The 576,716-nt window shown below is 35.6% G+C and overlaps 2 protein-coding genes across 9 annotated transcripts; one reads left to right on the forward strand and one right to left on the reverse strand.

Moving 5' to 3' along the window:
- Nucleotides 1-1,558: 1,558 nt before the first annotated feature.
- Nucleotides 1,559-7,287, reverse strand: LOC138918769 (ankyrin repeat domain-containing protein SOWAHB-like). Its single transcript, XM_070241870.1, has 2 exons — nucleotides 4,873-7,287; nucleotides 1,559-1,956 (listed from the first exon to the last, which is right to left on the reverse strand). The coding sequence occupies exon 1, from the start codon at nucleotides 6,826-6,828 to the stop codon at nucleotides 6,316-6,318; it is 513 nt and encodes a 170-aa protein (XP_070097971.1). The 5' UTR covers nucleotides 6,829-7,287; the 3' UTR covers nucleotides 1,559-1,956; nucleotides 4,873-6,315.
- Nucleotides 6,403-479,574, forward strand: GALNT13 (polypeptide N-acetylgalactosaminyltransferase 13). Of its 8 annotated transcripts, XM_023622931.2 has the most exons (14): nucleotides 29,075-29,337; nucleotides 30,469-30,532; nucleotides 35,934-36,004; nucleotides 61,802-62,047; nucleotides 213,702-213,870; nucleotides 294,275-294,441; nucleotides 295,333-295,540; nucleotides 298,168-298,338; nucleotides 311,061-311,178; nucleotides 337,069-337,249; nucleotides 425,217-425,356; nucleotides 438,236-438,334; nucleotides 462,682-462,816; nucleotides 474,329-479,574. In XM_023622931.2, the coding sequence occupies exons 4-14, from the start codon at nucleotides 61,906-61,908 to the stop codon at nucleotides 474,467-474,469; spliced, it is 1,671 nt and encodes a 556-aa protein (XP_023478699.1). In that variant the 5' UTR covers nucleotides 29,075-29,337; nucleotides 30,469-30,532; nucleotides 35,934-36,004; nucleotides 61,802-61,905; the 3' UTR covers nucleotides 474,470-479,574. The 8 variants fall into 8 exon arrangements, with proteins under 8 accessions (XP_023478701.1, XP_023478698.1, XP_070097970.1 ...); XM_023622933.2 differs by lacking the exons at nucleotides 29,075-29,337; nucleotides 30,469-30,532 and adding an exon at nucleotides 6,403-6,693; XM_023622930.2 differs by lacking the exons at nucleotides 29,075-29,337; nucleotides 30,469-30,532 and adding an exon at nucleotides 6,428-6,820.
- Nucleotides 479,575-576,716: the final 97,142 nt, after the last annotated feature.

Genomic DNA, 576,716 nt, shown 5'->3' on the forward strand with positions numbered 1-576,716 from the left:
ATGGATTTAAAGTGAAACAGGTTCTCTCCTTTTTATCCAGATATGTAAGTGGATTTCAGAACCAAAATTTTCAATAATCCACTGCATGCTTTCTACCTTTTGTTCCCTGTTAAACATTGAATAATTTATGAATTTGCCTGTTTAAAATTTTCTTGACCAGTACACCTCATTTTGTTTTGTCCATTGTGTAGCAACACAAATAATTTGCTTTGAGTGAGATAGCTGAAGAAAAATGAGGCTGAAGAAGAAAATTTAATATGACCCTGGGAATAATTTTAAATATTTAAATTTAAAAACAGTGGCTTTGATACTCTTCTTTGTCCCTTATATCTGGCTTACTCTAACTTTATAAGGCAATAAGTTTTACATTTGTGCATTGATAGAGAGCTATGGTAGCTATTTGTTGGCTAAAGGATTTTGTAGTTGTTACATTAATATGCTGGAGTTATGAGCAAAGCTCCAAACAACTAATTAAAACATTCTGGAAAACCCTTCATTACAAGAGGGTGATATTTTAAATATAGCTTTAAAATATGAAAACCAAGAAAGTTTACCAGCTATGTAGCTATTTTTAATAAGCATTCATATTCAAATTTTAAATAGAAATTATTAGATTCTTAGATGTGAAAATAGTTTCGTCAACATAATGGATTATTCATGAGCTTTAATAACAAGTGAAATATTATTGACAGGATGATGCAATTTAGTATATATATTTAATAAATAAATGACTACTCATTTTGTGCCAGACATTGTACTCAGTCCTGGGAAGCAGTGATAAAGTTCCTCCTTTCAGGGATTTACCTTCTAAGAAGGGATATGTCCATATGGTATATGTAAGTGAAAAACTCTTGAGGTTGTGGATATGTAATTGCTTCATTCTTTGAACTCTGATAGCACTTAACATTTTACTTCATATTTGTCTTTTGATTTAACGCAGATACACAGTGGTTAAGTGACAGCAAAACCATATTCCCTTAAGTGAATGCCAATGCTTTTCCACATTGCGCTACTTTGTACCCATTTACCTATCCCTGTTAGTGCATGCTAAATCATAGCATAGTCAGGCTGGTTTGACCACAAAGTTGGTTGGGAGACACTCAAGTGTCGCTCTCCGTGGTGCTGAAAGATCACTGTGGGCTGAAAATTAGTTGTTTCCCTTAATTCTTTGACACTAATGATTACTTCCCTACCAAGAATTCAAAGCAAGAAGGAGAAAATTCCAGTGGGGAAAGGAAATATAAAAAAATTAAATTTTACAGGAAAGGCTTAGCTATTGATTAACAGATGGTTGGATTAGTTTATTCATTCAACAACAGTTTACTGTACAAAAGGAACTGTGCTTGGAGTGAAGTTACAACAACTCCACCCATCCCCACTGCCACCATATAAACCTATACTTTACCCTAGTGTAGCTTACTGTAAATTGTAGAAAACAAACATCAATCACACAGATATGGAAAAATGTAAATATGCAACTGTGTTAGGTGCTAGGAAGGATACAGGGCTTTAGGGATCATGAGATAAACCAGAGCAAATATGAGCATATCAATATGGAGCTTGGTTAAGGATTTATTACATTTATTCACATTATTAAGTTATTGTTAGAAAATAATAAAGAAGATCTACTTAGTTGTATAAGAATTCCAAATAAAATCTTTAAAAAATATTTTAATAAAATCTTGCATCCATGAACTCAACTTTTTAATGATAGATTTTGCACTTGAAATAGCTATAATATTTCTTGATCATGACAATTTAAATGATGATATAACAGGGGCTGGCCTCACGGCTGAGTGGTTAAGTTTGTGTGCTCCACTTCGGTAGCCTGGGGTTTCACCAGTCTGGATCCTGGGTGCAGACATGGCACTGATCATCAAACCATGCTAAGGCGGCGTCCCACAAAGTACAACCAGAGGTATTCACAACTAGAATATAAAACTACGTACTGGGGGGCTTTGGGGAAAAGAAGAAGAAAAAAAAGAAAAAAAATAAGATTAGCAACAGATGTTAGCTCAGGTTCCAATCCTGAAAAAAAAAACAAAAATGATGATATAACAGTTGATCATCATCAAGGTGAGAAAAAAAATGTTTGTGCAGGTAGGTAAAAAAGATTTTAAACATTTACTTTTTTGATCAAATATTTATATCAATTAAAATGGTACTTAAAATATATCAGCTCTACATTAATGGTTGTGATTTTTGAATTTTTGTGGCTATAAATGGATTTCAAATCTATTCAAAATTTTAATCAGAACATTCAAAATCATTGTATTGAATTTGAAGAATGCCCAGGCATCAGTAGAACAGCCAATCTGCAGCTGGCATGACTACCACAAAAATAGTAAGTCAGCAGCATATAGAACAGGATCATCTGATAATTATGTTGCTAGAGCTTTAGATCATTAACTAGAGCTATCCTCGCTAGAAGTTTCTGCCCAACCTCTTGCTCTCTTATCTGTAATGAGCTATGCTTTGAACCACATACAATGTTCCTTGGCCTCTGAAAAAAAAAATCCTCAAAACATTCCATGAGTCCTTGTCAGTGGTCTGCAGCTGAATGCTGAGTAGATGTCCAGAAATAGACACCACCTTGTAGCATTCATGAAAACAGAGTCTTTATCTTTTTGCTTACTGCTGTATTCCCAGCGCATGGTGTAGGTATTCAATACATATTCACTGGACGGAGGACTAGATTCTAAGTTCCACGAGGGCTGTCTTTATCTTCGTATCTTCAGTATTTACCCTAGTGCTTAGCTCACTGTAGATACTAAGGAGGTAAGTAGAGTCCAGATTGTAAAGGTCTTGTAGGATATGTTAGAGATTTTAGACTAGTTCCTAAAAGCAACAAGAAGCTACTAAAGTATTATAATTAGAAATAAATCTTACAAGATTTTCATTTTAGGACAAAATTTTTTGCTTTCTGTTTCTCTTAACAGAGAAATTATGATGCATTTCCATTCTCCTGCTCACTTAGTCTTAAACTCTCAAAATTATAAGTGCTTTTTTCCTTCTCTTTCGCTAATAATTTGCCCAAACCTGACAATTTAATTTCATCAAGATCTATTTACATATATAGATATAAATATATATCATCCTTTTAAGTTGGGGCCTTGATTGTCCACAGGATGGACAGTCGATTGTATCTGTTAAACTCATATCCCTGTCTTTAGTCTAGTCCCCATCTAAGTCACTCTATGCTTTATAGTCAACTCATTATACAATGTTGGTCATCTCATTTACTTAAAAAAATACTCGCAATAACTCCTCACTGATTAAAGCTAAATTCCTACTTTCTCCTTCCATAAAAAAGTACAATATAAATTTTTATTACTTTCAACACTCATTCACATAAATTATGCATTTAATTTTCTTTTGAGATAAACAAAGATTGTTTCTCTTCTCAGTTTTCAAAAAATAAATTCAAACTTAAAAAATGTTGCAAAATTACTGTAAAGAATTCCCATATACCTGTCACCCAAATTTATCAACTGTTAAAAGTTTGTCACATTTCCCACATGATTCTGTCTCGAGGTATTTATGAAGCATTGTAAATAAATTGTAGCCACCTTACCCTTTTTACCCCAAAATATTTTATTATGGTAATCACAGAAAATTATCAAAACTAGACATTTAATATTGACACAAAACCAATTGTAATTCAACATAAATAAGAGGGCTATAGATCAAATATTATAGACTATTCATATTTTGCCAATTGTCCCAATGTCCTTTATGGATAATTTTTTTCCAGTCCAGTATCCAAATCACATTGCATTACACATCGCATTTAGTAGTCTTGTCTCTTTAATCTCCTCCAGTCTGAAATAGTTCTTCAGCCTTTCTTTGACTTTCATCACAGTGATATTTTTGAACAGTACAGACAAGATATTTCGTGGAATTTCCCTCAGTTTGGATTTGTCTTTTGCTTCCTCATGATTACAGCAAATTATATATATTTTTTGAGTCTGGAATAGTAAATGAAGTATATTGTGTACTTCTTAGTGCATCAAATCATGAGGCTCATGATGTCACCTTGTCCCATTATTGATGACTTTAACCTTGATTACTTGTTTAAGATGATGTCTACCAGATTTATTCACTACAAGGAATTTTTTATTCCCTTGTAATTAAGAAGAATCTATGGTAGATTACAAAAACGACTTTAAGTGCTTTCCATTTCTGTGTGCATTCTTCTCTGCAATATGATTTTGCAGTTTCTCCCATCAAGAAATTGAGTCTATTAATTTACCCTTCTGGATTTGGCTATATAACTTCTTTGGGCTAATGGGACACTGGCAAATGTGTGTGTCAGCAGAACCTTGAAAAGTGCTCTATACTGGAGCTTGCACTCCGGTGTTGCTTTCTGGAATCCCGCAACTACCACTACCCAAGAAGAAAGATCTAGCCTACTGAAGGATGACAGACCAGATTGAGCAAAGATAAGCCATCCCAGCTGAGCCCTGTCCCCAGTTCAGCTTGCGAACCAGTAAACATGTGAGTAAGGCCATCCTAGTCCAAATTAAGCCAGCCACAGCAGAAAACCACCCAGATGACCCACAGAACTTGAGAAATTATAAGTGTTTATTATTTTAAGTCACAAAGTTTTGGCATGCCGTGTTATATGTTATACACCAAAGATAATAATTCCCAGAGAGATACTTTGGGACTACGCAAATATTTTGCTACACACATAACTTTTATTGACTAGTTTTACGACTCTTGCTTTAATTAAATATTACTATAAAGTTTGCAAAACTGGTATTGCTATGTTTTTTAGAGACCAAGAATTTAAGGATGTGGGCTTATATGTCTTTCAAGGATGTATGACAAGTAAGTGGCTGTGCCAGCATTAGAACTCCAATTTTTTACCTGCTGCTCCAAAGCTTTTCTCTCTATGCCATGCAGAGGTGAGTGACCTGATGACAGAACCGAAACTCACAAGAGCAAGTAATAGACATTCCAGAGGGTCCTTGTTGTTGTGAATGACACCTGTGTCCTCACACATGCATAGAAGCACCTCCGGTTGATGCCCTATAATTGATAGTTAGGTGAGAGGAGCAGAATCGACATTGTAGGAGGAAACATTAAATATAATTATTATCAAATCAATTTAGATAATTGATTCATGCAAAGATACAAAGATAACATCTCTAGAAATTGCTTTCCATGAGTATAATAAGGAATGTCAACGACATACTAGATTATAATTAACAATATATGTCTGTAAAACATGGCTGTTAATATTTTTGAAGTAGCTATCATATCCTCCCCCAGTTTTGCCACATAAACTAAGAAGAGGGAGCTAAGACAACGGTGAAGTGACAGTGACACCAGGAAAGGACCCCTATTCGCCCCCCCCCCCCATCTTACAAACAAGAAAACTGAGACTGAAGAAAGCCAAGGACCAAAACTAACCAAGAGCCAAGAGAGAATAAACGGCAAAGCAGGGACTGGAAGTCAGCAATCCCAATTTCCTAGAAGAGTTCCCCCCAAAGGCAGTGGGGGATAGGTCTCAAGTCTTCAGAGGCTAGTTAATTTCTAAGTCATAAGTCTGTGCCTTGTGCCCGGCACTATTCTAAAATCCTTATATATATTTCAACTCATTTAGTATTCCTGCTACACTGCACACTAACTTAGAAATGACTGCACATTAACTTTACTTTGAAATTCAAGCCTTCAGGTCCTTCAGTGTTAAAGACCATATTTTTTCCTCACTGAGAAAGGAATTCAAAGCCCCACGTTTTTCTTTACCTCTTCCTAAAAATTTTAAGAGCACAAGGAAGCGCTTTGAGTTCCCAGTTTTCTTACAGTGCTTTCAGTGGCAGGAAGCTGTCGCTAACCAGAATACTAGGATCCTGTCAGGGTGTATGAACTGTAAGGGACAAGAGGCCAAACTCTCGTCTGCCCTTTCTGCTTCAGGGCGCCGAAACCTCAAGTTTTCCGCAGCATCTCTCCATCGGAGAGCAGCCGGCGAGGGTGGGGTTGCCAGAGCTTCCCCCAGGGCAGTCCCCGACCCCCCAGCACCCGTCTAAGAAGCTCTCTGGTGCACTGGGCGAACACGGTCTGCGCACGCCCGCTTTCGCATCGTAGGACCCTGAGCGGCCAGGGGTCGCGAGGCGCTCTTGGGGTAGAGGAGCCGACCCCACGGTTGCTCTCGGGGGCAGTGCCTGCCAAGTATCGCGGGACTTGTGCACATCGCTAGAGCGGTAGCTCCAGGAGCAGCTGGAGCGCGCTCGGTGCGCACCGCCCCAGCCCGGGGAGGAGCGGGCGCGGGAGGGAGGAGGGCTGGGGGTGCTGGTTACGTAAAGGATACTAGCCCAGTGAGAGGCCTCCAGGCTGGGGCTCCGGGAGGGGGAGGGGCCGCGCGAGGAGGAGGGGCTGGGAGGGAGCGGGCTGGGGGGGGAGGGGGGCGGGGGCCGGGGGCGAAGTGACCAGGCGGCGGCGGTGGCGGCGGCTCTGCTGAGGTGACAATGTGCTAGGAGCCCTCGCCTGGTCTCCCGCGCCTCCTCGGCCTGGGCTCCCTCTCTCGCCGCGCTCGCGGAGCCCACGAGCCCGCCGCTGCGCTATGAGGGCGCCTCTCGGGGGCTGGCCGAGGCCGGAGCCGGCTCCCTCTGCTCGCCGGCAAGTGTGAAGAGAGGCGTGGGCGGGGGCCAGGGCTGCGCGGCGCCCGCGGGCCGGCGCGGGGTCCAGGTGAGCGCGGGCTTGGAGCGCCCGGCACTCAGCGCGGCCGCCCGGCGCCTGCCCGGCTGGGTCGGAGGCTGAATTCCGCGCGCGGACCGCCGTTCCCTCTCCGCGGGATCCTTGGCCACGATCGCAGGTCTCCATCTCTCTCTTGCTGTCCCTCTGTTACTTGTGATTGTCTGGGGCGAGTCCCCTCTGGGCGGCCAGGGTGCTTGGTGGGCGCTGCAAAGTCTGCAGCGAGTGGCAGGGCGCGGAGCCGAGTGCTCCGGGCCGGTCCCGGGGCAGGGGCGCCGGCAGACCCGACGAGGCGGCCTCCCGGGCTCTCGGAGCGCCCTGGTCCGCTGCTGCAGGTGCGGAGAGAGAGGTGCGGGCGCGGAACTTTCTGCTGTCTCCCGCCCTCTACTCCGCTTTCTCCGCTACCCGGAGCGGAGCTGGGGGGCAGTGGGCGCGCCGGCCACCCTCTGCGCCCTGGTGGCCCTCGGCGGCGGGGGCGGCTCGGCGTTCCCGCCCCGGCAACTTTCTCCCACCAGCTGCGGGCGGCCGGGGGCTGCGGGGCGCGGGCGCTTCTCCACGCTGACACCGGGGACGCTGTGTGTCTTGGTGGCTTCCTCGACGGTTGCCTTCCCCTCTCTCTGCCTTCCTTTGCCTCTCTCTTTTAGTGTCCTTCTGCCTCTCACTCTCTGTGTGTCTCCGATTCAGTTTCCTTCTCTGGCTCCCTCCACCCACTCCAGGTCTCTCTGTTTCTCTCTCATTCTCTTTCTCTCTTTCTTGGGATGTCTCTGTGTCCCTGTTATTCTGTCTCTTCCGCTTGTCTCTCCGTCTTGCCGTATTTTCTGTCTCTGCCTCTCGCCGCCTATCTCTGTCTCCCTCTCTCATCTTTCCAACCTCATCCTTCCAACCACCAGCTCTCAGATCCCGAGGCGCCCTGGCCAGGGGAACACGCCTCGGCCCACCATCTGGGCACCTCCAGGTACGGAGATCTCCCTGCTAGGAGCCAGAGGGGGCGCGGGGATGGAGGCAGCTTGCAGCCTGCCCTTGTCTGAATGAGGGGCGCAAGGGCCAGCCTCCTCTTCCCGGGTCCGAGGGCGCTGCGCTGCCGCGAACCCGAGCTCACGGAGGCTGCTGGTCTGGACAGCGAAAGCTGCGGGCGCCCCTCCTCTTAGTCGGTTCTTTGCGATCAGTTCAATTTCCAGGCGGAGAGTCTACATCTCCAGCCTTTACAGGCAGCCACAGGAGAAGAGACAGTGGGCAGACAAACACAGAAGCTTCGGGATCCAGGAAAAACTAACCTCAAAGGGTGGGAGCTTCCGTGAGGCAAAGGTGTTGCTAGCGGAGGAGAGGAGCATTGGGGACTGTGCTTTAAATTGCCCTAGCACTCAATCCTTGAGCGGTTTTCTTGAAAGAGATCGCGGTCCCTCTTCCCAGAAACACAGCGTAGAGATTTTATTTGCAGTGCTAAAGACACTTGGCCGCCCCAGTCCCCTGAAATTTCAGGTGTCCTTGGGGCTTTATATGAAGGCTGCCGTTGCTCAGGGTTGCCCCCCCCCCCTCCACCTCGGTCGTGTGTGTGTGTGTGTGTGTATGTGCTCGGGCGTGCGTGTGTTTGCGTTCATGGCCGTAAGTGTTAAAAAAAAAAAAACCTGCTGGTTTGAGAATATTGAAAAGTAAGGTTAACCTACTGCTGACTTTCTTTGGACCTCTCACCTTCCCAGATCATTCTCCTTGCCTTGGCCCATGGCCTTTTCCTCATCTTGCCTTTTGCATTTCATTGCTAATCTTGCCTTTTCCCTGATCTCTACAAACTCCTCCTCTCCTGCAGAATTAGAACCTTAATATTGAAACCCTGTTCGAGTGACTTCAGAGGTGGATAGATTTGGAGAATTTTCATAGCCTAAGGCACGATTTGAACGTAAGAAACGTACAGTTCTCTGCAGTTTGCCACAAACCAGCATTTCACATTTCTTTCTTATGCCCCTGCCCACCTTCAACTCCATTGAGAATTTTCACTGGCTGCTCCTGGTTGTTTAAATAAATGCTTTTAATTCACCCTTTCTGTGATGCTCATCCCATTCCAGGGCTTAAGCTGCTTGCTTAAGTGCAGCCACTGTGTCTCAGATCAGCTTTGGTGAGGAAGAAAAGAAAGCTTTTCCAAAGGAAGTACAACGCTGCTGCTGTAGATTAGTTCTGGATCCCCGAGTCCAGAGTGGGACCAGATTCTGTCTCAGATATGCAGACCCTATCGCAGTGTGAGAAAACTAGTGAATGCTTAATAAAAACTTGTTGGTTGATTGATTAGCATGCAGTTCCTTATAGGCTTTGAAATCACTCAGCTATGCTAATGAGCCTATATACGAGAAGCTGAATTCTGCCTCCTTTTTTTCTGTTTCATTTAGTCTTTTATGAATGGAAATTGAGGACTAGTAGCAGGGATGTTGAAACATGAGTCCTCTGTGTCTTTGTAGCTCATTCACTGCTTGAATTTGCCCCTCACTCTAAGTCTTTGACTTGGCTGATGTTTTCTGACAGTCACTGCAGAATTGGAGAATTGAGTTTAGAGACTCTGGTGGGTGGCACCTCTCAACCTTCCTACCTGAAAGTAAGCTGAGACATGACACCATTTGTGGGTGAATACTTTTGTGAGGTTTTTAACAAGTGAAAAAGCCTGTCTTTTAATGTAAAGAACAGATGTATCAGCTTAAAATATTTGGGGGCTATAAATTGATCTGCAGATTGAATCACTTACCTTAAATAATTTATAGGTTTCCTTACTGCTTCAGGTATATATGAGAGGTGTGATACTACATGCATATGAGAATTTGCTGAAATACCTGGAAATATAATGCCTCCTGATACAAGTAGTAGGAATCCGTGGGCTGCAATATTGCTTTTTTGGTGATATGGTCATCACCTCTTAAAACAGTTGGAGATTTACCATGAGTTTGTTGAGGAGCACGTTCAAGGCAATTTTGCTTTAAAAATATGACTTATAAATCACCTGATACTCTACCCAATTTTTTGTATTTAAAAATGGCAAAGACAGTGAAGGTGCAAATTCTGATACTTGTTGGGATATGCTCTGATTTCTTACTGATACAAATATCGAGACATATTTAACTTTTTAACTTAATGTGCATTAATTTCAGGTTACACAGTTATGTCAGAGTGAAATACATTTCCATTTTGCCTACTTGATTTTTAGAAGTGGTAATTGTAACAGGAATATTTCCGGGTAATAGAGACTGTGCAGGTTTTTAAAACCTTGGCATTTTAGGAAGAGAGTGAGAGAACAAGCAAAAAATGAATATTTTTTTCTTTCTGGTTGGGCAAATGAAGAGAATATTGGTATTTCTGAATAACAAGAAAAGTAAAGAAAATGATTGAGAGTAAAGTATGAACGAAGTCCCACCAAGTGAAATAAATAACAACACTTCCTGTCCCTGATAATAAATGTTCATTCTGCTTTGTGAAAATGAACAGTTCCTATAGTTTTGTCTTTTAATTGATTTGCCTTATTAGATATCATAGTCTCAAGTGGCACCTTTTGCGATAAACAACACATTCTTCACCGACTTTTAATACATCACCTTCTTGGGTTTGTATCTCGAGGCCAGTAGTAGCAACATGTAGACATCTTAAATCTAATGAGATCTAACAGGGATCTGCTTTGAAGTCTGAGTGACCATATGCCTAATTATCGAGGAATTTTAACTAGGCTTTTGTTCTAAATTCTTCCTCCTGCTCTTGTCATCAGAATAAACACGTTGTTCTGAAACATCAAATCAAGACTTAAGTATGTATACTCATATTGACTTTGACAATCTATTTGATGATATTTTTTAATATCACTCCCCCCCACCTAACACACATACTCTAAACATATGTTTGACCACAAAAATCACATTTAAAGATCTCAGCACTGTCTCCTTTGGTAAATCATTTATCATTTTAACAGATTAAACTTTTATTTACAATTTCTATCTTAAAGCACATTGTTTAATTAAGGACTTCTGTCATTCAATTACAGGCATATATGTTTTTGAAGAATCAAACTTTTTTGACTGACATTTGATACTTAGAGAATTCAAAGAAATTTGTGAAAATGAATACACACATTAATTCAGTAGTAGTTGGACATTCACTTGGGGCATTATATGTAATTGTCTTTGGGAGCAAAGTATAAATCAAACAGACTTTATTCATTTGATGCTTATTTCTCCTTGATTCAGATTTAGACCTATGTGTATATTTTTGATGTAGTATATTTATCATAATATATTTAATTGATCTTAGCTTGATTACCAGGAAATAATTTCAGGTGACTAAAGACATCTGTGTGATTAATGACCCTTGTTAATGCATTAGCTAAAGTTCAGTTTTACCTGTGAGTTTTCCAGTTTTATTTTCTTAGTATGTTTCAGAATCTATTTATGTAAGCTGAAATTTCTAATTTTTAAAAGTTATTACAAGAGATTATTAAGTGATTGCTGGGGCTTAATATTTAAAATGTAAGTTAAAGTAGAGAGACATTCGTTTAAGGGCCCAACTTCACGCAAATGTCCACATAGTTATTGTCCTCATAAACTCTCAGGTTCTCTCCTAATGTTTACCGTATTGTAATTGTCCATCCTTCACAATAGACCTAAAGCAAGATGCAAAATATCCATTGTTAATAGTTATTTCATATTAGTGATTAATCCTCCCAATTTCACTTGAGAGGGATGTAGGCAAAGTAGTGACTGTTAGCATCACTGATATGAATATTTTGAAATCGTATTTTCTGTTAGGTGAGAAAATTAAACACACTCTCTGTAGTAAATATTCAGACTTCTTTTGTATCTTTTTTTTTTTTTTTAGCAGAACTTACTGTTAAGATAGATGGGAACTGTCCAAGATATGTCATATCAGGCTTTTAACACCGTGCGGAATTAATTGAGACTCTGTTTGATACGTTAAACTACATTGAATTGTCACTTAAATCTTATTGAAGCTCTTGTAGAACATTATAGGAGGAGTGTGATTAAGCTGTTGGTTGGCACTTTGGTGAACATAATGCATGTGCTGAGTAGCCACTGTTAACAGAAAGAAGAATTTAAAGCATAGCCTGCACATTCAGAATCATCGAAATTATGCCTCAGAGATAGTCGTAAATGTCAACTTAGTATCTTACCTAATAGTAATTACCTTGATATTATAAACACAGCATCTCTTTTTTTGTTAAAGAGTGGGTTTTGACATATGGAGAGGATTATCTTCTTGTAGATCAGAAGCGTAATAACCGACTTTATTTCCTTTTGAGGTTTTTATTATATAATTAGTTTCAGATACAGAGGATGAGATTTATATGACTATCAAGACCCCTATGCAATCCTACCATTAGTCTAATGAAAAAAAATAGAAAAAAATACTTGGAAACAAATATATATGAAGGTATAGCCATTTCATTTTATTTATGAGGGAGTTAAAAATGGTGAATTGAATTATAAATTGATAAAATAACTAAAATTTATTGGATACTTACTTCGTACTTTGGTTAAATAAACATATGACAGGTCTTACCATATTTCATCTTCATAACCAAACGAGTAGTAAGTAGTATTACTACCCCCATTGTATAAATGAGGACTCACTTGCCCCAAATCACACAGCTAATGTGTATTAGGGCCAGGGATCACATCAGTTCTTTCTGTCTCTGAAGCCAATGCTCTAATAGTTCTCGGTCTGAAATTTTCACTAATAAAATTTTTTTAAAAATGAGTGCCAACTTCCATGTGAACATTTTCTTTTGTGGAGTAAGAATAATTTAAAAAGTCTACTTATATTACCATCATATTATAAGAGTGGACATTTTAACACCAACCAGGACGGCAGAGCTGAATCTCAAAATATAATTCTTAAATTTAGATTTCTGTGCGTTTTTCTTCATTGCATTTATTTTTCTAATTTAACAAAGACTGACGAAAATTTCACTTAGATCTGGTAATTTATTTCACTGCATTCTGTAGACTGTGCTCGGGAACCCTTCTTAGTCTGAACCAGTATAATATACTGTCTACACCGTGGACCCCGTGCATCCACACAGCACAGGCCAGCATGATTGTCATATCCATGACTTGATGAGACACAGCACTTACAGTTATTCCATTCTCTTTCTAGTTGCAAGTCTGGGCAATAAAATTTGGACCTAGGAAAGATGCTAGCAATTGCTCTAGCCTCAGTTCACTGTCAGTGTCTGTTGAAAGGAGTAGAGGATTGGAGATGACCTGTTCCTTTGTGGTAGTTAACCACAAATAACTATCACTAAGATGGTGCCAATCTTTGTCCTTGGACAAGGAAACAGTGCTGGGCAAAAACAAAAGGAGCATGTCTTTCTTAAGAACTTATTCCTCTGTCTTTCCCCCCAACGAGTGGTCTCAACCTTTGGGGATCGGTTTGCTGCTGTTTGACTTTTTTCTTTGCCTTGGTGAGGAGGAAGAAACGTTGCTTGAGGTACGAAAGAAAATATCAAAGCTAAACTTCTAACTGCTTTTGTAAAACTGACTGATGCTGTTAAATCCCAAGTTACTTTGGATAGTGACTATTGTGGTCACCGAGAAGGAAAAGAATGCTGATGGGGTGTGTGAAATGTAGCAGAATTGACCTAAGGCATTGTTTAGTGTCATTGCTAACAAACCAGTTTGTAAGTTGGAATTACCTAAAGAGGTTTTAATTTTTGTTCGTTTGTGTGTTTGTTTTAATATCGGTTGTCAGATCCCATTGATGCACATTCTCATTTGCCTGGGGGCGGGGGTCCACAGAATCTAACTTTATCACCATTTTTCTAGGTGATTCTGATGTACAGTGAGGTTTGAAGCAACTTGATCTAGTACATCATTTTTCAGATTTACTTATTTTTATTTATTTAACAAAATATAGAAGTTGCTATGTTCTGTACACTGTTCTAAATGCTTTACAGATATTAATTCATTTAATCATAACAACCCCCAAAAGTAGGTTTTATGAGTATCTTCGTTTTAAAGATGAAGGGATTGAGACACAAAAGGTTGAGTAATTTGTCCACAGTAAGCTGATAAGTGGCAGGTCAAGGACTGTGCTATTTTGATGAAATGATTAAAATGACCTGCTTTAAGTCACAAATCTTGAAGTAGCGGAATTGAAAATGGAACCCAGATTTCTATGTCTTGTTTTCTATTTAAGTTTTACCTTTAAAAGTGAAGGAAGAAAATCTGACCAACAAACCCAGGTTCTAGAGTTGGAAACAAGATGTTTACCTTTTAGAAGTCATGGACCAGATTCAGAAAGTAAGTTACTATGAAGGGGATGGTAAACATGGAAAAGTCAGAGTGGTTTTCTTCAAGTAGCTTCATTATTGTCTCTAGTTAGTCGCAGACCCCTGACCCCCCAAAAAGAAAACAAAATACGTAACAAGAAATTGACACATAATGATGAAGACAGGAAGAAGACAATTTTAAATCTGTAACTAAATAAGATTTCTATATATAGACTTCCATCTGTAATGAAGCTCTGCATCTCTAATCTAATAAGCAGTAGCCTATTTTCCTTCAATACTGCTGATAGTTGTTTAAATTAGTTACATTAGGAAATATTCATATCTATGAAAGGATTGGGGAAATCCTACTGAAACTACTGTACTTTTTCCTCAAGTATGTTTTTTTGGTAAGCTTTTTATATGATGGAATAATTATAGTTATTTGTAATCATGGGTAATCTGTCAGAACTGATGTATTAATTTTTGGTGAGGTGCATTTTCTCCTTATTTCTGGTCTTCTCAGTTGATTTTCAGCAATTTTCTGTTAACTTAATACTTTTGTTTCATGCACTAAGACAGTGTTTTAATATGACTTTTCTAAAGTCTTTTTAAAAAATAAATGTTATTTTAGGCTGATTCATACTTGATTACAGTATATAAATTATTTGAATTATATACCCCCAGTAATGAGTCACTCCACCTGTCTGGTTTTTTAAAGAAATAAAAATCTGCACTTAAAAACACTGATGTTGGGGCTGGCTCTGTGGCCGAGTGGTTAAGTTCGCGAGCTCCGCTGTGGCTGCCCAGGGTTCGGATCCTGGGCGCGGACATGGCACTGCTCGTCAGGCCACGTTGAGGCAGCGTCCCACATCCCACAACTAGAAGGACGTGCAACTAAGATATACAACTGTGTACAGGGGGGTTTGGGGAGATAAAAGCAGAAAAAATAAAAAAAGATTGGCAACAGTTGTTAGCCCAGGTGCCAATCTTTGGGGAAAAAAAAGAAAAAAAGCAAAGATTTGCAACAGTTGTTAGACCAGGTGCCAATCTTTAAAAAAAAACAAAACAAAACACTGATGTTTTCAGATTCGGTAAATGAAGCAAGGGTGTATGGGATTTCTGACTAGCCTAGTTTTGAAACTCAGTACAGTCTTTTCTCTTTTTCTCAGCAAATTCCACCTCTTTTTATGGATCCTCAAGGTTCATATTTCTTTGATTCTCTTGATAGCTCAATCTCAAATGAGACTGTACATCACTTGTCCCGAAAAATATTATAGATACCAGCCTGTCCCTTATAATGGTTCAGATTTTACCCATATCCTATAGATTTTCAGTGTACCTTTGTATTTTCTTTTTAAGTAAATGCTGTGTTTATCATTTCTAAATACTCTTTTTCTTTTGTATATTTTCCTCGCCCCTCCCTTCCTGTCTTCCTTCTTCATGGTGCTCTCTACTTTAAATTGTGTCTCTTCTATGGCTTAATAAATCCTCATGTGGCAGTATTGGACTATCTATTTGTGCTTTTGATTCTGTAAGAAAAAAAGGTAAATAAAAAACAGCTTCTGTTCATTTCAGCACTTAGTCTGTAAGAAGGTAAGAGACAGACGCTCTAGCTCTTGCATCTGGGTCATTTAGCAGGAGGCTGGGGATGCTAAACTCACATCTCATTACCTTTGTCTACTTTTAGAATTGTGTGCTTGGGCCCTGTGGTCAGTTGGCAGTTGGCAGGCCTATGGCTCCAAGGGAATGCTGTGTTTTTTGAGGGGATGCCAATTTCAGTTGCCACACAGGTCTCACATTGCTTGGTCAGATAGTCCTTATAAAACATCCAATATATGTTTCATTATTAACTCTACGTTATTGACTTCATGTCAAAAATTCATCGTGATGTTAGTTGATAGATTGTGATGAACAATTTTAATAATTATATTCTGTGGCTCCCACTCCCTGACTTTGGGATAGTATTTCTTCTACTTGGTAAACCTAGCGCAGACATCTTGTCACAGATTTTAAGAGTTTTATTGTTGTGCACTAAGTTGAGATGAATCGTAGGTAATTGGATGGTGCAGCTGAATTAACACATTGAATTGCTAGTTATAAGACACTTCATTTGCTGTTGCAGGCAACAATAGGCCCATTTTGCTTCTACAATGCACAAATTCTTATTATCTATATAATTCTAATTCAAGTGGGATAACATGTATGCATCATTTCCATTTCTTTTGTAAGGACAAATAACCTCCACTAATGTAAGATATTTGCGACTATCTCATTAAATAATTTTGAACTTCAATAAATCTTGGTTTTTGAGAATGTTAATCAGTTGTCTCATTCCCTACAAAAAGGATAGATTATAAGGCAATTCAGAAACATGAAATCAGTAGTGTTACTTTTACCCTTTGTACCTTAAGATCTGCGCAGATGTGCAATTTGTATTTATTTCAGCAGAGAGCCTTGTTTGAATCATTCTGAACAGCATTTTTGCCATGATGACTGGTGATATGCAACAGCATAATAATTTTGTTTGTTCTTGGGTTTTCTTCATTTTGGGTGTTTTAAGGGTAACTTCTCCAGGTTAGCAGAATTGCGTTTAAACAAGCAAGTATCGACTGTAAGAAGAAGGATTGAGACTTACCTTTATCTAAACCTCCTCCTTGAAACCTCATTAATTTAAGCGTCAAATTAAGGGGTTAAAAAGATAACAAATTGTTAAAAACTGGACGAAGTGAAGCAAGGCGGAGGGAACTGACTAAGATATGGGGGAGTGGCCTGAACTTGAGGAGAGAGCCACTCCGCCCTGAACAAGCCCCCAGCAGCTTGAGGCTCCATAATGCCGGAAACATAGAGGACAGAAGTGAGACTCTGGACTGAAACCAAATAATTAGTCCACATGTGTAGATGGAATAGTCAGCCTTATATTCGCCAATTCTACCTCCTAGAACATCCCCACAGCAAATTTTTCTCACTAGCCCTTTCCCCATCCCCTCTTAACACATACTAATGGAATTACGTGCACTGCTGAGGGGCCATGAGGGCAACTAGGGCTACATCTTAGAACCAGAGAATATAGTCCCTTTTATTTTAGCACTTAAAGTCTTTAAGCCTAATGATCAGCAACTTGCTTATCCTAAAGCAAAGTCTTCTAATTAACAAGACCCTCTCAAATACAGAGGGCTCAGCATTTCTATTCCTTCACTCTTAAATATAAAACAGCAACTAGGGATCGCCAGATATTTAAGAAATAATGTAAGAAAACAATATTAAGAAAAGTCTGTAACATGCCAAAGAGAGACCAAGATAAATGAAAACCAATAACAATAAAGTCATCTTGCAGGGAACATATAATTAAAAGATCATAAAAGAGACAAAAACATTAGAATCCTTGAAGATATCCAAGAAAATATTGCATTTGTAAAACAAGGGGATGATATGGAAAAGACAATAAGTGAACAAGAAAAACTTGGAAATTAAAGTTATTCAAATCAATAGTTTAAGGGGAAATTTGTAATTTCAAATAGAGAAAATCATCTCCACAATGCAAACAAAGAGGAAAAAAAGGAAAATATAGGAGTCACAGTGAATCTCCTTGAAGTGTGATTCTTACTAACTGGAGTGATGTAAGGAAACAAAAAATATAGTTAGAACAAATATTAAAGAATTAATAGAATACTCAAATTTCTGAAGAAAGGTGATTTGCAACTCAAAATTTCATATCCATTCAAAATATCAATCAAGTGCAAGGGTAGAATAAAGACATTTTCAGACACATAAGGACTATAAAGATAATTTCCTCAGATGTAACCTTTCTAACAAAATTACTTGAGGTCGAATCCATCAAAGTGTAATTAAAAGAAAGGGAAGGACATGGCCTGATAGCTATGAGGTAGTCCTAGAAATCTGATGTAGGATTAGTGTAAAAAAATGGAGGACTTTGGCTGGTAGGAGGCTCTGGGACAAAAAGAGGACATTATACAGCATTTAATGTTCCAGAAATATTTGAAAAGACAAAAATAGTGCAAGAGGAAAAAAGGTAGAAATTTCAGGAAAAACAAAAGACTATGCAAGAAAAGAAAGTAATTGTAGAACTTTAGTCAGCCCCAAAGTGAACAATATTTTTATATTAATTAAATATAAATGGTATTTACTGGTTTTCGACTTTTAGTGTCAATCTTTAGATAAACCATGGAAGTCGGACAACTGCAAATATTATCAACGATGGCAATGTTACAGTAAACATTCAGGTGGCCAGAGGGTGGGAGTTAGGTATGGGGGTATGGGGGTTGGAGAAAGCAGAAGGAAAGGGTCAGGATTGGACCGTTAGCATGTTGAAAACGGGGTCAAGAGATAGTGTCTGTAGTTGATATAGGGAATATCAGTGATGATATATTCCTTAAAGTTACAAAGCTAACCCAAAAGATGAATAATGACTATATTAAGAGGAACAGGATGGAGAAGTGGGGAGTGTGGCAAATAAGATAATTTAGATAATGTCTAGAATACTTTGGGTCCATTTGTTTGGTCAAAGTATGCTTTAGTTTGATTTTTAAAAAATGTAGTTGCTTTTAGGTGGGTATGTAGTCTCCAGATTTCTACAAATTCCAGTCACTTTCTATTGAATAACTTTGGTCCATAAAGACATTTGAATTTAAGGCTTCTATTGTAGAGCTAATAAACAAAATGATTTCCTCTGGGGAGAGGAACTGGTTGGGGCTGGGGAGGGGGCTGCACTATATAAAGAAATAGAAATACTCAGGACTTTTGTTATTAAACACAGCAGCAGTGATGCCCCACAGTATTGTAAAGATCAGGGGGCTAAGATGAGAGAATTGGATTGTAGTTCTGATAAAGCCGTTGGTAAACTCTGAAACATGTCCTTTAAGTTCTCTGGATCTCAGTTTCCTCATCTTTAAAATGAGGCAGCTGGTATAAGAAGTATCCAGTATCTGTCTATATTCTAGTGTTTCCTTTATGAAGAAGATAGTCCTATCATTTTCTTTGAGAATGAAATGAACTATAGTTTTTCTAGGTATGCTAGGTCTCCAGACTGGCTCAGGGTTCTGACTTGCACTAGCTCCTTATTAGAGTAAAGGTATTAATTGCCTTTTTAACAATGCTCCTCCTTCTTCTTTAAGTGTATTTCTTTACCTTGTGTCTAACAGAATTGACCACTCAAATCAGAATCATGTATGTTTAGTTCTATTGATCTGTAATAGTCACTTCCCAAATAGGATTATTTTGATAGAATTTTTTCCTTATTCAAGACCTTATTTTCTTATAATTTAAAAATATATAACCTTTTTGGTTAAGGAAAAAATGCATAGCATTACTAAATAATTCTTTAAATGATCCTATCTCCATTCTACCTCTGTTTTCCTGAACATTTTAGTAGCGCTAAACAATAGTTTTGAACAACATTTTGTAGTGGTTTCCAGACAGAGACAGTAAATTTTATAGTCCTTTGTGTTATTAAATTACACCAGTTACTGTGATTACCTGATGTGTCTGCAGATTCACAGAAGAATTGATAGATGAAGGATGGCCATTTCAACGTTACACAGATGTGAAGATATTGCCATCTTAGATCAGCAGCTGCTCTTGAAGTTCTCACTGCTTCTTATTGTTTGGGCTAACACTTTAATTTTGTAGCTAATCGGAAATAGTTGCTTTTAAGATGCTAGCTAATGCTAATGAATGTGAGAACACAGATGGGTCCCACAAAAAACTTCTAACCTGCTGGTTCTTGGAAGAATTCTGTGTGTGTGTGTGTGTGTGTGTGTGTGTATGCTTTAGCACCTTTTAACTATGAACATCAATTCAGCAAATTAAAAGAAAATTGCAGTAGCTTCCTTATAGAGAGATGGAAATAAAGAGACTGAGAAAGAGAGAGACGGAGGAATGAGGAAGTTTCCCAGTTTTCTCCCATAGCTTGGGACGTTGGTAACACAAAAACGTACGTATTGTGGAAAACTGATAACAAAAATGACTTTTAATTGATATGTTAAAATCTAGTATTTTTGTGATATGGAAAGATAGGGGATTCTGAAATGAGAAAAAACAAATTAACAATGAGGCATTCTTTAAAGCTGTGAATATCTGATTTCTCTTGACAGATTACAATCTTTTGGGTCACCTCCTTTTACTATTTTCCGAGTGATCTGGTTTTTCGACAAGGACTTACGGGCAGTGAGAGCTGCTTTGTCTGTTATCTCACCTAGTTTGATGAATCAAGGGTCCATTAAATTTCCTTTTAAATATGAAGTTCTTGAACCTTGAACCTTGAAGTTCTTAGAACCTTTAGCATATGGACTAACTTGATTCTAAGATAAGAAAATGCAGACACTCAACTTCGGAGAAGGCAATGGAGCATGGTTGTGTTAAAGACACAAGTTTAAGACTAAGGTACTTGCATAAATACAGTTTAAAAATTCTGACTCATCCCGTTACCAGCAGAATGACAAAGCAGAATTACATAGCCTCTATGGACTATATTCCTTGCAATTTAGTCTATGGAATCTCATCTTTAAAATGGGGGCAATAGTAATAATAGCTAACAGTAATTAATCCAGGTCTCTAATTGGGCACGAGGGTCTCTTTTAAGTGCTTTACATAATTTAGCTCATTTTATTCTCACAATACTAAGAGCTAGATATTTGTTTTCATGCACCTAATGTAACTACTTTAAAGGGTTGTTGTGAGGATTGAGGTGACAATGCGTGTGATGTACTGATTATTGTGCTTGGCATTTAGCAAGGGCCCAACAAATGATAGCTATTATTAGTGTATCTTCTCTTCCAGGGTCCTCTTCTGGCATCAAGCGTGACAGGTGCCTAGTAAATCTGGCCTGCTTAACCGATTTCCGAAATAAAATTCTCAGACCTGAAAGAGTTATTGTAAAGAGTAACTACAAAATCGGGTCCCAGGAGACAATAAATAAATAGGAGTGAAAGATAGGATTGGAGCCAAGCAAAATAGAAACACAGTAAAAGTGTATTAGTGAAATATTTAGAAATCTTATTTAAGAGAGAAGAGAAGGTAAATGTGTGAAGGCAAAGGTATATCATATCATGATAAATATGATATCATAACACTGTACAAATTGTAAACATTTCTTAACACTGAAATGCCACTTTGCAGAAAGTGCATCTAGTGTAGAAAAAGGATGGTAATCTTCTTCTATTCCCTTTTACTCTATTTGGAAAATTCCAACGTCACTGCTGATTTTTGTTAGTTGTTCTTGGTTAAGTTGAGCAGTCATACTCCATTTTCCCCTTAGTTTTTTTGATCATCTTTGACTGTTATTTTTTCTTGTGGATGATCCTTAGAGAAATTGAAAGATGAGTGCCTTTTTGGTGTGTGAATATGAAAAATAGTGAAAATTTTAAAACATATTGCCACCCAGCCTTAGTCTCTGAATGAAAAAGATGAAACATGATTATTTTTTGTTCTTTAGAGACACAGACTTCATTTTCAGTATGTGATATCTACTTGTTTTCAAGGATTTTTATAAATGCTTAATTGGAAATTTTCTGTTTTTTATTTAGAAAAACACATAATTTGAAATAACAAATTGAAATTGATTTCTCACTTAGACATATTTGAATTTCAATTCTCTCTTCTTATCATATGAAGAAAATCTGTTGTTTTGAGCACTGATAGTTTGTCAGTTCCTTCACAATAATTTGTACAAATGATAATTGTTCATAAATTAATAAACTGCTGGTGGGATCTAATGATGCATCATGCTGCTTTTGATTTATTTTGAATCATTTGCAGACTGTTGAAATGTACCAGGACTAATTGTTTAATGTAACCTACAAATTCCTCAAGTCCAGAAACATATTCAGTAAAATAGAATATTAAAAAAAAAAAAGACTAATTCGTGTTATGTTTTATGAGAGTTTATTATATAAGAAGTGGTTTTATAGGTTATTAAATAGTGTATGGGTTTTATCTGTTTAAAAATCCTTTTCATATTACAAATAAGGAAATGCTTTAAATAACCTTTTCCTATTTTTCCTATTATGATTCAGTTTTCTCATGCTGCCTAAAAATAATGTTGAGTCCTCAGCTTGCATTTGCTTAGTACTCCTGTTGCCTCCCATCCTGAAGTTTTGTGTGCCACCTGAATATATTTTAAAAGTGATTAAAAAGAAGACCTTAGTATAAGCTTCAACAACATTGTAAGGAATTTCTACATGAGGAATATTTAAAATCAAGTAATAACTCTTGTCATGTCTGGGAACCATGCATGAGGTTAACCATTTTCAACCAAGGTTACGTGAAGTCACAAACAATTGATTGGTTCTTGTATTATTGCATCCATCTGCCGAAATATTATACCGCATGTAATTATTTTATAGTATAAAATAGTCCACTGATAATTAACCGTGTAAGTTTACTTTGTGAACAATTTTCATTTTATTTAGCAAGTGCTTTGAAAGTCAGTAACCCACAAAAAATATTCTCCATTGTTATAAATATAAAACCAAGATATAGAAAGCTTAACACTATGATTGATTTTGCAATGCAGTTTTGACTAACACTAAATCAAAGATATGTACTGTTTCCTGTCATAGGGTGTGGCTAATGCCCACTACGTGTGTGTGTGTGTGTGTGTGTGTGTGTGTGTGTGTGTGTCTTAAACGGCTTCTACTTAAAGTTGAGTTTTCATTTTTATGGGCTCCCTGGGTGTTTTTTAATGTGGACCTCCACAGTCTTGTACTTGGGTGCCACTCAAGCTAGATAGAAGTTCCTGATCTTATTTTGTGATAATTCAGGTTTATACTTGACTTTTATTTGCTTTATTCACTATAGAGTTTGTTTTGACCTTTTCTTTGACCAAATTAAGTTTTGGTCCAGCTTTTTTAAACTTCTCTATCTAAAACCTTATTTGCAGTATAACTTTCTTGTCAGATTTAACTCAGTAGTTTTGGGTTTTTAGTCAACCTTAAAACCTTTCATACACACTTTCACCCTGTCATTCCTCTCCACACTAACATACCGTAAAACTCCCACATTTAGTCATTTTTAACTGGTGTTATTTTCTGTCTATTTTTAAAATCGTATATATATTTAGTACTTGCCATGGAAAAATTTTATTATGTGATTTTAATCAAGTTGTAATATATGCATCTGTATTTTATTATAATTCTCTAAATATTCATGCACTTTTAATTAGCCAAGGGACTATATCTCACATGAAAGTGATATATAAAATTGTGGGCCAGTAAAATGTTGCCACATTTTAATACAGAAGTGCACTTCATGGATGCATGAAATGATTCCTGCTTAAACAGTCAGTATACATAATCAATCAATAAATCTGGCCAGTGGTTTTGGGATCCACTTAGTTTAAGGCACTATGTAAACGCAAGATCAGGTGCTTCCAGAATTTCATTAAGAGACACATACTTACAAATGGGTTTTAAGCAGTGGGTTCATGTTCACTGCATGCAATTACTGAGTGGTTTTGCAATTCAAAAACCCTGGGGGTCCACTAGGCAAAATCCTTTTTTCTGTGTGTCTGCACTTCTGCTTGCTTTCTGTCGAGTCTCTGCCTTACTGAAGTCTCACACTATTAAAAAGACGATTTTCTCTTTCCTGCTTCTGAGGATTATTTCCTCATTCAGAGATGAACAACCTCTGCAAAACAGAGGTACATATTTTCATAAGGCCAAGCCATTCTATCAAGCAAGGGCCTCTTATACCATAAACAAGTAGAAACATCATCTTTCTGTATTAACGACATTGCAAATTTATGAATCATAAGCATGTTACTACATATTGTTATCGTGGAGAATTTTTACTTTTTCTTCTCTGTGCTTTTCAGCAAATGTGTTCATATTTGTTATTCAAGGCTGTATCATTTTATAGGAAAATATGTGCCTCATTTGTTCATTTACCACTGTGTGGGGGCTTCAAGGACAGTCAGGGTCTTTAGTATGTAGAATTCTGTGTGATGGTGTGCTTGGCTGATTGCCATCAAGCAAGTCATTCAGAGGACTTAAGAATTCTGATGTCATAGACCATGTATTAGTCTCAGGGATAAAATTCACACTACACCTCAATTTCAAACTTTTTCACATGTCACTTTCTCAATCCAGGGTCACACATTCTATTTATTAGAAATTTTATGAATTCCTACTTTTTTGCTGACACCCATATATAGAGCTCCCTCTGCAAGGCCAAAGGCACTTACTGGAATCACTAACACCAATACCAGTGACAGCAAAAAGGAAGGGAGGAAAGAAAAGGAGCTTGCATTCCCAGACTGATGCTGTGTCGTGGTTGGCCTGTTTCTCCTCCCTTCAAGCAGCTGCAATCCTGGGAAATGTTGTGCCTTGGACTGCCTTACTGACATTGGCTTTTAGTGCTGTTAGAGCTGAATAGGGTAGAGCTTTCCTTTTTTCTTCCATTGAGTCTCGGTAGTGAGATCTGGTCATTGGCATTTATTCTTTGACCCTTAGTGTTTCCCCTTGAAATGGAACTAATCAAGGAGTTGTCTCGCTCTTATTAATGCTCATGGAGCATTCAGTATAAGTACATGTATTTTTGCCTGTTCCTGTAGTTTAATGAGTCCTTTCTTCTATCTTCCTAAATGGTAGATGTATATCTATATCTGTCTGTCTTGTGCAGATCATGAAATCCAAGAAGGCAGTCCAATGCAATTCTTTTTGTGCTGTACCTAGCAAAATGCCTTACACAATTAAATCCTTAATACATGCATTTAATTAGATTGCACGTGTCTAGCTAGGTCCCCTGAGCCTTCCAAAGCAGTAGACACTACTTTGGAAAATGATGCAGGCCAAAAAGGATTTAGGTCAGTCAAATTTTTATCTGGCTTTCCCAGTAGGATAGCTGAAAATGTCTTTCCACTGTGCTGTATTAATGTCTTCCTTGTGATTCTTTTTCCTCTCAAATTCCTTTGTCAGCTAGTTGAAGATTGTGTACTTTATATACTTCTTGTAAAACTCATTGGGTACTTGAAATAGCCTGTCTTTATGATTTTCACCAGACTGGCCCGAGAGTTCTACCACCTCTGTCATTTATTAGAATTTATCTGGAACTCCTTTCCTTTGCCAGGGACGTAAGTCACAGAGTTTAAGATTGAAAGGGATCTTGAGGGGTGATCCTGTCACCCCACCTGCTCTCAGTCAAGGTTGTACCTAATCTAAACCCAAGCCTGACGTGTTTCTCTAAATTAAATCTACCCCACATCGTGTAATCCTTTACATATTCCACTCCACATTGCCAATAGAAGGATCTCTCTAAATATAATTCTAAGCATGTAACTCCTGGGTGTCCAAATCTTTGAAAGCTCTACAGGTTAAGTTTCGAATTCTGTAGCATATCATTCAAACCTTTCATAGAAATTTATCCCAAATGATCTTTGCAGCCTCATATTTCATCTTTTACGCTCTCCCAATCTAGTTTCAGGATTCATTGAGTTACTTCTCTGTTACCTGGGTATGCCATAGATGTCCATGACTGTTTCTTTGCTCACACTGCTTTTCAGCCTTGAATTACCTATCTCCTCATTTCAAGATTTAGCTCAAATGATAAGCCTTTTTAAAAGAATTTTCTGGAGTCTCCAAGGCAGAATTATTCTATTCCTTTTCTTCTGTTCCTGTAGCACTTTGTTCGTGTTGCTGTTGCTAACTTACACCATGTTATCATAGTTAGTTGTGTCCTCGTCTGTCTACCATTTTAAATTATAAGCTTTTTCATAATGGAGGCATCACATTCTTCATTGTTCCCCTGAGGCCTACCAAAGTCCATAATATAGCTAGTTATTCAGTAAATGTCTTACAAAATTGTTAAATATTGATTCAGTAGCATAAAGGGCTATGAATGTAAAGATGCTCTTTTGAATAAATCTTTGTGACACTCCTAGTATCTTTTTCTGGAATATGATAAGGATGTAAAAATATTAATATAATCTATTCCAAAGATAATCATCACAGATTTTTCAGATTAGTAGGTTCAAGAGAGTCCTTAAAAACTATTTAATTCCAGCATCTAGCCAGTGTTTGAGGTACTTTTCAACTTTCCTGGAGAAGGGATATTCAATTTCCTCTTGAACTCTTCCTTTGGCCTTTTCTTAGGGCAGCCCATTCTGTTTTGGCATTCCTCACAGTAAGAGAGCTTTTCCTTGTGTTGAGCTTAAATTTGATTCTGTGTAACTTCTCTCATTGGTCTTATTGGTCTGAGTTCTACTTATAGGGAACACAGAAAACAATTTTAAACTGCTTTCCACATTGTCGATTCTTCACATAGGAACAGCATTCAGGTTTCTGCTGTATAATCTATTTTAAAGGCTGAATGGCCCCAAAACACACTTGAGTATATATATATATATATATACTCACTGTATATATATGTATATGTGTGTGTGTGTGTATATGTATATATAAACACAGTGTGTGTGTGTATATATATATATATATATACAGACACACACATACACATACATTATATATATATTTATACTTGTAGACATCTGTGTTAGTACACATATCAGCAACTAGCCAGAAAACAATTGGAAATATTTTTAATTGGAAATAAGGTAACTCGTTTGATGGAAGTAGAGACAAAGACAGAAAAACAGAGAGATTGTCATACAAACAATTCACATTCTAGTCAATATATGTTCATATATATAATGTCAGATATATAAATAAAGGATTCCAGATTATTGCATTATAATTCCCAATTTTAGTCTCCAGGAAGATCACATTTTTCTGGTTATCTTATTGCTATACAGGAGATTATCCTGAAATTTAGTGGCTTAAAACAGCAATATATTATAATCTCTCGTAGTTCTGTGTGTTGACTGGGCTCAGCTGGGAGACCCTTCCTCATTTGTGGTCTCTCATGCAGTTACCATCAGGTGGTGGCTAGGGCTAGAGTCATTTAAAGGCTGGATGAACTGGATGTCCAATATGGTTTCTTTACTCACATGTCTGATGCCTAAGTGCTCCTCAGCATGGCCTCTCTCTCCAACACAGTAGCTGGCACTTTTTACATGGCAGCTGAGTTCTCCAAGAGGCAGAAAACAGAAGATGCTAGGCCAGTTAAGGGCTACTCCTGGAACTGGTACCTTATTGTTTCTACCATATCCTCTTGATCAAAGGAGTCCTAGGATTTACTCAGATTTTAGTAAGTAAAGAAATAGCTTCATTTCATGATGGGTGAATGTCAAGGTCACATTGCAGAAGAGCATGCTGGATGGGAGATGTTGTGCCCATCTTTGGAAAATACAACCTGCCACACTATATGTTTGGATGGTGCGATGGAGTAAAGGATGCACTTTCGATTTTAACTTATTCTCAGAAGAAGTAAACAAAAATGTGATACCTTTAAACAATGGCGTAAAACATGAAGAAAGCACGGATATTGACCATAAAACAATGTAAAACTAACTGACATCCTCTATCTAAAGTTTACCACATGTTCACACCACATTTCTAATTGGATCTCAGGATTTGAAAGGCTCTAGTTCTAAATTTAGGTTTAAACATGTTCAAAGAGTATTAACATTATTTTTTAATAACTGGTATCTAAACAATCTTTAGTTTCTGGAAATTCATTTTTAGTGCATAATATAATCTCTCCTGCTCCTGTTAAAGCTATTTCATTACTTGGAATCTAATTTTAAAAATAACCCTTCATGCAATTAAATATAATTAAACTACTAAATATTTCCTTTTATGACATATAAATTTCTCTATTTGAGTCATTTTTAAGTATCCTAATTTCCTAGATGTTAATTCTTTCCATTTCTCTCCTCTGAACTCCTTCAAAATTATTCTTCATTTTAAGTATGATTTGGAATATGAATCCTAATATTTGGTAATATATATATGCTGATCAAATAATGATTAAATCCATGACAGAGAAACTTTTTTTATTTTTACCTGTGAATTCTTAGATAATATGCATTACTTAGAAACTGTGTTCAGTGTATACCGAGAGTGGCCTAAAGTTAGTGCCGTATGTTTCCCTCACAATATATGAAGTCTAGATGTTGATTTCCAAGCCTGATAGGATGGCTGTATATTATCACCAGGGATCCTTGTAGCCATTCTAAGCTTCCTGCACTCAAAATAGCTGCCAGAGTTCCAATATCTACAATTCAGGCAGGTAAAGGTCAAAGAGCCTAAAAGTGCACATTGCAACGAAGGGAGGAGAATGAATAGATACTGAGGAGGCAACTAGCAGGTCCAACCACATCAAAAAAATCGTGTTTTGTCAACTTTTTGACAATTTCATCTTATTGTATAATTATGCTTCAATTTTGTCTATGCTATGCTCCAGCTCTTTTAATGCTGAAATTTTGCCTGATTTATAGCTGTATGTTTGGTTCTTATGTATACACTTTGTTGCTTTTGTTCCCTCTGAGTTTGTAAACTAGTATTCTTTCTTTCTTTTCATATTATAACATGATATATGTTTTTCATAAGATTTGCAAAATTAAGGAAAGTATAAAAAAGAAAATTGATATTATATTTTTAAATCATTCAGAAATAACTATGAACATTTTGCTGTATAGTCCTCTAATGTTTCTGAATTTTATACATATATTTATAATGTAAATATATGTGTGTATTTATAGTTATTTACACAATTCCTACCTTATTTATCATTATGTTAGAAGTATTTATTTTGTTTTAAAAATATATATTGAAGATTTATGCCTGTAAATAAACCCTATTTGAGACATGAATTTTGTGACTGCATAGCATTCTATCATCTGCACAAACTACAGCTTATTTAGTTGATCTTTAATTGTTAGACACTCGTAGCTTTTACAGATCTACAATTATAAATATTATAAATGACACTGATGAAGTTCTCTGAACATGAATTTTTGCCTGTGTCTAATTAGTTGTTGGAATAGCTTCATGCAAGTGGAATGGGTCAGAAGATAGGGATATGGAAAGGAAATGGTAAAATTTCTACCTCTATTTTCTAGAGACTGGAAAATAATGAAGTGAAGGATATAAAATACGCTGTGCTTTGCAGGTGTTTGCTGAGAGTAGGGTGGAGTGAGTTAAGCAAAACTGTTTCAGCTTTCACTTCAGAGGATGAAGGAACCAACATTTTCTCTTATCTCCTCAGATAGATAGGAGCAGGTGATGAAAGAGAAGGCGTTCAGTGCTCTTTACATGGAGAAGCTGGTGAATATTTGGAAAGATCACTTTGCCAGTTCTTTCAACATTTGATGAAAAAAAGATGAAATAAAATAAAGGCAGCAAAGAACAGACCAAGGACCCACTTGAGTTGGAAACAGGTCTTGACTTCTCCCCAAGTGGATGAATAGAGAAGAGGGATGGATGAAACAGTCTTCGGTTACAGAACGCCACAATGTAGACCCTGTCAACAAGGTGGACTTGCAGTCAAAAATCAAGGGGCAAGGGTGTCCAGGAACTTGGTCAAGGCATTACCTATGCATTTGCATGAAGTATAGACCAGATATGGAATTATGCACTGATATAAGTTGGCTGATAGACTCCAGGAAAATCACATTTAAATAATGTGCAATATTCAGGACATCTTGATTTGTCATGCTTTTCATGATTGAAATTATCATAGGATTATTATTATCAAGTCATATTTACAATAGGAAATGTGCGAGGGAGTTAGTTTAGAGTTCTTGAAGGCCAAACGAAAATGGGGAGAGAGAGAGAGAGACAGAGAGAGAGAAAATACTAGTGATGACTTTAGAAGTTATAGATTAATCAGCTTGCTTTGATATCTAGGAAAACAGAAGAATAAATCAAAAAGACAATTGATTTTCATTCACCTCAAAGAGCAGAACAAATAAGGGTAAAAACCAACATGACTGAGAGAAGTAAATCATTCTGGGTTAATCTAATTTTATTCTTCTGACACAATGACAGGACTTAAATATGAGGGGAAGCAAAAGACTTCATATGTCTTCACTTCAGAAGGGTTAGTTTTTGTCTCACACTATGTTCTTATCAACCAGTAAAGAAAACACTGTCTTGTGTAAAGGGAGGCATAGCTTGCTATTTGTCATTGAATCAATGACTTGCCAGGGCAGATCAACTAACACTCCAGAAGTGTCGATTGGGCGCTTATACTAAAATTTGTGTTAATCTCCAGAATTTAAGAATACAAAATATGAATACACAGACTAGGAAAGTTGCTAAAACTGTGGGAATTTGCAAGCATACAAAGTGAATTTAGGAAGAAAGAAGAGTGGCTGAAGTAGGTTGAAGAACAAGGAGAACCGTTAATTATAATGGCACTTAAAAAATGATAATCTCTAATGTAATAAAATGTAAATGGTAATGTCTAGTGTTAAAAACTGGTAATGTCTAGGCATTGTGATACTCTGTTGTTATAAATTAGAATTGAGACCTGGTATTGCTGCCTGGATGATCTGGAGGGATCTGTAGTGTTTCCTGCCTGCACTTGCTTCACTTATCATGTAATAATCCTCTTGAATGTTGTCAGTTACAAGACTGTAACACATTTTCATCCATTTGTAGGTATTTTCCTTCCTGGGTCCTGTAAAATACTTGACTGTTGCTTTGTAAGAAAATAAGGAATTGTGTAAGTTCCTCCAAAAAGAAATAATTATTTTATTAAGCTGCTCTATTTCCATGCTTTTCCATATAAACAATTTTTTATTTTGGTGTCAAATTTTTGGGTAACCTCTTGGAAGACATTTTAAAAGGTAGTTAAACTCAATGCATATAATACCAAGAATGCATAGAACTCGCTTCAAGATGTGACAATATGAAGAGCTAGGGCCAGATCAGGGCATAAACAGGTAACAAATACTATGCCACAACTGCCACTGGCTGTAGTGATTGTAAAATATAACCCGATTGTGGGGTTCAAAGGTGAAAACTCTGTGCATCTGTATTAATAAAATATAGTTTAACAAGTCTTAACAGCCTCATGCAATTTGATCAAGCAATTCCACTTCTGGGTATTCTATCCTCAGGAAACAATGATGCTGTGGCAGAAGATATGTACCAAAAGACCTTTGCAGTGTTTTTTATTTTTTATGTTTCTGGTAACAGATATTGATAACAACTTATATATGCAAAAAATACAGAATAAATGGTGGCATATATGGAATATCAGTCAGTGAAATGATTTCCCATTGTACTGATAAAAAAAGTGATATTGCCACAGAAAGAAATTCACAATTAAATAAAAAGAGGATCTAATTATAAAATGGTTTATATGGCATAATTCTTTAAATAATATTCTAGAAATAAGGACAGAATAGATATTCATGAAGTACATTGTTATAGGAATTGAGTGACTTCAGCTTTTATGTTTTTTTCTGAATTTTTATAAAAAGACCTTGGTAATTTTTATTTAGAAAAGCAATGATATAAAGAAAAACCACTGAGACTGATAACTTTTTGACAATATTTTTCTTTATTTTTTTAAATCGCTGATGACTTCATTTCTTTTGTGAATATCATTTCATTATTTAACTTTACATTGCTGAATTTGCTGAATATAATATTGTCTATATTATTTATTTAAAAATCCAAAGGTAGATTCCACATTTATTTTCATTCTTCTGTATTTTATATATTTGATATGCATGTATAAATATATAAATTTTAAATAAATATATAATATCTTTAAAGATATGCATATTTAATAAATAAGGTATATATAAATATATAATATACAAAATACAGGAGAATATATGTATATATATATCTGGATTTTTGTTATTTTAGTTGTCTAAAACATTGGGCAATGATTCTGATTTCTTTTCTAGCTTCTTAATTTTTTTCTTGATTTAAAAACACTTCATTGACTATTTTTCTGTGATGCCAAATATTTCAATGACAATAAAACATTTATTTATTTCTACCCTTTTTCTCTATTAATTTTGATATAGTTTCATACAGAAAATTTGCAGTTGTTGTACTTAAGAACCCTGTATATTCTCTGTCCAGATTCATTAGTTTTTTACATTTTGCCCCTTGTGCTTTATTTCTGCTTACTGTCTCTCTCTCCATATATGTATGCATATATATACACACATACTGTATAATTACATAATTATATATATGTATACACCTGTATATATGTACATATACATGTAATTTTTTCCTTGAATAATTTGGGAATATGTTGCAGACATGCTTCTTTACTTGAAGTATTTTGGTATTTCCTACTAATAAGGACATTGTCCTATATAACCGCAGTGCAATTATGAAAATCAAGAAATTCATTATTAACAAAATGCTGTTATTGTAACTCACAGTGCATCTAGGATCACACGTGCATTTGGTTGTCGTGTCTTTTTCTTTCTTGTTTTTGGCTGGGGAAGATTAGCCCTGAGCTAACATCTGTGCCAGTGTTCCTCTATTTTGTACATGGGTTGCTGCTGCAGCATGGCTGCTGATGAGTGGTGCAGGTCTGCGCCTGAGAACTGAACCTGGGCTGCCCCAGCAGAACACGCTGAACTTAACCATTAGGCCCTGGGGCTGGCCCCTGGTTGTCATGTCTTTTAAATTCCTTCTTTAATGACTTCGAATTTGAAGTGTTCAGGCCAGGTATTTTCAGACTTTCCTCAGTTTGGGTTCAGGCCAGATAATATTCAGACTTTCCTCATTTGAGTTTGCCTGATATTTCCTAATGATTGATTCAGGTTATGCATTTTTGGCAGATATACTACAGAAGTGATGTGGTGTCCTTGTCAAGTGCATACTTGGCATCACGTCATGTGTATTTGTCCTGTTATTGATGATGTTGTCTTTGATTATTTAGTTAAGGTGGTCTCTGCCAAGTTTCTCCATTGAAAGTTACTATTTCCCCATTGTAATTAATAAGTGATGTGTGAGAAGATTCTTTAGGACTGTGGAAATACTTGGTTCATCGTCACACTTTCAGCCGCAAGTGCTGATCCACAGGTATTTTCTTGACTGAATCAGTTAACTGTAAATTTTGCTTAATGGTGATTTTCTAACTCCATCGGTCCATCTGTATTTGTTAGGGTGGCATCCTATGCAAAGGAGGAGTTTTCGCTTCTTCCTTATGTACTTTATTCATATTTTATTTTCTGTAATGAATTTTAATTCTTTATGATAATTATTGTTTTGATTTTCCAGTTGTTCCAGATTTGACTAGTCGGAGCTTCCTGAAGCTGGGGCCTATGTCCTTTTGACATATCCCAATCATTTTGAAATGCCTTACTCTTTCCCCCGAAAAAATGTCACCTGGAATTCCATATAGTTTTGAGTCTCCTCCCTGTGTCCGTGTTCTAATATGCCAGGGCAATTTTTCAATATTTTCATAGTTTCAGTGGACTTTCTGAGAGTGTGTTTTGTGGCTCGCTTAGGACCTTTGTTTTTCTCTTTTCCTCACAGTTTTTCTGGACCGCTTAGATCTCTGTAATACCTATGGTGGGAGCTTGAAAGATAGGCTCTGTTAGAAATTGGTGTTTAATTTTCTGTTTACAAGTAATTTGACATTTTTATTGTTCTCCAAATTCCATTTATGCTCAAGGCCTAGGATTTGTGTGTTTTTATTTGTTTTTGTTGGCTGGCTGTATATTTTTTGCAGGATGTGTGAAGAGTTTCAGATTTAGATGGCTGCTATTACCACAACTACCCAGAATTCCAGGTCCACATTTTTTAAGTATTCTACAAAACATATTGATATTTCAAGTTATTTGCAATATGCCGTGATGTAACCAGAATTTGTGGATTGCATAGCTTTACCTTTTGTTGTCAGTGTTTTCTTAGTCTAGTTTATCTGGTTAAGTTGAATATTTTTTATCTCTATCATTATTTTACCAAATGGTCCACCTGTCAATCCGGGAAGTCTCTCTCTGAAGGATGTGTCCTTGATAAATGTAAAATCATTATTTAGGATCGTTAATTCCCTTGATTTGTACCAATCGATTGTATTTGTAATTTCTGCCTTAGCTTTAAAAATTATCAAATATATATTTAAACAAATGGAAACATAAGCCCATGAAATTTAAAAACATGTATATAGATTAAAACATCACTAATCAATAGCACCTGATTGTAAGAAGCCGGTGAAATGCATTTATAAGCAGTTGCTTCAACTGATGAAATAAGCTCTTTGAGCTTAATTAAGGAAAATCCTTCCTCCACTTTCACAGCAAAGAGGTCTGATTGTAGTTGGTAGGTAAGGATCAGGAGGAAAACACTTCAGTGCATGACAATGGCGGAGGAGAAGACAGCTTGTAAAAGTGGGAAATAGGTGAGTGCAGAAAGTAGGTCCCATGCAAGAGGGGCAACCATTCTCTGTTCTCTGGAGGTTTGGAGCCCAGCCTTATGAAATCTTCCCTCTTTCAAAAAAGCTAGAAATGAAGATTCTTATGAGAAATCTTCTTTCGAATATTTTAAAAATATTTTTAAAATTATGCTGTTGGATAAACAAAACATGTCAGTAAGCCAGATTTGGTTATTACGCCCCAGTTTGCAACCTCTACTCTGGGTGCAGTTAGGGACTATTAGGTGTTGTAGTGAGAAAAAATCTGGGTCAGAAAAGCTTGTTCTGAGTCCAGGATCACCTCTCATTAGCTGGGTTAAATTGGGCAGGACACATGATTACTGTTAATTTCAATTCTCTTGTCTATGAGGATGAATATGCTAAAGCATGAAGAAATATACAGGTCTGAAACTTGTTATAACTTTATAATTCTATTGAAAATATATGTAAACATAAATTTTTATCTTCTATTAAGCTCTACGTTTTAAACTTAGAAAAATGAAATTTATAAAACTACATAGTTTCTTAAGAATTTCTTGATTTACTTTTGACATTTGATTATAAGTTTGGAACTCTATCTAGTTTCCTCTTGTTTGAGAGACTTTGTGTTGAGCATTAGGAAAATCATTCATTCCTGTTCTGGGGAGAGGCCAGTGCCATCCTGTTGTCTCCCACGTGCTAGAGGAAGATAAATTAGACTCTCAGAATGCCTGTTGGTCTTGTTGAACTGTTGATTTGCTTATAGTTGGTTTTAGTGAACACAAAAGCACACCTCCAGTGTTAGTAAGCTGGTACTTCTTCTCAGTACTATAAAGAACCAGATCTCTCTGGGCAGAAATTCTATTGGTCACCCGAGAACTAATGTTTCCCTAAAGTGGCTTGCTACTTAGGGGACTTTTTATTCGTATTGTCTAAAGTGTGGCTGCTCTGTCTGAAACAACACATTGTACTTTAAAGGGTTACTTTAATGATCATTAGATTGTGTTTTGTTTTGTTTCTTTTGAACAGTTCTTTTGAACAGTATACCCAGTAGCATAAAATCCATTTGTTGAAATATTTTGTTTCGAAATTAATGTGTTTTCCCCAACACCTCTTCTATAAAACAAATTAATAAAATCTGATTAAATAACTTTCTCCTTATAATTGACTTTCTGAAAAGGAAATGAATGTTTGTGTATTTTTGTGAGGTGTGCAAGTGGCATGCCTGCATTTTTCTCACTGCAACCTTTTCAATTAGAATTGAAGTTCAAGTACAAAGTGAATTAGTGCAATTCTCTGGGTAAATCAAGTAAAATTCTCTTCTAACTCAGTGACCTTCATATGTCAGACAAACATACATTTTAAAAACTTGAATTATTTTAATAACCACTTCAAATCTCCAGCCAAATTTACTTATAAATATCTCATATTTTTAAATATGCTTTTATGTTGGTCTGCCATGTTCTGGGGGCACTGTGTTTCTTGCATATACTTCTGAAGCCAATGTGCAGACCCTTCTTACCTCTTCCTTAAGAGCGTCCTCCTCGACTGATGTGTAGAATATTTGCATATAATTGAGAATAGTTCTGTTCATCAGCCCATTTTACTTTACCAGATGTACAATTTATAACTTGCAAAACTTTATTTCACTATGTTAAAGTATGTAGTATCTAAGTATTTGTTGATCTGGATAAGGTTTTCTGTAACCTTGGCAAACTGCTTACTCTTTTGGATTTTTTTCTTTTCACAGATGCAATTTGTAGGAGTATTTTGAGGATGAATGTTTGCAAATCACTTTGAAATTGCCAAGCGCCACATACAGTAAGTAATATGTATTTTTATTTTTCCACTCAGTTGCAGTCATGCTGAATGAATTTGGCAGACAGTCATAAAAGAACACATTTGTATTACGGTTCTTGATATTTGTGACTATTGAGGCAACATGTATATAAAAAATAAAAATTCGGTGAGCTATTTGCTAGTCTGAATTAAGTTGTATAATTTCAAGATTTCTAATGACATATTACTATTGTTCTGTGTACATAACTTGCATATAATATTTCTCACTTAATATTTAAGTGAGATTTTTTTCCCCTCTAAATCGTAAGTTGAGAAGAGTGAAGACATTAGTGCTATTAGCCAGTGTTGGTATGGAAATTTTAAAAAGGAATTTTGAAATAAGTATTAAGATTTGCTGTGTATCAGCTAATTTATATGTATTGTCTTTAACTCTGCCCCGAATATTTTAAGATCAATATTTATATTCCCATTTTATAAATAAGAAAACTGAGACCCAAGAAATTTTAATACTTTGCTTAATATCTGTTCAAAGTGATGAATCTAGGTTTTGAACACAAGACTTTTCAGAAAATATTGCCTCCACCAATAACTTAGAAAAGTTAAATAACTTTTACTTAAGAGCCTGAATATTTAAGAGTTTAAACATGTTCTGATTATTTCTTTGGATTTTTGTTTTGCTTAAGCGTTATCCTGAAAAGTAGTGAATATATATTTTTTCTACTGTCTATCATGTCGTTGCTTTCATTTCAAATGATACTTTGCAATTCCTTACTTGGACTGCTTTGAACTAGTAGGAAATAAGTGAAAATGCAGATTCTGAAAGAAAGTTTATAAATCACCTAAATTATTCTTAATAAAAAGTGCTCAGAATTAGAGTTGCTAAGTTCTCCAAGAGTCTTCTTTCATTCATTAAAAAAAAAGACACAATTAAATACTGTCATGTTATTATTTTAGAGTTGGAAGGGACTGTAGAATCATAGAGTCCTAGCCTCCAGATGCTCAGATTCCTTGTTTGATGAAGTGGGATGATCAGGAGGACAATTTTAAAATAGAATTTTTGAAAAGTATGAAAGAGATGGTGGTAGCATTGGTGTGCATACATTGTCTTCCAAGATAACTACTTCAGAAAAAGGTGGCATAGTGCAGTGGTTTAAGAATTCAGACTCTGGGTTCAGACCCCCTGGCTTTAAATTCTGGATTTATTACTTATTAGCTGTGTGGCTGAAAAAAATTACTTAACATCTCTTTAAAATGGATATAAAATTAGGAACTACCTCATCTGTGGTAAGTGTGTTAGCACATGTAACGTATAGGACAGTTCTAGATACATAGTAAATTGATATTTCAATTCAAGTATGCTTGTTAATAAGCATTATAACTTCCTAATCATGTCATATGGTGTACACAACAAAGGTACTCAGTGAATACTGTTCGTTGATATGCTCAAAAAGAAATTAAACTTCAGCCTTCTTTATAAACAGAGCAAAATGCTTTTAGTGGATATCTTTACTTCTTTGAGCTTTTATTGAAGAAGCAAACCATTGAGGTAATCGGCATGTATATATATGGTATATAAAATGAGTGTGTGTATATATATCCCATTGTGCATTGATTGCATACCTAGGCTGAAAGTGTGCTTCTGTGCTTTTTGGAGAAAAGAGGGAGGCAGTTGTAAAGTGCTTGTGGAGTCCGAAATGTTTATTTTGAAGGAGACAGTGCAAACTTATGGATACAAAATAAAGAGAAGAGTTGAAATGATGGTCAAATAATTTGAAGGAACAATCTCTTTCAATGTTTCTTTAAACAATTCATGGAAATTGAAGTGATGTGGACAAGAAAACAATATTTATTAAGTATTTACTCTATCCCACACACTTTACATTCAACATCTCAGTTAATCTAAGCAATAATATCATGAGGTACATATGTTCTTATCCCCATTTTTCATATTAGGAAAATGCACCACAGATGGTCTAAATCTATCATTCACAGGAATAAGCTTGAGGCCAATCTAATTCTAAAGCTTCTTTTCTTTATTCTCTTAACCTGGGTGTTAAACACTGAAATTCTGTGGCTGATCTAGCTTTATTTTATTTGCATAAAAACCCTTCTCCCAAACCTTAAATCATACATATCAATTCTTTAGTAAATAAGTAGTTGATGATTGAATTTTAACTGAAACAAATGGCAATTGCCTTATATTAATTGTTGGCAGGACCACTCAGAAATCCAAAACTAATTGCCTGGAAAAAATGCTGTTTGAGTAAAGAAAACTTAAAAAAATAAAAGAGTTTCTTCCCCAAGGGCAGAGACCATATTTTATACTTCTATTAGTCTTAATTCTCAGAATTTGAAGTGACTGACACCACACCTTTTCCTTGCAGTCCCTCAGCCACTTCATACAGCGCAGAGAAGTTTGGAATGAAGAGTTCAGCTTACCTTAATCATTCTCCTCCCTGTTTATAGTCCTCAAGTGTGTCAGCATTCAGGGACATCCTTTACAACACATCGGCCACACTGATACCTTCTGTTGTCACCTGTGTGTGATCTTCATCTTCTTCCCTTTCAGTCATCCACTGATCCCATTTCCTTTATGTATCATTTCCTGAAGCAAACCATCAGCAACATTTTGCCTGAGGGACATTTTCAATCTTACTAATATTTAAAATGTTACTGCCCTAAAAGTAGATGGATCAAGTCTTTTGTATTCTCACACTTCTCTTGGTTTGAGAGTGAAATAAGTTTTTAATAAATAGTGAAATAAGCTTCTACTTTCAATCTCCATATTTGGTTTCTGAAAGACAAAGCTAGTGATTACATTTAATTCAATAAATATTTATTGCATGCTCCTATTTTGAGAGGCACTGTGGTAGTTAAGTACTAGAGCGAGTGGGAGGGTAAGACAAAAATGACTCTCGAGAAAATTCTGTCTTCAATTTGAGGAAATAAGATATGCTCAGGCATAAATAAGCCAAAGGATATGATATTAGGATAGGGCATCAGGAGGATAGTCCAAAGCAATGAAATTAATAAAACCGTTTCAAGTAATTTGAGAAATAATAAAAAGGTCATATATATGTGAACAAAATAAACCATTAGAGGAGATTTAAGAAAGGAGATATAGTTCTGAACTGCATTGGCTCCAGATTTCATGATGGAGATGATGTTTTTCTAGATCTTAATGCAAGTGGAAAATGTTAACAGGGAAGTCAAGGAAATGGTATACCAAGCTTAGAGGTGAAGAGGCATACTTCATATTCAATGAATGGTAAATTAATTAGTTTGACAACAGAATAGGTTTCTTGTGTTTGACTAAAAACAGATAACACTGAAAAATAAGGTTGGAGCTAGGTTCTAGGAAATATTGATAATCAGAGTAAGAAATTTGAATTCAATTGGTAGGCAATTAAAATAAAAACAAAGAGAATATTTTGTGAGGGCTAATCGTCTCAACAACAAAAAAATTCATATTTGAATATCAGTCTGGTGTTGTCTTTATAATGGATTCCAGCTGGAAAAATTCTAGACAAGAAGAACAAGTTTTAGGAAAATATTACAGTATAAGAATGAAGGAATGAGGTCAAGAGCTGAGATTGTAGCACTGGGAATGGAGAGGAAGGAATAGATATTGATGAGGTTTTGAAGGGAGTAAGATCAGAGAGTAATAATAATCCTTATCATTTGTGTGGCATTTACTATGTACTAGGCTGTATTTGAAATTATTTACACTTATTATTTAATGTAACCTTCAAACAATCCTGACAGGTAGTCATTAATGTCATCCCCATTTTGTACAAGAGAAAACTGAGGCAGAATTAGCGAAGTAAATTGTCCCAGGTCAAATAACTAGAAAATAGCAGGGCTGATACTTGAGCCTAGTTGGTCAAGCTCCAGAGTCTCTGCAGTTAACCGCTATACATCATTCCTCTAAAAAATAACTGAGATTTCCAGGTTGACTGAACTGGAAAATGATGTTACTAATAGTTAGAGAAAGAGACTTTTTTTTTTTGAGTTTTCCCCTTCTTTAGTTAAGTCTTTGTGTAGAGAGAAAATTCTCCTGACCTCTAGGGAGAAATACCCGTTATGGTTAGTGATGAATCTCTTGTATACATTCACTTCTGTGCTGGGCAACAGGAACAGTGTAATTTATGATATAGCTCAATTATAAATTAGAATAGTAAATATGTCATCTTAATGTGATTTGTCTTCCTTCCTTAGCAGGGCTTAAAATGAAACAAGGATAGAGTGCTAAATTAAAGATTTAATATCTTGGGTCCATGAAAGACCAATATTTTAGACTTAGTTTACCTATCATACTAAGCAATAATTTTGACAAGGGAAAAAACTAACACACAGCTTAGAGAGTCTCTCTCTTTTTCTATATGGGAGAAGTAGCGTAATGTACTGCTTGGGAGCGTGGGCTCCAGAACCATACTGAGGCGTGGGTTCAGATCCCAGAATGAGGTGTCTTTAGCTGTGTGACTGTGTCAACGATGTAGGCTCTCTGTGCCTCAGTCTCTTCACCTTTGAAATGTGATAGTACTAAGTCTTCTAAATATCGCGAAGGTTAAATGAGATAAGCACTTACAGTGGTTCCTAACACACAGTAAATTCTCAACAGGTATTAGTTATACTCATTGAACTTTGTATCATAATTTTTAATTTATAAAATTAAATTACAGAATTATTGCCATTTTAATCTTCTTTATTACGAGCTTTTACGCATTAAGGGTACAAAACAATGATTTTTACAAGCAGAGACCCATGTAACCATCATACGGATCACGAAATAGAACATTTCTTTTATCCCAGAAACCCCGCTTTATCTGCCTCCCAAGCATTACTCCCCTTCTATCAATTCCCTGACAGATAACCTTTCTGTGACTTTTATAGTAATCACTTCATTGCTTTTCATTATAGTTTTAACATTTTATCATGCATCCCTAAATACAAAATTGTAGTTTAGCTTGATTTTTGAATTTATGTACATAATAGTTGTATAAGATGCATTCTTTTGTGTCTAGTTTTCTTTCCTGGACATATATTTCTAAATTTCATTAATGTTTTTGCGTGTTTCCTTAGTTTTCATTGCTATGTAGTGTTCCATTTTATAAAAATATTACAGAGTATTTATCCACTATATTGTTGATAGACATTTGGGCTGTTTCTGGGTTTGGGCAATTATGAATAATGCTGCTATGGACATTCTTTTAAAAATTTCTTGCATATCTACATGCATTTCTGTTGGATATAAACTTAGCGATGAAATTGCTCACTTATATTATATACAAGCTTTCAGTTTCAGTAGATACTGCCAAACAGTTTTCCAAGTAGTTACACTAATTATACTCCTGTCAGTTCTGTATGGGAGTTCCTATTGTTTCATCCTTGCCAATACTTGGTATTATCAGTCTCTTTAACTTTAGCCATTCTTATGAGAGTATAGTTTACATTTTCCTGTTGAATAATGTGGTTATGTTATGTACTTTAATTGCCATATGGATGTTATTGTCTGTAAATTGCCTGTTCAAGTGTCTTGTTGCCTATTTTTCTATTGTGTTAATTGTTAATATGTGGAAGTTAGTTATATTTGGATTAAGAGCCCCCTGTCAATTAAACATTGCAAATACATTTTCCCTCTCTGTGACTTGCTTTTTCAATTTCTTACTGGAGTTTTTGATGAGGAAAAGTTTCTAATTTTAATTTTAATCATATTTTTGCATTTAGATTATTCCACTTAGAATTGATTTTTGTGAATGGTTTGAAGTAGATGTTAAGTCCTATTTTCCTTCCAAATGAATATACAGTTGTTACAGAATCATACTGAAAATTCTCTCCTTTGCCCACTGCTCTTTGATGCCATCTTTATCATAAATCAAATGTCCATATGTGTCTGTGTGTTTGGGGCCAACTATTCTTCTCAGTTGGTCTATCAGTCTCTCCTTACTACTTATAACAGTATTTTAACTATGGTTGCTTTTTAATTATTCTTAATATCTATTAAAACAAGTTCTCCCACCATGTTTTTATTTAAATCATCTTGACTTTACCTTATTTCACATGAATTTTAGAATTACTTTGTCAAGTTTGACAAAAACATTGTTAGGATTTTAGTTAGGATTGCATTCAATCTATTTTTAAGAATATTTTTAAAGAATTGGCATAATTACAATATAAACTTTTAATCTGGAACATATATATATGTGCTTGATATATTTAGGTCTTTTTAATTTCTCTCAATCATATTTTATGTTTTTTTGCATAAAGATCTTGTACATTTTTGGTTAATTTGTTCCTAGAAGTTTTATGTAGTTTAATATTATTATATATTATATATTTTTTAAAACTTTACTTTCTTTTTGTTCCTTGAATAAGGAAAAGTATTTTTTATATTGACCTTGTATATAGTAGATTGTACATACACTTATTTATTTTAATATTTTTTCAGTAGATTCTTTTGGATTTTCTGTAAGGAACTATGTTGTCTGTGATCAAAGATAATATTATTTATAATTTTAATTGTTTTTCATATCTTATGGAATTTGTTAGAATGTTCAGAACAACGATGAATGAAAGTGGGAAGAGTGGAAATTGTGCTCTTATTCTCAAATCAAAGGGAAAACTTTCACCATTTTTTTAAGAATGATATTTACTGTAATGTTTTTGTAAATATCATATTGTTTTAGATTGAGAAACTTACTTTTTTCTGATTTTACTGGGATTGTTAATCGTAACTGGGTTTTGAATGTTTTCTCTATCTATTGAGAGTATCAAATGATTTTCCCTTTTTATTTTGTTAATCTGATGATTTATATTGATTGCTTTTTTTCACAGACTTCAAATTCCAGCAGCAGAACTGCTGCTTCCTTGTGCTTGGTGTGGGACGTAGAGTGCCAGGACTTTCTGTGTTTGTTCTCCACCTTCCCCTTGTAGCGTGTCTTGCATGCTTGCCTAACAGAAGCAGCATCTTGTTACGCTCTTGTACCTCTCCTGCTGGCTGAGTGCTGTTGCCTGTTACTTGCTGCAGTGCCTGGTGTGGGCACAACTGTTCTGGATTCCTTTGCTCCAGTCTTAACGTTAGGAGTGTCGTGTGCACCTGGGCCTTTCAGCGTCCCTGCCCATTCCTCCCATGGCGCCCAAACTCCTCCTTGACTCTGTGGGGTTGTTTGGTGGGAGAGCGTCCTGCCCTTCCCCAGCTGGTAGCAGATCTCTGCTTTGTGTTAGTGTAAGATTCCGGGCTCAAGACAGTTACCTTCCCGTCCAGCGGGCTCAGATGATTTTTGCCTCTTTCTAGTAACTATGGATCTTTTCCAGGGCTCTGGGGTGTGAAGGTTTTCAGTCCTAGAAGGCTAAATTTTGCTTCATATTAGAGAAGAGTCTGGGGAATCAGAAAGGATTTTGTGCATTTGTGACACCAAAGTGCTCTTTTGGGTCTCCTGCCCTGACCTCAGTCTTTCCGCTGAGCAGCTGGTAGGTGCCTGAAAAAAAGAGCTTATGAATGAGTGCATATCCTTTTGTGTCTGTGGGATCCCAGGGCGTCTATACTGTTCTGTTGACCCATTCTGGCCTTTAAGTATTTGGTACAATTTTAGCTGTTTTCTTCTTACCCACTTTCATAATGAGCACCTGTTCCTCTCTTGTCCTGTCAAAGGTGAAACGGCTCGTATGTCCTGTCTCTCCTCAGAGGGTCTGTTACCCTTTGAAATTTAGTTAATCGCTTTGCCTTGTGACCCTAGCTTTCTGATGAGCTCAAGAAAAGTTATTATTTTGTAGATTATCTGGCCTTTTCTCATTGTTAAGGTAAGAGCAATATTCGGTTGTGGCTTTTGACCTTCTAAGTGGAAGCAAAACTGCAAATTTTTTTCATATATATTTTAGCCCAGCTTTTCAAGTTTTCCAAAGCAAGATGAGTTTTTTCCCTCAAATTACCTAGTCTGCTTTTACCAGAGGCAGAAGTCCTGAATTAGTTGGAATTTTTAGTAGTCTTTCCACACAAAAATGAGTTCTTGCTCTTACAGTTTTGTGAGCAATTGAAGCTGAATGGATTATGTGTAACAAAGTTTCTTTGGTTTAAACAAGGTGGAGTTCAGGTTTTCCCCGGCACAGAGGAAGTCTGGTCATTGGCATTGTGGGGCTGGAATAATGGTGCCTTGGTCATTAGGGTCATCCTTATGTAGTTCTGTTCCACCATCTTGGCCATATGACTTCATCCTCAAGGGTTTACCAGTAGTTGAGATGACTGCTGGAGCCCAGCCATCATGTTTGTGTTCTATGCAGGGAGAATAAAAACAATGAAAAATGGCAAAGAGGCATGCTACTAGCTGGTTTAGCCCCCGTCAAAGAGATTCCCTAGAAACTCCACCCAATATTTTCTAGCTAACCATCATTACTCTTTGTTGTAAAAGAAGCTGCTACATATAGGTTTTAGCTGTACACACAACTGATCTGAATGCGTCCCTAGGAGGGAAGGGGAAGATAGGTATTGGGGAGGCTCTTTGCAGCCTCAGTCACATTTAAAAGATGGGGATTACATTTAGGTAATGTGATTTCTGAGGCAGGATGGTGTGGGTTAAAATACACAGATTCTATCATCAAACAGAGCCGGGTTCTGATCTTGGCTCTGCAAATTACTAGCTATGTGGCCTTGAGCAAGGTTCTTATCCTAACTTGTTCCACTTTCTCAGCTGTAAAAGAGCGTGATCATAACTATCTAGCAACATTTTGGTGAGAATTGAATATGATAATATATGTAAAGGGTCTATCACATAGGAAAGGATCAATAAATAGTAGGTTTTATTTCACGCACCTTATATTAACATAAATTGAGTTATTTAAGGGAGGACAGAATTTATTTATCCCTAATGCTGATTGATAGAATAGAAAGACCATTTATCTTGTTTCTCCTGGGTAAAGCTCTCTCTTTTAGATGGGATTGAGCATCTCAATTTCCACCCTTTAAATATATCATTTTTACACTTTAAACTGTACTGAAATATTGCTAAAAATTTAGGTTTATGATAGTAGTACTCTATGTAATGTCAAACCAAGAAACAGATAAGATGAATTCCAATTTGAATTCTACCATTAGAAGTTATGAAACTTGTGAAAGTCGTGATAACCCTCTGGACCTCAGTTTCATCAGCTGACAAATCAGTTAGGTGGATGAGCTGACTTCTACCACCTATGTGACAGCTTTAAACACCACAATTCTATGGGTTTTTATTTGCCCTAGACAGATTCTCTTGTCAAAAGAAATAGCCTAAAGACCAGCAAATAAAATGATGAAGACTTATTTACTCAAACCAAAGTTGAATTTTTACAGAAACTGGCTTTTTTTAAGAGGTTGTAATACCTCTCAATGTTGTAACACCATGTTAGAAAACTGGCTTCAAATTCTGGTTGTGAGGATTTCTGGCTTACACAAAGTGTGTTACTCTGGACAAGTCACTTAAATTCTCTTCACCTTAGGTTACTCACTTATAAAATGGGCAATATATATTAAGACCATGATGAGGGTCAAATGAAATAAGAACAACATGAAAGTACTTTTGAAAACCACACAAGTTCAATGCTAAGCTCTTTAGAAGGTCCAATGGGTAAAGCACAAAAAATGCCCTCACTCTCTGGTATGGAGATTGTATGATAAGACGTTATAAATAAAATAAAGCTACTAAGGGCCTCTGTTTTAAAGTTGGCATTAGACTTGGGCAATCTATTTTTCTGTCCACATTATGTTGTAGGAACTTGTGGGTCTAGTGCACCCCGCAGAGGCCAGACCCGCAAGCCATGTCTACGACTTGGTGAATGGAGGGGCTTCTTGAGGCACGTTTCTAGGTGTGATCTTTCTCTGCATCGGAGACATTCTGCTTGTGATCCAGTGAGTCTAAAACAAAGAGCATATCATTTGCAGTGTGTCGCTGTTAGTGCTGTCTCTTATCCTCAGTTTGCCCATTTGAATTGACAGTTAAGGCTCCTTTATAAATAGCAAGTAATTAACTGAAAGCATGGTTGCCGTATGGCAAAATAGTCTCAAATGTTGAACTGATGAAATTCAATAGCAATGCCCAGTCTTTAAGAAGATATTATGTTCTATGATAAAAACCTTGAGATTATTTTTGTTCTCAAACTAACATATATCAAACTTATATAGTCTCTGTTTCTATATGTGTATGTATATTTATTTGTCTTGTCACCACCTTTTAAGACTCATAAAGTAGGCCATATGTATATTAAAGTATGTAAAGTGCACTAATATTAAGTGTACAGATTGATGGATTTTTACATAGTTATATACCTGTGTTACTACTACACAGATCAAGATACAGAACATATCCAATCCCCAAGAAGTTCCTCTTACATCTCTTCCCCATCAATAACCTTTTGGTTTTTAATATTTTTTTATTTTGGCTTTCTGATAATGAGCTTCTGAAAAGATATGGAAGTATTTTGAAGGGCAATTACAATCTTTTAAAATGTTCTGGAAGTATTAATAATTATGGCAAAAAATAAAAACCTCTAAACAATGCTGAACAATGCAATGAACTGTAATAATAATATTGCAAGTAATAAACTTCATTACACACTGACTGAAATGAAATAGAATTGCAATGTGGAAACCTCATGAAATTTTATACAAATCTCCCACTACAAACCAAAAAATAGAGCGGTCACATAGGCTGGTGAGTATTCTGTCGGTCATGTTGCCAGGCAACCTCAGTCAGTATCAGAGACACCCGATTGAGCAGCGGAGAGTCAAACTAGAAGGTATCTTGGAAACAGAAGGATCCAATTGAAAGAGAGGGAGAGAGGAGAGAGAAAGGGAATTAAAAAAAAGAGAGAAAGGGTATCACTTGAGCGTTTATCCACGTTAGTCATGACAGTAAACAATTTTTTTTCGAGTAACATTCAGCTAGCTTAGAGCAAAATTCTTTGGGTTTCTACTTCCTTCAATGTGTTTTCCTCCTTTGCTATGTCTAGACATATGAGTGCAAAGGTTCAGCAAGATGCATCATCAGTGATTTTTAGGAGAGAAGAATGTTACAAGTCATTTTGAGCACATTCAAACCATGTTCGCTAAGAGTTCACTGAGATTTTAATCATACAGTTTTATGTCTGGTTCAGTCATGCTTAAAATAATTAATCTGATTTTTAAGTTGATATACTTTGTTAAAAGAGATGGAGAGTACAAAATATAATACCTACCATCTGGAGTTAACCCTTTTCTTGGAAGGTAAAAAGGAATAGAGAGGGAGGCATGCCTAAGTCCCTCTGGGCCGGCATCAGAAGAGATGATATATACACCAAGCAGACAGAGTGGAATCTGGATGACGACCTCAGCTGAGCCCTCTACTCTGAGATGCAACTTTTATGTTATGTTTTGAGAGAGATTTCTTCTGTTCTCCATAGCTTTGTATAAAACCTTTTCTACTGTCCTGTGTCTAACCCCACACTACTCTTCTTTCTTCCTTCTTAACAGATGACGTACCGAGAAAATAGCATCTGTGAGATAGGAGCCTGTGAGGTTCCTGCTAATTTACCACTATCCATAAATCTTTTTATTCTTTCCTTCCCATGCTTCTTCCTCTATAAGCCAATGCTTCATGCATGCTTGGGATCTTATACCTGTACATGTTCTAAGAGCCCTAACTCACATGAACATTTTCTTTCTCTTCTATATCTTCAACTTCCTCCCTCTCTCTTGATTCCTTCCTAGTAGCATTAAACATATCAAAGTATCTTTCCCCATAAAAAAGAAAATGCATCTGCACACAATAAAGGGACAAATCCTCTCTTTATTCCAGGTCCACTTTCTGCTACACAGTAACTCTTCTCTCTACTCACAGGTAAACGTTTCCAAGAATTGTCTGTGTTCTCTGTGTCAAATCTGCACCTTCATTCATACCTCAACATGCCAAGTCTTGCTTTTTCTGCTCGTCTGAAACTGTTCTTTCTAAGATCACTAAAGTTAGTCCTGGGACTCTTTATACAATGTACTTCTTTGATCTCTTAGCATGATTGTGTTCCACTGATTGCACCCTCTATTTTTAAATATTCTTTCTATTGGAATCTATAACACTGTACTCTCTTGTTTTTCTCTTCCCTTCACAGCCCTTGCCAGTCTCATTTGTGGGCTTATCTTTCTTTCAAATTGCTACTCTAAAAGAGTCTTCATGGCATTCTTTTTTTCTCACACTTACACTCTCATTGAACAAATTTTACCAATTTTCATGGCTTTAATTAACATTGGTTTACTGACTCCTTCATCTTTACCTCTCTTGAAATTCAATTCCTATATTTACCTGCCTTCTGGGCAGCTCCACTGGTTATGTCCCACAGGAGCCTCAAAATCGTCAAAGTCTACTAGCAAATTTATGAATTTCCCTATTTTTTCTACAATAAACTTAATTAAAAATATATATAAAGTGATGAGATGCCTAAAGAACAAAATAAAAATAATAAAATCAGTACTCTTAACAATGATGCTGTTCCAGAAACTTTAATCTTGAGCAGGTCTTAAGTAACATGTCCCAAGCATTTAGCATAGGGCCAGGAGCATTTAGGTACTTAAATTTCCAATAAATGAAGTAAATAGCTTATATTCTTATAAATCTTAAATGCTTTTCTCTTTCTGAGTTGTATTAACAAATTCTTTTGCTCATCATCACATTGATCGTCATCACAGCAATGGCTAACATGTGCTGATTAGTTACTATGGCCAGTTTCTCTGGTTTTCATTTTATGTGCATAATCTTTACAAAGATTCTATAAGTAGGTATAGCTCTTATTGCCATTTTATAAACATGGGAACAACTGGAGTTAGCTGGACAAATTAACCTCTCTAATATCTCCAAAAGCAAGAGTGGCAGAGGTGGCACTTGAATCAAAGTCAGTCTAATACTCCTAACAATGCTGTAAATGTGAATTTTTATGAAAAAAACCACTTTCTATATTTTTGGCTCTTTGGTACAAACATTCATTGTTCTGATATTTTTGCTATTATTTAATGTCTTCAGTGTCTCAGTACTGGCAACCTGACTACAAGCACAATCTTAGGTGGTATCAATTATCATTTTGGTTTGGGTTGGAATGAAGAAAGAACTTAGAATATGCATCCAGGCTTTGGGTAAGAGAAAAGGAGGTTCTGTAAAATGGCAAGTGAAGATTATGGAGAAATATTGGGATGGCCAAACAATATGGTGTTTTATCCACAGAAGAGGACGAAAATAAAGAAAAGTTGGAAAGAGAGTGGGAAAAACAAATGACATGTGGAAAAACTACTGACAAATATATTCTGCAGAGCCAATTGCAAATTGAAATGAACAGCCCTGGTTAGGTGATTTTTATAATTGAAAAAAGAGGAGACTATGGAGAGGAAATGAGATGAATAAAAAATGAATATAAGAAATATAATGAAGAGAAACATAATTTAAATATGATCAAAGAGAAATATAATTTAATAAAATGAGAGGAGTGGAATAACCAGGAATCAAAAAATGCCATAAAGAAAAAAAATCCTATGCATCAGTTAATAGGTTTCATTGATTCAGATTTCTCTTTGTACCTATCTGCTGGAAATGTGAAGCAAAAAGAAAAATAAAATGTTGATTGCTGTTCTATTGGGGTAGAGCTGAATAGATGTGGGAAATCTGAGAATTTTTATACTGATTATGGTTTTTTGCAGGAGAGGAGTCATACAGCATTTTCCTTCTCAGTTTGAACACTGTTTCATTCCACAGAAATAAATAGATAAGAGATTTTGCAATGGAGCAAACCTACTGATTTGTTCAGATGTCAATCAGTGGTTAGAATGTATTTACTATGCTTATCAAAATCAAAAGAAAGTATTATAACCATTCAGCCCCATAAATAGTGGAGCTTTTCCTTGGACTAAACAGATGTTATTGATCTTGAAGCTTTATACTTTTGCTGTTTGAGCTATGAAGCTATAAAACCTTTGCACAAAATTTGTGAGTTGTTTGCTTTTAGAATTTGAACGTTGACTCGAAAATAAGCTGTAAAAAGAAAAACCATCTATTAATAACTCATTGTGTCTCACTGCTATAGTATAAACCATAAAAATCTCCTTTCTAAATAGGAAATCTAACAATTGAGGTAACGTTGAGTAGGGTGATAATTGCTTCTCTCCCACCCCCCACAGCTCCCCAGTCTCCCAGCATATTCCCCCTAGCTAATTTCTGGTCAACAATACTGAAAGAAAAGTTGCTTCCAGAAGTTGATTTAATTGGCAAAGACTGGCACAAAGTGGTAAATGGACATATATTTTTTGGTGACCCAGAGACATAATATTATTTAATTACTGCTTTAAAATGGTAATTAAGGTCATTTAAAATAGTATGTTTAGATTGGACATTTACAAACAGACTATAGGATAGCTTTATATTATTTGTATGCCACATCTTTTTTTTATTGTTTCTGAATAAAAACAAATACTAGAGTGTTTGCTTTTAATAAGAGGGTTTTTTCGCTCAAGGTAATTTGATTTTTGAATCTAATCATTTTTGTCATTATCTCAGTAATGATTTTTTCAAATTATAGTATACCATTGAGAGGAGGCCATGTCTTTCTCTAGCAACAGTCACTGTAATTCTCAGATATCTCAGTTAGCATGCCGTTGTAATCTAAATCATAGAGAAGGGACGAGCCTTTTGGGGTCTGAGTAGGTATGTCTTCAATATGTTAAAATTTCCTTACATCAGTGGAATGTAAAACTCTTTTGTGTTGCTTATTTTGTAAAAGCTTAGTTGGATTTGATGATATATAGGCTGCAACAATTCGAATGATTAGAAGTGACTGGTCTTTCCCATTTTCGATGATTGTTTTTAAATGCTGGTCTCGATGCTTTTAAGAGGGGATTTCTTTGGAAGAAAGGCCACAGATGCACCAGAAAAAGATGGCTCCTGAATCTTGGTGAGACTCTCAAGTTTGGAAAGTTAGCCACTTTCTTGAAAGGAATGTGGAGTTTTAATAGAATTTGACATGCGGAGCAAACTTTTATCTTTCTCAAGTCACACAGATTCTGTAATACTGGAGACTAGTAAAAGAGAGAAATTTGGAAGTAGAAGACTTAAATCAGGCTTTATTTTAATGAGAGGTTCTGCCCTCCTTTTCTTTCTCAATTACTCTATTTTGTATAACTTTTGAGTAACTTTTGACAGTCTTTTGGGTCTGTTACTCTCTATTTGTTATATTTCATCATAACTGTGTTTGTGTATGTACTCACATGCATAAATATCACATAACTCATAACTTTATTATTTATCTCTATTATTGGTGGTTTTCTTATTTACTTTATAATAAAACATATATTTCCCCATCATTCAGATAATATATATGTTTTCTGGATAATTTGGAAATTAACAGAAATAGTAAGAGGAATGAAAAAAAATCAACATATTCCCACCCAGTCTTTCCTGTACTTTTATATGAATAAGGTAAAAAACTAGTTGTTGATGGTAGTGCATAAATATTTTGATTTGTTTAATTTTATATGATCATATAAGCTATTGTCATGTTATTACAAAATTTCATAAGTTTTAAATAACTGCGTAATATACTGTCAATTAGCTATATGTCTATTTTGAAATCTTTTTAGTAAATAATCCTGTCATAACATCTTGGTGCATAAAGCCTTTTCTATAACACAGGGTTTTTAAAAGAGAGTTTTCTAGTAGAGAAATTATTAGTTCAAAGTATATGATTATTTTTAAGAAAGCAGGTAAAAATCATATTTATTCTTAATAAACCACGTCTTTCCAAAAATTTTTTTACCAATTTACCTTTCCGTTTGCAGAATAAAGACCTATGTCATCCACCTTTGCTAAAAGATAATTTTGTCAAAAACAGTATTTAATTTTAATTTAGTTCTTTAATTAGAAAAATCCCTAATTAAACTAATTAGCAGTTTTCCCAGATGAGGAAAAATGTTGCCTTGTTTTTGGATTGCCTGTCCCTGTGCTTGCACGTATAGTGGTAATCTCTGATCAACTTTTAAATCTTGTAAAGAGGCATTATATCTTTTCCTTTCTCATGTATTTTGGCCAATTTCTTTACTTTATAGTGTTTCTGTATTTTCTATTATTGGATTATATACTCCATTATATTAGATTGCTTTATATTGATTAACAAGTTACAGTCTGGCAATTTCGTATGATAAGTTTGCTTTGCTAATAGAATATGAATTTTAATTCTTTTTGGATATAATAATTTTACTTTACTGTTAATTAATTGGGGACTAATTATTCAATTTTCTGGTTTTTAATTCTTTATTTGCTTTTCCCCTCTAATCGCCTGTCCTTGAAGGCGTTTAATTTATGATTAATAACTTCACCAACAAGGTTGCCGGAAAAAAAATAAAACCCAAAGCTGTAAATCAAACTAATAAGTAAATATACAGTAGATTTAATAAGGTGGGGTTTCTTTTGAGTAGAGGAAGTTGAATATTTCACCTGTTAATACTTTTTAAAACTATTTTTAAGAAAGGTATGCATTTCTCTCATGTATCAATTATGGTAAAAAAAAATTTACTAATTTAAAATATTCAAACAGGCCAATAAAATTTTATTTACATTTCTGCAATTTTAAAATAACATTTCAGAAAGCAGCTCTAACCGATTTTACTTCTAGAGTTTTCTGTGGCCAAGTCCCTTCTACATCCTCTCCTTTGTGCTTCTGGGGTCCTTTTGTGCCTTAGAGTTCTGAGATTTTCTTTGACTCTGCTTCACTCTCTTTTTGTCTCCCAGTAATGGCCAGCCGGAGCAGTGATTCTCATATAATTTTACAAGACAATTTGATATTATTCTTCATTATCTTCTACAAATAAATGCCTCTGTTTTGGAAAGAAAGCCTAGATAAGAAGTAGCCACATTACCTTACACATTTCAAAGAAGGAACACTTGTAATTCGTTCCTTGTGTCTTTTGTCATGAAGAATTAGAAGCCTTAAGGCCAGCTAGGAAGCTGAGGTTAAGATTTTCTAATGGTTGGATGTCTCAGTGGAAATATTTATTTTCTTTTTAATCATATAATTTATGGCAGAAGATGGCCGGCTCACTGGTAGATGTCCACTGGGAACTGTTTAAATGCTCTACTGTTGTCTTAAATCTCTAGGTTTTATATCCAGTTGAACATTTTGGATTTCTACTTCCCCTCTTGGTAAATTGATGAAGAAGCTTAAACCACTAGTATGCCATGTTATAAGATGAATACTGCACAGTTATTAAATACCTAAACCAAATAAATGGTGAGCAATTTTCAGGTTAATTACAGTTTTTAAAACAACTTAATTTCATTGTCTTTTTGAGGGTCATATGTTGTTTTTTGTAAGCTTTCTTTTTGAAGACTTAATTTCATTATGTTTTAATGATAATCTACTGCTTATAAAATCTCATTAACATGTACTTTAGGCTTTGACATTCATAGCATCTTCATAGAATGAATATCTCTATATCCAAGCATGACTAAAAAGACCAATGTGTAACCAACTGCCTTGACAAATGGCATCAGCCTTATAAACACCCTCTATAAAGCTTCTTTCAATCTCTCTATGGCCAATAATTGTTTGTCGCTGCATTGTCTCAACATTAATAATTCCATATAATAACTGTCTGTTAATAAGTGTTCACATCTTGGAATCTCTCCAGGTGTTTCACTTATCTCGTTTCTTATCGCTACTCCAATGATCTTGTCCATCTCCCTTACTGGATCCTAAGCAAAAATGCAGGGATCGTGTGTGTTTCTATCAGTTTTAATCTTTAGTGCCTAGGATAGTGTTGGCATCTGTATAGACAGCTCAATTGCATCTGTAGGATAAATGAAAGGAATACTTTACTTCTTATAACTAAGTAATAGTTTTATTCTGAAAGTAATACATGCTTATATTAAAATTCAAACCTATAGAAGACTGTAAATCAACGCTACTCCTCTGAGACTAAGTTTAGGTGACAGATGAAACAGCAGTCAGATGGCCAGCCACAAAAGCTGTTTCACTCAGGTATGCCATGTGATTATTTTGCTAGGCTTCATGCTGGATCGAGAACATGAATTGACCCGCCCCTTCCCTCTACCTCTTAGGATACCATCTGTTTCTTCCTCAAGTGTCAGATTGTTACTCTCCCTCCATAGCCATGAAATTTGGTGTGTCCCAGCTCAATAAATATAACTTCACTTCTTTTTTTCAATCACTTGTTCCTCTGATCCAGACCTTTCATATAGAAGAGATAAATGTGAATGGGACAAAGACATTTTTACAAAAATTGCAGATATCTCCTATATTGGCTCACATGGGCCATTCTAGGGGGATTCAGTTTACAGTGAACACAAACAAGAGCTTATTATCCTCGTGGTCTAGGACCATGTGAAGCCAACAAGAGAATCCAGGGAGCTGAGTCAGAATTAAGTTTGAATGCTCCTGGCCCACTTTCGGCTGAGCTACTAGCTGGAGGTATACCAATCAAGCTGGCTTGGGGTTGCTATTAGGGGAAAGAAAAATGCACCATGTCCAGAAATGGACAGGGTGGAATCCCATATTTTCAAAATAGTTTTATATAATTCCCCACCTATTTCATCCTGATCATTACTCAATAGGTGGTCAAGAGAAGATTAACTTTTTTGGGGGAAGGCCAAATTTAGTGAGCCAACTGCCTTGCTCAGGTGGGTGGATGAGGAGGTGATTAGAAGGTTGGTCAGATATCTTTTTCAGTCAGTTTTTGAGGAAGTCATTCCAACATTCAGCAAAAAACTTTGAATGGTAGGGAGTATGGAAAAAATCTATCTAATACCTTGATATCATTCCATTGTTAAGTGGCCTTTGTGGCAAAAGTCACACCGTCATCAGACTGTGGATGGCCTGGAAGTCAGAAAACATGACCTAATTTAGTTTCATGGGCCACAGTGGTGTGGCCGGAAGTGGCTAATTGGACTAGAACAGCAACACTCTAACCTGAGACTGAGTAGGATGGTGACTTGGTGCCTGTACCAAATAGAGCCATACTCAAACAGAGCTGTACATGGGAGCCATACTCCCACTATCCCCTTCTGAGCCGTACTTGTACAGGTACACATGGCCTTCTGTCCACTCTGGTGACAGGACACTCAACCTCACCTTTATCATCTTTTTTTCTTAAACCTGCCAAGGTTGAGGTAGAGGGGACCAGAGGTGTCAGAGGGCATGGAGGGAGAGAACAGCTTTATGCCTGTGAACAAGTTTGCCTTTATTTTTAGTTTAGTGTGACTGTTCACCCATGGCTCAACCAAATGAATGTTTAATGTTTTCAGTTTTCATTCCGTTGGGGAAGACAATGAATAAATTAACATGTACTGATGATGTGTACTCTGAATAAACTACATAAGTATATGGCATAGGTAGGGGAAGGGCATTATTTTAGATAAGTTGATCCAGAAAAGAACCCTCTGGGGATATGTGAACAGAAACCTGAATAAAGGGTGAAGGGGTATGCCACTGGATTATTTAAGGAACAGTGTTCCAGTGGGAGCTTTAAGCATGAAGATTCTGGATCACATTAAACAAGCAAGTTGGTACGTTCAACAAAGTAATATACACAATTCTCTTCTGATTGTTTATATCTTCCCTGCTAAATGTGGAAGTGTGGTGATGAGCTGAGGGGCAAAAGTATGGAGATGGCCATCTGAGGAAGGCAAACAAAGAGTGAAAATTGTCAGAGGGATGGAGATTGCTTTGACTAGGAGCTGCAGCTGGATTGCTGCAAAGCGTTGAGAGTCCACTTGTAGTGTGAGTTCATAGATTTAAAATGAGAACAGGCAGCAGCATATTTTTGCAGTTTCTTACTAGCTATGTTCATCTGTTTGCATGTAGGAATGGAGTAGGGGAAAGTTGGAGTTAAGCAGTGTATTAGTTTGCTTGGACTGAAATAACAAAGTATCACAGACTGGGTGGCTTAAACAAGGGAAATTTATTTTCTCACAGATTTTAGAAGTCCAAAATCAATGTCAGCAGAGTTGATTTCATTCTGAGGCCTCTCTCTGTGGTGTATAGGTGGCCACCTTCTCTGTTTTCACGTGGTCTTTCCTCTGTGTGTAACTGTATTCTCATGGCCTCTTATAAGGATGCCAGTCATATGGGATTACCTTATTTTAACTTTACCTCTTTAAAGGCCCTATCTACAAATATAGTCACATTCTAAAAGACTGGGGGTTAAGACTTCACATATGAATCTTTTTGGGAGGAAAGGGGTGCAATTCAGCCCATAACAACCAGCACTGGAGTTTTAAAACTTAAATATGTTGCAGTGAGAGAGGGCATATGTAAGAGATGTGAAACCCTGTTCTGATAGCTTACTATTTAAGACAAAGGGACAAATAATAAACAAATAAAAACCCCAATTAATTTTTTAATATGTTGGGGGGAGTCATAGGTACAAAGAGAAAAATAAAATGAGGTAAGGCAATAAAGAGGACTGGGTTGTGTGCTGTTTTGTGTAGATGGTAGGAAAGCTCTCCGTGATTTGACATTTGAGCAGGAAGGAAGACCTGAAGGAAACAAGAGCAGGGAGCCGTGACCATCTCAGCAGCATCTGCACGTGCCCTGATACAAGGTCATGATTGGGAAATGTAGGAATCGCCAGGAGACCCGAGTCACTGGCGTGGAGAACAATGGTAAGAAATGCGATCAGAAAGGTATTAAGTAGAAATGCTCTCATCTGCTGCAATTGTGGCTATAATTTCTTTAGTTAATCAAAAATTGATTAATTCAGAGAATCATATGATAGGTACATAAACATTTTGTTTTCGCCTTAAAAAAATGAGCTATAATTTATATAGAATGAAATGCACAGATCTTAAGTGTTCTGTGAGTTTTCACAATTATAAATTCCTGTGTAACTCATACCCCATCAGAAACTACATCTATTAAATATATTTGTGATTGTTAAATATAAAATATATTTGTAATGCTCATGAATATTACATATATTTAATATCAAATGTATTTGTGATTTAATATTAAATATATTTGTGATGCTCATCTTGCCTCTCCACCCCTTGAGTCCATACATACTGAACATATACTGCTTCCAGAAGGATTGGCAAAGAGAATCCTCATTCTTTTTTCTTGTTCTTTCAATGCTGTTCTTGATGATAATATTACTATTACTGCTAATAGTAGCTAATGTATAATGAGCTCCTCCTAGGTGTCAGGCACTGTTACAAGAGCTTTATATGTATTAATTCATTCAATACTCATCATAGCCTTATGAGGTAGCTACTACTGTTCATATTTTGTGAATAGGAAAACAGAGGCATAGAACATTTAAATAACCTGAATTAAGCCATACAGTTAGTGAGTATTGTAACTCAGATTCAAATCACGGCATTGTAACTCTGCAATATATATTTTTAGATCTTATGCTAAGTTGCATCCTAATAGTCAAATTTTGTGTTTATGAATAGGCAAACTTTCCTTAGATTAAATGCAAGTGAGGGCATACTTTTTTGCTTCTTTTCCACCATCTTTCCATGTAAGGCATTGATTTAACATTATCTTTGTCTGCTTCTTTGTCTCTTAGTGTATCTTTTGGTGTGACATGGTCTTTACAGTGGACCCTTTGGTTTAGGCTGTGGGTAGATTGCTCTAGTCCACCTTAATTTTAAATCTTCATTTATACAAAGGTCAGTCTTCCTGTCAATAAGACCTGTAGCTAATTCAAGATATTTTTTCAATGCTTACTCTCTAGATTTATCTGTCCTTAAACCAAACTCTGCAAAATTGTCCAGTCATCAGCTCACAGAAGTTCCTGCATGGCCCTTTGAAATGTTTAAAGTACGTTGGGTGCTTGAAAGTTCTGGGAGCATGACCAGCAGTCTTCCACTAGCTTTCAGGATCCTTTGGCAGCCTCAAGTCTTTGTTGTTCTTAGTGCTGTGGAGTCGATTCCAACACCTAGCCACTCTGTGTACAGAAGAGCAGACCCCTGCCTGGTCTTTTTGTGCTCTCCTCTCACCTTCTGGCTCTGTAGCAGACCATGCTTCACTGCTATTCACAGGAGTTTTAGGGCCTCAAGTGGGTGAGCCTCAAGTATAGCTTCGTACAATAGATTGAGTAAATGTGCACCTATTATGCAATTTTCTACCAAAGTAAATATATGACTACAGATAAAAATATGTCCAATAGCAACTACACTAGACTCCCCAGGTAAGTGATAACTTCCTAATTAAAAAGGAAAAAACAGAAGCTTCTTTCTTCTTATTTTAAAAACATAGAAAAAGGGACAAATAATAAACTCCTAAGCTTTATCTAGATTTTATTTTTGTATTTGAAATACAGTTTTGATAAAGATGATAAAAATGGTGCATATTTTCAAACAAAAATCTTGTAATATCTAATAGCGTATCTGGCTGATACCAATACTTAGTTCAGTGGGCAAGAAGCAAAGGAGAGGCATTCTGACTAGCAAGATGGTATTTGATAGTTCTCTAACTCTTCAAGTTTTCCTGTCTAGAGAAATATTCTTAAAGAGGGAAATAACTGTGCTCAAAAGATTCAGAAACAATTAGAAAAGAGGTCATATTTTCGGATAGAAGAACCTGTCGTTTATGCAAACTTGGTCCTGCTCCACAGTGGCTTGCTTGGCAAGCCAGGGATATTGCAGAACTTGGATCTGGCTTGAGAAACAGAGCAGTGTTTGCAAATAAATAGGAGCTTCCTGGAATAAAAACGTAATACAGATGCTGACTCCCTTAAATAAACCTGGGCCACCAACTGTGCTTATGTTGGTTAATGTTACTGTGTATATTGTACCATCCTTCCGCACAATCAGTTTTGTTCTCATGAAAAGAAGAATATTGGAACACAGTATATGAAATTACTATTTTACTAGTGCCTACAGATAATACTCTTATCAATGATACAATTTACTATGTTTCCAAGGTAGAGATGTTTTCAAGGTAGAGATAGAATTAAAAACTTGAAATAATACTGTTTCATAAATAAGCAAACATTTAAACAGTAACTTAGTTTTATTACATAAAATACTGTAGTAAAGTTAGACTTTTCAGTGTTAATGTCTTGATATATAGATCTAGCAGGCTATGAAATTAGAATAATTTGAATAATGCTTGAAGTGGCAATAAGATGTAATTTTGACTTTCTATTATAGCTGAAGTTTAAATTAAATTCTCAATGACCTCAACTGTTAGGCTCTTATTAGGAAATGACTTATCTTAGACATTTTAATATTTAATCTTAAGTGATTTCAGATTTTCTGTTATAATAATAATATTCATATTTCCTTTTAAAAATGTTCTCGGTCTTATCTTACTTAAACCCCACAATATTTTGAGAGGTGGATAGGGCGGGAAATATGTTATAAGTACAGAAAATAAAGCACAGAGAGGCAAAATGCCTACCTAAAGTCATCTTCTCATTTTATGGCAGAGCCAGGGCTGGTGCTGTTTCTGTCTTTTGTTATAGACCTTTATAATAAAAGATCTTATATAATATATAGATCTGATATAATATATAGATCCTTTATTACAGGATCTTTTATTTTGAAGTATTCCTTCTAAATCTGGGGATGGCCATTTGGTAACCATTAGTGTTATATGTATATTTTCCTTGGGATTTGTTTTTCTACAATAAACCTAAGGGACCTACTCTATCTTAGGACCAAAGAAAGAAAATTTGATCGTTTGAATTGTTTCATATCCCAAATTCAGTAAAGCATACCCAAAGTAACAGGAAATATATGTGGAGGAATCCTTCCCTCGTTATCAGGTTCAAAGACTGAGTTCCAATGTTTAGTTACAATTTTTACAGAAGAGTGTGGTTGAAATGAAGGAAACTAGATAATTAACATGCCATTTTATTTTAAAAAAAATAACAGGCAAACAAATAAACTCTAAATATCATGTATTCCTTAGATTTGCACATTTTGCATCTTTCTTTTTTTAAAAGAAGTGTAAATTTTATGTAGATATTGAACATAAACCCTTTGTTATAATAATTAATTTTTTAACTGTCACTTTATGTATAGTTTAAATTTGTCACTGGTCTGGGTGGGTTGCAACAGTAGACAGCATTTGTGTTCTTTATGATGCAAAGTCAGCTGCCGTGAATTTAAAGAGCTTCTGCCTCAGCAAATTGTACTTTGATATTTTTATTTTGAGACAAATGTTTATGGAATTTCCAAGTATCTTTGTAGTTAATAACTGTTCTCCCCAAATATATGTCAGAACTATGTTAGTTATCTTAGTCATATAAATAAATTTATACTTAAGATGGTATTATTTTAAGTGCAGCAAATGACATGAGAATATTTTTGGTTTGATATATTGACTGTGTAGGGGATCAGAATTAGCCATTCCGAAATGTGTCTCTTTGGCTTGATTATTTTTAAGGACAAAAGACTCTGAAAGAAACTTTGACCTCCTCCCAACCGCCTAAAAGAATCTAAAATAGAAAGGCCTGCTCCAGGAAGGAGCTAATACCATAAGATAAGGATTGTATAATGTAAAATAGATGTGATAGACAGAAAGGCACCAGCAAGCCCATTTTTATCAAAGTTCTGTCTCTGGGGTCATATTTTCTATAGATGGCCCAGAGAACACTTGTTTATCAAACATTTGTATTTCCATCTCTGAGTAACTTGCCTTCCTCCCTTTTGAAAATCCAAACCTCTACCCCCAACATCCTCCTTTGTCTTTAGCTAAAGATGGTATTTAAGATGGTGGCTTTGGCCATTCTGGTGAGTTACTCAGTTTTCCTGGGTTTCTCTCATGTATACATGTTATTAAACTTTGTTTGATTTTCTCCTGTTATTCTGTTTCATGTCAGTTTAATTCTTAGACGAGCCAGAAGGACCTAGAGGGTAGAGGAATTGTCTTCCTCCCCTACAACTGTATAGATGAAAATGAATTAACCAGGTAGTTATTGCTCGATGTAGTATAAGTAAAACAAATATGGATATGGTATTAATTCTACAGTTACTTTGAATATCTCTCAATAATTGTGCAAGTCTTTGTTATGCCTTTTAGAATTCTTGCTGTGGTTATTTTAAGTCACTTCACTCTGGTATGTTGTTTCTCCTCTGATAAATTGTTTGAATGTATACTGTCTATTCTAAAATACACATCTGTTGTGAGTACTTTCTATGCAGACCAGATGGGGTTTTTAAAGCTGAATAATTGTTGATTTATTTCATGTAATTGCCCTATTTGAGAATCTTGAGAATTTTTTTTCTGTTTTATATCTTAATGGTAATAACTGTCTGTTCTGCAAGATGCTTTACAAGCATTCCTGTACTTAATCCTTATAGCAAATATTTAGGTTTGGCATTGTTAGTCTCATTTTATAGATGAGAAAGCTGAAGCTTAGAAAGGCTCCCACAGTTAGAAAGTGAATAGACCCAGGCGTAAAGGCCAGCTCTTAGCCACTGCAATATATTGTATCACAGGCTGATTTTTATTTCAGCAGTATCGGCCCCTTGGAAGTGCTGAATCAGGATAAATTCAGAACTGCACTATTTGACAGCTTGATGCTCTGTAACATCATGATGGTACTTTAAGGAAAAGACAATATAATTTGAAGAAATCAGATAGTTGTCAAGGGCCTAGCAGAGTAGTGACAAGTCTAGGGATGGCTTTAGAATTTTATCCACCTGGCTTGTTTACAACTTTCTTTTGTTTGGGCTTTTAATTGCGAATTTGAAGGCTGAGTGCTGGTATATACAGGAACATTAAATAAGTCATATATTTCATGTTATATCTCCTTTATGTAAAACAAACTCACAACAACTAATTTTTTTTCTTTTTCTTTTTTTTTAAATACAGTGGGATGCATCTTGCTTTTATCCTGGAGATTACCTCTGTGGCTTGGTTTTATCACAGTAGCGTCTGTCTTCAATCTATGTATTAACTAGAAATCAAGGAAAGACATGAGGAGGTTTGTTTACTGCAAGGTGGTTCTAGCCACTTCACTGATGTGGGTTCTCGTTGATGTCTTCTTACTCCTGTACTTCAGTGAATGCAACAAATGTGATGACAAGAAGGAGAGATCTCTGCTACCTGCACTCAGGGGTAAGTGCTTAGGAAGCAAATATTATTTTTATAGAGATGAGAAGGATGCTGACTCATGGCAAAACGTGAAACTTTAAAATAGGAGTCGTTTCAGCTTATTGAGTTAGAAGAACATTTTGGTTTTAATGTGTATTTAACCATAGGAAAGCTACTTTACTTTTCTTGGCCTCAGTTGTCTTGTTGGAAGAAATGAGGAGAATTAGCTAACCTCTAAGGTAACTTCCAGTTCTAATAGTTCCAACAATCTGTGACTGTATGGAAGGAACGCTTTAGTGAGCATTCAAATGGCACAGAATTTTAAAGTTAGGCTTCCAGAAGCACGAGCCTTAGAGACCAAGTATGTAACATAAAAGGGAAAAACTACTAAAGTGAGATGGTGGGAATTGTAGCAAAATAGGACTACACATGACATCCTTGAAGACTTCTAAAAGCAATAAACAAACAAACAAATAGCCAGTTCTTCAAACAAAACTCGTATTGGTGGCCACATTAAACTGTGGGCCCCCAGATCATTGCCCTGTGTTAAGCACAAAAGATAATTTCAAGTTATTTCAAGTTACTTTAACTCAATATTTTTTTCTTTAGGGACTGGTTTCAATGACTAGATAAGAGTGAATTCTAAAGAAACATGATGATTTGTATAAATGGTGACTTATTAAGTAAAGGCATAAAGATTTGTTTCCTGCAGAGTGATTTTAAATAATTTTTTCTATGCTTTTTGTTGACTTCTGGATCTATAAATATATTTCTGAAATATTGCTAGAAAATTAGTGCTTCTAAAATATTTATGTGTGTTTACAATTAATTTTATTCTCATGAAATTAATCACTTTTTTTCTTGAAATCTGGTTTTTATTAACGCTCTGCTTAGCAAAAGTTTTCTTCGTAAATATGACAAAAGGTAAACTTTGAGTCCCAGTTGAAATGTTTGTACTTTTGGAAAGCGAATCTAGATTACTGAGTTGAGATTTCCATTTATTCAATGAATATAATCTACTTTTAATGTTACAGCCACTTTTGAGATTATTTATTAATCAAAACATGCTAATAAACAGAACTTCATTGATACTATCTGGTTGTATGAGCTTTAGGGAAACACTGAAGAGCATTTCTAAAAATTAATTTTTGTTGAAAGAGTACTTTGGACATCTTGAGTTTGCCTTAGATTGCAATAACGCTCTTGTTCAGTTGGAGAAATTCTGATTATCTTCCTCTTTTAAAAATGAGTCTAACTCTGTCACTGTAGTTTTTAACTAGTGCAAAGAATTGGGAAAAAGCACTTTAGAAGTGACTGTACTCATTTAGGTAGTTTATATGCATTTTTTTATACCATTATACTAGAATTATTCAAAGAGGAGAACTTGATGAGTCCAGCAGTTTTTGATAAATGAACATGGGGCTTGATTTGCTGATCTTTGGTTAAAATCCAAGAATAAATCAGCCTTTCTGCTCCTTTATTGGACTCAGTTGAGCTGCTGGTTGGCTGAAAGTAGAAATGTGTGTTGATGGATCACATCAGCTTGGAACGATCACCTTGCCATTTGTTGAACAGAGCCGTCTAGATTGGTCACAAAAAATGTTACAGTCTGATTCAGCAAAACTATGACAGGCTTTTCTGCTGTGACAGTACCAAAAACGTATAGTTCTGCTGATTTAAGTCCTTAATGATGTCTTAAATCTCAAAATGTGAAATTTAATGATGCAAGGCAAAAATAGTAATTTTTTCTTATACTTAAATGGTAAAATTAAATTCTATTCTCTTTCTATTGGAGACTTTAACGTTGTACATTATTTTTGTCTTAAACAAATGGAAGTATACTTTAGGGTGTTAATTTCATTTTCTATTGTTAGTTATTATTTCAGAATATTATTTAGGAATTTGTGGTATGTATGTAAAGTAATATTTATTTACAGGCAGATGATGCTATGCAAAGTGCACTTGGCTGAAATTTTCATGTTCCAAATATGCTAAAAACAGGCCTTTTGAAAAAAACTTCAAAAAAATTGTTCTTTCTGGATGTATGTGTCTCCATTATTAAAACAAAGAGTTTGGACTAGGTTGTTTCTAAGATCCCTTCTAGTTCTAAATTTTAAGCCATTTTTAAGTACCCAATATTAACATACACTCTCAATTAATTTTTGGGAGATGTTCATTCATCTGTTCATCAAATCATTGATGACTTAAGTGCCTATCAAATCAACATGTTTTACACCTTAAGCTCACACAATGTTATGTGTCAATTATAGCTCAATTAAAAGCAGAAATGCACATAGCCTCCTGATGGACAAAGAGAAAAGAAATCCCAAGCATCAGGACCCCTGGGCTCACAGGTGGTATACTAAAATTACCACATAGTTAAAAGCCCAGGCTTTGTTGACCAACCTGGGTCTCACCTCCTCCCCATTGAACTAGTTGTGTGACTTTTGACAAATTCTTTAACAAAATCTTAATGGTCTTGTTTAAAATGAGAACCTTAGAGGGCCAGCCCTGGTGGCCTAGTGGTTAAGTTTGTTGTGCTCTGCTTTGGTGACCTGGGTTTGGTTCCTGGGTGCTGACACACACCACTTGTCTGTCAGTGGCCATACTGTGGCAGTGGCTCACATGAAAAAAAAAGAGGAAGATTGGTAGTAGACGTTAGCTCAGGGTGAATCTTCCTCAGCAAAAAAAAAAAAAAAAAAAAGAAAAAAGAGAACCTTAGAGGCTATAAATTCTGCTTCACAGGGTTGCCTTGAGAAATAAATGAGTTGATGTACATAAACCCCTCAGTGGAGAATTCACAGTAACCCTTTATCAAGGAAGTGACTCTTTAAAAAATAAAAAAGTATTTGTTAAGTACCTACTATGTGCTAAGATCTCGAGATATAAGGGAACTGAGGTCCCTGCTGTCATGGAGCTTATAGTTAATAATAAAGCAAATATTTTTCTCTCTCTGTTTCTGTAAAAATGCAGTCTAGAAATGATTACAAGGCGTAATGGGTGTTAGAATGAGGAAGAGGGATGCTCTGAGTAGAGGAAATGGATCTAGGGTATTAGATGAAACTTCATGGAGACTGTCGCATTTAAACTGAGGTCTAAAACACAAAAGTAGTAAATAGTTGAAGAATATACTAAAATTATAATGGAATTATAAAGGTTACAGGATACTTCTGAAGGAGAAAAATGCAGACGACTTATAAAATTAGAATAATTAAGCCTGTAGTATTGGCACAAAGGGATGCAAAGGGTAGAGAAATTGCCCAGTGCAACAGAATAGAGACCCTAGAAGTAGACTCATACATGTCTGGAACATTCTGTATATGACAGAGGAAACACTGCAGATCAATGGCAGAAAGAAGGGCTGTTTAGTAAATGGAGCTGAAAATAAAATGGTAATCCATGTAGAAAACGAGTGAAATTGGATGCCTAATTCATGTCATAAACTTTGGATGTATTAATGTAAACAACAAACCTAAAACTTTTAGCAGAAAAAAATTTAAGCTCCTATAAGACTTTGAATTTAGGAAACATTCTAAAACACTACACAAAAAAGCATTGACAATAAAAGAAAATATTGATAAATTTGACTGTATTAAGACAGAGAGTTGGTTCTTTCAAATATACTTTAAAGAAAGTTAAAAGAGAATTTATAAACTGTAGAAGATGTTGAAAGAATTTGCAACTGAGAGATTATCTAGTATATACTATAAATGTATACTATTATAAATAAGAAAAGCCCAAATAACCCAATAGGAAAAAATGGGCAATAGACATGAATAGACACTTCTTAGAAAAGGAAACACATATAACAAAATAACTTATGAAGAAATTTAGCATTAATTGTGATCAGGGAAATGCAGACCAAGGCTACAGTGGCATATTTATATCCATTCAATTGGCAAAAATTAAAAAGACTGATAATACCAACTGTTAGAGGTGATGCATCTCCACATTTTTATGATAATTTTAGATAACAGTTTGACATTATCTCTGAAATCTGAACATTCATGTATGACCCAGCACTGGTAGTCATATACTCAAGAAAATTTCTTCCACATATGCAAATATTTCATAGCACTACTGTTCATAAAAATAAAAGCTGAAAATTACCCATAGGCCCATAAATGGAGAAGCTGATGCATGAATAGCGGTGTATCAATAAGAGAATAATATATAGTAGTCAAAATGAGTGAACTACAGTGACTTGCACTACTATGAATGAACTTTGATGGTACAATAGTAAGGTAAGTATAAAAGTTATGTCCTTCAAAGATGATATACAGCGTGATACAGTTTGAAAAGCTAAAACTAACTAACATTTAAAAACAGACGTTTTAGGAATATATAGAGATGCAACAAGACTTTATATAAAGCAAGTGAGACTAATTATGGGATTTAGGATGTTGATTGTCGTGTGCGTGGGGAGATAGGAGCATGAGATGGGGATGAGCATTTTGATTGAATGTAGGGCATTACTAGGGTCCTAGACTTGTTTTGGATGTGAATTTGGTGTGTCTGTTACATTACGTAGATAGCTAAATGAATGAGTAAGAGCCGTTGAATGGGATTTAAAAATTGGGAAGCCCCTGAATGGATTTAAAGACAGAGCAGAGAAGATCACCATTGTGTGATGGAAAGATCACCAGGGATTCTGTGTAAAGAGTGGTTTGGAGAAAAGTCAGTCTCCTCAGAGAGGTGGGTAGGAAGCTTGGCAGTATTCCATGAATTCCGTGTAGGAAGTGATACCTACTTAGAGCAGAGTAGCGGCAGTGAGATGTGAGAGAAGCGGGTAAAGTGAAGAGGTATTTGAGATATGGCAGTAAGAGAGCTGGATGCTTGACTGGCTTGGGTGGATGTAGGAGAGGGAAGTGTCAAGGACAAGTCTCGGGTTTCTTGCAGAGCATTATTTGATCCAGCTTCTTGAGAGAGGGGAGGATGAGGGAGGAGATGATTTGAGGGTGGACATTGAGCTTGTTTTGGACATGTTGAGTTTGAGACATGTGTTAGACAACTGAATGGAATTATTTAGGAAAAGTTGGCTACATTATTAAACTCTAAATATCAAACTTAAAAACTATCACTTTTATGGACATTTTTTCTAAAATGGATTATATTCTTCTCTTCTTTATTAAATGGAGTGTATGGAATATAACTGAATGTTTGTTACTGGTTCAGCATTGTCATTTTACACATCCATTCATGAATGATGGTGTAAGAAAAAAGATTGTTTCAGGGACTTTATGGGAGCACATAGACCAGTGTGAGATACATACCCATGAATACTTTTTCTTTTCCTATTTTCTGAAGGATTGCTTTCTGGTAACATTAGTATTTGCTAGGGGAGCATGTTAACTCTTTTATGCCACTCTGGGGCCACCTAGAACTAAAATGCACTGAAGGATATTTCTCACTCCTAACTGGGGTGGAATTTTAAGTGGTGCTATTCCCAAGATGGAAGAGTTAAAATAGATATTGGAGGGAATAGGTATTTAAAAAGACCAATGCTGCTGCAGTGCACATACAAACACTTTGAGGAAATTTGAGGTTGTGTGGCAGGTTTGCATGAGCCCTGTGCAACAGTGGATCCTACTGCTGGCTCCCCCAGTAAGGGCCTACGTCCTCAGACAAGTTAATTAATCTCTCTGGGCCTCAACTGCCATCTGTGAAATGAAATGAATATGAGTTATGGTTTTAAAAATAATACTAGTCTCTCAATGAATGATCATATGTTTCTAGCTACTTTTTTCAATAAATCTATGGAAAGTTGTATTAGTGTCTAGCTTTTCGTTAGTCCATAGATAATGTGTAGTCTGATATAAGAAGTGGTGATATGGAAGTGACGTGATGGAAAGGGATCTGCTTAGAAACTCCAGAAGGCGCTGCTCAGCATCACAGAGGACAGAAGGGGTATAAAGTTATGCTATTCAAGAAGGGAAGAAACCTACTTTTCTTTACTTGATCTTGAATCTTGAATGTATTACACATACTTAGGAAATGAAGTGAAATTTACTTTTAAAAAAAGAAAATATGTAAGAAGAAATTGCTGTTTATGTAAACAAAGATAAGTACATCAGCCAATAGTAACAACAACACTTATGAGCAATTAACTTCTAAATTATTTACAACTGTTAACTCAGTTAATTTTTACAAAAGACTGTAAAGTAGGTATTCTTCATTGTCTTTTACATGTGAGGAAACTGAGGCAGAGTAAGCATATGGGAAAAACACTTTTGTGTTTCTCCTTTACTCACAGACACAGTACCTCTAACACCACTGGTGTGGGGTGTTTTTTCCCACACCAAGCAATTCTTTGTGACATCAGCTGGGTATCCTACAATTCTGATATTATCTACCTGGAGTTGGCATTAGATCTCACAAGTTAAGGACTCAGTCCTGCAAGACTGCCCCCCCCCCACCCCCGCCGCCTTCAGGCCCCAATTGCAAATCCCAGGTTGTCACCTGTACTTTTGACCAACCAGCTATAAATTGGGGTTCCCATGATCCCCTTCTTGGGTTCAATAATTTTCTAGAATGTCTCCAGAACTTGGAGAAACACTTATTTACATTTTCTAGTTTATTATAAAGGATATAACATAGGATATGAATGAACAGCCATATTAAGAGATAGCTAAGGGGAGGTCCAGAAGAGTGTCTAGGGCAGGAGCTTCTGTCCCCAAGGAGTTAGGGTGCACCAGTTTCTTGTCATGTAGATGTGTTCACCAACCCAAAGCTCTCTGAACCCCACACTTTTAGGATTTTTATGGAGGCTTCATCACATAGGCATGATTGATCATTAACTCAATCTCCAGCTCCTCTCCACTTCCTGGAGGGTGGGGTGGTGGGGCTGAAAGTCCAAGCTTCTAATCATGGATGAGTCTTTCTAGTACTATCCCCAATCCTGAAGCTATCCAGGAGCCCACCCTGAGTCACCTTGTTAGAACAAAGGACACTCCTATCACCTAGGAAATTCCAAGGAATTTAGGAACCAGAGTGAAAGACCAAATATTAGAACAAAAGATGCTTCTAGTGCTCTTGTCACTTAGGAAATGACAAACATTAGTGGATTTTTGTTCCAGGAACCAGAGGCAGAGACCAATACATATCTTCTATTATTTCACAGCAAGGTTAAGGGGACGTGCCAGAGTTTTACCATCAATAGAATAGGATTTGATTATTATACTGTAAGTTCAGTAAAGGACTCTGTCATCATAAATGCCAGTTTGCATTGGAATTCGAGTACCATGCTTTCACTTAGACACCAATATAGAGGACATATTCTGAAAACTTGAATTGAGCATTTTGTCTTCACTCTCAGAGACACCCTAGACCCTGCCAGATCTCCCTGGATAGTAGGATAGATAAACTCTAGCCAGGAAAACATTTCCTGGGGACCCTTCGGTTTTTAGATCATTTATAAAAACAGTATCGCCTTTTGGCATTTTAAGGTTTTGCAAAGCTGCTCTTACTAACTTGTGTCCCTTAAGACCTCCTCACTGCTGCTATGAATTGGGGAAAATCAAGAAAATGAGTGGAATGGCTGGCTGGTGGTCTCAATTTGATACCTCCATATTTCCCTTGGTCCTGCCTGGAGACTAACTGGCTCCTTCTCATAAATCTGGTGACACAGGTAGCCTTGCTCTCCTGGGTTTTTGCTAGTGGGCTTTTATGTCAGCCCTTTCTTTTGTTTCTTTCTAAATGATCTTCTCATGACATTAACACCTAGCTATGTACCCATTTATTAAACAGTAAATGTTTGTTGAATTTGTTTGGTTAATCTTTGGTGCTTCAGGGAAGAGTTCCTATGTGCAGGTGTAAGGGGAAATGAAAACTGGTAAATTAAAGTGTTAAAACCAACACCAAATTTTCCTTGTTTTTAAAAAATATGACTTTACCTTTTGTGGAGAGGTAGGAGAGTGTGACTGATTAGAGTGTATTGTCAGTATTGGAATTGTCCTGTATAAGTTATGATGACCACTGGAACTTTTAGATGGTAATCTTTAGAGTGATATAAGAAGTGGGGCGTGTGTGTATATATATATATACACACACAAACACACACACACAATCAACTTGGATTAAGGGCATATATTTTCCAGATAATTTTCAATCAAGTTTATAAATAGCATTCAAAAATTAATATACCTTACAAAATTTTGACCTTTGATATTTGCTTTGGCCTTTCGTACTTTTATTCACAATTCACTCTGATTCCTTTTACAGTCTACACAGACGTTTCAATGTCAGAAATAAAAATATATTGCAAAAATGAATGATTATTAGGTTTACTGTGCCAGGTGGTTTGTATACATTATTTCGATTAATCCCCAAAGTAGCATTGAGGGTAGGTACTATTACTATCCTCATTTACGTATAAGAACCTGAGATCTAAATGGGTTACTTAATTTCCCCAAGGTCACAAAATTGGTAAGAGGGAAGAAAGGGCTCAGAGCCTGGTTTATCAGACTTTTGAGCCCAGACTTTGAACCATAATGTTGTGCTGCGTCCCTGACTCAGGTGAGCCTGGACTCCTTTTAGGCACAGTAATCATAACATTTATATATTATTTATAAAATACTTAAACATATAGGGATATTTCTGGAGGACAAAGAAGAAGGTGGCCGCTGACATTGGGTAAAAATTGTCTTATTTAATAGAGCTTAGGAGAAAAGTACTCTGGCAGGCTCATCATCCATTATTTCAGACTTTAGCAATTTTGCATTATTGACTCTCTGTAGCATACTAATAATTTAGATTGCAATTTTCCTCAGCAGTTTCCTTTGGGGCCAATCCTCCGAAGTCTTCAGAAAGAATAGTAAAAGTTATGAACAGTAGTGAAGCACCATTCCTTTTTCAAAGCTTAATAAGAATAATTGATGCAATTTTTCATCCATTTATTTAATAAAAACACTGGGCTAGGTATTCTGAAATATACAGAGTTTAATTGACTAGAACATTTGTCTTCAAGAATCACACAATCTAGTGGAGACATGATGTGTACATACGCAACTTGTATGTACATTACTGCATTACAAAATAGGAAGTGGTGGCTGCTATGAGAGATACCAAATAAACTACTGTGAGGGGCCTTGAAGTATATAAATTATGTGTAAATGTGAAAATTGAGAGGAAGTGGATATCAGGAGGAAATAAAGTAGAAGGAGACAGCTATTGCCTTTCCGAACATGAGGATATAAGAAATCACTGAATTGGTTAATTGGAGCAGAATCAGACATAAAGGTGATCTCTAGATTTTAGGTTGAAAGTTAGGATAAAGACTTTTAAAAATCTTTGAGTGCTGTGGAAATGAATTTTTAACTTTGTTCTCTAGGAAATGGGGAACCATTGAAGGTTTCTGGAAAAGGAAAGGTGTGTTGATCGTCAAATGAAGTTTAGAAGGAAAATGCAATGCTTATTATTACACAGGCAAGACAAAGGGACTGAGACATTTTTTATCTTTATTTAAATAAATTCATTAATTAAAACCAGTTGAATTAGATGGTAAAAAAAATGGAATATTAAGTCTTTTAATTCTTCGCTTTGCAAATTATATTGGTAGGAACAAGAAAGTTTTCCATTTTATAAAATCGAGGTTAGATATTGTTTTAAAAAAGTACTCAAAATCTTTACTTATTTAGTATTAAACAAGCTGGGTCAATTCATTCAACAAACAATCGAGTGTTTGATTTGTGGCAGAGCTGAGGATAGAAAGATAAAGAAGATGTTCTTGTTTTCATGTTTAGAAAGGGAGAAAGAATTCAGAATTAGATGAACGAAATGTAAGCCTGTCAAATGCTATACTATCAGGAGGAGAGAGAATATATAAAATAAAGAGAATAAAATTCAGTAAGACAACATCTGTCTTTTGAGGACAAGATCTCGTTTTCAATTCCATAAAGATTGGAGTTGATTCAGTAGAGAGTGGAGAACAAAACTATTTGCCGAATAGTTCAACAATAAGATGGGAATGGACAAATTTTGTCTCTACCCACTGGAAATCATTGTCACTAAAGGGCTATGCTGCAGCAGAGACAACTGGCTGTGACAGTTTTGTCCACTTCTATCCTCAGCACCTTAAACAGTACCTGGTTCATAGTGGATGCTCAGTTAATAATTGTTGAATGAATGAAGAATGAATACCTGATCAGCTTGGCACTTTTTGAGTGTTCTCATGATTATTGAGCATCCAGGATAGGTTGATAATTAAGAAATGTAAAATAACTCAAGTATCATGGCAAATTTTTGTTGTTGTTGTTGTTCACACACATAGTCCAAACTTCCTCATTTATCTTTTATTGGCTCATTTAATTTGATTTACAGTCCAAATTGGCAAATTTCTAGCCAAGGGACAGTCGTTTTTCCCTTCAGAATGTGTCTTGTGTTGCATTGTATATACAGTCTCTGTGATGCAGAAGCATATGAGATCACTACATGTCGACATGTGGTAGTGCTATCTAAGGAGAGCTCTAGAGGGAGCAGGCATATCATGTGGGATATGTGGAATGAATCAATACACAGAGGACACAGGGGGACATTCGTGAAAGTTAGATTGAGGAATCTTGAAAAAATTGTAGGTAGGTGATATATTTAATTTATGTATAAAAAGAAGATAGGGAGAATGAAGGTGATGGAAAATGAATATAAGAAAGTATTATTGGAAACTTTTAAAAGTGAAAAATCTGATCAAAAAGGAAAATTGCCAAGAACAAAGTGATGCAATTGTAGAACAGGACCATGGTTAGTCAATAAGTAAGGCTCTGTGTAAGCTTGGGAATGATTGAGGATATTGGCTTGCTAAGGAACATTATTTTTAAATAAATTTTATTGAGATATAATGTAATGCTGCATTTTAAGTGTACAGTTTGATGAGTTTTGACAAATGAATTCCAGGGTTCAACCTCACGATGACGATCCTCCCTAAAATTTTCCCTCACACCCCTATGCAGGCAATTCCTCCACTCTAGCCCAAGACAAGCACTAGTCTGTTTTGTGTGACTATTGGTTAATTTTTCCTATTCGAGAAAATCTGACAAGTGGAAATGTACATTCTGAACTCTTGTGTGTCTGGCCATTTTTGCTCAGCATGAGGATTTTGAGATTAATCCATGGTTTTGAGATTAATCCATGGTATTGAGTGTGTCAGTGGTTCTATTGCTAAGAAGTATTCTGTTGTATGTATATTATACAGTTTGTTTATCCTTTTACCTGTTGATGAACATTTGGGTTTTTTCCGTGGCTGTTTTGCATAAAGCTGCTACATTTGTACACGAGTCTTTGTGTGGACATATGTTTTCAGAACTCTTGGGTAAATATCAAGGAGTGGTAGTGCTGAGTCATATGCTAAGTGTATTTTAGTTTTGTAAGATACTGCCAGTCTGTTTTCTCAAGTTACTATTCCCATCAGCAACACAGGAGAGATCCGGTGACTCCATATCCTGGCCAACATTTCATAGCCACTGTTTTTAATTTTAGCCATTTTAGTGAGCTTGTAATAATATCTCATTGTGATTTTAATTTGCATGTCTTAATAACTAGTTGTGTTGAACATCTTTTCATGTTTAACAGTCTTTTTTTATGAAGTCTTGGTCAAAATCTTGTCTGTTTTGTAATTGAATTGTTTAGACTTGCTTTTCAGATTTTTAAAAATGATAGCTTTCAAAGACCAGAGATTTTTAATTTTGATGACATTAATATATCATTTCTTTCTTTTATTGTTCTTTTGTGTCCTAAGAAATCTTTGTCTTTGCCAAGGCCAGGAAGATTTTTTCTCTGTATTATTTCTAGGAGATTATGGTTTTACCTTTTAAGATTTGAGCTAATTTTTGTATATGGTGTGAGTAGAGTCAAGGTTACTTTTTTCCAAAATAAAAACCCAGCAGTTCCAGAAACATTTGTTTCTTGAAGATAAGAAAGGAATGGATTTTAGAAATGAGAATGACGTTTTCATGTATTATTTCTCAGTATGCAACCCTTATTTTTTCTGTTGCTTATATGAATTATTTGGTTATAAATTTGAGTTTATGTTCTAGAATGCATTTCATGTTATATGTAATTGATGTAAAGTGTGTTATATAACTTGAAAAGTATCCAAAAGTTACTAAACAAATCTTTAGACGTTTTGGCTTGAAGGTAAATGAAAAATCTAATATAATTTATGTTTTTTAAAAAGCAGTACTATTTACTTTTTCTGATAATAAAATTAGTAAATATTTATTGTAGAAAGATTTAAAATACATATAAAAATAAAGAAGAAAAATAACCTAGAATTCCTCTCAGGAATTGGCATCGTACTAACATAAAATTTAATATTTTAATTTTTTCAATCAGTACAGCGTGAGCATTTTGTCCTGCATGAGATATTCTTTCCAAACATAGTTTTAATGGTTATAAAATATTGTATCATATCTATATAGCATAATTTCCATTTTTAACTACTTTTCACTGATTTTCATGGGGATTGCTTCCAATTTGTTACTACCAAATAATGTTATAAACATTTTTAGGAAGTTATCTTTGAAAATGTTGCAGATTATATTATTAGGCTAGATTGTTGGTTATGAGATTTATTTTTTTAAAGGATACATATTTTTAAAAGACTCTTGATAGATATTTCTAATGACTTCTTGGAAAGTCTATTAATCTTCACATCTCATCATCAACATATGAGAATACTTATCTCAGCAGAATATTTATAGTTTAATTGAAAACACATTTGCTAGTTAGAGTACTTTCTGATCACAACTTCTTTTTCTTTTTTTTTTTTTTACAGTATTGATGTTTTATTTTACTTACCTTTAAATTTTACCATTAAATATGGAGCATAAGTATGTTCTGGCCTTATGTCCAGATTTTTTTAAATGTAAAGATAAGTGGACACTTGGCTTAAAGCATATGATATATTAGACATTGTAGAATATATTAAGCTATTATAGAATCAGGTAGTAGTAAAATTCTGTTTCTTTTCTATGACACATTTAGTGGTACAAGTAAACTCCATAGGGACAGGAAGATAAATGTAAAACTTTTGCAATTGGGCTGAAATTGGAGGAGAAACCTGTTCAGGACTAAACTGAGAGGTTCATATAATCACATTTAAATTTGTAATCACGTGAATTTTTTTCACATTTAATTATTTGACGCATGTGTATTTTATTTTAGTGTAACAGCGAGGATGTATTTTTTTTTTATAATTGCTCACTTGTGACATATGTATCTTTCCTCTCATTATTGATTTGTAATGTTAAAATTAGCATATAGAAAATCTTTGTATCTGCCGTGGTCTTTATATCAGCTATTTATTTGATTCCACTGATTTGTCTTTTAAATCATATTCCAGAGCCAAACTATTTTGACTACTTAATTTCATATTATCTGATGAAACACTTGACAGCCTTCAGACTGCTGTGGTCTGGAGACTGAGCTCATTATGGTTCTCATCTTGGCTTTCCTACTTTCAGCATGTCCCTCTGTATACTCGTCTTGATCTATCAAATGAAAGGCTTGGTGGAGACCTACTTTCTTCCGTGTCTAAACATGATGATTTTTTTTTTATGATACATGAATGGAAAGTATTGTGTTATCACCATATTGTGACTCTCACTATATTTCTTAATAGAATCAGGCTGTGAAATTGTGCCAGAATATTTATTTAAAAATTGTATCTGGCATTACTATAACCAGTATTCTTTTATCTTTTTTGTTTCGTTCTTTTTGGAAGTATATTCACTTGAGTTTTCCTAGAGGCGTGTCATACTGATTCTGTTGGGTTGGTACAATGAGTGGGGATATGGGAGATGAAATAATCTAGTGGCAAGAACACTGGTGCTGTGGTTGGCAGATCTCGATTTTATCATGGCTTTGGCCTTAACTAGAAGTCTGATCCAAACGTAACCTTGCTTCTTCCATCTTTTGAGGAATCAATAGATATATTAAAAAATGCTTTAGGAATCATAAACGACTCTACAGAAAGACGTTAGTGTATTAAACCCTTAATTTCCCTAAAGTTAATAGTTCTGAAAACAAAACCTTACTGTTTTATGTAAAAACACTTAAAATATTGTTATTATTAAAAATCACCTAAATATAACACGATTCCCTTGTTGGAAATTTAATTCTTCTTTCACGGTACAGTAACAGATAATCTTTATTTTAAAAAATGTTTTTTCAATGTAGAGAAATAAAGGATATAAAAAACACCTACAATAAGCCAACCATGTATATATTATTATATTTAAAATTTTGGTTATTTCTTTATATTTCTAATAGGGATCCTACTTTATTTTATTCTTGTATCCTGCTTTAGTCCTCTGAATTTATATTTTGGACATTTTCCTGCAACATCGAATATTCCTGAAACAGTTTTAGTGGCTGTACATTATTCTATCTAATATATCATAATTTGTTTAAACATTTTTCTATAGCTTTTAAAAGGGAAGATAATAAAATTAACAATCTTTCTTTATTAGTTCCTCACTCATGACCGTCCTCATTATTTTCTGACATGTAGTATGATTCTATTTCTTAGTTATCTCTCCTTCTTTAACATAATCTATGAGTTGTAATTTCGTTATTAATATACCTATTTTGGGCATCCTAATTCTATTTATTATTTATCATGTGAGATATGAACTGGATCTCAAAAAATAGATTCCAGGAGGTGAGAAATTGAGTAGATTGACACTCTTGCAGAATTAGGTTTGTGTGCATTATTATCAACATCTTCACCATCATTAGAGCTACTGTTTATTGTCTACTATGTGCCAAGCCCTAAGTCAAAGCACCATGTGTTATGTCGTTTAGTCTTCAGACATCTGTATGGAGAAGTTAAGAGAGAATTATCTTGACAGAGTTTTCTGTAGTCACCTTTTGAATAAACTCTTTTAAGTACAAACTACTTCAGTCAGTTTCTTTCTGCTATGACTTGATCAAAAAGGCTTTTATGAAGACCACTTGTAGCCTCCATCTTGCTAAATCCAATAGTTAATTCTCAATCTTTGTCTTACTTGCCTGTGAATAACATCTGAAACAGTTAATCATTCCTACCTCCTTGTAACACTTTTATTACTTAGAGGCTGTCACACTCTTCTGATCTTCTACCTCATCGACTCCTCCTTCTCAATCTCCTTTGCAGGTTCCCTCTCTTCATCTCACCTCTTAAGGTTGAGGTAGCCCAGCAAACGGGATTGGATTTATCTAAATGGGGTTGTTCTTTATCTACACTCACTCCACAGTGATCTCATCCAGTCTGATCTCGTTGCTTTATATGCAATCTTATAATTTTACAACTTCTAAATTTATATATCCATCTCACACCTTTCTCCTAAGCTCTAGACATTTACGACCCAGGCTTACTTGATATGTTCTTTTGGATTTTAAAGGACGTCTCAAACTTACTGTGTTCAAAACTGAATTGCTAATCTTCCACCAAAACTTTCCCTATCTGCAGTCTTTTCTATCTGTTTTTAGCAGCTCTGGCACTCCAGTTGCTTAAGCCAGAAATCTTAGTCATTCTTAACTTTCTCTTTCTCTCACATTCCATATTAGCAGATCTTATTTATTCTTCCTTCAAATATATTCAGAATTCAAACGCTTCTTACCAAATCACTGGTCTTCCTGTTTCTACCCTTGCTCATCTGTAATCTATTCTCAACAGATCAGCCAGAGTGATTTTTTTAAAACTTAAGTCATATCATGCCATTCCTCTTCTCAATAGTCTTCATTGGCTCTTCATCCCTCAGACTAAAAGCTAAAGTCTTTAAATGGCCTAACCAAGTTCTATACCATGTGTGCTGAAGTCACTGCCAATTTCGAATCCTGTTAATCTTCACGTGTTTATTCTACTCCATTCACAATGGCTTTTTTGCTGCTCTTGGACGATGCCGGGTGTCCTTCCACCTCAGGACCTTTGCACTTGCTGACTCTTCAGCCTGTAATATTCTTTCTGCAGTTTTCTTCATGTCTGATTTTTTTTCTTTCTCTTCTTTCAGGCATTTCCTCACATGTAACTGACAAGAGTGTGGCGTCCAGGGCCATACTATTTGAAAATATAAATTGCTCCTTATCCCTGCACTCCTTATCTTCTTCTCTGCTTTGTTTTTTCCCATCCACTTTTTACCACCTGACATATTATATATTTTACTTATTTACACTATTTCTCCCTTTCTTCCTGACAGCAATAATATCCATTTAGTTTACTGCCATATCTCCTATGCCTAGAAGAGCCTGGCGCATCATATGTGTGAATGAGGGAAGAAATGCTGAGTGACTGCTTGCTTAATGCTATCATGATGGAAGGTTCTATAGAGCAAGAATTCAACTTTTGTTCCAAAAACAATTTACCACTAGAGAGAATCATTTCAAGACTAACTAGAAATCTACATGGAACATAAACAGTATATAAACATGATCAATATTTAAAGAAAGCATGAAGTTTTCAAATATGGGTTTTCTAACAGCTGAAAGCAGTGATTTTTTTCTTTTATCACATAACTTCATAATATTAATAATAATGTGTGCATTATTATATATGCTAATATTTTTCATATTTCACACAAATTGGTAGAATATTTCATAACCATTGTAATGGCTGGAATAGTGTCTGAAAAAAATTCATGTCCATCTGGAACCCCGGAATGTGACCTTATTTGCAGATAGGATCTTTGCAGATATAATAGTGAATATGAGATCATACTGAATTAGGGTGAACCCTAAATGCAATGACTGGTGTCCTTATAAGGGGAGGAGTGGCAAAGAGAGACAAACAGGAACAAGACCATGTGAAAATGGTGGCAGAGATTGGAGTTAATGCTGCCACAAGCCAAGGAACACCTTCTAGAAGGTGGATGAGGGAAGGAAAGATTCATCCATAGAATCTGAAGGGAGCATGGCCCTGCTGACAATCGATTTTGGACTTCTATCCTCTAGAACTACGAGAAAATAAATTTCTGTTGTTTCTAAGTCACTAAGTGTGTGGTAATTTGTGATGGTAGCCCTAGGAAATGAATACAACCACTAATGGCTATTTTTAAAATGTTCCACAGTCATAAAAGTAAGGGGAGAGTGAACATATGACTTGTCCTAAATCACAAAGTAATTCAGTCACCATACTGAAGGTGCTATTAAGAAGTCTTCATCCCTGGTTCAAGATACTGTCACAAATATACTTCTCCATCTTTCTAACTTAAATATCAGGATAAAAATAAAATATTTTAGAGTTCTATGAAGATATGGACACATATTTCAGAAAATCACCTATGCTAGAAAAAAACTTAAATATTGAGAATATATAAACTTTTACCAGCTTATATAGGCAAGTGGCTGGAATGATTATTATATTTCATAATTTGAAATTCTGCTTCTCATGACAAAAGAGGCTACAAATGAATTGGAAGCTCTATTGTAATATGTACATGTAACTATAGTAGGTATGCAGATTAAAACTTACTAGTATGGATCACTCAGGGTCATCTATGAAGTGGCCTCATTGATAGAATTTGTATTATGTAACATTTTAGAATTGGTACCTATATGACAAAGAGAAAATTAAAAGAATGATGTAAAGATAGTCGTTGAGTTTTAGAACTAGTAACAACCTTAGGAATATCTAGCCTAACTATATTTTCAAATTTTCTCAATGATATAGAATACATTTTTCAAATAAAATCTTATGTCAGTACAATTTTTCGATGAATCAAATATAGAACTTTTATGTGTAAAGGAGGGGTTAGTGGGGCATAGCCTTTCTTTTTTTTCCTAACAAGGAAATGGAGATCCAAGGAGAGCAATCAGTTATCAAAGTTAGACAAGTACTAAAGGCCAAGCCAACCTAGTGCCCTATTTAGAAATTACAGTGACCATGAAAGGGCCTGTACAATTTGCACCCTTGCTTTTGGCCTCATGAGTTTCATAATGTCTCTTCCTGAAATGCATCATTATCGTTACATGTGCTGTACCAAGTATCATTAAAAGTTACTGGTATTTACCAATATTTACCCCAAATCCATTAATACAGTATTTTTGATGTACTTTGGTGGGATATATTTTATAGCTCAATTACTAACAATTCATTGATGATTTCTGCAATCCCAAGCTTAAGATAACGCATTTCTCCTCTCAATTCACGTAATAACTTATCTAAACTTCTTCCATTATAGTCTCTTTATTTGTAGGCTATTTGTGTGTGAGTTTTTTTTGTTGTTGTTCTTATGGGGGCACTTTGTATTTCAGGACTTAAGATCCATCTGTGACTCGGGAAATCATCTACTGAGTGTCTTTCATACAGCAGGTACAGGACCAACATTTGGTAAATGAGTAAACTTTGATCTGGTTTGGATATCCTTTCCTACTTTTACTTTATAGTGGTTCTTTGAAGATTTTTAGGTTGTCTTTGCTATTCACATGCCTACCGGGTGGGACGAAATGAGCAGGACCATATAAAGATGACTTTGTCTTATCACTTGACTTAAAATGTCTGGTAGAGTCTGCTGATGACTCTCGTGAACATTGTGTGCCCTCAACAAATATTTGTTGAATGAACATTTGTAATAGGTCTGCATTTCAAAGTGGAAGAATAATTTGAGGTTACCAATGATTTATAGACTTGACTTTGGCTAGTTCCTGAAATTATCTTGACATTGTGCTTTTTTCTTTGAACTGTCTTGCCACCTTGATCTTCTTCTCCTTCCAATCTATTCTCCACACGGATGGGACATAAATCTTCCTGAAACACTACTTTGATGCTGTTACTTGCCTGCTCAGTGTCCTTCAATAATTTCCAACTAATGGCAGCTCAAAGTCATAACTCCTTAGTCTGGCACTAGAGGCTGCCTAAAGTCTGACCATAACACAAAATTCTAGTCCTAGCTTTAAATGCTTTACTAAATATTTAGTGTATAGTGCTTAATACATGGACTTTAGTGTGAGAAAGATATGCATTTTGATCTTAAGTTCTTCATTTCCTAAAGATGTGACCTTGTACAATTCATTTGCCATTGTGAGCCTCAATTTCTTTTTCTTGAAAATAGAAATAATGACCACATCTACTTTCATTCCTTCCTTCAGTAAATATCTACTGAGTGCCTACTATGTGCTAGGCGCTTCTCTAGGCACTGGATAAATTGATAAACAAAACACACAAAATTATTTTGGAGCTTGCATGCTAGAGAGGAGGATAGACAATAACTAGAATAAATGAATAAACTATAGAGTAGGTTAGAAGGTACAAGTGCTATGAAAAAAATATGGATAAGGACTATTAAGTATTGGGAAGAGGTGGCAGTGAAGAGGAAGGATGGGAATCATTCTTGGAACAACTGAAGTATTCTTCCTGCCTTGCTTTCCAGAAATCATAGAGCTACCAGGAGAATTCAGATTTTAGAGATAAAACTGATTCAAGCTTCCTATTACTTGTTTTGTCAGAAGGTCCTAGGGAATTGGAGTATGTGTAGGAAAAGAAGTTGGTTTTGACAGTTTAGTCTTCCTAGGTATTTATAATGTAAAATAGTCTAGATGAAGGAAAAGTGAATGTTTTTTTTCTTACGTGATGAGTGAGAAACTTTTGGAATTTTTGATTAGGGTGCTATATGGGTATCATTATTATAAAGAATAGAAAATATTTCATACCGTTTGCTGCTTTGCATATGACTGTCTTTGCTATTTTCTTTATATTTGTGTATATATACACAAATTAGAGAAAAAACGAAGAATTTGGGCAAAGTGTTTATTCTGAATCTTAATTCAAAGCAATATACAGCTTCATGACATTATTAGTTTTCCTCTGATTATAATCCTGCCATGGCATTCCTTGGCAATAGATTAAAACCCAAATTCTTAATATGCTTTCAATGCTGTGGATCATTGGTTCTTAATACTAGATGCACACATTGGGTTCACCTGGAGCGCTTGAAAACAAATGCTTGTGTTTGACTACCACTTCCCGTTCCTCTACTGATACAATTGGCCTCTGGTGGGGCCTAGGCGTTGGTGCTCTGTGAAATTCCTCAGATGATTTAATGTGCAGCCTGGCTGGAGAACCATTGATTTGAATGATCTAGCCCTTGCCTCTCTCTCCAACCTCATCTCCTTCGGTTCTCTCCATAACTTACCTTTCTCTGCACACATTCCCCAAGATGGCAAGTTACACTCCTATTAAGGCTTGTGCATTTTCTACTTTACTCAAAATGCTTTCCCCTAGATGCATTCATTTAGCATTTCAACAAATATTTATTGATCAACTCCTCTCTCTGCTGGGGATAAAACTGGAAAAAAAATTATTAATGTCTCCTACCCTGGCTCCCTCTTCCTTATCATTAAAAGGTTCAATTTACATATCAGATCCTATGCACCTTCTCTGACATTTCAGTCTAAACTATTCTGCATCTCCTTTCTTTGTTTTAATTTCATCGGTCTTATTTTGTTATGTACTCTGGATTTGTCTTATCTATTTATGTGTTATTGTATCTCCCACCTTTAGAGCATATCTTCTATGAAGATGAAAATTTTATATTTCATCTAGCATTTCATCCTCAGTGCCTAGAAGAGTATTGGCTATTCTATAGTATTGGAACATGGTATCAGAACATAGTTGGTACTCAATAATTAATCAATCAATTGTATAATGTTATTAAATCTGGACTCTATAGTTCTTAAACTGAATCTTATTTACCATGAAGCTATTAAAGCATAAACTTTAAGGTCCTGTACAATCAGGAACTATTTTCAATTTTGTATTCTTTGTAAAGAGATCCTCCAAAATTGATAAGTTTCAAGTCTTATAAAACCTGGATAATCTTCTATACCTAAACTACATTTTCTTCCAAGCTAATCAGGTATTAATTTGTCAGAATAATATTTGTATTACTCTAATTAATCAAGTAAAATAATTCTGCTTTAAAGAACAGACTGTGTTATAATTATGTGAATTGAGTGAATAAAACATTTGGAACCCATAATAAATGTTTGAGATAATAGCTCATTTTGGAAAATAAGAGGAGCTCATTTTAGCTTTTATTGCAAAAACAGGTTTTTCTGTCAGTCTTCTGTGTTAGGCTATTTATAGCAAGTTACCTAGTAAATATATTTAATTCCATACTATTAAGTAATGAATTGCTGCAGAGCATTTGATGTTTGCATACTTTTAGAACATTTTTGGTAAAAAATGAATAACATGGAAATATATGAATTGGCAATCTTCAATGTTTGATTGAAAGTGATGTGAAATTAGACTTAAGAACATTTATTGATGTGAATGTACATTTAAAATAAATTAGAGATTTAGTTAGAATAAAATATTGAAATAATTCCATCTAATGAATTTTTTTTAAGGGCGTGAACCCTGCGTTCTGTAAGACTAGAGGGCATGGTAGCCTTAACGAAATTGATACGTCGTTTAAGTTCTTTTAAATATTGCTCTTTTCAATTTGAGGGAAGATTTTTCTTTGAGAAAGCCTTGAAAATAAGTATTTACTTGAAATAAAATCTCAAAGTGGTAAGCTGTTATTCAAGGCCCTCCGTAATTTGACTTAAATATTCCTTCCAGTGATTGCTTCTCCAGGCAGAGCGCTGCTGACTGTTCTTCAAAACCTGCATGATTCTTGCTGCCTTGTAGATTTGCTCGTACTATTTTATATGTCTCGACTCACCTTACAACTCAAAGTGTGGCCCTTAAACCAGTAGCATTGGGATCACCTGGGAACATGTTAGAAAAATGCAGAATTTTAGGTCCCACCCAAACCAACTGAATTAAAATCTTTATATTAATGAGATTCCTGGAATATTCATATGTACATGAAAATTGTAGAAGTAAGGTCCAATTTTTGAAATTCTAACTTTTCTCCAAGATCACACTTATACCCCTACCTATTGAAGTCTTCTCTGAATCCTCTAGAGAAATATGATGTCTCAAACCTGGGAATTGTTGTAATTTTTGAAATATTGCCTTTGATTAACTGTTATTTGTGTGTCAGCTTCTTCCTTGAGGATACTATTCATGCCGAAATCATCCCCCAGCGAAATGGGGATTTCACAGATTTTCCAAAAATGTTCTGTCAGTAATTATATCCATGCTTCCCAGAACATTACAAATGGAGCACTGAATTTAATGCAAACTCAATTTCTCTGAGGTAAGAAGACAGATTATTGTCTATCAGCTTCCTAAGTTATTGTTGAATTGCTGGCATTCCTGATTCTCAGAGTCAGAAGCTTTCTGTCTTCTCCCTCCATGACTAAGAAAGTAATGGAGGAAAGGAACGCGGAAGAGACTCCCTCCATTTTCATTTTGGCTGAGACCCTGTAGAGTTATGCTTGGATCATCATCTGTACTTGCAGTGAGCTAGCCTAGGCATGAATTCCTTTTTTACCATCTTGCTTTGCCTGGCAAGTATGTTAACTTTCCAAGTCTTACTTTCTTTATCTGTTAAATAGGAATAATAACAATATAGTGATATACTACCTACTTCATAGAGTTGTTATTAGGATTAAATTTTGTTATATCCACAGAAAATCTTGCATAGTCCTTAGAATACACTGGACATTCTGAAATGACTATTATTATTGATATTATTTTGTTATTTTAAATCTAGGTTACTTCAGTGTAGCTATCCAAGGAAAGCTCATACAAAATTTCTTAAATAATTTAATTTATATTTACCTTCAGTAAATTACCCAAAGTCAATGGTTTTGAACTTTAAATATGGATATTTTCATGAATCTTGTCAGTAATTCAGCTAGCTACACTTATTTAAATAATTTTCCAGGTTGCTGAGGGGCAAAGGATCAAAAATTAATGTAGCAATAAAGGCATCCTTGCTTTTGAACAGATCAATATCTGTAAGTGAATCAGAGGCACTTACAACTAAATATCCAGGAATGGATTAAAAATAGATTCGCTGTTGTTAGATGGAGTTAGGGATCTAAGATTATGATGTCTGTCAAAACTTAGTGACCTGAATACATATTCCTCTTCTACCATCCTCCCTTTCTGTAATGCTTGTCAATTTCAATAGGTATTAATTTGCCTGGATGCTTAAAAAGGTATTGAAGAGTTGAACTCTTTAATCAGTAATAGCTTTGAAAATACATGTGCAACTTGTAACCATTTTCTTGTAGAATCTTTATACATAACATCATATGTACAAATAAAATGTTTGTATGTATGATTCTAGACAGTCTTCAACCTTATTAAAGATATACTGAAGCTGAAAAAAAATAGAGAAGAGCAATTTCAGAATCTAATATGAGGCTAATCTGCTTCCTGAAAAGAGACTAAAAAGATTCAAAGTTTTAAATTTGGTCAAAAGTCTATGAAAATCAAATGAAAGGTAGGTCATATTCTTCCCCAGATTCCAGATTATTACTTACTAATTCAACTGACAGAGACTCATGGAACTCTATTCTTTGCAAAACATTATGCCATGTGTGGGGATATGAGGGTGAACCAGAGAGTTCAGCCAATATGGAACATAAACTTGGAAAACATTATTGCATGTTGATTTGCAATTGTGATAAATACTTCTAATCCAATATGATATGACAGCTGTAAATGGATGACTTGTTCTTATCTCTGTCAAGGCCCTGGGGCAAGGAGGAACTGACAGATTTGAAGGTCTGAGAGAATGCTAATATTGCTGTAGGATGTAGACCAAGGAAGCTAATGGTGTGGTCAAATAATTCTAGGCTATATTAAGAGTTTTGCTTTTAATTTTAAAAGCAGTGGGACACCACTGAAGGATTTTAAACAGGGAAGCCCTGAAGTCATAACTAATTGCTATGTAAAAAAATAGATTAGAAAACCTGAAAAATGAATGGGAGAGAAGACCTGTTGGAAAGTTACTGCAGTAGCTGGGAAGAAGACATAGTGGTAGCTTGAACCAGTTTAGTGGTAGTTGAGATGGAGAACAGGAAGAGTAGATAGATTTGAGAAAGAAAGCTTTAAGAAGAGTAATGGGTATAACTTAGAGACAGTTGGAAATTGTTTGGGAATGAATGAGAGGAATGTGGTCAAGATGAGTCCAGGTTTCCTTCTTGAGCTATTGTATGAGTGAGAGTGATCTTTGCTAAGAAAGTAAGTTTAGTCTTGGCTGTGTTGCACTTGAGGCACCCTTGAGAGATTCACGTAAGAGTGTTGAGTAGGCAGTTAGATACATGTTTCTGAAGCTCAGAGAACTAAGAGGCAAGTTTAAAATTTGAAAACTATCATTTTAAGGCAAATGAAAGGAAATACTTCTGTACTCGTCATATAAACCTAGGAAACTTGTCATCTTACGTCTCTTGAAATGTGAGTGGGAAATAGAAGTAGGCTTCCAAAGGATTTAGATGCATGTAGTGGTTTGTAAGATTTGTTTCTCAGAGCTATAGGGCATCATGGAGGAGCCTCAAAGCACCTTGTGTACTGAGGAGGAGCTTGGGCATAGGAGGCCAAGCCCTCCACCTCTTTTTCAAAGAAAGGAGCTCTGCTTTTATCTCCTACATAAGTTGCAATTTCAAATGATATTTTACTTTTAAAAGGATTTACTTTTTAAATTAAAAAATATTTACATGCATGGATGGAAATTATCTGATACATATTAAAGAATAGTGAGGAATCACATGCCTAACATGAGGATGAAGTCATGAAGGGCAGCTACTCATACTTATCTCCCCAATTATCTCTTTAGAGACTAAATATTGGATTGGAAGGACTGTTCATTTGGTCTCACGCAAAATTATTTTCACTGTTGTGAGAGTTTTGGAACATAATTTTCAAAAACAATGAGGCAAAAGTTGCTCGGTTCATAGTTTCATATTGCGAGTTTTCCTTGTGACCTGAGGTCAGCAATTCACTGAACCAGATAATCTCCTTTCAGCTGCAGATTTTTTCTGGTTGTATGGAATACAGACTAGTGGTCCATATCCAGTATTCCTCTCCTTGAAATGAGATAGCCTGAGATATATTTTGTTTTGCTAGTTATTTTTTCTACAGTCTTATTATTAATTTACTGTATATAGATAGATTTTCTTTTTGGTGAGGAAGGTTGGCCCTGAGCTAACATCTGTTGCCAGTATTCCTCTTTTCGCTTGAGAAATATTGTCTCTGAGCTAACATCTGTGCCAATCTTCCTCTGTTTTGTATGTGGGACACTGCCACAACGTGGCTCGATGAGGGTGTGTAGGTCTGTGCCCAGGATCAGAACCCTTGAACTGCCAAAGCGCAGAGTGCTAACTTAACCACTACGCCACTGACTCGGCCCTAATTTACTCTATGTTTTATCATGCCTATTACTGTAATGTCATTTGCAGGATTAGTGAGTAGCCTTGCCCTTTTTCTTGCAATGAAGGACAAATAATAACCACACACAAAATGCCCCTCTACTGCAGGAACTGAAAAGTTATAATTTCAGTTTTCTGATGCTCCTTCAAACTGACACTCAACTCTAACAAATGTGTGCTGGGAGAAGTTAAAATTTTTTCTTTTATATTTTACTGCAATCCACAAGAACAAGCACAGTTTCAACATTGATCATTTTAGGCCAGTGAAACGTTAGGAATCAAAGTGATGAGCTCAGAGGCAAGTTATACTGTGGAATCAAACTTTATGATCCATTTGCAAGGATGAAAACGTACTCGGCTCATCTTAGTAAGTAAATACTGCTAAATTTATTTAAATATTGATCTGTTTTCAGTGGAAAGATTAAATGAATTTCAAAATGTGGAAGTTATAAGTGTATGCAAAGCATTTTCTACTGTGATACAAATGCAGTGCGGTTTCACTTTACAAGTCTGTAAATAGGTTGCTGATAACTGCAAATTCTGTCACAAGTTGTAACGATCATCTATCACTAAGTTGGTATGTTAAAGTCAGTGTTCCTAAGAAAAAATAGCGACAGGGATAGATTAGTTTCTGCCTAGCATCTGCCAGTGCAGATAGTTACCTCATTTTATAGGTGAGAAGCTTAACTATCTTTAGCATGTAATATAGGGCCTATTCTGAGATCCACTCTCTATTTTCTTTAACAAGTGACATGATGAAGCTATAACTTCTAATCTCACTGTCAGAGATAAGTTGAATGATGTTAACCAAGCTTCATGTTTTATTTCATTTTTCAAACTGGTTTGTAGATGATTATATAAATGTAACTTTATTTAAAAAAGAAAAAAAAGATTCCAGATGACTGTAGTTTTTAATCTGCCTGGAGAAAAAAAAGTATAACTTCAAAAAAAGTTTTGGTATTTTCTGTACCAGGGTGGTACTGGGTATATTGAAGATGCTGAGAATTTTTGTCAGCATTTGAAGAGAAAAACAAGAAGAGTAAAATTACTTAATTTATTGAAAGGAGAACAATTTCTATCTGGAAATAATTTGTGTGAAAATAGGATATATTTTATGAAGTTAAATTGTCAGAAACATAAAAAGCAATCTTGATGTGTGTCTTTTCTATTTATAAACTAGTTTTTTCGCTTATGTAGAGAGTGTAATTTGGTATCAACAGAGTGTAGTGAAATTTGCTGTACTTTATTTTTTGTGGGGGGAGTACAAATGTTACTTTAATCTTTACCCATTCTGAGCTGAGATAGAACATCCAAAGAAATCTGATGCAGGTTATTATATTGGCTTAGAATTTATGGCATTGAAATATTAGCTCCAAATTATATAATTTTAAATAAGATAATGGTTTTCTGTTTTTCTCTTAAAAAAGTATCTCAGTAATTTCTATCTAAAAGTTAAGATAACTCTTAATCAGGCTAATATTGATATTTGTTTATCAAGTCTGTAAGTATGAGAAACTACAACTTAGACTATTCACTTAAAATAATGTAATTTAATTCCCTTCCTCCTCTTTCCCTCATTTAATTTTTGGGATGGTTAAGGCTATCTGATAAAGCTGTCCTGTGACCATGCACTGAAGTGTTCAATGGATGGTTTATGTTTACAGTAATGAAAGATTTAGGCTTTAAACATTCTCTCAAAATGATTTCCAAATATGACAAACTAAAATGAGAGTTCATTTGCATAATAAAATAGTAAGAAAGAATTTGAGTGTAATTTATTTCATTGCAACCCTTTATGTCCTTGGCATTCTATTTTAATTTTTAACACCCATTTAACATGTGGCAGTGTGTATGGTCTAAACGAAATGAATGTATTTCATTCTGTGCCCTTTGTGATGTGACATACTAACAGTTTCAAGAAAGGTGATGTCACTTACCTTGTTCCTTTTAGAAAAAATGTTGTGCTTCTTCCTAAAGGAAAGGAAATATAACATGAGAATAAAACAGGTAAATGTTTAATGGTATCACAGATCTGCAATAAATTTTACTGGTTAGCTTAAGGAAAGATCTATCATATTTGATTATAGCTGTCATCTTTAATTTTAAAGTTTTATTTTTTACAATAAAATGCTCTTAAAGGAAATCCATTGAATGCTAATTTTTTATTTATAGGAGGTCCAGCTTTAAAAGTTTAATGAAATACCTAATTCTTAAACTCTATTGTGGTCAGGGATGATTTCCAATAATATAACGCTTTCTTTGAGGTCTTTTGTGTCAGGATTTATGTGGAATTTGAAATAAAAACATGGAGGCCAGGCTTATGGAAACCTTAAATTATTTTTGTAATTGACTGCTTAGGTCATCAGCAGTAGTTAACATGTGGAACACAATCACGATGGGTGCAGTCTTGTCTTCGATACTTGCAAGTGATTTGGAGGCTAATATGATAAAGGGTGCTATACTAGCTCCAGAAGACTTTGATAGGTTAAAGGCACCCAGAGAAGTCAACATTCCTGTATATCTGAAAAGTGAAATTTAGAGAAACACGATTTCTATTAGCTTTAATATTACTTAAATCTTATTATTTGAATTACATAAATTTCAACATTTTGTTTTCCATGAGATATGTTGCAATCTTTTGAAAGCCACATGGTGAATTACCCACGAGTCAGTTTTTTTCCTTTAATAAGCTTTATTGAAGTGTAATTTGTAAACAATAATATTAACCAATTTTAAGTGTGCATTATGATGAGTTTTGACAGATGTATACGGTTGTATAGTCACCAATGTGATCTTCTCCCTTCCTCCCAGCCCCTGGAAATCACTGATCTGGTTTTGGAACTATAGTTTATTGTCCAGCATATCACTGATACTCCTGTTTACATTATTGGTTTTTTCCTCTCTTTGTTTCATTTTGGATAGTTTTCATCACTATCAAGTTTATTAATCTTATCTTCTGTAGTATTAAATCTGCTGTTAATTCTTTCCAGTTCATTGTTCATTTCTATTATTGTGTTTTCCAACTCTGGAAAGACTTCTGTAATAAATGCACACTTTTTCAAATGACTATTCAGGATCAAATCCTATCTATGATGTTTGAACTTAAAGTCTTTCATCTGTAAAAAGGAAAAATAGTTATATATACCTTATAGGATTAAATTCAATTATCTATGGATAGCCCTTAACCTTAAATAGTAAACTCTCAATGAGTACTAGCTATTACTTTTACTATTATTTAGTATTCCAGTCTTATTAAATGCTGATTCTTAGATAACTAAATAAGATCATTATTTCTAGTTCTCAGTTAATAGCAGTTCTTTCCTCAGAAAAGGCCCTTGCTTCCTGTTAACTCTTCCTCCCTCCAAAGTAAGTTCAAACGTCAGTTTCTCTTGAGTTCTTTTGACAGCGTCCCACCCAGACTCCCCTTCCCACCCACCTTATACACAACATACCTTCTTTCCTGGTAGTTGAGATGTGTGAGGAATTCGTCTCCTGTTCACTTGGTGTTCCTCTTTTACATCAATTTCTAAATTAACTTTGATTTATTTATGAATTCCTTTCCTTTGGACCGGGAGCTCCTGGAGGAAGTGAGTTTTCATGTTATTTGTTGTATTTTCAGCACCAAACACAGTATCTGGCATAATGTTACTTAATACTGAAGGGCAATATACAAAAAGTAAACAAACTGTAGAAAAAGCAATTAACTTTTACATGTCATTTTTATTTTAGCAGTATGGACTACGTCTGCTTTGCACATTAATGGCCTTCTTTCTTACCTTTCTTGGCTCACTATAGAATATGGTTTATCCCAACAACTACTTGACATCACATGGAAATATGTCCTGACCTAATGTCTCCAGAAGACTTCCAGGCCTGTGTGCCTGATGCATTTCCCTGTTTCATTATTTATTAAAATGCTGTTCAGGAAGCTGGATTTAGTGATGGTTTGCAGTGCTGAGTTTTTATTGGAAATCTTTGGCTGTATTTAGTTTCCTTGGTGTAAGTTGTTATGTGATCTCAGCACAGTTGTCCAGGTCAGAGCACTTTTGTACTTTTGTGGTAGTTCTAAAATCGGCCCTTGGCCAGATCATCAAGCATTATCCACAAGTAATGTGAAATAGCTAGGTAGCATTTCCAATGATGAGGTACTGAAACACAGAGCAGGAGCCCCTGGGAGCTAGCTTTCTCCTACTCTTTGATTCTGGCAATAAAAAGACAACTATATCTCTGTGACTTTGCCTCTTTTCCAAATCATTACCTTATATTTGATTTTTATAGTAAATAGCTTCCAAATATCAAATGCTACATGCATTAATATGGAGGTTGGTTTATTCCGGAAGAATGTCACTTAGAGATTACAGTATTTTCATTTTGGCTTTGGACTTCCAAATCAGAGGAAAAGCATGCAATACTCAAAAGTATGTGTTGTTTATTAAAACAAAAGAGAAAGATTGTTACTGTTCCAAATGGGATGGTCTAATTTTAATTATTTGTATAGTAATCACTAACAACTAGGATTACAATATTTTTGATCATATAACAAACATCAATCATATAAATACGAGGATTTGGTAATCACACATTTGAAAATCACTAACATGGACATACTCTTGGCATCTCAATTTGAATTTACAGGCATTTACAATTTTAAAGTTGCTTTGGCATTTAGTGTTAACGCCTTCACCTCTAAAACCGTTTACCTCAAGTTTATTCCAATCACTTGTGACTAGATTTTCATGTCTGAGTGGAAAACTTAGTGTTCTGTTCTAATGTTTTAAAAAGTAAAACACTCTTTAGGGGCCGGCCCCATGGCCGATTGGTTAAGTTTGCATGCTGCACTTCGGCGGCCCAGGATTTCTCCGGTTCGGATCCTGGGTGTGGGCGTGACACCACTCATCAGGCCATGTTGAGGCGGCATCCCACATGCCACAACTAGAAGGACCCACAACTAAAAAAATATACAACTATGTACCGGGGGCTTTGGGGAGAAAAAGGAAAAATAAAATCTTAAAAAAACCCAAAACACCTTTTAATTGTGGAAGCCTCTAAAAAGAGTTCAGCATGGCCAAGGAATTAAGGCTATTTTGGATTTAGCCAGGTGGATGAAGGGGAGAATTATAAGAGATAATTATGGAAGTTAGGCAAGCGGCAGCTAATGCAGGGTCTTTCAGGTCCTGGCAGAACTTTGGATTTTATCTGAAGTACTGTGGAAGCCATTGAAGAATATTAACAGTAGAGGAGGGGCATGAGAGGGAAATTACATAATTAGATTTATGTTGAAAAAAATCTCATTGTGCAAACTGTTTGGCAATTAGGTTGGAGGGAAATAGGAGGAGAAACAGGAGGACCAATAACTCTTCTACCACAGGAGTCCAAGAGGAGAGAGGAAGGTAGTTTAAACTTAAGAAGAGGAAATGGAGATGGAGATAAATGCATGGAGCTGAGACACATTTATACATAGAATGAACACGTCTTGATAATACTTGGGATCTGAAAGATGAAGGAGTGGGAAGAATCAGGATGCCATCTAGATCTCTGGTCTAAGCAATGTATAAATGCAGAGGTCATTCAACGAAATTGGACAAACCCATAGGGAGAGGAATTGTTTAGGTGTAAAATAAAAGAGAGTTCTTGTGAAACCAGAGTTTGGTGTTGGCTATTAGATTTGAGTGGCTCATAATCCATCTGAGTGGAGGTTTTAGGTAAGTGGCTGAAAAATGAATCTGGGCTTAGGGAAGAGGACCTTTGCTGCTTCTACCTTGGAAACAAAACAAATACTTAGCAAGACGCAGGTACCTATGTAGGCACTAAAGGGGATAAGTATTATTATTAACCTTTGGATTGTAGATCTCACACTTTAACTGGAGAAATTAAATGTGTATACACATGTTTAAATGTTTCCAGGATAGAGCCTATTCTTGTGCTTATTGTAGGGAATTGGGGCATGTTAGCTCATGCCAGAGTAAGACATAGCGATTATATTAGTGTAAGGTATCTTTGGAGGAATTATACTACAGAAGTAGGTGCTGACAGATGACCTCAAAGACTTGGCCTTGTGGACTATCATAGGAATGGAATTTGTCACTTAATTTCCTTGACATGATACTAGATGGAATGGAACTCACTCTGAGTTTGGGGATAATTGACTTCAAGCCAATGGAAATGTATTCTTTGTAGAGAAGGATGTTATGGAATCATTCATTTGTTTTTGTGACCAACTCTCTTGCGTCTTTTGCAACAGAATTAAATGGAAAGGATTGGCCAGATAAAAAGAGTTGTAATAGTAAGGGCTCTCTGGCAATCCGTAAAGTCAGCATTAAGCTACTTAAGAACATTGTGGGGAGGAGCACTGTGAAATAGAAATTTAAAAATACAGGCAATGTTGGAATGAGCACTGGCAGTGATGTTTAAATTGGCTGGCATTATGTGATTATGGGAAACAAGGACATTAGTGGCTCTCTTGAGTAATATGTATCCACCCCCATCCTTGAGGAAATCTTAAAAATTTGATAGGATGATGAGGACCTAAAGTCCTAATATGTAGTAAAGGCTACATATTTTAAAAAAATCTTTGAGTTGTTTATTTATTAACTTTTTACTAAACTCAGGTGACTAATCGAAATGAGAAGTGTGATTTATGCATAAATCAGGAAATAGATTGAATCAAAAAAAGTAAATGCCAGAGATGGTAGTAATAAAGGATTATGTCCTCTTCCTGTGAGAACCATCATGTTAGATTTAAACTGAACCTGAAAAGATGGAGTAATTGGGGCAGGCTCAGTGATGTGGTGGTTAAGTTCATGCACTCTGCTTCAGTGGCCCAGGGTATGCGGGTTCAGATCCTAGGCATGGACTGATGCGCTGCTCATCAAGCCATGCTGTGGCAGTGTCCTACATACGAAAAGTAGAGGAAGATGGGCACAGATGTTAGCTCAGGGCTAATCTTTCTCAGCAAATGAGGAGGATTGGAAAAAAAGAAAAAGAAAAGAAAAGAGAAAAAGGATAGGGTAATTCATGTCAAATTTGATTAATCCTGGACATGCTGCATGCTTGCAATAATAGATAGAGGTGCAATTATGGAGTAACAGTTAGATATTATTGTTAAAATATTTTGACCAGTGCATTGAGAATAATCCTCTGAATCCTCTCCTAATCAAAGTTTCCAAGAAATTTTCTAAGGAATTAATGCATAGTGATTCAAAGTAATGTCAAAGTAATACTTTACAAAGCTAGATTTGATCCTGTTAAAAAATTCCATTATCTGATATTTTTGGCCTTAATCTAGAATCAAAGTACAGAGATGGGTCTACATTGCATATTTCAAGCTCTGAGTATAAACTTCTCAAATCATATCCCTCTATTGCTTGAAAAGGCCACATCCTTTGGGGCCAGAAGGAAAGAATTAGAAAGTAGGAACTACTTAGTCTTTGCCTGATTGTTTATATGCCTTCCTCTAAGGCATCAGTTATTAAATATATGTGGCCCTATTAATGATGAAAACCAAGCCATTTATTTTTCCCTTTTAGAATAGTTTGCAAGAAAGTGTGGAGACGAAGTGAAGAGGACTTCCTTCTCTTTGAAGCTAACTGATGGGTAGAAATTGGATTTCTATAAAGGTGTAGAAGAGTATTCTTGGCAAGGTGGATTGTGTGAGGAAAGGATATGAGTGTGGCAAAGCCCAGGTTAATTTCAGGGAGAGAGTGAATATCACAGAGAACTGCTTGTTGACTATTTTCCATATCTATTCACACTACAAAATACTGCAGCAGTAAAAAGATGCACAACCCTTTTCCTGCCCTCATATGTCTTGGGAATTTAGTTAGAAGTGTTAGGCAGTGAAAGATATTGATTGAAGTGATATTTTAAGGCATATGATCTGCAAATGCATGAAATTTTGGACAAAGAAAAGACTAGAGGTAAATAAACTTGTCAGAAGACAATGGTATGAGTTCCAATATGAGACGGATATATTTACTTGCAGGGATAAAACAAAAAAGGATGAACAGTATATTGAAATATGCTCACTGAAATGGGGCAATACATCAGAGTTTAATTTTTCTTGATCTAGAGGAGACATACAATTGATAACATAATAACTAGCATTTATTGAAGGCTTCCGGTGAACAGTTCAGTATAGCACAAGTGTTATTTAATCTATCTGTAGGTTGATGCTTCCACCCACCTCTCTTTTTCAGATATAAAAAAATTAAGGCACATAGAGGTTAAATATCTTGCTCAAGATCAAACAATTAGTAAATGGTGGAGCTGGCATTCTAAATGAGGCAGCTATCATTTAAAAAAGGTGCAGAAGAGAAAAAGATGTAAGATAGATGGCAGGTTGTCACATAAGAATGAGAGAGAAGATACATGTACCAAGAGTGTGTTCTCTGTATTACAATTTGTATTTATAATATTTTTCCATGCTTAATTATGTGGATTGCCAATGTTAGATTCCGAAATCTCTTGGTATAAGGCATACTTATAATAAATAACTAACTAATATGCACTTATAGTTTCTTAGAATAAAGTCTTTTCACATTTAATGTAGAAATGAAAATGAGTCATTGGAGGATGATAAATTTTGGAGATTCTTGTTACAAGAGAATTAAGCTCCCTTAATCATATTATAAAATATGTTTCAGAGCCTGGTCTGACATTCATTACATATAGTAGTGTTACTTTGGAAACAAAAGAGTAGGTTTGAGAATATGGAATGATAAATATCCCAAAGCAGTGCTAGAAACAAGTCTAAATGAATAATCTAATGTGCACTTTTCTAGCCATACAGCTTACAAAGCAGAACTAAAAACTTTCTTCTGCAACTTTGAGCTAGTTCAGACAAATATTTTAGAAAATTGGTGTACAAATGGTGATAGCTATTTTCTCAACATCTGATGAGCGGACTGAAACACAAAATTGGCTCTTAGCCTAAAACTTAAGTACTTTGTAAGAAGGGAAAACAACTGAAGCCAGCAAATCAACTTCCATTTGGGATGGGTGTGCAAGGTTCTGACTAAACTCACTTGTAGTAACTTTCAAATCTCTGGGGATGTGTGTTCACTTGACCTTTGGGAAATAGAACAAAGAGAAGCAGGGCAGCTTTCTACAAAACCATCCTCTGAGTTTCACTGAGCAAAAACTTCTCCAAAATACTCAAGCAGAACAATTACCACGTAAATTTCAGAGAAATTGAGGTGCAATTGGAAGGAGGACAGAAAAATTATTTCATAATATTGGGAATAATGTACAACTCATTCCAATAAAACATTGGCTGGGCCTGGACTGTGGTGGGACAAAGACCCTAAGAAGGAGCTGACTCTTGGCTGAATATAAAGGCGGAGGATGGAGAGGCCTGAGAATAAGCCTGAATGGGAAGGCAGAGTGAGACCAAGAGTCCAGCAGGTCAACCCAAGTCAGATAGATTATGAGATGTGAAGCTGGACTGAAGGATGTGGGCAAGAGGCAGAGGAGAAAGAATGAACTTTCTCCTGAGGTCTCAGTCAGGGCGGAGACTGGGCAGAGGAGTGTACAGAGCATTTCTCCCTGAGACTGGGCCTTTACTCTTCAAAGAATGAACTAGCATTAAAGCCCTGTTGGACTACCTTAGAAGAAGAGAATAAATTTGGTGTAGTTCATGCTATTGAGGGGCTTAAAACTAGGGGAGGACATAGGCCTATGAGCAAATAATTATCATATAATGCATTAAACAGAGACAGTGTTGCGTGGTGGTTAAGGGGATGGGCTTGGCCTGTATTTGATATCTGCCACTTCTGGCTTTGTTAATCTTGAGAAATTATTTGTTTCAAACTTCCATTTTCACTTCCTTAAATGTGGGTAATAATACTACTAATATTACTGTGCTGTCGTTTTGGATCAGTGGGTTGAAGATCATCAAACACTTCTACTTTACTAGGGACAGCATTGGATTTAATGGCAAAGATAAAAATAATGTGGAAGGCTGTGGCTTCAATAATGTGTTTGAAATAATGGGAGAGTGAAATCACATAAATGACACATGAATTTGACAATTGTTATCCTATTTGGGGGAACTAAACTTTTTAGAGAAATACTAATATCTGATTATTTTGTCCTGGAATTTGATAAATGAGTGAATTATCATGGCTATATTCTTATGCTTTCAATCTCTAAGTTCTTCTAAATAACTAAAGAAATATCAACTGCTGTGTTGATTTAAATATTTGAATATCACGAAGTAAAAGAACTTGAAATGAAGTGGTAATTAGCAGTTCAGTGTATTTCAATATCCCATATGCATGTTTATAATTAGTGTGCTAAAATAACATACACTTGTTCATTTGACTAGTTTATAAGGAAAAAGTTCAAGCACAAACTGTGCTTTGATGAAAATAAAATAACAGTGAACGTCAGGAATGTTTAATGCTATTTAGAATGCATGTTGGAACCTACTTTAGTCTGTGGAAACATATCTGGAACTAAATGGAAGACGACTGAATACTACTAAATTATTAATTTTATATATAACTCATTGAGAAATACGTATATGGACAAGTTGGACTCACCCTGAACACTCAGTGGTCTGACTGTGTAACTTGGGCTTCTAACGTCGTGGAACTGTTTGCCTCGTAATAGCAGTAGATGGTTCTGGAATAAGTGTATCTCTTCCTAGTAACTCTTCTGAAAACAAAGTACATTTGTAATATATTGTTCTTGGTTATCATTTGAGTCTGGGAAAACATAACAGTACTCACACTTTTTTTTCTATTTTAGAAAAGGTGGAATAAAAAAGCAGAAAACTCATGGTAGCACTAAGAGTGAAAAAGTACGTGTGCTCTAAGTGCTGCCTCGTCACCCATGCCTGTTAGCAAATTAATTATTTTCCTCAAGGCCAATAGCAGTAAATTAATTATAATGACTGTTTTTCTTGCACATCTTGTATCTTTTCCTAATATTCAATCTTCTTCCTTCATTATGACTTTAAAAGCTTACACATGTCTACTTTATAAGAAAATATACTGTGAAATCAGACATGATAGAGTCTGGGGAAGTATTTACTTAATTAGGAAAGGTTAGCCCAAGCTTTTCCCTTTACAAAGTAATTCTGAGAAATTCAGAAGGTGCTATATGTATGACTAATATATTTTGTATTCTTACCAGGTGTGAAAAGTCAATTTATAAATACACACAAAAAATTTAGAAAATTCCAACACCAAAGTGTTATAACTGTTAGATATTTTAATTTACTATATTTAGCAACTATAGATATTTGCTATAAATTAAATATCCAGTTCACTCTGAATAGAAGTATAAAAGTTTTAAAATGGCTATCAATTCACTAAATAGAACAGATTAAAATATTAGTATTAACTTGATATACTGAATTGATCATAACAGCTCTATTAGTAAAATTAGCAAATGATTTCTTCCAACATTCACTGTAGAAGCCAGTATTAATATGATCAAATTCTATTAACATATTAGAAGATATGCTACAAACATGCAGAGATTTTGTAGTAATGGTCTTTATTCTCTTACTTTTCAAAAAATGTGTGTAAGGGCCGGCCTTGTGGCCGAGTAGTTAAGTTTGCCTGCTCTGCTTTGGCGGCCCAGGATTTCGACAGTTCAAATCCTGGGCTTGGACATGGCACTGCTCATCAGGCCATGCTGAGGTGGCGTCCCACATACCACAACTAGAAGGACCGACAACTAAAGTATACAACTATGTACTGGTGGGATTTGGGGAGAAAAAGCAGGAAAAAAAAGATGTGTAAGCCCATTGTGTGTAAAAAATGTGTGTAAGCCCAAAAAATGTGTATAAGCATACACGATTATACTTTAATTACTTAGAATAAAAGAAACGTTTTCTTATTAATGACTCATGTATTTTCAACAAAACATGTTTTTTTCTTTAGTAGTGTTATGAAATATCACATCATCTAAGAAAGTTGAAATCTCTAGTGGAATGAACCCGTATGTTTCTAGATAAGATAAAGAATGTTGTCATGGATACCCCTTAGTTTAGTATAGACAGTTTTGGATTATTTTCTTATACAGAAATTGTTTATCAGTTTTTGAATACATTAGTTATAAACATTTGCATCTCTATATTGGATTTTTCTGTTCTTTTAAGTTGATTTATATATTTAATAATTTTAAAACTCAAATAATGAGAACTTGGTTAAAATGTGTAAATCAACTCTTTTTTTGTTTTTTTTTTAAAGATTTTATTTTTTCCTTTTTCTCCCCAAAGCCCCCCTGTACGTAGTTGTATATTCTTCATTGTGGGTCCTTCTAGTTGTGGCATGTGGGACGCTGCCTCATTGTGGTTCGAACCAACAAAACACTGGGCCGCCTGCAGCAGAGCACGAGAACTTAACGACTCGGCCACGGGGACAGCCCCTTTTGGTTTTTGTTTTAAAAAAATTTTAAACAACTCAAGTCCCTTTAATTAAAACGTTTTATTTTATGTTTACTTTTCTAAGCTCAGTTCTGTGTCAAATATACAAGTAAACACCAACTGCAGCTTCATTTTGAAACCAATGAGGGTTATGTGTAAATTAATAAGAATAAGACACTGCAGTTTCTCTCAAGGAGCTTAGAGGCAACTTAGAAATATTTTCAGTTATTTCATAACTGACATTTTAATTTTATTTTAATTGTGTTCAATACAAAAGTCTTATCTACCTTTGATTTTTTTCATAGGACTATTCCTAATCATTAGTAGTTTACTATAGAGTATCCAAATAAAGTATTAAATTCCCCCAATATACGAAAGTATTCATTATGGACCTGACTTTACAAGATGGAGGTGAACACAATACATTGAGAAATTAGTTTCTGACAGAACATGTAAGTTAACATAAATATGGGTGAAACTTTCTTACTACAAATTATAAATTGATCTCTCAGTGTCTTTATTGGTCTGTACTATCTCAATGGGTCCTTAGATCAGTATTTACCTCTGATGGTACCAGTGCCACAAAAATTGATCTGCTAGCTCTCAGTTTTTCTTTTTTTACAGATTGGCACTTGAGCTACTGTCTGTTGCCAGTCTTTTTTCCTTATTCTTCTACTCAAAGCCCCCCAGCACACAGTTGTATATTCTAATTGTATGTTTTTCTGGTTGTGCTATGTGGGATGCCACCTCAGCATGGCCTGATGAGCGGTGCCATGTCCGTGCCCAGGATCTGAACCGGTGAAACCCTGGGCCACCGAAGTGGAGCAGGTGGACTTAACCACTTGGCCATGGGGCTGGCCCCTGCTGTCTCTCAATTAACTCTGATCATTGATGGGATGGGGGAGCAGGTATTAAAACTTTTTCATTGGTGAGGAGAATACTTTTAGCATAGTTATCTTTCAAATATGCATCTTTAATTGCAAAGAGAATAAATCTTTACAAATGCTAATAAGCAAACAAACACACTAGGTTGGATGGTGGCTTAGTAATATCAGCATTTAACATTATTTTATTGCTTACAAGGCTACAGCCTCAGAAAAATATTTAATCACTAAAGACGGTATTTAAAGTTAGAAAGAATGGAATGACAAACTTAGTAATTTTTAATACAGGATTTACATAATATGCGTCTTTAGAATTCTATCACAGAGAAAAGCTGATCATATTCTGTGCATGTTTCATTTTTGATCTTATGTTTGCTGCTTTTAACTTCTGTGAATAATACTTATTTTTGGATTTTGTCTTTTTCAGTCATATTAAATAATTACACTTTAAATTTATATCATGATTTTATTGAAAATGATTTAAGATTGTTGGTTGGTGAAATGGCTAAGTCATATTGATATTTATATACAAGCAGTAATTATCTTAGCTTTTAGGAGAGTAACAAGCAAGATACTCCTATATTATAGTTTTAGAAGTTCAATTATTTACTTACATCATGGTTTTTATTTTGGTGTGAATTTTATTTTCAGGGTTATGCTTTTTATACTATGTGATTCTTGGTATGTTGACAATTTGCGTCAACTATTGTATTTTTTAAAATTCCCTTTTAAATTCCTCACTACATATTCTGCAAGACTGAAGTGCTATCTTTGATTTATTGTTCGGTTGTTTGCATTTTGACGGAATTTATGGCCCCAAACCATCATGTGGAAATGAGAACTAATTCTCCGCATTCAGGCCTGGGCCCTTTGCCCTGTGTCGCAGAGGCATATCCAAACATGATGTGATTTTGTTATCTCCTTCCTTCTCGATGGGACAGTTTATCAACTAATTCAAAGATGGGCACAAATATAAGGGGAAAATTTCACATACTTACTTTGATTTGTGTTGTTGTTGTTAAGATAAAAATTCCTGCTATCAAGATGAGTTAAATGCTTCTCAAGCTTGAGTGTGCATGAGAATCACCTGGAGAGACTGTTAAGACACAGATGCCTGGCTATAACCCCCCGAGATGCTGATTCAGTGGGTCTAGGAGTAGGCTGCCTTACAATTTCATTTTGGATAACCTGGTGTTGCAAGGACCACGTTAGGAGTAACACTGAGATGAATAATGTTAACCAATCAGAGATATGAGCTGAATGTTTAAAACTTTGAGGAGAATGAGTACATTTTTAATTAGCACACAAAGCATTTTCCACGTGTTTGAGTGTTAATAATTAACAGAATTTTAAGGGTGCACATTTGGTGGTAATTATGCTGAAAGTCTATTTTGTTTCATAAAAACTTGATATTAGAATAATCCTGTGGGATTCTTAATTCCCAAAGTTTGCTGGACTAGGTTAAGCCTCAAAATGGAAGCTGCTTCTATTAATGATCACTTATCCAAAAAAAAAAAAAATACTAACATTCAAATTATTGATTATTTTAAAGAGAATATTTTACAAAATATTATGTCTGATGCATACACTAAAATTTTTGATTAATATTCTTGGTGGTGTGGACTATTATCAATAAAATTTACATTTAAGTAGAGTGATTAACATTAAAAGCTGATTTTAAGAATCTGTTTTATAATTAATTCACCATAGATTTTATTGATTAAAAAAAAGAAATGAACTTTCTTTCAAACTGTACCAGTTGCTAGGTTATTACTGTCATGCTACATCATGTAAATTCACCGTTTGTGAATAAAATCTTATGAAATACTGGAAAGTTGATTTTGGGTTCCAATAATGGTAAACCATCTTATTGCAGATTAGCATTCCTAATAAGAACAACCAGAAAACCTGGATGTTATTTTTAAAAATAAAATAAAAAGAAATTTAGAAACACACCATAGTCCACATGTATGTGAAAGTCAAATAGTTACCAAGGTGGGGAACACATGAGGGGCCAAGGATCCTGGAAAGAAGGGAAGCAGAGACCAGAGCTCAATATTCAGCATAGATTTATTTTTCTGGTAATTGCCAATTTGCAAGTGATAGTTTCTAGGCTAAGAAGCCAAGCAGAGCATCTGGTAGTCTTCCTGGGCTATGGTGCACAGCAAGGAGCATACCAAGGAGAAGCTGTGGTAAATACCCAAGCTTTCCGTTGATAGCACTGAAGGGCTACATCTTGGATATGGGGGTTGTGATAGGCAGAATTCTCAGATGACTCCTCAATACTGAGGTCAGCAGAATTCCGAGATGACCCTCAGTGACTCACATCCTTGTATCAGCTATTCCTTTTGAGTGTTAGAGGACCTCTGAATATGATGGGATATCATACTGTGATTAGATTCAACTATATGATAAAGCTGAAGGGATTTTGCAAATGATTGTTAGTTAATCACAAAAGAGATTATCCTAGGTGAGCCTGACCTAATCAGGTAATTTCTTAAAAGAGTGATGGGCCCTTTCTAGAGAGAGAGATGCTCCTACTGGCCTTGAAATACTAAGCAGCCATGGTATGAGAAGGCCCTGTGGCCTCTAGAAGTTGAGAGCAGCCTCTGGCTGACAGCCAGCAAGAAAACAAGGATCTTATTCCTATAACTGTAAGGAACTGAATTTTGTCAACAATTATGTGAGCATGGAAGAGGATCCTAAACCCCAGAAAGCAACACAGCCTTGGCAACGCCTTGATTTCAGTCTTGTGAGAGACCTTGAACAGAGGGCAGAGCTAAGCTGTGCCTGGACTCCTGACCCACAGAAACTCGTGAGAATCCTCAGTGGTAAGATGAAAGGTTTTGATTAGGTAATTTTTATACTTCCTTTCATTTCTAAACATTATATTTCCAACTTACGTTAATATTATATTCTGAATGGAGGTTTTTAAAATTGACTCTGTGTCAAGCGATGTATTTCTTGCATTGAAAAGGATTTTATCTATCTAGGAAAAGCCCTGTAAGAATATTCACCAAACTCTTAACATTTGATGTTGTAGTGGCTACATTAGGTGTAGGATGAGGAGGTGGTAGATGAGAGAAAGAGAAGGGAACTCTAAAATTTTCTTTAGGCACTTCTATACTTTGATTTTTATGCACAAAGAGTGTTTGCTCTTCACTCTCTTGCATGCTGATATCAACTTTGATTCAGCAGTACAACACACTAGTGCCAAAAACTGTTCTACGTACAGTGTTGAGGAAGTCTATTACCTACTGTAGCCTCATATAGACTTAATGCCAGTGGGGAATCCATTCTATATTCCATGAAAAGATAGAGCCCTCATGTTCCTACTCCTTCCCCATCTCCTCTCCTTCCTTGCTGCTTTTCAACTACACCCATGTTCATCAAATTTTGGTCTCTGGATGTCCAACCTCAGTTTATAATTTCCTCATTATGCCTCATTAGAATTTCATTATAGTTGGTAGTGTCATCCAAAATCTTTCTCTCTCAGGGGATGGGATCAAGTCTGCTCACTAAGTTCTCCTTTAGGGATGTTTGGGTTATCTTTTATCTTGAAACATAATGCCATATTCTTTTCCTGTCTGGTCTTAGTATATTACCACTTGTGCTAATGATTTCTCCCTGTTTGGAAAATATTTTCTAATTGTTTTTTTCTGCAACTTTTTATCTTTCTGATAGTTCCCTGTATCTCTGTGACTCTAAATATACCAATGGAAAAAATATATAATTTCCCTTTATTGTCATATGTATGAAATAGAAAAACAAAACAAAATAAAACATGTACATGCTATCTACAGAAAAATGTGTATCCAGGCTTCATAGATAAGTATATATTTAATAGAGGAGACAAGGCCTTATATATGTTGGCACAAGAAATAAAAACAGGAAACTAATAGTTACTACTTTTCCAAAATCAGAATTTAAAGTGCTTCAATTCTTCTGCTACTTTAAGAATTGCCATGGTTACTTAAAATATAAATTATTACCATCAGAAGAAATCTAAGTTAGCAGATTTAAGCAGTTTTATGTTTAAGTTATAAGTGGAGAGTATGAGAAAATAATTAACAAAATTAATTACTTCCTGATACTAGATAAGACGCAAGGCATGGAAGCATTGATGAATTTTCAAGAAAATCCTTTTGCTGAAGTAGGGATTTCCAATCAATAAGTGGGATTCTGCCATTTATATCAATAAGAGGTGTCTGATATACTGGCTAGTGACATCACTGTGTCCTATTCTTTTTAGCTATCTCTCTGTGGTTTCTCAGCATTCCTCTAGGAGAAAACAGCTCTCAGTGAACAACTTTTAAATTTTATTCTGGATTTTAAAACTATTTTTGCTTATTTACACTTGGAAATATATGTTGCTCATCACATTGCCTTCTCTTACATTAGTTACCCTAAGGCTTGGAGGAAATGAACAAGAGCTTAAATTCAAAAAAGATAATATCTGCAGGGAAAATTTTACTTTCAAACATTTTGAATGTTCCTAATTGCAATCAGTTTCCCCCCCCCCCCAATATTTAGCGTGTCAGTGCCATGATTTTGTATTCTCCTACCTGAAAAAGAAATCCTTTGTTCTTTCTTTAAAATTTTAAATCTTTGTACTCTCGCTAACATTTTACATAACAAAGAACAAGTACCCGTAACCATTTGAATGTTGATGTGAGGATGTGAAAGTTTTAGGTATAGCCTCACAGGTGCCAGCCAAAATGAAACTAATCAGTGTCTACTTGTTCTAGGCAGTTATGAGCACAGATGGTAACAAATTAGGTTATTCTTTGGGTTAATATATACATTAATGATGCAAAATTATATGTCTCACTCTTGGCAAATAACTGACAGACTGACATGGATCATTTTAGAAACACATGCCCTTGATTGATGGTGGAGTGGGACTATCTAATGTCCTAACTATAATGTTTAATACATTCTAAATAATTTTAGATGGCTTCGTCTCTATTTTCCATCAATAGTTGATCTCAGTTTTCAAAATGAGAAGCTGGGACAAAGTGAACAAAATGAAAGTTCAATGTGTTTGTTGAGCATAGGATTAGAGTTTTGGGTTATTCGTTAGTAAGCATGGAGGCAACTTTTACAGATTCAATTTTTGACACTTCAGTTTTGATGGTTAGCCTCCTCAGAAGACATTGGGCAGATTTTCATTGTGCTAGACCCTTAAATCAACAAGTCAAGCCAACCAGACATGAAAGAACCAGAAAACTGAAGAATAATAATAATTTTTACTTTTAAATGAGGTAAGAAATCAATATTTAAATGCTAAAATGTATGATGTAGATGCTCATTATTGAAAGGCAAGTGTGATAGTCAAGGGGAAGGTTTTCTTTCTGAAGGTGTTGGAGTTTAATAATGAAGAATATGGAATTAATAAGAATTTCCTGAGAATATAGGTAGGAAAGTACAAGCAGAGACATGGAGAAGGAGTATAATATGGGCAGAAAGGAGTCTGTTCTCTTTGGCAGGATTATCTCTTATATAACAGAAGATCAATGGGGAACCTGTGATCTTGGGAAGAGCACAGAACAATATAACCATGGGTAGCACAGTTCCCAGAGAAAGCACTGTGCTAGGAATCCAGAGACTTCCATTTTTCATCTGCAAAATGGGAATTGTTGATTCGGCTTATTCTGACTAATATGAGTTTTGTGAGTATATTTTAAAATTGTAAGTTATTAAATGTTATAATTGTTATTATTAAATATATGTTAACTATAAAGTGAAACTATATCCACATATACTCTCAATTGACCTACGTAAGTAGGAATGGGAATTATGGAAGTACTAGCTTTAGAGCCATAATATACTCATTGTTTTAAAAAACTATCAAAAGCCATCCTCTTCTTAAATAAATAATTGGTTGCTGTGACAGTACAGTGCAGACTGAAGGACAGTGTCTTTGGAAATTACTCAACGAGCACACTACTTTAGACTTTATTTAAAGTTTTGTTATTTATAAATTACTAAGATTTTTTTTTGTAATAGTAACATTTCAGAAATCTACATAGTTTCCAAAAATTTAGGAAAAATGGAATGACTAATTTTTTATGTCTTGAACACCCAAAAATTAATTTGCTATAGCTGTGGACAAAAGTATTTAGATTTCTCTGCCAAACGTGAGCAAAACTAGCTCTTCTCTGAAATGTAGCATTAGCTTTTCTTCTCTAAATAGACAACCATTTTTAAATTAAGTAATAATTAATTAATTATTTTTTGCTGAGGATGTTTAGCCCTGAACTAACATCTGTGCCAGTCTTCCTCCACTTTATACGTGGGTCGCTGCCACAGCATGGCTGACAAGTGGTGTAGATCCATGCCCCGGATCCAAACCTGCAAACCCAGGATGCTGGAGTGGAGTGCACCTAACCTAACCCCTATACCATGGGGCTGGCCCCTGATAGCCATTTTTATTATTTTCAAAACATATTCTATATATATGTTGCCACTGCAACTTGACATGCACATTGTGAATTTTATTGTGGTTCTTCATGTGGAGGATATTTGACGTTACATTTTAACTGCTTTCAGAAGTGCTGAAATGAGCTTTAACTATGACATATATTGTCTTCAAATTCCTACTTACATTTTTAGTACAGGTGGAAATAAAGTTATTTGTTGACACTTGTCACTGTATATTGCTTACTTTTTGCCCCCCAAAGTTTATTTTTATCAGTGTCCCTTTAATCCACTTTAATCTTCATAGTAGTGCAAGGAAGTAAGCGTATCAGATTTCATTCTCTCCATTTTGCAACTGAGGAAACTGACAAAAAGAGAAATTAAGTAATTTTAAGATTGTCAAATATATACTAAATGGGAAAACTGAAATAAGACTCAGGTCTTTGGATGATGCCATGTCTAGTGGCCTTTACTTTATGTCTCTCTAATTTGTTTTAATGACATCTGAATGATTTTTTGAGAATCAGATACCTGTATAGTCAATCAGAAGAGCAAACAATGTAGACATATAATTATTTTTGTTAGTGATAGTTGTTCTATCATTCCTGTCTATTTTTATATTTAGATATTCAAGGGTAATAGCAACCTGAGAACTGTTCTTTTGGAAATATCAGATGATATATCCTCAACGATAAAGTCATAAACCTAGAAAATATGTAAGTGAAAAAAATGTTTTACATTTTCATGTATTTTGCCATTAATATATTGCTATTTATTGTTTGGGGTTTAATCTCTCCTATGTACTGCCACTCACAGCCATAGCAGAAGAAACCATGTTTGTAGAGTATAATTCTGTTAGCCCCTCCCCAGGAACCTGGACACAGCTGATTGGCCACACCTTATCCAAGCTGGGCCAATCAGATTCTCTCAGAAGTTTGGAATTGGGATTTGTAGATGTTAGTCTCTGTGGTCACTCAAACAAGATCATATAAACTCAAGATGGAAGGCTTCAGCCTTGCTTGACCTATGTATATACAAAAGCAGAGAAAGCCAAAACAGAGGAAGAGAGGAGGAGAGGGCCAGATTGTAGGAAACAGATGTATGGAGAAGGGCAAGATCAAAAGATTAGGTATCCTTAGAGAAATAGAGATCCAGGTCACAAACCTCTTTTTATTTCCTGATTATAGTTCCCAGAATCTTGACTGCACTCTTTGTTCTTGGCTTCTTTGAGTTCTACCTGTATTGTTTGTTCATTTATTTTGCTTCATTCTTACAACCCTAAGAATCTTGACTAAGACATAAATTAAATCAAAGCTTTACCGATCTCATATTTTAAAATCAAATGGACTGTTTAGATTTTTCAACATTTTTATTCCATTTAATACTTTGTTTTGCTATAGGAATAATAATTTTATTGTCGTGTTTCAAAAATGCACACATGTTTAACAAAAAATAAAATAAAATTTGCCTCTAATCCCACCATCTGGGAGTAGCTTCTGTTCATGTTTTGATATATTTTCTTGTAATCTTCCGTGTATGCCAGCATGCACGAATACAAACACACATGTGCGCACACACGCACACACACATGCTCTAATTCTTAACTGAATCATGACCAACAGTATATACAGTTTTATGTTGTACTATTTTTATTTAACAAAATGATTTTTGGAGATAATTTTTATTTACTATAACACCATTTAATTAACCATTTTCCTATTTATGATCATTCTGTTTTTTAACTTACAGAATATTAATTGTAGCCTCATCAGAGCTTTGATTTTTTTGGTTCCTTCTTCTATTCAACAGATCTTTATTAGGGTCTACTATGTATCAGACACTTTGATACAATTAACCAATAGGATATGTTCGCTTACCTTGAGGGATTGGAGCCATAATGTGGAAGAGACTAGTAAAGCAATATGTTCATCAAATTCAGGTCAGTCGATTCTTTAAAGGAAAGTAGATGAAGAAGTGCTTCTTAGGGGAAAAAATGGGTCTTGAACTGAGTCTTCACATATGAATAAATGACTGGAGAGGAGGATACATGTGAGGCAGCAAGAGGTAAATTAGAAGGGTAAGCAGGGCCTAGATCATAGTGGAGGGAGGCCATTATATAAGGAATGGGTAAAACTAAAAATTTCAAGGTTGGGGGGGCTTGCTAGATTTGCATTTTCAATTGATTATATGACAGCAGAAGATGCATTGCTCAGGTATAAAACTTGAAGTGAGGAAGCTACTTGAAGTGAGAAATCTACTGAAATAGTTCACGTAGGAAATGAGATTCAATATTGCCACACTACTAGTGGAGAGATGTTAAGTTATGACTTTATTGAAAAGATAATTTATGGTATGTGATGACTGGTTGGCTGTCAGAAGGTAAAGAGTGAGGAGAATCAGAGAGTTCTCAATATTTTGGCTTGCTACTATTACATGAGATATATAATTCAAGAGGATTGTCAGGTTTAGTGGAAATATAATGAGTATTAGTAGATGTGTTTGGCTTGAGTTACCTGTTGGACATCCAGGTAGAGATGAGCCATAGTTAGCTGGTGTATTAGTCAGCTCATATTGCCATAAAAAACATCATAGACTAGGTGGCTTAAACAACAGAAATTTACTTTTTCACAGTTCTGGGGGCTAGAAGTTTGAGGTTGGGGTGTCAGCATGGTCAAGTTCTGGTGAGAGCTCTCCTCCTTGCTTGCAGACAGCCGCTTTCTCTGTGTCCTCACATGGTAGAGAGACAGAGTGAGAGATCTTTCTCTCTTGCTCTTCTTATAAGACCACAGTCCTATCGGATTAGGGCCCAACCCTTATGACCTCACTTAACCTTAATTACCTCCTAAAGACCCTGTCTCCAGATACAGTCTCTTTAGGGGTTATAACTTCAGCATATGAATTTTGGGGGAACACAGTTTAGTCCATAGAAGCTAGATAGAAATCTGGAACTTAAATGACATCTTGGAGCTGGAGATATAGTTGAGTATGCCTCATCATGAGAATAGATGAGTATGCCCAGGTTGGACATCCATAGTAAGAAAGGAAAAGGGTCAAGAACTCAAATATTTAAGTTGCTCTCAGAAAAAGTGGAGATCACAAAACAGATTGAAAAGGAACGTTCAGCTGGAGGACAAGCAGAAGGTAGGATGTCTCTGAATGTAAGGAAATAGAGAGTTTAATATAGAGTGGAAGATTTAGCAGTATCAAATGATATATAGAAGTCAAAGAAAATGAGCCAGAAACCATTTTACCTATTTAAACAAATCTTTAGCTCTTGGCGGCGTATGACATTGATGGCATTCACTCACTCCTCACTTCTTCCTTGTTCCTCCTTTCCCTTCAGCTGTTTCATTTGTCCTATTTTACCACTGTTCTGTTACATTGCTTGTAATGAACAATGTTAATGACACAGCATTAGCCTTGCTGACTATATGGAAATCTTGCTTGATGTCTATTTTTCTGTAGTCAGCAGATTACAATTTTTAATATTTGATCTTTAAAAAAAATGATCCTTGACTGGAGGTTGCATGGGATTAACAGGGACAGATTGCTGAATAGACAAACTATCTAACTGGAGAAAATCTGTCACACACCAGATGAGTCCTCTTTCAGATGTCAAACCATAATGATTCTCTATTTGGAGTTATGTGAATGACACTTGAGATATATAACACAGAAGCCATGAGCTTAGAACTGTTCAAGCATGACCTTTCCTGGGAAAAATTAAAGATTTTTTAAAAGAGTTTTATTTTTCAAAAGAAAGATATTGTAACCTAATATTAAGAAAACTTAACATTCCTAGTGTTAAGAAAAGAATATTAGGAAAAGATGTACAAAATAAACTCTGTATAATATCTAGAAATATCATGGGAGAATAGATAAATAGGAACTGCGAATATATCTCCAGATATTTCCACAGCACCATTTAATGACAAAGGCATTTGCATAAGCTCAACATTTTGTTGAATTAAAAAAAGAACAAACAACAAAATTAAACAGAATATTTGTTGTAAAAATATATCTCATATATTATGTATCAAAAATATTTGTGAGTGAGATGATCATTACCTATCTTCTTATTTGGTAAACTTTTCTTAAGAAAAATATAAAATTTTTCATCAAAAACGAACCTTGGTCTTCACATGGTAATAGCTACACATCTAAAGCATTGAAGCCAAAGAAGGATGGCAAACTTTTAGGTAATGCTGAACTTCCTAGCATGTGAGGGTATTTGAGATACTGACAGTGATGTGAATTGAAGGAAATGTTGACAGTGCCCTAAACAATATTTTCTGGATTTTTAAAATTATTTCATTGAGGGAAAATCAGAAGCTAAGTAAGGTCATAGTATATTATGGCTTACTATTTTGCCTGTGCTATTTTGCTATGGAAATAAATTTGATTAGTCTGATAAGTTTATTCTTCACAAGAGCATGATGATATTTTAAAATTCAATAGCCAGTAATTTTATTATAGCTTGCAAATTGGTATTTTCTTTTATGATTTGTACCAGTATAATCCCAAGCATGAAATTTTAGGTAAGTATCCCTATCATTTGGGGGATTATTCCTTCATTTACTTCTTTCTACATAAGTATACACTTTTAGAAAAGGTAACATAATTGCCTATTTCCAGTCTTCTAACATCTTAAAAATATTCCACGAGTTCTAATAAATAATAGATAACTTCCCTGTGATTATTTTAGATAATTCCTTAGAGTGATTGAGGCCTTGCTGGAGTACATAAAATTTATTTATTATTTAACCTGACTTATCTTTATTAGAATTTGCTTATACTTTAGTTACAGCTTTTAATTCTGCTGCGTTTTAAGGGACATAATCATACTTGCATAAAGAAATATGATGCAATATATGGATTAATAACTAAACAAGAGAATTCGCTTTCCGCTTGGGATATAGAAATCTAGAGGGAGCATCATTCTCATCGTTAAAACAAGAACAAAAAACTGCACAATTTGTGAATTTTTCTTTAACACCTCAGAGAGCTGAGGTCGTAGGGCAACCAACTAACCTGAAACCTAAGATAAGACATGAGCACTTGTTTGCCTGGGGTAGATGCCAGCAGCCAGTGGTAAGGTATGATATCACTTATATGCAGAATATAAAAAAGTTAAACTTATAAAAACAGAGAGTAGAATGATAGCTACCAGGGGATGCAGGGTGGAGGGTTGGAGAGATTTTATTTAAGGGTATAAACTAGCAACAAGTAGTAAATTGGTCCTAGAGATCTAATGCACAGTGTAGTGAATATAGACAACAATATTGTATTATAATCATCAAACTTGTTAGGATACTAGATTTTAATTATTCCAACCTCTAAAAAGAAATTGTAATTATGTGACATGATAGATGTGCTAATTATTGCTACAAAGGCAATCATATTACAGTGTATAAATATCAATATGTCATATCAATAAGTTGTACACCTTAAATTTACACAATGTTGTATGTCAAATATATTTCCATAAACAAATTTAAAAAAAGAATTTAGCTAAACTCTTTATCTAATTAATAAAGGCAATGTGGGCCAGAAAGAGAATATTGTATCCCTACAGGCTGCAGACATAAGCAGAATTTGCACTCACTTGCAGGCTTTTCTCCATGGACCTCAAAGGATGCTCATTTAAAAAAAAAAAAAAAAATTGGCTGGAGCCCTCAGAAAGCATCTCTTCCAGTACAGGCTTAAGCAGAATAGAGTTAATCAGAAAAACAGAGAACACCCACCAGACTCCTCCCACACCAACCAGGATAACAAATTTCAAATAACAGATAACAGTAAATTGCTGCTGGGTGAGTAACAGCACATGCAGAGAGACCTTCTCTGAGATGCAGAGCAAAGGGAAGAGCTAAAGTTGGGAGTGGAGCTGCCGTTGAGGGAAATCCTCTATCCAACTAGTCCCTACTGTAAACACAAGATAATACTAGAGGAACTTGAAGCCCGTGGTGCCAGAATAACCATGGTAACTACAAATCCCAAGCCTAGCTCAACTCCTGAGTAGACTGATTCAAACTCCAGCACTAGCAGAAGGACAATCACTCTCACTTAAAAACATAAATCTATTTACTCAGTTTTTAATGTCCTACACAAGATGTTCAGCTTTAAACAAATTTATGAGGCACACAAAATGGTGCAATAAAATGGATACAATGCCAAGATTAAAAAGAATTTAACAGGACCAGACAAAGATATGACTGAGATAATAGAACTATCAGACAGAAAATTTAAAATAACTACTATTAATATTTTAGAGGATCAAATGTAAAAGGTGAGTAATATGCACATCATGTAGGTAATTTTAGCAGAGCTGGAAATCATAAGAAAGAATGAAACAGAAATGTTAGTAATGAAAAACAGTAATGGAAAAGAGGAATGCCTTTGATCAGCTCAGCAGTATGCTTGGTACAGCTGACGAAAGAATTATTGTACTTGAATGTAGGTCCACAGAAATTACTCTGACTGAAAAACAAAGACGGGAAGAAAGTCTAAAAACAGAAAAATCCAAACAAATCAAGCATTATGGTACAATATCAAGTAGTGTTTGTAATCCTAGAAGAAGTAGTTTTGTGTGTGTGTAATTGTAATCCCAGATGGAGAAGAAAGAGAAAACAAGACCAAAGAAATGTTTGAAAAAATTATGGTACAAAATTTTCAAAAATTAATAAGAAAAACATTGAGAATTTAATGAATAAAAATCAATGAGAGACACCAAAGCACAGACTGAAGAATCTCAAAGAATAAATTAATGTGCACTCAAACACAGATGCAAGACAAATTGTATTCAAATTGCTAAAAACCAAAGAAAAAAAGAAAATCTTGAAGGCATCCAGAGGAAAAGGCATATTATGTACAGCAGGCTGCTCATCAGAAACTAAGCAAGCCAAAAGACAAAGGAGTGACGTCTTTAAAAATGCTGAAAGAAAACAATTGTCAATCGAGAATTCAATACCTATTGAAATTTAGCACAGTGAAGAAAAAATAGAACTGTTCTCTGACAAACAAAATTAGAGAGAATTCATTGTCAGCACAACTGTTCTATGAAAAATGTTAAAGGAGCTCTTTAGGGATATGGAATATGATACCAGATAAAACTTGGATATACAGAAACAAATGAAGGGCGCTGAAAATGAAATAAATGGATGTAAAAGTAAAATTCACTTTTCTTATATTTTTAATGGCTTTTAAATATAACTAATTGTCTAAAGCAAAAAATAGTAGCAATGAAATGTATATTTCACATGTAAAAATAAAATATAAGAAAAAATAGCACAAATGAAAGGAGGGGAAGAATTGTGAATATAGTGTCATAACATTCTTACATTACAGATGAAGCAATATAATATTATTTGAGAGTTGACTGATTAAGTAAAGATGTGTAATTTAAACCCTAGGGTAGACATTAGACATTTTTTTGAAAGGAGTTATAAATTATGTCAACAGAAGAGCTAATATGGAATCATAAAAAATAAAAGCAGAAAAAGGAGGGGAAACAAAGATGAAACAGAAAAAAGACAGCAAGTTGGTAGTTTTTTTAATCTAATAATGTTAATAATCACATTAAATGAAAAGAGTCTAAATACACTAATTTAAAGACAATAACAGATTTGGTAACAAAAGCAGTATCTAAGTATGTAAGAAATTAACTTTAAATAGATGGATAGATGGACTTAAAGTAGAAGAATTGAGAAAGATAGATCATGGACATACTAACCAAAAGGAAGCTGAAATAGCTATATTAATATCAGTAGACTTTAAATAAGGTACATTAACAGAGTTAAAGAAGGATATTAAATAGAGATAAAGAGGTCAATTTTCCAAGAAGACATATGATCCTGAATATGCATGTACTTAACAACATTGATTCAAAATATATGAGGCAAAAATGGATAGAATTGAAAGGTTAAATAGACAAACCCACAATTATAATTGAAGACTGCAACACTTCTCTCTCATAATTAATAAGACAACTGGAAAGAAAATAAATAAGGATAAAATAGAGTCAAACAACACAATCAGCTAATTTGACCAAATTGACATTTATGTAACAGTCCAGAGAACAATAGCAGAATACTCATTCTTTTCAAGTGCACTTGGTACATTCACCATGATAGACCATATTCCAAGTCATAAAATAAACCTTAATGGTTTCCAAAGAATAGAAAACATGTTCGCTGAACATAAATAAACTAAAGATAAAACACAGAAATACACCTGGAAAACCCTCAAATATTTTGAAATTAAATTCGCTTATAATTAAACTCTAGAGGAAGTCTCAAGAGGAATTGAAAATATTTTTAATATTGAAAATATCAAATGATAACATTTGTAGGATACAGCTAAAGTAGCTCTTAGGGCGAAATTCATAGCACTACATGCTTATATTAGAAAAGAAGAAAGGACACAGATCAGTAATCTAATCTTCTACCTTAAGACACTATTCAAAAAAGAGCAAATTAAACCTAGGACAAGCAGAAGGAAGAAAATAATAAAGATAAGAGCAACAATCAATGAAATTTACAAAAACCCCACAACAGTAGAGAAATTAATGAAGCTACAAGCTGATGTTTGATAAAAAGCATTGAAATTGGGGGGCTGGCCCCATGGCCGAGTGGTTGGGTTTGTGCGCTCCGCTGCAGGCGGCCCAGTGTTTCGTTGGTTCGGGTCCTGGGCGCAGACATGGCACTGCTCATCAAGCCACGCTGGGGCGGTGTCCCACATGCCACAGCTAGAAGGACCCACAACGAAGAATATGCAGCTCTGTACTGGGGGGCTTTGGGGAGAAAAATAAAATCTTTAAAAAAAAAAAAAAGCATTGAAATTGGCAAACCTCTAGCTAGACTGACTGTGGAAGAAAAACAGAGACAGCAGAAATCTTCAAAGTTGAAAATGAAATAGGGTGTTTCATACAGACCCTACAGATGATTAAAAGATATTAAGGGATTATTATACACTATTCTATACCATACATTCAAAAATTTAGATAAAATAAACCAATTCCTTGAAAGACATAAAATACCAAATTTCTCTCATGAAAAAATAGATTCCATGTGTTTTCCTATTTTTGGTGAAAAATCATTTAACAAGGAAAAGTCTAGGCTCAGATAGATTAACTGGTGAATTCTACTAAACTTCTAAGGAAGAGATAGTACAAATTCTACCCATTCCTCCAGAAAATAGAAGGAGCACTTTCAACTCATTGAGGCCAGGATTCATCTAATACCAAAACCACACATAAAACACCAAGAAAATAAAAATAACTACCAACCGACAGACCAATATCTCTATTAATACAGACGCGAAAATCTTCACATTTTAGGAAAGCAAATATAACCATATATTAAAAGGATATCGTACCATGAACAAGTGAATTTATGCAGGAATCCCAAACTTGTTTAACATTTGAAAATCAATGTAATTCACCATATTAATTGAATAAAGAAGAAGATCTATAGGAGCATCTCAGTAGATGCAGAATAAGCATTTGGCAAAATTTAATATCCATTCAGGATCAACCTCTCAAAATATTAGAAATGGAAGGAAAATCCTTTAACCTGAAAAAGATACCTATTAAGAAAATAACTGACATCATATTTATTGGTGAAGGATTAAGTGCTTTTCCCCTAAGAATAGGAACAAGGTATGTGAAAATACAATTGATTTTTTTTTACATTGACCTTATAGCCTGCAAACTTTAGTAAATTCACTTATTTGTTCTAGGAGTTGTTTTATAGAGTTTTTGGAATTTTCTACATAGAAACCAGTGTTGTCTGTGACTAGATCTTGGGGGAAAGAGAGAGAGACTCCAGAACTACACCCACACTAATATTGTCAATTTTGTAAACAGTGTGAAGGAAATTCAGTAGAGAAGATAGTCTTTTCAATAAATGAAACAATTGGACAACTATATGTAAAAAAATAAACATTGACCATATCTTACACTTGATAGAAAAATTTAGTCAAAATGATCACAGGCCTAAATGTAAAACATAAAATTATACAATTTCTAGAAGAGAACATAAGAGAAAAATCTTTGTGACGTGGATAAGACAAAGAATTCTTAGGAATGATACCAAAGCCATGATCCATAAAATAAAACATTAATATATTTAACTTTATTAAAATAAATGTTAGCTCTGTGGAAGACACTGCTAAGACAATGAAAATAAAAGCCACAGGCTGGGAGAACATGTTTCCAAATTACCAAGTTGACAAAGGATTTGGCTCCAGAATATATGAAGAATTCTTACAACTCAATAGTAAGAAAAACTATCCAATTAAAACAAATGGGTAAAACATGAATAGGTACTTCACCAAAGAAGATATATGGATGGCAGTTAAGCACATGAAAAGATGCTCAGCCTCATTAGTCATAAAGGAAATGCAAATTAAAAACACAATCAGATACCACTACAACCTGTTATTATAGATTAAAAACCAAAAAAAAAAAAAGAAAGAAAAACTGACCATAGTGAATGCTGAGGAGGATGTGGAACAATTTGACTTCTCATACATTGCTGGTGAGAATGCAAAATGGTCCAGCTACTTTGGAAAACAGTTTGGCAGTTTCTTATAAAGTTCAACATACACTTCCTATATAACTTAGCAGTTGTAATACTAGGCATATACCCAAGAGAAATGAAAGTTTATGTTCTCACAAAATCTTATACATAAATATTTGTAGCAGCTTTTCACATAATCATCAAAAATTGCAAACGTTCAAGATGCCCTTCAACCAGTGAATGGATAAACAAACTGTGGTACAACCACAGAGTGGACAGGCAGCCCTAAAATAGAATGAACCACTGATATACACAGAAACATGGATGAATCTCAACTGGATTTTCCTAAGTGAAAGAAGGCAAACACAAAAGACTACATACAATATGATTGTGTATTTTGGAAGAGGACAAATAAGTTTTCAGGATAAAATTAGAGTCAATAAGTGAAGTTTTTGGTTTCTCTTGGTTTACTTGTTGCTCATCACATCTCTATTTCCGATATTCAATGGTATGTGTGTGTGTATGATATTTTTTAGCAGAAAATATTTTGCATTAAAAGATTACTTGATATAGAAGTGAATTCGAATAACCTGTAGCTTAATTATTTTCATGTGATTTAATGGTCTGTTGGAACTCAAATGGGCACTGACATTTAGTGTTACCTAGAACTTTAAATTGGCCCCAGAACTAGGTTATATTTTGCCCACACTGATTAACCTCATTTTTTTTTAAGTAGGAAACTCTTTCAAAGTGGAGTTGTTTAAACTATGATTTGATTTTTAAGTTTAAACGGTAGATTAGATCCATGAAGGCAGAGATGTTTTGATCAGTTATTTATTAATGCCTAGACCAATGATTAGAACGTAGGAGATATCTGATACATAGTTGTTGAATACTTTGTCGAATAAATGAATTTGTAATGAGAACACCTCATAACTAAGTATAGCAAAACTATTTTTCTAAGGTATGCTTTAGCAAAATCTATAATACATATACACCTTTAACATGTTTCAGAATTTTTGCATTATTATACTGCAAATATGGATTGAACCCTTAGTCACAGTTGGAGGGAGAAGGAAGAATAAATAATTCTCTCTGAGACGAAGATCTACTTCCATGCCTAATATTGTAGATACACAGTCTTTGTTGTGGATAGACTTATAAAACTGGGTTTCTACTCTGTACTGACTTTCAGATGATTTCTTTGTTCTAGTATTTTTAATTTGTCCCTAATAAGGACTGATTGGTTATTTCTCCTCAAAGTATATATAAATGTATATATTCTGAAGAATTGTTTATTAAGACAAATTGAATTTTTGTCTTATTTTTTGATGCAGTATGCCAGCTGTTAGTGTCCAACTTAAAGAGTACTGCTATGGCAACAGTAACTTCTCTGGAGGCCTTCTTTGATCATAAAATGAGAACATTTCATATTATAACTCCTTTATTTAAGTTTATCTATACTAAAAATAGCATAATTGATCCCCTGATATACCTGATATGTTCTAATTGTCTAGAATGTGAACCACAAATTCTGCATTGCAGATACCATCATGGTAAATGCTGTTTAACTTATGCAAAATTTATAGAATGATGAGAAAACAAAAGCTTCTGAGAGAATAATTGTTTCACCACAAGGCAGTTTATACATCTCAGAATCCATTCCTAAGGTGTAAATCAGCCTTGACTTATCATTCATTCATTTGATGAACAAGTAATGGCAAGAAAATATACAGTTTTAAGATATATTCTTAGTGGCCCATGTCTGTGGGTGTGAGTGTGTGTGTAGACCCGCACGCACAGTTTTTTCACACACTTTCCTCTTCTAACTAAAATATTTTTCTTTTTTGTTTACACCATCATGTGTTACTTTGACCTCTACAACCTAACAAAAGTCTGTCCTCTAATCCAACAAGGGGGTAAACAAAGCACTTTAAGAGTCTAGGAAAACTCGGGGTGGTCCACAAATTTGCCTGCCCATTGGAAACACCTGTGAAGTTTTAAAGACCTACTGATGCCTTGGATCTAGTCCCAGGGATTCTTATTTTAAATTTATTGTTTGTAGACTGAGTATCAGGATTTTTTTTTTTAACTCCTCAAATGATCCTAATGTGCGGTAAAGTTTGAGAACCACTGCTCTAGAAGTCATGGTCTATATAAGTGCCTAATAAACACAGATTCTTGTATATTTCGAAACAAGAAGCAACAATTTTATTAACTTTTATGATTCAAAAATGTAGGGAAGTTATTATAAGGAATTAAAGGTGATTTGATATACCATATCAATCTTCAAGAAGGGGTATGAAGTAAGATGTAACTTGTTCTTTTTGTGGTGTGTACGCAGTGGAAAATGACCCAGTTACGAGTCAGAAGAAAATAATTGGGTGGTGATTATACCACTGCCTAACTATATCATCTTGACTGAGTTTCTTAGGAAACTTACTCCCTTAAATATAAAGTGCAGATAGCAGTGTAGTCCTTCTGGTATTTTGAAAAATGGTGTATATGAAGGAAATTCTTAAACTTTTAGGTGCTGACAGATGTCAGGTGTAGTTGCTCACTGTAATCCATAGACTGTTTCCGGTCTTTCATGTCTATAGAGGATGTTTTCTGAGGTCCTTTTACTGAATAACGTATTTATGGTTAGTTCATTCATGTATTTGTTCATTAAATAATCATTCATTCAAATGCCTACTATGTGTTTTTCAGACACTTGTAGGTATTGTAGATAAAGAGCCACAACTGGTTCCTGTCTCAGTCAAATTGCTTTCTGACACAGAAGAAAGATACACACACACACACACACACACGCACAATTTGTATTTCAGATGGGGGGAAGCTAAAAGTCCAGGACATGCAAAACTAAAATATGAAAATGCCAAATCAAGAAGGTCATTTTGCAGTTCTTTAAAGCCTAAACCAAATATATTCGAATTTAAGGCATCTTTCTGATGCTTCTTAGGCATTGCCATTTTGGTATGTTGAGTGAGATATAGTTTGATTATGATTTTCTCTTATGAGGAAGTAATATAAACTAAGGGATAAAAGTGTAGACTCTGAAATCATGTTCTCTTGGTTCAAATCTTTGCTCTACCACAAGTCAGCTGTACAATCCTGGGCAGATTTTTAACCTCTGTGTTTCACTGTCCTCATCTGTAAAGTAAGATAATAATAGTAACATCTACCTCTTGGAGTTGTTGTGATAATTAATGAGGTAATACCTTTAAAGTTCTGTGAATGATGCCTGACATGTAGGGAATGGCCATTATTCACAATTTATTATAAAATTACTTTGATTATATTGCTTATTTAGGGAGAATATCCTTTCTGCTTTTCTATGCATCAAAACAATTAAATGGAAATATTTTACTCTTAAGCTAGGTGCTAGTAATTATACAACTGGAGAGAAAAATGATTTCATCAGCAAGATCTAGGAAAAAGTTGGCAAAGGTAAAATACTTTTATTTTAAATCAGCATGCTCTAACCTCTTCATTATTATTCATAAGGCTCTTGCGTTCTCTATATAATACCATGTGGTAATCTTAAAGAGAACATCTGTTTTTGTAGAAAGTGCTGCTATGAAACTTCTTCAGTAGGAAAAATATCAAACTCATATAAAAAGTTTAGGACTGCAGCTAAAGCATGTGATTATATAGGTTTGGTTTGACTGTTCGTTATGAGCAGGACACAATTGTAAGCTAAACCACACATCTCAGATGGATTGGTATTGTAAATTCAGTGGTTGTCTTGTTCTTTAATAAAAATCTTTCTTTTATAGATTTCAGGGCCTGTGAAGGGTCTTATGAAATGTGGCTTCTTCATGGCTGAATGTGTTTTGTTGTAGAAATTACTCAAGCTAGCTTAAATGGGAAATTCTCTGGACATTTTTTAGACTGTTATTCTTGCTTGTTTTTCACAGTAAGTACATCATTACTTTTAGGCATTCAGGCCTTGCTTCTGAGAAATATGTTTTGTTTGTTTGTTTTAAAGAGGGAGTTTTTGTGATAGATTTAGAAAATGCAAATTTTTCATTGCCTTTTAATTGTACTTTTTATCTTAGATAATGTGCTATAGTTTCGTTCTGAGCAAATGTTATGACAGAATTGATCAAAACCAATGAAAATACAGTATTAAATTTACACACAAAAAAGAAGTGCACCATGGATTAATTTATGTAAATCATCAAGATGACCGTAAAACCTATTGACAAATCAGAAGTTCAGAATTCCTTCAGCCTGGCTTATCCTATTGAGAGGATATATTTTTAAACAGACAGAAGAATTTGTACTGATACTATAGAAACTTTCTCTTATGATATAAAACATAATTTCTATATAGTTACTGCTGATATAGGAAACTTCCAGTGCCTTCCAAAATCATCATGATGTCAGAGATGAGGTTTATAATGCATATCTAATTTAAATATAGATTTTATTGCTTTTTCTTCTTTGTTTATGTACAATCTGTTACACTAACCAAAAAATAAAATTGAACTAAGGTATGATTTTTTTTCCTCATTACAAAGTTGTGTCTAAGACTTTATGTTAAATCACCATAATTTGTGTCCAGCCACAAATCAGCTGCCAATTTATTTTTTTCCTGATTTTTAAGAAAGTAGAGACAGAGAGAAAGAGAAAAATTCAGAGGAAGTGGGGCAACTGTCAATTTAACAAGGAACACGTAGTTTATTCAGTTAAATAGCATATTGATGCATTTTTCCCTTGGATTGTAAGCTTATATAAGACCCTAGGGAAAAGGCCTGTGTATTTTCTTTTGTTCTGTGCCTTGAACAGTCCTTTCAAGATTTGAAGGCTGCCTCCTCTCAGCCTCCTCTGTGTTTCCATCAAACTTCATGCCTTGTAGTGTGGTTTATAGTTAGTTTTTTTCATGTTTGTCTTCCTGACTAGTTTGTAAACCTTGTGACAATAAACACTATCATTTAATAATGTTTGTTTCTTTCCATGGCATTATATAAACTAAGAGTTTGGTAAATTTAAATTTATTGAGTGGAATCAAGGTTCAAATTTAAAACTGGAATGATTTATAATTGATTTATAAAAATCACATGCAAGTGACATTCTTTCTGTACAAGAACTGTGTCTTTACCTCAGAATGTATGAACTCTGTGACTTGATGCAGCAGATGTATTGCAAATGATGACATTTGCCCCGTTAATCACACAGTTTTGTTTTTTTCGGTCATCTTAGAAACATGTACTGAGTATCTATTATGTGCTTCTCGTGATTCTAAGTACTGAGGTTAGTCACTACTTTCAAAGAAAGGAACTTATAGCCAAGGGGGCAGACTAGCTAGCGGACTCTTTTACTCCAGGTTACTATGTGATGGCATTATCATTTGAGTCTTATTTCTTGGTCATAGCTGAAATGTCACTTCCTCAGAGAGGAATTTCCTGACTGCTGTGTTTAAGCAGTCTCCCAGGCAATAGCAGAATCATTTTGAAAGTGCACAGTGCTCTCTAAAGCTTCTTTCCTATCTATCTATCCATCATCTATCTATCTATTTACTTATTTATTTATGTACTTTCTGTTTCCTCCAAATATAATGTCATTCCTATGACAGCAGATACCATTTCATTCACTTCTTTACCATAGCTCTTAGAATTATGCCTGCTGTGTATAAGATTCTCATTTATTATTTGCTGAATAAACGAATGAAAGTATATTTAAGAATGCTTGTGCTATGGCAGCACAGATGAGAAGACTTCATTCATTTTGTTGTGTGTTTACTGTGTTCCTGAGGCATAGTACTTGCTCCTGGGAATACTATGTTAATCTTAGTTTGGTGGGGAGACAGATATTGACCAACTACAAAATTACAAACAGTTGTAATACTATGAAGGAATAGTCCAGGGTGGCCATATGAGCATATAACAAAATACCCAACCTAAAATGAGAGATCATAAGCCTTTTGAGGAAGTTTCATTTGAGCTAAAATCTGAATGATCTGAGTTAACCATGCAAAGGCAGTGAGACTAATATGTGCAAAGGCACTGTGGTGGTGGCAGCCAGGGTCTTCCAAGAAAGTGAAAGAAGGCCAGTATTGATGAACTCTAGGGAGCACTTGGTAAAGTGGGAAAGATGTGACTGAGACGCTGAACCTAGAACTTGTAAAGCATTGTGCTCAGTATTAGTAATTTGATATAAAAAAAAAACATGTACAAAGAGGAAATAGTGTAAGCAAAGGAAAAGAGAAAAAGAATAAGTGGTACATAGAATCCTTGTCCTGAGATGTAACTGGGTTACCTTGAAAGATCAACATTTCCAAAATCTCTACTCTTAGTTTTACTTTAAGGATATTAAATGCTGTACACACATACACACACACACACACACACACACACACACACATGCATGTATACATTCATTACATATAGATATAAGATATCTGTGAAATGGTTAAGTGAACAACTATTTGCTAGTCACTTGTTTGTAGACATATGGGTCTTTAAGAAAGTAAAACACTATCTGTCCAAATGAAGCAAACTGAATTGAAAACCATGTCTATAGTATAAACAATAGAGAATAGAGAATTATAAATACATTTATAGCTAAGTCAAACTATTTATTGAATATCTTCTTTGCATAGAAGGAGATAAAAATTTTAGGTTCAGTGTCAAAAAATCAGCTGAGAATTAAAATTTACGTACTTGAAAATAACATAGTAAACATGTTGATGATACTTAAATTAAAAGGGAAGAGATGGGGGCCAGCCCTCATGGCCTAGTGGTTAAAGTTCAATGTGCTCCACTTTGGTGGCCTGAGTTTGGTTCCCCGGGCATGGAACCACACCACTCATCTGTCAGCGGCCATGCTGGGGTGGTGGCTCACATAAAAAAAGAGGAAGATTGACAATGGATATTAGCTCAGGGCAAATTTTCCTCAGAAAAAAAATAAATAAATAAAAGGGAAGAGATGAGTAAGATCTGGGCTAGGTTAAATATATCAGGCTCTGGAGGGGATCAGATTTGAATTAGATTTTGAAAAAAGAAGAACATGTATATTTATAAATAAGTGGGGAGAATGGGAAAGGTGTTAATAAGACAAGCATGAGAGGTCCAAGTCATAGAAGTAAGAATTAGCAAGATGTGTGAAGTTAACGTATAGATTGAATTTATGAGAAGACTCAATTCAAGAGTATAAAAACTAAGACCTTAATTGAAAGCTACCCGGCCAAAATTCTTTAATGAAATAGATCTTGGACTATGGATTACAAAAAGGAATATAATTCAACATCTAGTTAATTTTCTAGAGAAACTGGCGAAAAACTTTCTAAAGCATAATATTATCATTTATGTACAGGTTGAAATGAATGGTTTTCATATGTAATATAAATTGATATCTCTTAAAAATATCTCCTTAACAGTATTTTTCCTGTTTTCAAAGTAAACATCTTTCTTGTTTTATTGAATTGCTTCCTAACATCCCCAAATTTCATTTTCAAATAATATTGAGTGTAAGTAATGACATACAAACGATATTGAGTGTAAGTAACATATACAAAGACCTCATCACAAGCCTTTGAAAATAGCAAAATATTCCTTTCCTTTTAGTTGAATTGGTTACAACTAGTTATTCACTGATATAATAGATATTCTTTTATTGAGTATCAATTTTCATCTCATGTAATAGTAATGTTTTTTTCTTGTGTTCTAGGATCTGTGTGGGATATTTCACAAGACATCATGCCACATGTAGTAGCTCATTGTTTTTATTTCAATATTGTTATAGTAATATTAACATACCAGTACTCATTTTTAGTATAAATCATAAGATTCCAAGGCTTACCATCTTGTGAAGGCTCAAAAGCTAAGTACTGTTTTAGGTTTTTAAATAAAACATCAGCATTACTCTTACATCTATAAAAAAGTTTATGCTTTATCTAGTTTTTTACTGTTTTCAACTAGTATGGTGCTACACATGTATTATATAATTAATCCTTTTTTGTTGAATCACTTCTCATGCAGGAATTTAAAATCTTCTGTGGAATAATTACCCTGATATTTTCTAGAACTATAAAAATTAAAAAATGCATGACTCAAACCTTCAAATTGCTCACAAGTTACTCACAGAAATAATGTGTAAGGTCTATATTATAACATTACCAATGTCAAAACAGAGTTTGTACAAAATACTCTAGAATTGTGGGGAAGGCATGACCAAGTCTGCATGGTGAAGTCAGGGAGGACTTCATCAAATACGTGCGTTTGAACTGCTTTAAAGGATGTATAGGAATTTATCTGAAGGATAATGAAAGAAAGGGAATTTCGGATAGAGGTCTTCCCTGTGTAAAAGCTTGGAGACATTCACTGTCAGTCATGTGAGAGGATGATATTGCTGGCTTGAGGATGTGACAGTGATACAGGTTGACCAGTACTCCAGGTGCTAGATCAAGATGGGCATTGGTTGCCCTACTGTAGAGCTAAAGTTTGGTGCACTGAAAAAGGCTGGAGTAACAAGGAAGAGAGTTAGGGCATGCTCTTGGACTAGGTGGGAGGTGATGGATAACAAGGTAGAAGAAAGAGTAAAGCAGAACTAGATGTTAGACGCTTTTAAAAAGTCAGTTCAGTAGGGTTTAGCGAATGGTCAAATGTGGGGAAAGGTGAAGAGGAAGGAGAATGAAGGATGATTTTCAAGTCTGTCTTGGCTAACTGAGTATATAAAGGGTCCCCTGGGCAGGAGCAGCTGTTTTGGAGGAGATAAGGAATTCAGTGTTAGTCATGTTTAAACTGAGGTAACTGTGGGAGATGCAGGGTAAGATAGCCAGAGGGTAGATGGATAGTCAGGTCCAACTCTGGTATTATCCATTTGGAAGCCATCACTTGGGAATGAATTGGATATTAGTTGTGCTTCAGAAGGTGAAGTGTCTATGATCAGTACAGGGAAAAGGAGCGGACATTCTGGGTTGACTGGTGACATGCGTTTAGCATAATGAGGAGGCAGGTATTACTAAACTCAATGTGTGCTGGACTAGTGTGTAATAAGCATGGATCATGGACCTGTAGGGTGAGGCCAAATTATGGAAGGAAGTAATAGAATAATTAAGAGCTGATGTGAATTTTTAATTCAAGAAACTTTTAGAAAAGGAACATGAGGTCATGTGAAAAAGCTGTTTAAGGACAACTAATCAGGTATCGTGTGAAGGGGAAGACTTTATTACAGTCAAACTCGTGTGAGTTTTGGTTGCTGTGGTTAGAAGAGATAGGAGACAACCATAACCACCATGATATAGGAGACTAAGATAAAGAATGAAATGGAAATTTGTTCAAATGACACACGATTGATAATTGTTAGTGATTTGCCTACACTTAAGAAATGTTCTTTATTGTTACCATGCTCCTTCTTATCTTGCTTCCAATTAGCCATGTTTTCTAAGAAAATGTTCCTCTGTGACACTTGCTTGAGTCATCTTTCCATTTGGTCTTTTCCTTCTTGTTCTGCCTCCCTCTCATCTTTTTCTGTTTGTTTTTGCTGACCTGCTGAGTAGGCAGACAGCTCTGGACGCAAGTGGTGTAGCTTCAAGAGCAGAGAAGAGAAAAGCACATCCTGCAGTTAGGATCTGGCTTTCTTGGCAGGCACAGAGGAGCAGGCTTTAAATTCTAGTGAAAACAACTGCCTTAGATCCAAGGCAGCAGTTCTGACGTTCCTCTGAGTTTAGGAAAAAAAACAAGAAAAGCAATAGCAAAAAAGCAACTGAAAGTGAAGGAGCTCCAGATTTCACTTAGCTCTTCCGCTCACTGATAAAGACAGAGATCTAATACACTTTGACTGTCATTGCATTTTTGCCATTAAAGTCATTTTTTTCCCGTCTGGTAAATGTGGGGACAACATTGCAGAGCTATTGCTAGAACCATGATTGCCATTTGTAGACAAAAGCAAGTTTTGTGCTGGGTCTGGCAGGCCATGTCCCTTTAGGTTTAGCACCTGCATGTGATGATGTGTCATTTATTCTCGTAACTGTTTTTTAGATTTTTTCTAATATCTGAGAAATTGCTCTGTTAGTCCACTATGAAAAAGTTCTGGGCAAGTTAAGCCCCGGGTCTTCTTAGGAATTGTCCTTGCCTAAGGACATTGTGCCAAAACATATTTGGCAGAATGTGTACCCCCTTGTTCTAATGTTTAAGTCCCAATCCCAGTGCTTCAGGAGGTACCATTTATTGTAAACAAGGTGTTTAAAGAGGTGATTAAGTTAAAATGAGGCTGTAAGTTTGGGCCCTAATCCAGCATGACTGGGGTCCTTATAAGAACAGGAAGGGAGACCAGGGATGCCCACATTGAGGATGCAGCAAGAAGTCTGCCATCTGCAAGCCAAGGAAATAGGCCTCAGGAGAAACCAAATCTGCCAGCCCCTTGATCTTGGACTTCTAGCCTCTAGAATTGTGAGAAGTACATTTCTGTTACTTAAGCCACCCACTCTATGGTATTTTGTTATGGCAGTTCTAACAAACTAATACACCATCCTTTCCAGTTTGTAAGTCTGTATTTTCCCTGAGTGAATTTTTGACAGCCTATAACTTATCTCTGCTGTGCTGAAAATATGAGGCCTCCTGATGATTTGATGAGCCTTTCTCCTACTCTAACTTGCTTTTACCCTTGTAATATTATACTAAAGCTAAGTGCTTTCTGTTCTCATTTTCTTGTTAGTGTGATGTGTTTCACTTAGTTGCATTTTTCATTTTTTCTAGACATTTTTAGTACATTTGCTAAAACTGATATGAGAATCTCAATAAATGAATAAATAATGATTTAGTGACGTCTGCTGTGTGCTTGAACTTTTATACATCTTCAAGAATGAAATTTTACAATAGAGAATAATACATCAGGGGTTTGCACAGATCTTATTGAATATGATGCTTTTTTTTTTTTTAACCTATATCGGAAAGCAGGTTCTCTGATAAACATGAAGACTAGGTAGTTATGTAGTCGAGTATATGTTCTGGAGTTAGCAGACTGGTTGAAATCCTGGCTCAGCCCCTTGGAAGCTGGGTAACATTGAGCAAGATAATTAATTAAATTGAAGTATATAGGGATGTATTAAAGTATACTTTAGGATAAATTAAAGTAATAGGGATAATAATAGTGGTGCCCAACGCATAGCACTGTGATTAACACTGAGTAAGCTAATTAATAACACAGGACCTGGTTCATGGTAAATACTCCCTATATCTGAGCTATTATTATTATTTTCCTGAATTTTATTGCTTGCTGGTCTGAAAAATCATTTTGATTAGTATTGTTCCTATTGAACCTTATTGTGATGTTAATTTAAGGCAAGGTTTCTACCCTTGGCCCTATTGACACTTTGGGATAGATAATTCTTTGTCGTGAGGGCTATCCTGTGCGTTCAGAATGTTTAGCAGCATCTATGGACTCTGTCTACTAAATGCCATTAGCTAATGCCATGCCCCCCCCCAATTATGACAACTAAAAAATGTCCTCAGACATTGCCAGATGTCGTCTGAGGGACAAACTTGTCTCCAGTTCAGAATCACTGGAAAATATTTGATTGACAAATAAAAATTGTTTGGGAAAATATTATACCTATCACCTGCTTCTTAAGTGAGCTAAACTGGTGCTTGATTTATTTTGAGTGTTAGTGTTGGGATTTTGTGAGATAATTTCTCTTTCAAAATCTAATTAAAATAGGTCAGCTAAAATGTAACACGTAATTTCTTTTATTATGGCGTAAGGCCAAAATATCTTGGTATGTGTTTTTTTTTCCTAAAATAATAATGCATAAAGTGGAAAATATAGTTGACTTAAGAAATTGATCAGATACATTTTCATGAAGACCTCTGTTTAGATAAAACAAGTTACATCTGCATTTTAGAGCTAACTCAAATGCTATCAGCAATGGAAGTAATTACTGTCTGATATTTCTCATATACTGTAGAGCACTTTGACTAAAGTAGCATTGGGGTTAGGATAGAGAAATTTAAATATTCATCGAAGTGTGCTGCCATATTTCATGGTTAAATGTGTAGAAAGATGAAGTAGGTGGTAAATTTTAAAGTGTACCATAGAGATACTGTTTTCCTAGAGAAATAAAATACACTGCGGTCAAATGCATGTGGATGTATAACATCCTTCTAAATTAGAGTATTGAGTGAAGATTATAGGGGTTCAAGAACCCAATAGAAAGTTTAAAAAAATTTCACTATATTTGTGTATATCCCAAAGTATAATGATACATCAGATCTTCTCTCTGACATCTCTTTGGGATCAATCAAAATGATTAGCACCTATCGGTTGCCATCCATTACTCCTTTGCTGCTTGGAAGTTGGGGTGCTTCATTACTGATATACTGGTCCGTGGAATAGGATAAAATTACATATTTAAAGGTTATATATACATATAATCATACTATAGTGTAGAAGTCAAGAGACATATGTATAAAATGGATCCAGAAATCAGATTCACTAGATATAATAAGAGATAACTATGTTTATTCATTTAAAAATTACAATTATATTAACTTTAAGAGCCTAATGGAGTTTTTCACATATTTAATAATTACTATAACAAGTTTTCAGGCTAAGAGTAGGTTTTATATAACCCTTTACTGGCAAGGTGACAATCTGGAAAAGAATGGGTTGCCTCTTTATTGCTTATTCAGTGTGTAAAAAAGGGGTTTTTTTTTGGTTACCACTTTAAAAATGCTATCCTACGGTTTTTGTCATTCTGAGAATTTTTAAAATTATTTCTCTTGTTTTCGTTTTATTGGATACCTTTTCTCTTTGACCAGTACCAGCAAGTTTTTCCAAAATGTGAATATAGCTCTATCTAAACATATCTTCTTTCCTCAGTTATATTAAATGTTTATTATTGATTTAGGTAATTTCTTTCTTCGTTTTTTTTTAAGGAGATTAGCCCTGAGCTAACATCCAACATCAATCCTCCTCTTTTTTGCTGAGGAATATTAGCCCTAGTTAACATTTATGGCCATCTTCCTTTACTTTATGTATGGAACGCCTGCCACAGCATGGCTTGTTATGTGGTGCATAAGTCCGTGCCCAGGATCTGAACTGGTGAACCCTGGCTGCTGAAGTGGAGCGGTGACCTTAACCCCTATACCACTGGGCCGGCCCCTGATTTGGCTAATTTTTTGGTCAATATGTTATTTTAAATATACCATCTAAAAATTAGGTGCAAAATTTTTGTCAATCCCACTTCCTTTCTCCTTTATTCTTTGTGTCTTACAGAGTCATTATTGAAATCAAGAATAGAGAGAAAGATAAGCAAGGGATTTAAAGTGTAATAGTAATTGACATTTGTATAATTTTCCGATACATGACTTTTAAAAAAATTCATGAGAGTAGGATGATGCAGGTATAATTACTACTGGTGGGAAAAAGTGAGCCTGTGGGTGGAAAAGGACTCGGTAGGTGGAGCAGTAGGTGACAGGAGAGGTACTTGATCGTAGTTCCTCTGGCTCCAGAGCCAGTACTCTTGTGCTCCATCACAGTGTCTGCTGTAGACTTTTCTCACATTTGTTGCTGAGAAATGAACTTGGATTCCTTATTATAGTGTGTAGTTCCTCTTGGCAGAGTCTTCAAAAGTCTGATAAGGACACCCAAAAGTTTTTGGGGAATAATAAAGCACCGCTCCCCACGTTTTTATTTTGTAATTTTATGAAACCTTGAGGATCTCTCCTTCTGATGCTGAAAGACACAGCAGCCAATTTAGGAGGGAAATAATATTGAAATATAAATCCACATTTTAACAGATAAGTATCATATATGGTGGAGTGCTCTAAGAGGGAATATGTGAATAGATTGCTGCTTTCTTTTTGAAGCTTAATAATATTAGGGGCTATATATGAACATATAAATATATATACTATATATGACATACATGATATTATAATAAATGGGATGTGTATTATATATGATATAGAGAGATGTATAGTTTATATACTATAAATATAGGAGAGAGAAAAGCAAGTTGTTTTTCTTCATGAGAACAAGCATAGTGAAATATTTTAATACTTAATATTTTTGTTACTGCCTTTTCCTTCACACTTATCATCTTCAAAATCAATTTTCACTTTGAAATATTCTGTTCTTATACCGTACTATGCTAGAAAGTACCTGAATGCATCGTTGAAAAGTTTAAAAGGAATCACATGTTGCTTGTTTCAGTTACCAAGGCTGAGTATTTTATGTCTGCTTTGTAGCACACACACAATATTTGACCATCCTGCCAAGGACATAGGCCATTATAAACCCCGGAATAGAATGTCTTCTCGGAAACTTTGGGAGCATTGTGTCACACTGAGGGGTGGCGCTCTGATGAGAGCCAGCAGTAGTCCTGACTCTCAGTAACAATATCTGTCCTATCATGGCATGAATCAGACATTGTCTGAGTGGAAATCAGGACATAATGCCAAGGAGACATCAAATGTGCAGAATGTTCTGTTCTGTAGATCTGTTAAAATTGTTAAATTTCACTCCTGTTTAAATCTCAATTACTAGAAGAAGCGAGTGGTGAAAAATTATCTCAATCGCTTGTGAAGTTGAAACCTTTACCAATTAATTATTAAATAGGGTTTGAATCAAGTTAAATAATCTATTTCATTTAGATTTTTCCTTCTAAAGAGAGTGTACATATTCATTGGTCCAATTATATTAGATGGATGGATGTTATTAAGGTGTATAGATATAAGATACTTTCCTTTCTAGATAACCATATTAGACATCCCACTCTAGTATGTGGCCTTTATCCTATTTATGTGTAAACCATGTGATTCTCCTATTTAGTAAAACATTTCATTCTCTGTACTGTGCTATCCTAATTCTAAACTTTCAAAAGTCTATTTAAAAATAATTTTCATTTGTGAAACACCATGTATTTCTCAGTGGTCACAGTTTTTGGCAAAATCAAAGTTAGGATGCAAGGGAAAATAGTTTGAATATTTATTCTTTTGACTTGTTCTCATGGTTATACTAGTACTTCTCTACCATTCCGCCTCCCCAAACCCAGCCTCACTGCTTGAAAATCTTCATTAACAGTCATTGCCTCTTGAACAAAGTCCGAATTCCTGAGCCTCTGGAATTTAACCTCCAGGAGGGCAGACACTTTTTCTATCTTGTTTGTGGCTAATATTGTCAGTGCTTGCTGTTGTCCGTGTCTTATTGTAGAACTCAGGAAATATTTGGGAAAGAAGAAATGTCATAGCAGGGCACTGCCTTATCTGACCTCAGTCTGCTTTCCCTAGGTTATCTCCTATAGCTTGTCTCCACATATTCTACGTTTTAACCGAGTAAGCTTATTTTTCTATTCCCTGCATATACCTCTTCCTTCTCCATGCATTTTATGTGCTTTCTCTCCTCCTTAAAATGGCTTGCCCTCATATCTGCATGCTCCATTTTGCCTATCATTGTAAGAACCACCAGTTCAAGTGTATATTGTTCCTGTGGTTTCTGTAATCTTCTCATTTAGATTTTCTTTTTTGGTCATCTAAAAACTCCCTCAGCATTTTATTTGCATTTCTTTTATTAAACTTCATTTTCCTTTTGAATCGCAGTTGCCGAATATAACTTTTCTCGCCTCCTTGAGGTTAGTGAGTGGAAGAGATAGGTGAGTGTCTTAACTCTTCTTTCTTCCACAGTACCCAGCACAGGACCGTCAGTGTGCTGGTGCTCAATAAATGATTGTTGAATGAGGGGACACATGGTTCCTTTGTTCGCACTTAACTACAGAATGGGTTACGTTTTCGGTTGTCACTTTTCCCTCTAGAATCTTAAAAACTTCCCACAACTCCTGTGAGTCATCCTCCTAGATATCTTGAAAACTTCCCACAACTCATGTGATTCGTTAGGAATTCAACAGAACTGGCTTTTAAAGACAGCTGAAGAATAACTTTTGATTTGAGATACATAACAAAATTGAACGTTGAGTTAGGAGGAGAATCCTGACTTCCATGCCTGGCTTCCTACAGACTGGTTGAATAAATTGGCCTTAGAGTCAGTGATCCAAAATAACTAACATCATTTGCCCAAAACACCTAATATGGTGTAGGGCTACAATAAGTGCTTAATAAATGATCCTTTTTTTCCATTTCCTATTTTTATTTCCCTTCATTTTGCTCTTTTCCTTTCCTTTCCCATCCTGTCCTCTCCTTTAAAAATAGTAATTTTCTTGGGGCTGGCCCCGTGGCTGAGTGGTTAGGTTCGCGCTTTCCGCTGCAGGTGGCCCAGTGTTTCATCGGTTCGAATCCTGGGTGTGGACATGGCACTGCTCATCAGGCCACACTGAGGCAGCGTCCCACATGCCATAACTAGAAAGGACCCACAACTAAGAATATACAACTGTGTACCGGGGGGCTTTGGGGAGAAAAAGGAAAAAAATAAAATCTTTAAAAAAAAAATAGTAATTTTTTAAAATAAACTCAAGTCCTTTTAAACTTTTAAGTCCTTTTAAAACTTTTATGACCCAGATTTTATATTATCTCAATTCAGCCTTTTTCTTCTAGTGCCTTTGGTTTCCCATATGCAAAAACTGGAAAAAATTCTATTTGATTTATATTGAAAAGCAGGCTAATGAAACAATAGTACCTTAAGCTTCTAGGATGGTGAAGTATATAAAAAGAAGTATTTTAAAAAACATTATTGGGGGGCTGGCCTGGCAATGTAGCAGTAAACTTCATGTGCTGCACTTCAGCAATCCAGGGTTCACTGGTTTGGATCCCAGGCATAGACCTACACACGACTTATCAAGTCATACTGTGACAGGCACCCCAGATATAAAGTAGAGGAAGATGGGCACAGATGTTAGTTCAGAGCCAATTTTCTTCAGCAAAAAGAGGAGGATTGGTGGTGGATGTTAGCTCAGTGCAAAAAACTTTATTGGTTAGTAATATCTAGATATGCTGCTAGCATCTACCTCCTAAATACCCTTTAGAGTGAATTGCTTAAATAGAGAGGCCAGATATAGACTCACACATTCAATTGATTTTCAAAAACGGTGCAAAGGCAATTCAGTGGAGAAAGGATAACCTTTTAAAAAAATAATGTTAAAACAATTGGACAACCATATGTGGAATAAGTACACATTGATCCATATTTTGCACCATATACAAAAATTAACTGAAAAATGGGTCACAGACTATGTGTAAAACCTAAAATTATAAAACTTTTTTTTTGTGTGTGAGAAAGATTGGCCCTGAGCTAACATCTGTTGTCAATTTTCCTCTTTTTTCTTTTTCTTGAGGAAGATTGTTGCTGAGCTAACATCTGTGCCAATCTTCCTCTATTTTATGTGGGATGCCACCACAGCATGGCTTCATGAGCAATGCTGGATCTGTGCCTGGGATCCAAACCTGTGAACCCTGGGCCGCCAAAGCAGGCACAAACTTAACTGCTGCACCACTGGGCTGGCCCCTAAAACTATAAAACTTTTTTTTTTTTTTTAATTAATGTTATGATAGATTACAACCTTGTGAGATTTCAGTTGTACATTTTTGTTAGTCATGTTGTGGGTACACCACTTCCCCCTCTGTGCCCTCCCCCCACCCCCCCCTTTTCCCTGGCAACCACCGATCAGATCTCCTTATCAATATACTAAATTCCACCTATGAGTGGAGTCATATAGAGTTCGTCTTTCTCTGACTGGCTTATTTCGCTTAACATAATACCCTCGAGGTCCATCCACGTTGTTGTGAATGGGCCAATTTTGTCTTTTTTAATGGCTGAGTAGTATTCCATTGTGTATATATACCACATCTTCTTTATCCAATCATCAGTTTCTGGGCATGTAGGCTGGTTCCACGTCTTGGCTATTGTAAATAATGCTGCGAGGAACATAGGGGTGCAACGGACTCTTGAGATTTCTGATATCAGGTTCTTAGGATAGATACCCAGTAATGGGATGGCTGGGTCATAGGGTATTTCTATTTTTAACTTTTTGAGAAATCTCCATACTGTTTTCCATAGTGGCTGTACCAGTTTGCATTCCCACCAACAGTGTATGAGGGTTCCTTTTTCTCCACAACCTCTCCAACATTTGTCACTCTTGGTTTTGGATGTTTTTGCCAATCTAACGGGTGTAAGGTGATATCTTAGTGTAGTTTTGATTTGCATTTCCCTGATGATTAGCGATGATGAACATCTTTTCATGTGTCTATTGGCCATATTCATATCTTCTTTTGAGAAATGTCTGTTCATGTCCTCTGCCCATTTTTTGATCGGGTTGTTTGTTTTTTTGTTGTTAAGCCGTGTGAGTTCTTTGTATATTATGGAGATTAACCCTTTGTCGGATAAGTGGCTTGTGAATATTTTTTCCCAATTAGTGAGCTGTTTTTTTGTTTCAATCCTGTTTTCCCTTGCCTTGAAGAAGCTCTTTAGTCTGATGAAGTCCCATTTGTTTATTCTTTCTATTGTTTCCCTCAACTGAGGAGTTACAGTGTCTGAAAAGATTCTTTTGAAACTGATGTCAAAGAGTGTACTGCCTATATTCTCTTCCAAAAGACTTATTGTCTCAGGCCTAATCTTTAGGTCTTTGATCCATTTTGAGTTTATTTTGGTGTGTGGTGAAAAAGACTGGTCAATTTTCAATCTTTTGCATGTGGCTGTCCAGTTTTCCCAGCACCATTTGTTGAAGAGACTTTCTTTTCTCCATTGTAGGCCCTCTGCTCCTTTATCGAAGATTAGCTGTCCATAGATGTGTGGTTTTATCTCTGGGCTTTCAATTCTGTTCCATTGATCTGTGGACCTGGTTTTGTACCAGTACCATGCTGTTTTGATCACTGTAGCTTTGTAGTATGTTTTGAAATCGGGGATTGTGATTCCGCCGGCTTTGTTTTTCTTGCTCAGGATTGCTTTAGCAATTCGCGGTCTTTTGTTGCCCCATATGAATTTTAGGATTGTTTGTTCAATATCTGTGAAGAATGTTCTTGGGATTCTGATTGGGATAGCATTGAATCTGTATATTGCTTTAGGTAGTATGGACATTTTAACTATGTTTATTCTTCCAATCCATGTGCAAGGAATGTCTTTCCATCTCTTTATGTCATCGTCAATTTCTTTCAAGAAAGTCTTGTAGTTTTCATTGTATAGATCCTTCACTTCCTTGGTTAAGTTTATCCCAAGGTATTTTATTCTTTTCATTGTGATTGTGAATGGGATTGAGTTCTTGAGTTCTTTTTCTGTTAGTTCATTGTTAGTGTATAGAAATGCTACTGATTTATGCACGTTAATTTTATACCCTGCTACTTTGCTGTAGTTGTTGATTATTTCTAATAGTTTTTCTGTGGATTCTTTGGGGTTTTCTATATATAAGATCATGTCGTCTGCAAACAACGAGAGTTTTACTTCTTCGTTACCTATTTGGATTCCTTTTATTTCTTTTTCCTGCCGAATTGCTCTGGCCAGCACCTCCAGTACTATGTTGAATAGGAGTGGTGAAAGTGGGCACCCTTGTCTTGTTCCTGTCCTCAGAGGGATGGCTTTCAGTTTTTGTCCATTGAGTATGATGTTGGCTGTGGGTCTATCATATATGGCCTTTATTATGTTGAGGTACTTTCCTTCTATCCCCATTTTACTGAGGGTTTTTATCATAAATGGGTGTTGGATCTTGTCGAATGCTTTCTCTGCATCTATTGAGATGATCATGTGGTTTTTGTTTTTCATTTTGTTGATGTAGTGTATCACGTTGATTGACTTGAGGATGTTGAACCATCCCTGTGTCCCTGGTATAAATCCCACTTGATCATGGTGTATAATCTTTTTGATGTATTGCTGTAATCGGTTTGCCAAAATTTTGTTGAGGATTTTTGCATCTATGTTCATCAGTGATATCGGCCTGTAGTTCTCCTTCTTTGTGTTGTCCTTGTCAGGTTTGGGGATCAGGGTGATGTTGGCTTCATAGAATGTGTTAGGGAGTTCTCCATCTTTCTCAATTTTCTGGAACAGTTTGTGGAGAATAGGTATTAAGTCTTCTTTGAATGTTTGGTAGAATTCTCCAGAGAAGCCGTCTGGTCCTGGACTCTTATTTTTGGGGAGGTTTTTGATTACCGTTTCTATTTCCTTACTTGTGATTGGCCTATTCAGATTCTCCGTTTCTTCCTGATTCAGTTTGGGGAGATTGTAGGAGTCTAGGAATTTGCCCATTTCTTCCAGGTTGTTCAATTTGTTGGCATATAGTTTTTCATAGTATTCTCTTATGATCCCTTGTATTTCATTGGTATCTGTGGTGATTTCTCCTCTCTCATTCCTAATTTTATTAATTTGCGATTTCTCTCTTCTTTTCTTGGTGAGTCTGGCTAGGGGTTTGTCAATTTTGCTAATTCTTTTGAAGAACCAACTCTTTGTTTCATTGATCCTTTCTATTGTCTTTTTTGTTTCAATATCGTTTATTTCTGCTCTTATTTTTATTATTTCCCTCCTTCTACTGACTCTGGGCTTTGTTTGTTCTTCTTTTTCTAGTTCTGTTAGGTGTCGTTTGAGGTTGCTTATGTGAGCTTTTTCTTGTTTAGTGAGGTGAGCCTGTATTGCGATGAATTTCCCTCTTAGGACTGCTTTTGCTGCATCCCAAATGTTTTGGTATGTCGTGTTCGCATTTTCATTAGTCTCCAGATAAAATTTGATTTCTTCTTTAATTTCTTCAATGATCCATTGTTTGTTGAGAAGCGTGTTGTTTAGTCTCCACATTTTTGCACCTTTCTCTGCTTTTTTCTTGTAGTTGATTTCTAGTTTAATAGCATTATGATCAGAAAAGATGCTTGATATTATTTCAACTCTCTTGTATTTATTGATGTTTGCTTTGGTTCCCAAAATATGGTCAATCCTTGAGAATGTTCCATGTGCACTTGAGAAGAATGTGTAACCTGCTGTTTTTGGATGAAGTGTTCTATATATATCTATTAAGTCCATCTGGTCTAATTTTTCATTTAATTCTATTATTTGCTTGTTGATTTTCTGTCTGGATGTTCTGTCCATTGGTGTTAATGGTGTGTTGAGGTCCCCTACTATTATTGTATTGTTGTTGATGTCTTCTTTTAGTTCTATTAAGAGTTGCTTTACAAATTTTGGTGCTCCTGTGTTGGGTGCATATATATTTATAAGTGTTATGTCTTCTTGGTGGAGAGTCCCTTTTATCATTATATACTGTCCCTCTTTATCTTTCTTTATCTGTTTTGCTTTGAAATCTACCTTGTCTGATATTAGTATAGCGACACCTGCTTTCTTTTGTTCATTATTAGCTTGGAGTATTGTTCTCCATCCCTTCACTCTGAGTCTATGTTTGTCTTTGGGGCTGAGGTGTGTTTCCTGGAGGCAGCATATTGTTGGATCTTGTTCTTTGATCCATCCTGCCACTCTGTGTCTTTTGATTGGGGAGTTCAATCCATTTACATTTAGAGTGATTATTGAGATGTGGGGGCCTACCACTACCATTTTGTGTCTTGTTTTCCAGTTTTCTTCAGTTTCCTTTGTTTCTCGTCCCATGGTTTAATCTGTTCTGATGTAGAGCTGCTACTCTCTGTTGTTGTCCTTCTACTTATCTCCTCTGCTCTTGGTTTTGTAGCCCCTTTCCTTTTTTGGATTTTTCAGGAATGAGGGTTTTCCTGAGGATTTCCTGAAGAGGAGGTTTTGTGGCAATGAACTCCCTTAATTTTTGTCTATCTGTGAAAGTTTTTATTTCTCCATCGTATTTGAAGGATATTTTCGCTGGGTAGAGAATTCTCGGCTGTAGATTTTTGTCCTTCAGATTTTTGAATATATCATTCCACTCTCTTCTAGCCTGTAAAGTTTCTGCTGAGAAATCTGCTGATAGCCTGATGGGGGTTCCTTTGTAGGTTAGTTTCTTTTGCCTGGCTGTCCTTAGTATTTTCTCCTTGTCGTTGACTTTTGCTAGCTTCACTACTATATGGCGTGGCGTTGGTCTTCTTGCATTGATAAAGTTTGGAGATCTATTGGCTTCTGTCACCTGAAGATCCATCTCCCTCACCAGATTTGGGAAGTTCTCAGCCATTATTTCTTTGAATAGGCTTTCTGCCCCTTTCTCCTTCTCTTCTCCCTCTGGTATACCTATAATCCTTACGTTGCATCTCCTAATTGTGTCTGATAATTCTCGGAGAGTTTCTTCATTTCTTTTTAGTCTTGCTTCTCTCTCCTCCTCTGCCTGCAGCAATTCTATATTGCCATCTTCCAAATTGCTAATTCTTTCCTCCATATTATCGGCCCTACTGTTCAGAGCATCTAGATTTTTCTTAATCTCCTCTATTGTGTTCTTCATTTCCAATATTTCTGTTTGGTTCTTCTTTATCGTATCAAACTCTTTTGTGACATAGCTCCTGAACTCGTTGAGTTGACGGTCAGAACTCTCTCTTCACTCATTGAGAATTTTAATGATGGCTGTTTTGAAGTCATCATCATTTAGGTTATATATCTCATTTTCTTTGGGATTGTTTTCTGTGTATTTGTTACTTTCTTTCTGTTCTGGAGATTTAATGTATTTTTTCATATTGCTTGATGTTGTTGATTTGTGCCTCCGCATGGAGATAGAGTTTAGTTGCTCCTTTCACTTGTTTCAGCTGCTGCGGTGGGGGAGCAGCTGTTTATACTGCACCAACCAGGAACCCTGTCCGCAGTTGCTAACTGGGCCTGGGCCCCTCCTCGTAGCCACAGTGGCCCTTTGGATTCCCTCCTCTGCTGTGGGGGCCGTCACAGGGGGGTTTCAGGCTGCTGGTGCCTACTGTTGCAGCCCACCTAGATGTGCTCTATCCTTGGGGTCTGCAACGGTGTTATGGGCTTTTCCAGCGACCAGGGGTGGGATCACTTATATTTGTCGCTCCTTTGCTGTCAGCACCCACAAAATCTCACTTGTCCTCTGTGGGTCGCAGGAGAGCTATTGGCATCTTCTTCAGTCTGTGGTTAGTTCACCTAGCTATGCTGCTTTTGCCCTGCGGTCTTCCAGCCTTGTGGCTGGTGGCTGGGTGCCTTCTACTGGTGCTGTGCAGAGGCTTTCCCTAAGGCTGCTGTGAGCCTGTAGGGTTTCCCTCTAGGCTACGAAGCTGGGTCTCTGGAACTCCCCCCAGCCCCAGTCCTCTCTGAGATCTCCAGCTATCCCTAGACCCACGACCCACGGGGCAGGCAACGGTAGCTGGGGGTCGCCCCGCCCTCTGGGATTCTCTCTGGGCCTCTCCCGGAGCCGTGAATGCTCGGAGTGGCCCCTCTGCTAATGGCAGACAGAGAGTTTTGTCTGCTGCCCGGGCGGAACTCCCGCGCTTCCCGTCCGGGTCGCAGAGCTGGCCTTTGAAACTTCCCCCAGCCCCAGTCCTCTCCGAGATCTCCGGCAATCCCTAGTCCCATGGGGCGGGCAATGGCAGCTGGGAGACCTCCGTACCTTCAGCGACTCTCTCTGTGACCCTCCGGGTGCCGTGAACACCCGGCGGAGACTCCCCGCCAATGGCGAGACTCTCCCTGTGGGCTCAGGTGTGCAACTGCAAAGTTTCCCTCTGCATTTAGGAGTAATTGCGGGGGGTTTAGGTAGGGTTCTGGTCACCTGTTTCCACCGTCACTCCTCTGTTGTGTGCTCGCTCCTGCCCTAGATGTGTGTAGATCCTCTGGGGGCGTCCGTTGGAAGAAAGCCGCTTGCAGGTACTAGGCTGCTCGTCGGGGCCAGAGAGTTTTCACCTATTTCCACATCCTCCCGGAGGAAAGTCCGTCCGCCTTCCGATGTATAGTCACGTGGGTCTCTCAGACGTCCTGAGATGCTGTCTGGATATCCTTTGTCAAGCGATAAGTGTCCAAATAATTGTAGACTCGAAGGGGGAGAGACAAAGAGGACTACTCACGGCGCCATCTTGGATCTTCCCCTCTCAGAGTGGAGCAGTTTTAAAGTTAAACACAAAATGTATTTTTGTTCCGAAAAGGAGAATGACGATGTAGGAAGAAGGTGGACAAAACAAGTTGAAGACCGGATTCCTGAGCGGAAGGGATGCACAGCGTCCACCTGAGAAATGTCCGCTTAAACAACACAGAGGACCTGCTCCCTGCTGGAGGACGTAAAAGGTGACTTATTCCTAAGGTTCGCTCCACCTGTCCTTCCGCAAGCCGCACGGGGTGGCTAACACTTCCTGCCGCGCAGGGGACAGTCGCGCCTAAAACTATAAAACTTTTAAAAGAAAAACATAGTAGAAAATTTCTGTGACCTTGCATTAGGCAAAGATTTCCTAAATACCACTCCAAGCACAGCCTGTAAAATAAAACTACCAATAAATTGACCTTCATCAAAATAAAAACATCTGCTCTTCAAAAGACACTCTTAAGAGAATGAAAATACAGTCAACCTACTTATAGAGAGAAATTGGGAGAAGATAATTCCAAAGCATATACCTGATAAGATTCTTTTATCTGGAAAATATAAAGAATTCTCAAAACAATAATAAAAAAACCCAAAAAACCCAATTATTAAAAGGGAAACATATTTGAATAGATATTCAGCAATGAAGGTATACAACAAGTAATCACATGAAAATTTACTCAACATCTTTAGTCATTAGGGAAATGCAGATTAAAACTACATTATGATGCCACCATATACCTATTAAAATGGTTAACAACAACAACAACAACAACAAAATCTATAATATCATGTGCTGGTGGTGATATAGAGCAACATGGACTCTTTTGAATGTGTACACTGCTAGTGGGAATGCAAAATGATATAGTCACTTAGGAAAACTGTTTGACTGTTTCTTGTAAGGTCAACTTACAATTAATTACTTCACAACCCAGCAATTCCATTGCTAAGTATTTACCCAAGGGAAGTGAAAACTTATGGTTATCCAAACACCTGTATGCAAATACTCATAACAACTCTGTTCATAATCACTGCAAACAACCCAAGTGCCTTCAACTGGTGACTGGATAAACAAACTGGTACATCCATACAATGCAATACTTCTCAGCAATTGAAATGAACTAGCTACTGATAAATGCAATGACATGGATAAATCTCAAATCCATTATCCTAAGTGAGAAAAACTAGACTCAAAGGGCTATAAGCTGTATGATTCTTTCTATATGACATTCTGGAAAAAGCATAATTATAGAGACAGAAAGATCAATGGTTGCTAAGGAAAGGGCATAAACGATGAAATATTTCTACAGAAGGGCACAAGGGAATCTTGTGGGGTGAAGGAGCTGTTTTATGTCTTGATTGTGGTGTTAGTTACACAGCTGTATGTGTTTTCCAGAACTGATAGAACTATATATCAAAAAGGGTGAATTTGGGGGGCTGGCCCCGTGGCCGAGGGGTTAAGTTCGTCCGCTCCGCTGCAGGCGGCCCAGTGTTTCGTTGGTTCGAATCCTGGGCGCGGACATGACACTGCTCATCAAACCATGCTGAGGCAGCATCCCACATGCCACAACTAGAAGGACCCACAACGAAGAATATACAACTATGTACCAGGGGGCTTTGGGGAAAAAAAGGAAAAAATAAAATCTTAAAAAAAAAAAAAAAAAGGTGAATTTGGGGTGATGGAACTATTTTATGTCTTGATTTTGGTGGTGGTTACGTGGCTGTAATTTGTGAAACTATACGTCAAAAAGAGTGAATTTTACTGAATATAATTATACTTTAAAAAAAGAATTAATTGTTTCATTTTCATTGGGAGAAGACTATCACTTCTGGTTACCTTGGGATCAAAATTACGTGAATCAAGGTTAAGTAAACTCTGGTTTAAATAGAAGATTGGAGGGTAAGGACTGGTGTTGGGATAACTGATGCCATATCTGGATCCTATTGTGGATAACTCTACCTCTACTAAAATACCTGAGAGGTAAGGGGTTATTAGGGGGTGAGTGTTTCTGGCTTCATGCAAAGGGTGAGTGGGCAAAGGAACTCTGGCTGGAGGAGCTTGCAGGAGGTACATTGGCTTTGGCTCATCAAAATGACAATTTCTCGTAGATTTTGTGGCTTCCTTGGTGAAGAAAGGAGTCAAGTCTTGCGTAGATTCTTTGTTTTACACTCAGATTCAGGCAAAGAAATATCGTTCTTTCTTATTCTCACAGGCAAGTGCATGTGAATACGTATGAAGAAGAAAGGAAGAGAAAAGATCTCTTCTATCATCATATTGCCTCATAGGCTGAATCACTCAGTGATGCTGCTTAATTCAAATTGTTTTTATTTGAAACATAGAGAATTTAACTATTGTGACAAACAATTGAAGCAAGTTTTGCAATTAAGGGAAATTGAGGTATGTCCAGAAAGGTTACACAATTTGCTGGTGGTTACATAGCTAGTTAGTTGCCAGGTCAGCCTTTTAACTCAGGAAGCTTAATGATTAAGAGTTTAGACTTAGGAGTTTGCCCATATCAAGTTCACATTCTTCTTCCCTTCCCTACAGGACTATATCCTTGAGCAAATTACTTGCTTTCTTTGTACTGTAGTTTCTCAAAATAGTTCTAACAGTAGTTCTCCCATAGAATCGTTATGAAATAACGCATGTAAATAACAGTGCTTAGCACATAAGTACTCAATAATTTCAGCTTGTTCTGTTTAAAACAAGTTCTCTTTCTGCAGGACTGTCTGCCTCCCTGGCTGAGACAGGTACCATTTATAAAATTGAGTTCTTTTTGCATTAGGGCATTTAGATCCTGTGGCAGACAGTGGAGTGGATGTTTATAGATATTAGAATATTTGTAAAAACGTTTAGGTAATTTGTGGCTTTGTGGCTTAGGTTTTAAAGGAATAGGGTGTGAAGGAACCTATAGTTTGAATCTGGGCTGACAATGGATGAAAAGCCAATGTCGAGAGTCATTTTTGAGGTAAATGCTCTTTTTTGGTTCATTTTTCTGACTTTCCTTTTCTTATAAAAAATGAGAATACATCTATCCTACTATGTTTTGGATGATGATAAACATATTTAACAGAACGAGTAGATTTTCCTGTTATTGTACCTACAGGTAAACATCTAGTTCTCGACACTTCTCTTTTTGTCTTTTTCCTTTTATCACTTTCTGCCTGAGGACCTCTGATTTTTTATTTTTCCTTTATTTTATATTCACCATATTTTATCCTTTGCTTTTATTCTTTGCATATGAATACAATGCATTGTTTTTGCATGGAACTTTTTTTGACAAATACATTCACTTTTAATATTTTATTTTTTGAATCTATATTATACTGGTGGGAAGTTTTCCATGTATGATTCTTTCTTTTTTTTTTTTAAAGATTGGCACCTGGGCTAACAACTGTTGCCAATCTTTTTTTTTTTCTTCTGCTTTTATCTCCCCAGCCCCCCGTACACAGTTGTATATCTTAGTTGCACGTGCTTCTAGTTGCCTCAACGTGGCCTGACGAGCAGTGCCATGTCTGTGCCCAGGATCCAAACCCTGGGCCGCTGCAGCGGAGCACGCGAACTTAACCACTCAGCCACGGAGCCGGCCCCTGATTCTTTCTTTTTCACGCTACAGGTTCGATTCTTTTTCTTGGTCCCCTTTTTTGTGCTTTTTCTCCCTCCAAATGTTTTCTATGCTACTTTTTCCTTATTTTTTTCCAGAATGCTTTCTGAACAAGTGTGTTGTGAATTTCAAATAATCCATTTTTATTTTCGTGCTTTAAAGTGACATTCTCTGCCTCTGCTCCCATCCATGTGAAGAATAAAGGTGGAAGAGTGACAAAAGGAACACAGACTCCACTATCAAAGTCACTGCCAATTGATTGCTTATTCCAGTACTTAAGAGATTTATTTATGAAATAGTTTGCATTTCATTTAAAAAGCCAAAGTTAAATAGAAAAATATTCTTATTTTTGTTTTTTAAAATTAAGATATAAAGCATGTGTGCAAGCATATGCATAATCCCTCAGAAATTATCTTTTTGTGTGCAAGTGTTCATAAAGGTGATTTCCCCCTTTCTTTACTGACTCCCTTCTTGGCAGACAGGGGTGTAGGTGCCTTATTCTTTCCTTTATAACTCCTCTTGAGGAATGCATGCTAGTAGCCAACAGAGCAACTTCTATGTAGGAGGGAAAAAAAAAACCCGATCAAGTTGACAAGAAAGTTATTGGTAGAAGTTTCTTCACAGAGAGCCTCATGAAGTGAAAACTATATCCATAATAAAATATCGCAGAAATCAGAAATTATAAGCACGTCTTAAAATGGTCTTTAAATGTTCTGTATGATTTCAGTGGGCTGCATGACATGTTCAGTGTCTAATTATATTGGTAAAATATGTGTGGAACATAATTTTATTCAAGTAAAAGAATTCCTGTTGTCACCCTTTGCATCCCTATGACAAATTGCTCTCCTTAGGCAAAGTTATGTGGAGGTTTGATCAAGGACCTAGACTCTGTGGTTCACTGAATCTCACATAATTATTTCTCTACGCATATGATTTCCCTTACAAGGAGAAATATTTTATAAGTAAATGAAAATAATGTTATATTTTGCTACATTGCTTATGTAGATACAGATATCACTTCGAAGCAGCAGGTCTCCCTATGAGAAGGCAGGATAATACCTTTGATGGGTTTATCCACAGCAGGGGTCCTTCCTCTTAAGCCATGTTTTCAAATATGTAGCTCTTCTTTTTCCTTAAAGATTGGCCCTGAGCTAACATCTGTTGCCAATCTTCTTTTTTTTTCCTTCTTCCTCCGAAGTGCCCCAGTATGTAGTTGTATATTCTAGTTGTAGGTCCTTCTGGTTCTGCTATGTGGGATGCTGCCTCAGCATGGCTTGATGAGTGGTGCTAGGACCGCCCCCAGGATCCGAACCTGCGAAAGCTTGGGCCACCAGAGTGGAGTGCAGGAACTTAACCACTCAGCCACGGGGCTGCCCTTTCTTCTTTTTTTTTTTTTTAAGATTTTATTTTGTCCTTTTTTCTCCCCAAAGCTCCCCAGTACATAGTTGTATATTCTTAGTTGTGGGTCCTTCTAGTTGTGGCATGTGGGAAGCTGCCTCAGCATGCCCTGATGACAGGTGCCATGTCCACACCCAGGATTCGAACCCACAAAACCCTGGGCCACTGCAGCAGAGCAGGCAAACTTAACCATTTGGCCACGGGGCTGGCCCCCGCCCCTTTCTTTTTGATTGAACCAGTACTATTCATGGAATTACAATTGTATATGGATTGAAGTGAACATGATGCCTTTTTTGTGAGAGTATGATCAGTCCATTAGTCATCTAGCATTTATTATCTGACCACAGCATTCACAAAAATTTAAACATATCCCTTCCTCTGCAACATGTATATGTATTCAGAGGCAAAACAAATAATCATTAAAACAGAGATAAGCACATAATTATAAGATTGCGCTGAGTTTCAGCTATAAGAATGGGAGTGACTAAGTGGAGGAAGGATCCTGGAGGTGCACTTTTAGAGAAGCAGGCTCAACGGATAGGAAGAGGGAAGCTGTTGCATGCAATTAGAGTAGTCTGAGTAGACTAGAAGAGGTTCACTTTTAAAAATCAGGAGCTAACTACAGAGACAGCACAAAGACAAGCTAGCATTCGTAGTCACAAACGTACTCTTGCTAAATTTCCACAGTTGCAGATCCATTCTCATTAGGAATATTACATTTCAAGTAGGGTTTTTAGAAGCTTGTGTAACCTAACCAGGACAAAGGCAATAGGGTATGATGTAATGGTCATTCCCCAGCTTTAATGCCTAATATAGCTGTCTACTGCGGCAAGGATTGGCTATACCCTAAGGCAAAGGAGATTAACTGAAATCTAAATTTTATTGTTAAATAAACCAATAGCAAGTTTTATCTTTGTAATTATAGTTTTGTGATAGGCTGTTCTTTATGTCAGAATTACTGATCCCCCATAAAGATAAAAGCTTAGGCAAGAAAAATGTGTTAAGCCAATTTTGTCCTGTTTCTTAGAGCTGTGCATCTTTTTATTTTGCCAAGTTGACGAGAAAAAACAGTGAGTTCCTTTTCTGGATAAAAGATAACTGGAAAACATGTTGGCCAAAAATCAATATAATTTTGTTGCGTTCGACATTCTCCAAATATGCCCTCCAGTTTGTAAAAAAAAAAGATTCCCAAGCTGATAATGCATTTTATTTGCTGAATAAATTTAAGGATTACTGGACAGCTAGGTTTATACTATTCATCTTAGAAATATCTTAGTAGCATGCTTACATTTTTAATCTAAGGCAAAATATTGATCAGCCTATCCTAGGATATAGTTAATACATTAGTTGATCAATTTAACTGTCCTGATAGCTTTAGATTCATAGATCAAGTGCTTTTTATAGAACTTTAAAAACCCTTGAGTTTTTGTTTTTTGTACTTGAATTAATTTTCAATCTTTCTTCTTTGTTTCTGTTTTTTTTGGTGAGACAGATTGGCCCTGAGCTAACATTTGTTGCTAATCTTCCTCTTTTTACTTGAGAAAGACTATCACTGAACTAATGTCTGTGCCAGTCTTCCTCTATTTTGTTATGTGGGACACCGCCATAGCATGGCTTGATGAGCAGTGCATAGGTCCATGCCTGGGATCCAAAGCTGCTATCCAGGCTGCCGAAGCAGAGCATGGGAACTTAACCACTAAGCCACCGGTCTGGCCCCATAGTCTTTCTTCTGATTGTACTTAAAGTTATTGATTGTAGAGCCATCAATAAATAAACGGGAATTTGAAATCAAACTTATAGCTGATATTGATAATAAGAACTGCTCAAATTTTAGTTAAGCTCTTAAATGTCTTTGCTTAAAACACTATGACTTAGGTTCCCTGAATTTGTTGCAAACTCTAATAAAGTGCTCTATCGATGATAAAGAATATCAAAACAATAAAAGTCTTAGCACATTTATATGGCATTTGAAAATAATGACCTGCATTTAGTAGAACTTTTGCATTAGAAAAATTGAGGAATAATATTAACTCCTTTTAGTCTTAGGTTGAGTTTTGATGACTGAAGAAGTTTTACTATTGGGTTTTTTAAATCTGACTACATACAACTGAAGAAAACAAAGAAAAAGACAGGAAGGAAACTTAATTCTTTTTTAAAAATTTTGAAACAACTATACATTGACAGGTTGCAAAAAAATGTGTAGAGAGGTTCTGTACACTTTCTTATTCCCTTTTTTCTCCTTTTTATTCATTAAGTATTTATTCAGTACTGACTTTTAAGTGCTGAAGAAACTAAGTTGAGTACAATAGACATTGCCCTCAAAAATTGCATGATGAATTGTGGAATAAAGACACATTAACAGATAACCCCAATTGAATACATTGAGTGCTATGATGGAGCAAAGAGAAATAGGACCACATAATCCAGCTTCGGAGCTGAGATGGCAATGGAGAGCGGAGATAAGAGGAAGCAATGATAAGAGAAATCTTTACCTTGGGGTATGTTTGAAATATATGAACAGAAATATTTGAGTAGGATTTAGTCAGCAATTAGAAATTCATTTCTTTGTGATAAAATTACATCATATTATGATTTCAGTATCATTTACACTGTGTGGTTCATCTACAGAATAAATGTTTCTTAGGGAAGAAAAGTACTTTTAGAGTACCCCAAAATTCTGGAGTCATTCAATACATATTTGTTGAATGGTTTAATTCATCCATTCAACAAATAATTATCGAGCACTTAGTGCCAGACATTGCACTTGAGTCACAGGAGGCCATAAGTAATAAATGTAACACATAAATGATATAGAAAGTTATAAGGCAATGACTTGTGGAACAAAGAAAAAAAAATAGAAAATAAAAGGGATAGCAGGTGATGGGATGAGAGATATCTTACAAATATTAAGTAAGAGGTCTAGGTAGGCCTCATGGAAAAGGTGACATTGAGTAAATATAAATTTTGTCCTGTGGATATTTGGGAGTTGAACATTCTAGGCAGTGAGAACAGCCCATGTACAGATTCAAGGTGGCATCATGCCCACTGTATTTGAGGACCAGCAAGAAAGCCATTTGGCTGAAGATGAGGGAAAGTGTTGGCAATTAGTAGGCAATGAGTTTAGAGAGGTAATGAGAGCAAGATCACATGGGGTCTTTTAAGCAGTTGTAGACTTTGGATTTTACTTTGAGTGAAAAGAAGAGCCATTATAGAGTTTTGAGGAGAAGTGTGACGTAGTCTGTCTTACTTTTAAAGGGATTATTTTAGTCACTGTGTTAAGAAGAGACTTTCATATAGGCCATATAGAAGCAATAATACCGATTGGAAGGCTGTTATAGTAAAATAGGTCAGAGGAGAAGGTGGTTCAGACTAGTATGGAGCAGTGGAGAAGATGATAAGTGGTCAGATTTTACATTTTGAAGTCAGAACCAATAGTTTTTGCTGATGGATAGGATTTGAGGTATGAGACAAAGATAAGAATCAAGGATGACTACAAGGTTTTTTGAGACTGAGCAACTGGAATGATGGAGTTACCATAAACTGAATGAAAGAAAATGTTTGTCCCCTTTTACCTAACCTGCTGATATTGACATTCAGTGGTAGAATTCAGGTGGATTTGGTTATAGAATATAAACAGAATATTTTGAGAAAAGTGGAGGGAAGGTAAGGAAAAAATAGGAAAACAGCAGGCTTTTGTATTTAAGCTGCTTTTAGCTACTTTAACCCTTTCTTTCCCTTGAATGGTCTTTAGGATCTTGACTACGGCTGCAAGGAGAGTGATAAAAATTAAGTGATAGTAATCTACAATATAAAGACTTGATCAGAAATGGCACATACTTATATTATTTTGAAGGCATTGCTCCTGTTCTCTGTACAAAAATATTTAATTCCTACTAAATTGTATATGCACCATTATGTTAAGCTACTCTGTCGAAATCTTTTGAGAAAAAGTGATGCTTTCTTAACACAATTAAATTAGTTTCATCCATTTTTCATCTGTGAAACAGTCCATGTAGATATTTCAAAATGATTAATTTTTCATACTAATTCACTGCTTCTACTAATAGTTACAATTTTTGTAATATGCAGTTCAAAATATCTTCAGTAGTTAAATACCTTACATTTCTCATAGTTTTTTTTTCCCCATTAGCTTTATGCACCAGACGAGATCCCTTCAAGAAAGAGATTGTGTACTCTAAGAGTTACTGAGGAAGACTCATAGGGAATATTTACAAAAGCGTGGGCAGGATTAAAGGAAACCAATAAGGGCTGGTGAAGCTTGGGGTGTGGGCTCACAAGACTCAGGTTGCTGTTACACGCCCTAAGCAAGGGGAAGGGGCAGTTTTGCTGGTACTTGGAGATAGGGTTGTACCTTTAGGTATGGTTGTATCTGTACAAGAGGGCCACACAAAAGAAACAGTGGACTTTGGTAGAGGAACAAAGCCAGCTTGCTGTCACTTGTTCCACCCATGCGGATCCTGTTTGCATTTCTTATTGGCTAATATAAGGTACTCATATGAGAGTACCTTAGGAAAAGGGAGCCAATTAAGGCAGTCCCTAAATGTCAGCCTCCAGGGGGACTTAGCAAACTGCAGAGAGCCAGAGAACAGATTTGGAGGAACAAGTAGAGAAATCCAGCCAACATGAAATTATATTTTGTAAGGGAAGAATTGATTTATATTGAGATCCACAAAGATTTGAAATGTTGTGAGCCAATACCCTTCATTATGCTCCCAAATTGATAAATTTTGCAAATAATTTCTTCTTAGTTTATATGTATTTTTTTGAATCTTTATAGAAACTATTTTCAAACTTACAGAAAAATGGTAAAAATAAGAATATTACAAGGAACACCCAAATATCCTTTTACCATATTTACCTATTGTTAACATTTTACTCCATTTGTTTTACCATATGCCCTGCATCCTTTTATCTCTTTAATATATTTTATATTGTTCTATTCTAAGAGCATGGCTGGCCAGGAGGGCCTGGGCCATTGGCTACAGCTCCCTTCAGAGACTGCAATTCACTGGCTGCACCAAGTCTGGTGTGGGGATGGTAGACTTCCCCCAGGAGGCCTGCCAGGTAAAACCTTTGTAATGGGGCTCAAAGATCACACACAGGACTTTAGCCTGGAGCCAGACTCTTCAAAACTTCATCATGAATTATGATCCCATGCATATTATTTTTCTACCTGTGTTCCAACTTTGTTTTAGTCTTATTATAAAAGTAAACACATGGAATGCTCCCCATCAGTCCTTTTGCAAAGTTTTTCCAGTTCTCTCCTGGTTGGGTAAAGCTCATTCTCTAGTAGACTTCTCAGGAAGAGTAGATGTGTACAGTATTCCCTTGCACATCAAATCTGTTTTTCTGTAGCCTTGATACTTGAAAAAGGGTTTGACTGAATGTAATGTGTTTGGCTCACATTTTTATTTTTAACTTTCTTGAAAATGCCACTCTGCCTTGCTTTGTATTTGTTTTTGAGAAGTCTGATGACATTCCAATTCTCTTACGTTTGCATCTCTTTGCCTGAAGGTCCTGAGGACTTTATCTTTAAACTTTAATAGCTTGCTAGGGATGTACCAGAGTTTATTGTTCTGGAGCAATTGAAAGCTGTGCTATGTCATTATGTGGAATCAGGTTTTCTTATCTTTTTGGACTATTTTCCTTTTTATAGTTGTAAATATTGAAATATTAATTTTCTTTCATTCTTTTGGTTTTCTTTTTTATGGACTACAATTATACATGTCTTGGACTATCTTTGCGTCTCTTCCAATTCAAGCACTTTCTGTCTGGCCCTTTTAAAAAGTTAAAAAAGGGGGTCTGCCCCATGGCACTGTGGTTAAGTTCACACTTTGCTCTTCAGTGGGCTGAGGTTCACTGGTTCTGATCCCAGGTGCAGAAATGGCACCACTTGGCAAGCCATGCTGTGGTAGGCATCCCACATATAAAGCAGAGGAAGATGGGTATGGATCTTAGCTCAGGGCCAGTCTTCCTCAGTGAAAAGAGGAGGATTGGCAGCAGATGTTAGCTCAGGGCTAATCTTCTTCTTATTAAAAAAAAAAAAGTTAAAAGAGCCATTCATTTCGCATTCATGTGATCTGACTTTTTCTGATGTTATTCATTTTATGAACAGGATTCCTAGTTGAAGAGTAGTCTTTTCTGTCATTTTTTCTCTTTTCTGTTCAATTTTTTAAAGAATGCTGTCATTGATGGTGGTGTGGAGAAGAAGAGTTGGTGTGATTTTTTATGTTTTCTGTAGGAAACATAATTTTTCCTTCTTATTTCCTTATTTTTCTTCACTACTTCATTTCAACCCCTTATCTATATATTTCATTCTTTCCAGGAAGCAATGCTTCTTCAAGGCTGCCACTTCTGCTCCTGCACCCTTATGAAATCCTTCTCTGTAACTAATATCGTAACCACCAAGTTTTGACCTACATTTATTATTTTGGAATTTAATGCTGCAGTTTGTTTATTTGAGAGTGGTTTGGTCTGTGTTTTCATCCTCTCCTTCCCTCACTTTTTTTTTTTCTTTTTGGTGAGGAAGATTGGCCCTGAGCTAACATCTGTTGCCAATCTTCCTCATTTACTTGAGGAAGATTGTGGCTGAGCTAACATCTGTGCCAATCTTCCTCTATTTTTTAAGTGGAATGCCACCACAGCATGGCTTGACGAGCCAAGCTAAGTCCATGCCTGGGATCTAAACCTGCAAACCCTGGGCCATGGAAGTAGAGTGGGCAAACTTAACCATTACACCACCAGGCTGACCTCCCCTCACTTTTTTAATAGAATGTCTTATGCTTTTTCTCTTTCACTTTCCATACTCACTGGCTTGTAATATCAGATGACTGGTAGACAGTCTGCTGGAATTTCTTTTTCTCTTTTTTAAAGGTTGTAGTGTTCTCTGTCTCCTAGTGATGTTGAAGTCATGGGTTATTTGGGGATTGATTTGCCATTATTGTTGATTTTATGTTTTATTTGGAATTGTGTGGGGGAGATTCAGAGTCAGTTGGCCACCATTATTCTCCAAACCCAGTGATCTTCATTTATTTTTATTTTAAACAAGACTGACAACAGTAGCAATGTTCAAAAAATTTAAAGTTAGTTTAAACAATCACATAAAGTTTTATTCTTATAAGTACTGATTATGAAATGAGGGATTTCGTTTCAAAAGAAAGAGTGTTTTTTGCAATATATAGTCTATAAAAGAGCAATATATGAAGTTTTTCATTAGCATAAGACAATTAAGTGACAACAAGCATCCCTTTCTAGACTTTTGATATTTTGATGTCATTAAGATGTGACATAAGCTAATCTGCTGTTTAGTAGTGATGTAGTTAACCACAAAAAGATTAAGAAAAATGCTTAGTAACCAGTATGTATTTGCACATTTCTGAGAAAAAGGTAAATATTCTAATTTATCTCTATTTTTTCTGAAAGAGATGACATATTTACTACCAGTTTGATAGACATTTTAGTATAATTAACCACTTCTTTGAATAACATCATTATACTTTATTTAGGAGTCAGTAAGGTCTAACTTCAATGACTGTCAAAAACTGAATACAAGTTTAGGCAGGATGTTCCCACCTTGAAAAAAATGAGATAAACTTCCAGATAAATTTCCACTATTGGGTAGAATGAAGTTGATGGCAGCATGCCATTGCTCCCACTAAAAGAAGTTGGGAAAAAAAAATACAAACAGATAAATTATAAAAATCCTATGTAAGTAAGACAGTAGAGAGCTGTGAAAGCAAAGAGAAGTAGTTGAATTAACGTTTCAAATAAGGAGGAGCCCTTCCTAGATGTATTGATACCACTGACTTTGGCTTCTTTCTCTGTCTCTCTCTTCCCCTGACTCCCCTACAGGGGAATTTGTGAGGTCTGGACACAGGGTGAGTTTGGGTTACACAGAAGGAGGCTAGTTAAGGAATGAGGTATCCGAGGAGATTTTGATGCTTTTGTGGTATGACAGATTTGAAATTAGAGGAGCTCCAAATAGACAGCTGTTCTTGTCCCCTTCCTCATAGGACATGTGCTGAGTTCTGGGATCATACAGGAGATTCGTTATTAGTAGAAAAGTCGGAATGGAATGGAACTTTCTTTTGCTTAAATCTCTAAGATTTAAATTATTTATTATTCAATCCTAGAGTCTGAGAATCGTTGTCCAGAGTCCTGTTTTAACCTAACAATTTCTTTTTTGAAAGAGAATGTAGGAGACTGAGCTCACTTTTCAGTAACAAATAACTAACAGTGTAATGTGGTGGTAAAGGACTTGCCAGGATTCAAGAGTGATCTAGGCTGACCCCCCAGCACAGCTCCACCCTTGTCAGTGAAGTGGCTCTGGACAAGTTCCACAGCTGATTCTGTTCTCAGCTTCCTCATCCAGGAGTGGGGATGAAAACTACCATATAGGCTGTTGTGAAAAGAAAGGAGATAGTTGTAAAGGAGATGTTAAAGGAGGTAATACATGGTAATGATTATGCTGTGTGGCTCAATTCCTGGTACATAACAGCAGTAAAAGCAGCAGTGTATGTATGTATGTGTGTATGTGTATATGTATGCATGTATATATGACTACAAATACATCTACTCCTGCAAGATATCTCTAGTACAGAATCAACCTTAAGAAATTTAATCTGAAGCTCCAGGCATCCTTTGGGTAGAGTGTTCTGTGTCTGAGGTCAAGTGCTTAATTGGTTAATTATTTTTTCTTGAGGTAGGCCAGAGTAGCCACCACCTGCACTCAATTCAGGTCACCTTCATGATTTCTGCTATTTCCAAATAGTGTGTGAAACTTATTTTCTTTATATCAATGTTTTCTTCAAATCAACTCACTTTTTTTCCTTGAATACATTAATTTTTAAAGTGTTCCTGTGGAGAGGCAGCATAGCATGGAGGCTAAGAGCACAGAGTCTGGAGCCCAGCTGCCAGGGTTTCAGCACTGCCTCTGCACTTCCTAAGCTGATTTAACTCCCTCATGCCTATTTTCCCTATCTATAAAATGAGGATGGTTATTGTTCTTTTTTAATTAAATTTATTTAAACTAATCTAAACAGTTCACCCATTTCTTCCTACCTCCCACTCCTTGCCTCTGACAAACCTCAATTTGTTCTCTGTATCTATGAGCTGTGTTTTTTTTTCATATTTTGCATATAAGAGAAGTCACATGCATTTGTCTTTCTGTGTCTGACACGTTTCACTTAGCATAATGCCCTTGAGGTTCATCCATGTTGTTGGAAATGGCAAGATTTCCTTCTTTTTTATGGCTGATTAATATTCCATTGTATATATACCCCACGCTTTCTTTATTAACTCATCCATTGATTGACACATGTTGTTACCATATCTTGTCTATTGTAAATAATACTGCAATGAACGTGGGGATGCATGTATCTTTTCGAGTTAGTGTTTTTGTTTTCTTTGGGTAAATACCTAGAAGTAGAATTGCTGGATCATATGGTAGTTCTACTTTTAATTTTTAGAGGAACCTCCATATGGTTTTCCATTGTGGCTGAACCAATTTACATTCCTAGCAGCAGTACACAAGGGTTGCCTTTTCTCCACATCCTTGCCAACACTTGTTATTTCTAGTCTTTTTGTTAAAAGCCAATCTAACAGATGTGAAGTGATACCTTATTGTGGTTTTGATTTTGCATTCTCTGATAATTAATCATGTAGAGTATCTTTAAATGTACCTGTTGGCCATCAGTATGTCTTCTTTGGAAAGATGTCTTCTGCCCATTTTTTAATTGGATTTTTTTTCCTATTGAGTTGTATGATCTCTGTATATATTTTGTATACTAGCCCCATGTCAGATAGATGATTTTCAAATATTTTCTCCCATTTATTAGTAGACTTTTCATTTTGTTGATGGTTTCCTTCATTGTGGAGAAACTTCTAAGTTTGATGAAGTCCCACTTTTTTGTTTTTGCTTTTGTTGCTTTTGCTTTTGGTGTCAGATTCGAGAAATCATTTCTAAGACCTCTGTCAGGGAGCTTACCACTTACGTTTTCTTCTAGGAGTTTTATGGTTTGATGCCTTATGTTCAAATCTTTAAGTTATTTTGAGTTAATTTTGTGTAAGGTGTAAGATAGTGGGCCAGTTTCATTCGTTTGCATGTGGCTGTCCAATTTTCCTAACATCATTTATTGAAGACACTGTTTTTTTCCCATGGTATATTCTTGGCTCCTTTTTTGAAAATTAATTGACCATATATGCATGGGTTTATTTCCGGGCTCTGTATTCTGGTCCATTGATCTATGTGTCTGTTTTTTATACCAATACCATACTGTTTTAATCACTATAGTTTTGTTATTTAGGCTGAAATCAGGGAGAATGATGCCTCTAGCTTTGTTCTTTTTTCTCAAGGTTGCTTTGACTATTTGGGGACTTTTATGGTTCCAAACAAGTTTTAGGATTGTTTGATTTCTGTGAAAAATGGCATTAGAATTTTGATAGGAATCTATATATTACTTTGGGTAGTATATAAATATTATATAAATATTAGTATATAAGTATATTACTTTTGGTAGTATATATATACTTTGGGTATGTAAAATGGACATTTTAACAACATTAATTCTTCCAATCTGTAAGCATGGAATATCTTTCCATTTATTTATGATATCTTCAGTTTTCTTTCATCTGTGTCTTAGAGTTTTCAGTATACTGGTCTTTCACCTCCTTGGTTAAGTTTATTCCTAGTTATTTTATTCTTTTTGATGCAATTATAAATGATTGTTTTCTTAATTTCTCTTTCTGATAGTTCATTATTATTGTGCACAAACACAAGTGATTTTTGCGTATTGATTTTGTAACCCACAACATTACTGAATTTGTTTATTAGTTCTAACAGTTTTTTGATGGAATCTTTAGGGATCTATGTAATTTCATGTCCTGTGTAAATAGTGATGGTTTTACTTCTTCTTTTCTAATTTGGATACCTTTTGTTCCTTTTCTTGCCTAATTGCTCTGACTAGGTCTTCCAATGCTACGTGTAAGAAAAGTGGTGAGAGTGGGCAGCCTTGCCTTGTTCCTGATCAAGGCAAAACCTTTCAGCTTTTCATCATTGAGTATGATGTAAGCTGTGGGCTTGTTATATGTGGCCTTTCTTGTTTTAAGATATGTTCCTTCTATACCTGCTTTTTTGAGAATTTTCATCATAAGTGGATGTCAAATTTTGTCAAATGCTTCTTTCTGCATCTGTTGAGATGGTTGTATGATTTATATCCTCATTTTGTTAATAAAATGCATCACCTTGACTGATTTGCAGATATTGAACCATCCCTGCATCCCTGGAATAAATCCCATTTGGTCCTGGTGTATGATTTAATGTATTGTTGAATTTGGTTTGCTAATATTTTGTTGAGAATTTTTGCATCTATGTTCATCAGGGATACTGACCTTTTTCTTTTCTTGTGGCATCCTTCTCTGGTTTTGGCATCAGAGTAATGCTGGCCTTGTAAAATGAGTTTGGAAGAGTTGCCTCCTCTACTGTTCTTTGAAAGAATTTGAGAAGGATTGGTATTAATTCTTTGAAAGTTTGATGGGATTCACCAGTGAAGCCATCTGGTCCTGAACTTTTGTTTGTTGGGTGGTTTTTGATTACTGATTCAATCTTCTTACTGGAAATTGGTCTGTCCAGATTTTCTGTTTCATCATGATTCAGTCTTGGTAGGTTGAATGCTTCTAGGAATTTATGCATTTCTTCTAGGGTATCCAAGTTGTTGGCATATAATTGTTCATAGTAGTCTCTTATGATCCTTTGTATATCTGTGATATCAGTTGTAATAGCTCCTCTTTCATTTTTTATTTTATTTATTTGAGTCCCCTCTCTTTTTTTCTTGGTGAGTCAAACTAAACATTTGTCAGTTTTGTTTATCTTTTCAAAGAACCATTTTTTAGTTCCATTAGTCTTTTATATATCTTTTTAATCTCTGTTTCATTTATTTCTGCTCTAATATTTGTTATTTCTTTCCTTCCACTAACTTTGAGCTTCATTTCTTCTTTTTCTAGTTCCCTGAGGTATAAAGTTAGGTTTTTTTATTTGAGACTTTCCTTGTTTCTTGAGATAGGCATTAATTACTCTGAACTTTCGTCTTAAAACTGCTTTTGCCAAACCCTATAAATTCTGATAATTTCATTTTCATTTGTCTCAGGGTATTTTTTGATTTCTCTTTTAATTTTTTCTTTGACCAATCGGTTGTTCAGTAGCATGTTGTTTAATTGCCACATATTTATGAATTTTCTAGTTTTCTTCATGTAATTAATTTTCAGTTTCATACCATTGTCAGAAAAGATACTTGATATAATTTCAATCCTCTTAAATTCATTAGGACTAGTTTTGTGGCCTAATGTATGATCTATCTTGGAAAATGTTTCATGTGCTCTTGAGAAGGATATGTATTCTATTACTTTTGGATGGAATGTTCTGTAAATATCTAAGTTCATCTGGTCTAATGTGTCATGTAAGGCTGATGTTTCCTTACTGATTTTCTGTCTGGGTGATCTATCTGTTGATATAAGTGGAGTATTAAGGTACCTTGCAATTATTGTATTGGTGTCTGTTTCTCTCTTGAGGTTTGTTAATATTTGCTTTATATATGAAGGTACTCCTATGTTGGGTGCATAAATATTTACAAATGCTGTGCCTTGATGAGAATTCCAGTTCAAGATGACAATGTAGAAAGATCCTGAACTCACCTCCTCCAAGAGCAACACTGAGTCTACAGCTACGTATGGAACAATTTTCTCTTAAAAAAGCCCTAAAGCCTGGCTTATTGATGACCACACATTGAACAAATGAGAAGAAAACCACATTTAAGTGGGTAGGAGAGACTGGGACACAATCTTGCTGTAAACCTTACTCCTGGTGTGGCAACTCGCAACTAGAGAGAACTCAAAACTTGGAGCTTCTCCCTGAGGAGTGAAGAGTTTGAACCCAAAATCGAGCATCCCAACTTATAAGACAAACTTGGGAGTTAAGACTCCCAAACATCTAACTTTTAAAACCAACAGGGCTTGTGTCCTGAGTCCCACAAGACTGTAGCAATCTGAGGAAGTGTGCCTTAAAGGGCTCACGTGCCTGGACCCTCCCCAGTGCACAGCTCAGAGGCAGTCTATCGTGCCCAGACTTAAAGTGAAGGAGGCTCACCTGCTTATGTTAAAGCCTCATCCTGAGGGACAGGTGTCCAATGACATACATCTATGAGACTGCTGGAACACTCTCTGGGGACAGAGACTGGCAGGAAGCGTCTTTGTACTTTCCCTTTGCCAGAGCACCAATGTCTTCCAGAATGGAGCTTTTCTGGTGCCCTCATTTTTTCAGCTGCCACCTAGAGGATGCCTCTTGATTACTTGGTTCTGGAGGCTAGGGTAGTTTGTGTGCTGGTCCCATGGGACTGTCACAATTGGTGTCATGCAGAAAGGAGCTTATACTCCTGTCTGGCACCCCAGTTTTTACAACTGCTGTCAGAGGGATACCTCTCCATTGCCTCGTGACCAGTGGGGCTTATGCTCCTAGGTCCCCTAGAACTCTAACCAGTGGAGAAAGAGTTCTTAACCACCTGTGGTCCCTAGGGCACAGCAAAAGGCAGTAGACCCAGGACCTTGGTCTTTTTGTGAAGGAGGTCTATTAGCTAATCATCATGACTGTGGCCTAAGTGGCGGGCTTCTACTTAAACAATCATCTAGGGGCTGACTGTAAATCTTCCCAGAGATCTCAGAGGGTTGGCGCTATGTTTGCACCACCCCCCCCCCCCCCCGGCCTTGCTCCAAATTCCTTGTGTCTCTTGGAGGGGTGTTTTATATGCGTTTGGTGCCCTAGTTTTTAAGTCTGGTGCCCCAGTTTTTGTGGCTGTCACCCAGGGGATACCCCTTGATCACCTGTCCTGAATGCTGGGGAGGCTTGTCTTCTGGGATCCTAGGGGACTGTGGCAATTGGAGAGACAGTTCTTGGCAGGCTACCACCTCCAGAGCACTGCACAGATGGTGGGCTTAGGCACACTCTCCAGTCTTTTTGTGAAGAAGGCCTCTTGTTTGTCCCAGAGCTTTGGCCTGAGGGACAGGCTGCACATTTGGCATACATTTAGTGGCCTGTGGAGCTGCTCTCAAGAAATGTAGGCTGTGCATGCCATCTCAGCACTGTCCCTCTGTCTTGCTCCAGCTCACTGGTATCACCTGTAAAAGAGCTAATACACTCATCTGCAGCCATGATTTTTGCAGCTGCTTCCCAGGGGACACCTCTGCATCACCTGGCTCTGGTGGACAGTGAGGCTTATGCTTAGAGTCCCACAGGTCTGTATATATTTGCATGCTTTTGAAAGCTGATGCTTGAGGGTCTGGCTTTCAGCCCACCTGAATCTAGGTGCTAAGATCCTTCCCCTTGGGACACTGAAAGGTCTTGCTCATCGTCAGCTACTAGGAGCTATTAAAAATATAATAGGCTGCGTGTACAAGCACAAAGGTTTGAGAAACAACCAAGAGTTGAGGCCGAATTCAATGATAAAGTTCATCTCCTACACAAGACCACTCATTCAAGGAGCCATGATTTTTGCAGCTGCTTCCCAGGGGACACCTCTGCATCACCTGGCTCTGGTGGACAGTGAGGCTTATGCTTAGAGTCCCACAGGTCTGTATATATTTGCATGCTTTTGAAAGCTGATGCTTGAGGGTCTGGCTTTCAGCCCACCTGAATCTAGGTGCTAAGATCCTTCCCCTTGGGACACTGAAAGGTCTTGCTCATCGTCAGCTACTGGGAGCTATTAAAAATATAATAGGCTGCGTGTACAAGCACAAAGGTTTGAGAAACAACCAAGAGTTGAGGCCGAATTCAATGATAAAGTTCATCTCCTACACAAGACCACTCCTTCAAGGCTAGGAGAGGAAGTTTTTTCATCTACTATATAGAAATCAACACAGAGAGTCAAGCAAAATGAAGAAAAAGAGGGATATGTTCCAAATGAAAGAGCAAGATAAAAGCTCAGAAATAAAGCTTAATGAAATGGAGATAGGTAATTTGCTTAATAAAGGGTTCAAAATAATGGCCATAAAGATGCTCACCAAACTGGGGAGACGAATGGATGAACACACTCAGAACTTCAACTAAGAGGTGGAAAATATAAGAAAGTGCCAAATAGAAGTCAAAGAGATGAAGAATACAATAACTAAACTGAAAAATGCACTAGAGAAGTTCAACAGTGGACTACATGAAGCAGACGAAAGGATCCATGAACTTGAAGATGAGGCAGTGGAACTCACTCAATCAGAGCAGCAAAAAGAAAAAAGAATGAAAAAAGTGTAGATATCACACAAACTAACATTTGCATCATAGGGCTCCCAGAAGGAGAACAAAGAGAGAAAGGAGCAGAAATATCATTGAAGAAATAATGGCTGAAAACTTCCCTAACCTGGAGAAGAAAACAGACATCCAGATCCAGGAAGCCCGGAGAGTTGCAAATAAGATGAACTTGATGATACCCACACCAAGACATAAAATAATTAAAATGTCAAATGTTAAAGATGAGGAGAGAATATTAAAAGCAGCAAGAGAAAAGCAACTTGTTATGTACAAGGGAACCACCATAAAACTAACGGCAGATTTTTCTGCAGAAACTTTGAAGGCCAGAAGGGAGTGGAACAATATATTCAAAGTGCTGAAAAAAAAATATTCCAACCAAGAATACTCTACCTGCCAAAGTTGTCATTCAGAAGGAGAGAGAAAGAGTTCTCCAGACAAGCAAAAGCTAAAGGAGTTCATCACTGCTAAACTGATCTTATAAGAAATGTTAAAGAGATTTTTTTTAAGCTGAAAAGAAAGAGCAGTAATTAGTAGCAAGAACACGTAAGAAAGAATAAATCTCACTGTGAAAGCAAATATATAGTAAAGGTAGTAGGTTAATCACTTAGAAAGCTGGCATGAAGGTTAAAAGACAAAAGTAGTAAAAATAACTATGATTACAATAATTAATTAAGGAATACATGTATAAAAAATGTAGAATGTGACATCACAAACAGAAAACTTGGTGGGGGGAGTAATGATGTTGAGCTTTACAATGAAATCAAGCTCAAGTTGTTATCAACTTAAAATAGACTGTTATAATATAAATTTTTATATCTAAGCTTCATGGAAACCACAAAGTGAAAACCTATAATACATACTCAAAAGATAAAGAGAAAGGTACAAGCATACTACTAAAGAAAGTCACCAAAAGAGCAAGAGGAGAAGAAAGGAACAGAGAAAAACTACAAAAACAGCCAGAAAACAATTAACAAAATGGCACTAAGCACATATCTATTAATGATTACTTTAAATGTAAACGTGCTACATTCTCCAATCAAAAGACATAGAGTGTCTGAATGGATAAAAAAATAAGACTTATCTATGTGCTGCCTACAAGAGACTCACTCTAGATGTAAGGACACACATGGACTGAAAGTGAAGGGATGGAAAAAGATATTCCATGCAACTGGAAGCCAAAAGAAAGCTTTAGTAGCTATCCTCATATTGGACAAAAATAGAATGTAAAACAAAGACTGTAGTAAGAGACCAGGAAGGGCATTACATAATGATAAAAGGGGTCAATCCAAGATGGAACTTCCCTTCTTGTTATGGTGCTTTGGAAACAAAGTTCCACTACAGGAAAGAGCTTGAAATAACCACAGAATGGATCTCCTCATTTAGATAATTGAAAATAGAGAATGGGCTAAGTGTAAGTACAGTTCCAACCCCGCTCTGACTCAGCTCCTCAACCTACATGCTTAACAGAGGAGATGCAACTCACTTGGAGAATTATTGCAAGAACTTTATCTCTGAAGTTATTTGTGGTGTCTACAGAAACTACTAGTAAAAGAAAAACACTGGACGTGCTATGAAACTAGAAAATATGACCAGTAAGAGAAAAAGCAGACAGTAGAAGCAGAACTACAGGTGATCCAAGTAAGAACTCAGAAATGGCTATTGTGTATGTTAAAAGAAATAAAGGAATTGAAAAAATTAATTAAAAGTTGGAGAATTTCAACACAAAATTTAAATATATATTAAAAATCAAGTGGACATTTTGGGACTGAAAAATATAGTATGTGAAATTAAAAACTCATTGAATGAAGACTAACTGAAATTTACGCACAACAGAAAACAGAAATAGTGAACTCAATGGAAAGCACAAACTGAAGCATAAGATTTAAAAAATGAGGAAAAGAAAACATATTGTAGGAGAGCTGTATTAGGCAGTCAATAGAGAAAAAAGTCCAAATTATTAAAATCTGAGAAAGAGAAGAAAGAGACAGATTAGGGCAGAAGCAATATTAGAAAAATAATGCTTGAAACATTTCCAAATCTTATGAAATACGTCAATCTGCAGATTTAAGAAATTTATCAATCCCAAGTCATGTAAATATAAAAGAAACATCACCAAGGCACAGCAGAGCCAAATATTTGAAACCAAAGATAAAAAGAAAAGTTTGAAAATAGCCAGATTAAAAAACATACCTTACTTTTACAAGAGTAACAATAAGACTGACAGCTGACTTTTTGCTATTGAAGAAGAAAATATGAAATAGTATCTCAAAGGGCTAAAAGGAAAAAGGTCAACAGAAAATGATATACTCAACAAACATACTCTTCAAAAATTTGTACAAAATAAATACGTTTTAGGCAAAACTGAATGTGTCCATAGTAACTTTTACTATAGAAAAATTCTAATGAAAGTTCTTTCGTTTGAAAGAAAGTAGTTCCAAATGCAAGCACATAACTGCAGAAAGAATAAACAATTCCAGATGGTCAACTATAAATACAGGTCAATATACAAAATAAACAATTGCAAAATGTAATATTAAAAATATCATCTACAACACCATAAAAACACAAAATACCCAGGAGTGAATTTAATAGATGTGTAAGATATCTATACTGAAAGCCTTAAAACATGGCTTAGAGAATTTAATGAAAAGCTAAATAAATGGAGACTATAATTGATCTATAGATTTATTAATATTCTAATCTGTATCCAAGCATGGTTTTTTATTTTGGTAGACACTAATTAGACAATTGTAATATTTATATGGAAATTCAAAGGACATAACATAATTAAAATATTCTTTAAGAAGAACACATGCTACCAGATTTCAGGACTTATTTTAAAGTTAGAGAATTTAACAGAGTATGGGATTAATGCAAGGATCAACAAGTCAACCAGTAAGATAGACTATAGAGTATAGAAATAGAACAACAGATACACATTGGGGAAAGGATGGTCTTTTAGTGAAAATGGTGATTCCTTATTTCCATACATAAAAGTTAACAATGAGAATTAACATAAATATATAGTATCATTCATTTTATATTCTTGGTGAACAGTTCAAGGCACATTTTGGATATGGAATAAATAGTTGATGAATCAGTGACACTTAACATAGACTTCATTACTGAGAAAATTCTAGTGGAACATATTAGGACCAGCAACATGACTGACCCAGAGTTTAGGATACTAGAACTTTCCTGACTGAGGGTTGGAGGAATATAAATAAGGCTGTTCCTACAGGTGTTTGATATGTCACCCTAGATTTCAACTCAAGAGGATTCACAACTGAATGGCCACCATGGATTTATAGTTCCACATTTATTGAGCCTATCACAAAGCAGAGTTCTTTATTTTTTGTTGAAGTAGATAGAGTAAAGAAGAATGGAAGCACGGTTTTTCATGTTTCTTCTGTGTCACTAAATAAGGGAAACCTCATTATATAAGATGATTTCTAAAATTTCTGGTACTTAACATGATACTGTCATATGGTTCCACATACTGATAACCCCATAAAAAGTTGGCTCAAGAAGGTTTACTCTAAATTAGCATCAAACCCAGACATAGGATAGAGTAATACGGGTGAAGTAGTTTAGGGCTAGTGTCTTGTAATAAAGAATATGAGGGTACTAAAGAAAAACTGCTGAAAGTCACTAAAAAAAGAAAAAAATAATCTCCTACCTTCTCCTTTTTCTTGTTGTGATAAAGCAAGTTTCAAGTTTAAGATAGTTATAGCATTTAGCTATTAATAAGGAGTTCTTAAAATACTTAGGGATGATTTAAAATGGATAATAATGAGGTTTTTCTGTAAATTGTATTTCTATATTTGTTTTTCTTTTCTAAAACTTCTGGAATCAATCATGGTCAAGAAAATGCTAATTTTCTGAAAGCGAACTTTCAAAATAAAATTGAATGCTTCAGAAATGTCTTCTGATTTATGACTTTTTTATTGCAAGTTAGCACTTTTTCTTTATTAATTCAAGCATCATGGCTATTCTACGAATATTTCTTTCAATGCTAAATACTGAAATAATAACTGAAATTTATTTTCTATCATTGGACCTAAATCGGGAGTTGATGCCATTTGGATGAAGAGCTCATAATTAAAATTGTCCAGAATTTCTAGATTTTTAATGTTACACCATGTGTAACAAACCACTTTAGTATCCTTAATCCTAATACTTGGTCACATGTCCCTAAAGATTAGGAATTCATAGATGAACACTTTAATTCCTGACAGAAGAGGAATGCACTTGCAGTTTTGTCTTTTCTGTTCTTGATTGTATCTTTTTATGATTCTAAATACCTTTGAACTTTAAATTCTGTGTAAGTACAGTCAATCTTCATTATTGACGGCTTCTCTATTTGTGAATTCACCTACTCACCGAAATATATGTGTTACCCCTAAATCAATACTTCTTGTGCTTTTAGTCATTCTTGCACATATGCAGAGCACAAAGCACTTGAGTCGCCCAGTGCGCACATTCCCACCTGAGACAGAACAAGGTAACGCTCTGTCTTCTTGTTTCGGTTCTCGTGCTGTAAACAAGTGTCTTTTTAGCAGTCTACTTGGTCCCATGTTTTTTGCCTTTTTGTGTTTTTTGTTGATGCTTTCACTGTTGAAAATGGCTCCAAAGCATGGTGCTGAAGTGCTGTCTGGTGTTCCTGAGTGCAAGAAGGCTGTTATGTGCTTTATGGAGAAAATACATGTGTTAGATAAGCTTTGTTCCAGCATGAGTTACAGTGCTGTTGGCCTTGAGTTCAATGTTAATGAATCAACAATATGGAACATCCAGAAAAAGAAGAGGAAATTTGTTGATTTGTACATGAGACCTCATGTGCTTAATTAACGTCTATGTTGCATGATAAAGCTGTGGACAAGATGCAAAAGTGGCTAATCTTGCGGATTTGTGAGATGATGACCAATAAAAAGCATAGTGGACAGCATTGTTGTGAGGCTGATCGCCAGAGAAATTTATGGTCACCCCAGGGTCAGGAAAATGCTAAACCCTTCTCTGCTAGTGCTGGCTGGCTTGCATGTTTCAAAGGGTGATACAGCAAGAAAATGTTAAACTTGCATGTGAGGCAGCTTCTGTAGATAGAAGGCTGTAGAAGAACTTTAAAAATACCTGCTGAATGTTATATGGGAAAAGGGTTTGTGGAAGAGTATATTTTCAAGGCTGGTGTGATTGGCTTAATTTATAAGGCCTTTGGCAAACCAACCTATATAATGCAAATAGTATTTTGGATGACAAAAATGTTGTGACCAGAGTCTTGCAGTAGCCTAATCCTGTATTTCCTCTAAGAGCAATAGTGCAGTGTTCATTAATTCAGTGTTCGCAGCAACTTTACAGAACAGAACTACCGTAAGTAACAAGAGTCAACTGTACTTCGTCTACGTATGTGTGTAGTCATTGTATTTGAACATGAGACTTCTTATGAGACTGCTGTTCTTGTCTGTGACGGGAAACATTGACACATAGCTTAGAGTCTGTTGTTTACTATCAAAGAGACTGGACCCAATTGTAACTTTTCTCTTTTCATTACCATGTTTTTAAGACTGGATTCAAAAATCACACCCTACCCCTACAGCTCACAAGAGTCAGAAGTGTTCCAGAGCCCATAGCCATGCTTCCGCGTTCAATACTCCCCCGTTTACAGTGTTTCACTGTAGAATGTGAAATGCTTTGCAGAACAATAGAACATTGTTGCCTGGTCATAAGTAATAGAGGACTGAAGCTGTACCCATCTGTCTACCTCTGGGAACCCTTACAGCGGGTGGAGGTGGGGCTGCACCTTCAGCATCTAGATAAAGCTGAAGGGGGAGACTGCAATCTGCTGCCAAATTGTTTATTGGAAAATTGTTCACTGATAAGTGGGAAAACAAAGAATTAAATGAAGACAGGAGAACTCTTCTAAGAGAATAAAAGGAAGTGTAGCAATTTTCCACCTACCTCGTAGAAGTAAGGATATGCAAACATTTGCATGACATTAGGACTTGAATATGCTCAATGTCAGTGATTCTCAAATTATGCTCTGTGGATCTCTAGAGATCCCTGAGACCTCTTCAGGGGGTCCATGAGGTCAAAATTTCTTTTCATAATTCTATTAAGGTATTCTCTGCCTTTTCATTTTATTGGCATTTATACTGATGGAGACAACAAATCGTGGCTACAACTGCTGATGCCTTCATGAGAATGAAGGCAGTGAGTACGTAATATTTATGATGAAGTGGAAAGGAGCATAAACTACTTCTGCTTCATACTATGTTTGCGATGGCTGTCTAGAGGAAAAGCTGGTGTGCAGTTGTTTGAGGGGTAAGCTGAACTAGCAACTTTTTTCATAGAACATCATTTTTAACTGAAAGAATGGCTGACAGAGAAACTATGGGTATTCAAAGTTGGTGTTTGGCAGACATTCTCCTTGCATTATTAAGAGAACCATTCACGTCAAGGAAAACAACAGTATTTATTGCCAGTGATAAACTTGAGCTTTCAAGTGAAAATTAGAATTTTAGAAAACTTATGTTCTTCATTGTGATCACGACAGTTTCCTAAAGCTTAAACACTTTTCTGAGATCAGTGATGAAATAAGCAAATGTGATCTTTTTAGAATGCATAGGAAGTGTGTCAACAATTGGAAGATCTGCATAACTCAATGAACCAATATTTTCCATGCATGATATTATAATGCATAATGTTACAAAATTATGCATAGATTTAAAATACCCATTCAAAGTCCAAAGTAGACCAATAGATTTAACCTAGTCTAATAGGAAATATTCATTGCTGTGGCTTCAAGTTCCGCACTGAAAGTAACCGTTATGAAACTATTACTTGTTGAGTTTTGATATAATATCAAAGCAGAGTATCCACAAATATTGGAAAAATGCTATAAAAATACTATTTCATTTTCCAACTAAATATATGTGTGAAGAAAACAATGTAACCAAAATAACATATTGTAACAAATTGAATTCAAAGGCAGATGTGAGGACACAGCTGGCTTTTTTTAAGACATATTACAGAGATTTTTATTTATGTACAAAACTGTCACTCTTCTCACTAGTTTTTGGAAAATATAATTATTTTGCATTAAAATATTTTATATGTTAATATATGTTAAGTTTATTATTACTTTGTCATTTAAAAATATATAAATAATTTTTAAAATTTGTAGTATTAATTTTTAATACAGTAATTGTTGATAGGTATGGCCCAAACAAACACGTGCTTTTTTGGGTCCTTAATCATTTTTAAGAGAGTAAAAGAGTTCTAAGACCAAAAGGCTTGAGCTGTTATATTACATATTGCAGATATCTCAATAGTATATAATTTCAGTATTATCTCAGATAAGTTCTTCTTAAAAGTAAACATGGCAGTTATACAGGGTAATCAAAAGCAAGGTCTCAGGACTCAGCTATTTTATCACCAATTGAGCTAGTACTGTTTGACACAGTCCCTGGTGTAAGTATGTGGGAAAAGGACAGCACGTTCCCATTCAGTGGCTATATGGTGAAAGGGTGTGAATAAACCACAAGAACAGAAGAAATATTTTGCTTGCCTGAGGTCTGGATAATCAGTCAACTGGTATAGCATAATACCTCTTCTTATCTAAGAGTGAGCATTGAAATGCTAACATTATTGAGAACAGTTAGGTTTTTACATTCTTGATTTTCTTTCTTTTCCATACAACTCATTGAGGTGGATGCTACTATCATCAATTTGTAGATGTGGGAAACGTGGCTCATTGACTAAGCTGAAATCACACAGAAAGTGATGGAGTTAAGACTCAGGCTAGATATTCTCAGCACCACACGCCCTGGTATTTCTGTTGCACCATGTTGCTATGAGAAGGATTTCTTTTCTTTTTCCTCCTTAGGTTTTGAGCCATATCCATACAATAGATAAAACCTAGTATGTTTGAATTTTAAATTATTTTTATTATTATAAAATTAATGCATGTAAAAATTGAAAATAAATATAAAAGGCAAGACAATTGTGTATTTGTTTTTACTAATAAAATGAAGTTACTATATAATGCATTTACTATATCTATTTCTAAAGTATCTTCCTATATATATATAAAATTGATTTTTAGGTATCATTAATATTCTTCTATAACATTTTAGTTTCCAAGTAGAATTTAACTGTATCACTTCCATAATTTATTTAATAACTTCCTATTATTGGGGATCAGATATATTTACATATTTTGCATTATGAATAATGTAGCAATAGGCACTCTTCAATTATAATTCAGAATTATATCCATGATTCCTTTCCCAGAAAAATATTAACACTAGAATTATTGATATGTATCTTTGAATTGTACTGCAGAGATGTTGTAACCAACAATATAAATCTATTCTAATATTTATTGTCAGTTTACTACTGAAATAAATATTTTTGTTTTAATGTTAATTTTCATTTGTTTTTATCACTAATATTGCTGTTGAGTTTTACATTGTTTCATATGATCATAGGTCATTTGCAGTTTTAAAAAATCTTTGTTAACTAATGAAATATTACTAGATGTAATCATCTTCATCACTTATATATTAATTGCTGTGTACGAGGGACTGTTCTAAAAGTTATATATATATTTGACCTTGAAAACTACCCTTTGAGATAATGTAGCAGTTAGGTTAGGCCAAGACATGCTGGTGTAACAAACACCCCCCCAAGTCTCAGAAGTATATAACAACAGTGTTTTATTTCTTGCTTGCATTGCATAGCTGTTGAACAACAGCAGCTCTGCTCTACCTCGTCTTAATTATATGACCTAGGTTGAGGGATTAATCCCTGTTGAGGCTTTGTCAATCTTGTGACCAAATCGAAGGAGAGAGGGCTTACCCAAGCAATGACTCTTAAAACTTCTGAGCATAAGTGGTACCCATCACTTTCGTTCACATTGCTTTGACTAACAGAATTCAAATGGCTTAACCTGTCTTAATGAGATGACGATATGTAATCCTTCCATATGCGGCATGGCACATCACAAGATCAGTCATGCTTTCAATGGGAAAGGGAAAGTGTTACCTTCTCATAAGGAAGGGTGGTGAATATTTAGGGACAAAAATATAATCTATCACACTAGATCTATCATTGTCCACATTTGATAAATGAGAAAACTGAGATACAATGAGTTTAAGTAACTTACCCATGCCGAGAGATTTAATAAATGGCAGAGTGGGGATACAAGCCCAAGCACTCTGGTTTTTCGAGACTATGCTCTGATCTAATGATAGGCAATAAATTACATCGAGTAAAAATCACCTAGCACCTCATGGTATTTTATAAATATGACAACTCTATAATGTATTGTCCAAACCCAGACACTTTTGCTTTGATAAATGCTAAACTGAATGGGATGTGTGGACTAGTTTTAATTTGAGTCCCTCCCAAGGAAACCAAGATGAGTGGTTAACCTAGAGGTAGATTTTATAAAACACAGTACTATTGGGCAGTAATTAAGAGCTTGGCAAGTTTGGATAAGGAATATTAATCGTGTAAACACTTAAGGAGGCTTCACTGCAAAATACATGAAGTAATACCCTCTAGGGCATAGTAAATTTCTAAGTTGGTTTTGCTTCTTTGCTGTACACTATAAGTGAAATTTATTAATGTTTGTAGTGTTTTGCAAGATAGTCTGTAAAATATGTTTTATTTTGGTTCATTTTAACTACTATTTGAAGTAATAAATATTCCTAAAGGATGCCGAATAACAGTTCTAAAGTTTTAATAGCTCAAGTGGAATGAATAATAAAACTTACACTAAGAATTGATTAGTGTAACAATGAAAGGACCAAGATTTTCTGACCTGAGATTTTCTATGCTTATTGTTTTGTGTGCTTCGTGAAGGAATTTTTAAATGCAGCTGAGTATACAAACTACAAAACCTCATTAATTTTAACATGGCTTATTCAGGTACTAGAATCCTTTAGGGGAGTTTTGGTTTGCAAACTTTTATAAGTGTACCATACTCATTAATTGTCCTGGTATGTTTGTTTACAAGGTTCCCATCAGTTTGTATCCAACATTTGAAATTGGAAAATCTTTTTTTTTTTTTTTTGAGGACGATTAGCCCTGAGCTAACTACTGCCAATCCTCCTCTTTTTGCTGGGGAAGACTGGCCCTGAGCTAACATCAGTGCCCATCTTCCTCTACTTTATATGTGGGGTGCCTACCACAGCCTGACTTTTGCCAAGTGGTGCCATGTCTGCACCTGGGATGCGAACCGGCAAACCCCAGGCCACTGAAGCGGAATGTGCGAACTTAACCGCTGCGCCACCAGGCTGGCCCCAAAATTGGAAGATTTAAAAGTGAAACTTAAATTCCACGTAGACAATTTGTTGCAGAATCTGAAATAAGCAGGCAACTCCCAAAAGAAATACAAAATAATAGTAAACAAGCACAAATAGATTCCATATTATTTGTGACATTATTTGTGAGTAAATACCCCTTAAAATTAAACTAAGACACGATTTGCATCTACCAAATGGGCAAAGATTAAAAAAATATAACATATCGTGTCAGTGAGGGTGTGGTCAAAGCACATTCTCGTATCCTGCTGGTGAGAGTTTAAATGGACACATGCTTGTGGAAAATAATCTAAAATAATAGGACAAGATGTCATATATAGTCCTAGACATTGACATCAAGGAACATATCCTTTTGGATATGCTCGGAAGTCTTAATGAAAGTTTATCTACAAACATTATTTCTAATATTGGAAATCTGGAGATAATAATTAAAAGCTAAGCAGATGATGGTCTGTCCATTTGGAGAAATATTACATAGTAATTTAAAAAACATGTTTTCAAATAACACACCATAGGAAATATTAATTCTTCAGTGTTGAGTGAAAATAGCTGTCTGTAAAATTGTCAAATGAGCATGATTTTAAAAAGTAGACAGAAATATAAATATGTACCAAATCATTAACAGCAGTTGTAAACTGTGTTGTGGGAAAAATGGATAGCTTTTGTTTCCTTCTCAAAACTGTGGATATTTTCCAAATATTCTGCAAAAATGTTTTATTATAATCAGTAAACAACTATTAAATGAAATTAAACCATTAAAAATGTAAGTTTACCAGTAGAATGCTGCTTCTTGGAGGAGTATATTTTAACTTGTTGACTAACATCTGATGTACTAAATATCTTTAAATCCATAACAGTATTTGTTTATATAGCTCATTTAGTCCAGGTATGATCTTCTCCTTTGTATTCACTATAGTAGGTTATATTTAATGAGTTGAACTTATACTGTAGGTAGAGAAAGTAAGAATGATTTTCTGATTTCAGATTCACACATTTTCTTCTTGAGATGAAAGTGTGTCTCAGACTGTAATTACCAATGGATAGACAGATAGATAGATACATGGATAGATGCATAGATAGATAAACCAATTAAGTAAGTAAGCTGCAAGATATCTAAGTCAACAGCTGGCCCTGTGAAGTAGTGGTTAAATTTGGTGTGCCTCTCTTTGGCGACCTAGGTTCGCAGGTTTGGATTCCGAGCATGGACCTACACCACTCATTAGCCATGCTGTGGTGAATACCCACATATAAAGTGGAGGAAGATTGCAAATGTTAGCTCAGGGCTAATCTTCCTCAGCAAAAAAAAAAAAATCTAAGTAGAGTGAACGTAGGTTGGAAGAAGATTCTTCTTTTAACCTTCTTTACACCTGAATAAAGTCAAAATTAATGGAAGCATCTTTGGTCACTGCTGCATACATCTTCAATGAGAAAACAACCATTCTGCCTCACAGCCGTTTAAACGTACTTGTATTTTTCCTGCTTGTTTTACGTATTATATATGATGAACTTTTTGAGGGTAGAGGGTCCTAATTTCCTTCTCTTTTCTGTCTTTGCAAACTGCCAAAACATTGTATATGTGAGACAAATGATAGAGAATAAATTACTAAATGCGTGTTTGCATTCACACAGAAAGGCAATAATACAGTGGTTGAGAGAGCAGACTATAGCCAAATTGCTTGTGTTTGAATCCCAGTATTTCTCTGACCAAAGGAAAGTTACTGAACTTCTCTGTGCCTCAGTTATCTCAAATATAATAAGATGGGGAGAACAATCCTCCTCATCTTCAAAGTTGTGCAGATTACGTGAGTTAACGGTTACAAAACACTTAGAATAATGCCTGGCTCATGGCATGTTTAGTTTTTATTGTTTCAAGATAATTTCCTTGCTAAGTGACTATAATGGTTAGAGTGCATAGCTAGAGCTTCGAGGAAACATAAACGTTTTCAAACCTGGGGATAATTTGTTGGGCGCTCTACTGCTATGTGGAAGGATGGAGAAGATAATCAACATATGTAGAGCTAATGCATCAAGAGATTTCTGGATGTAGGGAAATGCATGATAACCAGAATGTTTATTGATGAATTTATAATTAGAGAGATAAAAGTTATGAATGTTATGGGATATCATTAAAGAGCTTTTAGAAGAGTAAATTCTTATGGGGTTCCCAAAACAGTATGGTGATAAATATTTGTGAATCAGAGTAAAAGCAGGTCTTCCAGTCTTGATAGAAGACATTATGCAAGTAGTTTTCCTTGATTAAAATTTTATTTTTTAAAATTTAGATAATTGATATAAAGAATACTCTTGAAATACATAAAATGACCTTTTAAGTAATTTACAAATGTAAGGTGTTATGATTACCACTATTTTTCTTCTTAATATTCATCATCAAACATAAAAAGTCAAACCAAATAAAATTAAATTACTTTGAGCCCTCTTTAATAACATTGAAAATATTGACAAGGAATATTGAGCAAAATTCACGTTATATTTTACTCTTCTGTTTACTCTTGTATAGTTTTTGCTTCAAGTAAGCAATATTTTAGACTTGAGAATATTTGGATATAATATGTCCAGATATTTTGGACTCATCTCATCTCTGTTTTCTTAATTGCCCTTAGTTTAATAGAGTTGATGATCTGTGCACTATCCTTTGAACAAAGGGTGCTGAGAAGCAGATGTCCTGTGAAAACCTTTATCTAGGCAACTTGGCTGCTTTGCTTGGCATCATTTATTCATTCTGCAAAAATTCACTGGTCATGGACTAGAATATAGCTACTCTCATCCTGTCCTCCCCACTGATGACTGAATGAAACTCTGGGGGAAAAAAAGAGAAAGATTACGTATAAACGCCACAGAGAAGTTACGTAGCCTACAGACTCATCATCTTTCTAAGTATCTCCTTCATTTCCACTCTAGCACCCTTCCCTTGACTTTTTCAGTTTTATTTTCCTTCTACATCCTTTCCTTATCTGAAACTACCATAATATTAGCATATAAACCTGTCTTCTTGAGACCGAAGCAGGCGTTCTTCCAGCCCTCTACCTTCTGCTCTCTGTTCCATGGCTGTCTCTGTTCAGGACTTACCTTCTTATAATGACTTGCATCACTTTTAATTAAGCACTGCCCTTGTACCCTGTTACCAGAAAATACACATCACTGCCCATCATTTCTCTCTATGTGGCAGTACCAGTAGTTCTGTTTTAGTCCTTGGTACGAGTGAGTGATAGTAGAAAAAAGGGCTATTATGGATCAAGCATTATTATTCCAAATATACTCCAACCCAAAACTCAGGTTGTAGATTCTGAAGACTCCCTTGTTCAGAGATCTGTCTACTGGTAATCCACACCAAAATTATACTCCTCTGCTCCATACCAAAGTGATTTTTCCCATACCACTGAGTAACTTCCCACACATATGAATGCTATCAGAGATCCAAATGTAGTTTGCTTTGAAGGCAGATTATTGTCAAATGACCATTGGTTTATCTTATTCATGCTTTGATAATATGTCTGGTGTTTAAGAGTATGAAGAAGCCTCAACCTTTAATGGACACTTGTGGTTGAACCACAATAAAGCAGCATGCTTGAGCCTTGAGTTTTCTTAGTCTCTAGGCTCTAATTCAAGCAATTTCCTGTCCACACAACCAAAAGATTTTTTAAACATTTTATGAATATGACAGATTTCTTTTAAAAGAGTGTAGGTTATTAGTACCCAGCTTCTGGTTAAAATCTAGAAACCAGTTTACTATTGCCTATTCAAATAGATGCCTCTGGGTACAAGCTTGTTATTTTTTTCTTCTTCTTCCTCTTCCCCTTCCCCTTCTCTCCCACACTCCTCCTACTCTTCTGCCATCACCTTCTCCTCCCCTTCCCCTCCCCGACCCCTCCTCCTCCTCCTCCCACCCCACCTCCCACCCAGTACATAGTTGTATATTGCAGTTGTGAGTGCCTCTGCCTGTGCTATGTGGGATGCCCCCTCACATGGCCTGATGAGTGGTGCCATGTCTGCGCCCAGGATCCGAACTGGCAAAACCCTGGGCCGATGAAGGGGAGAAGGTGGACTTAACCACTCAGCCACAAGGCTGGCCCTCAAGCTTGTTCTTAATGTTTAGGAGTTCCGTGTATCCATGAGCCAGAGAGCAAAAAGAAAAAAGAGAGAGAACTTGATCATGGTTTTATGATGTGTGTTTATTTAATGACTTATCTCCTTTGTTTCTTAAAACAATATAACCAACATGAGTTTTATTTTCATCTTGTATGAAATGAACCTGAAGTAAAATAACTTACCTAAGGTCATAAAACAAGGACAACTGAGCTGACATTTGCCTGATGCTTCAAAGCAAGAACTTTCTTCTACCTTACATACCAGAGCAGTTGAGATTTCTTTTTTTTTTTTTTTTTTTTTTTTTTTTTTTTAAAGATTTTATTTTTTCCTTTTTCTCCCCAAAGCCCCCCGGTACATAGTTGTGTATTCTTCGTTGTGGGTTCCTCTAGTTGTGGCATGTGGGACGCTGCCTCAGCGTGGTCTGACGAGCAGTGCCATGTCCGCGCCCAGGATTCGAACCGACGAAACACTGGGCCGTCTGCAGCGGAGCGCGCGAACTTAACCACTCGGCCACGGGGCCAGCCCCAGTTGAGATTTCTTTATGATAGTAAAATCTCTTCATTTTCATTTTATAAAACTTGAAAATTAATTTGATTGTTGGTTCTACTAATTTCCTTTTACCTCTGTTTTCTCACTTCTTAATTAAGGTTGTTGAATGTAACGGTGTCTAAAATTCTTTAAAGCTCTCACTTTCTGAATTAGCAGGGACGCTTGTGTTTCGAGCATACCCTGTACGCAGCATTATGATGATGAATATTATGAAACGTAACAAACAGTTCCTTCCCTCAAGAAAATGGTAAATATCAAGTGTTTGGTTCAAGGAATAAGTCCCATTGCTGTTCAGCTCTCTGAGTTGGAGAAAGAACAGGCTTGCTTGAGGAAGTGGCTTTGAAAGAGAATTTCAAGGATGAGAAAGACATCTTCCTTGATCCTCTGCTCTCTGACCCACGGATACTTTGGTTGAGGACTCACCTTTTTATGACTTGCACCACTGATGTTTGAGCACTGCCTTTGTATCCTCTCATCTGATGACCACACACCTGCCTGCCATTTCCCTTTATGTGACAATAGCAGCAGTGCTGGTTTGGTCCTTGCTAAAGTAAAGAAGGCAGCAGAACCAATGGTTTGGGGGTAGGGGAGACAGTGACAGGCTTTAGTATCAAGGGAAGATTGTCAGTGCTTGGGAATCCTGGAAAATAAGTGTTAAATATCATGAAGAATAGCTCAACCTTGATGTTTCCATGGATAGCAGGAGGGGAGAAAGGTCTTTTCCTGAACTCAAGGACTGAAGGGGCAAAGACTGTCCACCTGGTGGGAGAGGAGGGCAGACTGAAGGGGTTTAAGAGAGTTACAGTGTGCAAATAGGCTGCCTCTGGAATACTAAAAAAATGGTGCACTTTAAAATATTTCTTGTACGAGAGATTTAACTTAAACACTATCTGCTGTTTTTAGAGTCCTAAACAGTGATGGTCCAAAAGTAATATTTTAACTGTAAATGCCACTTTTTAGTGTAATAGGTTAAAGGATGTTAGAAAATCATTTTTTATTAAATTTCTTACATGTGCTTTCCTGGACATTCTCTCTATAATAAGCTAATTATGAATTTATCATGGGAAATTTATTGTTGAACTGGCTAACAAGATTCTTGGTTCATATCATCTCTACTATACGAATCCTATATGGCTTTTATAAAAATTAGGGTGATATATCTTGTGTATGAAAAGGAATGTTTAAAAGTAAATTGTGATCTATGAAAGAATATTACAACTCTAAGGTAAGCCCACTAAATTTCAGGAAATTTAAGTTAAGTATAATATAATCCCTAAGTTATTTAAATATACTTTAAAAGATTATATTATATTCTAAAACTGCTTACTGTAATACTAATGCTTTCACTCACCTCTATCACAAATGGTGAAAAGCCCGTATGTTAAAACAGATCCGTCTTTCATATCAACTATAACACAGGTATTTGTTCTGGCTAAAATACTAGGGAAGTTTATTGTTAATGTTCAGATCAAATTTAATGCTCTCAGTACTGCCTAAGAAAAACTTCATGTATTATAAAGATTTCCTTCTTCATTCTGGATGTTATTCTTTTTTTTAATTCCTCAACATAGACCAATTGTTAGTAACACTGTATTTGAAATTGTTTAGAAATCTTTTATATTTTGAATTATTTACCACAAGCATCAGTTTTGAACATTGACATCAAATGTCTTGCTTAAGAATGAAATTCCTATGTTCTCTGTTATTGTTTCCTTTATTCTTGCTCACTAAGGCAATTTAATTGCTTTCAAGTAGTTTCAAGGTCATGCTTAGTTATTGGTCCTGTGCCTGTTCCTACGGAAGATTTTCTATAATGAAAATGCCAGAGAAACCAATTCCACACAATTGATCTATATTTATACTCCTGCTGAGCTGTCTTAGTCCCTCTTCATCCCTCCCCCGCTCAGGAAATAGAAATGTTTGGCAGGATTAATTCTCAAAAGATAAAAGCACTCTAAAATGAAGAAAAGTACCAATTTAGATCATTTCTTTAGAGAAGAGAATATTTATTTTCTTGCTTAAGTTTGAAATAGTGGCAACTGAAAATGTGGATTGATACTAATTGCTGTTTAAAACAAAGTACAATTATGATTTTGCTGTAAACTGTGAGAATAGTGTGTGAATGACTTTTCTTTGTTCACGTAAACCTTTGTTGTTTTCAGGTGCAGCTTAGCCTCACAAAAGCTAGTTGTAGAAATAATTACATCCAAAAGTACAAATTGAGGAAAACACAGATTGAGGATTCATTCAAAATTTACTGACTTTATGAGACAGGAGGGGGTGAGAGGCTGAGTGCTCCCATCGGTGAGGTGCCTTGTACAGGGGTCTAAAGGCTTGAGAGTCTCAGAGTCTTGGGTTTGATTTCTACTTCCATCATTTAATTGAAGTGGACTTCAGGCAAGTCACCTAGGCTCTGAGCCTCAGCTTCCTCATGGTTCACGTAACGGAGCTTCTATGGGGATTACATGTGATAATGTATTCTAAGCTTTAGGCATAAATAGGGTTCATCTCCCACCTTCTTCTGAGTCTCTTTTAACGAAGAATTCATTCTTGAAAATTATATTTTCTTAAATACTTTGAAATTTGGCTTGTTTGATTTTATACTGCTACTAGGTAGTAGTATACATTAGAAAGTTATTGGAGCACTGTGGTTGTTGCCCACTGTCAGCACACAACATTTAAATGCAAACTGTAATATGGAAGTGACCATACTCTTTTTCCATTTTTCATTAGTGAGATATATGTGTATTGTTTTTTCTTTGCATAGAGAAATCTTTCTTCTTTTTAAAGATTGGCACCTGAGCTAGCAACTGTTGCCAATCTTCTTTTTTTTTTCTTTCTGCTTTTTCTCCCCAAATCTCCCCAGTATATAGTTGTATATTTTAGTTGTGGGCCCTTCTATTTGTGGTATGTGGGACACGGCCTCAACATGGCCTGATGAGTGGTGCCATGTCCACGCCCAGGATCCGAACCAGAGAAACCCTGGGCCACTGCAGCGGAAAGTGCGAACTTAACCACTCGGCCACGGGGCCGGCCCTGAGAAATCTCTTTATATATACTATTATGGGTCTGTCTCAGCTATAGGTATGAGTACTTATGAATTTATAAATGTAATCAGTGTTGTACATATTCATCTGCATAAACTTTTGATTGTGTGTGCATCTTTATTCAGAACACTAATTATTTTGCACAATAAATATAATTTTCTGTCCTCAGAGGATTTACCTTTGAATTTGTTTTGGTGATACTTTAAAGCATGAGTTAACTTTTAGGAAACCAATAATTAAATTACAACTTGGGAACTAAATAGCTACTAAAGCTATATATATAACTATTTATACTTTTAGATATAACTATTTATATTTTTAAATTTTATAAACATAACATACAGGGACCCTACAGATTGATGCCCTCAAGAAAGTAACATATATTAGCAAAAGAATTTATAGCTATACCATTATACAAAACTGAAACGTCTTTCTGGATGAAAAAACAAATCTAGCTTGTGATGAAATAGATGGAATTAGTTCACCACATGCACTCTCTCATCACCATTTGTTTTTCACGGGAGGATTTAGTTATTCATATCAAATGTTTGCAGGTGTGAATTCAGATCTCTGATAGGGAAAAGAAAAAGATAAATTGGTATCTTCTGAAAGGAGGAAGGTATTGTTGACATTGTGCGATTATACACTACTGAGAAACCTTGACTGTCAAAGAAAAATGCTTTTCTAATAGTGTTACATATACCATTGGGCATAGGCTAATTTTTCAGATTGTTGTACAGATTAGTGGAGCCTTAGATAAACGTTATGGTGAATGATTTTTAAAAAATGCCTCTGAGTGATTGTCTCCCAATATATTGCACATTACTGAAGGGACATGTGTGTAGAATTCATAGCACTTATTATATTCTGATTATACAGAGACCTTTTTTTCTTTTTATCTTTGACATTCACAGATCTATTTTGGAGTTTCTTCCAATTCATTTTATTTTAATGAGGCTGTGATTTGATATCATAATCTATTATAAGTTTAAATTGTCTAGGTCTTGCTATCGATTTGTATACTACCCCCACTTCCTGACTCTGAACAATTGAAAGACTTTATTCTTCTAAAGTGTGATTATGTTAGCTTGACCAATAATCTTCAAATGTATTTATTTACTCCTTAAAATAATTTTTTAAAAAAGGTGTAAATTCATTAATTTTCAAATTTAATAAATTTGATCTAGGGTGCTGTTATACGTGTGGTCCATTTTCCTGTCATTACTCAATCTTCCCAAAATGAGGACATGTAGAGTTGTTTCTATCAGACCTCAGTCCTAGAAGAGGCTGACCTTCAAAGCGACAGTATAATTTTTTTTGGAATAAAAATGTGAAACTATAACTATTCATGTTTTTCTCTTTTTGTTGTAAAAAGAAAAAGAAACAGAACTAAACCTGTATCCTAATTTCATAATTGTATTGAATCTGACAGCATTTTTGCAGGAATTATTCATGGCTTTATGCTACTCATTGTGTTTCATTTTCCATTAATGCATTTGTATCAGAGAATTTTAAATGTGTGTCTGTGAATTGCCTTATATCCTTTGTGAATGAAGTAGATTATAAATAAGTAATTGTAAACAGATAACTATAATATAGTGTGAAGAGTTTTACCATATGGTGAAAATGGATTAAACAGAGGTGGCCACAGACTGTTTTCCATACACTGTAATTCTGTACAATAGCCTTAAATCTCCATTTGATTTTGCAAAAGTAACCATGGCTTTGTTCTCTTCTGTTATATTCTAATATTCTTTTCTCTTGTTTTATCTTTAGTAGGCATGAAGAAGAAATTATTCTGTACTTTAATTTTAACTAGATTCAGACACTATTTCCTTTTGCTCATTAATCCTACTTTAACTCTCTACATTCTATATATTTTAAAAATATTTGTACGGGTTTCTATAAAAGTGCTCTACGCACAGTTAATCATTTCTATATACAGTTAAAAAGTGGAGGTAACAGTGCTTGTTTTAAAATAAAATATCCGAATGTCAACTATACTTCAATAAAAACAAATAAGTAAAGTGTCAGCACAATTTTGGAAAGCATTCTTGCACGAAAGTGTCGGAGCTGTTTTTGTTCCTCACCACCAATTGCCGACTGATTGCTCTATAGTTTCTAAAAATGCCCAGGGAAGTAGATTGCTCCAAAGTCTGATCTGATTAAATTCAGACTCCTTTGCAGAGTAGTGTTAGAGACTAGTCTTTGATACTTGTCCTGAACCCAGGAGGACTCTTCTTGACTATCTTTTCACCTGGTTACTATCATGGAGCTACCAGCCTCATCTTAATGTTCACTTCCAAAATCCCTATTGGTATGGGGATCATCTTGAGGCTTGATCTTCCCTACACTTTGTTCCAAACAAAGTCAGTTCCTCCTCTGGGGAGAACTTTGGAGCTCTCTGTTCTTATGACCTGGGCAAAATCTCTGTGCCTCGCTGCTCTGGGTGAGCTGAGGGTGGGACAGTGAGTGGTGTACTTAAGAGTGATGACATTCCTGCTTTGCAAGCAGGACACTGGGAGTGGGTGGGAGCTTCTGGTCTTCTTGGTTTGCCTCTCCTAGCATAGAACTTTTGCCCTCTGAGAGTGAGCCAGGGCCAATGTGATCAGGGCCCCACTATTCTTGGCCTGCGGGTAGTTTTCTCAGCCTGCCATACCTGGGGTGTGCATATGAGTGGAGGCTAGACAAAGGAGTGAAGCCAAGGCCCCTCAGCCGTTCTTGTCTGAAACAGAGCTTCTGCAACATAGACCTGGGGGTGGGGAATGACAAATGCTGGTTCCCCTCAATTTCAAATTTATTTTATCAATGCAAGCCCAGAATATAAGCCCATAAAGAATACCAAACTTAATTTACTCATTCTATCCTTTTGAAAACCTAGATTTCCTGTCCTACAAAATGTCCCTTCAGCACTTTTCCCAGTCTATTTTAAAATAACCTCTGCGATTGAGCTGCTTCCACAGTCTCAGGAAGCTGTTCCATAATTCATTTATTGTTCATAGTCAGGAAATCACTCTGGATATTCAACTCAGATTTCCTTTACCTTTATGAAGATAACTTCTCTCAATTAGGATATTTTATATTTATCCTCCTCCAGTTATATACCCCTAATTTTTTCCCATCTTGTACAAACACGTAAGTCACAATTATCCAACAGAAATATCTATACATCAGCACCATTTTAAATTTTAAAAATCTAAAATGCAACATTAAAAAATGTAATCCACCGTATTGGGTAAGATTTCTTTGATATAAGAAGAAAACACCAAATCTTCTCATTAGACTCTTTTGCGTAATAGTTTGGGGTTCTTAATTTGATGAGCCAGACTATTAAATATAGAATCACCATTATTAACAGGATTCAATAGAGATAAATTCAGTAAGAGTCAACTGTTTGTTGTAGCCATAAAAATTACTTAAAATGTCTTATGCTGCATAAATAGAGTATAATATTATAATGATATGCAACAACTAACTCTTTTGCTTTTTTACTGCTAAGGCTGTATTTGAAGTCTAGTGCTCCAGATATTTGATGAAGTCTCTCCTAATATTTTTGTTGGGGAGTTCAGCACTTTGGGGTGGAGATAATGAATAATGTTACGTGAATCATATTACATTCATTTAGGTTTACTTTTAATATTTATATAATTTTATATAATTTTATAAATATATAAATAAATTTGATTTATATTCAGTTTTTAATCTTCTACTCTAAGCACTGCTTAGAATGAACACAAAAGACTTGTTTATTACATCTGTAAAGAAGACGATCAACTTGGAGAGAATTTTGATTATAACAGCTTGAAAACTCAAGACTCTCAAAATAACCTTCATAAGCTGAAGAAAATGATCACGTCAATATATATAGTCTGTATTAAGCATTGCAAAATATACTAAATAAAAGTTATGAGTTATTACCTTTTATCATTTTTATAGCATGCATCATACTTTCTGATTATATTTTATCATTAACCTTATGCTTTCAACAGTTTTAAATAGAAGAATTGAAGACCATTAATCAAAAGTTTATGTCATTTTGGTTATCTTTTGTAATGGGGGGTTATTGTATTAAATCATTTAAAATGATCTAATTTATCTATAAAAAGTTATCTATAAAAGTGTTAATAGCCCCTTTCCTCAGAATTACATGTCCTTTCTGTCAGAAAAGGATGCATAGTGGTCAAACTGAAAGTTTTTATTTTTTCACTCTACAGAGGTAATTTTAAATATTCGTTCAGATATTAATTAGTGACTTGATGACACTTACGAAGTGACCACTGTAGGACTCTATAATCAATAACTGAATGGATCATTTAGATTTCAGAACTGCTTTGAACTAATCAGACATTTAATGGTACCCTGAGAGTTCATTATCAAAATTTAGATAAGCAGAAGCCCTGTCTGGCGACCCTGTTATCACAAACTAAGTATAAAGAATCTTGCCGCCAGTGGAGGCATTTCGTGCTTCATGTCTGCAGAAAATGGTGTAATTTAGTTGTGTATGGTTGTTCAGATGCTTTCCAGTCGATGCTTTGACAGCCTCAGTTCCAGCTGCTCAGGCCTGTGAATCCTTCTGTGAAAAGTTGTAAACTCCCAGCCAAGTTAACCGCAGTCAATTTTGATAGATCTCATCTAGAGTGGTAGGAATTGCCATACACTGCTGTCTTTACAACTAATTTGGTTCTAAAATAAGAACTAATTAAAATTATTAAGAAAATCTGAGGCAAATGTTTGACATTTTGTATGTATTAGAAGGCCGTGTGGTTTTTGTGAAGGTGTTTTGCTAGACTAAATGAGATATGCAAAGTGTCTGTTATAATGTGGATCTTTTGGAGTTTAAGAGCAGCTACCCAATTTGAAATGCATGCTCCATGTAGGCTATATCTCCTGGAATGCTGAAAATATCTTCTCCAATTAACTTAATTAACTGAAAACTGTCACTGTTGGAATTGCACTGGCGTAGCCAAATACTTAAAATGTACAATTATTCTTGCTAGAATCAGAAGTTGCTTTAAGAGTACCTAAGAACGTACTTAGGAGCTAGTTAACAGTATCAAGACTAAGAGAAATTTATGCTTGTGCAGAAACATAATTTGCTCCATAATCAACACTAACAATGGTAACCTGATGTGAGGTCAGGTGAACAAGCACCTAATTTGCAACAAGAAAAATATATCGTGTGTGCTTAGTGCTTGGTAAGTTAGAGGCGTGAAATATAAGTACAGGGAACATTGTGGGGTGTAGGCAGCTGAAGGTACTTCTTTGCCAGAAGGGACGCCAGTAGAGAAAAATGATTCTGGTTTTTGTGCTATGCCCAAGCAAATATCTGGCTTGTGTCCCAGTGCTTGTTCAAAAAATAAATATAGAATGCTCAACACATCCACTTTTAAAGCACTAAGTAGAGAAATTTAAAATATAAATTCAAGTACTTAAGCTTATAGGCTCAAAAGATTTCATGTCCCATTAAATGAAAATAATACAGTCCTACTTATGTCTTAATAGAATCTCAATTGTAGAAGAAATAAAATAATATGAATAAAGAAAATGAGATGTGAAATAGGTAGTAAAGGGTGGATATTTTTAAACTGTCTTTTTTGTAAAGTATTTGAGGGCAAAGGATTCTCTTTTATATTTTTATGCTTTGTTTTTTAGTGATATCTATAACCAGATATCAGTGATTGCTGAGATTATTAAGAGAAAACCAAAAATGTGATTAATGCTTCTTTGTTGTAAAGACTAATGCCCTTAAGCGTTTTGTTAATTTTTAATTTCAGCTTAGTACAGTTCAGCAATATTTGTTTAGCAGCTCTAATATACTCTACTCTACCATGACAAAAATGAGTAGTATATAGTCGCGGTTGTGTGTTTGGTGAGAAAGATGAATTAACTATGTAAGTATTCACGCAAACATTCGCACAGAGTACTGCTGTAAAACCACAAAGAAGGAAATAGTCCAAACTGAGAGTTTAGGGGAGACTTCTTGGGGGAGTTGTTGCATTAAAGATAAGTAAAAATAAATACATAAAACCATTTATGAAATATCCTGTAGTATTTAAGGCATTTTGCCGGACATTGTTTCATTTGAATCTAATGAGGATTTCACAAGATGGTTATTTTCTTTATTTTGCAAATGAGAAAATTTATGATGATATGATGACTGTCCTTGCCCGGGACACATATACTTCAGTATACGATTAGTACCTCACAGAGCATAACTCAAACCCAGGTGATCTTGTACTAAATACTACCCACCCCCGTCAATGGCATCAAGGTGCTTGTTAAATTGAATAAAAGTAGTATATAAATATAACAGTATAAGGCTGTAAATGGAACTGCCTGTTGACTTTTTGTAAAAGTAAGATCGTTTGATGTCATGGTTTTGTGGCTATTTCCTACATGTAGATCCCGTCGCCATTTAGAGTTTGGCATTTAATTTTCAAAAGATGTTGCACAAAGAGTTATCTCAGAGTTCATAAATGTAAAGTACCTTTAAAACGGGCGCCATTTTCTGGGTAGGTAAGTTATTAGTATTGTTTTTCTCAAGCTTGTTTCTTCTACGTGAAACTCCGTGCTGTTAAGCAGCCCGTTATAGCCAGCTGGACAAGTTCCTGTAAAACTAGGCCACCAGGAAGCTTCCAGGGGAGCAAAGGGTAGTGTCTTCCCAAAGAGCAGAGCGAAAAGTGTGGTCACAAAAGGAGGTATTTGGGCAGTGTCCTCTTCCCTCTGAGGTTGTTTGCTGTGCTCAAAGCCTTCATGTAATGCTGCATAGCTTCAACATATATTTTTACCATCCTTTCTTACCCTAGGCTTTCATGATTAATAAGGCATTGGTTTTAAGACACAATAGAGTAGCAAATATGTCAAAATTATTTGCCAGCAGTAGTCCTTACCTTAAAATTCCCACTTCAGATAAACTCTAAAGACATATTTGGTTGAGGAAAAAAAGTATCTGTTCAAATAAAAATTAAGATTTTTTCATTTTAATTGATGTATGTTATAATCTTGTAAACAATCAATTTTTCTCTTTGTCTATCTCCGTCCCTCTCTCACCCTCTACTATCACTCCCTCTCTCTCTCTCCACCTCCTTCCCTTCCTTTCTCTCTCTCCTTCTCTCTCTTTCTCTCTTGTCTTTCTTCAAATAAATTTCAATATTTAACTTGGCACTGTGTAGTTATGGACAATATTTAACTGGCAGTCTGACTTCACTTTTGAAGGAAAATATTATTCACTTAACATGTTCTCTTGGTTTATATATTAACTATTCCTCTCCCAGTTAGTTATCTTGCTTGTCATCATTTTCAATATTTCCATTTTCAGAGCTATCAGTCTTACATAACCTATGTCTATAAAGCACTAATTTATTTTTTGGATTAAGGAGAAAAGATGAATAAAGTAATATAATGCATATTACTATTTTTGCCACTATACAATACTTTCTATCAGTTAATTTCCCAATGCCTATGTCTATTTCCTTGAATCCAAAGTTTAAAAAGCTAAACTTTTTATTTCAATAGAAAAAATACTTATATATGGAGTATGAATATCTTTATCAGCTTTACCTGATGCACAATTAACTGATGTGAGAAATGTTTTCCAAGTGAGAATTCCTATTGCAAATGTCCAGGACTTGATAAATCCGTCCTGTGTTGTTCACATATAGCCAATTTAATGTTGCACTGACACTTTGAGTGGCTATGTCTTTTCTGTGATTCCTTCAGCTGTGAGTTTATTGTCCAGATGCTCTAATATCTTTAAGTATCATTTAATCTCATCATTATTTCAAAATTATTGGAGATACTAGATCGCTGCTACATCATGTTATATGATGTGTTAGCAAAGAAGAATTTCTATTACTGTATCACAAATTTGTTTTTCAAAAATATTTTGATAACTGTATTTTAATATAATTGGTTTCTTTTGTGTTCTGTGTTTTTTTGGAGGAAGATTAGCCCTGAGCTAACTACTGCCAGTCCTCCTCTTTTTGCTGAGGAAGCCTGGCCCTGAGCTAATATCGTGCCCCTCTTCCTCTCCTGTATATGTGGGATGCCTACCACAGCATGGCGTGCCAAGCGGTGCCATGTCCGCACCCAGGATCCGAACGGGTGAACCCCGCGCCGCCGAGAAGGGGCACGTGTGAACTTAACCGCTGCGCCACCGGGCCGGCCTCTCTAATTGGTTTCTTTTATAACCCTATACATTTTATTTATATGTTTAAAACATTCATCTGAAGAGAGCTACAAGAGCCTCACTAGAATGCCAAAGGGATCCATGGAGCAAAGAAGGGCCAAGAACCACTATTTTAAAAGGTTTAATTTACTACACAGAATTCGAAATATATTACAATGTACACCTGAAAGTTATATACTGTTATAAACCAATGTTACTGCAATAAAAAAATAAATTAAAAAAATTTAGCTTAATATTTTCTGTCAAATCATTGCCAAGAACAAGCTAATTTTTGCACTCCACCCCAATTCATTCTTGTCTTCAAATCTGTTTCATTATGCATAACGCATATAGTCTCAGCAAGAAGAGACAAGGACAAGAATAGCTTTTCCTTAATATCTGAATAGAACACAGTTCTATTTATTCACTTCTATTTATTCATGGGCTTTACCCAAAAATATTCTATTTATTAAACTTAGGAAAAAAGCAAATAACATGGATTACTTACGGGTTAATATAGAATTTGCATAATTTCATCTGAATAAATGTTAGGAAATTAAATCATTCCTATATTTTTAAATACACTGGCTTTAATGTTTATAATATTGAATATAATGGTTTTGATTTTGTACCTTATGGAAGATTTCAGGATTAAGCATGATCCTCTGTAAATGGAATACTGTCATTGTCAATGTGTGCTTATCAGCTCCTACGAACCACAAAATATGTAGATTAAAATAATTGCTTTTATTCTTTCCAGATACCGTATCTATAAAACACGGGTTGATAATGTCTTATCTTCTTATTAGCAAGGTGCTAGACAAGATGGTGATTTGAGGTTTCTTTCAGCTCTGAGAATAGGTGTTCTATAAAATATACTATTAGTGTGTATATAGTAAGGAAGAATTATATTTATTCCTAAGACAGCACTTTTATTAAAGTACATATTTTCTTTAGACAAGCATACTGAAATAGAATTTTAAGTCTTCCAGTCGTATTTATATAGCATATTCAAATAAAAGAAACTCACAGGTTCTGCATAGTGTTTTTCATCCCCATCCCTGCCCCTATTCCTGGTGTTAGGTACATAGCCACTCCCCTTCTGGCTTCTGGGTTTGGAACATACCCAGCTAGCATAATTACTGGAGTGGAGAAAGGAGACAAATACTCTCGTTATGAACCAGAAGAGGTTCATAAGAGGCATGTTATCTTTCGAACTGACTGTGGGCAGTGACATTGAGATGGCTTGTAGTAATCTCAAACTCAGTTAAAAAAACCAAAAATCTCTCTCAACACTGAAATGGTTTTCAAAACCTTCTCATCTCTTGTATTTACAGAGACTCAAGAGACTGAGGTACACAGAGATGTATATCATCTCAGACAATATTTTCTCAAATGCTATTCTTCTCATTTTCATCATAAACAACCATTCCCTTTGCTACCGCTGATTAGTTATATAATACTTACACCATGTAGTTTGAATACTATTAAAAGCTTCTTATTGCCTCTAGGATAAATCCAAAATTAGTAGCATAGTTATCGAGTCCCTGGTGACAATGACTGTGAGGGATACCAATAAATAGCGACTCTCTTCCCTGCATGGGTTCTAAAAAATTGAAAAATATGAAAAGTGTTAGCAGTTGAAGGCTAAAATAGCACTTTTCTTAATGATAAAGATTAAATTACAAGACAGAGCTTAGTATGAGAACCAAATGGCCCTGTTACCCAAATCCGACCAAATAGAGAATCAAGCAGACCGACCACCCAGGGTGGCACAGGGTGCTTGGGGAGGGCATACCCTATATCCTCAAAATAAGTAAGTAAATAAGAAAAGAAGTAAATTAATAAATAATTCTTTTTTGAATCCTTAAAACACACAGCAGATCACATCCTGAATTTCTTGAAACTGTAAGAAGTCTTTATTTTCGTAGGGGATTTGCCATACATTTACATAATTTGTTCCTTCAAATTAATGAGAGATTATTGCTTCAGTGAATTTTTATTGAGTGCTGACTCTATCCAAAGCATAATGCTGGGTTTTATGGGGAAACAGAGATTAGGAAAGTCTCTGTTCTCCCATAGTTCATGAACTAGTGGACAAGAGGGACACATAAATAAAAACAAACAATAACACAAAACCTCTGGGACAACACTAAACATGAGAAATGCTATTATGAGTGAATGATGTACTATGACAGTAGGAGGGAAGAAAAGTTAATTTTCTGTTCAGCAGCAGATATTGCTTAAAGGAAAATGCTACAATAAATCAGAATTAAGGAAGAGCCTGTGTCAGTATCAGGTACATACATTATTAGGAGCTATATCCTTAGTTTCATGATGGTATTCAAAACGTTCGGGAGCTCTTCCTAGTAAAATGGCCTTCAGAGAAGATTTAATAGCACCACATGCTATCTGTCCCATTATTTTGTGTTATAATATTACCTAATTAAATATTAAGTATAAACATTTATATATAATGAATATATTTAATTAGAGTGTGTATGTATATATATAAATTATATTATGAACCTATATATAAAAACCTCTCAACACCTTTCCTTTTTTCCACATCTGACACCAAATCATTTCATATATTTATAAAAAATACAGAGATGGAAAATTTTTTCCCTCCTCCCTTTTAAGTTCTCTGGCTGGTCTAATAATTAAATTGACATAAGACAGATTAACAGGAGAAAAACAAATTTAGTTGTGCATATATGGAAGTCCTATTAAAAATATGAAACTCAATAAGGTGGCCAAGGTAGCCAGCTTTTATAACTTTTAGACAAAGAAACAATAAATTCGTGAAGAATTGACAAAATGATGAAGTTTGGGCTTGAGGTAGTAAATTAGTGAGGAAGTAACTAGATTTGTTTATATAGCCTTCTTGGCCCTAAATTTCCTATCTCTGGTAATAAGGATGTCTCTCTTCCTCCTGGTGCCAGGAGAGTGCCTTTTACACAGGAGATTGATTTCCTGCTTTCACAGGGACAAGAGAGGGTCAGTGTCCTTGCACCGGATGTGTCTCAAATAACTTTAATTTAAAATAATCAATATACCAAAGCGGCATATTTTCAGGTGGCATATTTTGCTCCCCTTCAACAAAAAGGATGGCAACTTGCCATTGACATAATATTCAGAAGAATGTATTCAAACTATCTTTAATAATGTATCTTAAGCTTTTGTAAATGATTTTGTTTTGTTAGCAATGATTTTGTTTTGGCTCAGTGGAATTAATGGATATATTGAGCTAGACTTGGAAGAGGATGTTTGAGAATATGTTATATATATATTTATTATTTCAGTTAGGTTCAATGAAATATTTATTGACTCAAATTGAATTGAAGCTTGTTAGTTTATTCATCCTGTTGCTTTGGTCAGGGGTTAAATTTATTTATTGGAATTTCGCTGTTAACAAGGAGTAGACTCTGGGACAAGGCAATGTTCAGACTTGAGTTATTTTAGCACTTTTACTTCAGATAATAATTTGAAGCTGTTTATATCACAGTACAGGAAGCACCATGAGAGATGAAAAATATGTGAGTAGAAGCAAATACTGAAAATTATGTAGAAACTAAAAAGCTGTTTTCTCTAGCTAAATTTGTCTGGCAAAATACTTGCAATCAGCAGAATGATGAAATAATATGAATTATTACTATAAAATAAATATAGCATCATGTAATTATAAAAAACGTTGCTTACAGGTTTTAGTGATTATGAATAAATCTGCTATAAACATTCACATACAGGTTTTTATGTGGATAAAAGTTCTCAGATCAGTGGATAAATACCCATGAGTGTGATTGCTGCTCTTAAAGATGGTAAGACTATGTTTAGTTTTGTAAGACCTTGCCAAACTGTCTTCCGAGTTGTCTGTACCATTTTGCTTTCCCACCAGCAATGGATGAGAGTTCCTGTTGCCCTGCATCCTCACCAGCAATTGATATTGTTAGTTTTTTGGATTTTAGCCATTTTAATAGATGTGTAATGGTATTTCATTGTTGTTGTTTTAATTTGAATTTTCCTAATGACAAATGAAGTTAGTCATCTTTTCTTATGCTTATTTGTCATCTTTATACCTTCAGTGGTGAGATATCTGTACAGATATTTTGCATATTTTTTAACTGGGTTGTTTGTTTTCTTATTGTTGAGTTTCAATAATTTTTTGTATATTTTAGATAGATGTTTTGTATCAGATATATATCTTGCAAGTATGTTTTTTCCTGTCAGTGACTTTTCATTCTCTTAACATGGTTTTGTAGAGCAGAATTTTAAAATTTTAATAGAGTACAACTTATTTTTTCTTTCATGAATCATGCTTTTGGTGGTATATGTACAAACTCATCATCAAACTAAAGATCATGCAGATTTTCTCCTATTTTTCTAGAAGTTTTAGAGTTTTGCATTTTTCATTTAAGTCTGTAATATATTTTGAGTTAATTTTTGTGAATTATGTCAGGTCTGTGTCTAAGTTTATTTACATTTTTCAAAGATCTGTTGACTACGTTTGTATAGGTCTATTTCTGGTTCTCTATTCTTTCCATTGAACTATGTGTCTATTCTTTTGCCCAATACCACAATGTTGTGATTGCTTAATTTTGTAGTAACTCTTGAAGTCAGGTAGGATCAGTCTTCTAATTTTGTTCTTCTTCAGTGTTTTGTTATTTATCATAGACTTTTACAACTAATTTTTGAAATAGTTTGTCAATGTGTACATAACAGCCTCCTGAGACTTTGATTGAGTTTTTTTTGAATTTACAGATCAGGTTGGGAATAATTGACATCTTACCCATATTGAATCCTCCAATCTATGAAAATGGAATGTCTCTCATTCATTTATTTCTTTGATTTGTTTCATCAGAATTTTATAGTGTTCCACATATACGTTCTGTACATCTTGTTTTCTAGTTTAATTCCATCATGGTCTGATAACATACTTTGTATGATTTTTATTCTTTTAAAATTTTTATGGTGCATTTCATGTCTCAGACTGTGATCTATCCTGGTGAATCTGCTATGTGAGTTAAGAAGGTTTATTCTGCTGTTCTTAGATGGAGTGTTCTACAGATATCAATTATATCAAGTATAGGGCTGTTCAGGTAATCTAGATGCTTACTGATTTTCTCCCTGCTTGATCTATCAATTCTTGGAAGAGTGCTGTTGCAATCTCTAATAATATAGTAGATTTGTCTGTTTCTCCATGCAGTTCTATCAGATTTTGACTCATTTATTTTAATATTCCTTTATGAGGCATATACATGTTGGAGATTGTTGTCTTTTTTGGAGGTTTGACCACTGTATCATTATGTAACACTCCTCTTTATCTCTGATAATTTTCCTTGTTCTGAAATCCACTTTGTCTGAAATTAATATACCTAATTCAGCTTACTCTTGAACTGTATTAGCATGGGTTGTCTTTCTCCATTCCTTTACTTTTAACCTATCTGAGTCTTTATATTTAAGGTTGGTTTTTTTGTAGACAACATAGATTTCGGCCTTTTTATTTTATCCACCCTGACAGTCTGCCTTTTGTTGGCGTATTTAGACCATTCATGTTTAAAATGGTTGTTGGTATAGTTGGATTAATATCTACCATGTTTGTAACTGTTTTCTCTTCATTGCAATTGCTCTTTGCATCTTTTTACCTCTACTTTTCCTGCCTTATCTTAATATAATTGAGATTTTTATGTGATTCTATTTTATCTTCTCTCTTACTATATGTTATACTTCTTTTTTAAAAATTTAGTGGTTGCCCTAGAATTCACAATATACATTTTAAATTAATCTAAATATACCTTCAAATGATGCTTTACCACTTCACATGTAGTTCAGATAACTTTTAACAGAGTATTAACAATTTCTCCATCCTATGCCTTATGACATTTCTTTCATACATTTCACTTGTCTATATGCTATAATCACCCAGTACCTTATTACTATAATTACTTTAGACAAATAGTTATTGGTCAGTTGATTTTAAATAACCTTGGCAAGGTAATTCAATGAAGATAGGGCAGTCTTTCTAACAAGTGGTGCTAAAACAATTGGCTATCCATATGCAGATATAAAAAGAAACTGAGCCTTGATAAGCATTTATTCAAAATTAACTTGAAATGGATTGTAAAGCTATGTGTAATAGGTATAATTATAAATATTTTAGGAGAAAATTTAGGAGAACATTCAATGACTTAAGGTAGGTAAAGATTTCTCAGGTAGGACACAAATGAGCAAACCATAAAGGAAACAGATATTGGTAAATTGGACTTCATAAAAATTTAAAATTCCATTTTTCAAAAGATACTGTTAAGGAAAAAAATACTACAAAGTGTCAGAAAACATTGCAAAACAAACATTTTATAATGGACTTTATCCAGCATATAGAGAGAAGTCTTATAGCTCCATAATGTGATGAAAACTACCCAAATAAAACAAATGGGTAAAAAATTTGACCAGACAGTTCACTGGAGAGGATAACATGATAGCAAATATGCACATAAACAGATGCTCAAGATCATAGCATTAGGGAAATACAAATTAAATCCAAAATAAGAACAGACATCTACTAGAATGGCTGAAGCCAAAAGACTAAAAATAACAAGTTCTGGCTAGAATGCAGAGAAACTAGAAATCTTATTCATTGCTGGTGGAGATGGAAAAAGATACAAACACTTTGGAAAACAGTTGGGTAGCTTATTATAAATTTAACCATATACTTATCATATATTCCACCAGTCCAATTCCTTAATATTTACCCAAGAGAATATGTTCACACAAATACCCATGCACAAATGTTCACAGACACTTTATTTAAAACATCCAAAAATTGGAAACAATCAAATGTCCACTAACTGGGGAATGGATTAAACAAATTTTGATATGTATTTACTGAGAAATACTACTTAGTAATAAAAAGAAAGAACAAATTGATGCACAGAGGAACATGACTGAATCTCAAACATTGTGCTAAGTGAAAGAAGCCAGACACACAGAGAAAAACAGAAAACTGAATACTGTGTGATTCTATTGATATAAAATTCTAGAAAAGTAAAAATTATGGGAATACAAAACAGTTACAGTGATTATCAGGGGCTGGATGCATGAGGAGCAGATTATCTGCAAATGAGTATGATGAAAATTATTGCATTCGGGAAGTAGTCTATATTTTGATTTTGGTGGTGATTATATACTGTATACACTTGTCAAAACTGATCTTAATAAGGATGGTATTAGTATATCTGACTTTAAAAACTTTATGATATAGATAGTATAAACATCTATCAACCACAATCTTGGCCAAATTACCCTAAATTCTCACATTAAAGGCCTATTTATGCCATTATCTATTGCGCTATACAAATTTGCCTTTCAACAGAAAAATTACAGGGCATCCAAAGGCAAGATACAACACAATCTGAAGCAATAAAGTCATAATCAGAACTAGACTCAGATGTGGTTCAGAGGTTGGAAGTTTCAGCTATGGAATTTAAAATAGTTATGATAATATGTTACAGAGTCTAGTGGAAAAGGTAGACAACATGCCACATCAGGTAGATAATGTTAGCAGAGATATGAAAACCATAAGAAAAAATTAAAAGGAAATATTGGAAACTAAAAAAGAAAACATAGTAGCAGGAATGAAGAATACATTGTGTGCTTGTAGCAGACTTGACACAACCAAGGAAAGAAACAGCTAACTTGAAGATAGGGCAGTAGAAATTATCCAAATTGAAATGCAAAGAGAATAAAGGATTGGAACAGAAAAAAACCCACAACATCCAAGAATATGGGACAAATTGAAAAGTGTAGCATTTGTGCAATTAGGAAAACAGAAGGAGAGGAAAGGGAAAATGTGCAGATGAAATATTTGAACAGATAATGATTTCCTCAAACCACAGATCCCAGAACCTCAGAGAACATAATAGGATAAATAACAAAACCACACCTAGGTGTTTCATGTTAATATTGCAGAAAACTGAAGACAAATAGAAAACCTCGAAGGCAGCCAGAGGTGGGGGGAAACCTTACAGAGGAATCAGAATAAGCATTATGGCAGACTGCTCATCAGAAACCACGCAAACAAGAAGACAGTGGAGTGAAACCATTAGAGTGTTGAAAAAAACATACCAATGTCGAATTCTATATCTAATGAAATTGTTTTTCTGCCATGAAAGGGAAATAAAAATTTTCTCAAACAAAAACTGAGGGTATTTATTGCTTGCAGACCTGTAAGAAATTTTGAAAGAAGTTCTTTTAAAGAAGCAAGATAACATGTCAGAAACTTAGATCTACAAAAAGAAAGTAAGTGTGTCTGAAAAGAAATAAATGAATATCAGTATATTGATACTTTTCTACAGGCAAAGGATCTGGTTTTACAAATAAGGACCCTGAGAGATGGAGGGGGCATCTATAGAAAATTTTGAGATCAAAAAAATTGGAAATGAGACCATGATTAACTGACGAACAGATGCATGGGTGAGCTTCTATGATGTCAGCCAAGGAAATCAATTTTTGACATGTAGACATAAAGTCTATTTATATGAAGTCCTCTCTAGACCTTTGTAGGGGATTGAAGGTAGTTGTTTCCCTCTTGTTGGCCCTACAATGCCTCGGTCTAGGCTCACTGCCAAACATTTGCCAGATGGAGATCAAGATGACAAATGTAGAAAAAAACTACAATGAGCTATCATCACATACCCATTTTTAGGCCCAAATCAGAATGGATAACAATATCTAGTAGTGGCAAGGATGTGGAGCAACTGAAACACTCACACATTGCTGGTAGGAATGTGATTTGGAGAAACGTTTGCAATTTTTTATAAAGCTAAAAATATACTTACCATAGAGTCCACCAGTTTTATTGTTAGCTATTCGCTCAAGAGAAATGGCTATTGATACACTCAACAATACAGACGAATCTTTACAATATGCTGAGGGAAAGAAGTCAGACACAAAAGGCTACATACTATATCATTCTGTGTATACAGATGCTTTAAAAACAAATCTAAACCATAGTGACGGAAGACACACAAGCAAGTCTGAGCATTTATGCATGCTTGACTAGAAGGAGCACATGGGGGCTTTGGGGCTGATGGATATTTTCTGTTTTGGTTGGAATGGTGGTTGAATAGGTGTATACATTTCTCAAAATTCACTGCACACATAAAATGAGAGTATTTTATCATATTTAAATAACACCTCAGTAAAATTAATTTTGAAAAATATGTCTTAACTATGAAGGCCAAGAGTTAACCTTAAAATTAGTGACGTATCTGAGTTTTCTTTCTTTTTTTCTGTCTCTCTTTTACCTGAAGATGGGCATAACTAGAATGTACTTCATTATCTTAAGAGATATTTATTCATCCAGAGGAGGGCAAGCTGATTTATATGGAAGATAGGCAAGCTATACATCTAATAATTATATGGATACGATAAAAAAGAAAAAAATGAGAGATCCACCATTTGCAGATTTCTAGCCATGAGGAATATGCTCACAGGCTTGGAACAATGGATTCGGAATAAGAACCAGGTACATTTGTCATTATGTTTTAAATTGATTTAGTTACTCTGATGTAGTCAGGTTGGCTCTTTATATTCGTTGTAGGTCTTTGTCCAACTAACAATATACAAATAAAGCCACTATCTAAAGGGATGTTATGTTTCCTGGAGAAATAATTATGCAGTTATTAGAATCATTTTTTTTAAGGATGAAATATTTGGATATGTAGGCTGTGTTTGCTTTGTTACAACCCAAAATAGTTATGGCATTGGAGCAGTAAAATATATACACTGCTCTCTTATTACAGTCTCTCTCTCACTTGTAGGAAAAATTTAATTATTTTTAACAAATGTAAATTCTCTGAATTAACATGAAGAATGATCAGTTCAGTATTAAAGAGGGACATTTTAAATCGGTGACCATGAGATTAAGGTAAATTGATTAAGCAAGGGAGAGATACTGTGCTCTGAGAATTATTCAGTGGAATTTGATGGCTTTAAATTAATTTTAAATATACAGCACAGTTTGAACTGGATCATAGATCCTGCATTGAGTTTTGGATTGCTAGTAAAGAGATAATTAAAGTAACCACATTAAAAGGAATGCTACATAAACCTTTCTGGAGAGATTTTGGACAGATACAGTATGTGTATATGGGTAAATAGCAGAAACTCTGAGGTTAAGCTGCCTGGGTTTGATCAGGCTTCACTTGTTAACTGGGCAAGCTTGGAAGTTATTTAAGCTTTCTATATGTGTGTGTTACCTTTTACATAAAATTGAGATGGTGATAAACAGTGCCTATCCCATAGACTTGTTATGCAGACTAAATGAGTTAATATATGTAACATGCTTAGAACGGTGTCTAGGACATTAACACAGCTGAAGTATTACCTGTTTTGTTATTGTTTATATTGGACAGTAACACGATTTTACATTGAAACATTTCTGGTGGTAGTAGTAAGAATGGATATCATAGAAGAAAATGAAAACCATTGGTGGGTGAAGCAAAACTATGGAATGTATAAGATGTGAGAAACACTGGGGTAGAATTTTTTCTGTCCTATTCACTGATATATGCCAAGTATCCCAAATATAGCCTGGCATATAGACGTCAATAAATGTTTGTTCAGTTGAATTATGTTGAAGGTTAAGAGATGGCTTCAAAAGACTTAAATGTTCAGTTGTATCCGAACAATTGTAACTAAACGTGCAATATACATAAAAATAGAACTTGAAACTGTTTCATGAAATACTACCTCAAACTTGAAAAAGGAAAGCTACATGAATTAGATAATTTGCAGGTAGGGAAAAAGGCTGCAAAATATCTTGATAAGACATTGGAAATGACAGGACAAAAGAAAGTGATAATAATTCATATTAGGTGAGAAAGAAATGAAAAGAAGTGGAAGAACTCTAAGGAGAAAAAATTTTTATTAATCCATGAATTCCTGAGTTTTTCTTCTTGGAAAAATATATCATACTGAACCTTGCACGATTAAACTTGACAAAGTTTGGTGCCATCTTCCCTGCTTCCTTTTTTCTAGTCTGCGTAGTTAAAAGATGACCAATAGGGATGGAGTTTACCTGAATAATCACATTGAAACTGAACTTTATAACTGCCTTGGACCTCTACTTATAGCTTGCTTTAAAGTCATAGGAACATCTTTTCAAGAGCAGAAAGCCTTCACATAATGATCCCAGATTTTTCCTTACAGGGAGATAATGTACCTTCTTCAACATCTCAAGCAGGTGGTCCCTGACTATGTTTTGATGAGTGGACACATTATGTCAGTTAATAGGCAAGGCAAAATAGCAAGCTGCTACTATTGTGTGATTCTGTTTAGTTGGGTGTGATACTCAATATGTAAAGGAATTTTACTCTCTTTTCTATGCTCCCATTAATCTATTTTTTCTGAGACACATACTTTTGCTTTTTAAATTATCATAAATTATTGTTAAGATCATGGAGATAAACTTACAAGACTGATTTGCAAGCTAAACTCAACTTTATTTTGTAACTCAGATAGCTGGAGTAGAGAGAGATACTCTGACTCTAAACAATTCTCTATTCAAAACACTTTTTGTGCATTCAGACAAAACAACTAAATTTCTAATGTTGAGATATTGTGAGTCCATAATTTTATAAGATGTGCAGGTATCTGGGTTTTGATGAATGCAAGTCAGTGTGGCCTAAATATACAGTGCATGTACCTATTCAGATGAAGTCTTTTTCACCCAGTTGGTCTCCCATTTGAAAGTACATGAAAAAAGCACAGTATATAGGAGAAAAAGATCCCAGTGTGAAAGAATAGATCTGGAAAGAAACAATATGTAAGGGATAGTGCATGGTTTTTCTGTGCTGCAATGGAAGATGAACTAAATTTGATCAATAAGCAATCTTAAAGCCCACTTCTAAAAGAACACTCATCTTATAGGTCTACTTTAAAAAACCTCATTTTGAAATCACTGGAGTATTTTTACCTCTATGTACTATAAAATAAGAAAGGAAATAATTCAATTCAGTTCAGTGATGCAGAGGAGTAAATATAAAATAACTGAAAATATGACAATATAATGATACATATTAAATTAGTTGCTCCTCCCCAGTAGCATGAATAAAAGTGCTGTTAACCATAAATTGCAATAAAATTACCTGTTGGATGACATTAACCCCTAATATAAAGAAATTTTAAAGTTGTTTCGTAAAATGAGTGGTACTACTTATTCCTATAAAAAACTGGATCTATTACTAAACATTGAAAGGCAACTATGCCAGAGTAAACTCCTTTTTTCTTCAAGCTAATATAAATTCATGGGAAAAATTCCTTGAAAGCTTCATAATTATCTTGAAAGTCAAGTCCAAGTGCAGAATCTCCAAAAATAAATTTTAACAATACGTTTTGTTTTAGGTAGGATAGGATTTAAATTATCAAGGTGTAGGTAATGAAAATTAAATACTTTCATATGTAGTTATGAAAAAGTGAAGATGAAACCATCAAATATTATAAAACAAAGAAGGTAATGTCAGTAAAGATATTTTAAACATTACTACCTAATATCTCTGCATGTGTGTATATACGTAATTTTTTGCACATATGTAAACATATATTTATTATATATAGTCAAGTAGAATGTTAAAGATTTTAAGAGGAAACTATCAGGAAAGAAGAAGGAAGAGGTTATTGCTTATCTCCAGGCTTGGAGAACTGTCTGTTATTTTATACTGGTTCACTAACTTAATCTTTAGCTTGTCTAGGTGAGTAAGCACCCACAATATGCCTTTGAACTATGATGTCACCAAAATTCCCTTAAAAAAATAAAAAGATTTAGAGAATAAAAGCCAGGGTACGTTTGACAATATTTCTTATAGAGCTGATGAGTTTTAAGAAAGAGTGTGTTCATTTAAACATGTACCTTATTGGTGGTTGAGCATTGTGTTGATTTTTATGACAGCATTTAAATTTTAGAGTTATCCTCTTTCTTTGGCACAGACAGTAAATGTTTATTAAATGAGTATTGACGTAGGCCTTGTGTGTTTTGAGTGGTTGAGTTCCTGGAATATTTGTATACTTTAAAAAGGACAAAGATAGTATATGATGGATTTCTGAAATTTTAATGATATGTTTGCATTATTCAGCCAGAGCATTCAATTTAGTTCTTTTGACTGTTAAATAAAGTCATCCTTTATTATAGCATATGATATGTATCCTTGTTGTTTTTATTCTTATTAACAGAAAATGCCTAGAGGCAGTGGAAAACTCAAAACTCAGTATAAATTACTGCTAAGCAATAAGACTTAGAATAACTGTGAGTAAACATAGAGATCAGCAGCTGGTATACAGATGGCCAATAAAATGTTGGAATGCCCAAAACATAAACATAAGGGGTGGCGGTAGGAGGCAGGTAGTGATTAGGTGTGTGATCGCTGAGGTTAGCTTTTAGTTTGGGTAGAACATTGGACTTTTTTTCCCACCAGAAATTTTCTCCATGAAAAAATAATTATCAAAATGTTACATTTCGCATTATGGTGCCTCTTGCAGCCAATTTACATCAGTTTATTTTGATGGCCTGAAATTATTGCTGGAGCTTCTGTGAAAGATCTGATTTTAAAAATCAAGTAACCATTTAGGTAATTGGAAATCTGAGTCCATTACGTGACAGCTAAATTGAAGAATTGATATAATTTCATTTTTCTGAATTTACTGATGAAATATGCGAGCTTCCCCTCAGGGTTACATCTGATTATTCTGAAATGTAAACCTTACAAACTCTCATTAGCCTCATAATGTTTTTAGCATCGTAGAGACTGGCAATATTTTAACCCTACTTAAGAGATACATTGTGATTAATATTTAAAATAAAACAAGCAAATTGTACTTTTATGATTCCACTATGTGCCCCACCATTCTAAACTTCCTTTTCCAGTTTTTGTATTCCCCCCAACCCCACTCACCACGCCACATCAGAATTCACACATATATACAATACCTTAACATACCTTATTCCATGAAATGTGACAATGGGATTATCAGGAAAGGCAGTAAAACTTGTGTACCATTTGAATCTAATGCATATTTTTGCCCTAAGAAATCCTATCCAGTAATTTTCTCTTTTTCTTGATATTGTGCCATTAAGAAAAATCAGTAAGAAGGTCAACCCATGTCCGGCATCAAGAGGTGTGTTCCAAAATGAAATGGTACCTATATAACAATCAACTAACAACAACAACAACAAACGACCCTTTTTGACAGCAAAATGTCCTGAGACAAGAAAAAATGCATGTTATTATCACGTTATCTACAGTGATTTCCAAAATGTGCTGTATGCACTCCAGGGATGCATAAGATACTTTATTGAAGTGGAAAAAGGAAATACTAGAATTTTTCTTTATTTTTTACCTTATTTTAAATTGTCTATTTTTGGTTGGCCATAATACCTACATTAATCATTAATAAATAAAAAATTTGCTACAGATACATGCTTATACATTTTTTAATTGATTGAAGAACATGACCAAAACGAAACGTTGAAGACCTTTAGTAAAGTATATTAGACACTTAAAGTAGAATTTAATTCAGAGTAAATGATGGGTTAAGAGCTAGTTAAAGTGGTTTAAGTGTAGACTTTGTCATGTAACTGGGGAATCCACTACAGCTCCCACAAACCTTTCTAAACTCTTTTGTCAGCAGGAAACAGGTGGCACACTTGAAGCAAGTAGCCAAGCAGAATATAATACAAGGGCTATTTACTAAGGAGTCAACAGAGTTTAGAACAAACAAGAGCTGGTTGTATACTGGGGCTAGCAATTATGGGACATGTCATTACTACTCCCAGATCTTAAGTGGAAGAGGAGGAAGCCATTATATGAACTCATAAAAAATACCTCTATGGAGAGGACCACTTGACAGAGACAGAGCCTTTGGTTTGAGGACAGAGTCAGTTTGTGACTACTACACGAGGAAGAATCAAGGGAGTAAATGTCTTGACTTTATTTTTGTCCTACCTCCGAACTCCTACTCGTTCCTCCCGTTGGCCAAGTCCAATCCAAAACCAGAGAAGAAAGTGCACAGATATAGTCCATATAGCTCAGCCTCCTGGGGCATAGCTTGAGAAAGAGAAGAGTGGAGTGTGGATCTAGAGGGACAAATTGAAAATTTCCTGCATTCCATTCCTCTTTCTTCTCAGCATCTGCTCTTTTCTAGACGAAAAATGTGTGTCCCCAAGGATATACAAATCCCATCAACTACCATATCCTCAAGAACTGATTCCAGCTTAGTCATATTCCCCCCAAAAATCTAAAATGTTAGTAAGCCTCAATGCTCTTCATATAATGTAATCTAGAAAAAAGTAAGGAAAGGAATTCTTAATCAACATAAAATATAGCTGCGATAGTCTCATGACGTATGTAGCTGCTCGTGAGGTCTTAGATGATAATTAAATATTCCTTTAGCTACACCCATTCAATGTATATCATAATCTCTGCCCATAACTAGTCTGTACAGTATTCTTTACCTGGCGGTATGATCCTGGGGTATAAGCCTTTGATTGGTTTTGCTTTTACTGAATTGCTTTGTCATTTTATTATCCAGCCTATTGCAGAAGTGAGGTGCTCCAGAGAAACCTCTAAGTTCCAGAAATAGTTCTCCATGCCTCCCCTGTGTGACAGCAATCTAATTTCCTATTGGTAAATAACATCAATCACATCAACCATTATTGTGGTCCCTTTCTCTGCCAGTAAGTTCAACAACTTGAGGAGCTCTAACGGCCATAGGGCAGATTCAGTTTCCAATTTAACAGAGCCATGATTGTGTTCTCTAGTGGAAGCATTTCTTCCGTGGGTACTAGTACCCTTCTACGCATAAAGCCCGAGGTTATAGAGATAGAAAGCAAATATTCCTTCAATGCATTATCTGTTGAAGAGGCCGTTCTTACTTCCATTCTTGGGTCCTGAACCTACGCATTCTGTCTATATGAGAGATGGCATCACACATTGGATATTGGTTTAAGATGTATAACATCCTGTCGGATGGCATCCCAAATCCACAAGGTTTTGGCTCCCAAATCATCCACAGTAGTCTTTAGCAGATCATTCTGTTCTAACAAGTCAGCTGCTTCTAGATGTTAAGACCAGGCGATTTTCTGAGTGAGCGTATGGTCACATTTCTTTTGCCATAAATTATTTCCCCTGTTCTGAGGTGAGATTATGTCAAAAGCAAAGGAAAATAAGGACTTTTTAAGTCTGCAGATGGTGGTGCTGACAGCATTATGGCCAGAGAAGACAGATTCTAGATACTGTCTCTCTGTAAGAAGACAGTTTTCCCCACAATGATGAAAGGAGTCTAATAGAATCAACCTCACATTAATTGGTCAAGAATGGTGCCATATGAATGGCTTTGTGTTGTCTTCTGCTATTGGCAAGTTGCATGGCCATAAGCATGTCAACTGTGGTGAAAAGTTCATGTTGTAAAATCTATGCATAGTGTTCATCTGAGCTATCCTGGCCTTTTAGTACTTCTCCCATTGAGAAAGCACTGAATTAACTGAAGAAAGAGACTAATTGACAGCTATAAGAAGTATAATCTTGTCTATCTAATTATAGAGAGGCTCCTCTGTAATGGAAGCACTCTCTTGAAGATTACATGGGACACGGATATTCATCTTTTGTTCCCATGTCAAGCGTACCACTCATATTCTTCTCTATCAGACCTCCTTATCAATTTCCAAATCTAGTTCTTTTCAAGACTCTTACCAGCTGCCCAACCGGTTAGCTACTGCTCATGGATTAGTGTAGATCCCTACCTCAAGCCATCATTCCCTTCATACAGTACTCAGTCAAATTTCCTCTCTGATTTTCTGCCTGGTGGGAGGATTTCCTTTCACACACTGACTTTCAGGATAACCCCTGAGGAGGGTTGCAAAGAAGCAGCTTCTAGCAGGTGCTAGCATAAAGGTTATATTCTTATTTAATCTAGGCTTGCACTTTTCCTTCCTTCATTAACTGGTCATGGGGCACTCCCCGTGAAATTATAGTTGTGAGTGAGAGAGCCAACACTGAGCAACACATACAGAGGGAACCAGGGAAATAAATACTTTAGCCTCATTCATCTCCTGTCCCCTAATATCTGTCAATATTTTCCCAGTCAGAAGTCAAAGGGCAAAGGAGCCTGGTTGATGTGGACGTAGAGGTCAGCAACCTAGGACACAGAGTAGATTAAAGATGGTGCAGAGTGAGGTTGGTGGGCTAAAATGAAGACATTTAGCACAACTGCCATCAACAAAGTCCCACAAGCCAGCAGTAGATTTCATTTTGTGACTTAAAATGCTTTAAGGTATTTGAGATGATCCATTTTTCTGCTCATCCTTAATCCAGTATTTATAATTTATAATTTTTAATTGCAGACTTTTGTGAGGATTCATGACAGCCTGCTGAGGACTCATAACAAGCTGCTGAGTAATATTTCCCTCACATTTTCTGTGACTAATATTAGTTAATAAATTTTGAGCATTATTAAATATTTCACACAGCTTCATAATAAATAAATAAAATCTTACATTCAGAAATTATTTTAAAAATATGTGTGTACTTCCTCAATTGGATGTACAGTCAATGAACGCAGTGTTATCTTTTTGCCAAACTGAGTATATTTTTGCAAACTTGATATCATGTGTGAGAATGTATGCAATGCCAAGAGTTTGTTGTTGTATCTCTTAGGAACCATTTAAAATGAATGTTAGGTTATGTAAGGGGCTTTTTTAAAATGACTATTGTTCCACTTGAGATGTCGCCTTACAAAAGGCTTCCCCGAGCATCTGGCAGCCAAAATTGGTGCTTTTGTTTCCAAAGAATTCTTTTCTAAATTTTTTTTGGCAGTTTAGGTGGAGGTCAGGGGTTGGGGAGATCTCCTATTTGAAGCTGGAACTAAGGCTATTATCAGAGCCATTGCAAGATGAGGGCCTTTTAAATACTTTTATATGGAAACTCACTCTTAATGCAGAAGGAAATAATTTCATATTTCAGCATTATTTTATTACTTTAGTGAACACTTTAAGAGTTGGGCCAATTGTTTCCAGGAAACATTTATGACTGTAACATGTGCCAAACAACCTCTTACTGTGTATAAGAATAGCCTTAAGAGATGTGTAGAATGTTTTGTGAGGATGATTGTGAAAGGAAAGTGAAACATTTTTATATTAATATAGGAATTTTCTTTTTCCTAAAAAGGAACCAGAAGTTTGCTACTTGTCCCTGCTCAGCTACGACGTGTCTTCCTGTCTATGAATTGTAGTGAAGTTCTTGTGAGGAGCTTTCCTACTAGAACAAACCATATAATTCTTTATGGATCCTATTCTACCTGCTGTTCATCTTATGTACATTAAGAAGCTTTCCTTCCTTCGGGAACTCCACCTAACTCTGATCCTTACTTTTTCATGCCCCCAGTATCTACTGACTTCACTTTGTGCCTATCACTGCAAAAGCAAGGTTATATCTTTATATGTGGGTCACCATCTTCACTGAACCAGATTTTTGATTAATATGTAGCTGAAATCACCTTATTGGGTAATGTTGAAGTAATTTGGAAAGCAGAGAAAATGCTAAAGAAAGAATGTAAAAGCTGCTTTAATCTAATGAACCACTGGGCAGGCCCAGTAGCATAGGGTTGAGTTCATGCACTCTGCTTTGGCAGCCCAGGGTTCCCAGGTTCAGATCCTAGGTGCAGACCTAGCACTGCTCCTCAAGCCATGCTGTGGCAGCATCTCACATAAAATAGAGGAAGATTGGCACAGATGTTAGCTCAGCAACAATCTTATTCAACCAAAAAGAGGGAGATTGGCAATGGATGTTAGCCCAGGCCCAATCTTCCTCACACATACAAAAATAAGTAAATAAAATAAAATAAAAAATAATCTAGTGAACCACTGCTAATCTTCTTTGGTGACATATGCATACACATCATATAACTTTATTTTTTTATAGAAATGGGTTTTTTTTCTTTTTCCTAAAGAAGATTAGCCCTGAGCCAACATCTGTGCCAATCTTCCTCCACTTTATATCTGGGTTGCTGCTACATCATAGCTGATGAGTGGTGTAGGTCCACACCCAGGATCTGAATCTGCAAACCCAAGCCACCAAAGTGGAGCACACTGAACTTAACCACTATGCCACAAGGCTAGCCCCAAATGGGCTTATTTTTAACGTTGTTTCGTGACCCTTTTTTCTTAAGTATAATACGAATATCTTCTATATCTTTAAATATTTTTCTATAGCATAGTTTTAATTACTGTATAGTTTTCTTTGTATAGATATAACAGTTTATATAATATTTAGCATATATATATACATATATAGATATATAGATATAGGGGGAGAAATAGAGAGAAAATACATTAATCACATACTTGCTTTATTTAAATCGTGGTTTCTTCACCTGCTTAGGATCCGATTTGTCGTCTGATTAAAACTCCTTAAGGCCATAGTCCACATATTTTAATTGTGTGCCACTATCAATAAAAATTTTTGAGCTTGTACTAATGTTATAAATTTATTTATAATGCATACAGGTATTATTCTTAACACAAATGTTAGATACCAGTGAGGACTAATTTTTTAATATGAAAAATAAATATGAATTAGAAGTTTTACATTTTTTAAAATACCACAGTGGGTAGTTTTATGCATCTCTGAGATGGAGAAAAACTTTATTTTAATTACTCTGTTCATCAGTCCTTCAGTAGAAGAACTAGAGTGTCTCAAAATTTCCTTCTGCTTTTTTTGATTTATTCATTGATTGAACAGTGGCAGGCACTGGGCTGAGTCAGTGAAGAGGCAGAATGTATTAGTGGGTCTTCAAAGACTACAGAGGAAAGAACAGAGTGTATTAATAAAAATAACACTAGCAGGTATAACAGATAGGTCTGAAATCCCAATGGTTTAGCAAAATAGAGTTGTTTTTCTCTTTGTCAATTACGCAGTGGGTATGCCTGATCTGCCAGTGGCTCTCCTCCCAGTGGGGATTCAGACAACCTATGTTACTACTTTCTTGTGATGCCTCTTCAACACATGGCTTCCAAAGTTGCCATAGCAAAGGAAAGAGCATGGAGAATCACACGTGGGAAGTTGTTATGGGCCAGGACTGGACTTGGCACAGATCATTTCTATCCTCAGTTACACAACCATAGTTTACTGCAGGGGAGGCTGGGGAATGTTGTCTAGCTGTCTGTCCAGGAGGAAGAGAAAATGGATAGTTCAATGCTTAGACTCTCTGCCAGAGCATGTAAACAGGTAGTGGTAATGAAGTGTCATAAAAGAGATAATGGAATAAAGTAAAAAAAGCTATGAAATCATAGAGGAGAGAATGATTACCTTATCTGAAAGTTGAAACTGGTGAACAGGAATTATTTCAGTCATCCGAGATAGAAAGAACCTCCTGTCGAAAGGAACATCATATGGAAAGTCAAACGTTGAGAAAAAGAGTAACTCCAATATTGCATGGTTAATCTGCAATTTCCTCATTAAATTTCTACTTTTTCAAACAGATTTTTAAACAAATTTGCAAACATTTATGCATAAGGAATAATATTAATTGAATCATGGTTTATAATGGAGATTATTGAAAATAACATAAATAGTCAATGAAAAAGTATTGGTTAAATAAATCATGGCATAACCAAGCTATGGCATATTTTGCAGCCACTAGAAAGTAGGTATGGATTTGCATATTTATTTGGAAAGATTTCCACAACTGCTTTTTAAATGATAAAAACAAGCATGTATGATAATGATAATGATAAATGAAATGATAGGATTCAGTGTGTATAAATGATTTTACTTTAAATACGTAAGTATGTTTCTAAATAGGTTAAAGTTGACTATTCAAGCAGTAGTTTTGCTAATTGCTCACGTCTTTTTCGAAGTGGCTACCTACCTACCTACCTCGCTCCTGCTCGCTTTCCCTACCATCTTCCTTTCTTGCTTTCTTTTTTTTCTTTTTTTTTCAATCAGGAAGATTGGCCCTGACCTAACATCTGTTGCCAATCTTCCTCTTTTTGCTTGAGGAAGATTGTCCCTAAGCTAACATCTGCACCAGTCTTCCTGTATTTTGTATGTGGCATCCCACCACAGCATGACTTGATCAGTGGGTGTGTAGGCCCACCCCCAGGACCTGAACCTGTGAACCCTGGGCAGCACTTAACCACTGTGCCACTGGGTTGGCCCCATTCTTTCTCTCTTTTAAAGGAGCGTGTATTTTTATTTATCATAAAAACGATATATTTTTGACTTAAAAAATAAGTGAAAGACAGTTTTCAAAGTCAGTATTCCCTTGGTTCTGCAGATGATCTCTCACTTAGCTAGCTGGTGGAAAATGCCACCTTATTGATTATCTAACAGAAGGCACTCTTCCAGGCAAGGGTAGCTAATGTCCGCTGGACTTGATCGCTTCAGGGCTTGCTATTTGCAGCTTTCTTGCTGCCTAAAAGTCTACTTACTAAAATATAATGGACAAAAATCAGAACACAACATGTGGCTATGACAAAAAATAAAAAGTTGTTGTCAGATGTGTCAGATTTATAAAAATTGTTTATAGTCCTTTTTCAAAAAGATAGTAAATGAATCACCATTTTTCACACACTAAATAGAATGAATTTGGTTGTTTAATATGTAATATATTGAAGTATATTATTATAATATTGATACTATAATATTGATATGGAAGCCTAGTATTATTTCTAACAGAAATGAGCCAAAACAAGTATATACTGAATTCCTTTATTTTAATGAGAATTACCTTTTATTCAATGAGAATAAACTCAGGGTCTGTAGATTGGCCAAAGAGCGTGGCCCAGGGAACGCGGAGGAGGGCAAAGTGGTTTGGATGATAGAAGTTGGTCCCATTGGTGTGATTTCCTCATCTTCTGACTCTACTACAAACACATTTATGATTGACAAGACAAAAGGCATTGTCTTAGGGAAATTATTAGCAGCAGAGTATGAATATTCAAACATGAGAGAGAGACTAAAAGTCAAGCTTTTTAATTTATTACAGCTGACAAATTGGAAGTGATAAAAGTAAGAGAAGAGCTGTAGTGTCAATGCAAAGAAAGATTTTAAAGGTAAATATACAGAAATTAACAAACGAGCAGATCTGAGAATGGAAATACAATTTAAAGTAGTTTTTGGAAAGTGTGGCACATGGAATAATATTTAGATTTTGGTTCAGTGTTATGCTTTTACCAACATGTATCACATATTACTCTGTTCTTTAGCAGAATAAAATCACTACTTTAAAATCAATTTAAAAGATTTTTTTACTTGCAGGTTTTTTCTAGATATAGGTCGTCTCATCTCTCTTTTTTCAAATAGACAATGCTCCTTGTTAATGGGGCATTTCTGCAAATGAAAAAAATGTTCATGATGCAGTGTACATAAGCAAATAAAGCAATTAATATATCGTGTTCCTTTTGGTAGACTGATCCATGGATTTATTTATATTTTAGTTGTCATCCTCTTCATCAACTGGAATTCTAAGTTTTAAATAAATCTCCTGTAAATCTTTACAGTATGTACTATGTTAAACAAAAAGAAAGATATATATAAAATGACTCCGCTCTATGTTTTTACAGGCATTATAATGTAATTTTAAGTTATTATCTGTCTATTTATTTATTCATTTATTTATTTATTTATTGTGAGGAAGCTTAGCCCTGAGCTAACATCTGTGCCCATATTCCTCCGTTTTGTATATGGATGCTGCCACAGCATCGCTTGATGAGTGGTGCTTAGGTCTATGGCAGGGGCCAGAACCTGCCAACCCTGGGCCACCGAAGCAGAGCATGCAAACTTAACCACTATGCCAATGGGCTGGCACCAGTCATTTGCTTTTTAATGATTTCACCATATTATTAGGAAGAAGATAACTTACCATATAGTATATTAATATATTTTTTCAGTCCAAACTAGCTTTGGAGTTGAGATTTTCCATCCATTATTCAAATCAATAATCAAGAAATTATAATGTAAAATTACTTCCCTTATGTATTACATTTGCCTATTAGAAAAGTACACAAACATTTCAATGAGAAATTTTTTTAGTTCACCTGTGAGGGAGCATGTTATTTTGTGTGTGTGAGTGGTCTTTGTTCTTTTTAAGCTACGTAGTGGAGAGAGATCAATAGGTGGGAAAAAAAAATAGGAGTTGCTGTTTAAAGATTCTACAGATCAGAGACAAGCCACGTAGCCTAATTACTTAATCTTTTCTGTTTCCTATTTATATTATTTGAAGGGAAAAAAAAAAACAAGATGAATTCCTCCAGGTAAGAGCCAGAAAAGAAAAACTCTGCTCCAACCTTATAATTACTTAGCATTCTTTTTGCTCAAGCAAGGTGAAAAACACTGATAAGTCTCCTGATGCACAAGAAAAAACATTTTATAAAATCTCGAATATGCATTCATTAGAAGTTATTATAGAAAAATATATTTAACTGTGGGGAGGAGACACAACCTGACACACATTGTGATCTATTCTCCACTAAAAAACAGAATAATTAAGGAGAATGATTGTGTGTGCTTGCAAACTAGTTCTACGTGTAACGATACTGTTTATGACGATTTTATTTTTGTTGATGATACTGTAACATGATACACTTACTCCTACTACCACCTACAAAACTATAATCTTCATAATGCTAAGCCAAGGAAGTGGTCACACCTTTGAATATGTTGCAAAAACCGAGTGTACCTTACCTTGATCTTCATGCCTTAAGATGTAGTTAAGCTCCATGTCTTTTCCGCATAGAATAAAAGTTGATCCCATCTGCTTGCTAGCCTTTGTAGCATTTTGTTGAGCCTTGCTTCTTTCTCTGCAACATAATGTGTTTTTGTCAGAGTTTATGGAGGACCTTTTAAAGAACTGTGAATGGTGAATTGCTTTTTTAATTTCTAAAAATTCTAAAAAAATTTTTAACCTCAAATTCTTTAATTATTCAAAAATTCTTTACCCCCCAAAAAATTAATCCTATTTTTTCTGGCATTAGGTTATAACTAGGATATGTAACACATATATATGCATATATATATATATGCATGTATATACATATAAATAATATATAATACATAAAATATCCATGGTTAGTAGTATCATGTAGCCTGATTATGTTCTTTACTTCGGAGTTAGAAAGACTTCTGAGGGAGGGATAGAAATTAATTTTGAACACTTCTTGTGGAATCAAACAAAATAATGCTAGAAATAGAAGGTACTTTAATGCCTATCTAAGTCCAGTGTCTCACCAAGAGCACAAATTCAGCCAAAGCCAGCTCCAGAAACCCCATCTGATGTCAGGAACAAGAAACTGACTAACTCCTAAAAGAAAATATTGCGCTTAGAATTTTATTTCATAAATTGAGCAAAATACACTTTCTCATAAAATTCCTGACATCATTTCCGTTTTTGCTTCTTAAAGTGAATGAGATTCTTCATGAGCTTTCTTTAGATGACAGGTTTTTTAATAATTTGAATTTGGATACATGTATCTTTTTGATTTTAAACTTTCCTAGTTCTTATCATTTTTCTATATACAGGGAGATTTCCATGCTAAATGTCTTCCTGATATCCATATCTGAAGGTCCTTGGAGAAGCCTATTCTCTTTTATAGTTTCTCTCATGCCATACCAAAGCCAGGAAAACCTTTCTAAGAGAATGATCAACTGGATGAGCAATTGTATATTAGACTGGTAATACCAGGCTTGATGTTTTGTAACTGCAAAGGTCAAATCAGAGGAAAATTTACTTATTGTGTTTTAGTTTTGAGCATCTTCTTATATTATTTTAGAGTTTGTATTTTTATGAAATGCTACAATTTACAAAGTATTTTCACATGCAAGTTATCTTTTAAATTTTTTACAATATTTTAATGTAATTTGTTTCCAAATAGTTGCTATTTAAAGTGTGTGGAAATTAAATTCAGTAAGATTAATGTGTTAGGAACTATAATCTAGCAAAACATTGGGAAAGTCAAGACCAGAACCACATTTCTTTCACTTTAACCTAGTTTAATGTCATTATGAAGAGTAAGTTCAGGGTACATTAGGACTGACTGGAACCTTTTATTATTATATGTTAACATACATACAGATAGACAGGTGTGCACACATACTCCCACATACACATGCACATCGAAATATGTATTTTAGACCTAGAAGGGACGTGAGTGTAGTGACATCTTGGAGGAAATGGCAAGAACATTAGCTGGTATATCAAATCCTGAGTTCTCTTAATCAACAGTCAAGCCCAGAATATTGCTGTGGGCAATACTGGAACTGATCCAATTAAGGAGCACACAGTATCCCAATCCAACTTGAAGTTTGACATTATATGCCACCACTATGAAAGTTCTTTTTACTTATTTGAAAATACTTTGAGAAAAGAATCAAATGGCGATGAGGATACAGGATTATCAACCTTGTTTGCTTTAAATAGGTGTAATGGCAGTAAACATGTGAATACCCATCCTTTTAATTGGATGTGAAAATAAATTAATCTTGGTATATTTTCAAAAGTTTTTTATTTTGCACAAGTTGATCTGCCCAGTGCTCAACTTGTTCCCTCTCTGATAGGTAGATGAGAGAATGTAACAAAGAAGTTTTAAACTTTGGTATTTTGTGTTGCTTAATTATTAAGTCTTAATGATCAGTCAGATCATATAATATATCTAGACTTGAAAGGCAACATGTAGCATTGAGTTAATTGATTAAAATAGGTTGTTTTCTCAGTGTAGTGTACGGTGCGTAAAAGTCAATAGAAACTTGATGATTACATTAGTAAGCCAGTATACAAATAATCCACTTCAGAATCGAATCCAACACATGAGTTGATTTATTCAGTTCATTATCTGTGTGTTTGTATGTATGTGTGTCCCTGTGTGTGTCTTACAGCTGTTATTTCAAGAAACCAAGAAGGGCCAGGAGAAATGGGAAAGGCTGTGCTGATTCCGAAAGATGACCATGAGAAAATGAAAGAACTGTTTAAAATCAATCAATTTAATCTTATGGCCAGTGATTTGATTGCCCTTAACAGAAGTCTGCCGGATGTAAGATTAGAAGGGTGAGTTTATATGTGTTATATAATCCTATATATTAGTAATCTCCATATTTCAGAATATCTCAGAACTTTAGTTAACTCAGATTATTTCAGTTCTAGAACTGTATGGTTCTGAATATCTATGTCACAGCAGGAATTTACTGTGCATGTTTATGATGACACATATGAATGATTTTCTTCTCTGGTAGAGCAAAATGTGTTAGTTGCAAAGACATTACAGAATACACAAGCCTAACAGGTTCTTCTTCATTAGATGTGTTTTGTTTTATTTTGCTTTATCTTGCCAAATACAGAGCAAACATGCTCTTTGATAGATTATTTGCTTGTCTACATAGAAAGCTCTTACACTTCGCTTTGAAAAACTATATATATTTCTGTTCCACAGTAAAAATAGGAAGTTGCCTGTATGATTTTTGACCCTTTAAAAATTATCTATTATGAGTTGCATGAATTTATGCTGCTATTTATAATTAGAGTGCTCAGTTATCAGTCACGCAGGAAATATTCACTCGGAAATAATAGTACAGCATGAGAAATGATGTTGAAAAATTCAACTTGTGTGTGATTAACTGTAAGCCATGCTCTAGACTGTTGAACATATTTTAAATGGAAACAATAAAAATCAAAATATTTAGTGTCAATATTGTCATTCTAGTTTATAGTCCTTATAAAGCAAACTTTTGACACTCAGGAAAGACATGTCTGAGATTTTAGAAGATCTCCAAGTTTGCAGTTATGCTCCAGTACACATTTCTATGTAAATAGAAGTTGTTCTTTGAGCTATGTAATGACTTTCTTTATATGAAATAAAATCATAGTTAATGCAAATAAAGTTTGCCACCTATAATGGATTATATCAGTATCATAGTGATGTTAATATCATGTTTACTAAATCTGACTTTTTCTTTCTGAATTATTTCAAATAAGACCAAAATAGATGGGGCCGTCCTCATGGCTGAGTGGTTAAGTTTGTGCACTCCACTTGGGTGGCCCAGGGTTTCGCTGGTTCGAATCCTGGGTGCGGACATGGCACCGCTTGTCAGGCCACGTTGAGGCAGTGTCCCACATGACACAACTAGAAGGACCCACAACTAAGAATATACAAAAAAGCAGGAAATAAACAAAAAAAGAAGATTGGCAACAGTTGTTAGCTCAGGTGCCAATCGTTAAAAAAGAAAAAGACCAAAATAGAGTAACCAAAACCTTATTGAGATGCTGGGGCTGGATTGTCCAATGGTTTATTTGGTAGCTAAGTAACTGGTTTTATACACCCTTGTGTGTTTTTAAAATGTCTCTCTCAACAAGATCACAAGTGACTACATGTTATGGATATTTTTGGTCCCCAGCAAATAGCTAAAACATTGAATATTACATTTGTGCATTCCAAAGGCCTAAATAATTTTACAGGTATTTCTGTCCGTATTTGTATATGTTTGTTTGTAGGTATGTGGACACATTTGCATTTTTAAAGATATACAGTAAGCATATTTTGAGCATTTTAGATGCTAAGTTTATAATGTTATAATGTTGCTTTTATGACTTTCTTTTATATACTATGTTGTGATCAAATGGGTAAATGTGATACTTCTGTATTCAGGAAAACCACGTAAACGCTATTTCAAATTTTTAAAAGATCTTTATTTTCAACTATCAGAACATAAATACATTAAATTTTAGATCAAATCTGGGATGATTAAGGGAAGAATTGCTTTAGTAAGAGCCATCGCTTAAAAAAACAGAGGCAGGGTCTGGCCCAGTAGCATAGTGGTTAAGTTCGTGCACTCTGCTTCAGCAACCTGGAGTTTGTGGGTTCAGGTCTCAGGCGTGGACCTACACACCGCTCATCAAGCCATGCTGTGGTGGCATCTCACATACGAAATGGAGGAAAATTGGCACAGATGTTAGCTCAGCAACAATCTTCCTCAAGCAAAAAGAGGAAGATTGGCAACAGTTGTTAGCTCAGGGCCAATCTTCCTCACACACACAAAAAAGAGGCAAAATCTTCATTGAGCAGTCATTTAAAATATTTGTGGCCAATTTCTTCTTTTAGGAATCATTTAGCATGTTAAGTACTTTACTTGAGTAATTAGGCCTTAGCTATGGAAAAATTCGACATTTTAAAAATGGAGAATTCATATTGCTTAGTATAAAAAGTACACAAAATGGCACACTTACTGTGGATATTATTGCTTGAATTTTGAGATTTTACAAATAGTCGTTGAAATAATGTTAGTGAAATAAGTAATTTTCTGTTTTGTTTTTATGTGACACCATAGTGTATGCTATCAGTAAAAAAACATAAATACCATCCAAAATTCCTAGACAAATCATAGAGTGTGTATGAGGTTTACTGAGGACGTTATCTTGAACGACTCAATTGTGTGACTGCCTGGGAACAATGAATGTTGAAAAACACACCATGAATCAGATGCCCAAATTGTTATTTAACATATGTAGAAATCTGTTAATACTCATTTGCTGTAGAAAACGCTTTCTTTCAATTTTGGTATTAGTTCCAGTTTAATTTTTGGATAGTTATGTCTTAAAGAGATATGGACACATTAAGCTAGCCTCAATGATGACGTATAAATGATAAAAAGATGTAAAAAAATGGGATTTACACATAATTAGTTAAAAAAGAGCTTATTTCAGTGGAAAACTTAAGTTGACATTGATTTAGAAAAGTGTCAGAACCGCCCAAAAAAGTGAATTCATTCAAATATTTCAGTATTTTTTACCAGAAGATGCCCTTAAACTGGCTCAACTGAATTTGTCAAATTGTCCAAATAGTTTAAGGTTGTGTTTAGCCTTAATATCAATCTACAGATATTTGAGGATGTGTTCAAGGAATAAATCTAATAAATATCCCATGTTTTCACAGAGAAGACACTAGATAAAAACATCTTATTTTGGAGGCAATTGTGATGAAACATTAAGACAAATTTAAGTTAAGTTCTGGAATGCCCATCCCTAGGGATGTTTAAACATTTAGGTTAATTTACTTATTTACTTAATATATTTATTAATGGGTGTGATACATTTTTATATACTCTTTAATCATTTGAGAGATGTAGAATAATAGTGTCGCAAATCACATGGCACTGGAAATTTTAAGTGCAATCAAGGTTGAAGGCTGTACTAAATTTCTTTCTTTGAGGGCCTCAGTCTCTGAGATTCTTATTGTAGTCTCGATATAGTTATAAATAAAATTCCAGACAGCTGTAACTGAACCTCGCTCTCCTTTGCCCATCCTCCATGAATTAAAAAAAAGAAGTGAAAAATGAAATGTCATAAAATTCTGATTAGGAACTTTCAGAAAAATGATGTTGATTTGATATATTGATGGATTAGCATTAAAGATTTGTTAGCATATTTCTCATCAATTGTGGGTCTAAAATCTTGTAAAGGTATATAGTACGGATTTAAGAATAGGGCTTAAATATTTCTGTTTTCAGAAAGCAAGTAAGTACATATCATCTTGTTTGTTTTTTAACATAAGATTTTTGTGATAATGTTTGGAGAAAGAGAAAAAAGAATTACCAGATTAAAGAAACCCATTAAGAAATATTAAATACACTATTTTTTTTTTAAAGATTTTATTTTTTTCCTTTTTCTCCCCAAAGCCCCCCAGTACATAGTTGTGTATTCTTCGTTGTGGGTTCTTCTAGTTGTGGTATGTGGGATGCTGCCTCAACGTGGTCTGATGAGCAGTGTCATGTCCGCGCCCAGGATTCGAACTAACGAAACACTGGGCCGCCTGCTGTGGAGTGCGCGAACTTAACCACTCGGCCACGGGGCCAGCCCCTTAAATACACTATTTTTGAACACCTAATATGCTAAGACGTGCCAAGTACTGTTCTCTGTGTGGGAATATAGCAGTGAACAAAACTAGGACTTTGCTTCATGGAACTTAGAACAAATAGAGAAGTACGATGGTGAGGGGTAGAGAGTAGAGTCGTGAGGGAAAGCGTCTTTGAGAAACAAGTCCAGTGGACCTTGAGCACCTAAATATTATAATTTCTTTTTGCTAATATACTGAGCTGTTAAATATTTCCTAGCTTCTTGGAACAGACGATGCTAGAAATATAACAGCTCTATGGATATATAAGACACCATAAAGATACAAAAGCAATGAAACAAACGTTAAGCAAATTCATAGGTACGTGTGTGTGTATTTGTATTATTTTTTGAAAACAGTGTTTGAATTATATTTCCATGAAAGCCAGGAAAAATCACATTTTGGTTTGCTAAGATGTCTGTAGCGGATGTTATCCCATGCCTCTGGGCTTTCCTGGAAGTCGAGGAAACAATATGACTCTGATCATAATCAGTGAGGTGGGTACATGACTGTCTTCCATCATATGCAAAACAAATAGGGGGAAAAGACAACTGTGGAGAGAGATTTTGAAGGTAATTAAGGGGAAAATCTCTAGATATGACACCAAAACACACAGGTTTGAGATTTAGCTCTCTGGCTTACTCTTGGATCTTGGGCAAGTCATTAATTTTCTAGGCCCCAGTTCCCTTTTACTGATTAAGCCAACTAATCAATCAGCCAACAAACCAACCAGTCCCAGTCATTTGCATAATATAGGCTTAGCCTTGTGAACAGAAAAATGGATATAACAGACCTAGACTGGAGGAGTCAAAGGAATATATTTACATAAACAACAAATTACAATATTGTATGAACACACCTGTAATTGCAAATTGACAAAGTAGGAATAGGGTTACCCTGAGTTCTTGGTGAAATTTTTATAATGATAATTATTATTATTCTGTGGAATTCTTGTATGCCCTCTAGCTCCTTTTTTTGGATGAAGCGAGGAAACTTTTTAAGCAATCGGCTTCTCTCTATACTCTGCAATTCTTTTTGAATAAGAAATTAGCTGTAATTATTGGGTGAATATTTATAAAAAAGCTATGGGCAAGTAAAACAAAATGCTAAGGTTCTTTAGCATTTACTTGTATTCAGACATTTAATAGCACTTCAAGTTCTGGTATTGAGTTATTTGAAGGTTATAATGCAGCTGGCATTTAAATATATTTCATCAGGGAAAAAATGAGGAAACAGGAAATTTATTTCAGCTATTTATATCCTAGACCAAATAACTGCTCCTTACGTATGCACACTTGCAAGCTGATAAAGAGAGAAAGAATCTAACAGTCTTGCATTATTACTAGAAGCAGAGCTATAGCATACAAATTCTGAATAAGCTGCTCTCAAAGGACAAAGAGTTTATTTACTACATAAAACAGAAATAAACTGTAGTATATATTTTCCTGTGCTCAATCTTGTAAGTGTACCTATCCATTTATATGGATTGCCTTTCCCATGAATTAAAATATGGCGAATGTAGCCTTGATTGCACAAAGGGGAAATAGAAAATGAGAATATTAATTGGATTTCTGATCTCTGTTCCACATCTTTTCTTTTTAATTTGAGAATTACTACAATTTTCATATACTGGAAAAATTTTTGCCTGTGATGATAATAATAATTTCTGTAATACTTTGATTTATGTAACGTGCTCATGTGGAATTGATTTCAGTACCCAAATTAAAAGTGGTTTGTAAGAATGTCTATGTGTGTTTATGTATGCATATAAATATATATATTTGAAAAAAATGGAGATGATAGGTATTATTTTCTTTGGGATAATAATACTGATATACGATAACTTTCCTTTCAAATATGTTGAGTAAAACATTTCTAGGCGTGTTCACAGGGACACATTTGTGTACCTCTGTAGGCAGAAAGCATGCTGTATAACTCCATTTATATTTGAAATACCCCACAACAGTCTCCTTATTTAAGTTAATCTTCTGACATTATTTTGAAATTTTTAGAAATTGTAGTAAATATACGTAACGTAAAGTTTACCATTTTAGCTATTTTTAAGTGCACAGTTAAATAGTGTTAAGTATAAAGGGGATCAGATAATGTCGCCCCAAATATACCACTTTGGCATAAAGATTATCTTGATCGGAAGGCAATTGAGAAAAAGCAGACACAGGAAAGGCTGTCTGCCCTCCCCTGTCTGCCTAAAGTAAGGCATAAATTTCCCTTGTGAAGGTGTCCCCCTGTCTTGGACCAGGAAGGGAACAACAATTTTTTATCACTGGAGATGCTGATGGTGCTGAGATGACTCTGCATACTAACCCTTACTAAATGACCCTTGTTGTCCACTAGATTCCCCCATATATTTGCCTTCCCACAATTTACCACCCCTAGAAATCCAAACCCCTTTTCGTTTGTCTTGTCACTTCTCCACGGTTTATCACCCTTTGTTAAAATGATGTATAAGCCCCGGAGTTTAACCACTTCTTTGAGTTTTCACTTGTTTTCTATGAAGACCTCCATACATGTAAAAACCAAAATATTAATATCAAATAAAATTTATGTACCTTTTCTCTTGTTAGTTTCTTCTGTCAGTTTAATATGCAGGCTCCAGGTACTGAACTCAAGAGGATAGAGAAGTTTTTTCCCTCCTCTACAAATATGTTCACATTATTGTGAAATTGATCTCCAGAACTCTTTTCATCTTGCAGAACCGAAACTCTAGACCCATTAAACAACTTCACTTTCCCCCACTCTCCCCAGCCCCTGGCAACCACCATTCTAATTTCTGTCGCTATGAATTTGGCAACTCTTGGTACTTCATATAAATGGAATCATACAGTATTTGTCTTTTTGTGATTGGCTTATTTTGCTTAACATAATGTCCTCAAAGTTCATCCATGTTGTAGCATGTATCAGAATTTCCTAACTTTTTAAGGCTGAGTAATATTCCATTATATGTGTATATCACCTTTGTTTATCCATTCATTTGTTGATGGGCGATGTGCTTGCCTCCATCTTTTGGCTACTGTGAATAATCCTGCTATGAACATGAGTGTACAGATATCTCTTCAAGACCCTGTTTTCTGTTCTTTTGAGTGTATACCCAGAAGTGGAATTGCTGGATCATATGCTAATTCAGTTTTTTTTTTGAGGAAGATTAGCCCTGAACTAACATCTGCTGCCAATCCTCCTCCTTTTGCTGAGGAAGGCTGGTCCTGAGCTAACATCCATGCCCATCTTCCTCCACTTTATATGTGGGATGCCTGCCACAGCATGGCTTGACAAGAAGTGCGTAGGTCCGCACCCAGGATCCGAACCGGCAAACCCCAGGCCACCAAAGCAGAATGTGCGAATTTAGCTGCTGTGCCACTGGGCTGGCCCCTAATTCACTTGTTAATTTGTTGAGGAAACACTTTACTATTTGCAATAGCAGCTATACCATTTTACATTCCGGTGTACGAGGGTTTCAGTTTCTTCACATCCTTGCCAACACTTTCTTTTTCTTTCTTCTTTTGTTTTTTTTGGTAATGTCTATCCTAATGGGTGTGAGGTGGTATCTAATGATTTTGATTTGCATTTCCCTAGTGATTAGTGATGTTGGTCATCTTTTCATCTGCTTTTTAGCCATTTGTATATCTTCTTGGGAGAAATGTCTATTCGAGTCCTTTGCCTGTGTTTTAATTGGATTGTTTGTTTTTTGTTGTTCTTGAGTTGTAAGAGTTCTTTATACAGTCATGCGCCGCATAATGACATTTTGGTCAACAATGGGCCACATATACAACAGTGGTCTCGTAAGATTAGTACCATATAGCCTAGATGTGTAGTAGGCAGTACCATCTAGGCTTGTGTGAGTGTACTCTATGATGTTTGCACGATGAAAAACATCACCAACAACACATTTCTCAGAACAGATCCCCATCCTTAAGCGAAGCATGACCTATATTCTGGATATTAACCTCTTGTCAGATTTATGATTTGCAAATATTTTCTCCCAATCTCTAGGTTACCTTTTCACACTGTTGATTTTGTCCTTTGATTACAAACAGAGATTCTAAATAGTTTTAGTCCAGTTATCTATTTTTATCTTTTTTGCCTGTGCTTTTTGTGTTATATCCAAGAAATTATTGCCAAATCTAATGTCATGAATCATTTCCCCTGTGTTTTCTTCTAAAAGTTTTATAATTTTAGCTCCTACCTTTAGGTCTTTGATCTACTTTGAGTTGATTTTTGTACGTGATGTAAGGGTCCAACTGCATCTTTTGCCTATGGATATATCGTTTTACCTACAACATTTCTTGAAAAGACTGTCCTGCCTCCATTGTGTCCTTTGTGTCTCGTTGGCACCCTTGTTGAAAATAATTTGACAGTATATGTAAAAAGTTATTTCTGGGCCCTCTATTTTGTTCCCTTTTTCTATGTGTCTGGTTTTATGCTGATACCACCCTGTTTTGATTACTGTAGCTTTGTAGTAAGTTTTGAAAATGAAGGGAAAAAGTAGATACCAAACTCAAGATAACTTCCGGGGGAAGAGAATGCAATTGAATTTTCAGTTGTATCTGTGTGTGTGTGTGTGTGTGTGTGTTTTAAACCTGAAGCAAATAAGGAGAAGGGAACAAAGTGTAAGTAGAGATGACCCCAAGTATATTTTGAAATGATATGTTATCATTGGTGACCGATTGCATGTAAAGGAAGAGAAAACAGAGGAGTGAAAAGATGACTCTAACATTTCAAATTTGAGAGATTAGGAGATTGGTGGGATTGCTGATTACACACCCCCCCCCCCAACACACACAGAGAGGCATACTTAAATAGTGCCTTTAATTTGGGTAGTGAAATTAATTCCCTACATGAGCACATAGATAAAAGTATTGTAGAAACTATTGTTATCTTTACAGGAAAGTTTTACCAGCATATGAAAGTTGAAGTAATTCTCAAATTAAAAAGAAAAGATGTGTAACAGAGATCAGAAATCCAATTAATATTCTCATTTTCTATTTTTCCTTTGTGCAATTGATACTACATTTATCTGTACAGTATTATCATAATTGAATGAAATATAATTTTTTAAAAATTTTGAGATTCTAATATTTCTAAAATTGGCCCTTGAGAGTAGACATTATGGTTAAAATGTGTAGTTTTTTACTTACCACCTAAAAAATCTAATTTAAAAAGTAAAGATGGTTTCTTAACAAACATTTGCAGATTAATTCAACTTAAGAAAGCGTATAGCTGCTATTGCTACAAAAATCCTATTTGGAAGGAATATTTGACTTCTGTAAGAAATTCTTCCTCACTATTTTTTCCCATGGATAGATGTTTTCTGTACATGAATCCGTGCCTTAAGAGAAGGCTAAATTGTTCTAATGTCAATTTACAATGTTATTTTGCTGAAGAAGAATTTGATTCCATAATTAATATAGCTTAACCCATGACAGTAAGACGACATCGTTTTATTGACATAGGAGATGTTGGCATATTTCTAAAAGTTCTCATTGTATATCATAATTAATATTATCATGACCTTGCAAACTCTCCCTGTAGAAACCAAGATATTTCTGAGTGATAATTTCTGAATAAATCAGAAAATTTGTGTTTGGTCTTTGAACTTTAATTTTAATATCCTAATATTGCTATGCAATTTTGTTGGATTAAAACATGCTAAAAACAATGTTCAAAAATAAATAATTTTATTGTGTACACTCCACATCCAACTTGAAAGAGATGGAACGTAGGTATTGGTTATAATTTTATGATAACAATATATGTGTACTAATATATTTTTCAGCAAACATTTATGTATTGCTCTTATTGTGTTTTACTTTATTTTCCCCCTGACAAAAGGCATTCTTTCTCTTCTTTTTATGTCCCTTTAACATTTCTTGTAAAGTCAGTTTAGTGGTGATGAACTACTTTAGCTCCCTTAGCATTGCTGGTCTGGAAAACTGTTTATCTCTCCTTCACTTCTGAATGATAACTTTGCTAAGTAGCGTATTGTTTGTTGCAGTGTTTTTCTTTCAGCACCTTGAATACAGTCATCTCTTGCTGTCTCTAGGGGATTGTTCCAGGAACCCCCATGACTACTAAAATCTTGGATGCTCAAGTCTCTTATGTAAAAAGGTGTAATACTTGCATATAACCTATGCACATCCTCCTGTATACTTTAAATCATCTCTAAATTACTTATACTATATCATTTAAATGATATGTAAATAATTGTTTTTACTGTATTCTTTTAGGAATAATGACAAGACAAAAAACTGTGTACATGTTCAGTACAGATGCAACCGTCGTAAGCCTTTTCATCTGTGGTTGGTTGAATATGTGGATGCGGAACTCACAGATATAGAGGGCCAACTGTATATGGTGCCACAGTCCTCTGGCCTGCAAAGTTTCTGCTGAAAAATCTGACATTAGACTTATGGGAGCTCCCTTGTACTTAACAAGTTATCTCTTGGTGCTTTTAATTCTCTTCTTGTCTTTAACTTTGACATTTTAATTATAATGTGTCTTAGTGTGAGTCTCTTTGGGTTCCTCTTATTTGGAACTCTCTGGGCTTCCTGGATCAGGATGTCTGTTTCCTTCCCTAGGTTAGGGAAGTTTCCAGCCATTATTGCTTCAAATAAGATTTCTGCTCCTTTTCTCTCTCTCTTATCCTTTTGGGAGCCCTATGATGTTAATGTCAGTCTGTTTGATGTTATCCTATAAGTCTCTTAAGCTATCTTCACTTTTTTTTTAAATTTTTCTTATTGTTGCTCTGATTAAGTTCCACTGCCTTTTCTTCCGATTGAGGATCTTTTCTTCTGCTTCATCTCGTCTGCTGTTCAACCCCTCCAGTGTGTTTTTCAGTTCAGTTAGTGTATTCGTCAGCTCTGTGACTTCTATTTGGTAGTTTCTTATATTTTCTGACCAGTATTTTGTTAGAAATTAAAAACAAAACAAAATAAATATAGCACCAATCTCCATCCTTAGGGAGCTTAAATAACATAGTGATTAGGGAGATCTTTTTCCTCCATGAATTAGTAAATATAAATGACAATAAATTCTGTAGCAATAGTAAATGTAGCTACTAATCAATATTTGTTGAACTTTTACTACATAGCAGGTATTGCACTAAGTAGCTTACCTGCATTATCTCATGGGATTCTCAATAAAAGCTCATGAAGTGTATCCTATGTTTTGTTGTGTTTGTTTTATGGATTAGGAAACATACTCAGAGAGGTTAAGGAACTTCTCCAAGGTCACACAGCTGACCTTTGCATTCAGGCAGTATAACTCTAAGTATATGCTTTCAACCACTGGAGAATGCCAGTGAACATAATAGAGGGATGGACAAGATGAATTTTGTAGAAATATGAGCCATGAGTTAGCCCTTGAATAATGAGTTGGACATATAAGGGAGACCACAGAAATTCAAAGTGGGAGGAAGAAATGAGGAGATGCACAAAATAGGATGATTATATGGTATGTTGGAGAGAGTGATCTAATTTATCAGTTTATTTTGAGGACTACTCATACAGTCATGCTGACAGTCACGCTGACTCGTATGGTCGTGATTATATCCTCGAGAAGGCCTCTCATGCTCTCCATCAATCGCATGACGTTTCCCTTGTCTATTCGCTTTTCCACTTTGTAAATTATTATTTCATAATTTCAGCTCTCCCCATACCGCCTGATACCTCCACTCCAATCCTTCCTGTCAGGTTATGATCTTATTTTCTATTTTATTGAGAAAAATGGAAGCAAATGGAAGAAAATTCCTACTAGTCCCACCTTGGATCTACCCCTTTACTTGAATTGCAGCCTTATACTCTCCCTTCTCTCCTGTTACTCTGAATGCAGTGCCCCTGCTTCTACTGACAACCAGCCCAGCTATTGCACACTAGATGCCACTCCCTCTTAATTACTCAAGAGTATCATGCAGTAATTCTTCCTGCCTCTTCAATCGTCAGTTTTTTCTTTCTCTTGGGTATATTCTTAACTGCATGCAAACGTGCCATTTTTTCTCCCTTAAAAACAAACATATAAACAAAATAACTCTTTAGAGAACACTTCTCCTCACAGATGTCCATTTCTCTTCTTGTTCAAAATCTCCACGAAAAAATTGCTTGACTTGCTGTCTTGAACCATCCCCCACCTCCATTTTGTCCTCAACCTACTTCAGTTAACTTTAATTCCCACAATACCATCAAAACTGCTCTTGTCAAGGTCACTGATGATCCGTGTGTTGCTCCATTTAATCATAAGTTCTCAGTCCTCATATTTCTTAAGCTATCAGCATAATTTGACACAGATGATTTCTACCTCCTTCTTGAAACAGATTTTTCACTTGGCTTCCAAGTCGTTATCCTGTCCTAGTTTTCTCGTACCTCTCTGGCCATTCCTACTATTTGTTATTTGCTGGTGCCTTTTCTTCTCCCTAACCTCTAAACGTAGGTATGTTCCAAGGATAAATCCTTGGAGCTGGCCTATTTTCTGTCAGCATTCACTCCCTTGGTAATTTCATGTAGTCTCTTCATTTTATAAATCATCTCAATCTCCAGCCTAGAACTCCCCCTTGACATCCAGAATTAAACAGCTAACAGTGTTCTTGATAGCCTCACTTGAAAGTCTAACACTAATCTGAAAGTTAATGGGTCTCAAACTCTGCACCAGATAGCCCCCATAAAACCTCCTCTTTTCCTAGAGTTCATCATCTTAGGAAATGGAAGCCCCATTTTTCCAGTTGCTCATGACAAACTTGGAGTCTCATTTGAGCACTGTTTCTCTTGCAACCCACGTCTGATGCATCAACAAATTCAAAATCTTACCTCTTATCATCTCCACTACTGCCATCTTAGTCCAAGCTACCAATATTTTTCACCTGATTTATTATGGTAGCCCATTAAGTGTCTTTTGTTTTGTTTTGTTTTTTGTTTTTCCTTTGGTACCCTACAGTCTCTGATCAACGTAACCGTCAGAGTAATCCTGTTAAAATATGTCAGTTTGTGCTAGGACTTTGCTCAAATCTCTCCAGGGCTTTGCATCTCCCTCAATGTAAAAACCCAACGTCCTTTCACTGTCCTACAAAGCTCCTCATGATCTAACTTCCCACGACTGCGCCCACGTTCTGTGTTAGTACTCACCCACTTTCTCTCTCAGTTCCAGGTACAGTGAACACTGGAACACACCAAGAACACTCCCACTCAGGGCTTTTGCACTTTCTATTCCCTCTGCTTAGAATGTTTGTTCCCTGAATATCCACATAGTTTATTCCCTTCCCTTTAAAGTCCTTCCTCTAATGTCACCTCCTCTCTGAGGTCTTCCCTGACCACATGGTTTAAAATTACATCCACCCATGACACTTTCTATCTCCTTTTTCTGCTTTATGTTTCTCCTTTATACTACTGGCTACCTAAGATAGAGCATGTTTTACTTATTATCTACTTTATTATCTGCTTCCCCCATTAGAACATAAGTTCATTGAAGGCAGAGATCTGTGTTTTATTCATTCTGTATCCCCAGCTCCTAGAAGAGTTTCTGCTATATGGTGGGCACTCAGTAAATATTTCTTGAGTGAATTTATAAATTAATGAATGACGATATATATTCTGATAGTATTTAGATGATGTGACAGGCAGAAAAGCTTAACTTTGATTTTGTAATCAAAAGAGAGCTGTTCCAGGTTTGCAGCGTGATAGTGACGTGATGAAAGAAATGTAGATCTGTATGGGCTAAGTTGGCATTTTTGTCATCTTTTTTTCCAGCAGAACACTTTAGCCTGGAGCAGAATAAGAAAAAAGTGGAAATTAGAAATAATCCAATATTGGAGATTACTACAATGTGCTCTTTAAAATATTAGACCAAAGTTGAAGTATTTGGAATTTAACCATAGCTAAGGGAGGACTGAAAAATTGTTAAATTTAATGTTGGAGATCCTATTTTTTTTAGCTTCTATTTGTTGAGTAACTACTGGATGCAAATCACTATGCTGGATGCTTAGAAATTCTCAACCTTTAGTTCACCTTTCCAATACTCAAATTAGGCTTAAAAAGTAAGTGGCATTATTCTCATTTTCCAATTAAGGAACTAATGGAAAGGGCTTTCTCCCATAATTCCTTCTAAACTTGCTGCCAGATCTGACTTCCCAGGCTTTGGATGATTTTTATCTGTTGTTGTCTGGCCATTTTCAGCTACTATAAAAGTCTAATTTTAAATAGTAAGATGTAGCCTAGTTTTTGGCTAATATTGGATGGCTATCATACTCTCCAAAGAAGCAGGCATTTATGTTTGGTTTTTTTTTTTTCCCTAGGAAGATTAGCCCTGAGCTAACATCTGCCACCAATCCTCCTCTTTTTGCTGAGGGAGATTGGCCTTGAGGTAACATCTGTGCCCATTTTCCTCTATTTTTTTTTTTTTATTTATGGGACGCCTGCCACAGCATGGCTTGATAAGTGGTGCATAGGTCCATGCCTGGGATCCAAGCCTGTGAACCCTGGGCCACCGAAGTGCATGAACTTAACAGCTATGCCACCAGGTGGGCCCTATATTTTCATTTTTAATGAGGGATACTTTGGAGATTTCTTCACTGTACAATTGCCAAGGTGGACCAAAGACTTCCAGCTGGTTTCTCTCAGTGTCTGCCCTCAGTTCCTGCTTCAGGCAATATACCACCTGAAGACTTGCTTCTGGGCCTCTCTTGCCTCAGCAGACAGCCTTTTAGAGCAGAGAGCTCCATTGAGAGGCCTTGAGTTGAGCTACCTCCTACCATGTCCACTTGCCCTGAGAAACTCATGGTTCCTTGCCCCACAAAACTTGGAAATGCTCTTTTCCAACTACTGACTTATTTTCCCCACCCAGACTCTTCTAGGATGCCTCCTGCCTTGCATGTCTCCAAACACCAAATAAATCGTCATGATTCCCTAAGTATTTTCTCATTGCGTTCTGTTATGGCCCCAAAGCATCATTTCAGGTTACAACTTCACAAACAATAAACATCTTTGCAAGAATGAGATACTGATCTCTTCACAGCTGTCCTAACCTCTGAGAATGAAGTCTCTGTCATTTGGTTTGATAAGTGGGAAGTAATTTTCTCCCCTTCCCCAGAAGTAGGAAATATCACTACATACCCAATTCCTTTGAATTCCCTTACTACGTTGAACTCTTCTTCAAATTCCTGATGTTCTCTCGTAGAGGCTGGAGGTGAGGATAGAGATTTATAGCCACAGTATCAGTTTTGTTATCTTTCCAGAAGTTTCTTTTAGAACCTGGGTTACCTATCACTAGCTGACCTCAGTTTTGAGACTTGCTGAAATGCCAAGGAAAAGTATTTTTCTTATCCTGTTATACCTCTCCACATTTATGTGTTATCAGACAGCATGCAAGTTTCAAAGCCAGAATTTGTACATGGCTCTTTGACTCCAAAGTTATACTCTTATTGATGTTCCTTACTTGAGTTCTTTGAGATGGCAGAGGACACTGAAATATGCATACAGCAATGAGGGGTCAATGGTAAAAAGACTGAGATCATAAATATCTATGAAATGCTATTAATGAGTATTCAAATACAATGGATATGTCTGCATTTAAGGCATTTAGAAGTTCATGCTAAATGCATATCAAGACCAGATGATTGAAGTAAACTCTGAAGTAGAAAGAAAAATAAATGTGAGTGGTGTCATTTTAGGGAGTCCAGAATTGATATGCATTGTGGTGGGAGTGGGGACAAGAGGGAACAACACAAATGATTGAGGGGGTGGCTGAGACAGATGGTGTGGACTTCAAATAAAGAAACCTAGAGGGTGGTAGATAAGTAATGATGAGAGCAGCATTGGGGATTAAGGAAAAGTTGGACAATCTCATCCCAAGAATTCAGGAAATATAGGGAGAGATAAGGCCTTTAAATGTGTACTACCTTTGACAGTGAAAATTATGCAACAGCAAATAACACTTGGAAGAACGTTTTTTTCAACATTTCTGTTATAACCTGTTGTTACAGCCAAGATGATCAGGTTGTAATAAAAGAAGAGGCTAAGCAACGTAACAGGATCAAGTGTATTTTTTCTTTTGAAAAATTTTGTTGTGGGTTTTCATCCTAACGTAAATACTCTACATCATACACAAACAAACAAAAAACCAAAAAAAAAAAAAACTGGAGTCAAATGAGAAAAATTGTCATGTACTCATGTAATTAAAAAAAATTATTGGTAAAAGAACCACCAATGTATATATGTGGGGAAATATTTAACTTTTATTAAATATTGAACAATTTGTTCAATTTTTGTCATGTACAATTCCAAAATAACATAACTTTTAAAAAGACATTTAGTGCCTTTCAAACAGTTTTGGTTATCTGAGAGTCACTTCAACTGTGAGTGATTTTAACAGAAGTAAATTGCTTCAACTGTGTGCTTAATAGACTGTATCACAAAACTTCAGTCCAGAAAACAGGAGACCGAAAGATGTGAGCTGTACATGAGATGCACGTTTCAGTCATAGCCTGGCTGTGGCAAATGCTTTCTGGGGGAACTTGGCTGGGGCTACACAACAACCATATTTTTATATTTAGTTTTTATGATACAGGGGGTAGACAGAAATAGAATCTTCCTAATAAAGAATATTCATTTATTTTTTAACTGATTGAATATTTGTGTCTTACAAAAACATTGTTAGATAAATTAACACAGATTCTCATCCTCGCTGTGCTTATGGCAACCAAAAAAATATTTGTTGGCAGATTATTAGTTTCACCTTCATGAAATTCTAGTGATGAAAGTGTTAGTTTTGTGGCACCTTTAAATATGTGAATGGTTTTCACACTGTCCTTGTTGTGTTTATAGTGACCCTTATATACAGTTACTATGACCATTATTGTGACTTTTATTTCCCGCTCAAATATTTTGTTACATTCAATACACAAAATGTCAGATGAGTTAGTGACATCATTATCCCTTGTAGTAATTAGCTGAGTTCTCCAAGATCATTTATGAAAAAGGACAAGACTATATTTCAGCCCACATTCTTCAAATACTTGAGTGTTCTACTATTCGTCTCACTGCCGATGTCCATTTGACACCCAGCCTGTGGTGGCTGTGTGGTCTTTGGGACAGTTTTGCATTTGATACCCAATATCCAAGGTGATCGTGTGTTCTTTGGTGCAGTTGTCTATGCTTAATATCTGGGGTGATTGTTTATTCCTTAAAATTCATTTTTTTCCTCTTGTTGTAACTTTTTCTTTTTAAAAAGATTTTATTCAGGTCACAATAGTTTATAACATTGTGAAATTTCAGCTGTACATTATTTTTTGTCAAGCACTGTATATATGTGCCCCTTCACCCCTTGTGCTCACCCCTTAACCTCCTTCCCCTTTAGTAACCACTAAACTGTTTTCTTTGTCCGTATGTTAGTTTATCTTCCACATATGAGTGAAATCGTATGGTATTTGTCTCTTTGTCTTTCTCTGTCTGGCTTATTTTACTTAACATAATACCCTCAAGGTCCATTCTTGTTGTTGTGAATGGGATGATATTGTATTTTTTTTATGGCTGAGTAGTATTCCATTGTGTGTGTATCTTCTTTCTCCAGGCATCACTCGATGGGCACTTGGCTTCCTTCCATATGTTGGCCATTGTGCATAATGCTGCAATCAACACAGGGGTGCATAAGTCTCTTTGAATTGTTGATTTCAAGTTCTTTGGATAAATAACCAGTAGTGGGACAGCTGGGTTGTATGGTATTTCTATTTTTAATTTTTTGAGAAATCTCCATACTGTTTTCCATAGTGGCTGCAACAGTTTGCATTCCCACCAGTGGTATATGAGGGTTCCCTTTTCTCCACAACCTCTCCAACATTTGTTATTTTTTGTCTTGGTGATTATAGCCTTTCTAACGAGTGTAAGGTGATGTCTTAGTATAGTTTTGATTTGCATTTCCCTGATCATTAGTGATGTTGAAAATATTTTCATGTGCCTATTGGCCATCTATATATCTTCTTTGGAAAAAAGTCTGTTCATATCTTCTCCTGTGTTTTGATCGGGTTTTTTGTTGTTGTTGAGTTATGCGAGTTCTTTATGTATTTTGGAGATTAACCCCTTGTCAGATATACGATTTGCAAATATTTTCTCCCAGGTGGTAGGTTGTCTTTTCATTTTGTTCCTGGTTTCCTTTGCCTTGGTGAAGCTCTTTAGTCTGATGAAATCTCATTTGTTTCTTTTTTCTTTTGTTTCCATTGTCCAAGTAGACATGGTATTTGAAAAGATCCTTCTAAGACCGATATCAAAGAATGCACTGCCTATATTTTCTTCTAGAGTTTTATGACTTAAGGTCTTACCTTCAAGTATTTAATACATTTTGAGTTAATTTTTGTATATGGCAAAAGATAATGGTCTACTTTCATTCTTTTGCATGTGGCTGTCCAGTTTTCCCAATACCATTTATTAAAGAACTTCCCTTTCTCCATTGTTTGTTCTTAGCTCCTTTGTCAAAGGTTAGCTGTCTGTAGATGTGTGGGTTTTTTTTTTTAATTTTTTTATTTTTCCCTATTTCTCCCCAAAGCCCCCCGGTACATGGTTGCATATTCTTCGTTGTGGGTCCTTCTAGTTGTGGCATGTGGGATGCTGCCTCAGTGTGGCTTGATGAGGAGTGCCATGTCTGCGCCCAGGATTCGAACCAACGAAACACTGGGCCACCTGCAGCGGAGTGCGCGAACTTAACCACTTAGCCACAGGGTCAGCCCCTAGATATGTGGTTTTATTTCTGGGCTTTCAATTATGTTCCATTGATGTGTGTGCCTGTTTTTGTACCAGTACTATCCTGTTTTGATTACTGTGGTCTTGTACCATATTTTGAAGTCAGGGATTGTGATGCCTCCAGCTTTGTTCTTTTTCTCAGAATTACTTTAGCTCTTTGGGGTCTTTTGTTGCCCCATACGAATTTTAGGATTCTTTGTTCTATTTCCATGAAGAATGTCATTGGGATTCTGATTGGGATTGCATTGAATTTGTAGATTGCTTTAGGTAGTATGGGCATTTTAACTATATTTATTCTTCCAATCCATGTGCATGGAATATCTTTCCATTTCTTTATATTATCATCAATTTCTTTCAATAAAGTCTTATAGTTTTCAGTGTATGGGTCTTTCACTTCCCTGGTTAAATTTATTCCTAGATATTTTCTTCTTTTTGTTGCAGTTGTAAATGAGATTGTTTTCTTGAGTTCCTTTTCTATTAGTTTGTTATTAGAGTATATAAATGCAAATGATTTTTGTAAGTTGATTTTGTACCCTGCACCTTTGCTGTAGTTGATTATTTCTAGTAGTTTTTTGGTGGATTCTTTATAGTTTCTGTATATAAAATCATGTCATCTGCAAACAGTGAGTGTTTCACTTCTTCCTTGCCAATTTGGATTCTTTTTACTTATTTTTCTTGCCTAATTGCTCTGGCCAAAACCTCCAGTACTATGTTGAATAGGAGCTGTGAGAGTGGGCACCCTTATCTTGTTCCTGTTCTCAGAGGGATTGCTTTTAGTTTTTCCCCGTTGAGTATGATGTTGGCTGTGGGTTTGTCATATATGGCCTTTATTATGTTGAGGTACTTTCCTTCTATACCCATTTTTTGAGATTTTTTATCATAAATGGCTGTTGGATCTTGTCAAATGCTTTCTCTGTAACTATTGCGATGATCATGTGGTTTTTATTTCTCGTTTTGTTAATGTGGTGTTTCACATTGATGAATATGTATTTTGAGGAACAAGATCATAACAATGAGATGTTAGTAAAAGTGGTGGAGGCTAAGTAGGGACACATAGAAATATCTATTTTAAACTGGGATTTTAAAAAATAGTATTGTACAAAAATTCAGAAAACAGTAAAAAAAATTTCTCCTCTATCATTAGCGATCTGGTTCCCTTAGGTCACATTATTTGCATTCCATAGGTCTTGTTTTCTAATTTATAAAATAAAAGCATTTACCTTGATGTTATCCCAGCTTTCTTTCAGCTCTAAGATTCCTTCTTAAAATGAGTATTTTATTATGATATGACCTCTGCCTAATGAAGATTGCTAGATCACTTGGCATACCAGGTAGTGCAAAGCCTTTATATCGTGCTGAATTACAGATGCTGGGGTGTGTATAAAACCTTCTGGTAGGCAGCAATGCAGGCCCAGTGTAGGCATTATATAGAATTATTCTAATGTTCCAACACACAAGGCAGAATAAAAGTTTAGAATTGATAATGGAAAAGAAGCTATGAATTCAGAAATTCACAATATTTTTAAGACAAATCTGGTAATAGTGGTAAATTACCATAAAAATGGTCCAAAAGGTGGTCTTTGGATGATAAATGGCTTAAATATAACTGAAATATACATAGAGCATTTATAACATTTCCTTTCTAGTTTATAGTGATAACGTTTGAGATTTGGAGTTATAGCTTAAATACTTAAAGTATTTATGTGATTTCCATAACTAAAAGTATTTTTTAACAAAAAGTAATAGAGGCATCAGGTACCTGCCATTCAAAGGAAGGATATGTTAAATTCATTAAAATATACAAAAAAGTCTAAATTCTGCATTCTGGAAAACAAATGACAGGGTTCAGTGTTCAGGAGTAGGAACTTTATTGACTCAATAAATAGCTGTTATATTTAGCTAAAAGATTCATTCAATTTATCTACTCAGAAGATTTATATAATTTTCCTATTGAAAAGCTATTCATAAGGAACATAAGAAAGCACACAAGGTGTCAACCTCAATATTAGTAATTTACGTTTAGAATTTGGATACAGAATAGATATTTGAATTTGAATACACACACACAGAGAACATATCCAATTTAGAATTGAGAAAATCAAAAAGTTTGGGGAAAAAATCAACTATGTTATTTATTAAAATTAAAAAGTTTCATTTATTTATAATAGGTTTTAAGCTTAAGGTGGACAGGATTTGAGGCTAATTTGTTTCATTATTATAATTCTCATGTCTAGCAAAGTATTTGATACAAAGTCTATACTCAATAATTATATATTGAGTAAATTGGTAAGTACATTGTTTGTAAAACTAAAATCTAAATGAAAATCCCACACTGAGTGAAAATTGTGCCTACTATCTCAGAAGAGTTCCGAAAGAGAACTCAAGGAAGGAAAACTAATGGAAAGAGTAGGATGCTACTTATTTTCTCTCTTAAATCAATGTTCGTGTGAAGGAAAGATCAATAAAAATATTACTCTTAAGGAGTAGAAGAAAATAATCTAACATGTCAATTAAAAGTTTGATATTTTTGTCCAGAGATCTTTGCCTCTTCTTTGTCTACAAAAACAAAAAGCATCAATAAATTTGTAAGGAATCCTCCTATTTGTTTTCTTTTGAGGAAAGTTCCTTTCAGCTTTGGGTTTCTTTTCCTTCCTTTTCTTCTTTCTTTTTTTTCACACATTTGGTGATTGTCACAATTTTCAGATATTGGTAATTAACTGGGCCGTATGTACATACTTACAGTTAGCTTCACTATATCATCAAAATAAAAACAAAATCAGCTTTAGAAAGGATAAAGCATTGACTTGGGTCTTTAATCATTTTAAGATATGATCGAGAATGCTGTAAATGAAGACTTATTTGCCTGTTATTATTTGAGATTTCTTTTGATTCTTTGGTTTTCATCAGTATTTAGAATTGTTCGAATGTAACTTTTTGGTATAAGATGAAAAATAGGATTCTAATTCCTTATAGTGAGAGAACTAAGGATTATTCTGGATCTTTCTCTTAGATGAAGAGGGAGTCTAAAAGAATCATTATCAAGGGGCACTGATTGTAGTTTTTGGCTGGAGAAAGTGAAATTAAACCAGGATCTGGGCTCCAAGCTGAGAAGAAAATTACACAAAGAGAAAGGCTATTAGAAGAATTCACTAGAAAGGATATCATTGGGTCAAACACCACAGGTGGTAGAAGATTTTCAGTTGATTATGAGCTCAACAGAGTGTTGAGCAGAGGCACGTTTTGCTTGAATCTTTGAACACAGGGTTATTATTTCAGAGTCTGCGTGAGAAATTTGGATGTCATGACCTAGGTCTGGTATGCCGGTCAGAAATTTCTCCTGGAGTTTCACACGCCTAAACAGAATAGCTTTCTATTTGTTCCGAAAGACTGGCCGAAAGGAACTCAACTAACTTGTTCACTAAATAAATATTGTTAGGGCCTACCAGGTGCCAGGAACCGTGCCAGATCCTATGATTGAAAATATGAATTAGACATGCTCCCTGCCCTTATGGGATTTACATTCTACTTGAGGAAAAGTGAAAAAAGTACACAAGAAACACCTGTGTATTAGAAAACTTAGCATGATCAATTGATCTGTTTCTCCAACAGACACATAAAGCACTTTAAAAAATTGTATTCTTCCAGAGCTGATAGCGGAAGTTTAGTACTAATTAGGCTTTTGATGATTAAGCAACTTTCAGGAATTAGTTTAAATATCTGATAGGTTAAAAGAAAAAGGCAAACTCTTCTTTGAATGAGCTTTTTGTGAGTGATCACAACAGCAAACTTCTCCCCTCACATTCAAAATAAGGCAAAAGGCTTTCTCCTTTACTTCCCGTTCTCCTTCTCTTTCTAAACATTTCAGTCCCAAAGCTGTTAGGTGGGGCTGATCATGGGGGAAGGACCATGGTTACCAATCGGAGAGTCAGAACCCATGCAGGGTGAGGAAGTCATCCCTGTGTGGTCCAAGGTGTCAGAGTCTGTAGAGTTTAAGGAGAGCAACCACGTGAGCGTCAGAGCCCAAGCGGGGTGAGGAGAGAGTCCTCATAGAAAGATGGATTTGAATGGAGTATCTGAACCGGTGCAATTGTATGATGGCAGTCCCATGGGAGGTGGTCTGGCATGGCATGAGAAAGGCATCCTCATAGGAGGACTTCCCAAAACAGGACCTTCGAACCTGAGTGAGATGAAGAGTGCTTCCACATGGGGGCCAGCCGTTTGTGGTTTCAAAGCCAAGTCAGCTGTGCACTCCATGACTGCATGGGGAGATGCATTTGGCATGAGGACCTGCAGGCCAAGTGTAGTGAGTGGGTTGTCCTTGTAGAAGCTGGCCCATGGAAGGATGCTGGAGCCTGGGTACGGTGAGAAGGGCTGCTGGGTGGCAGGTTAGTCCAGAGCTGAATGTAAGAGGATGAGTAGCGTGAGGAAGCTGACCAAATTGAGCTGAGGTGGTACCCTATGCTGAGTTTCAGAGCTCATTTGGGTGGGGAAGGTGACTGAGGTAATGGGAAATTGGTTGCATACAGTGGGATTGACCAAATAAGTCGGGCTTCTTATTGTCAAAAAAGGAAGATAAAAACGTGGAAGGGGAAACACTAGAATGAACCCTGTGATATTGGAATGGAATTGGGAATATCAATGTTAACTTCTGGATTTCAATATAGAGAGAAAGAAATAGAAATAAATTTTAAAAGGTACATGTGCATGTGCGTGCATGGGCAAACACACACACACAAACACACAAATTCCTACTGCTGTCCACTGAGAGAACTTGGGAACAATGGCATCCCAATAACAGTGAGCATACCTAGCACCATTATACTGCATTTCTTAATACCACTCTCCACTAAAAGAAACCAGAACTCCTTAGAGAAATGGCTGGTTGCTGGCCTGAGGCAGGGAAAGTTTAAGATGAGCTTGGAACATCTTGTATCAGAGAGCAGGGGAGTACATAAAGAATGATGGAGTACACAGAAGCCAGGGTGAAAGGGCTCCCACTACCCAAACTGGGGACAAATTTAGTACCAAAATAAATTTAAAATGATATTAATGGATTGTAACTTATTGAATGAAGTAAGAGTCCATGAGTCTATACTGTTGTGAGTAAATGAATGAATAAATAGACATTTTGGTGAGCAATGGGACGTTTAAATAAAGGTCTGCCATACAAACATACTTATTAATTATCAAAGGGAAAATGAAGGACACTGCCTTAATGAAATGACGAAAGTGAACACAGTCGGCAGTTGGATGAGTCAAAATCTTGCCCCACCTGATAGCATGCAGCAGCTCTCCCGTGACCTTCCTGCCAGAGATGCTTAATTTGACTCTATTCATGAGGAACGTTAAATAAATCCAAAGTGAAAGGCATTCAACAACAACAAAAAACTGGCATGTAAACTTCAACATTTCAAGGTCAGAGAAGTCAAGGATAGCCTGAGTTTGAAGGAGACTAATGAGATATGACAATCATATGTAACTCATGATGTTGAACTCAAGCCTTTTCCTTTAAAAATGTTGTTAGATCAATTGGTGAAATTTGAATAGTGTCTGAGTATTACATGGTAATAATGGGTCAATTTGAATTTCTTTAATTATTGTATCATAGTTATGTAAAATAATATCCCTATTTGTGGAAAGTTCTAAAATATTGGGGTTAGTGCCTCATCATGTTAGCAATTTAGTCTCACAACGTTCAAAAGAATTCTTTATATTATTGTGGGGTTCTGAAAATATTTTTTTTGATGTCTTGAGTTAATTGGAAATGTGCCATTCGTTCAAAATTATTTCAGAAACTGGTTAAATATGTAGCGTCTTAAGTGTTACAGATTAGTTTCCTTGGGACTCAGGCTCTGAGACAGAGATTACCTTGCAGCAGATTTGTTAGGAGATGCTCTTGGGATCAATATCTTTGGGAAGGAAGAGAAGGAAGCAGGAGTGGGCAGAAGGAGAATTCCACTGGTATGCTGATAAATGTTTAATATCTGATTCTTTGGAATAATAGTGATTTTTTGTTAAAGCTCTAATTTATAGTGTTAGTCCTTTTCCATGGTGTAAGTGTTCTCACTATGGCTGATTATAAGTTACCCACTTGATATCACTAGATTTGAAGTAAAGAAGAGTTAGATGTGCAAATCAGCTCTTGTGAGCTGATACTTGCCAATTTTAGCACCCCACTGAGTTGAGCTGTGATGAAGCCTAAAAGGAAGCTTCAGCCAATCGTATGGAGAGTTTTGAGGATGGGATGTACCTTCAAAATTGTCCCAGATTTGCACAAGTGGGCCAGATCACTACACCCCTGGATTGATCCATCATTGGATACAGGCGCTTTAGGAAGGAGACGTGGCTTTGAGAAAGGCAGCCCTCTTCAGAGGTCTTCGAACTCGAGCTGACACCTGGGGCTATTTGCCAGCAGCACTCCAGCAGCTTGGATAAGTTCTGTTTTCCCAGTTGAAGATCTGGGCAGCACATCATAGCACCTGTCATGTTCAGTGATGAATCCCAATGTTTAAGTCTCACCAAATTCATACAAAGAAATTAGGGACGATATATATAGAGACAAACATTGAGAAACTCTTCTTACCCCCAATTCTGTATCTGTTAACACCATGTCAGGAGTTCCAATCAGTCTTCTTTAAAAGTTTTAATTTTGATGCATTAAATATTTAAAACAAAACATTATGAAAATTATGCATGTTTTTAAATTCTAAAGGATCTTTATAAATAGAATGATAATTTAGTATATTAAAAATTTTTTTTTCCCTCTTTGGAGGTGGCTTTTTCCTGTGATAGTCCATCTTTATTCCCATAGCCTTTCATTAAGTATGAAGTTGCCAGCTTTGGTAGGCTGAATGATCCCTCCTTCCCTCATATGTCTACACCCTAATCCACAGAATTTGTGAGTATTATCTTGTCTGGCAATAGAGACTTTGTAGGTGTGGTTAAGCATACTGAGATAGGGAGATTATCCTGGATTATTTAGGTGGGCCCACTCTCATCACAAGGGTCCTTGAAGAGAGTGCAGGAGGAGTCAGAGTCAGAGAGAAGGCAGTGTGACAATGAAAGCAGAGACTGGAGTGACTCACTTTGAAGATGGAGGAAGGGGCCACAAGTTAAGGACTGCAGTGGCCTCTCCAAACTAGAAAAGGCAAGGAATGGGTTCTCCCCTCAGAGCCTGCAGAAGGAACCAGCCCTACTGACACCTTGACTTCCGCCTGGTGAAACTGATTTCAGACTTCTGACCTCCAGAACTGTAAAAGAATAAGTCTGTGCTGTTATAAGCTACCACATTTGTGGTAATTCGTTACGACAGCCATAAGAAAGCAAGACACCAATGCCAAGGAAAGCCCTGGAGTTCAAGAGTTCAAGGTGTTCTTCCAGGTCTGGTAGACAGCGTTTAGTTCACATTTACAAGGACTTTGAGATGTTAATTGTGGGTGATAAGCAACTTTTAGGCTATGTAGGGAGTCCTCTAGATTGATGTTTGTAGCAATTATGTTTCTTTGCTTTCAAGGAAGAGAAGCTATCTCTAACTGACTTAACCAAAAAGTAAATATATTTATAGTATTTGAGGTAACACAAAATACAAGGGAAGAGGAAGATGTGAATGCCTGAATGCACAAGAAGCCAATGTCATTTAATGCACAAGAACCCAAGCACGTCCAAAGATCTGGGGAGCAGGAGCATAGCTTCTGGAAAGAAAGATGCTCACCTGATTTATAAACAGACCAGGACTCAATTCCCAAATAGCCTTTTCATTGGCTTACTTGGGTCATGGAACTAGTCCTTAACCACAGAAGGGGAGAGTACTTTTAACTGATAGGCCCATCGAGACGATAGCCAATGGGGGAGAGGTAGGAGATATGATCCTAGACTGCTATCCACTTTGTTTATGGGGATCGTATATCTGATTTACATAGATCTACACCTGTTACCTGGAAAAATTAATTTTTCTTTTTTTTGAGGAAGATTAGCCCTGAGCTAACTTCTGCTACCAATCCTCCTCCTTTTGCTGAGGAAGGCTGGCCCCGAGCTAACATCCATGCCCATCTTCCTCTACTTTCTACGTGGGATGCCTGCCACAGCATGGTTTGACAAGCAGTGTGTAGGTCCACGCCCAGGATCCCGAACTGGCAAACCCCAGGCCACCAAAGTGGAACGTGTGAACTTAACTGCTGTGCCACCAGACTGGCCCTAAAATTGTTAATTATTAAGAGCCCAGTATGGACAATAAATCACAGTTATCCTAACTGTTGCTTCTACCAGAGAGGCAGCATAGTGTAGTGGTTAATGTCAGACTTCCTCTCTCATCTGTCACCTGGAAATAATAATGCCTACATTTTAAGATTGTGGTGAGAATGAAATGAGCTAAAATATGCATGCTAAATTATTGGAACAGCCCCTGAGTATCATTACATTTTCTTTGTGACGTCATTTTATATTCCCCTCAATGAATAAATAATAAAATGGCTCTACAATAAATTTCCAACATGAAAATTATCCGGCACTAATGAGAAAAAGAAAGAACGATTTGATTTAAAAAATGAATCCTCTGTGTAGTTTTCTGGAAAAGGATTGTTGGATTCAGAAGGCTTGAGTCAACTCCAAGATCTAACAAGCAGTAGTTGGGCTTTGGGTAATTTGCTTAAACTTTCTCAGCCTGACTTTTCTCAATTGCTGCGTTGTTGATGATCAAAAAGGATATCGTTAAAGCACATAGGAAGGGACTGGCCTTAGCAGATGCTCATCAATGTCAATCTCCTTTGCCTGGCTGAAAAAAGTGAGTGAGATTAGAAATATTTTTGAAGACTGAACAACTCTATAGACGGTTTGGAAAGAGTCTTCTGAACAAACTTCCCCAAGCAGACAGTCTCCCATCTCCAACCACTCCTTATCAAGTTATAAAATTCTCATTCATGGGTGGGTGGAAAGGGGTTAACACTATCTTGTCCTCGGTTCCACTTGCCTCCACCTACTCCCATTTCCCTATAACTTGGAACATAATATCTAAAGTAACTATATTGTAAGTGCGTATGTTTTCAATCTATAAAAGGGTTCCATACACTACATCTCAAATGAACTTCAAAACAGCACATGAGTTGGCAAGTCCAGTAAAAATCCCATTTCACAGATGGGAAATACGAAATCCCAATAGGTTAATTGATTTGCCCTAGACAATACAGTTAACAGTTGAAAGAGAGGTAGGATACAAACCCAGTTTCCTTGACTCCAAAGTGTCTGTCTACTTTGGACACTTTGTGGTCCTGTTTGAAGGCTCCTGGATGTCTTAATAAGGCAAACACCAGTGAAGTAGAAACACATAAGTGCTAAACTCTATCTCAGCTTCACAGCTTGTTTTGTCAGCTATTACAAGATTATTCCACTTGAGAGTTTTGTCCTTCTGGCCTGCTGTGAGTCACTAATGATATAATCCATTTGTGGAAGTAGTGGTAAATTTTAGGTTAAGATAACTCTTTTATGAGTTTCTTATTAATTATTTGCCTTCACTTTCCATCCAATACTTTCTTGTTTAGTAGACATGGTATTTGTGCTCTACACAAGAATTAAATACACACACACACAATATAAGCCAAGCAAGTGAGCTTTAATTTTACTTGCCTTGAGTTTGACATCAAATAAGAATCTGGATTCTGGAAAAACTGAGTTTTTTACTAACTTTATCAAATAAAGAAGGTTTTCAAGGATCAACTTCAATGACCATTTCCAATAAAAATATTCTTTGAACTTAAACTAGATAGGCATAATTTAATTATAATAAGTATACAATGTCTGATTTTCTTAGTTTGTTATCTTTGGAAAGAAAATTTAAGATGCATTGAAATTGTGTAGTCTCAGTCTCTTCACTGATAAATTGGTGGGTTTAAGAGTAGCTTCAGCTAGACAATGCCTCAGAGTATTTGCAAATCCTACATCAAATCCCAGTATCCATGTTACGAGGATGTCAAATAGCATGATTGCAGCCTCATTCTGAGCTGGGATAAGCAGTCCTAACCCAGGGGACAGAATCTGTGGAGCCACAAAGAAGGCAGACACCAATCTGTAGGGTCAAAAAAGGCGGAGAAATGAGGCAAATATGGTTATAGGGGGTATTTTTAAATAAGAAATTCAGGGAGATAAATCTGAAGATTCCCTAAGCTTGTATACAGTTCCATAAGCCTGTTGGAAAGCATTTAATGGAGTAGACACACGCAAGTTTGAAAAACAAACATTAACTTGTCTGATGACGTCATCCTTTATAGTAAATGGAAGTGGTTTTTTTCAGGAAGATTAGCCCTGAGCTAACATCTGCTGCCAATCCTCCTCTTTTTGCTGAGGAAGACTGGCCCTGAGCTAACATCCATGCCCATCTTCCTCTAGTTTATACATGGGACGCCTACCACAGCATGGCTTGCCAGGCAGTGCCATGTCCGCACCCAGGATCTGAACCGGCAAACCCCAGGCCACCAAGAAGCCGAATGTGCGCACTAAACCACTGTGCCACCGGGGTGGCCCTAGTAAAAGGGAGTTTTTAAGCAAGACTAGTAGGAGGGCTACTAGATTTATTTGAAAGTATAACCTATATATATTTTCTTCTATGTAAGGATATATAGGAAACTTGACTTTTGGTTTACTAACTTTTTAGATTTGGCATTGAGAAATAACCCTGAAGCCTTTTGAAAATCCTAAGCAATTGTGAAAGTGGTGCTTTTTGTTTATGGTCTCCCTCATTTTTTTTTGTTGACTGTAATAGATCATCACCACATTTTTTCTGGCTGCATATCTATTATCATAAGGAAATGTTTTCAGTCTTCGGGAAATAGGGAAATTCTTCTTGTCAACATAACTATATTGCTTCCCATATGCTTGATTAAAAAGTCTCTGCATATTAAAAAGTGATTTATCATAAATGTTTATGAAGACTTGAGCCGATATTATTTTATTTTAGTGTGGTTATAATAACTATTATCTTTTTCCTTAACAAATCATGTGTAATATTCTCTATCAGTTTGATTAAAGAAGTTGTAAGTTCAGGTCTTCCAGGCTTTGAAAAGAACCAGTGAGCCACACATCTGCATATTCTTACCAAATAAATACTATTAGGAACTTAATAACTTGAAGAATTTTACTTGTAGCTTTCTCTTCTCACTTTCTGGAGCAGCTTAGCCTACATAGCAAATACATCAGTGTACAGCATAGCTAATCTGCTCATTTCAGCTATTCTCCTGATCAATATGATGGTTAACTCAATTTACGGAGCTCTGCACTGATGACCTACATGACGCTTTCAACACTCTGACGTTCCTTCAGAAAGACCTGAGTCTTTCTGTTGTTTGACTACCACATTTCAGGTGTAGACACTGAATATGAGGGCTGCTAATCAAATGGCAGAATTGAGGACTATTTGGGATGGAATAATTCAAGCCACTGAGATCCTTAGGGCTAATATGGAACAAGAAGAATGTTTTTGCCCTGTTCTGCAGTGATTCTTAAGCTTGAAGAATGGATTCCTTTAAATCTGGTTAAAGCTGTGGACCCTTTCTTAGAATGTACAAAATATGAAGAAAATATAAAAGAAGCCAATTATATTGAAATATGTTCACCAAAACATTTTAAAATAAATTAGTAGTAGAATAACATGTTCTACACAATTACCTCTATCTTGAGGGACTTCCAATAGCTACCAATAATTTCTGATTTCAAAATATTGATAAACATAGATGATAATCCCAGATACGCACAACTGTGATGTGCTGATGAAAATATCCGTGATTACTACCAGTATCAAAGTAATAGGTACTGCAGTATGTCCATGGTTTGCTGCCTACATTTATAATTAAAGGAAATGCTGTCTCTCACTTAGAAATATGTATTTTTTTCCATCCAACTTCATGATCTCCTGATTTCTCTCCATGGATCCCCTCTGGGGTAGTAGAAACAAGGATAACAAAACCTGTGTCAGTGATTCCTTTGAGAGACAGAAAAGATGACAACTCTGCACTATGCTGGTTAGATTTTATACACATACACACATACCTGCACACACAGGAAAAAAAGGAACGTTTCCCATTTTGTATTAGAACTTCCATCCATTTGTTCTGGGAATGTGTGCCTCTTGGAAGTCAGCATGATCCAGAATATTTTTGTTCAAGTTCTAGTAGAGGGACATATAATTTAATTAATAATGCTCTTTTTGAGAAATCTCGGTATCAAAAGAATGAAAAGCAGTTACTTTCCTTTAAAATACAAGTATACTGTGAATAAGCGTATGAATGTTGTTACATAAAACAGAAAAGGGGAAACAATCATAATGGAGATGTTTCTTTATTCTGTGGTTTTTCTGCCATCGTTATTGTTCTAGTCATATTCCTCTCAAAATGCAGATGTTGACAAATAGTGTCCCTTATGTCTCATTTAATGTATCAACTGAAGCAAAGCAAAAATTCCTCTTGAGAATACTGTCAGTGACTTGCTTTTATGCCAACACTCTTCTTAGGCCTTATTTATAGTTTGGATGATCTAGACTGGTGTTACTCAAATTGTGGGCCCAGCATCAGCAGCATCTGTGCTGCCTGGGAACCTGTTAAATATGCAAATTCATGAGCCCTCTTCTAATCTCTTGAGTCATAGTTTGGGGGAGTATGGCTAAGGGATCAGTCTTTTAACAGACACAGACAATTGCAAACAATAACAACAACCTGAATCAATTGCCAATATTCAAACATCAAAAGACTTTACATTAAAAGAATCTAGAATTCTACTCTCATGACAAAACAGAAAGAAAAAAGGCGATCTTCGGTGATACATCCAGGCAATAGAGTATTATTCAGCAATAAAAAGAATGAGCTCTCAAGCCACAAAAAGAGATGGAGGGACCTTAAATGCATATTGTTAAGTGAAAGAAGGCAGTCCAAAAATTCTACCTACTGTATGATTCCAACTACATAACATTCCAGAAAAAACAAAACCATGGAAATAGTAAAAAGTCAGTAGGTGCCAGGTGTTAGGGGCTAGGGAAGGAGGGATGAATAGGTTGGAGCACAGGGGATTTTTAGGACAATGAAACTGTTCTGAGTGATACTGTAATGGTGAACACATGTTATTATACATTTGTTAAAACCGGTAGAGGGACCAGCCCCGTGATGCAGTCGTTAAGTGCACACGTTCAACTTCGATGGCCCTGGGTTCGCTGGTTCGGATCCCAGGTGCAGACATAGCACTGCTTGGCAAGCTATGCTGTGGTAGGCGTCCCGCATATAAACTAGAGGAAGATGGGCATGGATGTTAGCTCAGGGCTAGTCTTCCTCAACAAAAAGAGGAGGATTAGTGGCAGATGTTAGCTCAGGGCTAATCTTCCTTAAAAAATAGCCAAAAAATAAAAAACTGGTAGAATGTACAACACAAGAGTGAACTCTAAACTATGGACTCTAAATAATACTTGTGTATGTATGTTGGCTCAGCAATTGTAACAAATGTACCACCCTAATGCAAGGTGTTAATGATAGGGGAAACTGTGTGGTAAGAGGAGGGGTGTGGAGGGAAAGTGGGTATAAGCAAACTCTATATTTTCTGCTCATTTTTTTTGTAAACCTAAAATTTCTCTAAAAAATAAAGTCTATTAAATATATATGTAGACACCAAACCAAAAAAGGATCTGGCAACACTGGGCTAGATTTTTAGTGTAATAATGCTCTGCAGCTGAGAAGTAGCCACTCTTTGGAAGGGCCAAGACACATTTGTTTGCCTCAATGCCCAACTTGCCATTTCAGGAATTTGATTTCTATAGCCAAGCCCCCACACCTGAGTCACTCACATAATCCAAAAGTGAGTTTTAAGAGCAGAATTGTCATTAAATTCACTCAATAATTGAAATCCTTTGCTCTTGAGAACTCACAGTGAAGGGCCCTCTGCTGTCATGTCTTCTGCTACTCCACCCGGCTGTGGTCATTCCTCCAATAGGCCAAGCACAGTGCCAAGTGCCTTACATATGCCAGCTTGTTGATGCCTTGATTCACCTCTGTGAGGCAGATGCTAAGAGATGGAAGCAACTTACTCAGGTCACACGAGCACTAAAGGGAAGAGGTAACACTTGTCTACTGGCATACCGACCTGCAAAGCTGGTACTCAGAATCACCAGCCTATACCAAAATGTCTCTGACTACTGTTGCATTTGACAGATTTGACAGGGATTTTTCAAGTAGGAAGTAGAGTATAGAGTGAAGAAACAATGTCTAAAACGTGGGGCCTGCTTAGGGAGAACATAACTCAGAAGTTTGCCCTTCTTCCCTCTCCCTCACTCTGCACATCTAGATAGGCATGACTTCCTTGATTCTATCAAGTCTCTCTACACTCTTCCAGTTGTATTCTCCTCATCATTTGCTGCCCGAGGGTTTGCGATATCTTCTTAATTTATCTCCCTGTCACCAGCTTTGCGGTCAACTTCCTTCCCATTCAGCCAACTCCAATTTCTTTCACAAGTCAGCTAGAATTATCTTCTAAATGCAAATATGATCATATGGCTCCCTTCCTAACATCTTTCACTGCCATCCTAGTCTAAATGTCTTGGCATCATTTAAAAATTCTTCGTACAGCCTTTCTAAGTTCATCTGCAGCCACTGCCCCAAAGGTGCCTTATGATCCAGACAGACAGAACCAACTTGTAGTTTTTAGAGCGCTCAGTTTTCTCTTAGTAACATAACCCTTTTACCATGCTAGAATTCCCTTCCTCATCAAGCTCACCTGATAACCTCCCACTCATCCTTTATGACCCAACAAATTCATCTCCTTCTTCTGAAAGTTTTCCTAATTCTTCTACTACCTAATTCTTTCCCAGTTATGATAATAAGTATGCCTCAGCAGAGCACTGTGTTGACACTTTTTTGATAACACTTATTATGCAGTTTATTATGATTATTTTTCTACATGTCTATTTCCCTCCTCTAGGGTTCGAATCAGAGACTGTGTTCTTCATCTCTAATTTCCTAGCATATAGTAAATATTCAGTAAATGTTCAGGGAACAAATGGATGCATGAATAAATGAGTGAGTGAATCTGCATGTGATAAATAATGTCATTTTTCAGTCTGACTTCATCACAAATTACAAAAAGGGAAATTTGGTGGTAAATTGCACATATGGTTTAGCTTCTTGTAGATTTTCTCATCATTTTAAAATTATGAGTGTGCATAAAGTTTCCCAAAGTGAGACAGGGTGAGGAAAAATTACGTAAAATGCAAAGGTTAGTCCCTTAAAAGAGAGTGATTTTTCTAGGGTTGTAGGATTGGGTGTCAAGGACTTTACTAATATTCACTGTAAAATAAAATGTCTTGGATTTGTTATTTTTGTTCTGAAATAGGCCATGAAGACATACTAAATGATAGTTCTTAAGGGCTGTTCCTTTCATCTGACATTTATAACTTAAAGAGGCTTCAGCTACAATTTCATCTCCAGACAGAGCAGCTTTTCAAGAAAGGACACTTGAGTGTCAGTATTTTTGGTTTTGGGACCCTCTTTCATGATGAACATCTTGAAGGGTGTTTTCAGCTAACTCTGACATAATTCTATTTATTACTTGACTACATATTCAATTAGATGCTTCGGGAGGCAGATGTTTTTGGACACTCATTTCTCTATAGCTGACTTAGAGTGTGTTTTATTATGTGCTTGATTTGAAAACAAATTTCGCAGCAAAATTTACAGAAATATGCTGCTTAGTTTGTAGTGCAATTCACATACTCAGCATGAATACCAATTTATGAAGGTGTCATCAAGTTGTTTAAACCAACCCAAACACATATAATACAGATGGCATTGAAGGCATCAGTGCCTGAAAAATAATTTGTGACATCTGTAGCCTTCTCACAATCATTTCGGGTTTTTGTGCTTTTTGTTCAGTGACTATTTTAAGCTGTTTCAAAGTCTGAGCCTCACAGGGCTGCTTTTTGTTTATAATGATGTTGGTTCTATTCTTGGGTTATTAGGGATCCTTCTTTCCCATTATCAGTGTGGAGAATAAACCAATGGTTGTGAAACTTCAATCTTAAAAATTATTGAAGAACCTCCAATGTAGATTATAACAATAGATATGTAGATTATAACAAATGATATTTATTTTATTAGACATTAAAACAGAAATTTGACACGTATATTTGTTGATTTATTTAGAAAACAATAAGGCCATTAAATGTTACATAAAATATTTTTACAAATAGTAACTTTATTTTACAAATTTAGAAACTGACATGAGTAGTATTAATTTCTTTAGTGTCTGTCTTAGAAAAATGCTGGAGTTTCATATCTGCTTATGCATTTAATCTGTTGGAAATGTTGCTTTGGTTTAGATATATGAAGAATATTGGACCTCACAGAGATGTATAGTTGGAAAATGAAGATGTGTTATAATAGTTCTTTAAGATAACTATGGACATTTTTATCTGATACTATACCAAAACTCAGCAATGGTAGTTTCTTTTTTTTTTTTTTTTAAGATTTTATTTTTTTCCTTTTTCTCCCCAAAGCCCACCGGTACGTAGTTGTGTATTCTTTGTTGTGGGTTCCTCTAGTTGTGGCATGTGGGACGCTGCCTCAGCGTGGTCTGACGAGCAGTGCCATGTCCGCGCCCAGGATTCGAACTGACGAAACACTGGGCCGCCTGCAGCGGAGCGTGCGAACTTAACCACTCGGCCACGGGGCCAGCCCCAGCAATGGTAGTTTCTTAAAGAGCATCTGCAATGTAGAATCTGAAACCCTGTCAATGAACTTTCTATACTTTGCTGTATTAAAATCTTTTACTCATGCAAAATTTGGTAACATCATTCATTGTTCATTTGAAAAGTATTTGTTCACTGAATTATGCTAGTATTCCAAATTTAACAAATTTCTTATCACACAGTTTGACAGATTTACAATATCAAAATATCACATTGGGTAATATCACAGCCAGTCTCATCAGAAAACTTTTACGTATAATTGGCAAAGATCTCCTACTGTCAGTTGTCTTCCTTGAAAAGACAGGATTACTTTTGTTAATTTTCAAGAAAATGTCAGGCAAATTCCCAATTGTTAAATGATAGTTTGTCTGTCAGTTGTCCCTTCGGGCAACAATGGCATTCCATGAAACAGGGAGCTAGTTTAGCTTACAACTCAATCTTACCAGATATTTTCTTCAAATAACCGTCATATTTAGGTATGCAGAAGAAGTTCTTTAGACGTTTTATTAGTCATTGTTCTCCAGAGAAACAGAATCAGTAGGGTGTGTGTGTGTGTGTGTGTGTGTGTGTGTGTGTGTGTTGGTCAATTATAAAAATTCAAGACTTAAAGCAAAATTTACAATTTTGGAAAACTTGTATCCTTCACTTTGAGTTTGAGAGCTTCATAAAAAGCTTGACAGCTCTGTAAAAGTTCTCTGATGAGATTGGTTGTGATATTAACCAATGTAATTTTTTGATATTGTAAATCTATCAAATTGTGTGATAGGAAATTTGTTATATATATATATATATATATATATATATATATATATATATATATATAAGAGATTTATTATAGGAATTGTCTCACTCAGTTATGGAGGTTGAGAAGTCCCAAAGTCTGCTGTGTGCCAGCTGGAGAACCAGGAATGCTGGTGGCAGTGGCAAAATTCAGTGCAGGTCTAAAAGCATGAGAATGAGAGGAGGGGAGAGGACAGAGGCTGATAGTGTAAGTCTCTACCTGGGTCCAAAAGCCCAAGAACCAAGAGTGCTGATGTTCAAGGACAAGAAAAGATGGATGTCTCAGCTCAAGAAAAGACAGAGTGAATTCTCCCTTCCTCTGCCTTTTTGTTGTATTTAGGCCCTCAACAGATTCAATGATGTTCACTCACATTGGGGAGGGCCATCTGCTGTATTCAGTTCACCAATTCAAACTGGTGAACTCTCCTGGAATCATCCTCCTAGACACACCCACAAATAATGTTTCACCAGCTAGCTGGGCATCCCTTAGCCTGGTTGAATTGACACATAAAATTAACCATCATGGACATACTTCCCATTTCATCACACAGAATATTTAAATGGTATTTGTTATTGCTTGTGTTGCTTCTTTTGCTGGGAGATGTGTTTCTGTTGCTTTTTACTCAGAGCCGTGTTGGTGAAGAATTTGATGTTCTCTAGTACAATTCAGTGCTGACGGAACCAGTAGTTTACCCACCACTGATTTCACACCATCAGTGCAAATGTTATTTCTGAAATAAAGGAGGACAACGTCTTAGTTTTGTTTTGAAACTATTTGAGAAACACTGCAACAATCCATCCACATTTCTTTACTTGATTCTTCTTGAAATTAACTACCTATATCGGTGAGATAAAGTTATAAAATTGTTTTTCACAGTTTAAGGAGATTACAGATTATACCCATGACCCTGAATGCACAGAAGGACTAATTTAGAATAATGGGTGGTGGCACTACCCATGGTCACTCTCGTCTTCAAACTTAAACTAAATCATATAGGAAGCCAGATGTCAAGAAAGTGTTCCAATAGCTCATCAACATTTATATATGATGACATACTGTATATTGGGAAAACCCCTTTCTCACGTGCCACCAGTATTAGCCTGAGTAGATATAAGAAGCATGATGAAAGAACAGTACCAAAAGAGACTTAGTCTATCATGAAAATACAATTGCACCTAAGTAGTCTTACGATATTTCTGGATTTGTATATTTTAAAACAACAGTCTGAATTGGTAAATGTGTTGTGCTATGGAAAACTGTCAGGGTTGTATGAGGAATAGCAAATTCTGCACTACCCATCCATGTTGCTTGGTCACGACATGATAATAAAACCCTTGAACCTGATGCTTCCTGTCAAATATATCTGATTTCAAATTATTTTAAACTTTTCACATAAATATGGTTTTGATTATTTAAAATATAATATCAGTAAATTGTTTTTTGTTTAATCATTTTCAGAGACAATAGATGAGTGAATGAGTAAGAATAAGATAGAATAAATTTTTTTGAAATGTGTTTAGAAATCTCTGCTGGAATCAACTTTCAGAGGCCTGAGCTAGAGCAAGCATGCTAATATGTCAGTGTTCACCTCTGTTGATTTTGGATATCTCCCTGTTTTGAGTATGCAGGTTTAGGCTAGTAAGTCCAATGGTACATTTATAAACGTGTTGGCTTAGGTAATCTATCCTTTATAATTACTGAAGTACATGACTTATTAATCATACTAAAGGTTCTAGGCTCTCTAGTAGGACAGAGAGACAAGTGAGTTCAAAACTGAGATCACACTTAGAAATTAAAAACTGATGATGGGGGAAAGAGGTGCAACTAAGTTACATTATATGTTGAAGATATTAAAGATGGCATTTTGTTTATATATCAATTAAATATAAGATAAAAATCTTTGCTGTTCTTATGGCATTTTATTAGGGTTCTTTTGACTATAAGTAACAGAAACATAACTCATATTAATTCACCAAAAAGTGATAAAAGTATTGTACATTGTTCTTTTCTGTTAGTGTTGATGAAAAGAAGTTCCATGGCTTTTTTACAGAATAATTAAGCCAAAGGAAGAGTAGTGATGCAGCTTGGAATCAGGCATATTTCTGTCTGTCCTTCATTTTTGCTCTTCTCTCTGTATTAGTTTCCTTTTTTCACGCTGCTGTATAGCTTTCTCCAAATAGTGGAAAGAATGGTTTCCCCAATTTTTGTCTTATAGTAATTTGACTGTCCTGGACAGATGTCAAAAAATCACAGGGAAGGGACCGGCCCATTTTTGGTCAGATGAACACTGGACCACACAGAATAATGACTAAGAGCTAAAAATCATGAAAGTCCCCACTTGGGCTGTATGGATGGAGTATGGGTTGATGACAATCCCCAAATAACAGGTCTTATAGTCCCTGAAGAAGGAAGTGGCTCTTAGGCAAACAAAATAAAAGTGAGCACTGCAGAGATTCATTGCTACAAGATTTTTAAAGTTAGGTCTATTAAAAGTTATTATAAATTATAGTTACAAAATGTATCCATATTGAATAAAAAGCAAAATCCATTAGTAGGCTGACTGCCAGCTGGGGAAAACAAAACACGAAACAATGTTATGATTATGAGCCCAGCTGAAGCTTTTCATGTAAGTTAATTATATTTATTAATGTTAAAGCAGAAAAAGATAAGCATATTAATCTCCTAATAGCAAAGAACATTTGAGAAACAGCAGACTATTTCTAAATTAGATTGGTGAATATTTCATTTGTACTTGTGTATAGCAAATGGAGTAAGATGTGACTTTTCTTATTTTTGTTTACTTTAATATTGTGCTAGAAACAAAAATCATCAGAGGGAAAGCAAGTGTATTTCATTTAATTCTTAAAATACAAGCATTATCTCATACTCAAAATATGGCTTTTCATTTTTCTGCACCTTGCCCAAGATTGAAAATATTTTATAAGTCTCTGGTTTTCCACTTACTAACTGTAATAGTCTTGAAGCAATTATTTAAATTTAGTGTGGCTTGGTTTCCTAATCTGAAAAAACAAATTTGATAATTCTATCTCATAGGATTAAAAATTTTGAATGAGATGATATAAGGGAAAGATTTTTATCTGGGATAAAGTGTTTCTTTTATTGATGTAATTGTACTTTCTGACCTTTCCAAAAATAAGCTATATAGTGAGAATGGAGATGTTGTCGATCATAAATAGGACATATAAAGCTAAAAAGAGGGATAAAAATTAGAAGTTAATTTAGAAAAACATAGATTGAGTTGAGGGGCCGGCCTAGTGGCACAGCGGTTAAGTTTGCATGTTCTGCTTCTTGGCAGCCCGGGGTCCACCGCTTCGGATCCCCGATGCGGACATGGCACTGCTTGGCACGCCATGCTGTGGTAGGTGTCCCACGTATAAAGTAGAGGAAGATGGGCACGATGTTAGCTCAGGGCCAGGCTTCCTCAGGAAAAAAGAGGAGGACTGGCAGTAGTTAGCTCAGGGCTAATCTTCCTCAAAAAAAAAAAAAAAAAGATTGAGTTGAAATGCTAAAGATAAGAGTGATATCAGCTTTCGTCTCAATAAATATTATATCACTAACTATATTTTACTCTGCCACCCGCTCCAGTAAGACGGGGTGCAGGGAGAATTCTTAAGTAATTCTTAAATAAAGATAAGTAAAGCTGTTCTACAAAGATTAGTAAAAATCACCTCACTTCATAGTGAAAAAGCAAAATAGAGAAAGATTCACATTTTTATACCTATAACAGTGCTGCTTGAATTTTTTTTACCATTAGCTTTAGTATGCAAAATGCAAGTGGTTATCAAAACCATAAAAAGGCATGAAAATGAAAGAATTTTAAGCAAAAGTGTCCATTCATAAAAGACACCCTATTTAGTTTCCTTCTCGAGTGGGTTTCTTTTCAGTGTCTTGTTCGTGATGAAATTCCCTCAAACGCTCTTTGAGGCAGGCGTGCTGGCAGCAGGTTCCATGATGTGAGAGGGCTGTAACTCAATTTTCTGATTTAATAGTGCAGGGTTATTCAAGCATGAAATTACCTCCTTCATGTAGAGCAATCCCCTTTGCCTGGCAAGTCAAGGCTCAAAAACTTGATGTCTGCTGTGATTACAGCTGTTGACCCAACCAATTGTTGCTGGAATCAGAGTTAAGCTTTTCTGTATACCTCACTGTAGAAAATAGGTCCCTTCAGACAGTTAAAAGGGGGAAATAGGTGTGTGGCTCTTCCTAGAATCTCAGCACTGCATGATTAACATGCTGGGTTAAAAAGAACCAGATGTGATTATAGCACAGGTGGAAATGTTAGACTTTTTAAATTGACTAGAAAGGCTTTCATTAGATATAAGCAAGATACTTTTAATAAAAATTCTACCAGGTTTAAAAATTACAGAGGAGGCAAAGTCCAGCTCAGCTTTATCTTTGACCATCTGCTATGCAGGGAACAATGCCTTTGTTTTTTCCTCATTAACTTAATCAAACTTCCACAGTGCTGTTGTTTTGCATCGCAGGCTCTGAAGCAAGAAAATGCTAATTGTCTGCAGAGCTGTCCTGTAATGGTCTGATTTGAACCACAAATGTGAGCCACATAGGTAATTTTATTTTTTCTAGGAGTCACTTTTAAAAAGTAAAAAGAAACAGGTGAAACTAATTTTAATAGTATATATTTTAGTTTACCCAATAAATCAAATATATGATCATTGCAACACTTAATCAATAAAAAGCATTTTTGTTGGGATTTTTGTATATTTTTTTTCATACTAAGTCTTTGAAATCTTGGATATATTTTACACTTAGATCACACCTCAATTTGGAGTAGCCCTATTTCAAATGCTCATTAGCCACATGCTCCTATCATTGGGCAGTGCAGGTCTACCATTCTCAACACCCTGAAACAACCTGGACTTATGTGGAACCCCTTAATAAGTGGCCAACACTGGAGATATGAAATGGTTGAGAGGAACGGATGAGGATACTTGCTTTAGTGAGGCTTTTTCAATATATTATGGCTATAAAGGATAAGCTTCCTTGCATATACAATGGAAACAATAGCAAATATTGAGACCACACACACGCGTGCATGCACACACACACAGAGCACTTATTTTCCTGGCTCACTGACTTTTCTTGTCTTGAGCAAAGTATGGATTAAGAAGTTTAGATTTATTTAGATTTTGAAAGGCTAGAAAACTGCTGTTTCAGACGAAAAGTTAAATCTGGGAAGGCTGCAGTTGGAAGCAAGAAAAATGTCCTTGTTGGGTTAGATTTTGAGGAGAGCGATAGGAGAGACTGAAGATCTCCAACTATAGAAAGAGGAAGCCAGAAAGGTAACATTTTGTTGTGTGACAGGAATGTAATCATCCTGGGTTATCCATTCCAGTGCCTTTGGTAAAGATTTAAATCACTTTTCAATTGGGGGAGGTGTTGAATTGATGGTTTTTAGAATGTGACATGATACCTAGATGGGCCATGAAGTTGGCTAGGTTTATTTGAGTTACATTTTTATTTACAAGGGTTAAATGGCCAATGATATAGATTTATATTTTTAAATGGTTTATCTGCTTGTGACCAGTTATATAGTGTACACAGTTGTTTATACTTGATAGCAATATGAAGTAAAATCATTTGTCTTACTTTTTTTGTGTGTGTGAGCAAACATGGCATAACACTTTGCATTTATCTTTATAAAATTTGCTTTTTCATCATCCTTCTTAGTCAGAAATTAGGTCCATTTTCATACAGGTTTCTAATAAATAATTTCCATTTGTTTATGTCAAATACATAATGTTTTCAGAAGTACTTTTTAAAGTTTTTTAAAGGCAGAAGTTGGAAGACTGGAAGTTTTCTAAGCAAATCCTAAAAGTTTTAAGGCTGTTATTTTGTGATTTACTTAAGACGTAGGTATAGCTTGAATAAAATGTTCAGATATCTTTGTTGCTAAGAGACGGTTTTGGTATTTTAGAAACACTTAAAAAATTTCCATTAATAATTTTCATTAATAACTCACATTTGAGGGCCAGCTGATGGTGTAGTCGTTGAATTCAGTGCTCTGCTTCAGTGGCCCCAGGGTTCACAGGTTTGGATTTAGTGCCTGGATCCAGCACTGCTCATCAAGCCATGCTGTGGTGGCATCCCACGTAAAATAGAGGAAGACTGGCATAGATGTTACCTCAGGGCCAATCTTCCTCACCAGATAAAGAAATAAATAAATAATTTGCATTTGCAACAAAGAAAGTTGAAATTTGTTGAGTTCTTTAAGTTAGCTATAAGTTCCATTTCTTGAGTAAAAGGGCTATAAGCAAAAATTAATTAAAATAGTAAAAAAGCTATAATTAATTAATATAGTTAAAAAGTAAATATCACAAATGCATTAAAACATTGTGATAAAATATTATATTATTATGTGTGTATGCATGTATTTCTGAACAAAAACATGTGAGTGTGCATGTGTTTTGCTTTGCATCAGGATAAAGGATAAGAATAAAAATATCTCTGTCTATTTCTGAAAAATGACAGAATAGTTTTAATTGAAAATACGTGTAAATAATTTACAATTGTTGTACACAGAACCAGATGAGCTGGAATATTATATGTGTATATCCATATGATTCACCCCATCTTCGCTCTTGTAAAGTTACATGGTACTAATCTCTAGCTGCTTTGTTTATTATTGTTATGAAATAGAACCCGTGGACTCAGGCTGGGAGGCATCTTAGTCTGTGTCCTTCAGTTGCATCTCCAGAGTTAGGGCAGCTATCTTTGGGGGAGGGTAGGTGGCCTTCTCAGAGTTGACCAGTCTACCATAGGCAGTTAGTTCCTGAAGAACCATAGCCGTGACTAAACATCACTTGAAAGTTAGAAGTTTTTCTCCTTCGACAACTGTCCTCTGGGATCCTGATTTCCTCCGAGGCCTGGTCTGTGGTCAGTCACAGTCCTGATCTTGACAGGCTCTGACAGAAGCACACTGCCCTGTCCCCAGAGGTTCCTGCTGCAGTGCTGCGCTGAGTTCCCCTTTGTGATAGAAGTAACAACCAATAATAATTTTCCTCATCTAATTTACATCCACTTATTCCTTGAGAGTGAATGTCAGATGTTTGCTTTGCTTTCTAATATTTACAAGCTGTAAATGACCTCTGGAGCCAGAGCCTTCCTCGGTTGAAATCCCAGCTGCACCTCTTACTAGCTATGCTGCTTTGGGCAAGTTACTTAAATTCCCTGTGCCTCAGTTTCCTCATCTGTGAAATGGAAATAATAATAGCAGCCCACCTTGTAGGGTAAGTGTGAGGGTTAGATGAGTTGAGGGTCAGAAGTGTTAATTCACGTAAACCACATTGAATAGTCCCTGGCACTTGGTAAGCAACCAATAGTATCAGTTATTATTATCATTGTGGGATAGTATCTTTGTACAGTAGTGGCTCTAGATTGCACATCAGAATTACCCAGAGAAATTTTTAAAAATTAAGTTACTTGAGCCCCAACCTAGACTTACTGAATTAGAATCTTGAGAGGTAATCCCCATGATGTGCCCTTTTAAAAAAAGGTCCACAGATGTTTCTAATATGCAGCCGAGTTTGAGACTGTCTGCTATAAAAGGACATTATCAATCTAATTGGTGTCCAGTGTTGATGAGTTACAAATTAATTATTTACTAACAGTGGCTATGCTGTGTTTTGTTGACTCTTGACCACTAGTCATTGTCAGTATTTACCTGAAGATCTCAAATGACAGGTGGAGACTAATTTTGTCTAGGTCATAACATGCAGTGAAAAAAGTGGAAATTGGAAAGAGGAGCACAAGGGGTCATAGTTTAGCTTTGCAAATAAAATGTAGACGAGAGAAATCGAGATTTCTGCAAGCCCCTTAGAGTGAACCATCATTTCCTGGGGGATTGATGGTGAACTGGTTGGGTCTCTTTGTATTAATGGCGCATTTGAATGTCTTTGTGCCTTCGTTTTACCCAAGATTTCCACTGCTTCTTCCAGAGCACAGCTGCATTCTACTCAGGATCAACTTTTCAGATTATCCACAGTATTATTATTGGCTAAAATTTATTAAAGGCCCTTGGGAGCCTTAATAGAACACTGTTCTATGGGCTTTGCATGATTTTATCACAACAATACAATGAACTGGGAACTATTAATATCACCATTTTACCTATAAGAGACCTGTGGTCATAGAAATTAAGCAACTTGCCCCAAACCACACAATTTGTAAGTGACACAGCTAGGATTTTAGGCATTTTGACTTTAAAGAGTTAACTGCAGAGCTGCATTCCTAACTGCGGCTCTGTGCTGCTGCCTCCCTCAGCTGCAGTTCTTCAGCCAGATCCTTTTGCGAATAGATACCTCCCCTCTGATAGACTGTGGTTTCTGGGAAATGGAAGTATTCTTACCTAGAAATTTCTTTCTCTCTCCTGACTTTTGTCTTCGGCCCGGAGACTTGGCCCCCACCATACCTTCTTAGTTGAAATTGCTGTTCTTAGCATTTCAAGTTTGAATGCAGTTGAGAATTATGTTTCATTTTCTTCTAAAAACTCACCATGGGAGAAATGCAACCATTTCTCCTTCAGGGTCCTTTCCTTTAGACATGATTAAATAATCCGTATCAATAAATGTACTCACCCAGGTAAAACAGAGAATTCCTAAGAAACCATTATTCTCCTAGGTTTTAAAGGTTGCTTCTCACTTGAAGTTGTTCAGATAAAGTACTTCACCTTAAATTCAACTTTAGTCATATCATCCTGATCTTCTCTGCCCCTGGCACTTCTCAGATTTTCAACACTTCTGTCTGACAATGATTTTTTAATCTATCCTTTCTTTGCTTAGTGTTCAAGCCTTCCACACATATGGGAGATATAGCTCCGAGCTGCTTCTTAGGGGTAATTAAACATGAACATCTTCAAATTTTGAAATAATTACAGCTTTGGGGATTAAATGAATTACTCTCTCTCAACTTTTAAACTAGTGGTTAGGTATATTGCAAACCAGCCCTGCACAACTAAGCTGTTACAATGAAAGGCTTTTGCCACGGAGCAGTATCCTTCCTGCTGCCCCCACCCCCTTCATGGGAACAGAACCGCAACTTCTCTCTGAAGAACTGTACCTCTTCCCGTCATAGATCTGCAGTTTAGGTAATGTTGACCCAACAGGCTGGCAGCTAAATCTGTGAAGTCCATTCTTCTGCCCATATTAATTTCATCAGGCTTGAGCCTGTGAGCCACTTTGAACCAAAGGGACATTGCAAATATTTGCTGGGGCCTTTTGAGTAAGAAGCTTCCTTTTTCCTCTGAGAGCTTTGGGGAAATAGTAGTCTCTTCTCCTTCGAATGTTGGAATATAAAATTGTAGAGTTTGAGACTATTGCAGCTATTTCTGATAGAAAGAGAAAAGCCAGTCTTAGAAAGGATATAATAGTTAGAAAAAAATCTCTAAGGACATTGTTAGAATTCAGATCAAATCATAGGTGAAATAAGAAAACTGAACTTTTCAAATCCTTTTCATGCTTAAGGCTGTGTTCTCAGGGATTTAGATTACATATAACATAAAAAGTCCTAATGATACTTCAAGAGAGAAAAAGGAGAGTTCATTCTTGAATTACAAACCTTTACAGTAGTTCTTTAATTTGTTTTTTATTTATTTTTAATCCGCTAGCGTTAGTTGTACCAAAGACACAGGGAAATGAATTCCTTAGCTAATCAGAGAGTCAGAGGGGACATAAATACAGAAATAAAAAAGCAAACTATAATAAAACTCAATTCCTGTTTTAGTTTAAGGCTTTGAATCAATCAATGTGATGATTAAAGTGTGTTTGAAAACAATAGTAATACTAGTAGGCAGCCATCGTCATTGTTGCTAAGTTTATTTTTAATTATATAAACTCCCTGATAATTACAAATCAAATGATGTTTAAATAGTCGCATTGTAATTATAGATAGGATTTTGTCAGAATAAAAGTTACCGTTCTTTTGATGCTCTTTGTATACTGATTTCAAAGAATTAGGTTTGTAAAATCATTATTTCATGAATTTTCTGTAGAATGCCTTTTGGCCATATGTTTGCTAAGCAGTCATTCAGCATATATTTAAGTCTCACGAGTTCTGAGTCCCATGAGTTCTGTTATTTCCTGCTTCCTGCATCAAAACATGAACCATTCCCTTGGTGCTGTATAGAAATTCTATATTATACATGAAAGCCTTTTAGAAATTTAAAGACATCCTTCATAATTGTTCTTTCCAATTTCCAACATCTTTTTCAGGATAAATCTTCTCAAAATCCTCAACATATGTTGATTATTTTTTCAATATGTTATAAATATAACAAGATGTTTTCCCCTTAAGGATGTGAGTACCATCTTGAAACAGAAAATTAGGAAGGCAAAGATACTGAAAGAGATTGTAACTTCCTTCACTCTTTTGGAGTGAGACTTGGAATTCTAAAGGATACTTTTGAGCATATGGCCTTTGCAGCTGAGAGTCCAGAGCAGAATATAAATGATATTAACCTTGACTAAATAAAATGTAAATTGACATAGCAACAGATTAGAAAGTGGAAAGGGGAAGAGTTGAAGGGTTGAAGAGTTAATATGCTCATCTTAACAACTAGAAAATCGAGACATACTACCCTCTGTTGTTGATGTAACAAGAATAAAGATTTAGATAATGGTATTTACAAATATACAAATGCAAATAATAGAGTAATTGACAGTAGTATTATACTTATATGGGGAAGAATAGCATGATATAAATGAACTAAATATTAATCTAGTCTAGCAAAGTTCAATGGTTAATATTAAACAACCCAATAAAAATATGCATATATTTTCAAATATAGAAAATAAGAGTTTATTATTTTTAGCGATGAGAAGTGAAAACAGAAAGGGTTCCAAGTGCATGAATCTGAGGAGTTGGAATCAGCTGGGAAGGTTAATAAGAAAATTGTGGCTTTTAATTATAAGTTCCTTTGTATTTTTTTAACCATTGGCATGTACTGCTTTTATTAAAAAATAATCATCCTGTTAGGTTCAGAAAGCTGATTCTGTTCTGCCATTAATGTTTCTCTTAAAGTTATGTTATATCTAAATTTAATTTTTTACTGTTAATGGAATAGGATACCTATTATAGGATTACTGTGAAAATGGAATACAAGAAGGGGAAATGGTTTTACTCTAAGAAGTAAAATAAAATTTGTTGCAAATAATTGTTTTAGGCTTAGCATTACTTGAAATAGCATTCAACTTTGATTTTAGGGAATATTTTAAACTACATTGTGCTTTCTTTATAATCAAACACAAGCACAGGGTGGTTACGATAAACTTCAGGACACTTGAGGTTTAGTCACTTTTCCAGTCTCCTTAACACGTTTTCCAGTATCGCAGTGGTTTCATTAATTTGATTTTATTTTTATGCAATTTTCTTCTAAGACAAGGTAGTTAGTGAGAGGGTTTTACAGTTGTTTAATAGTGGAAGCTAAACAAGATATGTCTGAGTGGAGTAATTTTTGCTTATGTACATATTAGAATTTTTTATTACTGCAAAACTAATCAGTCTTATAATTTTGCCATAAAATTTGATTAGAGACATAAAACTGGAGATTGTAATACTATTAGAGAGCAGAGACTGCAAATTTTTTTTAATCTAATTTGGAATGTGTCTCTTTTGGATTCTAAAATCAGGACTTTTTGACCCTAGGATAAGAAATCTTTTATCTGAACTCTGTCTTGAATATTCTAAGACTTGTAATAATCAAGGCTTAGATTGAATGCATAGCACATTATTCAGATATGCATTATGTCTTTGATCTTATAATTGCAGAGCAAGAATCCCAGAGATATGAACAGTTACCCTATTCCACACTCATCAGAAACCGTATCTTCAACAAATGTAAAATTATTTCCATTAGTAAGATTTTTTTTTTTTTGGTGGGGGAGGGTGATTAACTCAAAGGAACTTAAATATTAAGGTGTTAAACTTTCTATAAATTGTCATCCCCGTAAGCTTTTAGTTTAGGAATCATAATGATATGTTGGACAGTGAACATAGAATTAGATGTTGTCTTTGCATATTGAAGTCAATTTTCTAGGTATTACTATTAAACTTATGCATGAAGCATACTCTGTCTTATCTCCTTTACTTCCAATTAGAAGCTTTTGCTACTTTCACCATGGGAATTGGGTAGTGAATAAGAAGAGGATCCCATCAAAGATATGAATGTGTGTTCCAGTGGGGGCATGGCAGGAGAGATGGAGGGAATACTACTACACTACTAAATGCATTTTCCCATGGAGACTATGCTATAAAATTTGGCTAACGTTTATTGTAATGGTATTCATCTTTTTAGCTATATTGTGAGTTAAAGAGGCTTTAGGAGCTAGGCTAGAAAATTTAGCATCTTACATAATTTTGTTTGTCTAAGAAAATGCAATCCAATTTTATAACAACTAAATGAACTTGAAAGATGTTTTGGAATATTATCAGTTCTTAAATATGAGGTCACTTTATGTGTGTGTGTGTGTATGTGGTTATATCGGGTGGTATATGTGTAAACAATATGCTTTGTATTAGTTCATTAGAGCTATTATCAAATTCAGCTGGCTAACCGAAGGAATCGTGGCCAGCCTACAAAGAGTTGTCATGGGTATTAATAATGTAATCTGAATGAGCAGTGATGAAATTATAATGTCAGTAGTTAATAAAGACAATAGAAAGTCTTGCATGAATATATATTGATGACAATGTGGGAGAATAATTCTCTCTTGGTGTACTTTGAAATCCTGGCATGCCATAGAAGCTTTGTCTGATTTGTTGCTGTTGCTTTCTTGACAGAAATTCAATTTAGGAAGGAAGCCCTGAGACCAACACATCTGTTACCTGCTATGTGAAGCATGGCATTGAAAACTGTCTCACACCTATTAGCAGTCATGATGAGAAGGCATTAGTGATGATGGCACACATGTATATCATCACCTTCTAACTTTATTTAGAGTGACATGAGATTGGGCCCTTCAAATAACTATTCCAAATGGGCCTACATAATTTGGCCACTTACACATGCAGAGACAATCAAAATCGTAGAAGATAAAATGCCAGTTTTTAGGCCACATTTTTTTAAAGCATCTATCTGCACCTTTCGCACGGTTCCTTTATTTTCATTTGTGTCTTGATAATGGTAAGAGTCAATTCCAAATTTTTTTTTGCTATAAGCGTGTATATTTGAGAATTGTTTGCTTTTCACTTACAAAATTGGCATCTAGTTGAGCAGATATGTCCAAAAAGATTGATTTGTCTGGCAATGCTTTCCATTTACCTAAGTTCTTGTTCTGTTGGAGTGACTCATATTGATGGATACTGGTGCCGTCTGTGATTCGTCCTTGACATCTCAAAGACTAGGAGAGATTCGCCTAATTTTGTTATTGCTGCTTACAATTTGTCTCTTGACAATCCCATTTGTACAACTAAGCTGCATGGATGAAAGTAACCTTCTAGCATTTACACCGCTTACCCTAAGATTTAATTCAATCCAAAATACTTGTATGAAATAGCTACTGTATGTCTGGATGCAGGAGAAGTTGCTGTATGTCAAGCAGGAAAGACAGATAGATTGCTATCTGACAGAAGAATAATGCAGACATTTATAAAGTGTTAATGGAGCCTCTATAGTGGAGAAATGAAAGCCTTGCCTTTTGTAGGAAGGGGCTGGATCAGGGTAGTGAGGGAAATCCCGTAAAATAATATTGGAGCTAAACTTCGAAGGATATGTATATATTTTTTAATTGCATATAGTAGGTACTGTATGTTCCCTGATTAAAGATCTCTTTTTCAGGGAACACTACTTCTCTGAATGTCTTTGAGAACACACTTCTGCTTTTGGGTCAGTATAAAAATGAGTGGAGGTAGCATTGTTTTTCAATACAGATCTTTCAGGTGGACTCTACATAGATTAAGATTATGATTAACAGCATCTTCTTTCTTCAGCCATGGTCCACAGAACCCAAAGTAACTTAAAGCCATATAGTAAAGTAACAGATTATTAGCCTGAGGAAATTTAAGAGTTTTTTTGGTTACCTGATGGCTAATACCAAGGTCCAAGCTTCCATCACTATGAAGATTTTATACACTGAGTCTAATCTCCTCATAATTCTACCCATCATTTTTCACCATGACATTCGATTTAAACGTATGTTTAGAAGCGTTGTTTCTGTTTACAATCTGGACTCTTTTGATATTCCAAATAAACTAACACCATATTCCTTAATACTTCAAGACATATGTCAGTAATCCCCACGCACCACCATCAGTGGATTCAACCTAATTTGGCATCAGGTTCACTCAGGGAAATGAACAAAAATGCAGAATCCTGAGCCTAGAATTGGATGTTTTGCTGTAATAGGTGTGGGGAAGAAAATTAAATAAGGGCTTTCAGTATGTAATTCAGATGATTCTGACTCAGTCAGTATATGAAATGGGGCCTGGAAACCATTAATCTAGATTTTATATACCAGCTAGTGAAGTATACATTTCATACATTTTCCAGTCTTTTTGATCTCAGGGCTGTCACTGGCCCCCCAAAAAAGTATCCCAGAACTTAAAACTTTTTCCAACCCAGTTAGGGGTGGGAGGATACATCATAATGAAATTCAGTAAGCAGTTTTGCCTTGAGCAGCTTTGGCAGAAGATGATGGGGGAATAAATGTGAGTGTTTTATATTCCTCCTTGTTCCCTTTCAATTCTGTTTTCATGTTAAACATCTAGATTATTAATAAGTTTTTAATATTCTGCAATAGGAAGCTCTCAATTTATCAAGGTTGAAAGCCTTACTGTCAAGCTATCAGGATTGGTATCCCCAGTTGTAGCTGAATTGTCTTTTCTGTGATATGTCTCATGTCACACTTTCTCTATTTTTTTTTAATGGAAATTTTCCTTTCTCTATAAAACCTCCTCCTGGGCTTGTAATTCCTTTCAAAGTCATTCACACTAGAAGCCTGGAGGCCAGCCCTAACTCGTGGTTCACAGAGGACACCCTTCATCTGTTCCTCCTCCAGTCTTCCCTCCATGAGTGAGTGACACCACCTTCTACTCAGTGCTTTGAAAAAAACTCCAGGAGTCTTTCTGGATACTTCTCTTTCATTTATACCCTACCCTCAGTTTCAACTATCTGAAACATTTATTCATCCATCTCCATAAAGTATCCTGAATCAATTCACTTCTCTCTGACTCGTAGGCTGGCACTCTACGTCACTGCCATTGCTTGTGTTTTCACTGTTGCTGCCAATCCATTATCCATGGAGTAGAAGAGGGGACTTCCTAAAAACTAAGTATGATACCATCACGGCCTCAGGGGCAACTTCCCAAGAGGTTCTGATTGTATTAAACAAAACGCAAAATCCTTACCTTACCTACCAGGCCATCAGTAATATGGCTTCCGCCCACCTCTCTGACCACACTTATAATATTACATTCCCATAATCCCATTTTGATCCAGACACACAGGCCATCATTCTGTTCTTTGGATATTCAACTCATACCCTCTGGACCACTGCCCTTTGCAGTCCTCTGAGGCGTTTTACTCTTAACTGACTCTTCATTAATCAAGTTGAAGTTTAAACATCAAGCGCCTCAGATAGCCTTCTGTAATTAGCCTAACTACAGTGCCACCGTTCCATTGTCTCTCTCAATAGTTTACCGCATTTAATTGTTTCGTGGAACTTAATTTTTTTTATTGTATATTGATTTAATAAAAATTGGCTTTCTGTAAAATAGAAGGTTTTGTCTTTTTACCGTATTCATGACCCTGGAAAAGTGCTTTATACATTGTAGGTACACAGTAAATATTCATTGAATAAATAAATTAATACATTTCAATACATGATAACTTGAATTATTGACTTGACTTTCTTTTTTCCATTCTAAAAGCTCCTGAATTGTGAAAGGACCTTGCAATGTTTTCTTTTTTAAACTCCCAATTATAATATTCTAACATTTCTCCTTTCCCTAGTTTTGATCTCACTGCCTGCCGTCTTCCACAGGGTTGCCAAATTAAATTTCTAAACCAATAGAATGATGGAATTTTACAGTTCCCCAGATCCGTAATATAAAGTTAAAAGTCGTGAGCAAGGCCTAAAGGTATTTTATAGTTTAGTCTCCATCTTTATTTCTAACTTCATTTGCTGGTACTTCCCTCTTGGGAACCTTACTATTCAATCACGTAGTAGCTATGAATAGTCTCAGACATACTATAGTATTTTGTGATCCATGTCTTTGCCCATGCTAGTACATTATTCCTACGGAGGTTCACCTTGTCTCAGTTCTCCCCTCTTCATGGGCAGTTAGTGGCTTGTACAAGTCTCTATCTTAGCATTTATTACGCCCTATGGTGATTTTTCCTTATATGCTATTCTAGCCCTGGAAACTAACATAGTGATCAGCATATGTTCCCTATATGCAAATTGAATGAGTGATGGGTGGGTGGATCAATGGATCCATGGATAGATGGATGGATGGAAGACATCTTCCTACTAATCCATAATCATCATGTGCGCAGGATCTTTCTAAATCGTCTGACTGTTCCCTTGGCACAAGGGTTTAAACATGTTAAAGGCTTAACACTATTTATTAAATGAATGGATAAAATAACTAAGTACTTGTTAAATGAGTGGCTGAAATAGCAGTATTCTCTTACGTTTGTCTGAGGGAGAATTATCTTCCTCTCAAAAAAGTAGTTTTCCTATGTTCTCCCCGTGTGTTCTCTAATGTAATAGCCACTAGTCTCTTGATTCTACTGAACGATTGGAACATAGCTAGTCCAAACTAAGATGTGCTTTAAGTGTAATATATATACATAGACTTAGTAGAAAAAAGAGTACATTATCTAGGTAGTAATTTTAAATGGATTGCCTATTGAAATGTTAATAATTTAGATATACTGGGTTACATAAACTATATAATTAAAATTAATTTGTCGGTTTCTTTTTACTTCTTTGATGTGGCAATTCAAAAATTTAGAATTACATATATGAGTTGTATTTTATTTCTATTTTATTACAATTGTAGTTGTATTTTTCCAACTTGTCTATTATTTGTTAACAGTAGTCATTTCTAACTCACACAGTGTTTATGCCAATGAAGCTATTCTGTTCCTATGAGCTCCTCTTTTCATCACATTTTTTTTTGCAGGATGAAATAAAGTCAGATGGGTGTCATGTAAATTTTTATTTGTGTCTATAATTTATCAGTAACCCTCCCAAGTCAGAATAATCAAATGACTCATTTTCCTTTTTACCTCCACCCCCTGAAAAATCTAGAGATTATTTCCAAAATTTTGAAATATGTCCAATTTTAGTATCAGAAAAAATCCATTGCTTTAGTTTTCTTTATTTCAGTTTCATTCAGTTTTATCTTTGAGTATCTTACTTTGCATTGTATTTTATTTGCAAGCTCTGCCTTACACGGTTTGAGGCATTTATGATTTTGATGTTTACTGTTTAATTACAGTAAGGCATATTCAGTTTTTGAAAACTTTATGTATAGTTTTCCTTGGTTAAGTGAAAGTTGTGGTTCTAAATAAGTCTGCTTATTCAGGCACAGATATTTACTCACTAAAGATGCTATGTTTAGGATGCTATGTTAGGATATTTGTCTAGATGTGTAAGAGGAAGAGAATTTTGGAGTTAAGGAATAACTCTAAGGTCAAGAATAAAGAGGCTACTTCACCATACAGAATCAGCCATTATTAGGATGTGTTTATCTAATTTGTTCATCCTCCTCATCTCTGATTCCATGTCCTTTTCTAGGGCTTTATTATCTCTTACTTGGATGCTGTCAACCATCTCCTAACTGCTGTTCTTTCCTCTAGCATTGTCTCCGTCAAATCCATTCTCCACACAGCTACCAGAGAGATGATTAAATATTTATAATCTAAAAATACCACTTTCTTATGTAAGAGCCTGTGTTAATCATTAACTACGGGCTCATTAAGTACAAAGATGAAGGCTAAACCCTTGATAGGGCATACATGGCCCCCGTGTAACTGAACCTTTGGCTGTTTCTCCAACAGTGTGTCTTGCTTGCTACTCTCTCCCTCCAGCTATCTTTTCTAGCAACACCAATCATGTCTTCCTTGTTCTCATCTCTATGCTCTACTCCTCTGTTTGCCTTTACTGAATCTTTTCATTGCCCTCCCCTTAATAACCTGTTGATTTATCTATCATTTCCTTACCCAATTTCGTTAAGAATCTGTTAAGTATAAATCTCCCCACTAGACTGTTGGGTCTGTAAGGCTGAGAGCCTACCCTATTTTCTGTGGCTTATTTTCCTCATCAGAAAGATAAGAATGACACATTACTTACTTTGGAGGAGGGTTGAGTGTACTAATACATGTGCCTGTCAAATAGTCAGTGCTCATCAAGTGTTAGTTATATTGTGATTATTGTTGTTATTATTATAATTATCAATAGTAGTAGTTTATTATCACGTTGTTGACAGATATTAGGCTCTCAGTAAATGTATGTAGAGTGAATAAAGATTGGACAGTCAACTACTTTGAGGAACCCAGGAATAAGGGACATGGAGAAAACTGAATTGAATTAAGAAAGACAAAACTGAAAAAGAAAGCTTGAGGCCAGAAATCTCCAACTGAAACTAGCATGCCTCCACCCTGGCCTGACCCTTGGTCATTCAATTTGACTGCCTTGTGAGGAGTCATTTTTCACATGGTCATTGTAAGTTCCCTCAGAGACCATAGTTTTAGGTCTCTGATAGATGCTCAATAAGACAAAGGGAGCATATATAGTGCTGAAATGGGACTTTTCAATGTACCCTCTACAGCAATATCCTGATTTACTTCCTACAGTTCTATACTACTAATTTGGCTCTTTTCTACTGAAACAATAAATGAGGTATTTTTTTTAGCAAGCAATAAAGGTGTTAGTAATTTTTACTAAGTTTCCAATTAGATGAAAGAGGAGATACATCATGTAGCTTCTAAAAACAGAATTATTAACTAAAAGATCATTGCAGAAAAAGCTGTAAAAAGAATAGGAATAATTCCATATTAATTAGTAGTTGGTTCTTTCTTTGTGTCTGGCACTTATGATATTATTCAGTAAACACAGTATGTTGACTAATAGGATGGAATTAGTTTCTGGGCTTTTGAGTATTTATTATGAGAGTGAGAAGATTAATCTATATATTGCATTTATATAAAAATAAATGTAAAATTATTTAATATATATGGTTATAAATGTCATGTTAACATAATGTGTGAAATCTCATAATATTAGCTAATATTTATTGAGTATTTATTGTTTTTTCATATTTAATCCTCACAATAATATGGAGCTAAAGTTAAGCATGTTTTTTGGAGTCATGAAGTCACAGAACCACAAGATTCAACCCAGATCTATTTGACCCTGCAGTCTGATCTCTGAAGCACTGCACTGTCCTGTTTTAGTCACTTAGGTGTGTAGCTTATTCAGTATTCATGCCTAGAACAGTGCTAGTCAGATTTTAGATGGGCATCATATATTTTTATTACCTCAAATGCCCTTCAGTGTCATAGTCTTTCATAATCACTTACCGTAGTATGACTTCCTGATCTCTTTGAATCTGTATATGTTTTAATCCTATATGAATACTTTTTATAATGAGATCCATGAATGTGATACCTGCATTGAAGTAAAAGAAGTAGAAATTCTTTTTATTTTAACTAACTTTATTGTGCAGCAAGGCATACCTATAATAATAGTACTTAAGAATTTGATGAGTAGGCCCATATGTCCCCTTTATATTTTCTGTCTGACTTTATAAACACTGATCAAGTGCCTTCCAGCCTGTCTTAATTCCATATTATAGAGTCAGGATCTTCAGTGTGTTTGGGTATAACAATAAAAACAGGAAGAATTATGGTTTTGTAAAAGAAAAAAAAAGGAAAGAAAAAGGGTTTGTGAAAGTTCAGCAAAAAGAAAGAATATCAATATATAGTAGTAAATAGTGTTTTCAACTGGATAAAATGAGAATACCCAAATCCTTCATGAAAGCCAATTTAATTATATGTCAGGATACATGGGTTTTGTTGTTGACCTCTTTTTAGGTCACGAGGCTCAGTGGAGAATTTAATGAAAGCCAAGTTTCTTTTCTCTCAGACAAAATGCAAGTGTGCAAATAAATGCAAACTTTTCCATATAATTTCAGGGAAATAAGATCCAAAAGATTGGAGCTAATAACTTCTGACCGAATCTATAAGTTAGGTCTCACTTTCCTGTGTTGCACTCAGTTTCCATATTTCCTGCTAAAAAGTTATTTGGGCATTGTCTTAGAGTCATCACTGTGTGTTTCTTCAGTTCCAATTGTGTATATATATGTGTCTAGTGACAACATCAGTAAATTTAAACTCCTTGAAGGATGATATTGTATCAACTTTGTATCCTAGTTTTTACACTAGAATGATATACAACCTTTCTGTATTTTAAGTTTCTAACATGTTCATGTAAAAAATTTAAATCACTGAAATTCCTTGAACATTTAGATCCTATGTCTTAACAATAGTGTTCATAGATTTTTTTCCTCTTTTTTGTATTTTCCCCATATTTTGTGAATTTTTAGTTACTGGAACACCACCAACTTTTGGTGATAAAGTATAAAGTGGATTTTAAATTATACTATTATATTCATTTATTTATTTAATGAACATATATGCCCAGGAATTTGCTAGATGTTTGGAATACAATGTAATTGATCCAAAAGGAACTCTGCCCCAGTGAGGTCTACAGTTTAGGAGAAGATAGCTGGTAAACTGTTAAGCCACAAAATGGACCTGTAATTACAATTTATGATAAATAGAAAGGAGGAAAAGGCAAGATACTATGAGATATAATAATTTGTGAAGCAGTTCACTTCTTTGAGATATATATATTTGGGGTACTATATATTTATGACATTTGGGGGAATATATATATTTAAGCTGAAGACAGTAGAATGACTAGCATCTGGCTAGATGAAAATGAAGAATAAAATTCCCATCAAAGAGAGAACCCTAACTTGAAGCTGGAAAGACCTTGGCACATTTAAGGAACTGAATGAAGGCCAATGTGCCTACGCATATAAGTTATTGTGAGAATGTCAGGCAATGTGGTTTAAGAGATAGTCACGGTCCATATTATGCAGGGTCTTGCAGGCCATGTTAAGGAGTTTGTATTATTTCATGTAAATGTAATGAGGACCATTTAATGGTTTCACACTGGGAAATGATATGATCATAATTACATTTTTAAAATATCATTTGAATGGTTTATGAAAACTGAATTGGAATTGGGCAAATGTGGTTGCAGGGAGACCATTTAGGAGGCTGTTTTTCTAGTACTGGTAAGAGAATTATGATGATTTGAACTAAGAGGATATGGTGATGATAGATAGGAGAAGATGGATTCAAGATATATTTAGGGAATGTAGTTGACAGACTGAAGGTAGGGGCAGTGTTAGAATGACTCATAGGTCTCTAGTTTAAATAACTTAATGGAGGGTGGGTATCTCAAAGATGTGGGTAACTAGAAAAGTGGCAGCTTTGATAGTTCAATATGTGTTAATTTTGAGATGTCTGTGAGACATTCAAATGAATATATCAAAGTTGATAGCCCAGAGGAGAGATTAGGGCTTGATACAGAAATGTATGAGTCATCAATATATAAATGGTATTTAAAGCCATGGTCCTAGATGAGATTTCCTAAAGTGAAAGTATGAAAGGAGAAGAGAAGTGAATTCAGAGGTAGCACTGGGGACATTTAGAGTATAGATCAGGAAGACAATCCAGAAAAGTAAACTGAGGAGAAATGATTGGAAAGATAACAAGATGACCCAGAGAGAGTGTAGGTCAAGAAAGCCAGGGGAAAGGAGTAATCTGTGAGAAGATCTACCAAGGTGACAACTGCAAAATGTCCACTGAGTTTGGAAAAATGCCTGCTCTTGGTGATGCTCTCCAAAGTAATTTTGCTAACATGCTAGATTCAGAAGCAAACTGAATGGGGTTTAAAAGAGAATGAGAGGTGGAGTGGAGATAGAAAGTGTAGGCAACTTTTCAAGAACTTTTGCCTCTGAAAAGGTACAAAGTGTTTGGGGAGGGGATATCATTTTCGATATAGGCAGTTAAGCAAACATTTTAAACGTATGTTCCTTCCCTGCACCCCTCTCCCTTCTTCTTTTTTTAAATCACTAGATAGTTCTAGAGCAGTGTAAATGCCCAGAGAAATAAGGCAGTAGAGTAGATAGAAGGAGGTTGCAGATGAAAGTAATATAATCCTTTCAATATAATACAGTGATTATTGAGAATTGTGCATATTTCTTTCCAGATTTTTTCCACTTAGATACATACTTTTTATTAATCAAAGTAGTAGAGGGCCGGCCCGGTGGCACAGTGGTTAAGTGTGCACGTTCAGCTTCGGTGGCCCAGGGTTCACTGGTTTGGATCCCAGGTGCGGACATGGCACTGCTTGGCAAGCCATGCTGTGGTAGGCGTCCCATATATAAAGTAGAGGAAGATGGGCATGGATGTTAGCTCAGGGCCAGTCTTCCTCAGAAAAAAGAGGAGGATTGGCAGATGTTAGCTCAGGGCTAATCTTCCTCAAAAAAACCCAAAAGCAACAACAACAACAGCAACAAAAGTAGTAGAAATAGAGTAGGATAGGTCTCAAAATATTCTGTGGTCTGATAATATAAGGAAAGTGAAATATTCATTTTGGATGTTGAAATCAAAGGGCTGGGCCAGTAATTGAAAGTTACTTTTAGAATTTGGTTTAAAGAAGAAGAATGGTCATATTTGCTATAATGGTGAAGAAGTGTGGGTTTAGGTACAAAGACAATCACTTTTCTTTATATTGAGGTTGAGGTAGTCAAATGGCTTGGAGTTTCAAAGTAAATGTTGCAGACAGACTAGCAGAAAGCAGGTTGTAAATATTAATTTATAGACTCCATTCGTGAAGTCAGATTCAAATTAATCAGACACATACCTAGCAGATACCGGACTAGAAAATAAAAAGAATACTTAGATGGGTAAGGGGAATGAGGAGGAGAGGAAGAGGAGAATTTTGCATGCTAGGGGGAAAAAAGAGTAGACACAGGCAAACAGTGAGAATTTGGATGTGGATGTACCAAGAGCGGGTGGTGGCTGGAACTAAACCTCAGAAGCCCTTTTTCTGAAAGCAGGAAGTAGAAAATCATGTTCTTACAACAAGACAGATCATCCTTAAATAACAAGACAGGTCAGACCAAAAGATATTCATTAATGTTTATTTTATGTTTACCTGAAATTATTCGTATGTTCCAATTTGTTCATAATTATTCAAGAAGAGTTAGAGTAATAGTCATTCTCATGTACTTCACTTCTTCCTGACTAGTCTGTTCCTCAATCTTTTTACTATGCAAATTTTTCTTTACCTTCTGACTCACTTAAACAGTTTTAACTTTGATTTGTCCAGATCTCTCTCTTGAGGTCCATCTGCATACTAGAATATTCCACTGACGTCATTACATAATTTATCAATTCCACTTATGAATCCACAATAGGATTCTTTCTCAGTGACTGGCTGTACTATTCAGGCTATGTACTAAGACCAGGCACTAAGAAATCTTCCTTTCTCTTCCCTCTCTCCTGCAACCAATAGCCAATCCTTCATCAAATGCTGTCCAGTGTTTGCCCTTGTCTAAGCTTGTCTTGAATCCAGCCCTAATTTTCCATTTCCTTAGCTTAAACCCTCATCATTTATTGCATGGTTTAGTAAAACATTCTACCTAGTGATCCAACATGTCGACCCTGCTTTTTGTTGTTTTGCTATTATTTTTTATTCTTTTGTTTTTGCCTCTCATATTCACTCCCATCTTATTTAAATAACATTATTCCAGTTCATAATTAGAGGAGTCATCATTTCCCCAGTGTCAGTCTATATGATTAGAGTGGAATTGCTGCCAACGTCCTACCTTGCGGGATGGGCTTGTGCTTGGTGTGCCATTAAGAGCAGCCTGTTACCTAGCCACAGCGTTGGATTCAGGAATGGCACGTGACTAAAGATGATGTATGAGAGCGCTCACTCAACTTTAATTTGGGCTGTTTGGAGAAATGCCATATTTTTCAGAAATATTGCTGAGCTGAGTACTATGCATAAGCCAAATGTTTCTGCTGGCTAATTCTGCAACCATGTGTGGAAAGAGAAGTCAACATAGAGGAAAATCAAACCTAGATAGAGAAGAGACTTGCAGCTTTCAGCCCTATCCCCTGACCTCCATGAGGGGAGAGAGGCCAGAGATTGAGTTCAATTACCCATGGCCAATGATTTAATCAGTGATGGCTATGTAGGTAATGAAGACTTGATAAAAACCCAAAAGATGGGGTTCAGAGAGCTTCCATGTTGGTGAACACTTGGAGATGCAGAGATTGGCACACCTGGAGAGAGCATAGAACTCCACGCCCCTTCCCCCACACCTTGCCCTGTGCATCTGTTCTATCTGATTGATCCTAAATTATATTCTTTTCTGATAAACTAGTAATCCAGTGAGTAAATTGTTTTCCTGAGTTCTGTGAGCTGCTCTAACAACTTAACCAAACCTGGAGAGGGGGTTGTGGGAACCTCTGATTTATAGCAAATCAGTCAGAAGCGCGAGTAATAGCGTGGACTTGCAATTGGCATCTGAAGTGGAGGGTAGGCAGTTTTGTGGAACTGAGCCCTTAACCCATGGAATCTGACCCCAACTCTAGGTAAATAGTGTCAGAATTAAATTAAATTGTAAGACACCCAGCTGTGTCCCAGAATTGCATGACATGTGAAAAACTAGCCCACATTTGGTGATCAGAAGGGACAAGAGTGAAGTAGAGTATTGAGAGCAGAAGAGACATGACACACTGGGGGAATGTGTTTCCTTTACAATTTGATATTGCAAACTAGATTCAGAATATGTCATCATTAGGAACTGTGGCAGCTGAAGGTGTGACTGAAGGGTGTTTTTGTTCTTGCAGACTAAAAACTTATTTATATTGCATAATGGAACATTAGAGAGCCATTTTTGTTACATATTTCCATATCCATCATTTTCTAAGTATAAAAATTGATTGGCTTTTGAATATTTTCATTCATTAAAATTCAAGAAGTTAGTGAAATAGAGTAAGTACTTGAAATCTGGCTAGTCCTAATTGTGATGTGCTATAAGTGTAAAATAAACACTGATTTTGAACAGTACAAAAAAGGAATGTAAAATACTTCAATAATTTTCATATTGATTATGCATTGAAATGATATTTTGAATAGGCTAAGTTAAATTAAAATATATTAAAACAAAAAAAATAAGAAGCTAGCGAAGATGTAATTGTTTTATAGATCCCATTTCCTCCATACGAGGCAAATTTTTTGTTAATTGTTTTTCTGATTAGATTGTCATAATAAATTATGAATTTGAAATGTAATTGGCTTCCATTTAAAAAATGCACCAATATTCCCCTTATATTTATTAAAATGAAATTAAACCAGAATGGTTCGAAATATTACAATAGGATTTCATTTTGCTTTGTTTTCAATTCATTGCAATTTGGTATAGGTACAATTTTCAGGATGACTACTTTCCATAGATTTTTATCAATGTTTTTGCATAAACTTATTAAGAAGAAAATACAAAAATAATTTGTTTCCCCTCCTTTAAAATTTTTTATAAATGCCAGTTATATTGAACACCTTCCATTTACTTTTATTTCTTTTTTAAAAATGAAATTATTCTAGTTGCTTTTATCTTCTTAGAAGAGTTGTGTTTTATATTATTGGAAGTAAAAAAAAAGTCCTTGTCATTTGCCTTACCCCTTGTGAACATCGTCCTGAAGAACTTGACAAATAACAAAATTTAAACTTCAGTTTCCAGTGATGCATTCTCACTATTTAGTACACACTCACATTTAATTTCTTATTTTGAAACATAACATTGAGCAAAGTACTATTTCTGCAGGGGATTACATCTGGCCATACATTTGGAAACCAGTCTAGAGTGTTTGAAGGGAAAATATAATTGCGTAAATTAGTGGGAAGAAAGGTTATCAACATTTTTAAGTTTATATTTTAATTTTATGAATCATATGTTCTATGCTGATTTATATACCTCTTGATTTCAGTGACATTAAATTATATTATACACATGTGGCGGCAGTTGTTAGCCTCATGAATTTTATAGACTATGGTGACTTTGATGATTCCCTCATGTAGAGAAAGCTTTAGAAATATCTACCAAAACAAAATCCCTTGCTGAGGAATTAACATTCCAGTAATATGAGAATTATGCAATGTTCAGATGGAAAAAATTTTATTTTGCATGATTCTAAGAGAAATGAATACTCATGATTAAAAAAAGAGAGAAAAAACACTAATAACAGTAAATTAAAACTGCATAGAGAATTTAAAGTAGAAAGTAAAAAATAATAATAATAATAATAATACCCTCCTCAGAAAAATATTGTGAGACTTATTTTCAAAAGTGTCTGTGAACAAAATTTGTGTGTATTAATTACCTCAGGACTTAGTTGACAATATGCAAAATCATGCAGAATAAGACCTTAGCTAAGCAGTAGGAGTCTAGGAGATATATATTGCAAGGAAGGACCAGGAATGTCTACTAAAATGGAGAGTATTCGACAAGGACATAGTGGCGGGCCATGAGGACATTTCAGTTTCCAGGACACCAGGATATCACATCAGATATTAGATTCCAGGAAATAAAAACAATAGAAATTTGGCAAAGGAGCTAGTCAATAAAAGGTCAAATAGATAGATCAGTGAACCCAAACAGAGAATGGTCTGGCTTTCAATAGTAGAGTCTCAGTTGTCAGCCTGGGACATTGGCGTTCAACCTGGATGGTATTTACTCCAAGGTAGTAAACAGGTGACTCTCAGTATATTCTGGTATCAGCCATAGACAGAGATGTGTCAGTAACTGCATTTCTTTCCTCAGTCTTTGAACTTTCCTTCCCTACTGACTCTTTCCTCAGCCTATAAACACTCTCACATCTATCTTCTGTCATATAAAGCACCAGGTAAACAAACAAGAAATATGCTGTCCCTTCAGCCCAAAGCTTCCAGATGTTGCACTGTTTCCCACTTTTTCTTAGCCAAAATTCTGGAGAAAGTAGCCTTACTGACCATCTCTACTTACTTACTTCCAATTTCTCATCCCATCCAGTGCAATCTGTTTGTCCCCCAAGACTGTCTATTGAAATTCCTCTCACTCGGGTTACAGAGGGCCTCAACATTTGGAAATCCAGCAGAGGCTTTTCAGTCTTTCTCTTACTTTGCGCTACTGTCAATGCCCTTCACGAAATCACTTTATCTTAAATCTTATCCAAATAGTCTCAAAGTTTCTTCCAAGGCTCCTCCATGAGTTCCTCTTTTGCCTCTCACATCTTCAACATTAGTATCCATTCTTGACACATATTTTTTCATCTGTTATTACTAATTTTGTCAACAGTTGTCTGTTGATGATTCCCTATTATCTGTTTCAACATTTGACTAACCCCAGAGCTTCAAAGTCAAGCATTTTATCTTTTGCTTTCCATTTCTTCTTGCATCTGTCAAAGCCAGCATATAACCTAAAATGATGCATAATCTCTCTCTGCCTCTCTCATACCAGTTCCTCTTAAGGTATTGCTTATCTCTATTAGTGATATTTGAAAATCTGGAGTCATGTCAAACTCATCCATATCTATCCCCACACATCGAAATCAATCACCAAGACACAAAATATTGCTTAAGTGTGTCTTTAATTTTTATCTGCTTTCTAGCCTATTTTAAAATGATAAGTAATAATGATGGTAATAATAATAGCTAACATTTACTGAGTGTTCACTATGATGTAGGCATTGTGCCAACTGCTTTATATGTATCAATTTATTTGATCCAACATCCTTTTGAGATAGGTGTTGTAACTAGTTCCATTTTAAAGATGGGGAAATTAAGGTGAAAGGTGATTAAATCGCTTTACTAAGGTCCCATGCCAAGTAAATCATGGAGTTGAGGTTTAAATCTAGGCAGTCTGGTGCCAAAGCCTGCCTCCTAATCTTCTTACCTGTCTCTGCCCTTTTCTTTTTTCAATCTAACCACTTCCCAAGCCTAAATCCAAATCTAAATCTTTCTATCCATATTTTCTTAGGCAATACCAGTTGGGGATCCACATTAATAGTATGTTGTACAAACTAGCATGCCTCAAGTTCAGTTTCATCATTTCAAAAGTCTCTCACAAGTAAGCCACTCAGCTTCTGCTTATGATGAAGCTACACCTCACCAACCCAATCCTGCTCCCAGCTGAGCTGTTTTCAGATGGCCTTGGCCTTGGGTGCTCTTTGGAAACTGGAGCTATCAAAGTGACAACACAGCTTTGTGGTCTCTGGCCATGAATGTGTCACAGTCAGGCCCTATTCCCTGCTGAGGGAGAAGAATGCTATTCTCTGCCTGGGAAGTGATGGTTCTTAGCAGAGCTTGTGGTTTCCTGAAACCTTCATTCTCTGGGCACGTATGACCTCCAGATGCCTGATACACTAACAGAAGGTGATCCTCAGCATCAGCAAGCTGATTTCTGATAAGTGAGGAATCAGGAAAGATCTCATATACATTATACTCAATTTCCAGGTCAGATCTATGTTTGTGAGGCTTGAAAGTTACACTAATTTGGAGTCTTCTTTAAGAAAAATAATAAAAATAGTGATTATAAAATTAGAGTATGCTGAATGGGCTGTGCATTGGGCTCTGAAGCTTGATCTTCTTTGGCTTTATTGCACGTCTGCCTCTATCCACTTTGTTAAGTATCAGAATCATATTGACTCAATAGTTCCCCCATGAGTGAATGTTCCCATATGTTCCAAGCATAAATTTTATCCATGAGCCATAAATGAAAAGTTTGAATGTATAGTAAAAAGGAAAACTTGAAGTGATTTGCAGAGATTACAAAGTATAATAAGAAACTGAAAATCAATATTAGGATTAGTAAAAGTCTTGAAGCAAAAAACTGAAGAAAAACTCAATGACATACCAAAGAGAGGAACCACTTACTTTCTGGTACTTAGATTCTCTGGACCCTTCTAAAATCATCTTCTAGATCACAAGCTCTTCAATTATTTTCCTTTTTCTTCATGTCTTCACCTCAAGTCTTAAAAATACATGTGCACATATGCATACATGTACATCTGCATATTTACACACATAAATATTTCTGAAGAATCGAATGTTATTTTAACTTGAATATTTATGTTATGACCTTGTGGTAGAAGTTCTTAAAATGTTGACTGCATACAAAATTCTGTGCTTGAATTTCTTATGAAGAGTTCAACCGTTTTAATGTTAATAACACTAATAAAGCAAGTTGTAACATCAGTAGTCAACAGGGCATCATCCTCATCACTGTTTCAAAGCCACTATCTATTGTAATTAGGATTCTTATGAGAATAACTCCATTATTTAGTATTTCACCTAAATGAACTGTTTTGTTTTGCAGGGAGGTATTTCTTTTGACTGTTGGTTTAGGGTTGACTTTGTTCCCTAAAATTGGACTCCATGATGTACCATTTGAAATCTGAGAGAGGAGTGACCTTGAGTATGTAAAAATCTGACCATCACAATTGCAGTAATTTCTCCTTGGAAAATGAAAGGCAATACTATTTGAGGCTTCTAGTAATAGATTCAAATGATAACTCATTCCTTCCTACAGCATGTGAAAAAAGGAATCCAATTTCAGATGCTAACTCCACTCAATGCTCTGGAAACCTTTCTTATGATATGGAAACATTCTCTCTTAGAACACAAAGGTTGATATTAAAATGAAGTTTGCTCTTCTCCTGGCTGAAAACATCTCTTGTTTCTCTTATTATAGTCATTTGTTTTACTTTTTATTAGCATTTGAAGTGGGGTGCAAAGTGGCCTTTCCTCTTTCCCCGGAAGCCACTATTGTAGTCCTCCAAGAGATGGAATCACCCCAGCATTTCTCTGTCATGATTTGCAGTTCCTCCACAGTTGTTTCAATTCAAGCTTTGTTTGTTATGTTGGGAGAAATTTAAAATACTATGTATGACTGCCTCTTCCTAGCATTTCAGGAACACCTACCATTTTTATCTTTGCTTGTCACCATTTATTCTCTACATACCCTTATTCTATTCCTGCCTGCTCCCTTTGTACAATTTAGAGGTTGATCCCACTCTCCTTAGAGAAGAAAGCTGTAAGTATTTTGTCTATAAATCTTATGTAGGAAATCAAATATTTGATCTAGATAAAATTTAAACTCTAAAGGAATGCTATAATAAATTCTACAATGAATTATATAAATTATTGGTCAATGGCCAGGCAAGGGAAACAATAGAAAAAATAAACAAATGGGACTATATCAAACTAAAAAGCTTCTGCACAGCAAAGGAAATCATCAAAAAATGAAAAGACAGCCTAACAATTAGGAGAAGATGTTCGCAAACCATATATCTGATAAGGGGTTAATATCCAAAATGTATAAAGAATTCATACATCTCAACAACAACAAGAAACTGACAACCCAATTAAAAAGTGGGCAAAAGATCAGAACAGACATTTCTCCAAAAAAGAAATACAGATGGTAAATAGGCACATGAAAAGATGTTCAACATCACTTATTATCAGGAAAATGCATATCAAAACTACCATGAGATATCACCTCACTCCCCTCAGAATGGCTATAATTGACAAGACAGGAAATAATAAGTGTTGGAGAGGATGTGGAGAAAAAGAATTCTCATACGCTGCTCCTGGGAGTGCAAACTGGTGCAGCCACTATGGAAAACAATATGGAGATTCCTCAAAGAATTAAGAATAGATCTAGCATATGATCCAGCTATTCCACTGCTGGGTATTTATCCAAAGAACATGAAAACACAAATACATAAAGATATATGCACCACTATGCTCATTGCAGCATTATTCACAATAGTCAAGACTTGGAAGCAACCTAGGTGCCCATCAAGGAAGGACTGGATGAAGAAGATGTGGTATATATACACAATGGAATACTATTCAGCCATAAAAAATGATGAAATCTGACCATTTTTGGCAACATAGATGGACCTTGAGGGTATTATGCTAAGTGAAATAAGTCAGAGGAAGAAAGTCAAATACCACATGATCTCACTCATAAATAGAAGATAAAAACAACAACAAACAAACAAATAGAGATAGCGATTGGATTGGTGATTACCAGAGGGAAAGGAGGGAGGGAGGAGAGAGAAAGGAGTGATTAGGCACATGTGTGTGGTGATGGATTATAGTTAATCTTTGGGTGGTGAACATGATGTAATCCACACAGGAATTGAAATGTAATTATGTACACCTGAAACTTATATAATGTTATAAGCCAATGTTACTGCAATAAAAAAAAAAAATTATTGGTCAATGAGAAGGGTTTTTGAAACATTTCACTGCATTTCCTCATCAGTACTATTTTGTCTCAATGAAAATGTATATATTAAACAACCATCATCCTGAAAGATAAAGAAGCATTAATAATAAGAAAACCAGATAAGGGGGCCAGCCCGGTGGCATAGTGGTTAAGTTTTCGTGCTCCATTTCAGTGGCCCAGGGTTCGCAGTTTCCAATCCTGGGTGCAGACATAGCACTGCTCCTCTAGCCATGCTGTGGTGGTATCCTACATAAAACAGAGGAAGATTGGCAGAGATGTTAGCTTAGGGCCAAGCTTCCTCACACACACAAAAAAGAAAACCAGTAAGTATAGACTATACAAAACTGGAAAAAAAATAATGCACCTTCTATTTTATTACTCACTAAAATGATTTTCAATAAACCACTGAATGAAATTTTACCTGGCCTGTTCTGTTTTTAATCTGTTGCTATATGCTTCATAAGAGGTCAAATATGTAAAGTATTTGTATTTTGTGGGGACATTTCCCCCAGTAGCTCCTGGACACACTGAAGAGGTAAGGTCACTGTCCAGGGAGTTCAAAGACCTAGTTTCTGGTTACAGCACAGCCAACAGGTATTTGTGATACTCTTGTCAGGTTGTTTTCTTTGTGATGTGGTTCCCCTATCCATGAAATTAAACGTATTAGATGGTCTGTAAGGCTCCTTCCTTCTCTGTGATTCTGTGGATACAATTATAAATATAATGTAAAACAAGGAGTAGGAAATATACACTTATACATGACTTTGCTTGTGGTGGCAAGAAGCACAGTTTCTTCAGGGTCTTGGTTCTTTAGTATGTCCTAGACCCATTATCAGTCATTTCTGCCTCCTCTTTTGCCAGCTTCCGTCTCTCCTCCTTATGTCATGGTGCTGGATGTCTCTATGGATTTAATTCTCTACAACGGAAATTGGGTTAACTGTCCCATGGAGTAAATTCCAATGCTGGTACCAGGAGTCTAAGCCATCTGGAAACTAATGAAATAGGAGTTACAATGAGGAAATAGAACCTAAATTTACCCCACGTGGTAATCTCTCAGGAAGAGAAATTAAGGAAAATATTTGGTGCACATATGTTACCTCTTCAAGCTGGGACTGGGTCAGCAAGTGTGAGTGCATGGGGTAGGCTGGATTGAAGTGGTTGGGGCTATGGGGGTGAACTGAAGAGAGAGGCAAATAGGTTTTTTTTTTTTTTAAGTTCTATTTTATTCCAAAGGATTTAAGGACAAAGGAAAAAAGAAAAGTGCATGGTAATTAAATAAATCATAAATAAGACAAAATTAGGAGATTTTCCCAGGTATAGTCCAGAGCTAATGTGAAGCAGAGGAGAAATATTGGGTTTAAAGATCTGATTTGTTTTTAAATTGAAAATTATAACTCTTGGTTAGTTTATTTGAAGATAATGTCTAGAATTTCTTTAGCTTATAAAACTATAAAAGTATCTACCTTTAGATATTTAATGTGTTCTTAAGTCTTAAATGTGATTTAAAGGAAAAACAAATTATACTGATATTCAATTTATTTTTGTCTTTTTTTAATAGAATACAGATCTGAATTTTTTTAATAATGAAAGTAAGTAAACACACACCATGTTTTAGACAGCTCAATATGACAGATATCAGCAACATGCAAAGGATGCTGGACAGGTACCAAAACTGTTTTCCAGTCATTATATTCACTCTTTCTCTTCACTCTGTAATTGTAGATGAATAGCTGATCTACTTTGCCAGAACTCGTTACTTCATTTCTGGTAAATCATTTGGAAATTATATTATTACATAAATGTATTTATCACCCAGGATTCTCATTCTTCAATAGTAATGGCTGCTCTTAACTAACATTCCATTGAAATTAAGGATAGATATATTTGACATTTTGATATTGCTTGCAGTCACTGAAGCATGATATTTTATGTTACATTTAGCAATAACAATTGAGGCTCGGGCATTTATGAGGTGTTAATGATGGGAAGGGAAGAGTTGATATACGGAGATTGCTTTGACTTGAGTTATTCGATACAATTCAGAAAATGCTCTGTAATAAGATTGTTCTTCAGGTTATTTTTAGAGAAAAAGAGTTTACATTGCTTTTTAATTGTGTGTGTGTTTGTGTGTATGTAAAGAGAGAGACAGAGAATGAAATGTCTTATACAAAAGAGCACATAGTATATATCATGGCAAAAAAAGTGTATGGTTAAAAAAAGCAAATGGTTGACTTGGGGGCAAAAATTCCATGCAAAGAAATTTTCTACAGTTATGACAATTTTTATATCTTGACAGTTTAGGTTATATATGTGCATGCATTTATCAAAGCTTAGGAAATGTACACTCAAGATTTGTGCATTTCATTGTATTTAAATTTTACATTAAAAGACAAAATAGACCTTGAGCACGTTATGCTAGCAAAATAGGTCAGAGAAAGCCAGATACCATATGATTTCACTCATACGTGGGAGATAAGCAAAAACAACAACAACAACAACGACAAACACATAGAAAAAGAGGGTACAAAAACCTAATTTGCTTTTAAGTTGTGGTGGCATGACTCCACTGTCCAGAAGGGGCACATTTTTCTAATCACACAAAGGTCAGTATAGGCTGTGTGGCCCTCATTCTAGTTCAACAAGCCCGTTTTACATCTTGCTTGATTCTGTGTATCTCTTTCAGTTCCCACTTTGATTATAAGGTCTGGTTCCCATGTTGTACCATGATCCATGAACTGAGTGTGTTTCCTATACTTGTGTGTCAATATCTTTGATCCAATAAAAGCAGAACCCTAGTTTCTTCATGAGCGAATTCTTTTCTTTCTCTGACTTTTCAGGGACTGTGGTGTTCTGTTTCTGAATTCATCCCCTGGATTGGGTCCCTGTTACCTGATACTAGGCACCACAAATATCACTAATTTCTCTGTTAGTATACGTTCATTTTGCTTGTTGCCAGGCTCTCGGTGACAATGCTTTCGCCTCTTGCCAACACCAGGCTGTTCTTGACACAGACTTTTATTCTGAAGCGCCATCTCTCACAATTTACTCTGGATGCAGAGCTTTGCTTGACTGATTGAACTTTCTTTCATTATCTATAACTCCATCTTCCCTCAAGAATGTACAATTCATAACCAACATATTTTTTTAGTATATATATAAATCTCAAGTATTTAATGACCAAATAAATATTTTATATTCAAAGAATTCTGTAGCTGGACTGTCGCATTAGAAGACTACTAAGAGGAAAGCGATCCTTCCAGGGAACTTTTCAGATCTTTTCTTGAAAACAGTAGCTACAGTATGACAGGGAATTTTCCACACACTTCAGAATGACTCAATTCTCTCAATGTGTTGAATTACCTAACAACAGATTTATATGAGAAGGAAAGGGGACTAAATATATAAAACATACTAGGAATTTAGGAGAGTGACCAGTTGAATATCCCTGGGGAAAACATGATTTTGTAAAGGAGTTGTGACTTAAGTCCTGCCTTGAACAATATGTCTGAGTTCTTCCAGAAAGAAAGCATTCCAGTGCAAGGAATTAGAGAGAGAGAAAGACATGAGAGAGCTTTGTTTCCTGAATGAACTTTGAGATGTTCGATATTGCTGAAGAGTTAAATGCCATAATGAGAGGAGATGGTAACGTGAGTGGGGCTGAGCCAGATCTGGAGAAGCCTTTAGAGTTTAGCCTTAAGCCAGGAAGAGCCATCAAGAACATGTGAGTAAAGAAGTGGCTGTTTGGATCTGCATTTTAGTCTGCAGTGAGGAGGTTATGCTTCTGAGATTAAAAAAGTTCCACAAATGCACCATGTCGACTTCGTATGTATGCAGTGACTTAAAGGAGAGGTTATGATCTATGGAGAGGACACAGTAGCAGAGAAAGGTAAGAAAGATACTGAGGGAGGAATCATCAGGATTTGGTGACTCATGATGTCAACATCATCATCATCATGTGTCAACATCAAAATTTCTGGCTTTGAATCTGAGTGGATAGTGGTTTCATTATCTCAGAAAGGTGAAAAATGTCAGGCTCAGGGTGATCAGTTGACTTGGATAAGGCCATAAATGGGAGCGGAAGCAAAGCCTGGTCCAGATTGCAGGCCTTTTGATATAAACATCAGAGTTATATTCAGTAACAAATGTAAGAATTTTAACTTATTAATGGCAATAGTGAGTAATTTTGTTGCAAAGTCACTTTAATTATAGTTAATCACATTCAATAAACATTTAGTTTAGACAACTCATTGTTAAGTACTTTCAATAGCATGAAAGAGTTATATACAGAGGTCACACAAAAAGAACAACCTCATAAATTCATGTTCCAAAACAGCAAAGGCCACAGCACTTACTTGAATGGTATTCTTTATTTTTAGCTGTAGAGTTGAATTATAGTTCATTTCCAAAATTCAAGAGAGTTCTTCACAATAGAAAGAATATAAAACTTGCTTGTACATTACTCATTTTTATGTCTTGAAAAAAGTACTGTTTATTAACTATTGACATCATGGAAGTAACTCCAATGGAAGTATATGATTGCCATTTATTTGGTAGAAATTAGGTCTATGATAAGTTTTATTTTTTAATATAAACCAGATGTCAACTGAGTCTACCCAGTCTGTTAAAGTCAAGATAAGGTCAGCTTAAACCCCAAAAGAATTATCTGTGGAAGTCCAGAGCCCTTCTCAAGATTTATTCAGTTCCCTGGTGGACTTACTATTTCGTGACTGCTTTCCTGACTGATTTCTCTGTTCCTCATTGTGCAGTCCAGATACTAAACCTGGCTTCTTTCTCAAATTAGAGACATACTCATGTAACCACTAATGCAGTGCATTGGTGAGTAGGGTAAATTTAGTGGACAATAGGAGGGGAGAGGGGTTGCATTATACCACTGTGTTCAAATAAGAACTTTGGTCATAACTCATCTTTAAAGTATCCGCCAGCTATCACATCACTGAGGAAAGTCTTCTGGCCACTTTAGCCTCTCATCATTTTACTGGCTCATCGTCTCTCCCCAGTCCATTTTTATTCATATTTTTAGCCTTTCCCACCTCAAGCCCCCACCCTCCTGGAACAAAGCAATGGCTCCCCTCATCTCATTCAAAGCAGTTATGATTTCCTTTGTTTCCTGGAGATGTATGCCTTCAGGCTCATGCCTGCTTCCCTGAGTGCCTCTTCTAGAAATTCTCCCTAACAAAGACACTTTCTTCCCTAAATGAGAAAGGACCTTATCCTATCAGGAAAGAGGTAGAATAGCTGCTTCTGAAGTCAGATTTCCAGGATTTGAAACCCAGCTGCTTCACTTAGAAGCAAGTTACCTAACTGATCTGAACATTAGGTTCTTTCTTTATTGCTATCAAGTGGGAGTAACAATATAACTAGTTCATAAGGAATATGATGATATAATAATAAGGATTGTCAACTGCTCACTCCACAGAAGACCAACAGAATAACTACCACCGTGACAGACAGTCCTAACAGTCTTGGAAAGAGGAAGACAAGGTGGATATTTATAGAGATTGGGGGTCTGGGCTTAAGTGGTTTAAGATTGGTCTTCAGTGCAGGAATCTTATTGAGATGGGTCAAGAATGTGATGTAATAGTTTAGGGTCCATGGACATAATAAGGAGAGAGTCTGGAGATCAATCAATAAACAACCAGTTTGTCTAGTTTAGACATATATCATCCCGAGAAGACAGCTGAGCAACCTATTCTCCTTAGAAGGGATTGTTTGAGCAATTAATTTTTTGAATAAATTTATTTTCTGGAAGTTCTTGAAGCATGCATTGAAGCTATTTATGAGTTTATAGCCTTATCATAGTTCTGATAGTTAACCTATGTGGTTGGAGGAGGTTTCAGTTCTCGGGGTCAAATGAGAGGATCCATATAAAACATATAGTACAATGTCTGCTACATAATTAAGAGTTAAATAAATGTTCACCACTTAGTACTGGCTTTCTTATTATGATGTTTATTAAATCAGGGCTTAACTACTGGAGGAGATGGCCTAGCCTGGCTGAGGAATGCAAGATTTGATAATCAGACCGACTCATAGGGTGAAGCAAGTAGTGGGAGGCAATTCCAGCTTGGTTAATAGGAATGAGCACACGTTGGTAGATATTTAGCTCATGTGTGTGCAAGAACAGGCAAGAAGCAGAGATCTCGGCAGACAGGCAGAAGACCATCTTCTGAGTTCTTCCAGCAGGAAATAATAAACATAGATTAAGGTAAGTAAACAGGAAGATTTAATAGCAGGCAGCCACAGCCAGGCAGAGAAATGTCAGATTAGGGCAATAAATGATTTAGAAGGACTAAAAGGGAAAGAGATAGAAACTTTATTCTACACTGCTATACAAGACAAACAAGTAAAGCAGTTCTCAAGCAAGGATGGTCTAGATACCAGATCTATTATTGAAACTGCATTGGAAGTAAGGAATAAAATGGAAGGTCAGCCACAAGAACTAAGGATAAAACAAGTTCTTAGAACATGGCAATGGTCAGAATCCTATCAGCAGCAAGACTGACCCAAATAATTATGGAAACCTTGTCTATAATATTTGATACAGTGCTTCATAATATAAGAACAGTGTAATATTAAATTGTGTTCATATAATTCCTTTATAATATAATTTGTTTTCCTCCAAAGTCCTGTAACATAGATATAGCAGCAGTTTTACTCTGATTTAAGAGATGACAAAACTGAAACTTAGAGAGTTTGTTCACAGATCCAAAGTGGCAGAATTGGGAGATAAACCTAAGTTTTCCAGACACAGAGCTTGCTCTTATGTGTCCAAATAGGAATGACGTTACCTATGTTTGAGGAGAGTCTGTTATAACAGAATGACTTGCAGACCAATTTTCTTATATTCTTTCCCTTTCTTATCCCTAGCTTATTTATTTATTTGCCCTGGCTCTAAAAACTTGAAAAACAATAAGAACTGAAGATATGAAAAAAATGTAGAAAAACTGGTATTTCTCCACCTCTAGTTCAAATTATAACAATGCAGAGCTATGATTAGGAAGTTGATCTGATAACTCATACAATAGTCTGCCTCATTGAAGTCTTCACACGTCAACCCCTTATTATTTTGTGACATGCAGAATGCTACATTCTGGAGTGGCAGAGATAAATAAGATTATCCTTCCTTATTCTTTTTAAGAATTCAATGTAAATGTAAATCAACATATAGAAACCCATACAAAATCAAGTGCTTCATTTTACTTGAGGCCCCAAGCTGTTCAATTATTATGAAAGAATCTCTTTCCTGTTGCCCAAGTTTTCTTTGCATGGGCGCATTGGAAAGTGATGAAATTTCTCTCTGTGGATATGAAAGTTAACGGTTGGGAAACCTAGAAACCACACATAATTCTGCAGGGTTCAGTGCAATTCCCATAGATCTTAAAAATAAGAATAATATGGAGGACTGGTAAGTCTTTATTTTTAATTACCTTTATTAATCTTCTTTGATTGAGGCGGTAAAAGGTAACCATTGACGCACTGAGCGGCGATCCAAGAGGTCATGCAAACTACAACGTTGGCAGTCACTGTTTGGAGTCCTAAATGGATTGTGTCTAACTAAACCACTGTGTAATTATGCATCCTTTGTGATTTCACATTCTCATCTTATAGTCAATTTTTCTTTCTTTGATGTGGCATGTTGTGTTCAGTAGCTTATCTGAAAATATCAATATGGTTTTGAAAAGAATAAAATCAAATTGTAACAGTCTGTGTTCCCATAACGTGTGCATAGCCAAGAGGAAAGATGGTCAATAGATATACTATCTCACTGTATTTGCACGTTTCAGACATTGGAAACGTGATTCTACCACCATATTCTGTCCAAAGAAGAGCAGCTGGATTTAGTTCTCATATATTTATAAATCAACAGGTGATACACAGAAGACTGGACCAACATTAGTGTACATCCAGATGACAGAAGAGATTATAAATGAAATGAAGAAGACTTTCTGACTCCAGTGCTTACAATTATAGTAAATAGTGTCCTATAAATTTCATCCAATATAAACACGAAAAGGGATATTAACATTATGCATCTTATTTTAAAATGATGTGAGCAAAAATAGGGTTTTACATATATAAATATATTTTTTAAATCAATGTTTCTGTTAATAACTTTAAGTAACAGTTCTCAACTTTGACTGCACTTACAAGTCCCCAAGGGAGATTTTCTCCTTTTTTTTTAAATCCCATTACCCAAGGCCACACCTGAGACACCTAAATCAGAATCTCTGTGGATGAAACCCACACATCAATCTCATGGGCTGATTCTAATGTGCAGCCAAGATTAAGAGCCACAGGTATATTATTACAGAATTAAAGGGAAATAAACTTTCACTTTCAAGTATTATAGATTTAGTATGTCATAATATAGTGTAAATATGAAATGCTGCTATGAGAAAGCTTATAATTTTACTGCAATACCAAATTTCAGGAACTTAATTTGAGTAGTGAGCATCAAATATTCCTTCAAAATTGATGAAAATTGCTATTGCAGTCTGCCACTTTTACTCTCAAAGTTAATTACATACACATTGTGCTCCCACAATAATGTCAACTTTTGCCAATCCCATTTAGATGTTTACATAAAAGAAAAGTAATATCTTCATAAGACAGATTGCCAAAAGAGTATTTGGTCCATATGTACATAATTTCAATGAAAACAGATTTTCTGTGCTTAATTTTAATGAAGTGGTCCTAAAGGAAAGGCTATTTTTCTAGTTGGTTTAAAGATAGATGTTTGAGTGTATGATTAAGGCATACTTTTAAATAATTTAATGTTTTTTCCTAATTTTTCAGACATGAATAATATCATCTAAAATGTTTGATGTATCATATAATGTGTGGAAGACATCATTACTGTTACTAATATTATTAAATATGAAATTATTATTTATTACATAGAGTATTGCACTAGCTTTGTGACTTGACACTTGTATTTGAGAAGTGAACATTTGAATTAGTCAACATTGAAAGTCCTTTCCAACTCGAACATTTGGAGATTCTGAGCTTTACTCTGCAGTATAGACCAAGCAATATCTACTACACATTGGAGGTTACCTACTTTAATCTTATTATGTAAAAGATATAAAAGCTGAGGTGGACAGTGGTGAAATTACTCTTGTAATAGCACAAGGAAGAAGTTGTTTGCCCCGTGTCAGGGAGAAGAGATTATTAGAAAAGTCCAATCCATTTATTTTAGTATTTACCCCCACCTCCCTCATATAGGTTTCTTGTTTTGTTTTGTTTTTAATTATTTCTGGAAAAATCATTGAGCTGAAAACTCTGCCAGCTTAGATACTAAAGGCATTAAAAAGAAGAAAACTAAACAACACTTTAAGTACATTTTCTTGGCTGAACAAAAAATTATTATATTCACCTGTTTTAAGATGTACACATTTTACATTTTATGTGTCTGAAATCAGGATGGATTTTACAGTCAGTGGTTAGTTACAATCATTGTCTACGGCTGATAGTTGTTATGTAGGCAATATTTCTTAAGCTTGTATGGACTTGGTCGTAGTTATTCACATAGTTACGCTCAACTAAGTTTTGTGCACTGTTTACACCACAAATGTAGAGTTTAACTGTCATTCAACATTTCTTCAGAAAGATTACAGTATGATTCAGTATTGGAACAAAACGTTATTGTCTGAAAAGAAAGGCAAGGAAAAAGCAGCAAGAATTATAGTTCATATGATGAAGCCAATATTTATTGTTCGAGCGATGACTACAATTCTGTATTTTCCTGTTAATCAACAGCTGACTGATTTATATAGGCTTGCTTCTTATCATGTCAACCAGGGACCAGCAGTGTCAGCATCATCATGGATCTTATTACAGTTGCAGAACCTTGGGCCCATCCCAGATCTACTGAATCAGAATCTGCATTTTATCAACATCCCTGACGTAATTCCTGTGCATCTTCAAGTTTGAAGATCACACCTTCATAGTACCAAGGAAGATACCCACAGATGATGGGGCTCTTTTATATTTTGTTACTGAGACGTGCTAAATGTATGCCTCTCATATGTTAAGCAACACAACCTAAAGCCGGAGAAAGCTCCTTAGAGTAGATGAAGGGAACTTCAAAGCAACAAGAAACTGGTTTGACTGATTCATAAGCAAGCATGAAAATATTGATAGAAATCTATGTCCAAATAAGTCCAAATAAGCTTTATAAGCTCTAGTTAGATATTAAATAGATTCTAGTGATAAGAAGCATTATGCTATAGTTTATTTGACAACATTTTTTTCTTTCTCAATGGTACATAAAATCATGGTGTGTATTACTAGAGATGAAACAATAACTTTGATAAAATATAGCCAATGATACCAATTCAGTGTATCACAGACCCACTAGAAACCATGAAAATAATAACTCTTGTTCATATATATTTATGCACTTAAGATAACTGGGGGTAAGCTGACATAGAAAGTGATTAATTTGTAAAGCTTAAGAATTACTCTGTAAATTATTTTATTATTATACAAAGTTTTCTTTGCTAAATAACTGTTTACATAGGAAGAATTCATAAAAATATTAGCCACATTTTATCTTTATGCTACATTAAATAATGACAGAGTGGAAATTTTCTCTAAGTAAACATAATAGCTACATTAATACTAATTTAGTTCATTATAACTTTGTCACATAAAATGAATTTAAAATTAACATGTGTGAGTGAATTTTTTTAACCACAAAAATAAAGCATGATAGAAATAGTTTAAGAAGCTGGATCTAAATATCTGCTTTTTGAGTGGTATTTGAAGTGATTTATCTAAATTAATATCTTGAACATTTTTTATTTGTTGACATTTAGTGTAATATACAAAACACTTTAATTTAAAAGAAATCCCTTTTTTTCCAAATGATACTGAATTGGCTTCATAGACTGTTATCCATGGGTTAAACCAGTAGTTGTTGACTGTTGGACTGTTTTCAGACTGTTTTTCCAACTTTACTTCTTTATTGATGATGATGATGATCTTCACCATACTTTTTGCTTAGCATGCAAAGGTGATGGGGTGTTTTGATGAGGCAGAAGAATGGAGATTTGAGGAAAACTGTGGCAAGAACCTTTCCGAATTATCAAAATGGCTTTCTAAGTTCATTCAGTGATGAGCTGACTGGAGATGCAAGTCGAAGAATAATGAGGCATATGGAAACCATTTGATTGTTGCCACAAGAAGGAGAAGAAATGACTATGAATCAAGCTACTTTTCTACTTTTTCCTCCTATGTGTTAATTTTCTTTTTTTTTCCTCTGGGAAAGATTTTCCATGAGCTAGCATCTGTTGCCAGTGTTCCCCTCTTTTTTTTTTTCCTCCCTAAATCCCCAGTACATAGTAGTATATTCTAATTGTAGGTCCTTCTAGTTCTTCTATGTGAGCTGCCAACACAGCATGGCTACTTAAGACAAGTGGTATAGTTCCATGCCAGAGAACTGAACCTGGGCCACCAAAGTGGAGCGTGTCGAACTTTAACCACTAGGCCATCAGGGCTGGCTCTACACAATATCTTAAAAGTATGGATGCTTATTGAATGTTTTTCAAATAAATAAATGCTGAAAAAAATGTCATAGTTCAGGTATTTGTACATTCTTACCTGAATAGATTAGATACTTTAGACGGTTTTCAAAGATGATTAAAATCTCAACAGGCACACAATCAGTATTTGTTTTATTGTATGCCTTCATCTCCCACATTTTATTGGGTTTTTTTCACTTACCTGTGAAGGAGACTAATTTTAATGATGCTAATTTTGTGTCATGTGTAAGGTTGTTCATGAGTGGCAAGAAGTATCTGGTTCATTTTATTTTATGGAACGACTTTAATTCTCTAGCTCTTCAGAATATTTTACATGAGAAAATAACCTAAAGTGAACCAACTTCCTGTCCTGCTCTGGGTACACAGTGACATTTTTTTAATGTTCTATAATCGTGATGATTTAAAATTACATGATGGAAATGTGTGAATGTTGACAAGCTGATGGGGTAAGGACCATTTGCAGGTTGAACTGGGATGACCACCTAGAGCACGACGCCTATTGTTTATCCAAATGTACCTTTTCAGATTGATTGCTTCAAAAGTAAAGTCTGGGCTTCTTTGGATTTTTAAGCAAAAATAAAAGCTTTTCTCACAACATCAAGTTCTAAATGTAGAAGATTCTAGTGTGGGCCATTACTAGTCAGTGTGCTCCAAAGACCAGCAGCATCTGAATCACCTGGAACTTTTTTAGAAATGCAGGATCTCAGGCTGCATTTTGACAAATCCCTAGGTGACTCCTATGCACGTTAAAGTTTGGGAAGTACTGGTAGCCTATTCCCTTTCCTGATCTCTGAGTTTGATTATGTAGCACTAATTAAGAATCTGCAGAATGCATCCTAACCCCTGAACCTTTCCTTCAAAGTTAACGTGGTTTATAGCATTTTCAAACAGAATGGAAATCATGCATGACTAGATTTTAGAAAAGAAAAATAATCTCAGTTTTACATGCTTCAAAACTCTGTGGACATATGTCTTTTTATGTTCTTATGACTTTTTGAGTTATACAATGATTGTTTTTTTCTAAACAAAGAATAAAATTATATCCACTAAACAAATTCATCTGTCCCTGTTGTACCTGGTCTTCTGTTGATAGTCTCAGAGTGTAATTTTAGCTTTCTTAGACTTGTGGAAATCATGCTGCTTTATTTAACTCCTGCAGGAGTTAAAATAAAATATTAGTAATTATGCACATTTAATTTTCAAAATGCCTAGTGATTACTCACAGCATTTACAAAAAGGAAAATGATTTTGGATAATCATAAAATGTTTTTTTAGGAAAGGGCTTTCAAGTCTAAAGTTATGTTATTATGGTTATTTTTTATTGCAATGATCAGAATGAAAAGTGAATTTCTTAACATATCCCTCTGCTTTCCTCTTTTCCAGATGCAAGACAAAGGTCTACCCTGATGAACTTCCAAACACAAGTGTAGTCATTGTGTTTCATAATGAAGCATGGAGCACTCTCCTTAGAACTGTTTACAGTGTTATAAATCGTTCCCCACACTATCTACTCTCTGAGGTCATCTTGGTAGATGATGCCAGTGAAAGAGGTATAAATATTTTTCTTGTATATATTTTTAAAATTAAAATAATTTTATTATAGTCAAAAAGATAGCTGGGCGATGATGTACAGTTTCCTTATAATTATACTAACCCTGAAACCACCTATCAAATTTTCATCAATAGACCTAGTCAATGCCAATTCTAGCAACAAGTAACTAGTTTTCAGTTTCTCATATGATTCCACGTGGCTCTTACTAACTGAAGAAATCAGCCAAAATGATTCTCAAAAGTGTTTCTTTGGAGGCCAGCCGGGTGGTGTAATGCTTAAGTTTGCATGCTCCACTTCGGCAGCCTGGGGTTTGCAGGTTTGGATCCCAGGCATGGACCTAGCACCGCTTGTCAAGCCATACTGTGGTGGGATCCCACATAAGATAGAGGAAGATTGGCTCAGTTGTGAGCCCAGCAACAATCTTACCCTAGCAAAAAGAGGAAGATTGGCAACAGATACTAGCTCAGGGTCAATCTTCTTCACACGCACACACACAAAGTTTGTCTTTTTTTTCCAACTCGATCATATTATTGAGCATGTATGTGACTTTGTGGCTACTTGTCATTTTTTTTCTTTTAGTTCAGATAAACACAAAATAACTTATAATTGAGGAGTCTGCATTTGCTAATGTGGCCATTTCCAAATTAGAGTCTGGTATATTAACTTCCTATTTTATCCTTATCCTTGTCAGCCAAGTGACAGGGTCATAATGAACTGTACATTAATTTACTGATGAAATCTCTGTATCTTTATTTCACCTAACGCAGAAAATGTTGACAGGAGTTGGCCACCGTTCCTGTGTGTTGAATTTCCAACTGGGCAGTAGTATCTCTGCTATGTCTTAAAACAGTTTCAAAACTTTCTTATAAATTCTTATTGCGTGTTACAGATTTTCTCAAGTTGACATTAGAGAATTATGTGAAAAATTTAGAAGTGCCAGTAAAAATTATTAGAATGGAAGAGCGCTCTGGGTTAATACGCGCCCGCCTTCGAGGAGCAGCTGCTTCAAAAGGGCAGGTCATAACTTTTCTCGATGCACACTGTGAGTGCACTTTAGGATGGCTGGAGCCGTTGCTGGCAAGAATAAAGGAAGACAGGTAAGAGCTCATGTGTTATGTCTGCCTGGATTGTGACTGAACCTGTTAGGACTGGTTCAGCTTTTCATCAAAACGTCTCTTCCAAGTTGCTATTTTCAGAAGGTTTATTTCCTAGCTTTCAAAAAAGCAGTTCCCTCCCTTGTTTAATAAAGACCTTGGCTTATTTATGCTGAAAACATGAATATTTGATCAAGAAATAGTCACACAATTCAAATGGTAACAATGTGTTGAATATTCATTTTTTGGGTGAAAGAAATCAGTCCAATGTGAAATAGTACAGTATTTTATAAAATATTTTCAAAGCACCTTACTGTATCCTCACTAGGTAATGTAGGGAATGTAGATGTTCTTACCTGTAGCTAAGCATAGGGAGGATTAAAAAGGTTGAATAGTTTGCCTTAGTTATTGGAAGGGTTGGGAACAATTCAGTTCTCGCTCACAGACTAGTCTTCTCTCTACTAGGTCACTTTGCCCTTATGCAAAGTGTAGTTCAAAAGTACCTGGAGGATCTTAAAAATAAATACGCACACTCATACATGCACTGAAATGAAGTCACAATTAAAAAAATGATAGAGAACACAGCTATAAGTTTAATAATTTAAACAATATTGCCACTTTGTACATACAAATTGTGAAATCTGAAAAATTGAATACTACTTTATAGAAATTAAGAATCTTCATAGATATTTGCAATTCTTTCTGATGATGATGCTATGAAGCACAAGCTTTTTTTGTGAATAAGCATTGATGGTAAATGAGTATAATCCCTAAGCACCTAATGAGGACAATGGACATTAAATGCTGTCTGATAGAACAACAAAGTGTTGCAAAACACCTTGCATAGTCATTTCACCTATAGTAGAAAGATCTTTCTAGAATTGAAGTTTTTAATTAAGCATCCAAGACAGGGGCTGCTTAGTATGAGCTACTCCAGGTACGTCACATAAACGGCAGGATTTGGTACTTGCCAGGAAGATGGATGGAGGCTGTCAGTAAAATGAACCACAGCAGTTGAAGAAAGCAGCAGGAACCTTGTAGTCAACCAAGTGTAGTACATGGCCAATAACCTTTTCCCACTCTGTGTGTTGTACAGTACCCACAGGAGGGTAAGACTGACAAAGTAAAACTAGCTTGGAATATCTTAAATGCATTTTCTGACAACTTTTTGAACATTACGCTGCTTTTTTAAACGTGTGTTTCATATTCAATTTAGTGAGATTTTAATATAATGTTTCAATATGGTCATGCATAGGTCATTTATTTTTTAATCTAACAATGTATTGTGATTGTACTTGCATATAATGAACTCTAATGTCTTGTCCTGCTTGTAAGTTCTAAAGTTGCCATAACTAGATAATAAAGTTCTGTTGAAGGTTGTTAGATCTAATTTCATCTCCCTGCAAATAAATCATTAAGTTTAATGAAGAAAGAGAGAAAGATACTGATTTTCTAGGGACTGGAGTCACCAAGAAGCTTTTCCAAGGATAGACGAATCATATTGATTTCAGAGAACTCTTGGCTTTGGCCGATTGTGTGGAATATTAGACCCAATTGAAAATGGGAATTGGTAATACCACTATTACAAAACCAGAATGAATAATGGACAACATTTCTTTGCTTTTTCACATCTGTGAGTGATTCAAAAGCATATTCATATATTTATCTTCTACCAAATATGAAAAAACAAGCTCTGCTCTTTGGAATTAGCTACAACCAATACAATCTTGGGTAGACCTGAACATTTAGTGTGGAGATGGTAGAAGGTTGATACAGTAATAAAACATCTAAGCTGGGAGTAAGGGAAGAGTGGAGAAGGCACAGCATGGACTATAAGAGTACTTAATGATTTCCCATAGTAAAAATCTTCTACCCTAAAAAGTTACCTTCAAGAACACCAAATCTCCTGGTTCTTCCTCTTACTTTAAGAAAAATAGGTCATGGGGTAAAACATCAGAAACTGAAGTTGCTTATCTTTCCCCATCTTAAAATGTGCAGATTGTTACTGTAAACTCTTAAGTCTAGGATAGTTCACTCAGAAATTGTTGTGACCCTGATATCTTTCATAGGAAACATTTACTTATACGATACATCTTGATTTTATTATTGCTGTTTATTGATTTTTATTTGTTTTTCCTAGTAGGTATTTTCTCCATGAACATTTTCTCAGAACTCTCTCTTTAAACTGACCTATCCTCTGTGAGACAAACTACCAGATCTAATTTGCCATCATCCATTCTCCACTCCCTACGTGCTAGTGCTTTGCAGTGGGCTACAGCTAAAATAATGCATAATCTCAAAGCAGCTTACTAATCATGCTGTGGATGGAGATTTTGTGAAAAATAGACCATATTCATCCTGCTGAGTTAGTGCTTAGAATGCATTTGGAAATCAGCTTTAAGATTAATTAGTATATTTGATTAGATTATGCATGATAGTATAAAGTAGACTGTAAGAAAGATGTAGTAAAAGGAAATAATTCCGTAGAGAAAAAGGATAAAATGAAAATAAAGACATATTAAAGTCACAAAATAATTAAATTTCAACATATCGGCTATATTGAGTTTGAAGAAGCTAATGTAGTATTCGAATTATTATTTATACATAAACTGGTTTTAATTTTCCTGCAGGAAAACTGTTGTATGCCCCATCATTGATGTGATTAGTGATGATACTTTTGAATATATGGCTGGGTCAGACATGACTTATGGGGGTTTTAACTGGAAACTGAATTTCCGTTGGTATCCTGTTCCCCAGAGAGAAATGGATAGGAGGAAAGGAGACAGAACACTACCTGTCAGGTATGTAGATCATATCTTCCAAAGGATAACATGTATATTCCTAAAATAATTAAGGAGTGTTACAAATTTGTATTCTTATCTTTAAGCCTTTTGAAGTGATATACTTTTTATTCATATGCACATATGCATTATCATCTTTTACATGATTATCTAAGAATGGTAACATTAAATCTAGTTTAAATTAGCACAGATAAATTTAAGTATTGACAGAAGCGCCAAATTTCTTTTGAAAATTTGTGTATTCTTAGATTCATAGTATATTTATTATGAATTTTCTATGTGACAGATGTGTGCTAGCCTTGACATTTCAGATAGATGCATATCTTAGCTAAATGTATATGCTTTATAATAGAGGTATTCTCAAAATTGGAATAACCAAAAATGTTTTGGTAAATATTCTAAATTTACCAACCTTAAAGAACTATCTTCCTTATAGATACAAAAGAAAGATTTATCTGGAAAATTTTAATATATTAACAATTATGAAGGAATTATTATTTGTTCTAAATTTTTAAAATAGGTACTTAATTTGAAATATTTATTCATAAGGTATATGTGTGCCCTTAACACAAAATAAAAAACATCATATGCATATTTAGTTGTCTAGATAAGCATTACCCACTTTATTAACATAAAGTTATCACCTTCTTACTTTACCGTATTATTGTGTACCTCTTACCTGCAACCAAAAATTGATTTTCTGAACAAAAAGAGTACTTTGGGGAGGGAGTTGAATTTGGCAAATCATCATTTATTAGGAACAATAGAGAAATACCCTAACACTGTAAAACACCTAACCCATTGTCTAAACAAGAAAGTCTCCTAACCTACTGAGGGAACGACTTAGCCATTGTCAAGAATAATTATATAATGAATTAATTAAAACTAAAAATTGGCTAATGGAAGAGAACAGCTCTAATTGTTTGTTATTGAACAATTAAATGTTGAAGCTGCTAACCCTCTTAGGGAGATAACACTACATCAAAGAGAAAAATAAAATGTGGCTGCAAACAGTTGCATAAAAAGTGAAATTATGATGTCAATATTTCAAGTTTAATTTAGTAGTCCTTAAATCTCGCTGTAATCTTCGCATTCATCAAGTCTTGTTGATCTTTGCCTTTAACAACTTGAGGAAGTACAGTGCTTCATATTACCATTATTTATGAGAATTCCTGTTTTCCCAGATCATGGTTTCATTTAGTGTTAGCTGATTTTTAAGCTTCAGATCGCAAGTGAAAACTGTCAAAGTACTTGACTAATACACTCAAATACAGATAATGTGTTTGTTCATTTGAAAATGAAATTTGAAAGAATGTGTGTTTGTACTCCTTGTTTTTTTTAAACGTTGGCAAAAGATATGCTTGATTTAACTTTATTTTCTCAGAGACTCACAAAGTAGATAATTAAGAGATAGCCAACATTCATAGTAAGAAATTATTGATCTTATTCATAAAAGTAAAGATCTATATAGAAATTGGCCATTATTTCTCATCTTTTCTTAACTAAAACAAAAGATGAAATATCCAACTTGCTATATTTTAACCACAATTATGTGGTTTTATTGTAGTAATGTGGAGAGCTGATAAAATCTAAGTATATTTTATTTGTTTGCCTCAGTAACTCCACAGTATTTCACTTTCTAAAATGCTGAGGGAGCTGGAACAAGAGAAACAGAGGAACCTCAGTCTTTGCTGAAGTTTCTTGATTTTTATGGCAAAAGGTTAATTAATTCACTGGCTGTTATAACAGCCTGAAGGTAATTTTCATTAGCTTAGCCGTAATATGAACTTTCTTTGTACTTGTAATCTGTTACTTGAAGATCATTTTTCTCATATTCATACAAACAGATAAATCATTCTAGGTGCAAAAGACACATTTTTTTCCCTACTTGATTAACAGAATTTTGAATAGCTAAAGTGATTAAAATGAGGTTGAAATTTTAGTTTTCTTAGCAAAATGCTTCATTTAAAATGTCAGTTTTGACAGAACTTTCTAGTGACTATAATTGGCTAGTCATCCTTTAGAAATACAATCATGCATCTGCATATATAGAGAATCAACTTGAACTTGTGACCTAACCTTACTTATACCACACTTAAAGTAAAGTTTATAATAATTATGTTCATTATTCTATTGTCGATCTCTGGGCTTTGATATTTTCGTTTTGATAATAAATCGAACTTGTGAAATACTTGGTATTTGTGAAATTATGAATATGGAATAATAGCATCTAAAATCTTGAACATTTAGTTTTTCTTAATCAGTAAACTCTGCTTGACATTCTCGTAGTCAAATTATATGACTTTTCAGGAATATCTCAATTATATGTACAACAATAGAGTAATCAAATTGTTAAACCAGAGGTCATAAAACCAGGAGCTTGTGTGTTAAATATGCTCTGTAGGTGTGTATTATTCAGCCTACATAGCATTTTGCATTTTAAATTACTGACATTTTAAAAATGAGATGTTTTAAATAAAAATCTGGATTTCCAACTATTCTTGAGAAGTCAGATCTTGCTACAATGGTCCAGTATTCCTACTTGGCACCATCAGGTGGAGTTAAGTAGAAGCTGCCCACATAGAAATGACATGAAAGTTTAGCCCAACCCCCCAACTCCTTTTTTTGTGTGTCTCTGACCCTGAGGCTGAGAATCAGTTGGCCTTTGTCATTGTTCTTGCACTTGGGGAAGTATTTCTCTGTATCTCTGTCCCAATCAAAGGTGAGAGAAATATGCTTGTTGTAAGTAACCAACTTTACATATTAACTTTATTTGCCTGGCTGTAATCTTTTAAAGCTACTGCCTGGGAAATGGCTGAGTTTGAAACTCATCAAATACATTAGCCATGTATAAATGTGCATATACGTTACCTAATGGAATAGGCAACTAGTAGCATAAGCTATCTGTTAGTGCTGATAATCTCCCAAATCATTTAATTCGTTTGTGGGTATATTATGGATTTACTCTAATGTATATAACTTTTAAGTTGATTTAGTTGAGGCTATTGAATTGAGTTTGATTCCATATGCAAATACACACGCGTATACACTGTTGAGCATTGTGCTAGATTCTGCACATACAAAGATGAATAAGTCAATCTCTGCTCTAAAGTTTCTGACTGAGAGTAGCCATACATGTGCAGGATGAGAGAAAGAGGCCAGCGTAAACAGCCAGAGTGTGGATACACAGGAGTTAAATGATGTCAGCTGCTCAAGTGGTATGTGCTTCTGGAAAAGCACCTAGCTTTAATCTCATTGATTGCTTTAGTCTCTTAATTATGTCCTGTAAGTAACCCTCAATAAACAGTTATAAAAAAATGACTTTCTACTTTAATCTTTCACTGATTAAAATAGATTTGTTTATTAAAAATCTACTGGTTATTTATCAAGTCTATCTAACTTTCTCTACCCTTTATATCTTAGCTTATGGACTCTTTTACATTTAGTCATTATTAATATTCTTAATATGACTTCCTTTATTCTTACTTGGAGAACCCTGTTCAGCATCTTCCTAAAGTAAAACAGAAGAGTTTTAAACTTTCTTCTAATCCTTGCTATCATAATAAATCAAACATAAATGTAATTATGAGTTTTTCTTCATGACACATTTTACTTACTTTGCTATCTCCTTTTATTAACATTTGTCTGATCTCACACATTTATTTTTCTCTCAATTCAAATTAGCAATTTATAAAGAAGATCAAATAAATAACATTAGTAATAACATCTCAGATTATAATTATTATGGCTCACTGTGAAAAACTCATAGAATGCATATATTATATTATTTCCTGCATCCTTCTAGTATCGTATCATAGAAGAAGCATTGAAGCTCTCTTTGGAGGATCTGGGTGTTATTTCAAGCTCCTCCAACTGGGAAATTACCTGGTCTTCTCAACTATAAAATGAAAAATTATTCTCCCCGCCTTGCTTAACTTGCAAAGTGCTATAAAATATTAAATGGGAAATGTATTTGAAAGGAGTTATTTTAATTTTATTTCTGATGATGTAAGTAACATATATGCATTGCAAAATAGGTGTGACATGTACCTAAAAGTATAAAGAAGCAGAACACAACTGAGGCACGTCTTTTAGTATTTTGTTATATTTTCTTTCAGAGCATTTCTTTCCAGATGCATTTCTCCACAATTTAAAAGTTGATATATCATGAATATTTTCCTATGCTATTAGATTTTTTTCACAAGTTAAAATTTTCTTTCTTTTTGAGGAAGACAGGCCCTGAGCTAACATTCATGCCCATCTTCCTCTACTTTATATGTGGGACGCCTGCCACAGCATGGCTTGACAAGCAGTGTGTAGGTCCGCACCTGAGACCAGCAAAACCAGGTCCACCAAAGCGGAATGTGCGAACTTAATTGCTACGCAACCAGTGTGGCCCACAAGTTAAAATTTTAATGTCTGCTAATATCTCAATTATTTACTTAATTCTTCTGTTTTTTATAATCTAAAGTCAACTAAGAGTTTGTTTACAGTTTATTTTTTGCCAATTATGTCTTCTGATCACAGTTTTTGCATATAATGTTGTCTTTTAGAATTGTGCAATCAAACAATATGAAATTTTTTATAATGTTCTTGGTACCTTCTGCCAGTTTGATTTCCCCCCAAAAAAACTCATCACTGACTCCAATTTATAATTCCCCCAGTAAGTTTAATGAATTAAAAACACATATTATTCTGTAAAATGTTCTACAAATATAAGACATTTCTTATTATTTAATAGCAACTAATAATATATTTCTTAATTTTCATCTATCAGATCTTCTCTATTAGGTTTTTTTCAGTCCAATGAAAATCTGCTTCTAAAGTGGAGCAAAGAAGCAGAGAGAGATACTCTCAAAGACTTTGAGGCACTTCTTTACAATAGGAGATACTAAAGCAACAGTACAGGGAAAGGTCGAGGTTGTGAATAGAACAAAGACTTGGAAAGAAAGAGTTGAACTCTGGAATGTTCAGCTATTCAATATTCCTGCCTACTCATGTTAAAATCTAATATATTTTGATTTTGAGAGAAAAGGAAAACTCCCAGCTCAGATGGAATCTGTGAATCTATATTCTTTGGAGGAAATAGTATGTTTATATTACTTCCTAATGGTTTAGGGAACAATTTACAAGACTTTCCTGGCAGTCTGTTGAGATGAGAAGAGGGCAGAAGTAATACAAAAAGTTTTCAGAGTGATGAATTAAATATCACACTTATATACTGAGTAATTTGATCACATTAACCCAAACATTTTAAAACATCTCATTCCAGCTGGTCCCATTGTTGATTTTGACCTCTCTTAAGTATGAAATAGACGTCAAAGGAAAGGTTAAAATTTGCACTGGGGCCAGCCTGGTGGTGCAGTGGTTAAGTTTGCACATTCTGCTTCAGTGGCCTGGGGTTCACCAGTTCCGATCCTCGGTGCGAACCTACCCACCACTTGTCAAGCCATGCGGTGGCAGGCATCCCATGTATCAAGTAGAGGAAGATGGGCACAGATGTTAGCTCAGGGCCAGTCTTCCTCAGCAAAAAGAGGAGGATTAGTGGCAGATGCTAGCTCAGGGCTGGTCTTCCTCAAAAAAAAAAAAAAATTTGCACCAACTGCCCTACATCCTCTTGAAGCTTAGAGTTTTATCAGATTCTGAGGATTGTGAAAAAAGGATTAAAGAAAAAGGACAAAATAACCTTTCCTTTTTTGGCAATATAGGTCTTTAAGCACAGGTTAAAGCATTTGATTCCAATATTTGTTGGTAAATTGGTTCTTTGACAGAAAAACATGCCATTTGCCCATACTAAGCAGAAGTTTAATTTTCTTCTTACCCTTTAAAAATAGCTTTGAAACTGTTTGTGTTCCATAGACTCTACTACAGGCTTTGAGTAAGCTTCCTTGCTCAGACCCTAAGCCAGCATGAACTCTTAAAGTAACAGTTTCTTGTCTACAAAAAACTGCATCTTCTCACTCAAACATATGTTCGAATGAGTGCCATGGTGCACAGTATTCCACTAAACTTCCCAGTTTTTCTCTGTAAAAACCTTTAATTACATTCAACATTTGATTATTCATCCTTCTAATAAAAGGATTGCTGTGCTTCTGCTTCCTTTCTCTTTCTTCCGCTTTCTATATTGAGTACAGAGGACAGAATAAGGAAGGAAGGAGAGAAACTCTTGGCATCTATTTTCCTTTGGTTTCTAAAACTGCAAAATGGTTAACCAAATGAAGCCAATTTATTTTAAGGTCTTAAAAAATCAAAATTATGTGAATATTTCAGGTATTCATGCCTCACATTTGTATAAATAATGAAATGTTTATGTGTATTTCTCTTTATTATGGTTTATAATATGTGAGAAATTTTATTACTACAGAGCTAAACTCTAACAGACAAGATATTGTCTTATTTGACCATTGCAAATAACAGTTTTTGAGCTATAGTCCCTCAAATCTCTCGATTTTTTTCCCCAGAGATCCTGGTTGTTTGCCAAATAAGATTAAATAGAATCCTCATATATCAAAGAAAAAATTAGTAAGCAGGGATGATGTTTCAATAACTTTGAAAGAAACTGCTTTGAAGAGCAATGCTAAAATTCACAGGAAAATGTGGTGCATAAATTTGGAACTTCAAATCAGGAAAAGTGTATTTCTAATTAGCTACCTCAACTCCTCTGCTGTATAAGTTAGATGGATAAATTGAGAGATGATTAATTAATAGATGATTAGCTAGATAGAAAAATAGATAGATAAAAATTTTCTTAACTAGGCCACTAACTACTGGGAGGTCCTTGAACAAGTCATTTAAACATGTTGTAAATAAATTTGGTTGACCAAATCTGTAGGGATTTTAAAGCATAAAATATTACAATTCTATTAAAATTAATTAGACTCTGAACATGATAAAAATAAAGCTGATTATAATCTTGGTAAACACAGATGTTTTCCTCTTCCTTATTAAAATTAATATTTAAAATGTATAGGGGCCAGCCTGGTGGTGCAGCAATTATGTTTGCACATTCCGCTTCAGCAGCCTGGGGTTTGCTGGTTTGGATCCCAGGTGCGGACCTACACACCAATTGTCAAGCCATGCTGTGGCAGGCGTCCCACATATAAAGTAGAGGAAGATGGGCACAGATGTTAGCTCAGGGCCAGTCTTCCTCAGCCAGAAAGAGGGGCATTGGTGGCAGATGTTAGCTCAGGGTTAATCTTCCTCAAAAAAAAACAAAAACAAAAAATTAAAATTAAATAAAATGTATAGTATTTGCTTTATGCTGGTACTATTCTGAGTGCTGCATACATTAACATATATATCCCCATTTTATAGATGATTGAATTGAGCACAGAGTTTACGTGGCTTACTGAAGCTCACACTGTAGGATTGAGTTTTGAAGCCAGTCAATCTAGATATAAAGTTTATATTCCTAAAAACTAAACTTGGCAGCTTCTCAGAGTCTCCTTATTGTCTACCTAGCTTTTCTACACATGGCGCTTATCCCGGTGTGAAATACAGGCCATGCTGTCTTATTGGTGAAAATGCAGGCATTGCATTTTAGCATTACTGCATAATCAAACGTATTCCATTATGATTTCTTTTGATTTACCAACTTCTGGTGAAAATTTTCAATATTTTTCTATGTCAAATGCTTGCTTGTTTGAAATCCTTTCCTATTCTACATTGTTCCAAAGCTTTCTATCTTTAATTCTAAAATATCAAACTAAATCCCCAAAACCCCTTCTAGATGATAAGGTCTTTAGAAAACCTGGAATCAGTGAAGGCATCTTTTTGCTCATCAGTTTAGCAGAAGTGAGCAAGGAATTTTTTTTGTAATTTCACAAATAAAATTGCGGGTAATTTTAACTCTCAAAAGATTGTTTTGTGGCCATCGGAATACATTACTCATTTGTTTATTAAATCATTTATTCAATAAATATCTATTAATAGTTTAATACTAATAAATCAATATACTGGCTATACGTATAGAGGTGGTAAAATGCATATATAAATAAATGTAATACTCAATAAGAAGTGACAAGTGCTTTGGGGGAGACAGAGAGAGAAAGCCATGGAAGGAAGTAGAAGAGGAAGATTATGTCCAGAGTGGAGGGATTGTATGGAGGGCAGACTGCATGGAATATATACCCTTTGTATTAGCCTAAGAATAGAGCAGGTTTGAACATATAAGAGGAGTTTATAAAGGAAAATCCAAGTGACAAATGAGTGTCACTTGGAACAAATGTACTGAGGTGGGAAAGTGTGAAGCATTTGCTAGTAACAGCTAAACGCTTAGAATACAGGGACGTAATTAAAAGGAGGGGAGGAGCTCATTGGATGGTGCCAGATCACTGATGCCAGGATAAGAAGCTGTAATTTATTCCTTAAAATAGGTTTTTAAACATCCAGTTAACAGTTTTAGAGGAGTTTTGATTTACAGAATTTAATCTGTCTATGGTTTGTGGAGTAAATTTGGGAAGCAGCAGAATCTAGAAGCAAGAGGATTCCATTAGCAAACAGTTAGAAATAAGAGGACGAAAACTGCATAGTGACCATGATAACAGAGAATGGATAAGAGCCAAAATACTTCTGAAAAAAATAGGAAGTATTTGGGAAATGATTGGATGAGGCACAGAAAAGAAAGGTGCTGAAAGGTTGTTTTCCTCATCTTATGTTACACCGCTGGAAGACAATAGCGGACATTCAAAGAGAAGCTGTAGGGAAGGGACGGCAAATTCGCAGTTCTGTGTTAGAGACACTGAGCAAAGTCAGAAGGATTTCATTTTAAAGAAAACGTCTGATGAGTAATTGGAGAAGCACAACCAATGCAGAGAGAAGAAGTGAGAAAAGAAAACACAGATTAGGATTCAGCCTCACAGAGGCAACAGTTAAAGGCATATGATGAATGAGCTTTTACAGGTAAAGAGCAGAAAGAGAGAAAAGTGCCACTCAGAGACCCTTCGGAGGACTACATTTTGGGACAAGAGAAGATAATTATTAAATGCAAATCATACAAAACAATATTATAATGGTATATTGTACTCATGTCACAGATGCGAAACTAAGAACTTGACTAAGATCTGACAGCCAACAAGGGGAAGGAAGAAGAAAGGGCATCAATAAGAATGATAAAATGAATAGTTAAATTGGTAGAAGGAAAATCCTCTCTAGAACAATGCAAGTAGTCAGAGGTGAAAAGACTTTCAAGCCGGGAGGCTGAGGAATTGTAAGTGCTTTCAAAGGAAGAAGTTAAGGAAAAGCTATTGAAGTTCAGAATCAATGGGGCCCTTTCAGAAAGAAGTTATTGTAGAGGTGGGAGCAGGATCCCAGTTCTGTTTAGAAGGTCAAGAGGAGTTGAGGGAGTATTAGAAAGTATCCTTTCAATAAAGTTTCCAGTGAAGGGTATAGAAAATATATGCCCCTAGTTTAAATGAGCAGTAGGATGGAGTGAAGATGTATTTTAGTTTAGGACAGAACTTAATTGAGCAGTTTTGTAAGCTCAGGGGGACAATCTGGAAATCAAAAGAATAAAACATAAATGTAATAGTCAGTGAGCAAGTGGCTGAAAAAGTAGTCGGGAAAAAGCTGGCTGAGGGCGAAGGAGTGAATGCTAGCCAACAATGGTAGGAAAGGAGATATTCTTTCCTCTGAGACAAGAGGAAGAGGCCACGAGGAGATACATACACATACTGAGAAAGCGACTGAGAGAATTTAGATTTTATAATCGAGGGAGTTTGGATTTTATGCCTTGCATTAATCTTGAAAAGAGTCCAAAACTTTTAGAAAAGATTCCATTAAAAATGAGGTAGATGATCAAATAAATATAGATGACAGGATTGTTGGCTATTTGTGGACAAAGCTGAGAGTCGATTACATGGACTTGCAGTATGACCAGTTGACCCCATGTTATTACTTTTTCAATGATTCTCTGGGTTGGAAGAGCAGAAGTGGATGAGAGGAAGGTTTGAGTTTGCCCGGGCACAGATATTTACAAAAAGAGAATTGGATCAGATAAGGCAAAGACAGAGAATGTAGGGTGTTAAGCTAGTTTTGCACGGACATGCCAGAATCTCAGAGAGGAGAGTGGGAGGATGACAGCGAACAATTCCCAAAGAGAGTTATTATGTGAGAATATGGAGTAGCTAAGGAACCAGGATCACCAGGGAAGGATGAAAAGTAACTTCGATAGGATTGAAATGAGAGGGGCTATAAAATAGAAAGTTGTGTTCAGAGAGGCAGATTTCAGTGTTCAACATCTTGGAGATGAAGTAGTTCCAAATGATTTTGAAATCCAAAATGAAGGTGTGTGTATGGGGAGCTAAAATTAAGTGAGGGATACTTAAGACTTTTGTTTGAAGGATTAACATCAACAACAACAACATATATATCACCTGACTGTATTAACCATTTATTATGTGCCAGGCACTGTGCTGCGTGCTTTCCTTTTTTTAACTCCATTCATCTTCACCTACTTACTGTGTGGTGGGTAGTGTTCACAGCCATGGGGCTGATTATTTTTCCCCCAACAAAATTGATTGAATTGGTTGATTGGTTTGACATTGTATAGACACAACTTTAAAAAGCAAATAATCTCAGCTAATTCAACTATAATCAAGGTTTTTAATTTTCTTGGCACCCTGAACACAAAGTCCGCACAGGCATATGTAAATAGTTCATTAGGGACGTTACAAAGCAGTTAACTTAGAATGCAACATGTTGCATAACACTGGCTATGTCAGTAGATATTATTTAAGGCACAGTCTCTAGAGAGAGAGGTAACTTGACATTGCAAATACAAAAAATCTCTCTAGGAGCATCTGTCTTCAGAAAATAGAGGATTTTTTTGAAGAACTGTAATTTTATAAAAATTTTTCTTGCTTTTCAAGTGTAAGAGAAACTTTCCTGAATCATTTTGTAGTTCCCTATATAATTTATTTTAGCAATTTATTATACATTTGTCACATATTAATAGGAATTATGATCAACTGTAGGATGAAATTCAATACATGTATTTAAGTGCATTAGTACTTTTATTAGTAAATAGATAAGTGGATAGGCACTCTGAACTGATTGTTAAAAATGTATCACTTATTCTTAAGCACTTGGTTGCGTTATGATAGGATAATTGTAGCAATTTTTGTTCCTCGTTTCTTTAAATTGACTATCCAGTGCTGTAACACCTTCTATAGTTAGTATTGCCATAGAGTTCCAAAACCTCTATCAGGCGAGGGTTGTGGCTACTCCATAATTACCATCTGTTTAGCTTTGTTAGTATTTCTCATTATAACTCAGAAGGTCAATGATACTGTTCATGATAGGAACCCAGCAAGATTAGAAGTAACAAAACAGCTCTGAGACTAAGCGAGGCCCTGCTACCCCAACTGATGGACAGTTAATTACCTGAGTATAAAATGATGAGAGCACTGGGAGAAATAGGGAACTTTGCAATATGGTGAATATCCCAGTACAATATTACTTGGTGGTTTTTCAGTGAGGTACACTGTTCAATTAGAAGACATGAGCATATCCTGTGGCAGAAGACGATATAATTTCGAGAAAAGCAAAACATTTTGTTCTGTAACAGTTTCAGACTACTTGGATGAGAATTCCAAATCTAAATTACTAGACCAGTGTTCTCGTCTTTAGCAGCACATTAGTCTCACCTGGGAACTTCACACGATACTGAAGGTCTGGCCCCACCCCAGGCCAATTAAATCTGTATCTGCAGAGAGTGGTATCCAAGTGTTAAAATTATTTTTAAAGGTGCCTCAGGTGCTGCTAATGCGCTACGAAGGTTAAAAACCACTATGCTACAATTAACATTCAAAAATAATCATTGCCAGTATAGATAGGTCCATTTGTGAACAACTAGAATTTTCTTTTTTAGTTTTAATTCTTACTGCTTATATAAAAAGGTTTGTGTAGTTCACACATTAACCATTGACTTAATTAATATTTTTAAATTAATTAATAATTCAGTTAACACATTTGACCTCTTAGTTCCTATAGAGAAATTTTGAATGTGAAAAACAAAAGGCCTTTATTCCTAGGAAAAAGTTTTAGAATCTGTGCCAAATGTCCTTCTAAACCTCTGAATAGCATATGAGATTTATGTTTATCCATAGGGTTATGTGATTAATTCTATCATTTTAATTAAGGCAAGAGGAGAATAAACAATTGGATGTAAAGCTCTTATGTTAAAAAATACTTAGATAACTTTTCTTAGGTATTTATTGCCTGTAAACATTTTGTAACATTTAATATTTTTCGTATGTAAATAAGCTGTAGATCTTTTCATAGAGAAGCCATTACCACAGATTTTTCAAGAGTTCACATTAAAATGCTTTATAGTTAGGTGACAAAAGATCACAACTGGGAGTTTCATGACGAGTTAATCTCTTTAATTATAGTGCTAAGAGGACTAAATTCTCTTCACGATATCTTTCAGAAGATTGTAGGTGCCCCAGTCTTAAGTGGCCAGTGTTCCTTCCGTGTATCTATTTGATCGCCTATAAGAAAAACACATACTAATCTAAATTTAGTTTTACAGAAAATGTGAAATAAAATGCTATTTATTAATTTTAAGACCTCTTACATCTTGGCTTTATGTTTCCAGTTTGAGGTTTTTGAGTACTTTTTTTTTTTATTTAAAATGTCTCAGATATATTTGCTACAGTGTCATTAAACTCCACACATTGTTTTCAAAAGATATTCTTTTCTTTTTTGTTTTTTTCAACTAGGACCCCTACTATGGCTGGTGGCCTATTTTCTATTGACAGAAACTACTTTGAAGAGATAGGAACTTACGATGCAGGAATGGATATCTGGGGTGGAGAGAATCTTGAAATGTCTTTTAGGGTAATTGCATTTTACTTTATTTTTTGATGCTGAACATACTATGCTGTAGCATGCACATATTAGACACAATAATTTACTGTAAAATCTTTTTCTGAAGTGATGCAAATTACTGATCGACTGGTCATTTTAATACTTATTTAGAAGCTTTGCTAAAGTCCTTTTGCATGCAATATTTACTGTTAATTGGGAAATTGCAGGTATTTTAAAGTTTTCAAAGATAATTCTTTTATTCATACTGCAAAGACATTAAGGCTTTCAATTTTTTAAATAAAGAAGGGTTTTATTTTTTAAATAAAGCATTACCCTATAAAATCGCTTTGTGTTTTTGAGCTGAAGTTTGGGAGTGTTTATGTTATCTGAATTTGCAAGTTCTGCCTGAAGTTATTATCAAATAACTTTGAGAATGACCTGTGGTCATAGGAATTCTGAATAATTCTGCAAGAAGCATGACTGTTATCACAGTCACAGACATTATTGTTTGATGAATTAGTTTGAATAATACAAATTCACTTGTTAACGACCTTCCAAATAAGTGAAAATTGAGTTAATCCTTCATATATATGATATTAGGAAGCATATTAATAATTTTAATATTTTATTGTATTCAGAAATTTAAAATACGGACACATAAATTGCCTTGATGCTAAGAAATGATGTGTTGTCATGCTGTTTTTTCCTTCAAACAACACACAGTATCATTTTTTAAAGGATTTAAGTTAATAATACTGTTCTTTTTTCCTTCCTAGAATTTATCACTCTATTGTTTTGAGGAAATTATTTGTACAATGAAATTATTAGATTTTAGATATATTTATCTGTGAAATTCAAGAGTTGTACCATTTAATTTCTCATTTAGAAAGCAAAGTTGTTTTTCACTAACATAGTAAAATATTTCTGATGTATACAAAAATGTCAAAATTTGAGAATAAGAATTATTTTTAATTTTTATAATGTGGAATTTAGAGGATCAATTTGAGGATAAGAATTACTTTGAATTTATATACTCTGAAGCAATAGAATGACCTTGTTATACAATTTTTTTTTTTTTTTGCCTATAAACCTTCCTTGTAGTCAGGTGTCTAAGAATATCACTAGTTAATGGGATTTTGTTATTCCCATATTTGCTTATATACTTATAGTCTCATGGAACTTGCCCCACAGGACTCAGTATCATACTCAGGAATGTGTTCTTACTATGAGGCCCATAAATACATCTTTTCACCACTTTTGGGGACCCAATCTTGTTACTCGGTATAGTTCTCAACATGAAAAGAATAAGAAATGACAGTTTAAAAAAAAAGAAGGAAAAAGAGAAAGAAGGAAGAGAAAAAAGAAAGGAAAGAAAGATAATTTATTCAAAAGCTCAAAAGCAATTTGCTGTTACCCTTAGATACAATGATGAGAGTATTTATGCATCTGTTAACCGATATCCCTTGGCTATTGCACTGGGATTACATAAGAAAAAAAAATCAACATAGCAATATTGCCATTATTTGTGATCATATTGCCCATCTTTTTTTCTTCTTTGCTAAAATTCTTATTCACCTCTGTTTTCTCCACCTGTTCGACTTAATTCTCTGCCAATGGATCCCCCTTACTTTCGTTACATAGCTCCCAGATTGGATGGATGCTCTTTATCTAACTGATTAAAAGATGTGTTAGAGAGGAATTCAGTGGAATAATGTAATAAACCAGGAGAGTGTGATCAGGAAATGCAACATGGGCATAAATGTAGCAAAAAGGAAGATTTGAGAATGTGGTAGGTGATGCAGATACCAGGGCACAGAGTGAATGCAACTAGTGGCTGTAAGAATGATCAGATCCCTAGAAGATGACACAGGAGTTTTTCTGTGATTGGTTGTTTGAGATTATTAAGAACTAAAGTTCTCATAGTGACTGTTTTTCAAATGTTTTAAGACATATCATTGTCTTTAGTTTCCATATATTTCAATAGAAGCAAAATATATGTTTTGCTTTTTACTTGACTCTCTATTCATGTTTTACTTTCCTTTCCGTGACACAAATATAAGCGTTTGCTTAGTAGTCAGTATCCTAGCTGAGGAAGATATTAAGTAAGAGAAAATGCTGGAATAGTACATTAGCAACAGAATGAGACTTCCCCTTTAGATTAATCCTATGAAAAGATGTGTGACTTAATGAAATGAGAATATGTTGAGGATTTATAATCAGAAGACATGAGTCTAATATCCAACTCAGTCATTATACAGCAAACACATATGGAGCATATAGTATGTGCTTTACATTTTCCAGATGCTGAGGCTACAAAAATGAATACGGCATGATGCTTTTACTCTCAAAGAACCCATTCCTATGAGAGAGATACACAGATATTATTGAAAATAAAATTTAATCATTTCTTTTATAAATTTATGTATGAGGTCTTCTTGTCTTTATCATGTTAGTACAGGCAGATCAGTTAACCTCAACTGTGAAAAGGTGATTATAATAATAGTGAAGTTGTTTTTTTGTAGCTCTGGCCTGTGTAGGTTTGAGAATAAGTAAAACAGAGAAATCTTAAGGGCTTTAAAATATGGGGATTCTGGCTGACCCTAATGAAGTTTAAGCCAATCCAAAGGAATACATTTTTGTGGATTTATTTATAGCTATCACTTGATCTTTCTAGAGTATTATAAGTACTGACAGACATTTGAAAATTTGATGAAAACTGTAGACCTCCCAAGAAAGATACATCCAGTCCCTTTACACACAATAGATTTGAATATAGTTTCAAAGGGTTGAAGAACCCCTTGAAGTCTCAGGATAAAAATCTTTGGCATATAATAATAATGAATTCTAATATTTATAGAGCGGGTAAGTGCAATAGTGGAGAATTGAATCCCAGAATTCTGAGACCAGTGGCTACGCTGCTTACTACACCACTACCTCCCCATTAAGGTTTATCCCTCCTTAACATGCCAGTCCTAATAACTGATGGTGTTATGAGGAGAGAGGGGAGAAACTAACATGCAAATGTGATCTTCCTCCACAATTCTGAGATGGTTATCTCATCTAGTGATCTTATCTTCCTCTTATATGCTTTAGCCTCTTATGGCAAATAATATACGTCCAATAGCAGTGAGAATATCTACAGGTAGATCCTAATGCTCCCGAAAACTTACTCTCAGATATTGCTCTCCATTCCACTACACAACAATCATCAAAATAACGTAAATCCTACGAACTCTGCCTAAACACAAATATATTTTACCGATATTTATTGAGTCCTTACTCAATAGATAGGGAGGATGGAGTAGTGAACAAAACAGACAAATCTGTGTGTTCTTATGGAACTTATGTTTTAGTGAAGGAGACAGACAATAAACCAAGAGAAGTAAAATATATTAATATATTAGCGGTAAGTGTTAAAGAGAAAAAATAAGGAAGAAAGAGGAATATGAAATGGTAGATGTTGGAGGTTGGTAGGGGTTGAAATTTTAGATAAGAAGAACTCAGAAGTGAATATCCATATAAAATAATTGATGGCAGAATGAACTTAGTATAGTATGAATTTCCCATCAAAACTATCTGCTATCTTGGGGCCAGACTGGTGGCATTGTGGTTAAGTTCGCATGTTCTGGCTTGGCTTCAGCAACAGAAGGGGGCACCTAGGCAGATCCCAGTGGACTCCATGAGTTTAGGAAATGGAGCTGATGTCTGGGGAGACCAAGGCAGCTAGAGTTCGATGGATGGAGTACTGGAGAGGAGAGAGCAGCACAGACAGAGAACACAGGAAATATTGAGTACTGATCAGTGCATATGTGTGAGAAAATGACTCAAGTTTGAGGGAAAAACCTCAGAATGATTAGAGGTCTCATATCCTAGTGCTCACTAAGGACCAACAAGTGCCAGTACTCACCAGCCAACTGGTTCATGGGGTGTGGGATAAGGTCAATATTGGGAAACTACATAATACCCTTCTAAACAGCCCATTAGTTGAAGAAAAACTTAAAAGTGAAAATAATATTTTTAACTAAATGAAAATGAAAACAGCATATGAAAGTTTGTGGTGCCACTAAAGCAATACTTATGGGGAGTTTATAACACTAAACATCTGCATTAGAAAAAAGAAAATAAGAAAGACCTAAAATCAATGACTTTAGCTTCCACCTTCAAAAACTAGAAAAAAGGAGGAGAGTAAACCCAAAATATGTAAGAGAAAGAAAATAATAAAGATCAAAGCATAAACTATGAAATATAAAACAAGAAAATTTTAGATAAAGAAATGAAACCAAAAGCTGTTTCTTTGAGAAGATTAATAAAATTGATAAATTTCTAGCCAAATTTAACAAAAAAAATAGAGAGAAGACACAAATTACCAATAGTGGGAATAAGAAAGGTGACATTATTGTGGATTCTATAGATTTTTAGAGGATTATAAAGTAATATTATTAACAGCATTATGCCAATAAACTTTGATAAAACTTTCTTAAAAAACACAAACTATCAAAGCTTACAAGAAGAAACAGATCACTCAAATAGCCCTATATCTAGTAAAGAAATCAAATTTTTAGTTTAAAAAATACTTTTCACAGACTAAATTCCATTGGCAAGTGACTTCATTGGTGGATTCTGCCAAAAATTTTGGATAGAAATAAGAACAGTTCTGTATAAATTTCCAGAAAATTGAAGAGGAAATTTCTCTCAACGCATTCTATGAGGTTGGTACTACTCAAATAGCAAAGATTGACAGGGATGTTATAAAAATAGAAAGCTACAAACCAATATCCCTCATGATGAACCTATATAGATGTAAAAATTCTAAATAAAACTTAGGCAAATCAGTCTCCTCAATGTGTAGAATGAATATACATCATGACTGAGTGAGGTTCATCCCAGGAATGCAAGGCTGGTTTAACATTCAGAAATTGATCAATGTAATTCACCATATTAAGAAACCAAAAAATGAAAAATCAAATGATCATCTGAATAGATGCAAGAAAAGTATTTGACTAAATCCAAATTCTACTCCTGACCAAAAACTGAAAAGAAAGGAAAAGCCCAGAGCAATCATTACAGCAGGGGACTTCCTCAACCTAATAGAGCACTTGTATGAAAAAGCCTGTATCATATTTAACGTTAAAAGACTGAATGCTTTCCCCCTAATATCTGGAAAAGATAAAGATGTCAACTCTTACTGCTCCTGCTTAACATGATGGTGGAAGGTTTTAGGCAGTGCAGTAAGGTAAAAACAATAAACAAAATCCATCCATGATGGAAAAGAGAAAGTAAGACTTTTATTCCAGATGATATGATTGTCTAGAAAATTCAACAGAATCTATAAAAAAAAGCTACTAAGACAAACAAGTGATCTCATCAAGTTTTCAGGATACAAGAATACTATACAAAAAATCAATTGTATTTTTTACTTACCAACAGCAAACAATGAAAAATTGAAATAAAAGGGCATTTAACATAGAATCAAAAATAGTGATAAATCTGACAAAATGTATACGAAGAGCTCTTCTCTGAAAACTGCAATATATTGCTGAGGGAAAACTAAAAAAGCCCTAAATGGAGAGATGTACATGTTTATGATTTGGAAAACTCGGCATGATATGGTTAAGATGTCAATTCTCTCCATATCAGTATAGATTCAATACAATACTAATCAAAACCCCAGTGGGCCTTTTTTTTGTAGAAATTGACAGGCTGATTCTAAAATCCATCTGGCAATGCAAAACACATAGAATACACAAAAGTCTGATAAAAAAAGTTAAAGAATTAACAGGATATGATTTCAAAATATAAAGATGTAGTCATCAAGACTGTGTAGTATTGGCATAAAGACAGACAATAGACAAAGTTGGAAATACACCCACACGTATATGGACAACTGATTTTAAAGAAATATTCAAAGGCTATTCAGTGGAGAAAGGATAATACTTTCAGTAAATAGTGCTGGAACAACTGGATATCCATGCGGACAGAAATATCTTAAATCCATACCTCATGCTATATAAAAAGTTAATTCAACGTGGAAAACCTAAAGTTATAAAATTCTAAAAGAAAACAGGCAAAAATCTCTTGTGACCTTTGATTAGGCAACCCATAAAAGTACAAATCAATAAATTGGATTTCATCAAGATGAAAAACTTTTGCTCTTCAAAGCCACTGTTAAGAAATTGAAAAGACAAGTTACTGACAGGAAGAATCTGTTAGCAAATAATACATCAGAAAATGGACTTGTATCCAGAAAAAAACCCAGAAAACAAAGACTCTCAGAACTTGGTAATAAGAAAACAATCAGCTCCATAAAAAAAATAGCTCAAAGATTTGAATAGACATTTCACTAAGGAAGGCATACAGATGGCAAATAAGCACAAGAGAAAATCCTTAGCATTGTCGTTAAAGAAATGAAATTAAAACCATAATGAGATAACACTACACATCTATTAGAATGACTAAAGTTAAAAAGGCCCATGTTGGTGAGTATGTAGAAAATCTGCGCATAAAATGGAAATAGGAATGTAAAATGGTACAATAACTCTGGAAAACAGTTTTACTATTTCTTAAACAACTCATAGGTATTTACCTAAGGGAAAGGAAAGCATATGTCCATACAAAGAGATGTGCACTAATGTTCATAGCAGCTGTATTTGCAATAGCCGAAAGCCAGAAACAATGCACACAACCATCAAAAGGTGTATAGATACACTATGGTTTGTCCATACATGAAATACTACTCAGAAAAATGAACAAACTATTGACACACCCAACAACATTGTGAATCTGAAATAATCACACTGAATGAAACAAGTCAGACAAAAAGATTACATACAGTATGAATCCATTTATAAAATTATAGCAAATGCAAACTAATCTATAAGTGACAGAAAGCAAATAAGTTGTCTAGGGATACAGGGGATTGGGGTGGAAAAAGAGAGTTGGAGGACGGGATTACCAAGGGTCATATGAAAACTTTTTGAGATAATGAATATATTCATTATCTTGATTATGGTGATGGTCTCACAGGTTTCACATATGCCAAAACTCATCAAATGGTACACTATAAATGTAAGCAGTTCAATGTATGTTAATTATACTTCAGTAAAGCTGTTAAAATATCAAAAGTCACAAACACACCTGCAGGCATCTTGCAAGGAGAGACAAATGAAGGAAAATGTAATTGATGGTATCTAGTCAACTGTTCACCTCTGTACCTTAGGCCAGATTTTCAATACATGTTAACGCAGTTACTTTTAAATACCCCTGTTGATCTGAGTCTAAAAATCTACCTCTCAGGACAACTGTGTGGATTAAATGAGATAATACTTATTGAAGTTTTTTATAAACTGTACCATACTATGGAAATATTAATTTTATTTGTATCATTACTCTTAAAAAACAAACTGTTTTGTCAATAACCAATACTTTAATTAAAAGGATGAAATTTACGTTAAATGTTCCAATTTTCTTTTCTTTCCTAATCACAATGAAAATAGCAATGTATTTATCTGAAGAACATAACCAAGTGAAATGTCTTATGATGTGAAATCTATTTATTTCCAAATTGTGCAAGCAATGAAGTGGAAAAGAAATGAGCTGACATCATAAATAATGGAAAAATCAAAGGCAAAGGTTTTCATTGAACAGAATAGTATGGTAAATGAGGCAAAGAAGTTTGTAGACTTTTGGAGACTTGGAGTATCCAGGTTTTTGAAAGTATTAAAAGAAAATAAAGAATTTTCTAGAAATGTCCACACACAAATTTTGACAAGAGAAAATGTTAGTTACAGTAATGTTTTTGGACAGACAGAAATCAACTTAGGCAAAAATCTAGTTGAATTATTTCTGTTAAGCCCTTTGCCTTTTTTTAAACTTAGGCAAATCGAAGCATAGTAGATTGTCTGTCAGTGTATAAAACTTGACTGTTTTTGTTTTATTTGGCTGGTCATGGAAACCAGACTATAATAGAAATATGTCCCATAAGTGAACTTAATCTAATGAAGTTCGTGTGTTATCCACAATTTTGGTGGAGATGGTTTTGTGGAACACTTTTCTTTAAATATGATAAAACACTTTTTTAATGTTAATAAAGAGATTTCTTAGCCTTTTTTCCCAGCTTTATTGAGGTATAATTGACAAATAAAAATTGTATATATTGGACATTTGTGACAAGATGATTTGATATAAATATACATTGTGAAAAGATTACCGCTATCAAGCTAATTAACACATTCATCACTTCATATAGTCACCTTGTGTGTGTGTGTGTGTGGTGATAACACTTAACATCTACTCTCAGCAAGTTTCAAGTATATAATACTTACTAACTATAATCACATACTATACACATCTCAGAATTTATTCATCTTATAAGTGAAGGTTTGTACAATTCATTAGCCTCTTTTTTAAAAAAAGCTAAGAGGTCGTAAACTGAGATCGTGTTCATGTATAGGCTCCGTAGAGAATGTAAGCCAATATTAATGATTCAGTCCAGCAAACTTCTCTCTGGTTACTTATTTGGTGCAAGGTGAACGTTAAACACTGAGAATAGCTGGAATTTTTAGCTTCTGTGCTTACAATAAGATTTTCTGGCATCTGGGCTACTACTTGGCCTTAAATTATTGTTTAAACATATCTCTTTATTCAAAGAAGGGCTTGTTTAATTGAAATCACAGAATAAAATGTCTCCAGGTAGGAGGTAACCGAGACATTGCTTCTAAAGACTGCGTCCTATCTACTATATGTATGTTTAAAGCATTAGGTGAGTAGGAACCATTTAGTGATATTTAATTAAGATATCTGTAGAGGACTCTATTTTCCAAAATTCATGTGTTAAAATTTTATTTTAAATGTTGACTGCAATAAATACCTAATTTCTTGTGTTCCCTTAGAAAAACAAATGAACAACTGGTAAATTAGACATTAACCAAACTTTAGGAGAATGTTAGCAAATGATAGCAGAACTTGTTTTGCTTTTAAAATTATAATAGCCTAAGGTTTGGTAATTTTGATAATTATCCCTCTTCATTAAAACTTTCTGGTTCAGAAAACCAGAAAATGAGAATACCTTTCTATTGGATAGTCATCAGTGTGATGCTTCTTCACCGTGGAAACATACTACATGCAGACATACTTATGGTTTTAGAAATATGAGCCATTATAGGAGACTTAGGTACACTAGAACTCGGATTAATCTCTGATTCTTTCTTACCTTCACTTACTGATCTATTAAAATGAATATTTTTTTGAAAAATAATTTTTTGGGTTGTCAGTACCACTCACAATTTTGTGCCTTCTGAGCTAATAACATTCACTGCTTCTTTTTCATGACCTCATAAAGTCTTATCATATGAGTGTTTCTCAGGAGAATGTAAATATATACCATATTTATCAGTCTGCGAATATACTCATGTAGTATCTAACCTATTCTGTCTCCTCTCTGCTTATTTTATCCATTTATCTATCTGTCTATCTAAATTTATGCATATGTGAGTCTATGTGAGTGTGAATAATTAAATATTCATGAAGACCCAGAATGTCTCTAGTAGCAGTTGTTGTAAAGAATATAATGTGACAATAAATATATGGATTTTAAAAGTTTACAGCAAATATGGCCTCTATTGCAAATGAGTGCTGAAGGGTACTCACCAGACATTCTGAAGGAATGAGACTCAGGTTATTAAGAGAATTAAGAAATTATGGAACCCTGAAAGATAGGTAGGAATCAAATGCATGAAAAAGAGGAAGAAATGGAATGAAAATGATATAAAAATACTAATGTGTAAAATATACGCTTTCATTTCCATTAATATATAAAGCAGAGATGAATGATATTTTTACAGGATTTATTCAGAAATACACACTGGAAATAAATTTTACTGGGTGATGACTCTCAGTTTTTGTTCCATCTTCTTGGATTAAACTACTGAATGGAAGTAAAGGTACATGAAAGAGACTCTATTGATTATGAACTATAATAAAAACATGTTTGACAATGCCGTTTTTTAAACAAATACAGGCTTGTTTCAAACATCCTAAGCAGAATTTCCCTGTATATAGCAATAAACCAGGTATACTTGACTTTTCAGTGAGTTTCAGTACATTAAGAGACCAACCATCTTTCTTACAGAAAAATATCTGAAATATCACCTATGGGAAACACTCTCCAATTCTGTCACTGTTTTCTGATCCTTCTCTGTTAATGCACAGATACCTCATATGCATCCACGTTAACTATAAAAATATTTATGATCCTTCCGATCCTAAATATAAAGGACTTCAATTTAACTGTCTGAATTTATGGTAATAAAGAGAGCTCTATGAAGAATGTTAATGTGTTCAGAATTATTGCACAGAGAAGTTTGACACCTTCTGTCATGGCCAAATTTTACTAAAGCCTCCCATTAAGTGTACTTAATCATACAAAATGGCTCTGAGAATTAGGGCAATTATCCTGCTGATTTACATTTGAAGTGCGCCTAAAATATCCTGATAATGAAATGTTTAACTTTCTTTTTATATCTAAATATGTGCTGCTGTGAATTGACTTTGAACTATTTATTTTATAAATTAAGATTCCATTTTTTCTTTGGAAAGGGAAAGAGAAAGTTAAAGTAAATAACTTCCAAAAATATTTCCAATTTTGAAATTTTAATCATCATTAATATATATATTGGATGTGAGATAAGCCTACCATTAAATTCAATAACGTTTGCAAATAAATTTAGTTCAGAGAATTTACAAATTAATCAAAAAATATTTCCTAGTAGTTGGGCATACAGAGGTGTAGAAGATGGACGCAGTCCCTGGTCTCATGGAGCTTCTGCTAGACGGAGATGATAGACAATAAGAGAGTGACCGGAAAAATAGTCTGTTAATTTCAGATAAAGATAAGTGCTTTGAAGAAAATCAAATGAGAGCTGGAGCACTGCATATGCTCAGAGTGGTCAGGGAAGACCTCTTAGAAAGCATTTTAGCTGAGACCAGATGGATGGTAAGAAGCCACCTGTGCAAGGATTTGCATGGGGGAACATTCAAGATAGATCATAATGCAAGATAGAGTAAATGCAAAAGACCCTAGGCAGCTATGAAATGATGGCTGAATTCTCTCATTCCAAGTTCATAGGATCACATATATCCTAAACTTTTGGAGAGGGAAAGCTTTCTTACTCAAAGGTTAAGAAATAATTTATTCTCTCAGAACAATGGTTGATCGATTTATTCAGCAAATAGTTAATATGTGCCTACTATGTACCACAAGCTCTGTACTAGGTACTAGAGATGTAGAAATGAACAAAACAGGCCAGGCTATGCTCTTTAGGAGTTTATTATTTGATGAGGCTTTACAGTTGAATAGCACTTCATAGAAATCTTTTACATGTATTATCATCATGGAGAAGCTTTTTCCCCCATAAATTTTGTTTTTCTCTTTAATGCATTTTGTAGTATTTGCATTATACTTCCGATTACCACTGTGTATCAGCCAGGTATCAATCTACCCTCATTTTACCCATCAATCAATATAAATATTTATATAGCTAGACTTGCACTAGACACTATGGATGGTAAATATACAAGATGAGGCTCTTGATCACAGTCAGTTTGGAGAGTACAATATGATCCAGGTATCATTTGAAGGTGCAGATAGATAGCACATTAAGTTCAAAGGAGGAAGAGATTTATGTGGTCTGGGGTAGTCAGGGAAGAATTTAGAAATTAAAAATTCAAGGATCTTTTAGAAGGCAGCAGAGGAGCAGGGGCTGGATACTGGCAAGCTCTAAATTTACAATCTGTCCTCTCGTGGTCCTCCTTTGTGTTTTGAGCCATACCCAAGTTTAGGCTGGAATATCTGATCCTCCCACCTTTTATTTTCCTCTTGAAAGTTACATGAATGAGGTATCACTAAACCATCAAATGTATATTTTGCAGAAGTAGGATTCAAGTGACAGAGTTGATGAAGTATCCATTAAAAACTCAAGAAATTGAACCTATTATTTTTGTACACCTATATTTGATCCCTTAAAAATTTCTAGGACAAAATTCCAAAACTGTTATTTCTATATATGTGCCTTCAGTCAAAATTAATGCATTCAAAATCAAATGCATGTACTCTTTATTAAAGAGCTAAATTTAAATCTCTATGGTAACTACTGCAATAAATGTGCAACAACTTAAGCTATGATTATACTGTCACAGTTAGTGAGGTCTATCTTAAGTACATGACTACCAATCATTTCACTGTTTTTCTAGTCAACCAGAAATGTAGTTTAAAAAGGAAGCCAATTATGAGATTTATTTAAATAAGGCTGAATGATTTCAGCAATAATGGATTCTGGATACAAGGAATGATTCTTTTGAGGATGTGAGACAATGTTGAGGGAAGAGTTTGATCCAACTGATCAGAATTTGAGTATTAAGTACCAATAAAACTGAATTTTAAGTACCATTGAAAAGGTAGTTGTAGATTTTTAAGATTACCTTTAAAAAATAAATCGAACTTAATAGTTTTTACTACATCTGCAAAAATTCAAATTTAATGAAGTAAAAATTCTTAAAATATTTTATTCAAACTAGCCACTAGTTTAGACTGCAAATATTCTAAAATTGAAATCAAAATATTGGTGCAGAATTATTAGCACTTCTTTATTGGCACCACAATGTGACTGAATACTAAAATATGTTTCTGCATTCGCTACTACACTGTCAAAGATTTGACTACATTTTTCTACTCATTTCATTAGTTCATAGTCCAGCAACATGCAGTCCCAATCTTGTGTTTTTTCCCTATTTTGATTGGTCAACCAAATTCTTTATTTATATTTTTAAATTCTGTATTTTACTTGGTCAACGAACTTTATAGTCTATATTTTTAACTGGTCAAACAAAGCCATTGGGTTTAAGCAATCACAACTTCTGGAATTCCTGAATTAAGATAAGAATCTATACATAAACTGTTTAAAAGCAAAGTGTGCCACACTAATCCTGTCATGATGTATTTGTATAGTAATTCGACCTGATAAAAGACGAGTGCTTCTTGATCATTTCTCTAGCCCTGCAAGAGAAGGCCCCAGGAACTACAAGCTTTCTTTTCTTATTTGAGGAACAAAATGGAAACTCTTGAATCTTTAAGGTCATGGAAAGTTAAAGGTGTACCTGAGGAAGTTGGAAATGTGTTGCAGAGTTGAGGCAAAGTATAAGGAAGTTGACAGATTTGAGAGTTAGCGTCACAGAATTTATAATTAAATGAGCATGTGAGAATGGATGAGTTTGCCAAGGAAGAAAATAGAGAGAGCAGAATAGCAAGGTATGTCCTTAGGTAGCACCTACCTTTAGGAGTGGGAGAAAAAAGAGAAAGTGATGCTAAGTCAAAGCTGTCAGAGAAGAACAAATATATGTAACAAAATCTTTGAAAGTTATGGTGATTGTCGACAGTGTCAAATGCCACAGAGAACTAAGGAAATAAGAATAATGAAAGCTCACAAAAACCTTGTGCACAGTTTCAGATGATGGAATCAAGATACTAGAATATAAGGTGTTAAGAAAATTGGACTGTGAAGATATGCAGAGAAAAGAAAAAAATTTTTAAGACGTTTCCCAGCAAATAGGAAAAAAATGCATAGTAACTTAAAGAGTAAATATGGTCAAAGTAATTACTTTATGTTTGCTATTTTTTTTTATTTTATCATAGGGGTAAAATAAAATGTAAGCTGATAGAAAGGATTAAAAAACCTAGGTGATATTGAAAATGAAAGAAGGGGCAACTGATGAGATAAACACTTACAGGTGCTAGAAGAATATTATAAAGATAATAATGTACATCTGTGCAACACTTTTTAGTGTAAAACAGTTTTAGACTTATTCCACTATGTCCTTACCAGAACACTGTGGATGAGTTGTTATTATTGTCTTATTCTATAACTAAAGATTTTGAGTCTTAAAAAAACTGTCATGTGGCTAGAAATTGGCAGGGATGAACACCAAACCCACATCCTCTGCTCCCAGTTGAGTACTCTTGTGTTCTGAGTTCAAGATCCCAAAGGTTTAACTCTGGAGGGGAGAGTTGACTCTCTTTCCTAAAATGGAAAGAAGAAACTAAGGCTACAGGAGATGTTTAAAGATGGAAATGAATAGAAAGTCAGGTCACCTGTTCTTGAGCTCAAGACAAGTGGAAAGCAAAGGATTATCTACGGAGAAGATAAGATTGATATTGAGGCTTGATAAGAGGAGAAAGTTTTGGATTAAACACAGCTTCTTCAGCAAGCATTTGAAGGAGCATTGATGTTCTTTATGAAACAAGCTTTAAATGTCACAAGAATGACATCTTGCAATTCTAATGCAACAGAGACGAGGAAATTATCTTCACTGTGCTTTAAGCATCATATCTGGAGAAATACATTTTATACTGCATTCTCCTTGTTTGTGACTGATAAGTCAGCCAAGTAACATGCCAAAGGTTGCTCTTTTGTGGTTATTTCTTTACTCTTCTTCTAAAGTGTAATGTAACCTACACTGACTACTACCAACTTATTTTTAAAAAAATCAAAAACTGTCAGAATATTACTTTCCTTCACAGTGGGTTTTGTGGCTATTTGTGGTGAGCACTGGGGGTGATATCAATATGGATATTTTTATATGTTTCACATTTATCTCACTAAACATTTTACAGCAAAAAAAAGATGCCTATGAGATGATTTGGAGAAGGGAATCATAGTTTTCCATTGATGGCATTAGAGTTTTATAGGTGCTTCCTAAGGAAAGTATTTATCTGAAGTAAAACTTAGAACTTCCTATAAAAATGTCTCAGGTCATTGACAAGAAACAAAATTTCTCTAGCTGATTAACAACCAGGAAATGAAAAATCTGTCCATGAAGGGGTTACATTTTGGGTGAGTACCTCTTAAAAACAATCCTTTCCTGGTAGGCATGAGAGACTACTCTTCAACTGTCAAATGCAAACCGATGCCTGGACTTTAATATGCCCAGTTCTAACTCTCACAGCTAGACTGGCCTGTGAGCTACTTGAAGACAGAGAGCCATGTTTTATTATTTTTTCTCTATGCTCCAGAGCCCAGCATGGTGCTTGACACAAAGTCAATGGCTAGTATATATTTGCTGAACACATGCCAGCCAAGTCCTGAGGGAAAATTCTTGAGAGGAGAGAGGTCATTTGCTCTCCTCAAATTTATTACAGGGACTTACATTTGAAAAACACTTGACCACTCTACAAGTTATATAGGAAATTTCATTTAAACTAAAATGCTGTAGCTGCAATGCGGTGAGGTGGACAGTTTACAGATAGAGAAATTGACTAACTGAAGGATAACTCTTTCTGAGGTACCAGATTTTCATCCCCTACCCCATCCAAGTTCTTTTTAAGTATCTCTGGCAGCCGTAAAAAAGCAGGAGATGTTGTCACACACTGCAGCTGGGTACCCAGGTGGTCTGCTGATATTCAAAGGGGACTGTTCTGGCATGAATTCTAGGGCAGCATCACGCAGCTGTCATGAGCTGCTTTGTGGCTAGAAGCAGCAGATGTTACTGATATCTGACAGGCCGTCAGATCATCAGACATGGGAAGACATCAATGTAAAATGCAAAATATTTGACCCAAATATCATTTAATAAATCATGGACCCTTTCCATCCAGTTCTCAAAAATTTCATCTACATACAATTTTTGCACAGTTGAGATTTATTCATAGGACTAATTGTATAATAATGAAAGCACAAATTCCAGTAATTCTACTTTGGTCTTAGCTAATATTCCTCTAAATGCACTGAAAATACTTTTAAAACCTCTAGCATTTATCACACTTTAAGATTATTGATTGATTACTGAAAGATGAAAAAGTGTGATTCTATCACATTATTTCTTGTGTTCTTTTTTTTCATGAATTGTCTGCTTGTGACAATGTATGCTAATAAAAAAACTAATACTGTTTTTGTAAACATGAAAAGCTAGGCACTGACTTTCTTAAGCAGAATCACCTTATATTATGCAGGATTTTCAACACCTGGTTGGCTGCTTTATGTTCTTCATTTCTTGCTTGCTCTACTCATGTATGTCATTTAAGCAGAAAATGGAAGACTTCCCATAACACAATCAGGACTATGTGTTGCTCTGTTGATCTAAAGGAGAATTGGGAATTTCCACAATATCAGCAGTCCTAATAAGATGTGGAATAATGACAAGTAACAATTCTCCTGATGCCAGGAAATACAGTGGCCATAATGTGTAGGAATTCTGAAGGTCAGAAAGCTCCAAGGCAAAGAAAGTTGTTGAGAGGCAAAAAGTGATAGTAGAATGTACATTACAAAATGTTGGCATGTGTATATTGGAGATATCTCCACTATTCATTTTAACTGCTGGGAATGAGTGTTCATCTTGGAAAGAAGTGGGAAATAAGGTTAAAAATAATCCATCTGTGACTACAACCACCTCACCATACCTCCGATACACACTGGTTCCTACACATATTGTCTCAGTTCCATTTCAGAACTGTTCCTCCACTTCACAAATCACAAGTGTAAGCATACCTTTCTGTGTTTCTGCTCTCCTTTTTTTCCTCTTTCCCTTTCTAGTACCCCTCTCACCCCTCAACCCCCAAGAGTCACTTGATAAGTTTTTGGCAAAGGAGAAAGATAAACTGGGTTGGGAGACTTCCCTTAAAGAAACTTATTTCAGGATTAACATGGGAAGTCCTTCAGTAAATAAGTAGGTATAAAAGGCTCCATTTTGAATTTGGGGCTTTCAAGAGGTTCATTTCTAAGTTAAGATGAAAGTACTTTGTAGGAAACTGCTTGATAACAGATATTTTAGAAGCAAATTTATGGCATATATGAAATGATATAGAGTCAACTTAGAATTTTCTACATTTAATGCCAATGTGAAAATAAAATTTTCAGAGTACTCTAATGTATAGCTATATCTTGAAAAATTCTCTTGGAAAACAAAAGTACTTTTGTGTCTTCCCTTATTTTTATACCATTTGAAGCTTTTCTAAAATACAGGAACTCCCAAATCTAAGGGAAGAAACACATCAATTGCCTCATAATAAGTTTTACAGTGTCATCTCTCATACTTTCTCTTGTTCAGAGAATGGTATTTGTACCGTGTACTTCTAACACAACTAAAGTAAAGTAAGCTTGCCTAAGGAAGAAATGTTAATTAAAGTTTTGGAGACTTTTTTTTTTTTTAAGATTTAATTTTTTTCCTTTTTCTCCCCAAAGCCCCCTGGTACATAGTTGTATATTCTTTGTTGTGGGTCCTTCTAGTTGTGGCATGTGGGACTCTGCCTCAGCGTGGTTTGAGGAGCAGTGCCATGTCCGCGCCCAGGATTCGAACCAACGAAACACTGGGCCGCCTGCAGCAGAGCGCGCGAACTTAACCACTCGGCCACGGGGCCAGCCCCAAGTTTTGGAGATTTTTATCATTTCTATCTGAAAATCTGATCTCTAAAAGTGATCATTTACTCTATACAAAGAGATTAATGTGAATCCTGGAAATCTGGAAGGAGAAAATTTAGCCATTATCAACCTCACTTTCTTTTCTTTTACCTATGAACTTTCTGAAGACTCTTAAGATTAAGTGACTTTCCAAATTCTACAGTTTGTGTTTAAGTCAAGAATTCAGCTTTCCTATTTCAAATCTAATGCTTTCTTCTCTTTTCATACAAATGAGAATTCTGTCTTAAAAAAACCATTAAATTATCAAGGAATGAATAGATTCCTCAGGCATGTTGAATCTGTGATCTCTGGCAACCCAGATGAGCACTTAAAGCCCTCAGCAGTTTGGTGTACAAGAGTCCTCATCTTGAGATGTTATGACATATCAGGATATGACTCCAGCTCTAGAGACCTCTTCTAGATCACATAAATCTCACCATTATACTGTGAAGTGAAAACGAGGCCAAGAATCAAACCAACCAATTAACGAAGACGTTCCCCCAATAAGAATAACCAATAACTAACAAGTTTCATGTCAAGAATGAATAGAAAATGTTTACTGAACCCCTGATAATTACCCCTTTTGAATACTGACATCCATGACTCTTCTGTTTGTGCCAACTTATCAAGGATCATACTGCCTCCAGGAACTCAAGGAAGGCTCTTTTAGACTTTATTTCAATTGCAAGAATTAAAAGATTTGTCATCAGTCTACTTGAGCATATATAAACAAAGTGGAGAGTTGAAGTGCAGACAGGGATTATTTGAAACAAATGATAAATATAGAATGAAATATTTTGAAACCTGAGTCATCAGTACCTTGTTTCAGTTCTCCCTTTGCCAGAACTAAGAAAATAATAGCTTTTGTTCCTACTTCCATTTAACGATAGATACATTTTGTGTACACTGTGTAATTTTCCAGATTTTCTTGTATCAATATTAATAGATCAATCAGTCAATCACTGTGTGTTGAATACCAATATGAGCTAAACATTTTTTTAAACTTTGCAAACACTGATTTAATGGCATTGTAAAATTCTGATTTTTTTTCCCATTATATGTGAATTTTACCAATTTCATGAAGTGAAACATGGATGCTTCTTCTCAAAGCGATAATAATGTGGGTGGAGAGATAAGACTAATATGTATATTTATATACAAACACATAAATATACATACACACACACACACCAACATTTAACAAGATCACAAACTATATAGAATTGAGAGCTAAATGGGGTGGGTTGGAAGAGAGATAAGTAGTAAATGTTATGAGTCATTGAAAACTGAGATCAATGAAAGCTAGTATGGTTAAGGACTGTTTACCAGAAGAAAATGTAAGTTGGACCTAGTGGGGAGACGTTATGGATAAGGGAGAGTATATACATTAATTCTTAATTTTAATTCCCCAAATTATGCCAAGTTATTACATGTCTCTTTATTTCAGTTGCCATCACTCTGGACAAAGTCATTATCATATCTTTCCTAGATTATTGCAAGAACCCCTTAATAAATGTCTCCTATTTGCTCCATTCCAATCCATTTTTCACATAAAGGCCAAGTATCTTTATGCTCACTGGTTTGCCTTAATCCTCACAACAAGCCTCCGAGGTAGATTCTTCTAGTCTCATGTTATTACCTGAAACCTGAAGCAAAGAAAGATGAAGTAACTGAGTTCACCCTGCTACCCTGCTAGTACATGGAAGAGCTAGGATATGCTCTCAGGAACCAGAGCCTACACACTCACGACCCTTGCACTGTGTGGCCTCCATGCTGTACTATTGTTTTTGTTGTTACTACGACCATATTAAACAATGACTTTGTGCCAGAGATAGTATATGTGTGGGATGGGGATGAGGGGATAAAGATTAGTACAAAAACAAGCAGCTGCACAAATCTGGCACAACAGCTGTAAAATTAGAAACAATAGTAGCACCAGAACTGAGATTGCAAATTGGAGCTTATGAAGTTTATGAACCTTAATTAAAATGCCACTGATGGAGGTGCCAAAAAACATGAAAAGAATAATGTATGTTAGTTAATTGTCTTCTAGCTGGGGGAAGAAAATCAAGTAGCTAATCAAATAAGCAATGGGCATTTTACATTTTACATTTTGATTAATAACCTTCTCTACCATCAAAAGACTCATAAAAATATCTGAGAACGAAGACAGGTAACTAGCTAGCTTCAGTCCTCTGTGGGTAAAAGGACAGTCTATATCTTATAAATGGTCAAATTTACCATTTGAGACATAGAAAGAGACATAGTAAACAAATATTAATCTGTTAGAAGTCTAGAATAACAATCAGCTATGCTCAATGATACAAAGTACTTCGGACATCAGGTGTTTGTGTGGATGAGACATCATGTTTTCTTCACTTTATACTTTTTGTTCAGACAGTGTAAAGTAATTTCAGAGAACAGAATGTAATATTCTAACTTGAAACTAATTGGCCATTCTTGTAAACTCCTCACTGTACCCTTAGACATTGATATTGCAATGCCAGAAAAAGGCAAAATTCACAAAGATTTAAATAAAATATTTTTTAAGAAGCAAGAATAAGCTGATAATGTACAGATGTTGATTTCCCTGAACAACAACAACAATAAAAGTAATATACAGATAACATTTCACTTCTTCACATATTGTCCAGCACGGTGCTTGATGCACACAGTCTCATTAGGGTCTTAGGAGGTAGTTATTATTATCCCTGTTTTCCAGTGGAGAGGTTAAGGCCTTGAAGACTTAAATAATTTTCACAAGTTTAACTAGATAGTAAGTGATGGAGCCACTAGGAAAATTCTATTTGCTTATTTCGAAAACTTAAGGACTATGTCATACTCTTCTTTCTTCTTTATTTTCATTTTTCCTTTCTTTTTTCCATCTTTCCGAAATATTTATTGGAAGTACACTAAGGGAAGTTATCATGGTAGTCATTGAGGACTCGAGTTAATTTATGTTCTTTCCACTTTAACTGTATAGTTTTCTGGAAACAGTTTATTTTTAATTCTTTCACAGTACCCAAGTGTCTACTAAGTACACAGTAACTATGATTAATTAAATGTTTTGCTTTTACATTAACTAAGTATTATCATGTCCAGAAATTAGCCTAATTAATACATAATGTTATGCATTCCTACCTTGATCTTTTCATTTTCATGCAAATTTGGGGGACAGGCTTTACCTAGGAAATGCAATATGAATGTTTATCCACACAATCTAGGAGCACAGATGGCAATGGGAGAAGCAGTCACTTTATCCCAGGAATCAGTAGACTGTAGCTTACGAGCAAAACACAGACCAATATGAGTTTTGGAACAGTTACCTCTAGTTCTATTATCTCTCCTAAATATACTTGAGAACTGCCTAGATCTGTGAGAATCAAAATCAGGGACAGGTTTTCCTTCTGTCTTGTAAATCAACAACCGTTATTGTGTTATGCCTGTACATGTACACACAAAATCTCATTGCAAGTTGGGAGGACAACCAAAAATCAGCACTTTCATATATCCATTTTCATATATTCTCACCTTTGCATATTAGCAGGGAAAGGAGTGAAAGAAAAGACCATTGCAACCCTGCTTTTAAATGATTTCACAGTAGATATTGTTCTCTTTTCTGTGTCCATGTTCAGAGCATAGAACCCATAAGCTTACAAACCAGGGTATGGCCAAGAAGCGGCAGAGGAGAAGTAAAGTGCCCTCACTTACACAACCACAGTGCTAATCCACATTTTCAAGGAGGCAAATTTGGGAACCCTGAGGACAACTGTCAATTACTGGTTTATATGCAATAGGGCTTATCATATAGTGAATTTAGTGGGGTACAAACTTAAAATGGTTTGATTTTTTTTCTCCAATCATTGCTTCATGTTCTGAAGAATATTCCTTTCCAGTTCTGATGTGATTTAGGATAGATTCTATAACTTTCTGGTCACTTTCAGTTGTTAAAAATGCTAGAAATGTTCAGTTTAAAGCTTTGATTTCATAAGCAATACATAGCTCACATTCGGTTCTCTCTTTAGGCCCATGCTGATAGAAGCTCTTAGAATGGGAAAGGGCAGGGTTTTCTGGGCTGCTACTCCCCCAGTGTATAGAGTCAAATAGGAGGGCTAAAGAAATGGCAGGTCTTATCTGATATCACGTTTTATGATGGCTACCTGTTGTTGGCTCAATATGGTTCCACATGCTACTAGTGGCCTCCATCCATATGATGGTCTTCTATACACAGTTTCATTGTTTTCTTAAAAGTGTTCTCAGCTCCACCTCCTATCCCTGCTGTCACCCGAGGGCCTTTTGTAGGCAGAAATCTTAGTTTCTCTCTCTTACCCTGTAAGGTCTCCAACTGTCTTTCTTAATGGTATATCTCATTGCTGAGCTGCCATATTGCTAGTGCCACAGCTCATTTTTTCTCCTCTCTATTCCATGCTTTATAGAGTTTGGAAGACCACTGAAGTCTTGTTCAGTTGTCCCCAAAGACCACTTCCTCCCAGGGTCACTGCATCACTAGACCTGTAAATTCTGCTGGAACAAGCTATTCAATAAACCTCAACCCACCTTCAAGATTCTTTAGCCCAGAAGTGGTCCCCATTTTACTAGGGTCATGTTCTTCCCCACACGTGAAGCTTTCCTCAAACTCACTCACCACATTCTGTTATGTTCTGATGGCAGCACCACGACACTCTGCTGATTTTACTGCTCAGCAAGTATTTAGCAGAGAATGAAATGCTAGTCTCTCCTTCATTTATTACTTCCCCTATATGGCTTGGATGAGGGAAGAAAGAAGCTCTTCATTCATGCCTCATCCATAGAAGAGGAGGGAAAGCTCTATCACTAACACTGCATTCTGTATAATAAAGAGAAGATCTTCAATTCCCTCTCAAGTATAACATGTCAAATGATATTTCTTCTGAATTTTGGGTACCCTGCCAATGGCCTGGTCACAGTACAAATACCTGAATACTTTACTGAATCATGTTTGTAAGAGAGATAGTGTGAGTTTGGCTAAATGGTTACCTTGAGAACACGTTAAAAATTAAGATCGTATCATTTGGCAACCTTGTTTGTCATAAACCATCGACCATTCCTAATGTTTATTTGTTGTGTTGTGACCTTCAAAGAACTCCCACAATTCCCAAGGCATGTGGAACAGCAGTCGCATATCATTTTACTAGACTACTCTGCCTAGGTTAATACTGAAAATATTTTCTTATAAAATGCAATTTAAAATCCCCCCAAATATGTCCAATTTAAATCTCATCATTCTGCTAAGGATGCCTTGTTTTATGATAATCTTGGTAGTTGATTTTGAGTTGTCCATTCTTTCATTCAACCAACATACATGACACTATGTCACAAGCACTGGGCTTGGCTCTTGGAGTTTAGCAATGACTAGACACCTCCCATGCCCTTTTAGAATCTACATTCTAGTTGAGGAAAAAAGTGCATAGCTAAACAAATAAGTAAATTGCAAATTGTGATAAGCAAGGAAGTAAATAAACAGGGTGCTATTAAAGAAAATAACTAGGATGGGGCACTTTAAATATGGCATTTGGAAAGCTCTCTCTCATGGGTGGTGTTTTAGCTGAGATGAGAAGTATGGGAAAGAGGCAGTCAGGTGAAGGGCAAACAGAATTGTATTCTAGGTATAGGGAAAGCATGTGTTGAGACTTTGGTGTGTGAAAGAGAGTATGAGAACTGTTATTTTAGGAAATGGCAGAGGGCCAATATCACCAGTGTTTATTGACAAAGAGAATCATGTAGGGTCTTAGAGGCCCTGCTGAAGGATTTTGTTTATATTCACAGTGCGATGGGAAACCACTGAAGGATTTAAGCAGTGAAGTAAAATGAAATGATTAATTTTTAAAAAGACCACTCTGATTTCTCAGTACAAAACAAATTATAGGAGAGCAACAGTGAAAGCAGCAAGACAATTAAGAGTATTGCAATTGACAGACAAGAGATATCAGTGATTAGGACAAGGATGGTAGCAGTGGAGACGGAGAGAGATGGATATCCTGAGAATTATATTATAGATAAGACCACCAGGATTTGTACTAGAGTGAACATAAGTGATGAAAGAAGAGGGGAAATCATTGATGACTTCTATGGTTTTGGGGGGGATTTTTGTTTTTGCTTTTGTTTTTTAGGATTGACCACCTGGGTGAATGGTGGCACCATTTATTGTTAATTTTTAAAAAAGACTGAAATAAAAGAAAATAAGACCTGGCTGACAAGATTGGAATGAATCAACAAGTCTACTTCAGACATGTTTATTTGGATGTCTCTGAGACATGCAAGAGGTGGTATCAAGTAGATGTTTGGATACACAAGTCTGGATCCCAGAGGAGAAGTCTGGGCTGAGACATCACCGTTGAGGCTGTGAGATTCAGACCATATGTAAAGTAATAAGAACAAATAAGACCACCTAGAGAATGAAGAAAGAAAGATGAAGGCCAATATTTATACAGAAATTTAGGATGAAAATGTATAAACAGTAAAGTAGTAGGAAGGAAAGCAAGAGAATCCAAGAAAGGAGTCTCCTAGATATTCATCAATGGAAAAATTTGTGATTTTCACCATGGCAATTTGGGGGGAGTTGCAGAAATAAACAGCATTTCATAATGAGTAGATGTATGAAAATTGAGGAAGGGAAACAACATATATCAATAAAAATTTTATGTTAGTTTGCAGTAAAGGGAAACAGAAAAATGAGATATGTTGGATGGGAATATGGACTAACGGATGGTCCAAAGGGACCAAGTTTTTGTTGTGTTTTGTAACTTTTTTTGTTTATCTGGTTTTTTAATTGATTTGAAATATAGGAGATATTATGTGAGGATAGACATAATCTAGTAATGAGGGAAATGATTGATGGTTCAGGAGAAAAGAGGAGGACCAAACCAGTGAAGTCCTTAAGACGGACTTAAGGGGTATGACCTAGACTGACATACAAGTATTGATTTGTCTTTGATAGGGGAAGGATCAACTTCCTGCACTTTAATAGGAAGGAAGAATGTAAAGATGTGTGTAATTACAAGAAGGTTTATAGATTTCAAGCTAGAAAGATGAGAAAGTTACCAATCAATTAAATACTTTGATTATTAAAGAATGAATTATCCTATCTTTTGGGGGAATGGTGATTTCCATTCTTTTTTATTGCTCCATCATTTCAGTGTTGGATTTGAACCCCTTTTCTGTTAGCATTGCACTGTTGAAACAATTAGAAAATGAGAAAGAATAGATTGCACATGTAATACACAAACCATTGTTGATGAATATAACTTGCTATTTAGCATCTTTCGTCTTCTGGTTACAATGAACGTCTCTTACTGCTACCGAAGCCCAGTAGCAGCCCTCTTCTAAGATGGATGTTACTTGAGGGATCAATTGGAGAAAACTTTATCTTTCAAAATAAGCAACTCTCCTTAAAATAAGAACAATGTTAGTTGTAGTATAAAACCAAGCCCTTCTAATTACATGTAGTGATAACTATGACTTTTATTTATTGGGATAAAAAACCTGTAGCATATATGTAGTATATTACATGTATGTAATAAATATATATATAAGTGTGTACAGTACATGTGTATATAGTACCTGTGTATAACATATATATGACATGTTATATATATATGTAACATATATAACACACATGCTATTAGTATAACCTATTGCTATACAATATAATTGTATAGAAATAAATGTTTTATGAATACTTAATACCTAGCCTCAGCTGCACAGTGAATCTGGGACACCAAGAAATATATGGTATATGTTTTCCAAGAGTTCATAGTTTTAATGGAGAGAGAGTGAAGTAAACAATGGCTTGTAAAACAGTGTAGTTTGTTCTTTATGAAAGCGTGTTTAAAGTACAAAATTCACACGACACTAAGTCACCCTACAGAGTTCCCTAGAAGAAATGATCTTGGAGACGGACTTTGAAGGATGTGTACATGTTGAGCAGATGTAAAGGAGTTCCGGCACATTTTAATATGAATGATAACATATCCCAAGGCATAAGATACAGGGGATATTGGACAACTGAGAATTAATGGTCATTTAAAATTTCAGATGGATGGAGTATAGTAGGTTGATTTTTCTCCATATCAAATTTAGTTATTGACCATGGCATTTAACAGGTACAAATTCCTTCATTCATAGCAGATTTTGGTACCAAACGTCCATTAAATAACAGATTAGAAACTGAAAATTAGGTAGTCTAATAAGAGCATATGAAAATAATTACATCTTACTTGCATAATTCCAATGCTACAATATTTGAATATATCAAGCTGTTCCAAATTAGAATCCTTTGCCAAACCTAGAGTATGCTAGTTCTAAATTTTGCATCCATTTGATGTTTTCTTGAACCATGTAAGATCTGAAGATTTGGCCTTCGTTAACCTCAGTTGCTTCTCGGGCAATATGACTGCATTACCTACAAGGATTGCTATACAACAGTTGCTCTTTTTCCCAGATTTGGCAGTGTGGAGGCTCACTGGAGATTGTGACTTGCTCCCATGTTGGTCACGTTTTTCGGAAGGCGACTCCATACACGTTCCCTGGTGGCACTGGCCATGTCATCAACAAGAACAACAGGAGACTGGCAGAAGTCTGGATGGATGAATTTAAAGATTTCTTCTATATCATATCCCCAGGTAAAGAATTCTGACATTTTCCTTCCTAGGCAGGGAAAAATAAAATTTTAAACATGCTGAATATGTGTTTTGTTATGGCTCTTATTCGACTGCTTAAAATAAAATGTTGTTTATCACCATAATATTGCAGAAAATTGTGTTTGAGAAAGTTATACTAGGAAGTCAATTTTCACCTAAAATGAAAAAGACTATGCTTACCTCAAATCCCTAAATATTCTTTTTTATTTGCTTATTTTTCGGCACAAGCATGGTTCTAGAAAAACAGAGCAAGCAATACACAGAGAGATCCAAATTTAATTAACATGTATGAGCCCAATTCAAGAAAAAAATTTTTTTGAGAGCAATAAGCCTTTATTTCCTTGTTTCACAAATAAAGCTGGCTAAGTTGGTAAGAAATTTTGTTAATATTTAAACAGAGATGTTTTCTACTGCCTTATTTTCTTAAATATCTGAGTAGGGAAAGATTAAATGATTTCCTACAGAAACAAGATGGAAAATTATGCACATATTAAAACTTATATCTTTAAAGAGTGTAATGACTAGTAAATTAGTCATCAAAAGATATGTGAAAAAGCATAATACGGTACAATAAAATGTTATCCTACTTTAGTTACATCGAAGGATAGACATGGAAATAGAAGTAAATGTAGGCTATCACTGGGTGGCGGGATTATGAGTAATTGCTTTCTTTTCCTTATCCTGTTCTGTATTTTCTAAATTTTCTTGATAAAACATTTATTTTTAAAAATTTATAAGGAATTTAAAAAACAGATAAACTTTAATAAAAAATTTAAAAAAATATTTTAAAAGTCAATAAAAGAGAAAAAAGTAAAGCATCGTGAGAAAAATCCTATTACTGGGTGTGTGATTATGAGAGATCTCATTCTTTAGAATTTTCTAGAATTTCTCCAACAATTATATTACTTATTTAAAAAAAGAGAACGTTTGATACATTACATTGTCTTTTAAGAAAAAAAAGATGTTGTGAGAAGATATAAACAAGAGGAGGACACAGGGTTGCCTTCATGATCTCAAAGTCTAGACAAAGAGACCAAAACATAAATTAATAAAACAAGAATTCAACTGTAGGGCTGGCCCGATGGTGCAGAAGTTAAGTTCGCATGTTCCACTTTGGTGGCCCAGGGTTCGCTGGTTTGGATACTGGGTGTGGACCTATGCCCTGCTTGTTAAGCCATGCTGTGGCAGGCGTCCCACATATAAAGTAGAGGAAGATGGGCACGGATGTTAGCTCAGGGCCAGTTCTTTTCAGCAGAAAGAGGAGGATTGCCAGCAGATGTTAACTCAGGGCTAATCTTCCTCAAAAGAAAATAAATAAATAAATAAGAATTTAACTGTATTGATAAAATAACTTTTAATGTTCTACTTTTGATAGTTTATGTGTAGGCCTTTTGGTCATCAATGTTATTATTATGTAACCCATAAGGACAACAACAAAAATCCATGCCCACATCCTCTTTTCTATGTTATAATCTATTACATGGCCTAGAAAAACGAGTTTGGGTTCTAATTGACATGCTTTGATTTCTGAAAGTACGTATAAGGCAATGAAAACTGTTCTTTTCATTGGGGAGTGAGCTGTATCAATTTTCTTATTAAGATCCAGCACTACTCTATAGAAAAGAAAAATTGAGAGCAATGCATGTGTAAATGTGTGATTAGGAGAAGGACTTTTCCACATGTTTTCAAGCCTCTTGTATGTCAAGAAGCTTTTGTCAGGAAAACTGTTTCACGCATAGACCTATTTCTCTTTACAGTAGAAAACCACTCCAGATGTTCACAGAGTTCAGTTCAGCAAGAGCATATAAAATTCTCAGTGAGGCAGTGACATTTATATAACCCTTTCATTTTCTTCTGATGATTCTTTCTGAATTCAAATCATTACCTGTAGAAATATATATGCTCAAATATGAAGAAAAGAGTGATGGAAAAAAGAAATGTGTTATGTGTGATTATATGCAATGCACATTCAGGAATATAAGTAATTGAGAATAACTGTAACTATATGTATTATAGTCACTCTTGATGAATATTATTTGTAAAAAGTGATGTGTTAGTCTTTTGTATAACTTCCTATTGAGTAAAAGAGGCAGATAAATAGTAGAATCATTTCTCAAATTGTAATGAAATGACAAGCTTTCGAGTTTAAAGGATGGAAAGAATGCCTGCTATCTGCAACTAATGACTCTATGTTGCTCAAAGGGGACTGTCTGTGTATTCTGGAAAGGGTAGTTTTACATCGCAATAAATATCGTTTGGAAGGTTATTGTTCTTATAAAATTGGTTCATTTAAATCCAGAAAGGTACTTTGTAAAGCAGAAAAAAGGGCATTTGGGGAATATGCTGAAAATATCTAGGAAGTTCCTAAGGGGCATTTTTGCTTCCATGTGTCTCAGGGACAGTCAGCATTGCTGAGCATGGAACCTGCCTGCTGTAGGGTGGGCAATAAGAGAAAAACAAAAACAATAAATTGCTTCTCAGTGGCACAGGAAGGAGGAAGTAATCGGAAACTAGAGTTGGATGCCTAAAAACAGTTCTAGCCCTGGGCAGGTTTCAGATCATCCAAAAACAGATAAAGTGGGTTGCATTGGGGAAGTCAGGAATCTGTCATTTGTGTGGTGTTGAGCCTTTTTTGAGTGAATAACTATTTTAATCATTACTGGTAGTTTCTGATATTCTTAAAATCAAAATCATGGATTTCTTTGCTATCATCTAAAATTGTTGGGTTTTTATTTTTCATTTCCTTGGGTAAAGGATAAGTTTATAAAGAGAGAAGTCAGTGTAGGGGGATAGATGCACAGTTACACTTAGAATTGTATCCTTTACTATAATATACATAAACACACAAACATAATTGTGAAAAACTCTAAAAACTTTATATTGAGTTCTGTTTAATTCTCTAGAACCTCCTTAATAATCTGGCGAAGGAAATTGTTATGGTTCTTTCTAGAAGCACCTCTGTGTATCCGTAATTTGTCCATGACGTTGTGTGAGGTGACTCTCATTTTTTACACCAGGGCTTCTATTACTGAATCTTATTCTCTACTTATGCAGTTGTTCAAAATGCGATCTTTAAGTACTGAGACTGTGTGAGTTGAATTCCGACAACTTTGCTTCCTCTCAATATGCTCTATCGCCTATTTACTTTATGGGTTGGTTTCAGGGGTGCTTCAGCTCTGTCTGTCTTGAACTAACTGGGTATTCTTTCTATCTGGGAAGTGTATTCCCTGTAGTTTTGGTACCATGGCCAATCCATTATTACTGTGTACCATATTGTTTTATTTTTGTTACTTGCCTCTGTATCCTAAGTAGTTCAGAGACTTGTAATTACAGTGCTTGGCAACTTTCCTGTCACTTTGCAGTCCTTGAAAAAGAATTGTGGTGAATAATTATTATTATTTTTTTTAATTTTTATTTTTTTCGGATGTACATCATATTTTGAATTCTGTATACATTACATCATGTTCACCACCCGAACACTAATTATAGTCCATCCCCTCACATGTGACCCTAATCACCCCTTTTGCCCTCCCCCCTCCCCCCTTCCCCAATGGTAACCACCAGTCCAATCTCCAATGCTATGTGTTTGTTTTTTTTTTTTTTGTCATTTTTATCTTCTACTTATGAGTGAGATCATATGGTATTTGACTTTCTCCCTCTGACTTATTTCACTCAGCATAATACCCTCAAGGTCCATCCACATTGTCACAAATGGCCGGATTTCGCCATTTCTTATGGCTGAGTAGTAGTCCATTGTGCATAGATACCACATCTTCTTTATCCATTCGTCCCTTGATGGGCACCTAGGTTGCTTCCATGTCTTGGCTATTGTTTATAAAGCCACAATGAACATAGGGGTGCAAGTATCTTTATGCCTTCGTGTTTTCAAGTTCTTTGGATAAATACCCAGCAGTGGAATAGCTGGATCATATGGTAGATCTATCCTTAATTTTCTGAGGATACTCCAAACTGCTTTCCATAGTGGCTGCACCAGTTTGCGCTGCCACCAGCAGTGAACAAGGGTTCCCTTCTCTCCACACCCTCTCCAACATTTGTTGTTTCCTGTCTTGTTAATTATGGCCATTCTGACCAGAGTGAGGTGATACCTCATTGTAGTTTTGATTTGCATTTCCCTGATAGCTAATGATGTTGAGCATCTTTTCATATGCCTGTTGGCCATCTGTATATCTTCTTTGGAGAAATCTCTGTTGAGATCTTTTGCCCATTTTCTAATTGGATTGTTGTTTTTTTTGTTGTTGAACTGTATGAGTTTTTTGTATATTTTGGATATTAACCCCTTATCTGATATATGGTTTGCAAATATCTTCTCCCAATTGTTAAGTTGTCTTTTCGTTTTGTTGATGGTTTCCTTTGCTGTGCAGAAACTTTTTAGTTTGATGTAGTCCCATTTGTTCATTTTGTCTTTTGTTTCCCTTGCCTGGTCAGACATGGGATTTGAAAATATGCTGCTCAAACCAGTGTCATAGAGTGTACTGCCTATGTTTTCTTCTAGAAGTCTCATGGTTTTGGGTCTTATATTCAAGTCTTTAATCCATTTTGAGTTGATTTTTGTGCATGGTGTAAGGGAATGGTCTACTTTCATTCTTTTGCATGTGGCTGTCCAGTTTTCCCAACACCATTTATTGAAGAGACTCTCCTTTCTCCATCATATGCTCTTGCTCCCTTGTCGAATATTAGCTGTCCATAAACGTGTGGTTTTACTTCTGGGCTCTCAATTTTGTTCCATTGATCTCTGTGTCTGTTTTTGTGCCAGTACCATGCTGTTTCGGTTACTATGGCTTTGTAGTATAATTTGACATCCGGGAGTGTGATACCTCCAGCTTTGTTCTTTTTTCTCAGGAATCCTTTGCCTATTCGGGTCTTTTGTTGTTCCATATAAATTTTAAGATTCTTTGTTCTATTTCTGTAAAAAATGTTGTTGGAACTTTGATAGGGATTGCGTTGAATCTATAGATTGCTTTAGGAAGTATGGACATTTTAACAATGTTAATTCTTCCAATCCAAGAGCACGGAATATCTTTCCATTTCTTTGTGTCTTCTTCGGTTTCTTTCAACAATGTTTTATAGTTTTTGGTCTACAGATCTTTCACCTCTTTGGTTAAGTTTATTCCTAGGTATTTTATTCTTTTGGTTGCAATTGTAAATGGGATTGTATTCTTAATTTCTCTTTCTACTACTTCGTTGTTAGTGTATAGAAACACAACCAATTTTTCTACATTGATTTTGTATCCCGCAACTTGACTGTATTCCTTTATTATTTCTAAAAGTTTTTTAGTGGACTCTTTAGGGTTTTCTAGATGTAAAATTATGTCATCTGCAAAGAGTGACAGTTTCACTTCTTCTTTTCCAATGTGGATCCCTTTTATTCCTTTTTCTTGCCTGATTGCTCTGGCTAGGACTTCCACTACTATGTTAAATAAGAGTGGGACAGTGGGCATCCTTGTCTGGTTCCTGTTCTTAGAGGGATAGCTTTCAGTTTTTCTCCATTGAGAATGATATTTGCTGTGGGTTTGTCATATATGGCCTTTATTATATGAAGGTATTTTCCTTCTATACCCATTTTATTTAGAGTTTTTATCATAAATGGATGCTATATCTTGTCAAATGCTTTCTCTGCATCTATGGAGATGATCATGTGATTTTTATTCTTATTTTGTTAATGTGGTGTATCATGTTGATAGATTTGCGGATGTTGAAGCATCCCTGCATCCCCGGAATGAAATCCACTTGATCATGATGTATGATCTTTTTAATGTATTGTTGTATTTGATTTGCTAGAATTTTGTTGAGGATTTTCGCATCGATGTTCATCAGTGACATTGGCCTGTAATTTTCTTTTTTTGTGTTGTCCTTGTCTGGCTTTGGTATCAGGATAATGTTTGCTTCATAGAAGGAGTTAGGAAGCCTCCCCTCCTCTTCAATTTTTTGGAAGAGTTTGAGAAGGATAGGTATTAAGTCTTCTTTGAATGTTTGGTAGAATTCACCAGGGAAGCCATCTGGTCCTGGCCTTTTATTTTTTGGGAGGTTTTTAATTGCTGTTTCAATCTCCTTACTGGTGATCGGTCTATTCAAATTTTCTATATCTTCTTGTTCCAGTTTTGGAAGGTTGTATGTTTCTAAGAATTTATCCATTTCTTCTAGATTATCCAATTTTTTGGCATATAGCTTTTCATAGTATTCTGTTCTTATCTTTTGTATTTCTGAGGTGTCTGTTGTAATCTCTCCTCTTTCATTTCTGATTTTATTTATTTGAGCCTTCTCTCTTTTTTTCTTGGTGAGTCTAGCTAAGGGTTTGTCAATTTTGTTTATCTTTTCGAAGAACCAGCTCTTGGTTTCATTAATTTTTTCTATTTTTTTTAGTCTCTATTTTGTTTATTTCTGCTCTGATTTTTATTATTTCCTTCCTGCTGCTGATTTTGGGCTTTGTTTGTTGTTCCTTTTCCAGTACCTTTAGGTGTACTTTTAGATTGTCTATTTGGGATTTTTCTTCTTTGTTGAGCTAGGCCTGAATTGCTATAAACTTCCCTCATAGAACCACTTTTGCTGTATCCCACAGATTTTGGCATGTCGTGTTTTCATTTTCATTTGTCTCCAGGAATTTTTTATTTCTTCTTTGATTTCTTCATTGACCCAATCATTGTTCAGTAACATTTTGTTCAATCTCCACATTTTTGTGGCTTTTCTGGTTTTCATTCTTTAGTTGATTTCCAGTTTCATATCTTTGTGGTCAGAAAAGATGCATGGTATTATTTCGATCTTCTTAAATTTATTGAGACTTGTTTTGTGGCCTAATATGTGATCAATCTTGGAGAATGTTCCATGGGCGTTTGAAAAGAATGTGTATTCTGTGGTTTTTGGATGGAATGTTCTGTATATATCTACTAAGTCCATCTGGTCTAACGTGTCCTTTAAGGCGAGTGTTTCCTTATTGATCTTCTGTTTGGATGATCTATCCATTGGTGTAAGTGGAGTGTTAAAGTCCCCTACTATAATTGTTTTACTGTCTATTTCTCCTCTTATGTCTGTTAATAATTGCTTTATAAATTTAGGTGCTCCTAATTTGGGTGCTTAGATATTTACAAGTGTTATATTTTCTTGTTGGATTGTTCCCTTTATCATTATGTAGTGCCCGTGTTTGTCTCTTATTACAGTTTTTGATTTAAAGTCTATTTTGTCTGATATAAGTATTGCTACCCCTGCTTTCTTTTCTTTGCCATTTGCATGGAATATCTTTTTCCATCCTTTTACTTTCAGTTTGTGAGTGTCTGTAGGTCTGAAGTGTGTCTCTTGTATGCAGCATATACATGTATCTTTTTTTTTATCCAGTTGGCCACCCTATGGCATTTGATTGGAGCATTCAGTCCATTGACATTTAAAGTAGCTATTGATAAATATGTATTTATTGCCATTTTGTCACTTTTTCTTTTTTTTGGGGTGTTTTAGTAGTTCTTCTCAGTTCCTTTCTTTTTCTCTTGCTCTCTTCACTTGTGGTTTGATGACTATCTTTAGTAATATGTTTGATTTCTTTTGTCTTACTTTCTTTCCTGCTTGTTATAGGTTTCTGGATTGCGGTTACCATGAGGATCCTATTTAATATACTATGCGTATAACAGTCTATATTGAGTAGATAGACTCTTTAGCTTGACCTCTTTCTAAAAGCTCTACTTTTTCACTCCCCTCCTCCCACATTATATGTTTTTCACATCATATATAGTCTTTTGTGTAGTGTGTGTCTATCCATTACCCTCTTATCATTGAAATAGGTAATTTTAGTACATTTGTCTTTTAACCTTCATATTATCTTCACAGGTAGTTGATCTGCTGCCTTTACTATACTTTTACCTTACAAGTAATTTTATTACCTGTCTTTTCTCATTGTTGTTTTGGGTTTTTTTGATAATTTTTTTTCTTTTATCTCTATTTGTGGTCATTGCTTTCCCACTTAAATAAGTCCCTTCAGCATTTCTTGTAGAACTGGTTTCTTGGTGATAAACTCCTTTAATTTTTGCTTGTCTGGGAAGCTCTTTATCCCTCCTTCCATTCTGAATGACAGCGTATTCTTGGTTGTTGGTTTTTTCCTTTTAGCACTTCAAATATGTCATGCCATTCTCTTCTCACCTGTAGGGTCTCATCTGAGAAGTCAGCTGACAGCCTGATGGGCTTCCCTTTATATGTCACTTGTGGCCTTTCTCTTGCTGCTTTTAGGATTCTCTCTTTGTCTTTAATTTTAGAATTTTGTTTATAATATGTCTTGTTGTGGGCCTCTTTGGGCTTCTCTTGTTTGGAGCTCTCTGTGCTTCCTGAACTTGGATGTCTGTTTCCTTCCTCAGGTGAGGAAAATTTTCCTCTATTATTTCGACAAATAAATTTTCTGCCCGTTTGTCTCTTTCTTCTCCTTCTGGGACCCCTATAATCCGAATGTTAGCACGCTTGATATTGTCCCAGAGTTCCCTTACACTGTTCTCATTCTGTCTAATTCTTTTTTCTCTTTTCTGTTCTGCTTGGGTGATTTCCTCTAATCTTTCGTCTAGCTCGCTGATCCATTCTTCTGCTTCCTCTACTCTGCTGTTGAGTCCCTCTAGTGAATTTCTCATTTCAAGTATTGCATTCTGCATTTCTGATTGGTTCTTTTTTATATCTTCCAGTTCTTTGCTGATGTGCTCACTGTGTTCATCCATTCTTCTCCACATATCTGTGAGCATCCTCATTATATTTTGTTTGAATTCTTTGTCAAGCAGGTCACTAGTTTCTGTTTCACTTAGTTCTTTTTCTGGTGTTTTGTAGTGTTCCCTTGCTTGGAAAGTATTCCTTTGCCTCCTCATTATGGCTCTTTCTCTGTGCTATTTTCTTTGTACTAGTGAGTTGCCTATGTCTCCTGATCTTGGAGAAGTGGCCTTATGTATGAGATGCCTTATGAGGCCCAGCAGGGTGCTTTCCTCTCGTCACCAGACCATAAGTACCAGGAGTGACCCCTTTGTGGGCTACTTGTGTTCTTCTGCTGTGGCAGGGTTGGTCCCACTGCAGGTACCCAGGGAGTCTGATCTTTCCTTCCCTGGCCAGCTATTTGTAAATCCGGTTTGGAGGGGCCTCAGCACTGTTGGCTACAAAGTCTATCAGCACACTCTTATTGCAATTGTCCTCCTAATTGGGTTGGTACCCAATGTAGCTGGTTGCTAGGCTCAGGGGTGTACAGTTGTGATAGGCCTGAGGCCAACAAGGCTGCTGTCAGTTCTCTTAGGAGTGCAGCTGAGTGGGGCTAGCCCTTGGCATGGAGGCACTCAGTTGTTTCTGGCTTTGGAAGGTGGGGCTGATCCTTTTTATGGCTATTTGTGAAGCACAAGTCTTCTGCCACTGATAAGCCTCACCCCCCACTGGACCACATAAACTGTCAACACTGTCCTGGTCCATGCACACTTCTCAACCCCATGGAGCGTACCCCAACGCCACACTGCAGAGGCCCTCACCTCTGCCCCAATGCCCCCCACAGTTCACCTGGTCCTCACACAAGCCCTGCCCCACAGAGGCAGACACCCTTGCCTGCCTGTAGAGGATCAAGGCACTCAGTCAAGGCAGGCTGAAAAGTAGCCTGAGGGCTTGCTGTTAGGTGGGGCCAGTCCCTAGGGCACATTGCCTGCCCTGGCTGAACTGGATTAAACCTGTACTCTAGTGGGTGTGGCAGACCCCTGGGCTAACAGTCCAAGGGATGCACCTCAATGGCCCCCACCAGTGTCCATATCAGTACGCCTGGACCAGCTCAGAACAATGGCCCCCACCAATGACTCAGTCTCCAGAGAGGATCCTCCTCTCACCAGGATGCCCCCAGAGCCCACCAGGTGAGTCTTGTTTCACCAAAGGTCAGTGTGCCTTCTCTCCGGTGATTTTAGATTGCTGCAAGGAGTGAGTTTGTGTGTGCGCCCTTTAAGACCCGGATCTTTTCGGCCATAGCTTTTCTGGGGTGTCCTCACTGCAGTTAATAGCCAGCAAAGCCCAACAGTAAGACACCCCTCTCAGTTGGGCTGAGTCCGAAGGATGGTTATAGCAGTATTGCCCCCGCTCCAGACCTCACTCCTCCAGGGAGGGCTGTGTACCTTAGGGTGGTTCCCACCTGGCCAGCTGAGAAGCTCTGCTGCTCCCAAAGGTGGCTTTCTTCCTCTCCTGCCGGAGTTACTGCCTCTTCTGCTTTTGTCAGGACTGTCCCTTGTCATGGGGGTTCTTTTTATCCAGTTTTCAGTTTTCAATCCAGGGTGATTCTTCCCAAAATTGTTGTAACCTGGTTGTGTTCATGGGAGGAGGCGAGTTCAACGTCTGCTCACAGCGCCATCTTGATGAGATCTCTGTGTTGAATAATTAGAAGAATCAATAAATGACTAAATGAATGAATGAATTTTAAAAGGCAGCCACTTTTTTTTGCTGAATTCTCCGTGGATGTCTGGTTTACACCAGAGGATCTCTTCACAAGAATTACAGCAAATCAGAAACCTTGGTCCCACCTAAGTGATCCAACCCCTGACTGAGGACCCACTGATAGAAGAGAGGTGAAGGAAACTCTTCGTATATCTGTGATATCATTCCTCTGAGTTTGCCATCAGAAAAGAAGGTTCCATTGGCATTGGTTTGCGCTTGCACTTAGGGTTTTATGATTCCACCATAATCATAGGCACACACAACAATATAATCTTACCTTCCAGGACTCATATAAAATCTAACAGGCACAATTTAGGCAGACAGTAACATTCTCTAATAGAGCAGCATAGTACAAGAGCCCATAAAGTTAAAATAAGATTACTTTTACACATGTTGATTTTTATTTTCCTCGTGACCCCCATTAATTTAATGTTAAAATGGGATGTATAAATAACTACAGGTGTGAATTACTTTTATCTGATTTTTTTTCCAAAATATTTACTATATGTCCTAATTCCCCTGGCCTATGCCCATTAGCCATGGGCAATATTGACAGAGTTGGGAGTGTCTAATTATATTTCCTAAATGGGTATATGAATGAAGAGTAGAAACACTTTGAAATAGTGTTGAAAAATACATTTTCAACATTTGTTTGGTTTGCTTTTTGGCTGTCTTTTGAAAGATGCAAATACTATGGTATCATTGATTTTTAAAGCCCGTAGACTCTTAAAGCCTGAGGCAGTTTTTACTAGTAATTGGGCTGTTTCAGCTTGAGCCAATCTGATTGTCCCAGCAAATCCTTTGAAATGATGTGATGTAATCAGAAACCGGTCTTCACAGAACACCCCTTTACCAATGGCAACATTTTTTTCCCTATTGATCACAGGTAAAAAGCTTAAGAACTTTAAAATAGAGTGTAGTGATAAAACTAACCGTATATTTGAAATGCTGGCTGTGCATAAATGTTGATTGTCTGTCTTTGGGGAGGTAGATTTCTAACTGTGTTTATCAATTGACACGGTGGTTAGGAGCAGGTGTCCTTACAGACCCTCTGGTTGTGCTTCTTCGTTTTCTTAATGGACAGCTTGTGCTCTTGTTTTGAGCAGAGACAAATTGAAAATAAAATTTAAAGTCTCCCAAAACATATCTTTAAAGGTATTTATGTATACCTAGGAAAACAGCTGATTTTCCTTCGGCAATATTGTAGTATTTTGATCTGTATTCCAGGTAAACATTTGGAGAAGGATCCCTGAACTTATTTTGAAGGTTAACTCTCTATTTGTTAACCTTTTAAATATGCTTTAGAAAAATCAACTCATCAAACGTAGCCTTTGTTAGCAGCATCTTTGAGTCAATATTAAAGTTTCAAGACTATATTCATTTTTAGCTCTTGTAATTTGTATCTATAAAATACAAATGTTTTGCAGCATATTGATTTTTTTAAAGATACATTGTTTAATAACTAGCCCTTTGAGTGAATGGCCTAAACTCTTTAGTAAGTCATAAAAATGTGGCTCCAGGCTGATTTCATAAGCACAGGTTTTGATGCTTCCAGCAAAATGTGCAGCATGCAGATTTTTTTTTAATAATCCAGGGATATCAGTTTTTGGTTGGGTTCACATGAATTCATCTGAACAGAGTACAGCACTTCTGAAAGTAAAGTACCTTTGTACCTATGAATTTTAAATTTTTATTATTTAATAAATGCTTTTTAGCAGCATCAATCAAGGTATCACTGAGTGAATATGATATTATGAAGAGGAAATTCTAAATCACTTTAATACCCCATATTGTAATAATTCATTTATCAGTGTGATACCTTGAAATGCTAAATGATGAAGTAAGGGATGACAGCTATAGTCAATATTGTTGGTAGATCGAACAGACAACTGCTTTTCCTTGCTACAATGAAACACTTGAAATTTTTAGTTCTCTAATACATTAGGTCAATTTTTATTGTTAGTATTTTTATTGCTTTTTAATAGATATTTATTTGAATTTTTATAATAATGATACTACCTTGCCTCTGTCTTCATTTGATATTTATTAAGTTCTTGATCTGCACTATGCCAGGTAGGGGATTAAAACACAGAAAAGATGTTGCCTTTGCCTTTAAAGAGTGAACTGTCTACATCATCGTTTCTCATTAGTTTAATGAAAAATAAAATTAAATGCTTAGGACACAGGGAACACAATGTCAAGAATTAAAAATGATACTTATGTGAACTTCCTTTATTTTCCTTCATTCCTACTTCTCACTCACAAATTTCAAAATCAAATGATTCTCCAAGTCCTTTCTATTGTACCTGCTAAGTTCTCTCAAATCCACTCAATTATCCTTTTTCTCACGCTCATCCTGCATCCAGATAACCTCCTGGTTGTCCTGATGGGCCTCCCTGCCTCAAAGCTTGCTGACTTTTCACCCACCTTTACAGTCCTGCTGGAGGACCTTCGTAAAACTGAATCTCATTTCATCTCTCATTTACCTAACAACCTTTTAATAGCTTAACACAAAGTTAAAAGTCGGGAATGTGGCCAACACGGCCCTGTGTGATCCAGTCCTTGCCCAGCTTTCCAGCCTTTTGTCCCATGCTTTCAACCCTAGCATTCCACATACTAACTATGTGGAACAGTATTCAGGTCCACAGCTCAACATGCTCCCTCCTGCTTTTAGGTTTTTGCGTAAGTCTACAACAGTATTTGATGAGTTAATGAATGCTGCCACCTCTGTGTAAAATAACATCATCGTCTACTTGCATTCATCATTCATGTATCAGGTTTGGTATATTTTCCCCTAGGAACTCCAATGCTCCCTGTACTTCCCTCATTGTAGCACTTAGCATTTTAAAGTATTTCTTCCCCTCACTAAGCTTTGTGAATAAAGGGACTATATCTGTTTTTTAAATTTGTTTGCTTGGTTTTGTTTTAAGAGTTCATGAGCTCAAATTTGGGGGTTTTTTTCTTATTTTATTACATTCATCAGAGGCAAGTAAAATATATAAGCTTCAAACACTATCACTGTGTCCTCCTTCCCCAAAATATCCCTCTGTTAAGCATTTGATGTGTATCTTGCAAATCCTTTTCCTATGCGTTTGCATACATATACGGATACATACACATATATAAGTAAATAAGATCACGTAATTGGTACTGTTTTAATTTCCCTTCTTTTCACTTAATAATATGTCCTGCAGTGTTTACATACAATTCACATAGGATTATATCATTCCACTTTGCAGCTAAATAGTATTATATTGCATAAATGTATCAAAATTGTTTAATCATATCAATATTGAGAAGCATTAGTCAGGTCTGCTATTATAAAAAAAATTACATGGGGGCGCACCCAGTGGCGTAGTGGTTGAGCTCATGTGCTCCATTTCAGCAGCCCCAGGGTTCACAGGTTCCGATCCTGGGCACAGACCTACACACCACTCATCCAGCCATGCTGTGGTAGCATCCCACATACAAAACAGAGGAAGACTGGCAACAGATGTTAGCTCAGGGACAATCTTCCTCACCAAAACAAACAAACAAACAAATTACAGAAACGTTGTTGAAACATCTTTGTGAACCTGAGAGGATATTTTTGTAGTGGGATTAAGAGAGCTCTGGTGGCAGACTGCCTGGATGAGTTCAAATCTTGGCTCCATGTAACACCTCTGTATTGACTTAACCTTTCTGTACTTAGTTTCCTTACTATAAAATGGGAATTAAAATAATAGGGCCTTCCACATAGAATTTTTTGAGACTTAAATGAAAAAAGATATATAAAGCACTTAGAAAAATGCCTGGTGAACACTAAACAGTTAGTGTTAGATATTTCTGCTATTATTAGCCAGATATATTCATAGAAGTAGATGTATTGGCTCAATGGATATGTACATTTATATTTTGGCAGATATTTTCAAAATTTCCACTCAAAAAGACTGTAACCATTAACACTCCCACCAACAAGTGCTTGAGCATTTAGAGTATGCTATTAACACTCTAGATTCTCAGTTCTTTTTATTTTTGCATATATATATGCATATATTTATTATATTTGCATATTTATTTACATATATATCCAGTTTCTTTTCTCATATTGCTACTAGGAATGAAAGTTTTTTGCTGTTTTTTTTTTTAATTTGAATTTTTTCTTTTCATTCATATCATTTGTTCATTTTACAGTTGTATATCTTTTGCCCTTTCATATATTCATAGATCTTTATGTATTCTGGCAACTAATCTTTTGTCTGTTATATACATTGCAAGGGTTTTCTCCCAGACTGTTACACATGTTGTAACTCAATTGATATACAAAAAGATCTTTAAAAATGTAATTTAATTGTTTAAGTAAAATCTGTCTATCTTAGCCTTTATGTCTTTTAGGATTATTTTTTGTTAAAACAGTATCCCCCAAGCATAGCACATTTTAGGTGCCCCAGAAATATTCATTGAATGATTTAGATTTGAGCTAAGTAAAACAAAAGGGATTTTTAAGTAGTCAGTGATCTCTCTGGGCAATATCATGAGCAGAATGCTAGAATCAGATAACTCTCCATATGCAATGTACTGTTATCTTTATCTGTGGAACATAAATAAAAGTATCAGCTATGACAGTTGCAATTTTAAATAAATCTATTAAAATGATTATGTCAGTTCCTGTTACAATATTGTTTCCAAATATCTTGAATTGTATTCATGGTCCATAAAGTTAATAAACAGATGATATAAATAATATTTATGGAATATTACAAAAACATTGAATTTGAACAGTAAGGGTGGATCATTGTATATCCTTAGAGTCTTTGATTAGCAATTCAATAACTATTTCAGATAATTAACTCCTCAAACAATTTTATCATTATCAAATCTGATTAGTTTCAAAGTATTTCTAGAGTGAATGAATATAACTTAAATTCTAATATAGATTTATTCACAGAATAGTCACTACCTTCTGGGGTTTAGATACCAGAACTATTCATACGTTTAGTTCTTGCTTCTCCCTCAAACAAAATATGTATAGCTCTGGTCTAATCATTGTGTGTGTGTGTGTGTGTGTGTGTGTGTAATGAATGCAATATTCTAAACTCTCCAATTACTAAATTCTGCCCCAATTTGATCAGACAGGTCATGATTACTTTTCATTTCCTTAAGGCCTGTTCAACTAGTCAAAATAGGAAATTTCAGCATTTTTCAAATTGGAGCAGATAGATGATCAAGAACATCTGTAAGATGCATGAATTTTTACTGTCAGGAGTTGGCTGAGCTTTTCTGTTTTCTGTGAGAGCGTGAAATATGAATCCAACATGACTCAGGTGCATGCAGAGGCTTTATCATACCTACTTTCATGCTGTCATCTTCCGAGTGTCTTAATTTCATTATGTAATTTTAGCATAACTAAAATTGAATGGGTTAAAAATTATATAATCAATTACATTAAATTTTATTTCTAATTCTTAACTGAATTGAACAGCTGTGACACTCAGTGGCAGTCATTTACATCAAGCATTGGTGGTCAGGTGGTTACACATTGCACAGTTCTTGTTTCTAATACTCAGGCTAAGTCCCCGGCATTAGGTGTTCCTAGTGGATTGTCTTTTCCTGGATTCCTATGTTATCATCATCTTTCAGCTATTTTAAATGAAATATGAGTTCAATTCTGGAATTAGTTATGTATACTCTCAGAAAAGTGAGCAGAGTCGAGGATAACTTCTAGAGAATTAGGAAACCCAGTCTTTTCTAGATCCGATAATGAAAAACGATGGATTAATTCCCAGATATGCTCAGTTGAAGCTCTTTAAAATAGTCATTTGCAAAAACAAAATGAAACAAAACAAGAAAACTCATCACAAACTTGCCTACCAGACATCAAACTTTAACGACAGATTACCCCAGTATCCTAATAATTAATAGTCCTTTGATAATTGCTGTCCTTAACATATTAACACAAATTATCTAGAAAATAAAAATTCTGTTTTTTGTAGTTATCTTAATCCAATGAGGTTGCGAGTTGAAGAGAGATTTGCAGTACATCCTTGGTAGGTAGGAATGCTGGACAATGCATATAGACCAGGATGGAAAGCTGCTTTATGGAGACAAAATGAAGGCTTTGTAAAGGGGAGGAGAAATAATTTCTGAAAAGTTAGGATGCCTGCTTAACAAATAGGCTTTCTGCATAATTGTATCAGAAGCAGCATTAATATGGCATAGTTACTGTTAACGTGGAATTAATTGTCAATGCCTAAGAGCAGGTGGCCTCCATATTGATAACTGTCTGGCTATGAACCACATGATGTGAAAGCTCTACTTTAGACCATAGGAACACATACACATGGATTCATTAACACGTGGTCAGTCAGGTACTAGTTCTATATTAATTGTCCAGAAATATTCATGTTTTAATTGCAGGAGACGTGAGCTAAAATGAACAGATTTTTATATTTTACAAATGGATTAAAAGGAACAAAATAATGAAGGACTCAGATTAGGCTTTGTCTTTGGTTAGTTTGGTTCAAGAGGTAAATTTAAAATTATATATGATATTAGAAATTTGAATTAAGGTGTATTCTAAACATTTGGAAACACTGATAAAATGTATCAAACAGTTAAATCTTTCCAATTTATATGATTGAAAATAAGATAAATGAAGTTATAGTGATGGTACTGAAAGTTAATCTGTCAGAATTTACATTACTAAATGAGCTCCATTATGATATCATTTTAATTTTTTTAACTATTTTGTATTATAAGCTTTGTACATTCTTGATGCAACATCTCTGTTGTTAACAAAATTTGAAAACTGTGATCAATTAGAGATTTTGCACAACTTAATTTAGGAAATTCTATTATTTCAGCATAATTTAATTAAGTACATTTTCAATAAAAGTTCTCATTGGAATTAAAGAAGATAAATCCCAAGTGTCTAAATAAATTATTTAATTGATCAACATGAACACCAAATTAAATATATCTCTATATAACTAGCCCTTGATCTATGTTATATAATCAACAGAGAAAGGAAGGGAGACTTTGGGAAATTAGATATGAAAGCATGCAGCTTTTTTACTAAAAGAGGCTATTATGTGGAAGAGCTTAGGCATTTGTAGATTCAGATGATAAGAAATTATAGGGAGATAATTTTAAGTTCTAGATCAAGAAGCTTTCCAGAAATATAATGGATTGATTTGCAATGCAATGAGCTTCTTGTCTCTGGAAATATTCAAACAGAGCCTAGATGTCTGTCATTTAAGGATGTTTTAAGGAGGATTGAATGAGGTTGGATTTTATTTCTTATCAGATCTTTCTAACTGTAAAATTCTACCATCATAGAAACTTATATGTCAATGAAGAAAAACACATTATATTTTTTAGCCCCTGGATTAAAATTGAAAGGAAACAGATTTCAACTAAACATAAAAGACTTCTAATAAAGGAATTCTCTAACTGTGAGACAGGAAGCCTTGAAGAAGGGTAACCATATATCCTTGTTTGCTTGGGACAGTCGTGGTGCATGCCTGGTATATGTGGATAACTATTAATAGGATCCCCTTTCACTCACATGGGTGTCCTGATTTGAACAATAAATTACTTGGTCATTCTACTTATAAGGCACCCAGTATACTGTATGCGGAAGTGACTGTGTCGGGAAGGGGCTAAGTGAACTGACAGGGAGAGCAATTATTATGGGATTGTGTGCAAGGTAGACTTCTATTCAGGCCCTTGTCTTACCAAAATCTAGAGAAAAGCCCTTAAGTCTTTCAGGTTTTTGGACTATCAGTTTTCAAGTAAATTCTCTAGTCCAGTAACCTCTCTGACACCCAAAATAAATGTCCTTCTTTAATTTAAAGAGATAATTAATTAATTTTTAAAAAGCTATCTCTTTGGAGATAAAGTTATATCACTAGTTCTGATTTCTCTTGATAATTTATTTGCCATCATTTTCTTATTACTTTGTATGAAGGTAATAGGGTTACTTTTTCATTATTTTTATATATACTAAATTTAAACTTTCATTTACAAAACAGAGTGTAAACTTATTCAGTTCCTTGGTTATACCAAACATGAAAGAAACAAGATTAATGTGCTGATGCATGTAGATTAGATCTATATATATATAATATATATAATGATATAAGGATATGTATATTTTCCCACATAAGAAAAATGTATTTATATATGCACATACATATATTTATATGAATATAAATTTATATATATATACATATTCAGAGTTATTCAGAATTGTTTGAGAATTATAGACTTATTTCAATCTGATTTTTGGATTGTTTAATATACTGTACCTTCTCTAGCAATAATAAAAGTGCCTTACCTTAAATATATTGGAAGGAAAAGCCCTTTAAAATTATCACTTTGATTGAAATATCGTTATAGATTAAAATAGAATGACAGCAGATTTCCCCACAAGTTTACGGAACTAAATAGACATGTCATGATGATAATAGTATTTGCCAGTATCCTTCTCTCTGAAAATCAAAAGTACTCATATAAAATTATTTTGTAATCTCAGACATGTCAAGTACATTATCCTCCATTGTGAAATACTGCTTCTGGAGATAACATGATAACGTGTAGCAGACGTCCTTGCACTTCCTCACTCCTGCCATTAAATTCCTATGGCATCTAATGTAGTTTATATTCAGTATACCCCCAGATTTTAAAATCACATTTTCCTCTTATCTATGTTTTTGTATGCCAAATAGTTGCACGGCTAGTGGATATCTTAATACTCATGTGTTCACAATAAGACACATAAATCAGATGAAATTTTATCAAATAAAAATATATCCTATACATATGGGTCTTATTTTTGGGAAGTTCTATGTAATATCAGACTAAACTATTATTTCTGTGAATACTGTGGATCAGTTTTTGAAAAATGGACATTTTCAAGAGGAGTTATTTATCAAGGTTAGGTTTTTCCCTGCCAAATATGTAAAGTACACAATTAGAACATATTTATCATCTCCAATTGATGGTTTACCAGTCTAGAGTCTCCACCTTTGACAATGAAAATATAATTTCTTCCTGGTCAAATCAAATAAAGAAACTTGGAAGCCAGTGCTGATGGGCTTAAGAGCAACCTAGGGAGACAGTGTGTCGACTGTGCTCTATTTTCTTCCTTTGGACTTTCCCATGTTTAGAGTGACTGTATTTTATTAACAAAGAAGTAAAGACGAAAAAGGAGAGCAATGGGGTATGAGCTTCTTGACAGACTTCTGAATGTCGGTTCCATAGAGATGTTGCCCAGCAATGTTCGTTTGTGTCAGATGCCACAGTGTGCTCACGGAAGTCTTTTTCCCCAGGGCTGTCAGTAAAGAGTCGTAGAGAAGGGTGGTGGCTATGTGGGAAAAATTACAAAGGATGGCTTGACAGGAGCTATAGCATAAAAGCTGTGTTTTCTTTGTGAAAATACTAGCATCCCCCATGACCAAGCTTCTCCGTTCTCAGCCCAAATTAAGACACCACTGTAATGGAATCTACATTTTATCAAGATTTCTGGTGCTTCTTGCGCGTATTAAAGTTGGAGAAACACTAAAGTCTAGTAAAAATTGTTCATTCTCATTTTATCTCCTCTTGTTGGCTGTCTTGTTGCTCTCTGGCCCTTTTCATAGATGCATGGGTTTTTCCAACATTGAGCCCCTTAATTCTAAAATCAAATCACTAAGCTTTGCAATGTGATTATTCCATATAGGAAGGGATTTCAGGGCCCCAAGCCAAAATAAATGCAAGACTCCCTATTAAATTTGAATGTCGAGTAAACAAATATTTTAATATAAGTATGTCTTATGTAATGTTTGACACAGGGCATATTTATATTAAGAATGTATTAATTGTTGATCATCTGAAATTCAAATTTAACGGGACATCCTGTATTTTTATTTGCTACATCTGGCACCTCTATATAATAGGTCAAAATTTCCCACTTGTAGAACTAGTATTTTCTACCGGCATCAATATCAATATTTGCTAAAGCAGCTGTATTTTTTTACATAACAATTTTTCATCTCCTTTTAGAAGAGACAGAAGCTGAAATTCTGGTCTCTACCCTCTACTAAGCCACCATCTGTATGCCTTTGCATACCTACAAAAGATAACATTGAGCACAGCCTTGTTATCTTAAATAGGAACTGACCTTGAAATCCAAAATACCCTGCTATCTAACACTTGTCTTAAGGAGGACTTAAAATTAACTATGAAAAGACAAAAAAAAATTCTTTTTGGAAAGTATTCTCTAACAAAAAATTAGAGAATTAGTATCAACTAATTTCTCTGTATTTCTAGTATTCTCTGCAATAGGTTAAATCTTTCAGGTGCCAAGGGCACATTTTGCAGCAAAGTCATTCTGGCTTGTCCATTGGGAGCCCCTGTTGCTTTAAATCCGATGCTTTATCTGCTAGATCATTGCTAAAGGTTCTTCTGGTCTTGGAGGTCAACTAGTAACACCTGCTTTGAGTGTTTTTTTTTTTTAGGTTAAAATTGTCTCTGCTATAATCTGTGTTGGGAATTTGCTTGGGAATTTGCATGGGAATACAGATTCAGTGCGGTGGTAACTAAGACATTTTCCTGAGGAAATCTCTTAGTGGTCGTCCTTGGGCACAACTCCATGTGGAGATGAAGTGTGCTTTTACTCAGATGAGAGTACTGGATGAAAGCACTCTTTAATTTCAATAATATGTTATAAAGTCTGTCCCTGCTCGCCAGGTTTCCAGAACTTACATAAATGACCTTAATCAGCAATATCATTACTGCAATTTAAACTCTTACTACAGAAGTACTATTGATGTATAATTTGTAGTTTCTACCAAAAGTCTCATAGAAGATAATTTAAGGGATATGCTGCTACCAGTGCACTCCTCTGTATATTTAAAGTCTATTTTTGGATCAAATTAGACCACCAGAAAGCTGTAAATTTGATCATCTCCCTTTGGCAGAGTTGCCTTTTCTGAATTCTCTTTTTAGGTTTTGCCTTCAGATTTTTCAGTTGTCATATAGTCCCATGCATTTTGATTCTGACTTTTTTATTTTGTTAACCTTATTTTCCTCTTTGATATTACATTTACATATTTACATTAACTTGTATTTATATTAGGGACATAGTGTAGAAGGTTTTTTGTTTGTTTTTATTATGAAAACCAACATTCATGTGATAAAGTACAGTTTAAAAAATAATATCAAAATAAACATCCTTGTACCCAACATGCTGTTTAATAACTGGGTACTGATTGTAGCTTAAAAGCACCATGTGCCTCTTCTTAATTGCATTACCTTGACCATCCTGCTTCTATAGTTGAGTGCTGTCCTAAATTTTGTGATAAATATTCTTTTGTTTCCTTCCCTTACTGGTTTTTACCACAAATATGTTTATTTGCTTGCTTTTGATCTTTTACATAACTGGAATTACTGTGTATGTATTCCTCTGGAACTTATTTTTTGCTCAATATGATGTTTTTAATATTCATCCATACTGACTTATTTTCACTGCTGCATGATGTTCTGTGATATGACTGTATCATAACACATTTATTCCTGCTACCAAATATGGATATTTGGGTTGTCTCCAACTATCCGTTATTAGAAAGGGTGCTGCTATGATCATTCTTTTACACGGCTCTTGGTCCACACACAGGAGATTCTCTGGGGCTTGATACTAAAAGCATGGTCCACAGACCAGCAGCAACAGCATTACCTGGAGCTTATTAAAAATGTCCCCACCCAGATCTACCAAATCAGAATCTTCATCTCACTGTATCCTTCTATAGCTATTAACATTTGAAAGCACTAGTCGATGGTATATACCTAGGGGTGAAAATGCTGATCAAGTTCAATTGTTTTGCAACACAAAGCCCAGTGTTTTTCCAAAGTTGTGCCAATTTTTATTGCTACCCTCAAAGTTCCTCTTGCTCCAACACTATCACCAACAATGGAATTTTCAGGCTTTAAAACAGTGTAACAAGGAAACTGTGAAAATGGTATTATTTTTATATTTTTCCGATTACAAGTATATAAATGCAATTGATGTTTACATATTAATCTTCTATGCAGTCATCTTGTTACTGAGGTTAAACATCAATTGTTTGTCGGCTATCAATATTTCCTCCTCTCTTAAAAGTTTTTTCATAATTTTGTTCATTTTTTCATTGTTTCCTTATTGATTTTATGATATTCTTTATATATTCTGTATACTACTACTTTGTTGGTTATAGGTGTTGAAAATTTTTCACCCAGTTTATGGCTTTTAATTTTAATCTCCTCGAGGTTGTTGATTAACTGAAGCTCTTATTCTCAATATAGACAAATTTACTAAGTTTTTTTTTTTTTTTGAGGAAGATTAGCCTTGAGCTAACTACTGCCAGTCCTCCTCTTTTTTGCTGAGGAAGCCTGGCCCTGAGCTAACATCCATGACCATCTTCCTCTACTTTATATGTGGGACACCTACCACAGCATGGCGTGCAAAGCAATGCCATGTCCGCACCCGGGATCTGAACCGGTGAACCCCAGGCTGCGGAGAAGCAGAACGTGCGAACTTAACCGCTGCACCACCAGGCTGACCCCTTACCAACTGTTTTTTAATGGCCATCAGATGTTTTGTGTGTATGTGTGTGTGCTTTGCCAGTTTGGTTTCTTTGGACATCTAATCCTCCACATTTTTGAAACACAAGTCATAGTGAAGTGCTCATACCTAGACCTACCAACCCCTTCATATCCCAGCCAATAAGTTCCCAGCAAAAGAGTATACAAGACAAGTATAAAACAGCCAAATGGGAAGCAAACATCACTTATTAGAGCCAGGCAAATGATATATACTTATCCTCAAAGCAAGATTCCAGAGCAGACACAATGTTACCTACAAACCCAGTCAGAGGAAATTAAAATACATACACACACTTTAAATGCACAGAGAATGACCAGCATGTGTTCACTAAGCACAAGGAAACAGGAAGTTTCCTGGAGAAAATGAGCTTGGAGATGACTAGAGCCTCTGTCTCTGCTGGTGGGGCCCAAGAAACCCATCCATTCGTATAACATGCTTAGTGAATATTTGGGGCTGAGCCCAATCAAATTTGCAATGCCTACCTCCAAAACCAGTGGAGGAAAGAGCCACAAAGGCAGTGAAATGAATATAAAATCATCATGTTCCCTCATTTGTTAACCAAAGCTAAATAAAGTAAAATGAGACATTCACCTCTTGCTTCCAGAAATCTCTGAATTGGATCTCAAAAGGATATTAATTTTTCACTCAGACCACATCATATCGTGTATCAAAAATTCACACCTTACTCTAACCCCCATTTTACATTAAATTAACCTGTGTTGTCCAGTATAACTCACATGAAATTATACAGGTTCAAATAACAAAATGAAGTATGATGTAAATTTGAACAATATGACCTTATCCCTTCCATTACTGAGTTTCTAAGTTATTTTAAATCCTTCTCCCTTGGTAATAATATAAATTCAAAGGAATTACAGTACAAATATTTTTCTCCCATAATTTCTCTTGTCTCAGCTGGAAGAGTGAGAAGGACAAAAGATAATATGAAGAGTAGGATGGGGGTAATTAATATTCCAGAGCACTTTTTTCCACTTCATAATAAGCGTTATGAGAACTTAAAGAAACACAGCTCATCATAAATATTCCCTTTATAACACTATTTCTTTTCCTTATTAAAATGCAATGTAGAATAAAACTTTAATCAAGGCATTGGCTATACATGAAACAAAAATAATGCAAGCTCTTGAAAATGGGGAGAAAAGTATGTGGCAAGAATTTGATAAGATTATCTCTTGAAATAATCTGTGGTAGGAAAAAAATCTACTAAGCAACCTCTATTTTTTTACTTAGAAATGTCCCTATATTTCTATTCAAAACTATTCTTTTCATTACCAATAACTCCTCTAGAATTTTAATGAAAATAAATTTCTGGAAAGTTTAGAGAAAAGTGAAGATATAATCTAATTTTTATAATGTTTATGTGCTAATTTTATGTGCTCTGAATGATGCCTGTTTTTATCAACAACCAGGAGATCTTCATATGTAGGCATATGTCCCAGAGGAGTGAGAACTATTTTGAAATACCTTTAGTTTTTTCTCCAAAACCGCAAACATCTAGCTCTTGGAATTACTTCATAGCTGCTTCTTGCTGCAGAAAGAGAGAGGGTAAATGTGTTATTTTTGAAGGAGACAGCTCTGGAGGCAAATGCCTAAAGCAATCTTCATTAAGGAGGAAATTCATTTGACTGGTTTGAACGATTTGAACAGCAGCTATGTGCTGTCTCTGTGGGATCTATTTTGGACTTGAATGCAGTTGTCGTGGGTTGCATCATTTATTTTATCTTATGGAAGATATTTGAAGTTATTACCTCTTGGACTCAGCATTCACAATACCATGCTTCTCGTACTTGGCTAGCAGTCCAGACACATTTAGCTGCTGTATCTTTATACACACTCTTATTTCAGCACAGAATGCCCTTACCCTTTATTCATCTGAAAAATGTCACAGAGATACTCTTCCACTATTGTATTTTGGTGAATCTTCTCCCATGGCACTTTATCTAGATTCCTAAAATTCCATTTATTACTATGTGTTTTTGTTTACATCTTTAATTCCATTGGGAGCTCCTCAAGGGCAAGGACTTTGATTGAATTCATGTCTTTGGCCAGTGCCTGGCACAAATGCTCTCCTATACATGCATGAGAGAATGGGCAAGTGATGAATGAATGAACAAACAAAAGGGGTGTTTATTTATTCAAGCACATTTGAACACTATGAATTTATAATTTACGTCTAATCGCCCGGTGTTGTCCAGCATGTAAATTGCTTCAGATAGTCTGACCTATGAGAAAAAGCTAAAGGGTTTGGTGGTACTAAAGAGAAAAGAACTGGAGTTGTCCTTAAGTGTATGTGAATGTGAATGTCGTGTAAGAGATAAAGGGATACTGTTTCTTACTTCTGCCGAGTCTAGAATTAAGGAACATAAACCCTGACCAGATGGTTCAAGGCCTGTTACAAGACTTCTCTAGTTTTGATAAATCCTTGAATCTTAGTGAGTCACAGCAACTCATCTGTAAAATGGGAATAATGAATTTGGCCCTAGCTACCGCACAGAAAATCTCTGAGTATCTAACCAAGTGAGATATTAAAGAAAATATCATGTGGTCTACAAAGCCCTGTTTCATGGTTTGCAAATGAGATCCTTTTTTTGTTAAGTAATATTCTTTGCTGGACCCAATTTTCTAGATGCTGAGAGTTCAAACAAGTTGAGGGGCCTCTTTACAATAACACACCTACCTCTTCTAGTGGCTCACCCAGCAACAGAGATAGCACCAGAACATGAATGGGTCTTCCTGCGGCAGTAGGGTCTGGTGTCCCTGTGCTCTGTCTTGTCAATAGCTGTGGCCTGCGCCTCCCCGCTCCTAGAGCCAGGTTGTGGTAAGGTGTCTGTTGAAATTGGGTAAATCTGTGAAATTATACTCAAGCCTAGAGGCAAATGGTGAAAATTTATTAGTGTACTTATCTGGCAACAAAAGAAAATGAATGAAAAATAAGAAATTGATTTGTTCATGCATGTGTTTTCTGTTATGCAAATGTTTTGTTGTAGGAAAATAAAAAGCTTGTAGTATGCTACCTCCTCATGAAGCTTTCCTGCATCTCACATCTCCTTTTCTTAATTCTTTCTGAGTAGAATTAATCACTCCATTCTCAATACTTGGGTAGAATTGCTCACACCTTGGATTTCAAATGTCACATTGCTTTGGAATGATCTGTTTGTCAGTCTGTCTTCCCTTCCAACATGGAAGTCTTTCAGGGAGCCTATCTCTTCGTTTTTGCATTGCCAGGACCTGCCTAGCTACGCACCTGGGACTCAGTAGGACCTCAAGAAACACTGACTCTTGAAATATGATGGAGTTTTAAACTTTTCCTTGAGACCATTTAATATTAAGTACTCTCTGAAAGAGGCGAGGGAAGAAGAGGACTTGAATATGTGGCAGAAAATAGAGAGGTTTGGAAAAAGAAAATCACATGACCTTATTTTTCAGAAAACTTGGTAATTATGGAAGGCTGTTTAGCTGCTTCAATTTCATACCGAGCAAATGAAGGTTTTTCACTTGTTGAAGTGGGGCTCTCTATTCCCCTGGATACATTTATGTAAGGGACACAGGACAGAGAGCTACTTCAACAAAGGCCATTACGGAGAAGGGTCCTGGGAGCCTGTTATTAAGCTTATTATCCTTGGTATTTCGGCCCTGTAAGGTCTTGGTTATAAAACACATAGGAAACTCGCTTGTGAGAAAAAAATGGGTTTTATTTAAACAGAAAGTAGAAAAATCCCCAGCCTCTGAAAGGAGAAAATATTTGGAACAACATAAAAAAAGTGCAATGCCTTTGGAATGATGACGTTATTTTAGATATTCAGGATAGGACTAAGGAGTTTAAAGGCTTACATGGAGGAAAATTAGGTAGTTCTATTCATTTGAGAATAAATTTGAGTTGTTGTGAAATGTATGTGAATAATATTTTTTGCTGTTAAATCTTGAATGCATTTATTTTTTTTCTTCAGATGTTGAACTAAAAATCATACTCTCCATCCTCATTAATGTTAGCACATAGAGGTGATTAAGGCAAGAAAATAAGCAGTAAGGATGCAATTGAAAAGTAGGATGAGGATAGAAAAACGTTCAATAGAACATATAGGAAGGCTTTTGAAAACAATGTTAGGAGGCCGCAGCAGTCCTTCTGAATGAAGCGATTTCTAAGCTGAGATATAAATGATGAGCAGAAGTTAGCCAGGGAAAAAGGAGAATAGTGGAAAAATAAAGTTTTTCTGACAAAAGGATCAAAGTTTGTCACTGCAGAGAATTAAGAGACAGCATGATGCTTTCCAGAAACTGAAAGTGAGAAATTTAATATGATTGGAAGAGTTAAGTAGCAGCATGGAGTTAATCTCAAAGGGCAGCGAGGTGCCAGTGAAGGACGAAAGTGGAAAGTGAATTGATTTTATTTATTTCGAGAGATTACTCTGGCTGTTATACGGTAGAAGAAATGGAGTACGGGCAAGATTGGAGGCTGCAAGATGTGGTGCTCTAAACCAAGTGTAAAATGTTGATGGCCTAAAATCATGTAGTAGTGAGAATGGAGAGATGTAAACAAAGTTCAGGAATATTTTGGAGGTATAAATAACAAAATGTAGTCATTGCTTGAAAGTTTTCAATTAAGAGAGGGAAGAAGTCAGGGCTGGCTCAGTGGCATAATGGTTAAGTTCATACGCTCCGCTTCGGCTGCCCAGGGTTCACGGGTTTGGATCTTAGGCACGGACCTATCAAGCCATGCTGTGGCAGGCGAATGTTAGCTCAGGGCTAATCTTCTTCTTCAAAAAAAATTAAAATTAAATTAAAAAATAAAAAGAGATGGAAGAAGTCAAAGATGCTGGCAAGTTTTCTGATGCATGCAACTGGGTGGATGGTTACTGTCTTTGTCTGAAGTGGGGATCCCACGAAAATGTTCTGGTGCAGTGGTCATAGAAATTAGATGGTAAGGACTAAAAACCCACATCAATTACTGAATTACTCAACATAATATGCTGTGTCATATTTACAGCTTAAATTTTTCCAGTGCTGAGAATACTGCTACTTCCAATTCAGTTTAAAGGTTGTTTATTGATTTCTTGGACATAATGAGTTATCTTGGTGGATGTTAAGTGAATCTATAATGAGCTTATGGTGTGTAGAATGCGATGGTGTCCTATGGTTTTTCATAAATATAATCAAAAAAATTCTCAAGGTAATAGTGAAAATGATTTCAAAAAATTTGAGATTAGTTTGAAGAATCATATCTTGAACATTAGTGGAATGAAAAAACATCTTATTTCTCTGTGATGGCAAAGAAAAATCTTATGGGGATCTTCTAGAATGTCATTTGTAAGAGACAGAATGGAATGTTTAAACATTCTATGAAAGAGAAGACAAAAGAAATGTCCATGAGGAGATATAACAATGAGAGTTCAAAAGCAATATCAATGACTGGCAATGTGGTTGGCAACTTCAGCATAATGAACTCAGCTGTCCGTGAAGCTTTGCAAGTTACTGCAATTGTAGTAGATAAAGGCCTCTCTGATATTATCTTCCATGATTGGGATCCACTAGATTAGTTTCATTTGTTAAAACAAAGGCTAGTTTCAAATGAAGCATCAGCTGCCACTTGCAGACTTGGTAGGAAACAACTCACTTTTTCCTTTAACAGAGAGAACTATTCATAATTTTAATTTGTCTAGGAAAAGGGATAAGCTGCTAATCACCTTTACAATAGCTGGGGCTCTTCATTTGTAACTATTATTAGTCATTGCTCAACACTGATATTTTGAAACATTTTTCTGATGTTTCTTTTGTAGTTAGAGATATAAAGAATTCATTGCTTTTTCAAATGAATTCAAAATTAATATTATAATATGAAATAACAGTGGAAAGTAAGACAATGTTATAGAAAATATATGTCCGCACAATTGAAGATTTATAAATTTCTTTGCTTCCTTCAATGACTGTTCAACAAATGGCAAATGCTAAACATCATTATTTTGAACCTAGTAATATAATTTTATTTCTTACTTTCAAAGAATACAGCTTTTTAGATAAAGCATTTATGTATTTTCTTTAATGTAGCACTAGAGCAATGGGCTAAAGAATCACTTTAATTGTTAAACCACTTTATTTAATCATTTTTCATCATATTTCCTTTATCATAAGATGAATGTGTCTATACAGAAAAAATAAAAAATATTTTTAAAGGCAAGAAGAAAAAACTGTAACTCTGAAACCACTGATAATCAGTGTGAACATTTTTGTATATATTCTTCTAATCTCTAGATGAGAGAAAGGAAAGAGAGAAAAATAATTAACTTATATACCTTGAACATTTTCCCATTCAGGAATTATATTTTCACTTTGTTAATTATGACTGCGTTATGTTATGTTATATGGGTTAATCAAAATTATTTATCAAAATCCAAATTACTGGGACTCCAGGTCATTTAAAATATGTTATAAATAACATAGCCATGAATGTTTTGGAGTTAAATCTTATCCCATCCTTAATACAAATTGTTAGAAGTTAAAATGCTGGAATAAGTGGTAAAATAAAAGAAGCAAGTTTTCTCATGATCTGACCACTTCTTTTGTCTCTTATATGTCCTTTAAGGCTACATTTATGCCTTTTTAGTCTCTATTCATTATGTATCTACTTGGTACTTTAATTTGTTAGAAAGCCTGAGGAATTCTAAGATGAATAATGTATAGATAATGTCTATAAAAGGGCATATATCCATCAGGATGAATGACAAACACATATTAATACCAAAGGGCTGAATAGCATGAATAGTGGGTTGGAGAAGGAATTGAGTGCCACCTGCACATAGAACTAGCATGTGTACCTAGAAGTCTAGTTAAATTAAACACAGCTCCTGCTATGTTTTCGATTGGAAGAACAGACCGTGAGGGGCAACTGGAATGGTTAGTGGTAGAAACATTTTAAGAAATAGTTTGTTGGGGAGGAAAAATTTTCTTTCTACCCTTTTAGGTTCTTTGGCTGGTCTAAGAATCAAATTAACATAAAACAGATTAACAGGAGAAATACAAATTTAATTACATACCTAAGGGGGCCCATAAGAATATGAAACCCAGAGAAGTAACCAAAGCAGGCAGCTTTTATACCTTTTAGATAAGCAATAAATTTATAAAGAATAGACAAGACAAAGAAGTTTGGATTTGGGGTAGTAAATTAATGAAGTAGTAACAAGTTTTGTTTATATATCCTTCTTGGCCCTGAATTCCCTATTTCTAGTAATGAGGATGTCTCCCTACCTCCTGGTACAGGGAGGATACTCTTCATATGGGAGATTTATTTCCTGCTTTCAGGGAGACAAAGGAGGGTCAGAGTTTCCTTCTCTCACTGACTGTTTCTTAAATAATTCTAATTCAAAATAATCAATATGCCAAAGTGCTATATTTTGGGGCAGGCTGCCCCGAACCCCATCAAGGTGCAGTTTGGGAAGTCAAGAGTCAAACTTTTTGATCTTATTTTAAAAGTGACCCTCATCTGGCCAATCCAAGGACCATCAGGAAAACCAGAAATCTATGCCAATCCGGTCAATTAGAGACCATGTACATCAGTGATAACTGCTGCATTCTAATCAAGGATATTCTTGGCTCCCAGCTCATTTGCGAGACCTCAGGGGTCAGTTTAAATTTCAAATCATCAATTGGGTTTATTTCACTTGTAGAAGCTCTCCCATCAAGCACGAAGGGAATACAAAGTTATTCTATATGTGGAACACTTTATTTAAAGCGTGTTTATATTAAAGGATGCTTTTAGAATTGAATTTAGAATTCAGAGATCATGGACAATTTCCTTGGTCTAAGCAAACTTAATAAAACCACAAGTCTTTTTCAATATAATTATAACATTAGTTTCAGAATGATCAAATTTATTTTCTGATTAAAAGCCCCTGGTAGTAATTATAAATTGACATTCAGTTGTTTAAAATTTTAATGTGCCAATATTTATTATTAAGGGATGCTACAGTGAAATTACTTCCAGTCAACTGAGCACTCCTCTGTGGTGGGACTTCTTGCTGCAAGAACCTTTTGATATTCCTAACTGGGTAAATCTCTGGGGCAAGACTCTTAATTGTTTCAGGGTATTAAAGTTCTTCTCTGGTTCGATGTTCTATAAGACATCTAAGCAAAAAAAATCATAGTCAGAGCAATGTTGCAAATATACCATCTCTAATTAGTAATAAATTAACAAAAATTTTAAATGGTTAAAATATTTCTCTGTGGCAAAATATGTGTATCCATATCAAAGGATTTGTGGAATGCCTGGCCCTGGTGGAGTGCCAGGCCCCACACAATGTCAGTTCAAGTTATGGCCAAGGCTTAAGAGGAGCTGCTACCATTTTAAAATATAAAATAGTGATGTGGGTTATCATGAGTTCAGCATGAAGAGACATTGCAATACCACACCAGATAAATTTAGTATGGTTTTCCTAATTACAAGATAATATATATTCTCTGTAGAAACCTTTCAGAAAAGTATTTATGGAAGATAATTGCTTCCATATATGGGAAGGAAAGGAAGGAAGAGGGGTAAGTAGAACTTTAACTGTGCTTGTAAAGTTTTGTTTTTTAAAAAGAAAGAGATCTGAATATGGTAAACATTTGAATTTGTTATACCTACATTGTGGGTACATAGTTTAATTTCTCTATTTTTAAAATATTTAAAAATTGAAAATAAGACATTTTAAGATATCCGTAAACTCACCACATAGTGATACTCATTCAGCATTTTCGTGTTTAACCTTGCAACCATTGTTATATGAATAACCAAACACATGTTTTGTTATAAATGTGAAATTATACTTTTTAATATTTTTCTTTGAACAATGTATTATACATTTCCATATATTGTATATTATATATATAAATACATTATTATTAACATCACTCTATTCCATTAGGCATTTTCGCTAGTTGTGTGGATCTTTTTCCTATCACAAGTTTAGTTCATTATTGCTGTATTGGTTTAAGGACTATCCAAAGTAACTTGTAGAAAGATTGGACCAAATTATACTCAGAGTGACCAATTTAAAAATCTTTGCCAACTTCATAGGTGAAAGGTCTCTCATTGGAGATAGGAGGCTCTAGTATATAGGGTCTGTCCCTAGGTGTCTGGTACGTGGCCCTACGGTGATTAGTACAAGTGGATAATGGCCTGGAGTGTGAGAACCCCATAGAAAAGGTGGTTGGAGGTGTGGGCTCTGTCTTGTTTGGTTTGCATTTGACAGGCACATTCCCTGGTAAATTGTTTTCTATCTCTAGGAAGTAGCTAACCCTGAGAGGATCAGTCCATCCAGGGTTTAGTAAGGGCCCAGCTGCCAAAGCATCAGAATACGGAAAGTAAGGAGACATGGTTAACACAAACTGGTATTAAATATGATGCTTTTAAAGACTAAGCCGGAGTGTGTAATGCACTTCAGGAGTAAAGGAATTGGATCAAAGATAAGATGGTTGTGAAAATAATTTATTGGTTCATTTATGAGACACATATTTACTGAGCAGTTACTACATGTAAGGCATTCAGTCATGGGCAAAACCAGGCACAGAACCTGCTGTCATTTAACTTATACTCTGAACCTCATTTTCAAACACATTATACTAGTGTAGCTTTCTCATAGTTTGTATTAATACAAGAGGTTTCAAAACCAAGAGTAACTAACCTGTAGTTCATACAGCTATAGTTATCTTCCGTATCTTCTATATATGATGGCTTTTCCAGGCTTTCAGGCTTGCCTTACTCTTTAACAGAGGTGATACTGTTGCATAATTTGTTTGTCTTAATTTGGAGGAAGTTTGGATAATTGACAAGATTTATTTGCAATGACTCAATGAAATAATAAATTTATTTTAGGCTGGCATTAAAATGTTCTCATGTAGTACAGTACTTCCCCCCTCCATTAATAAGTCAAGAAGTATGTTGGCCAAATAGGATGTTTGAAATATAATCATTATTTGGAATGAAATTGCAGAGTTTTCCCCCCTAATGTAGATGTTCTTATACAGACATGTTTGATTACAAATAATTAAATGAAAATAAGGATTAACATTTGCTCTGAGGTTTTGGGGAAAGTTTTAGCTTTGAATTGTGTTTAGTTCACATACAGAAATGGATATCCGCTTTAGTGACAATGGATATCAAACGATTAGGTTTTGCCAATTACTGATTTAAATTCTGATTTTCAAGGAATGATTTGAACCCTTTTCGTAGTAAAAGCTCTACTTGGATAATCATTTTTGGTATCTGAGCCTTCTTTCTATGTACACCAGAGTTTCGTGGATTGATGGTTTGTTTTCCAATGGCTGGGGGGAATTTTTATGTTCAATCTGCTAGGGGTTTATTGGTAGATAAAATATACTTTGAGTTGCAATACACGCCTTGTGAACATATTTCATATTTGTTTATCACAGGAATATTTTGCAGGTACACTAGGTGATATTCTACAAACTGATTTTAAAAGCAGCTATCTTATTTCTGTCTTCAAATGACAGACATTGAAAGAATTGGAATGTCGTTTATGGCTTTGAAGTAATAGAACCTGTTGACACTTCCTAAGCCAGACAGCGTGGCATTGTTCTTCCTATTGCCTGTCTCTTAGCAGATCTCCATTGTCCCAACTTTCTAACTTGGTTAGGAGACTGAGGTTCCCCCATCGTCTGCTTGCAACTCCACTAATCCTCCTTGAACCCCTTCATCTCTTCTCATCCCTCCTCATCCATGTAATACACATGTATTCTTCAAATGCAGTACATGAAATTATATGGCTCTTAATGCCACTTGACACTGCGTCCTTAATGATTTCAATTTAATAATAGCTTTTCGATTCATTTCTTTCATTGTTCCTGTGTCACCTGATGTACTGTATTGATGTTGATGGTAAAATTGAATTTTTTTCAAGTCTTCTCTTCCTTTTCCTCTTCCATAGCTGGAGAAAAAAATCACTATTCATCAACTTGAATCTAGATTCAAAACTAGTCCTATATTAAATTCAGATTATAGAGTCTATGGAACAAAAACAAATATGCGAATGTAATTGAGTCTATCACTTATCCTAAAATGATTAGAGAAAAATATATAGTAATCCTTCTTTGTAATGATCTCATGTTGAACAGCATTTAATAGTGTACACAATATCTTCAAAAACATTTATCATATTTTATCCTCACAATAATACATAAGTTAGGCAGTCTAGAGTATCTTTTTACTTTATCATATAATTTGTATATATATATACGCATATATATGTATATGCGTATATATATATACGTATAAATCATAGATGTCTTTTTATCTTATTTTAGTTATACAGATAAAAATTCAGGTCATAGACTTTTGAACTTACCCAAGTTCACATATATATGACATTACCAAAGCCAGCGCCCAACATTTATGTCTCTTGTAAAGTCTGTTTTACTTTTTTTTCTTTTTAACAGGAAATATAGACATGCACAAAGAAAAGAGAAGTAAAGATCACTCACAATCCCAGTACCAAAATATGTTCCATTATTCAACAAATCCATTTTGAATTTCTGCTTTGCCAGAAACCATTCTTCACTGTCAGGGAGAACCATGGTGAATGAAGCAGATAAAAATCTGTGCTTTCATGGAGATTACTTTCTCATAGGATGATTTAAATAGTTAAAATGTGCAGTATTTGTCAAATGGTGACAATGTGATGGAGAAAAATAAAGCAGGAAAGAGCTGGTATTGGAGGTGTGGGACATAGTATGAAATAGATCAATAATCAGCCTCATTGAGAAAGTAACATTTGAACAAAAACCTTTGTTACAAGCATTAGGTAGACTATTCTGGCCAGAGGTGTGACTGTCTTGCTTAAAGTACAGAAGCAAACAACATCAAGAATTGAGGAAGATGAGGTCAGGTAGATTGAGTGAGGAGTGGAGGAAATGGGGAATATGGGTGAGTTATGTAGGACACAGTAAAGACTCTGGCATTTTCTCTGAGTGCAGTAGAGCCATCGGAAGGTTGTGACCACAGGAGTGACATGATCTAACTTAGATTATAACAGACCACTCTGAATCATGTATTGAGAGTAGACTGTAGATGATCAGGGGTAGGGAGGTGGGGAACAATGGGACCAGCTGGGAGCCTAACGCAATAATTCAAGGGAGAGGTCATAATAATGGTAACGCTAGAGATGACATGAAATGATTATATTCCAGATATATTTTGAAGATAGAGCCAAGAGTATTTATAGATGGAATGGATATGTGTTGTAAAGGAAAGAAAAGAATCAAGGATGACTCAGTTTTGCCTGAACAAATAGAAAGAGGAGTTGCCATAAATTGGGATAAAAAGACTATAAGAAAAACAAGCTTAGGAAGAAGATCGTGAGTTTAGTTCTGGACATGTTAAGTTTGAGATGAACTTTATCCATCAGGTGGAGATGTTGGATAGGGTTTTTGAAATATGAGTCTAGAGTTCAGGAAAAAAGTTCAGGCTGGAGACATAAATTGGGGAGCCATCACCTTGTAGATGATTTTCAGGTCAGAACACCGGATGAGCTCACTGAGAGAGAGTAGATGTAGAGAAAATGAGATCTAATAAGGGTTGAATGCTAAGGCAATTCAAAGATGCTAATAACAAAAGAGTTAATTCACCTCTCAAAGGTGGTTGAGTTATTAAGTCAGTACATAAGGAAGAAAAATTGTATAGTAAACATTAATCTTGAAAATTTCCTAAATCACCGATAAATTTCAGTACACATGGCTTGGTTTGTACCAGAGGTTGGTAAACTGCAGCTGTGGGACAAATCCAGGCTGCTGTCTGGTTTTTTTAATGGCCTGTGAGCTAAGAATGTTTTTTACATTCCTAAATGACTGGCAGAAAAAATAAAAAGAGTAATACTTTATGACACATGAAAGTTCTATGGAATCTATATTTTAATGTCCATAAATAAAGTTTTATTACAACATAGCCATGCTCATTTGTTTATGCATTATTTAGGGCTGCTTTAATGCTACAATAGCAGAGCTGAATAACTGCAACAGAGATCATATGTCCCACAAAACCTAAAATATTTACTATCTGGCCCTTTATGGAAACGTTTACCAACTCCTGGTTTATACAATTCTATATAGTTGTATGTATGTACAGTAAAGTATATTATATAATTAAGAGTCTATGCATATATATATACATGTTATATATATATGTATGCAAGTTATAATTCTAAGGGGTTTTTTAAAGATATTTAAAACATTTTCTTTCTTTTTATGGAGCACATTTTTAATTGGCCTGAGTTGAGCAGACTGCATTTATTACTATGTCTCGAGCATCTACTATGTGCCAAGTGCTTTGCAGGTTGCCACATTTAGTATGAATTTGCCATCCCCATTTTGCAGAACAAGGAAGTTGAGGATCAGAGACAGTGAATAAGTTATCAGAATACAAACTCAAGCTGATCTGGGTTTTAAGTCTGGGATCATTTTAACTCTACCACAAGCCTGCCATGTGGAGCTAACTATATGGGGCATCAGGACCTGGCATACTATATCCAGCTTCAGCCAGTCCTCTCAAAAGATACCAGAGGTTTGGAGAATATTCAGAGATTTAGAGAAAGATGAGTGAAATGATCTTTAAGAAGTACTATATTAAAGAGACGTTATCTGCCTCAGATGATTAGAACTATTTTTTTGGGGGGCGGAATTGACTGATATCAGGAAATACATACATTTACTCATTCATAAATTCATTCATCTTCAGAAAGTGGTTTTAATATTGTATTAGGCACTTTCTTGGGACCTGGAAATAAAATGGTAAGTAACACTTTGCTTGACTCCAAGAAATTTTCAAATCAGTAGGCAGATAAACAGGCAACTTTATTACGAAGCAGGTACAAATAGAATGTGATCTCATAGGTCTTATACATTAGAATATGAGAGGTTTCATTTTTTAAAAAAATGTCTTTTAAGTATTCATTCCTAACCTTTGAAATTTACCAATCAACAAACTACAGCCATGCCCTTCCCTAGCCCGCTTTTTGTCGCATCTTTCAAACAGCATTCTGACTTGAATGCACTTTACATATGATGAGGTCTTAGAAGTTCTAGGCAATCTTGAATATGTTATCCCAAACCATGGCTACAACATTGTGTACAATAAAACAAGTTCACTCATAATTACTGGTATAATTAGAAAGGGACAAGAGTCCTCCTAGGGGTTTTGGCTGCTTGAAATGAAATAATAGATTATGAAAATACTTTGAAAAAAATTTTATGAGCTATTCAAGCTTGGGAAGGGAGTTGCTCACACTGTTGTTCCCATGCCTAATTGAGCCCCTGAGAAGAACATTTTGCATTTTCAGAAGATACATCATTCTGTCACTTGTCTATTTATAGACAGAGCATTTCCGTGTTTTTGAGTGGCACCTTAGTGGCTTGGAAATATGAATACAGCTCCAAATAGACATGATTTTCTCTCTCCTTTGAGAGTGTTATGACCCAATACATGATAGAATATGTTTCTAAAGGAAAGTTTTATGCACCCTGCCACTATGATCTTTACAAATTCTTTGTCAGGTAGTGACATTAACCTCAGATCTAAAATTTTCTGCTTTTAAAACACAAAAGACATTGTTTGCAAACTGCATAATCACATGGTGTAAAATTGCACAATTTAAACCAAATTAACTCATACTCCACAGCTCACAGATATGAGTTCTTGCTTGTTGACTGGGCTGACAAAGACTTTAACAGACCATTATGTTGCTGTTATTGTCATTCTTTTATCTTTGAGCTAACAAATAGCATCTGACAGTGTTAAAGGACATCTGAATTTTTCTGCAGAAAACAGCCCTGAACTGACATCAATGCTTTCACAAAGAAATAAAATAAAACTGGCACAGATATTAGTGTGACATCATGGTGAAAAATTGTTAGAATGGATTTAGAGCCAAATCGATTATCCCATTTAAGCTTCACAAAAACCATGTGTTGTAGGTATTATTTTCTCCATTTTTTATGTGAAGAATCCAACTCAAGATGGTTGAGTACTATGCCTTTAGCTGCATAATTAATAAATGGTGGAGGCAGAAGCAAACCCAGGTCTCCTTATTCCACTTTTCGTTCTTTCAAGGATGCAGTCTTGCACTTCTGCACCCACACTAGAAAACCCAAGTACTCTTGTTTCTAGGGCATTCTTATTATGCCATCACCATGAATCATTAACTACCCAGACAAGAACTAGTTAATGCCATTAGCTGGAGAGAATAGAATTCTAGAAAGGTATATTTTGTTGGCAGATGAGAGATAAAGGAGGCAGGACAAATTTTGAGCTTGGGAAGAGTTATCTAGGATCCAATGAAGGGCTCCAGGACCAGGGGAGGATATTTTAAGGACCCCAATCAAATACACTGTGGTTAGAAATGTGGGAAAATAGAGAGACTCAGAACAATATTGGGTTGTTGCTAAAAACAAACTCCATGTACTGTACAACTTTGCTCCAAATTGGAAATGTGTTAGGATCCACTATTTGTGAAATTAAGTCAACAGGAGTAGGATTTCCCATGAGCAACCTTTGTATATCTCCTGAGATAGGGCTCTTTAAAGAGACCTTAGATAAGTATGCACTTCACTCCTAACAGTACTGTTGGAAAGTGTATAAATCCCACAGAAAGAATCCAAGCTCTCAAATGATTAAATAAATTCCCATGTTCCCTGAGTTGAGGGTTTTCACCCTACAAAGAAGTACCAGGCTGGAGGAAACTTGTTGCTCAACAGAATATTTTGCAATAACGAAAATGTTCTATAATTCTGCGTTGTTCAATATGGTAGTAGCTACTAGCTATTTGTGCCTCTTGAACACTTGGCATGTACCTAGAATGATTAAGGAACTGCTTTTCTAATTTCGTTTACTTTAGATTAATTTAAATTTAACTATTTGGATGGCAAGCTCTAGAATAAAGAGAAGGCAATGCTTGACCCAAAGCATAGGCTTAAGAAAACTTCAATTGTACGTGTTCACTCTCTATCTACCCCATCCTCTCTCCAAAATCTCTATTATAGTCTACAATAACACTTTACACTTTATCACTGAGGCTCATATATTAATACTGTTTACATCCAGGCCAACATAATGGAAAGTAGAGAACCTTTAGGCAGGGGACTCAGGTTCAAGCCCTAGCTGAAGTCTTCACTGGCCTCTGAACTTGAAGAAGGAAGCCATTTAACCTCTTTCAGTCTCAATATCATCAGCTGTAAAAATGAAATATATTGTGCAGAATCATTGAAGGGATTAGATGAGAGAAGTATATGTGACAGTGCTTTCCAAAAGATAGATAGAATGTTAGGAAAATATCACATTATAATTACTTTGTCAATCACCTATCTTTTCTGACGAACTCGCCCCTTCTTCCTATTTCTAAAGTTGCATCCCTGATATCTTATCTTTTCAACTTACTTTTAAATATAACACTGCATGCCTTTACTGCCTAATGCATAGATTCTCTCTTAGATTCTGATCAAATATCCATGCAACTTTCAGTTTCCAGAAAAAAAATTCTCAAAAAAAAATTTAATTGTTGTACACAGCATCTGTGAGTTCCATATATCTCTTTCTGGTATGAGAATTTTTGTCAACTATTTCAAACCTGTTTATGTAATATCCAATTATTTTCTGTAAAAATAACAGTTAAGAATATTACCTTATCCAGAAAATTTGAAAGTTAGGGGAAATTCAATGTTAGAAATTTAGAGGTTTATGAGACATCATCACCAGCAGTAACTGTTGTTGACTTTTAAAATAATTAACAGGTGATTAAGCCTATCTCAATATTTTAGTCTCTATGCTTGGATTAATAAAAATTCTGAATATTTTGCTTTATGTTTATTTAATAGTTGTAGTTCCTCTTTTGCAAAGTCTTTCCTTCTTCTTCCCATTTATTTATCAGGGCCTTAGTATACTAATTACCAATTTATCTGAGCACAAACTATATGAAAGATAAAAACCCTGGATCTTTCATATTTGTTATAAATATAGTATTTTATTCCAAATGCCTTTTTTTTCTTATTTTGGTAACAGATATTTTGAGGATCTGATATTATAATTTTTATGTACTCAAACCTACAATTATTTTTCCTGTCTCTTCTCAACTTTGTAAATCATCCATTCTCCAGTGGTTTGACCACAGGTGTTGTCAAATTTGTCTCTCCATACCAATCAGTCATTGTGTATTTTGTTTGTTCTTAACTGTATCTTTGCTCATAATATTGAAGCTAATAGATAATACAATTAAGATATCATATTGTCAGACAAGAGCCATGGAAGAGAAATGTCTGATCTTTTCAGTTCTGCCCAACTGAAATGATAGACAAAGATTATAGCCATAGGTTTCCAATGAAGGCAAAAGGGACTAGCCAAGTACTACAATAGGTACTTGGCATGTGTGACTTTATTTCACGTTCACCGCAACTCTCAGAAGTAGGTGTTACTCTTATTTACAGAGGAAGCAACTGAGGCCATGAGAGGCTTAGTACAGTGCTATGATCATACAGCTAGAAATGACTGCAGCTGGCTTCCTGATCCAGATCCGACTGGCTCAAAGTAGTACTCTCTTCACCAGACTGAAATTTCTAAGGCCACTTACCTTACCAGGACTTTTCTGTTTATCAAGTACATTCGTGTTAATAATAGTGATTTAGACGTAGCTAATAATTGTTGTCCCTTCCTAGGAAGTAAGCACTTTGCTCAATATTTGTCATACTTTATCTTATTTGATATTGACTACAATATCATAGAATGATATTATATCCCTGTTTTAAGGATGAGAAAATAGAGAATCAAGGACACAGTTATCAAGTATTAAGAGAGAGGCTTATAACATTGGTCTTGTTTCTAACACTTGGCCCTTCACCACTCTATAATCCTGCCTCAAACTACTCTGTACTGTCTCTTACTTTAAATGACTTCCCAGTCATTTGAGAGTGGAAAGAACCTATTCTTATGAATTACTGCCCAAATAGTATTTTTTTTAGCACATTTGTTTGACTAGACGCTCTTAATATATTCATTGCCAATTTAATAGTGTTAGTAGTGCTTAATAGTTTCACAGTGTTAAAATGTGCTTTCTTTGTTTGTTTTTAAGTGTTTTTCTGTTAAGCAGAATTTAAAGTTAAGAGGGAAAAACACCCACATGAGTGTTAGGTTTCCCAGCATGTCCTAGAGCTCCTTTGAAAAACAGTGTGCGTTCCCTCCTGACGGGAGCATTGACCCTGAAGTCTGGCATATTCATAACAAAGCCACAGCGTCTATTTCATGTTTGGGCCTGGCCTGTCTCTGATGTGCTATGAGTTGCTTCCCAACTGTGTGTCCCAGCAGGGGACTCTATTTGAGGAAGTCCCAATACTATTTTATACTAGACAGTAGGAAAGCCTTCACAAAGCAGGCCCTGACACTTTTTTTCTGCAGGATCCTGGCAATGCACTTGAATATCTGGCTCTGTGGAGTCTGCATGTTATTCAGAGGTGAGCATTAAGGATGAAAGAGCATAGTCAGTATCAAACAGAGCCTTTCTAGAACTTCTTAAAGGGTCATGGAAATGAAAAGACTAGTGAATTCCTTCTAATAATTCTGCCTTTCTCCATTTTTCACTAGATTTTTAGAAATGAATACTGTGATTTCAAGATCACCTCTGTTGCTGGTTCATTAGAATACATTAAATACCAAATTATTTGAAACTTCCACAGTATTTGAAAATACCATACAACTTATACTTGTTCTATTAATCAAATGCAATTCTAGAAAATACCAAGAGTGCTCCAAAGAAGGTTCACATGGGCAATCATCAGTACACAGGTTTGTATAATCCAAGGAGAGAGCCATAAAGTGAGAATCAAAGGATCTCCATTTAATTATCATCACTAATCAGACACATAAATAAGAGAATGTGCCAGTGAATTTACCGTTACAATTTCCTATCCATGAAACGTGGATAAAATGCAACTCTCTGGGGCCAGCCCGGTGGCGCAGCAGTTAAGTTCTCACGTTCCACTTCTCGGCGGTCCAGGGTTCACCAGTTCGGATCCTGGGTGCGGACATGGCACCACTTGGCAAAAGCCATGCTGTGGTAGGCGTCCCACATATAAAGTAGAGGAAGATGGGCATGGATGTTAGCTCAGGGCTAGTCTTCCTCAACAAAAAAAAAGAAAAGAAAAGAAAAAAAATACAATTCTCTTACCTCACTTACAGAGATATTGCAAGAATCATCTAAGTACCATGTAAAATACCTTAAGACACTTTTAACAAAAGAGACTGACATCAAGTTTTTCTCTTCCTTGGCCAAAATGTAGATGAATGTGACAAAAGTTTTTAATTGTAAATATTTCCCTTAGAAGATGGAAGAAAGCAAAATGTTCTTTGAATAAGATCAAATTATTGACAAACAATACTGCTTTAATATCCAACGTTAAAGCTATCACAAGTCACTTCATAGGACATGGCTTAATTTACTATGAAATCATTCAAGTTGGGAAAGGCCTGGGAACTGATGTAAATCCAAACCATAGGGTGACACAGGTACAGAGAAAGAAGCCAGGAGGGAAGGAGATGGGCATATCCAAAAGCTGATGCAAGGAGGATGTCCTGTCTAGCAAAGAGACTTAATATCCTAAATCTGTGGACACTGATGATAGGTGGCCATCCAGGCCCACAGGCAGTGTAAAACAGATCCAGTGTTAAGTACCTTTGAGTCTTCAACATGATTGCAGATCATGGCAATGCTGGATGAAAAGCAGAAGGAGGACCATGCCAGTCGAGTCTGCTAGAAGTATAAGGGCTCTGCTCATTAGACTGAGTGCAGATCAAAACTAGATTTCGGTTCTCTTAGGTGTTGCTAAGAGCAAGAGAGAGTCTCAGTAACCTAAAGCCTATGGGATTCAAGGACAAAAGAATAAAGCAGGAGCAAGTGTATTAAAAATAGAGGTTTAAGGGGCCCACCCAGTGGCATATTGGTTAAGTTCATGTGCTCCACTTCTGTGGCCTGGGCTTCACCAATTCAGATCCTGGGTAGGACTTATGCACTGCTTATTAAGCCATGCTGTGGTAGGCATCTCACATATAAAGTAGAGGAAGATGGGCACAGATGTTAGCTCAGGGCTAATCTTCCTCAGGGGGAAAAAAAAAGCTTTAATTCAGAGTCAGAATAACAATAAGGGTAATTTTTATTTATTCACTTTTTCATTCAAAAAATATTCATGGATTTTCTACTATATGCAAATGAACATACTGTTTTCAAGAATGTAGGATTAAAAGACACAATAGCCCTCATATGTTCATATTCAAGTTAGGAGACGTGGGCAAACAGATGGGAAGTAGCGTCATGTGGCAGTGAGGAACAGCCAAGGCTGACCAAAGAGCATCACACTTGAACCATGTCTTAAATGACAAGTAGAAACTAGTAGTTCCACTTCAAGAAGAATATTTAAGACAGAGGAAATGTGTGTATGTGTGTGTATTTAAATCCTGGTTTATTGGAGAACCGTAAACAGTTTGGTATTGCTGAAGACTAAGATGTGCGTATGGGAAATGGGGTTGGAGCTAGAGACGGGGAAGGTGTGGGGATGCAGGATTTGAAGCGGAAGAGAAGGAAGTTGACAGTTTCCTGAAGGTTCACGTAGAGAGCTCTAGTCTTTATCATGAAGAACTTGGGGAGCATTGAAGGACTTTTAGCCGCAAGATAACTTAATGCAGTTTAGTTCTGATTCAGTCTAAGCATTAATAGCAAGACCAGGGAATATCTTCTGGAAATGGTGTCATAAACATGATTTTATGATTTTGAAAGATCTCAGATTCAGTAAAGCTGAAAAAATTTTGTTGGGAAACATGAGTTAGCATTATAATATTCTTGCATCTTGTTGAAGTTGGCAATTGTGAGCTTTGAGAGCTGAATTGAAAAATAATTCAATAAAGACCAGAGCTCTTTTATGAGATCACTCAGTCACCAGCACACAGATAAATCTCTGATAAGATCATATTGATCCACGCACCCCATCACAAGGAAAGACATAGGTTCTAAACACTGTGATCAATAAAACAAGTAGTTTCATATAAGCATATAAAGAGGAAAAAATAAAATGCACATATTAATCAACCATAGATTATAAACACTTCATCATAGGATTCATTTTTCTTTGAAACAAACTATTTACTAAATGCGCCATCTCTCAGGAAGTCTAATTATTTCTTGTGAAGTTTTTCTACATTTTACATCCCAGAGGAACATTTTTCTTTCGTACTTTTTCAGTGCTCTTTGATGATAATAACAGTACAAAGCTACTTTACATATTGTTTTAATTTAGGGAGTGTACTTAAACAAGTTGGTTTCAGTCCTTGTAACAGGCTATGAAACATCATTACCCCTTTTAACAAATGAATAAATTGAAGTCCGAGGAGGAACAGAGTCTCAACTAGTGTCACTGTATCTGCCTCAAACCCATTTCTTTAAGACAGCCTGCGTCGCCTAGACTCTGATAACAAATAAAGTGAATCGTGGACAAGGCACTGCAAATGCCCTCCCACAGCTCTACACAGCCTGCTCCTGTTCTGGGCCAGTTTCTCTTTAACTTTGTACCAAATTTGGTTTCCCTAATACTTGTCTTTGATTCTCAGGTAGATGAAACAGGTGTTTGCTTTTACACATCTTCTGAAAAGTATAATGTGTAGCCTTCTAATCAACAAATGCTACTATTTATTGAGTGCTTGCTAATATTGTTAGACACAGTCCTGCATGCTGTCCATGGATTCTCTTTTAAGCCTCACGACCCGTGAGGTAGGTACTTTTATTTTTCCCAGTTTGCAATGAGAAATTTGAAACCCAGATTGGTGAAAGAACTTCCTAAAGTCTGCCACATAGGAAGTGGTGGTGCATAGCTTGAACTGAATCTGAGTCAGTCTGACTCCATGGTTTATATCTTTGCCAACACTGCATTCACTCCTCTCTTCCTTGGCCACCGTTATAAGAAATGATTCCCAGTACAACCGACTTCAGTTCCTTCAGTGTACCTACTAGTGTAGGAACCTTTAGCGTACCTCCTACTCAATGTCTCAGCTTGCTCGCCTGCAGCTCTGCCTACCGAAACTGATTTATCCTCCCCCAGCACTCTGGGAACTTAGCTAGTCCAGCACAGAATCTACCTGGGAGCATCTCATCTGGGCAGCATCAAGTTAGTCTTACTGGTAGTGTCTTACTAACCTTGTCACTCTGGTTCCCTGGCAGCTGGAGTCTAGCTTTGAATGACACTTAGGAAGGGAGCACTGGCCTTTTTCTCTGTGACTGGGTAGTTTTCTTGCAGGAAATCATAGAAAGATAATGACTTTTGCACTACAATGATCCAGTTTCAAACATCAACTCAACCAGTAAGTTGTGCAACTTTGGTCAAATGACTTAAACTCTATAAGCTTCATTTTACCATCTGTATAATGGATATTATAATACATAACTCATTAGGTTTATTGTCAATTCCAATGAAATAATGGATATAGTGGACATTAGCATAGTGCCTTCTCTATATTTGGCTTTTAATAAACCTGTCTTTTATTATAGTTCTTAACCCTAGCTCTCCACACCAATTCTCTCTTCTGTACTCTAGCTCCATCATTTCTGGGTTCTGCTACTTGAATGCTAGTGTTTCTAAGCCTGGGACTTCCCATTTATATCTGTGATACTAATTTTTCACCTGTCTGAATCTCTGCCATAATCCTTCCTAGTCAGAAACTAGACTCAGTTGGAATTTAATAATAATCATGTAATTCCTATCTTCCTTTGGCTAATTTTTAAATTTACAAACAACTTTTAAGCGTTAGTCCCCACTCACTTGCCAGTAAAATAATGTACCCTAGGCTTCACCCATACTCAGCCTCATGTCTTGCCTCTTCCCAAGTTCAGATTGCATTGCCTCAGATTGTATTTATAGTGTACTAAGTACTTTCATATTTGCCATTTCATTTGATTTTTGCAATAAGTCAGTTGAGGAATTGTAACAGGTCAGATGGAGACTTGCTTTTTTAAAATAATATTTAGTGGCACCATATAAAATTGATGATATTTGAACATTTTTGACCTACACAAACAACAACATCTTATGATTCAATCTAATACTTCCTTAAATATACAAGATAAGAGTTCTTTTTCTTGGATTAAATAGTCTTGTTCTTGAAATGCATCAGCACAGGTATGTGTAAATGTTACACTTCATTCTGACGTTATGGCATTTACCACATTGAAATGAGAAATGCCATCTTTAAGTTGTGGAACAAAGCATAGGATTCCAAGAGACAGATGCTGTCTTAACTTCATCAACTGGCCCAACATGAAACTCTCCTTAGCTTATTGCTTCTCTTCTAGAACTCAGCTAAATTCCTGGTCATGCTTTGAAGGTTGCCCAGATGTTCTTACCTAGTGTTAGATCCATTAATGCTTCTTCAGTTATGTGTTCTATATGACAAGGACTGCTAATCTTCTTTGCAAACCTATAAAATGTAGTATTAACCAATATATCCTTCTGAGCGCAATAACTGACATATTGTAGCTGCTTAATAAATCTTCGTTAACTGAATTGATAAACTAAAATAACTTATTAATCAGGCACTACTTAATGGGTAGTGTATGTCTATTACATTTTTATTAAGTAAAATAGTTTCATATCTATTCTATTGTTAAAAATAGGAACCTGAAAGTAAATGATTTCTGAACTCTATCCATTCTGACATAGCCTCTTGTATGAAATTAGCTAAATCACATTACCGAGAACATTATTTTTCTCAAAAAAGATAAAAAATAACATACATCAGGGGCTGGCCCCGTGGCCGAGTGGTTAAGTTCACGCACTCCGCAGCAGGCGGCCCAGTGTTTCGTTAGTTCGAATCCTGGGCGCGGACATGGCACTACTCATCAGACCACGCTGAGGCAGCGTCCCACATGCCACAACTAGAAGAACCCACAACGAAGAATACACAACTATGTACCAGGGGGCTTTGGGGAGAAAAAGGAAAAAATAAAATCTTTAAAAAAAAAAAATAACATACATCAATGAGACATTGTGCCTTGGGCACCTCCTTAAAAGTGTTTGTTTTTATTGATTTATTTTATAAGCACTTCTTAACACTACTCAAAATGTTCTTGAGAGTCTCAAATTTTTTTTCTCTAAATGCAAGAATAGTTTATGATTATATTTTAATTAAGCTCAGATCTTACTTTTAACATAATAGAGGAAGGTAATTTTTGTATGAACACCCTTTCACTGAAGTTGTGATCAAAGATGCTTAGAAAAGAATGACAGAATCACTGTACATGCTTTAGTTTACAGAAACCACTGAGTGCCTCTAAACTTCATTTAAGGATGTCATTATAGAATTCAAATGATTTCTAAAATCTTGTTGGTAAATGTAGTGTTTGATGAGCAAAACAGAACTTTTCATCTGTGTTGTTATCAAACCAACTTTAATGAGTAAGAAATAGCACCGTCCATATGTTCCCCACATGGAGCTAAAACACCCTCAGTAATTTTGTTTTGTGGGATATGGTGTCATATCTATTTTTTTTAATGTTCTAGCAGTGATATTACCTTTCTACTATTCCATCTATGGATAAAATAGTATATTTTTTCCTCAAAAGTTTTGAAGATTTTCAAACATGCAATGAAGTTGACAGAACTTTACAGAGAAAAACTGTTTACCCAACTACCTATATTCTGCTACTAACATTCTATTGTATACTTCCTGTATCACAAACCTATCTATCTACCTAGCCTTTTATCTATTAATCCCTCTTATTTTTAATGCATCTCAAAGTGAATTGCAGACATCCATACACTTCCCATAAATACTTAGACTGAATACTTTATGTAAATACTAAATACTTAAATAGCACTAAATACTTAAATAGCATCAACTAAAGTTAATATTTGTTTAGAGGTTTTGCTTTCCTTTTTTTTTTTTAAGATTGGCACCAGAGCTAACATCTGGTACCAATCTTCTTTTCTTCTTCTTCTCCCCGAAGCCCCCCAGTACATAGTTGTATATTCTAGTTGTGAGTGCCTCTGGTTGTGTTATGTGGGACGCTGCCTCAGCATGGCCTGATGAGCTGTGCCACGTCCACACCCAGGATCCAAACCAGTGAAATCCTGGGCTGCCGAAGCAGAGCGTGTGAACTTAACCACTTGGCCATGGGGCTGGGCTCTGTTTAGAGGTTTTTTGAGGTGCAATATTCACACAATAAAATATAAATGTTTTAAGCACATATTTCTGAGTTATGAGAAATGTATGCAGCTGTGTAAACCAAGACTCTATTCAAAATACAGTACACTACCATCACTCCAGAAAATTCCCCTATGCCCTTTACCTGTCAGTCCCATCCTCCCAAAGGCAGCCACAACTCTGATGCTTTTGCACCATAGATTAATTTTGCATGGTCTAGAACTTCATATAAATGAAATCATATAGCATGTTCTCTACTGTGTAAGGCCTCTTTTATTCTGCAATTTTTTTAGACTTATCTGTAATATTTCATGTGTCAGTGATCTCTTTCCATTGCTAAGTAGAATGTCATTGTATGAATATACTACACTCTATTTATCCATCATCTTTTTAATGAACATTGGGTAGTTTCCAGTTCTGTTTGGCTTTGTTTTGCTATTATGAATCAAAACGCTGTGAACATTTGTGAAGAAGTATTTTTGTGAACATCTGCTTTTATATAATTTGCATAAATATTTAGAAGTAGAACTTCTGAGTCACAGGATAGGTGCATATTTAGTTTTATGAGAAATAAGCAGACCAAAATTTCTCTTACGAGAAATTTTGCAATCTCACTGACAATATATGAAAGTTATGGTTGCCCACACTTCAGACAGATTAGATGTTGTCAGCCTTCTTAATGTTTACCATTCTGGGGTTTGTATGGTGATATCTCACTAAGGTTTTAATTATTATTTCCCTGGTAACTAATGACACTGAGTACTTTTTGTGTGCTTATTAACTGTTTGAATAACTTTATTTGCAATATCTCTTCAAATATTTTCCAGTTTTTGAAATTGAGTTGTCTTTTTATATTATTTATTTGTAAGAGGACTTTATATATCTATATATCAGTCCTTTGTCAGATATATTTTGCAAGTATTTTCTCTCTGTCTGTAGTTTACCTTTTGTTCTCTTTTGAAGAAGAAGAAGATTAGCCCTGAGCTAATATCCACTGCCACCACCACAATCCTCCTCTTTTTGCTGAGGAAGATTGGCCCTGAGCTAACATCTGTGCCCATCTTCCTCTACTTTATATGTGGGATGCCTGCCACAGCATGACTTGATAAGTGGCGGGTAGGTCCACACCCAGGATCCCAGCTGGCGAAGGCCAGGCTGCCAAAGTGGAGCTCACAGACTTAACCACTGTGCCACCAGGCCGGCCCTTCCTATTACTCATTTTTTAATAGTGTCTTGATGGACAGGATTTTAAAAATTTTGATGAAGCCTAGTATATCAATTGTTATTTTATAATGTTCTAAGACTTCTTTTCCTACTCCTGTGTCACAAAGTCATTTTCCTATGTTTACTGCTAAAAGCTTAATGGACTTAGCTTTTATATTTAAATCTGTGATCAACCTTAAATTGTTTTTTATGCCTAGTTTGAGGTAGGGCTTGAGGGTTTTGTTTTGCCTAGACAGTTACTCAATTATTTTAGCACCATTTTTGAAAATACTTTTGTTTCCCCATTGTGTTGCTTTGACACCTTTGTTGAAAATCAAATATCTGTTTAAATGTCTATTTCTGGACTCCTCGTTTTGTTCCACTGATCTGTGTGTTCTTTTGCCTATACCACAGTGCCTTCATGACTGTAGCTTTAGAAGTCTTGAAGTCAGATAGTATAAGTCTTCTAAATTGATTCTATTTCAAGATTACATTGGGTAACGTAGGTCCTATGATTTTAATGGACCGTTTACAAATTATAATTGGCTATTTTACACAGTTGGGAGGTATAGCAGGAGCCGGCAAAGATATTCACATTATATGAATACTTTTCTAAAGTAACTGAGTTTTTGTTTCTCTTAAGTGACTACATATAAGTGTCTATATATCTAAAAATTTAACTGGAGTTTTGTCATTAATGGATTGGTCATCTTAGGAAAATGTGATGTTTCAAATATTTCCTTATAAGGCAGAGATTCTTTGAAAATTACTAATAAGATAAATTTCAATTATTTAAACATGATTCAAAGTTAAACGGTTAAAATTGATGAAAAATATAAAATTTCTCAAAGGTTGAAGTAACATGATTTCTGTATAGGAATGGATACGAGACTTCTGATTCCATAAATGTAATGTCAATTCTTGAAATGTTCGTGTGTGTCTAGGCTGTTTCTTATTCATCCCTGTACTTTGGTAACCCCTAATATACCTAGTGGTTGTCCAAGGACTTAATTTATTGGCTTTCTTGATTATTTTCACTGTTGAGCCTAAAAGATGCCATGTAGTCTTAACGAAACTGATGGGAGAACCCAGGGTTTTGAATAAGACCTGTGTAATTCTAGGCATCTGGTAGGTATCTGGGATATATTCATAGGTACCATTGATGAGGGCCCCAAATCTCTTGAATCTTCATCACTGCTAGAGATATTGGCAGGGTGAACCTCCACTATTATTTTAGATAATGAGATTATTGTCTCTCTTTAGGCAAATGTAGTTTATCTTAAGTCATGTGAGAATTGCAACTCTGATTGGCGTTGTTTAAAATTTGCCCTTAGGAAATAGATTTCAGATTTTGGTGGATGATACTCCAATGTATATGACATATTACAGTGCAATCTGCCTTTTAAAGTCATATACATGTGAAATCATATATATGAAACATAAACATAAAACATGTATATATATATGATATAATAAAAGTTAATAATAGAACTATGAAAAGTAAGTTGTTCATTTTCCTTATTGCTGATATGCTTAGCTGATAACCCCAGATTTTTTAAATAAATATAATAAAAAAATCTCACAGCATTCCCAGGACAGGTTTTAGTTTGAGAGACTGCATAAAATGAGTACTTTCCTCAAGCAAAATTATCTACTTAATAATGTTCTAGAACTTTAGACACTATGTTCTGAGGTCAAGTTGTTTTGAAGTACATTTTCCTCTTTCTGTCAATCTACCAAGGAGAGAATTTAAAATTTTCCTAATTAGTGGTGAAAGTCTCAATCTCAGCCTTCTGCCTTTCTTCCTGCCACTATCTTTAATTGGCATTCGTCCTTATTGAGAACAGAATTTCTTGTTTGTCAGCAAGTTCTCTTGAAATTAAACTGGTTTCAAACATCTCAATTTGACTTCATTTAGGTCTGATATTGTTCACTAAATCTCTACTAAACACAACTTCTAATGATTTCTCTTTGATCACCATTCTATTATTATTTGTGAGCAGAGCCTCTCAGAATTGGTTTAAAACCTGTTTGCTTTATTTTCAACAAAGTTATCTACAGATTGTCCCATTAACTTTCTGCTAATAATCAAGTAAATTTAAATCTAACTGCTATTAAGTAGATTTTTCTTAGCACTCTTTGGAAAAGAACTTGAAGAAATGTGTCTCTGGTGTATTAGTCTGGTTTTCTAAACTCGGACTCTAAAATCCTATGTTTTCACTTAAGAGTCTGAGAATTGCCAGTTTTCAATTTGCTCAGATTGAATTTTAGTTAAGAGAAATCTAGGCCCATGCAAAAAGTGCATTTTAATCAGTTCTTGAAATCAATATAGCAATAAAGCAACACATGAGAAATAAATTATTTTGAAGAAAACTTTATAGGGTTGATATCACGCAGTATTCTTGCTCGTTTCATATTTAAGTGAGGTATTTCATCACTTACACTAAATTCTTCTATTTAGGAAACCCCATCACTGGTGCAACTTTTGGTAAATAAACCACCGTTCTCAATTTTATGGGTCCAATCTTATTCTACTTCAGATTAGTATTTCCCGAACCTCTGTTATTAACTTATGTACCTCTTTCATTAGTTTTGCCATATCCTAATCTATGTTTACTTTTTTCTTTAAATTTATTTTAAATCTTCTCACAATTTAACTGAGGCTTAAACTATGAAGTTATAGGTTAAAGCACATTAAATAAATACTTAGCTACTAAGATGCAAATCGGTATCCACATACCGTCTATTAATCATCATGTTTCCACTAGTGGTACATGTTTCTCTGCTTAAGAAAAGCTTTTGGGGGGCTGGCCCCGTGGCCGAGTGGTTAAGTTCGCGCGCTCCGCTGCAGGCGGCCCAGTGTTTCGTTAGTTCGAATCCTGGGCGCCGACATGGCACTGCTCATCAGACCACGCTGAGGCAGCGTCCCACATGCCACAACTAGAAGAACCCACAACGAAGAATACACAACTATGTACCGGGGGGCTTTGGGGAGAAAAAGGAAAAAATAAAATCTTAAAAAAAAAAAAAAAAAAAAGAAAAGCTTTTGGTTGTCTTATATGATCTATATAAATACGGATATTAGACAATACTGGTTTTTATTAACCTGGAGATTGATTGAAAAGAAATCGAGATGTGGAGATTCAGGCAGTATGTTGAAAAGAACATTGTATTGGAAATTAAGTTAATCTATCTTCTAATTGCCTGTTAACACTCTTGGGTGATCCTTTATTTTTGGCAAGGCATCCTCTAAATTGTATTACTATTTTTTGTTTTTCTTGTATTACTGGTAATAGTGCTATCCTTTCTTTTAATACTGCATATGAGTTCTCATAACCTTATTAGAGATCACTGTCTGGCTTGGGATCCCATGTCTATTCCTGGTTTCTCACTTGACTGCATGTTTAATGTAGGAAGCAGGGTGATTCTGATATTTAAGGGATGTAAATTCTTTCGTTAGCTGGATTTAGTCACGAGCAGGAGGTAATCATGAGGCATTGCGCTTGGTGGAGAACTGTTGGGGAAAGACTTGACTTTGATATTTTCTGTAGCATTGGGTAAGCTACTCAAACGCTTTGGTCTTGTGTGTTCTCACCTGTAACAAAGCTACATTTATTAGAGCTGCCAGGAGAGTATTGGTCAAGGGATAGGTGATCACTCAGTGGGATGATCCGGACACTCTCTAACACCCCAGTATCAGTCACGTTAAAAAAGTAAATCTTACCATTTTTCAAGATATATCTTTATGTGCTGATTTGATTCACAAATTTGTGCGATCTTTGAACAGAGTGCTTTCCCATTTAGTTTTCAGCATTCCAATTTTTATACATCTAACTTTACTACTTAGATACTTGCCAAGTGCAGTCTCCAGCTCTTTTAGTCTGCAAGGAGCTACGATGAAAGAAATGTGTGACCTGCATTCATGGTACTAGGAATTTTTTTTAACTCACTAAAAACAGAACCTATGTTCAGCCATTTCTTATTTCAATCTGCATTCCTTGCCTGAATAACTGTAATAACAGGACAAAACAAATTTTGATGGGCAATTTCATCGCAGCCCATCTGTTCGGTTATGCTGTGCTGCAGAAACCAAGGCTTATCTGTCCTGCTGCTTGCAGGGCTGCCTTGCTAAAAAGGAAAAAACCAGAACAACAAGGTATTTCATTTACTTCTATTTCTATTCTTGTTGTTTGCCTCCGCTTCCCGCCCTTCACAGTGGAGCTAAAGCAAAATCAGGTAACTAGTGGTACCAGAGATGAGAATTCAAATGGAGTTGGAACGAGACCAGGTATCCTGTTCAAGGTGGTCCTGATGACAGCGTTAGTGGGACAAGTCCAGGCTATAATCCACTAGGGAGAACTGAGAGTCAAACACCAGAGAGACCAACTATATACTCCAGTTCAAATGACAAGAGGGATAATTAAAGCTAGGGGTCAGAGCCAAGAGTGAGCAGGTGGGCAGAGACCAGATCAGCACCGGAGCTGATCACAATCGAGCAAAGAGGATTATTGCCTGGAGTCATGGTGCTCAGAACTACTGTTTACCAATTGGACGGTGCCTAGGATTAAAACATCATGAAAATGTTGACAACTGCTTTGGCACTTGAGGACTAAAACTAGGTAGAGGTGAGTCTTAGGACCTTCTCCTTACTTTCCTGGTAAAATTCCTCAGATCTTCTACTTCATTTGGAAGACTGTGAAGGAAGACAGTCTGCTTGTCATTCACTGGTCCCTTGTTCTTCCTCCAAAATGGCTTTGCACATGTTATTATATTTTATTTGAATGTAAACACGATTACTGAGCAATAAATAATGATTTTCCTTACCCATTGATCACTTAGTGCATGTTGATGCTCAAGAATGCATTGATTTGTACAAGTCCAGCTTAAAATGGTGCAGATGAGTATGTAAAGGTTTACTCAAAATCAATGTGAATTAGATTGCTGCTCCCCAGTAAAACAGATTATAAGTTAGAATGGCTATTTTCTTAAACCTAATGTGATAGAGTGCTGTCTAAGTCAATCTGTTAAGGTGGGCTGTCTGAAAATGTAGCCCTTAATCTTAGAAATAAGCGTTAGAAAAGAAACATGATTTAATGAGCATAGATAATAAATATCCTGTGAAGGGACCATATTGTGTCTGAAAATGTAGTTAATGAATTTTAGCAAATCTCTGGGAAAAAGAAAGATGGTTGGCAATAAATCTTGTAAAGAAGAAAGATGATCATGTTCTTTTGAGTTATACGGTATTACATCGACTGCTTTTCTTCCTAGGTTGGGTGTTTGCAAATATTCACATATACATATGTTACAGTAGTTTAATCATTGCACTACTCTGAATGCAAGAGTGCTGAGTGGGTGGCTTCAGTGAAAGGAAAATTACTAACATTTCTGTCCTTGTTTACTGCTGTTGCTTACCATGTAAAGAAAATGATAACCCCTATATAGTTCATTAGCTCTCCATTCAGGCTTATTCTATCCTTTCGCACAAAAACAGTCTAACCTTTCATGTTCCTGAATATTAAGGGAATAGACAATTCTTCATCCAACTCATTTTCTAGCTAGATCTTGGAGGCTTGGAAAGGACAGGCAGGAGGGGAAGGTGCCAGAGAGGGTAGAGCAGACTGCTTTTTATCCCAGTACAGGGTGCTGCTTTGGCAGAAAAGTGAAACACATTCTGAAATGAAGGAGGACTTTTGGCTTCCTACTGGAAATGCTCATCAAATGGGTTGTACTTACAATCCCATGTCCATTTTTAGAGTAATAGATTTGTAACAGTATACCTGTGAGTGGATAGATGTCTCCAAAAAAGTCTAATCTCATAAATGAGACTACTCAATAAGCCTTTATTAAGGAGATATTTTGTATACCGTGCACTAGGGGATTTAAAGAAAAGTAAAGCAGAGCTCCTGCTTTCCCAGAACTCACAGTTTAGTGTGGGACCGTGATAACTATCAGACGATGAAAATCCGATTCAAGCTGTGTAAATGCAATGCTCCAAGAACTCAGAGGAGAGAAGATGAGATCAATCCAGCCAAGGAGGGCTGTGGCATTGGAGTTGGGCCATCAAGATGAATCATACTTTGGAGGATTGGGGTATCAGGGTGAAGATGGGATTGGTGAAAAAGCTGGGAATTCAAAAAGTAAGAGAAATGAAAATACAGAGTGTAATTGAAAGGGTGGGTTATGTTTAGTAATTAGCATGGAGTGATTGGTGGGGAAGGAAGCTAGAAGGATCTTGAACAGATTGCTTATTTTCTCTGTATATTTTTCAGATTAAAACACCAAAAGGAACATCTTATTTATTTTTTCTGATTATTTAAGGAAGATTTTATTGAGCAGAATGTGATCAACACTGCCAAGTGTAACAAACAATGGGCATATTTGTAGATCAATAAATGTAACAGTGTATCTATATACAGTTTGTATGCGTGTATAGTATAAACATTCCTTTCAAGGTTAGTGTGTGTGTAACTTAAATTTTATTACAGTTCTAATTCTGATACTGGCCAAATATGTGATGTTGGCTTAAGTTATTAACTCTTTTGAAATATAACTAGACGGTCTCTAATATTTCTTTCAGCCATAACCTTCTCTGGAGTGACCATATAATTTTGTAGTTCAAAGCAGAATATCTGGAGTCAGACTTTCTTGGGTTCCAATCTTAGCTCTAATGCTTACCCAGCTGTGTAAGCTTTTCTCGTTTTGCTGTAATAGAGAGTACTCTCTAATCCTCAAATTCCTCTTGTATAAGATAGAACTAAAAATAGCGCCTACCTCACAGTACTGCCTTTACATTAAATGTGAGTGCTTAGCCTGCTTTCTGTCACACAGTGAGTGCTTAACAAATGCTATCTATCATTGCTATGATACTATATTGATTAGTGAAATAATAATGTCCACTCAATTTCTTAGCCTTTGAATGTAGAAAATCAGCCTTTTTATCAACATCACTCACCTTAGCTTTGGACAGTGACTCCTCATGTTTGAATTTTAGTTCTGGCTTTCCTAGCACTTCATAGTTTAGCTTCTGGTACTCCCTTAAGGCCTGATTTATTTTTAGAAAACTAATTAGAGCCGTTTCTTAAGGTAAGACTCCCTTGACTGCCAAACTCAATTTAGTTTGTTCACAATTCTGGGTAAGAGTTGCCACCATTATTAAGCTCAGTGACATGGAATTGACACTGACTGGGCTATGACCTCAGAAGTAGGAAGCAAGGAATAAAGTAGACAGTGAGGCTATGCCAAGAATTGGGTGACCAGAGAGAAAGATGGCACCCTATTATTTTCACAGAAGCGTAGGCAATAAGAATTGGAATGGTCCTTAGACATTTCTACTCTAACATAGATTGTGGGAGAGTACAAAAAATGACCGCAAATTCTTTCCCTCTCATCAAGAAGTAAGTCTAGTTTTCCACCTCTTGAATCTGGACTGGTCTTACAACTTGCTTTTGTGGGATAGGTGACATAGAGTAATTTCTGAGCATAGGACTGAAGAGGCCTGTATACGTCATCTCTTCCTCTTGGAAGAGAGAAGGCTTGCCATGTGATCAAGTCAGTTCTAGCCTATTGAAGCATGAGAGACCTATTGAAGTGGAGAGAGGTTTCACTTCATCCCAGCTTTCCCAGCCAAAGTCATCATAAACCAGCCAGCCTCCACCAATTTAGCAGCTCTTCGTAAATATGAGAGGGAAGTTGAACCAGAAAAGGAAGAGCCCCAGCTAAATCCAGCCAAGTTGCTGACCTGAAGACCTGTGAGCTAGATAGCTGGTTATTGTTTTAGACGCTAAGTTTGGGGTGGTTTGTTCTGTAGCAGAAGCTGACTGCTAACTTACCAGCACATGGATCACCTCTAAAATATCCTCCACAAGTGGCCACTTAGGTTTTGCATTAAAGAAGAGATTCCATCCTTCTTTCTCCCCATGTTCATTTTCACAACTGACAACACTATATGGGCTCAATAATTAGTTTAGGTCAAACTTTAAAGTCCTTTAAAATATTAAATACATTAATTGAGTTTTCATTATAAGAGACTTAAATCACAAAATTTGCAGTCTGTTTTTGAGGTACCAAATTCTATTATGCAGCTTTTAAAGTGTCATTGTCCGGTATTTATTTTGATTTCTGATTTACTTTAATCCAGTCATCTTTTCTAGGCGTGAAGCATTCAATGCTTGATTTTCTTCTCCCCCAGTATTACTGATCTCTGGGATATGCTAAAGTTTTCTGGATCCAGTTTTTATTTTTCTAATTTTCTTTTGAGCACAGTAATACCTTAGTTATGTCAAAAACCAAATAGGCTGGGTAAGCCAGATGTGTGCCTGTCCAACCAGCTCTCTCAAGTTTGAATCACTACTCTTTCATCATCCCTGTCTTCCAGTTATGGCTTAGATGTTCTCAAACATTGGCTTGTCTCCAGCTTTTTCAGAGCGGTGCTCTGAATTATGTCTATGGCATTTGTTTTATCTTTTTTTGGGTAAATGTCCTGATCATTTATTCTATGGATTTCTGTGATGGACCTAGTGAGGATTCTGCCAGCCATAGTTATCTCTATCAATCCATCAGCTAATTGCATGACCTTTTCTTAAAAATGCAATTTTGCTGCAATCGCTGTTCTGCACACTCTGACCCATTACCGTAATGAAAGAAAATTAAACCACACTCCAAAACAGGAAAAAAAGTGAAGAACAGCATGATGAAATGAAATAGTTAGATCTATAGCCTGAAATTTAAATGTGGGCAAATTCATTGCCCATAGGGAGTTTTTATGTGAAGCTCCTTTAGAATAAATATAAAAGATAAAGGCTGGAGTTAAATAGAAGTGTTAAATTGACTCTCCAGACCTGTGCTTTCCACATCATGTTTATGCAATTGTGTTTTTAAGTCAATGTGTTTATTCATCTGACAATATCACCCAAGTGCTTTATCTCATCTACAAAGGAATCACATCCGTGCCCTGCTCAGTGGGTTGGCATAAAAGCTTTAATCCCTTTATAGCCATCATATGAGACTAACTGGGGGTGTCTGAAAGGTGAAACAGTCTCAATCATTTACCTTTCAATAATTATTTTTTGATGTCAAGAGCATTTAAAACCCACCATCCTTGCACTGCAAATTGCATAGGCTTCAAATCACACAGGCTTTGTGTTGAATGGAACACAATGAGAAGGATCTTATATTGAGCAAACAGAGATGAGGTACCGTTGTCTATCCTTATAGAATTGAAATTATCTCAGAATACCTATTTGTAGGCAAATGATATTGCATTGAGAGACAAAAAATATAATTTACACCTGTTATAATTACAGAAAGATAATTTCTAATTTTATCTCAGAGTTAAAACAGAAACTTAATTTTCAATTAACCTCAGTTCTGGGAGCATAATAATGCAACCTCCTTCTTGGCAAGAAGACTCTTAACCTCACTTTATAAAGCATTAACATATTGTTCAATATCACTTCTCCTGTGGGAGATCAGCAAAATTTTTTGATTCTGGAGGAGTGGCCTTGGAGATGCCAGGGAGATCATATTGTTTCCAGGGAATTCCATCAAGACCCTGAGAACAGTGTAATAGAAATTAGAAAGTACAGCAAATTAATATCCTTAGAAAGACTACTTTGGACCCGATGAAATCAGATCTCACCTAAAATTCTGTGTTTTCTAATGATGTGTTTAGAAATGAACTTTTAATCCATTTTATTCTATGACTAAGTAATATTCTACCCTTTTTACACACATTTGCATTCTTATATTTTCTGCAAAAATATGACTGCCAAGTAGTACCTTCTAGATAATCTAGTTCAACACCTCTTACTTTGCATATGAGAAATAGAATCCCATTTATTTGGAGTGATTTTCACATTCTGCTCTACTGCTTTCTTCTTTTGGAATGGAGAAAATCATTAACTTCATCAAGGCTCTATTTATCCATTTATTTCATTTACTAAACACCTTCACCAAGCCTGTTACTACAATAGGCTCTAGGAATGCAAAAACAGACATGTTTTACCCCTTTTTCCATCAATCTTTGGATATAAATAAATAGTTTTTATACAGATTGTTCCCAACTGTGATCTTAAATTTAAACAAACCAGAAAAACACAATTATACCACCATCAAGAATAGAAAGAAAAATATAGTTGTTTTGTTTATAAACTCCCAATGTTAAAAAATGAGAGAATAAAAGATTTTAAACTTATGTCAGAATATTCCATTAATATTACGTAAAGTTCCTTCAGTCTCATTTGTGCACTACCTTAAAGATTCATACCAAAATTGCTTGAAAGGGTAAGTTTTCCCAATGAAGTTAAGATTCAGTTTGCAGAAAGCATATCTATTTCATAAGGTAATGCGGGCTGCTGTGACAAGATCATCCTATAAATGGACTGAGACTTGTCATTTTGACTGAAGCAAGGAAATACTTTTCCACTGGTTTTATTCAGAGCAAGTAGAAACAGCCATAGGCTTAGGATTCCATTGCTTACATTATTTCCTGTTAGATATTCAATGAATGTAGTTTGATTGATTGACTGACTAAACAGTCTTATTTACTGCATAAAAGGAACTATCTCTATAAAAGGAAATCCCCCTTTGTAGCCAAATCTTCTGAAGGATGTCTTCAATGCAAAGAGTAATGAGTATTTTCCCCCCGAGAAAACTGACCTAGTATCAGCTTGGTGAAGAGACCTAGACCATGTCCATTAGTTTAAAGTCAATGTTATTGACAATCATCAAATGCTTTTATCCTTTCCACTAGAGTGCTTAAGAAATAAACATCATTGATGAGAATTAAAGCCTGTTGATGTGTTCCTGTAATTAATCTTAATTAATAATACATTAACTATTTTCCTGATTGTGTGCATGTACATCGTTCAACATTGATTTATGCCAAAACCATTAGGAAGGATTTAGTGGCATATCACAGCCAAGGTTATTCTTTTCTTTATTTTTCTTCTTCCTTATCTCTCAAAAAATGTCACACTTACCAAGAATGAACTAATCCGATACTGTATTTGAAACCAAAGTAAAATTCCTGCCTCCTTTAAAATTTTTTTCAAAATTATATCTTTATCGAAAATATATAGTTTAGAAAGTACCACATGTATGTACATACATACAAACACAATAACGCGTACATATGAGTTTGTGTATGTCATTATATATAAACATATATCAATTTATTTGTATATATATAAAAAATATATGGGAGAGAGAGTTTAATCATGAGCACCTTGCCTGTCATATATGCATAGCTTCAGACATAAGTCATGCAAGGTTTGCTGTCTAAAGAGAGGAACATGATGGTGACAACCAGATCCTGGCAGGAAGACTGGATAAACCAACTGACGTCTCTTCTCTTTTGGATTAATGAGATAGCAAATGCAGTAAGTTAAACTGTTAAGGTAAATTCAGATCTTCTTCAAACCAGCATTAATTTCCAAAATGTGTTATATAACGTCAACACTTCTGAGCAGTGTTACTCAGGTGAAAATTATCAGGCAAAAATCAAGGTGATCTGTCAAAGGACTGGGCAGGAATCAACACACAATAGGAAAAACCCTCTCTGTGAGATACATAGAGACTGGGGTGGAGTTGAACAATGAATAATGTGTGAAAGGACATCACCAGGGTGGAGAGAAGGAGAGAATAGTTACACAGAAAAAGCAGGTTCAAGTTTGAGGCCAGACGGTCATAAATAAGTCAATTCCAAGATGTCACTAAAGGTCACCAACAAACTGGGTCAAACATTGAAGGTAAGCATATGGGGACTGATTAGACTGGATTATGAGTGATGTAAATCAAAGACCATGGAGTACTCTTTCCCTTATGCCTGGGTGGACACTGTGAGAAGAAGGAATTTCAGTGCTACTACCTTTTATCTTCATTTATTTAGATATTATAGGCACTGTGATATCTTTCTTAAATTTAGGCTGCTCATAACAAATTATTTATTATAGTAGAGCCCAAAGTTGATTTGGTCTATGACAAAGTAGAATTCATCGACTCTATCCTTGGAGGAATCAAAATAGAGTGTTTAAGGGCACAGGTCAGAAACACTTGCCTTTAGATCCAGACTCCATCAATTATTAGTTATGTGACCTTAAGAATGTCATACTGCCTCCTTCATCTTCAGTTTCTTTCTATGTATAATGGAGAAAAAAATTTTATCTCAAATATTTTAAAGAAGATTAAATGAATTAGTGTATATAAGGAGGTTTTACCACAGAGCTTGGAACAGAGTAAAATCTCAATAAATGGTGGTGGTGGTTGTTTATTCTATGTGTAACCCTCTGACTTATGCCAAAGTTTTAGAGATTACCATTAAAAATACAAGTTAAGACGATTGAAGAAAGAAGATTGAATCCTAAAAGGAGAAAATATGTGTTGCAAATCAAAGAGAAATATATGCATATAAAGATGGAATTTGAAGGCAATCAAATGAAGAAATAAACTTTATTTAATTGAAATGGTTGTCATGATGTAGAAATCGAATTTGCATTATACAGTGTGGAAAGTGCCTAGTTGTAAGACAACTGAGGTGTAAACCATGAATGAAGAGAAAAAACATGAGTGATGCAAACCTAAGCAAGATCATTCTAACTGGCAGGCTACAAAGGAGTTCAAGATGCTAAGAACCTTCACATATGCAAGGAAAGGGAAGATAATCATATCAATCTCCCCTCTGGATTTAGTCCCTGGAAATAGAGAAATAATCCCAAGAAATGAAATAAACATTAAGAGAAGGAAAGGATAATGTAGATAAATAGTCCAGAAATAGGTCAGACAATAGAAAGCATAATTTTGTTAGCCACTAGTTACATAGAGTTGAGTACTTATGTCCCCAACTGAGCCATCAGAAAGCATTTCTGATCACCCCAGCTGGCATTACCAGCAAATTGTGAAAGAATACAGTTTACTCTCCAAAGCCAAAGGTCAGCAATGTTTTTTTAACCTGATAGAGCATTTCCTTGTTTACAATTTTAAAGTACAAAAGAACAATGGAATCGACTGTTTCCTCAATCTGATATTTTGGAAAATCACACATTTTCCTGGTTCCTATCACAAACTTGAATAGAAACTTTGAGCAGGTCCTGACTATAAAACAGTGTGGAAGCTATAATTTCTATCTTAATGAAAAAATAAGGCTGAATTTTCATGACTGTCAATTTATCTATCAATAAAGCAAGAGTGCAAAGGATAGAGGTGATCTAGAAACATTTTTAAATGAAAGGCATGGATAAAAAGTTGTACAAAATAGAATAATTATGGAACATAAGTAGCTAAGGATGAAAACGTTTGTCATGGGAAATGGAAATACTAGGGGGAAAAAGTTCAAGAGTAAGGTATGACGATTTACAATAGTAAAGATTCTCACATTTTCTGAAATGTGGTTAAATAAAAAGGAGTAGTGGTAAGTTGTAAAGAGTCATTAGGCCAATAATACAGATAAGAAAGATTGAGTTTTGGCAAAGAATACATTTTGAAACATGTGGGTGTTTCTTTTTCCTTGTAATTTACTATTTGTATATGTCTCCAATGAATTCACTTTGATTAAAGGAAAATCCAATGGATAATAAATTGGGTAAAGCACATGAAAAAAATATCTCTGGCTCTGATGAAAAAAGGCAATCTCACAGATTTGATACCACAATTTATTACTTCTTCTTAATGAGAAGCATACATGAATTTTCTTTTTTTTATTTTCCTGATATTTTTACTAGGTGCTTGTTCTCATAGGAGATTAGACAACACCAATGCCACTATTACTCAGACAAAGTTGGCCACAGCATAGAAATCCTTGCCAACACTGAGATAATAGCAAAGCCCTCTCTGGGAGAGTGGGTGACCAGATGCAGACCAAGCTTTCTCTTAAAGAACTATGAGCGCCGCTCGTGTGGAGTGAAGGCAATTCTTCTGTGGAGGATATTTAGTCAGATGTCTCCCTAATATTACTGTGGGATTGAGTTGGCCTAGTGTGGAGCTTAAGAGCCAGAGCTCTGGAGTCAGACCTGTCATTTTTCAATCCTGTTTCTGCCATTTCTTTGTCGGCTACCTCACAGTTAGTTGATTTCTCTGAGACTTAAGTTTCTCATTACTAAAATAGGGATAACACTTGCATCATACAGTTGTGGGAACAAGCCTGGGACAGAGGAAATGCTCAATAAATGTTGACTATTGTAATTATTACCTCAGTATAACATTCCAGAAAATTCTCCACAACTTTCTGGTGGCTAGTAGGAGATGGGTGGCAACAAGATACTACTGAGGTACCATTCTCTTTAACTTCCTTCAGAAGTCAGATCTTGCTGGTTTTATAGCACAATTCATCAAGTGAATGTTCCATTGTGTTCTAGAATTGTGGAGTATCTGGTGGAGACTTTAAGGGGCCACCAAATTTATTTTCTTGAGGATTGTACTTCATTTATCCAAGACAAAGATTTCCTTGGAGAGGCCTAAAAGCCTGAGACAGAATTTCTTTCAGATGACATTGTGTCTAGCCATATCTAAAAGGGACTTTGAGACAGGCAGCATGGCACTGTAGAGAGAGCACAGACTTTAAACGGACTGGGCTAAACCCTGCTCACTTCCACGTAACTTTGGCTAAGTTTCCCTTATATGAGCTTCAGTTTTCTTAAATGAAAGCATAATCTATACGTGCCTCAGTTTTGTAAAAATTATTTAAGAAACACATGCACAATACCTAAGCAAAATTTCTATCCAATCAGTGCCAGCTCCCAGGAAAGGAAGAGAATCAAAGACCTCTGTTTCGTGATTGCATGTTTGCCAATACTGTATCAATACATCACGTAGCTCTTTCAAACCACTTGAGTATTTCTCTGAGTGTGGAATTTGTCTCCTTTTGCAGAAGTTCTTTTGGCTTTATTAAATTTTATTATGGGTTCCAGATATTTATTCATTCAACAAGTGTCTATTAAGCTACTATTCATGCTAGACACTGTTCTAAATGCTAGAGTACCACAGTGAACAGGACAGATGCAGTTCCAGCTCTCATAGAGTTTAAACTTAGTGGAGGAGATGAATAATTTACAACTAAGAAAATAAATAGAACAATTTCAAAGACAAAGTGTTATGAAGAAAATAAAATAGGTAAGAGCAACTGGAGGAGACAGCTGCTTTAGATTGAATGGTTTAGGAAGGTCTCTCTGTGAACCAACGAATAGGTGCAACCATGTAGCAATCTAGGAGAGAGTATTCAAGGCAGAAGACACAGTTAGTGCAAAACCATAGGGTAAGGATGAACTTGATAATTCTGAGGAAAAGAAAGAAAATCTGTATTAGTCTTTTCTCTCTGCCATAACAGAAAACTATATACCAGGTGACTTAAACAGCAGAAATTTATTTTCTCACACTTTTGGAGGCTGAGTAGTGCACGATAAATGTGTCATCAAGATAGGTTTCATTCTGAGGACTCTTCTCTTGGCTTGTAGACGGCCAGCATCTTGCTGTGTGCTCACAAGATCTCTTCTTTGTGGGTGTGCAGAGCTCTATATTTCTCTCTCTGTCTCTCTCTCTTCCTCTTCTTATAAAGCCACCAATCCTATTGGATTAGGGCCCCACCCTTATGATCTCATTTACCCTTAAGAACATACTAAAGGCCCTATCTTCAGATATAGTCACGTTGGGGGTTAGAGTTTAAAAATATCAGGTCGGGGGGGGGGGGGGCACATTGGTCCATAGCAGCTAGTAAGGCATAATTAGTGAGGGAGGGATTGAAACAAAATACAGCTGGAGAGGTAGAGAAGGACTAGAACAAACGGAGTCCTCTAAACTATTCTAAGGAGTTTGATTTTATACTAAGTGGTGGGAACTCTTTGGAAGGTTTGTAAAGCCTGTTAAAATCTGACTTATATTTTCAAAAGATTACTATGGTGCCTCTGTAGAATACTGAGTGTAAAGAGGAAAGAGCATAAGCAAGAAAACTAGTTTGAAGGCTACTTTCCTAAACAAAAGGAGAAACAATGAGAGCTTTGACTGGGACGGTAGTAAGAGGGATGGTATAAGTGATCTGAACTAGTATATGTCATAGAAGTAGGGTCAGCAGGTTTGTTAATAGATTGCTTGGAGGGGGATGGTAAGAGAAAGAAAAGTAAAAATCCTTAGAGTTTAGTTTTGAGCTACTGGGGAGTTGGAGATGCCATTTCCTGAGATGGAGAAGATTGGAGTAAAAGCAGTTTCGGGTTGGGTAGAGCTGAATCCAGAGTTTGGTTTTGGACTTGTTGAGGTGCCTTCCTAGATATTGAAGTGTAAGTGTCAAATAGGCAGTTGGATTATAAATCTTAAATTGTCAGGATTACTGTTAACAATTTCAGAGTCCACTGCTTATAGATACTATTTAAAGCCATTGGACTAAATGAGATTACCTAGGGAGAAGTTTAGAATAAAACAAACAGTCTCAGAATCAGGACAGAACAACATTTGGAAGATCAGCATCAGAGGAGACACCAAAGGGGATCTAGGGTGCCTACTGAAATAGAAAGAAAACCAGAAGAGTGTGGTATTGAGGAAGCTAAGAAAACGTAAGCTGGGAGCAAGGGAGTAGTCACCTATGTGGAATGCCATTGAGAAGGTAAGATGAGGACAAAAAGTGACTATCGTACCTCGTAACATGGAAGTGATTGGTGACCTGGCTTAGTTGACTTTCAGTGGAGTGGTGTTGATGGAAGCCATCTTAGAGTAGATTGAAGACAGAATGGGAGGTGTGGAACTGGAAAAAGAGAATATCCACCAGTGTTATTCAACCCTGGATTCATCCTAGAATTGTCCTGTGTAACTTTGGAAATTGCCAATGCCCAATGCCAGGCCAGTCTAATCTCAAATCAGTCAAATCAGAGCCTCTGGGAGGGAGAGAGTAAGGAGAGGAGCTTGAAAGTATTCTTGGAGCTTGGAGTATTTTTAAAAGAGTTCTCTAGATAATTCTAATATGCTGTCAACATTGACAATCACTTTTATCAACAAATGTTTCCAGAAGTTGTTTTGTGTGTGTGAAAGAGAGCAGAGAGGCGACCATGTGGCAAGAAAAGTGTTTGTTAGTGTAGTTTTGACTGTATTTTTTTATCAGAAATACTAGAAGATATGTACATATTCATGAGGAGGATCTGGTAGGGAGGGAGAAATTGATGATTCAGGAAAAAGATAAACAATAGCAAGAGGAAAGTCCTTGAGGAAGCCAGAAGGGACAGATACTATATAATTTCAGGTATCTTATCTTCTGTTAGCAGGAGTAGACATTTTTATTTTCCACCACTGGAGGAAGTCGTTTTGCTCCATTTGTAGCTGTAGTCTAATCCTGAGTGGGGAGAGGGGATAAAACAGGTCCTTACGTTTAAAAAAACTCATTTTCAAGAACAATTTTAGAAACTGTCCATAATTTTTTATATCTTTTATATTTTTTGACAGTTAAAGAAGACAATCCTCATACATGTTAGTGCTTTAGTCAAATCTTAATTTCCCATAGAAACATTAGTCTTTGGGGGCCATTATGATCAAGAGCCTGGGCAAGACATCTGTAGAAAAACTTACCTGTCTCATAATTAGTTAAAAAGGAATGAACAATTTATTCACTACAGAGCTTTCCAAAGTTTAAGAGAGCAAGCTTAAGCGCTTATACCTGACATAGACAAATACATAAGTGAAATGGAAATCGATTGCCTAAAATTATATTCAACAGGTTACTGTAAGATTAGAAAGGAAGGGATGGATGCTTTCTTCAAAATTGGGAAATATTGAAGGCTACTTTTTGGTGAATAGTCCAAACATCTTTGTGAAGATTTTAAAGCTTAATGGCTTTATAAAAACAAATAAGCCTTTTTTTAGACTATGAGAAAGTTACTGGGATTTACACAGAATAGATAGTTTAATTCAAAACTTCCAAGAATTATCAAATTGAGATTATATTGTCATACTAACTTGAAGTATGTCTATTTAGAGAGGAGAATAGAATATGCTCAGACTAATAATCCTAAAAGTCTCAAGATCTTAGGGTGTGGAAAAATTCACTATTTCCTCATCTTTGCTGATTTATTTGTGTGGTTGTAAATTTTCTATTGCCCTAGCAACTAGAGGCAATAGAAAACAGGTTTTTGGTCCCTGAAGCCTTATTAAGAAAGATATTTGCAGGTTATTAAAAAAATTCATGCAAATAATTATGCAAAAGTGCATTTACCACAATGTCATTTGTAATATTGTACAGTGATAAGATCTGACAATCAATAATAAGGGACTGAGTAATTAAGTAATGGAACATCTAATAGATTATCATGCAGCCCTAAAATATTTATAAGGTGTTTTTCATTAGGAAATTGCTTAGGAAATGAGTTAAAATATAAAAAACAAAAATGCAAAATACAGTATGTTTTCAGCTAGACGAAAAATAACAGAAAGTGAATAATGAAGAGAAATATGATAACATGTTACTTTTGCTTATTTCTGGGTAGTGGGATTGTATGTGATTATTAATTTATTCTTCCTTTCCTGTATATTTGAAACTTTCCACAGTCAGTATACATCTCTCTACTGTGTAAAAAAAAAAGCCATGCATTTTTTAGATGAACTCAAATCATGAAAATGTTATAAACTCCATTTAATTTTTTTCTTTTCAATATGATATGTTAAAATATGGACTCGATCTTTCATTTAATCATTAATATATGTCTAAAAATAGTTTTTTTAGCACATTATTTTTTAAAAGGACACTTTCTAGAAACTAACATAAGCTAAAATTGAAATTTGATTTTAAAAAGTCAAAACATTTTGCTAAGTATTTGAATACCAAAGTCAATTAAAGTCATGAAAATATTATGAAGAATGAATAATGTACAAAAAAAATTCCTCAGTTTATAACTAAAGCTTCAGCACTTGTAATTTATTACCAGATGCTGATGCTGAGAGTAAGACATCTGGCATAATGTATGAGGAAACACACTAATTAAAAAGGGAAAAAAACCATGGAATTTAGCTCTTTTAGTAATCAAACTAAATATAGAAATGACATGACAAAATTGAAGTTGTATTATATGTATGTCCTCACAATTTAAATTGAGACTTGAATCTGAATGACACTGGGATTTTCCTGTCCCTTTCTTTTCTGATTGTTCATGTCTCTGTAATTCAAAATCTTGAAGGTAATTTAAAATCATCTGCTCTAGCCTCCCAGTTTACTAAGAAGAAAAGCAGAGTCCAAAAAGGCACGTTACTTGTTGAAGATCACAAAGACAATAAGGGATAGAACAGAGAACACCATCACCAGACTTTCTTTTTCTCCAAAATTTTGTATAAAAAACATACCTGCTTTTAAAATCAATGAGCATCCCATGTTTAAATTTTTAAAATTTAATTGTTTAAAAATTACTTTCTCTTACAAAATAACTAAGTCAAAGGCAGAAAGTGGATTTTGATCACAGAATGGTAACAACAAATGCTTTTCCATTTTGGGTACAAATCTGACCTTGGCCTTATAGTAGTTTAAAGTGGGCAGGAGTATGGCTTTAAAGACCCCTAAGGATTTTTAAATGGAGTGTAATAACAAAGATACTCAGAGCTCCGTGAGTTTTATGTGTATTTTGCTTTGTTTTGTTTGTTTAAGGCAGATTTCTTACATCTGAGTTCCATTTTTGGTCTCGTCAGTTGTGAGGCTAAAGTTGTGTTCTCAAAGCCTTTTGTGAGTTTCTCCTTCAGATTTATCAACTGAGACAGTTCACCAGTTACAACAGGCTATTATCTTTACTTCCAGCCTCCTCCCTTTTCCTGCTTCCTTCTTCCTTGATTCTTGTGCAGTATAGAAATTGGGGCTGTGATTGCAAGATGAAACCTTCCATTTTGTGAATTGGAATATTATTTAATAGTACTGTCGTAAGCCATTTAGGTACATGGTGAATTTCCAGTATTCAGTAAACATCTTCCAAATTTTTTATCCAGATCTCTACCTGTTGAAGAAAGAATACTTACATACTGTTCACCTAGAGAAGTTGTTGTAGCTGTTGTTTTTAAAATCTTAATTACGGATATTGCCTTTTTGCCCTTAAAAGCATATGGGACATGGTTAAATGAGCTTTCAATGAAACATGAGGTGATGACTTTTCCTTAGTACAAGCAAAACTGATGAGCAGTTAGAGCAGTTAGGAGCCATTGCTGAGAGAAGGCTCTGAATTAAAGCTTAACTATAAACTTCAAAACCCAGTAACAAAAAAGGGGTGGGGAACCATCCCCTAATTGTGATGGAATTTGCTGGAAAGCAGGTAGTGTTGATTTCAAGTACCTTAGCTACACTAGAGGAGGTTTGCCATTGTACATATAATTGTTTCATTAGTTCGACTTGTAAACACATGGAAAAACACCATTCAATTGCCCCTTTTAGGATTAAAGAACAGTGTGTTTTTCCTGCCAAAGTGTTAATTCCACATTGAGATTTGAACTGACGAAAATATTCAGCTTACACTGTACATTGAAAGGCTCCAAACCCAGACTTTTTTTTTAACTACCTTAGTTTTGAATATCTTTCAAAGAGACAGAGAGCTAAATAACCAATCTAATAGAATAATAGTGATTTAATTCATCTTAATGATTAAATCAAATCAGTTATTTAAGATGCAATCATTCATTCCCTGGACAGTTAAGTGAGAGGACAATCTATGGATGTTCTCAGAGATAATAATTAGGACTCTGGTAAGAAGGCAGAGGTGACCAGCCTAAGAGAGGGAGATAGAGGCCATATACAGGGACAGAGAAAAACACAGCCAAGCCGTACACTTGAGCCTCACATCTCAGGAGAAACCCTAGGCCACTTTTCTTTGCTCATCCCAGGAAAGCCTAATTCAGCATGTCCTTCCCTGCTCATCCGAAAGAACTGTAGTGTGAGAAGACAGATGTAAGCACTCGCATAAGGAGTTTATCACTGAGAAAAGGTAACAAGAACCTGGACACTAATGCCGGAATACAAACAAAACTGCACCAAGAGCCTGGCTTCAGGAATCAATCAATGTATTTATTCTTCCCTTTCTCATTCACTTCATAGGGGTCAAAACAACTTGTCTTTGATAATGCAATTTTCAAACCACTTACAAAGCAGGTAAACTGTGGTCTTTCTGATACGCTCTTAGGAGAGCAAGTGCTTTTTTCCAGGTATTTCCAGCTACTCTGTCATCAGGAATGAGCAAATCCAACCACATGCTTTTGAAGCAGTTTGAGTTTTAAAAGGGAAAGGCTTCCATCTACTGGATTCTTTGAGTAATAAAGAAGATGAGAGTCCATATTAGCCTCTCTTTTGGCAATGCATAACCTGGCACGTCCACTTAGAGGTTTCATAATTCTTTTAAATTGCATTTTATTTCAAGAATCTAGTCATTAATGAACACATTCATATTTTACAAAATATAAAGCCCACTTTAATGTCACACAAGGGAGTCAAAAGAACTATATGATTTGCCTTTCTTTGCGCTTGGAGCAAGTGATGCGGAACAGTAATATACCCAACAAAAACGTTCTATTTATTAAGAAAATCCATAATAAAAATAACTTTACCTGGAATAACAAGGTGATTGAAAGAAATGGATGTTTTCTTTTGTTTATACAGATAGTCACCTCACTTCTTTTCTAAAAATTCTTTTCATGAGCAAATTCCATCTTCATTAAAGTGCCCCTATTTTGAGTTCAGTCCATGCTACTTAATGACGCATCTTCTTGCTTATGTGTTGCATTGGACAGCTAGATAATAGCAGAGGTCTTTTCAGGGACATACTTTGAACTACTCTAGAGGATATATATACAGTTTGAGATAAATCATGTAATATTTCTTTTCTGTTATCTTTCACTGAGTCAGTTCAAAGAGGTAAAGATACATTTTTTCCCCCAGCAGAGTTGGATTTTTAAAAAGACCATAAGAATTTGAGGCTTTGATTTTTAAAAATTCTGCTAATAGTAATAATAAATACTAATAAATAATGCAGATGTGCATGCAGCATGGATTTTAGGTTCTGCGTCTTACTGTACTATCTTGAATTTGTAATCCACATTTATGTTACAATCATACTGAATGTCTTTTACACCAAATGAATATGGACAAGAAATGGCAGGTTAATGTTGTCCGTTTATAACTATGGATATTATCTGGCAAATAAGACAAAATTTTAAAATCATGACAGAATCAGTTTTTGTACTTTTAGCTCATAGATATCTAGGACAATATTATCTATGAGTTTTCCATGGTCCCATAAGGTTTGGTTGAAGAAATAAAACAGAAAACCTTAAGATTTGTCTCCTAAGCTACAATATCTAAAGATTCCCCTATGAGTTTTCTATGGCTTGAACGAATTCCTTCCTTTATAAATTAGTGAATATATAATTCTACACCTAGAAAAGAATCTCTTGCTAAAGCAGAATCCATTAGGGTTGCAATAGACCTCATTTTGAATACTCACAGCACCAGGACCTGGAATATACTAGAATGTTAGAATCTGCCCAGTTGAGAATGATCTTATAATTCTACCTGAAGGATTTCCTAAAATAGAACTTTTGAAGACAATGAAATGATTAAGAATAATAGTAATATAAATAGTTTATGTTTAAATATATATTAGCTTGGTAAATATATGCAACAAGCATTAAATAATAAGCAATGATCCGATAGTAGTCCTCTTTAGTAAGGACCTATTTTAGTCCTGTGGTTTCTTGCTTTTGAGTTGTCTGGGCTCTGTTCACTGTCTTTTTTTGTACCAACTTTTTTCACATATTTATGACCCATGCTAATTGACACTGGGAATTTTTGTTTTATTTTTGTATCAGAAAATTTGTTGGCATTTGACAGAGAGAGAGAAATTAGCTTTATTTTTGTACTTGCTCCACTAAGAAAATCAAACCCAGACCTCTAAATTTAGCAATAAAAGAAGAATCACTCCATGGCTTTAGTCTACACATTAACTTTAAATTATTTAAAGGAGACTTTACAAAGGAAATAAAAATGAAAAGTTATATAGAAGTAGTTAATCTGACTTGAGAGGACTAGTTCATTCATTCACATAACAAACGTTTATTGATATTTAATATGTGCCAGGCATTCTTTTAGGTCCTCAGGATCTAGAAGTACATGAAACAGACAAAAATCCTTATCTTCATGGAGCTTACCTTGTAGTTGGAAGACAGATATTAAGTAAGATAATTAGATATTATGTTATGATAGTAGCTAAAGAAATTAGTAGGTAATGAAAGGGGACTGGGCAGAGTAGCCGTGCCCTTTTAGATACAGTAGTCAGGAAAGCCTTCACAGAGAAGCTTTAGTGATTTGACCATACTTGGCTCTGTGGCCTACTGGTGGAACAAAGCTCGGGGGTCTTGGGGGCCACATCACCTTTTTAACTGGGTTATCCTGACTTACTTCCTTGAGACTGTGTTCATATGACCCCCATCATCTTAAACCCAACTAGACTACCCAAATTTCAGACCCACTGACCATTTCACCTCCAGTTTCCTGTCTGGGGAACTGAAACAGAGAATATCAATTCTCTGTAGGAGAATCCCATTCCTATACCCCACAGTTAAAGTAAACCCCCGTTCAACAAGTTCACAGGGATGGTAGCAGGAGGTTGCTCTGATACACTTATTCAACATTCCGATTAAGAATTTATCATTCATTACAAATGTTACTAAAACCTCCTGGTTGACTATCTTATGAATGATCTGAGATGTGCGGCTTTGTGCCTCTTCTCCTGAGACGGTGAGGAAGTGTGTAAGTAATATTTTATGTTAGGGAGAATGACTTCTTTCTGAATCTCCTTCTAATAGGAAAAGTCCAGACTCTAGAAAACTTACATCAAAATCATTATTCAACCTCTTTGTTGTAAGTGCCTTATCTAATATAGTTTACACACGCATAAAAATTGCATTTCAGGGGGGCCGGCCGGGTGATGCAGTGGTTATGTGCGCACGTTCCATTTGGGCAGCCCAGGTTCGCCAGTTCGGATCCTGGGTGCGGACATGGCACAGCTTGGCAAGCCATGCATCCCACATTTAAAGTGGAGGAAAATGGCCATGGATGTTAGCTCAGGGCCAGTCTTCCTCAGCAAAAGGAGGAGGATTGGTGCAGATGTTAGCTCAGGTCTAATCTTCCTTAAAAAAAAAAAAATTGCATTTTATTTTATCTAAGTTAAAAAATGCAGAGGGCAGGTTGGTTACAACAATTTCCTGTATTACAAAAGTATGTATTAAAAACCACGTATTACAAAGTCAAAGATGGTTTTCCTTGGATTAACCATTGATCTTCACCATTTTATCATGATGCCTCTACATTGGCTTGCATAGTTAAGAATCTTCTCTCTGCACTTAAAATTCGATAAACTATGACTTTAAAAGAAAATGTCTAAGGCCCAGTCTCAGGAAAGTTGCTTGTTATATATGTAAAATGAAACAATAATAATAGCAGTAAGTTCAGAGAACATATAACTGTGGCTGGAAATACACAGTGTACGCTTAATAAATGATACCTAGCTCTTTTAAAGCAGAAAACAAAACTATATCAGCAAACATTTTTCAAAAGCCACTTAAACTTTGTCATTAGCCCATCTTGGTAGGACAGTTGAAAATTTTATATTTCCCTATGATAATAAAACATGTCATGTTGCCTAAGAACTAATTATATGTTCTCATGAAATAAACCCACCATGCAAAATGCCATGTAGCTTTCTCTCCTTTTTTAAGAAAGCCTTAAATTAGGTTTTTATTAACAAGGTTTGATCAAGTGTTCTTAACTTTTGTTAGTGTTACTATTGACCATCTTTAAGAGTAGAGACCATGGTTATGAAACTGTGAGTAAAAATTAAAATATTGCTTTAGTGTAAATAATTTTAAAATAATTTATCTTTGGTCTATTAACATTGTCTAATATTTCCCAACATATTCAGTTCCTCAGAAGGCTTTTTGATTTTCATGTTGTCTGTCTAAAATAAAGAAACTTTTAAAAGTTAATTATCTAAAAACTACTTAAAATGTGAAAGCACACTGATGTGTTAATAATCACTGAATATGAATTAGGCCCCTAGTGTCTGTGTTCTGTAAATATTGAAACAGCATTAGTTTATTATCAAGCAGAAATCTGTAATTACACTATATGGTAACCATACAATTTTAATGTTCTTAAAGATGTGTGATGAATTCTGTAACACTGCCTTGCAGAGTGCCTCTTAACTTAGTAAACACTGAACATTGGGCAGGAAGAAAAAATGCAAGATTAAAGACTACATGAAAAAGATTAAAGGGATTAAGATTGTTAAACCCCATGAAAATATTATAAAACACTGTCTTAATGCTTATTATCTGAAGTAGCAAATATCTTAACCTATGACTAAAATCACTGAAAGTTGATTTAAAATTTTTCCAAGAAGGAATGTAATTAAACTTAAAAATTTCCCCATTTGTATCTAAAAATTCAAAAGTAAAATATTAAGACTATAATCTGTTATTAGATTATGAAATACTTTACTGCAAATTTTATAAAATTGAACAAAAGACGTTTATAACTTTTTTTACATAACAATAGTTAAAATTTTTATGCTCTCACTCTGTGCCAGGGTACTTTGTATGCGTTATCTCATTTATTTCCTCATAACAATTATATGAAGTAGTTACAATTATTATTTCTATTGTACCTTCCACAAGTATAGTTTACCCAAGATCATATGGCTAGTATATGATGGCTCTGAAATTCATACTCAGGTGGATCGATCACACATGAAATACTGACATGAATCATCGTAGTCTCCATTTCTCCACAGTATTTTTTAGCCTAATGCATTTTAAACTCTAGTATGACATTTAGGGGAAAAGGTGGTAGGATATCTTTCTTTATGTATTCTTAAATGGTTGTGTATTAATATTCAGGTGTTCAATTTTAAAAGACCTTTTAAAGGTATAAAATTAAATAAATGATCTAAATAATTTCATGATATTCCCCCAGAATTTTTTTCTTAGTTTTCCAGGAGATTTTTCTAAGATGATAGGGGACTTACTGCTATCAGTATCAAAAAGAAGACATTTCAAATACAATCTGAAATGGCACAAAAGGGCAATGTATTAATTATCTGTGGATGTGTAATAAGTTGCCACAAACCAAGTGGCTTAAAACCACACACATTTATTATCTAGCAATTCCTATGGGTTAGGAATCCAGGCATGGCCTAATTGGGTTCTCTGCTTCAGAGTCTCTCACATGGCTGTAACCCACATGTCAGCTAAGGCTGCGTTCTCATCTTAAGACGCCACTGGGGAAAGATCTACTTACAAGTTCACGTGACTTTCGTCAACTTTAGTTCCCTGCATATTGTCAAAAGGAGGGCTTCAATTCCTTGCTGGCTGTTGGCCAGAAGTTTCTTTCCATGTGGGCCTTTCCATAGGACAGTTTACAACATGGCAGTTTAACTCAAAAGCCAATAATGGAGAGAGTCAATAAATAATCTGCTAGCAAGATATAAGTTGCAGTCTCATGTAACATTATTACAGTAGTGACATCCCCTCACCTTTGTCATATTCTTTTGGTAAGAAGCCTAGATTCTGCCCACACTCAAGGAAAAAGGACTACACAAGGGTGTGATTACCAGGAAATGGGTCTAGTCAGGGTCATCTTAGAGTCTATTTGCTGCAGAAAGTAATACAGAAATAAAGAAGTGAGTAATGCTTGGCTAATAGCCAAGAAAGCCAACCTTTTAATCAACCATGTTCCTAAAGAATAAAACCAAATAGCATTTTCTGTAATGCCCACCCAGTTCACTCTCCGTCTCATCTAACCCACCTTTGATAACCATTTCAGTTCAATGATCGCTTCCTCAGAGAAGCCTACCCTGATCTCCCCTCCCTAACCACCAGGGAATCAGTTGCCTATTGTATGCTTTTAAATACCATGAACATCTCTCAAATACATTTGTAATTTTACGTGTGGTAATTGTGTTAGTTATTTGATTAACTATTGATTAACCTGTGAGGGAAGAAACTGTATAGGTTTTGTTCAACATTTTATCCCTATCACCCAGCGCAGTATTTAATACAGAGAGAGAAACAATGAAAACATCTTGAGTGAAGGAACAGCTGTTAAGGGCACTGACCTCGAAGTCAAGAGCCCTAGGCTCCAAAACGAGCTCTTTCACTTCTCAGCTGTGCTACTTCACACAGGTCCAATCGACACTGTGAACCTGTCAATTCTAACTCAAACTGTTACAATGTTGATGTAATTCTGTGATTTTACACAATTGTCAATCAGTAAATTTTCACTGCATTGCCATTTTTTTCCCGCAGTTTTCAGTAATTACTCCTTCGTCTTTCGACCAGTGATTTTGAGGTTTTAACCTATTTGCAACTGGCAGTCAGAGGACGGAAGAAATAATGTGAGAAGCTCAAATCGATATTTACACTCCTGATATTCTTTAGAGTTTGTACATTTGAACACCACAGCTATGGTATGATTCAAAATGCTTTCCTTTCTCACTAGAAAATGAAAAAACTACATTACACACATGCTATTCCTTTCAAGTTGTTGGCATTCTGCCTTCCCCTTCAGCTGCTCAATTGCCTCTACGGACCCGGAGAGTTGGCTGAATTAAATGGTAGGATAGTCTTAGACAGTGACAACCTGAGAAAAATACAAATCTCTAAAAAAAGAGGAGAAGCATGTTAGAATTGTATATGTAATAAGAGTACTAGACTATTACGTAGAAGAAGATTTTAGCATCACGATAGTACAGCTGACATACTTGGCCTGTTTTCCTTGTGACTGAATGTTGCTCTTATTTAGCACCTACTGAGAAGTTCTCATACCAAGCAGTATTAAATTTGGTTTGTGAACTGTATCTTATGTATGCAATAAATAAACTTTGCTTTGTTTTCAGCATCAAGTTTTTGACATGACTAGTACTAGAAGAGGATAAATACTGCATGGGAAACCCAGGAGGAATATGTTACTCTACCATTCCCCAAAATCATAAGTCAAACTCATGCTCATTGAAATTTTTGTCATTGGTTGTTCCACAGTAACAGTACACAGTGTCCCAGGGGTGACTAATGGCTCTCCTATAGCCTTTCCAGCCCCCTCATTTATAATAGTTCAAGACAGAAGGGGGAAATTGGTTGACAACAGAGGTTGAAAATATTTTTACAATTTTTCTTGCAAAGCAGAGTTCATCATGTTCTCTTAGAACAGTGTTTTTTTTTTTTTTTAATCTGAATTCTGACTGTTCTTAGTAGTGTGTCTTCTTAACTGACAGACGATGATTATGGAAATTGTATTTTTCTTGTGTGGTATATGTGTCAGAATCACTGCAGTGCACAAATGTGGACAGGGGGAATAGTAAGTGCAGAAATGTGTGGAGCTACCGCTTCGTTTTGTTAGTACTTTGGGTGTAGAAAAATGCTTGGCTTGAGACCTTAAATGATACCTGTAGGAGTGCACTTCTGAGAAGTCTTGGAAGTGATGTATGATACACTTCTCACTGAAAGGGCATCCAGGCCAAAGTTTAGTTCTTGACTTCCCACTGCATTCATGTAATCTACAACAGAAGTGTACAAGCTCAGAAAATAACTATCCTACTCTTCTATTTGGGTATGGTATGCCCCTGGAAGTCCGTTTCCTTATTAAAACAAAAAACATGATAGGTAACATTTAGTGAGCACTTAGTACATATCATGTACTGTTTAAGTGTTTTACCTATTAACTCACTTAATAATCACAATAACACCCTGAGGAAGATGCTATCGTTATGCCCACTTAATGGAGGAAAGCACTGAGGCCTTATGAGGTTACGTAACTTGGCCAGTATCACACATCCCGTACGTGGAAGAGCAGGATTCAAACCTGGGCAGTGTGAACTAGTCTCTGAGTGAACTGGTGTGTACTTAATCTCCTTTAATCACCTCTACATATATTTAGAATTCTTTCCTTTTGCTGCTTAAAAGAAAGCTTTAAATGATATAGAAGTCGTTCCTATTGAAAAAAATTACATACTGTAGGTTCACATTCTGTTCGTCTAGATAATCAAGAATTGACTATGTGTCCTTAATAATTATTCTGAGTTAACATGTTACACAATACATTCTCAGATATTACCTGAGTTAATAAGATATGACAACTAATTCACACTTGTCTTTCTGGGTCATATTAGTTTTTTTTTTTTTCCTAATAGCTCATCATTTAAAAACATAATTAGATTTTTTATTGGCTTTGCAGAAAAGAATGCTGACCAAATACAGACTAGGAAAATTGACTTTAATAAGTATTAAAAGTTATTGTTAATGTGTTCTTTGTTAATGAGACCCTAACACTTTGGGACTAAATTTTGCATAAACTTCTCTCTCTCTTTCTCTTTCTCTCTCTCCTTTGAAAGATATATATATGTGTAAGATAGATATAAAAGAAAGAGAGAAGGGAGGTAAGATATATATGAGAGAGAGAGGGGAAGATATATATAAAAGAGAGAGAAGTAAGTTTATGTACATATAAAAGAGTAATATAAAATGTACATCTAAATAAATCAAAACCACTTTTAGTTCAGTAAGTGTAAAGTAGTAATTCTAAGTCATGAAAGAAAATATATAGAGACATTTCTTACACACACATATATGGGGGAAAGTGCAAGAAAGAATGAGCAGGGAAGAATAAGAGGGAAGAGAGACTGCATGCCCAAGAGCAATACAGCTAATATTTAAAGAACACCTGTTGGCACCAGATACTGCTCTAGGAACTGAACATAAATATACACATCAACAAATATGTATGTTTGTATTTACTACCACTTTCTTGGTTTAATTAAGATCTTGTGATAGAAACTTGCTCATAAGAAAATGTGAAAAGCATACAGAATTTTCTTTCTCCACTAAAGTTTTTCAATAATGGGATCAATTTATGTCCTGTGAATGACTAATATTTTTGCAAAGATATAGAAAATACAATAAAGCTGAGTTTCTCAGTGTTTTCAGTGGGGCGTTGTTGTCTCAAACTTTTGGAAAAGGATAAATGAATTTGGGAAATACACCTACTTTGGATATTCAAAATACTCTTTAGTATAGTAAAAGTTCTAAGAATTCCAGTAGTAAAGACACCTATTCGACTTTAACTCATTGTTTCTATTAAAATCTGATCAAATAATATGTAAGTACTGTATTTCATCTAATTTAAGCTGCCATGATTTTAAAGATCATCATTTTATTATATACCACTCAGAAAAAGTTTCCAATTAAACTATAATATAAGATTTCCTTTTCACTTACAATTATTTTGTCGCTATTAAAGGGACTCTTTCAGACATAAACTAATTCAGACACAGCTTTTTGATCATATCTCCTTCTTGTACATACATAGGATTTTTTTGAATAAGCAAAATAAATTGATCAAGCAACTTATTCCCATTTAGAGGCTGACTCTTTTTGAATCACTTTTCAGTGCAGATTTACTGGTGTGTAGGTGTTTTCCATCCGCTGTCATTCGCAATGCCATCAAGATGATTGATGATGTAGGCTTTCTTAAAACTTTATTATCCCTGGGATTGTCTTCCAAGTCTCTGAAACCGTTCAGCAAATTTTCATCTTGGTATTTTCCTGATTTTACCAGAAGTATCAAAGGATAGTTTTTCAGACAATAATCAGGATATGTTTAAATGCCCATTGATTTTAAATGTTCATACATTAGTTACTGAAACTGCAACTGGCTAGTTATTCCACAAAAGAAAACCACATTTGCACATACTCAAGCAGTGACAGCTACAATGCAATTGTCTTCTCCCCAGGAGCAATTGTAAGATGCCACTGATTACGAAATACATATCACTATTTCAGAGATGGTATAATAATATAATATGTGTCATAGAACTGAAGAAACAGTTATATCTAGCATCCTGCAGAACTTGTGATGGGTAGGACACAATTTGTGAAGCATTTTATGGAAATTTTTTGGTGGGTCAGTCAATTGCACACTGAAATCTCTGGCTTGTATTTAATTGTCAAATCAATAGAATAACTCCCAATTATGTCATTACTGATCATTTATTTCTATGAATTCAAGTTTGTCCAGGATCTTGGATCACATTGGTCTGTCAGAACAGGGAGAATTTGCCAACTGGATCCTATCCTTCAAGGAAAGCTAATTATCAAGTTTTGTACCACCACCCAGGGAAAGATATCTCTGTATAGGTTTTTCAAAGTTTCTCCAATTTTTTGATCCTATTCTAATAGAATAGGCAAGAGCCTGGACTTTGATGTTAGATGGATGTGAGTGACTTCTAATCCTCTTGCTATTTTGTAAATAAGCTTGAGAAAGTTTAATGTTTAATTTAAAGTCTCAATTCTTTCTTGTTTAAAACAAACACAATACAACAATAGTACATAGTGTTGTTACAGAGATTTAATGAGAAAGTATAGACAAAAGTGTTTATTGTGGAGTTGAGAACATGAAGCCCCTTAAATAATATGCTATCTGTTGTTCCAGTACTTCTGAGACCTTACCATGCCATGGAGGGATGGAAGAATGCTTGTCCTCCTCAAAAAATGGTTGGAGACAGCTTTCTAAATTATAAATTCATATGATACACAGGATAGAATATAGAAGGATACCTTATCAGCTATAAACTTAGGAGTGTAATAAGATAAAAATAAATCAGTTGCTAGGGAAAAACACAGTTTCTCCTGTTTCTGAATCCATAAAAGAAATTGCTTCTGAGATTTCTTATTAAAAACAAAACAAAACAAAATTATATCATGAAATACTTAAAGACGTCCACATATTCATAATGCTGGTACAATAACAAGTTTTGAGTAACTATCTTTTTAAAATTTACCCTCAGTGAAAAGCAATAACATAAGGCAAGTCCTCATTTAGATTTCAAACAACTCAAAATAATATCGTCTAAATATACAGCTATAGATTATACTAAGTTGATCCTAGATAAAACTTAGATTATAAAAGTGGTTGGCCTACAAGCAATAAGATATATTAGAGAGCTGACTAGTGCCCTTAATTAAAACAAACTGAAACAAAAACAAGTGACTCATTTAAAAAATGTATGTTATATGTACAAAGAAACAAAAGCCAAAAAGGAAACATGGTTGGAGACATACTAAACTAAATTTCTGATGATTAATGACTTAAATGAAAAATATATGAAGTGAAAAAACTTCAGAATTGAAGATATATAGTTGGACGTTTTTTATATCTTAGGATAGTGAAGCCCTTTCTAAGCATAATATGAAGAGCAGAAAACACAACAGAAAAGATTTTTAGCATTTTTTTGTATTGCAAAAATAAGCACTTAAAAATTTAAATGTTTGCAACACGTATCCCCAATATACTTGTATCAAGAATGCTTATAAATGGGGCCAGCACTGTGGTGTAGCAGTTAAGTTCATGCTCTCTGCTTCAGCGGCCTAGGGTTTGCCAGTTCGGATCCTGGGCACAGACCTACATACAGCTTATCAAGCCATGCTGTAGCAGGCGTCCCACACACAAAATAGAGGAAGATGGGCACGGATGTTAGCTTAAGGCCAGTCTACCTCAGCAAAAAGAGGAGGATTGACAGCGTATGTTAGCTCAGGGATAATCCTCCTCCTCAAAAAAAAAGAATGCTTATAAATCAAAAAGTGAGCACTTCAACAGAGAACTGGGAATAGGAAAAGAATAGACAATTTATAAAAGAAGAAATAGCAAGACCAATAGGAGAATTATCATCACTAGTAATCAATTTTAAATAATAATGAGATACCATTTTTCTCCCTATAACAAAAAGTGGTAAATTCAAGAATAAATTAAAATAGTGTTCTGGAAGAGAAATTGGTTTATACCATTGGAGGGTATGTAAACTTGAACAACCTTTCTGAAGAGCAGGTTAATAATAGATATGTATTTTTAAAACTCATGAAATCAGCATATAATTTATCAAAATACATTGCTTCTAGAAATTGTCTTAATAAAATAATCAAGGACATACATAATAAAAAGTACAAAGATGTTCGTTGATTTTGAAATCCAAAATTAGAAACAACTTGAATGCCCAACTATAGGGAACTGGTTAAATAAGTTATTACCAACTTGTAAAATAGAATGCCACAGAGTCAGTAAATACAAAGTTACAAAAGAGTTTAACTGACCTGACAAATGTTCACGATGTACTGTTTTAGGAAAAAAGCAAGTCGCAAATGTATATTACAGTATGAATCAATTTTTGCAAGAAAAGTTGTACCTATATATTTATACATAAATAGACTTCTAGAAAAACCATTACCATAATGTAAATATAGTTATATTACAGGTGATTTTTATTTTACTGTTCATACTTACCTATGTTTTAGAATTGTCTGCAATGAATACATATTTCTTAAGTAAATGTAAGAAGTTCCAAAAAGATGAATATATAGATTGTATATAAATCCTTCTTTACTGGGGAATAAAAAACAGAACAAAACAACGTGCATACAGGTAGATCAGTAGTATTTCCATTGGTTCAGTATCTCCTTTGCATTTTCCATAAAGTATGTGAATTAGGGAGCAGTTGACTACGTACCCTGGCTGCTCTAGCTTCTGAAGGATGGTAAACATTGCTTTAAAGGTCCTTACTTAGAAATTTTTCCCAGAGATTGTAGATGTTACAGTCCATTTACCTCAACTGATATCAAATTGACCTTTATTTTAAAAGGCTACTGCAAAGATTCACTTTTCTTACTTCTCATATTCTCACTGATCTGGAACAAAGCAGTTGAATATGAGGTGTTCATTGTCAAATATTGAACTGAAATTTGATGCAATTACCTAGAAAATTTTACCTCAAGACCTGGCCAAACTTTTTTTTTCCTGAAGAAGATTTTGCCCTGAGCTAACATCCATTGCCAATCTTCCTCTTTTTTTTTTTTTTTTGGCTTAGGGAAGATTTGCCCTGAGCAAACATCTGTGCTAATCTTCCTTAATTTTGCATGTGGGTCACTGCCATAGGATGGCCACTGATGAATGCTATAGGTCCACACCCAGGATCTGAACCCAGGCCACCAAAGCAGAGCACACTGAACTTAACCACTAGGCCACGGGGCTGGCCCACACTTTTGACTATGGAGATCAGACAGACAAATGAATTGAGATGTTGTATAATATTTACTTCTTCTGTGTGACATAGCTCTCAGCTGAACCTATGATCTTTGTATAATTCATTATCTCATTTTTATTCCATTCAAATAAAATTGCAGTAATAATAGTAAATGACAAATTCAACAGATAATCACTATGTATTATTAGCTGGTATGGGCCATCAGCCTGTTAATATAGTTCTATGTAGTGACTTCCTAATGAGCAGTGATGAGGCTGGGTAATTTGGGTGCCTATCAAGAATGGGTAAAATGAAAAGAGTAGATTAAAAGAGTAATTTTAAACTAAAAAAATTATTCCAAGTAATCTGCTAAACCTCTGACACAATATAGTATTTTTATACTCAGAATACGGTAGTCCCTAGTTGGCTTAAAAATGATTGATCTTTTTATTTTCTTACTTTTGAGGAGAAAGAAATGCAGATCCTTATTCTTAAAACTCCTGGTGACAATTATTCAAGTAAATAACAGAGAAGATGATTTCCTGTTTATATGAAAATTTTAAAATATTACCAAAAAAATTCTTAGCTGAATCTATGTATACCACTCAACTATAATATGCAAGTATATTAATATATCATTGTATATAAAAATCTTTATGATTAGTTTCATAGTTTTAATTGTTGTACTTAAGGAAAAAATAGGAGATTTTTTTAGTTCTCTCTCTCTTTATTTTTTTAGTACCAAATGGAATGTGCTGTTTTATTTTTCTCAGTTTTGTTATCCCATATGTTTTCATTTTACTTACTTATAATGACAATATAATAAAAATTCTTTATATTTTTATTTATAAACATTTTTCCATATTCTTATAGACGTAATTGTTTCAATGTATGAATTATATTTTGTCAATTGGATATACCATTGATTTACTTAAGCATTCCCTTATTGAATTATTTCCCCTTTTCTCCACTTTAAGATATGCTACAGTATATATTCTTATACATAAAACTCTAGGCTTTAGCCTATAATCAGGCTATTCTGTCATCAGGTGCTTTGATTATAGGGAATAAGAACCATTAGGCTTGTTAGGCATCTACTAGGGGAAGAACTTGACTGAGACTATGATGGTCTTCTATCTATTACCTATTTAAGAATTTAAAACATGATTGCTCCACATATATTAATTTAATACTACCATGAAATAGATTTAAAAATGATGAATAAAGGAGACGTTATTAAATAAAGTAGAACAACCCATAAGTGTTATCATTTACCTATTAATCAAACCTGCAAACCTGGAGTTAATTAAAATACTCTTTTTTTCTAGCTCATTATGAATCTTTATCCCTGTCAAAGCTTTTCCAGCGTTTGTGCAAGTCTCATGGAAAGACTTACCTTAAAACTTGCAACTCTTGTAAGTTGCCTTTGAAAAAAATAATAATGTATAATGCAATACACACATAATGTAAACTCCCTAGAGGAAAATACTTTTGTTTTGTTCATTGATATATCCCAGGTGCCTAGAAAACATGCCTTGTATATAGTTGCAACACAGTAAAAATCTGTTGGATTCATCTTGGCTTGCCCTCTGTTCTCTATCTTTGTCTTTTTCTCTTTCTCTTTCCATCTGTTTATTTACCTTACTCCTGTATTGGCATCACTGACTTAGGCATTCTCTATATGGTAACCCCAGAAGTTCTGGGCTTAAATCATATTATAGCTAGCAATTCCAGACGAAATAGAGCTTCAACTTCTTAATAGTCCTAGCAAAATTCTCAGTATACTTTTATTAGGCTGGCTGGTTCCCATACCCATTCCTGAGCCAATCATTACAATGGGTTGGGTGTAAGGTTGAGAAATGGAAGGCTCTGATTGTCTTGGGCTAACTCAGGATTTGGCCTGAACAACAGCAGCATCCCTTGGGAGTTTGTTAGATATGCAGACTCTCAGGCCTCACTCCAGACCAACTGAATCAGAATCTGCATTTTAACAAGATTTCTGGGTGATATGCCTTAGTCTCTGCCGCAATTGGAGCTGGAAAGGTGGGTAGAAGAGTGGCGTCCCCAAACCATGCAAACCAAAAGTGGGGGAGAGTTAGTTGCCAAAAGAAAACTTGAACTCTCTTATCAGAAGACAGAATGGATGCTGGGCATGCAAAAACAACAGATATCCATTACAATATTCAATATGTATTCAACAATTATTATATACCATGGACTTTATGCTTTTTCAGACATTATTTAGTATTTACAACATCTTACAAGATATTATTAAATAGGATACCTTAGGCTTCAAGAGAATAAATAATTTGTCCAAAATTTTTGTTAGGGAGACAATGAGCAAATTAATCTATAATATAATATCAAGTACTAATAGGTGCCCTGGAGAACAATTAAGCAGGATAGAGGGATAGAGCATGACCCAGGATGACGGGAGGGAGGGATCACTTTCTACAGGAAGGTGAAAATGAACCTGAGGAATGAAGCTTGAGCAGAGACTCTGACAAAGTGAAAGACAACTCTCATAAGATCCAGAGCAAAACCAATCCAAACAGAAATTGGGAATGACCTTGGCGTGTGTGAAGAACCCACCTCACAAATGAAACTGGAACAGTAAAACTGACTATTGAACTAAGTCCTCTGAAACCACAGTGCCTTTTCTTCTTGGACCCAACGTCATCTTTTTATATGATTTTGAAGACTTTCAATTAGACCATTTCAATTGCTATAGCAGTTAACACAAAGAGAAATTCTTTCAGTGATCTATTTTGTAAATGTTTTCGAGCCTCTTCTTTTGAAGGTTGCACCCCAGATCGGAAGTTCTGGATAGAATTATTTTGAAAGTAAATATTTCTCTCTTTAAAAAGACTAAAGATCTTGTTGTTTTCTCTACACACATCAGCAAGAAAAATCAATATTTTATTTTAGAGGGAAATGGTTTGGCCGCTTAAATAGCATCAGAATGCTTTCTAACAACACTAGGGCATTTAATTTTGAAAAAACAAAAATTCTGAAGAGACAGTGGGAGGAGGGGCGAACTAGCTGGTGATGACCTTCAAGAGTGTTGCCACTTTTGAAGATAGTTACCCAAATAATGGCATTAGTTGCAGATATTTAGGTTGTCTTAACAATTGTTTCCTATTTTACAGAATGATCGGTTGGCTTTGCTGCATGTTTGGGATAGAATATACTAAAAGCTGGGTCATTTTCTTTTCTGTGCCAAAGTCTGGTTGCTTACCAGTCTGAAAGAAACACATTAAACAGAGATCTTTTCAAAATACTCTAAGAAATAATTGCAATCTTATCACAGTTATTTAGTCATTTCAGTCAAATATAATTTGAAATATTGATAATAATGAGCAAATCATGTCACCATGATATCATTTTATATAAAAATCAGTGGTAGGGCCAGCGCCATGGCCGAGTGGTGAAGTTCAATCGCTCCACTTCAGCGGCCCAGGGTTTCGCCCATTCAGATCCTGGGTGCTGACCTAGCACCACTCATCAGGCTATGCTGAGGTGGTGTTCCACATAGCAGAACCAGAAGGACCTACAACTAGAATATACAGCTATGTACTGGAGGGCTTTGGGGAGAAGAAGAAAAAAAAAAAGACTGGCAACAGATGTTATCTCAGGTGGCAATCTTTAATTAAAAAAAGAAAAACAAATCAGTTTTTTAATCCACAACCAGAAAACATTCTTTTATGATCTTCAATGGAAATATTCATTTTAATTTCATATATTCTATTATATGAAATAAAATTAAGCAATTTTAATATACACGTGAGTATATTCCAATTGATTATGTTAATTTCTTCATGCTTATTTATTTACCAGTTTACTCATCTAAGGATTTGAGGTGGCTTATGCTAACTTATAAAAAAGAACAGGAAAAAATGTCAACAAAAAAATCAGATCTATGGTAAACCTAGATAGAATAAAAGTTCAACAAGAAAAAGGAAAGTTAGAACAAAAGTGCCGTCCATTGTGAGGATCATATTTATATAAATTTCTCATGAAATCTACAGATGGTGAATAAATGACACTGTATGGAAAATATAAGCATTAATAAACATTGGCGCTATTGAAATTTTTCTTAAAGAGAAAGAACCACATTATCATACAGTTCAGTTAAGCTTTGATTATGAGATGCTAAATCAATACCAATTTACACTTACTTGGTTAATTATTCAACCCAAGAAAAATAAGTACTTGGTGATAAATATTTGCCTTTGAAAAGTCATAACCAATGGAAGAACTGTTTTTTACATCTGTTTAATGTACTAATTGGATGGTAGTAAGAAAATCAGTGTAGTAGCAGCTGAATGTGCAATTGAATTTGATGGAACTATAATTATAGAGAAAAAGACTGATAACAAAGTAAACAGATTGAAACAGTGCTAAAACAAAAATAGCACAAACTGATTTGTGTGTTTCTCTGAAAACTTCCAGGTGTTGTCAAAGTGGATTATGGAGATGTGTCGGTCAGAAAATCACTAAGAGAAAATCTGAAGTGTAAGCCCTTTTCTTGGTACCTTGAAAACATCTATCCGGACTCCCAGATCCCAAGACGTTATTACTCACTTGGTGAGGTATGAATTATTTATTTTGGTTGTTATAAATATATTTTGCAAATGGAGCAATTTCTAAGGAGCTCCATATTTTTTATGTTATGAATAAAATGCTGTAAGGGTTTTTAAATAAATCTATTTTAAATGGCTTCTTATATATTACAAGGACCATAAAGGTCTTTATCATTGGGATTTGTAAAAGTAAGGCAATAGTTTAAGACTGAATAAATAGTACTTCCTTGTTTATATACCAACAATTCTGAAACTTTCTGGTTATATGGACCTTTAGTTGGTGGTGATGGCATTGAGTTGCTTCCAACTGCTAGCACCCCTGCGTACAGCAGAGCAGAACCCTGCTCAGTCTTTTTTGCCCCATCCTCTCTCCTTCCAGTGCTCTATCAGACAGTGCTCTGCTGCTATTCACAGAGTTGTCATGGCCAGTCTTTTCAGAGGTGGGTGGCCGAGTCCTTCTTCCTAGTCTGTCTTAGTCTGGAAGCTCCACTGAAGCCTGTCCACCATGGGAGACCCTGTTGGTGTTCGAAATACTGGTGGCATAGCTTCAGCATTACAACAACATGCAGCTGCCACAGTATGACAACCAAAAGACCGGTGGTGTGATTCCCTGACCAGGAAATGAACCTGGGCCTCGCAATGAGAGCCAAATCTTAACCATGAGACCACCAGAGCTGGCTGTATGGACCCTTATACTTTTGAAATTTATTGTGAACCCCAAAGAGCTTTTAAGCAAAAGCTACAAACCCAAAAGCATGGATTATAGCTATTAATATTTACTCTATTGAAGTTAAAACTGATAACTTAAAAGTAATATAATAATCCATTACATGTTAATATAAGTGACATAGTTTTGAAAAATAAATTTATTTTCCAAAGCAAAATCAAATAGTAAGAAGATTAGCATCATTAATATTTTTGTAAGTTGCATTAATGTCTGGCCTAATAGAAGACAGCTGGATTCTTAAATCTGTGTCAGTATTCAGTCTGCTATAATATCACACAACATGTAGCCTCTGGAAGACTCCTTGTACCTTCACAAGATGTGAGAGTGAAAACTGCAGGTAATATAGTAGTATTATTATTAAAATCGTATTGACCCTGTGGGCCTACTGAGAACCTTTGATCTGTATCATTCTTTTCCAAAATATCTATTATCTTTAGATAATGAACAGTTGGCTTCATCCTAACTATACAAACATATATTCATAATATATATTCAATTGCTCAAAATAGGAATTATTCCCTTATGAATTATATGCTCCATATTGGTAATTTCCCACTTAATAGAGATTAGGTTTGGGAATCAAAACTAATTTAATATTGGTTGCAATTAAAGCATTTCAACAGCAAAAATATAATGCGTTTGGAAAATAACTATTAAGTTTATTCTTAGATCGAAACTGCCATTTTTGTAGGCCATAATAAAATATCTGAAAATTTATACAGTTCAATATAATATTTTTTTGGTTCGTTTGCCAAGAAAATCTGTAACTTTATCTGCTCTGTAAGTTTAATCTATAAACATAATTTATGATTAACTAGAAAGTAATTAAAGAAAAAAGTACTCAAACTGAATGGAGCCCCAGCTGAATTGTTTTTAAAGACTGTTTTTCTGTGTCATATCCATACACTATTTGCTAAATCTCCACTTCCTCATTAGGCATGTAAATATCTCTTATAGAATCTTTCAGTTTACCTATATTTAACATTAATTTGAATAATTTAGTGAAAAGGTTCATGTGTAATAACACTGAATGTACTGCTTTCTAGGTATGTGACTGTAGTCACTTAATAGTCTTGTGCCTCAGGGTTTTATTTTTAAAATTTTTGTTTCCTTTTCTTGGTAGGGGGTGGTGTTGTTGCTGTTGTTTTTGAATACACGATATTCCCATGTTAACATTAATGTCACATGGATTTATATTCAATACATAAAATATGTGAGAGTGTTTTGGTTTTTGGGGGTTTTTTTTGGTGAGGAAGATGGGCCCTGAGCTAACATCTGCTGCCCATCTTCCTCTTTTTGCTTGAGGAAGATGGTCACTTAACTAACATCTGTGCCAATCTTCCTCTATTTCATGTGGGATGCCGCCACAGTGTGGCTTGACAAGTGGTGCTTGGTCCACTCCTGGGAGCCAAACCTGTGAACCTTGGGCCACCAAAGCGAAGTGCACGAACTTAACCACTACGCCACTAGGCTGCTCCTGAGACTGCCTTTTAAACTTGAACACTGTTTGCATGCTAGTTATTATAATCTAGTTCTACTAAAGATCTCCAAGAAAGTGTCTAGTTTCTTTATTGAAAAATTTAACAATCCTGAACCTGACTGTACTCTGAGAAGAAGGGAGTTTTTCTAACATGTGGTAGCGTATTTCTCCCACTGTTGGCAACAAACCCAGCTGATGAGTAAACATTGATTACTTTTTCTAAAAGGAGGTATGACCACGGCCTATAACAAGACAGATTTGAGTAAAGAGGACTTTTTGGAAATTCTCTGGGGCCACTGGGGTGACTCCTGGGAACTACTCAAGGCTCTGAAATGGAACCTGGATGTTTACTTCCACGTTAAAAATCCAATTTTATGATTTGCAGTGCTACATTAAAGAAACCTAATTATTGACTTCCTGAAAAAGTAAAAGCATAGTGTGGGCCAGTTCCTTTGTACAACCTACTGATTTTCAATTAGCTATCTTCTGTAATGGATCAGGTGGCCATATTTTAATTTATAGAAATATTTTGAAAAGCTTTTAAAGAGAGGGATTGTACCTTTGTGGATTTCTGAAACATATTCAGAAGAGGCAGCGTGTTGTATTGGAAAAATCTCCAGGCTTTGGAGTCAAGCCAAGGAGGGTGTAAATCCTGACCTCACAGCTTGAGTGGCACTCAGTATCCTCTCTGATACTTACTTGCCACAGAATGAAGATAGAAATACAGGGGTATAGGGATGATTGAAGATAAAAAGCATCTAGCACAATGTCTGGAAAGAAGTAGTAGCAACACCAGTAATTATTTTAATTATTCTAGCTACCATTTATTGCTTTCTTACTACGTCAAACATTCTGCTAGATGCTTTGTAACAGTTACATTGCTTAAGAATCACAACAGCTCCGTGACTTGAGTTTTGTTATTATCTCCAATTTAATATGGAAACTGACATGTAGAAAGTTTGTGTGATTGACATATGGGTCATATAGCTAGCTGTTGAAGTCAGGATTCAAATACATGTTAGTCTGACACTAAAGCTCACTTTTTCTTATAACTATAAGGAGAAAATAGCTTATATTACTATATTTTATTCATTCAAAATGCATTTATTAAATAAGAGCTTGAGCTGGAACCTATATTATATGCTAAGGATGCGAAGTCAAATAAGGAAAGACTTTTACTCTTGAGCCATTCTACTGAAATGAGGGATGGGAGGGATGGCAAGAGAGAATCAAACAGGTAATAAACTCAGTGGAAATAAAAGGCACCCTACATGCAGTATAATATAGGCATGCTATGAACTGCTGTTTCGAAAACCCAATAAATTCAGAAATCTATGAGATATATTGTTTTAAACTTTCTGAGATATTAATGTACTGTAGTTTTCCACTTTAAAACCAGCCTTAAGGAGATGCAATACAACATCTGTTTCCATGGAAACAGGAGGACAAATTCACCAAGCACTACTTCCCAATTCAATTTTTGTATAGTTGTGTGTACATAATTTAAGGCAGACATTTTGATTATGAGTTTGGGATGAACTGTTAATGGACAATAGTCATTTATTTAAAGCTTTTTCTTTCTTACTGCTTGTCATTAATCATTATTTGAGAATGTAAAAAGCTATCTTTCCTTATGTACGAAAGTACTTTCTCTCAAATACTTGGAGCCTCAAAGTGGTATCAGGTGTCCAAGCTACTTATCAAGACAACAAAATTATTTCTTTGTATTATATTTATATGTACTCCTCAATTTTAAGTGAAAATGTTAGGATTTAACAATCTACAATTTCCTTAAGTTTCAATCTTTTCCAAAGCCTATATATTTAATATTGCAGTATATTGGTGAATATAAACATTTCCTTGTAAATTTCTCTTTATAACTTACCTAGCTGTATTGGAAGATAGAGGCAAATGTGGTAATCAGTTTCTCATTATCCTATATTGTCAACAAAATAATCATTAGTATAATTATTAATATCAATTGTATCTTAATTTTTTATATGTTTGCATTTTACTCAGGTAATTGAAATATTACTTTAACCAGTCCATGAATTACACACAATTTCCGATGGGAAGTTAAATGCTGTGCAATTGCTTTGAACTAAAACCTTTAAGTAGCTTAATGAAGTATGTGTGTTTTAGACTCGGTAAGCAGATCGTATTGGAATAAGGGAGTTGAGCTCTTTGCAGTATTAAATTCTCTCTTAACTAGCCCTTTAGCTTATGTAGATTTAGCATGCCAGGCTCTAATCTTGTAAATATAAAGGCTAATTCAAGTAAAAGATTGAAAAATGGCATTCTAAAGTCATAATGCCTCGCTCCAAATTTTTGGCCTATGAGAGGTCAGCATTTTGGAAAAAAAATTGTGAGCTATATAGAACACAAGAATATCAGAGGGCCAGAAGAAGGAGAAGAGGATTTCTGGAGCCAAGTGACTTAACTCTTGGGGCTTAAAATTTGCATTTGCGTGTTGCTTTGAAGATGTTTAGACTTTAGTCTATGCATTTTGTATGCTTGCTTGACCTCAGCACTTCTTTTTCCTCTTATATTCTTTAACCTGTGCAACTAGTTAAGGTCCTTATACATACTGGTATTGTATTCCTTAAATATTTTTAAAGAGTAAATTTAGGCAACTAAAAATAGACATCTGTGAAGCTGCTAGGCTGCAGGGATTAAGTGTAAAATCAGTTACTGACAAACGCAGAGGTTAAAATGCTTAGAGATTTACCCTCTCGGTTGGTAATCAGGAGATCTATTTATAGATTCACAGTCTTCTTGACCCTTTACAGGATAACCGGTAAGAAAGCCTCATTTTAGATGACTTACACAAATTAGGGCATTCTCACGGCCCATGTATATGTCTCCAAAACTCTTTGGGATCCAGTACCTAATTTTCATCTCAGGGTAACTGAATATGCACATGTACAGACAGAATATGTTGCTGTTCATCAGCTGTTAATGTGAAAGATTGTTGGGCCAGGTAACCCACCTGTGAACAAAATGAGCGAGTTTATTACCTGAAAAAATGTTTTGACTTCACATTGCTGATATTTAGGCTAGAACCAATTCTAATTTTATTACTCAAATAGGTAGTGGCGCAAACAGCTGCCACAAACTATGTGCCAGGTAGGCATTTACTGAATTCTCCCAGGATTCTTGTTGTTTGTTTTTGTTATTCACCAAAATAAATGAAATTGTTCAATTTTCCATGTTCTTTACTTTTTTGTGGAAGGCGGTTAGGATATCACATGCTCAAAATTTTTAAATCTCACAGTCATTAATCAGAGCATTCTAAACCCAGGTCTACATAAGCAAAGTCAGCTCGGACTTGATTTTGCCCTCATCCTTCTGAATTATTCACAATTTTGTTAAGAGAAAATATTCTTAAATGCATATTTTCTACAGCGACTATCATATGGAAATGTTAACATTAAACTGCGGAATTCACTGCAATTGTACCTATTTCCTTCATTACAAAGTAAAGAGAAACCAAGTGAGATTCACACATGTAAAATAATGATAATGAGTAAGGATGTGCAGTTGAAGGATAAGCATGTGTTGAAGTAATTAAAGCAAAAAAAAAAACACCACATAGTTTAAGTTTAGACTCTTATCTCTAGAATGGATTTTACATATTAGTTTTGAAATGCAAAGGTTTAGGGATGGGGAGAGTGTTTGCCTCTTTTAGAATTGGAGTTCCCCTTGTTGCTTGTTGTCACAATCCAGCAGAGGGAGCAAAAGCTAATGAGCAAACTATGTAAGTGGTAAGAACATTACCAATGATGCTGCTGGTGATTAGAAATGTTTAGAATACGCTTGCTGATTTCAAACATCAAAACACAAGCGGGAAAAATATTCTCAAGTTTATATCATTGAAAATTATTTTCAAGTAGTAAAAGATTATGTATGAACAAAGAAATCTCAAAACAGACAGCAATTAAAGTTAAAACTATGTTGGCCCTACGCCATATATTCAAAGCTATACTATAACAAAAAGAATGAGTCAAAACAATTTTCCAGATCTCAGAACTGCCAGTGTGCTCTACTTATGTTGACACAAGTCATAGAACACACTCTGTAAGGAATTTCTAACGCATGAAGTTCTTCAGTGGTTGGTTGCCTAGATTTTTCTTAATAGCATGACTAAGCAATAGGTGTTGTCAGGTAATATGGTACCAGTGACAAGATTGGGGGTCCTTCCTGAAATTTCACTTCTTTGCTTAAACAACATTCTTTGGGAGTATATATTTGACTGAGGTCCCAGGGTGTTCTTAGAAGTCTTCTGATTTAAAAATCACATAAGATTATCCTAAATCTGATCATCCTTTGAATCTCAAAATATAAGATGCATAGTTAGAACTTTCCTGTATGCCAATATCTTGTAATGTGCCTTAAGATCTGCTTGTTGAGAACCTTCAGTACACTCAGTAGCCATTTTTATATTTGGAAGAAAATATAGCAGAACAGTGTTGGGCTAACTGACTGGAGAACAACCTGATGTACACTAAGCTGCCTTCTAAGTGTGCATGGATTTTTTTTTTTAATCTGGATATCATAGACCTAGTGACATAAACCTTTCAGATATTGTCTCTATCCAGATGATGTGTCCCTCTTATTTTTTTAAGATGATTTTTGATGCCTCTGTTCCCTTACACTCCGTGCCCTATCCTGTTTGTATCGAACGCCATCTTAGCCATAGCCAGAAATAATTTACATGACCTCAGCCCAATAATCTGGCACTCAGCATGAAGAACACTTCACTTCTAGTCTTCTTGACCTGGTCCCCTGGGCCTGATCTTAGGTTACTTTCATGTGTCTTGTTCCATGTGTCTTCACCATTGTCTGGATGACATGTCGTTACCTTTACCTCTGTTCAACTAGAACTTCATCCTCCCTTGCTCCTTCCAGGACTCCTTTCTGACTCACACTGCCTGCCTGTCTGGAGTCTGGATTGGGCAATTCCCAAATTCACTATAATAACTTTTAATTCTTTAGTTTGGCAAATTACTTGACCTCTCTGTATCTTAATGTTTTCATTTGTAAAATGAGTGTAATAGTTGTTTGGAAATATTAAATTAGCTATTACACTTAAGTACTTGGAACAGCGCGTGGCTAATTGCTAATTATTATTATTGCAGTGGTGGTGTGGTTGTTGTCTCCACTATCTCATTCTGACAGCTTTCTTAAACCACTGACTCCTGTCTATTTCTAGTCTCCCAGAGCTCATGTCCAGCCAGCCTCACCAGATTTCACTTGAGTTCTTATATTGTATCCTCTTAACACCGGCTACATTCTAAGGAACAAGTAATATTACATGTCCAGAAATCATTTTGTGAGAATGTTAGAACACATCAGATATAGGACAGGCTTCTTTTCATGCAGTCTTCAAAATGAGTCTATTCTGGAATTCTGAAAAAATAGTGGCAGGAGTGACACAGTATTTGAATCTGTTTGAATTTTTCTATTGAAAAGAAACAGGAAGAGCAACAGGATAGTAGAACCAAAATTTGATGGACAACATTGACAACAAAATTAGGTGGCAAGGCATTCTCACAAATCCCAAAATATAAGAGGTCAATTTCATGACCATATGATACTACAACCTTTGCAGGAGGAAACAAAGGTAAGCAATGGGGGGTCTGATGGAAATCGGGATAACACCCCTATTGCCAATAGATACTCATGAAAAAATTGTTTCAAGCCAATTTGATAATAGTAGCTGAAATTGGAAGAGATGTTTTCATAAAATCCAATCTGCAAGTCAGTGAAAAATCTCCTTTCTAATGTCTGAAGGGGCTGAACACTCTGTAACTTGTGAATTTTGAAACTCACTAGCTGAACCTGCTTATGAGGAGAAACTCTAAGAAATAAAGCCCAAATTGAGGAGGTAAGGAAAATATTTGGCAAAGGAAATGGAAGGTCCAGATAGAATTGGATAAAAAAAAAAAACAAAAAAACGGGAGAGATGAACAGAGCCAGGAGATCTCAAAGAATAGAAGCCAACTTTTTTCAACTATTCAAAAAAGTACTGGCACAGGAGACCTAGACTTGTGAAGTTAGAAATGGTCTCCTGTGTAGACATTTCCTGTCAGCGACACCTAGAAACATTTACTCTAAACCTTGCCGCTGCATAGTGGAAGAATCAGCTTTGCTATGAAAACCTCCTTTACTTTGCACGAGCATCCAGAGTTTTTCAAGAGGATTCACAACATATATAGGCTTCCGGCCAGCAAGTGCTCCATTGTATTCTCTTGATACAATGGGTTTCAACTCTGATTATACATTCAAATCATCTGGGGGGCTTTAAACTGTATCCTGGTCCTACTCCAGACCATTTGGATCAGAATCTATGAGGGTGAGGCCAAGTAGAATTATATTCTAAAAGCTTTCCAGGTAAATCTATTAGGCAGCCCAGGTGGGAACCACTGAAAAAGAAGTTACTTCAAAAAGGAAAAGTAATTATAAATGTCACCATTTAACATCAAGACACTATATACCTTCCTCCAGAATGGTGGTTGCCAAACTTTGTGCACATTGGAATCACCTGGGGAGATTTTATAACTCCTGATGGCCGGGTTACCCTCCATACCAATTAAATGGGAATATCTGGGCATGAGAACCAAGTGGCAGAATAATTTAAAGGTGCAAGATGATTCCCCCCCAAAAAAGGAAAATAGTAGAAAAGCATGAGTACTATAAGAATAAAAATAATCAATAGAATGATATGTCTGCAAACAATGCAAGCACACCAAAACTTTATGCTCATAAAACAGAGGAAATGTGTAACCTAATATGTCGGAACACCCTAAAAGAAATTTTATAATGATAAAATATAGGAAAGAACAACATAAATCAAATTTTAAAAGCCTTGGAAATCAGGGCCTGAAATACAGGAAAGAATTAGAAATTAAAGAATAAATCATTTTAGAATTGAAGGCTAAACTTGAAAGAACATGAGTCAATACTGCCGGGAGAAAAAGCCATAAGAATTTTCGAGGGGAAAAGGAAATTAAAGACAAAACTATTCAATAGAAAGTGGCATCTATAGAAGATAAGAAATAAGATCCAAAGTAGTAGGATTTCCTAAGAAGGAAAATCAAAGCAGTGAAACAAAATGGACATTAATAACTAGAATTCAAGGAAACTTTCCGGGGAATAAAATTGAACCTACATGTTGAAAACGAATACCACATACCTGGAAGAGTGGTCCAGAAGGAACAATATTAAGATAATTTGTGGTAAATCTATTGGACTTTAAAGAAAAAAATCAGTTTGGCATGCAGGCAAGTAGACATTTGTCAGGATAAGGGAAAGAAAACCAGATTATCATCAGACTTTTAAAAAAGCAACTATTTATGCTGGAAGTAAATAGAGTAACATTTTAAAGTAACTCAAGGAAAAATATTGTAGGCCAAGGAATCCAGATCTACTAAATTGATTTACAAGTGTAAAGGCCACAGATGTATGTGTCAACATACAAGAACTCAGAATATTGATCCCAGTAAATGGAAACATCATTTACCCATTTGCCCAGGCCAAAACCTTGGAATGCTTCCTGCTGTGTTTTTTTCTCTCATAGCTCATATCCAATCCAATTGCAAGTCCTACTGGGTCTACCTTAAAAGCATTCCAAATCTGACCTTTCCACCTCCGTTGTTACCCTTCTCTCCTCTTCCAAGTAACCATCATCTGTTGCTGACGTGACTGCAGTAGTCCCCTTACTGGTGTCTCTGCTTCCCCTCTTGCCTCCCTCTAATTTCTTCTGCACACAGCAGCCAGAATGAACTATTAATATGTCACCGTCATGCTCAAAAACTTAGGATTCCTTATATTATTTAGTCTGCATATTCCTCTAACTTGCCCCTCGCTCCCTGCACCCTCGCCACATTGCTAGCCCATTTCTCACTCAGTTTTCTCAGCTGCAGGGAGCGTCCATTTGCTGTTCCCCCTGTCTGGAATGCTCTTACATAGGTGAAAATATGGCTGTTCTCTCATTTCAATAAGGTGTTTTTGCAAGTATCATTTCCTCAGGGTGGCCTTTCCTGGTCCCCTATGTAAAATAGTACCCCCTCCATTGCTTTCCCTACCCTTATCGTGCTTTCTATTTCTTCGTAGGGCTTCTTGACTTTCTGATGTATTGCAAATGTGTTTGTGTATTGCACTCTTCCCTTCTAAAACGTGAGCTCCACGATCGAAGGGACTATGTTTGCTTTGTTCATTTCAGTATCCTCAGCACCTCGAATCGTGCTTGCCATTGAAGGATGCATACTCTCAATGATATTTTTTGAATGAGTGAATGAATGAATTCATGAGAAAGGTTACAGACCAAAAAACAAACTCTATCTATTATAAAGAAAATAATAATAGATTGTTACTGAGGGCAAAATATTTTGGAAGCATTCTTGAGTTCTGTGCTTAGTTTGTCAAAGAGTAGGATGACCTGCATCTACCATATGGCACTTTAAAATGCTATTGTCAGAGTATTTACTGCACTGAGTATGGCTTTGAATCTTCTGTTGTCCAGCAAAGAGACAGAACCTTACAAGCGACTCATCCTGTAGCCCCTGTAATTATTAACTAGCATCTATCCAAATACCATGCACCAAGCAGAGGTCCTTGAAATCAGATTGCATAGCTGACATCTAAAAGTGAATTAATAATTTTGTGTGATATTTATTCCTGTATTATAGTATTACACTATTCTACACTTTTGTAGGATGATAAATAATAATAACAAATAATTCTATTGCTTCTCCTGAAGTCTGCCTTTTATGAAAAGTTAACAAGAAAAGTCTGCTGTAAGGGATATAAAAATAATTCAGCCTCGAGGCAACCCTGTGGCCAAGTGGTTAAGTTCACGCAGTCTACTTCGGTGGCCCAGGGTTTTGCTGATTCTCATCCTAGGCAGGGACCTAGCACCGCTCATCAAGCCATGCTGAGACAGCATCCCACATAGCAAAGCCAGAAGGACTTACAACTAGAATATACACCTATGCACTGGGGTGCTTTGGGGAGGAGAAGAAGAAGAAAAAAAGAAAAGAAAGAAAATTGGCAACAGATGTTAACTCAGGTGCCAATCTTTAAAAGAAACAGTGATTCAACCTATATGTAATATATCAATCAGACTATGGGCAGACCAATTTACTACATCATCTAGCTATCATTGTCTCCCCCAATCCTGTCCAGCTACATGTCCTGAAAAATTATTAGCCTTAACCTATATGCTCAGTCTCCTCCAATGCCTGAACCAACCTAAATCAGATTTAGGAGTACATTTCAGCCCTAATCCCACCAGTCTGGAACTGGGACATGATTTTGTTTCTTGAAGCTTGTAACCTTTCCCTCTAAGTCATGGTGTGTTCTGTCCGTTCTAACTGGTTGCTGCTCAGATTTCTTCATGAAAGCATCTATATGGCTGTTGTCAATTTCAACCCGTTGGAACAGGACTTGACCACTCTACTCAGCTCTGTCCAGCCCTTACCAAGTATGAATTCCAATCCCCACCAATATTCCCAATTGCTGGTTGGGGCCTTCATGTAAATCACATCAGTTTTCCCAACTCTGGGAACCATTACTTGACCATGGTGTTCTGCACCATACAAAAAAGTGAATCGCATAAACCTAATCCATCCTCTATAGAAGTTTTTAACCTTAGCCATTTGCCAATATGAAGAAACATGTACCTAAAGCATAGATAACTAAACAGATATGTCTGACTAATATATGAGTGAACAGTAAAATATGTATGTCCTGATAAGAGCCAGAGATAAGAGGTTTTTGGAAGCAGAGTGGACAAGTATAAATACATACTTGAGGTTGAGACTAAGGAAAAAATCTAAAACATTCCATCTATTAGAAAGGTTTTTCTTCTCCTTTTTTTGCACTTATTTGTGCTTGATTTAGAATTTTAGCAACTTTAAACTCAACAAATGACTTTTGCATAACATTTGGCACAAATATGTATTAACTTTCTGTTAATCATGGGTCTAATGCAGTGTTTGAGTGTAAACCAAGAATCTTATGTTTGCAGTTGGCAATTTAATCTCGCTTTTGAGGCATATAATGTGAAATCACCATTTAACCTTGTAATAGCTTTTCTTTGGGTCAACTACTTTTCATTAAGCCTGGCATTGAGAAGGGAAAAAGATGCATGAATATATTTTAGTTACACAAATAAGCAGTGTGGTTAATCTTTATTAGTATACAGAATGGCTCATCTAGTAATGAAGTGACCTAAGAAAAACATGAATTTGGATATTTAAACAATTTGTTTCTGTTCCTCCTATCGTGTTACAGTAGGAGTTCAAGAATAGACTATGGTTATTTGAGTGGAATTTGGAAACTGTCCTAATTTTAAAAGGATTTGGGGAAGAATTCCTAATTTGTAATATGTAGATACTTCTTCTCTGATACTATACTATAAACAAGAGGTGCCTCTTGGTTAGATGCTAATGACAAAGCCAGAGTTGTTCAAGGTTACTTCATAGGAGTTTAGAAATTTACACAGATCTAAGAATGGACATAGAAAAAGAAAAATACATATTTAAAGCAATGTGTTCTTCTTGGAGAAATTTCTTTACAAACTTGTATCATTTTGTTATCAATATACAATTTGATAATATCAGAAAGATTTTCTGACTTAAATCACTATCTGACTTACGTTTTTGTATGTTTCTTTTAGATAAGAAACGTTGAAACGAATCAATGTTTAGACAACATGGGCCGCAAGGAAAATGAAAAAGTGGGTATATTCAACTGTCATGGTATGGGAGGAAATCAGGTAAACTCTCCTTTTTTTTATCAGCTTCATATTTTTGGGGAAAATATGGTTGGGAAAACTATCAGGGTAGACTCTGGCTCACATGCCAATAACAATAAAGTTAAAGGCTTAGTTTAGGAAATTAATGGGCATTTAAATCAAGAACTAATCTGGCTATTTTATTATCCCAAGTATCTTAAGAAAGCGCTATAGAATTAATAAGAAGGGCAACATATTCAATGAGCCTACAATTGATAGCCAAATATTTCAGACCCATCTCATTTTACCATGTATGAGCAAACGGAGACTACATTTTATTCTGTTATATCTGAATAATATAAAATAATTCCTCAACTAATATGATGTTTTCCCAATGGTGATTATTCTAAATTTCTTTTGCAAATGTTTTTGTATATCATGTTTTCTATGAGTTTTTGAGGTTCAATAAAATTTTAAGGTGCATGGATAAGCACATCTGTTACATTTTTGCTTTGCCTATCTGAAGATGCCCTTTGGACCAAGTAAAAATGTAGTATTTAAATAAGATTGCTGGCTGAATAAAAGTCTAGGGCAGCCTTTTGTGTGTATGACAATCCAACTAATTATCAGAAACTTATCGGACTATAAAAGGATTCTTGTGATTTCTGGAAGAATTGGAAATGGCTTTGCAAGGTGGGCCACATGGAGGCTGCTTGGCTGTGAATCTTCGAGTAGAGCAGCTGTTTTTCCATGGCCACTTTGAGAGGCAGATTCTGGAATTCATGGGAATTTAGTACAAAGCAAACTCAACATAGTTAATCCTCTGTAGACATGTTGTCTGCCCAAGTCAAAGAGAAGCACACCAGTGAGTTCTTTATCTGGTGTGTTAGAGTGAACTGAGGAAGCAAAAGTTATTCTATCCAGCACAACATTCTGGTTATATTTGCGATGTAGCTGAATATAGCAAGAATCCATAGAGAAAAAGCAACAGCCCTGTTGGGTTTTGGCACCGTACTTCAAATAGGACCTGTGTGATTCAATGGAGATCATTAAAAGAAAGTTTCTCCCTTAAAAAAAAAAATAACTATTAAAATCCTAATTAGGGTTTCAGAGTTTCAATTTAAGCAAGAAAATATTTAAATCAATCTTTCTAAATTATAGCAGGGAAAAATGACCTCATGAAAGAAGATGATGGAAACAGCAACATGGGCAGAACAATGGCAGAGCATTTAAAAATGGTCCAGCTTATTATATTGATTCACAAAGAATGTGAGAGGCCTCTGCTACCAAAAACCAGTGAAGTCTCATTGAATTCAGCTGGAAATGCCAAAAAACTTAACTGTCAGAAGACTAAGAAATCTGAAGGTAGTCAAGTGTTGGCATTTGTTCAAGTCCTCAATGATTCCGTCAAGAAACCAGAAAGTTTCTATCTTCCATTCTTCAGTCCTTAAAGTTAACTTTTATCATCAGCTGGTCACAAAAGGGCTGCTGAAACTCCAGACATCATGTCCACATTCAAGGCAGGAAGAAGTGGGGGTAGAGAAGAGCTACCATAGCCTCATCTGTCCCTCTATTAAGAAAAACAAAAGACTTCCTAGAGGCTCAACACACCTCTATGTATGTCTCTTTGGCCAGAAATATGTTATTTGAATACTCCTAACACAGAAACTCTGAATATTTCACCTCACATGCGACTGTTCCTCATAGTTTATTTACCATGATATTGGGTAGACTTTTAGAAGTATCTCCCGTAAGATGTTTCAACAGCTTATGAAAAAAAAGTCAACTGATCATCTACCATGATGACCTACAGAATTCCAAAAGAGAAACATTATTTATGAAATCACTGATTCAATTGCAGATGCAATTGAAGGAGGAAGATATCCCAGGTGAATTATCCTCATAGATTCATTAAGGTGCTATGGTTAGTGTTAAAAAGAATAACTAGTCTTGTACCTATATTTGTCTAAATGACATGAAACACCTGGATCATAGACGTTAAAAAATATATTATTCACTTACAAGTTTTCGATACCCAGAAATGAGCTATCCCACTCTACTGAAAAACTTGTTGCTGGCAGGGGCTATATCTTACTCCTCTTTTCATCCACAGCACTTGGCAGACTGCTTGAGATAGGTAGGGACCTGATAAATAATAGTCAAGTAAATAGAGGAAAGAATTCATGGTTAGAACAATGAATTTATACCTTAGTACTATGTAGACATTGTCAAAGAATGCTGGTATTGTCATAGTCACCAAAAATATAGAGGGACACCAATCTCAGGGATTAGTAAATAAAGTGAACAAATAAACAATAAGTAAAAACCCATATATATATATATATTCTAATGTCTCTACATTATTGACTTGATGACAAGATAGAAGTTAAAAGTAATATTTTTCTGTCTACAAATATATATACAAGAATGTTTACTGGAGCCCTTTTTGTTATAACACAAACAATGGAAACAACCAAATGTTTACCAAGAGGGGAATGTTTAAATGAACCATGGTGTATTCATAGTATAGAATACTACATAGCCACCAAAATGACTGAGAGAGGTCTACGTGTATTGTCACTGAAAAGCAAAAAAAAAGAAAAAAAATCCAGATTACAACTTACTTTTAATGATCTCATTTATGAAAAATATATGCGAACATTTTTCTCTATATAGTACCTGTAATATCTATATTAATATAGATTCATTGTAATCTATTAGAAATATATAGAAATCTATCTGGAATGTAAATTACCTCTGGTGAGAAGATGGAGTTGGAACAGGAAATTTTACTTTTCAACCCACATTTTTCTGTATATATGGATTACTTTCATAATTAAACAAATAGAACTGGAGAAAATTGAACTGTTAAGAATAAAAGAACATCATATTATGACATTTCTCTGACCTGATTAATTGGGTAACTGATGGTAAGTTACTTAATATTTTTGAGCTTTAATATTTTATCTATGCAATGGATAAAAGATTTTCCCACAATTTTATTCTGTAAAGATTAGTAAAATTTGTAAAACAACTAACACTAACCTGGCGTATACTAGACACTTAGTACATATTAATCTATTGCCATTAATTATTCTCTTCACTTATTTTCATTTATGTCTCAATTATTTGTCTTTTTACTTCTACAAGAAAAAATAAAATGTTCATTTGATGCCTAATGCCAGAGGCAAGATAAATACACAACCCTTCCTATGGTCTTGTTAAGGTTAATAAAATGAACTGCCTGTCCTGTTGTTCTAACAAATAACAATACAAAATATGTATTATTATTATTATTATACAAAATATATTACCCCAAATATGTAACTTAATACAAAATATATATTATGAAAAATTAAACCATCACATAAAACCCTATTATGATTTATGCTTTGATTGAACTCAATATTTTTATTTTATGGATGTGTTTAACTTTTTGACTTACTTTAAAAAAGAACAGCTTTTGGGATTTTATTCTAGAGCCACCTTTCCTGTTTTTCATTGCTATTCTTTTATGTTACCATGGAAGCAGCATCTATTTTTATAGTTATTTAGTTTCAAATTTTTAAAAGTAGCCCCAATCCATAAAAATATTCAAACTGGGAGGCTGGCCCAGTGGCACAGTGATTAAGTGTGCACGTTCCACTTTGGTGCTGGGGTTCACCAGTTTGGATCCTGGGTTCAGACATGGCACCATTTGGCAAGCCATGCTGTTGTAGGCATCCCACATATAAAGTAGAGGAAGATGGGCACCGATGTTAGCTCAGGGCTAATCTTCTTCAAAAAATAAATAAATAAATAAATTAACATGCAAATTGCCCTCTCCTGCTTTTACACAAAAGTTGTAACAAATGTTAGCGTTGCTTTTTAGCATTTCCACTCAGTTACATTTCTAAAAGTAGGTATTTTATATTTATTGTCAATTATACCTTAACCATTTCTCCTTGTGCAGGAGTCTTGGTAGTTTATTTTTTTTAAGTTCTTCTCCAAGAAGTTCACTTTTCAGTAGTTGTTGGTAATATATTTTTTGAACACTTAAACAGTGAAATACTCAGCATATTCTCCTCTCTCCATCCCCAGCCCCCAGCACAGGGCTTGGGATATGGTAGACACCCAATAAAAACTAGTCAGGTAAATAGATGAAAAAATGCACGACAGTTTTTGTGGCAGGAATACTGTAAAAACAAGACAGTAAGTGGGAAATTATTAAACTCTACACTTGATCATCTCTAAGTGCTCTTTTCAAAACCTTAGTAATAAAAGTCTTCTGCTTCAAAGAATAATGACAAAATTAGTCCATTCCTACCTGTTGTTGAAATGCTTTCTTTTCATTAGCAAGTAATATCATAATGATCATTAAACACTTTCAAAAGAATGAAAATGAGGAATTTGATTAAAACTTGAACATAAATTTTTATAAGTGAAAGAAAGAACTTACAATTTACTGGTAGAATGTGTGTTACTAGAAGTTATGGGAATGTTTTCTCTATCCTTCCAAAAAGATGGCAGATTCCTGGAAGCAGTTCCGTGTCCCCTGCAATGCTAATGACTCAGATTTAAATCTTCATCCCCAACCTCTCTTCTGAGCTCTGGAATCTATTGCCAATTAATTATTGGGAATCTCTACAAGCATCTCAAACTCAGCTGTTTCCAAACTGTACTCATTTTCTTCCCTTTCACACAGTCATCCAAAATTGAAACCTAATATAGACACTTCACTTCTGAAGTTTGATTGGTCACCAAGTCTTGATATTTCTCTGAAAATAATGTCCTTTATCTCCCACCTCTAAGTCCCTTTACAACCAGGACCTCTATCTTTATCCTAGCCTATATCTCATTCACTTGTGTGGTCAAAAAAACCCCTCATTTCCATACATCATATGGAATTCCATAAATACATTCTATACACACTACATTAAAATTAAAATCTCCAGGAATTCTCCACTCTCCAAGAATAAAGTACAGATTCCTTAGTTATATTGCTATACAAAGCCTCTCGTAATTTCATCCCCATCTAGCTTTCTAGCCTAGTCTCCCTTGATTTCTAATAGTTCTTTGTGCTCTTGATGTATGTCTGATAATTCTCCCTTCCCTGTGTGCTCTGTGCAATTTCAGATCTCTACAGTTCACTGACTCTGATCTCTCTAATTGCACTATGGGCCACATACTGCTCCACTCACAAACTTTAGACTCTCACTGTTTAAAACCCAAATAATTTATAATATTTTCTGCTACCTATTGGCTAATAACTTCTTAACCTAAACAGGGCATATTTTTAGTGGGTAAACTGTAATTTACTTAATCAATCCTTGTTGTGTAACACACAGTGTTATTTGTGAATTTTTGTTGTTATAGATTAGGTTCATCAATACTCTTGTGGATAAAATCTAGTGAGCATCCATATTTACTTTTTTAGAAATAATGTCTGGAAGTAAATTTGCTAGATCAAAGGTTATGCAACATTATAAGGCTTTAAATACATAGTGACAAACTGTCCTCTTTAAGGTTTCACCAATTTAATAGGACTAATAGCTAAAATAGGAAGAGGCACTATGATGAACATTTAACATGCATTACCCACTTTGATTCTCACAACAATCTATGAATAGTCGTATTATCCCGATTTTACTCAAGAGTTTAATGGAAACCCTGAAAGACTGGTAACGTGTTGGAGGTGGTAAAGCCAGTTTGAACCTAAATCAGGCTGATTCCACACCAAGTTTATATGCACTGCATTTATATCCATCCCTACCCACACCTCCCAGGATTGTGATCACAATGGCCAGTCCTAACTGGGTATTGTGTTTTTGTTTTTTGGTCTTTTATCTTTTTAGTATGGGAAGAACATTTCATCTTAAATCATATTTCTAACATTATCAATGCATTTATGCATTTTTAATATTGGCATCAATACTTTATGAATTTCCTAGTCATGTTTTTGCTGATGTTTCCATTGGGGGTTGAGGGAGTTCTTTATTTTCTTGTCCATTTCTAAAATACACTTCAAGTAAGATTATTACCTTCTGTTATACATGTTGCAGATATTTTTCTGATTTGACATTTGTTCACAGTGTGTTTTCATATGCAGACTTTTAAACAGTTTGTGTATTCCAGTCAATGTTTGCCTTTATGCTTTCTCTTTTTAATGTAGAAACACTGTTCTTTTTTAATGAGGTACTATTAAAAGACATTTACATCATCTTAAAGGAGCCAATATCAAAACTGGTAAATATGTATTAGTCTTATTGGGCATATACTATAGCTTTTCAAATTTTGACACTAATTTTTATTTAAAATTTATATAAAATATAATTTGGTACAAATTAGATTAATAGAATGTTTATTACATAACCATTTTGATATCAAGTATTAGTACAAATTTTTAAAAATCCAATTGCATTTTCCTTTGAGTAGTAATTCACATTTAATCAAAAATGGGGGGAAAGCAGCTCCCATACATATTGTACTCATTCCTTCTAAAGACAAAAAAATATAAAGTGATGGAAAAATATTCACATTTTAGCAAATGCATTTATAATGTTTCTCTTTCTCCCTAGAGCCACTCATTTGGAGAGACCTAGAAAGCACATGGAAAGATTCCATGTGATTTATTGCGGTAAATGATTAGAGCAATTTTTCAAGGTAGCAAGCCTTTAGGGAAGCTTATGCTGGCCATTTATTAAAACTGTGTTTTCTGCCAAGATAAACAGGAGATCATTAGGTCTTATCTATACTTTCATACAAATGTCTCCTCCTCCTCTAAGATGGGATTATCTATACTTAAGAAGAATCTAACCTTATGACAAGTGCATTACAAATTTTGAGAGTAAACAAATATTTTCTCTCCTCATTACAGACCCTTTCCTAGAGAAAGAGTGATTATTTTAGTAATGCACTCTAATTTACTCACAGATTGTAATGAATACATTCTTTCAATAGATATGTATTCATTTTAAAGTTTGCATTTTTCTAAGTACTATAATTAAATAGAAGCCATTTCTACACTAATTTGGTCCTCTTTTAGTAGCTTGCACAATGGAATTAAAACTCACCAGGGATTTCACAAAGTAAATTTGCAAGTGAAATGAAATGGCCTATGAGGAAAGAAGGAACATGTACCAATCATTAAATGTTGAAAAGAGTTGGATACACGCAACCTAGAAGAGAGTAGTGTTATTATAACTTCTATAGAAATAGGAATCATTCCAAGAGCATTTCAATCTTATTAATGCTTGGCTGGGAGGACTTCTCTGGTCTTTGGTTGGCTTATACTCCTACCAAGGGACTATAATATGCTGAAGATGGAATGGTAACTTGGCTCAATCATTCATCCAACAAAACCTGATTATCCTAGCCTGTAGCAGACACTCTAGAGGATGTTAGTGACGATATTGGTATGAGAAAATATCCAAAAAAGACAAATATTTCACATTGGCCCCGTTTTTCAGTTGGCCATGAGGTGTCTGTTCATACTCAAACCCATCAATCCAAGAGTTAGTTTCCTTCCAAGTAAGTCTCAGTAGGGCCTGCTATCATGGGGTCAACCTAGTGTCAACAAAGCCTTTGGGATACATGTACAGGTCAGTGGCAGTATGATTTCCATTCTACTCCATTTATTCTTGATTCTTCACATTTTATTTTCCTAGGAAATAAATCCCCTCAAATTTATCCAAAAGGAAGCTCCAAAGCCATACCAATTCCTGGGCTTCCATCCATTATTTCAAACTGACTAATGTACATTTCTACTTGAATGACCAAGAGATGCCTCAAACTCAATGTGTCTATAGTTAACTCATCTTTCATCCAAAGCCTTTTTCCATTCAATCTCTCTATTCATCTATCTTTTACATTTTCCTCTCTTATCTTTCATCATCCCCTGACCTCCCTAAATTAGACACTAAGTCTTGTAGATTCTTTCTACTTGTCCTTTTTAGCTATTTCTTCTTTTCTTCCATTCATAATTCTACTTTCAAAATCTGGACTTAGATTGCCTCACATTTGAATTATTACAATAGTTTTCAATATAGCTTCCCCATAGCTCCAACCTGATCCTAACTTCACTTCAACCTCATTCAATAATGAGGTGAGATCTCCTTTCAAAATATCATTCCCAACTGGAAAAAGAAACAAAAAATTTTAAAGAGTTCCCAGTTATTACAGGATAAAATTAACAATAAGCTCTAAATTGTATATTAATAGAAACTTAAAGATATAAAATAACTAAAATTGAATCCATAAATATTAAATGGTAATGGCCTCTTCGGTCAATAGTTAATAAATTCTACACAGGAGTTTTAAAAATTGTTTTAAATTGCTTTTTCAAATCTTAATTCAAGAACTGAGCAAACAATCAAGTAACATTTTCTTAATTCAAATAAATTATATTATTATTTATATTAAAGAAACATCTATTAAGCTTGGAGTTGATTAAAACTTGTGGGAAGTTAAACTTATGAGCTGAATCTGCCAGGTTTTTGGCCTGGCCAGAGTGTTTCCTGGCATGGAAACAAATGACAAATCTGTTGTGTTCAATCCTTTTCTTTCCCTGATAGTTACTCAGAGATTGTAAGATTTTTTTGTTAAAGATTCCTAAAAAATAGGCACTAATACTGGCTGTTTCTTAGATTTATCTTTTCTTCTAAGTGTTATACTGTCATTTTATGTATTTCTGCATAATGATAGTTAACATCTATCACATGACTTTTTTTTCCAAAAGCTATGAAAAAATTGGCAATGTAAGTCAACCTGGAAAGCACTTTTACTATTTTACTGTAAAGTATGTAAGATTAATTCCCTGAAATCCTACATTCATTTAAATAATCCACAACTTTGGCTCTGAGCTTTTTAGCTATAAGTACAAACTTGGTTATGTGATTCATTATGTGAATAATATAAAAACAAACTAGCTTCAATAAGGTTCAATTATTCCTGGTGTTGGGATGATAAAAGTTTCTACTGTCATTCCTAATAAAGAAAGTATATGGAGACGGGGGAGTAGGGAGCCACAAGGAGGAACACTAACCTCAACTTGAAGGGGAAGACAGTCCCTAAGAAGGCACTTAGGAAATGATGATGTCAAATTATGTCTGTGCACATGTAGGACAAAAGAAATATTTATTCTATTGATTAACCAATTAATTGAAGTGTATCATTGTAGCAGCCCGTTCTCTAAGGGGCTTAAAATTAAATTTCTGCATGGCTTAAATGTTAAAATACTTTAAGCTTTTTGGAAAAATTCACATAAATTTGTATTCATTTTATTAATGGGATTCCCAGAATATTTTGAAGAACTTCCCTTAAAAAATGAAATATTATACATTCTCACTGAGCAGAAAGTTTGATGCTACCCTAGTTTAATAAAACCCCAACACACACACACACACACACACACACACACGCCCCCCACAGAGGCATATATACCTCTCTCATCTCACACTATCAATAGAACTTTTCTTACTGAGAAGGGTAGGCTGTTAACTGAAAAATCTACTAAAAGAAAAATGTTTGGTTACTAGCAGCATCATTGGGCTCCCTCAGCCCACCAGTCTATCTCCTTTGAAGCTTCTGTTACTTAGGGATGGACCCCAAACTTCCTGCTAACTTTACCAAGATAGAGTTGTCTCCATTAAACTACTTAGTCCCAGCAGAACTTCTCTCCTAGGTACTTTATGATTCTTCTGATGCTCAATCCTTTCTCCACCATATTTTCAAGTACTTTTCTCCTGTCTTATGCATAATTCTTCTTGATACAACACCCTAGTCTTAACCATTATCCTGAGTTGCTTCCTAGTTTAAGTAAGACTGTGTGCAAGCCAGTCTGAGATCAGGGTGCCAGCATAGTCAGGTTCTGGTGAGAGCTCTCTACCTGGCTTGCACACAGCTACCTTCTTGCTATGTCCTCACATGACAGAGAGATGGGTCCCCTCTTCCTCTTATAAGGGCACTAATGCCACCGTGGGTGTCCCACCCTCATGACCTCATCTAAACCTAATTACTTCTCAAAGACCCCACCCCCAAATACCATCACATTGGCAGTTAGGGTTCAACATATGAATGAGAGGGAATCGGGGAAACAAACATTCAGTCCATAGCCATGACTTTATAGAAGTCCTTTGTCCTTTTGGCCCTCTAATTCTAATACTGTAAATTGATATGGTTATGCTACATGTCCATCAATTCTAAAATACTTTTATCTCTACTTTTAGATAAGCAAGAGCAGCAAGTCCAGATAATTTGTGAAATCTTTGGTCCAGTGACAAGGGACATAAATTTAGAAAGCTTGAATTTGGAAAAAAAAAATTAGAAAACAAATGTTTTTAGGAAATATCTCAGAACAATGCTAAATTTTGAGCAACCTACCAGTCACCAAAAATTAGTGGTTTAAAGAAAAAAAACCCTGTTAATTAAGAATTTGTTGAACAAGGTATATGTACCCAAAAATATATGGGTACCCAGAGGAATATAAAAATAGCTTAAAACTCAAACTCTTTTTTGTGTATAAGGAAGTTGGTGAAGATGCTGTTCTTTACATGACATAGGGTCCTTCCTATGAGTACCCCTAAGAGAATTTCATACTTCACTGAGTATTAGGAAGAGTCGTTTGTCTCCTGAGGAACAGCTTTGTCTTTTCTTTCTTACTGCCAAATACATAGTCCCTTCAGGGAAAATTAATAATATTCTATGGACAAATATTTATAGTGGCCACATACTTTGATTCTTTTTGTTATATCATCCTTGTTTATGCAGATGTGATTTTTCACTTTTCTTTCTTACCTATTATATATGTATAATATAACATATATAGTATATGTATATAATATTATATATGTATATAATTCTGTTTAAATCCACTTTCACTTTTTAACAAGAGGAAAAATAAATAAGTAAATAGATACCCAATCCCTATGCTCAATCTCAATGGGAATACAAAACAATCATCTTGAAAAAAAAAAATTGTACTGCTATACAGAAGGCATTTAGAAAAAGGTATGATAAGGACAGGAGTGGGTCTAAAAGGTTTCAGAAAGCTGTCAGTGAGCACAGAGAATAGAGTGTGCTCAGGGACAGCAAGGATACTGGCCAAATGAAGTGGAATGCCTGTACTAAGGAGAGTAGAAAATTAAGTTTTATAAGTAGAGGAGTTAAGTTTATAATAGAATGTAAATGTCAAGCAAGGGAATTTTGATTTTAGGGAACAAAAGAAGCAAAGAGCTTTCAGACTGCAAAGGTTGTCAAAGGATAGCCTATAACCTATTTCTAATACAACCTCATGAAAATACTTGGACATACACTTTTGTTATTAAAAATGACATGGTGAGTACAGCCAAAATGAAAAGGGCTTTTTATTCTTATTATTTAGTACCCAAGTATAATTTCACCACAAGCAGGGACAGACTATAGAACTTTTTTTCAGTTTATTTCTGTTATTATGTTATCAAAGGACTTGATCCAATACAGAACAAGAAGCTACGTGTGGTATGTACAGAAATGATACCTTTCCATTAAAGGAAAGAAAAGCTTCGGTAGGTTACCATAGAAACATCTAGGGTCCATTCCAATTGCTAATAAAGAATCTTAGCCTTCAAATGAAAACCTACCAGATATACATATTTCTACTCCAACTCTCTAGTTGCTAACTTTCTAAATAGACTATGGGATGTTCTTCTTACTTAAAAGAAGTAAAATGTATGTGTCTGGCTGAGATATTCAGACTATTTTTTTTAAGAGGAATTTTTGTTTGTTCCAAAAAACAATACTTAACAAATTTAAAGGTGCATTTTATGGTCATTGTAACACCAAGGAATGATCAGAGGGGTCTTTATAGGTCACGATGGCCAGTGCTCAATCCATAGCCTACACACTGCTGAGAGGAAGTGCCGCTTCTAGGCAGCAGAAATGGTCACGTCACAATCTACCTACTAAAGAGATCTGAATTTTTTCTTCTTTCAGTGAGTGAAACAAGTGGCTCATGGGCTAGACTTATCTTTTACTATGAGAATCTTAATGTGTTACATATAAATTTAACATAAAGACATGGCCCCCAATTTTAGACTGAAGTTTTTAGAAATGTGTTAAAATTGATCTCTGAGATCTCCTGTATAGAAGAATTCCAAATAATTTATGGGGATGATCCCTCTTTCAGAAGGTGAAATTTAACTCTCCTGCCCCCCTTGCATGTGGGCTGTGCTTACTGACTTGCTTCTAGACAGTAGAACATGGAATGGGGTGGTGGTGACTTTACAGTGGAGAGACACAGCAGATGCGACTTTGGGCAAGTCATCCAGGTTCTACATTATACGTCACATTGCTGCCATGCACCCTTGATATGATGTGATGAGAATGGCACTTCAGCTTGTAGTCTTCCTCCCCAAAACCTATAACCAATCTAACCATGGGACAAGCATTAGATGAGCCCAAACTGAGGGACATGCTGTAAAATACCTAACCACTGCCCCTCAAAACTGTCAAAGTCATCAAAGAGAAGAAAGTCTGAGCATCTGTCAGAGTGGCCTAAGGAAATATGATAACTATATGTAATATGGTATCCTGGAAACAACGAACAGGGAATCATATGGGAACTTTAGGGAAAAATTAGTGAAATCTTAGTAAAGTCTGGAGGGTTTTTTTTAAATTGTAATTATCACTGAGAGGCAAAATGGTAAGTGTGAAAAGAGCATGGGATTAGTTCAAAGATAGGTTCTCCCACTTGGGGAATTTATTTAACCTTTTCAGGCCTCATGTTCTTCATTTGTAAAAGAGTAATAATTATGCTTATCTTGAAATTATGCTTATCTTGAAAGGTTATTGAAGAAATATGTAACATATGATATGTGCTGTATCATATTTAGTATACAATATATTTTAAGTGACTGCTATTTTGCCGAACACACAGCAGGTGCTCCCAAAATGTTGTTTACTTTCTCTTGTTCCATTTGCTTCCAGCCCAACATTCAAAGGCCAGGACCTCTGTCCCTTTGCCTGAGGGTTTTCACTACCAGAGGCTGCTTTACCCACCTAGTCACACCTGGGGAATTAATCAGTTCTACTTCCCGGAAGCACACCTCAAGCAAAAGCTGAGGGCAGGTGGTGTATAATTATCCCCAGCTCCTTCACCCTTTGAGGGGACTGATTCTGAGTTGCTTGTTCTAAAGCAGTTGTCAACGATCCCCAACAGGATTAAACTCCAGTTACCCACACTATAACTAATATGTAATGTACCCTGTATTGGCTCCTTTCCCTTCCCTACTGCCCAGTGGTCCTTCCTGGGGCCATCCACCCAATAAACTACTTGCACTTGAATCCTTGTCTCAGTGTCAGCTTTTGGAGGAAGCCAAACTAAATAGAGCTTGATCTTAGTTTGCAGCAATGATGAATGCCATAAGTAAATAGGATTTCTTTAAGTTTGAAACCACCAAGAAAAATTTAGTATTATTTCCATCTAGTAGTAATAACCTGGAGGTGAATTATTTTAATTATGTCTAATTTAAACTAAAGAGTAGTTTATCTTTACAGATAAGAGGCAGTTGTAACTGATACACAATAAGAGTATCTTTGTGCCATCTAGGACATTAAAATTTGCCTTTGAGGCTTTTTATATATTTAATCATTTTTTATGTAATCATATGCCACACACTAGACTTTTAGGAAGTGCCTATTGATATAATGTAAGTGAAAACCTTTTAAGGTATGAAATATTACCAAAATACCAGTAAAAGTATATTCAAAAAGGATGGCACAAACTTTTTCCCATGAATTTGTGGCTAGTAAACACTAAAACAAATATAATACTTGATATAGATGTCGTGTGGATGATATATATTGCTATTTTATATTCACAGGCATAAATCAGTGAGAACCTTAAAGACCAAATATCTTGCTGCTCTATGGTGCCAAACAATGAGATAGTGATAAAGGGAAAGTATGTACTCAATTGCCCATGGCTGAAGGAGAATATCCCTTCTAAGAATTCCCTTTACTTCCTTGTAATTTATATGCATTAGGGCCAATCTTTCAGAGAATAAATATTTAAGGAATGATACAATCAGAGGAAAACATAGCAGAGAATAATACCAAGAGAAAAATAATTTGTTACAGAAAATGATTGCAATGAGAACATGGAGAACAGAGTTCAAGGTAGGCTAGAATAATGGAGGAAACTCATACAGAAATGTTGGCACTAGTTAGATGTATGTGTATCAAATTCAAAGTTTCATGAAAGGTCTAAATGGTTTGGATGAAGCCTGAAATATTTAAGAGTCTCAAAACATCAGTTGAATAAAAAGATGGATGAATGCCTTATTGAATGAATAAATAAATGATGTAGACACAGCATGGGAGAAAATATTCCACATGGTGAGACTTTTAGTTTTTGCATTATGTCCTTTTTTTTGATAGCCACTATATTGGTTTTCTAGTATGGTGTGACAAATTTTTACAAATTTAGTGGCTTAAAACAGCACAAAATTATTATCTAACGGTTCTGTGGGTCAGAAATTCAGGCACAACGTGGCTGGGTTCTCTACTCAGGGTCCCACATGACTGACATGAAGGCGTTGGTCAGAGCTGTGATCTCACTGGAGGTTTGGAGTCCTCTTCCAAGATTCCTGATTATTGGCCAATTTCAGTTCCCTTCACTTGAAGGACTGAGGTCGCATCTTCGTGCTTTTTGGTGTTTTCACTGACTCTCTGCCAGGGGTTGCTGTTAGCAGCTAGGGCCTGCCTTCTGTTCCCTGCTATGTGGCCATCTCCAAAACATGGCAGTTTTCGTGTTCAAGGTCAGTAGGAAAATCTCTCTCTTTGGTCAGCTAATATGAGGTCCTACATAACATAATGTAATCATGGAGTGACTTTCCTGTCATAGTCACAGCCTCACCCACACTCAAGGGAAGGGTGTCTATACAAGGTATGTACACCAGGGGACAGGAATGTTGGAGCCATCTCAGAATGCTACCATAATCACACAGAAAGCAACAGCTACACATTCAAGCTTATCGAGTGGGGTAACTTTTGGAAGGAATGCTAATTGGGCTTAAATTTGCAATTTATATTCTTCAATAGTACAATAGTAAAATATGAGTAAATGGAGCATAATGCTTATATATGTATTAGATTTCTCAGTGTAGTCTTCCTTTAAAACCCTTCAAGGCAGAGTAAAGTATTAAACATGCATAAACTGTAATATCAGTGTGTTTAAAATGGGGAGATTTAAAAATGAAGTAGAAAGAAAATAGAAACATCAGTCACTTTTTTTTATTGTATTAGTGCATGCTGCTTATTATATTACCTTACTCTCTTGCTCTGTTTTCCACAAAGTGGGCTAGAGAATTCAAAGACAAATTGTTTTCATTTCAATTCAATAAGTAATTATTGGACACATACTCCTTTCCTAGAATTGTTTCCAAAGATGTTCAGAATATATCCTTAGCATTGTTACTGGGCAACAAGTTTTACAAAATAAAATAAAACACAAAGATGAGACAGAATGTAATCAAATGCAGATTATATGCCTGGATTTTGCACAGATAATAACTAACACTGAGATGTTACTTGGGGCAAGTTCTGTGTTTAGAGTTTACATGAATTGCCTCCTTCAACCTCTGAAATAGCCCAGGAAACAGGGGGCACCTCTATCCCTTTTCCCAGATGAGGAAGCCAAGATCCTGACAAAGCCTCACAGTAACTCTGGTTCTGATGAGTAGTGGAGGAAGGTCTCAAACTCAGGTCTGTGTCATTTTCCAAATCCCATTATTTTAGTGTTGTCCTGTTCCAAAGATATACACAGATGATGCCATACCTGCATTACAGTGGGGATAAGTGATCTGGGTAAGAGTAGATACAAAATCCTACACGAAGAAAGTGAAGAATGTACTAAGACTTTTAATGAGCATAGTCTTTCCTGGGCAAAGTGGAATGGATAGTCCTAGGGTATGAGCACATACCTGGTCAGGGATGGAAGAATGATGTGACTTCCTGAGCACAAATTAAGAAATATCAAATTAAATTATGTATACATAGTTATATTGAAGTGAAAGGGGAAAGAGTAATACTTCGTAGCTGATGTTGAGAACAGGATGGAAATATTAAACATGAGATACACACCCCCATCTTCTTTTTAATAATAGTTTTAGAGCACTAAAACTGCAAAAGACCATAGATATCATCTAGGCATCTAAGATAAGTTAAGAGGACACATCTAGAAGCCACCTACTTCTCCTTACCCTCTTTTACACAAACCACTGAGCTAACAAGCTATAGATGAAGCTTGAAATCAATTAAGACAGAAAAAGACCCCATCTGAGAGCAAAAGTCACTGCTTGGCAGTTCCATTGATAAGTTCAATTTCATCTATGCATTCTGCATGCTTATTTCAGGATGGTGTGACATGCAGTAAGAGAGAAAATTTTGAAAAATAAATCACATTGCTAAAGGTCTAATTTTTGTTGCTAAACAATTTTCCTTGTTATTTCAATGCAAATTTCCCTGGGCTATTTTTACAGAATGAGGGAGAAAACTATCATGATGTGTTTGTTTTCTTATAATTTACCTTCTGGATGGTTAACAGATTCCTCAAATTGACTGAACTTCAAATACCTAAGGAGGTCTCTTAGAGGGTCCAAAGCTCCAAAATGACTAAGTGATGGTTGTGTAAGGGACAGTATAGTCAAGTGAAAGAATAGTGGCAATGAGCTTGGGGTCGAGAGAGACCTCTGTGACTAAGCGTCTCTCTCAAATTGGGTGGATCTTGTAACTTTATTGATCTCAGTTTCTTCATCTGGAAAGTGAAGCAGTTGGTAGAGAGTAATATATACAGTCCCTTCAAACTGTGACCTTTTACAGTAAATATTGTCCTGAGGAGCTCAACAGGCAAAGTATTTTATAAATTCAAAGCTAAATCTAGGGAAATCACAACCTATATTATAAAGCTGAATCAAATGCACTTGTGAATATTTTAAGTACACACAGAATACATATAAATATATAAAAATAAATATATATATGTGTATATATATTGGCAAGCTATTTCTTAATCTAAGGATAAAAGAAGAAAAGATAGAGCCAGCAGAGGGCGTTTAGTTCCTGAGCCCCTTGCTGAAGGAGGCATGGTCCAGGTCCCAGTACACGGAACACAGCGTCCTTGCTTTGCAACTTGCCCGGCTGGAACAAGGTTTCAAGGGAGCAGCTGCTTATGCTACAAATCTGAGCAAAAATTTGTTTGCAGTTTCTCAAAGGGGTAAATATAAAATAGTATTTTTAAAGAAGTAACTATATAACATTAGGATTTTACGTGTGATACAACTTTTGAAAGAATATATGGACACGGTCTTTCATTGTGTGAAATAAAGTATTAATTTAATGCAGAATATTTTAGAAGATCGTTCTCACAACAGTCCTTGGAAATTGTTTAAATGCTGTTTTAATTGTAGATATTTGAAGAATCATAAAATGCCTTCGGACATATTTCCCAAAATGAAGAATCCAGAACAAACCATATGCATTTGTGAAATAAAGAAAATGCTTGCCTTCTCTGAAAAAAATATTAAGAGAGGACGGAATCAAGATTGGAACTGGCCATCATCCTTTATATTTTGGGAATTATTCCTCAACTCATATGAGTACAGGAATTCAGAGACAGAAATCAATCTGACCTCAATAAAGTATATTTAAAAAGAAATAAATCATCTAGTCACAGTAAAGAACCACTTTATGGACATATATTTAAATAGAAAAGTGATTATAAAAATGATTGCTCTGATGCTTTTGGAAAGTATGACTGAATGTTACAATTTTCAGCCTGGACACTGAGATACAATAGAAGTGAAATCTAAAATCAGACTTCCTAGGTGAAATTTGCAATGACAATTTGGAAAACTGATTCTATGACTTTTAGACCCTTCAACCAGAATAAGGAATAATAAGAGGTGTGCTAGTTTCCCAGGGCTGTCATAACAAACTGCCACAAACTGGGTAGCTTAAAACAACAGAATCTGAAATCAAGGTGTCAGAAGGAGCATATTCCTTCTGAAACCTCTAAGGGAGAATCCTTCCTTCCTTCTTCCAGCTTCTGGTATTTGCTGCCAATCCCTCTGGCTTGTGGATGCATTGCTCATTTCTGCCTCTGTCATCACAGGGCTGTTTTCTCTCCATAGGTCTCTGTCTCCTTCTAAGGACACCAGTCATTTTGGATTAAGGGTCTGCCCTAGTCCAGTATGACCTCATGGTAACTTAACTAATTACATCTGCAATGACCCTATTTCCAAATACGTTCACATTCTGAGTTACTAGGGATTAGGATCAATATATGTTTTGAGGGAACACAGTTCAACCCATAACAGGAGGTGTCAGAAGGTGAAGAAGATTATAAGGTTTTCTATGGAGAAAGTAGTTGCCCTCCGTTTGGAGGAGAGGGGCTGGAATTCTAGCTTCCAGTGACGAAACTTCTGAGAGGAAGATTCAAGACAGGGGCAGCTTCATGAATATGAAACCCAGGCAGTCCAACAGGGCCCTACAGTCTTGAAAGTCTTAATAATTTTTGAACAAGTCGTCCTGCATTTTCGTTTTGCAATGGGCCCTGCAAATGATGTAGGACACCACTTTAAGAGCTCGCTAAGTGATGTGCTTTTTGCATTTGTGAAATATGGCAGGCTGTGACCTGACTCATACGTGTAAAGCTGGCCGGTGACAACTGAATTGAAGTGACTACTCTGCCTGGGTCATCTTGCCTCCCAGAGTTAAAAAAATCATAAAGAGTGGCCCACTTATAAAGTAGGCATCATCCTCTTAGTTAACACTGCAGTGAGAGGTGCTTAGCAGTGGGAATGTCTAAAGAACCATAAATACTCCCAAGAGAGGGAGCTTTCAATCTCTGCCAGGCCAGAGAACAGGAAGCAGTTATGAAGAGTTCAAGTAAGACCTCTCCTATACCTTTACCACCTTGGAAGAACCAAAACCTGACTAGCAGCTGGGGGGATTTGGGAGTGGGCAAGAGAGGCGAGAAGAAATGAAGCTTAAGACGGTGAAATAGAGAAGTCTAGGATGCCCTATCCCGCTGCCGGCTTCCAACATAAAGCAGGCCCAATGTACAGAGAGGGAGGAGATTTAGTATTAAATTTCATTCTGATTTTTTTCTTTTTTGAGGAAGCTTAGCCCTGAGCTAACATCTGCCACCAATCCTCCTCTTTTTGCTGAGGAAGACTGGCCCCATGCTAACATCTGTGCCCATCTTCCTCTACTTAATATGTGGGATGCCTGCCGCAGCATGGCTGGACAAGTGGTGCGTAGGTCCACACCTAGGAACTGAACCAGTAAACCCTGGGCTGCTGAAGTGGAACGTGCAAACCACTGCTGCGCCACTGGACCAGCCCCAATCCTCCTCTTTTTGCTGAGGAAGATTGGCCCTGAGCTAACATTGGTGCCTATCTTCCTCCATTTTTTATATGTGGGATGCCTGCCACAGCATGGCTTGATGAGTGATGCTAGGTCCACGCCCAGGATCTGAACTGGCGAACCCTGGGCCACTGAAGCAGAGCATGCGAACTTAACCACTATGCCACCGGGCTGGCCCCTCTGACTTTTGGTAATATTAAACAAACTACTCTAATTTTTGAATTGAATCCCCAGGGGACCTAGGCTAGTAAGCAGAAAAATCACACACGCTATAGTTTTCATCTAGGAGTAGAAAAAGATGCATTGTCTCTTTCAACACATTTTAAAGAGTTAAAACTCTTATGAGCTGAATTGTGTCCCCTCAAAATTCACACGGTGAAGTCCTAATCCCAGTAACTCAGAATGTGACTATCTTTGGAGATGGGCTCTTTAAAGACGTAATGAAGGTAAAATGAGATCATGAGGGTGGGCCCTAATCTAAGCTGAGTGTTGTCCTTATAAGAAGTGATTAGGACACAGAAAGGCACTGTGGGAAGACCATGGGAAGATGCAGGGAGAAGACGGCCCTCTACAAGCCAAGGAGAGAGGGCCACAGAAGAAACCGGTCTTGCTGATGCTTTGATCATGGACTTCCAACCTCCAGTACTCTGAGGAAATAAATGTCTGTTGTTTATGCCACCTAGTCTGTGGTACTTTGTTATAGCAGCCCTAGCAAACTGATACAATAGGAGACAATAAAAACTGAGTTGTTACAGTGAACTGAGTAGTTTTGAGAGGCATGATAATTAACAGGGTCCACAAAATGGAGCAAAAGATCCATCACTTCTTATAAGACAGCTGAACTTAAAATAGTTGAGTAGAAATGGCCTCATTAGTGGTTGTTCGTAGAGCGAGTTTGACCAACAGATTACAGAAGGTGATATATAATGCCAGATAGCTCATAACTTTACATTTAAACAAATATGAAGATGAGGTATAAAATACAGAATTTTCAAAGCACCATAAACTCTTACATCCATATGGTTCACATAAAGAGCTCTACTTATACTTGCAATACTATAAGTTGGTATACATCACAGGAATATACATGTAATTGCACAATGTAATAAAAGTGCAAATTTATTTAGTATAATATATATGAATCATATCCACATGGTTTCTAACACAGATAGTTGCTCAATTAATGTTAACTTTCTCTCTATTTCCTCTTTTATAATGGATGGGAGGATAAGAAGATTGATTATTTTACCCTGTTTCTAGTTACCTTAGCTCAAAGTGATTAGACTTTGATTCAATCAATTGTCATTAGAGCCAAGCTGGAATTGGAGCAACAGAAAATAAATGCTAAATCTATGGTTTGTGTAACTCAATTCTTGTTTTAGTAAGAATAAGTATTGGTAAACCAATGATAAAGCAGTTTGAGTGGTATCTGGAAAGGGAGGAATAATTTCCAGTTTGTGTAAGAGAATATACAATCAGACTTCACTAATGAAGGAATCCATCTGCTAAAGTCATCAACATGTGTGACAGTTGACTCTAAGTTAAAGTGCTTCGTGTGTGTTCATGTTTTAGCTATTTTATCTGACCTTATGATCAGGCATAAAGGTTTTAACTACAGCGGGAGAACAGATTGGGCAGGTGCTTTACTAGGAACTACACATAGCAACTGAGAGAGTCTACATGGGGCATTGACACAGGCAACAGGCAGTAGCCATAGGGAGCAGCTGCCTTCTAGGAAATCTAGCAAGAGATGTGAGGTTGTCCCCCCAGGCATAAGGAACTCAGAAGTGGTTAATCTAGAGGGTGATGATATATGGAGATGGCACTATGCTAAATGTGTCAGGAAGGTCTGTCCTTAGGTATTAGAGCGCCACCTCAGGACTGTGTGTGTGGTGGTCAAGGGGTAGGCACAGACAGGCAAGAGCAAAGCCTGCCGGGATCCTGTCCTAAAATTCTTTGGGTACTGGCATATTGTCAAGGCAGGAATCCATATGCAAGGCCACAACCTGGGATTAGCCCCAAGACTGGAATAATAACACTAAATATCAATTACCGGATGCTGTCTACATACCTAGATTTCTACAAAGTATTTTGCGTATAATATTTTAGTCCATGCCAAAGTGATTTCCATGAACCTCCTACAGCTGGAGATATGAAAAAGCACAAAGATGACGGTTATGGGTAGCAAGATGATAGATAGAACAGATAAATAATTGAGAACAAACCTAATAATTTCCAGATAAAATCAAGAAAGATGTATGTACTGACATGTACTGGCTGTTTATTATTATTATGTAGAATGAAAAACATCCTAGAAACAGTTATAAAAATGAGATTATCAGCAGGCCAGCCCCGTGGCCAAGTGGTTAAGTTCGCGCACTCCACTTCAGTGGTCCAGGGTTTCACCAGTTCAGATCCTGGGCGCAGACATGGCACTGCTTGTCAGGTCATGCTGAGGCAGCATCCCACAAGCTCAACCAGAAGGAGCTACAACTAGAATATACAACTATGTACTGGGGACTTTGGGGAGAAAAAAAATAAAAGAAGAAGAAGATTGGCAACAGATGTTAGCTCAGGTGTCAATCTTTAAAAAAAAAAGTGAGGGGCTGGCCCAGTGGCGCAGCGGTTAAGTTCGCACGTTCTGTTTCTCGGTGGCCCTGGGTTCCCTGGTTCGGATCCCGGGTGCAGACATGGCACTGCTTGGCAAAAACCATGCTGTGGTAGGTGTCCCACATATAAAGTAGAGGAAGATGGGCATGGATGTTAGCTCAGGGCCAGTCTTCCTCAGCAAAAAGAGGAGGATTGGCAGTAGTTAGTTCAGGGCTAATCTTCCAAAAAGAAAAAGAAAAATGAGATTATCGGGTATGAAAAACAAATTAATCCTGGTTTTACATTAACACCAGAAAATAATGAAAGCATTATCTACAGGTTTTTTCCCCAGAAAAAGTATCTGTGGGGCAAGTATTCTATCAGTTAGGGTTTTTTTCAAGTGCAAAGGCCAAAGAAAAATAATTTCAGATGTGCATATATAGCCTCAGAAAATATTATACAAATATATCTTTCTTGAATGAAAATTACTTATCTGCTAATTGACAAAAAAAAAAGGAATCAAAATTAGAAATTGAGGAACAGGATGTGGGAGACTGCTCTCTAGAACTTTCAACATGCAAAGTTTCCAAACTATTGTAAGAGACCGGAGGAGAATCACTGCTTAGGGCATGATTATACACATTATGCAAAATTAATGGTGAATGTGAATGCTTCAGTGTCTCTGTTTACACTGGCATCTGTATACAACCAAAAGAAAGGAATTTTAATGTGGAAAATTATCCTTTACATTGAAATAACCCTATAATTGGCAAAAGAAATTTTCCTCCGTCAGATTAAGGTTTACTATTAGAATCAGTTAATTAAATATGTTTGTAATTATATTTTTAAAATACTGGGGGCCAGCCCAATGGCACAGCAGTTAAGTTTGCACATTCTGCTTTGGTGGCCCAGGGTTCACCAGTTCAGATCCCAGGTGTGGACCTATGCACTGCTTGTCAAGCCATGCTGTGGCAGGCGTCCCACATATAAAGTGGAGGAAGATGGGATGGATGTTAGCTCAGGGCCAGTCTTCATCAGCAAAAAGAGGAGGATTGGTGGCGGTTGTTAGCTCAGGGCTAATCTTCCTCAAAAAAAAAAAAAAAAAACACGTTTGGGAAGGATGCAAATACTTATCTTTGATGAGTGTTTCTTTTGTTCTTCTTTTGGTTACTCATGTTTCCACTAAAACTATGAACATTAAAAATATTAAAGATAGGAAAAATTTTTCTGAATTTCAACAGGAAGTGTATAATATATTTTATATAGTTCAATTAAATGAACTTGATATGGTTCTCAAGCTTTCATATTTTTGAGCAGAATGTGTAAAGTTTGTGAAGAATTTCCTTTTCAGATGTTGGCTTAAGAGGGTACTTGGGTTCCATCATTGACTCTGCAGCTTCCTCTTACCGCCTCCTGTGATTTTCCCAGAAGCTCAGAGTAGCAGTGCTATAGAGAAACCCTTTAAAGATTAACTTGTTCAGCTCACAGACTTGGACTCCAGAGTTTAGAAGTGATTTGTGGAGCTGACTTCCTCAGATTTCATCAGACTGCTTTGGGAAACAAAGAGATCCTGAGAGGACCTTCCTCCTTACACTACCTCTTGACATTACCAGGAAGAAATGAATACCCGCAGAACCCTGAACCGTGCTTATCATGGCTAACAAAAGAAAACCACCTTTGTAATTATGTACTTAATAACCCTCATGAAACTTTAATAATCAATGTTATAAATAAATTATTCACACTGGGAACAAAATAATAGAGATTATTACAATATCAATTTGAATTCACTAATGAGTCTACAATCCACCTTGACATTTCTTGGATATTTTGAGAAGAATTGATGTAGTCAAGCTTAGCCAAAACCATATGAGAAAGTATAGAGCCTACCTTTAATGAGATCTCTAGAGAAGATAATTCTATAAGCTTCAGAAACCCACTGACAATATTTAATAAAATTTATGTAGTGTACTTATGTTATTGAATTAAAGATTTAAACTTCTTTATGAAAAACATGATTGTCTCGAGAGTCGGGGGTCATAAGTTGGGAGGAAAAAGGGCTGCCCTTTATTGAGCTCCATGTAATTTACAAACTTTATTTTATTGAACGTGTTGTGAGCATTATAAGGGAAGTATAGTGTGGAAACACAGTGCCAGCATATAATAAGCATTTAACAATTTAGTTTGTTGAATTGAGGCTTCATCAAAATCTTATAAAACAGATGACAAGGTCCCTACTTTGCAGTTGAAGAAAAGGACTCGGAGAGGTGACCTAGCTTTCTGGAGATCACACAGCAGAGATCATTTGAAAACATAAGTTTACATGATAGGAAATCTTCCACAGGTAAATCTGCTATACTGTGACTCTTTTGTTTTTAAGTAGATATCATTTTATTAGCTGAATTCTATATTTTCAGGTATTTTCTTATACTGCCGACAAAGAAATCCGAACAGATGACTTGTGCCTGGATGTTTCTAGACTCAATGGACCTGTAATCATGTTAAAATGCCATCATATGAGAGGAAATCAGTTATGGGAATATGATGCCGAGGTATAGTATTTTTCTTAATTCACTTATTTAATGCTTAAAGTCAAGTTATATATTTCAAATACATTTAAATCCTAAGCTATTTTTTTCTGCATTGGAATAGCTGTATTTTCAAGCATACATGCTGAGATCTGATAACATTAGGATGGTATATCATATAAATAGGTTTTTGCCAAACTGGTCCATTAATATAAAACATGTATGAGGAAAATAAAGTCATTTTTATGTGCGTAAAATTTATCACCATGTACGTGCTCAACATAAATTAGGCAAGGGGTAAGCTTTGCTTGTTTGAGAAGTATATATGAAGATGGCATAGAGGACAGTAGATTATTTTCATACTTTCAAATTTTAAATTTTACGCTGTTGTAATCTGTGATATATATGCTTTCAACTTAAAGGGAAAAAGGAAAAAGTTGACAAAGTTAGTATGAATGCTCTTTATAATAATAAATACTCTGTAAGATAAACTAGTTAGGTATATAATCAGCTAAGTGGCATCTTCTCAACATAGCACATCTTCCTGATAGAAGAGAAGGAGAGAAAAACGATAAAATTACTATGGGGAATTTATAGCCAGGCAGTGTGTAAAAACCAGATCAACCATCAGATGGAGCTAATAAAAAAGAAATATTTTCCTCCGCGTAAGGAAGCTGCCTTGAAACAGCTTCATTTCATTCAGTTCTCTTTGCTTAGCAAAATGAATTGGTTGTGTTACATTTTCCACATTATTAAATTCTTGGTGACTTATTTAAGATAAGAAATAAACTTTTTATTCTTACAAAATATATAATACAATAGAGGTAAATTAATTTCACAAATGCAGTGTTCTAGGCGAGCCTAAAATACTTTGCAAGAGTAACATTTTAAAAACCAATCCACAGAGTTGTTGGTATTATTCATATTTTAACAAGATCTTCTTTTTCAAAACTCTTTGAATCTCATTGTAATTTACACAATGTAGTTTCTTATGTGAAATATCAGGAAAACTTACTGAATTCTTATAGGATTTGAAACTGATTACATAGGATTAAAATTTGGCCGTAAAGTTTATACATTACCAAGCTCTTACCAAGACACGAAATAGTCTTTTCTGGAACATAATTAAGGACTAACACCCTGAATCCTTCCTATGTTCTATTCAGACTCTTTTATCTTCTCAATACCTTATAACTTTGTCTGACCACCATTTTTTACTCTTCAACTATTACCATCACCACTCTTTATATTAAGCCTGAAGAAGTCATGTCCTCAAATAATGCACGTGGGTAAACCTGGACCCTTAATCTGCTCCCTATCTCTTCTATGAGGAACAGTACAGATAAAAATGTACAAATAAAGGAGAGATCCTGCAAGTAATATTTTTTTAATAAAACTTTTTGTTATTGTTGTTGTTGCCCTTTAGTTTTCACTGGGAACCCGTGACTTTATTGGGCTTGTGCCAAAAATAAAGAAATCTAGCGTATTTATAATGAAAGGAGAATGAGTGTACATATTTTTGTAAGATGAAGCAGTATTGTATTTCAAAATTCCACTTTTAATCTTTACACTTTTCTATAATTTTTTGAGTGGAAAATAGCTTCATAGTCATAACTCAAATTCTTTTGTTTTTGAAATAAATATTGTTGGTAATTAGGCTTATATTTTTGTTCATATTCTTATCAGCCATTAGCAAGATTATTTAATAGTAAGGGACTTTGAAAAAAACCTGAAAAAAAAATAGATAGCTTCACCTAAAATAAAGAAATAGTTTTTCAGATTTGCTATTTTGGATGACTAGTAATTATTGCAGTATTTTTAGAGCATTATAGTATTTTGTGTCATGTAAACTTTGTTTCTAGAACACACACAAAAAAGCCACAGATATTGAGGAATGTTTATTTTTAAATAAATAATCCAATCATCCTAATAGTTACGTAATATAGATTAATTTATTCTCCTATGTGTTTATGTTTTGAAAATTAAATTGTGATGCTACACTTGTCTAAATTCAAAATTTCCAATCATAATGTAGATATTTTTGCCACATCTAAAAATGTATAAATCAAAATGTAGAGAAGTCATGTGAAAATAGAATAATTATAAGAATAATGCATTGCCTTTCTGGAAATTTCAGCTTTGAGACAATACTGATTTTATTTGTGAAGAAGTCAGAAAAAAGGAGATGATTTGTTTTAATGAAATTGAAATATAATATTTATTTTTATTACCTTTTCTTTAAGTTTCAGGTTTAGGATCACTTTAGTCTACAGAATAGAGCCAACCATTGCTACCCAAAGTGTGATTCTAGGACCAGTAACGTCACCTGGAAACTTGTTAGGAATTAGGAATCTGAGATACCACCCTAAACACACATAGATCAGAGTCTGTGCTTTAACAAAATCCCCAGGTCACTCATGTACACATCGAAGTTTGAGAAGGACAGGTCTAAACAGTGGCCAAATATCCACTTATTTTCCTTAGTTTTTCTATACACTGTTGAGAAATATTGCAAAGTTATGGAAAGGCATAAGTACACTTGGGAGAATGTCAAGGTCTCCAGGAGGGATTGGGGAGGGAAAGTGAGCAGAAGAGTGAGAGGTGCTGAGATGGGAAAGAGGAGAAGCTGATGAGTAGCTCTAGTCTGCTCCTATTCCAACCAGTGGAAAGCAGACAAGTGCAGCTTGCTACCTCTTTAGTTCAGTTCTTTATCTGTTGCTATCAAGGGCAGATTTATTCCTCTTTGAGAAACCTCTGAGGTGGTGCGCTTTCAAAGCAGAATGAAACTTGGTGGGGTTTATAGAATTACAGAGCTGAAATTTACCTTAAAGTTCTCTTCTTTCAGCCTTTATCAGGAGGAAACTAAAGCGCAAAGATCACATCGCGAGCCACAGAGACAGGATTTAGGTCCTAATACAGTAATGAAAGAAAGCTAGTTATCAGTACAATTGGGAATCTCACAGTGTGAACGGTTGAAATATTCCATCACCTTATTTCCCGTAGTCCTTTCAGTCTTAGAAAAACAAGTCATAAATAGGAGCAGAATTGTTGGAATATCCAGAGGAAAATTGAAACAGTATCGTAAAGTCTCAAAACATGCAGTCTATCCAGCTGCACTGGTTTGTTTACTTCTTAGGTGGGGGAGGAGGGAAGAGAAAGGAATAAAGTTTATTGAGTGTCTATAATTTTATTTGTTTTCTCACGCAATTCTTAATGACAGTCCTATAAGATACTACTATTAAAATTTGTGTTCTTCACATTAGTGATCAGAAGCTGTGGTGTTGCAGTGCCTTGTCTAGGTTTTTACACGCCAGCTTTCTGGCAATAAATCCAGCAATCTTTCCACTACGCTATATTGCCTCTTGAAGTCAGTGAAAAACCAGAAAGAATTAGATGCTTTCAGTGATGATGATGTAATAAGCTAAATGGACAGTATTACAAATGAAAGAAATTATTAAATACTATTATTTGTCGTACCAAACTTTATTCACATAGAATTTCTCCTTTCCTTAATAATTGGAAAGACGTTCTGCAATAAATATTGTCTGTTTAGACAAACAGGCAGTCATAAAACTATTTTGTCAGTATGTCTAATTGCTTATAAACTTTAGCTCTATATTCATTATGTATTAATTACTATCTAATTGCTTCTTTTTTTATTTGCATAAAACTAAGCATATGTTGATAATAAATACATATCTTTGGCCAACTTTGATTTGAAATATAGCTTCCTACTTTCTTGTAAATATTTCTTAAAGAACACAACTGTGAATTTAATTTGGTATCACTTTATACCTGGCCAAACATGTTTGATTTGGGGGGCAACTGAGCATCGTTAGCAAAACTGCAAGATCCCCACCTGGTTTAAATCTCTTGAATAAATTACCTGAACACTTTGGTGCTATAAAAGCCCATTGCCACAGAGTTAAAACAAAAAGGAAAAAAAAAAAAAAACAAGCAATTTCATCTCACTGAGACATTTTAGAAATTATTTTTATAAAGGTCTGTCATCCATTCATTCTGTTTTATTCGAGTTTTCTTATATTCTGTTTTAACATTGCAATTGTGTTCCAATCCATTTGAAATTTACATTTGCCTGCAATAAGTGCACATAATCACATTTCTTTTTGAACATCTAGGCAACAACATACAGTGTGAGAATCTAATTTTAGAACAGAACACTTATCCTCAACAAACACTATGTAACAAAGAAAAAAAAAGAGAGCAAAAGATGGTGCTAAAAATAAGTCTTGTTTTTCACGTGACTGAGCAAGTTGACTGAGAAAATACTTGTTAGGAATTTGTTATTCATCTGTATCAAATGTTTCCCACAGTCACAATATAAGGAATTTTTGTCAGTAGGTAAAATATGTTGGATTGATATTTACTGAAATCACGGAAGCTTATATTTAGACTTTACTTAATACCTCCTCTTTTATTTACCTTTATCAGAAAGCAGGTAAATGGGAATATAATTTCAAGGTAAGTGATCTATAACCGGCAACCCAGCCATTTCCCTGTGTAGCATTCCTAATAAAAACAGTGGCTCCGTTTACCTTTGAAGGCTGTGTATATCAGAGTAGTAAAACCTTTCCATGTTCCTATCGCCCCATAGCTGTGATTTCTTATGTAGAATCAGTTAGTGACTGGGACTTTCAATAGTTTAGTACTGCATTTTTAGTTCTCGTTTGTTAAACATTTACACTTTTTTAAGAAGACTCACACTCTATTCTAATGAATGCACAGATCACCTTGTCAGGAAATCTTAATATTTGGAATAACAACTTTATTATATTAATTTTTAAATAATTGTTATTCTGTACTTGATCAATAAGGGAAACCCTATTGCCTTTATCATTAAATTAAATATCTGTAACAGTCTAAATTTATTCTTACTTTGTTTATCATCATATATAATAATCAACTGGGTTTCATTTTAACCTTTTAGTATGGCATCTTTTACACTGAGACCTACATGTGTGATTGGTTCCTCAATCAATCATAGTCGCTTCTATTTGTTCATTAAAATGTCAAGTTTTTTACTTAGTGCTTTTTAAAGGTACAAAGGTATGATCTAATTTTATAATTTTATGATTCTTATTTTGTCAGCAAAGTTGTTTCCCTAGCCTGATTCCGGTTGGCTGTCAGTAGTAACTGTATCTTCCAAAGGGTAGACTTAGGAACGCTCTGTAACACATCTTGTCTTAGCAAAACATACAAATACGTTTAAAGGCAGGAATTATTAATTTTTTTCTTATGCATCTTAAAATAGTGTGATTAAAATTTTATAAATTCCAGGAAATTCTAATGCTTTAAACTTCAGAGGAGAACGATTAAGTAATGCTGTTGTAAACAAAAACCAGTACTACCTTAGGGTTCATATTACCCTGTTTTCTAGTCAATATTTTAAATAAAGCTCTAGGAGAAGATATTTGGCCGTATGATGCATATCAGTCTATAGGTCACATGGCCTTCAAAATTGAGTTAACATGACGGTCTCCTAAAGTTGTGAGAGGCATTTGCAACAAATATGACAAAGGGCTCATATGCATCAGAAAGAGCATTTAAAAGAAAAAAATGTACACCCAATATAAAATATGCAAGGTCTTGAATAAACAGCCTAGGAGAAATATAAATAGCCAAAGAAAATGAAATTTAAAAGTTAATTTAAATAACTATCAAAAATACATAAATAAAAAATTATTTCATGTGTGTTCTTTTATCCATTTATTTATTTATCCTGTCAGTATGTCAATACATGTTTTTAATGCCAACACACAGTACTGGTGTAGATGCAGGAAAACTGACATTCATACAGTATTCTGGCGTATCATAAGCACAAGAAATGTTACCTGAGACTGCTATTATTACAAAATAATTATTATAGTTTTTTTAAACTTTGCTAATGTATTAAAATGCTCATATCTTTTGACCTTGTGATTTCACTTCTAAGAATTATTTCTAAAGAAACAATATAGATGTGGAGAGAGATGTTCAGAGATGTTTACCACAACATTATTTATAACTCCAAACTGGAAAGACATTCCCCCCAAATAGAAAAATTAAATGACTTTTGGCAAATCTACTTGTATAAATTGTTTACTTCAGATGTTTTTAGATTATTTTAATGATAAGAGGGATGCCCGCAATGCAAATAGAAGGATATTTCATTAGTTGACCTCACTTACATAAATTTGCATGTGATAAAAATTACTAGAAAACACATCAAATATTAATAGTTGGTATCTTCTCGACAGAGTACCAGAAAAAATAAACTATACATTTTTTTAAACGAATGAAATTAACAAACGTTTTTGTGGATTTTTTAAAATGAAAATTAATTTTTATCTCAATGAGGTTACTTGAGATTTCTAATTTTTTTCTGGTTCATGACTTTTTAGAAATACCTGGAGTGAAAGTTCTTTGAATGTGTTTCATGGTCATTCATGTGATAAACAAGTTGAGGTAAAATTTTACAAATGTATTTTTAATGGAAATTTTTATACTGTATTCATGTTCTGGAGTTACATTTCCTGATCATAAGGAAAATCAAGTTTTGTTTTTATTTTAAACCAAGGAAAACTGTACAATTTATTTTCCTTTATAATGACACATGGAATTCACAATCCTTAACGCTGGGATCTTTGATGTTAACATGACATTTACTAAGAAAATTTTATTGCAAAAAGAAAAATCACTGAGGGCAAAGGATAATCAAGCCTAGAAATTTTAAACAATATAGATAGGAAATTCAAGTTTGGTTTTAAAAAAAAACCCTAAACTAGTCTTCTTAATAAATCAAACTATATAGTGAACGGTATCAATTTACAAATAAAATGTATTATATATGACGTTACCTTTCCTATCTTATAAATGATTCCTCTACCATTTTACTGTAGAAAGTAAGTCCTTGAAATGGAAAATCCAATGATTTGTGTCCATTAAGCTGCCCGAGAGATGTAGGTGAATTTTATCAGAATTCATTTTCCTCATTGGCTTTCTACTAAGTGTTTCAATCAATAAACTTATAGAATGCCTCCTGTGGGCAGGCACTGGGTTGATGATGTAGCTAGTCATGGTCCTTGGCCTTCCTGGAGCTTATGTTCCTGCAGAGAAAATAGATGGAAAATAAGAAACAGACAAATAAATAAATTAAAAATTGTGTTTGGAGAATTAGCTCAAATTAAGAGACCAAATAGAGTTGATCTTTGTCTTTCTCCTCCCTTCACTAACTTTCTAATTGACATTTACATGAATGTGGCAAGCATATGTGAAACACTTTTAACACCACTAGGTTAGCCTTGTGGAAACAATTTGAGTACCATACTGTAGAAAGTAAAGCAAAGCTTTAAAGCTAAATTATTCCTGAGACTCTTCACCAGCATCCACTCAAGTTTAGGGCAAAGGAATGAGGAGGCCAAAGACCGTAATTGGAAACTCTCTGAACTAAATTATGGTTTTGAATATCTGCTCACAAAATAACTCATTTAGCACTGAAAGTATGTTATTATTAGGATGAACACTGAGAATATAACCTTCTCTATTCAAAATAAACTTTTGCCCAAAATGTTTTATCATCTGATCTCAGGCTTTTCTCCATATTCTCAGTCTTATCTTCATTTACTCCTCCTGAATACAGCTGATATTAGAGCCATCTAAAAGGATGCAGCTCACAGCTCCATGGATACAATTATTGTGACGTGTAGCTCCCATCCTTACCCAGTAGAAATTGTATGTTGCCGAGAATGATTGATTGATTACTGCCTTTGTACTTGATTTTGTCATTATTCATTATTTTCTTTGTCAAACAGACCCACACTCTTCTTCACATAATCACCCAGTCCTGTCTCTCTGTAAGCAAAGTAGCTGATGGCTCCCAACAGCCCACTGTGGAAATATGTAATGATAGCCCTGGGCAGAAATGGCTACTAAGAAACTATACAAGAATGGAAGTTTTTAGGAATATTTTTAAGAATCCTACTGATTATATTCTCAAATAATTTTTGGAGGTTTGTGTTATAGACTTTATTAAATTTATTTTAGATTTTTGTTATATTCTGTTATTGAAATCTAGAAATTTCTTTAAAATGTGGTTAAGAAAAATCTTGATGTGCTATTTCTCCATGGAATTATTTTTCTCTCTTTCACCTCTTAGCTGCTAATTAATTTGCATACTGCATATATTAAGTAGTGTTTAGTCTATTATTAATTAATAGGTATTTTCCAGTTTTTTCTTTATTTCAAATATATATATGCATAAATATAATTGAAGGCATACATTATGACATTTTAGCTCTTTTTTAGGCTAACTATAGCCATGTCTCTATAACAATAGATTTTGCATTAGAGCTGAAAATAAATCAATAAAAAACTAACATAGCCAAAAAATGGATTGCTTTTGGAACATTGAAATATTTAATTTTGTTAATTTTTACTCAGATACTTTGGTTGTGTGCAGATATGGCATATCCTTTCTGGAATTTATTATTTTAACCTGAAACTTTAAGCAAGTGCATTATTGAAAGCTAAGATGTAATTTTTAATAACTTTATGAAATAAATTGTTTTTAAACATTTCTTTGTGGTTGGTTAAGTGATATAATTATAATAATAAATGCTTTTTAAAAATTGTACCATTTATCTCTCACTTGTATGATTTGTGAATATCTTCTCAGTAAGCAATAAAATGAATCATCATTCATTTCAAGTAAAAAAACTGGTATGGAATTGTTGTGAAGAGCTCAAATAAGAACGTGTCCTTGTTCTTGATCTTAAGGGACTCATTGTCCTCTAAATGATATTAAATTGTCCAATACCTTGCTATAAGAACACATGGGCAGTTAGGGACTTATTCTGGTTCAGATGAACCAGTTAAAAGTTGTTAGTAGAGGACACAATTGAGCTTGGAATGCTTGTGACAAGGCTGGGAATGGAGGTCTGGAGGGGAAAAGAGAGAAGGGGTGTTGTTTAGCTTAGAAATACATTGAAGGGCATGCCAAACATGCTGGAAAAGTCTGGGCCTTTTGCACAAAGAGCACTTGGGTACAAGGCAACGTAAGTATATTATCTTAGTTTGTTTTCAAAGTAACCATACCCGATAGGTGCAATGACCATTAAGGGATCTTCTCAGACTTGACATTTCTTCTTACAAGTCTGCTTACAGGATTCTAGGGCAGAAACCACAACTTGATTCTCTCAGCAGAATTTGCGGCATTCCCTCAGCAGTTCATATAGACTGTGGGAGCTGGCTTCGCCAGAGGTGACAGCCCTGTGCAAGGGGATGAGAGCCATGTCACCTGGAAACCTTCCTGGCTTAATAGCCTCTTGCTTCACAGGAAGCAATATCTCTGTAACAACTCCATAGGCATAGCTCCAAGTAACCCAATGGAAGGTGCAAAATTCTAAGTCTTTGCACTTAAAGAAGCCCACAATTTGTGTTCCTATCAGCTATTAACGTTGCAGTTTATCAGATGGACATGCAATTTATCAATCAGAGGTCATTTTTACCATAAGCAATGTTGCCTAGAAACATAACCCTTTTACCCTTATCAGGTTGCCGTGGGATCACAGTTAGATAGTCGACTGCCGGTCAGATTTTTTAAGCAGAAGGAGAAAGGGCATTTTAAGTATTCATCAGTATAACTAAGCATTTTCTGACAAAGACTCTGATTCCTCAGAATGATTTGGTAGCTTGCCCAAGTTTTCATGGTTAGTAAACGGGGAAGCAGGAATTCATATTTAGGGCTCTCTGACCCTAAAATATCTGTGTTTCTACTGTACTATATTAAAAAGGAGAGTTTTTTGGTTGGTCGGTTGTTATCTTTACAGCAGTGGCTTTTGACTTAATTCCTTCAAAGAAAATATTTAAGCATTTTTTAGAAAGAACAATATTTACTAATATTTCTTAAATTATCATTATTTATGTAGTTGAAAACACATATTCAATCTTATCCTTAAAGTCATATACATTTTTTAAAAAAGAATCTAATAGAAACAAGCAAGGGTAAGTGGTTTTTGTGAAAAAGGACATACATACGCAAAGGACTTCAGGTACGTAACAAAAATGAGGAATATTTTGTTGATTTTAACTAGAACTTTCTAGAAAAAAATGTTTGATTTTTTGTATCTTTCAAGTTGGCTGTTGATTCATAAGCCAACAACATAATTTCTGGCATCATAAGCATAAATCAACTATCTTCTTGCCTGTTACTGGCTATTTTTTCTTTTCTCCATTTTTAGTATAAATAGCTTGGTACAACAAAACCCTCAATCTTGAAATCTCGTTCGCATCTAAGAGCCTTGCTCTTTTACTTCCTGCTTGCTTTCCACCATTTTCTGTTCCATCTTTTCTCAGGATAGTGCAGTCCAGGGTGTTTGCAGTCCTGATCCAAACAAATTACCATTGTCTAGACAGTGTTTCTCCACCATTTTTTTTGCATGCCCCTTGTATTTTTTATCATACAACTTCCAATGTAATATCAAGAGCCAAAAAAAATAAAAATAAGAAGATCTATCTACCTTTAGTTTTGGTAATAGGCAGCAAAAGTATATGGCATACTTTTTCAAGATATATCTGCAAGTCACCTTCCATACATTCAAACACTCCTCTTCTGGTTGGGGAGTTTTTCGTATAGTATGGTTCTAGGCATTGTCCATGAAACTGAATAGAAATGTATATAATTAGTGTGCATCAGTTAGTATGCATAAAGCATATGGACTTAAAATGTATATCTGAAAAGTCCAAAAAATACGATCTCAAAATGTAAATGTGAACTGCAAAGAGAAGACATGTAATGATTGGTGAACATGATGCATTTATTGGAATTACATTTCAGCATTTGGGTACTGAGAGGATGCTTATTAATGAATACTGTTATCATGAAGAAAATAAAATATAGATACTTAAAAGTAAATGAGCATCACATCTCTATTTTTATTTGATATTGATATTTTTTAAGATCCTTAAAAATGCAAACCAAAATATGGTGAGCATACTCTCCAGTAAGACAGATCTTTGCTGCTGTGATAATCACTCCTCTATGGTGACTGCCTCACAGTCAAAGTACTATGGCTTGTTTAGTATTTGGAAATGGGAACATCTCTGGCGGTTTTGTTCATTTGGGTCACAGCTGTGACATCTCTTTGCATGTTTACCAAATGATTAATGAATAACACATGCCTAAGAAAACTAAGCTTTTGTGAAAGCTTGTTAATATTTGCAGCCCTCAACTGAACTCAGAGCTAACAAATGGGATTTTTGCAAAGGAGCCTGAATTCTTGGCAATGCACGATAAATGACAGCCGATTTCTTTAACCATCTGCAAATAAAGGAGTATTCGACAATGATCAAACCATAACAGTGAAAATTGTATAATAATTAATTCAGAGCCACCTGTGCACATTTCCTTTCACAAACATATGACTGTGTTTACAGTAAAAAAAAATCATAAATGATTTTGTAAGAGCAAATGTAATCTGATGTGCTTATGAAGTTAAAGGTAAAATATATTGCACTGATTATTGGTTATCTTTTACAGAGACTCACCCTGAGACATGTTAACAGTAACCAATGTCTTGATGAACCTTCTGAAGACGACAAAATGGTGCCCACCATGCAGGACTGTAGTGGAAGCAGATCCCAACAATGGCTGCTAAGGAACATGACTTTGGGGGCATGAAGACCATTTCCCCCAAGCCATGAAAGTGTCTACACTTTTGTTTTTCCATTATTTCAGCTAGGGAAAAATATTAACTTTGCTGAATTGAAAGTTTTAAAATCCTTTTATTATTCTAAAACACAGTTGTTTATAATTCATTTTTAGGAATGTTTGCTTATTTCCCTACTAAAATTTGTATCTGATCAAAAAGCACATAAGAAATATAAATAACAGCAAACTGTTATTAAACATCGGAACAACTTAAAAAACAAATTGTGTTTGCTTTTAAAAACAATCTTTATTCCCTCACATCACAGGATTTATTGGGGGGTTATTTTTATTTTTCTTGTCATAGTTGTTGATAGAGGGACAATGTAAATGCCTTATAAAATATCTTCATTATGAAATATCAGTTGTTTTATAAACTCACTCTGTATCTACTGGACTTTCATGGAAACATGTTCAATATCTATGTCAACAGCAAGACCACACACTGAATTATTTCTGAGCAATCAATTCATCGTACTAAGTTCCAGTTTTGTACCAGGAAAAAAGTTAAATTGGATAATGATTTCTTATAGAGTTCTTATAAAAAGCATCACATTTAAACAAAAAAAAAGAGGAGGAGAATTTGAAAATTCAATTTAAAGTACATGAAATCAAGAAACTAGCTGAACATTGCAAGGAGCAAGAAGAAGCTACAATTGAATCATTTTAAAAGATATTCCGTTTGGGTTGCAGTCACTCCTAATACAGGCTGAGTGTAAATCATCTTAGTCCCAGAGTTGACATCAGAAACTCAGTCCTTACCCACTCGCTTTGTCTCACGTAAACTATACAGCCTTCACTATAGAGACTGTAACGTGTTGCTTATGCTGTACAGAATTGTAGGTGAAGGGTGAAGTTTTAGCCCTAATTTTTAGGGTTTTTTTTGCATTTAAAGATTTCAGTTAGATCAGTTACCATTTTAATTTTATATTTTAAAAAATAATGCGTTAGTATCAGAATTTCATTGCTGTGTTAGACTATCTAAAGTTTTCATCACTAGGGGAAAGAACTCAATACACATCCATTAAACTTCTATTTTGATTAAACTCCTAGATAGAATTCACCATAAATTGTGACTCACAGAACACAATCAGAATTAGGCTAGCTTCACATGTTCTTCCTCCATCTTAAAATCCTTTGTGTTCAAAATAGATGAGCAAAAGACATGAAAAGGAAGAAAAATCTACTAGTGAGATTTGTGCTAATAAGTTTTAGTGTTTGGCACCATTTAAAATGTCCATAAAGCTGCTCTACGTATGTATTTTATTCATTATAAATGGACCCAGCAGCTAAGAGAATTTGGGGGGAAAAATAGAAGCAGCATCCTGTAGAGTAGAAGATGCCACGTCTTCCCTCTCATCTTTTCTTAAAAACCTCTGACAGAAAATGATAGTTCAGCTACAGGGCAACTCCTTCTCCCTCTCTCTGTCTCTCTGTCTATCTCTCTCTCTGTCTCTGTCTCACTCTCTCTCTCACACACACACACACACTTGCGCACACACACACACTGCTTTATAATGAAAAGGAGGACACTTTCTGAAGGCCAGTAATATCTTGTGTGACTTTCCCAGCCAGCATTCCTTCCTTTTGGCATTATACTGGTACAGCTCTAAGGATGAGTTCTACAACCTGGAGCACTTTCATTTACTCCTTAAAGTATAGACGTCCCTCACCTCAAGGTCTCTGGGAATCTTTGAATCTCTTAAAATTATAAGCAAAGGTTTGATTGTCGGACATGTTTTTCTGAGGGGAGAATTCAGTGCTTAAAGCAAACTTCTAAGGAAACTTTGACTCCCAAGAGCTATGAACCACTGCCTTAAATCGATAGTGGCCTCACAACTCAACTGAGGTCTGACTTAACAATCCCATTTTCCGTTTTCACTGTCTTTTTTCCCCTTTTCCTGACTAAAATATGGTAGAATGTCCCTGCAAAGCATTTTTCCTTAAACTTAAAAAGCTTAAAGACTCAATCAAGGACTCAGACAATCTGTTCCAGTTATTATGGATCTGTCAATCAAAATGCATGTGTTATCTAGCAAATAGTCAACGACAAATTTTTTGAAAGTACAGCTACTCTATCAAAACTGAATTTGACACATTTCAACAGCATTTTAAATATTTGAAATTTCATTATGGTCATAAGCAAAAATACAGGAAAAATGAAAACTGCATGAATTTCATGCCAGAGGAGAATTTTCAAAGAATCCTCAGATGGTTTAAGCACATGCTATTAGAGTATCTAACAAACAAAAAATGACATAAAATATCAAAAAGCTAGAAATTAGTTTTTTTCAAAAATATTTATTGTATTTAGTACAGAAAATTAGAATCCTGATTGAATTCGCAATGCACTCATACCTTCCTTGTCTATGGAACTAGACTAATAGATATTTCAAATGACTTTACACTTCCTCTTCCGAGGTCGTCCCCATTGCAGTTAATGCCAACTCCAACCTTCCAGATGCTGAGATCAAAAGCCCAGAGTTACTTTTAACTCTGCTTTTTCTCTCTCAACTTTTGTCTAATCCATCAGCAAATTCCCTTGATGCTATATTGAAATATAAGAAGAAACCAACAACTTACCACCACATCCACTGTAACCTTTTTCTTTGCAATATGCATGTAATTTGGTTCCCTAGTTTGCCAGCCTTTCCTCCAATAGTCTTTTCTCGATACAAGAGCCATAGTGATTCTCTTAAACATAAATTTGACTGTGTCACTTCTCTGTTCACAACCTTCCAATGACTTCTCGTGTCTCTCCAACCTAACTTCTCACAGTGGTCTTCAAGGTCCTTGATGAATGACACCCCTCTACTCTTGTGCATACGCACACACATAAGCACGTGTTTCTGATTACGCGTCATACCATTCTGCCCCTTACTTATTTTATTCTGGCTTCCAAGCAAGTTTCTGTCTTGGTGTTTTGTTCCGTCTGCCCCACAGAGGTCTTTCACTCGCTTTCTTTAGATCTCTGTTCAACTATTATCTCGTCAGTAAGGCAAAGCCTTCTCCCTCCTGCCCTCATTATCTCCTGTACATTCTCTAACAAACTATGAATTTTCTTCCTTATTTTTTATCTACCCTTCCACCTCCCTACCCGCCAACATCCCCATCACACGCCTTAGAATATAAGCCCCATAACTGCCGGTACTTTGCCAGTTTTGTTCACTGTGGTATCCCCAGTACCTGTTAGAGTTCTTGGCACATAGTAAGCATTCTTTAAATATTTCTTAAATTAATGAACTGAAAAATATGTGTTATAGTTGCTAAGTGCTACTGTATCATATCCCTTTTTTTGCACATTATTTTAAATTTTAAAATAAAGTTTAGTCATATATTTAGACAGGATTTACATAACTTTCTCGCTAAATGATAATTTTCTTCCTAATTTCTTCACATTAAAATATGGACTATATTTTTTCTCTGTGATAAAATATCCTGCCTTATGGAAATGAAATATGAAATTTTATAAACATGCTGCTATATTATATAAGTTGCTTTATTAAGATAAACATTATTTTTATTTTTTGGTTATGTTCAATGGCTACCTGAAGGTGTAAGATTTTTACTTTTAGAGGGAGATGTATCATTCTCTTAAAAATCATAGTGTATTTCATGGTTCCATAGAAGCTATTGCTAAGTTTATTTTCTAAGTGCAAGTATATGAACAAAACACAATTGTAGAAACTTTGAAAGGACTTTACAGATGATCTATGTTTAGTTTCTCTGTTTATAGATAATAAGGCTGAGACCCAGATATGTAATGTGGTTTCCCCAAGGATCACATAGCCATTATTAGTGTTGCCAGGACTCATCATTGTTAATATAACCTAATACTGTCTTCAATTCTAAAGTACTCAAAAATAAAATAGGAAGGGCACAATAATGAGGAAAATGTCTTCATTAAACATTTTGTGATAAGTACATTGATTCTTTAGAGACCTATAACTTCTCACTACCTTTCATACTTAAATAAGATTAGCTCTATGAACTACTACCACAGGCGATAAATAAAGACCTGCAGCAGAAATAAAGAAATTAACAGGAAACAGCATAGTTACAAAACATCCTGGCATTATTGGGCAAAGTAGTTTTCAGGGAAGCAAAGCCTCTTCAGCAGTAACTAATGGAACATACTCTCCACTCACTTCCGTTTTCCTTATAATGATATTCAAGTTAAAAGATTGGCCTACAGCTTGCACAGAGAATTAGACCAGCTAGTACTGTGAACATTGGGCAGGTTCTAGGTTACGCAGCTTCAAAGACTGCTGGGTAATCAGCAGAGATTTCTAGGCTTCCCAGGGGAGCTCTGTAGGTTCTAGTAAACACAACCCTTAAATTCAGTTTTGCTATGGTGTTTAGAAACAGCCTAATAAATAAAAAGAAAAAAAAAAGTAAAGGGAGAGACAGAAAAAATAACCACAACAATAAAACAAGAGAAACAATTTTAGCTTTTTTTGTTTGTTTGGTGGGAAGTTGAGAGCATAGCACAAATTGGTGCAGTGAAGGTCAAAATATTGATTCCCCCCTATGTTGTTTTCACCACTTGAGAAATGATGATCATATCTAATCACAACCATTTTACTTACATCTCATTTATAGATGCTCAATCTAATATTACAGGAGGCAAAATGTGTACGCATTCTTAAATTATAAAGGATGCTAATTTGACAAATACAAAGAATTTTACAAATTCAAGATCTTGATGGATGTGTCATCATCCACAAGCCGTCTTTCTGCATAGCTGATAACTGCAAACTTGAATAAATTTCCAATTCACTTGGGCAGCAAAAATTCAGTTAAGTCTTAAGGCAACTTATATTTCAAGATTCAGCCACTACTGACCATTTTTTCCCATTTTTCTCCAATATGTCAAATATGGAATAGAAAACACAGCCGCTCTTCTATACAGCACATGAACTCATCTGGTGTGACTACACCATGTTCAAACTGCTATTAAGTATAAGCTACTGTATGACTTTAAGGTGTTGAATGAACACCAGCAATGTGTTTTAAATAGTTTGTGTAAATTTGTGTCCAACTTTTGTTTTATATTGTTCAATAAATTCTGAAGGCAATTTTCATTGTATTTGTTTAAAAAATCCCTCTGAAATACTAGTGATGCAGGGCAGCTCTTTTGTTAACTGTCTTTTGAGATAAAGACCACTTCTATGATATTTATGTCCTCATTATATAAAGTTATCATTTTGCTTTTGTTTTTAGCTAGGGAGAAAAAAATCACTTAATATTCTGTTTTTAATGAGTTAGGATGAGGATGGGAAATTAGATGATTAAGGCTATATCTATGACAGTTAAAAAATGAGATTTTCATCATGCATTTAATTTGGTAAAAGAATGAATGTAAGCTGCTGCCTGGTTTCAGTTGTATTTTCAGCTAAAAATAGCACAAGCGGAAAAAAAAGGACTTGATGATTATATGAATTTTTTTTGCAGGAGCTTTTGTTTTTTTGGTCAGTGTAGCAATAGCTAATGAGAAATTATTCAAAAATGTTTTAGTTATATGCTTGGCACACAGTTCTTTAACATTTATAAAAGTAGATTGTGCATAAAGAATTACACATTTTAAATATTGTAAGCATTACTAAATGGTGTAATTGTCCTTTTGCTATAAATTTAAATATTTATACATTTTTGTAGAATTAAAATATACTAATGTAGTTTTCCTTTGCTATACGTTGTTTTTTTAAAATTTTGTTAGCATTTCAAATAGATGACCAATTTCAGTATTTTATGTTTGTGTTCCATTTTGTAGATTATTTAAATAAATGATTAAGTGCCTATGGATATCTCTTAGCAGTAAGAAAATATTGTGATCTGAGTGCAATTTTGATACCAAAAATATATAAAATAGAAACATTAAAATGTGCATGATTTTAAAGAATTTATTATTTTATTTATTTTTTATTCTAAAATGATTTGATTGATTTTTTCTCTTTCTGTTTTATAAAAATGACATGAAATAGACAAGTTAAAATGTTTCATATTATATTATGAAAATTATTTTTCAAAGTAATATGAATCGTACCCAATTCCTTGATTCTGGTGCTGGAATCCTGGAGGTCAGTCTGTGCAGGTTAGGAGGGGAGCATGGGGGAGGCTGCCCACCTCACAGTGCGGGGATTCCCCAGGATCAACCCTGCAGGCCTAGCCACACACAGAATCAAGGGAGAAAGTAATAAAAGATTATTTCATTTGCTAAGTTGAAAGAGCAAAGAAAGGAGGGAGGATTCTAATATTACCTATTTTTATAATTTTGTTCCGAAGAAAAATTATCTAAAATATTTTATTATGTTTGCATGATTCAGAAGCTCATTGATTTGCAAACATCATGAATACCTCATTGGTTTATTGGTTTTCTAAAACTTTTTCTAATACTGTCGGTATAAGTAAAAGATATTGTCTAGATTTTGTGTCTTACATAGACCCAAAAAGTCCCTTCTTGGCTTTCTGTAACCGGGTGGGACTCCATGTTATGCCTACTTTCTTTTGACTACGTTCTTTTCTATTACTCTTGTCCAGGAACACAGCCTGTTATTTGAAGTGCTAACCAGGTCAATCTAATAAAGCAGCCCCACCCCTCTGAGGTTTTGTAGACCCATAACTTACCTTATTTTGCTTTTCTTCAGCACCTAGTAGAAACAAAATGTGAACTCACATGCTCCTTCTCAGCCACGGAGCTATTGGGTGGCCTCTCTGCTCACTCACTATTTTCTAACATAATGATTATTTTTTCCACATGGCAAAGGATATTAATTACTAATCTCAGCTTCTACTATCAGAAAGAGTTGGCAGATAGAGAGCTGACTGAACTTCTGCTGATAAATCTCTTTGCCAATTTTGTGTAGTGGAAACCTAGATAAACGTGCAAACATCTGTTTCATGGTTTTCTCTATTAATGAGACAAATGACTTAGAGCAGCAAGCACCCTTCATCTACCACATGATAACTTATATAAGGCAGAGGCCAAGAAATCAACACTGTTTGAACAATTGGGGTCAGAATTGAAAAGAGCCTTCACAGAGATTAATGGTACCTGGACTTTCAGCACCTGAGCTCTCACCTGGATTTCTCTATGTACGCTTGCAAATTTTGCCCTTTAAAAGACGACATGAAGTTAAATTGCATAAATAAAAACACTTCAAAGTTCTTCCTCTAACGATATGGACTAAAGGGAGTGGTAAATCCATTTTTCTCACATACTTTGCTTTTTTGAAAACTGATTTACGTTAGCAGAATCAGAAACATTTGATTCAGAAGATCATCATCTCCTCCTTTGGGTAAACTTTTTTCATTTCATGGTTTTCCTCCTACCTCACTGGTCAATTGCTTTTGGTTTCCTTTCTAGACTTTCCTCCTTTCTGTCGTCTCTTAAGATTGGAGTGCACCAGGGAGCAATCCTTGGTCATCTCCTGTATTTACACTCCTTCCCTTAGTGAGCTCATCCAGAACCATGGGTTTCAATTCCTCCTACACGCTGCTCACTACCAAATGTCTCTCCCCAGGTCAGAACTCTTTGAAGTGCACCTGCCTACTCTACGGCTCCACTTGAATGACTAGTAGACAAATAGACGTCTCATACTTAATATATCTGACTTATCCTGCTGTACAAATCTGTTCAATCCAAGAAGACTTTCCATCTCAACTGATAGTAACTCCATTCTGCCAGTTGCTCAGTCCAAAAATCTTGGTGTCCTCAACGCCTCTTTCTCCATTAGAAAATTCTACTGGTTCCACCTTTACAATATTTTCTGAATCTAACCACTTCTTAACTGCTACCACCCTGGTCTGAGTCACCATCTGAATTACTGCAGCAGTCTTCTAATTGGTTGCACCCTTGCCTCCTCCACAGTCTATTCTCAGCAGAGAACCAGAATGATGCTATAAAATGTAACCCAGATATGTCTCTCCACTGCTCAGACCTCTCCGGTGGTGTCCTGTTTTGAATAAAGGGCTATGTCCTTACTAGAGCCTCAAAGGTCCTGCATGATCTCATCCCTGTTATCTCTCTGTCCTTTTTCTCTCCAATGTTTCATCCTTGCTTGCTTCATTCCAATAACTCTCCTTACCACTTCTTTGAACAACCTAGGCATGCTCTTGGTTTAAGGCCTTTGCTTGGAATACTTGTTCTTAGATATCCACATGCTAACTCCCTCACCTTGATCACAACTTACATTCTCAGTGGGATCCCCCATCCACCCTTTTTAAAACTGTGGCCTGCCTTCCTTCTCTCTGAGTAGTATACCAGTCCGTAAACCTGCTCCGATTTTTTCCCATAGCAGTTATCACCTGCTAACGTATTATCAAATTTACTTATTGTTTTTAATGCTCACTTACTTATTCCCTCTTTCTCTCCACCCTCTACCCCTACCAAGCACCCACCACTTGAATATAAAATACCAAAGAGCAGGGATCTCAATTTCATTGTGATAATGCATGTATCTACAACAAGGCCTGGAATGTGCTAGGCACCCAAGAAATATTTTTTGAGTGTCAAATGAATTTCCATCTTTTCTCTCCTCTACTGGTATGCTGTATTCCATGCCTGGGGTGAGAAGGAGGCAGAGAGAGAAGGACTTTAAGAATTTTCTGCTTCTTTTTGTGTTGATACATTTTAACTTCCTCTACTTTTTAATATCCTCCTACTAAAGGGATTACACAATCTTTCTTCATTGCAAAACTATTAATTTTTAATGGAATGGATGTCTTTGGAACTTGAGACAACTCCATAATTATATGAGTATTAGAGTAATTAAATTTGATATGACCCAGATGGGCATTTTTCCTCTAACAGAAGTGTGGTATTTTGTGATAGGATAATAGAATGTTAGGATGACAAGGCAGCTGGAGATGTGATCAACCTCTGAATCATAAAATAACATTTGCTATCACGGACTAACTTTATTTGTACAAATTTATTATAATTTCTCTCTAAGGTTTGTTTCTGAAAACTTGATACGTACTACTTATACATTCCTGAGGATGTATACATTTAAAGGGACTACACAGTATACATTTATAAAGTCCAAATTTAAAAGATAACCAAAAATTAAACTCTCCCTGCTCTGCCTTTCATTAGCGTCACCACTTCTGTGCACAGGTCTCTGGTGCTGGGTGAGGAGATTTTCTTCTCCTTCTTATGTTTCTCAAGTCTGAAGCAGTGTCAGCTCTACACTCTGATGTTGTCTTCTCTTCATCCGCCCTGGAGAGATCCAGGAGGCTATACCCGCTATATCACTTTTGGCAAGCAGTGTAAGTAAAGGTTTCTGTTAGCTGCACTACAGAGGGCAGACCCTGAAGACCTAATGACATTTGCTTGCACCCAACAGAATCTCTTTCAATACCAGTCAAGCAGCAGAAGAGCTATTCTTGCTTAGATAACCTCTCAGGACAGTTTTATTTACTTTGAACTAGATCATGACCTTTTAATCCTACAATTAGAGTGTAGGGTGGAAGAGTATGGATTTTGAAGCCTGGTGACTTATGTTGCCATCTCATGTGGGCCACATACAACCTGAGCTAGCAAGCCTCTGGTCTTTATCAGCCAATGTACCCACCTAGGTCTTACCTTGAAGGGCACTTGGGAGGGTCACTGATGGTTCAGGTAAAGTGCCTCTGGAACAAAATAAAGCCACCTAAGGGAAGGTTTGCATTGTGTCTGGTTTGTTCATCATGATTCCTTCATCTAGAGAATAGCTGACACAAAGGATGCTTTTGATGGACAAGAAATGCCCAGGCATTTTACGTTTGTCTTTCCCCTCATTTTCCCACCTTCTATGGAAGTTGGCTTTTGTTTTGTATCATAAGCAGACCGGAAGTCTTGTGTTTACCCCTGTAGGCCCACAGTCAGTGGAGTAGAATTTAAACTAGAGCACCCTGAGGAAGATACATTCTGGAACTTAGGAACTTTATGTAGAAGCTCTTCAGATCAGCTTCCCTGAAAAGCAGCACCTTAGATTTGCAGCAGTAAGCCTGGAATACAATCATTTTTGGCCATCCCTCAGTAGCTACCACACTGATATACAAAACTCTGTTTATGATAAGCTCTACTGATCTTAAATTCCGGGTTCTACAGACAAATATTTTAAAAGGCTTTCCAACACTATTAGAATTATTGCTGCTTTGTTTTTCAAAAGATGCAATCAGCATCAAAGTTCAAATTAGTGTACATGCACCTATATATATGAGTCATGATATGTTACTTCTGACTTGAAGAGTTGAAGTTGCCTATGGCTTTGAACTTTAAAATATCATTAATTATTATCAAGAATTGAAAATTAGACCATTTGTTGTCCTCACAATGACTTATTAGCACATTTTTCTAATATTTCTTTTAATTTTTAACCTATTTACAGAAAAAAATCACTAAGTCAGAAACATTTGCCAACAGCTAAATAATACACATTAGGTAGTTTTTGTGTTTCTGAAACTCCTATTACGTTTTGGTCAAATGCTGTATTCCTTTACACGGGTAAAAATGATTGATTTGTAATACTCTGAATTTTGCTAAGAGGCTCACTATAAAAACTCTGTGTGAATAAGTGATGACAATGAAGTGTGTGAGGATTTGCTGTAGGGTGTGTTACGACTAAACATCAAACATCAGTTATTACGTGATTAGATATCTAATGTCATTATCTAAAAATTAAAGAAAGATGGAGACAACCATTTATTTACATTTTTAGCAGTTAAATTTAAGTTGACTAATCAAGTTGTAAGCTTCAGCCCAGTAGAGCAGAAATGCTATCCTTAGTCTTTATTCTTCACTCAGGCAGAATGTTTCAAGCCCATTTTCCATCTTTTGTCCCAACCTGCTCCCTCCACTTACATGCCAACCAAATACACAATTAGAAAGATGATATCCTTTTGGAAGTCTCTGGAAATTTGTCAGAATCTGAGAGACTGGAAAGTAGTGTTCAGGAAAAAGAAGTAGAAAAAGTGAGAGTTTTTTTTAAATTGAAATTCTTATAAACCTCTGTGAAAAAATATTGTTCTGATTAAAAGATCATGCACAGCTTACCCAAGATTGTTATCAGCTAACCTGAGTGCATTGATAGTAGGTGGGGTACATTAACATAAATCCTTGTGCTTATAGGCTAATATTTCGTGATTAGAGAATATGGTTAAAAAATAATTTTCACATTAAAGCTCTTCAACCAACACACAATTAGATAAATCTAGTTTATGATCAATACTCTGTAACAAGATTGCTGCCTGAATATTAAGGTGGAGATGAGATGGGTAGAGAGAAAGGCTCACACATTTACTATGATATTAACTTATTTTATGACTGCCTGCCTATTATAACTCTAGTTTTTCATTGCTCTAAAATAAAAAGATTTTCTTCTATGTGAAAGCTGCATAATCAAAAGAGAATGTTTGTGATGATACTTCAAAGTATAGTTTGATTCAATTTAACTTAAAAACCTCCATAATTGTAGCAAATGTATTTTACAATAAGATAGTGTATTAGAAAGAACAGAATTGAAGTTATACATCACGAACCAATTGACAATACAGCATTGGGAAAATGCCTTAAAGCAATTCTTTCATGCGACAGCTGAAACCACCCATCCTCACCTCCTCCTGATAAGAGGTCACAAAGTCAGACCACAGGAATGAGCTCGTGATCCAGAATGAGCCAATCCTGGAACCCTTTGCCCCTGACCATAGGGACGGTTCCAGAGATGGACCTGCAATACAAGGTCAGCCAATTAGGTTTCTTTTTTTATGTGTTCTCTTTGTAATATGGGAAATATTCTCATTTTCTCTTAGGATCAGTTAAAGAGCCTTTGCTCCATCTTCATGCAGAAATGATTTGAAAGAAGCCCCAAAGAGAGTGTAGGAAATAGTGAAAAAGAAAAACTTGAAGAAGTTTAGTTTCCTAGACCCAAGTGTCACTAAGTCTAGTTCCATCCTCATCCCTTCTTTGGTTTGGCTAATGCGCCAGTAAATTTCTTTCTTGCTTAAACTAGTTCAGGTTGGGTTTTAGGTACATGCAAATAAGATTGTACTGGCTAATCCATTACATAACCTAGCCGAGCTTGTTTCGTTAGCCGTAAAATGTGAATGATTAAATGCACATCATATATTTCTTGTAAAACTGTAATCTATACAAAGCTTCTAATTGTATATGAGTGAAGAGGGTACACAAAAGAAACTAGTTTCTTCTCACCACTCTTATTTCCAAAACATCAAAGAAAAAGAGCATGTACAGCAGATCTTATTGTATACCCAAGTGAAATGCTTACGCACCATTAACGTGCTTAGAGTTTAAGCTAAATGACTGTGGCTTTTGTTTCTTTAATATTCAGTGTTTTATTTTAGTAAACAACAAATGGGCTTTAATAAGATAATTTCTGTCAATTGAGGTTATTTTTTAAGTTTTTGTAAAGAAAACAAAAATATCTTATGGACGATATTAGCTACTTTTCAAGTGTAATGACTTCACGTGTAAAAATTTGCTTATCAAAGTACATCTGAGATGCAGTGACTATCAGTATAATTCCATCTGCTTATACTGAAATCTTACACCCCTGTTAAAGGGTGACCTTGGCTAAGGAATCCTTTATGCCTCCCATAAAACAGGTCCTACAAATGTACAGCATGTGAAAAAGAAAAGCCTTTTTAAAGTCAGGACAGCTAGAAATAAGTTGGAGCAATGACTGACAAGGGATATGACTGGGTTAGAGGAATGATGGAATTTACATTGGAAAAGAAAAAGTTAATTAGTATTTGATTACAATTGAGTGAATATTTTCATGACTTAAATGATTAACTAGCAAAATAAATAATAATACGATTAACATGAATAACAATATGAATATTAAGTAATATCACATTTTAATTATGAGTAATAATATAAGTAACATGAGTAATAATATAAGTAATAATATAAATATTAAGTAATATTCATCACTTAAATTATTTTTAAGCACCTATCTTCTGAGAATTAAAGCTAACTATTTTGCGAAAGATTTTAATAGATCTGATCTCCACTTTTTAGGAGCTGATGAGTTAAGATGATTAAATAATGACATTATGAAAAGACATCAACACTATTGCCACCTTTGCCTGTCTTCAGGTGTCATCTGAAAATACATTAACTTTGTAGTTTTATTTAGTATAATGTAGTATATGCAATATTACAGTAATGTAATATAATTTAGCATAATGTCTTTGAGAAAGATGTGGCACTGAGTTGGTGGTTAAATGATGAAATGAAAGTAATTTTGTGGTAACAAGAATAAGTTCTCAAAGGTAATCCTTCAAAGGCAAAAGCAAGTTTTTTCATGACTGAGTTTCTTAGTAAAGATTTAAAATCAAGATTCCCAATAGTATGAAATGTAGGCCTAAAGTCAATTTACAAAATCATAAACTACAAAAATATTCTTAAATTCTATTGAGGAAAAACCTTTCAAAATCACTCATCAATTAGTGTGTTTGTGCACATGTGTGTAGAAAATCCCTATTTTATTTATTTATTTTTTTGGTGAGGAAGATTTGCCCTGAGCTAACATCTGTTGCCAATCCTCCTCTTTTTCTGCTTGAGGAAGATTAGCCCTGAGCTAACATCTGTGCCTATCTTCCTCTACTATGTATGTGGGATGCCTCCACAGCGTGGCTTATGAGTGGATGATCTGAACCTGCAAACCCTGGGCCACCAAAGCAGAGCATGCAGAACTTTAACCACTCAGTGACAGCACCAGCCCCAAACTTCCTCTTTTTTTACTTGAGGAAGATTGTCCCTAAGTTAACATCTGTGCCAGTCTTCCTCTATTTTATATGTGGGATGCCTCCACAGCATGGTTTGTTGAGTAGTGTGTAGGCCTGTGTCTGGGATCCGAACAGGCAAAGTTCAGGCCGCTGAAGTGGAGTGTGTGAACTTAAACACTACACCACCAAGCCAGCCCTGAAAATCCCTATTTTAAAAAAATTACAAATAGGTACCTTACAGGCTTGGAACCAGGCTAAAAAATATGCTGCTATGCTCCCCTCAGTTTCATGGAAAAGGCATGGAACTTAGAGTTGGATAATCTGAATTCTGTCTTCAGCTAAACTCCTGACTTCAGAAAACATGGGTTCAAGGAGCTTTTGCCGTTTTCTAGGAGCAGAGCAGGAGTGGAAAGAACAGGGGTGCTGACTATGAAGATTTCCTGTTGAAGTTAATCCAGCCCTAAAGTTTTCCAAGGCTCCCATTCTCTTTCAAGTTGCCTTCATGATGTTTTTCTCTAGAGCTTTCTAGATGCTTTTTCTAGATCCTTTTCTAGAGCTGTTGTAATAAAATACAAAAACTGGGTGGCTTAACCAACAGAAATGTATTTTTTCACAGTTCTGGAGGTTAGAAATCTGATTAAGGTGTCTGCAGGGCCATTCTTCCTCTGAAGGCTGGAGGAGAGAATCCTTCCATGCCTCTTCCAGTTTCTGGTGTTTGCTGGCAATCTTTGGTGTTCTTTGACTTGTATAGATGCACCACTCCAGTCACATTACCGTCTTCTCTCTGTGTCTTTTCACATCATCTTCCCTCTGTGCTTGTCTGTCTCTGCATCAAATTTCCCCTTTTTATAAAGGCCAGTCATATTGGAGTTGGGCCTACACTAATGATCTCATGTAATTTGCTTACAGTTGGAAAGACCTTGTTCCAAATAAGTCACACTCTTAGGTACTGGAGGTTAGAATTCCAACACGTCTTTTTGGGGAGACACAATTCAATGCACACCACTTGGGATTTGCCTCTTCTTTTAAAGCTGAATCATGAAAACAAGCATGTAAAGGAAGTCATGGGAAACTTCAGTCACCTTCACTTTCTGCCGTTCTTGTCCACGCTCTACACCTTATGCATTATTTGCCCCTGTCACTCCACACTCCTTTTCTTCTAACAGCATAAATATTGCTTAATACTCACACTTTTTCTCCATAACTACCGTCCCCTACTCCCCACCTCCTTCATACAACTACTGATAATCAGCAGTCATAACTTCCCATAAGAAACCTTAAGAGGTGAGTGATATTATTTCCAGGTGTCTTTCTTTCCACCTGATTCTCACCTTAGATGGTTCCAACTTCCACCAGGACAGTTCCTCCACTAATAGGCCAGTCAGGTGCAAATAGGAAATAGTACAATATCACTGCAGCAGAGAAATCTATCTGGAAATGTGGAAAGAGAAATCCAGAGCTGTCCTTTTCACTCTGCATTCTGTTTGTGAATCAGAGAAATACATTAATAAAGAGGTGAAGGATTGTTAAGTGAACAAGAGGAAACTCTACCCTTAAAGATCAAACATTTGATAACAGTTAGTAATATCTGTTCTTCAAAAGAAAGGGGGTTCTAAGTAAGTCTTTGATTTGCCTTGTGGGAGTTTATATACTGGGTTGTAGACCAAAGTAATCTTTTCCACCTTGTCACCATCTACCCTAAATCTCCTCCTAGAACTCTTCAAACTAGATGTTGGGTTAAAGGTATGATGAGATGTTGATATCCCTTGGCCTTTTTTTTTTTAAAGGTTGGCACCCAAGCTAACATCTGTTGCCAATCTTCTTTTTTTCTTCTTCTTCTTCTCCCCAAAGTCCCCCAGTACATAGTTACATATTCAAGTTGGGACTGCCTCTGGTTGTGCTATGTGGGGTGCCACCTCAGCATGCCCTGATGAGCGGTGCCATGTCTGCACCTAGGATCCGAACCGGCAAAACTCTGGGCTGCTGAAGCGGATAGTCCAAACTTAACCACTCAACCATGGGGCCAGGCCTGATATCCCTCAATCTTTAAAAGACAGGTGATGCCTTTTGCTGCCAAAGTGTCCAAGCAGCCTCCCACTTTGCCCAGCATGCTTTGCAAACAGTAGTCTAATTTTCTGTGTGTCTGTGCCATGAAGCATTGCTCTACTTTGTTCTGTGAGAAACACACCTATTGTCAAACAAAATCGGGTTTACGGATGTGTTTCAGCAAGGCAGAACATATACCATGGGGAACCTTGGGGTGCCTCAGTGACAGAAAGTTAATGAGTAAAGAGGGAGCACTTTCTGAGCAGAGAAAGCAAGATATACAATAAAGATATGAATCATGACGATGCAAATAAGAGCTGTATGAGGCTTGTTATGATAAGAGCATAGGGCTCACGTGGCAGTAAACAGAAATAAGAAGTAAGGGGCAGGTCATGGATAGCTTTGCATTCTTGATAAGGATTTGGAGCTTTTTTTTTTTTTTCTATAGGCAGTGGGTAATCATTGAAGGATTATAAACATGCTAGTGATATGGTTATATTTGCGTTTTGGAAATACTTCGTTAAAATCAGAAGGAAGGATAGATTTGAGAGCTTGAGATGTTTGCAATAGTTTAGACTTGAAAGGGTTAGAACTTGAAATAGAGCTATGACTTTAGGAATAATTTGTGAGTTATATGAGATGAAATTATATGACTTAATAGGTGATCAGGATAAAGTAGAAAGAAGGATCCAGGGCAGAAATATCAAATAGATTTCAACAAAGGGTGATAACTCTGGTGAATTTGAAGTGCCTTCCAGGAGTGCTCAGTTCAGAGTGATTGGAGGGCTATATGAGCACGTACTAGGAAAGTGATGGATTAACCACAGTTGCCATGGCATGAGAGGAGAGATGGGACACACTTGCCATGTGAAAATGGCGTTATTAGTTACCTAATGAGAAACTGCTTTTTCCCATTGTGTCTTCTTTCTAGAACCACAATTTTCCTTCAGACAGTCACTCCTCTATGATATAATTAATGGTATTTAGGCAGAAGTGATCACATAAGGCAACTTCAATGGATATTCATGACAGGTTGTCTCATTTCCCTTTGCAAAGAAGATTGGCTTATGAGTGTAGGCCCAAGCCAATCAGCACTTGAAACTTTCCCAAACGTGTGGTTGGTTTAGAAATGGGCATGTAATACAGTTCAGGCCAATGAGATACCAGGAGAGTTTTTCTGTGGGCTTGTAGGAAAAAAGTTACTTGCTTCTAAGAGTAAGCCAAGATTAATGAGCCAACAAATATCCTTATTGTTTAAACCAGCTTGAGTTATGATTTCTGTTACTTGCAGTTAAAAAAAATTAATTAATGTGTCTTTGCTTTCCTCCATCTAGCACAGCTCCCAAGTTTCTCCTTTCAGTATCTAAGTGGATGTTGGTTCCATTCACCAAGTTGGACAACAGAGGAAGGAAAGTTCTTAATCTCAGGTAGTTGGATTTGTGAGACACATAAGACAGCTGAAGAAAGACACCTAATAGATACATGTGTATACATGTCTACACTCAAAGAATGAGATCTAGGTTGGAATTTTAGATTTGGGAGTCATAGGCATATAATGAGTGCTTTAAGCAGTTGTGCAATATTAGATAAAACATCAATCTAGTGGGTGGAAACCAGCATTCTTTATTTCACCAACATAGAATAGTTAGGGTTGGAAAGAATACAAAATATCAATATATATTGAACGCAATGGTGGAAAGTATTGTTTCTAAAACTTTTAATTGTTTTAGTTATATAGGTTTTGGTCTGGATCATAATATAAAATATATTTCTTACTATAAGCAGCAGTCGAAACAGTTTGCAAAACACTGAAATAGAGTGAGAAACTTGGAAAAATGGCAACGAAACCTGAGGACTATGTAAGGAGAAGGCATGGGGAGAAAAATCTGAACAGGAGGTGCCTAAGACGATAAAATGTTATCAAGGAGATGGGAAGATGCAAAATCCACACAGAATATACTCACCCCTTTCCAAATTTACCTATAGTTCTCTTTCAGTGAAAATTTCTGGTTCGACCACAGACTGGTGGAGTATCAAATTTAGGTCGGCTGACATTTGGTTTAGACCCTATTGTGTTTCTCCTACTTGTAGAAAGATACGTCCTTACTTCATGCACACTGAACCTTTATGACTTGGACTCATCCAGTCTCTTATCACCTGAACACCCATCTTTTCTAAACACTCCATTTGTTTTTCCATGGTAATTTTTGAATTTTCATCAGGTTTAAAAAATTCTGTTCAGCTTCCTTTTATATCAGTTTACCCTCTATTTCATGTATTGTAAACTTCTTGGGTCACTTAACACATTAGAGGAACTAAAGAGTGTCAGCAAAAAAGCAAGGGAAATCATCAGTTTTAGTTTTTATAGCTAAATCATCTTATATAAATACGGTATTTTTCAGTGAAAAGTTCAATGCAATTGGCATGTGTAGCAATTCAGATTTGACAGACTGAATCAGTTTTTTACTTGAATCACAGGAAAAAAACTCATTTTCACAGCGAACATGTAGTGTAATGCTATAGGAGATCCCCAGAGACTTAGTTTGATCAAAATTCAATTCTACTTTTAAATAGATCTGAAAGAGCATGGATCACTGTTTTCAGCAGCATCCCAGACAGTCATAAGTATTTCATGCTGGGACCTAACAAATTAATCGTATTTTTTAAACACATTCTCTTTTCATGGATTTGTTAGAAGAGTTAATTTGCTTTCTCATCAAGGTACAAACCACACAATACTGCAGAATGAATATTCTAATGCAGTTGTCTATTCAATGATTGCTTCTTCGTTATGTAATGTGTGCTATAATGTGTACTAAAACATGTCTGGGACACTATTTGATCATGTTAATTTATAGTGCACAAATGCATTCCTCTAAGAATCTGTGACTTAAAGGGGCTCATCTCAAGGAAACAAGCTTCTTTTTCTCAAACCGTATCTGAATCAAAAGAGCAAAATTAGAAGATTTACAGATGCATACTTTTTTACCCTGAATATATGCACAAAATAAAATTTCAAAAGGAGTAACTTATGAACAAGTCTGTTCATCACAGTATTATTTGTTTAACAAACATTTTTGTATAGCAAAACTGCTTCCCGTACCAAATTAAAATATCCATCAGTAGGGAGCAGAGCTATGATGTAATCTATGTAATGAGCTTTTATAGATAAAATTCATATGATATAAACCATATAATAAGCTACGATATAATCACATGATGGACTACTATGCAGCTATAAAAATAAGGGAGATCTGTCTATATGACTCCAGTAATATCAAAGACCTATTGGTGCATAAAAACATCTGGTTGCCAAATAGCAGATTATATTTTATGAGAATTGCCTAACACATACTTCATCCAACATCATTTTCATCAGAACCCTGATACTCCTCCTTCAAGAGGTGGCGCATATATATATCCCTCCCTTTGAAACTTGGGAGACTTTTTGACTGCCTCAATTAATAGAGTATGATGGAGTTGACATTACGTTACTTCCAAGGCTAGGTTATAAATGGTGATTAACTTCTTCCAGTCATCAGGTTGATCACTTTTGATCATATTCATCATGGATAGGGATCACTCTATTTCCACTGGAATAGACACTAAATCTGGATGTGGATTTGCCTGCCTTCCTACAATACTTCTTCCAATATCACCATCCTCGGATTTACATCATACCTGTTTGCCTTCATGATATTCCACTACTACGTTGCTTCTGACCAAGAAACTCATTTTGCAGCAAGTGCTGAAATGGGTTCATGCTTGTTAGTGGATCAGCCTTCTGAAGACTCAGTTAAGGAGCCAGCTGGTTCACAACACCTTGTGGGGTTAGTCTGTTTATTCTCCAGGATAGAGTTTATATTCTAAATTAGTGACTAATGTATGATACAGATTCCTCCCACAGTCAGGATTTATGGGTCTGGGAATCAAGATGTGGGCATAGGAGTGGCTAGACTCTCTATAATCCAGAGAACTCTTAGTTGATTCTTATATCTGTAACCTCAGGCTGTGCTGGTGTAGAGGTCTTGAATTACAAGGGAGAAGTGCTTCCACCAGGAGATGCATCAATGAATCCTTGAATTGGAATCAACAAACAAAAATGGGATTTATTGTACTTGCTGGATAGATTGCTCCTGAATATCAAGGGAAAATTGGGTTGCTACTATACAGGCAGGCAGCTCCTCTAAATCCTTTTGGATCTCCTCCTTCAGCTTCTCTGTATACTATACTATACAACTTACCCTTTTCCTTGGGGTAAGGAAGAGTACTGTTCGATTCAGGGGTACCCTAGGGTATTGCTGAGAACGCCCATATCCTGTCATTAAATTCAGTGATAACTAGAATGACTCAAAAGAGGCAATTCTAATGGCCCAAACCTTCAGGAATGAAGATTTAAGTCACCCTACCAGGCAAAGAACCATCATCCATCAAGGTACTTGCCAAAGTCAAAAAAGATATGGTAGGTGTAGTGGAAGATGGTAGTTATAAATATCAGCTACGGCCATTTGTCAAGTTGAAGAAATGAAGTGATAGTCTTGAATATTTCTTCCTTATTTTGATATAAATATATATATATATATATATCTCTGTGTGTGTGTGTATATATATATATATATAGACATTTGTAAGTCATCTTTCTCTTCCTCTCTATTATTCTCTACTATCTAATGTACTAATAGTGGCAAGTATCATATCTCAGTATTTAAGTCATAGAATACTTCATGCTTCATCAAGAAGAGGAATAAACATCACCCCAAAATGGATAAAAGGACTTGGTATCCTTTTTTGGGAAGAAGGTATTTTGCTTTCCGTTGTACGAGGTATAGTTGCATTGGGTTAGATGGAACCGTGATTTTGCTATTACATTTCGGGGGGAGTTAACTATGATTAAAAGAGGGATATAGATTGGATGACAAGTTGACAAAGGATGTACTGTGGTGGTTTTGCATTTTTTCACCTTAGCTTAGTTGGAAATACGTTTCCCAGTATTGTCTTCCATGCATAGCTCTAAGTTAGGACTGGCCACAAGCAAAATTTACCTGGGATTTGAAGTCTGGCATCAGCTTCTAGATTTACACTCAGATCTGTGTGAAGTGAGGCACCATTGTAGCTCATCCCACTTATGAGATTGTGGTGGATCTGCATAGGGCAGCAGCTGGGCAGGCAGCCCCTCTAAATCCTACTGGATCTCCTCCTTCAGCTTCTGTGAATACTGGTCATCTTGGGGGCTGACATTGTGGCAAAGTATTCCAGCTTTTTTGCAGGTCACCCACATCGTCAACGTCAGAGGGTTGGAGGTGCTGAGACACCATTGCCAGTTCGGATGAGAGACAGATGTGGCTTTCAGTGCATCTTCATAGGTTCTGCTTTGCCCCTGCTCTCCTCACTTTATATGCATCATGACTTCCTGACTGCTGGTCCTGCTGATTCCAAGCCCAGACCTAGATCCAGGGGTGCCAGGCTTACAGAGACGGCTTAGCCGGCTCTCCAGATTGCACAATTTCTAATCCCTACAATGAATCCTTTATGTCACTCATAGAGCTTCTGCTTCACGGATCAAATTCTAATAGATTCAAGAACACTTTGTATAGTTTGCTACCATTTTTTAAGGAAAAGTGGCAGGATAATCTGGAAAGTAATAAAAATGGTTACTCTGTGGGAAGGAAAGACTAAGGAGGGGAAAAGACGAAGCTGGAAACTGAAAGTATTTTGGTTTATAGTTTTGACCTTGGAATCATGTCAATGTTTTTCATGAATTGAAAAACCAAAATTGAATAAAAAAAAACCCACAGCAATCCCTTGAAATGGGAACAAATCAAAAATGAACCGAGCAGTATATAAAGTTGGTGGAATAACCAGATATAGAAGACTTATTTCAGATGACTTTTAAAAACACAGTACTTAGAGTAAAAAATGTAGTACATATTCTAAGGTCTGAAAAGAACCACGCAGATTTTAAACTTCTTTTAGTGTGCAGGCTTATTTATTTATTTATTTTTAAAGATTTTATTTTTCCTTTTTCTCCCCAAAGCCCCCCAGTGCATAGTTGTGTATTTTTAGTTATGGGTCCTTCTAGTTGTGGCATGTGAGATGCCACCTCAGCATGCCTTGATGAGCGGTGCCATGTCCGTACCTAGGATCCGAACCGGCGAAACCCTGGGCCGCCACAGCAGAGCACACAAACTTAACCACTCGGCTATGGGGCCGGCTCCTGTGCAGGTTTATTTTTAATGACAATGTGGAGAATTGTATTTTGAAACTATATAATATACAGATAGAAATTATTTTATACACATTATATTATTATAAAATAATTATGCTAACGTCATTTAGAATCCAAAATTTTTAGAAAGAACAAGATATACATATTTTAAAAATCAAGTGAAAACTTACACATTAAGTAAAACTCTGTAATGCCAATTCCAAATATCAGTATTAATTCACAATTTATTGTTTTTCTAAAATTTGTATATTTTCTATATTGCCCTGAAAAGTCCTAGAAAAATGGAGCATCCCTAATGTCAGCAATGTCATCTCTAGATGCAACTTTTCAGTGAAAAAACCCAGGACTCCTTGGACAAATGGCTGACTCAGAGTGTAGGGCAGGAAAAGTACAAGATGAACCTGAAATATCCTGTTGTACCTAAAAGCAAGAAATCCATCAAAGAGAAGAGCCAGGAGCCACTGACGTTGACAGGATAGCTTGAGCATCAAAAAGAATAATGGCTGCAATGCACTGAAACCATAAAATACATTGAAATCCATGGATTCCCAAAATAAAACAAATGACAAAACAAAGCACAAATTATTGGTCTCCTTAAGAGTTTACAGGGCACTAACTCACTATTTTGAGAACTGGCAATGAGAAAGAATCAAGCATTTATCCTACTCTTCCCCAGTAGTCTTTCAGAGTCTTGAAATTGTTGATATAGATCTTCTTTAAGTAAGAATCAAGGCTAACAAGTGTACGAGAGTGATAAAACTAGAAAATCCCTATTTTGCAATATCTAGTGAAATAATACACCTAGGCAATTACATTAATAGTAAAATCCTTAGGTGAAAACTTGATAGCGATATAAGAGATGGATAACATGGTAGGAAACTATTGATGAATCTTCACAATAGTAAATTCAGACAACCAGATACAATGTGTCTCTTGACAGAATGCAGTTGGATGCTTAATAGGTAGATCTAGCTACCTGTTTACAGAAAATAAAGAAAATTTTTGGTGAAATAAGAGCAATAATATATTATAATAATAATAAGAAGAAGAATGTTGATCATTGTTGAAGCTTAGTTATGGGAACATGGGAATTTATTTTATTGTTCTCTTTATTTCTATGGCAAATTTCCATAATAAAAGAGTTATACATTTTAAAAAACTGTATAGTTTGGTTTCTAAAAAAATTGAAAGCTGAATTATTAGTGAAGAAACAATTTTTTAGGAGCAACCTAATTTAAGGTTCTTTGAAAAGCTGCAAATTGTGAGATTTCATATTTTTCTTCCTTATTATATCATAAAGAATAGTACGTTACTCTATAATTAAAACAAAGTATTATAATAAAAGTGAGATGCTGCACTTGAGGTGGGAATCAAACTTGACAATAATATTTCTAACAGTTATCCAATATGTGACTTACTATAAAGAGGATCAAACACTTCTGGTTTTAAAATATTGTTGTTAAATATACATTTTGTAACAAAGCTACAAAATTGAAAGACTTTTTTTAAATCTTAAAAAAAATCTTATTGGTAAAAACAACTTAATTTCTCAGGTGTGTCACGATTATTAATTTTGTTTGGGTCCAAAATTCGGAATTTATTTCCTCCTTTTGATAATTTCCTCTAGCAATTAATTTGTGAAGGTGTGTACTGTTTTAAATCAATGGTTTTCACCTCATGAGCTCAGAATCACAGGGGTATCCTATAACACTGGCACAATTTCAAGGTTAAATGAGGTTGGGAAACTTCCCTAGAATTTTCAGTCCCCAGTTTCCTTGTAATAGATAATGGGTGGCCAGGGTCAAGATTTCTAACATAGCAGAGGTCAGCACAGGTCATTTGCAAACCCATTTTTCTCAAAAGAAATTGTATTCTGATGATTTTCTTTTAAGGACAGTACTTGTGCCTTTGTGGCTTGCCCTGTTTGTTTTCCAGCCCATCTGAAAACATCGTGCTTAATGGGTCGCCAATTAATGAATGAAAAGAAGTAGTCTTGGAGAAATTAGAGATCAGAATGTCTAGCCCAGCTCTAAGAGTTTAAGCAACTAACAGTTAAAAGAAAGAGCTGCTGAAAAAATGAAGAGCTATTCACTAGAGCCCCATCAGGGGACATTTTCCAAGGCAGCTGCACAAATATACCCACCAGACTAGGGCAGCTTTCACCCTGCAAATGTTTTGAAAGTACGTCCTCTAGGCTCCTGTCTCCTGCTGGAGATCTGCAGGCTATATTAATGGCTGGCAAACAGCAGCATGCTGTGCCTGATTGCTCAGGGCATTATTTTTTTTCTCTAGAGTTTGCATCAGGGAATATTTTTCAAAATGTTTCTAAAGGTCATTTGGAATCTTCTTGAAACTAAGAAGATAATGAGATGCCTGGAAATGCTGAGACACTTCCTTCTGAATTGATAGCTGAAAACACGATAAGCCTTTACATATATGTCATTATCAAGACAGCCTTCATTTTCTGCAGAGATTCCCTCTCCCAAAGGAAGCAACGTACCTGAAATTGACGGAGTTCAGTATAACCAGTGCGGAAGTTCCTAGGATACATGTTACTAAACTCCTATCCTAAAGCATTTTGTGTATCTCCATGATTATAATTTCATTCCTGCCACAGATAATTTCCAACAATTAGAAGAGGTACTAAAATGCAGAACAGCAAAGTTCTCACAGAAGTTCACCCAATGTGAAGACTCTTAAAAACAAGTCTCACATTTTTCCTAATAAACGGCAATACCATTTAATATGAAATGCTCTGCAAGCAATGCTTTTCAATTCTGATGAAATCAATCATGATGATGATGATTAAAAAATTCATGGGGCCGGCCTTTTGCTGAGAAAGACTGGCCCTGTGCTAGCATCCATGTCCATCTTCCTCTATTTTTTATATGTGGGATGCCTGCCATAGTGCGGCTTGACAAATGGTGCATATGTCCACACCCGGGAGCTGAATCGGGGACCCATGGGCAACGGGCACCAGAGCTGAGTGCAGGAACTTAACCACCACACCACCAGCAGGACCCCTGAGATCATCTCATTTAACTTCTGACTTTTTCACAGGAGGAAAAAAGAGGCCCAGAGAGCTGAAGTTTTTTTGCCCAAAGCAATTAGTGCCAGTGCTGTGACTAGAACCTAAATTGTGCTATCTCCAAATTGGGGAGGCAGAAAAACAGTACGGTCAGTAGGCATTGCACCTTCTTTTGGAGCACATAAAGTCTGGCCCTCCAACTTGGTCAGAGCAGCATCCATTCCTCTCCTCTCTGATTTGCATTCTTCTTTCTCTCTGTATTTATTCTATATGCCATTTCCAAGTATATGGAAAATGAAAGGGATGAAAATAAATTGGGGCAGGAACATTTAGGCCCCGGATGACCCATTAATTTAGGGTGATATGCTCTCTCAGTGCTCACAATAAACTCTGATTCACCTGGATGCAGTTGGAAGGTCCCTGGGAACCAGAGGTGGCTCCACATCAGGATAGGATGGAAGAGATGTAATACAGATAACAACTTACTATGGACCCGACAGTGTCCCAAAGCCCTTTATATGGATAATCTTATTTAAGCCACCCACACTCTGTGAGGTAGTTATCACACAGATGGTGAAAGCAGAACACATAAGATTTTAAGTTATTTACACAAATCTCATAAGTAAGTAATAAGTGTTGAAGCCAGAATTTCAGTCCAAACCTTATGACTCTAGAGACAGTGCTCTGGACAATTAGTCTATGTTAGATGTGAAAATTATGCCAACTCTATAATTAAAGATTACATTCACAGTTAACTTTTTAAAGTTTAATTTTGGTTAATAATTTCAACCTTATGCAGTATGTATTTTACCACAACTCATAAGAAGTAATTATCACTCATAGGATCTTTAGTTCCTTTGTCCTGGGAATGGGAAGTGATTCTTATAGAAATAGAATTCATCACTCTATTCAACAAATAGTGCCTATTTTGCATATCAGCCATCAGGCAAGGGTATACAATGGGAAGCAAGAGAGATGTACAGAAGACAAACCAGGGGCCGGCCTGGTGGAGCAGCGGTTAAGTGCACACGTTCTGCTTTGGCGACCTGGGGTTCGCGGGTTCGGATCCCGGGTACTGACATGGCACTGCTTGGCAAGCCATGCTGTGGTAGGCGTCCGACGTATAAAGTAGAGGAAGATGGGCATGGATGTTAGCCCAGGGCCAGTCTTCCTCAGTGAAAAAAGGAGGATTGGCAGCAGTAAGGTCAGGGCTAATCTTCCTCAAAAAAAAAAAAGAAGACAAGTCATATAATAAAGAAACAATGAAAACTAAAATTCCAAGATTATATCACCTATTTATGTTAGATTTAGAAAATTTTCTTAAATAACTAGAAGACATGGTAAATTGATGATTAGAAAAAAAGAAGACAAGGTAGTTTCTAGAAATGTCAATATGAAGAAAGACGTCTAAGAAATATTGAGTACTGAAAACTGTGAAGTTCTGCCATCTCCAAAGTTGATGACCTCCATTCTCCAATATTGATTAGAGTAGAGAGAAGACCAAACACTCTTTTGAAGGTATTAACTTTCTTGAGAGAGATTTCACTGGGCAGTGAGTGAGGAGAGAAAAAACATTTCTCTTTCTTTAGCTCACAAAAGAACATCTTACCCATTTTTATTTCTTATTCTTCCCTAAACTAACAATGGAAAGGTCAAGAGAATTTTTTTAAACCTCTGCTATACACCCACTAAAAGAAGTGTCTACTGTATTTGTTAAGGAATGGCTACGGGACTAACAGACAGTAAGGCCTTTCAGAACAGACAACGTGAGATGTGATTTTAAATCTTTTTTCTCCTAAGATAAATCAGAATATTAGCGGAGAAAAATGAAACTTCTTATTAATCCTAAAATGAGAAACAGCCGTGAACTTGGCACTGACTTTTATTTATCTCATTCTTCTAACCCAGTGTACTTCCCCTTGATTAAAATTGGAAGCAAACATTCTTATATCTATATAATTTCCATATAAATTTGATTGAGGACTTCTGGGCTGCTTTCTTACAAAATGTGTGTGCATGTCCATATTAGCACATTAGTCTTAGATGGAAAAATCTGCTGGGTTAATTCTCTTTGTTCTATTCTAGGACAACACATGTAATTAGCCCTTTGACTAAAGCTTGCTGAGGAGGGTGACTCATACGCAAATATGTCTTGCTCCAGTGTACAGCAGTAAGAAAAGCAGTTATCACCTCCAGTCTCTGCCTGCTGCTTTAAATCTCAGCTCCTAAACAACAGAGGAACTTAAAGTTCTCTCTTTCATACAGTCCTTTGAGATTGGTCCATGGTTAATTTAATCTTTATAAAATAAGCGACTCAGGGTTATCAAGGTGGATTTACTTGCTATAATTTGATTGATACTGGGTAAGGTCTTAATACAAAAAAAGAAAAATGAACGTAGCCTGTGTCATGCATCATTGTTTTCACATTTAGCAACAATTCCTGTGCATAGCAGGCACCACAAATATTTGTTGAATGAATGGATGAATCCCTTTCAGCCCAAAAATTTAGAAGTATTCTACCAAAACGAGATTAGAGCTGGTTGAAATGAAAGCCCTTAGTGAGTGGAGCAGGTTAGGCCTTTGGAGTAGTAGAGAAAGGAGAGTGGAGCCCCTGGAGTTGATTCACAGGCCAATAAATACAGAGGAGAAAGTCTCAAAGACAAACGCTCCAATTAAATGCTTTGCACAGCCCCTTGCATAGAAGGCCATAAAATCATAAGATTATGTGTGTGGACCTTATTAATAGAAACTATTGTGTGAGGATGCTGGTATTATTATTATGTAAATGGGTACTGTGCCAATTATGATTTATTGCTCTGGGGACGACACTGTCAATAAATTATCAGAAATGACATTTGGTAATCTTCGGAAAAATGGTTAGTAAACCTCTGATTTTAGGCATTGCAGAGGCTATGAAGGGGCTCCCACTCTGTACGATTCACATTATTTAATGCTCATAATAGGAAGTAGGTATTATTTGCCCTTATGTTGCGGATGGGCAAATGAAGCTCAGATGGGTTAACTACTTTGTTTAATGTCACATAAATAGCAAGAAACTAACTGGAAATTAAGCCAGAACCCATTTCCTTTTTATTATTCTACCTGAAAACCCATGGAAGACAGTGTATAGTAAGCACCAATACTCTTGTAGAAATCAGAGTACAGAAAAATTATATTAGTATGACCGGCTCATAATAGGCTCACCTAAAGAAGTTTGTTGGTGAATGAGTAACACACTGATCTTTAAAATATTTTTATTTGTTTGTATTTCTGATTTAGTACCATCAGAACATCTTCCCCCTATCCTGCTCATTTCACCTAAATTAGCTGAATGGTTGCTTCTATTCTCTAGTTTCATATCAATTGCAGAGATCCGGTGTACAGGGTCTTATTTTGTCACTATAGAATCTGCGAACTCTAGTCATTGAGGAGTGAATTGTTTAAGGTAACATTAGAAAAGTGTTTTCTCACGCTCCGTCCTTCAAACAATTTTAGGTTTGGATCTTCAGACTCAGAAACCAAGTTTTGCAATTTCCAAAGTTACGTGAGAGTAAGGGATGCAGTCTTTAAAAGACAAAAATGAGAAGAGAATGCATCCTAATCTTCAGAACACTCTCAGGGGTTTATTAATGTTTCCCATAGCAAGCTGAAACTGTGGTCAAATGCCCTTGAGGAAATTTGTTAAAAAGGCAGGGAAGTGGGTCTGGATTTTGGTCTATTTTTATTCCCCCCTAGAAATTCTCTACGGTTTTCACACACAGTACTGGAAAGGATTGCAATGCTAATTAATTTCTTCCTGATTTATTTACTTTTTCATACCCAGAAACTACTGGATTGAATTTCTTGGGAGAGAGTAAAACATGTCACTGTGTAAGAGTGGTGTGAATACCCACCTGGAGAGTGTCTTCCAGATGGTGGGCCCACAGGCAAAACCTATGGAGCAGGTGTATTGACTTGTTATTTGAATTACTTCATGATACAGGAAGGGTGAGGGCACTGAATGATGCTACCTGGGGAGTTTCCTAATGTAAACATTTGAGTGTGTAAACAGAAAAAACAATACACTGAGAATTTACATTCCAATTCAACATGCAGAACCTTTGTCTTAAATGAAGCTATGAAGAGTTACATAATTTGTACTAAGGAGACAATTCAGAACACAGACTCAAGATAAAATCCCAGTTCTGACACTTACCAAAGGTCCCACCTTGAGAGGTTAGTCTCTTCAATCCTCAGTTTTTTCATCTGTAAAATGGGGATAGTAGTAGCACCTGCTTTATTCAGTTGTCTTGAAAATTAAATGAAATAATCTGCTTAATACTTAATAACAGGTTCACAATCAGTGCTCAAAAATCGTATGATGATGATTTTCTTATAATGCCCAAGTTGTTCTCATACCTATGATTTTATTTTTCTTCAAACTGCTGCAAAATAAATAGTAGCCTCATTTTCTGATAGGCTTGGAGAGTAAGATTTCATGAAACCAAAGAAGGAAACACTTCATTAATTTTTTTAAAAACTGTGAAAATTAGGAAGAACAGAATAGAGGGAGGAAGGTAGTCTGGCCTCGGTGCATTCAAGGTTGAGTTATTCTGCCTTTCAAAGCTAGAGAAAGAGCAAAATAAACCCCTCCTGTTAATATCAGTGAGGATAATTAGTCGACTGAGAATAAGTGGCCCTCTCAAGGTGACAGGGTGATTTAGTTGCCCATGGGAAACAGAAGCCTCATGAGTGTTAAATCTCTAAATTCAAGTTTGCATCTTTTCCGTTGGTCTTTTACTACTTGACAATGGCACATTAAAAACACTAATGAAGTTTTAAGGCTAAGAATATTTCAGATTCTACTACATGCTTTTGAGGTAATATCTGTCATCACACGGTAATGACAACACAAATGATAGATAATGATAGTTACTACTCTTTCGGGAACCACAGGGAATGTGAGCCGGAACAGTGCTCTATGCATGGCGTGCCAAGTCCAGCCCGTAAACCCGATAGACCAAATCAGAGGGAAATAAGTATATTTAATGTAAAAAATTTGACTGTAAGCGACATTCTTAAGATTGTGTTTCCCACTTTAACAACATTTTACTTGTCCTTATTCTAGTAACTGTGACCTTTCATACTGTATATGATCATAAAGATCAGACTGTGGCTGAAGGTCAAACAACCTCTCTTGGCAAGTTTTCAGACTGCAAAGGTTCACTTTGGTTTGAAATAAAGTTAAGTTAGTCTTACCTGGTTAACTTCTTTAATCCTTCGCTCTCTGTCCTCCTGACACTTCCTCAGGGAGTTCTTGCCTGATCCTCAGTCAAGGCCAGGTATCCAGTTACAAGGTAAAACTAGGCTCTTTTTTCCATCAGGACACTTTTCTTTGTAATTCATGATTGTTACCAGGCTTATTTCACTAATGCTCAACCACCCCCACTAAACCATAGTTTCAGTCAGAGCAGAGACCATGTACCCTTTGCTTACCGATAATTCCCCACCACAGGGCTGGGCACGAAGTGACGCCCAACAAATATTTGATGAACAAAGCTTGTTCTGAATTAGATAGAGAAATGGTCCCTGGGCTCATCGTAGAAAATTTACCCATGTTGGCTTTTGGAGAAAAGGTGTATCTGGAAATAGTATTAATAGTTCTATATTTTAGTTGTCATGAAACTTCTGATCAATGGACTTTTTCCACCTTTTCCTAAAAAACAGATCTTTCATTTTTGGTGGAATGAGTCACTGAGTTTGTGTTTACAGTGACACTCAGTAAATGGATAAACCAATAAGTTCAAGTGTCAGCTGGTGGTTGGCTCTTAACTTTTAGTGAACATTGGAAACGTATGTGATACGTGAATTTGCCTCCTGAGTTACATGTGTAAGGCCAGCCCTAAATAGCCTGGTCCTTCCTAAGGTATTCTACCCATAATTCCACAGCAAAAAGCTTGATAACTAGTCCAGGCGTGGATATCTGAGAGAGTAGTTCTAGCACAGGATCAGATGGCTTATGCCCTTTCTAAGAAAAATGAGCTGTTAAATGTTTTTATTTTTCCTAATTTATTTTGGGAATTTAATTACAGTTTTAGTTTTGACCCAGGAGTCTGCTGACTTGATAACCCCTCACTCAGAACTTCAGGGGCACAGCTATGGACTCCTCAGTTGTTTCTAGGCATTACCAGAAGGTATCTCACTTGTACCTTCAAATCTTTCTGCCAGCTTCAGTACCAATATGGCTTCTTCCCATCCTGTTTTGACTCCCCTTGGGTCTTGTCTCCTCCTGTTGGAGAAATTTTGTCATTGCTATGACCTACATGGCAATACCAAACCCATGCCAAAGGATGCTGTCTCTCTCTTTCTATGTACTAGTAGTTAAAGTGCTAGAACAGAGCTGATTTCCAAGCAGGAAGAGGAAGAAGTTTACCTCCGTCTCCAACTTCTAGACATACCTTCTTATCTGAGATCCAAACTTTGACAATGTCTCCAGGGAAGTGTTCCTGCACATCTAGCCCAAACTCCTCAGTCATAGACAACAGATTCTATGGAAAGTATATGTCAGATACACTGATCTACACTGACCCTGAAGAAGGGAGGATGATGCATGTTCCTGTCTCATCAGTTGTTATCCTTTTCCCCATCCCTTCCTGCTACAAAGAGGGCAGGACTTCATGTCGAAAATGGATACTTAGCTTAGGGTGACTTAGGCAACTGATCTCTTTTAAACCGGTCTTAAAATATCTTCTTACCTTAGGCAGCAGTGATTAAAGCAAGAACTTTCAGGGGCACCCTGAAAGTAGACTAATTTTATATTTGTTGCCCTCTTTTCTCTGTCTCTTATCTTTCCTTCCTTTCTGTGGAAACTAGAATCTTCTTAGTGTTCGGTGCCTAAACAGTATCCCCCTGAGTCTTTCTGGTTGTCCAGGTAGCTTGCCATTTCTTACCCTTGCAAAGCAAAAGATCCCTGCGCTTCAGTCCTTGACAGGTTAGGTGCTGGTCTGATGTTAATAATTCACAGTAAGCAATAATGGATAATGGATAAGGGAGGGTTGATATTGCCATGAGATATTTCCATTTAAAACATTTGACAACTCAAATGAATTTCAGATTGCAGAATATGTGGAAAAATTCATCCTGCCCATTTCTTCCAGAGAATAACATATATGGAACCAAACTTTGGCATACAATTCTCTTTCAAGCTGGGTTCTTGTCTTTTCATCTGATTGTGTGACACTCAGGTCAGAGTAAAGGGAAGAAGACAAGCATTACTTATTAGATGTAGGATTCAATAAAATGTTAGATTTTGAAACCTAGAAACACAATTTTTAAAAAATGTGAAAGCCTTCTAGTACAAACAAAGGCACAATTTTATGAAAAATTTAAAGAAATAAACACCTGGTTAACTTTTCAATTCTTAATTATTGTTAATAACTTTTCAATTTAAGCCTAACTTTTTGGATTTAATTTTTTCCTATAAATGCGAACAGAAAAATGTTTATGGTTAAATATTAAAATTTCTTTATACTACAGTGGTGGAATACATCATTTGTGTTTTTAATTCCCAAAGGTCTGCAGTTGAGACCTAGATTTCCATCAGAAGGCAAACTTTATCTCTCTTTATGGGGCTTGACCATGAAAGAGAGAGTTTAGAGAGGACCTTGGTGAGTCCATCACTACATTCCTCTCCTTAGAGAACTTTATAGTCAGGGAGGCATTTATCTGACAACTGAATTTGTCCAACTCTGATACATGTCTATCACAGCTCACCACACATCCAGGCTTGGAGTCAAGAATCATAGCACAAAGAGGCAGGCAGAGAGGAATAAGCCCTCAGGGCTAGTTGTTGTGTGGGAGGTGTGCAGATATGGTGCCAGGCACTGGAGAACTTCCAGCCAGTCAGGTGGAACAGAATCAGTTCAGCCATAACTCTTAATCTAATTCAGCAGTTTTCTTCAGGTGTATCCAAAAAGTGTAAACATGCTGTTTGGTAGACAGGTAGCAGGCGGTACTAGGAATATTCAGAAATTCGGTTAGGCAGTTGGTTTAAGGAAGAGGAGTGAATAAGCCATAGAGGCCCAGATATTGATATTTTACCCGATATTTTCGTGAAAACTGGAAATATAAAGGTATGCTCATTACATATTTTAAAATATGTTAGCATGGCAATGTAGAAAATACACTGAACTTAGAGTCAGATGATGGGGATTTCCTTCCAGTTTCCTTCAATTTTTATCTACTTGGATTTTAAAATCTACTTCTTCTTTTAGTTTATTAATTTATAAAGTGGTTTACATGCCCTGCCTTCCTCACAGGGAAGGTGTGAGGCTCAAAAGACAAGATGTAAGCAAAAGCATATTTAGAGTTAATTGCCAGAAGAAACACAAAGAAGAAGTGAAGAGTCCAGCATTAGTAATGTGATGAGAAGCAAGCAAAGTGAGGTAGAGGCAGATGCCCACAGAAGGAATTTAATTTCACATTCAAATACAGAGAGAGGCAGATTAGAGTTGAGAGACTCAATTAAAGATGATCAGTCTACAGAATGTTCTTTTCTTGGCTTGAGAGATAAATCCCAGGTTAATCACTTTTCATTGCCCTTAAAATGTGAATTAAATAACTCTTGATTCCAGATCTTTAGCTGCCCTGTATTCTTAAAATTTTATTGATGACTAAATTGGTTATTTATAGTAGTCAATATGAAGTGAAATTATTTTCTGGATGGTTATATTGACAAATAGAGCAATGCAACACTGTAGACCTCTAACAAATGAACTGAAGCTTGTCTAACCTTATCCATGCATATATGGTCCCTGAGGGAAGAAAGAAACCACCAACTCCTGAGAGCCCATCTCTGATCAGGGTGTGTGTCTATCACAATTAATCCTTCCAGCCATCTTTTGAGGAAATTGCTATTTACATATGGGGAAATGAAGGTCTGTTGAGGTTCAGTAAACTGATTGACAGTAGGTCTTCTAAAGCCCTTTAGAAATTCTTAACTAGATATATTAAAGGGAAAAAAAATCACCCTGGTCAAGATGAGCAGACCAAGGTTGATTTTATAGGAATAAAATTGGCTTTTATTCCTATACTGTTGCCAGCAGTAGAGGAGAGAGCACAGATTAAGTCTGGATACCCAACTCTGCTGAGGCAAAGCACAGGAGGGATTTTATGTGCTGGGGTGAGCTAGTGGAAAAATACTGGAGAATGTTAGGACGAATGTTGATCAATAGGACGTAACAAGCAAATTGAGTTATTCCTGCGTTTACATATGTTTGTCTCTGTGGTTAGACCATCTGTGTTTGCTGATCCGGGTGGATCCGTCCAAGTTAGTCTGCTACCCTCCCGCAGATAGTGGGAGGTAGGTGTGCTATCTCCTTGAATGTTTACATTTCAGAGAGCTCCTGGGGAAAGGCATTTTCTGCATTGTAAAACTGGCAAGAGGCTGGGAAAAGATTTACATACATTTCAAAGAAGCAGAGAAAAAAATTATAATTACAGGTTTTCAAAAGTAAATCCTCTAAGAAAAAAGAGGTCAGGGGCCTATAGTCAGGAAGAAACCTGTTTAAAGTTTTGTTCAGCTGAGGGGAACATTAAAACTGTCTTGGTCACTTACACTTTAGAACTGCCATGGGAAATGCAAAACCAACCAACCAACCAAAACCAAAACCAAGAAATCCCCAGGCCCTAGCCCAGACCGATTAAATCTGAAAATCGGAATCTCTAGTGACCTGGGTATAAAGATACAATTTCTTTTATTGTGGTAAAGACCATATAACATAAAATCTACCTTTTAAACAAAATTTTCAGTTTACAATACGGTATTAACTATATGTACATTGTTATATGACAAATCTTTAGAATTTTTTCATCTTTCATGACTGAAACTCTAACCCATTAGAAAATGTGGTATCTACATAAAACAGAATATTATTTAGCCCTAAAAGAGAAGGAAATACTGTCATAGGCTATAACATAGATGAAACTTGAGAACATTAGGTTAACTGAAATAAGCCAGTCACAGAAGGACAAAAACTGATTAATTCCACTTAAATGAGGTCTCTAAAGTGGGCATCAATATTTTTTAAAGCTGTTCAGGCAATTGGAATGTGGCTTGAGACTCACATGTGTAGGTACTTGTCCCATAATGTCACACTCCAAACTCCCTGAATGAGCTATGAGCATATGCCCCATCCTCCACTATTTCACCTTCCTTTCCCCCATGATTGGTTTATTGGCAAACATTATTTTAGATTTGGGGATGGTGTACTCATTTCTTTTTAGTGATGGTATAATCTCTGAGTACTTAGTTATATCAAAATGTTCTGGCAGACACTGTTGATTGATGACTCTCCTCTCCTTTCCTTTTTGGGTTATATATTCTCAGTTTTGTTTGCACAGTGACTCATTCAGGGAAAGCAGGCCCCTCCACAGATTCAGGAAATGAACTGTGATTGATCAAAGACAAGTAAGGTGAGTGTCATCCCTTTGCTAAGTTATTCCTTTAGGAGTAAACGTGACCAATACTGACAAATAAGACATAAGAGAAATGTCCTGGGATGCTACTGGCCAGGATTTTTCTCCTTGATATAAAGAAATAGTGAGAAATCTTGCCCCTTTCTTCTTACTTTGGATGGATTGTATAGCAAGTGATGATTAGAGCTGAGGCAGCCCTCTTGTAACCAGAAAATAACAAGCTAGACAATCAAAACTTACTACTGAAGATAGCAGAGTGGAGAGTTAAAAAGCACATGGGTCCTTACTGATATCCTTATGTTATTATACCACACTTAGGATCATCTACTTCTAAATTACTTCTTGTGTGTGTAAGATTTTTTTTTCTCACTAAGACAATGCTAGTTAATTATTATGTTATTTGAAACTACAAGCATTCTACTTGATAAGATGTCATAACACAGTGAGCAAAAACTTAAATTTATTAAGAGGTTGCAGAAGTCATCATAAGAGAAAAGATAACACTCTTTCTATGTTCTTGCACATAGCCAGAATTCATCTCTCTTTCCAAAATAAAATAGTAGAAACACTTATCAGAGTTTCCCTTGTTTTAAAACTATTGATATGTGTGTCTCTCTTACCTATTGGACTGTGATCCCCTCGAGGGTGAATGCTGTGTTCTATTTATCTTGGAATCCCCTCCAGCCCTAATTTAATGCTTTTCACGTGCTAGTTGCTTGGTAAGTGTTGAATTGAGTGAATTGAAGTTTGAAGTCTGTAGCTGAGTGATTTATGAAGAGTGGAATAATGTGTGAGTTGAATGAAGTTCTCCATGGAGATAAAAATGTTGGTAGGATTAAACATGTCTTTAAAAAGCACTCCATGAAATGAATGTCAAGTGATCTCCTTAAATTGGTGTTTGTACCATCACCATTATCCCATCAACAACTGAATTATGGGTTTAGGTAGAATAATCCATTTAGAAAGTCCCCGTAACTTTCCATTTGCTTTGGAAACAAACATCTGTTCTTCCTGAATATTTCACTAAAATGATTATTTTATTTTATTTGGATTGCCATTCCTTTTTCAATGCTGTCTGCTACCTTAAAGGATCATGTGAAACTATTGGCTGCACCTCAAACTCTCTCACCTCAGCAATAGAAACATCGCATCAGTTTGGCTCACTTGCCCTTCAAGGACAGTCATGTGCACTGATAGTGGAGTTAAAAATAGAAGGCTCTGTTTGGAATTCAGGATGGGTAGGAGACTCATCAGCCTCCAAGGCCACAGTCTTTCAGAACTGTCAACTGCCACTCAAGGGACTTATCATAGCTGCAAGGCACTTCAGCACCAAATATTTCCCCACAGCCTAAAATGATCCAAGAGTGTGCAAGAGGGAAGGAAATCTGCTTAGGGCGTGAACTCAAATGGTCTTCTTTGTTAGTCATGTGAATTCTCATTTAATGTTATTATTTAATTGCTCATAGAGCTCTAAGGTGTCATAGGAGGCTCTATAGTCTTGCAGCCTTTGACTCTAAGAAGGTCAGTGCCTGCACCATTCATCACAGATTATTAGCTATTAAATTTGAAAGGTTTCCCGACATGGGGATTTCACTAACTTTGAACAGAACCTGACTTGTTGTTAATTAGCATTAGAGTAAAGGGTATTTCATCTGATCAATTAAACTCTGTAATACTACAATAAATGGTGTATCTATCTGACCTTGTCAAGGGGACATAAGTAGCCATTTTAGACCAGCCTAAAAATAAAATTTTAAATTTCACCACTAAAAAAATTGGCGATTATGTGCACAGCAGTTTCCTAGACTTTTTACTCTCTTTGACCATGAGTCTCACCCTAAATCCTTCTCCAGAATTCGAACCAAATCCCCATTCCAACCATAAGCCTGCCACTACCATCATTCCTACCCTTAGTAACTCTATCAACATGAATCACAGTCATTTTTTTCAGGAGACTCTTTTGTCTTATTTTATATACAATTGCTTGTGTGAGGGCTTAAGTGTGACTCCTTGTTTTTTCCAAAAAGTGAAGCCTATAGTTCTCATGTCTCAGAAAATTTGTTTTCACCCTTATGTGGTCTCTTAGTCAGATAAGGATAAATCTGACAAAATATGCAAGGTCTGTAGGTACACTGAAATCTTCAAAACATTGCTGGGACAAATTTTAAAAGATCTAAATAAGTGGTCTTTTTTCATTAGTCGAAAGCCTCAATATTGTTAAGATGTCAATTCTGCCCAAGTGGATCTACAGATGGAATACAATCTCAATCAAAATCCAAGTAGAAGTGCCGGCCCCATTGATGGGTGGCTAAGTTCACATCCTCTGCTTCAGTGGCCTGGGGTTCACAGGTTCAGATCCTGGGCACAGGCCTACATACCATTCATCAAGCCGTGCTGAGGCAGCATCCTACATAGAAGGACTACATTGACATACAACTAGAAATGTACAACTATGTACTGGGGCTTTGGGGAGAAAAAAAAAGAGGAATATTGGCAACGGGTATTAGCATAGGGCCAGTCTTCCTCATCAAAATGAAAAAAAAAATCTGAGCAGTATTGTTTTGCAGAAATTGACAATATTCATATGGAATTTCTAATATTCATATGGAAATTCAAAGGATGTAGAATAGCCAAAATATCTTTGAAAAAGAACAACAAATTTAGAGGACTGATACTATCAGATTTATTCAAGACTTATTTAACATGACAGTGTGGTATTGGTGTCAAGACTGACAAATACATCAATGAAACCGAACATGGAATCTGGAAATAAATTCATGAATATTTGGACAACACATGTTTGACAAAGGTGCAGAGGTAATTCAGTGGAGAAAGGATAGTGTTTTTAAAAAATAGTGAGGCAAAAGTGATAACTCTATATGCAAAATAAAAAGAAACAAGACGAAAACAAAAGAGCTTCAATCCATAGCACATGCCTTTTATAAAAATTTCATGAAAAACTTAATGTGTGAAACCTAAAACTATGAAAGTTCTGGAAGGAAACAAAGGAGAAAAGTCAGTGTGTTTTGGGTTTGGAAAATATTTCTTAGATGACACTCAGATGATTCTTAGATGACTTTGAAAGTATAATCCATAAAAGAAAAGAATGATGAATTGTACTTCACCCAAATTAAAATCTTCTGCTCTTTGAAAAACATTATTTAGAGAATTAAGAGACAAGCAAAAGATTGGAAGAAAATATTTGCAAACCATAAATCTGATGAAGAAATTATATCCAGAATATAAAAAGAACTTTCAAACTCACTAAGAAAACAAAAAACCTAACAAAATGGGCAAAAAATTTGAACAGACACTTCATCAAAGAAGACATATGGATAGCAAAGTTCAATATAATTAGTTATTAGAGAAATTCATATTAAAACTACTCTATAATACACCTAAAAACCTATTAAAATGATTGAAATTTTAAAAATTGGTCATATCAAATGTTGGCAAGGATATGGAGGAACTGGAATTCTCATATCCTGCTATTGGCTATGTAAGATAGTACAACTACTTTGTAAAACAATTTGACAGCTTCTTAAAAAAAAAATACACCTACCACATTATCTAGCCATTCCACTCCTAGGTGTTTATCAAAGAGAAATTAAAGTACGTATTCAAACAAAGACCTGTACAAAAATGTTTATAGAAGCATTGTTGTAATGACCCCAAACTAGAAATAACCCAAATGCTCATCAGCACATGAATAGATAAGCAATTTGCAGTACGTCCTGACAAGGAATACAGCAATACAAAAGGACACACTATTGATACATACAAAATTGTGAATGAATCTCCCCCAAATTATGCCATGTATAAGGAATCAGACAAAGAAGAATAAATAGATATATGATTCCATTTATATAAAATACATATTAACTTATATTAACTGAAAGTAAGTTAGTGGTCTCCTGGGGAGAAGGTGGGGAGGGAAGGAGGGAAGGATGGGTTATGAGGAAACTTTTGGGATTCATTGACATGTTATTTATCTACATCATGGTGGTGATTCCTCAGATGTATACAGATGTCAAAATAGCAAATTGCATACGAAAATACATACAGTTTATTTCATGCAAGTTAAACACTAATAATGCTGCTTAAAAAAAGAAATCAGTAAGAGCTTGTCACCAGTTGTATGTGAGCAGTAAGTTTACTCTCCTAAGTTTCTACTCAAATATTTAAGGAAGCAGTGATGCATTTAGCATACAGAGAAAAAAAAAATAACAACAGGAGGAGGAACAGGGTAATAAGCAGTCAGGAAGAATGGATGAGTGAATCCCAAATCTTCTCATCCCGGGCAGAGTCTATTTGAGAGTAAAGTGCAGAGGGAATAGCGCTATTATGGAGTCTCATCATTGCCGGTACTAGTCATCCAGTTTTAAGCAAGACAATTCATATTGTTTTAGACCTAGTTTCTTTACCTCCAAGAGGAAAGTAATGATATCTACTCTGACATATGCAAGTTTTGGGTGATGATCAAATTTGATAATGCCATAAAATCATTCTATAAACTGTGAAATACCATATGAATGTGAACAGTTAAAAATGCATAACCAATTTACCAATGGATCATTGAGAATGCAATGTGGTCCTCGTTAGAAAATAGATGTATTATTTTTCCCATCATTCTTTTCAAAAAACTCTCATCAAATCCTTTTCCTCTATTCTGCATGTTGTCTCTCAGACACCTTAGATTTTCTAGAAATTCTCAGGAATTAGTTAACAATCTCATTTTTCCAGGTATAAAAATATTAGTCCAACCTAAAGAAAATACTCCCTTTCTCACTTGATTGGAAGCTTGCTCCTCTCCCGCACCTCGGGCCTGATGGGCTTGCAAACCTGCAGGGAAAGGGCCCTGAAACTTATCTCACTATTGATCTGCATCATTTTTTCTACTAGCTAGTTCCCTGTCTTATATCTCCACCGTTGCCAGCAGGGAGCTGGCCAATTCTAAGTTGAATGATGCTCTGTAAATTTGTCTTTGGAGTTACCTATCTGTGAGATGGCCAAATTTTACCTTCTCATGGGGTAATTTTGTAACTTCTTAGAGGATCTGCCCACCTGTGACCTCCCACAGCCGTGTTGCTCAGCATAGGTGACACCTTCCTCCAGCTGGCTGGCTGCTTATGACTTCTGCCTCAGCTCCTGGCTTCCAGTGCAAGTCTGTCTCTGTTGAGCTGACTTTGACCATCCAGTTAGGCCTTGCATGTGGGGCTCCTTTTAAGATAATTCAGTTCCAGCTCAGTTCTGCAGGTGCCACAGCTGACTCTTGAAAAACAAGCAACTCTGCCTCACCATTGGTAGAAAAATGGCATGTTCCTATTGCAGACTGCCTGTTTCTCTTTTTACAGGGGCAGCTTTGACCTGCCTGGCTTTGACCTTTAGAAATTGTTTACAGATCAGGCAGACACTAGTTGTTGTGGCCACCCAACTTCAAGGGACACGTGTCAAGCTCTCCAAGGAGTTCTCTTGAGCACATCCAACTTGATTGAAGGAGACACAAACCTCCTCCTTCTCTGAACAGAAGGGCAGGGAGAAGAAGACAACCCTTTGACAATCTTCACAAAGAAATTTCCCCAGGCCTTCCTCATCCTGGTGTTTCTCAGCTTGCTTTCTACAGCCCGAAGGTGGAGAGAGGGCTGGTTTCTCACAGTGCTGTCGAAAGTGCGAGTTCTCTGGCGCACCTTGTTCTTAGTTCAACCTAGTCAGAAATCCCAAACAGGAAGAGTCTTGTTTTTAACTCCTATTAAAAAGGCTAAAGTTTGATCAAAGAATGAAGCAGAAAAAATGCAAGGTGTGATCTATAGACAATGTATATTGGTGTAGTTTTTAGATCCTGGTAATGATGCATTGAAACTATATCTCTTTTTATTAGCTCAGTTTTTGAAAAAATAAAATAAAATAAATCATCCCTGCACACTCTAATCATCTGTAAGCCTGAGTATTATGTAAAGACTACTGGGGATGTAATTGTTCTCTACTGAAGAATATAAAATGGAAATAGAGTAGTGATTACAGGATGTACTCTAATAATTGCTAATATAGCTGGCATGTTCCTTTTTAATAAAAAAGAAAATGAATCCATTGCTTTAATTTTCAGAATAATCCTGGGCAGTGGAATTCTTATTTTGAAAGTTAAAATTATAATGATAGTTTTGCTTATCCTAGTCATAGCTTTTTAAAAGGCATGAAATAATGGGGGTTTATGTCAACATCAATAATCACTATTGTAAGTAACAATATTACTCTTTTCCACCCTTTTCATGTGCTATGACCCGAAAGTTTCCATATGAATGTAATACATCAGAGGGGTATACCTATGATTGGAAGACGTGGTTTATATCCAATATCTCAAAATCCTTAACCTATATACATGACACTTAATAAATTCAATAACAAAACAGAGAATGATCATGTTTAAATGTTTATTTGCAAATACTTCAAACCGTAAGAGTTCTCCCTGCCTTAATTAGGCATAACCAAAAACAATGCTTAAGATCATTTTAAATATAATAGGTAAATTTTGGTTGCCATTCTTCAAATCTGCTAATGTGGAAACTGTGGCTTGTTTACTTTGATTGCTAGTCCAGGAAGAAATGTTTACAGTTTAGTTACTGAGAAACTGTCATTCTGTATTATTAGGAAGCCACCTGTTGTCAGACAAGCAATGCTAGGAAGATAAAACATATGCTGAAAAGAAAAATGATACCCAAACAGCATGTTTGTTTTATACTTTTCACAAATTAAGTTACGTGGTGTTAGCATCTGATAGCTCTAACTCCATACAGGGAGTGTTTTCATGTTTTTTCATATATAAACAAAGTCAAGCAGGAAAGTGAAAAACATGTTACATATGGCGGTGAATATTTTATATCTGGATCCAGAATTGGATCAACTACTGGGCCCACTTAGCCTCCACATTCTGAAAAAGCATCAATAGGTTATATGGTATTTTGCTTGACTTGGCCAATAAACACTTAGGTAAAACTGACCCAATCTTTTAAAATGCTTTCTAAAATAACCAAAAATGACAAGCTTGAGGATTTATTTTACCTTGTGGAAGGCTGTTAACAATGGTTAAACCTGTATTTTAGAATAATTAGATTTTTCATGCACCAATTTAATCCTCCACATTCCCCATGAAGCAGAATTGGGATTGCCTGTAACAGCTAAACCAAAATACTTAACCTCTCAATTTTCATTTATTCTATCTCTTGTCTTTGCTTCTACCTTGAATGTCTATCTCTTCATCCCCTCCACATTTGAGATGGTAAAGAGCCTCTGCTCTCTTCATAACTCTTGATCCTTTCAGAACTGAGGAGTCATTTATTTCATCCTTTTAAACTTGCTGATTGATGGCTGGTCATTTCAATGAGTTTCAGCCAATGTCTTAACTCAACCAACTGTTTCTCTTTTAAGCCTTTCTAATTAGAAACTTGGACGTCTTCAAGCAGAATGCAAGGTATTTTGAGGGGCTGGCAGGTCCCTGAAATTATACTATGGCAATTAACAAGAATCTTCTTGAAGATTAGGATGACTGTGATGTGAGAATTGGAAAGGAGACAGAAGGCAGAAGGGACTTGTTTCCCAAGTATTCTCTTTAGTAATCTTAGAATTGAGACCAATTGCATCTAGAGTTTATCAGGATTTGGAAATGAAATCTCCTGTGTCAACTTGCCTTGAGAATTTTTTCCAAGAAATTCTTATCCAGGAAAATAATTCTGTAAGATAATAAATATCTCCAGGAAATTCCGGAAAACCATTTTGTCCAGGCAAATAATTTCCTCACCTGAGCAAACAGCTAACTTATCAAACAAAAGTTTAATTAAACTTGAATTAAACCACTAAGGTGAAACCCCAACTTCTATAAATATCTTTATCTGATCTCCCTCCTCTGAGATACTGTTGAGACTGTCAAAATGTTATTCACCCTTTCTAAAATAACTTTAATAAACTTCACTTTGCTTGATCAACAGGTTATTCTGATGGTCTTTTGTTGGGGGAGGAGACAGTTGACAAGTCTTAAGTTCTGTTTCTGGTGGCCTTATTCCTGTTGTTATTTTTTTCTGAAGCTGACCTGTCCTAGCACAGATGGCCTCATGGAGTATCCACTCTCCACGCTATCTGCCATCCTTCCTATCTTCAGACATGCACTGTGGGTCTCTTCTATGCTCCAGCACCACTGGGGGAAATAGTCTGTTTCTAAAACTATGTGCAATTAGTTTTTATGAACATATCCTCACCATAAACTGCAATTTCTACTGTCTTGGGAGACTTTTCTATCTCTGAATTCTACTTCTAGAAACTACCTTTCTGATAGAGTTGTCTAAATTTAGGTACTTTAAGTAACCATTTCTAGCAAGAGATTTTGAGAATAGATTACAAGTGAGGTCTCTTTGAATGCAAGTATTTCAAGATTCTCTGAATCAGGCTTGTCCTTGGATGTGTTCTCTTTAGGAATAAACAAGACAATAGGACTAGGATGTCATCCACTCCAATCATAATCCTGGTTCATTTAGCTGATTGCCTGGCACAATTCCTTTTTTGTTCTCACAAGACTACATGGAATCTTCCTGAATCTCAGAATTTGTTTGAAAGAATAAACTTCTTTAGTGTGATCTATCGTATTTATTCAGAGAGCAGGACAGTAAAAATGGGCACTCCCTAGCAGAGGTCTGTGAACACATGCATTTAATTACTTTACACTCTCTGAGGTCTAAATAAGATTATGATGGGGAGACTTTCAGTTCAAAAAGACTTTCAACAAAAATACATTAGAAAGTTATTATTAATGTATGACCTAAAAATCAGTAAAGAATGGACAAATATAAATAAATAAACACTTTTCCAGCTGTATGCAGGATGACCAAAAATTACATAAAGCCTTTGGGCTTTTATGTTTTAAATTCTCATTTTTGGTTAATAAGCACCTGTATATTTTCCAGAAGTGAAAATGAATTGTAGCATATGGTAATTTGGATTTTAAGATAATATAAAGAAAATATTTACAGTTTTATTTCCTAAAATTTAAAGTATTTGTATAAGAGATATTGTTAACATAATCAAATTATAAGCTAGGAATACTTATTTTAGTATTAAGTATATTTAGTATAAGTATATATTTACTATAAGTGTATAACTTATTTTAGGGGAAAGAATTAATCCCCATTATACATAATAAATCCTACAAATAATAATATGGACATTCAAATGTAAATAGGCAAAACAAATAAATTAGAAATTTATAAATTTAAACATAATGGTCAATAATTATATAAAAACATTTAATTTTGATAATAGTCAAATAAGTAAAAATTAAAATACCAATAGGATACAAATTTTCACTTGCCATATTGGCAAAATTTTTAAAAGTCTAATTTTAGCCAATGTGAAGGCTCATACACTGCTGGTGAGAGTGTCAACTGATGCCACTTTCTTGCAAGAGAAAAATTTTACAATATATATCAATCTAATGATTTCATTTATAAAATTTGCCCTTAAAGATATTCACATTAGAACATAAGTATGCAATGTAGATTTGGGATTCTTTTTGCAGCACAGTAACGGCAAAATAAAATGACACAAAATAAATATTTATCCATAGTAATTTTTTTTTAAATAAGCTCATCCATACAATGGACTACTTGCAGTCATTAAAATTATGGCATAGATCTACACATCCTGACAGAAAGAGATGTTTGCAATTTGTTGTTAGTATAAGAATGCATGCTACAAAACAAAATGCTTAGTGTAATCCCAATTTGTGAAAATTAAAATTCTATGTAGATAAGTGGGTAGAGAGATAGATAGATATGAAGATAACGTAGCCCTCTGAAAACTAATCACCCAGCTCAACAAGGTTATTTCTGGAAAATGAGATTGTAAGGACAGGGTTGGGAGTGGTTTTGATAATGGTTTTAAACACTTTTGTATTATTTAAATGAGCTCACATTAGTTTTATATGAAAAGAGGAATTTTCATATTAAAGGTAAACTAATTTGAAATCCCTCTTTGGCTGTTTTCCATTTCATACCATCACTTCTATAGGTTTCCCTGGTCAGTCTTGGAAAAGCTACAATTCCTATCTACCCCAATCATTCAAATATTTTCCCAGTCCTGCTTCTTTGAAAAGGCAAGTGGGATTACTTCCTATTAGACTTGAACATTGCTAGTATCTGAATTTTTGATCTTGAATGCCCCAGGATGGTAATATAGGAAGTGGAAACAGGGAAAGGTCAACTCTCCAGAAATCAATTTTGCACAGTTAACAGTGGTGCTGCATTGACTGGAGAAAAAGACAAAAGTATATCAGAGAAGGTCATGTGTGCTTATCATTCCTTCCTATATTTATGAGATTTTTGAGAATTTTCACCCAATTTGAGTGGATAAAATGCTGTTCCTGGCAATTTCCACTTGAGGATGCAACCACCGCTAGTACTAGGTATATGACCCCCCCATGGGTACTATCCTTATAACTTTCATGTTCTGCCAAGCAAGCCAAATGACATAAAGCCTTCTGCACAGATGGAAATGATTGAGTTCTCATGGTCAGACATCCAACAGGGCTGAGTTTGATTCCTCACTCGTCCACATAATAGCTCTGTGAATTGAGACAAGCCAAGGAACCTCTCACGCTGTGCACCTAATCTGTAAAACTGGAATAACTCAGAGTTATGGTGAGGATTAAATAAAATAACACGTGGACGGTACTTATCACAGTGCCTGCACATAGAAACGCTCAAAATATTGGGTCTTATTATTATTTATGTACAATATTAATATATAAATATTAGTATGATGGGGTTTCCAGTGCGCTTATCAAATGTTAGTGTGCACATAAATCTCTAGGAATCTTGTTAAAATTCAGAATATTATTCATTAGGTCTAGGGAGGGACCTGAGAGTCTGTATTTTTAATAAGCCTCCAGATGATGCTGATACCATTGGTCTGAGGTCCACACACTGAGGATCAAAGCCTTAAGGGACACTAACAGCCACCTAACTAAAGAAGAATATTCCTTCCTTAAGTCTGAAAATAGTGTCTGAAATCCCAAACATAATGGACATTTCTTTAGGTTAATTCATTGTTCCTGGGAGGCCTAGATATCATAGAGGGATGACATTTTGCCATGGGATCTCATGAACTAAGCAGCATTTGGATTAGCTAGTTTTCAGATTAGCTAGTTTTCACTGAAACATGGAATTAAGAGAATGAGACACAGAAAAGTTATGTTTACATTGAAGTTTGGAAAATAAGTAGCCAAGATCTAGAACATGGAGAGATGTCTGGGTGGACGGGCCAGCCAGGGCCTGTGTGGCAAAATGACCTCACTATTCTCAGGGTCCCTCTATGGGATATCTTAAAGGAACAAGGAGCACTTTTAGAAAATGGAAGAATATTAGAGATGAATTTTCATCCTTGACAATTCAGCACAGAGAGAGCCCTGAAAAATCTAAGTGCAATATAAATAGTGGGCATTAAAAAGATAAAAACTGTCTGATGGTATTTGGTCTTAAAGACAATGACAACTACTGTGTGATTTTTGGTTTAAAAAAAGGGTTTGGAATATGAAATCATTCTTTGTTTTAAAAATACTGAATGTAAGAGACTGGATTGATTTATTTTCATGCTGGAAAAAAGCCTAATTGCCTACACTAATGAGAACTAAGAAATACAAGTAATTAAAAGCACTATTCAAGTTGTTTAATACTGTTTTATTTCTCAAATGCCTTGTGTCTACAGGCAGCCTCAGTGCAGTTTCTCAAAACCAAGTTTAGATCCACTATGTATTGTTACCCTCAACAAATCCAGCTTAACAGATTCTATGATTCTCTGGAATGTTCAGCATCAGCACCCTCAGGAGCAGTTTAACTCAGGGACTGGTTGTGACATTTCAAGGCAAGTCAGAGGAGCAGAGCAACATCCATTCTTGGGTTTTGTCTATATTACACTCCTCAGAACAGACTTGGAATTCTCTGACTTACCTGTCAGGAGAGAACCGTAGTTGTGATAAGGGTCGGGTGGCTGGGCATAGGACCTGTATTAAAAACATGACGTAAAAAGGGGCTGGCCAGTGGCACAGCGGTGAAGTTCCCACGTCCTGCTTTGACAGCCCGGGGTTTGCCAGTTGTGATCTTGGGTGCGGACCTATGCGTCGCTTGTCAAGCGGTGCTAAGGCAGGCATCCCGCACATAAAGTAGAGGAGGATGGGCACAGATGTTAGCTCAGGGCCAGGCTTCCTCAGCAAAAGGAGGAGGATTCGCAGTAGATGTTAGTTCAGGGCTAATCTTCCTCAAAAAAAAAAAAAAAAAAAGTAAAAAGATTCAACGTGCCTGTGGTATTAGTGTCATCTACACAATGCATTTTTAAGAGGGTATCACACAGTAATTGTGAAGATGTTAAACAGTCTCATTATCTCTCAGAGAAGTCCTGTCAATATTCCTCTGAGACAGACCTATGGATTAAAAGCTAGCTGAGGTATAAAGAAAAAGTTAGAGGGTAATGATCACTCTTAACGAATAAAGAGAAACTATCAAGAGGAATGCTAAAGAAATCGGTGTGAAAGCTCACATGTAACATCTCTCACATTAATCACCCAAAAAAGAAGGTAAACATACATTAATTAAGTCTGCAGATGGTACTAAATAAAGCTCCCTGTTAACTCGGATGGAGGATAGTGTTTCATAAAAGAAACTCTTTGAGTTGGGAAATAGGGTCATAAAATGCCTGAGTGAGATACCATTCCCAAACAATCCATGTTTATCAGGATATTAGCATCTGGAAATAGAAGAAGCAACTACATTTTCTTTTTTCTTTTTCTTCTGCTTCTTATTTTCTTCTTTCAACAGTTTATTATACAATGCTCATTATGGACAAAATTGAACATATACATAATTCAAAAGAACAAAATTTCATAGCTACTATTAACATTTGGTTTTATATTTCCAGATAATTTTCCCTTATGTATGTAACACATTTACTACCATGTTTTCAAATGGATTGGTTTCTCTAATTTTTAATTTTTAATAGCAATCTATTTCTCCATTTTCAGGAGTCTGAGGCTGCCTGATGCTTTAGCTGATCAGGCACACAGTCTTACCTGGAAGCCACTCATCACGGAAGCTGGATTTCTTATTTTGATTATGTCCATAGAGGTTCCAGTAGCTGTCGAAACCGGGGAGAAAGGCAGGCAAGTGGAAGAGAGAAAGTGCAAGGCAATTGTAAACCTGTGGAAGCAAGGTGACTACATTTTCAATTATGTTACTTTAGTTATAAACACAAAATAGTAACAGAAAATTCAACAATCACATTTGGGTCATATAGGTACTTGATAAGAAAGAACAGGGATTTTTTTGGTGAGGAAGTTTGGTCCTGAGCTAACACCTGTGCCAATCTTCCTCCTTTTTGTACGTGGGAAGCCACCACAGCATGACCCAATGAGCCATGTTTAGGCCCGCACCCGGGATCCAAACCCACCAACCTCTGGGCCACCAAAGTGGAGTGTGCAAACTTAAACACCATGCCACTGAACTGGTCCCCAGAACACATATTTTAAGTCTTATTTCACCTACCTTTTGAAAATTTTTTTTTTAGTTTTTAAAATTGTAAAATATATGTAACAAAATTTACTATTTTAACCATTTTTAAGTGTACAATTCAGCAGTATTAAGTGTAATCACACCGTTACACAACTCGCACCGTCATCCTTTTCATCAGAACTCTTTTCATCTTGGAAATCTGAAACTCTATTAAACAATAACTCCCCATCACCCCTTCCTCAAGTCCCTAGCCATCACCATTCTACTTTCTGTCTCTATGAATTTCACTACTTTAAGTACTTCATATAAACGGAATCATCTATTATTTGTCCTTTTGTGATTGGTTTATTTCACTTAGCGTAATGTCTTTAAGGTTCATCTCTAGCATTTGTCAGAATTTCCTTCCTTTTTAAGGCTGGATAATATTCCATTGTACATGCCACATTTTGTTATCTATTCCTCTGTTGGATTGCTTCCTCCTATGGCTATTGTGAATAATGCTGCTATGAGCATGGATTTAGTCCCTGCTTTCAATCCCTTTGAATACATGCCTAGAGGTAGAATTGCTGGATCACATAGTAACTCTATTTTTTAACTTTTTCAGGAACTTCCATATTGTTTCCCAAAGTGGATGTGCCATTTTGCATTCACACTATCAGTGCACAAGGGTTCCAGTTTCTCTACATCCTGGCCAACACTTATTTTCTACGTTTTTATAACAGCCATCCTAATGAGTGTAAAGTTTATCTCACCCATATTTGACAGTATTTTTAATGTAACCTTGGAAAAGTGTGCTTATTAGAAAAGATATTAGATTTTGCTTCTATTTCATAGGAAGATAATTGTTATTAATAAAATAATAATTTGAGGGATTATTTTTGTAAAATGAAGTTCCTAACTACTTTTCTTTGAAAGATAGAAGTAGATTTCCATTTTTCCTACAAATACAGTATGAAAACTTTCTTTCTAGTTCTTTATTCTGCCTACTACAATATTGTATTTGATTTAGAAGAACACCCTACCTTTCTGCATAGACAAAAAGGGATCTGTAGGTGATAAAGCAGTGTGAATGTGACATAGGTCAACTCACCGTTGCTTCCATCCTGACCTGATGTTCAGAAAGATCTCAGATATTTCTGTTAGCAATTAAGAGAATGAAAAGTCATGATGAAATATTTTGCGTCTTTTAAGAAAAAGAATTCATAGGAAATTTTAGGTATAGGAAATAACCTTTGTTTGTCATATGTCTTTTACATTTACTTACTGCCCCAAAGAAAGAAACCGAATGTAAGCAAAAGAAGTAAATGATACACCGGAAAGTACAATAACAGTAGCTCTGTGAAGTCTACTACTTTGATTCTCTCTGTTACTGCTTAACAACACACAAGCACAGCCATCTCCCAATTGCTTAAACATGCCTTTTTTTCAGAGCTCTTCATAATGATCACATACACTAGTACAGGTATTGACTGCAGGCTATTGAACAAACGAATAAAGAGGGCACTGATCTGATACTATTACTAGTACCCATATCATTTAAAATTATTCCAATTCTTAGGGAGAGTTAGTAGGACGTGACATTATTAGACTGTCAAACACATAAAATCTCTCACTCATTTCAGTGGTTGTGAACCCTTTCAGCAGGTGTCTGTAATTGCTGACAGCAGCGTGCAAAGGAAAAGAATGAGGATCAAACGGGGAGCTTTACACAGAGCTGTGGTCAATGAACATCTCAGTAAACTGAAAGGATCTAATTCTCCAGTTGCTGCCCACAATTAAGACTTTGAAAGGTCTTGACTTTGGCTCCTTACCTAAAATTGATATTTGGCTCGATTTACCTGATTTACTAGTCTTTCATTCTAAGCAATCATACCAGGGTAAAACTATAGACTTTTAGGGCGCTGGCCTGGTGGTGCAGTGGTTAAGTTTGCACGTAGTGCTTCGGTGGCCTGGGGTTCACTGGTTCAGATCCCGGGTGTGGACTTGGCACTGCTTGGCAAGCCATGCTGTGGCAGGCACCCCACATATAAGGTAGAGGAAGACAGGCATGGATATTAGCTCAGGACCAGTCTTCCTCAGCAAAAGGCAAACAAAAAGGAGGATTGGCAACAGATGTTAGCTCAGGGCTAACTTTCTTCAAAAAAAAAAAAAAAGCTATAGAGTTTTAGTTTTATTAACATACGTGCAACATGTGGCATTTGTGAATAATGTGCTCTGCTGGGCCAACAGCCTCAATGCCAGCCTAATTGTTCCAAGGAGTAGTTTGTTCCTTAAGGCAGATTCCACAATGTGATTGTTGGAAAAAAATAATGATTACTTTAGGACAGATGGCAAAGCGGCAAGATGGGGAAAGCATCCATATAATTCTGACTCTCAATCCTGAGTTTGATGAAGGATAAGAGTTTGAATACTCCAGGAGGGGTATTTATACAGCTCTGACTCACTCACTTATTGCTCAGCTCTTCATTCTCTTTTCCTTAAATAGTGTAATATTTGCCTATGGGGCTGAAAAAGTGAATGACAATGCTTATCTTTTAACTAATGAAATACCAAGTAATGCCAAAGCGTTGTGTTTTTGCCTTGTATGTGTGTTCTAAATTCTGAGATGCAAAGGGAAAAATAAAATCGAAAGTCCAGATAAATATATTTTAAAAATTAAAGCATGAATGATTTAACCATCTGGATATTTTAGATGAAATGTGAATAGTTCTGGTTTTTGAATTTCGCATTTATTTCTGTAGCTATAGACCTGTGTTAAGTACATCATGTGTGCTTCTACTTCAGCAATAGGCATCTCTGGGACTAAAAGCATATGGACACATATGTTTTTTAACTGAATAACAAAAATCGTGGGTATATTGCATCAATAAAATTAATTTTTAGTCGACCTATTATTCTAAACCAATCATTTATCCTCTATTCTAATAGAATATATAATACTATTGAAATTTTTCTTGATGTAACTTTTAAGCTTCACCTAATAAAGCATTAGGAAAGCTAAAGATTAATTATAGGAAGAATTTTTAAGTCAAGCTCAGCAAAGCCACTGAAATTTTATGTAAAAATTTCTGAATGCAAGTTGTTATACACTTTCCATCTAAAAGTGCCTTTAGCATTCATTGAATTGCCATAAACAAGGTCTGTAATTCAAAACAGGTAAGGAGTACTAAAATAGGAATGGTGTTATAGAATACAGAATTTTCAATGCCCATTGTTCTGAGGAATATTCTTTTGCATGTAGTCCTGGAGTAGACAGATGCAAATCAGGGCGTGTCAGTTGTCTCAGTGGTGAGGCACATGCGTTCAGACCCCTGCATCAGCTGTTTTATTAGCCACCACACTGCTTATCTGTTGACTTGACGCTGTTGGTGTTTTACTTCATGATCTCCCTTTGTTGCCCACAGATCTCTTTATCCAGTCATACACAACAGTATATTACAGCATTTCTAACATTCATTCATTCACTCATTTGGTCATTTTTGAATATATTTTGAGCACTGCTAAATACCATACAAAGTTCTCCATGAATCATTTAAATGAAGGTAAGATCTAGTCCTAGAAAGGTAATCAGGGGCCACATCTTCAAAAAGTTGTGTGCCAGCCTAAGGATTTTGGAATTTGTGGAAAATAAGAAAGCATTGTAGGATTATTATTTGGGAAATGACACATTGAATTTGAATCTTCCATGGGTCACTCGGGCTGTAGGGTGGAATACGAATTTGAGGCAGAAAAGGTCAGAGGTATAAATGTGAATAAGAAATAAAGAAAACCTGCTTTTGCCAAGTGGACGCTGGGATCTAAAATAGTGGACTGACTTTAGAAATATTTAGGATGTAAAATTCACAGGACTTCAATGCAATCAGCCATAAATTGAGATAGAGAAGTTGGAGGAAGCAACAACTTTAGGAAAAAAAATTAAGATTTCAGTGTAGGGTTTTCATTTTGGTTTCCTTCAGATTTCACATCAGTTTTGAAATTGTGCAGCAGATATCTGAAGATACACATGGGGAATAAGTTTGGGATTAAAAAAGAGATGTGAAAATCATCATTTATGTGGTAGCTAAATCACAAAAATGGGTGAAATTATGAGAATAGAGTGAAAAGAGCAACAGGACAAGATCTGAGCTTTGAATTGCATGACAAATTTTCAAGGGTGGGCACGTGAAGAAGAATCTTTAAAAGAGACAGAAAAGCAATGGCTAGAAAAGTTTGAGATAACATAAGATCCTGAAGGCAGGGGAACAGAGTTTAAAGGAGAAGGGGGGGCTCAACATGTCAAATGATGCAAAGGTGTAGAGGAGATAAGAATAGATAAACATCTGCTTTTTAATTTGGCATTTTATGAATTGTTTATTGATCAATAAATTAATCTGCACAAATTCTACTTGTTTCTTTCGACAGACTTGACCAATTACAAGTCCATCTGATTATTTTATTATGCACTATTTTTTATTTTATTTCATATTGTAAATATACTATTTTCTTTGTATTTGAGGAGTCAAAGCAGTATACATGTTGATATGATGTTACATATTTTATGATTATGTTTACTCTGATAGTTCAATAGCCAAAGAGTGTTATGAAATGATCCAATGACAGATTTTATATAACAATGCATCATTATTTTCCAAAAATATGTTTTCACTTCAAGATAGTGAAGGGGAGAGGCCTTTGTACACTAGCATCAACCAGTCCTTGGGCGAGTGTTGCCCCAGGGAACGGGTATAATCTTAGAGCAGGCAACTGCTTTAGTCAAGGGCAATTCACGAGGAGAGATTAGGCTGTTTCAACAGCGACACTCCATGCAGTTGAGGGGAATGAGTGTCTCAATCCAGAAGCGGAGTGGTGTTACAGCATATCCTACAGGCATTCATGTAAAATAAACTCATAGAGCCTACCATATGGTATATAGTTAATAAGTGTTAACTGATCTTATCAAGTGCTTGAATAAAAGGCCTAAATACTTTACATGCCTCAAGACTTTGCATTGCCTAGGCCCTGCATAACTCTTGGTCCTCCAACTGTATAAGCCCTCCCTCTTTCCCCACCAAAATTTATTGTTCTCTAAACTTGTCATCCTCCTGACCTGCAAATATAAACTGCCCTTTACCTGGAACCCACTCCCATGTTCCAAATTCATAATTATTTCCACTTAGTTCACAACTCAAAATTGCGTCACTCTCTAGGGAATTTTTCCTTAACCCTAAAAATGTGCTGCGTTTCCATCATTTGATGCTCCCGTGGCATGATGTGACTTCCTTTCAAAGCATTTATTATAGTTGAAACTAGACTCCTATTTGGTTGATCATTTGAATAAGAGCTACCCCCTCCACTGGACCCCGAGTTCCACAAGGGCAGGAAACCTGTTTGTTTCTCGCCCACCATATTAGCCCTAATACCTAGCCACATGGCAATATTCTTTGGATAAATGAGTGAATGAATGAACCAGTGTTGATAAATGTTGTGAAGTGAATGAATATCTTCCAGAATATACGAATTAAGAAATAACAACAATAATAATTTTATACAGTGGTCAAATCCCAACTCTCAGGATTTTCTTTTCTCTATCCAAAGTCTCAGGTCATATTTTACAAGGTTTGTTAAAACAACAACAAAAGAGAACTACTGCACAGTATGCTATATCTGCATGTAAATAGAGAACTAACTGAATTATTTGTGGGCTTCTTAACAGCGATGTAATGAGCTAGGGGTTTCCATGACATAGCAGTTGCTTTTTTCTATTTTCTATAATAAACTAGGAAACATTGTAGCTGAAAGTAGGCAACTCTTTGCAAACCTAGCTGTAATCTGGACCATTGTGAAGACAATGAGTTATTCTCTCTCTAAAGCTTTTTCTCCCCAAAGCTGAGAATATGATTCCAACTAGGGCAAAATATCTTCTTTTGTTCCAATTTATTGAAAAAAGCTCAAATTAAACTGAGTATATATTTCCAATTACAATTAGATTCCAGTGTTAGAATTTGCCCACTACACTAAAGATTCTTAGCTAAAATTCACTTAACTAAAATTGATGAGCTGGAAATACTACCACAGCCCGTCCTGTGCAGGAGATTCTGGGCGGCTGTGGATGCAGGTGCTGGTGAATTCTAGCCTGGCCCGCTTCTACAGTGGGGAACGTTTGTGAGCAAACTGAGTTAACTGCTCAGTGTGGAAACTGCCTGAAGAGTCTTATTCTCATGCTATAATAGTTTCCCAATGTGGGATCCCAAATTTTAATCACCTAGAAAGCTTGTTAAAAATGAAGATTCTCAGCCCCGTATTCAGATATTCTGAGTTGGTTGCTTTACAAACCATCTCAGATAACTCTGATACAGATGTTCTGTGAACTACTGTTTCCGAAATACTGGCCTGGGGATTATGTTCCAAATTTTCTGCACGTATGAAAGGGATCTGTGATGACTTACTCCTGTCAAACTCTCTAGTCTGTCGCTCACCCTGCTTCCCTTCCAACCCACTTTCTAGTTCCGGAGAGTGCTGAACTTAATGCTGAGGCTGACTTTATAACTTTTGCCTTTTTTCATACTTTTCCCTCTGCTTTGACTGCCCTTCGCCACCTTCTCCATATTTTGATCTAATTTTCAAGGCTATTCAAAGATGTCAGCTCTTCTCTAAAACCTGGGATCATCACCATCATCTGTGTTCACCTCTTCTACACCGCGCAGCAGAGACAGCAAATAGACCACATGCAGACTGTCTCTTTCCATCCCGTATCCATGGCAGCCATTGCCAATTGATCATGTCTCTGACTCAGTTTCAACCCTTCTAAATCATGCTCCAGAAGCTAAGACCAACCTAGGAGGTTTGGCAGATGAAATGAAACCTGCTGGCCATTCTAGCTGTTAGTTTTAAAAATTCTTCTTCTTATTATTATAGCTATACTATTCTATGACATTTTTTTGTTTATATATGTGTCTCCTACTAGACAGAAACAGGGCTCATCCTTTAGTCATCATCAGCTTCTATCCTCCTACGTGGCACAAAGGAGGCTCACAATGAATGTTTGATTAATGAATTCATAACTGAATGATTCTGCTTTCTTGAGCAAGGTAGTATATATTTTTTGTGTTCACCTACACTTTAGAAATAGCTTCTACTCTTTTATCAATTAGATTATAGCTTCATTCAATAATGTCTTCCTAATTATTTAATTGAGGCAACAGCTAGATGTAAATTAGTCTGTCTAAGAAATATTTTCATTATATCATTTGTATGTCATGAAGAGCTCTAAACCAAGATATATAACAATGAAACTTTTCTTACTGATGCTTTGAGTAAAGAATTGTAGTCTGCTCAACCTGGGATCAACAAGAGTTAAGAGAAGATGAGAAATCTAAGGCTAAAGTCTCCTCTGTCTTAATTCCTACTTATCTTGGGAAAATTCATTTTATCATGATCACAGCAATAGCATTTACTGAACAACCTCTAAGCCTCTAACTTAATATATAAGGGTTTCACTCTGCTGACCTGACTTTAAAGAGCTCTAAGCAAACTTGTTCTTCTGATTAGAGTGAGATAAGATTGCATTGGAATAGAATTGGCATAATCGGAAAGAAGGAACCAGGAATAACAAATGATCAGAGCAGATATGATTAGTAAATATCTTTAAAATAGAAGCATTAAACTTTCCAAGACTCTTGTTAGTGAGAAGAATAGTATCATTCATAACATTACTGGAAGTTTATATAACAAGCATCCTCCAAAGAGCTCAAAATAAAATAGATTTGCTGAAGATAGTTGTGCAGTTTCATGAGTTGACTCTCCAAGTAAGTAATTAATGAGGGGGAGAAAAAAAATAACCTGTAGGCCTAATTATTCTAGCTTCCAGAGCTCTTTAAAGTGTGTCTAGCCATCAGGCAAATGTTTGGTGAGAGAATTAGCTGGTAATACACATGCAGTATATTAGCTGATATATAAATTTGTGGGATGTTAGTTTCTAGAGAACAGTGCTACAGTTTTTCCTAAAATATGAGTAAAGTCATTATTTAAAAAAGACCTCTTGATGGCTGTACTTGATTGTCACTCCTAATTGTCCTCAGGCCCTATTCACCATTTTTTCTAACATCATCCCCCCCTACTCATTCTGTTGGTTTAACAAATGCTCTGAGCTGAACATTCACATTTAGACCTCCTTGCCTAGTGGAAAATACTACAGTGAGAAATTGGCGTGCCTCAAAATGTACTTACTTTTACAAAAAAAAATCTCAGAGTCATAATTGCCAAGAATGATAACTTGGCTTCCTCAGAGAGGCAGCACGGTGCAGGAATAATGCTGAGGGGTCCAGAAGAAATGTAAGAAGAGGTAAGGACGAGGTTATTCATTGTAGCATTGGTAGTGATAGCAAATGACTGGGAATAACTTAAATGCCCATCAATAGTGGACTGGTTAACAAATTGTGTCACACCCATGTAAAAACTACATAGTGATAAGAAGAGACCAAGGAATGTTTTCTAAGCTGACATTGAAAATTAGTAACATTTTTTATAAAAGCAAATTGTAGAGGGGTGTATATTGTGTGATAGTTTGTGCTTAAAAAGGAGGCATTTTATATACACATACATATGTAAATTTTTTGCTTAGTTACGCACATAATGTTTTTAGGACACAGAATCTGCTAACATTGAGTGTTAACATTTGGAATTTGAACCATGTGATTATAAAAGTTTTTCAAAAAATAAGCAAATACAGTTTCAAAACATCAGTTAAATTATAAATGGAAGGATGTGGACACCAGACTTTTGTGTAGGTTTGAAGCTTGACTTCGCTACTTGCAGGCTGTGTGAATTTGAACAATTTCATTTAACCTTTGTGGATCAGAGTCCTCGTCTACAAAATGAATTTAAAGTAGTGCCTACTGCTCACCTTTTTGGAAAGATTCAATGAGATAGTACATGGAAAACATTTTCTGACATATTACACTATTCAGTAAACAATGATATTATTCTTAAGTTAAAATACCTCATTGGGCTCATTTGCCTGGTTAAATAAGCCTTTCTCTTTCGAAAGTGGCCCAAGGATCTGATTGGAGAATTTAAAGACTTTTCCACTTTCTACCAGCCAGGAATTAGAAGGAAAATGGAAAACTAAGAAAAAACGACTTATGCTGAAATTCAAAATCTATTTTTTTGAAGAGTTTTATTGTGGTTGCTTGGTTGCATACTCCTTGAAATGGGATTTCTCACTCTACGAATTTGCAATCTTGAAGTTTCCGAATGAACTCCTACTTGCTAAATGTAATTGCTTTCTTTGCTTCCTTTCTTTCCTAGTCTGTGTGGCTTCAAATTTTCTTTCTCATTCTCTGAATTCCAGCAAGTTACCGTGTTTAAATAAATTAGACAGAAGTGGTATTGCATCCTTGCTCTGCCGTGTGAAGATACTTGATGCTCCAGATTCTAAAGCTCTCTAAGCATCAAGGTCCCTATATAGTTCTCTACTTTGCTAACTTTTTTTAAGGATCAAATTAGTCTGCTAGTGTGAAAAAGCCTAGCTTGCATTTAGTGTCCCATTTCTTTTCCATGAACCGTTCTAGTTCTCCCTGAGTCTGGAATTAGCTCTTTTTTGTTTTGTATTGTTTTCTTTTTTTTTTTTAAAGATTGGCACCTGGGCTAACAACTGTTGCCAATCTTTTTTTATTTTTTTCTGCTTTATCTCCCCAAACACCCGCCCCCACCTCCCCCCGAACACAGTTGTATATCTTAGTTTCATGTCCTTCTAGTTGTGGGATGTGGGACACCGCCTCAACGTGGCCTGACGAGCGGCGCCATGTCTGCGCTGAGAATCTGAACCCTGGGCCGCCGCAGCGGAGCGCGCAAACTTAACCACTCGGCCAAGGAGCCGGCCCCTCTTTGTTGTTTTCATTTTTGTCTTCTTTGCTGGTTCTTTATCTTCTTTTACACACCGAACTTTCTGTAAACCCTAGCCAAATGTGGACGTTCCTGGGGTTAATGACTGGCTGGTCTATTCCAGTAATGAACAGATGAAGAGAGCAATCCCACCAGGCGTTAACTTCATGGTACTGTTGATTGTATTTGGGTATTTGTTTTCTCCATAGTAGAATAAACTTTCTTGAAGATACAATCATTACCTTATCAATTTTTCTCCTGGCCTATTTTACCTCTCATACATAGGGCATTCAGAAAGGATTTGTTGATTGCTCATTGTAAGCAGGTAAATCTGAAGACTACATTTTTATGAGAACGTGGTATTTCTTTTAAAATACCCATCATACTATCAAAAAAAATAAATAAATAAAGAATGCCTGGCCTGACCAAATAGTATTTTTTTCCTAATTTGTGATTTATATAAAAAGGACATAAAGGAATAACCATTAATAATTGAGTATTTTGTAAAAATATCTTTATTGAGTAGAATCTAATTACATCATATGAGGTCTGTCTTAGACAAATGTGGAAGAATGCTCAATTGTGTTTCAGTGATTTGTTGCTGTATAACGAACAGCTTATGTTAATTCAGGTCTTCCACGAATCTGATACCAATGTGGGATTAGATGCACAAGATATTTTTTGGGAGAAATGGCTAAGAAGGGTAAATGGAAAGGAAGCCATGAGAGGTCTGCCCCTTGTGAAAGAGAGGGAAGAAAGAAGCGTTGGGTAAAAGGAATTTCAGATCTTAGCACAGTTCCGAGAACGTTTCTGCTGGGCCAATAAGGACTCTTCAAGCCAAAACCGCAAGTGAAAGCATTCCCATGTCTCACAGCAATGGGTCTGCATTAGCACCCCTGCCAAGCTCAGTCTCCACTAGGAGCAGCTGGAGGAAAGTGTGGCCTTGGCATTGACCCAGAGGTGGATCCAGGAGGACAGCAGCTGAGGCTCCATTCAATTATATTCCCTGCAAGGTCTCTTAAGAACTAGGCCAGGAACAGGCATAGCTTCACTTCTGCTCCAAACCAGTGTGTCTCCAAGCCCAACAGTGATTCAAGGGGAGGGGAGATAGCCTCTACCCATTGATGGAGAAGCAGTACAGAATTTGTGGTCATCTCTAACCCACTACTCTTTGCCCTCAGGCTGACTACTCTCACTTAAACTTCTCTTTATTTGAAGGCCCAGCCTCCTTCTGCACTTCAAATCCCCTTCTTTGTATGGTTTGGGATTATTTTGGTTGAAAAGGGAATTTGTGTGAGATTTGGAAAGTGGAAGTGAAATGGCAAACCTTACTGCAGGGAATATAATTGAATGGAGCCTCAGCTGCTGTCCTCCTGGATCCACCTCTGGGTCAATGCCAAGGCCACACTTTCCTCCAGCTGCTCCTAGCGGAGACTGAGCTTGGCAGGGCTGCTAATGCAGACCCATTGCTGTGAGACATGGGAATGCTTTCACTTGCAGTTTTGGCTTGAAGATTCCTTATTGGCCTGGCAGAAACCTAATCTCTTATTAGGTATGGGGAAAAGACATATACACAAGCAGTAAGAGATTAAGCTTCTCCTCCCGCTCCATGTCCAGCTTTCACCTAACTGCTGATCTGTTGACCAACAGCGGCCCCAAGCTCATCGCTAGACCACCGACTGAAAACCCATAACAGCAGCAGTTTCCCATAGACTTCTCCGCCAGCTTGCCCTTGGCAGTTCTACCTCAGTGGCTGTGCTTCCTGGCTTTTCTGACTGACTGGTAGGCGTCAACTCTGATTCTCCTTCTCCCCCTTTCAAACCTTCCTTTACCCACTGCCTCCTCCAACTGCGTAAGATCCGATTTCTATAATAAATCTCTTTTCACATAATTCATAGGAGTTTGCTTCCCTGATGAATCCCTGACACATGCACCTAGATAACTCTCTTTCTTAAAAACTTTAAAATTGATTTTTCAAATCTCTGAAATGCAACATTTAGAACAGTATGAGGAAGAGTTCTAATCATTATCATTGATTTCATTTCTATTGCATTATAATTTCCAGCGTCACTTATGTTTAGGAAAAATTAAATACAAAACAACAAAAACCATACAGTCAAAAGTATTAGTTGACTATAACATTTGTGTGGAAATCTATACAGTATACTGTGGAGGGAACCATAAAATCAATTGGAGAAATAGTCCTTTATCAAAAGTCATTTGACTAAATTTGACAACTGTGTTGTTTAAGTACAGATGATAGAACCTCAGTGGCTTAACACACAAAGGTTTGTTTTTGCTCTGACTATGTGTCCAGTTTAGGCCATTTATGAGATTTGCCCTGTAACGTCACTAGAGAACCCAGGCTGATGGAGACGCCATGATTGTGTAGCTGTGCCATGTGGCACATGCAGCCTTCTAGTAGAAAAGACAGCTGGAAGGTTGAGCTCCAACTCTTCCATGCCTTTGCTCAGCAGTGACACGTATCATTTATTCCCCAGGCCATTAGCCAGAACTAGTCACATGGCCCTTCCTAACTGCAAAGGGGCTGGGAAACGTGAGGGAAAAGATGGAATGTTTAATGAGGATCACTTACTCTGCCAAAGAGAAGGAACAAGCTCTGGAACACACTTTAACAAAACTATCTGCAAAGGAAGTGTCAAGTGTGGATGGGTGGTCATGGGTAGGTCAGAGTTCCCAGTAAAAGAAAAAATTACAGATTGGTGAGTAAGTGCTGACAATTAAGTGCTGCAAATGAAGTACCCACAGGGAAAGACTCTCATATAAGTAAGAAAACACTGAGAAAAGGGGTCTAAAATTAACCGCCTAACAGAGTTAAAATAGGTTGGTTGATGAGAAGGGCTTCAAAACTATATGTTAGAAAGTTGGCTCTGCAGATTTAAAACTTCCCTTTGGACGTTAGAGTGTGTGTACATTCCAAAAACTTTTTTTTTAAAGATTTTATTATTTTTTTCCTTTTCCTCCCCAAAGCCTCCTGGTACATAGCTGTATATTCTTAGTTGTGGGTTCTTCTAGTTGTGGCATGTGGGATGCTGCCTCAGCATGGCCTGCTGAGCGGTGCCATGTCCATGCCCAGGATTCGAACCGGTGAAACCCTGGGCTGCCACAGCACAGTGAGCAAACTTAACCACTCAGCCACGGGGCTGGCCCCCCAAAAACATTTTTTAAAGCGAGTTTGGTCCAGCAACCATGTGAAGAGTAAATTAGAAGAGAGGGCTGACAGTTATAGGTGTCAGTAGGTCCTTACTGGATATTAAAATTTCATATCTAGTCTATTGAATTATAGTCTTATGTTCCTGGGCAAATATTCCTATGAACAAACAGCCAAGTCCTGTTGAAATGGGTGGTGTCAGTTCTCAGTCCCGATAGTTGTGTTATGTTGATACAGGTAGTTTCAAACCTTGTAATGAAAGCTTGTAGAGAGAACAATAAGGTTTAACTGTGAATTAACTATAGCGGTGTTGAAGAAAGAGTCTACTGTGACTCCAAGATTGAGAAACTCCGGAATTCGAGAAATAAGAAAATGCCTTACTGTAGGGTCTGTGATCTCTAATGCTAACATAAATGACCTGGAAAAATGATATGGCATAATGATTATATAATAGGCAATTGAAAATTTAGTATTCAGTGTCAAATATTTGACAGTTGAATTCCCATGAATGAGTGAATGTAGAAGGAAAATGAATAAGAGTGAAAATAGTGAAAGAATAGAGAAGGCTTGAAAATCAGCTCAGGTGATAATGGCAGCTAAAAACCAAGAAAGACAAATAAATTAATGCCAGACAGAGAAAGAAGACAAGCAGAAGATTACTATAATGAAAGTTATGCATAATAGGTAGATTTACTGGCACAAAATTAGAGTTTAATGCTTGGCTGTAATCCAGAAAAAGAGTTTTATTTCATAAATGAGAAGACTGAGATCAAGAAACGTTGTTACTTAGGCAAGATCTTATAACAAATTTCCTGCGGAGCTATAGGATTTAAAGCAGGTCTTCCTAATTCCTTCCTTCCTATAATACACTGGCTGGTCATTAGCCTTTAATGCAAATGAGACATCAACATGGACAAGCACTTAGAAGAGTGCTGGCTTTACCCTGGAGGAAAGCACCCATGACTAGCAACCTAACACTTGCAGTGAGGTTATGATAAAATGGGTCAGACAGTGCAGATGTGAGGAGTGGAACTGGTGAGGAGAGGGAGAGGCAGCAGATAGAGGCTATCTATTCGCATGGTTTGGGGAGTACTGGGGTGGTAATTAAGAAGTATTTGTACTTAGGACATCTGAGCTGAATTGAGGCTTAAGCGCCTTAAAAATCACAATTCGTAGTTCTTATTTTTAGAGTTTTGCAGTTTTATTTCTTTCAGGTTTTCTTGCAGCAAAGCCTGTCACAAAATTCAACCTTAAAAAGGTCAAACCTATTAAAAAGCAAAAGTGCTTGAGATATTTCCTTGTTCTTCCTTTATATTTTCTGTCTTAATTTGGAATGGTTAATTGGAAATCAGCTTCAACTTCAAATGCCCAGTTGTGTTTGAAAACAAATACCCTTGTAATTGTGGCTGGCTGACTGTTAGAGCTCCTCCATTAGGCCAGGACCTTCCTCGCTTGGTGGAAACTTGAGAGCTGATATAACCAACAGCATCCCGTCTACCAGCGTGAGGGAGAACAGCAGGGCTTTTAGCTTTGCTGTCAGTAGACCAAATAGGAAGTCGTTTTTTACCAGTTCCTTCTGTTAGTGTTAGAAATTCTTTTGAGCCCATGTGGCTGGTTCTTATTGTAATTAGGAAGGCTCATCTCCTACTGTCAGCCCCCAAATAGTCCTGAAATTCATTTTGCCAGCAGGTAAAATGCTAGGTAGATATACACCCAACATGTTGTCTTTCTGTGTCAGTTGATGTCTCTCTCTGGGTAAGACCTTAGCTCTGGATCTCAATCAGGGACATCCTGGCCCCTCTATTTGCTAGCTTCTGTCCTTAAGTAAGCTTTTCAGGCTTCAGCTTCTTTGGTCTTAAAATTCAGCTAATAATAGAAGCTATCGTGCAAGTTTATATTGAACAATAGATAACTCTTATAAAGTCCTTAATATACTGTTTTAGAAATATTAAGTAACTTGATCAAAGCTTCAAAGCTAATAAATGGTGAAGACTGGGTTTAAACTCAGTTCTATATCTTTCCTCCATAGTAAACGTAATGACAAGTCCATAAATGTATCTGGTGATCACTGCTGTTATTATTGTGTTCAAGACAATCTACTAGTTCCTGTGAAATTACAAAAGTTATGTGACTCTTTGATTCTGCTCTCTATGGTCTTAGTGCAATGTGGTTAAAGAGAAAGGACATTCATATAAGTGACAAATACTATTCAGTAGCCCATAATATGTGCCAAATGAGCAGTAAACCTTAGGTATATAAAGGTTTGGATTGAGGGAGAGATTACTTAGAGATTACTGAACAGGCAAACTGCATGAAGAAGGGACTTGAGCTAGCTTTTGAGGGATCAGTCAAGTATGGCTAAGAAGAATGAAGAAGGGGTATGGTGACTGACGACAACTAGACTGGGTGGAGAACACAATGCAGTCTATATGGAAGCCGAAATATAAAGATGTACACCTGAAATTTATATATTGTTATAAACCAACGTGACCTCAATAAAAAGAAAAAGGAAGGAAGAAAGAAGAGTATTCCAAGCAGGAATTAAATGAAGAAAGACATAGATGCTGGTATGGATGGGTGATATTTAGTAGATTTGGTTGCTAGAGTGATTTTTGTAGAGAAATAATGGGAATACATTAAAAGAGAGAGGCAGTGATGAATAGTAGAGCATTTTGAATGCCAAGCTGGAGTTTAGATTTTTACATGGATAATGGTAAATTGATAAAGGGCTTAGGACCATTGCATAAATATTTTATCTTCTGATCAAATTGACTTAAAAATGCCATGTTTTCACATTTTCAGCTAACGTTTTCATGTTTTCCACTAATGTTGACCCAAATCTCATTAATTCAATAAGAATCTCAATTTTTCTCAGTTAAGTAAAATCTATGTATTCATCATTTTTACGGTGAAAGCAAGGATCAAAATGCAGATTTGAATCTCCCTCAGAAAATGTTAAAACAAACAACAACAAAACTTATGAACAACAGAATTCCTGACAGAAAAATTTTCAGTAGAAAAAACAAAACAAATCTTTATTTATAGAATAATTAGAAAATTATTTATATCTAACATTATGTTTAACATTATTACGAAGATAAGACTACATCAAATCTACTAATGTCTAGAAACATGATATTGTTTTCATAGCCACAGAGGATGCTATCTTATTGGAGAAACTAATATTCTGATAGGCTGTGGGACAGAGGTGTGGGCTGTGTATCTTTCTTCTCCTAGTTTTCTATAGACTCTGCCTTTGTTAACATAGTGATTCATAAAACTCATCATAGATATTACTCAACCCAACAAAACCAAATACTTCTTCTAAACCTACACATTCACACCTACTCTACCATGTTCTATCATTCTTTTAATTTTTTTTTTTTTTAGATTTTATTTTTCCTTTTTCTCCCCAAAGACCCCTGGTACATAGTTGTATAGTTTTAGTTGTGGGTCCTTCTAGTTGTGACATGTGGGGTGCCGCCTCAGCATGGCCTGATGAGCGGTGCCATGTCTGCACCCAGGATCTGAACCCACGAAACCCTGAGTGGCGGAAGCAGAGTGCACGAACTTAACCACTCAGCCACAGGGCCAGCCCCACTATCATTCTTTTATAGTGTCCTCTATTTTAACAAATAGGACAATCATTTAGGATTTTTAAGAAGTCTGATAAGTGTTTCTAGCAACATAATCCAGCTCAGGAGTTAAAGCTTACCAACGTTTCTCTTTTTAAATCTCTATTTTTAGAAGTTTATCAGCTAGCTATAAAAATACTATTATGGTTGAGAACTTGGTGTATGTGAACTCAGTTGAGAAAAGGTGGTCACACCTCTTTTTGTTTCTCCTTAAAACATGCTATTTTGACTCCTTTTTAGTCTCAGAAAAGCTGGGCTAAAATGAGAGATTGTCATTTTTATACTTACTCTCTCACAGCTATAAAAATGGCTCCATTTAAATGAGTACAACTGTTTTAGGTCATTACACTCTTACGTGGAGGGAAATATATTTAGCAGTATAACAGGAGTTCAACATTTTAAACGTAGTTAAATTCTGAAAATTAATAGATAGCTGATTAACCACCAGTATGCATATATTGGGGAGAGTTTAAGCAAAGGTTATTTCTTTTGATATTTGGAGAATATTTTTTTTGACAATCTCAGACTCAGACTCTTTCAAAATTCTCTATAGCCACCCATACTTGGATATACTATTTAATTCATTTTTATTTTTTTACCCACAATCTTAAATTTATTGAAAAGTATTAGAAGGATACTCTAATTGTCTTGAGTCTCAAATATAAACTTTTTTGTTGTTAAAGGAGAAATAACGGTATTAAAAACATTATGACAAAAAGTAGCTTTTCAATCAATTCCAGATATTTGGTCATTTAAATTTTATTAATAAGAAATATTACTTATATTTTATAAATCTTAGTAGCTTTTAAATCACTTTCTAAGAAGATTATGTAACTTTATACTCACAGTGATAAGGAAGGGAGGAGAAATGTTATCCATTTTACAGCAAGTAAACACAAAGGATTCGAAATTTATATTTCTTTTGATCCAATCATTTTCTCACCTTTCCCAGTAGACTTTATTTTGAAATCAGGGTGCATTTCTGGAAATTTCTATTCATTGCTTTGTCTGGCATCAGTAGTTAGCTCTCCTTATTTCACCCACAGCTGAAAAATTAGTTGGAGACTGAGGATGAGAACTTGCTCTCTGACTAACTGTAGCACTGCCATCTTGCCAGCCCCAGCGCAGAGAAAGGAGGCCTGAGGCCTGAGGTGAGAGCTACCCTAGCTGTTTAGTCGGTTTCCTCCATCCTTTATTTTAAGTTTCCTTCTGGATTAATATCTAATTTCAAATCTCTTTCATTTCTCCCTTTCTTACCACATTTCTGTCCACTTCTAAATTACTTGATAACACTGTGAACACAGAAACGTTTGTCAGATGAGGTAGTGGGTTTGTTCTGTGTGTGTGGTTAGTAACACTGCCCCAGAGGTTGTTACAGTAACCAGTTCTGTTCAGCAGAGGAAGGAGTACTGGCTTTTGACAATGCTTAAGATTTAACAGAAGGAGATGACATGCCTAGATTTCACATTTCATTAGGAGATGATTCCAGGGCAACTGCTGTCTTTTAAAGGCTCTACTTTTAAGTTAAGGATAAAGTAGATGCAGGCACTATATATCTGTTTCCCTGAATTAATCTGGATAAATTGTCTCCATTGGGCACTTTAATTTGTTTACCTAGTTATTCATCAAATGCATAGCCAGAGATCTCAGGCAAAAGTACCCGAGGTACCCCGAAAAATGAGCAAATTGCATAAAGCTACAAAGTCAGTTTCGTCCGGGCACGATGAGTCACAGCAGAGAATTTGCAAAGAGCTAGTTTCTCAGTGAGGGATTCCCTCTTTTGCTTCTTTGTTTTAGTTAGCTTCTTTGTTTTATTATTCATTTCAAGAACATCTTCTGTTGGTTTGAAACAGATACTTCTTTGCTCTCTTTTCATTCTCAATTGTTTCCCAGAAGTAGTGCCATTCACAGATCTATTTTTGTGCAATTACAAGAATATCAATATACATACTCATGTCCTGCTTAAGTCAATGTCCATATGCATGAATGGATTTAAAAATACATTTGATCACAGGGTATCAGAATTACTTTTATTCACTTAATATGGTATGGAATACCTTCCAAGTTAATACATGAAGATATACTTTATTAAAATAAGAGTGCATAGTCTGCTTTACCATAATTTATGTTTGCAGTGCGTATTACTAAACAGGTGCCTCCCAACTACTGTCCTGATTAACCAGTGTTGTAATGAGTGCTCTCATCCACAAAGTAAGTATTGATAGAAGAGAAATGGATGCATCATAGGATAGGAACATCTCATGTTTTATAAATATTGCTTAATTGCCAACCAAAAGAATGTCACAATTTACAATTCTGTTAATGATATATAAATGTACCAATTTCTTTCTCTTCGTCAATGACAGATATTATCTCTCTTTCAAAAATATGTTGCCAGTCTGGTAGGCAAAAAATGATATTACATGGGGGTCTTTATTTTGGGGGGAATAGGGAAGTTAAGATTCCTTTATAATTATGTGTGGTTGCTAACTCTTGAAAGTTTATCACATACATATGTAATTATACATATATATGAATTTTATATATATGGAATTTTACATATAAATATTTATAAATATATAATTTTATATGTATATATGGAATCAGGAACTTTTTTCCCCAGTGTCACTTTTCTTGTATTTTTATACAGTATCCTTCATTCCACAAAAGTTTTACATTTTCGTGCAGTCAAATCTATCTGGTCTTTACTTGGGAGCTTCTCTCTTTTATTTTTTATCTTCATATGTTTTATTCCCGATGTTTTATTGTACCATTTTAAATTTTACATCTTTAACAAAACTTGAGTAAATTTTCATATGTAGTATGACACATGCATATAATTTTTTCTCCCCAAATAGAAAGCTCAGTTTCCCAATAACACTCGTTTAATAATTCATCCTTTTCAAATGGCTAGAAAAACATTTTGTCATTTACTAATTTCCACATGTATAGAGATATATTTTTAGATTTTATTCTTTTTCATTGATTGATTTAATTCCTGTAACAGTACCATTACATACGCACACACATACACACACAAACACACACGCAATTTATTGGCATATCTTTACACGATTGTGTCTTCCCATGCAGAAATATATTATTTTTCTCTAGTTTTCCAGAAAGTCTTTCATGTCCTCAAATAAAATATTATATATTCTCTTAGCCACGTCTAGCACATTTTGGAGTACATTAACTTTTCAGTATGTTATAGATTTTGCTGGTACTATGATAGACATAGCCTTAAAAATGATATGTCCTAAGTTAGTATATGTGTTTGTAGAAAATTTTAGATTTTTGTTGGTTGAGTCTCTATCCAAATAACATACTAAATTACCATGTTAACTGTATTTGTACTTTACAAGGTACTCTTTAATGGGAATATTTCTACTATTTTACCATTTAAATAGATGCTACTATAAGTTTCTAAATGGTATATTTTATCAAGTAAATTAAAAATTAATTTAGAAAAATTTTTAAAAAGTCATTAAAAATTAAGCAAGTTTTTCTTTTGTTAAAATCCTTAGAAGCATTATTTGGTGATAGGTGTTGAAATATATGAACTTATTTTTTTAAAAAGCTGATTATATTTTGAAAAATGTTGTTCATAAAATTTCTGTCCCTTGGTTGTATTCAACTAATCCTCCCACATACAAAAACTATAAACTCTGGATGAGTATTAAAAATAACTCTCTGAAGACACTGGAGAACAGAAAAAGCAGGTAGACACTGTAAGGTTTTAATCCTTGAAAAATGGGTAAAGCAGTTAGTGAGATCTCTATATTTATATGACTTTGCCCCATGGCACTCTCCAGTCTGCAAGAATGGAGACTCAGAAGTAGAAGTCCCCAAAATCAGTCTTTACCTGACCCCTAAATACACACATGTAGGTAAGACTCCAAGGAGCTCAGCAGAATACAGTAGCTTGAAGATAAAACAGTTGAATGTGTATCTCAATTTCTGCGTAATGAAAAGGATATAGAGTTTGAAATATGACAACCAAGTTAAAGGTTATATATAAACACCTTAGGCTTTCAATGGAAACTTCAGAAGTAGCACAACTTAATAGTAAACACTACATCACAGAACTAAGGGATTTGCCTTGGATTCAGGGCAAAAGTGAAGCAGCCAAGCATTAATGAAATATAAAATCAGGTCTCCACAATTTCAAGGTGACCTGACCATAATTTAACTAATAAGACAAAATTACTACTCTTTAAAGGAAGATATAATACATAGGCTATACAATGTATAACCCAACATATATGGCAGAAAAATGCTAAATATGCAAGGAACAAAAATGTCACCAATATTCAAGAGGGAAAAATAGTGGATAGAAAAACACTAAAGATGACTCTGAATTGTAATTAACAAATACAGATGTAAAGGAAAAGATTGTTTTAATAAGTGAACAGAGAGTGTTGGGAAGTGTCAGGAGAGAAATGGAAACTATAAACAAATCAAACAGAAATTTTATAATTGAAAAGTACATTAACTGAAATAAAAATTCATTGGATTCAAGATTAGAAATAGCAGAAAAGTGGTTAGCAAACTTGAAAACAGATTATTAGAATTTATTCAATTTGAAGAATGAAGAGAAAAAAAGCTTAAATGACCTGAGGACCAATGCGAACCAATTTGGCATAAATGTTACTCAGATCTCAGAAGTAAAAGGGAGAGATAATGGGACAGAAAAGTATTGGAAGAAACAATGGGCTAAAATTTCCCAAATTTGATGAAAAACATCAAGAAACCCAAAAACCTTAATGAATCCCACTCATGAAAAATAGTAGGAAAAATGCACCTAGGTGCTTCAATAACAGTTGAAAACCAAAGAGAAGAGAAAATCTTCAAAACAGGCACATTAGGTAGAGGAAAACAACTATATCAGAATAAAAGGAAATGATATCAGGTAGAAAACAAGATCTACAGGAAGATATTAAAAACACTGGAAAGAACAAATACCTTAATAAAAAATGAGCTTTTTTATTATTCTATTTTTATACACATATATTAATTTTTCTTATAAAGCGATGAGTTCTTTAAAGTAAGATTAATAATAAAGAATATGCATTTGATAGTATATATGGAAAAAAAATATTGAAACAAACACAAACGAGAGAGAAGAGTAATTGGACAGACATCACCATTTCTAAATTGTTCCTAAATTGCCAAGTAATAGAATAGTTTTTGAATGTAGACATTGATAAGTTACAGATGCACATTACAGTCTCTAAATAAGAACTAAAAAAGCAAAAAAGGCATGGATAAAAACTAGAGAAAATAAAATGGAATACTAAAAATATTTTATTTCCATACAAAGGAAGGGGGAGCAGAGGAACAAAATATGATTGGGATAAACAGAAATCAAATGCCTAGATGCTGGAATTACATCCAAACTTATCATATTTACATTGGATATAAATAAACCAGACACTTCAACTCAAGGAATAGTTTTTCAAACTGCATTTAAAAAAGCAAGACCCAAAGTCTATGATTTTCTATAAAACACACATTTTAAACATAAAGACAAAAACAGGCAGAAAGTAAAAGGATGAAAAGAATTAAGAAAAATGATGTGGCTATATTAATATTAGTCAAAGAGGACTTCAAGAACAATGTAAAGAAAAGAATTCTTTCATAATGAAAAAAAGAATCTATTAATCAAGAAAATATAAATATTAAATACGTATGAAACCAATAACAAAACATCCCAATTTATGAAACTAATTTTGTCAGAACAAAAGTGAAATATCAACAAATCCACTTTAATGTCAGAGACTTAACATCCCATTTTCAGAAAGAATAGGTAGACAAGAAAATATATATATATATAATTTGAACAATAGTTTCAGCTAACCTGCTATCAACCAACTTGACTTAATTGACATTGATAGATCACTACACCCAATACATACCTAGTACATGTGGATCACTCACCAAGGTCGACCAAACCCTGGGGCAAAGTGGATATAAGTTAGAAATCAACAAGAAGAAGATACTTACTTACAACATTCCACAACATATGGAAATTTAAAAATGTACTACTAGATAACTGATGGGCCATAGAAAAATCATAAGATACATGAGAAACATTATTTTGCAGCAAATGAGAAAAGAACATAACATATACAAATATGTGGGATTTAGGCAAAGTAGTCCTTAGAGTGAAATATGAGCTTTGAATGCTCAAAAGAAAAAAGATTTAAAATAAGTATCCCCTGCTTCCACTTTAAGCATATGAAAAAAGAAGGGTAAATTAAACCAAAATTAATAAAGAAAAGAAATAATAAAAATATGTCAATGAAACAGAAAGCAAATAATAGATTAAGTAAACAAGAGATAATTTAATTCTTTGAAAAGATGACTAAAATTGATAAACATCTAGATAGATTTATCAAGAAAAAAGAGAAAAAATACAATTTAGTAATACAAGTAATGAATGAGGGGACATTATGAACAACTTTAGGTCAATCCATTTGACAACTAAATGAATTTCCTTAAATGACAGAAATTATAAGAAGTGATTAAATAAAAAATTTAAAAACTCAATAGTTCTATACACATTTAACAAATTAAATTCATAATTAAACTACTTCCTACAAAGAAAGTTTAAACACATATGGCATCACTTGGGAATGTTTTTAAATATTTAAGAAGGAAATACTATTTCTATACAAACTCAGAAAAGGGAAGACAACGGAATACTTCCCAAGTCATTTTAGGAGGCCACTATAAACTTGATACCAAAAACAACCAAGGACACAAAAGAAGAAAAAGTTAAAGGAAATTTAGCAATGTCTCAAGATTCAAAGTTGGTATACAGAAATCAATCGTATTCTTATATATCAGCAACAAACAACAATTAGAAAAGGAAATAAAAACTACCACTTAAAATAGCACCAACGACTTCTGGATAAATGTAACCCACGATGTGCAAAATCTGCATGCTGGAAATGATAAAATGTTTAAAATACATCTACCTTCTGACCTAGCAATTCCACTCCTGGGTATTTATCAGAGTTATGTATCTACAAAAAGCCTTGTACTAAAATGTTCATGTTAATATTATTATCATAGCAGTATATTATACAATTACTAGAAAAAAACCCCCAGATTTCTCTCAATGGATAAATGAAAGAGTAAATCATACAGTGGAAAGCTATGCAACAATATAGAGAATGACTAACATATGCACTAAAAAGGTGTGAAATACTGATATGTTCAAGAACTTAGATCATTTTAGAAGTCTTATGCTAACTGCAAGAAAATGTATGATTCCATACATATAAACTTCTTGACTATGCAAAACTAACTTACGATGTTTGAAATCAGATTAATAATTGCTTCTATTGTGAAGAGCGTGTGCTTGACGGGGAAATGGACATCAGAGCATGAGGAAACTTTCTGGGGAGATGGAAAGGTTTTATATTTTGCTCTGAGAATATTATTAAAAACACATACTTCTCATCAAAAGGTATTATTAAGAAAGTACCACATCAGGGGAGAAATTATTGTCATTAGCAAATATCTGAGAAGTAACTTTTATCTAGAATATATAATGAACTCAATCAAATCCATTTTTAAATAAAGACAACTGAATTAAAAAATGAGCAAAAAACTTGAATGGATACTTCACAAAAGAAGACAGATGAATGTCAATTACTACAAGAAAAATTTCTTGTTATCATTAGTGATCAGAAATGCAAATTAAACTCACAATGGGATGCCACTATATACTCTTTAAAACCGCTAAATCTAAAAATACTGAAAACATCAATAGTTGTTGAACATGTGGTATGATTGAGTGTTTACCTTGTGGATGGGATTAGAAAATGGTGCAAACACTTTGGAAAACTCTTTGGCACTTCCTGATGAAGTTAAATATGCATCTACCTTACTATCCAGCAATTCTACTCCTGGATATTTACCTAAGAGAGATGAAAATTTATGCCCACAAAGAGGCTTACATTAGAATATTTATGGTGGTTTTATTCATAATGATCCAAAACTCAAAGCAGCCCATCTGTCCATCAACAGGGGAATGTAAAAACAAAGCATACTATAGTTACATAATAGAATACTAATCACCAGTAAAGAGGAATGTACTGCTGATTCAGAAAAACAGCATGGATAAACCTCAAAAGCATAATGTTGAGTTGAGTAAAAGGCCAACACGAAAGAGACTCTATTGCCTGATTCTGTTTATACAAAGATAAAGAACATTCAAATAAAAGTCAGAACAATGGTTGCCATCAGTGGTAGCATTTGAAAGGGGCATGAAGTAGCTTAGTAGGGTGATGGAAATGTTCTGTATTTTGAGGAGTTGATACTTACACTGGTCATTACATCAATCAAAAGTCATCAGAGTGTTTACTTAAGGTTCACCCTGAGCTAACATCCATTGCCAATCTTCCTCTATTTAATATGTGGGTCACTGACACAGCAGGACTGATGAGTGGTGTAGGGCTGCACCTGGGATCCCGGCCTGCCAACCTGGACCGCTGAAGTGGAAGATGATGACATTTAACTGTAGGTCACAGGGCCGGCCCCTGTAAAACATTTTTTAAATAAATAAAAGGATACTTTTGAAATAAATTTTATGACTCTGATATAAACAAAGTTGACTTATCCTGTGCACTTACTTCCAGTCATTTCCAAAATTCTGTTGAAATGACAGAAAAACATATGATTATGAGAATAAATTTATAACAGTACCCGTAAACTGGAAAGGTGACACAAACAAGCCAGAATAGAGAGGAATTCAGAAAGTTATAAAGTAAATACCATCAGTTTGAGAAAGAAACCCAAGAGAACTGAGGATTCCACAACCTCAAGGTGGAAATCTCCCCAAAAGCTGGTTTCTCCTGATAGAAAACTAATAATTCCATCATCAGAGGTGGTGCAGGCTGACCAAAAGAAGAGGCCCTCTGGAAGAACTTCTCTGTTCGTTACATCATTCTCAGATGAAATCTGTACATGTAATTCTCCAAATAAAGAGGATGTTATTACCAAGGAGACTTGTAGAGTTGGCACTGGGGCCAGAGAGGCAGAAAAGTGCCACAGTTACTTAGGCCACCAGGAGGTAAGTCATCCTACCTAGAGTAAGAGGCAAGTGATCCAGGACACCAGAGGAAAGGCTCTGTGGTGGCAAGCCTTTCTTTCCCTTCTACAACCCCTAGCTTTGACTCCCTGTGAGGCTCCATCTTCCCCCACATACTCCCAACTCTTCTCATGGTTAGTTCTTCTCTAATTTGATGTCTCAGATAGTGTCATCTTTTCAGGGAAGACTTCTATGACCACCTTACCTAGAGTAGACCCCTGCTTTGTTATTCTCTACCTCAGCCCTCATTTGTTCTCATCAGAGCACTTATTACAACTCAAAATTGTTTTGTTTGGCTGCTTACTTCTAGTTGTGTGTCACCCTCAATTCAAATGTAAGCTCCATCCCTATGACCTTGCTTCTTGTTTGTAGTGCTATTCCCTGCCTTTCCCAGACCCTGGAACACAAAAAAAGTTGTTCAACATAAGTTTGTTGAATGAATGAATGAATGAGTAAAGCACTATGGAACAATTAAAAATGTCATGTTTTTAGCTACAAGGAAAATATTGTTTTCTTAGAAATAATATAGAATATGTTCTTTAAAAGCAATGCAATAGTTTACAAATTAGTCACAAAAAGATAGTGAGAAATGAAACAAATAAAATCCATCTCTATCTAACTAAACTTCATATAAGCAAATCTTCAGGTTAAAAAAAATTACCACTGAAACTACAGGTTTTAGAAATGGATGGAAAGCAAGGACTAAATAGATAAGCTGATGGAGTGAGCCTTTAGTATATATTTTTTAAAATATGAAAGTTTGGAAAAAATAGAAAGAAGCTGAAATGAGTTACGTTTTAAAGTACAGGAAACAATAAAGACAGAAATGAAGAGACACAATAAATGAAAGCATCGATAAAACCACAAGTTGATTCTAGTGAAAGGAACAATAAAATAACCAGTCTTTGTTAAGTCTGGTCAGGACAAGACATATTGGTTTCTTAGGTTGCCATAATAGAATTCCAGTGACTGAGTGTATTGAACAACAGAAATTTATTGTCTCACAGCTCTGGAGGCTAGAAGTCCAAGATCAAGGTGTTGGCAGGTTTGGTGTCTCCTGAGGCCTCTGTTCTTGGCTTGAAGGCAGCTGCCTCCTCCTCATCTCCTCTTTGAGCCAGTATCCTTTCCTCTCTGTGCTGATATCCCTGGGGTCTCTCCCTGCATGTCCCTCCTGTAGGGACACCAGTGCAATTGGCTTAGGGCCCAACCTAATGACCTCATTTTAACTTCATTACCTCTTCAAAGGCTCTGTCTCCAGGCACAGTCACATTCTAAAGTACGGGGAGTTAGGCATTCAACATGTGAATTTTGAGGGAGAGCAAAATTTGGTCCCTAACACTAGGTAACAAATATTAGGAAACTATTATTAGGCATGTGAAAAGAGTTAGAACCACATATATGGAAAATAGTAAACATTTTCATAAAAATTACATTAAAATTTTTACCAATGTACTTGAAATTTTGTGAATGGTTTCAATAAATTTCAGAAAATGGAAGTATCCAAAATTGATTCATGAAACAGTATAAAACTTGAATCTGCTACTAATTACTCCCCAAAAAAGTAAATTGTAGTCAAACCTAACCCTCCATCTTAGTTTCTACCTTTAATGTTACTAGACCCAGGCAACTTCAAGTACCATAGTTTTTATGTACATAAATTTTTTCCAGAACACAGAAAATTATAGTTCCCTAACACACTCTGTCAGAGTAATATCCTTTATTCTACAACAGAATAAGAATATTAGGAATACAAAATAACCATATTATGACTTAAAACAATTGCCAATATCCCAAATACACATTTGTTTATGCAATCCAGCAGAGCATAAGTAGATCAATACAACATGTCCACATAGTTATCCTAGAAATCCAAGGGTCATTTAGTATTAAAAAATATATGAACTTAACTATTTTAATAAATTAAAATACAAAAACATAATTTATCAAGAAAAGATAAAAATGCATTTGTATGATTTTTTACGTATTTCTCACTCAAAAGTAGTAAACCAGGAAAAGAACATGTCCAAGCTTGACAGACCAGAAGTATATGAGAAACATTATGTTTAGAGTTGTGATGTTAGAAGCGTTTCCTCTAAAATCAATTAACAATTTTGAAAAATGTCTGAATGTCCTCACTATTTCAGTATAGCAAGGACAAATACATACAGAGGAGATTTCTCTTTGGCCAGCATTCTCTTAGAAAGCATTGTTGTTTTCACATTGTGGCCTTGACATTGATATCCCTAAGTATTCAGATAACTGAGTGACATTCTGCTAACGTGTCTCTCCTTTCTATACACAGACACATGCACAAATAAATTGTCTATCCAATTATAATATTACTTAATTTATCTGGAAATTCAGAATCTGGAGTACAGTGTACCATAAACAAGTATTTATGTGCTTTAGAAATGATCTATTACTGAATAAAGTGTGGGCTGGCATCAAAAAGGCTATTAAGACTGTGTTCTCACACAAGACCTTATTGGATTTGACCATTCTTAGTTTGCATTACAGGTGCTATTTGTGCCTGTAGCAGCTTCAGACCTAATAGTGGTGAAATATTTAAAGATCAGTTGAATGCTTACTATTGGACACACAACGTTGCTCATGGCAACGTTTGGTTTTCTTAATAAGGAAAATTATTCCAGTGTAAAACAAAAGCTGCTGAAACGGACTAAGCATCCATCAATAGCAACCCAACCATATGAATGCTCTCATCAGAACACTGCTTCTGCTGATCACACCAACCTTCCTAAATTATATGATATGCTTATGTATATTAATAGTCCCTCCAAAATAAACCCTAAAATATAATTGTTCAACATCTCTCTAGGAATACCACATTAAAATATGTGCCAAATATTTATCTGAGTTCAGTCTCACATTCATTTTGTCTTGTGTTATGGGCTGGAAACCTAAAATTATGTTTCTTAGGCTCCCTTGCCAGCTGTTTTCTGGTTGGATTCTGTCAAAGTGAGGCACTTGTGCTAGACTGGAATTTAAAGAAGGAGGAAGTCATATTATTTCTGCACTGTCTTCTGTATAGCAGGCTACTGGAGGTGACTGCAGGCTCTGGCTGTACTGGCGGCAGGTCAGCACTTCAGATGGAGGGTGGACTTCAAGCTCCTGAAGCATCAGAGTGTGGCCTCCTAGCTGCCTGCTTATCTAATTTGGTGGCATTTTCAAAGCTTTCTGCTGGCACAGCAGCAGCGTCGGAGATGGGCTCTGGATAACACTACTTTTTCTTTCATTCCTTGACCACTATTATAAGCAGTTCTTCTATTAACTACTCTTTGTCTGAAATACCTGGAGTGGTTTCTGTTTCTCAGCCTGGATGGATGCAATATGAGATACAAAGGAATCTGAAGCCTTAAGAGAGTTATAGAAGACAAATATTGAATCTGAATAAACTAGGAAGTACAATGTTATAGTTAAGAGCTTGGGCATGTAGGTGCTAGAAATACTAGAAATATTATTTATTCTCATTATTTGCTGGACAATAGTACCATTGTAGAATTACTCTCAACCAGTATTAATTACAGGGTTTTGTTAGTTTTAGGAAGAATAGTAGTTGGAATGTCTAACTCCCTAAATATGGGCTCTCCTGTTTCTTTCCTTATCTAACTAATTGGCTTAGGACAGCTCTGGTAATCTATCACATTCTTCTTGTCTATAGCCCTTATGGCTCTGTTAGGAAACTAGGTTTCCTTTTAGCATATAAAATTTTTACAAATTAGGATTTAAAAACGTCATCCTAAAATTAGCTTTTGAAAGGAAAACAGTCTTGGAAACCTATTTGCCAAGAATACATAACTTAACATAAATATTCAGCTCAGTGATGATATTTTTGTAATTTATGTCAACTTGTATCAAAACATACTTCTTGGAGCATTTCAGACATCACCTTTTTCACTCCCAGGGAGTCCGTTAATTCTGAGAAGTTTTAACATTTCCCAGCTTTGTTTTTAGCATTCTTAGATTACCCCAGAAGCCAAAAGATGCCATGATTACCATGAAAGGATGTTGGGAGTGAGTATGGAGTGAGATGGGGAAGATTTTTATACAAGAGGTTAAATAGAGGAATTACTACATGAAGTTTTATGTGAAGTGGATGCCATAAAGATGATGAAATTCATTGGTTTTTGCAAGTGGAAAGCTCACTTCTTTAAAATTGTATATCATTTTTCTAAAGTATGTGAAAAATGTATTTACAGATCTGTTTCAGATCCATAGTATTTGTTAGATAAGTACAGAAGTATAATATTATACACATTACCCAAAGAACCATACACTTCAACCTAAAATGTTAGAATTGTCCTACTGAGCAAATGATTCCTGGCAGGGGAAATATTATATGAGCTATTTTTAAAATTGTAGGATGTATCACAAAGCTCTTCAAGAAATGTGTACTTTAAAACCTAAAGCTATATAAAAAAAGTGTATGCTTATCCTCTAAATAGAATGTCTAATACAGAAAATAGAAACAAGTTAATTTCAGTTCTTAAAATTTCAAATAACGAGTCTGCTGTAATAGAGTTTAGTGATGAAAGCTTGGCACAGGGATTGGCAAATTATATTCTAAAGATGCGTTGCATTGCTACCTATGGACCAAACCAATTGTTGTGGCTCCCTATGCTTATTCAGGCAATGAGAAAAAACAATCAGCCTTCCATTTTCTAGATGCAAATTTGAAAATTAAAACAAACTCTTTTAGTAATATTTTATGTCTCAATTTTTAAATTGATAGAAATTCATGCAAGTCCATAAAATAAAACACTTAAGACTGAAATATGAGAAATCTAAGTGTAGTGTCCCCAAACAGGTCATAACTGGGGGTGTTATCTTAATGTATTTGGAGTCATTATTCTGGATTATATGAGGCACAGGCAGTAAGAAGCATCTCTCAACAGGGTACCTCTACCCTAGTCATGAGCAAGTAAAATCTGTGGAACTCTTTATTTCCCTCTGGCTTGAAATGTCTCTGGCCTTGTTCAACAGCAGAAACAGCCTCTAGAAAATGGTCTCCTTCTTACCGGGAGAACATCCTCTCCCGTGGCTTTCCAACCATTGATGAAACCTGAACAATATACAGAACTCCAGCTATAACAGATTCTGGCAAAATAATGGTTAGCTTTCCTGATTCTGAAGTATGAAAATATAAAACAAGTGAGAATGAAGACACACTGAAAGATCACATACAGCACATGTGTAGAGCAAGAACAATGTAAAAATGCTTTTTAATCATGAAGAGTTGAAATAAACACTCTAAATTCTTTTCCATTCTTCATAGCTGATTTTTGTTTGTTTCTTTGCTTTTTAGCCAGTAGATTTCTTATGGAGTACTCTTGGGGGAAACACCAATGGAAAGTAAAGGAAACGGAGCAAGATCGGGTAGAGGGAGATATAGTCTTAAGAAAAGTTATGAACTGACTCTACTGGGAGTCTTGAGATGGGATAAACCTTCACAGAGGTCCCAAGTAGGGTTAGGAGGGCCAGGCCTTTACCCCATGTCAGGTAGGCACTGCTGTGGTCTGCCTTGAGAAGGAAGAATTGCCTTGGGTGAGGCAGGTCTCATCAACTAATACAATCTTCAAAGGGGACTGACAGATGAGGGAGGTCTGCTGGCAATATTCCCAGCAGCTGGGGTAATAAGGCTTCTAATCCTAGAGGGAGTCTAGGCTGTACAGCCAGCATCCTTTACAGACTATTCTGTGTGTTTCTCACATCCATTTCTTCATATAAAGTCCAAGAACAGCTCTTATAGGATTCCAGTGGATCTGTCTTCCTGGTGTCTAGAGCCTCATTTCTGAGGGTTCTGGGTCTTTGGTCACCATGGCTTTCTCAGTCCATTTACTGTCAAAATTTACCAAGTGAGTACAGAGTGGCACCCAAGTTGATCACTTAGGTGCCAATCATATTATTCCATGCTCCCTTTGTGTAATAGCAGGCCAACTTTCTCCTAATGACCAAGGTCAATAACTCACTTCAGAATGGTGACTCCTCTTCTTGCCTGCTAGTCCCTTGACACAAGGAGCTTAAATGCACAGGTGGCAATTACAGTTTATAGTTTAAAGGGATTCTTGCGACATCCCTGACAAAGCATTCCCTAGTAGAAGCACTCATCGTTTTGTTAGAAATGGAAAACATTTTTTTGAAAGAACTTTCCAACTCAGAATATTTTAAGAGTGAAAGGGAATAACAGTATTAAGCAAATTATGTTATATCGTTACTGTAATCATGCATGATTCAATGAAAAAAAATTGTATAATTGTTGCTAGAGAAGAAAATCTGACAATATAATAATACATAAAGTTGGTTTTACTGGAGTTTGATTTTTCTGTACTATTTTATTATATTGTGGAAGATTATTTATTATTGGAAGGTTCACATAAGATAAAGATATCCTCTTTTTGTGTGTATATGTGTGTATATATGTTAGAATATCTACGCAAAACAAACCTTTTGGTAGGTAGGTGAGCAATCAGGACTTCTCAATTTTCAACATAATTTGAAAATTCATTTTGGAGAAAGACAGAAAATAAAAGGAAATAAAAGAAATAATGAATCCATTATAAATAAACTGAGAAATTCCAGCTTTGAGGTTGTGCTCTGAATGACTGCTAAAAACAGAACATTTTCCACTGAGAAGATGTTTTATATTGGTTATCCCAGTATCAAGAGTGCTAATGCTTTGGAATATCCCAGAATGTTGAATGAGTCAAAATTCCTCTTTTGGGCAATAAGGGGAGACAGGGAGAAAACTAAAAGACTATAATATTAAAAATCATGTATGATTTTTTGACACTTATGTGTTTATGAAAACTACAGAGTTATGCATGTATATATGTAAGAAAAAATTGCCTTTTTCTGAGTCTGGATGCACCTGAAGTTATAGTCACTGTAGACTGGGCATGTGGGAAAAACTAATGAGTGATTAACAATTTCTTTGTATAATCAAGCGTTAATTGCACTGGCACTTTTAAGAGTAAAGATCTAGAATTTTTAACTACTGAGTTATCCTTATAATCCTATTTTTTTCATATATTTGCTATATTTTTCCAGTGGATTTATTTTTATTCTTCGATTTCTATTCAACCATAACATCAAGTTAACTATTTCCAGTTCTTCCAATTTCTTGCACAAATAAGAAAGTTTCCCACAAAGTTAGTTTATTTGGAGTCATGGTTGCAGAATATCGGTAAGTTGCCAGCATCTAGGTGATAAGTGTGAATGTTGCACTCTCCTGAAAATTCTTACAAATGCTTTGTCTGTAATTATAGAAAACTGATGTATTTTTGTACTTCGATATTCCATGTTTTGCATTCTTTTGGGAATGAACATTCTTATTAAACCTGAATAGCACAACTTGAAACCTTCTCAGCATGTGGAACTTTAAATGTCTTGTGTTATTACCCTTATTGATGAGTGAACTAAGTGATTATAATGAGAAGGAAGTAACCCAACACTAATTGCCACTTGTTTTAGATTCCAAATTTTATCATAGACAGTGATATTATCTCTATTGTTTTCTAGGGGTCAAATCATCATTATTTCTTGTTTTTTTTTCTCATCCTTACTTTGATACAATTTCCTAAAACATTTTTCAAATAGATTGGATCTCTAACTCTGGTGTGTTTATAATAGAATTTTCTTTGAGGCATCTTACTAGAAAATAATAAACCTTCAAACAATTTTTCCTATTTAGAGTTAAATCATTAAATCTTAATAACAAAGTGCTTACTGGCACTGAGGGCATAAAAAAGACATTATCAAAACAACTTCCATCATTCCCGTTAGGTGAAAATGTGCAATATAATTTTCATGAAAAAGCCAAGGAAGAGTCAGGGATAGCTGACATTTTTTTAAAAGCATCGGTCATAACTTCTTATAGATGGAAAGATACATCTATTGGAGCAGTAGATCTTGGGTTCCCTTGAAAATTGTGATTCATTCCTGTTGTATAATAATTTGTGATCAAGAGAGAAACTATCCTGGGATGTTTGGATTCTGCTATCATCATTACATCAAAATTATTAGTCTTGCTCCATCATTGGTGATCTAATCACAGGAAATAACATCAATCAAATATTTAATATTGTATAATTCTTCCATGATTTGTCTGGTACATTTTCTTTTTCACAGTAGTGTCTTAAAAGTTAATGGTTTAAAACAATGCCCATTTATTTAGCACATTATTTGTGGGTAAGCAATTTGAGCTGGACTCACCCAAAAGGTTCTTCTGGATTTGGCTGGACATAAGTGTGTATCTACTGGCAGCTGATGAAACGTGACCTCACTCACAAGTCTGGAGGTTGGCTGGCTATTGCCTGGAGTGAAAGATAATTTGGTCTCCAAGAACAGCAAATAGACAAGGTCAATGTGGAGGAACTTTTTAAGCTTCTGTTTGTATCCCACTTACAAATGTTCTACTGGCCAAAGCAAATCAAATACCTAATCTAGACTCTAGTTGTGAATAAATACACTCTATCTTTGAAGAGGAGAAGTTGCAAAGTATTGAGGCCATTTTGTTCAATCTACCCTTGGGAGAAGTGTTTTCAAATTCAAAGTTTTAGAAAAGTCTGAATATACTGAACATTCGCTAATATCGCAAGCAGGATCTGGAACATTTCTCTATAATCAAGCCAGTTAATATTTTTACAGCAAAATATAGAGCCACTAATAAAGGTGATAAATTGTATCCATAGAAATTCTGAAGTTTTGTCAAAAAAAATAGTTTTGGTACCAGATTTATAAACAAACAACCAAATCAAACTTTTGCATTTAGAGGTTTTGGGGTTTGGGGATTATGAATAAGTGATTGTGGAACTTCTAAACAGGGGTTAAAAATAAATGAGGTTGATGGTATATACCAACTTTGATAGATCCTAAAACTGTAATTTAAATGAAAGAAAAAAGTTACATGAAGATATCTACCACAGTCTAACATTTATATGAAATTTGAAAAGCAGACAAAAATTGTTTATAGATATACATAAATGCAATAAAAATATTAAAATGTGGATTGAAATAATTTACACAAATTTCAAGGTAATAGTTGATTTTCAAGAGGAAGGGAATAAGAGAAATCGGATAGGAAGACATGGAAAAGGGGAAATTCAATATAAGTATATATTATTTTTATTCTAAAACAGTCTGAGGTAATGTAAACAAAGAAATTTTTATATGATATATCATGTATGATACGATGTGAGTCTCAAATCACTAGAGAAAATTCATACATTTAAATAAATGGAGCTGGGAACTTGATGGCCATTAAAACAAAAAAATATTGGACTTTTATCTTATACCACACACCAGAATAAAACCCCAAAAAACAGAAATCCAGTTGTTAAAAATCAAGTGAAACAGGTACTTTAATAAATGGATGAATTATTTTAAAGTGTGAGAGTGGAGGAAACCTAACTATGATTCAAATGCAGCCATAAAAATAATGAGAAAGATCTTGTGCATTGAAAAATTGACATCTTCAAGACGTATTGCTGGGAGAGAATAGCAAAGTGCAGAATAATGTATGTACTATGCTTCCTGTTGAGTGGCAAAAAAAGGAAATAATAAGTAATGAAATCTATAGAGTCATACAATTTACTCATTTTTGAAAAAGGAACTCTTGTCCATGGAGTGGGAGGAAGAGTGAGTGGAATAGCAATGGACATAATACTTCTCTTAATGTACCAGTAGATATAGCTTTGACTTTTTAACCATATAAATGTTTTACCCATTCAAATAATAAAGTTAATGAGAAAACAAAACAAAACAAAACAAAATATTGAATATAAGCTGAAGCAAAGAAATCTAATGACTTACCATGCTTGTACCGTGACTACACAGAGAGAAATTTTCAGGTGATTGCACTCTGACTGCACATATTTAGAGGAATATATCCTAAAGATATGGATGACGTAGAATCTTAGACTTCACTCAGTATCTTGTTTTTAATATTACGATTGACGTTATACTTTTAAACTATTTAAAGCATATGGTAGATAAATTGCATAAATAACTATGTTGATATTTCAGAAACAATATTTTCATGGAAAGAAAAAGTACAAATACAGAATCAATAAAATGCAGGAAAACATTTTGATGTTTGAATTTAAATTGGAAATATTAATGTGAACTCATTATTTACATTTTTTAAAACATACTTGCTAGCTCTATATATAGAAAGGGCCTAGAAACTGTATCAAAGCATCCCCACGGTCCTTGTCTTGTTTTCTGAATATAATCCCCCATTAAAAGTAACTATGTATTAGCCAGTGTTCTCCAGAGAAACAGAACCAATAGGATATATGCAGATATATAGAAAGGGATTTATTATGAGGGAGTGGCTCATGGGATTATGGAAACTGAGGAGTTCCACCATCTGCCACCTACAAACTGGAGGCCCAGGGAAGCCAGTGGTGTAGTTCCATTCCAAATTCGAAGGTCTGAGAAGCAGGATCACTGATGTCCTAGGGCAGAAGATGGGTGTCCCAGCTCAGAGGAGCAAATTCGCCCTTCCTCTGCTTTTTTGTACTATGCAGGCCTTCAGCAGATTGGATGATGCCCATCAACATTGGTAGGGTGACCTGCTTTACCCGGCTTATGGATTCAAATGCTAATCTCATTAGGAAACACTCAGAGACACCCCCAGAAATAATGTTTTACCACCTATCTGGACATCCCTTAGCCTAGTCAAATTGACACATTAAATTACTCATCAAAAACTAGAAGTTCTTTGAGAAAATGGTTGAATCCAGGTCTAGGGCAGGAAATGTGTCAGATATACATGGATACCTTGCGGCAAAAAGCAAAGAAATACTCAGAGAATCAGGAGGTATATCAAAAAGATATAGAAGTAAATTTAATTACTCATTAATTGCCTTAAGTGTTGGATTCTGAAAATATTCACAGGACTCCAATGATTTATATTTATGGAATAGCTTTGTTACAGGCAAAGAGAACAGTACAGCAACTGCAGGAGAAGGATATGCGTTGAACCGGGTCTGGAGATCCCAGGATTAGATTTGTCTTCCCAGTGCTGGGTTGAAGAGGATGCTGTGACAAATTGAGACAAATCTACAATCTTGAATCATCCTGGTATGCATGTGAAGCATCTTGGTACCAGGAAGCCCAATTCTGCTGATGGCGGGACTATCTTATATTCAAAGAGTCTCATAGGCACCTTCCAATTCCATGAGGACCCTTAACCATCAATCACCTCACCTCCAGGCTCTACCAAAAGCAGGTGCAAGACATAAATCTGATTGTTGATGTTAAACAGTTCTGACAGGCTGGTATTTCCTGCCCCTCAAACAAATCAGGTATATAGGGTTACAGAACATCATTTCTCTTTCATTAATATATTGCATTGATTGGCTAAGGCATCATCTTGCTCTAGGCAGCTCTGGAGATACACATACGGTCAGTCCAAATCAGCTGAGGTTAACTTATGCTATGCAAAGGAATTCCCACTGGTTGGAACAAGGACATTTGACCCCATGGTTTTAGCATCCATTAATGATACTTGCAGGAATTAATTATTTCATTGGGAGTTGCAAAATTGTGATTTTCTAACTCTGTTACTCTTTCTTCATTTGTCAGCTGGTATTATTACCTAATGATGAGAGTTTGATCATCCACTAGGGTGAACTCCAGTGCCTTATAAAACTGCAGGGTAAATGGTTAATTCTTTTCTTTAATTTCCAATTTCAGAGTAAGGCGTTCTTATAATAGTCAACTTCATTAGTGGCACATGAGTTTTTTCCTTTTCCTTTTTTGATTTTTCATTATGAGTTTTTATGTGTTCAGTGTATAATCATCATTTGCAGATATTATTTATTTTGAAGTTTATATTGTATCTAATTTGGCTGGTGATAACTCCTTCAAACTGTCTCTGGGTCCATTTAATTTAGCATCAGCAGTCTTTGTACTCTTCCTTGCTTTCTGACTTAAAACGATGTCCTACAGTTAACCTCTATTTCCCTACCTCTTATTGGAATAGCAATTTCTCCATGAAATCCTGATTTTTTTAGTTGGAAATGGTACTGGAAACCAAGATGTGGACACTAAGGGTGCCATTGAGCTAATTGCTATTGAGATGGCATTGCTCCTAATTACTTTCAGTGAATAGAGATAGGAAATATTTTTTTTTAAAAAATAAACATCATGTATTCATATTGATACTTTTTACTTAGTTTGCTTGATTTAATATTTCTATTTTCTCCTGCATTGAAAAATCTTAGTTTCTAATAACATTAACACATTAACAAAATTTCTTATTTGCTTTATCTTATAGAATGTTTGGATGATTTCAAAGTTACAATGGTAATAATACCATTAACATTATATCTATTGCGTTAGATTTAAGATTTCTCAGCTGGTTTTTCTTTTTTTTTTTTTGTCCTTAAAATTTATACCACCAAGAATGTACAGAATATAGTGTTTAAAAGTCTTTTGAAATAGTATTTCTCCTTCTGTGGTTAATGTTAACAAATTCATAAACAGCTAGAGTCATTTACATCTCTTCATTTTATGTTTTAGTGTTTGCTTTTTATATAACTTTGTGTTTTTGAATAGATAAAACATATATAGCTCAAAGTAAAAATTATGTAAAATCTTTTATTCAGAGAAGTCTCTTTTCCATTCTTAACTCTACCACATTTCTCCTACTGCCTCCTGTAGTTGTCTATTTTAGCTTCTGGTTTACATTTCCAGTGTTTCCTTACGTAAAAGCAGACGCATATGCATGTGTTTTGTGTACTCAATTTATATAATTTTTTCTTTCTTGCAGAAAATGTAACTATTATATGAACTGTGTAGTTTCTTGCCTTTTTAAATTTAAAAATATACTTTAGAGATTACCCCCATCGGTGTATAAATCCTCCGTCGTCTTTTTTAGTTGCATATAATTCCATTGTGTAGGTAGTAAATAATTGTTTTCAATTTGTACCCTAAGGATAGACATTTAACTCAATCTTTTTCTTTTTGCTATAACAAATAATGCTACAGTGAATGATCATGTGCATCTATTGCAGAAGTCAAAGGGCAAGTTCATCTATAATTTTGTTAGACTCAGAACATATTAATTTTTAAATAATCTATACATTTATTTCGTTTATTCATTTATTTTTTAAAAATTGGCACCTGAGCTAACATCTGTTGCCAATCTTCTTCTTCTTTTTTGTTTCTCTTCTCCCCAAAAGCCCTCCAGTACATAGTTGTACATTCTAGCTGTAGGTCCCTCTGGTTGTGCTGTGTGAGATGCTGCCTCAGCATGGTCTGATGAGCAGTGCTATGTTGGGCCCAGGATCTGAACCAACAAACCCTCTGCCACCAAAGTGGAGCATGCAAACTTAACCACTCAGCCACGGGGCCAGCCCCTATACATTTAAATAGTGTAAAATAATGTAATTTATAAATAAACTGAATTAAAGCTGAATAAATGGAATCAGTGTCGGCAGACTACTCCTTTCAGAAGCTTCATGGTTTATAGAAAAGCAAAGTGAGAGAAGGATATGATTACTTTTTAAAATATAAATATAACTTTTAAAAGAATATCTTCATATTCTATGAATATGCATTAAATGTCCTGTGTTTAACTTACATAGTGAAAACCTTATGTCGTATATACCAAATGTGTTTTGCTAATTAATTAGCTATGTTAGATGGTAAAGCACTAAAATTATGACTCCAGTAATAAATTTCATGGAATTTTTTCCATTTGCAGTGGTCAAATAGAGTAGGATATAGACCAAAATTCAATGATAGAGTCCACATAAACCTCTTTAGGCATACTGCTTATTTCAGGAGCTACTTTTTATAAGCAATCTCAGGATCAAGGTTAGATTCTGTAAGTTCTCCTCTAATTCCCTTTTTCAAACAATATTATAGTTTGAATTATTTTTGAAATCCTTATTTACTAAAAGCTGTTTTCCAGAAAGTAAACAAAGATAAATGAACTCATTTATTATTGCTCTTACTTTTATTGCATTTACACAGAATAGGTAAATTTATAATATCTATGATTCTGATTTTTTTGTCTTAGTCACTACCTTCAAAATGTTTTTGTAAATTTAACCTGTCTTCCCATCCCAACTTCAAAAGATGGTTTTCCAGTATTTAATGCATGTGTATGAGAAATGGCCAGTTTTAAATAATTAGTCATTCTACTTACCTTTCTTTCAATAACTGATGTCTTATTACTCTTTTCTAGGGACTAACTGGCTTCATTAAAATTTAAGCGAGAGTCTTTAAAAATTCTATGAAGGTAACATTGACTAGTCAAAACAAGAAAAGAAAATTAGCCTTACTCTGTTAAACATTAGCATCCAAGAAAATTGCTTAATAACTCTACATCAAAATTTTAATTTACGTAATCAAAATATGGCAGTATTCCATGCAGTATTCATTTACATTTCTCTCTCTCAACACTTTATGGGAATTAAATGAAATCGATATGATTAAACTCTATTTGCAGTCAAATTTCAAAAATGAAAGAATACATTTTTTTTCAATTTTTTGAAATTAAATCTTTAAAGAAATCACAGTTTCTTTTACCAGTTAAGGAAGTAAAAGATATAATGGTATATATATATATGGGTATATTACCCAGATATAATGGTATATTTTTGAACACTTTCTGTTAATTTCTCTTTTATAAAATTTGGTATGCAGGTTATTTCTTTAGTGAATTTAATTTATCTAATCCACATTTTCCTTGTATTTTAAAATTGATTGATATTCAGAACTAGTTACAATTTTGTCATACTGGAAATAAGACAAAACAATCGTAAATTTAATATTAACAATTAAAGGTTATAGAAATGATATAAATTTCTCAAAACTTGTTCAAATAATATTTGCATTTATGAGTCTCTGATTAATTTGCTATTTGCAATTTTATTTCAAATACTCACATTTCAGTTCATATGATACAATGATCCATATAAAGTCTGAACACATAAACCATATTGGGAGTTGCTAAACTTTTTACCACTTATCACAGTGTGAGAGTAGTCTGAATTTTTCTCACGAAGAAAGAAATGTGAGTGAGAGATAAATTACCAATTAATTTCAAATTCAAAGAAAAGTTAATATGTTAGGATAGAGAAGATGGAAAGGTTGAAATATATATAACATGTGTATTATGTAACACTTCTGGCATATAACATATATAACATGTTAATATTATATGTTAGTAATTTGTTATACCACAATTGAATAATAGAGTGAGAGCTCAGATATGGAAACCAGAAAAGCCCTGATTCGAATCCTGCCATATTCCTTATTTGGTCTTATTTCTCAGTTTCACTTGTGTTCTCCATAAAATGGGGGAGGAAGATATCTAATTGATAGAGCTCTTTTGAAGATGGTCTGAGGTAATATAGGCAAATAAGAAATAGCTGACATCTCTGTGCCAGGATAGCAATAAGTGCTTTACATGTACCAAGCCTCCAAAATCCTTTAAGGCAGATTGTATTATGATCCCCAATGAACAGATGAGGTGGAAAAAAGACTGAGGTACTGTGAGAGTAAACTCGCGGCCTAAAGCTTGTGAAACCAGGAGTCCAAATCCAAGGAAGCTTGACTTGCTGTCTACTTCCTCTCAACAGGCATCAGCTTCCACGGAGCTAGGTATATAGCAGGTACTCAAGAAAGGCTGGGTCCCTTCCTCATTCTTTCCTAACGTTAAATATCCTGGGGAAGTGAATTCATTTGGACTTTAGCAAGATATTTTGTGTTTGCTGTGGAACTTAGGTACAAACAGTGAATAATATAAAACTTCACTCTCAATGTAAAAAATAGGAATACAACTGTAGAAAATAGACAATTTAGGGAGATTTTTTGCCCTTACCTCTATGCTTTATGATACACCTGGGACAAATGTTTATCCAGCAATAAAGTTCTCTGCCCAGTGTTATTACCGAAGGCAACGTCTATGGTCATTTTCTGTCTGTAGTTTGTCATTTGGGTTGAATTTACTGCTAAAGAAAAAGACATATTGTCAAGCCAGGAACATAAGTCCTCTCTTGGTCTTGCCAACAGATGTGGTAATAAGTGCTGGGATCCTCACTTGACTTCCTCAGCCACAAACAGGAGTATTCTCTGTCACAAAGGCAATTTAAACTCCCTAACTAGTTAACTTTTCTGAGAAACCATGTACTTGGTTGTTTATCTTGATGAGTGTTATTTGCTATCCTTTATTTGCTTATGCTTCACTTATTTTTCTCATCTCAGAGTCTTAGGTTCTGTTCCTGAGCTGAGGGTAAGGGGTTCAAGAATACAGAGCCTATGTTCTCATTCTTAACATGTGTGTGATCTGAAGCTGTGGTTTCTTTCAGCCAGAATTAGCTCTCTGTCCTTTTTAATTCAACACTTGGGAGGATGGGCATGGGAGTTATTAATCAGGGTATTACTTTCCTACATTTCCATAGTGCTTTGAGATATAAATGTAAAGCTTTCAGATGCCCTTCTATGCTCTTAACTACACTGTGAGTTAGAAAGGCAAATAATATCCAAATTCACGTACTGAGAAATTTGAGAGTGAACCATTTGTAAAGATATCCAGCCCAGCTGGTAATTAATAATTAATGTTCAACTTCGGCCTTGGAATTTCTAGTTCAGTGCTTTTGTCAGCATGTGACAACAGAAGTTACTTTAGTTTGGTGTCATTTCTTAGCTGCTTTAAATGATGTTTGAATAACTAAACTTGTTAAAGAAAATAATTTCCTGGCAGTTTCCTAAAAAAAGATAATCATGAGGCAATTTTGTCTTTATCTTTTCATATTACATTTTAAAGGAAAATAAGAGCAAATGTTATTGTATGAATGAACTGCCTGCCATCTGACTCCTAGGCTTAGCAAAAATTTCCATAAAAATAAATTTCTCAGGGTAATATCATTGAAACTGGAAATTATTGTAAATATTTTAATCTTGGCATGAAACTAAAGTAAGCAGAACAGTTAAAATGGATTGAAGATTTCTGGTTTCAGTTCTGACGTGTAATAAGCTTAGAAGTTAATCACTTCCTTGCTTGCAACAAGAAAAAGCTGAACAAGTTGAAAATCAATAACTCTTCTTGGACCTATCAGAGAACTATAGTCATGGGGAAAATGCCACCCTGAACTCTGGAGAGAGAGGCAAATCCATAGAGTTACAGGTGAGATTTGCTTACCTGGAGCAAAAGTCTCTGGAGCGATGTATTAACCATGTCTTTTACTTTCTGTATTTTGATGTTTTGACATCTGGGTCCCTGATGGCCATGGAATGACTATCCCTCCCAGGGTTAGCCAATTCCTAGAGATGGTAAGCAACTTGCCCCAGAGCTGGCTAAACTATCATGTCACACTTACTGACTCTGCTGTCTTTGTATCTGGAGTCCAAGTGAGCTAGCCAAAAGGACCACAATTACAGCTTTAGCAGCAATGGTTGCTCTAATTGATGAGGATTATTTTGGGCTGGTTACTTTTGAAAGCTGCAGACAGGAAGGAAACTCTGAAGGGTGGAATTTGCTTGCCCTTTGATGAGAGACATTTGCATTTGTGAAGGAAGTCTCCATCTGCGGGGTTGTCTCCCTCTCTGCACCAGGAGGAAGGGGGGATGACCTATCTCTACAAACTCTTAGTGGAGAAGGCAAGGACTTAAGTCTGCATAATAATCTTGCTCTTGTTTGCTGTACTTGTCTGACAACCTCATGCAACTGACCCCTCCCCCCCTCCCGCCGCCACCAACATCCTCCTTTGTCTTTAGCTAAAGATGATATTTAAGGTGGTGGCTTCAGCCATTTACTTAATCTGATCTGATTCTTATCTAAAGTTATAGGACCACCCAATAACCAGACCCCACCTACACTGATACCATTTTAATGACTTTTTTTACATGGTCTTTCTTTTGTCTTGGAAAGGGATAACTCACATACCTATGCCTTAAATTTAGCCCTACCCTCAACCCATGTTGCAGCTCTTCACTGCCCATGGGTCCTGTCCCCATGCCTGCAGCTCTTTACTGCCGATGGGTCCTGTCCCCATGCTATTCCATACTATTCTCTGAATAAAAGAGCACTACTGCCAGACGTTGAGAGTCCAAGAAATTTTTCTTTCGACTCCTTGACTCACTGAGCCCACATCATAATGAAAGTGAGCTTAAATCACAACTTTGCCTGTATAGTGTCCACAGCAAGCGTAGCTAAAGGACCTGGTATCCCTACTTTTATAAAATGACTGTGGAGAAGGATAATCACAAGGCTTTTTGGGGAGCAGTCTAGAAAATCTAATCAGTAGCATATGGAGCATGTGAAGGGGAATGATAGTAATGATAGCAAATAATGGTTAAAATTCAGGAACATTTGTAAGAGTTGAGATGTAATGCTCCTTAGAGCTTGCCTGATTCAATCCCTTGATTTCTTAAAGAGTAAATTGAGACCTAAAGAAGTTGGTCTTGTGACTCACCCAAGGCTCCATAGATTATTAGATCTAAATGTCAGATAAAATTATGGAAAATCTTGAATAACAGCAGCCAAATATATGCTCCATGTTCTGGTAACACCAAACTACTTCTAGTTCCCTGTTCATCTCTCCACAGGGCTGCATATCTCTATTAAGCGATGTGCTGGAGTCTGTTCTTGCCTGCTAGCAAGAGCCAATATAAACATCTCTTCTCCAGAGCTCATTGTGAAACAGCTAGCAGCCCACTATCTCCTTTTTGCCTTTGTTCTGCTGACCACTTTTCTTCTATGACCTTCCCTGTCATTTTCACATGTATCCATCCCTTAAAACTCAGCTGATGTGTGACCTATGTAAGGAATTCTTCATAAATCTCCCTCTTGAAGCTTTCATAACATCTCATGCATATGTCTATACCATTGCCCTTTTTTATTGTCTTAAAATTGTTTACTTACGTTTGAACTTTTCAAAGATAGAGCCTGTGTTTTTTCATCTTTGTATTCCCAGGATATAACACAGCCCCCATCATATAGTTGACGCCCACTAAATGACTCTTAGGCAGGGGATCTACTGAAAGTTTTTGAGCACAGGGAAAATGTATTTAAAACCCTGTTTGTAAAAGATGAATTTAGCAATGATAAGACAAGGGGTTTGGAGTGAGGCAGACTGAAAATCAGAAGTGTGGTTGGAAGATTAAAGTGCCTGAACCAGGAAGGCTACGGAAGAAATGAGATACAAGAGTCCATAAAGAAGAAATCAACAGGATTTGCTAACAATCAGATGTGATAGAAATGCTTGCTGCATATAGTGTGGAGGTGGGGCCAGCCGTATTGGCATCTCTTGGAAGCTTGTTAGAAAGGTAGAATCTCGGGCCCCTCTGGAGACCCAGTGCATCAAAATCTGCATTGAACAAGATCCCTGGTGATTTGCATGCACATTCAAGTTTGAGAAGCACTTGAATGGAGAGATCAAAGAGGAGGGAAGAGTAAAAGATGACAGGCTTTGTTCTTTTGTTTCCTAGTCAGAGGCTGTCTCAATATTTTCTTCTTTCACAGATCCCAAAAAAGTGACGGTAGACCAGGGACAGGAACATATTGATTCTCTCAAAGAACCATGGAAACAATTGAGAATTTTTTGTGAAAAATAAAGCCTTATTATGCATAGAAGGTATGCATAGCTTTAGAAAGTTCATGTTGAAACATGAAGCAATGAAGTTTGTTTTCTATTGCATTTTTATGGCTAATGCCTCTTCACTGTATGTAGAGACCCCTAGGCCCATAAGCAGCCATAATTCTCAGGTACCTCAGTGAGGCCCGCAACTCAGACTTATCTTCCCCTTAGGAACTTTTAAAAATCTTCCTTTTATCCATTATTTCTAATAGTCTTGTTCTTCAAGGCCATTCTTGAAGCTAAATTTCAGTTAATCCAGTAGATTAGTTGTAGTGTAATAACTATATTAATAGTAAAAGTCCATAATGTACATAACTCTTATAATATCCAGGCACTATTCTAAGCACTTTACATATATCAACTCATTCAATCTTTATAAGAACACTATGAAATAAGTAGTATTAATGCAGTCTTCTTCCTTTTACAGAGGAAGAATCTGAAGAACAGAGCTATTAAGTGACTCACCTAAGGTCACACACCTAAGTATCAGTCTGCTATTCAAACCCAGTGACTGACTTCAAAGGCAGTGTTTTCTTTTTCTTTTTTTTTTTTTTTGAGGAAGATTATCCCTGAGCTAACTCCTTCCAGTCCTCCTCATTTTGTTGAGGAAGCCTGGCCCTGAGCTAACATCGTGCCCCTCTTCCTCTACTTTATATGTGGGACGCCTACCACAGCATGGCGTGCCAAGCAGTGCCATGTTCACACCCGGGATCCGAACCGGCGAACCCCAGGCTGCCGAGAAGTGGAACATGCGAACTTAACTGCTGCGCCACCAGGCCGGCCCCAGAGACACTGTTCTTAAGGACTCTGCCAATGCTTCTCAAACTTCAGAGCACTTCAAAATCACCTGCAGTGCTTGTTACAACACAGATTTCTGCCTTCCCTAGAGTTTCTGCATCATTAGGTCTGGCGTGTGGCCTGAGAATTTGCATTTCTAACAATTTCCTGGGTAACTCTGATGCTGCTGGTCCGGGCATCATGCTTTGAGAATCACTTCATTATGTGACATACTACCTTTCTCTGTTGGCTAATTTTTAGCTTACATAATTATGTTTTAAAATTGTCTTTTGCTAGGAAAAAAAGCAAGACCTGAATTGAGAATCTCAGATATTTTGAAAATAGTGTTTTCGAATTAAGTAAAAAGCTTTTGGGACGCCCTGTCGCAGACACACTTACTGCCTTTATGTTACAACCAACCCTTTTCTGGTAATCCTGTTCAGGCAATTCTGTTCTTAAAGTTTTCTATTATCCTAGAAAGAACAATTTTCTAAATATTTGTTTCATGCAAAATGTTAAATCCTGGTTCTGAAATACCAGGGGATATAACAATTTCAGTATGATGGCTTAGAAGTACGGACATAGATACTCGATTTGTTTCCACTTTGTCATTAATTATCTGCCTGCCCTCTGCCCACTCACATGACCTTTATTTCTTTATCTGTAAAATGAGAGCTTGGACTATGTCTAATTGTTTCCTTTGTTCCACTTCTGTGGATGCACAATTCAAGATCGAACGCTAACAATCTCCCATCAGAGACCAGATTAGAAGCCCTACCGCAGAGCCACGTTATGATGTTGCAATGATACCCATGGCTTTCTTTTTACTAAAAAGGAGGAAATAAAAGAGAACTCTGCCAGCAGCCTACTAATCATGAATCTATGCAACAGTGACAGTTAATCTTCTCTTCCTATTAATAGATGCAGATGCCTAGGGGCTTAACATTTTCCTACTAGCTTAATAAGGAGAAAAAGATTGAAAGGGAGGCAGACAGAGATGCCTAATTGCATAGCCAGCAGCTATTGCAGTGCTGCTGAAAGGGACAAACTGGAAGAGAAAGAGGCAAGATGGCAATTCAGCATTGCTGGTGCCAGCAAGTTGTCCCCAAAGGAAATTAAAAGCAAGTCATTTTGACCTGTTTTGGTGCATCTCCAGGAGCATATTCAATTAAAAACTCAGACGAACCTTCAGTCATGTGCCTGCCCGGATGTATAAAACAAAGCTGAAGTTATATTGATTTATTTTAGCATGCCATGGAATACTTACTGCAAGAATACAAAAAATAAAATAAAATGAAATAAACTTAAGTCTCTCCGGCTTTGCAAAATCATTGTGATTTCTAATTCAGGAAGTTATCAGGTCTTGCTGTGCTCAGATGTTTCATGGGTATTTGAACATAGGGAGCTTATGGGGGGAAAGGGTGGTATATGTTTGTAAAATGCAAAAGCATTTCACATATATGTGACTTTTTGTGTTTTTTTCTAGTTCCATTTTTAAATTAAGTGAATTTCTATCACATCTGAAGTACAACACCCTGATAGTTACTTCAAGTTATTCAAATAATTTGTTCCCGGTAGAGAAAAATAGTACTTTGAAAATAACATACAAATTAGGAAGTAATAGAAAGTTACATAAAACAGGCCAAATCTTGCACATTGAATGAATTTATCTTTGAACAATTTCCTTACTAAAGAGTACACACCATATGGACTATTAGAATGATGCTTATTAAGCTTCTATTTTGATACTACAAATAATGTTTAATAAACCACATTGCATAAAATCTAATTTGTACTCAGGAACTACTCAATAATTTTAAATTAAAGTGACATGTTTGAGTGCTTACTACGAGCTGTGTCTTCTGCTAGATGTTGAACACACAGGTATGAAAAGATAATTGCCTTAGCCTCAAGAAAGTTAGTGAGAAAGCAAAGCTGTTGTTTTCAAATAACAAAACCTTCTCAAGTTTACTTCTTTCATTTCCCCAAAGAGGGAAAGTGTGTTTGGATTCTGGAAAGTTCTGGGAAGCCTGAGGTAACTAATGTCTGCTATAACCCTAATGAAAGTTTATGTAATTTAGCGCAGACGTAAGAGATTTACCTCGGAATGTTTGGAGAGTCAGGGAAGGGCTTACAGATGTCATAGCATTTGAATGTAATGTGAAGTTATGAGCACTTTCAACTTTACAAATATTGCTAGATTGCTCCCTAAAGTGGTTGCCTCAACACACACCCACCAGCCACATATGAGTTTCGGTTGCTCCACTTTCTGACCAACGGTTGACATTGTCAGACATTTCAAGTTTTGCCAAGATGATAGATATGAAATTATAAACCATTGTGGTTTTATTTCGCATCTTTCCATTTAATAGTGAGGTTGAGGATCCTTTACATTTATTTCATATTTAGTTGTTTTGATTTCACCTTGTGTGATGTGTGTTCATGTCTTTTACCATTTTTTTTCCTATTGGGTAGCTTAGAGTTTTCCTATTGAATTGTAAAGCACTTCATTATGAATTCTGGTTATGAATCCTCTGTCTATATTATTGATGATGGAGTTGACCATCATTTACTAAGAAATCACTCCAAAATCTCAGTGTATTAATGCATTGATGGTTTGTTTCTGGCTTGACATAAATTCTGCTTCAGGTCCAGGCAACTCTTTAGGGATATAAGTTGCTTTGAATTTGTGGCACATTTATGACCAAGTTAGGGAAGGAAAAATGGGACATTGTCCAGAGGCCACTTACAACTCATTGGGCATAAGTGGTCATGTGGTTCTGAAACAATTATTAAAATATTTCGAGACTTTCTTTATGCCTTAAAATATGACATTTTGTTTATTAATAAAATCTTGAGAAGTATGCATTCTCTAACTGTGGCAGTAGAGAAATCAAGCTGATAAATTGTATTGTTAAAATAGTTTCTATAAATTTATGTCAGCTTGATGTATCAATTAGTAAGAAGTTAAAATCTCTGTTTGATGGAGAATGTTTGCTTTATGAGGCCATATTAATATGTACTTTCAAGTTTAGAATGGAATAACAGATAAATGATGGGTAATAATGGATAAAATGAAACTTTTGTCCCCAAATAGTGACCCTTTGGTCCCTGACAATGCTTGGTGTCTTACTACTTAGCCTCTTATTAGTATAACAGCAGCAGCATTCTTTTGGTTATATTTGCTACGTCTTTTTTTCTTTTTATAACTTGCAAACTGTGTATTCTTTTTTTTTTAAAGTGAATCTTATAAAAAAATACTCAAGTAAATTTTCTTTTGTGTCCAGACAATCTTTGATCTCCAAACTTTCTTATTCAATTCACGTTTATTGTGGTTACCAATATATTTGGATTTACTTCTATTACTATTATTGTGTCTTCTATAAGACCTACTCTTTTATTTTTCCTTTTTTTTTAAACTTCCTTCTTGTCTTCTTTGGTATTACTTAAATTTTGTATAACTGTTTGAGTGTTAAGTACTGCATATGTATTCTTCTTATGGTTACTGTTAAAAATTTTCCATGTTTGGGGCCGGCCCCATGGCTAAGCGGTTAAGTTTGTGAGCTCTGCCTCTGTGGCGGCCCAGGTTTTTACCAGTTTGGATCCTGGGCACAGACCTAACACGGCTCATCAGGCCATGCTGAGGCAGCATCCCACATAGCACAACCAGAAGAACCTACGACTAGAATATACAACTATGTACTGGAGGGCTTTGGGGAGAAGAAGAAAAAAAAGATTGGCAACAGATGTTAGCTAATCTTTAAAAAAAGAAAAGAAAAACATCTTTACATGTTTACAAAGTCTAAGATAAATCAATCTCTACTTTTTTTCTGAATAACGTAAAACTTCTAAAATATCTTATAATTGTCCTGCCATTCCTGTCTTAAACATATTATTGTCCAGTGTTACTGTTCTTTCTAGCTTTTATTACCCAAACAGATGTTGTGATTACTGTTATTGTTATTTTATTTCATTACTCTTTGATTACATTTTACTGCATATTTTCCCACTTCTTTATTCATATTGTATTGAATATTAGACACTGCTGCAGGGTCATTTTCACATTTTCCTTACTTCTGAAGCATAGTTTTTAGAAATTCCTTTAGTGAGAGTCTACTGGTAGTATAATCAGTTTTGTTTATCTGAAAATGTCTTTATTTTGTCCTTGCATCTCAATGACTCTCTTTATTTCACCCATGTTTCTCAATAATAGTTTGAGTATATTTTGAGTTTAACTCTGACTTTTTCACAACATATTAAAAATACTTTTCCTCTATTTTTTGTCTTCTGTTGTTAAGAAAGTCTGCATCAATATGCACCCTGAATCAGACTACTGGAACTCAAATTACCTCTGTCTGACCTTTCTACTGTATAACCTCTTTTATTTTCCATCTCTTACATTTTGGGCTGTACCTGCAGATTCATATTTCCTTGCCATTAATTCCATCCTCAGCAGTGTCAAGTGTACTGTTTAACCTGTTCTTAGAGTTAGATTTTATTTTAATCATTGCATTCATTTCCTGAAGTACTATATAATTTCCTTTCAAATCTGCCTCAACTTTTAAAATTGCATCATGTTCCTTGGTCAGATTCTTGTTTCTTTTATTAATAATTTAAGTATTTATTTCGTCATTTTAATTGTTACTTTTAAAAAATCTTGTCTTTCTTTTTCCTTAGTACACTATTTTGTAATCCACATCTTATAATTTAAATGTACAAAGTCCTTGTGAGACTAATGTGTGTTGTTTTTGCCAACTCTCATTGGTAACGTTCATTCTGTATTATTTTATAAATGTGAATTCTGAACTTACATTCAACTGATTTTAATCCATGGAAATATTATAAGGCCAGCGTTGAGGGTAAATTCCTTAAGAAAAATGATTTGTGTTACCTAAGGGCCTTGCTAAAATCTGGACTACTTGAACCATTCCTTTGTTCAAGGTTTCCTGGACCACACAGAGCATAAATTTGCATAAGAAACCACTGAATCTTAATCCAGTGATTATGGATTCTCAGAGACTTTTTTTCCCCTTAGAGCCTGGCCAGGAGAGATGTATTCCTAGTCTATTCCCTTTGCAGGCCAGCAAGTAGTTCTGTAGTCCATATTTTAAAGATTCAATTTGTTGTGGGATATGCCAACTTCCCACCTTGCTTGGGTCCAAAGTCTTGTCTCCCGGTGTCTGTGTGCCTGTTAAGTCCCAAGTCTCTCAGCCACAGAGATTAGCCTACTCCTAACAACTGATTAAAGCTCCTGTTTCTACTCCTTTGTCATTGTTGGCCTGTGGGCATATTGCTTAATTTGGAAGAATGTTGTATTTGTTCCAAATTTCTGGATATTTGTTAGCAGGAAGCATTTTTAGCCAGTCTTGGTCACTGGAATAGATACCAGTTTTATGAGTTCTTTTTAAAAAAGTAATCACATTAAGACCTGCTTCTTTCTACATCTAAATGTGGAAATGCACAGAGGCAGCAGAAGGTATATTGGCTGATACCAAACTGTTCAGTTTCTCATTTTGATCTCATCACTTTGTTTTATGATCTTGCCTAAGTTGCCTAACCTTTCTCTGCCTTGGTTTCCTCATCTACAAAATGAAGATGATGCCTTATGGACTGCTTTGAGAAATAAATGAGTCAGTAAACACAGCAACGTCTGTGTGTGTGCATTAAGCTTTCCATAAACATTGTTATTAATCAGCATATCATATGTAGGTAGAGGGATCAAAGTATTTGCACAGGGCTTGAAAATGGAACTGTCGTCTACTCTACTGCTGGTATACATCAGGCTTCTATATTATACTGTGTAGCGTCTTCATTATATTGACAAATATAATCCTCACAACAAGTCTGTTACGTGTGCATGTGTTTTTTATTCCCATTCAATTTATGAAGAACGTTGCTCACTCAAAATTCACACAACTTTTGCATGGTGGTAAGAATCGGAATCCGGGTTTGTCTTGCTCCCAAGTCTACACTTGGTATCAGAAGACTTAAGTTCAAGTCTAGATTCCATCAGTTGGTAGTCTTATAATAATAATATTCAACACTTAGACTTTCTATGCCAGAACTGTTCTAGGAGAATTTAAACTCATTTATTTATCATAATAAACCTTTGAGAAAGGTACTATCATGTTCATCACCCCATTTTTTAGATGAGGAAACTGAGACACAGGGAGTTTCAGCAATTTGTGCAAAGTCACCCAATAAATAAGAAACAGAGAAAGGTTTGGACCCAGGCTGTCTAGTTCCCAAGTCCATACTTTATTAATCTGTGCTATAGAACTCGTGTAAGCTCCCTATTCTACCTGAACTTTAGATTCCTCCTCTCTAATGGGAAGATTACCTAATGTACTTCAAGGGATTTTTATGAGGCTTAAATAACATCATACAGATGAACAGGGCTTTTTTGTAAAAAAAGTAAAGCACCTTAAAATGAAAGTTTTTATATGGAAACCTTTTTGTACTATGGTTAACAATTTAAGCTCATAAGATGAATAAATTGCAATCTTGATAGTTTAATATTTACTTTTAATTGTGTTACATCCAAAAGAGGTTGTCAACATTGATATGATTATTTCATCACCTTTTGTGGGAAATGAATTTCATCTGAGTGATCGCATCCTGACTATCATTTATAAATATTTACTTACATCTTCCCCTTTCATTGTAACAATGACTAATCATGCATCATCTAATCTTGATTGTGTGAGTGATTTAAGGAACAGTGAATTATTTTACATGATTTGGAAATTCAAGAGATTTGAAAGTTGTCAAAAGAGGCACCTGTGAATAGGAGAGATTAGAAATTGTATTGTTCACGTTTGAAATTTTGACATCTAAGATATACACATATATATACAAAATATATATATCTTCCTAAACTTCTCATTCCAATCCCTTTGACTTTCCCTTAAATGATGATATCTGTACAGATATTCCTTTGTGGTAAAAAAAAAGAGAGAGTTTTTCAAGTGTTGCAACCAGCTAATGGAGAGAAATGACTTTGGACATTATTTGAATAGAAATGTC

Source organism: Equus caballus, chromosome 18 (assembly GCF_041296265.1).
Source record: "Equus caballus isolate H_3958 breed thoroughbred chromosome 18, TB-T2T, whole genome shotgun sequence".
NCBI lineage: Eukaryota > Metazoa > Chordata > Mammalia > Perissodactyla > Equidae > Equus > Equus caballus.

Bases quoted from the DNA above. Each gene is read 5' to 3' on its own strand.
- LOC138918769 (XM_070241870.1), bottom strand. From the start codon at position 6,828: ATGGAGACCTGCGATCGTGGCCAAGGATCCCGCGGAGAGGGAACGGCG.
- GALNT13 (XM_023622933.2), top strand. From the start codon at position 61,906: ATGAGGAGGTTTGTTTACTGCAAGGTGGTTCTAGCCACTTCACTGATG. The intron at 62,048-213,701 runs GTAAGTGCTTAG...TGTGTCTTACAG, and splicing joins TCTGCTACCTGCACTCAGGG to CTGTTATTTCAAGAAACCAA. The intron at 462,817-474,328 runs GTATAGTATTTT...TATCTTTTACAG, and splicing joins TATGGGAATATGATGCCGAG to AGACTCACCCTGAGACATGT.